General features: G+C 45.3%; 1 protein-coding gene and 2 long non-coding RNA genes across 9 annotated transcripts in view; 1 reads left to right on the forward strand and 2 right to left on the reverse strand.

Moving 5' to 3' along the window:
* Window positions 1–1,648: 1,648 nt before the first annotated feature.
* On the reverse strand, window positions 1,649–372,475 carry RASGEF1B (RasGEF domain family member 1B). Its single transcript, XM_053258588.1, has 16 exons — window positions 372,091–372,475; window positions 319,026–319,073; window positions 301,219–301,272; window positions 34,886–35,068; window positions 28,666–28,788; window positions 27,046–27,183; window positions 19,274–19,486; window positions 18,687–18,761; window positions 17,802–17,897; window positions 16,164–16,266; window positions 14,709–14,788; window positions 13,671–13,766; window positions 8,576–8,671; window positions 7,043–7,166; window positions 5,038–5,110; window positions 1,649–3,231 (listed from the first exon to the last, which is right to left on the reverse strand). Exons 1-16 carry the CDS (start codon window positions 372,157–372,159, stop codon window positions 3,207–3,209), a joined length of 1,596 nt encoding a protein of 531 aa, XP_053114563.1. The 5' UTR covers window positions 372,160–372,475; the 3' UTR covers window positions 1,649–3,206.
* A 66,049-nt stretch (window positions 372,476–438,524) lies between these two features.
* On the reverse strand, window positions 438,525–442,008 carry LOC128325766 (uncharacterized). Its single transcript, XR_008307617.1, has 2 exons — window positions 441,665–442,008; window positions 438,525–439,779 (listed from the first exon to the last, which is right to left on the reverse strand). It is a non-coding gene; the product is annotated as an uncharacterized LOC128325766 (long non-coding RNA).
* The window catches only part of LOC128325764 (uncharacterized), a 14,401-nt gene continuing 185 nt past the window's right edge, over window positions 441,334–455,549 (forward strand). The window contains exons 1-7 of one of the 7 annotated variants that reach the window (XR_008307613.1): window positions 441,334–441,536; window positions 443,046–443,118; window positions 445,657–445,738; window positions 448,115–448,195; window positions 452,624–452,737; window positions 454,702–454,851; window positions 455,485–455,549. The exon at window positions 455,485–455,549 is cut by the window's right edge and continues 185 nt beyond it. This is a non-coding gene — a long non-coding RNA (uncharacterized LOC128325764). The remainder of the gene's footprint in view (window positions 441,537–443,045; window positions 443,119–445,656; window positions 445,739–448,114; window positions 448,196–452,623; window positions 452,738–454,701; window positions 454,852–455,484) is intronic. The other 6 variants (XR_008307611.1, XR_008307612.1, XR_008307610.1 and 3 more) reach the window with 6 other exon arrangements.

Here is a 455,549-nt window from a genome sequence, read left to right on the forward strand (position 1 = left end):
TTTTGGAAAGTGTGGCTTCTTACTCTGTTTGTGCACCTGTGGTTATGGATGAAGAGCCATTTTTAACATCATAGCTGCCCCTTCAGCTATCCAGAGGGACTCTGAGCCAGGCTTTGAAAGCTTGCTCTTGAATAGATCCAAGATTAAACGGGGGAAGAGCAGTGTATTTTAAGAGCATGCACTGTTTGTTTGTTTTTAAATTGGCATCTCAAAATTGCTGCCCTGAGGCTTTGGAACACACTTCCTGCTGAAATAAGAGCCTCCCCATCTCTTACAACTTTTTAAAAGGCAGTCAAGACGCATTTGTTCACCCAGGCTTTGAATCTCTGTTGCCAGATTTATTAGACATTGTTTTAACTGTGTTTTAATTGTGCTTTAATAGTTTTAACATTTTAAATTTTCATGTGTTAATCTTTTTATTTGTTTTTATTGTCTTGTAAACCACCCAGAGAACTCATGTCTTGGGTGGTATTAAAATGTGATAAATAAATAAATAACAATAACTGTTGCAATACTACTAACACATTTTAAACTGTTCTCTTTTGCAAGATGCCTTGCTAACCAGTCCTCCAGATAACAGCCTCCCTCCTCCTAGCTATTGTTTATAGGGGGCTATTGGGGGAGCCGTGTTTTATTCAAGATTGGGGGCAGTCAGTATTATTATTGCATGGTGAGGTGTATGGATTTAGTTAAAGTCTCCCTACCTTTTCTCCCGGACCACCTAATGGCGCAGCGGGGAAATGGCTTGCCTACCAAGCCAGAGGTTGCGAGTTCAAATCCCTGCTGATATGTTTCCCAGAAATACCTATACTGGGCAGCAGCGATATAGGAAGATGCTGAAAGGCATCATCTCATAGTGCATTGGAGGAGGCAATGGTAAACTCCTCCTGTACTCTACCAAAGACAACCACAGGGCTCTGTGGTCACCAGGAGTGAACACCGACTCGACAGCACACTTTACCTTTACCCTTTCTCCCACAATTCAAGTACTTTCTCCACACCTGGAACACATTTCACACCCACCGTTTTGCAGTGTTGGAGATGTCATGCCCCTTGAGTGGAGAGCCCATCTGCTGCAGCACAGAGAACCGCGATCAGTAGCTGATGTCCAGATTAATGTTGCACAAGCAAAAAGATGTTGCGCTCGCTGGCTCTGTTGGGAGCTTGCATTCCAGACTAGCACTGCGCTTGCACGAACGTTGTGCGACAAGGTGTGCAACCTGGGCGTACCTCCTGCTGGGAAACCTCTTCCTCCAGTTGGTTACGGTGCAGGGATCACTTATGCAGGAGTACAAGAGAATGCAACTGCGTTGTTTTGTTGTGCAAATGCAGTGTTAGTCCAGCGGTTGACTGGTGTATGGAAAATCTACAGATGTGCCGCCCCCGCATTTGTATCTGCAGAGAAATCAGAGCCCTCAAGCTCCTCTATGTGTTACCATGCCCACTTCTCCCCAAAGCATATGCACAAATCCCACGCCACCTGTCACAGTTGCAGCCATAGGAGAAAACAGCACCTGCACAACATGACATTTCAATGCTGCTCTTCAAGCAACGGAAACCTGGTCCCTTTTAAAAAGAAACCTCACCTTCCTTACATAAGCAGTTCAGAGAGAGACAAACCAAGAATTCTATTGCAGTCTACAGTTAATGCGGGGCAAGGTAGGTCTTTTTATTTGTTTCCACAGTGGCACCAGTTACACACATGCCCTTTTGCATTGAACATTACTTGTTAACGGCTGCCTAATTATCCAGGGGCTCTTTCATTTGCCAGAATTTCCTAGTGGGTAAAATACAGGGGCTAAGCATTCAGAGCTACTACAGACTTCCTAGGAAGTGTAACAGAGTGACCTCTTTCACAGTCAAAACTATGCTCATAAACTCATGAAGGAAGAGCCGGGGTGGGGTGTTTTCAGTTCACAGCTGTAGCTGAAGAGACACGCTCCTTTGTAAGATTTCACAATTTCAGTTAGCTTTACTGAATCATATATATACACACTACAGCCATTACTTTCAAACACTGCTTTTTAAAAAAAAGAAGAAGAAGAAGAAGAAGAAGAAGAAGAAGAAGAAGAAGAAGAAGCTTAATTTATATTATATTTACCCGCAGTCTGAGCGGTGGTTTCTCTAGTAGAAAAAGAAGCCAACTTGTTCATTCAATAATGGGGGTTGCGGGGGGGGCACACATAAATACAGACATTTTGGACATATCTACACCACAAATGTAAACCAACTTCAAACCTGTTTAACTGTCATGGCCACCCCCAGCCAAGGAACTTTGGAAACTGCAGTTCTACGGAAGAAAGTCTTCTGAATACCCTTGAGGAACTACAGTTTCCAAAGGTCTTGGGGTTTCCTTTGGGAAAAGCCAGGATGTTAAACTGGTTTCACAGCAGGTTAAATCTGTAGTATAGCTACACCCTTAAACAAAAACAAAACTAAAACAAATGTGAAATGGGAAGGAGGGAAAACTTCTCTAGACAGTCTAGTTACATTTGCTACATATCCTTCTAGTGTCTGCTTTTGCTATCACAGCACACAATTGCTTCCTTTAATTTTTAAATACACAATCAGAGTTTGCCAACCAGCAGCAAGCTCAAAACCATTCAAAAGAATAATTAACACCCGCACCCCTTCCACAATAAATAGATGAAAGTCATAGCAGCCCATTTCACTCAGTTGTGAACTTCTGGAAGAAACCCAGATTCCTAGATTGGGTCTGCAAAAGACCAGCTTAGAAGGGTTTCCTTGCATTCTACACCCAACATGGAATTCCCACTTGGACGGTTTCACAAGAGTTGAAGTGAAAGTTTGCTTTAGAATCCAGCACTCAAGTAGCAGCGAGTTGTAACACATCAAAGGAGCAGCAGGGCGCGAATAAGGCGGGGGCGGGGAAAATCCCATCCAGGTGTTTCGCGGGTCAGATCTTCCAAAGGATTTCCTCATTACCACCTTTGATCAATCACCCATAACAAACTTGCAATTTAATCTGATGGTTCATCAGGTTTGAGAAATCAGTCTGTTTGTTCTTCAGCATAGGAGTTCTGACATGTCTCCCACCAGCTGCACAGTTCTCATAACTTGAAATGTCACTTGATTTAAAACAGAAGGGGAAAGGGAGGGGGGAAATCAAGGACCGAGATATCGGCCCTTAATGATACGAGTCCATGTAACAGCAGCAGAGGTGGGAGCAGGAAGTCAGTCACATGTTAAACCCTTCCCAGAAGTGTGGATCTACAGAAGAAAAAGAGAGAGGGGGGCAGAGGGAAACATTCATTAAAACACTGGAACATCAGAACTGGCTTCCTAGAGTGTCCCATACATGCACTGCATTGTACAGTCATCCAAGTACATTGGATGTATTTTGTACATTTGCGAGATGGAGACCTTGTGGGTCTCGGGCATCCTCAGGGTTGCTAGCTCACAACTAGGGATGTGCACAAAGTTTCAGAGAGCAAGTGCTTTAAGAAGAGGAAAGCAGGTCTAACCTGCTGCTCCATGGCCCCGCCGGTGCCCCAGTGTGGCGCTGTTGGGATTAAACAACCCGCCACTCGGCTGCAGGGCTGTTCCCAGCAGAGCACATGGCAGTGTCAGCACGAAAATGACATCTGAGCCATGTGTGGATGCCATCTTGAGTGGTCAGCATGGTGTTGCACAGAGTCACTGGATATACCAAGACTCATTGGACGACACCAGGAATCTGCGAGCGCGCAGGGCATGCTGGAGAGACCCCCGCGCCGGAAGGCAGCTTTTTGCCTCCCCTCCGGGGGTCTCCTTGTGATTTGCTGCGGTGCAGAGCCGTGCCGCAGCAACTCACGATCAGAAAACCTGGGTTAGCACCGGGCTACCTAAGCGGGTGACCCGCTCAGGAACCACCGAGCTCGGCTCAGCAGTGATTACATGAACAACACGCACAACCAGGGCATGCCTTCATCTCCTGGTTGTGCGGTTTCCCAAAGCAATTGGTGGGCCATTGTGGAAAACAGGGTGCTGGATGAGACTGGCCTGGAGTCTGATCCAGCAGGGCTGTTCTTATAGCAAAACCCATTGCATCTCTCTGTGCCTCAACTTGGCAGCTGCACAAGGGGTACAAAAATAGGGTTTAATCAGTGCAATTAGTCAACTGAAGCTTTAGGAATTGTAGACTTCAGAAGCTTAAGCTCAACATGCAGAAGAATGAGGTAGTAGAACAGACTGGGCCAATTCAGGGAGTAATCACATTTGTGGATGTTCCCCAAAGTTCTTGCAACCAAACCAAACCAAACCAAACCAAACCAAACCAAAACCAGCATAACATAGCAGACAAAGAGCCTTTCTCCTTGCTGTGTTGTTAAGAAAGCCCTTCCCCTCTGCTCTTGGTTTTATTTTGAAACAAGTCCACATAGCATGTTCCGTGTTTTCCTTCTAGCCAATGGGGCAGGGGGGTGGGGAAGAGAGAGCTCCTGCAGAGATCGATCTGCATTTTTGAAGAGAGCATGCCTCTTATGCTAATGATTCTACGTAAGTGCCTTTCCCATTTGCACCGGCGTTTTCAGAAAAAGTAGCTTAAAACCAGCATTTTAAAAACCCAGACATACGTCGAGATAAGCTAGAGTTCGCATCACAAATCCCAGTTTGTGTGTGGAGTGGGCCCCAAAATCTCGAAGGTAAGTTTGAGGTAAGTTTGGCTGGTGTGTGAATGCACACACTCTCTTCTAAGGGACGTTCGGGGCAGAAGTCGTGTGCGTAAAGCCTCTTGGTGAAGCCAGGATCCTCAAGAAAAGAAAGAACAGCACATAAAGAGAAGATTGGGCAGGCAGAAATATGTATTCAAATGTAAAGGCTAGATGGTGGTGTGCTGGGTGCAGGGGGAGAAGGAGAAGGGAAACAGCTTGTGCTAATTCTTCTTGAAAGCCCAGAAATTAAAAGTGATGGTTTTTAACGTTCACACTGTGTTCATCTGTTGAGGCATGCAGCAGAACATTTGGCATTGATGTCTTGACGCTAGAGGTGCGTTTGCAGTCTGCTGATTTATTGACGGCAACACCCTTTGACACTGACCTCAGAGTCTTCCATCTGTCCTTTTCAATGTGGTTCTCAGGGCCTTCGCTCTCATATGAAGCCAAGTAAAGTGCTGCAGTCAGAGGAAACAAAGACGCTACCATTAACAGGCATATTCCAATGCTTGTCTCAATGCTCGCATCACCTTCCCGGGGGGAGTGTGGGGCTGAGACAAATCCTTTGCCTTAGTTACTAAGTGGAGAGCGATCAGGTCTGGATAGTGAAGAATCCATTTATGTGGTTAAACGATTTGCAGAATATTTTAAGTGAGAAGGCGAAACTGGGTGCAGTGAGGAAATTCTGTTTGGAACTCCTGATGTCTCTTTTTTTTTGCAGGGGGTGGGGGGAAGGCCCAAAAGGAGAAGCAGGGGAGAGAGAAGGACCACAGCATGGGGATGATCTTTGTCCTCACACCAATTCCCCAAGACCTCCCCTCCCTCCCTCCCTCCTCTCTAGGCCACATAGGGGGGAAATCCTTAGGACCTGAATGCTTTTCACTTTGTGGTTAATAGAAGCTTGTGGGGTGGGGTGGGGTGGGAATCAGCTATTTGGATCATGGCTGCAACATCGGAACACAGGAAACGGCCTTATACTGAGCCAGACCTTTGGTCCATCTAGCTCAGTATCAGCTGCATCGACTTCAGTGTTCCCACCAAGGCGTGTGCATGCTCACAAGTTTTTTTAAAAAAATGTCTGCTCAGTTCATTTTACATCCTGCTCAGGTTGAATCAGGAAGGCCCCATTCTGAATGCATGTGTGCACACACTGCCTTGATACTGCCACCCAGAACAAAACTCATTCTGCACACAGATGAAAAAAATTAGAGAGAACACTGATTGACTTGCAAGAGTTCCTCCAAGGTTTCATGCAGGCATCTTTCCCTGTCCTACTTGAAGATGCCCGAAACTGAACCCAAGACTTTCTATGTGCAAAGCAGTTGCTTTACCACTAGGCTACGGCCCCATCCTCCAGGGCAGGAAAAAGTGTCCGACACTCCACCCCTTGCATCATGAAGTCACAGAACTTCCATGTCATGGTTTGAGTGGCCCCAAAGATATGCCATATCCAGGGCAATGAGGTTTTGATTGTCCTGCTGCAGCTATTTGGTTAGACTTTTTGTCTACTGGTTTTTTGTATTAATTTTATTGCAACATTCTTGTCTCATCTTTCTCTCCCAGATGGGTCCCTCAAGGCAGCTAACATCCATTATTTAAAACATAATAGATAAAAACAGCATAACTTTGAATTGTTTTAATTTGATTTCATTGTAAACTGGCTTAGGAGCCATTATGTCTGAAAAGTAATCTGTAAATACAGTAAACAGACCCTTTACTCATGGCAAGAATCTGGATTATTCCCCTCTCTGTAGTTTGTATGTCAGACACAGATTCTATCAAGTCAGATGCTGAGTCAGTCCTCAGCCTTTCCTTTCCTCCTACACTTCTGGTGGACTGAGCATCTTCTTTAAAAAAAAAAAAATCAAGGACCACATTTATTCATGTATAAGTTTAGCCACTGCCTTATTAAAAACATGGGACTTAAAAATGATGCCAAGCTTCCACTGGGACAGAAGCTTTCCTGGAAGTTTTCACACGGGGCTTTTAACTCACATCTCCTCCGGAATGGAGGGAGTGTGTTCACATATCCAGCCAGATTTACCCCAAAGTCCCAGCAAGTTGTCAGGGAGCAGTTCACATACAATTTGGGTTTTTCACTGCGCGTTAGAGTGTAGCCAGATTTATATCTGGGGTAAAAAAAATCCACTATCTGAGTCAGGTTTTTTGGACAACTTTGAGTTCACAGTAAAGCCTCCCAGTAAACTCACACTAAAGTCTGCTGTGTGTAAGAGTCTCTGGGGATTCCATGGACACTAGCCAGTCAGCATTGTCCACAACTGCCACCCTCCTGCCCCAGTGCACAGAGTCTTCTACGTTTCAAAATACAAAAGCAAAACTGAGCAGCAGTAAATGCATAGTATTCTTACAAAAGCTTGCATGCCTCTTACCATCTTCGCCGAAGACTGGGCTGGTGAGCAGGTACTGAAGGATTTTCCGGTCCCTCTCAAAAGGGCACTCTACTTGTTTCCACGTCATAAACTCACTCACTTGTTTAGCCAGTTCCCAAAATTTCTGTAGTTAAATTAAAGGGAGGGAACCATATTAGTAAAAAAAACACACACACACACACACACACACACAACTATTCAGTTTGATACACATGAAAGGAAAAGACTCGGGGTGTAGATTCCAAACCAGTGTTGGGATCAGCTGTTCAGAGCAAGAGGAATACCTGGTGGATGGAGAAGAGGACTCTGGAGAAGGTCTGCCCCTGCCACCCACACACCCTACTTGGCCATTGATACTTTTCACAGACCAAAGCCAGGAGAGACAGCAGTTGGCCATTAGCAGAAGGGAGGAAGCCCATGCTTCCCAGAGACTTGGAACAGCTGGATACTGAGAACAAGCTTGGCACTGGGGCAGGGTAGTTCCCCATGCCCAACTCTGTGGGCTTAGAAAGGCAGAAACAGGAGGACTTGAACAAAGACTTGATGCATCACTGTTCCATCAGTGTTAGGCAGCCATTGCCTTGGAGACTTCTAAGAACTGGGAGCCATTAATACCACCTGCTTAGAGCAGCAGCGGCAACAGGAACACCCGAAGAACATCTGACTCCAAAGAACATCTGCCCTCTCAGTAACCCCCTTTCCTGCCATCCGAGCAGAGCCAGGGAGGCACAGAACACCAGAGACAGCACCGGATATTCCAGATCTGTCTGTCTTTGTAAGGGCGATAAAGTCAGATTTAGAAAGTGATGGTATTACTATGCATTGGTTTGAGAACCATTATGGTGAACAAGGGATGTTTTTACATTGTTTATATAATAAAGTAAAGTAAAAGTAAAGTAAAATAAAATAATTAATATACACCTGATAGATAAGGTTGATCCCCTGCCCCGAATTAAAACTTCTTGTAGTCAACAACATCTGGGAATCCCTGATACAGGGAACACTACAGACAGCCTTGAATGTAATCATCAATGAAAGGACTGCACTGAACACGTTATCTACCAGTGTGCGACACCTTTCCTAATCACAGTGTTTAATTCTAAAGAGAGGCATACCAGTCTTCTGTCTTGTGTACAAGTCCTGCCATCTTCCCTCAAAAGTTCAATTTCAAGAGTTTGGGGCAGGAAAAGAGGGCTACAAGGTGCAGTTGTAAAAGAAAGCCACTCTATATACACCCCGGAGTTAAGTTTCTATATTATCTCTGTTTTCATTCGTGGTCATGGCTAGTGATGGGCGGGTGCTATCAGAGCCGCAGTTCGCCCCAGAAGACTGCTGTCCATGCACACATCCTTGCAGACAGGATACTGCAGAGCAGACATGAAGCTGGTAGGGATCCACCTCAAGGCCTAACCTTGCTCGCAATTAGCGTCATGAGAAATGGCACCAACCCTTGGGCTAGGCCTTCTGCTCCCTTCTTAATGAGCAAAGCATGGCAATTCAGACATCAGGAAATTCTGAGCATGCTCTACTTACTTCGAAATTGACGTGCCCGTTGGGAAGGCGGTTGGCACAGCCCTCATTGAGGAAGTAGATGTCCTTGATTAACAGGCTGAAGAAAGGGATCACAATCTAAGGAAGATGAAAAACAGGATTGGAAGCTCAACCGTTGACTCAGAAATATGGCAGCACAATACACAACCATGGGCAAATTTGTGTCACTCCGGGTAAAAATCCTAAAAAACAACCACAACCACAACCACCTGCACATAGCCCGGAACATAGCAAGCTGCCTTGGTCCATCTAGCTCAGGACTGTCTACATTGCCTGGCAGTGGCTCTCCGAGGTTTCAGGCAGGAGTCTCTTCCAGTCCTACTTGGAGATGCTGCCAGGGATTGAACCTGGGACCTTCTGCATGCAAACCAGATGCTCTACCACTGAGATATGGCTCCATCCCCAAAGCCTGGAGATAAAGTGTGGGGGTCCCCACCACCACCACCACTCAGCCAGAGTTGAAATTGGTATGATGGGGCACTGTTCTCTACAGCATACATGCTCATTTCTTTTTGTCCCACTGTTTCCTCAGGTCAAACAGAGTTTGCACGTTTTAAGAGCACTACAAAACCTGCAAGGTATTTTACCAGAGAGCAACAATGCCTCTTCTAAACCACTTCAATGGGAAGGGAAAACAAACTAGGACTGCATTTTTTCCAATTGATTAAGTAATAGATTAAACCCCCTTTTAAAATTAAAATTTAAAACACCTTTTAAAAGTGTTTTAAGAAGTATTTTAATTGGTCTTAAATGGTTTTAATTGTATTTATATTGTTTTTAGCACTGTGTTTTGAATTGTGTGTTTTTATGTCATTTTAAAGTTGTTGTACACCACCCAGAGGATTTGGATGGGGCGGTTTATAAATGTAATAAACAAACAAACAGGACAAGACAGGCACCCCTGATAAATTGGGCCATACTGATCTTTTTAAAAAACCTTTCTTTTAAACATAAAGTACTGGCCAACATCCAGACTAATGCTGTGCTTGCACAATGAACAAAGCTGCACTAGTGCAAGAAGCTACACAAAGTCATGGAGATGCTCAAAAATTGTGCTTTTGTACAAAAACTCCTTGAAAAACATGAGGAAGAGGTTTCTGAGCAGCAGGTGCACCTCAGCTGCGCACCATGTTGCATATGCTCAAGACTAGTCCAGAACACAATCTCCTGACTCTGTGCAACATCCTTGTGCTTCCCCAAACAAGCGTGTCATTCATCTGGATGTAAGCCATCTGTAAAGCCTGCAGATGGGAGCTGCGCTCTCAGAAGCAGCAGGCCCTCTTCATCCCCCCATAGGAGGGGATGCCTCCTCCAAGATGGCACTTCCTGCAACACAAACTTGCACCATCCAAAACCAAGGAGTAGCTGAGTTTTCTTTAAATTCATTGCTATGTGCAAGTTTTACCCATTAATTGATTAGGATCAATCTGATAATCAGTGTTTATTTAACAGAAGGACAGTCCATTTCTATGTAAAGTGATTTGTAAGGGTTAATCTGGATGTCGGCCGAAAAAGCCCAACTTGAAGTATAAATTGATGGGATCTGAGCTATCGGTGACTGACCAGGAAAGGGATCTTGGGGTCGTGGTGGACAGCTCGTTGAAAGAGTCAACTCAATGTGTGGCAGCTGTGAAAAGGGCCAATTCCATGCTAGGGATCATTAGGAAGGGGACTGAAAATAAAACTGCTAATATTATAATGCCCTTATACAAATCTATGGTGCAGCCACACTTGGAGTACTGCATACAATTCTGGTCACCATACCTAAAGAAGGACATTGTAGGACTGGAAAAGGTGCAGAAGAGGGCAACCAAGGTGATCAGGGGCCTAGAGCACCTTCCTTATGAGGCAAGGCTACAGCACCCAGGGCTTTTTAGTTTAGAAAAAAGATGACTGTGGGGAGACATGATAGAGGTCTATAAAATCATGCATGGTGTGGAGAAAGTGGATAGAGAGAAAATCTTCTCCCTCTCACATAACGCTAGAACTAGAGGACATCCCCATGAATCTGAAGGTCAGGAAATGTAGGACCAACAAAATGAAGTATTTTTTCACACAATGCATAATCAACTTGTGGAATTCTCTGCCACAAGATGTGGTGACAGCCAACAACCTGGATGGCTTTAAGAGGGGTTTGGATAAATTTATGGAGGGGGGTGTCTATAAATGGCTACTATTCGGAGGGCTACAGCCACCTCCAGCCTCAGAGGCAGGATGCCTCTGAATACCAGTTACTCCCCTGCAACATCAGGAGAGAGGGCATGCCCCCAACCTCTGCCTGTGGACTTCCCAGTGCCACCTGGTGTACCACTGTGCGAACCAGGATGCTGGACTAGATGGGCCTTGGGCCTGATCCAGCAGGGCTGTTATTATTTTCCCATTCACCTGAATGTGGAAATAGAGACATGTTGGCAGCTACTATGAATACTTGTTCACCACTTTTCAACAAGAATTCTACAAGTGGTTTACACAGGAAAAAATAATTAAGATGGTTCCCTGTCCCATCACAATCTAAAAAGAGAGATATGGGTAGACGTCAGCAACAACCATTGTAAGGATGCCGTGCTGGGGTTGGACAGGGACAGTGGCTCTCCCCCTGTTAAACTGCAACTTTTAAAAGGTGCCTCTTTGCTCAGCTAGCTTTCAGGGCCTCTTGCAGATTTCAACAGACTTTGCTGGGCAAGCTAACTGTCTAGGTAGGCAGAAGGAAGGTAGCTGAAAATAGTTCTTAAGGGGTGCAAAATAAGATTGGCTTTTTTCACTTTATCTGAATTCCAGGATAGGCTTCTCTTCTAAAGCCATAACCAACGCGGCAGAGATTTCAGAGGGAAACTTTGGCCAAGGGGCAGCCTGAGAGGGCCTGCTCCACTTGTTTTCATCTTCATGCCTTTCATCCAAAAAGCAAAGCGCTTCTTACTCTTTACAACTTTGCTCCATTTCTTTTACAGACCAGGCTGGGGGCGGGGGAGCGGGGGAGAAAAACCCACTTGGAAATTGATTCTCTGTGAAAGGATAGCAGGGGGAAATCGAACAGAAGTAAAACACATTTCTAGCAGGGTGGAAGAGGAAGGCCCACTAGGGCAAGGATCAGAATTAATGTTCTGGCTTTATTCTTCAGAATGATTAAAAAGCCTTCTTTTCTTTATTGAAGTTATGAGGGCAGAGTACGTTACTACCACAACCTGCTATTGATTCCTTCAACATTAACTTAGTTTTCTTGGTTAGTCATCAAGCCTTCCATTTCCCTTCTGCCTTCTCAAGACCTACATCAAACAAGCCCTTGCATTTTCTTTCTTTCTTTCACATATTTTTATACCACCCAAAACTTACATCTCTGGAAACTTCTAGGGAAACTTACATTTCCTCTCTCTTTGTAGACATAAGCATCTTTGAGTGAGGAATGCTTATAGGATGCCTTTGAGTGAGGGAAGCCTATAGGAAACCTTCAGATTATGGCCATCAATAAACTGCCATCTTTGAACTAGTGCTACCAATCATTGAGGTTCTCCACACGAGCAGCATGGAAAGCCTGCAGGGCTTCTGCAGGGAGAGTGGGCTTGACCTGCTCTCCTCACAGATGATCCGTCGGCAAGCCCTAAGCGGCCAGATCGTCTGCCCACACGATTACCGGTTGCGTCACGGAGCCTGTTGGGGTGGCAAGGATCAGGGGCCGCCCAGCCCCCGGGAGTCCCAACATGCCCCACATGAGTGTGTTGGGTATTCTGGGGGAACCCCCGAGGTCGGAAGGCTTGTTGGAGCCCCCACCCCACCCCCAGTCACAAGTCTCCTTGTGAGTCATTTTCAGCACACGATCCTGAAAATGGGGTTAGCGGAGCACGTACTTAGGGAGGTTTGCTGCCAGGAGCTGCACAGCTCCCGTTGTAGCACATGACCAGGAGAAACCAAGCTAGGCTCCCTTAGCCCAGTTTCTCCTGGTCATGGGAACAGCCTCATTATCAAGGCAGATTTATTTTTGTGTGTGTGGTGGTGGGGTAAAGCAAGGTTTGTGAATTTGAGTCCCCATTGTTGCTGAACTACAACTCCCATCATCACTGGCCACAATGGCCATTAATAATTGTGGGTGGGCATGATGGGAGTTGGGTCCCGAGATGTTGTTGGACTACAAGTTTGAGGACCCCTAGGTGGTAAAGTGTTTAAGTGTTAAAGCCAACATATGCAAGTTTCCATTCATGGACTCATATTTCACTTTAGAGCTATAATTAGGGGTGAGCACGGAACTGCCAACTGCATTGGCCAACCAGCATTGGGGTGGGGGGTCCCTTTAAGAGTGGTGGGAGGGTTTACTTACCCCTCCCGCCACTTTCCCGCTCTGGCGCCCGTAACCCGTAGAGTAATTGGGGCGGCGGGACACCTCCCGGCCACCCCTTCCCCGACGTTGCTTGAAATCCCAGGAGTCATTTGTGCGCGCAAATGAGCGGGAAAGCGGCGGGAGGGGTAAGTAAACCCTCCTGCCGCTCTTAAAGGGACCCCCCCACCTGAACCGCCCAGGTCCGGACCGGTCCGGAGGCTAGTTTAATGGCCTCCGGACTGGTCCGGGCCCTTCCCTAGCTATAATGTGCCACAGGAATTCAGCTTCCTCAAAATATCAGGTTTTATTAAATGTCCTAGCCCTTAGGGTCACAACAATCTGCTCCTAAGAGTGGGCATCAAGTACTGAAATCAAGGATTAGCCAGAAGCTTGAAATAGATTTCCAGTGGTCCAGGAGAGAACTCTAGTTCCCTGTGTAGCTCCTTACCCCTCCTCATGGAAAGCAAAACCAGAATAAATTATGCCAAGTAAGAAGACATATGCAAATCGGCTTACCTTGCAGAATTTATACAGGTTGCAGAACAGAGCTTCTCTTAGCAAGACATTTTATTACCTTGGTGCAGAAATTTAGGTTTTTAGTGCAGTGTTTAAACTGCACGGAGTATACAGAACAAGTCAGATGCTGTATTTCTCTATGGCAAAAAAGGTGATTGGTGTCTAATATTACCTATGTTTAAAGGATGGTTACAGGAGCTTTTCTGGACATGTTAGCAACTGTCAACTGCAAATATATATTTATAATCATACCTTCTCTCTGTTGCTGTGAGCGGTCAGAGACCTCTGAGCTGCTCCACGCAGAGCCGTGCGGTAATTGTAGAAATTGCTGGAAGGGTCCATTTGATGCTAGACAAAGAAAGAAAGGGTAGAAATAGAGATAACAAGCTTCGTGCCATATATAGCAGATACCTAGAAATCTTGCCATAGATCCTTTAGTAGTCCAGCATTCAATGCAGAGGGAAAGCTTCCAATACGAAGCAGAGACTGGATATTCATTTAAAACAGCCAAAAAGCAAAACTGCAAGTAAGTCAGAGATAATATGAAGGAGTAATCCAATGCATTAAGAAAATGGGCTGACAAGAGCTGACAAGGATTCTAGATTTTTCTAATGGGCCAATAGTAGGGATGTGCGCAGAACTGGGTGAAGAAGTTCTAAGGCGGGGGGTGGGGTTTGACTTTAAGGGCAGGGGAGGGTGCACTTACCACTCCCTCCGTTTTCTCCCCACCGGCGCTCCCTTTGCAAAGGGACCGTCAGCGTACCTCCCTGCCGCCCTATTGCCTCCTCAGTCCCCATGTCACCAGAAGTGCCTGACATGCACATCAAGCACTTCCAGAACCGGATGTGATGTGGGGACCAAGGTGGCAACGGGGTGGTACGCTGCTGCCCCAACGGTCCCTTTGCAAAGGGAGCACTGGTGGTGGGAAAGCGGAGGGAGGGGATATGCACCCTCCACACCCTTAAAGTCAACCTCCCCTGCCTTCAAAGTGGCAGAACCACTGATTGTTTGAACCAGTTTGGAGGCCCATAAAGGGCCTCCGAACCGGTTCCGTGTGCATCCCTAGCCAATAGCTTTTTCCCCTTATTTACAGTGTAACAAGATGTAGTCTTAGTCACTGGGCAATTTCCACCCCCATCTTTAGCAGAACTAATACTAGGGGGTGGTACACTAAATGTGGGTGGTTGTGACAGGTTTGCATACATTCTGTACTTCACGAACCCTAATGAGAGTCTCTCTCCTCCACCCCTGTACAATTGGATAAACCAGAATTTAGATTGTCAGGTTTACCTCAAGGATGTCAAACTTGGCCGTCTTGACTTTTGACCAGGTTTTCTTTAGTCGAGAGACGGGACTCATATTCATTCCGGCTTTTTATTCAAAAGGTGCAGGGAAGATGAGAGAAAGAATACAAGACTCAGTATAAGATCAGGAAAATGTATAGTTGATAAGGCAACAGTCCATCTTCCACAGCCACAATAAGTTCAGTTCAGCAACAGCTGGAGTGCCCAAGATTGCCCTGAAATACTCCATCAGCCAAGGTGCACTGGAGGTATATTTTTTTGGGGAAAACATAACCATCTGGATTCCCTACAGAACCACAAGGCCACAACTAGATGTTATGGAAGAGGCGTGGTGATGGCCACTAGCCAAGATGGCTTTAGAAAGGGGTTAGACTAGGAATGCCCCACCTTGGGTCCCAAGATGAAGCTGGACTACAACTCCCATTGTTCCCAGCCACAATGCCTGATCAACATTACAATGGGCCCCCAACACATCTGGGGACCCAAGGCTGAGAGCCCCTGGATTCTCAGTACTGGAGAACAGGGCTATGAATTCCTGGAGGCATCTGCTTGGCCACTGTGGGAAGCAAGTTGTTGGACTACATGGACCTCTGGTCTGATCCTGCAAGGATCATATATACTTATGCACCACCTTCTCCTCCCCTGCCCTCCAGCAACATCAAGTATTTCAAAATATGTTCCACAGCATCATTGTGTTGCAAGCATTCTTGTCTCTACGAGTAGCACCTACCAATGAACTAGAGCAGGGGTGGGTGAAATATCCAATGGGGTGATGTCAGATCAGACATTTTTCAGTGCTAGATATTACTGGGGAAGAGGCAGCATAAACGAGTGCACACACAGGAATACTACTTTTGACCATAGTCCTGTGCAGGCAGGCAGGCATTCTAGAACACACATACAGCACGGGATGTTATGTGGTAGTCACTGTTCCCCATTGTACACACATTCTGTTGTATGTCTGTAGCATGCCTCCGTGCACTCAAGCTTTGAAGAGTTTCCGACTGCGTAAGAAGTACCTACTGTACACGTGTAGAGTAGAGGCCCAAACCACATGCCCAGAAAGGCTCATGTGGCTCCCATAACATCTAGTTTTGGTTTGAATTGGACTAAGACAAGCTTGACCATTTCCCAATTAAGCATTCTTTACAATTACTTAAAGCCACCTATTGGCTCAGCAGGGAAGTAACTTGTCTAGGCAGCAAGAGGTTGCTGGTTCAAATCCCTGCTGGTATGTTTCCCAGACTATGGGAAACACCTATATTGGATAGCAGCGATAAAGGAAGATGCTGAAAGGCACCATCTCATACTGTGCGGGAGGAGGGAATGGTAAACCCCTCCTGTATTTGAGCAAAAGAAAACCACAGGGCTTCAACTTGACGGCACAACTTTACAGTAACTTAAAACAAAAAGTCTGCGGGGGATTTCTTTTTATACTCACAAATGATTGCCATTAAAGAGTTGAAGTTGCCTATGTTGAAGCATTCCCGGGCCACGTCAATGAAATACTCAATCATTCTCACTCGATGTTTCTTCTTCACAGGCTGTAAAGGACAAGAAAACCAATAAGGAAAGGTATTGGGGGGTGGGGTGACAGGGAGGCTTTGGCTTTGCTGTTCACTGAAATGCCAAGGTTGAAGTAAGGGTGTGTGAGAAGAGGCAAGAACACAAATATGCACATCCAGCACGAGCTGGATATCTTGCCAAAGAATGGCCACGTTCTGACATCACATGCAACCCATAGTTCATGTGATGCAACCCATAGTTCACCTAACCAGGGATTCTCAACGTGTGGGTCCCCAGATGTAATTGGACTTCAACTCCCATAATTCCCAACCAAAGGCCACTGGGGCAGGGGATTATGGGAGTTGAAGTCCAATAACATATGGGGACCCACACGTTGAGAAACCCTGAAACTATGGTTACCTTTGTATGTCTGAACTTGTGCCAATCAAACTATAGGAATGCAGGAAGCGACCTTATACAGAGTCAGATCACTGGTCCACCTAGCTCAGTACTCTCTACACTGACTGGCAGCTACTCTCCAAGGTTTCAGGCAGGAGTATCTCCCAGCCCTACCTGGAGATGCTGCCAGTGAATGAACCGGGGATCTTCTGCATGCAAAGCAGATGCTCTGCCACTGAGAGAACTGCAGGAGCCGTGTCATGGGTGTGCATTAAAGACAAAAATCCCTGATGTAGTACATCGGAGACAGTCAGCCTAGCCTTCTCCCTGATGCGCCCATTAAATGCAAAGGATTAAAAAACAACAACATGGTGAGGCTATTCTCACGAGTAGAAGGAACCGGTCTAAAAGAGCCCAACCTGTTTCCTGCTGCTCATGTTGTGCAGCAACGGGAGCTGCGTGACTCCCGGCGGCACCAGTGTGACAAGCCCGCTTATGAAGCCTGCTGCTTAACCTGAGTTTCGGTGCGAGAGCACCCAAAAACTGGGTTAAATGACGGTGTGTTGCCATGGCGCTGCTCTGCGCCGCAGCAACTCACGAGTAGCCTCCCGACTGGGAGGCTACAACAAGCCTCCTGGCGTTGGGAGGCTCCCCACAAGGCACCACACACTTGTGGAACTTCTGGGGGCCAGGAGGTCCCCGAACCCCACCGCCCCAGCCGGCTCTGTGACGGAGCCGATAATAGTCTGGCCGGCTGATCCAGCCAGCCAGGGGGTGCTGGCTGATCGTCTGCAGGGAGAGTGGGTCAAACCCATTTTGCAGGTCCCATTTTGGCTCTACACACAGATTGTGTTAAATTTTAATTAATAGGTTGGTTTCATTCTGTTTTTATTATGTCTATTTTTGTAAACTGCCTAGAGCCTTTGGAGTCAGGCGGTTTACATAATAATAATAATAATAATAATAATAATAATAATAATAATAATAATAATAATAATAAGAAGAAGAAGAAGAAGAAGAAGAAGAAGAAGAAGAAGAAGAAGAAGAAGAAGAAGAAGAAGAAGAAGGTTTCATGATGTTGAGCACACACAAAACCAGAAAATGATAGATAGATAGATAGATAGATAGATAGATAGATAGATAGATAGATAGATAGATAGATATGCTGGCTTACCATGCATATCTCTGTGGCCACCAAGTAGCTGAGCCTGTTGAACCATTCCACATAGGCTTCCAGGTTCCGGGTCTTCTTCCGATCAGTGTAACAGCTCTGGGAAGGGAAGCAGCAGTGAGGGGTGAAGGAACCAGGAAAATATCTTAATCCGGTAGCTGCACCATTGCCTGAACTAGGTACTCAAGAGTCTAGACTTTGTTTCAACAAGTTTCAGCTGCTCACTGCAGTGCAAGACTCTAGTAGTGAGAGCATAAAAAGCCTGGCTCATCTCATGCGCAATCCTAGGAGGTTGCTCTTATTTTTACATTTTTATTTATTTTATTTTATTTTTACATTTTAAATTGTAATGTGCATGTGCACATTTTTTTTTACATTTTATAACCCACTCTTCCTCCAAGGAGCCCAGAGCGGTCTTAGTATCAAGGGTACAAAAAGTTCCCACTAAGTCCTCTGACTTAGCTTCTCCCCTTGGTAGTCTGACTCAGCCAGTTATGTCAGTCCATGATGCAGAATCTCGAGAGGTCAAATGCAGCCCCAAACAGCTCCCCACCACCATTTCCTACAACAACTCCTGTCCCCCTTTTCAGATGTAACCTCCACCGCCCTCCACTGCCTTGACAGGTGGGGTGGTAGGCTCTCCTTCACTGGAGGTTTTCCATAGAAAGGCTGGACAGGCACCTGTGACAGACGCTGCAGCACTTTCCAGCATTGGGTGAAGGGTTGGACTAGATGACCTCCAGGGTCCCCACCAAATCAAATTCTACTAGTCTAGACCTGGGCCCTAATTTCCAGTTGCAAGGTGCCACACTTTGGCTGCACTTGCCCTGGAGACCAGGTAAAGACTGGCACCCAGGCTAGCATTTTCTACACATCTCTTCCATTCACCTTGTCATTATCCAATGGATCCTTTTGTACAAATGCTTGGACGAATTCTTGCGGCCCAATGTAATTGAGTCTCTCCTGAAGGAAACATTAAAAAGAGGGGGGGAGAGAGAGAAGAGAGAATGAGCTTTGAATTCTGGATTCCCAAAAGATGGGGGGGGGGGCACAGATAAGGTGAGGCGGGGAGTAAGATGTGGGGGATGGGGGAAGCAGAGTCAGCACTTGCTCAAATAATGGCTCCATTGATGGGGATCCTCAGCACCTCTCTCTGTTTGTTCAGCTTTTGATAGGATACCTTATTCTGAATTGCATTTGTAACCCCTTTCCTGACTTTGATGCATGATCTGCATGCAAGATTCATATATGCATTATTTATATACACAAGACAATTACATTTGCATGCATAGGTCTGTAAGTCTGTGTTTATTTGTGATACAGATAAGCAAAACACACACAGAGCTGCATCTTCTAACCTTACAGACGCTTTTTAACGTTAAGAGCAACAGAAGCGTCCAGCTGTCCCCTCCCTGCAGTGGGTCGCCTGCCCCAAATGAAGCCCTGGGGTGGGGGGGAGGGGAACATCAACTCACGAGCTCTATGTGAGTCAGCTGCTGGGCTAACATGTAGGGGTCACTGCACACGGTAATGATGTCTCGCTGGATGGCCTGGGGTTTGGTCTTCAGCACCGTCAGCCTGTCTGTAGAGGTGGCGTTGATTTTCGCAAGCACCTCCTCGTACTGGCTAAGAGAGGCCAGCTTGCGGATGAGACTCTGGATGATCTGCTGTACGTTTTTCCGATACATCTAATAAAGGGAAAGGATAAGCAACAATGTTTAGCATGTACAGTATAGATCATGCTTTTAAATGTTCAATGTGTCTCACTGTATCGTGTCATAACCCTTACAACAGCCACGTAAGACAATCAATCTTATTCATATTGCAGAGGTGGGCACAGGGTCACAAGCAGATGCGGGGAGGGAGTGCCTCTGCCAAAGGCCACCGAGTGAACTCGTGGCAGAGTCTGGATTTGAACCAGGGACTTCCTAGTTTGCATATCCGTCACTTAGCCACTATGCCACAACAGCTCTCAGAAAGGCAAGATTCTCTAAATCTATTACTTACTAGACATCCATAAAATCAATCATAGGAGGCTGCCTTATACTGAGTCAGACCATTGGTCCATCTAGCTCCAATCATGTCCACCCCAATCAGTGTTCCCTCTAAGGCATGCACACAGGCCTGCACTGACAAGTTTTTTGTTGTCCGCGCAGTCAATTTTCGATCCCACTCAGGTTGGATCAGGAAAGCCCCATTCTGAATGCAGGTGCGTGCACACTGCTTTGAGACTCCCGCCCCGAACAAAACTCATTCCACACACAGATGAAAAACATTAGAGAGAACGCTGATCCAACAACAATAACAACTGTTTGTTTTTAAAGTCTCTAATATGATATGCACAACATTGGCACCTATGAAGGTGGAAGCTGGTTGCTGGGTGAGGCTAGGAGCTCTGCTCTCTCCCATACTCTGTGCAAGGACTTCCAAGGCTGCGCTTCTTTTCTGGAAGAGGGAGGGAGGTGACTGATGAGATTCGGGGCTCGGAGTGATTCACTGGGGGCCTGGTTCCTATGGGCCACTCCATAATTATGCCCCGGGAGCCTAGAGCAGGGGTTCTCAACCTTGGGTCTCCACATGTTATTGGACTTCAACTCTCAGGATCTCCAGCCCCAATGGCCTTTGAATGGGGGTTATGGGAGTTGAATTCCATCAACATCTGGGGACCCAAGGTTGAGAACCCCTGGTCTAGAGTGTTAAAGACTTGCCCTTTGAAAGGGGGGGGGGCTGGATGTTCCAGCAAGCTATCCAGTACAGGAAAAAACATATACGGTACATTCTCTTTTTCCAGTAAAAGCCACAGACTTAATTTTCTCTCTCATTTTGGTTTAACCTCTTCCTCCAAGGGAATCAGCTTGTGGCTGTGCAGATGAACTGTGTTGGCCAGCTGTACTCCCAACACAAGTGGTTTCTGGATGATTTTGAAGCTCTGATGGAGGGCCAGCCTGCAAGACGTCATCCAGCAGGCCTTTCGTATAACGAAACAAACACACAAGTCTCTGGAGGAGGGAAGAAAAACCAAAACCAAGCAGCAGATGACAGGTTTCTATTATAGAAATAAAGGCTTCCGCCCCTTTGACCTTATGGATAAAAGAGCAAGAGCACGCTATAGCACACAAGGGTGGTTTTGGTATTTCCTTTTCTGAAAACACCAGAGAACTGCATGACAGCTTGGGAATCTAATGAGAGAGAGATGGCTTTCTGTCATGATCACTCTGAGTAGATAAACAAGAGCAACCTGAAAAGGTGAAGGGCCCCCTTATCACTTGATGACTCTCTGATGACCTATGGACACAGATTATTTGGGACCAGTCTCACCATCTGACATGGCAGCAGAAAAAGGTCAGAGCATAATATGTGTGCCGAGGCTAAAATACGGAGTGATTTCTTTTTTATATAAAACATGGATTGTTTGTCAGCCTCTAGGAACAGGTACAGAAATTCAGACACAGGAATGCATCTTTACATGCATAATAATTCTGGGACATGCATTTTACATTTTTAGGTGCACATATTGCTTTTTTTTTTTTTTTTAAGTGTGAATACAACACATCCAGGACCAATGGCTGACTGCAGCTCCCTGTTGAGTATCCTTGTGGTGGCAAACTCAGGATTATCTTATACCAAGTCAACTCAGTATTGTTTACACTGACTGGCAGAAGCTCCCCAGAGTTTCAGACAGGAATCTTTCCCAGCCTTACCTGGAGATGCTGCCAGGGAATGAATCTGATGTTCTGCTACTGAGCTATGGCCTCATTCCCTGGGTTGCTTCTGCAGAATGCATGAACTAGCCCTCAGAAAAATATATTGAATCTTCTATCACCTAAGGTTGGAACTTAACTGTGGGGGGGATTATGTGGCCTCCAGCCACTAGGTAATACTGCCCAATGGAGCTTCTACTGGCTCTTTACCCAGTATACCTAAAATTAATCTCCTGTTTTGCCAAGAGAGAGACCACCATTCTTTTATTTCTGCTCTACACCCACACAGGTTCCAGTTCCACTTAATGCTGGAGGCTAGATTTTATATTTTTAAAGAGAAATGGGAGGAACCACCACCCTTGTTTACTTGTCCCAGCAGCCCTTGGTGCAACCTGAAATCTGCTTTGCACTTCACAGAGTCCAGCCAAATTAAGTCTGCCCAACAGCTCCTGCACTCCAGGACAGTTACAAACTGCACACTTTGGGAACTTATTTATGAGTTATTTTTATTTTCCTCCAAGGAGCCCAGATAAGTATGGTTATTTTTTATCCTCACAACAACCCTGTGAGGTAGGTTAGGCTGAGAGATACATGACTAGCCCAGAATCACCCACTGAGTTTCATGGCTGAATGGGAATTTGAACGCAGGTCTCCCCAGTCCGAGTCCAACACTCTAACCATTACACCTTTTCTCTCTCTTTGCCCTGCTCCCCATTCAGCTTAACACTCCGCCTGGAGAACTCAAAAGCTTGTTCTCTACTTTGTGACATTTGAGTTGATCTTAATAAAGTTATTGCTCTAAGATAATTTTGAACCTTCTCCTGATGAGCCAACACAACTCCTATAATTTTTGTTATACACAGTAGCTGCTGCTTACTATCACACAAGCCAAAATGGTGAAACTTGGCACATGAATTGCCTGCAATTAGAGATGGGGGGAAATCCAAAATCCTAGAGTTTTAAAATACTGGCATAGGAGGAGCTTCCCCCTTCGATTACAGAATAGTGTTGCTTCAGAACAGATTTTCCAGGCGTAATTAGTGGGGGAGAGAGTTGAGAAAGGGAGAACATCTCAGAGTAAACTAATCTGGGAGATTTTTTTTGAATCCAACTATCTCCATCCCTACCAGGCAGTGTTCTCTCTAAGGTGTGTGCATGTGTGTGCATTCACATGTGTTTTGATGTCCGCTCAGTTAATTTTAGACCCCACTCTGGTTGAATCAGGAAGGCCTCACTCTGAATTAATGTGTGCGCGCACACTGCCTTGATCCTGCCACCCAGAACAAAATTCATTCCACACACTGATGAAAAAAGTTAGCGAGAACACTGCTGCCAGGCTTATATGACTGTTATTACATGTGTTTGCATGCACACGTTTGACCTTTTCCCCTATTGCATAGAAATGCAATACCTAGAAATAAATACCTATTGCATAGAAATGCAATAGGTATTTAGAGAAGATATTTAAATGCAAAAAAAAAAAAAGAGGAAGCAGGTCTCTGACTTGAGACGAATGATATTAGAGTCTGAAGGAGTTAATCCTCAACTGCAGGGCTGCCTAAACTTAAACCCATCTCGGATTGCAGGCTTATCCAGAGACGCTTATCCCCGGACCATGGGGCCCTGGCCCACAGCCTCCAAGGTCTGGGGGGCCTCCAAAGGCCCGTGGGGGGTCCTCCCGCCGCCACAAGCCACCTATAGCTGCCTCATGGCCAAACCACTGATCTTTGCAAGTATTCTAGCCACAATGTGTGTGGCCGGGGGGGGGCAGGAGTGTGAGCCTGGGTAGACCTCCCGCGTGGCAGCGGTAGGCAGAGTGGCCACTGGGCTAACCGTCCACTCAAGAGTCCCTGAGGCAGACCGTCAGCCCAGCGGCCGCTCCCTGCCGCCACGGTGGGGGTGGGGGCGGCAGTCTCACCCCCCTGCCCGCACCCATGACGGCTAGAATGCTTGCAAAGATTGGTGGTTTGGCCTTGCAGCGGCATCAGCAAGAAGGGGCTTGCGGCAGGGGACAGTCTGGTCACCAAGATACCCAGGTGCGCCACTGGGCTTATCCGTCTGGGATGTTCTCCCAGCTAAATGGCATGCAGCTAAGAGACGTTTTATTTGGGCTGGGGTAAAAAGCATTAAGGATGGGAGGCAATTCAGGAACTGGTGTGGGGGGTAGAAATGGGGGGCATAGACCTATCAAGGAGGATTCAGGGGCAACCCAGCAATGCTCCAGTAGTCATCTGCAATGCAGTGAGATAGCAACAAGGTCACCAGAATCTGCATTTACCCTTCCAAGAGAATTAGTAGCCAATGTAACTAATAATTTATGACACTCAGAGCTGTATTGCGATGTTGGCTTTCCCAGCGCTTTTCATTTTGGAAGGCAATCAGAGAATCGTTTAGGAATGGTGGAGATCTAATGTGACAACTTCCCACCCTCTGCAAGGCCCTCTTGGAGCTGTCCTCCCACTTGCCAGCACTGGTGATACTGGGGGGGCAAGAGGCCAGGCCGAAACTCACTGGCTCACCCTGCCAACTAAAGATCTAACTCTGTCGCTCACCTCTGCCTCTGTGCTGTTACAACCTGCTTTATCCATTTACTACCGAGCCAGGTTTGTGTGCTCCCAGAAGCCAGGAAGCGACAGTATCTTGGTTTCTCTCCTGCACATCTCTGCAGGTCTCTCTGCAGTGAGGGAGCATATTTATTTATTTAGCAAATTTGACCGCCTGACTTCCTTAGACTTGAGACAGTTTACCTAAATTAAAACAACAATGAAAACAAGAGAAGAAGGGGTGGGGGAAGAGGGAGAAAGAAAAGGGAAGGGGGAGAACCACCACCCCCATTAAAAACTAAAAGCCTGGCAAAATAGATAGGTTTTCAGGAGCTTCTTAAAGTACAGAAGAGAGAGGGCATTACGAATCACAGGATGCCGAGTGTTCTATAAGGAGGGGATTGCAAGAGAGAGGGCCCTCCAACAAGCCTGGGCCCCACGTACCTCCCTTGGGCCCAGAACTCTGAGAAAGCCCACCTGAGACAACCTCACAGGGCGGGTCGAAGTTGGACAGGAGAGGCGGTCCTGAAGGTACACAGGTGCCAAGCCCTAAAGAGTTTTATAGGCGATAGCCAGCACCTTGAATTGGACCCGGAAGTGAACTGGCAGCCAATGCAGCGACCTCAGCAAAGGTGAAACATGATAATATTTTCTGCTGCCTATAAGCAGCCGGGCCGTGGCATTTTGGTCCAGGTGAAGCTTCCAAGCCGTCTTCAAAGGTAGAGCGCATTGCAGTAGGCCAACTGTGAGGTGACGAGGGCATGAGTTGCATATCTACATACTGTGCATGCAGAAGGTCCCAGGGTACTGACAAGCACATCTAGGGGCTCAAGGTTGGGAACCTTTTCGGTAAACCAGCATATGTCCCCCAAACACCTTCCATTCTCCACTCTGGAACAACCTGTTCTACAACCATAAGACAGCAGACCCCAGCTCAGTGCAACCCTGACCATAGTGCAGCAGTAAAGCACAAGCTTTGCACACACAAGGTCCCAGATTCAATCCTATTTTCAGGATCGTCTAAAAGACTCCTCCCTGAAACCATGGAGGCCTGCAGCCAGAGTAGACAATACTGAGCTAGATGGACCAAGAGTATGACTTGGCCTAAGGTAGTTCCGTATGTAACACCCATCACATTTCTAGGCAGAGTTCTCCAGCCATTTGTCCCATTTATTTGCAATCTAATCTAATCTAATCTAATCTCTCTCTTTCTTTTTTGGGGGAACAAACGCACAAGAAAATTAGTCCATGACTTTTTTTCTGGACACAGAAAATTTTGTTTTGAAAGTTAACTTCTTGCCCTTAAAGAGCCTTTTCTACAACCAAAGAACCCCTCTGTAGAGGGTTCAAGGGCAATGGTTAGAACATGCCAGCTGCTAGCCAAGCCTCTTAGGCCTCTTCATGAGCCCCGTGGCACCGGTCTTCCATTTTATTCTGCAAGCCTCTCCTTTTCAAAATCACAGATGATCATTTACATGGTGGGCCCTCTTGGGAGGTGTTTTTAATCAACTGGATGTTTTATAACACACCCTGGGCTTCATGGATAAGGTGGGATAGGATGTGAAGCCCAAGCAAGTAGCACAGGCCATAACCATAATCCAAGCATTTGTGCTCCTACGTACATGCCAACTGACAGGCACCAGCTGGTGAACAGGTGGTATGACCAAGGGGGAAGCAGGCAGCTGGGTTCCGGGTGGGGGATGTGGAAGAGGGCGGTGGGGGGCGTGGGAAGAGGCCAAAGGGAGTTCAGAAGCTGATCAAAACACTGAGTGGTAAACGTTGGGAAAGCACACACAGGGTGGGGTGAGGGAAGTCACACAAAAGGGACCTCAAGTTTGCATTTGCAGAGTCAGCTATGAGACCACAGCACACTGACTTTTTGCATGGCCCCCTCCAGCACACCACACTCTTACTGATAGGTTTTCCCAGGTCAGCTGCCCGAACAGGCAGGCAGGCATCCTCCTTGGAGTTATAGGATAGTCCGGCCAATAATGCCAACCAAAGTCCTGCCCTCCCCTTTGCACAGCTAGTTAGGGAGTGGGCTGTGTTTCTGGGCATGGGAGATGCTTCTCAGGTTCCCCTGTGCCTGTCAGATACAATACAGGCCGACATAAAGAAATCCCTGAGCATCTTTATTCCCTGTTTGAGGAGGATGATGCGACCCATCTATTGGCAGGGAGGATCAGTCCCTGCTTTTTCTGACATAGGGAGCAGAAAACCACAGGAAGATGTGACATGGTAGGGAGCCAGTGTGGTGTAGTGGTTAGAGTGCTGGACTAGGACCAGAGAGACCCGAGTTCAAATCCCCATTCAGCCATGATACTAGCTGGGTGACTCTGGGCCAGTCACTTCTCTCTCAGCCTAACCTACTTAACAGGGTTGTTGTGAGGAGAAACTCAAGTATGTAGTACACCGCTCTGGGCTCCTTGGAGGAAGAGCGGGATATACATGTAAAAAATAAATAAAGTAAATATTGTTCAAGAGGCACTTTGAGACTCGCTCAGCTAGAATCATCATGGATAAAAAACAAGATTCACTCGCGATGCTCAAAATTGGCTTTTGCATTTCTTCCATGCTTAACTCAACTGTAAAACTTAAGGTAGTAAAAATGTAGATCTTTGGTTCTTCTTCCACATGGTACTTTAAATATCACATGTGAGCATACTCTAAAGGTAACTGGAAATTTACTGCTGGCCTGAAACCCGCCACATTTTCACCATTCTTTCTGCAGATGACAAAAATGGGGTGCTCAGTGTGGGTATTCAACAAAAGCACAGCATTTTCAGTTAAAATCAAAAGTATATCACTATCCACAATAAAGTTAATTGCAGTTTCCCACAAAATTTACCCCTTCATCCCTGAAGTTTCCTGTTTATTGGCCCCTTAGAAGCTCTCTAAACTCAAAACGATTCAGAAAATTTTGTTTTGCTGAATTTACTTGTGTCAGCAATACAGGAAACATTTTCCAACACAGTACTCTCCCGATCCACTCAAGAGACTCACCTCATCCCCACTGGCTATTCGGTGGGCCAGCTCCTTTAAATTCCTCATCATTCGCTCATCTCGGAAATCGTACGGGAACGTTTCTGTCCACTCTGTTAACAGCTGCAGAATTTTTGGGGCAATTTTCCGTAAACGGCTCTGGAGAGAGAATACCAGTTATATGAAGGCTTTGTCAGTCTTCAAGGGGTACAACTTCACCAGGATATAGGAGTTTAATACAGCACACAGACAGATAGACATGAGACCATCTTCACAGCTGAACAATTCTGAAGATCATATTCACAGTTGAGAACAGGAGCTGAAACATAATTAAGGATTTGTTCAACTCCTATTCTCACTGAGGGTAGAAACAGACAACTTATCCACATGGCAGAAATGCAAAATATATACTGCAGCTGTAATTTCATGGAAAAGAGGTCCTTTGTAGCCATTAGCAACAAGGCAAGCCCAATTTCCTTGGAATTCCTAGGTAACAACTGCCTCTCCACATGGTTACCAAGACCATGTGATGGTTTTTGAAGTGGTGACAATAAGGTTAAGCAGCCTCCCTGTCTATCCCGAATGGGTAGTTTGAATCGTTTGAATTAGCACACAAGGAACCCAGCAATATTGAAAATGGTGACACTTCCTGCCAAAGAGTGAGGGCACTCTGGAAAGCAGGGCGGAACAGCATTCTGGGATAGCCTCTTGTGACTTCAGAGAGCATCAGCCTCCTTTTGGGCAGTGAGATAATCTTGTCCTAAGCTGGATGCTATGTCTGAAGAAGTCTTGAGATACTGAAGTGCAGGGTTTAAGAATCTACTAAAACACAAAATGGGACTATTGCTTCAAAAAAAAAAAAGCAGTGACAATGTGCATTTAAATCTCATACCTTACTGCACTCATTTTGCAAATTCCTATCTTAAAGGTTTAACAAGAGGACACCCCTGCTTAATTTTAGGAAGGTCCCTACATGAGTCAGCTGTGGAACCTACATTCAAAGCTAGAGCCTCAGAAAAACATGGGGGCTGATACATTTGCATGGCTATCTTGAGGACAAATGTGAACAGAGCACTTCTGAGCATATGCAGAGTGACTATTTTCTCCACCACCAGGGTCTGGTTCATGCATGCAGGTACATTGCTTGATGACTCAGTCAGACATCCAAGTTGTCTCTACTGGAAGAGGACTGCATTTGAGTTGACACAGGGAGATTCGAAAGCTCTTATTTGCGGTGAATAACCTGCGATGGTATGCAGATCACTCTTTGACGCTATATAGTCAATAAGCAACAAGTGTAAGTGTGACTCAACTTCTAATCCCTAAACCCTATTCAGCTGTCTGCACACAGGGACATGTTTTTGTGTGAGTGGCTGTACCTGCATTCACTTAAAAGTGATCCTGGGTACAGACCCTCAAATGCAGATAGGAAGTGTATTGTTGTATGTGCACTGAACATAACATGTAAATAACTACCTACATGCAGATTTGTACCTGTGTGCACTGTACACAGTTTGTATGAGTGCTGGACATAATGTGTGTGAACAGAGTTAGGGACAAGGCTTCGGGACAGGCTCACATTCCTGGCATTTTCCGCTCATATAATCAAGCAACTTAAAATCCACGAGGCAGGCCACTTACTTTATCAGCCATCGGTTCATCGAGCCTCTGCTGCTCAATACACAGGTGGCAAACCTTTGCCATCAACTCATAAGGGTGCACGAAGAGGCGTGAGCTGAGCAGGAAGGTAAAGATGTACGTTCTCTGCAGGTGAGAGAGAGAGAGAGAGAGAGAGAGAAATGGATGATTTTCTCACTTCATGGATGCAATTTATAACCACTTGTGTGCTCGCTCTTTATCATGAAGTGGGGACTTGTTGCATTCACTTGGGAGAGGGCTGAATCTTCCAGAGAGAAGCATCACAATTAATTGCATCAAACGTCAGACTTGCACTGCATATACCACACCTTGGTTATGCAACTTTAGGCAAGAGACAGGGCAGGGTGCATCACTCAGCTAAGCCAATGATCCTTGTGTAATAATACCTGTGCAAAGATTCAAGTCCAGAGAACTGCTTGGTCTGCATTTCAGAACTCCTCCTCTTACTAATTACCAATTACCAAAGCAGTCCAGGATTACAGACTTTCGACTCTGCCATGAACTCAGTGGGTGGCTCAGGCAAACCACCACTTTCCAGCACAGCCTCTCCCAAGGATAGCAATATGGGTTGACCTTACAGGGTTGACATAAGTCTTATGTATTCTCTGTGAAGCACACTTCCCTCCGGAGAGTGAAGCCTCCCATGTCCAAACCCTACCTGCAGCTTCCCACCACCCTGCACCATCCTATCAGCAAGCAGCTTCACAGTCTGCCTAAAAGGCTCCTGCACAAATGCCTCTGAATTTGGAGAGGGGAGCCAGCCCAACCAGCTGCAGGGCACTTGCTTTGCGTGCCCAAGACCCCAGCATCCTTGGCATCTCTGGGTAGGGGTGGGAAGGACCCCTGTGTGAAATCCTAGAGAGCTGCCGCCGGTCAGTTCCGACAACACTCAGCTAGAGGGACCAAGGGGCCGACTCAGCAGAAGGCAACTTCTGGGGTTCACTTGGGAATGGTCAATGCTCATTTGTAAAGCCCTGCACAGTTCAGAACCCAGGAACCTGATGAATTGCTCCCCCGTCCCTGCCCAACACCCACCTGCACAGACACTGTGGTCATTGGAGAATCTCCTCCAAGTCTCCCACCCCACCTTCTGAGGCTACCAGAGAGAAGGCTTCTTCAGCTCTAGCACCCTCTCCCTACGGAGGTGCCCCACCTAGCGTCTTCTTTGATATTATTCCAGTGCCAGGCAAAACCCGTTTTAGATTTCCAAATCTTTCAACCACTGTCGATTCTCTTATCTGCTCTGCTTTTTATCTGCAGCCCTCTCTGCTTGTGTTAGACTACTAATTTTATATTGTTCTGTCGTCATCATCGTATTTAGACTTTTTAAATGTTGTGAGCCATCCTAAGAGCACTTGTGTTGAAGGGTGAGATGCAAAATGTACTATTTATTTATCAAATTTGTACACCGCCCCAAACTTTCATCTCTGGGAGGTTAACAACATAAAACAAGTTAAAATATACACCAAAATCTTAAAACAATTAAGGCAATCTAAAAATTAAAAACAGGTTACAACTTAAAAATTTATAAAGCTGGAAAAGCTTGGCTGAAGAGGTGGGTTTTCAAGTGCTTTTTAAAAATTGTCAGAGATGGGGAGGATCGTATTTCAGTAGGGAGCGCATTCCATAGTCTCAGGACAACAACCGAGAAGGACCGTCCCTGTGCGGCCACCAGCCGAGCTGGCGGCAACTGGAGACAGACCTCTCCAGACGACCTCAATGGGCGGTGGGGGTCATAATGAAGAAGACGTTCTCTTAAATACCCAGGGCCTAAGCAGTTAAGGGGTTTATAGTTTATAATCAGCACTTTGTATTTTGCCCGGAAGCCTATTGGCAGCCAGTGTAGTTCTGTCAACAAAGGGGTAACGTGGTCTCTCCGAGATGACCCAGAGACCAACCTGGCTGCTGCATTCTGTACCAACTGGAGTTTCCGGACTACATACAAAGGCAGCCCCACATAGAGCGTATTAAATAAAGTTATGCCAGTTCCACATACTGAATGCTTCAAAGACTGTATCTTGCAACATGTTTACGTGCCAAACAGAAGCTACAACAGAGGGTCCAGCCAGTGTACTCTAAGCCTTTCCATACCTTCCCAATGTGGAATGTGGGCTGACCTAGTGCCACCAGCCAGTCAATCATGGGATGGAAAATTCCACTAGGGTTCAGGAGTTAGCAATGCCCATGTGAATTTCCAACAAGGGTGTCATTCAGTTCATTGCATTGCTTCCATGCACACACATGAATCAGCCTCAAAAGACAGCAGGAAATATTTTGAAGCTGTTTCAAAACCAGCTTATTTACTGGAATAATTAATAATCGAAAGAGTCAAGTATGCAATATTCACATTAAGAAAGAGAGCAAAATCAGTTGCTCAGCACATGCCTGAAGATTTGCAATTCAGATCAAAGGGGAAAGCAACAAACTGACCACATGTGAAAATCCCATACTAATAGGGTTTATTCATTTAGAGCTCACCTTTCTTCAATCATGAAACTCTCAGAGATGAATGTCGGATTCCTAAGAAATCGCCCAACCAAATACTAATCAGAGCAACACCTGCTTAGCTTTGGTCAGATGGCTTTATCTTAAGTAGCAGCATGGTGAATTGGAGCCAGCACATCAGAGTGGCTAAGGCGACAGACTAGGATTTCGGAGACCCTGGTCAAAATCCCTATTCAGCCATGAAGTTCACTGGGCGACTCTGGTCCAGTCACTTATCTCTCAGGCTAAACTGCTTCACAGGACTGTCGTCAAACATAAAAATAACCTTAGAGCTTCCTTCAAGGAGCTCTGAGCTTCTTGGAGGAAAAGCAGAATATATGTATAAAAAATTAAATATGCCCTTAGACAATGTTCTGGGACCAACTGAGAGGTCCTGTGGCCAAGTATAGGCAACATCATTAAACAGAAGGTCACTTCATAAGTGGCCATTTTAAATGGGCTGGCCCATGTGATCACAGCGATATCACTTTCCCTGGAAGATTCCCGCCATGCGCATGTTCCCATTTCGCAATCATGTGAAACAGGGATTTTTCACTGATGTTAGGTGAGCAATGCAACAACCGATCATGAAGCCAAGATCATCAAACCAACCTCAAATGTAAGGTTTCCGAGCTTGGCTTCATGGCAGGGCTTGCATGCTGTTGTCAAGCCAACATGGTCAAAAATTCCAGATTCACATAACTGCAAAAACGATAGCATGTGTACTGTGAGTTTCCAGAAAACAGACATGGCAGTGACCATGTGAACCAACCCTTTATGGCTGCAACTCCCATTTAAGAAAACCACCTGCAGACGGTGTATGTCGTCACATGTGACAAGTGCACACTTGTTTTGCTGAATGTGTAAGTGGCAAGGAGGAGCAATTCTGCAACTGGTGGGCAGACATCCAGATATCTGCTTAGCAAGGTCACATGATCCTTGTCAGACAGGGAGAAGGATGTCCAGCAGCACACGTTCCCTTCTCCAAACCCTTATTTCCTCTGAGAGGATGAGAAACAACAGGAGTCTCTCCCACCATTTCTTACCTTGACCAAAGCCCAGAAATGGAAACGGAAGAAATCTCAGCCTCTTCCCCAAGTTGTCTGAGCATGCCAGAGAACTTGGGGATACTCGATTGGTGGCAAGCAGAAAGAGAAGGGGGCGAGTAAGTAGAACTCATGTTTGTCGTCTTCTGCAGATGGGGCAATAGACGTGTGCATTGACTACACAACAGTGTCTACAAACGGTCATCCTACACATGACTTGAAAGCATTCAGTTTTGGCTTGGTGCAAATGGTGCCAGGAAGGCTGTTTCTCTTGGAAACTTAACGGAAAGCTAAGCAGAGTTTTGATAAGGCTAGTGAGAACTCTCAGGAGATTTCCTCAAATCCCAAAGTTCTGAGGAAACTATCACAGGAGAAGTCACCTTTTAAAAAAGTAATCTTGCCATCTTATATATAAAAGCCACTTTCTAACTGTAGATATTAAACCTGGTGATATGTCAGTAGTGTTAATCCATGTCAGGAGCCTCTGTACAACTTGTGACCACATAGTGACTTGTCATCAAATGACAACAGTTTAAAGAGACCAAAGGTCACCCACCACACAAGCCAAGAGTATCCACCTACTAGACTCTTGGAGATCAGTCTACATAATCTCAATGAAACGTCACAAACAAAGCTAGGGCACTGCAATTAAGTGGTGTGGCGCATGGAAGACCATTTCTACGGCCAAAAGCTCACACACACCCCACTGCTGGGAAGGGAATAGCATTACATAGATAACCAAATCCTACTTTCAGTAGACCACCACGAGTATTGTCGTCTCTGAGTCAGGGAGTCCACAGTCAGGCACTCTGACTACCATTAGCGGTAAATTACCAAGAATTTATTTATTTATTTAAAATATTTACACTCTGCCCCTCCAGTGCACTACTGCTCGGGGCAGCTCACAACAATAAGATAGACACAACAATAAGATAGACACAAGATACAATAAAAGTAATAAAATTAACTAAATTAAACCAAAGAAGTTGTCCAATTAAAAACCACAATCATTATTAGGTTCAAATTAAAAGGTTATTTTAAAAGCTAAAAACTGAAAATTATAAAAAGTTAAAGAACCTACCAGATATAACAACAACAAAAAAGGAGCATTTAAAAGCCTCCTTAAAAAGGTGCGTTTTAAGATGTTTTTTAAAAACATTGAGGGAGGGAGCATGGCGAAGCTCTTCAGGGAGGGCGTTCCAATTTAAGCCGAGGGGCCACAACCGAAAAGGCCCTGTCTCTTGTCCCCGCCAACCAGATCTCTGTTAGTGGCGGGGCCATGAGCAGGGCCTGAGACGATGAATGGAGGGCCCTGGCAGGTTCATTTGGGCGAATGCAATCCGACATGTATCCCAGTCCCAAGCCATGTAGAGCTTTAAAGATCAAGACCAGCACCTTGAATCTAGCCCAGAAGCCAACCAGTAACCAATGAAGCTGCCGCAGGATGGATGTGATACTCATGAAGTGACTTGCACCCACGAGGATCCTTACAGCAGCATTCTGGACCAGCTGAAGCTTCCGAACAATCTTCAAGGGCAGCCTCACGTAGAGAGCATTGCAGTAGTCCAATCTGGATGTCACCAATGCATAAGTGACTGAGGTTAGGTCCGACTTCTCCAAGTCGGGTCCCAGCTGGCATACCAGCCGTAGTTGGTGAAAGGTGCTCCTGCAAACCGTCACCACCAGTGCCTCCAAGGACAGTGTTGGGTCCAGAAGCACTCCCAAGCTGCGGACTTTGTCTTTCAGAGGGAGCGTGACCCCTTCCAAGTCCAGATTTACCTCATTACTCGGATGATCAGTTCTACCAACTCAGAGCATTTCCATCTTATCTGGATAATCTGCCTAATGTGTACAGTTGTGCTGTTACTTCAACTGATTCGGAGAAAAACCTCTAGATGCCCCAACGATGGGGGGCGGGGGGAGAATGCACAGACATCCCACTGATTCTTTTCTATGGCATGAGTGACATGTGGTTGTGAAGATGGGGCCACACAGCTGTGGCCCTGTGCAAGTTTCTCACGACCCCAGTTCAGTGTATGCGCACGCACACACACACCCAGCCCTCACAGGATTTTGTCCATCTTTCCACTTTGTGGACATTAGCACCCAAACCGAGCCTGCAGTCCAATTTGTGGTGTGTGTTTGTGTGTGTGAGAAAACCCATCTCTGCAGCTGTTTCAGAGCAAAGGAGAAAAACAAGCAAACTCTTCTCGTCTTTGGATTTCTGCAAAACTGACTTTGTACACCACCTTGATGCAGGTAGACTTTATTGCTGAATATCAACGAGGCTGGAGTATACCCAATCCCCAGTTAAAACAGCATCAAACTGAGGGGTTGGGGGAAGAAGCGTGGGAACTTAATGAAAAACCCCAAACAGCCCACAAAATCTCAGCCCACAGGATGACCCCTTTGTGATGTTTTCTCGATAAACTTTGATAGTCTGCAGCATTGTGTGGTACCTCAGGGGTTTAGTAAATGGAAAAATACAGCAGACAGCACTCTGCAGACCAATTTGATTTTAGGAGGTGCTGAATTCAGGCTTAACAAGACAGACAGCTTGGGCTGCGGCTTCCCCACCAGAGAGGCACACATGCACAGAATGCACCCCCATTTCTCTTTTTCAAATGCGGAGAAGGGCAAGCCAATTTCATGGGAAAGAGGGAGAGACTTACATCAGGGTAGTAATCGACAGTGGGCACTAAGTGCTGGATGAGGGCTTCTAAGGATCCTGACAGCAAGTTGTTGTCATGGTAATAGAGTCCTCCACAGGTGTCCTCTTTCGACTGATAAAGATTTCGGTTGTAACCACTGCTGTCGAACATCGCTGCAAAGGGAGGCGTCTGTGGCATTTTTTCCTGAGGAAATACAGAATGAGCAGAAAATGTCACACACAATGTTTAGTAAGTGAGATGGTTTATAATGATGGCCCTTGCCTCATTAGGCTCCATGAGAATTCTTGGAGGCAAATCATTATTCTCAGTTCATAGTTAAGAAACTGAGGCTCTACACACGATCCGTGCGAAGCCTAACTGGGCTCTTCCCACAGACGAGTAGAGAGCTCACCCTGGGTGGCCGGATCGGCTGCCCACATGACTACCGGCTCTATCATGGAGCCAGTAAGGGTGGTGGGGATCAGGGGCTGCCTGCCCCCACAAGAGTTCCAGAACGCACAGGGTATTCTGGGGAGATCCCCAAGGTTGGGAGGCTCGTTGGAGCCTCCCGGTCGGGGGGTCTCCTCATGGATCGCCATGGTGCGGAGCCGCGCCATGGTGACTCACAATAGCAAAAACGGGGTTAGCGGAGGGCTCACTCTGCTAACCTCGTTTAAAGGGGGGATTAAAAGGGCTCCCGGTGGTTCTCACGACCGTTCAAAAGTGGGCTGGGCTCCCTTAGCCCACTTTCAAGCAGTTGTGTGAACAGTCTCTGTGGCTAGACTAGACCATAGAGACTTGCCTATAGCCATCCAGTAACCCATGTTAAAAAACTGCAATTGGAATGAAATTCTAAATGTCAGTTTATCTGCCAGAAAAGCTCATAATGCAGTTAGTCTTTAAGGTACCACAACTATGGCGACGACAAATATTTATTTACAACAAAAGTTTACAAAGTGGTTAACATAGAAAAATAATAAATGAAGAGAGCCCTGTCCCAAAAGAGCTCACAATCTTTATTTTTTTTTTTTAAAAAAAAAAGTAAGGTAGATGCCAGCAGCAACCACTGGAAGGATGCTGTGATGGGGTTGGAGAGATACAGTTGGATAGAAGAAAATTGCCACCTTAAAAACATGCCTTTTTGCTGAGATAAGGCAATTTGGTGGGGGGTGTGTGTGTGTGGGGGGGAACAAAACTAGCAGACCATCTACGTGTGATTCAGAAGACTAGATTATGACCAAACACTTCAGTAACTCCACTCAGGGTTTGTTCATATCACCTGGTTTCTCCAATGGTGTTATTTCACAGCTATTATCCAGACTCAATTTTTAAATTATTATTATTTTACATGGGCAGGGGATCTCGACTAATGACTACACTTCCTTATTCGCTGTTTCAGATCACACTAGCCCTATTCACACTCATTACTCCCTATGTTTATTGAACATGAAATGGGGAGCAGGAGCATGGAGGCTAGCCGCCTGCTCGCCCTGCCACGCCCTACATTTCCCAGGATTCAGCACTCGTCTGCAGAGCACAGTGCTGAATGTGGAGATAAATCTTCCCTGCCATTTAGAACTCTGGCTGGCCAGCCATGCACCTCAAGAGGGTACCACTGGTGGGTCTAGTTAAGTAAGTATTCTAACTGATTACAAGACCTACAAGTCCATTATTGTTTGTTTTGTTTTGTTTGTTTTTTAAATAGAATTTTTTTAAATTAAGCAATGAATAAAGGAAAGATATATTAAAAATGTCCAAAATACAAGAAATATCAAACATTACAAATTGTTATCAACACTGGGAAAAGGAGAAAAGCAGCAACATCTTCCTTCACATATCACCACACGTAATTTGGTAACTGAATAAAGAAGCAACCTTCCTTTTCATAAGTACAGATAAAAGTTGTTGTTGATACTATACTAATATTAAGAATATCTATATACCACTTTTCAACAACAAACCTCCCAGAGCAAAAGGAATGAGAAGGGAACATTGGGAGAGTTCCCTCTCACAAAGTGACTCACAGTCTAAAAAGAGACATTCAGGAGACGCTAGCAACAGCCCCCTGGGGTCCCAGTTCCCAGCCCCCTGGGGTCCCAGTTCCCAGCCCCCTGGGGTCCCAGTTCCCAGCCCCCTGGGGTCCCAGTTGGGATGCTCTTCTGGGTTGAGTAGGGACAGTTGCTCTCCTCCTGCTAATTAAAAGACAGCCCCCATTTTTGTAAAGGTGCCTTTTTGCCTAATTAGCAGTGATACGAGTTCTCCATGTGCTTTCAGGCCATCCCTTGGTACATGTCTGTACAACAAACAACATAATGGAGCCTTGTCATTGCATTAAGGCCACAGAACAGACATGTACTTCAGATAAAAACCAAGAACTAAATTTATACAACATCTCTCCATATACCGCCACCCCACCCCACCCCGCAAACACACACAGTTTTGTTTCCAACTGAACTCCACGCACTCCCACCCCACCAACTAAGAAAGACCTTGAAATGTTTCCAGTTATCGTGTATGGAAGAGCTCAGTCAGCACGTACCCTCTATTCAGGGATTCGTTTTCAAAGGCTGCTCTTCAGTAAGACTAGGGGGTTCCCAGCCTCAGATTCCCAGACATTGCTGGCACAAAAACTCCCATCACTCCCAGACACGAGGATAGCATGATGGGAATCCACCAACATCTGGGGAACCGACAGTTGAGAAGCCCCAAGTCAGAACATTTAAAGTCTGTCCAGATAGAGGAGCTATTCACAGGACTCCCAGATGACTACTCTAAGCCCCTTTAGCACGCAAGCCACACGCCTACACAACCAGCACTCCAGGAGTGCCGCTGGTGACTATCCACACTGCTCCCGGCAATGCATGTAAACAGAAAATGGGACTTCTTGTCCCAACCTCCAGTATCCCATAGTGCACCGAATGCAGTGCCCTGGGGCATTGCCCCAGGGTACGGGCACTCTAGGTTCACACAACCACATGATCCTGGGAGCCGTGTTTTGTTGCGGGTTTAGCACCACCAGGACCTGCGTGGATCCTGGCAGTTCTCATGGGCTTAAGTCTGGACTTGGCTGCTCGTGAGAACAGCCTCAGAGTCTTTCAGCCAGGTTTCCCACAACAGATTCTCTAGTGCCCCGCACCACCTATTGCTTGCCTCCTGGTCAAGGCTATGGCCTGTAATTGCTAGGGCACTGGCAGTGGTCCTCCCAAGCCTGTTCCTGTGGCTATTTGTATTTTAGGAACATAGGAAACTGCCATATACTGAGTCAGACCATTGGTCTATCTAGCTCAGTATTCTCTTCACAGACTGGCAGTGGCTTCTCCAAGGTTGCAGGCAGGAATCTCTCTCAGCCCTATCTTGGAGAAGCCAGGGAGGGAACTTGAAACCTTCTGCTCTTCCCAGAGCGGCTTCATCCCCTGAGGGGAATATCTCGCAGTGCTCACACATCAAGTCTCCCATTCAGATGCAACCAGGGCAGACCCTGCTTAGCTATGGGGATAAGTCATGCTTGCTACCACAAGACCAGCTCTCCTCTCCTAAGACACTGGCTCCTATACTGACGAATGTTATGCATGTGTGAACATGTTTCCTGCACACAAGCGGGGAGGATGAGCAATTTCCCCCTCCCCCCACAATACCACTTTGCTCCTAGAAATATGTCCCTCCCAGAAGGCCCTCCACCACTCAGGCACATATTTTCAAGAGGGGTGGGAGTGAGAACTGGTGAAAGTCATCCCTTCTGCAAGAAACAGTCTTGTGCACATGGCAACAGGTGGGTTACAATGTTTTATTATGATGGACTGTAAGCAGCTATGAGAACAAGGGCTTAAAAAGGCAGGCTATGCACATCTTAATATACCTAACACTTGTACTCCCTGGCTTTTCAGCACCATGCTTTGCAAGGCAGCTTATAATAATACTACAGGTAAAATGCACGAACTATAAAGGCAGTGCTGCATTTTGATACATTTTCGGTTGGCCCCCACACCCTGCAATTGGGGCAGTACTGGAGTTTCACCTCCCATGGTTCACTGCACACACACACCCCGGCTGCTTTCACTCCCCCCTCCCCACCAGATTCTCGGGTGCCCTGGGCTGCAACAAGTGGGGCAGGCTGGAGAGCAGGAGGCACAGAAGGTGTGTCAGCACCTGCTGGGTGACCTAGAGAGTCTGCACCAGCTGTTTTGCCAAGCACACATGCCAGGACTCATCCAGCAGATCTCAGCTCAGGTCTGCTTGTTTAGGTTTTGACATGGCGGTGGGCGGGGGGGGGGGCGGGGATCAGCAGCCACTCATCATGTTTCTTGTGGCATTTGGATAGACATCAAGAGCAACCTTGCCCATTCCAAATGCAGTGGTAAAAATGGCAGGCAGTGTTCTCTCTAACAGGGATTCCCAAATGTAGTTCACTACAACTCCCAGCCCCCCCAGATGCAGCGGCCTTTGGCTGAGGATTCTGGGAGTTGTAGTCCACAACATCTGGGAATCCCTGTTAAGAGAGAACACTGATGGCAGATGTGGGTGCTTGCTCCTGTTTAAAACAGCAAGCTGACAAGTCTCCCCACAAGTGCATCCACAGGAAGGCCCAACTACAAAAATATAACAGCCGGAGCCCAGAAATGTACGAGGGGAGGGGGAATGGACACTATAAAGACTTCTGTGGGCATCACTTCTAGCCCCAGACTCAAATCAGAAGAAGCTCCCACATATAATATATGAGAAGCACCATCCATCTCAAAATGCACAAGAGGGCTTTGATGAGAATGAGAGAGAGAGAGAGAGAGAGAGAGAGAGAGAGAGAGAGAGAGAGAGAGAGAGCAGTGTCAGTCTGTTGCCACAAAAACAGAGAGTCTAGTGATACCTAAAAGATTAACTTGTTTATTGTCGCTTAAGCTTCCGTGGACTTTAAGATGGCACAGGACGAGTGTTTTCCATGCTTGTGGTTTATCATGGCCCCAAATTGTTTTCATGAAGTCTTGTCCCAAGAGCAAATGAAACACACTGCAGTTGTGGGCAGGAGAACCTGCACCTCTGAGCAATTAGGCAGGGAGGGAGCCCAAATGGCAGCATTAACCGATGCACGCCAGCCGCTGCACAGGGGAAGTTGGCGCGCTGCACGTGCGTGTGCTGCAAAGAGATGGAAAGCCTTCCTCGCCACCAGTCATCGTTGCAAGTGCAGATGCTGCTACTTCTCTTCCCCTATTGTGTGCCAAATCCTTGCGGGAAGGGGCAAAGAGAAAGCCTCTCTGCAAAAACAAGGAAATAAATGCAGGCCTCGGTGTGCGCCAGTCTGGGAAAACACCTGATTGCAGAGGCCAAGGAGGAACAGGGCCGCCTGTGGCTAAGGGAGCTTCTTTCTCTCTCCCTCCATCTGTGCATTCTGCAGCCCCCAACAAAGCACTTTTCAGAGGGAGATGAGAAGCTATTAAGTTATTAGCTGGATTCCTGGGGACAAAAAGAAAACACACGAGAGACACACACACACACACAGAGAGCCAGAAGCCTCCGCTTGCTTCTGGCAGCAGGTCAGGACAATGAAGGCATTCAACCCCGCAGAAGATGAGGGGATTCAGAGAGTAAACTTGCAGCCCGTGGATGGGGGTGGGGGGGGTGGGGGAGGGAGGCACACTGAGCAGAGGCCCCCCCAGTGTACATGACCCCCACACTAATCCCTCTTTTCAAGATGCCAAAGGAGATTTGCATCAAAATGAGGGAGCAGCAGGCTCAGCATCTGAAAAGTCACATTCGTCACTCAGAGCAGCTGTTCAACCAGGGATTGGATTCCTCCCAGCACAGATAAGTCGCAAGGGGGTGAAAGGAAAGAATAAGAGGGGGCCACGTGCCAGGACTTCAGCAACACAAGGAGCCGTTGTGACAGGCACCCGGCAGGTGAAACTCTGGCTGTATGAGAATGCCACATGCTGGCATTACACTCCAGCCCAGAAAGGCGCAGAAAATCAAACTTCTGTCCTTGACAAACATTCTCATCAGCTCAGCAGAGGTCTAAAGACTCATTCAGAACTCTACTGGATGGGCCTTGGGAGTCTGCTTTTCTCTCCCTTTGGGGATTTCCATCTGGTTTTCTTTAAAGGGGCAACACCACACTCCGCAAAAGTAAACTTTACATTAGGACGCCTCAACCTAGCAATATCTTTGGTACATTCATCTTGCTAGGCTCACCTCAGACAGCTTTGATGCAAGACTTCCATAGGATGTAAAGTAAAGTGTACCATCAAGTAAGTGTCGACTCCTGGCACCCACAGAGCCCTGTGGTTGTCTTTGGTAGAATACAGGAGGGGTTTACCATTGCCATCTCCCGTGCAGTATGAGATGATGTCTTCCAGCATCTTCCTATATCGTTGCTGCCCAATATAGGTCTTTCCCATAATCTGGGAAACATACCAGCAGGGATTCGAACCGGCAACCTCTGGCTTGCTAGTTAAGTCATTTCCTCGCTGTGCCATTAGGTGGCTTTCCATAGGATATAGACAAGCAGTAATGGAGAGAGAAGAACACGTTTGGTTTCTATTTGTCTTCCAGTAAACACTGTTGCACCAACCAGCCTATGAAAACATCTCCCAAACAAGACCAGAGTGGAGGAATAATCTCCGGAAACAACAAGGCTAATTTGATTATAAGTAATTCAGAGTAAAAAGTCACTGAAATACTTTTGATCTTTCCTAAGATTGTGAGAACAGCTCCCAGGATGTGGGCAGGAGCTCTGGTGGACAAGAGCAGTAGAGAGCCAATATGGAGATGATAACAGGGCTGGTCTACTAGGGAGAGCGTCTGCCCTCCCTAATCTTAGAAGGGTTCCCAAACTCTCCCCCAACTGTTCTTGTTAGTACAAACACTTGGGAATTCATCTTAAACAAAACCAATAGGAACCAGTGCAAATTCACAGATACGCCTTTTATTTTTAAAAAGCTTTATATATTTAAAAAGAATAACCAACACCACACATAACAGGATGCTGGACCTTGTGCCAGATCCAGCAGGACTGTTCTTATGTCCTTATCAATGGCTACTAGTCTGGTGGCTTTGGGCCACCTCCAGCCTCAGAGGCACGATGCCTCTCAATACCAGTTGCAGGGGAGCAACAGCAGGAGGAGAGAGGGCATGCACATCCCTCTTGCCTGTGGGCTTCCCAGTGACATCTGGTGGGCCACTGTGTGAAACAGGATGCTGGACTAGATGGGCCTTGGGCCTGATCCAGCAGGGTTGTTCTTAACTTTTGCATAGGTTGATCAGTCTTTTCCTATGTCCACTCCCCATCCACATTCTTATACATTACAACTTTTTACCCCTCCCCAGGAACGAAGAGAAGCAGATTGCTATTCAAAACCAGCAAACATACAAATGTACTTCATATTAACCTAGTTTAAGCCACAGAACTCAGCTTTTCTTTGCTAATTTTGTTTGCTGAGCCGGATACACTCCCCCTCAATTGCAGGTTACAGATAGGAAGTATACTACAGTACTGCACATGCATTGAACATAACATGTGAATAAGGCTCGTATGGGAACCTCATCTACACCACTTTGAACCCCACTGAGGAAGAACACTTATCGAAATAAAAAAAGTTGCTTTCAAGCAGTATCAGATTTCTCTATGTAATCCTCTCAAAAACTTCTTTTTCTCCCCTCTCTGTACGCAGAAGCCTTCTATGCCTACTCCAACTGAACTCCTCAAACTACAACTCTATTCCTTTCTTTTTCTGAAGAGCAAAGTTTTAAAGGACAAGCATTTTAGGCCCCCAATATCGAGGCAGTTGCTCAGCATGGATTAGTAGGCCAATAATTATAGAGGTGCCGACATATTATGATCCACCAAAGACCCTGGAAAAGTTCAGCTGGCTGCTCATTCTGCTGCAGGAGAAGCCTGGGTGATTTATGGAATGAATTAATTTGAAAGGCATGCACAATAGACTGCGGCTAGCCAAAGCACGCCATAAAATGCTGCCCTTTCTCCATGCAGCAAGCAGCGTTGGAGGCAAAAGCCACTTTCCCAAGTCATTATTTATGATCAAGCAGCTGGAGAACAAAGAGGAGCTTTCAGACAATGGTCCATGCTGAAGTGTGGATAGAGGCAGGCTGCTACTTGCTGGCACATAAAGCTGTTACCCTGTGCACAAGAAGTGTGCTTCACATCTGGATTTTTCTGCCTAGGAGCTCCACTTTGACCTTCTCAGGCTAAGGACCCAAGAGTGGATGCAGCCTTATTCGTGGTTGTTTTGAACCAAATGGTGAACATGCTTTGAGAGGGCCATAGCTCGGGGTCGGGGGGAGCCTATGCTTTACACGCAGACAGTCCCAGCTTCAATCCCCACCATCCATGATCAAAAGCTCCCAGGTAACAGGTCCGTGCTTGAGACCCTGGAGAGCTTCTGCCCGTCAGAGTAGACTGCACTAGACTAGAGGGACCAAGGATCCAATAGTACAACATTTTCTAGATCATAGAAATTTTTCAGATCATATGAGGAGGTTATAAATGCCACAACGTGCGAAGATGTCAGAAACCTGCCACCTACGAGAAAAGGTCATTGACTAAGAAGCTGAAGCCAGCCAGTGAGTGTATTTGGGGGAACACATCACCGCCTTGCGTAAACTCCGGATGGAATCAAGAGCTGCCGCCTTTAAAGCAGGCCTTCCCATCCTTGGGTCTCCAGACAGTGTTTGGCTCCAACTCCCATTATCCCCACCCACCAGAGGCGTAACTATAGGGGGGGCAGGGGGGGCACGTGCCCCGGGCACCATCTTTTCTGGTCACGTGGGGGGCGCCGCCATGACAATTTTATTTATTTATTTTTTTAAAAAATTGTTAATACAAATGTTTCCTGCTCAGTGCAGCAGTGCTGCAGCAGTCAAGGGAGCGCGTCGGCGCCCCCTCCCCCACGAGCGGTCCCTTCCGCGCTGCCCGTGCCCCCCCCCATTGCTTTGCTGGCGCCTGGCGGCCAGTCAGTGGCCTGGCTTGGCGGTGGCGGCGGGCGCTTGTGAGGAAAAACCTAAGTATAATGTAGTATGTTGGAGGGGCGCGGGGGGGCGCCATTTCAGTGCTTGCCCCGGGCACCGTTTTCCCTAGTTACGCCTCTGCCAACCACAATGAATGGGATTGGTAGTCTTTGGACATTGTGGCTGGGGATGATGGGAGTTGGGCACCCCTGCCTTTAATGAACACAGCAGGGAGAAAATGCAAACGTCTAAACATCTGGATTTGTTTGTTTGATTTTCTATACCGCCCTTCCAAAAACTGCTCGGGTGCTTTACGCAGAGAAATAATAAATAAATAAGATAAATAAAATGGATCCCTGTCCCCAAAGGGCTCACAATCTAAAAGGAAACATAAGATAGACACCAGCAACAGTCACTGGAAGTACAGTCCTGGGGGTAGATAGGGCCAGTTACTCTCCCCCCTGATAAAGAAAATCACCAAGTTAAAAGGTGCCTCTTTGCCAAGTTATCAGGGATATGTCATTGAAATACACTCAGGAGGGACTCACAGCCAATCCTCGCTCCTTAATGAGTTTCCGGTGCAGGGAGCATATATAGGATTGCTTCCCCTTTTTAACATTTTACATTTTCACATCTATATAGTAAAGTCTTCGGTGAATGCCCAAATATGTTGCAGACTATCAATCAGCCCCAAAATGAGCAGCAAATGAAGGGGATACTATTTCTAAGAGGCTTGGCAAATGGTTCTAGAATTCTAGAACCACCACAAGTGTTGGTTGCTCAAAGAAAATGTCACCCAAATATAAGGATTCTAGTTTCTTCCAATGGAATTTAGCTGAAGGAGTAGAAGAATTAGTAATGCTACCAGTAGTCGTCTGTTGGATTATTTCAGATGCCAGCAATTCTTCTGCTGAAGGGAAGGTGGACCCTGACTCTAAGCCCTTGGATCAAAGTCTCAGTGTTTCAAACAACCACACCTACAGAGTCAACAGACTGAAGGAGGGCATGTCAAAAGCACACAAGAGGCACAGCAGTGCGTGGAAAAGACAAGAAGGGGCTGCTCACTCCTTTCAGGATATTTAGCAGCTTCTGAGAAAGGCTGCAAAGACTGGGAAGCAAATTCTTAGGATGAGTACGACTCAACTTTTAACCTCGTTATGCAGACATACTTGAGGCATGCACTCCCACACACGCTGCACAGGGACACAAAAAACAAACTTCTTGACAGCAGATGCAGCCGAGCAGATCTGAGTCACTCTGTTGTCTTGCAAAAGGTCTCAGGAGGCTGGCTTCATTCTGCTTATTTTTACTTTAGGCTAGACACACACGTCCCAAAGCCCACATAAGGACATCTCTCTTGCTGCAGTAAAACAAACTACACCTCACAACAACAATAAAAAGGAGACTGAAACCCATGTCTTACAGCTAGAGGCAGATTTCCCCCTCCCTACTTGTTTAAGCTCTGGTGGTGTCCAGCCCTTTTTTGGCCAAGTGTGCCACAAATCAAGTTCAAAGAAGAGAGGGTGCTGTTCTAGCACGAAAGGAGCCTCCGCCCAGCATCTCAAGCCAAGGAACAGGAAGCCACACACCATGAGGGGTGGTGGTGGCAGCAAAAAAGCAGGTCTGCTCTGCTGCTATGTCAGGGGTTTCAAATCTGGGCCTCCAGATGTTGCTGGGCTACAATTCCCATCACCTCCAGCTGCAATGGTTGAAGAGGGGTGATGGGGAGTTGTAATCCAACAACATCTGGAGACCGAGGTTTGGAGCCCCAGGCCAAGGCTATAGGCAGACCCCTCAACTCCAGACTCCACTTTCTACATAAGGTACCAAGCAACGATGCCCAGCAGACTTGCTCCGAGCCATCCAGCAAGTCCAACTGGCCAGTATTATGTCCCCAGGCCTCTCCATCTATCTATATATTTAATTCTCCTAGATGTACCTGTCGCTAATCCCATGCGTGGCAGCTCTCACGAGAGTTTGAGAGCAGCTGCGGATAGGATAGTGACTGGGGAGGAAAAAGGGATGCTGGCCGGAAGACAGCAGCTGGAGGGAGGAGGTGGCGGTCCAGCTTACCGGCCAGCCAGAAAGGTGGGGGGAGAAGTGGGCAAGAGGAAGAAGCAGGCCGGTGGGGGAGGTGGAGAAAAAGGCAACGGCAGTGGGTGGGCCAGCCGGAAGCACGGCTGCTCTGCGCCCGGTCCAAATATTTCCAAATATACTTGCCCATTTTAGGCTTGAAGCCCACACATTAGCCTTCAGGCTTGCTCCATTCTCTAGAAGCACAGCTGCCCATCCGGCTTCTATTTTTCTGCTCTTCACTCTTCCTTGGACAGGAATGCATAAAATTGGAAGCAGTTTCCAGCTATATTCATTTCTGGAAAGTTGATGTTGGCATTCGAAGAAGAAAGGGAGTGGGGATGCTCTCTGCCTTTGCAGAGAGAGGCCTCTGTCCTTCAGCAGCACTATGGGGATCATTCAGCAGGTACAGCGTGTCCCATTGCTGCAGTTCCATCACAGGGTACCCTGAATGTTCTCCTGCTGGGCATCAGATAAAAGAAACAAGGAGAACTGGAGAACTGACTAAGAGTGAGTGACTAACCAGAATACAAAAGTCCTTGCAATACCTTCATTAGTACCAACTACCATGACGCAAAGTTGTGAGCAGCAAGGTTTCAAGTTCTCCAGAACTCTTTATGACAAAGGAGGAGGCAGGGAGAGAGAACTGAGCAAGGTAAAGTGTGCCGTCAAGACAATTTAGGCTCCTGCCACCCACAGAGACCTGTGGTTTTCTTTGTAAGACTACAGGAGGGGTTTACCATCGCCTTCTCCTGCACAGTCTGAGATGATGCCTTTCAGTATCTTCCTGTATCGCTGCTGCCCAATATAGGTGTTTCCCATAGTCTGGGAAACATACCAGCGGGCAACCTTCTGCTTGTTAGTCAAGCATTTCCCCGCTGTGCCATTAGGTGGCAGCCGAACCCAATAGCACACAGCCTGAAATCCGTTCCGAGCATCTAGTCAACTGAAATCTCTGCAACTCCATCTTAATCCTTTTATAAACTGAATAGTTGTGGACTCTGCCACCTTGCCCAGCTTTTTTCTCCCTTCTACTCCGCCCACCCCCGTTTTTGTTTTGCCATCTAATTAGATGAGTTCTGGAGGATACGAAACCTTGCTACTCACGTTTGTGTCACTGTGGTTGGTCCTAATAAAGATATTAAGAGGCTGTGAATTTTGGATTTTTTCTAATGGACCAACATCAACACAACTTTGGGAAGATTAATGGTAACTTTCACACAGAATGGTAAACGAACAGCTCAATCCTAAATAAATTAACTCAAAAGGCCACAGAGATCAATGAGGCTTACTCCCAAATAAGAGCACATACTGCTGAGACCCCACAAGCCAAGTCACTCTGGAAGTCAAGTCCACATCTTCCTTACTCCTTTGGAATCACACCATCTGGGCACTTTCCAGATTAGCCACTCAACAGCAGCAAAATGCTTCCGTTCAGGCAAATCACTTTCAAAACAAACAGCAGGGGGAGCAGTCTCGCAAAAACCAACAACACCCCACCAACAGCGACTTTTTTACACCAGATATACAACGTCATAGCACTATATCACAGCAATTAAATTTGAAACAAGGCATTGGAAATATGAACGGGCCCTGCTGTCTGCGGAGGGACTGCGGTGTCACAACACAGGAAGTGTGGAAGCACACTTCAGAGACACAGTATGACCCTCTTGCAGGGTCTAATCTGGAAAGTGCCCTGGCAGGTTTCCATTTTCACCAAGCAGGAACACTTTGACACACCAATTAAAATAATCATGTCCAATACAGCTTCCTTTGGTACTGAAGCTTCCACCTTCCTTCTTTCCTCACATGCTCATCAGCAACTGATCACGTAGCCACATATAAACTCATTACACTCTATGTTTGGGGTGGAAGGAACAAGTCACAGGCATCATATCTGAGTCTGACTTCTTAGGTCACTGTCCTATGACCAAAACAATGCAGTAGTCCAGTCCCTTCTCCTTCACTCCCCGCAAATGCCAGAGATTTCCTTTCCAATCGCTTTCTCTGTTCTGCATCTCATCCAGCCCTAAATTTAGAGGGCTTAGCACATGCTCATGCTGTGGGATGATGTCTCTGAGCTTGGCAAAGCTAGCCAAAACAAACCCGCTGACAGCGATCAGAGTGGAAGGGAATTATCACAAGCCCAACCCACAAAGGAGGAAATACACCAGCCACGGAAGATAAATCTGAACTTGTAGCTGGTGGAGTTTCATTTCTGCAGAATTAGGGAGGCGGTTTCAATTCCCCACCACTGGCTCTGCTCTTTGCTTGCAGAACAGAGAAGCAGATGGTGCCAGACTATTATTCAACCAAAGTGGGTAATCCGCTAGGATCTTCCATGTGTTCCTAACTCAGAGAAGGCTAATCTACACAGCCTTCTTGTCGCTTCAGACTGCAAGATCCTAGGCGTGCTGAATATATACAAGAACAGAACATAAGCTCTGCCAAATCAGTCCAAAAGGTCTTTCTAATCCAGTTTTCTGTTTCCATTCCAAGAAGCCAGCCAAATGCCTCTGGAAGCTCACAGGCAAGACAAAAGCGAACGGTCCTGCTCTACTGTATGTCCCCAGTGCCTGATATTATTAAGCAGGAGTTGTTGCCCCCAGATGTTGTTGGACTACAACTCCCTTCATCCCCAACCATGATGGCCAAAGGCTGAGGGTGATGGGAGTTGTAGTCAACAACATCTGCAGACCCAAGTTTGAGAACCCTTGTAAAGGACAGTGCCACTGACCTCGGAAGTTCTATTTAGCCATTATCATGGTTAATAACTATTGGCAGGCCTATCCAGTTATTTGCATGCAGAAAGTCCCAGGTTCAAGCCCAGGCCTCTTCAGGGAAGGCTGGGAAACACCCATCGGAAGCCCTGGAGAGTTGCTGCCAGTCTGTGTGGGTTAGGGCTGCACAACCAGCCTTCCAGCTGCTGCTGGACTTCAGCTCCCATCATCCCCAGCCTTTGGCCATCATGGTTGGGGGTGATGGGAGTTGTAGTCCAGCAACATCTACTGGCCACTGTGGCTGGAGATGATGGGAACTGCTGCAGCCCAACAAAAGATCGAGGGCCGAAACTGGGCAGCCTTTGGGTAGACAATACTGAGTTAGATGGATCCAGCAGAAGGCAGATGTCCATGATGGAACCGCAACTTTATCCCGTCTTATTTCAAAGCTTTAGATCTACTCTTCCGTGACTGAGAACGCACCGCAAATTCGCATACCTGACGCTACGCGGGAAAAGGGATCGTTTCACGGTTTGGAGAAGCCCCCAGTCCCCGTAGCTCCAATGACCCAAGTCCAGCCAGCTCCGATCCTGCGCGCCGTGTCAATCTCATTAACCCACCTTCTGTGCAGCTCGGCTTCAACCGCAGTTCGAATCCCCGCCTCCTCCCTTCCCTGGGCCGTTTCCAAGAGCTCTCAACTCATCGCCTTGATTACCAAGACTAGCCAGGGAACCGTCTCCTTTTGGAAATCGGCGGGAACCCCTCCTTTGTTTACCAAGACACAGAATGCCAGTGCGGTTTGGGGAGAAATACTCTATGGCTAGTTACTGGACAGAAGGGATGGAATCCAGAATTAAAGAGGCACTGAAGATACCGACACGCCCCCTCATCCCCCTCAAGCAAATGTTTAAGCACCGAAACGCAGACAGTTTACCGGCTTACGATTGTGCGATCCTCAAGCCTCTTAAATCACCGCAAGGCAACAGATATCAAGCTGGCTTCAAGGGCAAGTATTCTAGCTTAAGCGATCTAGCGATGTGAACACGCAACTTGAGAATTAAAATCCCCTCCTCCCCGTTTTCATCTCCTCTCTACTGTCCTTCTCCTCTCCCCCACCAAGCACCGGAATACATTTAACATACTTTGCTGCTGATGCGGAAAGAAAGAAGCTGCTGGCCGCAAGCCGCTTACACTAGAGTAGTTCAGTGCTAGTGCCACTAAAGCTGCACAACAGGAGAGCAAGACTGACTTTCGGTAAACATGTACCGGAGTGCACTACGCAGCACCAATAAGATCTGGGGGAAGGTCTACTCCGGAGCGAGTGATTTGCGGCACGCAGACTGGGATCGTCAACACACTTGCGTGCAAAAATAAATAAGCTGTCAAAATCAGTGGCAACTTCTCGTAAAAACGGCTGAAATCCTAAACGCACTAGAAAACTCGGTTGGAATCAGCAGGACTTCCACGAGCAATGCATAACGCAGTCAGGATTGTTAGCGTGTCCTGGGCGTTCGGCACCCAAAGGAAAATGAATAAACACAGGAACGCTCGGTTCATATATCCTCACGCTGACAAACACACGGATCGTTTTTACCTGGTTAAAAGAAACAGGATGCCCAGGTCAGCGGCAGACTCCCACTTTAAGGCTGAGCAACTTCTCCTCGCCGCTCAAGAGCCGCCTCTTCTGTAAAACTCAAGAGGCCGGTAGGAACTTCTACGGAATAGGGTTTAAAACAAACAACAAAAATCCTCGCCTTTCTGGCCAGCCCAACACGAGCCTCCCGAGGGGCGCTGCAAAAGTGAACTCCGATCCCCACCGGAGAGCGAAACCTGTAGCCTGGAGGAGCCCAGCTCCGCAAAAGAGTCAACTTCTTCCGGAGCTTTTGAACCACAGTCCCTCCAGCCGAGGCAGTAGGACGGCCGTGGGCAGCTCAGGGCCACCCTCGAATACCTTTTGGTTTAATTATAGTAGTCGGGATAATTATCAACCTCAGTCGAGCCGCGCAGACACAATGCCAGCCTGACCGATTTGGCGACTCTCTGATTACTCTCTCGGTACGGCACGGTAGCTGCTGCACACTTACCCAGCAGGCACGCCCCCTCCTTCCCGGTCCTTTAGTTCCTTCCCCTTCAGGATTCCCCCACCAATGGCAGATTGGAATTTCCCCGCCCACAGGTGGTAGTGGCGGCGCCGGGCGAGCGGGCTGGGGAGAAGCGGGAGAGAGGAGGAGCTTGGAGGGGAGATTCAGACGGGTCGTGTTGCGTTTTTACGCGTGCTTTCCCACGCGCGTGCTCTCCCTTCCCAACGGGGCAAACAATAATAACTCAGGGATCTAGATAGGGGGGAGGGCAAGTGGCGAACGGGTCATCGCCTCTCCTCCAGCATCGTGGTCTTGTTCTAGGGACCAGGGCCTGGAAAAACGCAGCAAAATCAGGTAGCGGAGTGGACTGTAGATCTGTAGAGGAGTTCCTCAGTCAGTCAGTGTTTCCTCTAAGGCGTGCACACGGGCGCGCTCACACAAGTTTTTTGATGTCCACTCAGTTAATTTTAGACCCTATTTCGATTGAATCAGGAAGGTCCCACTCTGAATGTATGTGCACACACACTGCCTTGATACTGCCGCCCAGAACAAAACTCATACTGCACACGGATGAAAAAAAAATTAGAACATGGACTTCAGTACAGCAGAGGAAGGACCCAGCCAGAACCTCGATGGATCAGTTTTCAACTTGCATTGAGATTTTTTTTTCTTTTTTCTGATTTTGAAACACTCAGCCTCATTCCCATTTAATTCTGTTGCATATGTAGTCCCAACCTAATTCAGAGCCTCCTGCACCTGCTTTTAAAATAAATAAAAAGAGATGGGCGATCCTATTAAGGTTCTCAAAGGGTTCATCTAGTTTGGCCCCTAGAGTTGTATACAATACAGAAGTAAGCTTCTCAGTCGTGCAGATCCTTCTTACTTCTTGGGATGGTTTATATAGCACTTCACTGATATTTCTTCTCACAACAACCCTGTGATTTTAATTGCCATGACACACAGAGGCTGAGAGATAGCAACTTGCCCAAGACCACACAGCAAAGACCCATTCACAGTTTCTGTGGCCTTCATGTGTTTTGGTGTTACACCAGTGCTTCCTGTAGCAAATACAGTGTGTGAACAACAGGTGTAAATCCTGTGTACTGTATAGAACAGGGAGCTGCCATCTACTGAGTCAGACCATTGGTCCGTCTAGCTCAGATTTATCTACTTGGACTGGCAGCAATACTCCACTCCAGGGCTTCAGGAAGAAATTTTTCTCAGACCTATTTAGAGATGCTGGGATTGAACCTGGGATCTTCTGCATGCGAAGGAAATGCCCTTTCACTGAGCTATGGCCCCATTTAATATTATAGTTAATATTTAGGTACATGTGTTGGGGAACTGTACCCCAGTCTGAGCTCCTAGGGTTAGGAATGAGCCTTGTGTTTACATGTTACTTCTTTGCTGCAGGAAACATGAGTGTAGCTTTTGTGGACTCACAGAAAACAGTGCTATACAAAATGAGGCTCTTCTCACGATTAGTGAGGATTGCCTGGGGAGGGTTTGTGGGAAGAGTGGGCTTAGCCCACTCTCCCCACACACAAACAGGCAGTCTGCTCTGGGTGGCCGAAGTGGCCGCCCACACAACTGCCAACTCCATTACGGAGCTGGTGGGGCCTGGGAGGATCGGGGGCCGTGCGCTCCCCGGAAGCTCCAGCATGCCCTGCGCGAGCGTGCAGGGCATGCTGGAAAGACCCCCAAGCTGGGAGGCTGCTTTTGGGGGGTCTCCTCATGTGTTGCTGCAGCACAGAGCCACGCCGTGGCAACTCACGATATCAATCAATCATTTTATCAAGCAACTCAATAAAAAAGCGCTCGCTCCACAAACCCAGTTTAAGGGGAGGGGTAGTTTGGCGGGTTAACCGCCTGGAGGCCACCAGGCAGGCCTGCGAGCCTGGTGGTTCTCATGGTCAGGTAAAATCGGGCTAGGCTCCCCTAGCCTGATTTCACCTGATCGTGGGAATAGCCTCAATGAGTAGTATCTTTCACTGGATGACCCTGGGAAAGTTCCTAACTCTGATTCCGTTTGCTATTTGTAATATGGAAACGATAATCTTAGACTTATTGGGAGGTGAAATAATAAAGTGCAATATAAGTAATCCATAGCAGTAAGTATGTATGACCTGAAGACTTTAGCCCTATTCAGACATTATGCTGTGCCTGCATTCAGATGTCTGTACTTGTGTTCAGTTGAAAAGTGATCCTGGGTACAGGCCCCCTGAAATGCAAGATACAAAGTGTCCTGCTATATCTGCATTCAACATAAGATATGAAGAATTGTACCTGCGTACATATGTGTACCTGTGTACACCATATATAGAACCCCTGTTCAGGTTTTTAGTGAAAACTGCTGCTGTATCCTTACACTTTGACCAACATTTGTGTGATCGGGGAGAAGCATATCCATTATGGTGGGTACTTCCCTGTTGGCAAGGCTGGGGTAATCCAGCCTCATGATCGTGGAAAATTCAGCCATCACGGATATGCTGCTTCCCTGTTCACACAGTTGCTGCTCTAAGCATGAGCATTAGGGTGTGAGGGTGACTGACATTTTGGATGCAGGACATCTGGCCCGTTTGCTCTGCTGTACACGGTTACAGTGGTGCTGCTTTTCATGTAGGCCTGAACAAGATGGTGTTTTGGCAGGGCTCTTGGGCTTTTCATATATTTAGGGAGAGGGAGATCTTTACTGGTTTCATTCCTGCGTGGCAGACTGCTGCTGTTAAAGACATGGGAGATGGCCCAGTGAAGAAGTTTGCTGCTCTGGTCTTTTTGCATTTGCAGAACTGGAGGCTTGACATACATGGGTTTACTTCAAATCCACTCTGGTTTGGAGTGTGCCAGTCCACATATATTAATTGTATTTACCTTGACGTCTTTGCTGGCTATCAGTACAGACATGACTCTGTTTCCCCCCCGAATCGAGGCTGGGCATTCTGGCTTAGCCCGAAGTATGTCCAGCTTAAAAAAAACCCTGTATTTCCAGCGGCTTTTTTAAAAAAAAAAAAAAACAACCAATATTTGTCTTTGATGTGCAGAGGGGCCGTTGCCGACAATTCGGCTTACTCACACTTTTGTTTTGTTTGTTTGTTTTAAAATGTCTGCTGGGTGTACTAACATGACACCAAGTGTCAGCTGAAGCTTTTAACCACATGCTTTTAATCGCACTAATGTCTTCACCCATTAATTGCTGCTGGTCCAGCTGCTTTTAAAGAGACAGGTAGAGGGGATTTGGCAACTGCAGAGGGGATTTGGCAACCCTTGCCCCTAGCTTGCTCGGTGCTCCATCAGGTCTCTCACTGCTTGGTCAGCTATTCTAGCCTACAGAGCAAGTGCTAGCTCAAAGATCGGGGGTAGGGGACACCACGATGCAAAAAGAAAGTGAAAAGCCAGCAGCCCTGCGCAACCTGTGCACTCCTCTCTCTCTCTCCTTATTCTTACCAAAGTGAAGCTCCCCCATCAGCTAATCTATCCCTGCTTGCTCTGGCACTCCAACGGCAACGTGGGGAAAGCAGTTGCTTCTGGCCCCACGTCAGGGTGTTTATTTAAAGAAAGATGGTGACTTTGGGCAGGGAGATGCTATGCCGCCTTGCTCTGGCTTATCAGCCCCCCACCATGGCCCACTTCCGCCAGGTGTCCGTGCCTTCCAACAGGAAGGTGCTGGGGATGTGCGCGCCGTGCAAACATCCAACAGGTGAAGTTTTGCGACTCCCATACTGGGAAACAGAGGCATGCCATGTGAACTTGCAGAAACAAAACCCGAGAGCAGAGGGCAGAGGCTGCTTCCCTCAATGCTGTGAGTGTACTTCGAAGTGGCTTTGCTCAACATTTACCCCAAAGCTTGAAGCCATGTGTGGATAACTCCCAGGTGAAGTTTAGCAAGTGCAACTTTTCCTGGCATGGAGATAAAGTGATGGGGAAAGCATCACATGCTATCCCCCGCCCCCGTTCCATTCCTCCTTGCAGCTTTTATAGACACAAGAGCAATTATCCAGGACATCTTTTGTTCATGGGGACTCATTCACATTAGCAAGAAATAGCTGGCATTATCCTCCTGAATCTTCTGAATTCACAGTTGTAAGAAATAGAGAAAGGTTTAAACCATATATTCCTACCAAGCTTACTGAGTTATCTGGTTACTGCAGCTAGGATTATATATGCGACTAACTTGCGTACTTCGATGATTCCATCTATAAGTGACTGGTTTTTTCAAATTATGAGACTATGCTTCTATTTCTAAAGTTACTGCTTATATGAGCAGTGTTTCGATTGAATCACTTATGTCTGTTTGGGAGCCTTTTATAACTTTTAATGCTCAACAAGGCCAACATACATTTTCGGGATTGGGGTTTGAAGTTTAGACCGGTTTGTATAATTATGGTAATTATGTTTGAATCACGATTACAATGTGGTGTGGGGCTGATTTATTTCTGTTGATCTCTGATTTACTTTTTCTGTCTTACTTTGACTTTTGATTCAAGAGTTGTAACTATGCTCTGCTTTTTATTCAATAAATGAAAAATTGTTTATTAAAAAAAGAAATAGAGAAAGGCTTCTACAGGAAAGAAAGAGGAAGATAGGAAGGGCCATCATCAGCAAAAAACACTGGGACTTCTCTTGGGAATGACAGTCAGATTATGAGGAATTACTATTACAATGCAAAATAATAGTAGCTGCAAAATAATTCTAATGCAGAATGGAGAAGAGGTTTGTGAAGTTACAGAGGCAGCACTGGAGAGTTTAGTTTCCTTCGAATAAGAGGACATTGGTGATTTAAGATATGCTGTTTGTAAGATGTGCTTTATTTACAAACACGTCAAGCATAGTGGAGGTTCATCCATCCAGCAATCTGCACCAAAAATGCAAGAGTACCCCAAAGACTGCTTAAGCTTAGCCAGCTCACAGCTTTCTCATGTTTCAAAACATGGAGATTGTCTGCCCTTTCAGGCACTGCTTCAGACTCATTTGGAATTATGGATAAAGCCCAGAGAGGCCTTGGAGAGGGTTCAGGAAAGAATAATATTAAAAGGAACTCTGGGAAAGAGATGTATCTAGCTAGACTGGTTAGTCTCTGACCATGTTGTTGTTGATTCTACTATTCTATAGGATCTCACACAGGTAAGAGAGAAGGGAAGGGAACAGGGGAATCAGGGGGGAAATGGTATGCCAGCTAGGGGTGTGCAATTCGGATTTTTGGTGTTTCGATTCGGATCTGAACCGAAACACCCCTGTTCTGTTCTGTATCCGAATATGGCCCATCCGAATCACCCCTGATTCGATTCGGATCTGAATTAATCTGAATCTGAATCGATTTGGATTAAAAAATGGGTCCCAGGGGCAAAATAGTGGTGTGGTGTGGTAGTGCCCAATGGGTGGAGGCTACCACCCAAATTTCAGGGTGATTGGGCAAAGGGCTGATTTTTGGTGAATTTTTGAAGTTTTAGTGTCTTTGGGGCAGATTGGGGGCATAACGTGGGATCTGGTCCAAAAGAGTGGGGTGGGGTGGTAGTGCCTAATGGGTGGAGGCTACCACCCCAATTGCAGAGTGATTGGGCAGAGGGCTGATTTTTGGTGAATTTCTGAAGTTTACGCGGTTTTAAGGTTTTCCCCCATTAGGTATAATGGAGGGTGTATTGCTTCATGTCGGGGGGAAAGGGGTGGCCTAGAATGGTGTGGGGTTGGTGGTAGTTCCGGGTAGGGGCAAGGAAGCTACCTGAATTTTTTTCAAAGGATTTGGGCAGAGGGCTAATTTTTGGTGAATTGTTGAAGTTTACGCGTCTTTTCCTCATAAGTTATAATATAATGGAGCTTTCAGCAGCCCCATAAGTGCACTTGGGAGGTGCTGGGGTGGCCCACAGCGAGTGGTGGTGTAGTGCACATAGGGTGGCAACCACTCCCATGGGTTTCTAACCCATGGCGTACAGGGTTCTGTTGTTTCTGAGGTATTCTGAGTGTGGATTCTATGATAGCAAATGAGATTTTCAATGAGACACCATGAATCCACTCTTATTTGCTATCATAGAATCCACACTCAGAACACCTCAGAAACAACAGAACCAAGTACCCCATGGGTTAGAAACCCATGGGGGTGGTTGGCACCCTATGTGCACTACACCACCACTTGCTCTGGGCCACCCCAGCACCTCCCAAGTGCACTTATGGGGCTGCTGAAAACTCCATTATACCTTATCCAAAAATCCGAATATTCAGAGCCGAAACGGAGGTGATTCGGTTTGGCTACGAAAAATTTTGGATGACCAGAAGGGTGATTCGGTTCGGATCCGAATCATCCGAAACTGGCTGTTTCGGGTACAGATCGTTCTGTACCTGAAACGTTTCGCACATCCCTAATGCCAACATCTTGAAAAGAGAAATATCAATAGTGTCGATCAAGATAGCGTTTGTTGATCCAAACAACACAAGCTCACCCATCGGGTGAGGTGCAAGGACCATGGAAGACATTATGTAGCAAGTTCCCGGATATTTTCACTCCGACTGGTGGCACAAGGTGGTCACCTTGTCAGAGACAGACATCTCTGAATCATGAGGGTAGTCTTGAGTGATTGCTCATGTGGCCTGAAGCTCTTGTAGGTGAGATCATGAGGAAGAGCTCTGATGAATTGACTTTTCGCTGCCAAAAATGTGCAAGAAAGGGTAACTGGGAAGTGAATGAGGTGGAACAAGCTGCTACGCCTTTGAAATGTGACAGCCAAACATGTTTCCTTTTCCTGGGAAAACAGTAGATCAACCAGTCAAGACTGATAAAATACAGACATAGAATTGGGAGACTGGGGAGAAGGTAAAGGAGGCAAGCTCTGTCTTGCAGGCAGGAGACAGGAAACAAATACAGGAAGTTAATCTGCTCCTTTAAGTTCTTCAGTTCCAGCTGTGGGTCACTATGCCAGTGGAGGCGGGAGAACAGGTCAAGGAGCTTTTCAGGGTAGGCAGCACCAGCTTGGGGCTAAACTGTGTGTTGCATTCAGCACATTATTGGCTCTTGTATTTCTCTCCTAAATAGCATGGAGGGGATCTGGATTGGGACCATGAGAGAGATTAACCATTTTTCAGCAAAGAAGTTGATACCTTCACTAGTCTGGTTTGTCGGTTAATTGGGGAAGGGGAGAAAGAATGCTGAGATGTGGCTTATTCCCTCACATGCCCTATCAGCCTGTCTGGGCACCATGTTCATCATCAGAGGCTCTCCTCTGGGTCCCCCCACCCATACAGTTTGGTGGATGGCGACCAAGGAGAAGCCTTTTTCGTTGCAGCACCTGGACTGTGGAATTTTCTTCCCAGGGAACCCCGCCTGGTGCTGTTTGTAATATTGATTCAGCACCAGGCCAGGAGTTGACACCGACTCAAGGGCATACTTTACCTTTACCAGGCAAAGACTTTTTTATTTGCCCAGGGCTGCCCTTGGTTTATCTGTCCATGGATGGGACCGTTGCTCAGTGCTAGATCATTTGCTTTGCATTCAGAAGTTCCCAGGTTCAATACCTGGCATCTCCAGGTATGGCTTGGAAAGAATACTCAATCCCAGCAAAGCATCTTTCCAGCGTTGCTGGTGTCTACCTTTCTTTTTAAATTGTGAGCTCTTTGGGGACTAGGAGCCATCTTATTTATTTATTATTTAGTTTCCTATATTCATTTCCACTTTGAAATTTTTTGTTGAAAAATGGTAAATAAATATTCATGGTAGTGGTAGTAGTAGTAGTAGTAGAAGACTCCTGTCTGAAACCTTGGAGACCTGCTGCCAGTCAGTGTAGAGACAATACTGAGCTGGACTGACCAATAGATTGACTTGGTATAAGGCGGCGTCCCATGTTCTTATGTGTTTATTGAGTGACAGCAGATCCATATCTTGAATCTGATATAATTATATATGCACCTCTAGATTTATTCTTTTGAGTCAATGCACTTGATAACTATTGGAATGAATATTGGCTGAACATGAAATGAAAATTCTCAGCAATACGACTCGACACAGTGCAGTTTCTATTGCTCAGTTAAACACACTTAAAGCCCCAGATATTCAACTGACCTTTTAGCCTGTCATTCACTGTTTTAGCCTGTCTTTGCTCAGTTTTAATACCCAAGCCCTTCATCATGTTAACTGGGCTGTTTTGCTTTACCCCACTGAATTTTTGTGGCAACTTTATGGAATTGCTGCATTGTTGCTGTTTTTCACTCTGCTCTGTTTATTGTCTTTATGGTTTTAAATACAATATGTATTTGTGTATTTTATGAAGCCCTGGTGGTTCTTCCTGAAGGGCAGCTTATAAATCTTGTAAGTGAATGAATGAATGAACAAACAAATACCCACCAATATTTCACGGACAAAAATAGGGACAATATGCATAATACTGTGGCCCTTGTTATCTGCAGAGACTCAAGGATCGTGCTTTCACATATCCAGCATTGAGTCTTAGAGACCCAGTTTCTTCATCCGCGGGTATATTCACCACTCCAGTTTTGAGTGGCTGGAAATGACCTGGAAATGACTTCTGATGAGCTGGAGAATAAGGTACAGTCCTTTTCTCCTCTTATTCCTGCTCCCTTGCTTTTCTTTCTTGGTCCCTTTTTTTTGTTAGGAACCTAATCCCTTGATTCCCCTAGGGGTAAGGTTTTGTAATTCACAGTTTCCATATTCACGCCTACAGGCAAGAACGAACCCCCTGCAGATAATGAGGGCCACCTGTACCATAATTCTCACACCAAGGATCACTGCCTCAACTCCCTATCCACTACTAAACATTGTTGGAGGCTCTTTCTACCTTCTGTATGCTGTGTTCACTTTCTCTGCAATTGCCTGACTTCCACTAGTTTAAATCCTAGGACGGTGTTTATTCTTTTGGATAAAGGTAGAATAGGAAATGTACAATGTAACCCTATGCAATTGTTTGGGCATCTGGAAACACCAACATATCTCTGGGGGGCAAATGCAGCTAGCCACACCCCCACACTGAGGTGCTCCCTGGCCATTCCCCCTGGACACCTCCATATTTTGTGCTTGTCTGCAAAGGGAAGTGCTGAACATAGGAAGAGTTCCTCCCTGTGATCTGGAACCTTGGCCAGCCTAAGGATAGAACCCCCAAAGGCTGGCAGCTCTGCCATGTTGCTCTAAAAAGTTTAACAAGCCAACTTCCATCAGGGGGTGGCCCAGGGGGCTTGGGCCCCCAAAGAATGGCCCATAGCCTCAAATATCACCAGCCACTTCCTTCTCAAATGGGAGGTGGGTGGTTGCTGCTGTTACTGTGGCTCCAGCAGCAAGGATTGATTCTTGTCTCCGTCTCCGTCTCCTCCCCAAAAGGTGCTGTGCTGGGGACAAAACAGATGCATTGCTCTTTTTCTTTGAGTAGGTAAGTGTAAGTATACTGAGACTACAAATTATTTAAGAATCGATGTGGCTATTCACACGGACTGCAAAAATCGAGCTAAGGGAGCCTAGCCCGATTTTTGCAGTCTGTGTAAACCACCAGGCTCGGCTGCAAGCCCGGTGGTTCCTGAGCGGGTAACCCACTCAAGTAACCCACCCCTTAAATTGAGTTTGCAGAGCAAATGCTCTGCAAACCCATTTTTTTGGATCGTGAGTAGCTGCGGCGCATCTCCGTGCCATGGCTACTCACGAGGAGACCCCTGACCAGGAGGATTAAGAGCAGCCTCCCAGCTCGGGGTTCTCTCCAGTATGTAAGGATGCTCGCACAGGGCATACTGGAGCTTCCACCGGCCACATGGCCCCCAATCCTCCCAGTCCCCGCCAGCTCCATCACAGAGACAGCAGTCATGTGGGCGGATGATCCAGCCACCCAGGGCTGCCGCCCTGTCTCCCTGCAAACCCTAAGGAGGCGGGTCTCTGTGATAGTGAGACCCACCTCACTAAGTACTTCCCCAAACTAACTATTGGCCTAAGAAACAAGAACAGTGGGAGCACATGACTTGTGTCTCATTCACCTTGGGGAAAACATGTTCAATTGTGGTCTTTTAAGTAGAATTAAGCTTTAAAATAAAGCATGATCAATCCCATATAAAAGAAATACAAATGTTACAGGGCTGGCAAAAAAGATGGCCAATATCCCCACTAACGGTGCACTTGTGGACCAAAAAAATCCTGTAGGCACATTGCTAGCAGCCTGGCAAGAAACCTACAGGTTAAACAATGCAGATCTGAAGTCAAATGCATTGAAAGTGTTAAAGCAAAAGCAACAAGGGACACATATTCATCAGCCACAGAAAGGCAATCCAATGGGGTTTTGGATATGATTCACAGTGATATTTGTGGGCCCTTCCCAGTAAAGATGCCAGGAAAGAATCTCTATCTCCTGACTTTCATAGATGATTTTTCTCGCTATACTTACACTAACCTACTCAAAGGAAAAAATGAGGTGTTACAAACACCTAAAGAATATGTGGCTAGAGTAAGCAACGTTTGGAAGAAAACCTTAGACTCTGTGCACTGATAATGGTGGGGAATATACTGGAAAGGCTGTTGAGCAATTCTTAATAGAACAAGGAATTAAACATGAGAGGAAAATACCTTATACTCCAGAGCTAAATGGAGTGGCAGAGAGAAAGAACAGATGTCTAGAAGTATGCTTCTTGACTCAGGTCTGGAAAACAAATACTGGGGAGAAGCTGTAATGACTGCAACTTATTTGCAGAATAGACCTCCAACTAAAACTAAAGGAATAATACCCTGTATTGATAGTAAGGCTTTGGGGGAGGACTCGCTTAGAGCAACTGCTGGGAGGGTTGGCCTATCTTAATAAGGAAAAAAAGCCCAGGAAATTCAAAACAGAAGAGCCGGTCCAAGAAGACTGGGTGAGAACTGCATGTACAGCCACCTACTGGAGAGGAGAATGCTTTGTTCTGTTGGTTAGTTCTGTCCCAGGAGTGCCCTGAGGAAGCAGCTGGCTGAGAGCTGCTGAGGAAATGGGAAGGCTGCAGCCTGTGAGTGACAAGTCAGGACCAGTTCAGTTAGATGCACGAGGGAACTTATTTTATTTTAAGGTATTGCTTGAAATCTGAGTTGCCAGTTAATGGAAACTCTCTCTTAAAGAATTGACTCTTTATGAAGAAACAATTGTAGTTATTGCATATTTTGTTTTTCTTTTAATGTGACAATAAACCCTTGTTGGTGAAGTGTGCTGCTCTTTGTTTTGGGTCTGCCTTAGTCACACGCCTCTGGAGGCCTAGGACTGCTCAGTTCTTTTTGGGAGGGTTTTGCCGCTGCCCCCAGAACCTTATATGGAGAGTGGGTTTCCCACATCAAAATAAAGTGGATGGTGGCAGCCTATTGTGAATCCCTTACAGACAAGAATTCAACCCCAGTGAACTCCCCGCTCCTCCTCTTGCTCTGGTAGGAGCCAGGACACACCCTTTGAACTGTGGAATTGGACAAAACCTAATTTAAGGCGTAAGAGTATTTGGATGCAAAGCATATGCATATACAGTATATACTTACATATGTGGATGATCAGATTATTTGTCATCAAGATAACAAAGATCTTGATGAGCTAGTGAACCATTTAAATAAATAACTAGAGATTAAAGAATTGGGGGAAATCTCCCATTACTTAGGAATTCAAACTAAAAGGTGAAAAGATGAAAGCTTTACTCTCAAACAAAAACAAAAGATAACAGACTAATAATAATAATAATAATAATAATAATAATAAATAGCTGCCCCATAAATTGTTCTCTGGATGGCTCACAGCAAATAAAAATATCCAATAAAAACACATAAAATGCATCAAATCACAACACACCAAAAAGAGAATACAAAGTAAAGTACAAAACAATTTTTTAAACCTTGTTTTAAAAATCTAATTTAAGAAGCCCGAGTGAACAAAAAGGTCTTTACTTGGTGTCTAAAAGAACAAAGTGACGGTGTCCGGTGAAATACACTGGGAAGGATGTTCCATAAATGGGATGCAACCTCTCTAGTAGCCACCCACCTCACTTCATTTGGCAGGGACACTTGGAGCTGGGCCTTGGGGCAAGGCGCTCTCTCAGGTAACCCATTCCTAAGCCATTTGTTTGTTTATTTGTTTGTTTGTTTGTTTGTTTGTTACACATGTATACCGCCCCCAACTCGTGTCTCTGGGCAGTTCACAATGATAAAACAGTTAAAAACACACATAAAAACACATAAAAACAATTAAAAACTAACAATTTAAAAACCAATCACAGAATTAAAAATCTATACATTATCAAGAAGCTTTAAAAGTCTGAGTAAAGAGATGGGTTTTAAAATATTTTTTTAAAATTGTCAGAGATGGGGAGGATCATATCTCAATAGGGAGCACATTCCATAGTCCCGGGGCAGCAACTCAGAAGGCCCGTCTCTGTGTGGCCACCAGACGAACTGGGCTTTAAAGGGCTTTTTAGGGCTTTAAAGTTTAAAACCAGCATTTTGAATTGGGCCTGGAAACAGACTGGAAGCCAGCACAGATGACAAAGCACGGGCATAATATGATCAAAATGTCCAGTCCCCGTTAATAATCTTGCAGCCCTATTTTGTACTAGTTTCCAGACCTTTTTCAAAGGCAGCCCCACATACAATGCATTGCAGTAATCTAAGTGAGAGTTTATCAGAGCATGAGTAACTGGCCAAGCTATCTCTGCCCAAGCAAAGTTGCAGTTGGCGTATCAGCCGAAGCTGATAAAAGGCGCTCCGAGCCACAGAGGCCACTTGAGCCTCTAGCAACAGTGCTGGATCAAAGAGACTGTGAACATGGTCCTTCAGGGGGAGTGCAACCCCATCTAGAACAGGCTGAACATTCACCCGGACAGAGGAACTAGCGACCAGCCGTACTTCTGTCTTGTCTGGATTGAGACTTAACGTGTTTACTCTTATCCAGTCCATTACTGCATCCAAGCACTGATCCAAGACAGTCACTCCCTCATCTGCATCTGATGAAAAAAGAGCTACAACTGAGTGTCCTCCACATAGTGATGACACATCAGGCCAAATCTTCAGATGACCTCTGCCAACGGTTTCATGTGGATGTTAAACAGCATAGGGGAAAGAATGGAACCTTGCGAGATCCCAAAGCATAACTGTCCAGGAGTTGAACAGCCGTCCTCCAGCACCATCTTTTGGAAACGGGCCTTGAGGCAGGAGCGGAGCCACCTCCAAGCCGTGCCTTCCGCTCTCAACTCAGCCAGCCTATGCAAAAGGGTACCATGGTCAATGGCATCGAAAGCCACTGCGAGATCCAAGATAATTAATAGGGTTGCACTCTCCCTGTCTCTCTTTCTGCACAGGTCATCCCACAGGGCGACCAAAGCACTTTCTGTTCCAAAGCCAGGCCTGAAGTCAAATTGAAATGGATCTATAGAATCTTTTTCTTCCAAGAGTGTCTGGTCAGCCACTGCTTCGTGGAATGCCTTGGTCTAAAAGAGGCAAATAAGGTAAGCACCCCAATGGAAGTGGGTTTTCTAAAAGAAAAAGAAGACAGTGAACCTAGAGGACAATAAGAAAATACAAACAGAAATGGAAAAGCTCTTATATGTATAATGTCTCGAGATACTGCAGCAGCAATTGGTCTATTGTGTATAAGGGTGGACTCACCAATGATGAAGGACTGGAATGCAGTGAAAAGAACTGGATGATATTTAAAAGGAACAGCAGATTTGGAATAGCTGCTGCCGGCCTGCAAGGATCCTAAATTGATAGGTTAGGTTACATGGATGCAAACTGGGCTGAAGACCAAAAGGACAGAAAATCAGCTAGCGGCTATGCATTCTTCTATGGAGGACGAGTAATTACTTGGATGAGTAGAAAACAGTCAGTTGTGGCTCTTTCCTCCACGGAGGCTGAATACATTTCTGTAGCATAAGCTTCTCAAGAAACAGAGTGATTGCACAGGCTTCTTGGAGACTTTAAAATAAATGAATCAAAGCCAACCAAAGTTGTATTCTCCTTACACAGAGTGAGAAATTCACACATAGAGCCAAATAGATTGACACAAAAATATCATTTTGTGAGGGACTTACAAGAAAAGAACTTAGTTCATGTGAAGTACTGTGCATCAGAAGAAATGATAGTGACCACTCTCACAAAACCCTTGCCAAGAAATCAGTCTGAGAATTTGCAAGGAGCATTAGGACTTGTCAATTAGAGAACAAAGACAATGAGAAGGGGAATGTTGAGAAAATTCCCACTGTTTACATCGTCTGTGCTCTTATCTATACAGCACTCTTGTCTATGTTTGAATGTGTCTATGTACTGGCTTGTGGGTGGAGTCACAGTTTGTTTATCTGCTCTTCACTTGCTGACTTGTATTCAATCTGAGAGGTTCTCCCTCTCTCTGCATAAGAGACTGTTAGTTTATTGTTTTCTTAGCCTATGGTTAGTTAGTAATAAATATCAACCTCTTGTTTCTCAGTTAAAGTTGCTTCCTGTAATTTCTCTGCAATATCCTGCAGCATGGAGGTTTACGTGGGTGAAGGCAATTTATGCTGATCCCCTTCTCCACAGAAGCACTCTATGTGACCCAGAAGTGGGTCACTGATGGCAGCATGACCCTCAGCGGCCCACTTCCAGGACACCTGGAGTGCTTCCACTGGTAGGGGAGATTGGCAAGTATGATTCCCCCCCCCGCCACCAACACCCACCAACACCAGTCCCTCCCCCCTCCACCAACACCCACATGAACTCTGTGTTGTAGTAGCTAAGCCAGCAGACTATGCACACCGTTAGTGGGAATGTTGGCCAGTTTCTGTAAACAGACAAAATAACTAAAATGAAAATTTCCAGACATTTGTCTAAGAAACCTACCAGGACAGAACAGAACTCCATATTGGTACAGGTCTCAACCAGCTGACTCCTGGCCCCAAAGTTACACCTGTAACTGGAGAGTTAGTTTCCAAGAACAGCTAGTGTTCAGTTCCCCATTTCCCCAAGGCTCTTGGGGAAATGTTTAAATTCCAGGTTTACTGATAAATCCCCAGCTCGCTGGGGAATCCCTCTGATAAAGAGGTCTGGTTGCGGTTGCCACCAGTTCATTTGGTGGTGACCCAGGACCAGGCTTTCTCTGTGGCTGCCCTAAGGCTTTGGAATAAGCTTCCTGCTGAAATAAGAGCATCTCCTTCTCTGTTTGTTTTCAGGAAGAAACTCAAGACCCTCCTGTTTTCTCAGGCTTTTAATTAGAATTAATTTTAATAATTTAAAAAACTTGTTTTAATAAATTTATTATATTGTTTTTATTGTCATGTATTTTAATTTCTGACTTTTAAATGTTTTAAATTTTGTACACCACCTAGAGATATGCATATCAGGTAGTATCAAAATATGAATGAATGAATGAATGAATGATCCCAAGTTTGCATGGCTGAATGATAGTAATGCCATGTAAATTTTGCAGATGGAAAGTGTGTATAGAGTAAAATATTTTGTGGCTACTATTGAAGCCTCTCCTCTTGGAAATTCCTCAGAGTCTGAGCCCAAACGTATTTTGGCAGTGTTGCAATACCTTTCCAATTGGCTTCCATTTCCAGTTGGCTAAGCTGGAGACAATGGCCTGGTTCAATATCCGTATTATTATTATTATTATTTATTTTTACACACATTCTACCAGATGTTATTGACTGGACTAGGTACTTTAATTATCGGGCCCTTTCCAAGGTTCTAGGATAACTAAAGAAAGTTTAAAGATAGTGTCGTAGTATTCGTGCTGTCCCAAGTAGTGTGGCCTTCTGTAGTTGACATGTTGTAATTTTATCGATGCCGAAGCTGTCAAGATGGTTTTCAAGTTCTTTTGGTACTGCACCAAGGGCACCAACAACTATTGGCACCACTATTGTTTTCTTTTTCCAGAGCTGTTCAATTTCAATCTGAAGGTCCTTGCATTTAGTTATTTTCTCCAATTGTTTTTTGTTGACTCGTCTATCCCCTGGGATTGCAATATTAGAACCCAATTTTTCTCAATGACTATCGGATCTGGTGTATTGTGCGCTAAATGCCAATCAGTTTGTATTCGAAAATCCCAAAGGATTATTGCCTCCTCATTTTCTGTGACCTTCTCATTCAGGTGATTCCACCAATTCTTGCTTGCTGGCAATTTGCAATTCTTGCAAAAGTTCCAGTGGATCATCCTTACAATCAGTCTGTGCGATTTTCTTACAATATACAAGGTGCTCAACTGTCTCATCCGCTTCCTTGCATAACCGACACTTATTGTCTTTCTGGGTATTATCAATTTTTGCTTTTATAACATTTGTTTGTAGTAGTAGTAGTAGTAGTAGTTGTTGTTGTTCAGATTTGTATACTGCTCCAAACTTCTGTCTCTGGGTGGTTTGATTGATTGATTGATTGATTAAGTTCCATCATGCTGATGTTGACTCTTAGCGACCACATAGATAGATTCTCTCCAGGATGCTCTGTCTTCAACTTGGCCTTTAAGATCTTTCAGTGGTGCATTCATTGCTGTCGTAATTGAGTCCATCCACCTTGCTGCTGGTCATCCTCTTCTTCTCTTTTCTTCAACTTTCCCCAGCATTATGGACTTCTCAAGGGGAAAATTTATTGGTTATTGATGTTTCTTCATCCAACTTTAAAACCACGCTCATCTTCTTCCAATCCAGCTTCTCTCAGTATATGTTCAGCATATAAATTGAATAATGAAGGAGAAAGTATACAGCCCTGTCTTACTCCTTTGCCGATCTGGAATCAGTCTGTTTCACCATGTTCCATCTGGACTGTGGCGTCCTGTCCTGTGTCTAGGTTTCTCATGAGAACAATGAGATGTTCTGGGTCACCCATTTTCCTAAGGACATTCCACAACTTAACATGGTCACCACAACTGAAGCCTTTTCTGTAGTCAATGATGCACATATTGACATCTTTTTTGAATTCTTTGACTTTCTCAATTATCCAGCATGCATCAGCAATGATGTCTCTTGTTCCTCGGCCTTTTCTGAAACGAGCTTGGACATCTGGCATTTCCTTTTCCACGTAGGGCTCTAATCTGTGTTGGATGATCCTGATCGCTATTTTGCTAGCATGTGAAATTAAGGATATTGTGTGATGGTTTGCACAATCTGTTAAGTCTCCTTTCTTTGGTATGAGTATGTAGACTGACCTCTTCCAATCTGTTGGCCACTATGTTGTTCTCCAAATATGCTGGCATAGTTTGGGTGGTTTACAACAATATAAAACACAAAAGTAAAAAACCTTAAACAATTTAAAACCACATAAGTAGATAGACTAGATTCTAACTGGAAATGTTATGAGATGTTATGCCTTTTAGTCTATTATTACTCAGCTGAGAATTAGAAGGGGACAGGCTGTGCATGACATGATAAAACTGTATTCTGTTCAATAAGACAACATCCTTGATTGTAGCCATCTTTACTACAGAGCAAGTCTCATTGATTCAATGGAGCATTCTTGCAAGTAAGCATGCTCAAGAACCTATCATAAGTAAACAACTAATAGTTTCAACCTGCCACTATTTTAAAGCTCAGAAAATCTAATGCAGGTGACACTAAGTAATGCCACCCTATCAGTCCTCCATGTGGTATGTACATATTTGAAAAACCTAAACATTATAGCAAAATGGTACATGTGAAATAAAAGCAAAGATAAATGCCTGTATCTTATTATTCAGCAGGATTGGCCATTCATAGGAGCAAAATGGCAATCTCCTGGGCCACCAACTTTCCAGGGAGGCCCATGCAAATATCTTCATAAAGACTTTCATATATTCTCTTTCAGGCGCCCCCACTGTCAAAGGTTAGGCAGGTGGTGACCTGAGACAGGGCCTTCTTGGTCATGGCACCAAATGTACCACTAGCATACATGTAGGTTTCAAGAAAAAGGACATGTACCTGCTTCAAGTGTTACATATTTTGTACCCTCCAAGAGGCCCTATAATATGTAGCCATCCACTAAAGCATAATACACACAATTATCCTCAGCTTCTAGAGACCAAAACCTCATTCCAGAACAGGGGTTCTCTCAGTGTTGGGTCCCCAGATGTTGTTGGTCTACAATGCCCATCATTGTGGCTGGGAATAATGGCAGTTGTAGTCCAACAACAACTGGGGGCCCAAGCTTAGGAACTCCTGTTCTAGAAGAAGAGAAACTCTTTGTGACATCAAGCCCCCCCTATTAAAACAGACTTTTGAAGCACAAAATAAATTTATCTCCAGTCTTATGTGAGGACTGGCTCCTGCTGTTCTCTCTCTGTTCTTGTGGATTCTGCAGATGGCTGCAGATCATTTAAACACCATATGTCTACCACTTTAAAAAAAACAAAAAAACAGGAAGCATGAAGGTTAGGAGGGATTCTTGTTTCTTTTTATCTATTGACTTATGATGGACATTGCTGGAGGCCACCCTTCCTTCCAGCCCCGCTCCCATTTAAAACCCTGCAATTCCACTCCCCAAACCGTTTCCTTTCAGCCTGACAACCATGCTCAAATGCTACCTGACAGACTGCAGCGATCACTTTATGAATGGTAAGTGATTTCCTCACTGACAGGCTCCCATTTACTCTGACATCTGCCAGCACTCCCTGACACTTGAATAAGCATTAAGACATTAACAGTCTGGCATAGGTTTAAGAGCTGGAATAATAATGTGTTGTGGACTCTGGAAGGAGGAGGAAAAACCTGCACGGCCAAGTCCCTTAAACTTTGCCATCCATCTGCTTGGGAAGGCCTAAACAGTGGGAGAGGAGAGCTGTTTTCAATGCAAATATTTGTAGTGAGGGCCTGCATTGCATTTTCTCACTGAATTACACACATCCATCTTGTTTGTATGGCTTTTAAATAACACGTTATAGTGTCTGCCATCACAAAAACTCTCTAAGGTCTGTTTATTTATTTATCTTATTTGTCTAATGACATTCCTCTAGGAAGCTCTTAGCAGCTGGCAAAGGTTGCTCTCATGTTATGCTCGCAACAGTCCTGTGAAATAGGTCTGTGTGAGAGACAGAGGCTTGCCCAGTGAGCAAGGATTTCATCCTGGGTTTCCCACATTCTCCATGTTCATAACCTAACACTCTAAAGATATCAAAGTGGCTTACAAAAGTATGTAAAACAGAGGAAGAGTGGGATATAAAATGTAAATAATAAATATCAATCAATCAATCAATCAATCAATCAATTTATTACAGCCATAGGCCATACAGAGAACATACAAAGATTAAAACAAGATTAAAAGCAAAATATGTCAGCAGTAATATAATACATAACTATCAGGACAAAACAATAGCTCCTAAGAATTAGATCTTAAACAGGATCTTAGTCTAATAGCGACATAAAAGAATTTCGCCACCACCTTAGTAACCTCATTATCTTGATCCTCAAGACAAAAATTCAAATAAAAGGAGTCAGCTCTTCCTGGGAATTGCTCTAACAGAGAGAATATGAGTTCTTTCCTAGTATCAGAGTACAGGGAGCAATATAACAGCACATGAAAAACCATTTCAGGGAGGCCTGCACCACAAGGGCATTGGCCAAAATCTGACGATCCCTTATTAAATCTTTTTTCCAAAAGGGCTGAAGGCAGCACATTCATACGGGCCCTAGTGAAAGCTATCCTAAACTTTAAAAAGTGTAGGGAAGCTAAATATTTAGCACCTCTATTCCCCGAAGGGGGCATGATACAAAAAAATAGAGGAGAGCAGGTCCTATTTCCCCTAGAAACAAGATTCTGGTGCTCAGTGTCACGAAGGTGTTGTATAAGTGTAACCTTCACCTTCTCATTTCCCATGAGTAAAGTTTCAGAAGGAGATAGACCCATTTGCAATATTTTGTTGTTGACATATGACAGCCAAGGGCTAGGAAAGGAGTCTCTGCATAGAAACAAAAAATAGGACGGCTCCTGAATATCCAGGCAAAGTTTAATCCAACTGGTGAAAGTAAGTTCCCATGCTTTAAAAAAGATAGTAAGGGATCCAGATTCCAAACATAGTGCTGAATAAGGTACACATCTGGGTACCCCAAAGATAGCCCTAAGAAATAATGACTGAACCGTTTCCATCTCTGATGTTACTCCCTGAATCCAAAGTGGGATGCCATAAAGTAATTGAGCTACAATCTTTGCTCGAAAAACTTGGAGAGCCATAGGTATATACTGGCCTCCTTTGGAATAGTAGAATCGCAGAAGAGCGTTGAGAGTTTTACGAGCAATAGAGATAGAATACAATCTTTGAGATTTCCAGTTAAGATTATATTGGAAATGTATACCAAGGTATTTGAATTTATAAACCTGCTCGATATTTTCCTTATTTACCACTCACTTATAAAGTTTCCTAGCTTTAGTGAAAACCAGGACCTTCGATTTCTCATAGTTAATGGATAAGCTATTGTCATTGCAATAACGGGCAAAGGCTGCCAGCAATCTAAGGAGACCAAGACGGGTCTGGGACAATAACACCGCATCATCCACATATAGCAACACGGGCACAAGAATGTCGACCAATAATAAATAAAATAATAACATAATAATAAATAATAATAGCTGACATTCTCCACAGCCCTTTGGCGATGGAAGGAGGCCAGCAGGCCTGCGTGGAGCCTTAGGTGTTCCTGAGGTGAAGGTTTGTTTGCACAGCAGACCAGGTATGGAGGGAGGAGCCATTTTTGCATCTCTCCCTTCCTTCCAAAAGCCCTTTCTGTGTGTATAAATAAATATGTACCAGAGGTTCCTTCAGGAACATACCTTCCATATGCACATGGAAAGGGCTCTTGAAGGGGTGAGACATGAGCATTGTTCCCCCTCCCCCCATGCCCCGTTTGATGGGGAAATGGGGGGCTGAGCATCATGTCGCCCATCGGTGATTATGATGGTGGTGGTGGAGGAGGAAGAGGAGGATTCTACAGCAAGCATTTCACACCTTCAGCTAACACACAGAGAGGCGGGTCTCACGATCCGTGAGACCCGCTTTCTGCCAAACTGCAGGGAGAGCAGGCTAAGCCCGCTCACCTCGCAGACAACCGAGCAGGGAGCCCTGGGTGGTCGGATCAGCCGCCCACACAGTTGCCAGCTCCGTGACGGAGCCGGCAGGGGCTGGGGGGAGCGGGGGCTGCACAGCCCCTGGAAGCCCCAGTATGCCCTGTGCGAGTGTGCAGGGCATACTGGGGAGACCCCCGGAGCCAGGAGGTGGCTTTTCGCCTCCCAGTTGAGGGTCTACTTATGAGTAGCCATGGTGCAGAGCCGTGCCATGGCTACTCACGAGCAGATAGCCTGGGTTTGTGGAGCGCTCGCTCTGCAAATCCGGGCTAAGGGACGGGCGACTTGAGCGGGTTAGCCGCTCAAGAACCACCGGGCTCACTTGCGATTAACAAAAATTACGATTAACAAAAATCGGGTTAGGTTCTCCTAGCCTGATTTTTGTTAATCATGAGAATAGCCCCAGAGAATGAGTGTATGGGCAGTCTGTATGGTCCTACTTCCCTAATTTTATCTGAATATGTGAAAACAGTTGCAGTCTTCGTAACCTATCATCTGAGGGCTGGCAGAAGAAAGATTGGGAACTATCAGTAGATATCTGGGTGATTTGCAATAGATTCTTGCAAAGGTTCCAGACTTCCATCCATTTAGCAACAGCCATTGACAACAATGGTAGAGAATAAAGACAGAAACTCAATTAATCTGGTAAATAAAGGGTGTAATGAGTTTCCCTTCCCCTTTCTTTAACTAACAAGTGGAGCATGCTCTGTAGGGTCTTTGGGAGCTTCTAAGAGCTTGTTACAGTAACGAGCAAAGGAGAGAGCTAGACCCCCAGATCAGATTCAGAAAGAGGCCTGTAAGTAGTTCATTGTATGAGCCTGTCTCTATTTGTTACATTACATGGACTGTAATCAAGTAGTATCTTCACTACCCTTTATTATCTTCACTACCCTTTAAGCAAGTTGCATTCACCACATGATCTTGGTCCACATGATCTTGGTCTTGACTGACTCGCCCTCTCTCTCACCCTCCAAGACATATATGTGTGCTATATGTGTATTCTCAGGGGTGCTAAAGAGGATCGAGTATTTTCTTATTAGACTTTTGTATAATTGAGGGCTATGGTATAATAGCAATATTACTGTTGTAAATTTAATCTGGTTTAAAATTGTGTACTGATTTAAGAAAAGAAAATATTTAATTTCAGTCATATTGTATTTATTACTATATTCATTTCAAAAGTTGGTTTAGGGAATTGTGCAGCCATTGGTGGGAGTTCCACTGTCCGGTAAGATTGAAACCACCTGCTCCTTAAGAAGAGGGGGTTAAACATCCATTTGATTGATTGATTGATTGATTGATTGTGCTGTCAAGTCGGTGTTGACTCTTCATGACCACATAGATAGATTCTCTCCTGAATTATCCATTTAGCAATAGCAAATAAAATTATAAAGGGAAACCAAAAGCCTTCCCCATAGATGGCCTTGTGCTAAATAATTTGTCTCTCAGATTTAGTGTTCCTCATCTGTAAAATATGAGCATTAACTGATTCCCTCTGACCAGGTCGCTTTCCAGATGACATGCTACAACAGTGTCACAACTGTCCACTAAGTGTGCTTCCATACTGCCTATGTTTTGACATCACAGTCACTGCACTGTCAACAAGTTGCCGTTCACATTTCCAATGCCTTCTTTCAGATTATATCCTTGTGTTTTAGTCTTACAACGTTGCATGTGCATCACAAATAAATAGCTGTATTTTTCCGTTGTAGGAGGGCTGCACAAGCTATTTATGTTTTCAAAATGATCCTGCCAAGCTGAAGCATTTTACTGCTGAACATTGTGTCATTTGGAAAGCACCCTGGTCTTTATGCAGCTCTGCTGACCAGTTGCACAGTGTTGTGGTCTGTAGTAATTCAGGTGTAGATCTGTACATGTATATGCAAGTCATTCCATTGTAAGGCTTTTGAGGTGCAGTTAAGTCATTGGTGCTGTCCCCTGAGCCAAGAGTTCCCTAGCTTAGGTCCCCAGATGTTGGACTACAACTTCCATCATCCCCTTTGGACATTGTGGCTGGAAATGATGGGAGTCATAGTCCAACATTTGGGGGCCCACCCTTGGGAGCCCGTGTCTTGAGCCATCCTTCCTGTCCGGCTTTGCCCACCCAGCCACTGTTCAACATTTGGTCCGACTGGTGGCCCTTCTAGCAAAAAATCTAGTAGATCGCACAAGTCGGCCACTTCTCATATAAATAGAAAACTTCAAAGTCTTCCACAAACAGTGAGACGCTTCACACGATTGGTGTGAATCGCCATTCAGCCGCCCACACAACTGCCGGCAATGTCACAGAGCCGGCAGGGGCAGTGGGGATCGGAGGGCAGCTGGCCCCCAGAAGTTCCAGGATGCCCCGCACAAGTGCGTAGGGTATTCTGGAGAGACCCCCCAGGGCTGGGACGCATGTTTCAGCCTCCCGGCGGGAGTCTCCTCATGTGTTGCCGTGGCGTGGAACCACACCACGGCAGCACATAATCAACAAAACGGGGTTAGCGGAGCATTTGCTCCGCTAAGCTCGTTTAAGGGAAGAAGTAGTTTTTGTGGTTTGCTGCCAGGAGCCGCGTGGCTCCTGTGGCAGCAGATGACCAGGGGAAATCTGGCTAGGCTCCCTTAGTCCAATTTCCCCGGTCGTGAGAATAGCTTCAGTATGTTTATGAATCTGAGCTGTGAATCTAAGCGCACTTAAATTCTACCAAAGTCCAAATAAGTTTGATATCCCAAGCAGCACTGCAACAAGAAAAGCATCCATGCTTCTGAAAAGTTCAACTAACTCAGCTCCACTGCTAGCTCAGGGTTGGGGCAAATTTTGATCCCCCCACTTCCCTTGGAAGTGCTTTGTGACACCCGAATATTTGTCCCTGTGGGTCATGCAGTCCTCTGGGACATATATTCAGGTGACACAAAAGTCTTCTGGGGGAAGAAGGGGTTGCTGAATCCCCCCCCCACACATAAGCTTCTGTTCTTATGTTCTTATAGACAAATTCATGAAGGACAGGTCTATCAATGGCTAGTAGTCTGTTGGTTTTAGGCCATCTCCTCAGAAGCAGGATGCCTCTGAATACCAGTTGCAGGGAAGCAACAGCAGGAGAGAGAGCATGCCCTCATCTCTTGTGTGTGGGCTTCTCAGAAGCCACTGTGGGAAACAGGATACTGGATGAGATAGGCCTTGGGCCTGATCCTGCAGCGATGTTCTTATTTTATTTTATTTATTTACAGTATATGCTGCTTTTCAGGCGAACCTCCCAAAGTGGTCTACAAAAAACTTTTGTAACAATGTATCAAGCCACATGTTTACATCTTTACATGGGCCTTAGCCTCACTTCTTTCTTTTCTCCTCCTCAAAGAGCAAGACGGTCCCTGGTTGCTCTGTGGTGGCAGTCAGGGGAAGGAGGGGCAAATTCACTGAGGGGCAAATTCACAGGGGCAAATTCACTTAAGGTAGGGAGAGCCATTCCTGGCCATGCTGTGAATGCAGCGCTGGTCATTTAACTCCTGAATGGGGTCACACAGCCCTGTTTGGGAGCTAAACCATGCCCCCCGTGCCCGATGTCAAACGTGGGGAGTTTCGGGGCCGCAAGGCACGGCCCCTGAGGGGTGGCAGCCTGGGATCTTTGAATCATGTCACCCAATGGTGGCTATGCCCCTGATCAGTGCTTCATTAGTCAGGATGTCAGCTAGTGCTTTTGATTATGACCAAAACCTTCTTCTTGCAACAGACTTATGAGAGGCTTAATTTGTGTCAAATCTCCTTGTGTTAAATCTCCACATCTTCCTTCTCCTGAAACATGGCTGGTTTTTACCCCAGAGGGAGAACATGCACTGCAAGCTACCTTTCAGCTATCATGACTTTTGGCCCACACATACCATCTTGAAGCAATGGTTTGTATAGCCTTTGAACACGACGTGCTCTTTGAGAGTAAAACTGACTGAAGTACATCCAGAAGGCTTTTGCAAAGCATGGATATACTTATTAAACATCTGGGAGGAATATTAGGTTTCCTGGAAGTAATGCAGAACAGAATCCTCTTGCTTAATTCAACCCTTTGAAATCCAACTGGGAACACTTCTCCTTGCAGGTTAGGATAGTGAACTTCTGAGGAGATCTCTTTCAGAATCCTGCCAAGCTCCCACCTGGGTCACTACCTCACATGACCTGAGTCACCTGTGTCTTGACCTGGGTCACTACCTCACATGAAGAGAGAACAGAAGTTAAACAAAGTGGTATCCCAGCATCAGTCCCTTTAACAGTGCTTTCTTCTGGTGGCCCAAATTTATGTATGTATGTATGTATGTATTTATTTATTTATTTATTTATTATTAAAACTTTTATACCACCCTTCCAAAAGGATCAGGGTGGTTTACATTAAAACACCATTAAAATCAGTTAATAATTAAAACAAAAATTATAAATGCATAGAACAATGATTAACAATTAAAAACACCGTAAAACAACAATCAAATAGTCAGAACAATTTAAAAATAAGTTTTTAAAAGCTGAGAAAGCCTGGTTGAAGATATGTGTTTTCAGAAGTTTTTTAAAAATTGCCAGAGATGGGGAGGATCGTATCCCAGCAGGGAGCACATTCCACAATCTCGGGGCAGCAGCTGAGAAGGCCCGTCTCCGTGTAGCCACCAAACGGGTTGGCGGAAACTGGAGACAAACCTCCTCAAGTGACCTCAATGAGCAGTGGGGCTCATAGCGAAGAAGATGCTCTCTTAACTACCCAGGGCCTAAGCCGTTTAGGGCTTTGTAAGTTATAACTAGCACTTTGTATTTTGCCCAGAAACCTATTGGCAGCCAGTGTAGCTCCATCAACAGAGGAGTAATGTGGTCTCTCCAAGATGACCCAGAGACCAACCTGGCTGCCGCATTCTGAACCAACTGAAGTTTCTGGACTACGTACAAAGGCAGCCTGATGTAGAGCACATTACAGAAGTCCAGTCTGGAGGTTACCAACAGATGTACCACTGTTTTGAGGTCATTGATCTCAACAAACAGGCACAGATGGCGTATCAGCCGAAGTTGATAGAAAGCACCCCTGGCCACCGCCTCAACCTGAGAAACCAAGGAGATACGTTGATCCAGAAGTACTCCCAGACTGCGGACCTGTTCCTTTTGGGGAAGTGTGACCCCATCTAGAACAGGTAGATCAAAATCATCTCTAGAGTTCTGACCCCTCACAATAAGTACCTCTGTCTTATCTGGATTCAGCTTCAGTTTATTCTCCCTCATCCAGCCCATTACTGCTTCCAGGCAGGCATTTAGGGAGGATATGCCAACTCCCGAAGAAGTTGACATGGAGAAGTAGATCTTGGTGTCATCAGCATACTGGTAACACCCAGCTCCAAATCCCCTGATGATCTCTCCCAGCAGTTTCATGTAGATGTTAAAAAGCATTGGAGAAAGTATGGAGCCTTGAGGGACACCATCCTTAAGCTCAGATTTTGAAGAGCAACAATTTCCAATTGACACCATCTGGAATCTGTCCAAGAGGTAGGAGCAGAACCACTGTAAAACAGTGCCTCCAACTCCCAACACCCTCAGACGTTCCAGAAGGATACTATGGTCGATAGTATCTAAAGCCGCTGAGAGATCCAAGAGGACCAACAAAGTCACACTTCCTCTGTCAATTCCCAATTGGAGATCATCCACCAGGCCGACCAAGGCAGTCTCCACCGCATAGCCCACCCGAAAACCAGTTTGAAATGGGTTTAGATAATCAGTTTCCTCCAAGACCACCTGGAGCTGAGAGGCCACCACCCTCTCAATTACCTTGCCCAGCCATGGGAGATTGGAAACTGGCCTATAATTGCTCAACTCTGAGGGATCTAACGCCGGCTTCTTTAGAAAAGCATAATTGCCTCCTTAAGTTAAGGAGGCATCCTGCCCTCTCTCAGAGAAGCATTTATGATTTCTACCAGGACGCCTACAACAGCCTCCCTGCTAGATCGAACAAGCCATGTTGGACAAGGGTCAAGAGGACAAGTGGTAGGTCTCACTGCTCCAAGCAGCTTGTCCACAGCATCAGGAGTCACAAACTGGAATTGATCCAGTCAAATCGTATAAGAGGAGTTGTTGGATATCTCCAGTTCAGACATCAAATTAATTGTGGAGTCTCCATCTAAGTCGGCCCAAATCCGAGAGATTTTGTCTGTGAAAAATTCATTAAACACATCACAGCAAGCGACTGATGCTTTCAAATTCTGGTTCAAGGGAGAGGGGGCAGATACTAGTCCCCTCACAATGCTGAACAACTCCGCTGGACTTGAACTCGCAGAGGCAATACGGGCAGAGAAGAACCGCTTCTTGGCTGCACATATCGCCTGAGCATGGATCTTTAAATGTGCTCCATGTCGTAATCTGTCAGATTCGAGTCGAGTCTTTCTCCACTTGCGCTCCAGTCGCCTACCTTGCTGCTTCAGCCCCCGTAGATCTTCCATATACCAAGGGGCCAATTTTGAAGCGGGTCGGAGGGGACGCTTAGGAGCAGTCATGCCTACTGCCCTGGTGAGTAAGTTGTTCCAATTTTCAACCAGGGCATCAACAGAATCACCAGTAGAGCCAACATCGAATCCCTCCAAGGCTTCTTGGAATCCTACCGGATCCAGTAACCTCTTTGGGCAGACCATTCTAATAGGCCCCTCGCCCCTGAGGAGGTGGGAGGTGGTTGTAAGTCCAACCTTAACCAGATGGTGGTCCATCCATGACAACGGGGAGATCATAGGAGTCCCCACCCACAGAACACCACCCTGATCAGAGTAAAAGACCAAATCAAGTGTGCGACCTGCAATATGCATCGATCCAGAGACCGCTTGGGATAGGCCCATAGTCGTCATGGTCGCTATGAACTCCTGAGCTGCCCCAGGCAAATTGGTCCCGAAATGAACATTGAAGTCCCCCAGCAACAAAAGTCTGTGAGACTCCAACACGAGTTACACAACCAAGTCCGTGAGCTCAGTAAGGGATTCCGTTGGGCAATGGGGCGATCGGTACACCAACAGAAGTCCCAAATTGTTCAGAGTTTGTCTGGACTGCCAACATCAGCATCTGGGGACCCCTCAGTGACCCTCATAACCTGAAAGAGGAGAAATGGACCACCCAGAAAATTTGGGGATGGGGCTGTAACTCAGTGGCAGAGCGACGGCTTTGCATGCAAGAGCTCCAGGTTCTGTCCTTGACATCTCCCGGTATAGCTAGCAAAAGGCCCTGCCTGAAACCATGGGAAGCTGCTGTCAGTCACTTCATAGATTATTTTGCCTGCATTCAACCTTCCTTGAGTGTCCCATTCAACGGAGACTTTCTGGGGCAGTGGGCCCTACCTGGGGCCTCACCTCTGTACCCTCTGGAACTGCCATCATAAACTGGGCTCTGATCTTTGCCTTTTGTGCTGATTGGTGTATGGCTGACACCAGAGATCATTAGGGTCAGGCAAATGTTAGGGCCCAGAAGTCTCTACAGCAGGGGTTTCAAACTGTGACTCTCCTAGGTGCTTTCCAGATTAGCTGCTCAGCAGTGGCAAAATGCTTCAGTTCAGGCAAATTGCACTCAAAACGTAAATAGCAAAGCGCCCAGCTGGGGGAGCAGACTTGCGAAAACTAACGCCGAAAACCAGCAAATCTTTTATGCCAGACATACAACGTTTTATCAATAAATCGCAGTGATTAAATCCGAAACAAGGCATTTGAAATGTGAATGGCACCCTGCTGTCAGCGTAGGAACTGTGGTGTCACAACACAGGAAGTGTGGAAGCACACTTCAGAGATAGGCCGTGACCCTGTTGCAGGGTCTAATCTGGAAAGCGCCCGCCAGAGGTTGGCCGACAACTCCCACCAAAATATCAGGAGCAGTTTGTGTTGAAGCTGGGAGCCATTGACTCTGCATACGGTTGCCCTGTGTGGCAGATTGCTAAACTGCAACAGCCTTCACTGAGCTCTCAGTGTCTGGACTGGCCCCACCCAGCCAGGCTGACCATGAGATTCTTCTGGAAGAGGAAATAGATGAAAGCTTTGAGCAAGGCTTTGTTTTGGTAATGGGGTCTTCTTGGTTCTGGTTTGTCCACTCAGTTTCTCTACTCAGCAATTTCTGGCTTGTCTACTCAACTTCGACCCCTGGCTTCAGCCTTGACTCTTGGCTACGGTGCTTGACTTCCTGACACTTATTGCAGACCACTACTATGGTATACATAAGCTACTGGGATCAAAACACCTTTGATCAAAATACAGAAAAGCTGTTCTCTTGAAAAAAACCCCACATTGTTCTGTCAAGCGAAATCATTGATCAGAAGGCATTTGTCACAATAGGAGTCAAACTTCTTTACTGTAGCTTCCATTCCTATTCTCCCCCCCCCCCCGCCGCCATTTTTGTCTTGCTTGTTTGTTTGTACCATTGGGATCTTTCTTCCTGCACTTTGTCTTGCATGGGTCAAAGACTGTCTTTATCATTTTGTTGACCTCTACAATGCAGGAAAATCCAGAAAGGAGCTTGTACTGGGAGCAATTCCTTTAATAAAAGAATGCAACATGGGCATATTGGAAAAAGGTAAAGGCTTGCCTTGGCACGGTTCTTCCAAGGCTGCAGGCAGGTAATTAAGAGGGATTTCTAAGCCTAGAGGGAAATTTAAGGGCTATTATAGGCAGTTTTCACTCATCCACTTTTATTGCAATTTAAGCTCTGTACATCTGTGCTACAGTCAGGCAAGGATGCTGATCAAGCGGCCCTTGAAAGTCTGTGGGATCCTCAAGTCCAACAGCAGTCTTGTGCTTGCTGCACTGAGTTTTTCCTTAAATTTGGGTAGGAGAGTTTTGTTTTAAATTTGACTTTGGGTGCAAAAGAATGGCATTGAGGGCTTTCCCATATCAATGCACTAAAGAGCCCTGGACCATTTTTTCTCCTCCCCAAAGTTATATATTACAACTTGTAATATATTACAATATATTATAATATATATAATATATATATTATACATATATATGCATAATTGTATGTTAAACAGTGGCATGATATTGCTGCAAATGGTGGAATACCACATTGGAGAGAGAAGAAAACATGTTGAGATATCTTTAAAATATCTCTGTAGATCTGTTCCAGTTGTTCACCCTGCAACCTGGATCTGTGTATTTGGCAAAGGTTCTGCCCTCCCATCAAGAGTTTCAACGGCAAGCTCAAACAAAGAACAGCACCACATCAATAATTTGAAGTTGGTCATGCCATGCCAGCTTTGTACCCTAAACCGGTCTTGCAGTCAGGCATGTGAATTTGGTGGGAAGACCAGGAGAAACTTAAAATCGGAGAGCCTACAAAATAATAGGGATCTGGTGTCTTCCTGACAGAGCCCATGGGTTGATTAATTGATCTATAGAAGCCTTTTAATGCATTTTTCTCAAAGTGGTTTGCAATAAAAATGCAAATGAGACATTTCTAATGTGAATCTATACTCTGAATTCCTTCATATCCTTCACGGATGCTCCCCGTTTCCTCCAGGACTATAGCATCTTTTTCTTTGTGTGAGCTGGCTGCCAGCTTCAATTGCTTTTGTCTGCACGCCCTCCAGAGATTCATATTTCAGAAAGAATGCTCTAACAAAAATACTTAAGGTTTCTTTAATATTAATAATTAAAATAGGAACACTGAGTGTGATCAGGCTCTAGAGTCAAGCAAAATAAATGACATAAAAATGGATGGTTCTGGAGTGGGTTGCACATCTGCCACCCAACATTTCAGTGTGGCCCATCTGAACAGTGTCATGGGTGCAAATAGTCACATCTGCATCAGTTACCCATGCAGATGCCTGGTGATATGTATGGATCTATTGGGGTGGCTATGTTTGATTGGCTGGCCAAAGTGAGGCTTTGGGTATAATTCAACTGTTTGACACCCCATTGGTTTGCTTGTTGGATGTAATACAATAACTCTACTGAACACCAAGATATTGGAATGAAATCTGTTATGCACGCACGTTCAGAGCATAATGCTATGTTTCAAGTTCAAATACCAACTTTACAGTTTAGGGGAAAGACCAGAGCTCAGTGATATAACACATGTTTTATATTCAGAAGGTTCCAGAATCTATCCCTGGCATCTACAGGTAGGGTTGGGAAAGAGCCCCCCCATCTGAAACTGCCAGTCAGTGTAGACAGTACTAAACTAGGTAGACCAATGATCTGACTCACTAGAGGGCAGTTTCAAATGTTCAGAGGTGGGAGAGAAATGTAAAACATAATGCCATGTGCTATCTCCACTGGAGGGTCCAACCAGATAGAACACGGAGATTGCATGACTGCGATTCAGCAATCTCGTTTTCAGTAATTTTGCCATGGGCGGGGTGTGCTTAGTTTGGATTGGAGCTACAGTATGAGCAGAAAGGGTTAACCCTTTGTTTCTGTACCAATTCTTAGATGTAAATTGTGCCCCCACCCCCAGCCCCGAAGCTGTTATGAGTTGCAGAAAGGAAAGGCTATGGGACCATGAGACAGAAAGAAAAGGCTGGACTCCCCTTTTCGCATGCCTCAGTGCTGATTCAAATCCCCCACATATAAAACCACTTTTTGAAAAAGAAATCAAGAATTCCAGTCATGCTTAGCTTGGTCCTGAGGATTTGGAATGGAAATGGGCATGCTCTTTCAGGGTAACATTCAGGGTTTAGCTTCAATCCCACTCTATGTGGTTTAAAGGGGCCAGAAAGGATGTTAAAGGCAACCCAGTGAGATTGTTCCCTTGGAGGCTGAAGCATGATTGTTGGTGTGTAATTTGAGGATACAGCTGCGCAATTCAAAATCCAAGCTTGACCCCCCCCCTCCCCCAGCAGCACTCTGCAAAAGAGCTAGGAGTGAGGGAATCCTCTCCAGTACAGGCATAGATACTGTGCAGTGCCCCACCAGTGGAAGAGTGGTGAGTGGTGCACGCACAGGCTCTGTGAGTGTGGAAAGACCGTCAACACTGTTAGCCAACACAGAGAGCCTCCATTGCTCTTAAGGATTGTGTCATTGCTGTAGGACACTTTCTTCTTTATTCCCAATGGAATGGGAGAAATGTCCTACAGCATGATCCTTAGGAGCCACTGAGGCTCTGCACACTTAGTAGCAGTATCAGTGGGCTTTGCACACTCATGGAGCTGATGTGCCCCCAGGCAGGGCACTGCACAGTATCTAAGCCACTGTATTTTACTAGTTAATACAATGCACAAGTGTTTTGTTTGTTTAAAAAGATTGGTATCCTTCCTCTTCTTCCAAAGATCTGCGAGCAAAACAACACAGGGTTCCAAGGCCGTCTCCCATCTAGGAACTTGAAATCCCCTTCCTAATCATCAGGGTTAGTCAACTGCTTGTTTAGGTTGGCAGGGGCAGGAGATCTTTCATTGGGAGATCTTTCCTGTGGGAGATCCTTCACTGGGAGATCTTTCCTGTGGGAGATCCTTCATAGATATCTAGTTTGGCTCACAGTGTCAAAATGTAGGATCAACCCCACGTTTTGTGGAGCATTAGGAAAGGATGGGAAGGAGCAGGTGGCAGGGTCCTTGCTCCATCTTAGCTGAAGGCAGGGTTGCCAAAGGGCAGCCTTTACTGGGCAGGGGGCAGTCTTTCCCTGAGGCGAGGCGCGGCAGTTGCCTTAGATAGTACATTACTGGAGCACTAGTAGAGCAGTAAGATGCCCTCCTGCCCGGCTTCTGAAAAGGGGAAGAGGGGGTGAGGGGGTTGAGCCACTACTGGCAGTGAGGCACTGATGATCTGCTTGGGATCAATGATACTGAGTGTCAGGATTTTAGTAAGCCAGGCAGCAGGACGTTGGTGGTCACTTAAAAGTGAGGTGTGCCATCAAGTCAATTTCGACTCCTGGCGCCCACCAGGAAACCCTGTGGTTTTCTTTGGTAGAATACAGGAGGGGTTTACCATTGCCTTCTCCAGCAGAGTATGAGATAATGCCTTTCAGCATCTTCCTATATCGCTGGTGCCCAATATAGTACCAGTGTGGATTCAAACCAGCAACCTTCTGCTTGTTAGCCAGGCATTTCCCCACTGCGCCACTTATGGGGTGCTTTTTCTTTGCCATCATTAGCAAAGATGTTAAGATATATTGTGTACACCTCTGAATTATGTATATATGAATAAATAAAGGGCAGCAAATAAGTGGTGTCCCCCCCCAAAAAAACAACAACAGCTGACTGCTACTGTGAAAACGGCTTAGTGGACATGGCCCCACTGTGAGGTGATCCATGCAGCCAAAGCAATTTTATTATTATGTGCATGGAAGGTTTGATGGTCTATTTAAAAAAAAAAAGTCCACCCACCTGCACCAGTTTCTGAAGGTTAGAAGAACATTTATAAGCACTTCCCCAATGCCAGTTCCTTGCTGGTTTTATAGCCCAGAAGCTCGGCCTCGGCAGGAAGCCATGCAGTGGATTGACATTCTTGCTTTTACTGGCTTCAAACTCCCTGAAGAATATAAAACAACAAATTGCAGAGATGGCAGAGAGCAGCTTGTTTTCGTTATGCCTGGCAGTTTAGCCAACAGACATTTTAACCTGCCAATCTGATTAAAGATCTGCATGTGGTCCGGGCTGAGTTTAAAATGAGCAGGTACCTGAAATAATTCATGGTGGGTGGTGAGGATGGGAGAGGCAGGAGACCACCACCCTCTCAGGACTATTCCACCCTCTCCTCCTTACTCGGCCTCGGCATGGCTAAGTGGTTGAGATGTATTATTCCTTGGCTTCATCCTCTAGAACCAACAGGCAATCCTGCTGAAAGGGATGGGACCATCTCATAAATGTGTGATAGGGCCCAACTAAATGTGGCACTAGAAATCTATGAACAGGATCCCCCATTTTCAAAGCAGGGTGATAGCAGGCATAGGAAAGGTTTGGGGGAAAGGGTAAGTTGTCTGACAGGCGGTATAGTGTAGTGGTTAGTGTGTTGGACTAGGACCTGGGAACCCGAGCCTCCAGAAATGGTCCTCCCTGAGCCAAGTCAACCAAGGGATCTGACCCAGCCATAATAGACTTCTCACCCCTCACTGGTTACTTCTTGATGCTTGGAAGAGGTGGCTGAGAGCTCCAAGTCCAAGAGCTGACCCTTTAAAGAGCTGCACTCTGCAATTGGGGTAGTGGTGAGGCTGTGGGGTGGGGTGAGAGAGGTACTTGGGCCCAAGACATAAAAGGGCTCAGCTGAACCTGGCATTGTGTCAGATCAGCTTGCTCCCTTTGAACTCTCCAAGGTCCTGCAGATTGGCCTATCCTGGCTCCACTCTGCCTCCATGGGAGATCAGGATAAGAACCATGCCCTGCCCAATGCCACATATAATATCTGCTATCACAGTAAGAGAAGGAGAAGCTAGACAGCCAGTGGCCGCCAGTTGCTGGTTAGCCCAGTGTGAAGGAATGAGGCCTGACCTCCTCTTTTTGTGTTACAGACTTCTGTATTGAATATGTATTTGCTTACTCTCTATGTTCTGTGTTAAGACCACGGACTGTGCAGGAGTCAGAAGTTCACAGTTCCTGTTCTACAATTTGGTTTGGGAGGGAGTAGAGTTGTACTGGTTAAATTTTGGTGGGAAGAGAGGGTTTGATTTGATTGGATCTGTTTTAAAATAGCAGCAGGAGCTTGAGTTGTTTTGATTGTTTTATTTAGAAAAATTGGCGGGGGAAAGAGAATAAAAGGAGGCTAGCCTGCAGCAGAAGGTTAGTGCAAGTTCCAGCTGGGGTAGAAGTTGGTGTCTTGAAGAGCCAGGAGATAAGAGTTGAGAAGAGCTGCTGAAATTAGAGCTGATAAATCACTGGGAGATTTGAGCTGAAATTTTCTGGAGAACTCCAGAAGCACTCTCCCCGCAAACCCCCTTACAGCTCTTCTCATTGATCGTGAGAACAGCCTCATCCTCTATCCAGTTGGCAATCCAGAAGTGACTTTAAAGAATGGATAGACAGATGTCTGGAGATACCGAATGCAGAAAAGGGTTTCATTCAACGTAGGGCTCCCACAGGTGGCTTTAGCTGCTGCGATTGTATGCTCTCCTTGAAAAACTCGGAGCCCTTTCTCACAATAGGGAGAAAGGGCTCCAAAGGGGTGAGGGGAGGAAGCCTCAAGATGCTGATCTCCCCCTGCAGATAATCTCCCTGCTGTTGCTGGGCGGTGGATCGCCTGCCCAGATGACTGCCGCCTGCTCCTGACAGCACAGACATTTGGGAGCCGGGAGGCCCCCGGAACTCCCATAATGCAGTGTGCGATTGTGCACTATGGGGATTGCTTCAACGCCAGCCAGGAGACTGCTGGTTTGTGGGAGCTGCATGGAGCCATGCAGCACCGATACATGACCAGTTAGCCCGGGTTAAGAGCACCCTTGCATCCTTAACCTTGACTAAGTGGCGGGCTCCCTAAGCGGGCTCACTTAGGAAGTTACATGTGCAGGTTACACAAGGGTTGCTTCAAGGTGACTTCGTGGGTTACACACGCGGCAAAGGTTACTTTGTGGGTTACACACGCAGCAAAGATCAGGCAAACGATCGGGAGAGGAGAGCTGGTCTTGTGGTAGCAAGCATGACTTATCCTCTTAGCTAAGCATGGTCCGCCCTGGTTGCATTTGAATGGGAGACTAGAAGTGTGAGCACTGTAAGAGATTCCCCTCAGGGGATGGAGCCACTCTGGGAAGAGCAGAAAGTTCCAAGTTCCCTCCCTGGCTTCTCCAAGGTAGGGTTGCTGAGAGAGATTTCTGCCGGCAACCTTGGAGAAGCTGCTGCCAGTCTGTGAAGACAATATTGAGCTAGATAGACCCATGGTCTGACTCAGAATATGGCAGCTCCCTATGTTCCTATGTTTAGGCATTCAAGCCCAGTCTTGGCTGCACGTGTGGACAGCCTCACTGTTCAGCTGGAACCTGGGCAGCACTGCCAGTTCATGTATGTTATGTTGATGGTTGATTTTTTTTAAAGAGGTGCCTCAAGTTATTTCAGGATACACGCACTATGTCTATAGAGTCCCATAGACTTTGAACATACTTCACAAGCCTTCAGAATTAACAATTAAGGCTCACTTAACACCAAGTATAGATGGTTGTGACAGCAGCAACCAGAGATCAATTTGCATGTTTGTTCTCTCTCTCTCTCTCTCTCTCTCTCTCTCTCTCCCCCCTATAACAGCTCCAGCTTTTCAAAGAATAAGGTTGCAGAGACAGAAAACACTGCAATTGTATTTCTGAAGGTTGTGGTAGTTTTCAAAGTGAAAAGGAGAAACCCACCTAAGAACAGGAGAAAGGTGTTGGGGCTGGCACTATGACTATCCCATCTACAGTCCGTCCTTTATGACTACACTTCTATATGCATTTGTTGGGCATCACACTAGTCACTAGTAATAAGTAATATGCCTAATATCACTAAAAGAAGGAGCATTGGTCAGGTAGCCGTTGACTGCTGGCTTCTCAGAACCTGAGCATCAGCTGAGCAATTTTCCAATCTGTGCTTCTTGCCTCTTTCTGACCTGCTGACATAATGAACTAGTCTTGGGAGAGCATTAAATATTTCAAGAAGTCTGCAGGTAGCTTACAAGATCTCCCATGCACTTGGCTTCATTCAGCTGCATCTGTTGGAATGAAACAACCACTTCCCCCAACTACCAACTCAAATAACTATGTCCAGTTCACTGCCCACATCTTTTGATTTCGTGAAGTTTCAAAGCACTTGACACACTGGATTGTTAAGGCTGGGTGGCATCATTATAGGTTGTATTTCAAGTTTTAAAAATGCTAAACAAAACAGCAGAATATTAATTTGTCTGCAAAAACACAACAAAGTCAGGGCCTGGTGAACCTCATAGGAACTTAGGAACCGGCCATATACTGAGTCGGGCCATTGGTCTATCTAGCTCAGTATTGTCTCCACAGACTGGCAGCGGCTTCTCCAAGGTTGCAGGCAAGAATCTCTCTCAGCCCTATCTTGGAGATGCTGCCAGGGAGGGAGATTGAAACCTTCCCAAGTTCTGCTCTTCCCAGAGCAGCTCCATCCCCTGAGGGGAATATCTCAAGGGGCAGGGAATTCCAAAGTATAAGTACTGTAACCAAGAAGGTTCTGTCATGATCACCCCGAGCATAGACCAATAGCGTAAGAACGCAGAGGCGGCCCATGTTCAGACCGCCCAATCCGATGGCGACAGCCCTTCTCTTTCCACTGTGCGTATGGGGCGCCCCTTCTCTCCCTGCTGCATGTGACGGCTGAGTGGTGGGCTGCTCCCCCGGGCAGGCTGCTGCCGCCATGCACACAACAAGGAGAAAAGGGGCACCGGCAGGCTGCCACTGGCTGGGTGCCCATCATGGTGAGCGCAGTGGCTAATGGGCACACACTCCAGTTACAGAGCAGGAGCAGAGGAGGGTTTAGTTGTTGCAGCTATTTAGAGAAAACACATGGAGATCCTTGTGAGAAAGTACATGGAGACCTAAACACTAAGTATTTATTGGTTAAGTACACTTGGATAGGAAAGACCTAAACCTAATTTAAAGGACTACATAATGGATACGTAAGGAGGGAGAGAGATGTTTCCATCTGCTCTCTAGGAGGAAAGGAAGGATTGTGACTCAGCACAGGAAGTGTGGAAGAGTCATATCAGGGGTCATAGAGCAGAGACAGGTAGAACAGTCAGGGAGACCCTCACTCACTATCTCTACTCCCAGTGCCCCGAGTGGTCATTAGGATAGTTCAATGCACTGGAAGTCCATCTCCAACAGTGGCCCTGGCAGCAGCTGCACACAGGATCTTGGAACCCCTGCACACAATGACAGCTCCACCCCTAGCAAAGACTCCCCAGAAGATCTCAATGACCAGACAGGCACATATGGGAGGAGGCTGTCTTTAAGGTATCTCAGTCCCAAGCTGATTTGTGCCAAGGAGGGCCAATCATTGCTGATCTCTACTCTAGGGAATGGAGGATCTTTCTGGAATTCTGTTTTGTTTTCCTGTTTAGCCCAATGCAGGACCGGCCTAGGGGTGGGTGTGAGCCAGGCAGTAACCCCGGGTGCCTATCCGAAGGAGGCGCTGAGCTGAGCTTGGTGGGTCGCTATTTATTGAGTGTACTCTCTGCCTGTGAGAGTTCATGCAGATCCCAGATCTGAAGCAGGAGAGCACTGGTAGCAAAGCAGCAAATTATTCAGAGAAAGCTCTAGGCTGTTTTCATGGGCATTGCTGGGAAAGCCTGAGAACAGTAGGGCCTGTGACACTACTAGGTCTTGCAGTGAACAAGCCACACAACTTGGCAACACTGATAAACAAACAAAGGTACTCCTGCTCACCCAGGGCACTATTTCTCCTCGGGCGGCCCTGATCCAGTGCTGAGAACAGACCAGTGCATACAGAGGCGTAACTAGGGAAAACGGCGCCCAGGGCAAGCACTGAAATGGCGCCCCCCGCGCCCCCCCAACATACTACATTATACTTAGGTTTTTCCTCACAAGTGCCCACTGCCGCCGCCAAGCCAGGCCACTGACTGGCCGCCAGGTGCCAGCAAAGCAATGGGGGGGGCCGCAGGTGGCACGGAAGGGACCGCTCGTGGGGAAGGGGGCACCGACACGCTCCCTTGACTGCTGCAGCGCTGCTGCACTGAGCAGGAAACATTTGTATTAACAAAAAAAATTTTAAAAAAAAAATTTTTAATGGTCATGGTGGCGCCCCCCACGTGACCAGAAAAGATGGCGCCCGGGGCACGTGCCCCCCCTGCCCCCCCTATAGTTACGCCTCTGAGTGCATATGTAAACTTTATGAAACAGAACAGGCAAATGATCATGCATGCATGCACCCTGCCTAAAGACTGGGTGGGGGTCGGCATCACATATACTGTATATTCTAAATTTACAAATGAAGTAGTAGTAGTAATAGTAGCAGTAAGTTTATTGCGGCCCCAGACCAGATTAACAATTAATAACAATTAATAGCATTAATAAGAAAATTCAAGAAATACAAATGAAGCTTTTGCTTGTCTCTGCCACTCTGGCAAGCTCTCTCTGTCTTAGATAATGCACCTCCTCCTCTATCACCATCCCAATGGGTTATTAATGGACATTTGTGATTTAGTCATGAGTGCATTTCTGAAAACCACTTTCTTAGCATTTTAGTGGTTTTTATTGGAAAATAAAAGGGAACCAAAAAGGGTGGTGGGGGTGACGAAGACTGGAAACAGGAAGGCTTTTTAAAAAAATTATTGTTTGGTTGTCAAGGGGGAGAATTTGCTTAGTATCTGAGAAGTTCCGTTGCTAAGGTTTGAGGAAATGTACTTTAAAAAAACCAAAACCCAAAAGCGAGAGCATAGCATAGCAAACCTGACTTTCCCACACCTCCCAGGTTTCTTCATTAGTTTATTCCAGTGTAGTTCCCCACATGCTTTATTAATAGGTGAGACTGGAACCCACAGAGAGTAATTCCTTCCACTTTATACTGGCATTAAAATTCAGATAGACAGCCGCCCTCAGAAAAAAATGGCTAGCTATAATTATGAGATTTCTGTCCCTCACTTTGCTTTGTGGCACTGCTATAACAATGCCTATTATTCCCAGTACTGAGCTACTGAGCAATTATTGTGGAAATTTCCCATTTCGAAAAGTGCTTTCGGTTGTCGTAATGTACCCATTTAGCAAAATGCTGGTGTGTGATGTAGAAAAATAAAAAGGTACAGGTCGGGGTGGGTGGGAATGAGAAAAGAAAAGCTGTGCGATTAGAGGGTGCACATTCCTCCATGTTTTTAGAGAATCTAAATAACAGGCTGGTTTTAAATCCATTGGCTGAAAATAAACCAGATGCCACACTATTACCTTTTCATTCTGAATAAGAAGGTTTAGATCGTATAAAACAAAGTGACAATGGGCCTATTGCTTTTCTCACCCACGGAATCAGCAATGTTCCCTTTTCATGAAGATCTTTAGGCTTTTGCCTACTGTACTGGACCAGATGTTGGGGGAATCCATCCTGCTTCTTGGTCACTAAACCTGTGGGGCCAATGTACCTGAAAATGTTGGAGACAATTACTCAGAGCAGTCCCATTTAAATTAAAAGGACAAAGTTAGGCATTGCCTAATCTATCCTAATGCCAAGGGGACTACTTTGAGTGATCTTTTCCATCCTGTCGGCCATTATTAACCTTGGCTGACAGCCAAATTAAATTACAAGAGATGGGGCCTGAGCATCTGCTTTGGCAGAGTGTCTGCTTTGTATGTAGAAGGTCCCTGGTTTCGTTCCTGGCATTTCCAGGAGGTTTTTCACACTTCCTGGCTTTTAGTTTGCATCCCTTCTGGAAATTGAGGGTGTGCATTCACATATCGGCCAGATTTACCCCCCGAGTCCCTGCGAGCAGTCAGGGAACATTTCACACACAATTCGGGTTTTTCATCAGGCGTTAGAGTATAGCCCAATTTATATCCGGAGTTTAAAAAATCCACTTTTTGCATCGGTTTTTGGGGGGCAACATCTAACTCGCAATAAAGCCTTGCAGAAAACCCGTGGTCAAGCCTGTTGTCTAGGAAAGCTCCGGGCAGGGCTGAGAAAGACTCCTGCCAGAAACTTTGGGGAGCCACTGCCAGTTAGTGTGTAGACAATATTGAGCTTGATGGACCAATGGTCTGCCTTAGTATGAGGCAACTTCCTATGTTCTCATGAATAGTTCAAATGTAATTAATGGAACTACTCACTAAATTAACCATTACAGTTAGAGATATGACTAATTAATTAATTAATTAACCATTAATTTCAGTTTTAATACTCAGGAAATGACTTGACTAGCAAGCCAGAGGTTGCTGGTTCGAATCCCCGCTGGTACCGTATGTTTCCCAGACTATGGGAAACACCTATATCTGGCAGCAGTGATATAGGAAGATGCTGAAAGGCATCGTCTCACACTGCGCGGGAGATGGCAATGGACAACCCCTCCTGTATTCTACCAAAGACAACCACAGGGCTCTGTGGTCTCCAGGAGTCGACACTGACTCAACGGCACACTTTACCTTACTCCTGAGTAACTTAATCCAGATGCCAGTCATTAATACTTATTGAGTAGGACAAAGAAGATTTCTAAATGCCTCTGTTGATGTTATGGTATAAGCTTAATATAAAATAAGAACAGCTCTGTTGGATCACACCAAAGGCCCATTTAGCCTAGGATGATGTTTCCAGCAGTAGCCTACCAGATGTCTCTGGGAACCTTATAAGAAAAGGAGGAAGGCAATAGCCCTTTCTAGTGGCTGGTATTCAGAGGTATGCTGCCTCCAAATATGGAGGCTTTATTTAGCTATTATGACTAATATGAAGATAATGATCTCAGAACTATGGTGCACTCTCTGGTAACCTCTAGACTTGACTACTGCAATACGCTCTTTGTGGGGCTGCCTTCGTATGTAGCTTGGAAACTTCAGATGGTCCAAAATGCAGTGGCTAGATTGGTCTCCGGGGTGTCTCTGAGAGACCATATTACTACTTCAAATATCTGATACAAAACATTGGTCCATCATATTATGCCTGTTTTAAAGGAACTGGATTGGCTGCCAATAGGTTTCTGGGCAAAATACAAAGTGCTGGTAATTACCTTTAAAGTCCTAAATGGCTTAGGACCAGGTTACCTGGGAGAGTACCTTCTTCTGCATGATCCCCATTAAGATAAGCAAGCAAGGTCTGTCTCCATATACTGCCAGGTCATCTGGCAGTGACTCGGGAGCAGGCCTTCTCTATGGTTGCTCCCAGGCCATGGAATGTGCTCTCTATAGACATTCGTGGCTTAACATCTTTGATTGATTGATTGATTGATTGATTGATTAAGTGCTGTCAAGTTGGTGTTGTCTCTTAGCAACCACATAGATAGATTCTTTCCGGGATGATCTGTCTCCAACTCGGCCTTTAAGGTCTCTCAGTGGTGCATTCATTGTTGTCGTAATTGAGTCCATCCACCTTGCTGCTGGCCGTCCTCTTCTTCTCTTTCCTTCAACTTTCCTCAGTACTATGGACTTCTCAAGGGAGCTGGGTTCTTGCATAATGTGCCCCAAGTATGATAGTTCGAGCCTGGTCATTTGTGCCTCGAGTGAAAACATCTTTACCAGTCTTTAAAAGAGCCCTTAAGACATACTTTTTTAGCCAGGCTTTTAGTAATCTCTGAATATTTTAAATTTTTAATTGCTGTTTACATTTTTTAATTGCTGTAACCTCTGAATGTTTTAAAATTTTTTAATTGTTGCTTAATAGTTGTTTTTATTCTGTTTATATTGTGTTTATTTTTGTGAACCACCTAGAGTCTTTGGAGTCAGTCAGTATATAAAGAAATAAAATAAATAATATGTCTGAGCTTCTTTAAAATGTGCAATGCAAAATGTGCAGTTCTAGGAAAAAATGTGCTGTTCCAAAATAACATTTCTGCAGTTCAAAAATCCAAGTTGTATTATGTTAGCGGATGTAAAAATGTGACCAATAATGATGTGAAAAGCAATGAGAGTAGCCCACACCAGGCCTCTCTAGAACCCAGTCCCTGAACAGGGCTTTAGTGATGGGTTTAACATAATATGTAGTCTGGCCCTAAGGAAAGCAGTTGAAGCGAAACCCTTCAGGAATTCAGTTATCCGCGAGCTGCATTTTTCTGAGGCCTGATGCTCACAAGTTTTTAATATATTGAGGTTTTTAATGTATTGAGGTCAAGGCAAGATAATTAAAAATATGGATATGCTAGGCTTTGCAGATGGTTCAGTGTGCCCTATTACTACAACCTGGCATGTCCACATTCAACTCACTTCCTCCATTTTCAGGATGTATTGCTGTGAGTTGAACCTTCCAACACTCTAATTCCAATGGTGTGATTCGACCATTGAGTCAAACATGTGAATATATCTCTACTTCAACAGGTGAAAATTGCTTTGAAAGCCTACCCTGAGAGATATCGAGATCTGGATATTTCAACCAGCTCTGCTTTAGAGCTATTCTGGTGTTTGAGCTAGTATGTGTCTCTTGCACATATGGCTACAATCCGAGTTCTCTTGGCCCCTTTACTTCCTCTGACTGAGGTTTAACCACCAAATTACCGGCCTTCCTTTGACAGAACTTCTTCCTTTCCCACCACTGATTTATTGCAGCTAATTATCTCTGAATTCTACATGCAGACCTATTGTGCCTACAAATGTCTACTTTTCATCCAATCTCTCCCATGCAGACTTGGACCAGACAAGGCTGGGGTTTCAGGTCACTGGCAAAGCGTAATTCCATTAGCACATGCGCCACAGGCTGCAGCTTTCCCTATTTACCAGCAATAGTATCTTGATTGATTGATTGATTGACTGATTGGCTGCCGTCAGGTCGGTGTTGATTTTTAGTGATCACATAGAGATTCTCTCCTGGGAGCTGGTATGAGAATGGCTTGTTACCTGTGTCCCAAGTCCTATTTTCATCAGTGAAAAGTTGGAGGGTATGGGCTCACCTCGTCTGCTTTGGTCACCTGGAATAACGTGCTCTGCATGCACTTTATTACCTGCTTTGCACTTGTGGCGTACCTGTGCTCAGAATGGTAGCCACGCCTCCCAGTCTGCTTGGCCATGCCCCCTACATACTTATACACAAGTCCCTATTTTCATTGGTGAAATGTTGGAGTATGACCAGGGGCGGATTAACCTTTTTGCTGCCTATAGGCAAAAAGGCTTTTGCCACCCTTAAAAAAAAAAGCTGTCTCTGTGCAGCAGCAGTACTGCAGGGTGGAGGGGAGAAGAAAGTCCCCCCTCCTTGACTTCAATTTTTTTTTTAAAGCCACAGCAGTGGCAGCAGTGGCTGCTGCAAGGAGGGGAGGTGACTGGGCGAGGGGAAAGTTCCCCCATTTGCCCCCTCAAAGATCACCACTGCCGGCAGTGGGATGGGGCGTGGTGGCAGAGGCTGGCTACAGGGAGGGGGGCGAGGAGGGGAGAGTGCCCCCTTTTTTACCTCTAAAAGCCCACTGCTCAGATCCTCCCTCCTCCCAAGTGAATGCAGTGGCATATGTGCATTTAATGACAACCCAAAGAATCCGCCTCTTAAGAACTGCCAAATACTTGGAGGTCTGGTGAACGGCCGTTTAGGAGCCTCCAGTGGAGCGGACGCTTGGGCGGATATGGGGCGGCATCGCCAGCCCTGCGTGGGAACAGAGAGAGAATGGAACGATCCTAGGACCCTTCACACCACCATCAACAGGGTCAGAGGGCCAGGGTAGGGAAGCCAAGTTCACTCCAGATCGGCAGTCATAAGAACACGAGAACAGGATCAGGCCCAAGGCCAATCTAGTCCAGCATCCTGTTTCACACAGTGGCCCACCAGATGCCTCCGAGAAGCCCACAGGCTTCAATGTGCGGCAGACTCAATGTGCGGCCACGCACATTGAGTCTGCTGCCACGCCAGCCACCAGCCGCCAGCCACCGCAGCACTCGGCGGGCCGCGGGCGACCCGCCACCGCCCGCCAGCACCAAATCGCCGCCGCACGCCCGCTGCCACACTTGGCGGGCGATCCGGGGGGGGAGCCACTTTTTGGCGCCCCCCGTGACCCGCCGGGGTGGTGCCCGGGGCATGTACCCCCCTGCCCCCCCCATCGCTACGCCCCTGAACTTAAAAGGATTTAATTTTTGCTGGATCGTGTTCTAAATGTTTAGCAGGACTCATAGCAATAGTGGTAGTGATAAATTCCAGAAGAGTAGTCTTATTAGTCTGTATTGGCAAAATAAAAATAAAAATGAGGAGTCCTGTGGCATCTTAAAGAGTAACACATTTATTTGGTTCTGGATATTAATAGACTACAGTCAATATTTGATAGGTACTTGGTTGTGATGTGTGTGTGTGATTTGCAGTAGCAGGAGTTATAGGAATAGTAGTAGTGGTGGTGGCAGCAAATAAATCATATGGTCTAGCAGCTAGGAAAACAAACAACCTCACTCTCTCAAAGCCAGAGTTTCTAGCCACAGGGGCATGGAAAATTCCTGGGGATCAATCAGATCCTGTGAGCACTGATGACCAAATACTATTGTGGCTGGGAATGATGGGAGTTGTAGTCCAACACCTGGGGACCCAAGGATGAGGACCCCTGAAAAATCGCTTACAGCAAGCAGAGTAGAGCTTTCAGCAATATGCAACTGACTGTGTCTGCACCTTGGGCAGTTATTCTCAGTATGAGATTGGAGGGTGGGTTACAGGCATGTCTTTGTTTTCATCTGGGAAACGTAGTATATTATGGGGGAGGCCATTTCCGACATTGCAGAAGATGTTTACAAAGCTCAGTGCTCTTATTCATCAGCCTGTCTCATGTTACTGAAATTCAGCCCAGCTTCTCCTCACACACACAGCTAGTCTTCCCATACACAAGAACTCTTGTCTCTAATGTGTTTTTTCCTCTCTGAAACTGTGTGGATGCTTAATGCAGCATTTGAGGGAAAGTCATTTGCAATTGGAATGGAAGGTCCTAGAGATGTATCTCTTTAATGTGGGATGGATGTCCATTATCTTGGGATTCTGTGAGCAGGCAGCGAATACTGAGTTAGCAAGGAGATTGTATACCACCTTGGGAAGATTTGATGAAAGGCGGTATATAACTCTAACAATAAATCAAACAACAAACATCTCCACTTTAGGAAAACCCAGCAGATCTCAACTTGCTCTGCTGACCTTCTGATAGCCACAGACTTTTTTTTTTTAAAGCTTCATAATCCTCCTTTGTCTCTTCCCAGAAAGCAGGAGCTGGTTTTCCTTCTCTCTGACTCAGGCCACTGAATTACCCTGAAAGCAGTCTGAGCCCTTAAGAAGAGCACATAATGCAAAGTTTATTAGAAAGGCCGAGGAAAACCAAATTAAGTCGAAAGCAAACAGGCCTGGATAGTCTCATTCCTACTGTGCACAGTCACTGAATTCAAGGCTTATGCATGTGGCTTTGGGTTTTTCCAATCACTTAGCCTTTTTAAGAGCTGGTTCCAAGCAACAGTTTCTCCTCTGCAAGATATGGGGGAAGGGAGTGAAAGGATGTTAAAATCACGCAGAGACCGATTAGTCTCCTCCTGCATGTTAACTTGGTAATAGCTGACAAGAATTATTTCCCACATTGTGTCTCTCTTTCCCTCCCTCTCTCTTTCTGTCTGCACTGTAGCCCTGCTAACCAGGGGCGGAGCCACCATTGAGTGAATGGGTTCAAAGAACCCAGGCCACCACCCCCAGGGGCCACACCTTGCTGCCCCAGACACCCCCCACATCTGACGTCAGACACGAGAGGCGCTATTTCACTCCGTTTCGCTCCACGCGGCCCCGTTTGGGACTGAAATCGGCTCGCGCTGCATTGGCAGCATGGCCGGAACAGCTCTCCCTGCTGTCAACACAGCGCAGGCCAAACTCCTTTCTGAACGGGGCCGCATGTTGGCTAGCCGCCCCTCCTGCGTCTGACGTCAGCTACGGGGGTGGGGCCAGGGGGCTGCGGTGGCGGCCAAAAATGGGCCACTGCCAGCCTCCCTCCGCTCCTGCTGCTAACTGAGCAGAGGCACCACATGTGTGAAGCTCACTCTAATGGTGGCCATGAGTGAGCAGAGGCCCAAAGCGGGCTGCAGCCTGCCCGGCTTGTTATTTGGGAGGCTGCTGGTGGTGGTGGTGGAAGGAGCCCCTGCTGTCCCCGCCATGGCCGCTGGTGGCAGCTTGTTTTTAAAGGTAAAGACTACCTAAGGCTACCTTTTCCCTCCCTGTCCCCAGCATTTACTATCGCAAAAGCCCTTTACTTGTAAAGGGGAATCCTTGCCGGATACCCATTGAGCCCCTCGAGCCATCTCATGAGGCAGCTCGATGGTCAAACTGGCCCAGGCTTGATCAAGCCCAAACCTCCTGGGGCAGCTCAAATCCAGTCCAGATTCGAGCCGAACCGGGAAACCGGTTCTATGCATATCCCTAGTTTCTGGTCCAGTGCACATTGGTTCTATGCATATCCCTCTTGCTGATCAGCTCTTGCCTTCAGTGAATAACTCACCCTTTCCCTAATTTTTCATGTGTGATTCATGGAAAGCAAAAGCTGACCGGTTGGTGGCACTGTGGAAACCGCACAAGGTCTCTGCTTGCTGTCTGACCAGTCTGTGAGATCCCTCAGGGAAAGAAGCCATAAGCCTATGAGAGTGTGTGGAGGATGCATAAACCTTTGCTCCTGAATTGCATGCAAGTTATTCAAGCCATACAGTTGTGTTTTTTTTTGCTGTCTAGCTAAGCCAAATGACCCATTGAAGAGACATTTCTGATAGACATCTTTATCAGCTTTAAGGAACTGCAGTTCCCAGGATTCACTGACAAACTGGTCTGCGTTTGGGCTGCAGATGCATCCTCTCCCTCTTTTCCTCTGCCACACACAGACATCTCTTAGAAAAATGGCCGCACTTCAAGGGACATCAGATTGATTTTGTGACACATTACAGGTCCCAGATGGAGGCCACTTGAAACAGCTGCACATGGCGGCCACATGCCAAGGCCCTTCATGTGCAGAGGCTCACATGAAGGAGATCAAGTCATTTCCTCAATGCCACCACAAGCCTTTCTTTTGGGGGACATCTGTGTTGGCTTCGAGGAAACTGCCCAAACTTCATTGGGACCCTCCCTCATGTATCAAGTGATGCCAGTTGCCTAGTGAAATAATTCAAAGCTCCATGTGGCAGCTTTCCTATATAAACTAGCTAAGCACCCTCCTTATCATTCTCTATAAAAAATTTCAGCTTCCCTGCATTGCCTACAAAATAGTGCTGCCCTTTCTCAAGCAGTTCCATGCTCCCCTACCTTTTCACATTCTTGCATTAAGAACACTTTTCTGGCTTCTAATGTGTGTTTTCCTCCCTGAAATTGTGCAAATACTTATTTAAGTTAAGAAAAAGACATTTGCAACTGCAGTGGAAGTTTCTTGAGATGTATCTCTTTAATGTTAGTAATCTGATGGATGGGGCGACTCTCCCATGAGGCAAGGTTAGGCAATGGCCTCAGGCAGCGAGTGCACCACAGGGCAGAGAGTGCGGGTGCCCCGCCCTTGGCATCTGTCAGAGTTTCCTGTGGCTAGGACTCTGCTACCCCTTGTGGTAACTTGCTGCACTGCAGCATCTTCTGAGGTTTCAAGTCCTCTGTTGGCCCCACCCTCTGAAGTCTGTTATGGGTTATTCTGCAGACAGGAAAAAGTGTAAGAGGCTTCCTGTTTGAAACTACTCTTGCCACAATATCAAGGTTCTCTTGTTCTCATACAGCTGTCTCAGTATTTCTCTTATCTGATCGGTTTGACCCTTGGCTTGTCTTGGACTCCTGATTACCTGCTAGATCCAATGGCTCCTGGTTGTCTACCTGGCTTCAGAAGCGCTCTAACCCCCTGACCTTGGGGCCCTGGTCCATGGCCTCCAAAGTTTGGGGGCCTCTAAATGGGGGGGACCTCCGGCAGCCACCCTCTGCCCGCCCTGCCGAACCTCCATTGTTGTTGTATCGCCACAAGCCCGTGACATCACAGTTGGAAAGAGACGCTGGGCCAAACAGTGAGGCTCAGCATCGCTCCAGCCACCGCTGCCGGGGGTGGGGGGAGAAGGCTCACCCCCTAGCAGCCACCCCTTGGCTGCACAGTGGCTGAAATTAAAAACAAAACAGAACAGAACAGAGGTTTGGTGTGGCAGGAGACCCTCCAAAAGTAGGTTTGGGGAGCCTCGCACCAGGGTCAGTCTGGGTGCCAAAATTGCCTAGGTGTGCCCCTGCCTGGCTTGATCCCTGGTGTGTCTCTGGCTTTCCCAGTCCTGGCTTTGGACTTGCACCCCTTCGTGATTGCTGTCCATGGCTCAGCTTTCTGACAGCATCACCCACTAGCCTTGCTTTTCCTATATCTCCGGCTGCCCCTGTAAGAGTTTGTTGTTGTTGTTCCCCCTCATGCTGGTCCCAGGAGAGTTCATGCACACTCAGAGGATGAGGGGAGAGCTGGGTGGCAACAGCACTGGGCTCTAATGCAGGGCCATCAGAGCAGCGGAGGTTGGTGTGGGTACCGCTGGGCGGGGGCAGAGGGAGACACCTTTAAGTGTAAACTAGTAGGTGCTTAGCTCTCCTCCCGCCATACTGAAAGCTGTTTGGAACAGCGGCATGCCACCCAGCACCCACTGCAGTGGAGGATCGGCTCCAGAGGCCATTTGCGTGGCCAGCAAATGGCCTCCATGCATGTGCGGAGGCCAGCTGAGTGGCAGAGCTGGTACTCGGCTGCAGCGGGAGGAGAAGTAAGCACCTACTAGTTTACAGTTCAAGGTGCCTCCTGCCAACCCCCACCCCCAGCAGTGCCCACACCAGCCGCCACTGCAAGAGAGTCTATCGCTGATAGACAAGTTTGCTGGCCCCTTTCTCTCTCTCTCTCAGCTAGAAGGGAGAGGCTGGCCAGGAAATCTGGGTCTTTCCCAGCCCTTCCTGGAGATGCTGCCGGGGATTGAACCTGGGACTATCTGCGTGCAAAGCAGATGCTCTACCACTGAGCTACGGCCCCATCCCCAACATCCCCAGTGTTGGAAGTGAAGGACTTTGCGCTGTCTCTTGTCTCAATTACAGTGAAAGACAGACTAGTGGTCATCCCTTTTCTACTGCTCTGACACTATCCCTTTGGAATGTAGATTGCTACTCCTAGCGACACGTCCTTCCTTCCAGCCACTTCCTTCCTCTCTTCTCTTCCTTCTACCTTGCAACATGCAAGCTCCTCTCCCTGCACCATGTGTGCAGAGATGCAGAATCCATCTGCATCCAGCTAGCTAGCTAGATTAGAGATCCTAACTCCTCACTTTCCTATCTAGAATGGAGTTCTCTAATAAATACCATTTATATTGATTTGAAACTATGAACTAGCTCCACGTTACTTTACTCTCAGCATACATGCATGCCAAACTAAATTCCGCTGTCTTGTGCCTCTGTGCACTCTGCTATAATGAAAAAGGGTTTCTCCTACCAGAGAGAATTCCCAACACCCAGGATGTTGGAATGGATGGACCTAAGTTTAGTTTCCTCCAGCATGCCTCTTCTTTTGATCTTGTATGCAACACTCTGCACGGCCATTCACATAAGAATTTTGATTTGTGTGAAGGAGCCCTGAAATGATGTAATCTGAGCTGAGATAGTAATGAGAGAGAGAGAGAGAGAGAGAGAGAGAGAGAGAGAGAATTGACCTTAAAGATCATAAAATAATACAGCTACTTTGCACCTTCTGAAGATAATAGAAAACCTTACAAAGGAGAATTTTTTACTGCAAAGCTTTTGAGCACTATTCTATAACCACAATCAAGAACAGTTCCATCTTATTAGTCTTCATAAAATGATATTACAGGCAACAAATGGGTTTTGATAACATCTATTGGCTAGTGCCCCCATAAAGATTGCTGCTCTATTCCAGAGCTTTAGTATTTGGCCTAATAACTGCTAGAGACTTGCTATGATTTCTGCAACGATTATTCTTGCTAACTGTATTGCATCTTTTTCATAGGCACCAATGGCAGTGGCCGGCCAGAATCAGAGAAAAGGGACACTGGATTTCAGAACGGTGCTAGCACAATGTGGAAGATGTTGCCCATTGTTGCTGGGGATGGTGGGAGCTGTTGTTCAACATTATCAGGGGAGAAAGTTTGAGAACCCCTGGGTTAATATCAGGCATTTATATGCCACTCATTCCAGACTGCTTATGAAGCAAAATAATGCAACATATTTAAAAACAGGAACTAAAACAACTTTCTAATCCAAGCCCAGCTGAAGCAGCAAAACCAGCTGCAAACAAATCAGAATAGGCTGCCAGAAATTAGCTCCAACAGATGTATTTTATCTGCGCATCCAAGTGCCAGCCAAAACAATGTATTGTATCTCCTTTAATTGTTTAGGGCAGGGATTCTCAACGTTGGGTCCCCAGATGTTATTGGACTTCAACTCCCATAATCCCCAACTAAAGGCCACTGGGGCTAGGGATTATGGGAGTTGAAGTCCAATAACATCTGGGGACCCAACGTTGAGAATCCCTGGTCTAGGGGACTGCCAGGTATCATCCATAGGTAGCATGATATGTCCTTTAGTAGATCACTTCGGCTGTGGTGTGATATGTCATGTCCAATCTATCCTAAGGGCTCAAATAGGCAGGGAAAAGGACACACATGATATTGCCACATGCTCCCAGCTTTCTGGGGGAGCGAGAAGTTACAGGGGCAGAGATATCAGATTTGGTATCCTTTCGGAGGAGAAAGCACTCAAGATTCATGGCACTTCTTTGTCTTATATATAATTTTTACAAATATACCATCAGAGCATAAGTGGAGGCAAACATCAGGCACTTCTACAAAGCAGTAGATTTGCTACCCTATATCAGATCATATCCCTGGAGAAAGGTCCACATCCCCAAAGTGCCCACAGCCAACTCACAGTGCGCTCTCTCGCGCTCTCTCTCTCTCTCTCTCTCTCTCTCTCTCTCTCAGTCCATACTGATATCTGGTATTGTGCCTGTTTCAAATTCTTCAGCCTCAAATCTTCACTTCAAAAACTAAGAGAATGGATTCCCCCTTCACAGGCTTGAGGAATTTCACTTGCCAGGAATAAAAATATGGGTTCTCAGAAATGGTGAGAATGGAACACCATCATAAGAACAGCCCTGCTGGATCAGGCACAAGGCCCATCTAGTCCAGCTTCCTGTTTCACACAGTGGCCCACTGCTTCTATGAAGAAAAGTACATATGTTGAATTTAATGTGTGAATAGGACATTTATCACACCTAATATGAAGCAATTATTCAGAATTTGAAATGGGCATAATACTGAATACCTGTAGTTATTTCAGAGTATTTCTTAAGCACATTTCCATTTCTCTCTTCAGTATACATGTTACTTTTGCACAGTATTGCAGCTTCTGTGTGAATGTGATTACACTGCTAATGGGTGTGGGTTTGAATATTGTGGCAAGTTTCCCTACAAATCTGTTGTCAAACGTGTTGTTTTGATAAACATGTTCTGGAGATACAAATATGAAATCTTCCTCATTTGTTAAACAATTCTGTTTTTTAATAGTACTTTTGTGTCTATGTGTTTTTATGCTTGCATTTTATAGTTTTTAAATTAGATTTCTTTTATATTTTAGCTTAATATTTTAATTGTCATTTTTATTTTATGTTTTTTAACTTTTGTAAACTGCCTTGGGGTTGTTTTTAATGAAAGGCGGTATAGAAATTCAACAATAAAATAAATAAATAAATAAATAAATAGTAGAATTCCCCTTTTCTGCCACATACAGGTGAGTGCTTGGAGCATTTTTTTCAGTTATAAATGGGGATTTTAATATGGGTCTCCCCAATTCTAATCCAGCACCCTAATCTAGGATTTCTCAAACCTGGATCCCCAAATGTTGCTGGACTACAATTCCCATCACAATGATCTTTGACCACTGTGGCTGGAAATGATGAGAGCTATAGTCCAACATCATCTCAAGACCCATGTTTGAGAGCCTCGGGGTTAGGGTGTTGGATTAGAATTGGAGAGACCAGACAGCATGGTGTAGTGGCTAGAGTGTTGGACTAGGACCAGTCACCAGGGAGACATGAGATCAAATCCCCATTCAGCCATGAAACTCACTGGGTGATTCTGGGCCAGTCACTTCTCTCTCAGCCTAACCTACCCATGTATACCACTCTGGGCTACTTGGAAGAACAGCGGGACATAAATGTAAAAACAAACTCATAGGAACATAGGAAGCTGCCATATACTGAGTCAGACCATAGGTCCATCTAGCTCAGTATTGTCTTCACAGACTGGCAGCAGCTTCTCCAAGGTTCAGGCAGGAATCTCTCTCAGCCCTATCTTGTACAGTAGATGCTGTCAGTGAGGGAACTTGGAACCTTCTGATGCTCTTCCTAGAGTGGCTTCATCCCCTGAGGGGAATATCTTACAGTGCTCACACTTCTAGTCTCCCATTCATATGCAACCAGGGTAGACCCTGCTAAGCTAAGGGGACAAGTCATGCTTGCGACCACAAGACCAGCTCTCCTCTCCTTCCCTAACCACTGCTCCATACTGGCCCACCTTACTCAATGCAGTCCACTTGCCATGTCTGGCAGCCTACAAAGAGTTCGATAAAACCTCACATTTTGGTTGCTAGGCTGGGACTTCAAAAACAGCGGGGTTGTCAAGCATCTGGCCTGTCATAAATACGTGGCTTGTGGGATGTGTTCAGCCTGGTGCAGGCCTGCTGTCCATGAGCTGTCCAGGAAAAGTTACAGCCCCTGTGCCATTCTTCCTACTTGCATGCACTCACAGGATCAATTCAAAAATCAAACTGGAGAGTGTAAAACGTTATGACCAAATTGACAAAGGCCAATATGGCCAATTTTCCTTTTAGTTAAGCTTCTGGGCTGTAGCCAGCAACCCAAAGGCAAGTGAGGAAATCGTCTTTCACATATTCAAGGTCAGGGGCTCTACACTGGGATAATTCTCTGCTCCCCGTTGCAGAAAGCATCTGCTTGTGAGCTTTTCCTTATCCTCAGCTATCCGCCAAATGAGCTTTCAGAATGCAAATTGTGTGCTCTAATAGCCAATTCTAATCAGAGCCCCTCACTAACCCTCCCACGGCATGCACCACAGCTGGTGAAACAGAGCAGCAGAATGAATATACTGTCAGCATTCAGTTGCACTCTGAAATCAATGATTGCTGGACTCTGGAGTAGACAGCTGGTGCTGTTTTTGGTCCCCATGGAGAAAAAAAATAACCAAATAATTAAGCTGATCTTTTACTGGATCGGCTGATTTTGATGTAAAAACATAAAAGTGTTCACATTACACAGAACTCTGATGTCAAAAAATGCTATTGTTTTATGTAATACAATATGTAATACAATAGCTAAATAAAATATATTTTAACCAATGGAAATTTAGAGGATTAATCTGTACTAGCTGACTGGGCGCATAGCATCTGCATCCCTAGTTCGACTCTCCCCCCCCCCTTCAGTCCCTTCTCCCTGTCTTCTGGCAGGCGTCTCTGACGCCTGCCCGGCCCGCTTCTCTCTCCCACCCCCCGCTCGTGGTTTCTCCTGCCGCCTGCCGCCACCTCCTCTTCCTGGTGGCCCAGCTGCCCCGGCGCAGACAGCCGCCACTGCCTCACCGCGGCTGGAGCTGCCGCCGCCTTCTCACCACCGCCATTTCCCCCGGCAGCAGCTCAACGGCCTCCTGCCGCACGTGAGTTCCCGTGCCTCAGCCTATCAGGCACCTCCGCCACCCAGCTAATCAGCTGGGTGCCGGGACGCACATTCTAAAGGCGCACCCAGGAGGATTATATATAGAGAGAGATTGAACCTCACTGAAATTTATTATCTGATTTGAACCTCATAGGAACATAGGGACATAGAAAGCTGCCTTGTACCGAATCAGACCCTTGGTCCATCTAGTTCAGAATTGTTTACACTGATTGGCAGCAACTCTTCAGCTTTCAGGCAAGAGTCTTTCAAGCCTTACCTGGAGATGCCAGGGATTGATCTTGGGGTCTTTTGTGTGCAAAGCAGACGCTCTTCCATTGAGCTATGGCCCCATTCCCTACTAAACAATTAAGCTGAGAACATAAGAATCATCTTTTCACAGTGGTCAACCAATTGCCCCTAGGGATTAAGGCAATATCCTCTCCAATTGTTGCTCTCCAGCAACTGGTATCCAATGGTAGTGATGTGCCTGGACCGGTCCGGAGGCCATTCTACAGGTCCGGACATGGTCCGGACATGGGCGGTTCAGATTCGGGTGGTTCGGGGTGGGGGGTCCCCTTAAGGGCGGGGGAGGGTTTACTTACCCCTCCCGCCGCTTTCCCACCTCCGGTGCCCATATTTTCTTGAGTAATCGGGGCAGCAGGATACCTCCCTGCCGCCCCTGCGGGAGAAGGGGCGGCAGGGAGGTATCCTGCCACCCCGATTACTCAAGAAGATACATGCGCGCGCACGCGCAAAAGGCTTCTAAAAGCCTTTTGTGCTGCAGCAGAGCAGACAAGCGCCGGGAGAAGGGGCAGCAGGGAGGTATCCTGCCGCCCCAATTACTCAAGAAAATACGGGCACCGGAGGGGGGGAAGTGGTGGGAGGGGTAAGTAAACCCTCCCCCGCCCTTAAAGGAACTCCCTACCCCAGTGCTGGACCGCAGCTCCACGGTTCCGTGCACAGCACACGCCTATCCAATGGCATACTGGCAACCAAGATGATCAGGGTTCCTTATGAGGCAAGACTCATATGCTAAATCATTGTAAACCGCTTAGAGAGCTTCGGCTATAGAGCGGTATATAAATGTAAGTGCTATTGCTATTGCTAAGACTACAACACCTGGGGCTTTTTACTTTAGAAAACACCTGGGGCTTTTTACTTTAGAAAAAAAGATGACTGATGGGAGACATGATAGAGGTCTATAAAATCATGCATGGTGTGGAGAAAGGGGGTAGAAAATTTTCTCCCTCTCACATAACACTTGAACCAGGGGTCATCCCATGAAATTGATTGCCAAGAAATTTAGGACCAGCAAAAGTAAGTGCTTTTTCTCATGATGCATAATCCACTTGTGGAACTCTCTGCCACAAGATGTGGATAGTCAACAACCTGGATGGCTTTAAGAAGTGTTTGGATAAATTCATGGAGGAGATGTCTATCAACAACTACTAGTCTGAGGGCTATAGGCCACCTCCAGCCTCAGAGGCAGGATACCTCTAAATACACAGTTGCAGGGGAGTAACAGCAGGAAAGCGGGCATGCCCTCAGCTCCTGCCTGTAGACTTCCCAGCGGCACCTGTTGGACCACTGTTGGACCACTGTGTGAAACAGGACGCTGGACTAGATGGGCCTTGGGCCTGATCCAGCAGGGACTATTCTTATGTCCTCTACCTAGAGACTTCAAATGCCTTCATACTAGTAGCCATTGATGGATCTATCATCCCCCATACATTTTCTAATTTCACCTTTAAAGCTCTCTAAGTTGGTGGTCATCACCACATCTTGTGCCTAGTGTTTATCACCACATCTCATGGCAGCAGCACATTCCAACTGTGCATTGGAATCTCCAATGCATTGGAGTCTTCATTACATCTTCCAGCAAACTGTGTTTATAACAGGAGTTTCTTCTGCATGTCACGTGCGCACGTCGGACGTGCACATGTGAGCGCGGTACTTCCAGCCACTTCCGGCCAAAAATGGGGGCAGGGGCGGCAGGGAGGTATGCTGCCGCCCCAAGAAGTTTTTTTTAAGGAGCTCTGGCAGAGGGAAAGCGGTAGGAGGGGTAAGTGCACCCCTGCCCTTAAAGGACCACCCCCCTAGCACTGGACCACGGAGGTGTGGTTCTGTGCACACCACTATTTACAGGCCTCCGAGCAGGTTAGAACACTGGCCAGTTCGAACATTCGGTGAGGGTGGGGGGGTAGGACTTTAAGGGTGGGGGAGGGTGCACACCCCTCCCTGCTTTCGCCCCACCGGCACTGGAGTTCTGTAAAATCCTTCGGGGCGACAGCATACCTCCCTGCTGCCCCTTCCCCTCTTCGGCTGGAAGTGGCTGGAAGTACTAGGCATGCGTGCACACACCGGGCACACGCACATCACGATCACGCCCATCTGACGTGCATGTGCATGCAACGAGCAAGTGAGCATGCCCGGCATGAGCACACGTGCCCCGAACTTCCAGTCACTTTTGGCTGAAGAGGAGAAGGGGCGGCAGGGAGGTACGCTGCCACCCCGAGGGATTTTACAGAACTCCAGTGCCAGCGGGGGAAAAGCACACCCTCCCCCACCCTGAAAGTCCTCCCCCTCCCCCACCCCTTCAAGCCGCCCCCTCCTGGTTCCGTGCACATCCCTAGTGCAGACAGGCAAAGCACTATTGTGTCTTGAATTCAATATTTCCTGTTTGCAGGTCCTGTACATTTTATTGCTTACTGTTGATCACAGCTGAGAAATTTGTGATGAATAGTTCTGCTCCCATCTCAGGGTGGTGGGAGGAAGATTGAATTATGGATTTCTTCTCATTAACTGTGGATTAATTAATTTCCACTCATTAATTATGGGTTTCTTCTCATTATGGATTTCTTCTCATCAATCACAAAACAGCACTATTTTTCTATAAAAGAAATGAGAAGGAAAAATAATGTGGAATAACAGTACAATTAACTCCTCCTCCATCTGACACCAGAGTAGAAACTAGCATTTGAGACAATTAAGTGAGGCAAAAGAACAATTTTGAGGCTACATCACTAATCTCCCAACCATGATCAACAGGAAACCATAACATGGGCCTAATTTTAATCAACATTTGAAAGGGTCTTTGATGAATTAGGCTTACCTGTGCGTAAACATTAAAAACTGATCTTGGCCATGGGGAGCGGCATTGCTACATAACATGGCACTATATTAAGTGTTACGTAGACCTTTTCATAGGCAAGTTTTATTTAGAGTTTACAGCAGCTGTGAAGAGAGGATCTTCTTCCCCTGGTCTCCATTCAGCTTCTTCCCACCTCTTCTTAAATCTCAATGTGCAGGCAATAGACTATCTCTCTATTGCTGGCTGGGAGAACTGCAATTGCTGTGCATGCAATTCCATCTTCCAAATGAAACACATTTTTAAAGTCCTCCAGAGCCTGAGGGGCTAAACATTCACTCTCTTAAATAAAAGGAATTGGATTTATCTTCATTATTTCAAGAGTATGGCTGCACATGTATGGGCCTTACAAGGGATTTGATTCTGAAATTTAGTGCAGTTCATGTAACATTCACACCAGACCCTATTCTATTCCAGATTGGGGCTCAGAGGGTTACTGCTGCTGGATTCTGGTGAAGATGTCAGCAGGAATCCCAACTGGGAAGCAAGGAAAGAAACAGGACCAGAGTCAGCTCACTGGATATTCCATTGGGTACATTGTCTGTGCTCTTCTCTATACAGTACTTTTGTCCATTTGAATGTATCTATGCACTGGCTTGAGGGTGGAGTCTAGTTTTGTTTCAGTTGCTGACTTGTATTCAAACTGAGAGGTTCTCCCTCTCTCTGCACAAGAGACTGTTAGGCTGTTTATTGTTTTCTTGATTGATTGATTGATTCAAGTGCCATCAAGTCGGTGTCGACCCCTAGTGACCACATAGATAGATTCTCTCCAGGATGATCTGTCTTCAACTTCAGTCTCTCAGTGGTGCATTCATTGCTATATTAATCGAGTCCATCTACCATGCTGCCGGTATCCTCTTCTCTTTCCTTCAACTTTTCTCAGCATTATGGACTTCTCAACGGAGCTGGGTTTTCACATAATGTGTCCAAAGTATGATAGTTTGAGCCTTGTCATTTGTGCCTCAAGTGAAAATTCTGGATTGATTTGTTCTATGATCCATTTGTTTGTTTCCCTGGCTGTCCATGGTATCCTCAAAAGTCTTCTCCAGCAACAAAGTTCAAAAGCATCAATGCTTTTTCTATCTTTCTTCTTCAAGGTCCAGCTTTCACATCCACAGAGTGTCACAGGGAAAACCATTGTCCGAACAATTCTCATCTTTGTAGGTACAGACACGTCACGACAGCTAAATATCTTTTCCAAGGCCTTCATTGCAACGCTACCAAGTGCTAGTCTGTGGCGTATTTCTTGACTGCTGGATCCTTTACTGTTGATGGTCAATCCTAAAAGGCAGAAGCTATCCACCACTTCAGTGTCTTCATTATCAATTCTGAGGCTGGTTGCTGTACCCGTTGTCATTAGTTTAGTCTTCTTGTTTTCTTAGCTTATGTTTTAGTTCGTAATAAATATCAAACTCTTGTTTCTCAGTTAAAGTTTCTTCCAGTACAATTACTTATAAAGTAATTTCTCTGCAACATGAACTAGAACAGAACCATGGACAGATCACTGGGTAAAAGCAGGCTGGCTACAAGGCATCCCCCAGGCAACAAGCTACTAGGATGTTGTTCCAGCAATGGGCTGGAGCTAACAGAAGGCTTTAGTCCTGCCCTCAGACTGATACTTTCAGCTCCGCCCCTTCATCAGGAAATGCTGGTGCTTAAAGGGGCAATGCTTTGGCTCCAGAGAGCTTGCTGTATTTCTGGGCATTTTGAGAAGGACTCTTCAGAGTAGGAGGGAGATGGCAAGGCTACCTCCTCAGGACAGCCAAAGCTCCTTCTGGAATTGACTCCTGCACCAGTCTTTCCCATCTTCTATGTCTGCAGACCCTTCTTCTTTTAGTACAAGGTCTGACACCTAGACTCTGACAAAATCTGTGCCAGAAATGTTGTAGAGGGAGGAACCAAGAGCATACTGAGCTTATAGGTCTGTGGCTCCACTTCATATCATTAAACAAAAAGTATAAATGCTCTGTAGTGATAGTCAGGCTTGAGGGAGGACTAGGCCTCAATTAGAGTAACTGCCTGGAAGGTGGGCCTCTCCAAATAAGACAGAAAGCCCAGGAGAATCAAATCCCTGTGGCCCGATCCAGAGTGAGGGGCAGGGTTTACAGGACAACAGCCTATAGAGGAGATGGGGAGGGGTGTGTTAGAGTTCAGTTCTTCTTGGGAGACCTCGGAGTGAGGTCTGATCAGCAGCTACTGTAAGGAAAGGGGAGACTATCAACCTGGGGCTGGGAATTAACTGGAATTTCCTTACCTGGAAGTAAGTAGGAAGAATAGGGACCAGTTTAGCTAGCGCATCAGGGATTTTATTTTTGTTAAGTGGTTGGATCTGACTGCATGGTTCTTGTAGCTCCTGGGGAAGGGTTTTACTTGAATGGAAGCAGTGTATGGAAGCAGCATATATAAACTATATATTATAGTTTACCATCCAATTGTTAATAAATCCTTGTTGTTAAAGAGTGTCACTCCTTATTGGGTCCTGCCCTAGTTACATACACTTGAAGGCCTAAGACTGCTCAAGTCTTTCTTGTAGGGAGGGGTTTCCACTTTACTCTCCCAGAATATTCCCTTGGAAGGGTGAATCTGCTCCTAAAAAGTGGATGGTGGCAGCCTACCTGGGACTTCTCAGCTAGAGGAGGGATTTTGCATTCTCCCCCCCATCCCCATTTTTGATTGTTACAGGCTCTCTTACCTAAAGTGACCTTACATGTTGTTGTTTTATTTGTATTAATCAGGGGTTCTCAAATGTAGGTCTCCAGATGTTGTTGGACTATGACTCCCATCATCCCCAGCCACAACAGCATGGTTTGTGCTAGTCTTTAAGAACCACCTAGGTTTGGGAGCATCATGTCAGTTCTTTTTCACTAGTTATCTTTTTAATAACTATGCTGTTTACATGATTCTTTTATTGCTTAAGGCAATTTGTATGGTTGAAATTGTTGGAAGTGAAGGACTCTGCGCTGTCTCATGTCCCAATGACAGAGGGGGACAGATCAGTGAGTTAGAGGGCTAGAGGGGTCAAGACATTGGTCATCCCTTCTCTACTGCTCTGGCACTATCCCTTTGATATGTAGATTGCTACTTCAGGGACTTCCTTCCTGCCACTTCCTCTTCCCTTTTCTTCTCCCTTGCAACACACACACTCCTCTCTCCCTGCACCATGTGTGCAGAGATGCAGAAACCATCCCTCTGCATCCAGCTAGCTAGCTAGATTAGATATCCTATCTCTCCACTTTCCTATCTAGAATGGAGTCCACCAATAAAGACTCCTTATGTTGATTTGAAACTATGAACTGGCTCCAAGTTTCTTTTACTCTCAGCCTACACGCATGCCTAGGCAGACTCCGCTGTTTTGTGCCTCAGTGCACTCTGCTGTAATAGAAGAGTATCTCTTACCAGAGAGAATTCGCAACAGAAATGGAGGGAGAAAAATAGATTAAAAATAACTAAGATCAGCCACTATCTTGCCCAGATAGTTACTGGTTTTAAATGTCACAAAATTACCTGAAAAGACTGGGAACTCTTTGTGTCAGTCAATTTACTGTTGTGCAAAACCTCTTTAAAATGTATATAAAGAACCTAATTATAACTGCAAAATAAGACAAATCCCAAAGGACTTCTCTGTGGTTATTCACTGTCTCTTACATAATATTGTAGTAACAAAATTTGTCTTCATTTCTGGCAACAAAATTGTTTTTCTTTTAGAGCTTCAAAGGGATGTGTACTATCCTCCCACCCCCGGTTTAATTCTTGGAATCAAATAACAATGTACACAATGTTCATAATGAATGATCAGGGAATAAAGGGCTAAAGAAGGGGAATACTGGGGGTCGTTTTCTAATTAATTATCAAGGTGTTGTTTTTTAAAGAAGGGAAACAGACATGTCATTTTGCTACTAATGCACAAGATGGTGTCTCTCTGGCACTTTTCTGCAGTTGTCTTTCAGGCAGTGTATCTTTATCAGTAATATAATCTCATAACAAACTTGTTGTTGCAGAACCTTTTGACTAAACAATTTGAGAGGGCCGCCTCTGATATGCTATCCCATGATGAGATAGTAATATCAGCCAGCAGTTAACAGCAGAAGATTCCCTTACCTCCCTCCACACATACACACTTAATACAGCATGTGATGAGAAAATGCTCTGGACAATGCTAATCATATTATTTCTATGAACAATTTCCCACCCACACAGTAAAGCAAACTGAAAATGGGATGTTGCTGCAAAGTCATAATAAACCATATGACATAATGGAAGTAACATCACTGTTTTTCTGTTGCAGAAGCATACATGAGACATGATGCAAATTCATATTAGGGTCACTGATAGAAGGCACACATGACAATTTAGACTGTTCTCACAAGTGACACTAAAAAGAGGGGTTGAGCTTCTTTCAGGGTCAGTGTATACATTTAGCAGCACGAAATCGCACAATTTCACACAACTGAAGATGTGTGACTCATTCCCCTGCTGAGCAAAGAGGTACCTTTTAAAAGTGGCGATTCTCTTTATTTAGCAGAGAGAGAGCAACTGGCCCTATCCATCCCCAGCACAGCATCCCTCCAGTGGCTGTTGCTGATGTCTATCTTATGTTTCTTTTTTAGACTGTGTTTTCTTTGGGGACAGGGAGCCATTTTAATGAACTGCTTTGGGAATTTTTGTTGAAAAGTGGTGTATAAATATTTATAATAGTTGTCGTAGTAGTAGTAGTCATCGTCGCTGTAATAATAGCGGCGGCGGTGGTGCTAAAGGTAGCAGCAGCAGCAGCAGTGTGTCTCTATGGACGTTTAATGTCCCCTCTGGGGCGGGAGGGCGGAATCTTGTGGGTAGGAAAAACAGCATGTCAGAGAAAACATGATGCTAGCCTTCTCCATGACATATTAGTCTTCTGTATGCAGGGAAGATTTTCTTGACTGTGTGTGTGTGTGTGTGTGTGTGTGTGTGTGTGTGTGTGTGTTTTAAAGAGAGACATTGAAACATGAAGCTTCCTTTCTGCATTGTGATGTGGCACAACCCAGAAGTTTTTTTACCACTACATTCTGCAGAATGTATCACTTGACCTTTATACAATTTGTGCCCGGTGTGAAAGACAGTAAGCTGGGAGAGTGCGTGGAAGAAAAACCAAAAGTGCAGTTTAGGAAATGAAGGGTGTACGTTCTATCAACAACAATAATCCATTCAGACATTAAAATTATTTGGACTCAGAAATCAGTTGAGTGCCTGCTCTAACTTGGGTCTTACTTAATATACAAATTTTATTTCTTCTGTTTTCTGTTTTTGTGGAGCTGGAGGGGCTAGTATTCAGTTCCAACTCCTTTGCAAACCCTTTCTCTCTCAGAAACACAAAGCTAGGAAATGGCTCCTGAGAAAGCAAGACAGTGTTCTACATCTTTCCCATTCAGAAGCAGAACGGCTTGTGACTGCCTTGAGGGAGTGTTCTTCAAGCTGATCCATTTCCTGCTCTTTTTGTTCAAGCCCTCCTCCCCTCCTCACCACAGAGTTCAATTACTTCCACCAACCTGCTTGTTGACTCTTAACATTCTATCCTGTTGACTAACATTGGGGATAGGGCTGACACTCAGTGGAGAAGCATCTGCTTTGTATGCAGAAGGTCCAAGGTTCCATCCCCAGAATCTCCAGGTAGGGCTGGGAAAGACCTCTGCTTGAAACCTTGGAGAAGTCGCTGCCAGTCAGTGAAGACAAGACTGAGCTAGATGAACCAACGGTCTGGCTCATTATAAGGAAGCTTCCAGTGTTTCCATGGGGCAGTATGGGAGGTTTTAGCCCATTTTTGTCTTCAGATTTTTAAAACACTGGCATACCTGCGGGTCACCCCAAGTCTGCTGGGGCTCTCACTTCTCCACAGGCCTCCAGTTATCTGTCCATAAAGATCTCAAATGTCAACACTTTCAGAAATAGTACATCGATAAATGAAATACACTATTTTTCCAAATGTGCTTTTAAAAGGAATCCTATTCAGACGAAGTAATTTGCAACTTGGCAACAGTACTGGAGAATGTAATCTTAACTATGTTTTGCCCAGTTTAACTTCTCCTCCCATTCAGTTATATTACTTCCTGGCATGTCAAGTTAAATTTCAGAAACCTCAAAAGTTGGGGAGACAGGCAAGCAAAATTGAAAGTAAAAAAGGGAAAGAAAAGGGAGAGAAAGAAAAGAAACAAAAGCAGCCCCTTGTTTTGGGAAACCAAATCCTCTCTCCCTGCTGAGCCCTCCTGGTGCCACTGGGCACTCCCTCCTTTTCTTTTGCAATGCATCCGCTCGTCTAGGCTCCGCTCCCAGAATGACCAACAGTAACCTTTGCCTGCTGAAACTAAGCTGTCCACAAAGTATGTAAAAGTTTACTGATGAGCCCTTGGAACATTTCAGTACCATGGATGGAAAAACACTGCCAAGTATAAGCTACTCTCATACTTCCCTACTTCCAGTTTCTAACTACGGTACTCTGACTTTAGGAGAAACACAGGCAACTTCAGGAGAAATCCTTGGGCCTACTGGAGCTGTTTCTGGGGCTTCCCTACTTCCAGTTTTTAACACCTATATCAGGCAGCAGCAATATGGGAAGATGCTGAAAGCCATCATCTCATACTGCACGGGAGGAGGCAATGGTAAACTACTCCTGTATTCTACCAAAGACAACCACAGGGCTCTGTGGTCACCAGGAGTAGAAACCAACTCAATGGCACACTTTTACTCTGAGTTCAGTTGACACCCACTTTAGAAGAAACAGAGAGCAACTGCAAGAGAAATTCTGGGGCCTTCTTCTACATACCAAACAGACCATGGTGCTACAGTCCTATACCCTTAAATCAGGGGTCCTCAAACTTGAGACCCCAGATGTGAGTACCTAGTCTACAACTCCCATCATCCCCAGGCACAATGGAAGTTGTAGTCCAACAAAATTTAGGGGGCCAAGTTTGAGAATCCCTGTCTTAAAATAAGCTCCCCTTACTTTCAAAAGCAATTTGACATGAAGGATTGATGGGGACACTCCCGTCTGAGAAATGCAAGTTCAATCCCCACCCCCTGTTAAGATCATCTGGAGAGGTTCATCTGCAGTTGCCACCAGCTCACTTGGTGGCGACTCGGGAACAGGCCTTCTGCGTTCCTGCCCCTGGACTTTGGAATGCGCTCCCTGTTGAAATAAGAGCCTCTTCATCTCTGGCAACTTTTTAAAAGGCACGGAAGTCACATTTATGTACCCAGGCTTTTAATTAGATTTATGGTTATAAATTTTTAATGTTGGTTTTAAATGATTTTAATGTTAATGTTTTTAATGTTCGGATGATTTTAATTGTTTAATGTATTGAGTTTTGACTTTAATCGTTTTGATTTGATTTTGATGTAAACCACCCTGAACCATTTTTGGAAGGGCAGTATATAAATCAAATAAATAAATAAATAAATAAATGAAATCCATGGTGGCACAAAACTAGCTGGATGGTATCTCGACAGTGGCATAGCAACGTTGGTGCCAGCCTGTGGCAAGGTTTTCTGGGTTGCCTCCGCTGCTCCCTACCCGCCGCTGGCCTCAGCAGCCCCCTGCCCACAAGCTTCTGGACTCCACAGCCTTGCCCACCGCTGCCATCGACTTCTCTCCCCACCACCCACCACTGTTCTCTGTGATCTCCCTCCGCTGACCAGTGGCCACAACATGGTATAATGACATCACCCTGGTGGAAGCCCATTCCAGTGATAATAGGCAGTGATGTCAATATGTCATGTCATGGCCGGCAAAGGGATGGAATCTAGTGATGACAGTGGTAGTGGGTGGGGGATGCAGAGGCCAGTGGCAAAGCAGGGGGGAAGACGGTGGCACCCTTGGGGACCAGGGGCAATGGAGGCCAGCAGCAGGTGGACAGGGGCTGCTGAGGCCAGCGGCAACAATGGCAGTGAATGGGGGCTGCAGAAACAAGTGGTGGGTGAGCACCATGACTCCTCCTTCCTAGCGGCCCATGTACAGAGCAAATTATTTTTATTATTATTATTATTATTATTATTATTATTATTATTATTATTAATTCAATTTCTATACCGCCCTTCCAAAAATGGCTCAGGGTGGTTTACAAAGAGAAATAATAAATAAATAAATAAGATGTTTGCACATGTTTGCACAATTATGGATCAACTCCTGGATCTTGGCCCTAATCATTTAAACATATCACATTAGATTACAATGTAAAAAGAAGGGGGGAGGATCAGACTCTAAAATGAGGAAACAACTGACTATGTTTAACACAGACGTGGCATTATAAAGCAGGTGGGAGGCAAGTACTAGGTCTGAGGTCAGATCTCCCTTTGTCTCAAACTCTGATGCCTCCAGGTAAGAAAGGAGAATAAGTTTTCTTCATGTTTCTATTGTGTCATTTATGACACACCTAGGACATTAACTGGTGGGCTCAAGAGAATGGAGGTCTGATTAAGAACAGTCAGTGGGTGACCAAGTCAGCTGTTTTGATCAGGGATTTGTCAGGGTACACAAAGCTTAAGATAAAACCACATCTGGGGGAAAACCCATCAGGAATTCCCTTTCCAGTCCACCCTCAAGGAGGGGGAACCCAGGCAGCCTTTTTAATGCCATGGCCACATGGTTATACCCTGGTGATTGCTAAAGAGCTTCTTGATTCACTTCTTCTCCTGTTCAATTCCCAGTGACAACGGAAAAGAAAGCTACTGGCAAATCAGTCGGGCAAACAATTCTGCTTTTGACTGATAAAACAGCCTTTCTTTATGCAAAGCAGATGAGTAAGAGAGAGAGAGAGAGAGAGAGAAATCACAAATAAAGTCTCTCTCTCTCTCTTTTAAAGGCTTCTAAAGGTGAGTCATTAAAACCCAAAGGTCCACATTTTAGCTGCTCTCTATATAGTGCCAACTCTTACTTTTCCTGGGCAGCTTTTTAAATTAGCAGGTAGAATTTAGGTGAGATAGCAAATATCACAATATTACCAGAGGGCAATGAGATGAGGAAAAGAATGGACATGTGTCACTCAGGGGCACCCACGAAAATGATTGGCAGAAGATCTGGCCAAAGAAAAATGCCCTCTCATATATGTCGCCCCCAACCCCCAGGACTAAAATCTAGTCATTACAGATTTCAGGACGGAGGAAGGAGAGAGATTGTCGTCGGCTAGGAATATAAGATTTTCAGTTGAGGTACCTGGTTTGTGAAATTGCCTCCCAAGGAAAACAGACCCAACTTTTGCAACTGCAAAGCTGACAAGCAGCCTATACATTTCATTCATTCATTCATTCATTTTATTTTATTTTATTTAACACATTTTTATACCACCCAAAACACAAGTTCTCTGGGCAGTGTACAACAAGACAATAAAAATAACCAATAAAAAGATTAAAACATTTCAACAATTAAAATTTAAAACGTTAAAACAATTAAAACACAATTAAAACAATATCTAATTAAAAGCCTGGGTGAACAAATGCGTCTTGACTGCCTTTTTAAAAGTTGTAAGAGATTTACAACTTTTATTTAAAAAGTAAAATAAAAGGGGATGAGACAAATTCATGGTGGTGAGGCTTATTAACAGTGATTATAACCAAACGCTACCTCCATCTGCATAGCCAGTGAGTGCACGTCTGATGCTGAGTTCAAAGAATTGCAGAAGGATGGTGTGTTCATGATCTGCATGTGGGCATCCCAGAAACATCTAGCCACTGGCTGGCCACTGTTGGAGACAGGAGGCTGGGCTAGACAGATCTTTGGTCTGATCCAACAGGGATCTTCTTATTCACTTTCCCTTCCATTCCAGCATAATCACTGGAGCTGTTCACCCTGTTTAGAGAGTAGGCTAGTGTTGTTGTATTCCCCTAGGGCAGGAGTTCCCAAACTTGGGTCCCCAGATGTTGTTAGACAACTCCGGTTGAAGGGGATGCAGTCTGCGGTTCCGCATTCAGATGCAGCACAGCAATTAATCTCACTACAATCTGAGGGTTCAGATTGGAGTTAGAAATCTGAAACCTCGGATTCATTGCTGCGCCAAGCCACATTTGCACACATTTGGACGTAACAATTGCCGAACCTCTGGCCCAGTCAACTGTGGTTCCACGTTACGTGTGAATGCAGCCTCAGTTTCTGCCACAAGCAACTTATCCAGAGTTGCTGAGTTGTGAATAATGCATCCCAGCAGCCTATTTCCTAGTTTGATTTCAATCCAACATTGCATTCCAATGCTTTACCTTGAGTTAGTTTTTCACCTTAGCATGTGTGGCCTGTTAGGCAGCAGGCTGATAGCTCTCTCACTGTCTGGACCAGCTTGTACAGAAGAAAGAGGCATTGCTATTACAAATCTGTTAACATCCTGGTGGATGAGATACCGCTTGTCAGGCAGAAAGAAATCAATCTCATTTCATTTCATTTCCGTCTCGATTTCCCATTGGTGCCTCAAAGCCTCTGTGAAGATGTAAATCTATAATTAGCTTTGTCTGAATGACACCCACATTCTCTTGTGCCTCATTTTCTGTCCAGAATAACCTAAAAGGATCTCTGTTACACCACACGATAATAATAAATAATACCAGGCACGATCTATTTGGAAGGTTTTTTGCTCCTGCTTCACTGAAATGAATGGGGATTATCATGAAAAAGTGCAGACATACTCTTGCATACATCTTATTCAGTTTAACAGAGCTAAAGCAAGAGACACCCTTGATGGATTATGCCATGTGTAGGAACATTCCAAATGGAACACACTTATTTATTTAAAATATCCATACTCTACTTTTTCAACAAACTCAAGGTGGCTTACAACATTGGTTTAAAAACAATTAAAACAATGCAATGCAATAGCTACAAAAGCTAATGAAAAATCATACAAGGTTTTTGCAGGAGCCACTCTCATTTCCAGATTGCGCATAAAGGACAGCAGGAATTAAGTGAGATTAAAAGCAGCTTTAAACAGATATGTCTTTAGACGACAACAGAAGTAGGGCACGGAGAGGACAAGATGGACTTTTGTGATTTAATCCAGCTGCATTCCAGAATTCCAGCTCTGGGGTTTGTGTCTTGCTGCCCTGTCATGACCCCCAGGAAAACTAGTCTTGTGGTAGCAAGCATGACTTGTCCCCTTAGCTAAGCAGGGTCCACCCTGGTTGCATATGAATGGGAGACTACATGCCTGAGGCACTGTAAAATATTCCCCCTCAGAGGATGGAGCCACTCTGGGAAGAGCAGAAGGTTTCAAGCTCCCTCCCTGGCTTCTCCAAGACAGGGCTGAGAGAAATTCCTGCCTGCAACCTTGGAGAAGCAACTGCCAGGCTGTGTAGACCAGGGATTCTCAACGTTGGGTCCCCAGATGTTACTGGACTTCAACTCCCATAATCCCCAGCCCCAATGGCCTTTGGTTGGGGATTATGGGAGTTGAAGTCCAATAACATCTGCGGACGCAATGTTGAGAATCCCTGGTGTAGACCATACTGAGCTAGATGGACCAAGGGTCTGACTCAGTATATGGCAGCTTCCTATGTTCCTACTCCCCTAACCAGAGGATGACATTGACAGTTTGGGGGATAAGAGGGAATGGGAAGACTCTATGACCCAGGGTGACCCTATGGTACCAGGACCCCGCACACCAGGAGAATCAGGGGACCCAAGCCAGCACCTTTTGGGGAATAGGGCCACAGCTCAGAAGCAGAGCATCTACTTTGCTTGCAGAAGGTCCCAGGTTCAGTCCCTGGCGTCTCCAGCTAGGGTTGGGAGAAACTCCTGCCTGAAATGTCGGACAGCCACTGCCAGTCAGTGTAGACAGTACTGAGCTAGATAGACCAATAAATAGGGCAGTTTCTCAAGTTCCTATGATCCCGCAAAGAAGGGGGTTTCATAATCTGGGTGCTGCACATGAGAAAGCGTTCTCCTCTGCCCACCAGTTGTGCCTCTGATAAAGGTGGGATTGGAAAGAGGGCTCCCCCAGCTGCTCAAGAAGAGCAAATGGGTTCATAGTGGGTGAGCTGGTCCTTCAGGGACTCAGGGCCCAAGGCATTTAGAGCTTTACAAGGTAATACGTAGCCGCTTTCCGCTGAAGCAAAGTGACTTCTCAGCACCAGTATGATGTGGCTTTTTGAAGATCTATACTTTCACACATGGAAACCTTTCCCTCGGCACATCAGATGAAGCTACTGTAGCACCTCTCCTTACAGCACCACTCCAGCAGCGACATTAATCCCGAAGACACAGATCCCATCCTAATCACTGATTTTTGCTGAGTCAATTAAACCCCTCCCTTCACTGGGTGTTCCGAGGAAGAGGAAGCTCAAGCGATTCAATGCCTGTCTTTTCTAGCAGGCGCGCAATTAGCAGCCACATGCCTACTTCCTTTTGTCCTGTTTGTACTTCCTGTTTTCCCTGCCAGAGCTTCAGACTTGTATCTTTGGCTCCCATTCCAAGAATTCTCCAAGTGGAATGAGGTGGGGGCATATCCTGTGGAGAACATTGGCGGGAGGGATGAAGCCCACAGCTGCAATAATTTTTTTAAAAGCAGGACAGTTTTCTCCTAATGCAAGATTTTCCAAACTCTGCCATAGCAAAGAACAATGTAGCTGCAAGTCAGGTGATAAACCTACAGCCAAGTGGGTTAAACCCCACTTGGAAATGTGGTTTGTGACATTCTTTGTGGGCATGTTAGGAAGCAACTGGATAGCTACTTATAGCACATGAGCCAGCTGGGGTGGGCGGTACCATCTGGGAAAAAATGCTAATTGTGATGTTTGACATGGTCTGCATGTCCCAAAGTGGAAAATAGGTGATAGCATTGCAATACTTTCAGTTTTGATCATGCTATTATTATAGGAACATAGGAAGCTGCCATATACTGAGTCAGACTATTGGTCTATCTAGCTCAGGATTGTCTTCATAGACTGGCAACGGCTTCTCCAAGGTTGCAGGCAGGAATCTCTCTCAGCCCTATCTTGGAGATGCCATGAAGGGAACTTGAAACCTAGATGCATTTCCCAGAGCGGCTCCATCCCCTGAGGGGAATATCTTACAGTGCTCACACTTCTAGTCTCCCTTTCATATGCAACCAGGGCAGACCCTGCTTAGCTAAGGGGACAAGTCATGCTTGCTACCACAAGACCAGCTCTCCTCTCCAATTATCCTCTCCATTATCCTGGCCATTGGGCCTGAAGCATTTACATTTGCAATGGTGTTTTAAACACTTTTTAAAGTTTAAAAACACAATGCTACTATAAAATTATACCGATGTTGTCAGAAGAATGGAAACAGTATTGGCAGGAATGGCCTTTGGTCATTGTGGTTGGTAATGATGGGAGATGTAGTCCAAGAAGTTCTGGGGACCAAAGTCTGAGAACTGCTGCCTTATGGGGAGATGGAATTTGACTCCCTATAATGTGCCACCAAATACGTTGATGTCACAGGTGAAATTGTGTTTCCTTGGACAGACATTGGTGAAACTGAACCTGGATGAAGGAAGGAAAAGCAGCAGCAGCAGCACTCTAGAGCAGGGATTCTCATTCTTGGGCCCCCAGGTGTTGTTGGACTTCAACTCTCGTAATCCCCAGCCCCAGTAGCCTTTGGTTGGGGATTATGGAAGTTGAAGTCCAACAACATTTGGGGGCCCAAGGATGAGAATCCCTGCTCTAGGGAAGCACTCTGGAGGGGAGCATGACAAGTCAAACAAAAAGCAAGCTTAATACTAGCCTAAAGAGAAAGGTCTTTAAAATGATAGTGGGAAAGCCATCAAAGATGGTGCAAGATGTGTAGAAAACTAATACAAATAAAGTGCAAAAAAAAAAAAAAAGATGGTGCAAAATGAATCCCTTAGTTCCACATTCTGGCTGATGCTGTTGTGAAGGCCCTTCCTCTGATCTTCACCAGCCATGTCCCAGTCAGTGGTGGAACTCATAGAAGAACCTCCCCAGCTCATAACTGAAGTTGGGCAGTACTATAAGGAAGAAGGCACTCTTCAAAGTATCCTGATTCCAAACTGTTTAAGGCAGGGATTCTCAGATATTGTTGGACTACAACTCCTATCTTTGCCAGCCACAGTGGTCAAAGAAATGATGGAAACTGTGGTCCAACAACATCTGGGGAACCAAGGTTGAGAACCCCTGATTTACAGCTTTAAAGGGTGATACAACCAGCAGTCTGAATTGTTCCTGGAAATGAACGAGAGTATAGATATTTCACCTTTTATCTGGAAATATTGGACAGAACTTAAGAGTTGGACAGAATTAGAGTTGTGCGAGCCGGCTCAATTCGAACCGCAGTTCAAATCGAACTGGCCTGATCTGGCCAGTCCAAGTTCAAACCGGATCGGTCCCGGTTCTAAAAGAACTGATCCAGATCAGTCCAGGGATGTACTTGTAAAGGGGAATCCAGCAAGCATTTCCCCTTACAAGTAAAGGGGCATTCCCTATCTTAAAGCGTGGGTGTGCATGTGTGAGAGAAAGGGTACTTCGTATCTTATCTGAGGTGGAGGCGTGGAGTTATCAGTGGCGGGTGGTGGTGGCTCCTCCAAGTCCCCTGCCGGACCCTGGTTTGGGCTTTCACACATGCTGTCCTGGGCTGTCCTTCAGGAGGCTGGCAGGGGGCTTGGAGGAGCCCCCTGAACTGAACTGGCCCATGAACCAGTTTGGCCAGACCTTTGAACCGAACAGGCCAAACCAGTTCCATGCACACCACTAGACAGAATTAGAATTTCTAGAGTTTCTAGCACAGAATTAGAATAAAGTTGGACAGAATTACAACAACCTGCTCTATAAAACCAGATCTTGCAGTTGCATTTTGGAATAGCTGAAGTATCTGAACACGTGTTCAAGGGAGCCCCAGACTGTACATACACAGCTGAGGCTCAAACAATACATTATTAAAAACATGCAATTAGCAGTTCCACATTTGTTTTTTAAACAAAAGCTGCAAGGAGGCCCAATCCAGGCTGGTACTGGAGTGAGATGGAATAGAGAGTTTAACCTTCTGCTCCATCATGGTCCAAATCTGGATTCTACCTCACTTTCTTACAATTTAATTGGAAAAAAGCACCCACTCAGTGTTAGCAGAAATTGACATCGTTGATATTCTCTTTTCCATTATCTATTATAGAAACATACTGGAACCAAAACAGCTGTCAAAACCCAAATGGGTATATCCTCAATTTGCACCCTCAATAACAAAAATGGACCCCACAAGTCAATCAATGAAATGTTTACTTGATTAATCTACCAATTAAGTTTGCAGTCCTGCAAAAAAATAATAATTAGTGGTTGACACAATGAGGAAAATTATTCAGAGTAGTCCCAATGAAATGAAGGACGTTAGGCATTTCCTCATCATGTCAGTCATCACAATTTATTATTGGTCAAATCCCTACTAATAAAGCACTGGCATGGCCTAATGTGTATTTTTAATTATAATGGGACTACTAATTTTCCTCATGTCAGCTATTATTATTTACTGGTGAACATCCAGACTAAAAAAGTGTAGGTGCTGTTAATGCTACACTGGTACTACAGAGGAGGAGTAATTTTCATTGATCTCCACTTTCCTCTCAAGCTCTGAGGGCTGGGATATATTTCTGGGAGTCACAGGCGGCTTCAGAGGTAAGAGGAGATTGATGAAAACCACTACCCCTAGCACCAGCACAGCATTAGCAGCATCAGCACTCTGCTAGTATGTCCTAGGGCCAGTTCAAATGAATAGAAGAGGCTATGCATGATAATGCCAGGGCCACAGTGGAAATATACCTGCCCCAACACCACTAAAAGACATGCTAACTCAATCTCGTCATGTACTTTACTTGCATATGAGGGGTATTCATTGGAATCTCCGCCCTACATGTGCTACAAAACCCAAACCCAAAGGATGCATCAGCATGTCCCTTGGTGGTATTGGGGCATGTGTGTTTTCACCTAACCTTAACCCCTGCTAACTGAGCAAAGAGACACCTTTTAAAGTGGCGATTCTCTTATATTTCGTGGCGGGGGGGGGAGCAACTGGCCCTATCCAACCCCAGCACAGCATCCCTCCAGTGGTTGTTGCTGGTGTCTGCCTTATGTTTCTTTTTAGACTGTGAGCCCTTTGGGGTCAGGGGGCCATCTTATTTATGTATGTATTATTTACTTTTCTGTGTAAACCGCTTTGCGAACTTTGGTTGAACAGCAGTATATAAATATTCGTAGTAGTTGCAGTAGACGACATCATTGCGTGTAGCATCCGCTGAGTATTTGAACTGGCCCCTAGGCATTTTTGTTGTTATTGTTCTGAACCTTCCGGCATAGATGACTAAGGACAGAGTTTTGATTCCGAACTCTCAGGAACCAGAGGAGGAGATCAGGAGAGGAAGGTTAATGCTTCCCACCACGAACCTATCCTTCACTATAAAGGTTATCATATATCAGAGGGGCAGCTTGTAATAAATCTTCAAGCAGGATCAAAGGCATAGCGCAGATATCCATTACAAGCCTCACTCCTACAATTATGCTGATGTTCTAAAGTGGCAGCCTGCACTTTCTACGTTCAGGCTGTCTGTGGAGTTAATGATCAGTGTCTTCACTCCTTTGGTGCTATCACAGAAACCTACTGTCTAACAGCATGTTAACAATCCAAGGAAAATATTTCCTTTGTTGCTACTTATTTCTTTTACAAGAACCAATGAAAAAAATTTCAAGCCCCTTTAATGTCCTTTGTAACTTGTTTGCCTTGTATTTAACTCTTTTTGATCCTTCATCTTGACGCAGCTTCAAATCCACTCCCAGGCTTACCTGGAGGGTACTGGATCAAAGGGCCCCTCAAATTATCTAGGATTTGGTCTGAACCCAAGCCCTCTCCCCCACACTCCCGCTCTGCTGGGAGAGATTAAAAACCATTTAGGGAGACAACTCAGTGCTGAATACAGTCTAACCTCATCTGAGAAATGTTGAGCCTAGTAAAACATCAGGTAAAATATTATTTTTCCCTTTATGTTCTGCAGAAAAGTTGTAAGCCAAGTTGCTAATTCAACAACAGACACTGATCAAAGGCCACTGCAAGGAGGAATCAGCACAGGTATAAATGGCAGGGTTTTTTTTTTACTTCTATCTCTCACACCCGCCAACCTTTCGCAGATAAAAACAGGGATGTGCTGGGCTTGTTGACACAATAAGAAATAGGGTAGGTCCCACCCAAGCTTGGGAGCTGTGCGTGCTTCCATTTTCCAATTGTGTGCTAGCAAAAGAAAAAGAAAGAAGGTAGAAGTTGCAGGACGTGATCATCTGTGAGGCTTCTCCTGGGCAGAAAGAGCCCTGTACCCAGCTGCTGAATGAGGCAGGAGGAAAAGCCCTCCTACCCAGCTGAAGGCTAGCAGATGATCACCACCCACACCTCCTACCATGTTTTCTTTTCATTAGCACACCATCAGAGCACACGATCAGGAAACAGGAGCTCACACAGCTCCCAAACTTGTCCTACCTTGTTTCTCATCATAGGAACCAGTGGCATAGGAAGCCCTGTAGCAGCCTGTGTCCCGGACTGTGTGAGGGCCCCCCAGAACCGAAATCCTGCTCCTCTCCAAGATCATGTGGGGACCTGGCAGTGGCCCCTTTGTGCCACCCCCTGCCTTGCTGGCTCCTCCACTACCACTGCCTTCTCCCTCCCCTTCCTGCCTCTGCCATCACTGCTCGCCTGTCACTTCACGCCGGTGAAGCTGCAGCAAGCAGGGGGAGTCGTTGTTGGTTTCCTCTCCTGTGCAAGCAAGAGAGGAAGCAGCCCGCCTGCCCATTCGCAAGAGACATCTGGGGATGGGCCTGATGCCATCATCAGGGCACATGCTTGACCATCACCGTTCCTAGCTGATTCTTGTCATGGCAAGAGAGAGCAGACGGGCTGCTTCCTCTCTCGCTCACGTGAGAGAGGAAACAAATGGATCCACCTGCTCATCACAGCAAGAGCTGGCATGAAGTGACAGTGGGCAAGGCAGAGGTGGCCGAGGCAGGAGGAGGAAGGAGGTGGCAGCAGTAGCGGAGGAGAGCTGGTCTTGTGGTAGCAAGCATGACTTGTCCCCTTAGCTAAGCAGGGTCTGCCCTGGTTGCATATGAATGGGAGACTAGAAGTGTGAGCACTGTAAGATATTCCCCTCAGGGGATGGAGCCGCTCTGGGAAGAGCATCTAGGCTCCAAGTTCCCTCCCTGGCAGCATCTCCAAGAGAGGGCTGAGAGAGATTCCTGCCTGCAACCTTGGAGAAGCCGCTGCCAGTCTGTGAAGACAATACTGAGCTAGCTGAACCAATGGTCTGACTCAGTATATGGCAGCTTCCTATGTTCCTATGTTCAGTGGCGGAGGAGGTGGGGCAGTGCAGAAAGACCCCACATTATAATGGAAGAGTGGGGGCAGCAGGAATGTCTCCTCAAGTGTATGTGGTTCATGTTCTTTGGAAGTGTCCACCAAATTACCGCTCCGCTCCTGATGTGAGCAAGCCTACTGTTAAAAGCCAATTCTCATGCCAAAGTTTACTGCCCAAGGCTCCCACTTACTACTACATACTGCTGAGGACTGGATTCCACCTGCCATATGCATAGACCCCTGCTAACTTGGCAAAGAGGCACCTTTTAATGTGACGATTCTCTTTATTTAGCAGGGGGAGAGTAACTGGCCCTATCCACCCCCAGCACAGTACCTCTAGTGACTGTTGCTGATGTCTGTCTTAAGTTTCTTTTTCAATTGTGAGCCCTTTGGGGACAGGGGTCCATCTTATTTATTTGTTATTTCTCTGTGTAAACCGCCCTGAGCCATGTTTGGAAGGGCAGTATAGAAATCGGAAGGAAGGAAGGGAGGAAGGAAGGAAGAATATGCTGTGCACTCCATAGTGCCTGAGTGTTGTATGCCCATTTGTGTGCAGGGACACAAATGGATCCACCCACGATGCATCCACCCACCCACTTGGAGATTTAATTTCTAGAGACTCTGGGGAGGGAGCGGAAACCTGAAGAATGACAAACCTAAGAATGCACATGAAAGAAGTGGAGCAAGGCCAAGAGGCTAAAACAGGGACAGTGGTTTTCCAGGGGTCCTCCAAGAAGAAATTTTCAGACAGTTTTCTCTGATATTGGATAATATACTGTGCAACGTTATGTGTGCATTGCAAGGTAACAGTCATGCAGCTGCATAAGTATGTTCGTGTTCAAGTGCAGGAATTGCATGGACACCGTTGTGTGACAGCACGACCGTTCTTTCCAGGTAGAAAGGGATGTATCATGAGTCAAGACACACAGTTTACGGGGGGAATAAAAGGGGACGGAAGCTAGGAACAGCTCTGCCACAGAGGCCTCCAGTTTCAGTTATGTACTGAGCAATGAGGGCTTATTCCTCCAACTAAGACTGATGTCTTAATGAAACTTGGTGGCAGTGATTCAATCTGAAGAGCATCTGGAGTAAGTGTCCCTTTGAGCAGCTATGGCACATGGCCTGAAATCTCCAGGGGCCTTGGACTTTGCAGACAGGAGCCCGGCCCAGGAATTGACCCAATGAAAGCAGGAGCTTGAGTTTTATATAGAACCTGGCTATGCCTGAAAAGACAGAAAGCAGAAAAGTGAAACTTTCTTTTATTGGGGAGCACAGAAAGATTGTTGCTGATCTGAAGCTCAGCACTGACTGATGTCTATGGGAGGAGAGCTGGGTGCTTTCCAGATTAGACCCTGCAACGTGGTCACAACGAAACTCTGAAGTGTGCTTCCACACTTCTTGTGTTGTGACACCGCAGTCCCTACTCTGACAGCAGGGTGCCATTCACATTTCCAATGCCTTGTTTTGAATTTAATCGCTGTGATATAGAGCTAGGACATCATCTATCCAACGTAAGAAAGTTGCTGTTTTTTCGGGTGGTTAGTTTCTGAGAGATTGCTCCCCTGCTGTTTACGTTTCAAATGCAACTTGCCTGAACGGAGGTATTTTGCTGCTGTTGAGCAGCTAGTCTGGAAAGCGCCCTGGTCTTGTGGTAGCAAGTATGAATTGTGAATTGTCTCCTTTGCTAAGCAGGGTCCACACTAGTTTGCATTTGAATGGGAGACTACATGTGTGAGCTCTGTAAGATATTCCCTTTAGAGCAGTGGTTCCCAAACTGGGAGCCTCCAGATGTTGCTGAACTACAGCTCCCATCATCCCCAGCCACAATAAATTGTAGCTGGGACTGATGGGAGTTGTAGTTCAGCAACATCTGGAGGCTCTCAGTTTGTCAACCACTGCTTTAGAGGATGGGGCAGCTCTGGGAAGAGCATCTGCATGCTTGCATGCAGAAGGATCCAAGTTCCCTTCCTGGCAGCATCTCCAAGACAGGACTGAGAGAGATTCCTGCCTGCAACCTTGGAGAAGCCGCTGCCAGTCTGTGTAGACAAAACTGAGCTAGATGGACCAATGGTCTGACTTGGTATAAAGCAACTTCCTATGTCTTAATGATGTCTTGTACCTTGCCATGAAGGTCCTCAATGCTCGCACATATAAACTAATTTTCCTACATCTGGGAAAACTGCCCAGGCTCAAGTCTGAGATGTCTTAGGGCTAGGTGGGTTTTTATTGGCCCCTTGTGTCACCCAACAGCTCGCCTAGTTAAGCTGAAGCATCATCTTCTGCCTATGTTCTACTTCAGGACCCATGTTCCATTAAGTAGCACCTCCAGTTTTGTTTTGTTTTAAAGATATTGGACAGCAGGACTAGGAAAGATCCCAGTCTGATACCTTGGAGAGCCAGTCTGAACAGATAACACCAGGCTAGATAGATAGGGTTGCCAACTCTGACTTAAGCTATTCCTAGCAATTTTTTATTCAATATTTCTTGCACTATCAAGCTATTAAGATCTCCAGGATTTCTTTCAATAATCACCCAGAGATTGATGCCAGTTCCTGAAGACTCCAAATTAATCCTGAAGGGTTGGCAACCCTATGTGGACCAGCAGTCTAACACAACATATGGCAGTTTATGGAAATAAATGAAGACATTTATCAAGACAGCAACTGCAGATAGGCACTCATCTCAATCATCACTTACTAGCACTTATTACTGAGCCCAACTAAATCTCACATGTTTGTGTCTTTCCTGGCTGTACATTTACTTACGTGTTCCCTCACGCATCATGTAGTGTGAAATCTCAGCCAGGCTGAATGTTAGTGATGAGTAACACAGGGAAAGGTTCATGCTTCCCCCACTCAGTCAATGATTCCCCTCCAAAGTCACATCTTCCTCCTCACCACCTGCAGTTTTATGAATCACAGAAATGTAGCACTGAAAAGTCAAGCCAGCTCTGGCAAATTTGACTGCCCAGACCTGTGTTCTACTCCTTCCAGTTGCTTTGCACAATCCCCTTCCTCTTCAGTCTTCACAGTTTCCCTGCAACCCTTCCAACACCAGCTCTCCACCCCTGCCCCCAAAATGGGGGGCAGGCTATTTATTTATTTATTTATTTATTTATTTATTTATTTATTTATTTATTTAGAGAAAAATCAATTCAATAAAACCATAAAAAGAACAAATGCAGCTAAAATTTAAAAAAAATAGCAAGGGACAGCTCATTGGTCAGAAGCCTGGATAAAAAGGGCAATCTTCACTGTACTCCTAATGGTTGGGAGAGAAGGAGCCATGCAGGTCTCAGCTGAGAGAGTGTTCCACAGCTTTGGGGCAATAACTAAGAAGGCCCTGTCCTCTGTGCTTGAAAAATGGCCTCCGCAGGTGTCAGCACGTGAAGCAGAGCCTTCCCAACCAATCTAGTCATATGGGTAGATTCACCTGATAGCAGACAGTCCCTAAGGTACCTGGGGCCCCAGTCATTCATATTGCACCATCACAAGGTGGTTGAGTTTCATCCTGCACCATATTCCCAGTTCCAGGGCAGTGTCAGCAAAAAAAGTCTCGTGTGGTTTCTACGCAACCCTTCAGCAACCAAGCACTTCAGGGTGGCTGTGGGATCTCCCTTTTGCACTTGTTGCAACAGACTAGGGGTGTGCACAGAACCGGTTTGGCCAGTTTGGTTCAAATCTGAACCAGGTTCAAACTAACCTGGCCCTGTCCGGTTCCGGCCAAACTGGATCTGGTCCAGTTAAGCCGCTGAACCAGTTTGTGGGCCAGTTTGGGGGATATACTTGTAAAGAGGAATCCAGCGAGGATTCCCCTTTACAAGTAAAGGAGCATTCCCTATACTAAGGTGGAGGTGGGGAAGAGGAAGGGTACTTAGTGTCTTCTGTGCTCTCCCACCTCCCAAACTATGTGAATGGTTACTCGGGGCAGGGCTCGCTGGGGCGGGCGCGCTGGCAACAGGCGTGCTGCGGCTGAACTGAAGGCACTCACCACTGACTTCTCTCCGACTCCGTCTGACTTCTCTCTGACTCCTGCAGTGAGTCAGTCAGGGGTGAGAGCTTTCAGTTCAGCAGAAGGCGTGCCTGTCCTTCTCGGCCACCGCTCAGTGGTGGCTTTAAAAGTTTTAAAATAAATAATGGTCAAAAAGCAGGAGACATTGAGTCCCGAACAGGACGAGCATTTCCCTGCAGGAAGTAGGGGCATCCCACACAGAATGGGACAGCTGGCAACCCTACGTGGTGGAGACAACAGCAGGGGCAGCAGGGGTTCCTCCAAACCCACACCCGTCTCCTGAAGAACAGCCCAGGCCAGTGGGGGCTTTGGAGGAGCTTGGGAACAGGACATAAGAACAGCCCTGCTGGATCAGGCCCAAGAATGCCCATCTAGTCCAGCATCCTGTTTCACACAGTGGCCCACCAGATGCTGCTGGAAGTCACAGGCAGGAGTTGAGGGCATGCCCTCTCTCCTGCTGTTACTCCTCTGCAACTGGTACTCAGGGGCATCCTGCCTTTGAGGCTGGCCTATAGCCCTCCAAGTAGTAGCCGATGATAGACCTCTCCTCCATGAAACTATCCAAACCCCTCTTAAAGCCATCCAGGTTGTTGGCTGTCACCACATCTCGTGGCAGAGAATTCCACAAGTTGATTATGCGTTGTGTGACAAAGTACTTCCGTTTGTTGGTCCTAGATTTCCTGGCAATCAATTTCATGGGATGACCCCTGGTTCTAGTGTTATGGGAGAGGACGCTGGGCTGGGAACAGCCCAGGCTTCTCTATCTCCCCACTTGGTGTAAGAACATAAGAGCCCTGCTGGATCAGACCAAGGCCTGTCTAGTTCAGTACCTGTTTCCCACTGTGGCCAACCAAATGCCTCTGGGAAGACCACAAACAGGAGATGAAGGCATATCCTTTCCCCATGGTGGCACCTGCAACTGGTATTCAGAGGCATACTGACTGAACCTGAAGGTAGCCTATAGTCACTGAAATTAGTAGTCAGTTATCAGCTAGTCCTCCATGAATTTGTCTATTCCCATTTTAAAGCTAACAAAGCTAGTAGCCATCACCAGATTTTACGACAGCAAATTCCACAGGATATGCAGAATTTTGCAAAGTCTGATCAACAGTTATATACTGTCTGAGAAGTATTTCTCTTTGCTCATTCTAAATTTCCTGCTTATTGGAGGAATCTGGGTTTTAGTGTTGTGAAAGAGGAAAGAAAACCTCCCTTTCCCTCCACTTTCTCTGCGCCATGCACAGTTTTACAAGCCTCAACCGTGTCCCTGCTTTGTTGACTTTTTTCTAAACAAAATGGCCCCACGCGGTAGCTTTTCCTCATTAGGAAGGTGCTCCAACCTCCTGACTATTTTGGTTGCCATCTTCTGCATCTTTTCCAGCTCCATATATATGTTGAGATACAGTGACCAGAACTGTATCTGACTCCAGGAGATCTACCTGGTGGCCTTTTAAATGTGGCTGCACTATTGATTTGAATAAGAATATTACAATATTAACAGCTTTATTTTCAATCCTCTTCCTAGTGATTCCTAGCATGCAATTAAAATTTGCTTTCTGCTTCTGCTTCTGGATCTAGGAACATGGCCAGCTGAACAAGCAATGCATTATCTTGTAAGGAACCAGAATCTAAAGAATCAGTTCCCCCATTAGGTGGTCAAATCCAGAGACTTGAGCAATGAATGTTGAGGCCATCAAATATGGGAGAGACTTGATGCCAAATCTGCTGCTCCTAAACAATTTCTAGCTTTCAATATGGTGCTAAGTTGACTTCCTAAAGTGGCTTATTCTAGGCAGTGCCATCTTTTCCCCAAACCACTCCAAGAGATCTACCTGATGGCTTTTTAAATGTTTGTTTGTTTTTAAATATCTTTGTTACACAGAGTTAACAGAGCTGCCAGAGGCATGACTGAGGTATAGAGGGCTTCCAAAGTGGTGGTTGGCAGTTTTTCTTGAGTGGCTTGTTATTCCTGGGTGACACCATCTTAGAAAATGGTGGGACTTGGCTTTTGCCTCAGGTAGGGAAAAGGCCAGCTCCCATGATAAATGTCTTCTTTTTCCAATGAACGGCTAGCCCTCATTTGCTGGAGGCCTCCGGATCTATTCTGCTGAACACTATGCATTGTCAATATTTTCTAGTTATAAACAATCCCTGACAGATGCTCAGTCAGGCACTTCTTGCAGAGAAAAAGAGTCCATCGTTTCCTTAGGCAGGTTATTCAGTTGCCTAATCATTCTGAAATGTAGGACATCTCATGAACAGCATTACTGGCAAACTATACATTATGTTAAATGAATAATTTGGTCCTGCGTTTGGGGGATTTATTTTTACTTAAACAACGGTGCAGGAGGCCCCATCAAGACTGGCGCCAAAGTGCAGGAGGAGGGTTTTCTGTAACCCTTTCCCACTGTCCCATGTTCCCAATGAAAAATCACACTCCTGAACCTATTCATCCTGGAAGGGGGCTTCCACTCTTGCTAATGGAAGCTCCCCTCCCGGTACTAATAACAGCCTTGGGGATGCAATTTTGTCAGAAGTGTGGCTTAAGTGGAAAGGGTTGAATCCTGCCTGGGGCCCTCCAGAACTGCTATTCAAATAAAAGAACAACAACAATGCAGGGCCAAACAGCACCTTGCATGTCATGCATTTACTCTGCCTTTCAACAAAAATTAATCAGCTTCAAGACTGAAGATTTTACTTGAGCCAGAAGAGTTAGGAGCTTACTTTTAACAACCCCAAGAGATATTTAACACATCTTGCAGTTTCAGGCTTCCATAAATCAGAGGTTTCACAATAAAAATCAGAAGAATGTGGAAGCTCCTCATGTGAGGCACATGTTCCTTCTTTCCTTGGTTTAACACAGTGCCACCACTGAGCTGGCTCCTTTGATTTTCTGCCTTCTGCGTTTCCATGAAACCTTTCACTTAACCTCTTAGTTCTCATCCTCAATTGAGACAAAGACTATGTGTGTCTAGCTACCAAAGGTGGTCCTTCCATGAGGCGAGCTGAAGCAGTCACTTCAGGCAGCAGATTGGGGTGCCAGCAGGTAGCATGATTCCCCGCACTGCTGCCTTCATGGAGCAGCTCTGTGGGGAGATCTGACACTTAAAAGCTTTGCAAGCAGCTCAAGAAGAAAAGAGAAGGCTGCCCTCTTTTCCTCACCCTCTTTGCAAAGATTGCAAGAAGCTCAGAAGAGCCTACTGACAACCCTTCCCTCCTTTCAAAGCTTGCAAGGGTTGGTACTGAAGGGTGGCTAGCTCCCACCAGGGGTGTGGAGTAAGGCAACATTTGGCACCCTGTTTCAACTGCCACAATACTTGGGGCTGCCCCATTAACTACATTTTCTCACATTCATCCTGTCACTGTTGCCTCTCCTTTACCTCCCTCTGTTAGGGCCAACTGAAAACTACAAACCAGGGAACCAGCATTTAAGTTTTCCAAAGCTGAATGTGAAACAAAAAAGGAGGACAAGAAAGATTTTACTGGAAAAGGGCATGGTGGAGGTCCCTTAAGATGCAAATATCTTAAGATGTAGATGTACCCCGACAAAATGTACCCCGTGCCCGTCCTTGACAGGCAATTATTTCAAGCAAAAAATTGCACCTCCAACATTTAGAAGTCTGCAACCAAGCCTTATTAAACATTCTCTGAGGTATCCAATAGCAAGAAATAAATGTCTCTGCTGTATTAGAATCATTTTGAGATCCTAAGAGGCATGTTTCACTACTTTCAAAGCTACCCACCACAGGTTTAACAGAATAGAGTATTAAAAATTATTATTCCAAAAATCTCATATATAATCATTGTCAATTATATCAATGCCTTTAAGCTTCTAATGAAGCAAGATTACAGGTTTAGGTGCATCCAATAGATGTTCCAGGTCTAATAACAGAGATGGAGTTTCAGAAGCTGCAATTGTATCAGGACAAAAAGCTGTAATGATAGATGTTTCAATGGAATAAACTGCCAGCTAGCATTTAGAGATAAATCAAACTCAGGTGTCAAGGTTTCAAAAGATTTGAAAACAACTTCAGAAGAGATCAACTGATCCAATGTAATGACATTATGGAAGGCACAGTTAGCCACTGCCCCCCACCAAAAAGAGATTTACGAGCAATCTTTAAACAGGGATTCTCCAACAGCATGAGCTTTCCATGCAAGAAGGGATCAAAACTATGTCTAGAACCCAACATTCTCCATATATGCCTTGTGGCTTTTAATACAGGCAATCTTAGACTCATAGACAAATGATGAGCCAAGCACCTACCAAGATGGTGGAGTCAGATAACTTTCAAGCTGCGCCCAAGGTGTAGCAGAAACCTGAGATTCATTGTTCCACCCTAGGACTGAAAATAGAATAGATCCTTTTCTCTTGCCTCCCCCATTTTTAATTTGATTTTCTGCCTGAGGGATAGTTCTGTAAAACTCAGCTCCTGCTCACTACTTGATTACTTTCAGTTGGTGCTAATAAAGGTATTAAAAACACAAGAAGAGCCCTGCTAGATCAGACCAAAGGTCCATTAAACTCAGTATTCAGTTCCCAAGTGGGGAGCCAGATGGTTCATGAAAGCCCACAAACAGAGCACAAAGGCTATAGTTCTCCCTTGGTGTTGCCTCCAGCAACTGATATTCAAAGGTACAGTATACTGCCTCTAAACATGGAAGTTCCACATAGCTCCACACAATCAGCATACTAGGATCTGGAACATCCAATATGAATCACAGCAAACAGATCCAACAACTATAAACACAAAAACACATATGATAAATGAAGTATAATATTTCATTTCATTTCATTTACTATATGATATAAATCATAATATGTACATCATTATAACACACTCCATTGTAACATACACATAATATGCACAACAGAAACCCAGTGAATAACTGTTTCAAGAAACTTTATCAAGAACTCAAGTATACTGTAGATCCCAAACTGTTTACTGTAAAAGCAGGTCATATTTTCAAAGTGAATAAAAACTGTGTTGAAGAACTTTGAATACATGGAATAATTCCTCTTCAAAGAGACATACTGACTTGCAAATCTTTTCTTTTATGAGTAGATGACTTCTAATGCACAGTCATATAATCCATCTATTACCTGAGAGACATGTCATAAATCAATATTCAAAGAGAGTTATATAATTGTTTAAGAAATTTCATACCATGAGCTAAAGTTCTACTTCAGAGTGACCAAATCTACAAAGGCATCGCCCCCCCCCCCCTTAGTAATGCACATTATGAGGTGGTCAATCACACAATCAAAAACTGTGTTCTACCCAGGTTTGGGAGCTGTTTTTGTGCTCCCAATTTTTGGTTGTGTGAAAGCAAGGTAAGAGGAAAGTCAGGTTGCTTACCGGTCACAGTAGTTCTTGTAGTGGTCCATTGCCCTGCACACTTTGGGTGTCTGCACCTGCATAGACAGGACCTTGGAACCTTCTAGAGCTGTAAGCTATAAGCTTTTTGGTGGCAGCCCTGCCATCTTGGTGACACACATATAGCCCCTCACAGATTACCTCCCTCAGTCCCTGACTGCCGCGATCATACGTAACAGGTAGGTGACCGCTACAGTGGGGAGGTGGGAGAGTCGTGTGAAGGACAATGGACCACTACAAGAACTACTGTTACAGGCAAGCTACCTGACTTTCTTGTTAGTGGTCCTATTGTCCTCCACACTTTGCAATTAGCAAGCTATTCACCAGGATGGCAAGACAACTGAGGATTTACAGAAGGACTGTGTCAAGGACTGCTGCTCCAAACTATGAATGGGCTCTTGACCTGATGTCCAAAGCATAGTGGTGCATGAAGGACAAGGGTCCTTTCCATATTGCTGCCCGACAGAAGGCTTCTAATGGAATTCCATGGAGGTAAGTCAAAGAAGTCACCCTTGCAGAATGTATTCTAATGGAAGGGAGAGGAGAGCTGGTCTTATGGTAGCAAGCATGACTTGTCCCCTTAGCTAAGCAGAGTCCACCCTGGTTGCATATGAAAGAGAGACTAGAAGTGTGAGCACTGCAAGATATTCCCCTCGGGGGATGGAGCCACTCTGAGAAGAGCAGAAGGTTTCAAGTTCCCTCCCTTGCTTCTCCAAGATAGGGCTGAGGGAGATTCCTGCCTGCAACCTTGGAGAAGCCGCTGCCAGTCTGTGAGGACAATACTGAGCTAGATAGACCAATGGTCTGACTCAGTATATGGCAGCATCCTATGTTCCTATGAGGGCAGTAGTGGCTTCTTAGGCCTGTTTGATGACAGATGTGATCCAGGGTGACAATCTCTGGCAGGTGACTTGTTTTCCTTTGTTTCTCCCAGCATAGCAGATGAACAAGGAGATGGACTGATGAAATGGTCAAGTAAGATGAAGATAAAAGGGCAATGCATGTTTCACATCCAGGGTATGCCAAGTGCATTCTTCATCTGAAGATGGCGAGGGAAAGAAGACTGGAAGGCAGATGTCCTGAGAAACAATTCATCTTCATTCATTCATTCATTCTTCTCCCCCTCACATGGTATTGAGATACCACTTTAGGTAAGTATCAAAAGCCCAGCCTGAGTAGGACCTTATCAAAAGCCCAGCCTGAGTAGGACCTTATCCTGTTGGAAGTTTATGAAAGTGGGGGTTAGCCCTGAGAGCCCTGAATTCTGATACTCAAAGGGCAGAGATAACTGCTAAGAGGACTGATGTTTTAATGGCTAAGTATTTCAGTGGGCATGTAGCCATCTGCTCAAATGGTTTGTGCATGAGCATAGAGAGAACCAGCTTGAGATCCCATGTAGGGGCTAATCTTAGAGCAGGGGGATACAAGCAGAGCAGTCCTTTGAATTTTTTTTCTAATGGGGTCCAACGAGAAAATGTGAACATGAGGAGTGTGGGCCACAACTGCAGCAAGATGAACTTTAAATGACGGAACAGCAAGATCTAACTTTTTCCGTGTAACAGGTAAGAAAGAAGTCCAATGAGGCCTCTTTGGGGTTGAAGAACACAAAAATGGTAAACTGTGTCCATTTTAGCCTGTAGGAGCATTGCATTGAACATTTCCTGGCAGCAGAGATGACACCCAGGACCTACTGGTCTCAGATCACCAGCTTGAGATCCTCCAGGCTGTGAGATGAAGATTCTTCGTATCTGGAAGAAATACTGATCCTTGCTTTCTGGTAAGTAGGTCAGGACAGCTTGGTAGAGGCAGATGCTGACCTTTGGCCATGGCTAGCAGAGTGAACCAGGCTTGTTGAGGCCACCAGTGAGTGATGAAGATGCAATCTGCGGCTTTCTTTCTGATCTTGCATAGAACTGTTGGTATGAGTGGTAATGGAAGAAATATGTATAGCAGTTCCTTGCTCCAAGACAGGAGAAATAAATCTCCCAGTGATGTCCTTGGCCCACTCTGCTTCAGAACTGTGTGCACTGTTTGTTTTCCTTGGTGGCAAAAATGTCTATGCATGGATGATCCCATCTTCTGGAGAGGCCCTGCACCACTGAGTCCATTCGTGGGATTGTGTTGGTTGTGTCTGACTCAAGGACACAAGCCCATATATTTTCCTTCCTTGCAATGTGTATTGCAGAAGGCCAGATCCGATTATGGAGGCACCACATCCAGATACTGATGGCTGGGTGTGACAATGCTGGAAAGTGTGTGTTCCTGATAGTACAGATATGACATTGTGGTCACATTGTCTTTCACAGCCTGCACCGAATGGCTTGTTAGCAGTGGCCGCCTCATCTGAAAGGTTTCTGGGATACTGAGTAACTCACAGGAATGGAACAACTGATATTCAGAGGTACAGTATACTGCCTCTGAACATGGAGGTTCCACATAGCTATCATGACTAAAGTTATGGATTATGCTATTGCTACTCTTCAGATTTTTTTTTCTAGTGGCCAAGAAATGTCTGCATTTTACCCTCTTCTTCTGTCTTGCTCACATTAAAAAATGCAGAATGTAAGCTGCTTGAGGCAGGGGACTGTCTTCTTTATTGTTACTTTCTAAAGAACCATGTACATTTATTGTGCTGGTAGGAAGAAGAAAGAATAAAAGTTCCTTAAAATCTGAATATTTTTCCTGTCTCATCTATGGAATGCTGTCTAGTGAAAGGAATCATTTTTGCAATAGGTTTTGTTTTGGGGTTGGGTGTTTTTTTGTGTTTGTTTTGCCTCATTCTGTTTTATAAAAACTGTTTAGAAATTTGAGATAACTGAGCAGAAGCAAATTAAAAAAACCACAATGCCGACATCTGCCAAAATAAATCGGCCATTGAAACCTTTGGCTCCCCTTTCGTAGGCCAGTTCAGTGTTATTTTTCCTGCACTTCAAAGTTCTTTGGTCAAGTTAAAAACAAAGGAGCCAAAATAAATCTCGAAGCTTAACCTGTTGTTGTATAGCCTCTCCCAGCTATAAGACACCTGTTTGCCTGCAAAGTTTCACCCTGCAACACACCGGCCCAAGTGCTGTGTGTTATGTTACCCAGTTTTGTGCATGTCAGCTGGATTATTCATTATTAATGTAGGGATTAGGATGCAGGTGGCTTGCCATACCCAGCCAAAAATGTTCACTGCAGGGGCGTAGCAAGGTTGGAGTGGGCCCAGAGACAAGATTTTAAAATGCCCCCCCCCCAAAGTCCAGGGCCTCCGCACACCCCAGGCCCCCAAGGATTTAAGTCTGATATTCCAAAATAAGTATGCTGCCTGCAAATACATTTCACTGAATACACACACACACACACGTCACAATATATAGTGATATACATTGAGTACTATACATTTGTATTACTTTTAATGCCTAGAACACACTAGAAAGATGAATTATTAAAATGGGCCCCTCGCTGCAGATTAGCAAAGGAGACTTTCAACCATGCAGTGTGAGCCTATGTTTGTTTTCTCAGAATTCTGAACAAATTCAGTAAAGTTTGATTCCAGGAGGTTTTTCACACGAGGCTATTAAAGCCCTTTAACACACATCTCCTCTGGAATGGAGGTGCTGCATGCACATGTTGGCCAGATTTACCCTGAAGTCCCTGCAAGTTATTGGGGAGCAGTTCACACACAAGAAAAATAAAATAAAAGCACCACACATGCTTCACAGTTCTCACTCAGACCTTCTGGGTTGCAAAACAACTTGAACATAAGTGCATTTATAAATGAATGAATGAATGAATAAATAAAATTAATAAAATACTGTTCCAGAAGTTTTTGCAATTTTCTGCCATGAAACAAGCCACTTATAGGACTTTTTAGATAGTTTTTTTTAAGTCAGCAAATTTTCCAAGCTGTTTCAAAATAAATATTCAGAGACTTCTCGGTCCCTCCTCCCCCACCCCCATATCCAAGCCCTATGGCAAGCAGATCCCTATATATGGGGGGGGGAAAGGTAACCACAAAAAGGAGTTCACACTCTACCTGGCAAATGCTGGTCTGGGTTGAGCAGGGCAGCAAGGGGTCTTCTGCTGCAGAGAACACTCTGGCTGCCTCCTCCTTCCTGGCTTGCTTGGGCCCTACTCGAGTTCAGGCTTCACTGCGGCCTACACGGAGGCCTCCGTGGAAGCCCCGCCCACCCGCCGATCAGCTGAGAGGCGGGAGAAAAGGAGCTCTTTGCAGCTTGCCTGCTGCTTCCATTGCGGGCCAGCAGAACAAGCAGGAGAGACGGTGAAGAGGGCAAGTGGCTGAGAGGCTATGGGGCTGGGCAAGGGGCAATGGGGAGTCACATGAGGTGCCTCTGGGGTGCCCCTCCAGGCAGTGGGGCCCCCAGACAACTGTCTCCCCTTGCCCTATCATTGTTACGCGCCTGGTTCACTGCCTCAGACCCTAGTCACTAGACAGTTTGCACTTCCAATAGACTTATTCCAATTTATTACAACCTTTGCACGTTGTACACAATTCACTTCCTGGTTCTGAGATTAGCTCTTTACAAACAAAACCCAACAGGTGAACATCTCGACTGGAATTCAGTAGAAAAACAGGACATGAAGCTAATACAGGAAAGTTTAATCCAGGCTCACAATTAAGTTTGGTTCAGGCTTCTAGGCCACTAGGCCTGAACAAGAAGAATGCGAGTCCTTTCGGCAAGAACCTGGGCCTTATACAAATGTAGCCGAGGGTATGAGACAAATACACTTCTTAGCAGAAAAGTAACATGGCTGGTGTCAGAAGATACTGATAAGAAGTGGGTAAAGCAGTAAACAGTAGCTTATGTCCAAGGCTAGTTGGCACTATATGAATACAGCTATTTTAGTGACAAAGACATGTATTGAAGAGTCTGTTTGGTTTGCTTTTTGATTTGCTTGCTGTTTTTAATCTATATAAACTAGCAGCTGGATGCACTTGGCACCCAGTGCTGGTCAGATTTCTTGACCTGTACTCTGCCTTTCGTGATCACGAAATAAATAATTAAATAGAGCACCATCCTCGTTGTTGAGTTGATTTTCTCTGTCAAGCAGCGAGTTCAAATTAAAGAAACTGGTCTAATCCTTTCTGGTTCAGTAAGATGCTTCATTCACCATCAAATATTGATGGATGGATGAAAGCAAGTGACTGAATCAGATAGGAGGGCAAAGGTTCCAGAGAATTTCCCGCAACAGAGCAACTCTGTCCGATTCACCACACAAGCTACTACTTGCAAAGGAAACTTTGTGGCATAGCTATTGCTAATGCCACATCATTCCTTACCCTTCTCAAGTGGGAAGGAAAAAGGAAAAGGAAAAGCAGGGGGTACCCTTCCTCTGCAGGCCATTGGAGCATGCTAGGTGAGTTGCGCTTCTGCCCCTAAGAACTGGCCCACAATACAATGTGTGGAGTGGCCTGCTTCACCCTGCTTCATGGTAGGGCTGGCCCCAGGCAAGTAGCAATAGGGCAGTTTCCCTCACTGTAAGGCCCAGGGGCCAGTGGCACCCACTGGCGGATTAAAGGGGAGGCAGTAGAGGCAACTGCCTATGGCGGCAAAATTCCCCTAGTGGCAACTTTTGGTCTTGTGGGAAGATAAAATTAAATTTTAAAAGGTGCTAGAGGGAGTTCAAATCTATTTTTTAACTTTAAAACTGCTGTCATGCTGCAGCGTGGCAGCGTGGTAATGAAGAGGACAGCGATCCCCCTCCTAATCCAAGCCCACCTACCTCCCAAATGACATCTATCACCTGATTTCAGGCTTTTCTGCGTGCCCGTGTGTGCAGAAAGGCCCCAAATCAGGTGATAGCTATCATTTGGGAGGTAGGCAGGCTTGGGTAAGGAGGGGGATTGCCGCCCTCTTTGCCGCATTGGTGGCAGAGAGGGAGGTGACACTCCTCTTTACCCAAGGCCATCTACCTCCCAAATGACAGCTATCGCCTGAAATCTGGCTTTTCTGCGTACGCGCATGCATGCTCAGAAAAGCCTGATTTCAGGTGATAGCTGTCATTTGGAGGGTAGGCGGACTTGGGTAAGGAGAGGTATTGCTGCCTTCTCTGCCGCCACGCCACCACACTGCTGCATGGCAGCAGTTTTAAAGTTTTTTAAAAAAATAGGTTTAACTCCTCCCCCCTTTCCACTGGGGTGTCAAATCTTTGGCTGCTTACGGGCAGCAAAGAGCTTAATTTGCCCCTGATGGCACCCCCATCAACCCTAAGTGTGGCTCCCTAATTGTTTGTTGGACCTATGTGAAGTTTCAGTCACAGCTGAATACTCTGCACGGTCCCTCTAGCATGATGTGGGGACTACCATTCCCACCATGCCATGCTGCACTTTGCCCAGCACCAGGGGAGCTCCTTTAAGGAAAACGGAGAGTCCTTTGGAGCCCTGCACCATCTTGGAAAGTGCAGCCTTTCTCAGTGCTTTCCTCCTAGAACTCTTTCAAGAGGACTCTGTCTCTCTTCAGTGTTCCTCCCAGCACTGATAATAGCGCAGTACGGTGTGGAAATCAGCACAGTGGGAAATGTTCAGTTCAAAGGAATTGAATGGAGGAGAGCTGGACTTGTGGTAGCAAGCATGACTTGTCCCCTTAGCTAAGCAGGGTCTGCCCTGGTTGCATATGAATGGGAGACTTGATGTGTGAGCACTGTAAGATATTCTCCTCAGGGGATGAAGCCGCTCTGGGAAGAGCAGAAGATTTCAAGTTCCCTCCCTGGCTTCTCAAAGATAGGGCTGAGAGAGATTCCTGCCTGTAACCTTGGAGAAGCCGCTGCCAGTCTGTGAAGACAATACTGAGCTAGATAGACCAATGGTCTGACTCAGTATATGGCAGCTTCTTATGTTCCTATGTAATGTCATGTTCAATTCATTTCACATTGCAAGGTGGGGTTTTTTGTTTGTTTGTTTGTTTGTTTGTTTGTTTGTTTTTGACAAAGTGGCCCCTGCTTGAAAAAGACCACTGCAATAGGAGGTGCAAAGGGCAGTGGCACATGGGCTGCTGATGCCCGGGGAGGACCACATCCTGCTGCCCCCTCCTGCCTCCAGCCCCCTAGACATGGCCCCTGCCACTCATGCACTGCCTGCTCATACACTGCACAGCGGCCCATCCTGCCTCCCGTTGCTTGGCTGTGATGAGGAATAATGACATCACCACACTGGCATCTCTTCTCGCTGGGATGGGGCAGTGTGCTCGTGCTGGCATAGTGACTTCATTAGACTGGTGCTTCTTAACCGTCGGTCTGTGGATCAGTGCCATTCTGGGAGGAGTTTAGTGCCGGTCCGTGCTGGTCCATGAGGATTTAATTTCCACCCCCCACAAATAATTTTGAGCCGGTGGGGGCCGCCACTGCTGGGAGCTCCCTGGAGCTCATTTCCAGGCAGGCAGCCCTTGCTGCTGGGAATAGTGTCCATTTCGAGGAAGCCAAATGAACATTATTGCAGCCGTGAGAGCTGCCTGTCTAGAAATGAGCTCCGGGGAGCTCCCAGCAGCAGTGGCCCCCACTGGCTCAAAATTGTTTTGGGGGGTGCCTGGGGGTGGGGGCTGTTGGGGGGGTAATTACTTATATAGCAGAGTATTTCAGGAGCTAACTCACTCCCATCACAGAAGAAGTTAACAGGGGCTCAAGGGCAACAGCGGCGACGGGGGAGACCCCTTTATGAACTGCTGGTTCGGGAAACTGTGCACAAAGAATGTACCAGTCCATGACTCCAAAAATGTTGAGAAACACGGCATTAGACCATGGCCAGCAAAGCGAGCGGCCAGCAAAGGGAGGCATGATGGGTGGCCAGGCCAGGCCACAGGTGAGTGGTGGCTGACTGGAGGCTGCAAAGGCAAAGGGCAGCGGCAGGGTCTGCCTCAGATCTCACCCCAAGGTCACACTCAGCATCGCTATGCACCTGGCCGTCCTGCTATTTTTGCACATGTTAATCCGTCAGCCTTAGTTTAGCGACAAAAGCAAGTCATACTACAGCCCTGCACAGCAGGGGAACCTGGTCTCCATTCAAGCCTCAACACTTAAATATGAGTCACAGTTCGTTATTAAAGAAGGTATAGTCTTCTGTTTCACATTTGGCGTGTGGAGCCCACAGTCACCTGCCCTGCTTTGTAAAGGACGCCCTCAGACTCCAGGTGAGCCGATCAGGGCCTGTGTAAGCAACGGCAAAACACAAGTGACCTTTGTGGGAAACAAAGGGACCCCAGGACTTCAAGAGCAACAAAATATACAGCTTCCTTTTTCCTGTGCCTCCTTTTTCCTGTGCCTTCTACATATCATATTCATTTATTCATTCATTAAATATATATATATATATATATATATATATATATATATATATATATATATATTTGTTGTAACATGAGTAACAATTGCAAGCTGGACATGTGATTGCAGGAACAATTATTTGAAATTTCGGTTATTTTCCAATGAACGATTTTTTCTCAAAAGAGTGCCACACGTTCTTAAATAACCTTTTAAAAACACTGCAGAGTTAGAAACCTCAGCAGCAAAAAGTGAAATCATCATGCTGCTACTGTGCAGTTCATACTCTCCTGCCAGGGGTGTAGCTAGGGGAGAGGGGGCCCGTGTTCATCCCTCTCCTCTGCAGTCCCTCGGGTGAGGGAGATAATGAAGAAAATAGGGAGGGTTGGAGCTGGTGCTGGGGGTTGTTAGTTTTACCCCCAAGAGGTAAACAGCAGAGCACTAGGGAAGAGCACACACTCCAGTTACAAAGTAGTTAGCACAGAGTTTAGTTGTTACAGCTATTGAGAGAAAACACATGGAGAGTCTTGTAGAACTAAATACTAAGTATTTATTGGTTAAGTACACTTTGGATAGGAAAGACCTAATCCTAATCTAAAGGACTACATAATGAATAGGTAAGGAGGGAGAGAGATGTTTCCATCTACTCTCTAAGAGGAAAGGAAGGCTTTTGAGGCTCAAATGGAAATACCTGAAGAGTCATATCAGGGGTCATAGAGTTGAGACAGGTAGAACAGATAGGTAGACCTTTACTCACTATCTCTACTCCCAATGCCTCTAGTGGTCATTAGGATAGTTGGTGCAAAAGGTCGATGCACTGGAACTCCATCTCCAACAGCTGAGGGGCCCCCAAGAGCTGGAGGGCCCGAGATCTTTGAACCCATCCACACAATTATAGCTACACCCCTGACTCCGGCTTTTATAGGAACATAGGAAGCTGCCATATACTAAGTCAGACCATAGGTCCATCTAGCTCAGTATTGTCTACCCACACTGGCAGCGGTTTCTCCAAGGTTGCAGGCAGGAATCTCTCTCAGCCCTATCTTTGAGAAGCCAGAGAGGGAACTTGGAACCTTCTGCTCTTCCCAGAGCAGCTCCATCCCCTCAGGGGAATATCTTACAGTGCTCACACTTCTAGTCTCCCATTCATATACAATCAGGGTGGACCCTGCTTAGCTAAGGGGACAAGTCATGCTTGCTACCACAAGACCAGCCCTCCTCCTATAATCAGGCAGAATAGCAGAGAAAGCAGCAGGCACCATGGGCAAAATGGGATGTTCCTAAGAAAGCATTTGAATCTCTGGCCTGAATTGCGTGTTACACTGCAGCCATGTGTAACATGAGTTTGAGATGCTTCTCTGTTCCTTAGCAAGGGCGGCTCTGGGGGTGGGGTGGACTAGAAGTGGGCAAGTGCCCCCTGAAAAGTGGCTCCCCCTTTCTGTTTTAGAAATCTAATATGTGGGACACAGCTCACCCATCTATCTATCTATCTATCTATCTATCTATCTATCTATCTATCTATCCGATTTCTATACCGCCCTTCCAAAAATGGCTCAGGGTAGTTTACACAGAGAAATAACAAACAAATAAGATGGAACCCTGTCCCCAAAGGGCTCACAATCTAAAAAGAAACATAAGATAGACACCAGCAACAGTCACTGGAGGTACTATGCTGGCAGCGGATAGGGACAGTTACTCTCCCACTAAAGACTGGGGAGACCCGAGTTCAAATCCCCATTCAGCCATGAAACTAGCTGGGTGACTCTGGGCCAGTCACTTCTCTCTCAGTCTAACCTACCTTCACAGGGTTGTTGTGAGGAGAAACCTAAGTATGTAGTACACTGCTCTGGGCTCCTTGGAGGAAGAGCAGGATATAAAATAAATAAATAAAATCACCACGTTAAAAGGTGCCTCTTTGCCAAGTTAGCAGGGCACTTTCTCCCGTCTGTGGCCCCCCTCAACCTCCCCCCCCCCGGGTGCTGCCCCTGTTCTTTAGCATCCTCATGATGGATCAGATCTACATCAGACCTTGGAGGAGGTGAAGAGAAGACCATGCTTAGCCCACAGGGTTCTCAAACCAGGGTCCCCAGATGTTGGACTACCACATCCCATTATAGCTAAGCTACCGTATGTTGTAGATCCAGTTCCTCCTGAGAATGGTAATTATTCTGCGCTGTGGCTGGCGAAGATGATAAAGCTGGGCCCCATGCAGGCAATGTGGAGTTAGTGCAGCTGCCGTGGAGGTGGCAGGCGAGTGTCAGGGAGGAAGTGGCAGGTGAAGGCAGGTGGGTGAGTGGGCGGGTGGGCAGGAGGCAGATGAGCTGCACCCCAGTGGTGCTTGGCAGCCACTCTTTTCATGGGGGCCCGAAGCAGCTCATGTTCTTAGAGCGCCTGCCCAATTATCGTTTCACCACTGCTTCAGACTCATACTTGCTTATTTAATACATTTATATCCTGTCTTTCTTCTACGGGTGTGCAGGGTGGGGGGGAAATCATTTTGTTCCGCTACTTCTTTTTGTCATTAAAAGTTTTGTTACTCATTCATTAGAATTAGATTCATTTTATTACCTGATCTGGAACTATGTTATTCGTGTTCATAACTCACATTCCTTTTCCTTTTCCTTTTGCAGTAGTTCCATGCAGTCAGCAGTTGACCCAGCTTGCCTCTCCCTTGCAGGCCTCCCCCAATGCTGCCTGGTTGCCTTTGTCAGCTCTGTGCAGCTGGGATGTACCCTGTTGGGATTTCCCTTGACCGTGAACAGCAGTCAAAAAGCCAGAATTTTCACAGCTCCCCGCTTAAAGCAGCTATCAAATGGGGATCTGAAAATGAGCCCCATTCATATAAATCTGTTATCCACTACTTCTGTTTTGGAACAAATGCACACAGAACATAATGGGCGCATTCCAGTTCAATTTTTCATCCGTTGTGAAATGAATGCACACCCCAACTTTCTTCCATCATGGCAGACCTCAATGCAGCATTTGCAAGGTATCTCAGCCACAGTAAAAGCAAGAGGAGAGGGGGATTTCAAAAGAAAAGTGGCAGTCAGGGGAAGGATTAAGCACACACATCCCTCCACCTTTGTGTTGCTAATTAGGGTGATTAAACTGCAGCTGTGTGTACATTAGTGCAGCGGGCATTTCTCTGCTCCAGGCTTCAGCTGGACATCCTTCTTCAATCTGATTTAGGTTGCTGTGCATTTTCAAGTGCACCACAGCTCCATTCTGTGTTCCTTCTGAATTGTTAGCTACATAACATTGTGTAGCTACAAAACATTATGTAGCATCAAGGCCAACGCGAGCTGACTGGTCATGTCCAAGCACCAGGGACTGTGCACACTCTCATGAAAGCATGGAGGATGTAGCCCTTAGGTGGGCTTTCAAAGCATGTCACCACAAGCACAGGACTTACAGACACAGTCTTGTGGACACTCTACCAGAGTACAGTGTCTACGACTGCCTAACTGGGCAAAAAGGCACCTTTTAACGTGGTGATTCTCTTTTATTTAGCAGGGGGAGAGTAACTGGCCCTATCCACCCACAGCACAGTACCTCCAGTGACTGTTGCTGGTGTCTATCTTGTGTTTCTTTTTAGAATGTGAGCCCTTTGGGGACAGGGAGCCATCTTATTTATTTATTACTTCTCTGTGTAAACCGCCCTGAGCCATTTTGGGAAGGGCGGTAGAGAAATCTAAATAATAATAATAATAATAATAATAATAATAATAATAATAATAATAATAAACACCTGAATAAACCTACGCTCTTGAGCAACGGGCCAGTTAACTCTATGGAGAATTTGGGTCCTGGAGGCTGCTGGTTTGAAGGTTCCCATGTGATAGGGGAGCAGCTACTTCGGTACTCAAGTCGATTTCAGGTCCCCTGAGGACACAGGAACATAGGAAGCTTCCTTCTACTGAGTCAGACCCTTTGTCCATCTAGCTCAGTATTGACAGTCTGGCAGCGGCTCTCCATACCAAGGTTTCAAAGAGAGTCTTTCCCAACCCTACCTGGAGATGATGATGATGATGATGATGATGATGATGATGATGATGATGATGATTTTATTTGATTTCTATACTACCCTTCCAAAAATGGCTCAGGGTGGTTTACACAAATAACGTAAGATAGACACCAGCAACAGTCATTGTAGGCAGGCACTGTGCTGGGGGTGGAGAGGGCCAGTTACTCTCCGCCTGCTAAATAAAGAGAATCACCACATGAAAAGATACCTCTTTGCCAGGTTAGCAGGGGTAGCAGGGATTGAACCTGGAACCTTCTGCCTGAAAAGCAGGTGCTCTTTTGCATGCACCGCAGCCTGAAATGGGCCCATCTGCCTCATTTGGAAGCAGGCGGGGCCAAGGAAGGGAGCTTTTTGCCCTGCCTCCCTCCTTCCCGGTTCCTCCCCTCCCTCCTTCTACAGTTGTACATACCATCATTGGATGCAGTGAGTGGCCGGCAGTGAGTGCTTTGTCCAGGCTTTCTTTGGGCAGCAGCGCACGCCTGTCCCACTCGCCAGCACACCGCACGCCCCATTCCCTTCATAGTTTGGGAGGCAGGAGAGCTGCTCTCGCCACTAGTGCTCAGCGGCAGCTTTAAACTTTTTTTTTTTTAATTAAGTGTCAAAAAGCAAGAGAAATGGTGTTGTGAACGGGATGAGCATTTCCCCACTGAAAGTCCCACACAGTGCAGGACAGTTGGCAACCTTACTACAGCCCCATCTCCATGCTCTCCAACCCCATACCTTCCAGATCTGGGGGTGGGTCTGTCAAATGATGAACAACACAGCAGTGTTAACTGGCCCTTATAACTCCGCTCCCATTGATGAAAGCTTGGACTCTGTGTTGCATTATCTCCCATGCTTACCGGCAACAGTCTTGCCACCCAACTATCAACTCATGCCCCTTACTGGTGGCCTATCCTCTGGGACTTGTTGCTATAGTGTTCATGAAGTCCAGGGACCAGCATTTGAGAGGGTTCACCTTTTTAATAGTGCATATCAGCCACTAATGTCGAAGCAGTGCAATTACGTAAGGTGGATTTAGACCAATTACAAGACCTCAGCTATGTACTTACCTCACGAAATGATCTCTTCCATTATCAGCTAACAGGTTAGAACGCACAGCGCTAAATGACCTATAGCTGCATTCTTTTGAGTGATAAACATCTCCTTTGTATCTAAAAATCTGTCATGGTATAATCACAGGCATTATTCAATGGATGAAAAGAGGGTGGTTTAATTTCCTCATTAATGGATACCACCCATCGTTTTTCCTCCCACGATCATGTAGTCAGAGATTTAAAGAGACTCCACACATCAAAATTCATATTTATTTATTTTTTTAAATCCATTTGTACTTGGCAGATGCTGAGATGGGAATCAGCAAGTTAATTTCTGAAAATGAGAGGTATCAGCTCACTTGGAACTCACATTGACATCACTGGAAATTTTTCCTCTTAATCTTAGATATTGTGGCTGAGAGATGGAGATTATTACTCAGTAGTAAAAGAGAAAAGCAATCTGAGTCTTCACAAAGGCATTCTCAAGTAAACAGTTTGTTTCAACAAATTTCCAGAGTCCCCATAGAACAGTACAGGCCCTGAAGGCTGCCTCAAGCACCTCCTTTGGTGATGAAAAGATCTGCTAGCCCCAAGTTCTGGGCCTAAATGGATCTCTAAGAAGGGACACACTCTAGCCCTGAGCTAGTGGCTGCCATCCAGAGCAACAGAGCGCTTGCAGGAGGATGTTGTGCTAGTGCAAAACTGTCGGGAGCTTGCACTCCTGGCTCATGCTGCACTACCACAATCACACTTGCAATTGCACAATTCCAAGTGGCGGGATTCCTGGCGGTGGCGCATTGAAGATTTGCCAGCCAATCATCTGGGGGAAGGTAGATGAAACCCTGCCTCCCCGCTGCTGCCCTCCCTGCCCTGGCGGCGTTCATGAATATAGCCTTTTTTACTTACAATATTGATACTTGGATGTGTGTGTGGTCCTCTGTGGCACTTTGGCTATGTCTGTCTCCCAAGCTGCCCACACCCAAGGAACAAGGCAGGGCTAACTAATATGCCTGTAGTTACACATTACATTAGTTCGTTTGGTGAAGTAAATATGCCATCTCACTAACAGAAAATGTAAACCTATGCTTCACCTGATCGGGTTTGGGGGTCACAATCAGGATGTTAAGACAAGAATCCTTGCTATTTACCTTTGAAAATGGAAACAATGAATTAGCACCACCATCTCATATGTAAAACATGATTGAAGTGGGAGGGAGAAATGACAATAAACCTTTAGCTGGCTTTTCAAAGAGAACTGCAGCAGTGACAGACTGAAAGCCTTGCCCCAGCAATGGCTTTGTTGCTTGGGCAACGTCAAAACAACCTAGGAATGCCAATGGTCTCCTCCCACCACATTTTCCCAAATGCAGTCTCTTTGCCCACATCCCATACAACTGAATGAAATGACTTCTCCTTGCTCCATTTGCTTGCAGGAAAAGAGAAAAAGATGCTGCAGTTGAGAAAACCATGGAAGAGACACATTCACCCACACTCACACCTGGCTTTGAACAAGGAAGAGAGAAGGGGTGCAAAGCCAATTTTCACCTTGTACAGTAAAATATACCCCTTTTATCCCAGTCATGGTACCACCCCCCACCCCCCAATTCACTGCTACTGCTTCTTTCCTATATTTCTTGCCTTCTCTGCCACCCTGATCTCTTCGGCTGGTTGCTGTCTCTTCAGGAGCTGGTCTACCTCCCATCCAGTTGGGATCTGCTCGAAACAGACTTGAGCTCTGTTATTTCTTTCCCCAAAACTATGTGCTGGGAGACAATGAAGCAGCTATCTTGCCCATTTAATGCTTCATATCTTCCAAAGGAAACAAACAAAAAGCAAGACCCCTCCGGAGTTCTAATCAATGCCTGCCCATTTCCCTTCAGACCTTATCTTTCCCTTCTTCACACTTGGCGATTCCCATTCTTTTGCTGGATATCTTCTATTTATCCAGTTATTTCCCCCTGCTTCCCCCTCCCCTTTCCTTCTGCTAATGACAACACAGATAGGGGAGTTATAGAAAAATGTTGTCATTTCAGGCAGGGAACAGACGTTCACTTTTTCAGAGAGTTGAAGGAGGCATGAAACAGGTATCACTGGCTGCATTCACACGTAATGTGGAACCATGGGTCCAATGGATCCACGGTTCCACTCCCCACCTCCCATCTGATGTCATGGAGAGTTCCCTGTGTGCAGTCTCGCTGACTGCACAGAGGAAGAGGAACTGGCTTCCTGGACTTCCTTCTTGACTGAAGGACAGCCCTGGCAGCCAATAGCAGCCTGAGCGAGGGAGGAGCTTCCTCCTTCCACTCCAGTTGAGCCTGACTGTGGTGCCACATTTGGATGTAATGCTGGAATAGCAGAAACGGAGGTCCAGGCAGCAAAACTTACAACAACCTGAAGGTACAATTTGGAGTTTGGGGAGGGAGACCGTAGGTCCATTTTCCAGCGAAAATGTGGTTGCCTGCATTCGTACATACAGAAAATGAAACCAGAGGCCCCTTCACCTCCAGTTTTGTGTTACGTGCAAATGTGGCCATTGTGAATGGCGGGACTGCTTATCTTGTGGTTGTCTCTGGTAAATAGTTTGGATAAGGTTCTACATGGGGTTGCTTTGAAAACCCAGTGGTAGCATTGGAAACAAAAATATGGGGAGAGTGCATTTCAGGAGTTGAGAGTTTTGCCCCAAATGTTAAGACTTTTGAAAGAGAAATAATACTAAGGTCTGATTCACAAACAGGAATATAGGAAGTTGCCTTGTACCGAGTCAGAACATCGGTCCATCTAGCCCAGCATTGTCTCCACTGACTGGTAGAGGCTCTCCAAGGTTTCAGGCAGGAGTCTCTCTCAGTCCTACTTGGAGATGCCAGGTCTCAGATCCTGAGACCTTTTGCATGCAAACATACAAATGCTCTTCCACTGAGCTACAGTTCCATGCGCTTACATGTAGTCACCCATCTAAATGCAAACCAAGGTGGAACCTGCTTAGCAAATGGGACATTTTGTGCAATTAGCTAACTAGCTCTCTCCCCTTAGCTTGCAACTGATCCTATGTCAGTTTGGTGAAATACTGAGATCCTGATGGCACATGTGCTCCCATGGAACATGTTATATAAACTCAGGATTGTTTGTGGATTCAGTTTGGTGCCAAAAGCAACCAACATTTAACCAAGTTCCAGTAATCTTAGATTTGAACTGAGCCTGTTGATCAAGTTAGAATGTTTAGCATTGCACCCTAAATTTAATGTGAACTGAATCATAAACTGGATCCAGCAATGGGGAGCAAGGGTGGGAGTGAGCTACCTATCTAGAGGGGTTTTGCTCTCTGCTTTGGCACTGCCCATGCGTACGCCATTCAGAAATCTCAGCTGGAGCTAAAAATGGCAGTAAAGGTAAAGTGTGCCGTTGAGTTGGTGTCGACTCCTAGTGACAACAGATCTCTGTGGTTGAACGTTTACCAATTCTTACCAAAGCTATTTCTGGAGATTGTTTCCCCCCCAATATTTTTACAACATTTGTCACAGTCCAAGCCATTAAAATCTTCAGAATTGCTTTCAACAATTATTTGGAGATTCAAGCCAATTTCTGGAGACTCCAGGTCAAACATGTTTACAATCCATGCCATAGAAAACATATTGTAGTGAATATGCCTTCATGAATTCTGGCTGGCCTACCCTTTCACTGGGCTGAAAACTGGTTGAAAGAGAAAGGTGACAAGATAGTCAAGTGTGCTGTCGAACTGGTGAAATTAAAGAGAGGACAAGAGTCAAAAGGAGAGCATTGTCTGGAACCTGGAAACTTCAGGGATGTAGAAAAAGGCTGAATTTTAGGTTACAGTTGTTTTGCCATCAAGGCAGTGTCGACTCCTGGCGCCCACAGAGCCCTGTGGTTTTCTTTGGTAGACTACAGGAGGGGTTTACCATTGCCATCTCCCACACAGTATGAGATTATGCTTTTCAGCATCTTCCTATATCGCTGCTGCCCGATAGAGGTGTTTCCCATAGTCTGGAAACATACCATGAGGGATTAAACTGGCAACCTCTGGCTTGCTAATCAAGTCATGTCCCCACTGTGCCATTAGGTGGCTATGACAAGACAGTGCACCCTGTCAATCATGTTCACCTATAGGGAGGAGTTGGGGAGTGTGAGGTAACATCAGCGCCCCACTCTTTCCTTGCCCATTGAAGAAACTACGGGCAGCTTCAAGTGAGAGCTAGACAAGAGCTTTTAGAGCCTGGGATGAAGCCGCAAGACCAGAATCTGTTACATCTGAAGTGCAGGGTCTGTTTGCTGAAAACTGATGTTTCTGTCCTGTTGCTGTCCTATGGGATTGTTCTGCTATCTTCCAACTCCATCCAAATATTACAAAGACACCACAAAACTCCAGGGATTGCTCCTCAGCGGGAAACCAGCACTTGAAAAATACAGCACCCCAGCCCCAGAGACAACAGGAGGGAGATTTCCTCTCCTTGCTTATCCATGTCTCTGGTTTATTCTGTGCTGTTGAGGCTACAGAAAGCAGACAGGCAGGCATGCAACTATAAGAGTAAGCAGCCAGAGGAAGGAAGCCTCCTGCCCTATATTTTTGCCCTAGACATACTTGGTTTTGCATGCTGTCTCTGTCTCTCTCATACAGGGGCGTAGCAAGGTTGGAGCGGGCCCAGAGACAAGATTTTAAAATGCCCCCCACCCCCCCGAAGCTCAGCTTATGAAGTAAAGAAATCTTAAATGAGGCTAACAGTGGTAACAAAAAGCACACACACACCTATGTGCCACAACAGAACATCATCCTAAATTATTTTTTTTAAGGTTTTGTAAATTGTGGATGATACAAGTCATTTAATGGTACTAGAGACAGACATGCTGTTCTGGTAGCTACAACTGAAGGAAGCCCGGGTGGGTGTGCAGCTGAGGGAATCAGTCATGTGACTTGCTTCTCGGGGGCCCCACAAGGCAGTGGGCCCCCAGACAACTGTCTCCCCTTGCCCTATTATAGTTACGCCCCTGCTCTCATATTGTAGGAATTGTGGAGAATGTGAGACAGGGAGGAGGATAATCAGTAGGGGAAGTGGTGTTTGGAGGTGCCAGTAAATAACTCTGGAAAGAAGGTTTACTCTACTACAATGTTCACTCAAAGCAGCCCACCAACAAAACCAGTTGTTGCCAGACAGTAGTTGCCAACCTGTTGCTCTCATGCAACAGGAGCTTCCACAGGCAAACACAGGTTGTTGACTCTCATGGATTCTCAGTGACATTCCTTCTTGCATAAGGTTTGGTATAATCACCCACTGCCAAGGCTGTTGCTTATTTAGACTCTCCATGTCAACAGAAGCAACACATTGGGAATGGATAGGCCCAGTGAAGACCTTGTCAGCACAGTCTGTGGCCTTGAAGGGATGAAGTTTATGATCCAGATCAGCTCCAGTGACATGTTTTTCAGAACATCTCTGTGTAAACACTGGATAGTGCAAGCTGCAGAAAGTACAAAAACAGGGCTCAAGGAGAGTAGAAAACAGCAAATCTGCTGGTGCATTTGCACCATGTCCACTCCACATTGCTAAAGGGAAAGGGCTTTGCTCACACAGGCTGTGGGATTTCATGCAATGTCCAGTTTGCTAAAGACCTTTCTGCGTGATCAAAACAAATGTGCCTCAACTACAAAAATGTGGGGGTGCATGCTTCTGGGCTCCAACCCCTTCCCCCTCCTCCCCAGCACTCCAGCTCCTTCCTTTTGCCCTCTTAACTCTTCCACCCTTAACTCACCTCCATTGGCAGAATGCCTGGCCACATAAAACAGATTCCAGGAATTCGGCATGAGCATGAGACAATAGTTCTACACTGCTGACAGACATCATAGACAGACAGACAAACAGTGTAGATAGACAGACAGACATGTTAGCCCTGCACCAGTCCGACTAGTACACATCCTGTCTCTGCAAAAAGGACAGAGGGATAGCCTTGCTACAGGGCCAGGAAATGCGGAGGGGGCAGACGGGGGGGGGGCATAAACAGCAGGAAGTTGTGTCTTGCCTGTATGAGAGCAGGAGGACGTCTAGGTCTCCCGAGTTCGCTTGAGTTGAGTTCCAAATGTGTTTCAAACACAACCTAAGTTTTTATATAGGCTATAGAAGCTTATTTTTTAACCGAGTAGCTGTGCCACCACCCTAGAAAGTTTATGATCTAAATTTATAAGCAAAGACTTTTGGGAGAGGCTTTGGGATTGCAGTGAAACTTGAAGTCAAACTGGCGTGTCATGTTTGAGGTTTGTTAGCCTGCTAACAGAAAAAGCAGTGGCCAGTCCTTTAGGTACGTGTGCTATAAAAGTATGGTGCCACACTAGGACTTGCTACATTAAATTATGCAGACCTCTCCCAGTGCCTTGTTGCTTCTGGTATAATTGAGCTGTAGAACTGGCAGCAGTGTAGCTAGCAATTAGGAATGACAGTTAAAAACACAGCAACACAACCTGCAAAGCGACAAAAAAAAAAATGGCAGCCCTGCTATCTAAAGTATTCAGCTGCTGTGTAATTCGTTTTCTGTATGCATTGTTATGCTGCTTTGGCTGCCCCACTGCCCCGAGTGGTGAGATGTTCCAGGGGTTTGCAGAACACCTTGGATTCTGGTTTCCTCTGAAAGGAGAGTAACTGAGAATATAAATTCAGTCAGGCTGGATCAGGCCTATCTAGTCCAGCATCCTGTTCCACATAGTGGTCCACCAGATGCCTCTGAGAAGCCCACAGGCAAGAGATGAGGGCATGCCCTCTCTCTTACTGTTGCTCCCCTGCAAGTGGTATTTAGAGGCATTTTACCTCTGAGGCTGGAGGTGACCTATAGTCATCAGACTAGTAGCCATTGATAGACCTGTCCTCCATGAATTGTCTAAGCCCCTTTTAGAGCCATCCAAACTGGTGGCCATCATCACACCCTCTAGCAGAGAAGTCCATAGATTAATTATGTGATATGTGAAGAAGTAATTCCTTTTGTTGATCATAAATTTCCTGGCAATCAGTTTCATGAGGTAACCCCTGCTTTTAGTATTGTGAGAGAGGGAGACCTATGCATGAGCAAAGCCAGGCTGGCGTGCGGCTGCCGCCATGGCCCCCTGGCCCCGCTCCCCGTGTCTGACGTTAGACGTGCCCGGCTAGCCATGCCTCCTGCGTCTGATGTCAGATGCGGGGGTGTGGTCTCCGAAACAGGGCCGCGTGGCCCCATTTGGAAAGGAGATCGGCCCAGAGGCATAACTATAGGGGGGCAGGGGGGGCACGTGCCCCGGGCGCCATCTTTTCTGGCCACGTGGGGGGCGCCGGCATGACAAAAAAATATTTTTAAAATATTTTTTTAATTTTAAGTTAATACAAATGTTTCCTGCTTAGTGCAGCAGCGCTGCAGCAGTCAAGGGAGCGCGTTGGCGCCCCCTCCCCCACGAGAGGTCCCTTCCGCGCTGCCCGCGCCCCGACCCCATTGCTTTGCTGGCACCTGGCGGCCAGTCAGTGGCCTGGCTTGGCGGCGGGCGCTTGTGAGGAAAAACCTAAGTATAATGTAGTATGTTGGGGGGCCGGGGGGGCTGGGGGGCGCCATTTCAGTGCTTGCCCCGGGCGCCGTTTTCCCTAGTTACGCCTCTGGATCGGCCCATGCTGCTTTGAGCAGTGCGGGCCGGAACGACTCTCCCTGCCTTAAAGACAGAGAGAGCCGTTCCAGCCATGCTGCCAATGCAGCACGGGCCGATCTCTCTCCTTAACAGGGCCACATGGCCCCGTTTGGGAGGGAAATCGATCGGCCCCGCTGCCTTGGCAGTGGGACCAGGATCAGGTCTCCCTGCCTTTAAATCATGGAGAGCTGCTCCGGCCGTGCTGCCAACGCAGCTTGGGCCGATTTCAGCTCTAAACGGGGCCATGCAGCCCCATTTGGGACCAAAACAATACCCCCGTATCTGACGTCAGACATGGGGGGCATGTCTAGGGCTGCGCTCGTGGCCCCTGATTGGGCGCAGCCCGGGTTTTTTGAACCCGTTCCCCCAATGGTGGCTCCACCCCTGGAGAAGGCTCCAACCTCGCTTTCTTTGTGCTCCTCCTCCCCACTTGAGGAAGTATTCAGGCATGGATTGACCATTGGGCAACTGTATGCATTGAATTGTTTGCACTGAACTGCTGCCACTAGCCTCTGCCTGCCTCCAACCTAGTTGCTGTTGGCAAAGAACACATGCCAACTCTTTGCTGGTGATGACAAAGGTGGAAGGAGGCAGCGGAGGCACGGAACTGGTGGGGGGATAACTTTAAGGGTGGAGGAGGATGCACTTACCCACCCGCCCACCCCCGAGCTGTGTTTCCCCTGCTGGCGCTCTCTGTAAAACCGGTCCGGCGGGGTGGCAGCGTACCTCCCTGCCGCCCCATCCTCTCTTCGGACCGGAAATGACCTGAAGTAGCCCACACAAATACATGTGTTGGGGGTGTACACATGCATGAATGCACCAATGTGCATACACACATGGCTACTTCTGGTCACTTCTGGTCCAAGGAGAGGACGGGGCAGCAGGGAGGTACACTACTGCCCCGCCGGACTGGTCTTACAGAGAGCGCTGGCAAGGGAAACATGGGGGGAGTGCACCCTTCCCCATCCTTAAAGTTATTCAGGATGTACATGAATTTATCTGTCCCCCCAAATCATCCCAGGTATAATTTGGATTCGATTCAATTTGATTTGGATTTGGATCAATTTGGACTACTTATAGAGGTCCTAGGGACACCAAATTTGGGTAGCAGGTAGGTCCCAAAGGGTGCCACTCACCACCCAAATTTTAAGGCGGTGGGGCACTTAGTTGATTTTTAATGATTTTTAAAAATGTTTTTACTGATTTTGTATATTTCCACCATAGGAAATAATTGGGATTCTAAGTCGCCCTATCTTAACCCAAACATGGATCCCCAGCTTTCATTTAAAATAAAGAAAGAGAAAAGCTAAGCTCTAACCCTTGTAGAAGTAGAGTTATGGAGCAAAATGTGCGATCACTATTTTCTCAAGTGTTTGGATTCTTTGGTGTATAATAACTTTTCCTCATAATGAATTCCTATGAGGATTCATTGCACACCTTCATTTCTTCTGTTCATTTTGACTGTCATTGGACAGTGCCAACTGTCAACTGCCATGTGCTGAGTGTTTGAACCTGTTGAGAGAGCCATAAAAGGGCCTCCAAACAGGTCCGTGCACATCCCTAGTGGAGGCTAGCGGTGAGAGTGGTGGGAGCCGCCCTCCCAAAAAAATCCTAGCCATGGGCCACCACCCCCCACATCGCTACACTAGTGGGAATATTGAAATATGCACCCACCCAGACACTGTAGACTGAAGTAGTTCAGAGTAGAAAAAAAACATCCTGCCACTTACAAACTGGCCCTTAAAGGAGAAGAAGATAGTGGTGGGAGGGGGGTGTCTACTGTTGCACACCTTTGTGAAATGCTCTGAGAGCTGGCCAAGACTGGAGTTTAGCTTGAGCTCCAATTACAGCAGAGCTTGGGATAAAAAGGGATGAAGAAATCAATGTTGCTGCCTCCTTCCTTCCCAGATAGGCTTAGCAGCTCCAAAAAGCTTTGCAATAGGACGGGAGAGGAGAAAAGAGATTAAAAGATGGAGGAAGGGCAGAGTGGAGGGTAATGAAATGTTCACTCCTTCATCCTGAGCAGATATTCCATCCATTCCAGGGCTGGATTTAATCAAACGGGTCACACTCTTACTAGCTGCCAACATCTCTGCATACACATTCGCCTTGACTCCTTTCCCCCAGATGCTAATTGCACATTCAAGTCAGCCCAGTTGCATGACAATTCATCCCTATCCCATTGCTTTGCAGAGAACAATCTATACAGGAGAAGCAGAGAAAGACCACATATTTCCTTTTAAAGAAACTTTTGCAGTTTTGCCATGGAATTCTGTTTATTTTCCTAATAAATAATAAATAATAAACTTCCTTCAATAAGTTTTTGCTAAACAGTGAGTGCTCTAAGAGTTACTGGGTTGTGGCAACTCAGAATTATCTCTTCCTAATCTAGACCCTATTTAATGGCAAGTATGTATTAAAGCCAAAATATTGCAGAAACATTATTTAATATATTTGATGCCTTTTCATACTGGATTCTGGCAACTGAGGGTTATCTCTGTTTTTAGACTTGGTTTAATAGGAAAAGTTTGCATTAAAGGCAAAGCATTGCAGAAACATTATTTAATGTCTTTGCCATTTTTTATTCCAATGGATACACAAGGTGAATAACAATGATATTGCAAAAGTAAAAACAAACAATTTTTAGAATATGAGTCCTACAAGAGTTACATAAAAAAGGAGAAAATCAAGAGTTTCTTTCCTGAAGCCCTGGCATAATATCAATTGAAATAGACAAGATGATGAAGTTCTACGTTTGGACCTCTCCCACTGCTTTAAAATTTGACAAATTGCAGCTACCAGGTGCAGGTGATATGGACCAAGACCACATGACAGGAAGCAGGGAGGATAATTCCTCCATGCTATTTCCCCCTAATTCCTCCATGCTATTTTCCTGATTAAAATCCCTGCACTGGGCACAGCGGGGAAATGACTTGACTAGCAAGCCAGAGGTTGCCAGTTTGAATCACATTGGTATGTTTCCCAGACTATGGTAAAAACCCTATATTGGGCAGCAGCGATATAGGAAGATGCTGAAAGGCATAGAGGCTCTTCTCACGATTGGTGAGAAGAGCCTGGTTGGGGTTTGTGGGGAGAGTGGGCTAAGCCCGCTCTCCCCACAGATGAGCAGGGAAGCAGCCCTGGGCGGCCACAGTGGCCGCCCACACGACTGCTGACTCCGTTACGGAGCCGGCAGGGGCTGTGGGGATCAGGGGCTGAATGGCTTCTGGAAGATCCAGGATGCCCTGCACAAGCACGCAAGGCATATTGGAGAGACCCCTGAGCTGGGAGGCTACTTTTTAGCCTCCCGGTCAGGGGTCTACTCGTGAGTTGTCACAGCGCAGAACCACACCGTGGCTACACACAAGCACAAAGATGGGGTTAGTGGAGCGCTCACTCCACTAACCTCAGCTAAGGGCAGGGGCAATTAAGCGGGTTACCCACTTGTAAACCACTGGGCTTGCCTGTGAGCCCAGGGGTTTACACAACCAGTAAAAATCGGGCTAGGCTCTCCTAGCCCGATTTTTGCTGGTCGTGAGGATAGCCCCATAATCTCACACTGTGTGGGAGATGGCAATGGTAAACCTCTCCTGTATTCTACCAAAGACAACCACAGGGCTCTGTGGGTGCCAGGAGTCGAAATCGACTTGTCGGCATGCTTTACCTCACCTTACTGGTTTTTACCCTTTTCAGGAAAGTGTTGATATACATGCTATGTTAATGCAGAGTTTCTCAAGCTGTGGCCCCAGATGCTGGATTTTAACCCCTCTCATCCCCAGCCACAATGTGCTTCAGCTGGAGATGATGGGAGTTGTAGTACAACAACATCTGCAGACCCACATTTGAGACCCCCTGTCCTAACTGGACAAATCAGGACACAGTTTTAAGAAAACTACATGCTTAAAAACAGAAGTGCCTCTTCCTTGACCAAAGGGTGTGTGTGTGTGTGTGTGTGTGTGTGTGTGTGTGTGTGTGTGTGTGTGTGTGTAAGCTGGAGCGGGGGATTTGATCCTTTCCCCCAGAGTCAATTTCCAGAAGAAATTTGCCTACCAAATCTTCCATTCGTCCAATGTGGCTCTTTGTACCAAGCAGCCCCTTCGGGAGGGGCAATTTTCAATGGGAAAACAGTGTGAAGGGAAAAAGAGTAAACCTGACCCTCCTTCAGGGGTGGCCCTTTCATGAAAAAAGATGAGGTGCTCATCTCAGGCAGTAGATCAATGGGGGCAGATTACTGGGTCATCACTAAGGTGGCAAGATGCACACCAAAGCTGCTATTGGGGCAGCTCTTTGGGATCGATCTAACCTTTGCAAGCTTTTCAAGGAGTGCAGGGAGACTAGGGAAGGCTGCCTTCCCTTGCACAGCTTACATGGAGGATGTGGAGAGAACAGGAGGCTGCTGGCAACCTTCCCTCCTCCCCGTGCCATTTTCAACCCGGACCCCAGAATGGCCTCACCTCAGGCACCAAAATAGCTTGGGCCGTCCCTGTCGTCCCCATGCGTCCAATCAGGCTCACCACCTGTCTGCTTTTTTGTACAAGACAATAAGGTTGTTCACACAACCAGTCCCACAGAGATAGGATCAGGCTATTCCAGGCAAGGCTGGTCGTGTGCAGTGTCAGGATTGCTTCTGATCCCGACACTCCGTCCCTGGGTAGTCCTGTGTTTTATAGCTGCTTCCTTCATGCACACAAGGAAATCTGATGTGGATTTAACTAAAGGTTAATTCAGCAACAAGTTCATTTTCTTCTTCTCCTTCTCCTCCCTTTTCCTTTTCCTTCCTGAGCCCCCGCCCCCACTCTCTACAGGATCCCCCTTGGGACAAATATCCAAACAAACAAATGGCAAAAGATAACTGGATAGAACACAACACCCTGCTTCCACACCCAGGCTGAAGGTGAGATAGGAGGACACACTCAGGCCTCTTCCTTCCCTCCTGTGTCAGCTGGGTGCTCAGCCATCACGTTCCACAGAGCCAGAGTGGCCTGGCAGTGCATTGTGGGATTCTAGGCGGCCCAGCTCCCTTCCCCTCTGCTCCCAATTGCTGTGCTGCTCGCCAGAGCGTCACTTGTCTGGGTGGGAGTGTGGAGCAGACCACAATCAAGGGGGGGAGGCAGGGGGGCTCCTGCATCCCCACCAACCCCACCAGCCCTAGTCATGTGAACAATTTTAATGAGTTTCCATTTCTAAGCATGCCTCTTTAAAATGGATTTAGGCCAAAGTATAGTTTGTCCCCTAGCACTGCATTGATGGGCCAAACCTTACGTCGCTACTAAAACAATAAAGCCCACTTGGCACTTGAAGAAACTGTACTTGCACCCGCAGAGGTTGTGCCTACATGGTGTTTTTCTTTCATTACTCAGCATAAAGTTGCTAGTTGAATGGCACATCTATAAGCTCGGGGCTAGCACTCAATGAGGCTCTCCACGACGCCATCAGTGTGGAGAGCTTGCAGGGCTTCTGCAAGGAAAGTGGACCCGCTCTCCCCTCAGGCAAGCACAGAGCCTGCCCTGGGCTGCCAGATCATCTGCCCACACAATTACCGGCTTCATCATGGAGCTGGTAGGGGCAGTAGGGACCAGCCCCCGGAGTTCCCAGGATGCCGCATGCAAGTGCGTGGGGCATCCTGGGGGGACTCCTGACATTGGGAGCCTTGCTGCAGCCTCCCGGTTGGGGGTCTACTCACGAATTGCCATGGCGCGGAGACGCGCCACAGTGTCTCACGATCTTAAAAATGGGGTTCGTGGAGTGCTCACTCCACTAAACTCATTTAAGGGGAAGGCTACTTTGGTGGGCTAGCCACCATTGAACCATCGGGCTCGCCCACGATCTCGGTGGTTCTCATCATGGGGGAAAACTGGGCTGGGCTCCCTTAGCCCAGTTTTCCCCCATCTTGAGAATAGCCTCAATGTGAAATTTCTGCTTGTGTAACTGTGAGAGTTTTAGTTTAGTTTAACAAAATTGTAGTGGAGAATATAGAACATTATGTGCTTTGTTGCTAAGTATAGTATCTGTTGCTGCTTCCATGAATCAGGGATTACAGCAAAGTTTCTTTTTAAGAGCTCCCTCTTTGAACACTTGCCAAATGTCTTCGCTAAAGATCTCTGTTTATATCTTTGGTTCTCATGAGTAATGTTTATGTTGGGCATGACCTACTCTCAGCTTTATACACACCCTGAAATCTGCATTTATTAGTCAGCCTTTTAATGCAAAATCTAGGCCATCCCAAGGCAGTTTACACCTGTTCCTGCTTCCTTTGTAAATGACACCTTGAGCAATTCTAGCTGTTTCCATAGTGGATCTGCTTTTCTAGGGGTGAAAGGCTTATTGTGAGCACAAGGCTTTAAAAAAAAGAAGGAAAAAAGGAAGGGGCAGAGTGACACATAGGCACGTAATGCCAAACTGGAATTGAATGGAGCAGAGGTTTTAATCCATGTATGTCCGAATGTGTGAAACCAAATGTGTGAAACCGAAAGTGGATTCATGGCAAAAGTAACCTGTAGTTTCCCTTGCCAAACTCCAATTTGTACCTTTGGTTTGTAGTGAGTTTCATTGCTCCAACCTGAGGCTTGAAGGCGGCAGTGTTACGTCCGAATACAAATGCCTCCATAAAAAGAGTTCCGAGATGTTTCTCGAACTGAAATAATAGAGAGGGTGACCCAGACCTGCCCAGGAATGTGCCTGCTCCATGCCCACTGCACTTCTCGCTGGTCACCTCTCAGAGCACTTGCTGCGCCCCCTCCCCTGCCCCCCATCTCCACACTCCTCAAGCCATTGCCTGGCAACAGGGATGCCACCTTGTCACATCACTAGCTTCTAAGCCTGTCAAAGGGAAAAGTCACACACTGGGGGATGCCCACTTTCCACTGTATCTCTTGTTCCCCCCACCTCAGGCAACCAGAAGAGAAAGGAGACAAGAAGGCAAGACGGGCACTATGTGTTTTGGTCACCAAAAATAAATGGATAAAAAAGTATGTTCACAAGCACATGCAGTTGTGGTGGCACCATAAACCAGGCAACTCCATTAGATTGCTGCAAAGATAACCTATGCCAGGGCAGTGATACTCGCTGTCAGCTTTAAAAGGCAGCCCCATCCAGGAATTTGTGAATTTGTCTCTGCCCTATTTTTTGGTACAATAAAGTTGGGGAAGGGGGCCCCAGCTCCTTCCACTAGGGTAAAAGCATGCTGTTTCTGGCGTTACTCATGAGACTAATTGTCCTGGGGTACACAGGGACTGGGCAGAATCATGGATAATGTGTGACAATGCCCTTTCTCCCAAGGACCACTCTCTCATGAGAGTGAAAGGCCATGGAGACACACATTTATTTATTTGACATATTTTTATACCGCCCAAAACTTGCATCTCTGGGCGTTTTATAATTAAATAATTTAAAACATTAAATCACTTAAACAATTAAAATCATTTAAACGTTAACATCATTAACATTGAAATCATTTAAAACCAACATTAAAAATTAAAACCATAAATCTAATTAAAAGCCTGGGTGAATAAATGTGTCTTCAGTGCCTTTTTTAAAGTTGCCAGAGATGGAGAGGTTCTTATTTCAACAGGGAGCACATTCCAAAGTCCAGGGGCAGCAATGGAGAAGGCCCGAACCTGAGTAGCCGCCAGATGAGCTGGTGGCAAACGCAGATGAACCTCTCCAGATGATCTTAATGGGCAATGGAGCTCATGGTGAAGAAGACGTTCTCTTAAATACCCAGGGCCTAAGCTGTTTAGGGCTTTTTAGGTAATAACCAGCACCTCGTATTTTGTCCGGAAATTTATCGAAAGCCAGTATAGTTCTTTCAGCACAAGAGTAATATGGTCTCTCCTAGATGACCCAGAGACCAACCTGGCCACCACATTCTGGACCAACTTCAGTTTCCAGACTATGTACAAAGGCAGCCCCACATAGACCGCATTGCAGCAATCCAGCCTAGAGGTTACCAGTGTATGTACCACCGTTTTGAGGTACATGAGGGCCAGACGGCAGCTGCCGCCCGGCCTGGTTGCTTGATACAAGCCGTGGGGATGTGTACCTCAGCAACACCTTTCCCTGTCTTGGCAACTGCCACAAAGAAGCAGTCCAATCAGTCCCTCTGCTAGTCCGGGCTTCCATTGGCACATATCTATGTTTGGTTTTGCCCAGAATGGACACCCATTCTGGAAATCTGGGGTCACTGATAATCAGGGCTCCCCTCTCCCACAATTTACCATGGCGGCTGATTGCATACACCACAATGCTGATCTGCATATACCACAACACCATCCAAGTGGGGCCCTCTTGATTTGGAGGGCCTACCTCATGAGAGCGCAGTCCAATGGAGGCCTGAAGCTTACTGAGTGTCTTGTCCTCCCCATTGGACCGGCCCTCTCATGAGAGGGCTAATCCCCAGGCAGCAAGTCAACACAGGGGCAAGAGTGTGCTTGGGTGTTCCTGGACTGCTTTGCCAGGCTTTGCCATCACACGAGCATCCTTGGTAACCGTGGACCAGACCCCAGGATTCATTGCCCTCCCTCATATACATATTCCCTCCTAGGAAATCATCACGATCCCTTCCCGGAGTAACCGAAAATTTGTACCCCTCTGCATCCCCCCCCCATTGCCAGTAATTGTGCTTAGGTGCATAAGAACATAGGAAGCTGCCATATACTGAGTCAGACCATTGGTCTATCTAGCTCAGTATTCTCTTCACAGACTGGCAGTGGCTTCTTGCTTATGTGCGAATGTTTTGCTGCGGGGCTCTTACAAGGGCAGCAGTGCAACTGCTGTCAAGAGAAGGGCTTGCATGCCATTTAAAGGGATTTAAATACCTTTCCCTGCCAAGGGGAGCTGGTCCATTCAGAAAAGGCACGATCGCGCTCAGCATGCCCCCTTGATGATTGTGGCCAATGGCTGCTGCCCTACAGACATTCTGATGCCTTGCCCACAGTCTAGCAAGGCAGGCGCTATGGAGCTTCCTGGGATGTGGCCTCGGTGGACCACGAAGAGGGAGTGGCTCCCCTAGCCTGAAACCAGAGGTTGCTGGGCTACGGTTGGATGAATGGCTGCAATGTGATTCATGGTTACAAAAATAAACCTCAGGTTCGTCTACCTGCTGTTTGCCATTACATGTGAATGGGACCATATCCTGTACTTCCTGGTCGTTCCCATTAAGAGCGAAAGTCTAAAGGGAGAGTGCCAGTTCAGTGGAGAGAGGGCTTCTCCTGCATCTTTAAGAGGCAGGTTTAAAATTTCAAAGGATGCTAGCAGACTGGAATGTGACATGCGCCCTATTAAATAGCATAAGATTTCCATTTACTGGTTTTGCCCCAACAGGAGTTTTATAAACCCTGAGTCCCACAAGCAGATTTCAGGGCAAGTTCAGATGACCACCTGTAAGTACTTACCATTACCAAGCAGGATGGAGAGAAACTAACAAGTGTGAGGAGTGCAAGCTCCCGTTGGGTGTATCATCTGAATCTGCCCAAATCTGGTTACCAAGATTCTCCGCCTGACATTTTACCCATTTCTGTCCCCAAGATTTGGGAGCCGAGCTGAGAATCTCGATAAAATGTCAGGCGGAGAATCTTGGTGACCAGATTGGGGCAGGTTCAGATACATGCCCGATGGGAAAATGCACGCCTCGCACTTGCTAGTTCCTCTCCTTCCTACTTGGTAAGCATTTTCAGGCAGCATTTACCCACCCTCAGTGATTTATAGCCTAGGCATTTCCACTACATGCAGGCAAATGCAGCTCCTCCTTGGCCATCAAATGGACAAAATATAGTACGAAGTGTGCTGTATACCCAGTTATAGCTAGCAGTGGTTTTGTCACTTCAGCAATCATTTGAGAAGAAACCACCTTGCTGGGTCAAATCACAGCCCGTGTTGTCCAACATTCTTTTTACAGCAGGCACTTCCTCCATTAGCAATAGCAATAGCAATAGCACTTACATTTATATACCGCTCTATAGCTAGAAGCTCTCTAAGCGATTTACAATGATTTAGCATATTGCTCCCCAACATTCTGGGTACTCATTTTACCGACCTTGGAAGGATGGAAGGCTGAGTCAACCTTGAGCCCCTGGTCAGGATCGAACTTGTAACCTTCTGGTTACAGGGCGGCAGTTTTACCACTGCGCCACCAGGGGCTCCTAATTAATTTATCTATTGCTTATTTCATATGATGTAGTCAATTTATACCTTAAGTGGCGCAGCAGGGTAATGCTTGAAGAAGGTTGCTGGTTCGATTCCCCGCTGGTATGTTCCCCAGACTATGGGAAACACTTATATCAAGCAGCGATATAGGAAGATGCTGAAAGGCATCATCTCATACCGTGCGGGAGATGGCAATGGTCAACCCCTCCTGTATTCTACCAAAGACCACCACAGGGCTCTGTGGGTGCCAGGAGTCAAAATCAACTTGACGGCACACTTTACCATTTTACCTTCAGTCAATTTATACCCTGCCTTTTAGGACCCTGGCCCAGTCCAATCAAGTCAACCCTCCTTCAATGGCCATTAGTCAGGATAGCTAAACCAATCCTACCTATATGGGGACAGTATACTTCACAAAGCCAAAGTCTGTTATAAACAATAGGGAAAGGTCATCACTCCCAAGACTGCTTGCAAGCTCCCAAAGGCTGGCTTCTGTAAGATCCAGAAACAGGAGTGCTGCACTGACCTGCTGGAGGGTGGGGGGTGGAAAGAGAGTGGACGACATCCAAATGTGTTATAAAGGTAAAGTGTGCCATCGAGTCGGTGTCGACTCCTGGCGAACACAGAGCCCTATGGTTGTCTTTGGTAGAATACAGGAGGGGTTTACCATCACCATGTCCCATGCACTATGAGATGATGCCTTTCAGCATCTTCCTATATCGCTGCTGCCCAATATAAGTGTTTCCCTGTTGTAGAAGACTGATTTTTCATAAATTACTCGATGTGTTTTGAGCTTGCCATTCTTTTTCAACAACCCCACCCACTAAATTTTGTAACTCTTTTGGTAAAGAACTTACTCCCTTCATTTATTTTCTGTCCTTTGACGCACCTTCTGCCCAAGAAAATAACAGAAGAGGTGAAAAGAGATGCAAAAGAACAATCTCCTTGGAAAAAGAATCACAAGCTCCCATTTAATTATTTTCAAAAAATGAAATCAGACTTCTATGGCATCTTTGGATATTTCTCTCTTGCTTTTTTTTCTAGCCTATGCAGAAACAGAATGCTGGAAGAGAGAGTCTCTTGGTCTGATGCAGCTAGGAGATCATCATGTTCTTACAATATCGCTGCAACATGAAGTGCTTCTGCTGCAAGGAAAAGAATTCAGATCTGTAGCAATACATGGGTGACATCTGAGCATTGACTGAACTAAGTAAAAACTACCAGCTTGGAAAGACCCCGAGAGGCCTTAAGAATTGATTGTTTATATGAATTTAGACAGAGAAATCTAAGAAAGTAGGCTGTTGCCTATGAAAGCTCATATCATAATAAATGCAACATCTTTGGAGCATCTTTTATTTGGGACATTCTAAAAATCTGAACTGGCAGGCCTTGCTTACAGCAGAGCGGGTCTGGCTCAGTTCCCATCTCTCAAGCCGCGCTTTTAAGGGCAGGCTGTGTTCTCCTCCCTACTTAATCTGCTAAATTGCCCTGCTGGCTAATTTATGCTGTAATTGACAAGACACTTCTTTAAATGAAAGCGAGTAGGGGTGGGAATGATTGGTCATCTTTAAAGTGGGGGGCATCAAGATCTGTTTTCTCTTCACAGCACAGCTTTTCCTGCTGCAGTCTTTGGTTAAGGCTTTCAAACAAATCATTTTAAAAACAAACATCATTTTGTTCCTCGGTTTATGTGGGGAGGATGACATATGGCTAAGGGTGCTAATTGAGTGAGTTCGGTTGGAGCCTCCCTCCCTCAGAATAATAAGAAGAAAAAAGGGGAGTTGCTTTGTTTTCCTAAGTGCTCAGTCCAGGTCCTTCTTCCTGTTCATCTGGGAGCCCTGGAAGAAAGAGGTCAAGTCCTCCTTGTATATCAAAGCAGTAAGGAAGAGGGATGGTAGATGGGAGGACTGATGGAACCAGTTCTGAAGGAAAGCTGATGGGAAGGAGAAGAAAGACCAAGAGGCGATTCTCACGATCGGGTGAAATCGGGCTAAGGGAGCCTAGCCTGATTTCACCCGTGCACGAAAAACCACTGGGCTCACAGCCGAGCCCGGTCTCACTAAAGCAGGTAACCCGCTAAAGTTACCCTCCCCTTAGCCCAGGTTAGCGGAGTGAGGGCTCCACTAACCCGGGCTTTCGGCTCGTGTGTGGCTGTGGTGCGGCTCTGCGCTGCAGCAACTCATGAGTAGACCCCCAACCGGGAGGCTAAAAAACACCCTCCCAACTCGGGGGTCTCTCCAGCATGCCCTGTGTGCTCGCGCAGGGCATGCTGGAACTTCCAGGGGCCGTGCGGCCCCCGATCCCCGCCAGCTCCGTGATGGAGCCGGCAGTTGTGTGGGCAGCTGATCTGGCTGCCCAGGGCTCTGCGGGCTAAGCCCACTCTCCCCGCTTAACCCCATCTGGCAGTTCCCACTGATCGTGGGAACTGCCTTCAAGGCTGGAGACAATCATTCTCAGAGAACAGAAGACGGCATGGCCAGGTCATCATAAGAAGCTGCCTTCTGTGAAGACACACCACTCATCCATCCAGCTCAGTATTGTTGACACTGACAGGTAGCAGCTCTCCAGGCTTCAGAGAAGTTGGATTAAATCCAGCGAATATGTGGGCTGGCACACTCCAAGCAGGATTGGATCTGGGCGGAAAGCCCTGTCTGTAAAACCTCCCTGGAGATGCTGCCAGGGATTGAACCAGGCCTGGCCCAAGATGGCTTAGTGAGTCAGCACACGATCCCTAGAGTTGGGGCATGCAGTGTGACACAGAGGAATTTCCTCTGTGAAATTCCACCCACATGGACCCTTCTCTCCCCCCCCAACAATCCAATCCCCTGCTCCCCCCCACTCTCTTCCCCTCCTTTTTGTGGTGGCAGTGAATCCCATTTTGAAGCCATCTAAGCTACTGAGCCTCCCTAACCACATCATGTGGCAGTCAATTCTATAATTTAATTATGTGTTTCCTTGTGTTCTCACCTTTACTCAAGGAAGATCTTGTAGCCCAGTGCATTAACAGCGTTCCTGTTGTCCTTGAAAACTGGCCTGAGGATTGAGATGGGGCTTGAATTTGGAAAAACAAACAATTGTTTCCTGAACACATAGAGGCTGTTTACACACGTATGCAAAAATGGGCTAAGGAAGCCCAGCCCGGTTTTGCACACCCATGTGAACCACTGGGATTGGGCCGATCCCAGTGGCACCACAGCAACAAACCCACTTACCAAGCCTCCCTCTAAAATGTGGTTAGGAGAGCGAGTGCTCTCCTAAACTCATTTTTCTGATTGTATGGGCTGCCAGACTGCAGAGAGCTCAGGGAGGGGAGGGGGATTGCATGGTGCATTATGGGCATTCCTGGGGCCAGGATAACTCATCCTGGCCCCTGGCCTTTCCTCCTGACTGGGTCAGTGGGGAAGTGTCTGGCCATGTAGGGAGCGTACCCAGCAACGGCGGATCAATCATCTGCAGGGAAGGTAGGTTTAACCCACCTTCCCTGTAGCCTGCCCTCAACTGGGCCCTTCTCACTGCACATGAGAAAGGGTTCAAATGCTAACTTTGATTCCAATATCTTCACCTTCAAGATTCAGGTCACATTATTTTCCATTTCCTGCTTCCCATTAAATGGTAGCGGGGGACAGAACTGGTATTTGAGCTTGATTCATAGAATTGTATCTAGAAAGCGTGTACAAAATTTCATTCTATTATATATTCGGGGAGACATTAAGGGTGTTCTCACGACCGACAGGGCAGGTGGGCAGGAGGGAAGGCAGGGAGTCACCAACCTTCCCCCAGATGATCATCTGCAAAACCATCAGCACGCCACCATGTGCCCAGATGATCTGTGCTGCTCCGTGCAGGTGGATCAGTGAAGGCTGGGACTTGTTTTCCCAACACCAGGAATCCCACAACACACCACACAACAAGCATGGTTCTTTGGGGGATGATCCTGGGACTCAGACACTGCCTGACTCTGTGTATGCTCGGGCTGCGTGCATGACTGTCTGCCTGTGTAGAAGGGCATGCTCGCCCGGGCAAAACTCCAGGTACAGAACTCAGGCTACCTGGGAGGGCAGCGGCAGGATTGAGGCTGATCCCAGAGCTGCACACAAGCATTTCTACCCAGGTTGTGCTTCCCTAACCTGGGTAAGGCTGCTCATGCGCATAGCCTTATTGTGTTGAATATGAATGGAGATTGCCAAGAAAGTAAATGAAACCAGCGACCTGATGTTACTCGGCCAGTTAAATGTGTGAAGTGGCCACAGACATCTGAGATGAGGAAGAAGGGCTTTCGGCCAGGTTCTGCCATTCCATAGTACCCCTCATCTTAGAAACCTGACTCTTTGAAAAACAAAAAGGCTGCCTGCTCAGTTCAGGCTTAGTGGCAGTTTCTTTCCATGGTTTGGAAGGCCTTGCTTGGAAGACTCTCCCAGTCCATTGCCTTCTGCCAGGTGGTGAGCCAGCAGGAGACGATCAAGTCAGCCATTAAGCATAACCTTCTGGCAAGACTTGAAAAAAGAACTTCTCCTCAGGTCAGAACACACACAGAGGGAGGCCCTGAAGTTTATCTATGCAGCATGACAGCATTTCTGTAGAAATGCTGGATTTCCCTCTGTACTTAGACTGGTGGGGAGCGAGGAAAGAAGAGGCTGAAGGATGGAAATAACACTCATGATATAAAAAATATATCTGCAAACCTGTTGTTCTAAGGGAGTCAAACCCCTATTTACCACAATGATCTTCTAACAATTAAACTAAAGTGCTTTATTTGAGGGTACTAATAAAATAAAAGGTCTATACAATCTCATGATATTATTTTTCCCCCCTGAAAAATCTTTCCATTCTTTAAAAAGAAGCCTATAAACCTATTCTATAGCCACACAGGTTCCAAATATATCTACATTACTGTCAGATTTCTCATTGTAGAAGGCCAGTGTAAGAGGTGAAATTTCTGGTCAAGCTGGGTTTGGGTTTTGTGTGTGTGTGTTTTGTTTTTTGTTTTACTTTGCCTTGTGCTATTAACAAAGCCAGCTGTCTGTGAGAAGAGCTGTGTGGCAGGAGCAGTTCTGGCCTCATATCGTGGACATGATTATCTATCTATCTATCTATCTATCTATCTATCTATCTATCTATCTATCTATCTATTATTATCATCATCATCATCATCATCATCATCATCTATATATTTAATTCTCTTGGGACATGCATGCCCAGGATTTGGCGGCGGAACTCTTGCAACACGCTGCGAGAGTTCCGAAGTGAGGACTGAGGAGGAGAGTGGGAAGAAAGTGCTGGTGGTGGCCGGCGGGTGGAGGAGGGGGGAGAGAAAAACGGTGGTGGGCAGGGGGAGAGAAAGGCGGCGGCGGGCAGTGGGAGAGAAAGGCAGCGGTGGCAGGAGGGCGGGGGGGGAGAAAAGCCGCAGCAGCAGGCAGACGGGAGGGAGAAAAAACGGCAGCGGCGGGGCCCTTCTTGGCTGCCCGTCGCGGCCGGGGCAGGAGGAAGAGGGAGGGGGAAACAGCCGGCCCCCAAGCGCCGCACAGATGCTCTGTGTGGAGTCGGCTAGTTACATTTTATATCCTGCTCTTCCTCCAAGGAGCCCAGAGAGGTGTACTACATACTTAAGTTTCTCCTCACAACAACCCTGTGAAGTAGGTTAGGCTGAGAGAGAAGTGACTGGCCCAGAGTCACCCAGCAAGTATCATGGCTGAATGGAGATTTGAACTCGGGTCTCCCCAGTCCTAGACCAGGACTCTAACCTCTACACCAGGGGCAGGTGCTTCCAGGAAGGGTTTGCTCTGTGCCCTAATCAAGACTAATGGGAGAAGGCAACTCCATCAACCTCCTGCCACCCAAGAGGATATCAACTGCCATCCAGCCAATGTAGCCCTCCAGAGTAGATGCCAAGTAAAAGAACATAGGATGCAGCCTTGCATCAGGTTGGACCATTAGTTCATCCAGCTCCGTCAGTACTTCACTGACTCTCCAAGGTTACAGGTGGGAACCTCTCTCAGCCCTACTTGGAGATACCAGGGAGCGAACCTGAGACTCTCTCCATGCAAGCATGCAGATGCTCTTCCACAGAGTTACTGGAGTTGACCCCTGCTAACCGGGCAAAGGTCCCCTGTAGCTTTTAAACGTGGCAATTTTCTTTATTTAGCAGAGGGAGAGTAACTGGCCCTGTCCACCCCCAGCACAGTACCTCCAGTAACTGTTGCTGGTGTATCTAATGTTTCTTTTTAACTTGTAGTAGTAGTAGTAGTAGTAGTAGTTGTTGTTGTTATAGCCCGATCTCCCAAGGGGAACCTCTTACAGCACTCGCATGTAGTCAGCCATCAAAATGCAGAGCAAGGCAGGCCCTGCTTAACAAAAGGGACAATTCAGGATTGCTATCAAAAGACCAGCTCTCCTCCCCAAAGGAGTCTGTCTGATCTACTTATTTTGGTTGTGTTCACCTTGGTTATCCTGGTTAACCAGAGTGACTTGACTAGGATTGCCCTGAAATTCTGGGTTCACACAATTAGCTCCGCTGGGCTCACTAATCCTGATTAACTTTTTAACCAGGGTCCTTCTGATTGTGTGAATGCAGACTTTATTTACTGGTGACAGAACATTGGACTTCATGGCCAAACTAACTTTATATTATGTGCAGTTTGGCCCTGGCTTACTTCAAAAAAGGCACTTTTGCATCTGAGGAGCAATCTGGATGTCAGCAGGGGGAGAAGATGTAAGCACTCTCCCTGGTACCGCTATCTACATCTGGACTACACCCACACCACCCTGCAACTTCTATTTTAAAAACAAAAAACAAATCTCTCCTTGACAGACATCAACCACCCATCCTTGGTTGTTAACACAGAATCTCTTCCACAAGGTAGGAAAGAGGGCATGCCCTCAACTCCTGCCTGTGGCTTCCAGTGGCATCTGGTGGGCCACTGTATGAAACAGGATGCTGGACTAGATGGGCCTTGGGCCTGATCCAGCAGGGCTGTTCAAAGCAGCCAGTAGCCATAACACAGGGGTTTTCAATCTTGGGTCCCCAGCAGTGGTGTATCAATGCTGGAGGCAGCCTGTGTCCTAGCTTTTTGGTGACCCACAAGCACCACAGCACCACTCCCACAATTCATCTGCTGCTGTTGTTGCTGCTGCAGGCTGGCAACTATTGTTGCTGCCACCACAAGCCAGTCATTTGCCCGCATGGCCCCTGTGACCCCAACGACATGCCACTGTGATGCAATACAATGATGTCACCACCTAATGTTGGTTACAGGTGCTGGGGGTGACATCATTATACTGTGTCATGGCTGGTGACAATGGCAAACAGCAGGGGCCATGGAGGCCAGGTGGTTGGTTAGTCTGTGTGGGGGCGGAAACAAATAGTGGGCAGGAGTAGGCATTGAATGACTAGGGCCCTAGCAGCCCATAGGAACATAGGAAGCTGCCATATACTGAGTCAGACAATTGGTCTATCTAGCTCAGTATTGTCTTCACAGACTGGCAGCAGCTTCTCCAAGGTTGCAGGCAGGAATCTCTCTCAGCCCTATCTTGGAGATATCAGGGAGGGAACTTGGAATCTTCTTCTCTCCCCAAAGTGGCTCCATCTCCTGAGGGGAATATCTTACAGTGCTCACACTTCTAGTCTCCCATTCATATGCAACCAGGGTAGACCCTGCTTAGCCAGGGGGATAAGTCATGCTTGCTACCACAAGACCAGCTCTCCCATATTCACAGGACACAGGTGAACACTGATATTTATGCCTCTGGTCCCAGAGGCTGTTGGACTACACTGCAGCTGGGCATGATGGGAGTCGTAGTCCAACAACAACTGGGGACGCAGGCTTAAGAGCCCCTCATATAATACCATGTTGATATGAACCAATGTACCAAAGCAGAGCTATTATGTGCATCATCTAAGGCATGATGAAAATCCATGGCATGTCTGCGGAACATGGCATCATGATGAATAAATATACAGGATAAATATGGTAAATAAACATAGGTTATGTTCATTTGCCCACATTCAGTATTCGGTATATGTCAAAATCCTCCTCTCTCTTCACACCAATGTGCTTTTTGTCAAACAAAACAAAATGTATGGGAAGAACGATAATGTCCTCAGGAAATCAGTGACAAAGACAGATATGGCACTAATGCTTCACATGTCATTGCAGGGACTTGTGCTGATGTGAAAGGAAAGAAAGGGCAGATTTACATGTTGCTGAAGAATGGATTATTCAGGCTCAAATAAAGCCAGACTTTTCAGGCATATTTTCCTGGTATTTCTTGACTGCACAAAGTGCTGTTAACTTGAAAGGCAATTTTCATGCTTCATAAAATCCCTGTAGGCTGGCCTTCAGCAGCCCAAGGATCGTAGCAGCTGCTATTTTGCTCACACGAAGAGTGTGTAGGTGTGTACTGGCTTCACAACAGATGCAACTGCTTCCAAAAAAGAAATAAATTAAAGAGAGGACAGGAGTCGAAAGGAGAGCTTTGTCTGGAACCTGGAAACTTTAGGGATGTAGAAAAAGGCTGAATTTTAGGTCACAGTTGTTTTGCCGTCGAGGCAGTGTTGACTCCTGGCCACCACAGAGCCCTGTGGTTTTCTTTGGTAGAATACAGGAGGGGTTTACCATTGCCTCCTCCTGCGTAGTATGAGACGATGCCTTTCAGCATCTTCCTATATCGCTGCTGCCCAATATAGGTGTTTCCCATGGTCTGGGAAACATACCAGCAGGGATTCAAACCAGCAACCTCTTGCTGCCTAGGTAAGTTACTTCTCCACTGCACCATTAGTTAGTTAGTTGTTTATTTACGATCTTAGATCAAATAGTACTGCACCATTAGGTGGCTACATTGGGTCACAGTAGGGCTGCCATATTCAAGTTTCCCAAATCCAGGTAGCCTAACTTCCATATTATGTAAGATATTTTGCAAATAATCTGGGTATTTTATTTTGTAGCTAGGAACCTTATTTTGTAGATAGGAACATAGGAACCTGTCGTATACTGAGTCAGACCATTGGTCTATCTAGCTCAGTATTGTCTTCATAGACTGGCAGCAGCTTCTCCAAGATTGCAGGCACGAATCTCTCTCAGCTCTATCTTGGAGATGCCAGGGAGGGAACTTGAAACCTTCTGCTCTTCCAAGAGCAGCTCCATCCCCTGAGGGGAATATCTTACAGTGCTCACACCTAGTCTCTCATTCATATGCAACCAGGGCAAACCCTGCTTAGCTATGGGGACAAGTCATGCTTGCTACTACAAGACCAACTTTCCTCTCCAGTCATGTTATGCAAATTAACTGATGCACTGTCCAGTTGAATTGTGTCTACTCTAGGCATCTACCACCAACAGTTGAAAAGTTGACCTTTTTACCTGAAAGTTGACCTTTTTAATTTCATGCAGCATTAAACACCCAGAGTTTATATCCCAGAATTTTCTAACATATCAGTTTGTGTAATTAGCTGTGTAATACTGTCACAGCCACCTAATGGCACAGCGGGGAAGTAACTTGTCTAGAGAGCAAGAGGTTGCCGGTTCAAATCCGTACTGGTATGTTTCCAAGACTATGGGAAACACCTACATTGGGCAGCAGCGATATTGGAAAATGCTGAAAAGCATCCTCTCATACTGTGTGGGAGATGGCAATGGTAAACCCCTCCTGTATTCTACTGAAGAAACACCACAAGGCTTTGTAGTCGCCAGGAGTCGACACCGACTCGAGGGCACTTTACCTTTAGTAAAAGGTAAAGTGTGCCATTGAGTTGGTGTCGACTCCTGGTGACCACAGAGCCCTTTTAGTAGACTGTCATGGATTACTCATGAACTACAAACTGCCACCCCATTTCATTTCCCAGTACCTAAATATGCCATTTATTGGCGAAGATGACCAATCAAAACAGATGCCCAGGAGCAGTACTGAGTGCGTTTTCATCACCCTTTGGGGACAGGAATCCATCTTATTTATTTATTATTTCTCTGTGTAAACCGCCCTGAGCCATTTTTGGAAGGGTGGTATAGAAATTGAATGAATGAATGAATGAATGAATGAATGAATGAATAGCTACCAAATTTACACTTGCCTCTAGAAAAGTGGCACTTGGTATCAAGGCTTTCACCACGCTTAAACCTTGTCACTGTTTACATCCAGAGATCAGCACATAAAATGTAACACCAAGACGACTCATTTTGATTTAGAATACTTTAATGTAGCCCACCCATAGCAAAACTGTGAAAACTGAAACATAAAAATAACCCACAACAGGAGAACTCAAGAACATGGATTAAGAACACTTATTTAATTATCCTTGGAAAGTGTCCTGAATGCTGTCTCTTTTATGTTGAAGGAAATGCAGACAGCAAACTCTCTGTCCTTTCCCCTGCCCTGCAGCAGAGGCTGGAAAAGAGCAGGGCAGGGGGAAGGAGAACTCATGGTGGCTTACAGCAAAATAAGAACACAATAGTAGATATGAGAAATGCATGAAGACCACACTACATTTGACATATTACTAGTGGCAATAGAACGAAAAAAAATGCACTGAGCTTTTCAGTTAAGGTTGCAGTCCTATAACACTTACCTGGGAGAATGACTAATTAAAAACAATTGATCTTACTTCCGAGTATGCATGTATAGGATTGCACAATAGAGGAAGTTAAGCAGGTGTGGAGAAAGTTTACAAATTACAATGCTGGCACTTAGCACTTGCTTTATCCTTCTTTGGATATAAATAAAGATCAGTCTGCCCTCCAGGCATCTCCTGCTTAAAAGAAAAAGAAAAGACAACTTCCCTCATGGGGCTTGCTTAAACCTCTCTCCGGCCATATTTGCATGTAATGCGGAACCGTGGTTCTGCTCCCACCCTGCCCCCAATCTCCTGTCCAAATTTGGACATAATGGAGAACTCCCTCTCTGCAGTCAGCAAGACTGCAGAGAGGAAGGGGGATTGGCTGTGTGGGCTTCCTTCTTTAATGAAGGACAGCCCCACACAGCCAATGACAGCCAGAGAGAAGGAGGAGCTCCTCCCTCCACTCCGGTTTGAGTTAACACAGCCTGCGTTTCCACATTCAGACGTAATGCAAGCTGTGTTACACCTCAGGGTGGAGTAGCGAAACTCACTACAACCTGAGGACAATTGCAGTTTGGGTTGGAGTGTGGAAACTTGGGTTCCTCTCCGAGCAGAAACAGAGTTCCGAGGGGCTGGCCTGCATTCCAATGTAATGGTCCAGTAACCTCTGGCCCCTTCAACTCTGGTTCTGCACTAGTGCGAATGCGGCTTCAATCAGCCTCCTCAAAAAATAGTGCCTGAACATTTTGCTCCCTAACTCACTTTCTGGAAGAGATAAAGCTTAGCTTTCTTTTCTCTTTTTACATGAAAGCTGGGAATCTGGGCTAGCTGAGGGGCTAATCTGTTCTGGGTGACATGCCAAAAATATATGACATACCTGGTTAATGGGGGAGTATGGCAACCCTAGTCACAGAAACCTGGATTTTGCATCCCTGCTAAGCCATGAAACTCACTAGACAACCTTGAGCATCGCCTCAGTCTGGTCTATGACACAGGGAAGGATAAATGGGAGAATCATCTTTTATGTTCGTTATTTCAAGGAAGGGTGCAATATAAATGAAAGAAATAAACTGATTCCCCCAAATTCCGGTGGTGTGTCAGCAGTGGGCTGTAGAATGTTGCTCCCACCCCCCGCCCCAGATTTGTTTTTAGCTATGGGTAAGCCATGCCCATCTTGCCCCAAGATTTAACTGAGCTGTTGGGTTATTCAAGTCAAACACTAAAAAAAACCCAGAAGGGTCTTTTTTAAAGGTTGCCAACTCAGACTGAAGCTATTCCTGAATATTTGTTTTCCCTGTTCTCCCCCAACCCCCACAATGTTTTTTCACAAAATGAAGCTATTAACATCTTCGAGATCGCTTTCACTGCCAGGAGACTGATGCTGATTCTTGCAGGGTTGCCAACCTGAGGCTCTTCCAGTGTCTGACTTGGGCACTGAGAAGTCCAGTTCTCTCCCTTCTCCTACTTGCCCAAGCTTCCCTGACTCTGCTGCTTCTAAGCTGCTGTCAGTCAGTGTACACAACACTGACTTAGATCAGGCCTGCACAGCATAAGGCCTGGGGGCCGGATTTGGCCCGCAGGGACTTTTTTTACTGGCCTGCAGTTCTCCTGCAGCAACACAGGAGCTGGAAACTGCCTTATAGCACCATCCTAGGCAAGTTTTCTCAGAAAGATGTTCCATGGTGTATCCGGTGAGGCTTACTCCCATGTAAGCACACTGAGGATGGCAACCTTAAAGCAACGACCATTTAGGGAGAGGAGAGGACTTGGCATTTGTTTGGGGCTGGCAGGCCTTCCAGGGGCCCCACCAATTGAGCAGGGACAGGACCTATTTTCTGGCCACTATCCTTGGTTAAAACTATGAGTCCATTGATGGGGGAATAGATCCACAAGTAACTAATAACATTTTTAATTTTAATGCAATAATGTGCTAAAATTTGACCTTGGCCCCTGCACGCCAAGCTGTGGATGGTTCCCAGCCAACTAGGGCATTTGAGTTGTGCACCCCTGACTTAGATGGACCAATGCCCTAACCAACATCATAGGCAGGAGGGCCCCCAAAGGCCTCTGTAAATGATGCTCTTTGCCCTTTATGTTTCACTGGGCGTCACAGAGGACCCGCATGCTCCCCAACAGAAAATTACACGCAGAACATGACCTTTCGCCATAGTAGCAGGGGGTAACAGAGGCCAACTGAATTTGCTTCTTAGTAAATGTGAATAGCAACAGAATGTAAATTGCATCACACATGCAGCGCACCCCACCCCACCCCAACACAACACTTGTGTCTGTACATATAGATCTTTGGCCCAGATAATTAAGAAAAAATGAGAAACTCATCAACATCAGAGCTATTGATGAATCCAAAATTCCATGCATAAAGAATCAATCTCTCCACCAATTCCTCCCCAGAGAAATCTTCTGTTTTTACAAGTGTATAAGAAGTTAATTGGACATTTCAAAATAAAAATTGAAGCCTGGCTCCCACTATAAAAGGTGATGGACTGAGTTTTTAATCTTGAGATTGCTTCTTTTGGGGGTGGGGGCTGTCCCTGTGCACTCACAATATTATAATGAAGCTAACTGGTAACGCTGCAGAGTGCCTTGTAATTCCACACCATTCTGCTGACTCTGCATTAAACTGTAATGAAGCTTGAGTAATTCCTGAAAAATCTGATGATGACTTCAGGGTGAGGGTGACCCAATGTGTTTTATAATAATGCAACTGTTTCAAGTCATATGAGACATACACAGCAGAATAAAGTGGTAGAGAACTGTGGTGGCAGAATAAACTATACCCCTTCTGGTTGCAGATTGAAGATTGCGACTTTGAATACTGCTCTATGTTTAAATGACAACAAAACGGGTCTCCTTTACACCTGCCCTGCAAGTAGAAAACTAGTATCGCAAGAATGAACTACAACCTTCTTACAGTACTCGATTTCTGGTTATAGGGATATTTTTATGTGGGGGGACCTTCAAAAATCTGAACTGGTATAGTCTGTGCTGCCATCACAGGGCCCTACTGTCTCATCCTGCTACATGTAACATGTACATACATGTGAGGGTAGCCAAAGGTATAGTCATGCCTAAGGCAAGGTACCAAATGCTGCCTTGCCCCATGCCCTGCTAGGGCCCTGCCCCCTTCAATACTGACCCTTGCAAGCTTTAAGAGTGGCATGGGGAGGAGGGGAGGATGCAAGCTGCCTCCTCTCCTCTCTACATGCTTCTTGTAAGCTTTGCAAAGCTGGTGAGGAGAGGACAACTTCCTCCCCACACTCCTTGCAAAGCTTGTGTGGGTCAGATCAATCCCAAAGAGCTGCTTAAATAGCAGCAGCAGGTATCTTGCTATTCTCCTAGCGCCTCAATAATCTGCCACCTGAGGTGACCACCTCACCTTGCCTCATGAAAGGTCTAGAGTACCGTGATTGGTCAGTGCTGGTCTGAAGATGTACAATGTACGGGTACTCATTCTTACCAAATGTATTTCCATAACTGATAAGGCTTTGGTATATAATCTGTAGCCACTATTTTGTGGGGTTCTTCCTCGCTCACTCTGGGGATTGATGGAAACCCAGCACAGTGATCGATAAACCTTTGAATCTGATGGAACAGTATGGCCCCTGCCTATAAAGAACCCTAGTATTATGGGAGAATTTCTCCAACACCCAGCAACTCCATGTTGCTCACGTGCATGGAAGGAGAGCTTCTGCTGCCTTCGCTGCCACCCACCCTCAAGCCCTCTCACTCATTCGTGAGAATGGGCTCAGAGAATGAGTTCAAATGGGCTGTACATGACTAGACAAGGCATATTGCTGACTCACTGGGGAGTTAGACTCTTGTTAGCAGTGCAGGCAGGACACACAGAAGATGCAGGACATCCCCAATTTTGAATGGGTGGGACAGTTCACACCCAGAGAGCAGCCACTAACAGTACACAAAATCCTACTGCAAATTTGCATCCTTGTCCAACTGGCTGCTCCCTTTAGCCTTTTGGTGACGTTCTGACATTGTAACTACACAGTGAGGTGAGTCTCACGATCAGTGAGACTTGCCGAAATGAGGTCTGCGGGGAGAGCGGGCTTAGCCGATTAGCAGATGATTGCCCGTGGAGCCCTGGGTGGCTGGATCGGCCACCCACACGACTGCCGCACTCCATCATAGAGCCGGAGGAGGCTGTGGGGACTGGGGGCTGTGTGGCCCCTGGAAGAGCTTGGGAGGCTGCTTTCAGCCTCCCGATCAGGGGTCTACTCATGCACGAGCAAAACACCGAGGTTAACAGAGTGCTCGCTCCATTAACCTTGGCTAAGGGGAGGGGTATTTTGGGAGGTTTGCTGTCGGGAGTCACACGGCTCCCACTGCAGCACACGGTCACCAAAAAACGGGCTAGGCTCCCATAGCCCGCTTTTTGGCAATCGTGAGAATTGCCTCTGTGAGAACAGTCAGCCATAGGGGCCTTCCAGGTGGCAAAACAATTCAGGATGCAAACAGCTTTCCTGAAAATTCTATTGAACCTGGGACCTTCTGTATGCAAGACAGGTGCTTGTCCACTGAGTTATGGCTGGGACTTCTCTGCATGCCAGAAAAGGAGAAAAGATTGCTCACTTGCCCCCTTGGTACCACTGCTGCAGATGCTGTGTCCTCCGCTTCCTCCTGCAAGAAAAGAAACTGCCCTGCAGCCACAAGCTCCTCCCATCTCAAGCCAAGAGCTGCAGCATCCTTCATTCCTCAAGAAGTGGTGGCCAGGCCAAATGGCTGTAGCACAGTGGTTTTCAATTTGCTGCTATGCTACACCCACAAATGCATTAAAAGTGACCTCAAAGCACATTCAGAGCAGTGCAAGCCTCTTTTGGATACAAGTCTGTCTTGGCCTTTGCTGTGTATAGCACTTTACAGAGTAACATAAGCAAAAAACAAACAAACAAACACACATGGGTCCTTGCCCCAAGCAGCTTACAATCTAAATGTCAACAGCCAAGGGGACAACACCCTGGTGAAAGAAGGAAAGGTAAGATGGAAGAATGTGTTCAAACACGGTTACACATGTTCAGGTTTCATTTTGTTTGGAGACGAGGTTAAAGGGGTTGAAGTCTTGACAAAAGAGGTGAGTTTTGAAGAGGCATTTGAAAGGGAAAAGGGGAGGCACCCACTGCATAGGGTTCTGGGAAGAAGTTCAAAGGCATAAGAGGTGGCCTGGGGAAAAGGGCAAATGTGTTTCAGGGATCAGGGGGCTTTGAAGTCAACTATGGTAGAGCTGAAGGAGCAAAGGTAATGAGCAGATATATGATGGGAAATGAGAGAGGACAGAAGAGGAACACAGAAAGATGCCTTCTCACAAGTCAGACCATTGGTCCATCTAGCTCAGTACTGTCTACACTGACCTCTTCAAGGTTCCAGGCTGGAATTCTTCCCAGCCCTATCTGGAGATGCCAGGGATTGCAGACATTGCTCACGTGTAGTCACCCATCCAAAAGCAAACCAAGGCAGACTATGCTTAGCAAAGGGGACAATTCATGCTCACTGCTGCAAGACAATGCTGTGGAGAGGTTTGAAGGTAAAGACGAGATCTCTGTGCTCAATATGGAAGGACTATTGCACTGGGTGCAATGTGTAGTTTGTAGAAATCCTAGCTTCTTCCTGCCGCCCTTAGCTGCTTTCAATGCTCACAATAAATGTAATGGGGCAATGCAGGGCACATTGTGAAATAATCAGAAATGACAAAGGCCCCCAGACTGAGCACATGGGCTAGACGGTGCTCCCAGAATAGGTCTTGATATCATGGCCTGTTATGAAACAACATGCCACAAATTCAGAACATGCCCAGTTCAGTCTGCAAGAATGATTTAAATATTTATTAACATTTGCAGCAATATACAATATGTGTTCTATACCACTAGACTGCTTTCAGTAATTTAAGTATGTCTGTACATAAACACTGTGTGGGCATACTGAAACGGAAAAATCCTGCAATACTTATTTAGCAAGACCTCAGGCTGGGTAACAATTTTAAAACAAGTACATGAGGATATAAGCAAGTGTATCTTTTAAAAAGGGTTCACTGCATTCTCTCTCTCTCCCACAATTAGCCCAACGTCCCCCTATATTAGGGGTGTGCACAAACCAAACATTGTGGTTCAGCTCGAATTCGAATCAAAATTGAGCTAAACTGCATGCTGCCAAACCGATTCAGTTGAACCGGCCAGCCGGTCCAGTCTGTTTGACCGAACCGGTTTGGCGGCTAATACTTGTAAAGGGAGAACCGTATATTCCCGGGAATAATACTTGCAAAGAGCACTCCGCTAACCCTGTTTCGGTGATTGTGAGTCGCCATGGTGCGGCTTCACACCACAGCAACTCACACGGAGACCCCCAACCAGGAGGCTAAAACAACTCTCCCGGCATCAGGGATCTCCCCAGAATGCCCCACGCATTCTGGGACTTCCAGGGGCCAGGCGACCCCTGATCCTGCCAGCCCCAACTGGCTCCATGATGGAGCCAGTAATCGTGTGGGCGGCCAGTGAGGCCGCCCAGGACAAGCTGCCAAGCCCGCTCTCCCCGCAGGACCCTCTAAGGCTCTCCACACTGCTCGTGTGGCGAGCCTTACTGTCAAAACAGTGGTGGTGAGATGCAAGCACTCTCAGGCTATGCCATCAAGCCAGGCAGTGGTGGTGGTAGGGTGTTCCAGGCTCAAATGAGGCAGGGAGGAAGCAGAGGGATGTCCCAGCGGGGAAAAGAGGTGAAAACGAATAGCATGTCCCAGTGGAGAGAGGAAGGCCAATGGCAGTTGATGGCAGGTTGGTGTCCATGGTGGTGGGGGCCTGGTACTGGCCACCCCCTGTGCCCCTCCCTGCACCTACTATTACTACAAACATTTATATACTGCTTTTCAGCAAAAGTGCTCAAAGTGATTTACAAAGGAAAAACAAACAATATAGACAATCCCCTGTCCCCAAAGGGCTCACAATCAAAAAAGAAACATGAGGTAGACACCAGCAAGAGCCACTGGAGGGATGCTGTGCTGGGGTTGGACAGGGCCAGTTGCTCTCTCACTGCTACATAAAAGAAAGTGGCCACTTTAAAAGGTGCCTCTTTGCTCCGTTTGCATGGAGATGCCCACCTAGAGCGAACGTACAAAGCTGCTCAGCTCTCTGGGTCCTCCAACAGAAGGCGGTCTCTTCCAGCCCTGCTGCCTGAGGTAATTTTGTAACCGGACATGCCAGTCAGAGATTTAACCCTGGCATCTTCTATATTTTAAAAAATGTACTTTTCCACCAAGCTTTGCCCCCTCCCCATGTGTCTCATTTACCAGGAGCAAGTTAGAAAAATTGTCTGACACTCCAGATGACACTATCAAAAGCCAGGCTCTGCCTCCTCTCCTGCCCAGATTTTACATAAAAGCAAAAGCAACCACATTCTGTTTGGTTTCCTAGTTAATTCAGGCCAGCAAGAAACATCCCTTTGTCTGCAGCTGTCTAGAAGACCAAAATGCTAGTACTACTTCCAAGCTCACGTAACCCAGCACAGAGTTCAACAGTAGGAATCAAGCAACCAGCAAAGGGAAAGAAGATCAGAGGCAATCAACACAGCCAAGGCATGAATCACAGAGGAGGGACAATGATTCCTGAACAAGCCAGAACTGCTCCAAAAGCAGCCTGCCCTCAGGGTGGGAGAGAAATATCAGAGGAAGAACATAAATCAGCAAACACCTGCTGTCTGGGACCCGCAGGCCTGCATAGGATATCAAATCTCCTTTGTTTCTCCTCCTTCAGTGGGTAAAGAAACTGGCTTCTAAGATGTAACGCCGTAAGAATTGCTTTGTTGGATCAGACTAAGATCTATCTAGCCCAGTGTTCTGTTTCCAACAATAGTAAGCTAAATACCTTCAAAGCTCACTAGCAGGACAATAAGGCAACTTCCATCCCTTGCTTGTTCATTCACCAACATCCAATATTCCAGTGTGGTGTAGTAGTTCACGTCACGTGTTGGATAAACTGCAAAGACCAGGGGCATAGCAAAGCAGGAGTGGGACAAAAGTGAAAGAATCCCACCCGCCATCTTCTTCGCCACAGAAGAACTGAAAGGACTTGGTGAAGAACACATTCTTGGCATGCCTTTTCTTTCACTCTTATGCAACTAATATTACACACTCCCTATGCATGCAGACACTTTAACACATATACTTGTGTGCACACAATCCCCTGGCTCAGAAACAAACACACACACACACCCCATTCAAAGGTTTCCACAGGAAACTGAGTCCCAGATTTCACTACAGGATTTAGGGGTAAACTAAACCCAGTTGCCAAGGAATGCTGGCAGGGTGGATTGCCAGGCAGCACCAGGAGAGCTGGTCTTGTGGTAGCAAGCATGAACTGTCTCCTTTGCTAAGCAGGGTCTGTCCCAGTTTGCATTTAAATGGGAGACCACATGTGTGAGCACTGTAAGATATTCCCCTTAGGGGATGGGCACGCTCTGGAAAAAGCATCTGCATACAAGAGGTTCCAAGTTCCCTCCATGGCATTGCCAAGATAGGGCTGAGAGAGACTCCTGCCTGCAACCTTGGAAAAGTCACTGCCAGTCTGGGTAGACAGTAGTGAGCTAGATGGACCAATGGTCCGACTATCCTCTTCTTCTGACTGGTTGACTGATGCTCAGTGACATTTCCCTCACTGATGAGAGATGAGTCTTCTGATTCAGGAACCAACAGTGTGCCAGTGAGTTGGGGAGGTGGGAGGGGGGAGAGTGAAGAGTGCCACCCTCTCTCGGGGCCCAGGGACATTCCCCCCCTCCTCGTTCAATTATAGCTAGGCCCCTGACAGAGACCTAGATTCAAATCCAAGATGCCCACTGGCTAACCTTGGGCTAGTCCTGATCTGGATTTCTGCCCCCTCTATTTTCAGCACCCTAAATGGGGGGTGGGCGGGTGGGGATGTTTGATATTTTTTAGAAGTGAGGAACAAAATTCTGAAAAGGAGACAGAAAAGGAGAGTCACATCTTATTAAAAACTGCTTGTGAATAATTATTGAGAAACGGAAAAGAGCCTCATTAATCAATAAGCCATATAATGTGCTAATCGTAACTCATACTTTATTCTGAGACTGTGAAACAATTTAACCGTCTTGCTCCTTTTCCCTCCCTTCTGCTTCAATTGCCTTGGAACTTTGATGTTTCTCCCAGCAGCCTCGGAATGTGAACTTCCTTCCCTGGAAGGCACTTTTCAAAACCCAGTTCACGTTCCAGCTCTCCCTCATTGGTTTACTGGGATCCTAGCTACTTAAAATGGATTGCACACAACATACAAAATCAAGAAGAGGCAGCACTGAAGTGTGGGACAGCAATCATATTTCAACATGAAACCATTTTTGTTTTATTTGCATTTTAAACTGGGCAATCATTTTAGTATGCCTTGATTAAAATATGATAGCGCTAACCGAGCAAAGAAGCACCTTTTAGAGAGTTAGTTTGCTTATATTTAGCAAGCCCAATCCAATCCCAGCACAGCATCCAATGGTTGTTGCTGCTGTTTACCTTATGTGTCTTTTATTATATTGTGAGTCCTTTTGGGACAGGGAGCCATCTTATTTGTTATTTCTTTTTCTATGTAAACCATGTTGAGAAGTTTTGTTGAAAAGCAGTATATAAATATTTGTAATAGCCAAGGGCCAGCTGAAATTGCCTCCATGATTAGATCTGGCCTGTGGTTCTAGGGTATGGCCCGCTACTGTGTAAAACAAATATGAAAAAGGGAGGAGGGCAGGCCAGAAGGAAGCAAGAGAGGCTGATGTATTGTATCAGGAAGACTGGCTGTTATAAAACTACTGCAGGAAGGAAGGACATGAGGGTTTGCCAAGGACTGCCAGGCCTAAGTCATTGCTGGAAGAGTGGGAATGGGACTTGTTCTGGGTCAAGAGCGAATGACAGGAGGAAGCCACTAGAGAGAGGAGGAGGATGGAGGGCATATGTTGGGGTCAAGGATAATGAGAAAGGGCAAATTCCAGCAGAAGATGACAAAGGAGGGAATGTGTGTTTTGGGAGGGCCGATTCCTGCTGAAAGGAAGCTATGGCAACTCAGGTGTGGTGGGCAGAGGAGCAGCACATGCACAATGCAAGCAAATAACCAATCTCGTTCCAGCCACAAGCTGTTGCCAATCTGTCCTGTACCTCAGGCAAATGTCCTTTTTTTAGAGGAAGGCCAGGAAGGAAAGCTGAACTGAACTGTGTAAGCATACTGTCATGCTTGGAGAGCATGTGAACGATACGTTATGGACATTGTTCTGCATCTAGATTCTCCCAAACCTAGGCTTTTCATTTGGATTGCAAAACTGATTGAAGCAAGAGTGGCCCTGAGTGTAGGAAGTGCTTGGGAATCTAAGGTTACCCAATTATTTATTTCTCTCCCAGTCCATCACATGTCTACCCCACTCAGAGCAGAATTGTTCGGAGCAAAGCTCAGAGCAGAATTAACATGGCTGTCCTCCAGGATGGGGGAGGGGAAGGGGAGAGAAGGGGAGAGGAGAGCTGGTCTTGTGGTAGCAAGCATGACTTGTCCCCTTAGCTAAGCAGGGTCCACCCTGGTTGCATTTGAATGGGAGACCACATGTGAGTACTGTAAGATATTCCCCTCAGGGGGATGGAGCCGCTCTGGGAAGAGCAGAAGGTTCCAAGTTCCCTTGGATTATAATGACCTTATACAAAACTATGGTGCGGCCACAGATGGAGTACTGCATACAGTTCTGGTCACCACATCTAAAAAAGGACATTGTAGAACTGGAAAAGGTGCAGAAGAGGGCAACAAAGATGATCAGAGGGCTAGAGCACCTTTCTTTTGAGGCAAGGCTACAACACCTGGGGCTATTTAGTTTAGAAAAAAGATGACTGTGGAGAGACATGATAGAGGTCTATAAAATCATGCATAGTGTGGAGAAAGTAGATAGAAAGAAATTCTTCTCCTTCTCACATAAAACTAGAACCAGGGGTCATCCCATGAAATTGATTGCCAGGAAATCTAGGACCAACAAACAGAAGTACTTTTTCACACAACGCATCATCAACTTGTGGAATTCTCTGCCACGAGATGTGGTGACTGCCAGCTGCCTAGATGGCTTTAAGAGGGGTCTGGATAACTTCATGGAGGAGAGGTCTATCATCAGCTACTAGTTGGAGGGCTAAAGACTGCCTCCAGCCTCAAAGGCAGGATGCCTCTGAGTACCAGTTGCAGGGGAGTCACAGCAGGAGAGAGGGCATGCCCTCAACTCCTGCCGGTAGGCTTCCAGCGGCATCTGATGAGCCACTGTGCAAAATAGGATGCTGGACTAGATGGGCCTTGGGCCTGATCCAACAGGGCTGTTCTTATGTTCTTATGTTCCCTGGCAGTGTCTGCAAGATAGGGCTGAGAGAGATTCCTGCCTGCAACCTTGGAGAAGCTGCTGCCAGTCTCTATAGACAATTCTGAGCTAGATAGACCAATGGTCTGACTCAGTTTACAGCAACTTCTTATGTTCCTGTGTTCCAATATCACACACACACACCCCCACACACACACCAAATACAGTGGGTGGGAATAAGGGATAGGCCTTTCCTGTTGTGGCACCAAGATTTGGGAATGTTCTTCCAAGGTGTCCACCAAGCTCCATCTTCACTTGCATTTCAGCAGGCAACCAAGATGCACCATTTCTAACTGGCATTTTGGGGTGCTGCTTCTTAAGACGATATTTGATTGCTGGATTTTATGATTAATGTGATTGACTGCTAACTTATTTTAACAGTAATTTTCATTTTCTTGTTTATAATCATTTTCAGTTTGGATTGGGCAGGATCCAGACTAAGTTAGTAATGACTAAGTCCCATTGAAATTAATGGGACTTAAGTTAGTCATGACTCACACACCTCATTTATTTCAGTGGTGCTTAGTCATGACTAACTTAGATTGGATTCTGCCCAATATATATTTTTTCTTTTGAGCCCATTGCTCACTCTCTTATTTTGATCTATAAAAGCAGGATATAAATGTTAAAATGCATTTATGGTGTAAAGGGAGAGGAGAGCTGGTCTCAGGGAGAGGAGAGCTGGTCTTGTGGTAGCAAGCATGACTTGTCCCCATAGCTAAGCAGGGTCTGCCCTGGTTGCATATGAATGGGAGACTTGATGTGTGAGCACTGCAAGATATTCCGCTCAGGGGATGAAGTCACTCTGGGAAGCTCAGAAGGTTTCAAGTTCCCTCCCTGGCTTCTCCAAGATAGGGCTGAGAGAGATTCCTGCCTGCAACCTTGGAGAAGTCACTGCCAGTCTGTGAAGACAATACTGAGCTAGATAGACCAATGGTCTGACTCAGTATATGGCAGTTTCCTATGTTCCTATGCCATCTAGGCAGCTTATGGGGCAGATTTAGGCCATGTTTAGATTTAGGCCACGGCTCCGTTCACGGCCAGATTTAGGCGATGGCTCCGTTCGGGAGTTGGAGTCCAGACAGTGCTGCATTCGCCGCTGTTCAGATGTCATGAGAAACCCAAGGCAAACTCACAACAGGTTAACCACTCGTGATGTCTGAATAGTTGGAGACATGCTTCCGGCCCCCAACCACGGCTCTGATTCCTACCCCCAACCTTCAGATGAACTCTCAGTTTTAAGCAAGGTTCACTTACCAAACCGAAGGTCTGGAGGCTGGAGTATGTCATGTGGTTTGGACAACTCACCCAACTGGAGTTATGGGAGGAAGCTTAAATTTCATTGGCTGGTGCAGCTTTCCTTCCTGGGTCCACAAAAGCCCGTGCAGCCAGTTCCCACCCCCTTCCAGGCTTGGCAAGCGCAGCTCCGGCTCATCTGGGAGCACATAGAGGGATGGAGAAGAGAACTGCGAGTTCACTGGACCTGTGGTTCATAACTACATCTAAATGGGCCACTACTTATCTTCAGCAGTAGAACTTGGCCATGGATACACCTTGCAACAGGCAGTTTGACAAATGCAATCCAGGTTTTACAGAGTAGCAATCAGGGCTAGTCCAAGATTTCAGGGGGACCTTGACAAACTGTCTTCAGTTCTGTGTGAACTCTGATAATTCCTCCTCCTCCTCCTCCTCCTCCTCCTCCATCACCACCTCCACCACCACACAAAGGCTATGGGCACAAATGGTGCAGACTCCCTCCTATCTGTGTGAACTCCGAGATTTGCTCCTCTTCCTCCTCCTCTTCTTCCATCACCACCACCACCACCACACAAAGGCTATGGGCACAAATGGGGTCTGAGAGATCAGCAGTGGGTCCCAGGCAGCTGCTCAACAGTGCTGACCACTGACATTGTCCCTGATTCCAGTGAAGTCTCCTGGGTACAACAGAGCAGGTGGTGCAGAAACGTGAGCGAGCTCTCCCATTTATGTTTCTCCAGCATATACTGGGGCTTGGAGCAAGAATGTTCTCCATCTAGCTGTAAACAGTCACTAACCAGATAGTTATCCCAGAACGGCCTGTTTATATGATTAAAAGCCCCCCTCCCTCCCTCTGCCGTTTCAAAAATATACAGAAAGAATCAAAACAGAAAAACAACTTTAAAATATGAGCCTGAGAACAAGTGCCCTGGCTCTAAGCAAGCCGTGCCTTGCTGCCAAGCCACACATGAAGAGGAGAAAGGCCATTTATCCTTCAGGGCTAGGCTGCAATTTAACTGTCTAGAAAAACAGTAGCTCTGCACAGAGAAAACAAATAGTATCAGTCCAGCCATCTGAAGCTAGGGTTGCAATCCTTAACCCTTTCCTCGCAGGCCATGGGGCTGAGTTACTTTCCAAGAATAAGCTCCAAAGATTCTGTGATAGGGTGTTTTGGGGTTTGTTTGTTTGTTTGTTTGTTTGTTTGTTTTGTTTGTTTGTTTGTTTTAACCCAAGGCATCTTAGTATGATATGAGTGATCAAAGGCACATGGCTTTGCCTTTGAGGGTTGTGGAGCTGAGTTCCTCCTTTCTGCTTGCACTCATGCAAGAGGTTCTTTCTCGAGTGCAACAGGCAGGTAGGGCGGCTCTCCCACGAGGCCAAGGGAGGCAACAGCCTCAGGCAGTGAATGCAGCATGGAGTGGTGAAAGCAGGCACCTTGCCCCAGCCCCCACCAATGGCCTCAACCCACCTGCCTGCTCCCACCGCATCTGTGTGGCTGCTGCCACTGTCTCTCTGCCTTTCTCTCTGGCCCACCTCACCCCTCCACCTCCCTGGCCTCAACACCACCCCTCGCTGGCCTCAACCTCTGGGCACACCACGACTTGGTGTTGCAGAACCAACAGGCAGGCAGCATCCATGAAGCAGCAACTTGCTCAATGGCCTCTCCTTGAGAGCCGGTCTTGTGGTAGCAAGCATGCCTTGTCCCCTTAGCTAAGCAGGGTCCACCCTGGTTGCATATGAATGGGAGACTAGAAGTGTGAGCGCTGTAAGATATTCCCCTTAAGGGATAGGGCCGCTCAGGGAAGAGCATCTAGGTTCCAAGTTCCCTCCCTGGCAGTATCTCCAAGATAGGGCTGAGAGAGATTCCTGCCTGCCACCTTGGAGAAGCTGCTGCCAGTCTGTGTAGACAATACTGAGCTAGATGGACCAAGGGTCTGACTCAGTATATGGCAGCTTCCTGTGTTCCTGTGTTGTCACATGCAGCTGCTTTGCCCACCACTGTCCTCTTGTGCTGCTGCAGCATCAGTGGCTCTCTCTGCCACCCTACATTGTCTCTCCCCTCCAGCACCAAGCTTGTCCACCTGGTGTCCTCCATTTCAGCAGTTGCAACTGCTTCCAGGGTACCATTGTGTGCTTATGCAAAGACTTTTTTCATACAATCACATCAGAACCTCCACATGTGCTATGTGGTGATTATGTTAAACAGGATGCAATAGAAACCGAAGGGCTGGTTAGCACATGCAGGTTCATTACTCGTTGACTGCAGAATCAAGTGATGATTTGTATGCGTGAATGGGCCAGCAGAGATCAAAAACAGACAGAACTTGCATATTACCTCACACCATCTCTATTATAATTACTATTATTATATCCCGCTCTTCCTCCAAGGAGCCCAGAGCGGTGTACTACATACTTGAGATTCTCTTTCACAACAACCCTGTGAAGTAGGTTAGGCTGAGAGAGAAGTGACTGGCCCAGAGTCACCCAGCTAGTTTTGTGGCTGAATGGGGATTTGAACTCGGGTCTCCCCGGTCCTAGTCCAGCACTCTAACCACTACACCACGCTGGCTCCATTAATGCGTAATTACTGGGTTCAATAGCCCTGTCATCAAGTGCTAAGCAGTCAAATTCTGCAAGATCAAGTGATAAATATGTATGTGTGAACCAGCACGGTGATCTGGTTCACAGATCGATTCAGCAACATATACAGTCTCCACAAAATATTTCCAAGAATATGATGCAGGGGAAGGAGTGTTCATTTGACGGCTTTAAAGGGTTCCGCTTCACTGAGAGCGACTTCACCCTTTACTCAGCAGCAGTGTTTGCTGTGAGACACATGTGGTGTGTGAAAGGGAGTTGTGCGTTTTCCGAGATGGACTAGACAGGGAGCTATTCCCAAGCACATGTACACCAGACATTCCCAAGTAGTCATGTGCCTCCCTTTTACATGCATTGACACAGGGAGCTGCCTTCTGCTGAAAGGGAGACCGCTGAGTTTTAATATTGAGGCGTTTCACACAAGCGGTGTGGAGCGCTGAAAGGAGGTCTGTGGGGAGACTGGGTTTTCTCGACCCTCCCCGCAGATGATCCCTTACCTTTCCCTGGGTGGGCAGATCACCCACCTAGACGAGCAGGGGTCACCCACGGCTTGCCTGGCAGCCCCAGGGGTTGGACACAGGAAAGCACCTCCATAGGGCACCCCACCCCTTGGAGCCCCAATAATGTATCGCGCAAGTGAGTGGTACATTACTGGGAGCCCCTCCCCCTGAGTGTGGCAGCCGCAGTTGCAAGCAGCTGTGGCTGACACACGATCAGTTAGCCCAGTTTGGGGGCACACTCGCACCCAAAACCAGGGTTAAGTGGTGGGCTACTTTAGAGGGCTTGCCATTGCACTGCCACTGGGAGCCACACAACTCCCGGTGGTTCTAATGCACAGTGAAAAGCACTCTAGGTGGGCATCTTCATGCTAACTGAGCAAAGAGGCACCTTTTAAAAGTGGCAATTCTCTTTATTTAGCAGCGGGAGAGCAACTGGCCCCATCTACCCCCTGCACAGTACCTCCAGTGACTGTTGCTGGTGTCTATCTTGTTTCTTTTTAGACTGTGAGCCCTTTGGGGACAGGGAGCCATTTTGCTTATTTATTTATATCTATGTAAACCGCTTTGGGAACTTTTGTTGAAAAGTGGTATATAAATATCTGTCATATTCGTATTCAAAAACTGGGCTGGGCTTCCCTAGCCCGGTTTTTTATGCTTGTGAGAACAGCTTCATTATCTGCAACAGGGCTGTACACCACCTTGGTTCCTTCAGCTGTCACTGGGTTGCAACTCCCATCATCTTCAGCCACAGTGGCCAATAGTCAGGGATGATGGGAGTTGTAGTCTAACAACAGCGGGAGGGCTGAAGTTGTGCAGCCCTGGTCTACAATGATTAGCAGCAGCTCTCCAGGGTTTCAGACAGTGATCTTGCCAGGCCCTACCTGGAAAAGCCGGATATAGAACCTGAGACTTTCTGGGGCTATGCACATGACCAATCTAATGTTGGCTCTACAGGAATGTCGAGATTCCTACTGTACACACGCTCCTGTAGAGCAGTGGGTGAACTCGGAAATGTTCCTCCAGGTTGGCACATTGGCAACTCAACATGAAACTGAGATCATCAAGCCAAGTTTGAATCTAAGCATATGCGTACAAGCTTCATGTCAAGTTGGTGCATTGCCAACTGGAGAGCGGGTGGAAATTCAGAGTTTACATGATTGCGCTATGGTCACATGCCACAGAAATTCACTAGATTCCTGCGGAATTGACATTAGGACAATTGTGTGCGGAATCCCTCTGATGAATGCAAAGCATGTGCTTCACCACCAGACGTGGCCCCTCCTCCGCAATATAGATTCACTCCCAACAACACCAATGTAGCAGCAGCAAACTCAGTTAACAGGGCAAAGAGGCACCTTTTAACGTGATGATTCTCTTTATTGAGCAGGGGGAGAGTAACTGGCCCTATCCACCCCCAGCACAGCATCTCTCCAGTGACTGTTGCTGGTGTCTAAATTATGTTTCTTTTTAGATTGTGAGCCCTTTGGGGACAGGGATACATCTTATTTATTTATTATTTCTCTGTGTAAACCGCCCTGAGCCATTTTTGGAATGGTGGTATAAAAACTGAATGATTTAATGAATGAATGAATGAATGAATGATGTGTGCAGCAGCCCTTGGACCTTCTTTTGGTCAACATATAAAAATCCATGGCCTGCAGACAGTGGCTCAGTTCAGGCATCACAGCAAACAACTACAATTTGTAATAGCCATCATTCAGAATCCAAAGCACTGTTTAGGCTTCCAAACAAACCATCATTTAGAGATGTTTACCTGCTTTTGTTTTCCTTTTGCTCAGCCTTCCAGTCTCTCTGGTGCAGTGGCCTCTGGAGGTCAAGCAAATCTGTGACTCGGAGTTGCCAAATCAGAGATTCAGTGCAGCCTTAGTCAGCACAGAGTCAGACCACTAGCCCATTTAGTTCCGTTTTGTCCACACTGACTGGCAGCAGCTCTTGAGGCTTTCAGGAAGGAGTCTTTCCCAGCCCTCCCTGAAGATGCCAAGGACTGAACCTGGCACCTACTGCTGCTGAGCTATGGGGCCCCCATGAGATATCACACTGAAGCTGTTCCCACGACCAGGGGAAAGTGGGCTAAAGGAACCTAGCCCGCTTTCTACTGATTGTAGAAAGCAGGTGGGCTCACTTGCTGGCAAGCCCAGTGGTTCCAAGGCAGCTAGCCCACCTAATTCCTCCTTCCCTTAAATGAGGTTAACGGAGCAAGTGCTCCGTTCACCTCATTTTTTTGCTCATGTGCTGCCATGTCACACGGCGACACACGAGTAGACCCCAGATCTGGAGGCTGCAGCCAGTCTCCCAGCCTTGGGGGTCTCTCCAGAATGCCCCACGCTCTCACACAGGGCATCCTGGAACTTGCAGGGGCCACGCGGCCCCCAATCCCTGCAGCCCCCACCAGCTCTGTGACGGAGCTGGCCACCCAGGGCTACACGTTTGGTCATCTGCAGGGACAGCGGGCTAAGCTCGCTCACCCTGCAGACCAGCCAGAATCTCTTCTTCTGGCAGACCCACCAGAAGCCAGACGCTCTTCTCACTGATTGTGAGAAGAGCTTCACGGAGTCACAGTTAGCACAAACCATGGTTCACAAACCAATTCCTATAGGAAATGTGAGCAGGGAACCCGATCAGATGCCTAACACCCAATCTAGTGCATTGGCTGGTGGGGGTGGGGGGCATGTTGTTAAAAGTGTGTTGTCTGCACTACCATGGGTGTGTTCCGTGGCTGGACATTATCTGTATATTTACTGTGGACATGGACAGCAGTGTTCCCTCTAATTGTATGGAGGGGATGTATATAAATTCTTGTGTATAGGGATGTCTATGGAAGTATAGCCTGGCCACCAGTTTAGGAGGCATTCCTGACAGGGGTGGTAGAATGCGTTCCCACAAAGGAACAGCAACCATGAAGGGGACAACCCTTATCTGGAGTGGAGCACTCAGTATTCCATTCATTCTCCTTCTTTCCTAAGAAACTCTTTCCCCCTTCGTCAAGCTAAAATAGAATGGGTGATTGTGTATGTGTGGGTGGGTGGGGGGGGTGTTTACTCAACAGGCATGGGTGGGATAGCCAGGAGCAGTCAAACTATCTTTAAACAGTTAAGGTGGGGACGGAGGGGCCCAATCCTCCCTTCCTGGGAGTGGGGGGAGGAAAGGGGCCCCAAGTGCCTTTCTCCTCAACTGGGGAAGACAGTTTGTCTTTCCCCAGGGAGATTAAAAGAGGACCCCCCACAAGGGGAATGCAGAGATACTCATATTAGGAAGTAAACCACCATTTTTCTGGCTGTTTATCGATAACCATGTCCGGTAAGCTGATTCCCCCTAGGGAGAGTCCCCTTGCTGCGCTCAAGCTGCCATCCAATGGTGGGGTATGCTTCAGCACCAGGATTGCTAATGGCGCGGGGGGGGGGGATCCCCACCACAGCCCTTTAAAATGCAGCGAATGCAAACTAAGTGCAGAAAACCTCACTCCCGCCCCCCTCTCCTTCTGACCATAAGTGGAGGCCACATGGCTTCCCGAGGCACCGCCTTACTGGGCAGATAACATCTCCCAGAAAAAACCATCGGCGATTCATTTGCATGAGATCCACTCCGGGCTCTGGGAGCAGCTGTGTGGTAGGAGGGATGTGCACAAACCTGTTTTGAGGCTCTTTTACAGGCCTTCGAACAAGTTCGAACACTAGGGGCAGTTGAAGTTCGAGGCTGTGGGGGAGGTGCCACTTTAACAGCAGGTGAAGGTGTACTTACCCCTCCCCCAGCTTTTCCCCTGCCGGAAGTGGCCGGAAGTACTAGGTGTGCGTGTGCACATCGTGCGCTTGTGCACATCGTGCGCATGTACATGCGACGTGCGCAAACGCACCTGGTACTCCCGGCAGGGAGGTACGCTTCTGCCCCGAGGGATTTTACAGAACTCCAGCGCCGGCAGGGGAAAGCGGGGGGGTGGGGTAAGTGCACCCTCCCCAACTCTTAAAGTGGCACCCTCCACTCCCTCGAGCCACCCCCACCCAGTTCCGTGCACATCCCTACTGTGTGGTTGTGTCACGGGATAAAAAATTTCTGGTGCACCGTACGTTCTACCATCCACCCAACCAAGAACCCACGCACCCCTCGCCCAAAGTTCTCTGTTGCCATTCTGCATGTATCCCTCAAGACCCCATTGCCATCTTGAAGTGCCCCTTGCCATTCTGGGATATCAGTAATTGTGCTTCTGCATGAATGTGTAGCTTGGAAGTTCAGGCAAAGGCATGCTCAATGGTAGTTGCTTAATGACATCCTGATGCCCTGCCTGTAGCTGGTGATGCGAGTGGCACATCGTTTGCTGGGATTTGTCTTTAGTGGACCAGGAAAAGGGAGGGGCTCTTCTGCCCAGAAGCCGGAGGTTTCTGGGCTGCAGTTGGTCAGTTGTCTGCAGGATGATTCCCGGCTTTGGAAATTAACCTCAGGTTCATCAACCCGAGGTTTCACGCTATGTCTGAAACCTTGGGACATTGTGTTAACCTGAAAACAAACTTCAACCATGGTGTGGTGTGGTATCTGAATTCTGTCATATTGTTCACATAACAGCCACAAGTAAGCTTCTATATTTTTCATTGATACATTCTATAATATACTTTGAGCCAGGCTTGTGTTACAAATGATCCACTACCTCTTCATACCTCTCGTATCCTTCGGTTCCTAATAGTGATAGACAGACTCATGTGCAGTTTAAATTGCACCTGAGCCTTTCTTGTGCTATTTCTGTGAATGTTTAATCATTCTTAATGCAGAAGAGAGGTGTTTATAATGCACAAGTGCATTCTGGCCAATGCATTGTTTTACATTTGAAAGAAGCAGGAGCCACGGTAAGCTTCATACGTGAAAACATCCTTATTCTGGACAAGTAGATGTGCACATGAAGCTCTCCTGTGACTGGGAGGTGACTGTCCTTGGAAAGGCTTTACAGTTTGGTGGCATACTTTTCTATAAATAAAGACTGGGGCTACTGCTAAGAAATATGTTAAAATATACTCTTCCCTAGGGACCAACAGAAGCAATAACATTTAAATTATTTCAGGCATGCCCCAAATCCACGTGGTTCTAAAAGAGTGACTGTTTGGAAATTCGTAAGTGCAGGGTTGTTTGCTTCTATATTTATCCATAACATTGTGTTCCATGCTTCCCTTTCCCTCGAGCAATGGGAAGATCAGGGCAGCCTTTAATAGGGTCCATTTCCCTTTGAGAAGAGAGCAACAGAGACAAAATGGTGGATTTGCAAATGTACAGATCGAATCAGGTGTTACATTGTGGGTGCTGAAGAAAGCCTACATATAACACTGCTGCTTTCAGAGAATATCAGCTACCTTAACATCCTAAACCAGCTCCTTGCCAGACATCATATAAGAATGCAATCTTAAGTCCAGTTCACACATATTTTGCTGGGCAAAACAGGCTTCAGTCCAGACCTGGAAGGTGAGTGCAACTCACATCCCCCACTTGTGTAACAGCATGATTCAGGGCACCAACGAACATCTAGCTCACCTATTTCAGCTAAGGGTGTGCACGGAACCAGCTCCCTTCAAGCCGATGGTGGGGCGGGGGTGGCTTTAAGGATGGGGGAGGGTGCCTTTAGGCCCCCACACACCGTGCTTCCCCCTCTGGCGCTCTGTGGATAGCCTGTTGGGGCAGCAGGGTACCTCCTTGCCGCCCCATTGTTTCCCTGACTGGAAGTGCTGTGTCTGCAGCGCAAACACACACACGCACAGCATTTCCAGTCAGGGAAACAATGGGGCAGCAAGGAGGTACACTGCTGCCCTGACAGACTATCCGCAGAGCGCCAGAGGGGGAAGCACAGTGTGTGTGGGGAGGGGGCTAAGGGCACCCTCCCCCACCCTTAAAGCCACCCCCACACCCCTGTGTTCAAACCAATTCGGATACGGGGGTTCCGAACCGGTTTGATGTTCTAAAAATAGAATGCCAAACAGATTCGTGCACATCCCTAAGTTCAGCAGGGCTTTTCTGATCACCCCTGATTATGATGGCCTCTTATTATTTTGTTTTATGGCTCCCTGTGTCTTTCTGTTTTATTGCTGCTGCTTTGATCTCTGTTGATTTTTGTTTTTAATTTATTATTGTAAGCCATCTTGGGTGTATCGCAAAGAAAGGCAAGGCATTCATTTCTAAATAAATATTTTGTTTCATTATTTGACAGTTGATGTGCTATAGTAATTCATTTGACTATATTTGATAGTGAATATGCATTTGCAATTTGATACTGGTTAACAGAGGACTTGCAATGGTGTGTGTGTGTGTGTGTGTGTGTGTGTGTGTGCGTGTGTAAGTAAAATCACTTGACTACTGAGAATGAATAGGTTTTCACATGTGATATAAGCCAGACATTTGGGGTTTTGTCAAATTTATTAATGCTCTTGAGTTATAGTGCCAATATTATTGGTAAATAAATACTAAAGGCAGAAGTTAGGATTGGGGTTATAGTGCAAGATTGAACTTCACTACTTTTTTAGAGCTACAGGTGCACATATCTCTAAGGCTCAGAGTGAAATAAAGACTACAGAAGTTTCCAGCCTGCCTGCCTACATATATGAATGCAAATATACAGGTCGAATGTGCATTATACGGTATGTGTAGAGGCAAGCACACAGGTCAGCAGTGTTAGTCCCAAAGTAATGATAGCACCCCTTGAAATCCTAAAGGATTTCTAAAAGGTGGGGGTGGGAAAAGACTTTTGTAAAGTTCTCTGCCTGGATTCTCATTTGGAAATACTTATTTGCCACAGGCAGCCAGGAAAGTGGCTATTTACAACCCTGCTCAGGATGGATAAACTCATTTTCATATCCCATTCACCTGTAACAAAGCCAGATTCCACAGAATTATCTGGCAGGCAAAAATGTAACCATTATATTTCATAGGTAGGGATGATAACTTAGCTGTAAGAAGGGTTTGAAATGCCTTCTCCAGTGGTCACCTTCTGTGAAGGGTTTGGTTATTAGTATGCCTGTTGTGTGGTTGTAGGAAGACAGAGCAAGGAGAGCAGATGTCTTTTCACCACGACCTTTCCAAGCACCTCGAAGCTAAACTTCCTGCACTGAGTCACATTTTCTTACTGGCCTCTTCCTTTGTATTGTAATTGGAAAAGAAAACGCCACTGGCCCCTGGATGACTTTTAAACCTCCTCCTCGCATCTGGTCTAAGGATGTGGAGCTAACTCAGAGCCTCCATAAAGAAGGAAGTGAGTTCCTTTGGGAAGGAAAACTGGCATTCAGTTAAACCAGTGTTTCCTAAACCTTTGCATGTGGAAAGATTTCATTATAAGTGGGTGCAAGAATCGGAACTGCCCACCTCCCATGTTTACCTCCCATCCTATGTGGGCAAGTACTCTGGGCTCACGGGAACCTTTAATTATTTTAATTATTGTTTTAATGGAAGGCAGTATATACATTTATCAATACATAAAAATAAATAATTATGTCTTTATTTTGCATGATGCATAACTTGGGAGCTACTCATTCAAATCAATGTCACCTGGCTATACTTTATGCCACTTAAGAGTGTGATGTTTCCTTTCTATTAGGCCTTCTATCTCCCAGAGGTTGAAAGGCGTTATTTTAAAGCAGGCTTGCACAACTTAAGGGCCCATGGCCCAGATCTGGCCCATGGGGACTTTTTTTACTGGCACCCTCGTAGGAATATCTTGCAACATGGCAGCTGGAAACTGCCTTACAGTGCCCTCCGATGCATGCTTACCTGGAAATATGTTCCACATTGTACCCAGTGAGGCTTACTCCCAATTAAGCATGCCTAAGATTATAGCTTGAAAGCAACAGCAATTTAGGGGGATGAGAGGACTTGGCATTTGTTTGGGGCTGCCATGTACTCCAGGTGCCCTACCAACTCAGCAGGGACAGGGCCTATTTTCTGGCCAATATCCTTGGTTAAAAATTGTGGGTCCCTTGATGGGGGGGGCGGAATTGACAAGTAACTAGAAACTGCTTTCATTAATATTTTTAATAATTAATTTTAGTGTCGCAATCAATGTGCTGAAAATTGACCTCGGCCCCTGCACATCAAGTCATGGTTGGTTCTGGCCCACCACGGTATTTGAGTTGCGCATCCCTGTTTTAAAGGAACATAGTTTGTTTCAAATCCGTCTCTAAAAGGAGAGACACCCAAGAGTTTCTAGGTTACTAACAACAGCCTGTTTCACAAGCTTCTGTGGAGGACCAACACAAGAGGGGCCAAATACGAACATGCTGGCTAACATGCACCCTGCACCAACACACTCCATGGGGGAGTCTCTGTGTTCAGCACTGGTTTGTGTAACCCCCACATGTTACATTTGCAGAGGTCAAGTGCTGAAAATGGGCGAGTTCCTCCCTGCGATTTAGAATCCCGTGAGCTCTTCCTGTATTCAGCAGCTGCCCTCTGCAGACAAGTGCTGAATATAAGATTGTCTGAAGGTGTCGCCAGGGCCCATTGCTGGCATGTGGGCATGGATCCCCAGTGGGCTCCTGTCTGTATCCTTCATGCATTGTTTCTCCATGGATAGGAGGACTAATGCCTGGATGGAGCTAGAGTGCTGTAGCACAGAGGACAAGGGGACACAGGAGTGAGTCTTTTGCACAGCACTCCATGCAGGCACAGTGATTAAAGGCAAACATGTACAGAAACACCCCACCTATGGACAAATGTGCATAATAGATCACACATGCCCTACATGACATGGGCGTATGGAAGAACATGACAGCTGGATCCAAAGATCCTTTATTGAAGCATCTGCTTCCCACAGTGGCCAAATACAGTCGTCCCTCACCAATCACAGTTTTGCCAATTGTGGATTTGAGTATCTGCGACTGGGGGGAATGGGACAACTCACCGCAGCCAACTCACCGCAGCCAACTCACCGTGGCCAACTTGCCACCGGTCAATTGGACGTGGACAACTCGCTGCAGGGACAACTCGCCTCAGGGAACAATGCAACTCCCCTCTGCAAGCCCGTCTTGTCACTTTGGCTTTTGATCCAGAGGGGACAAGTGGGAGGGACACAAGAGGAAGCTAAATTTCCACCTAGCGCCCCACGAAAGCATGTCTTTCACATTCGGCAGTGGAAGGAGAAATCTCTCTGCATTTCTACCTGTGGGGTTGTGCCTCATGAGAAGTGAAATGTCAGGTGTGAAGCCTGCACCAGAGCTTTAGAGCAGGCGAGCTGCCATTTTTCTACCCATTTCAGGGGTTCAGGGAGACATTCTGTCTAATTTTTACCTTATTTCCAGTCTTTCTGTGACCACGATTCCCTTAACCCCCTGCTTGTCATTGGTTTCAATGGCTAGTCTACTGCAAGTTCACCAACCAGGAGGTTTTCCGGCACTATAGATGCCTCCAGGAGTTCCACAAGCAAGCTTATGCCATGCGGCTGGTATGGGCAATACTGTCCCAGTGTACATGATAAGGAAGGGGTCATGCTGAGAGCACACCCACTGTGATGCCAGTGGAGAACACTCCAATGTGCTCCTGGTATGTCCCTTTATCACATGGGGGAACTATTAATCTAGATGGCCCCTCTACACATGCCCCAAATACCCGTCAAAACCATTCAGTTGAATAGCACCCTCATGCAATAAGGAGACTTGCTGGGACTTTTTCTGCTGATGGAGCATCCTCTATCAAAGTCACAACAGGTGCACTGTTGATCCCTTCCTTATCACGTGTGCCAAGATGGTATCGTCCGTATTGATGCTGGTCTATCTGTGGTCTTTAAAGCAGTAGAGGTCTTCAATGTTTTTGCTACAAGAGACTCGTACAAATAATCCTACATAATTTGAACTCAAGAAAATATTGTTGGGTTTTTACAGCTGCCTGAATGATAAACAATTAAACAGTAAAAGGCATTGAACTGTAAGTCCATAAACAGGGCACACTATAAAATCTGAAGCAGAATAATAAAAAATGAAATTGCTTTATCCAAACTTCCCATCTGCATGTTAATGGTGTTCAAAGCTGAAGCTAATCTTACAATGACATGATTTGTATTTACAACAAACAACACTAGTAGAGTCTTGCATTGGTCAAGAGCAGTATTATTAATTATTAATTATTATTATTAATAATAATATTTATACCCCACCCCTCCAGTACACTACTGCCTTCTTGCACCCGCCTCGCACCTTCTGTCTTCGTCCTTCTCCACCTTTTTTCTCCCACTCTCTTCCTCCTCCTCTTTCTTTTTACACCAGAATATACTCAGGGAAAGCTTGGTTTTAAAAAAAGAAAAGAAATTCTGACCCAGCCAGCTCACCAGATCTCCTTCCCCACCACCCAGGGCCTGCCTCAGCCAGCCCTCGTGAAGAAGGGGAAGAAACACCGTGGCAGGGAATGGGGAGCAAGGAGCGCCACAGTGGGAAGGATAAGTGCAGCAGGGGTGGTGGTAAAGAGTGCCACGGCAGGAAGAAGAAGCATGGCAAGAGTGGGGGGGCACCACAGCAGAGGTTAGGAGCAGCACTGCCATGGAAGGGAGAAGTGTGGTGGCAGGCAGCAAAATGTGGTGGCTTGTCAGGGCCCGACTAACGAGCTCTACAGGCTACATCCAGCCCTCAGCCCTGCCATACATTCTAGGACAAATTTGCAGCCGAAAACAGCTTGCCAGGAAAATGTGGCAATGAAAGATGGAACAAACCCACCCATCTCTCTGCTGGGGCAGGACTGTTTTTACAGATTCTGGGGCCTTGAGCAATGAAGTTTCCACCTATCCTCTTGGGAGAATATGCCATGCTATAAAGATCTCATCATGCTGTTCTCAGTCCTGCCTCCCCCAACATCCCTTTTACATCATCTCCAGCCCTGCTTGGAACATTCTGAACTGTTCTACAACCTCCTAATTCTTTCCATTCTGAGCTGGATCTGCCAGTACATACCCAGATCACTCCCAATGCATGCCTGGGGACGGGGCCCTGTCTCAGTGCTAGAGAATCTGCTTTGCCTGCAGAAGGTTCACTCCATGGCATCTCCAGAGAGGGATAGGAAATAACCATCTGAAAACCGGGAGAACTGCTGCCAATCACTGTAGGCAATACTGAGCTACATGGACCAACAGTCTGACTTGGTATAAGGCAGCTTATTATGTTCCACCTTCCCTCCTCACCCACCTGCTACACCCACCCTGCCTCTAAGTGCCCACAACTGGGTAGCCCTCTTCGGTCTTTTGAAAAATAAAGAGAGTGTACCCTGGTACAAGAGGAATGGGAGTGCCCGAAGGGGGAAAGGCAGCCATGGGGAGGAGATCTGGATGGCAACTATAGGGGGAAGGCAAAAAGTTCCTCCGCTTATTTATTTATTTATTTTACATATTTTTATACCGCCCAAAACTTACGTCTCTGGGCGGCTTACAAGAAGATAAAAACAACATTAAAGCATTAGTTAAAAACAAAAACAAGAAATTTGAAACATAACCATTTAAAATTGTTTAAAACAATATGCTAAAACAACATTAAAAACAATCAAAACAGTATCAGTTAAAAGCCTGGGTGAACAGATGTGCCTTTAAATACTTTTTAAAAATTGTCAGAGATGCGGAGGCTCTTATTTCACTTGGGAGTGCATTCCAAAGGCTTGGGGCAGCAATGGAGAAGGCCCGTCCCTGAGTGGCCACCAGACAAGCCAGTGGCAAATGCAGATGGACCTCTCCTGATGATCTCAAAGGGCGGTGGGGTTCATGGTGAAGAAGACATTCTCTTAAATACCCAGGGCCCAAGCTGTTTAGGGCTTTATAGGTTATAACCAACACCTTGTATTTTGCCTGGAAACATTTCGGCAGCCGGTGTAACTCCTTCAATACGGGAGTAATATGGTCTCTCCTAGATGACCAAGAGACCAGCCTGGCTGCCGCATTCTGAACCAACTGTAGTTTCTGGACTACATATAAGGGCAGCCCCACATAGAGCGCATTGGTTTCACAATGGCATAGTTGCTACTCATAAGGCACTGGGGTTCAGAAATTGTCACTTGTCCTACACAAGTTTGGGAGCTGTGCATGCTCCCACTTTGTGATTGCGTGTGGGTTAAAAAAAAAAAAAAAGGTAGGAAGCATGAGCCGTGATCATCTGTGAGGCTTGTGTTTGGTCAGAGAGGTCTGTCCTACCCAGCAGCGGTTCAAGCCACTTTTAAAGCCATCACCTCCAGTGACTGTTGCTGATGTCTATCTTACGTTTCTTTTTAGATTGTGAGCCCTTTGGGGACAGGGATCCATCTTTTTTTTTGGAACGGCAATATAGAAATCAAATCAAATCAAATCAAATCAATCAATCACTCAATAGCATTTTTATTTTCAGTGCCCTTCCTAATGATCCCTAGCATGGAGTTTGCCTTTTTCATGCATTGAGTCTGCACTTTTCACTCATTCATTCATTCACTCACTCACTTTCAACGAGCTCACTTTCTCTCTCCTGGTCAGTCACACTGACAGCTCAGACCCCATCAGTTAATATGTGAAGTTGGGTTATTTTTTTTGCCCCGATATGCATCACTTTACACTTGCTTACATTGAACTGCATTTTCCATTTTGTTGCCCACTCACCCAGTTTGGAGAGATCCTTTTGAAGCTCGTTAAATCTGTTTTGGATTTCACTACCCTATATAATTTAGTGTTATCTGCAAATATGGCCACTTCTCTGGTTATCCCAACTTCTAGATCATTTATGAAAAAATTAAAGAACACTGTTCCCAGTACAGATCCCTGTGGGACCCACTTCCTATTTCCTTCCATTATGAAAACTGTCCACATGACCACAAAACGGGCGAGCACACCACTCCCAAACTTAGGTAGGACACTTGTCCTACCAGATTGCTTGTTCACATGCTCAAATGGGGGGAAGACAGAGGTAAGGCAGGATCCTACTTTCCTGTTCCCAGAGCCTGTTCATGGCTTTTCCACACATGCGCCCACACAAACAGTGCAAGCCAAGCTGGGTTTTCCAGGATTCCACAATGCACCACTCCAGCAGTGGAAACGCAGCCCTCAGTACAGCAACAGTGCTCTTCTTCTTCGCCTCACAAGCTTCAGAACTTTATGATAAACATGGCTGCCGGCTGCCCGGGAGCAGTTTAAAAGCAACAGCGGCACAGATGACCCAAGAAAGAGGTAAGACGGACTCGTTTTCCGCCTACCTCACTTTTAGCCTGGGTAGCAGATCTAGGCTACCCAGGCTCAATTATGCTGTGTCCCTGATGCCCCAGATGACCAGAGGGTTAACCCAGGAGCCTCTGGTCAGGAATTTCTGGTCATGAGAATGACCTTCCAGCCTATAATGTTGCAAGATGGAGCATTAGTGTACTGCTTCAGGATGCCCAATTAATAACACTGCTTTGGATCCACCCAAAATTTCACAAAAGTTACCAGAAACTTTCTACCTTGCTCTGAAATCCTGATTGATTTATGGGGACAGGTTTAAGGAGAGCTGTTTTTTAACTGGCTGACTTTCAAAGGTAATAAAGCCAGAGCCAATTTTAAATACAGTTATTAAAAACAAAATCATTGCCTAGTTAGCAAGTTGCAAGTAGATTTTGAGACCCCTTGAGTTATTGAAATGACAGAGACAAGATTCTGCTCTGAAACAAGGCCCTTTTAGAAATGGAGGCACAGTACGTCACTATGTCAAAGGACGACTCAGAGCCATGATAATTAGTAGGTGCCAATTCCCAAACCTCCAGTCAGCTGAAATGTTTCTGTTAACTCCCACGGCATGCTCTCCCCAGAACTCCAGCCAGAAGAATGCCTTTTCTGTGTCTTGAAGAATGGGGATGGCAGGGAGGAAAAGACTGCAAAAACGGTGGAGACTAAAGTTAGGTTAACAAAAAACCTGGGAGGTCAGAGAATTATGGCAAACATAGGAACATAGGAATATAGGAAGCTGCCATATACTGAGTCAGACCATTGGTCTATCTAGCTCAGTATTGTCTTCACAGACTGGCAACGGCTTCTCCAAGGTTGCACGCAGGAATCTCTCTCAGCCCTATCTTGGAGAAGCCAGGGAGGGAACTTGCAACCTTCTGCTCTTCCCAGAGCGGCTTCATCCCCTGAGGGGAATATCTTGCAGTGCTCACACATCAAGTCTCCCATTCATATGCAACCAGGGCAGACCCTGCTTAGCTATGGGGACAAGTCATGCTTGCTACCACAAGACCAGCTCTCCTCCCATTTGCCCTCTAAAGCTTAGGAGGGTCCCAAGTCCCTTTTGGAAAATCAAGTCCCTTTTGGAAAATCAAAGGGATTTCTCCTACACATACATCCTCTTCTTTTTTAAATATCAGGAGAATCATCTGTTTTGTTCCTGACCAAGAACAAATCACTAGACCTAGCACAACAACCTATCTTGGTTACCAGCAGGAGAGAACATCAAGCACATACAGAAGGTCACTAGCATGTCAGCTAGAACCTCTGGTGTGTGATTAATAGTTTCCATTGGTCTTTTTAGCACACAAAGAGGCGCTTCACATGATTACTGTGAAGCGCCTCAATGTGCTCTGCGCAGAGAGTGGGCTTAGCTGCTTGTAGCTGGGTGGCCAGATTGGCTGCCCACATGGCTGCTGGTTCCGTCATGGAGCTGGCATGGGCTGTGGGGATCGGGGGCCGCGTGGCCCCCAGAAGTTCCAGGATGCCCCACGCAAGCACGCAGGGCATCCCGGAGAGACGCCCCAAGCCCAGGAGGCTGCTTGCAGCCTCCCAGTCAGAGGTCTACTCGTGTGTCGCTGCGTGCCGTGGCAACACACGAGCAATCAAATGAGGTTAACGGAGCACTCATTCCGTTAACCTCATTTAAGGGGAGGGGGAATTAGGCGGGCTCGCCACCTTGGGAGCACCAGGCTCTCCTGTGAGCCCGGTGGTTCCCACAATCCCTGGAAAGTGGGCTAAGCTCCCTAGCCTGCTTTCCAGTTATCGTGGGAATAGCCTCAAAGTCTTGGAGAGCAAGGATGATTATGGTGAGCTGCATAACAAAAAGGAGAGGCTTTAGCTCAGTGTAGCACTTGTTTTGCATGCAATACAAGCCCAATATTCAATCCCTGCCAGCATCTCCAGATAGGGCTGGGAAAGACCTCCTCTGAAACCCTGGAAAGCTGCTAACAGGCAGTGTAGAGTAGACCAGTGTTTCTCAACGTTTTTGCAGTCATGGACCGGTACAGTCTTTGTGTGCAGTTTCCCGGACCAGCAGTTAGTAAAGGGGTTGCACCCCCGCAACTCGCCCCCACCCCCAGGCACCCCATAAAACAATTTCAAGCCAGTGGGGGGTGGCAACACAGCTGGGAGCTCTCCAGAGCGCATTTCAAGGCAAGTAGCCCTCGCTGCTGGGATAACACTCATTTAGCTTCCTTGAAATGAACGTTATCCCAGCAGCGAGGGCTGCCTGCCTAGAAATGAGCTCTGGAGAGCTCCCAGCAGCAGTGGCCCCCACCGGCTTGAAATTGTTTTGTGGGGGGATTAATTCCTCATGGACCGGCACAGACTGGCACAAAACTCCTCACAGACTGGCACCGGTCCATGGACCGGTGGTTGAGAAACACTGGTGTAGACAATACTAAGCTAGACAGACCAATGGTCTGGCTCAAGTTAGCATCACATGTCCAGCTCTACTGTGATGCATTATTTATCTGTCCATTTTACAGACGTAGGGCTGAGAATGAGGGAGCATACAGTATACACTTCCCCCAAGGTTATCCAGATAATTCATAGCTGAGAAAGGATTTGAATCCTAGTGTTCAGAGTACAACTCCATTGATCTGGAGGCCACCCATCTCCAGCTCTTTCCAGATCAGCCTACAGAATCCCACCCACAAGCAAAGAACTTCATATAGCATTTAAACTTCTTGACAGCAGTAGCAATCCCAGCCTGGCTTCTGAGACCTCGCAAAGCATTGCACGCACATTTTAAAAACCATCATTGCAGCCATAAGAGCTAGAAACCTAACTGGAAAGTTTAAAATGGTTTTTAACTGCAGATTCCCAGAATACTCAGTTCTCCATCCAATACCAAATGCTGCAATGAAGTTTGACTGCAGGACAGACACAGCGCTGACCTAGATCCTACCGTCCTTCAAAGCCAAAGGTCCATCCTCAGCTGCCTGATTGCTTGAGCTCCTGGATCATTCAGAGGACCTATGCAGTGGGCACCAGCAGTTAAATCACCCATCTGGTTAAATTAATCTCTCTGGCTTCCTGTTGGAATACTCAGCATCAGCTTCCAGCTATTTCTTCTTCTCACAGTCTCCTCAGCTCAATAACTCTCCAGTGCTTCCTCCCAATAAAATTTAATATATGTGGAGTAATCACATTTCCTCATTTTAAGAAGACAGACACACTGACATCCTTAATAGTCTAACTATAAGGCTCATTGTACTAGGAAAGTCATGCTATTATTAGGCAAAACAGAATGCATGATGAAGCAGTTCTTGGATTTCAGTTACTCAAACAGTTCATGCTAAAGAGAACACAGTTTTGGAGTGACAAGAGGTGGGGCTACAAGGATTACAGTAGAATACTTTTAATAAAACAACACCACCCTCAATGATACATCTAACTTGTTAAATATCAGACAAGGCAATCAAACATTCAGGACAACTGTTGCCACCACCTCCTGGTTGTTTCCCTGGCATGTTCCCCTCCGCCAAAAGCCTTTACACAAATCGATGGCTCCCACTCCCAGCTGGCTTACAAACACAGAGACTGTCAGTCACCCCCTTCCTTCCACTGCTGGAGTTCAAATCAGTTTTCCCTGACAAAGTATGGGAAACTAAAGAGCAGCGAGGAGGCTGTTCAGCTGTGAAACTGGTACCAGCAATATACTTGTTTCTGCACCCGCATAATACCTACTCAACTTGTTTGTAAACAGATTACTACAGAGAAACCTGTTTTATAGCTGCTTCCCTCATAAACACAAAGTAATCTTATTTAGATTTAATTAAGAGTTTGTTAAGAAACAACTCCATTTTCTCCTTCTCCTTTCCCTCCCTTTCCCTTTCTGACTCCCCCCACCCCACACTCTCTACAGGAACCCCATGGGGACAAACTTCTAAACAACAAAACATAAAAGATACTGGATAGAATGCAACAACACCATGAGGCTATTCACACGATTGTAGGAAATCGGGCTAGCCTCCGCTAGCCTGATTTTCTACAATTGTGAGAACCACCAGGCTGGGCTGCGAGCCCGGTGGTTCTAGGGCGGGTAACCCACTCAAGTAGCCCGCCCCTTAAACCGGGTTTGCAGAGCGAGCACTCCGCAAACCCAGTTCCATGCCATGGCTACTCACGAGTAGACCCCCCGGCGGGAGGCTGAAAAGCAGACTCCCTGCTCGGGGGTGTCCCCAGTATGCCCTGAACACCCACACAGGGCATACTGGAGCTTCTGGGGGCCGTGCTGCCCCCGAACTCCCTGGTCCCCACCAGCTCCGTCACAGAGCCGGTAGTTGTGTGGGCGGCTGATCTGGCTGCCCAGGGCTCCCACCCTTCTCGTCTGCAGGGAGAGCAGGCTTAGCCCGCTCTCCCCGATTTGCTACACAAACCAGGTCTCACTGATCTCACTAGGTCTCACCGACCCTGCTCCATGAGGCTATTCTCATGACCAGCCGAAACCAGGCGAAGGGAGCCCAGCCCAGTTTCAGCGGGTCGTGTGCTGCAATGTTTCAGCGGGTCGTGTGCTGCAATGGGAGCCGCAGGGGCGTATCTAGGGTGGGGCAGGCAGGGCATGTGCCCCAGGCGCCACTTGAAGGGGGACGCCATTTTTAAAAATGAATTATTTTTTTTAAATGGCCACTGAAAACAAAATGGCCACCACACATGCTCAGATGGCCTCTGCAAGGCCCTAGTATCTAGGAAAAGTCAAATTCTCAATTTATTTTTAAAACTTATATAATAGTGATGCTACAAAGCATAGTGAGAACTATGTTACAAAGTATGCTACAAAGCATAGTGAGAACTTAGACAGGCACTTCTGTTTAGTTTTCCAAGTACACCTCCACATAGTATTTGGATATTTCATGAGCCCCAGCATACTGAAATTTGTAGTTTTCGTGCATTTTTTTTTGGTCTGGTTACATCCACTGCTAAATAGTTTTTGAAAGATTAAAAGATTAACGAGCTTGACTTGTATTTTTCAGCTGATATTATGGTAAAGTTATCTGAAAGATGGATGTCAGGTGTTTGGATGGGGGGCGCAATTTCAGTGCTTTCCCTAGGCGCTATTTTCCCTAGATACGCCTCTGGGGAGCCGTGCAGCTCCCAGCAGCAAGCCCACTTAAATGAGGTTTGTGGAGTGTGCACTCTGCTAACCCCATTTCTCTGATTGTGTGTCACCGTGGCATGGCTCCACGCTGCAGTGATTCACGAGTAGCCCCCCGACCAGGAGGCTCACAATTCGCACAATAAAGCATAGGGTAGAAGAAGCTTCCTACCCTTGTTGGGGAGCTGTGTGCACTCCTGATATGCAATTGTCAGTTTTTAAAAAAAGGCCGGAGGCATCATCTGTAATTGTGTGCTAAGCAGCAGCTGGATCAGAGGGCTTTTTGTCCTGCCTCATTCTGCAGCTGGGTGTGCTATGTCCTCTGAGCCAGCTGTGCTTAGGGTAGAAGGTTTCCCCTATTCTATTCCAGATTGTGTGAACGGCCCTCTGATTTGCCAGATTCCACCCTGGCTCCACCCCTAATCTGCTAGGTTTTGCCATGGATCTACCTCAATGATTAGACTCTGACCCCTGACCCAGCCACGGATCACCGTTTGGATAGCAATTCTCCTAACCTATTCTTGATCATGTGAAGTACCCTGAGAGTTGGAGCCACAACAGAGGCTGACAGCCACACTAAATTACTTGTGAGTAGTCTCTCTGAAACAAATGGAACAAGTTAGTCATTGTCCCATTAATTTCAACAGGACTACTTGTGAGTAATTTTGTGAATTTAATTTTGTGAGTAATACTTGTGAATTCAGTCTGGCTGTCAGCCAGAATCTACTGGATTGTGGATGGAACTTGGCAGGTTCTGGATTTTTACTGGCTTTTCCAATCCCAAGATGAGTTACTTGACAGAATATTATTTTAATGATTGAACTGGTGAAAGACTGGCTGTTTAGCAACCCAAGGTCTGCATCTCAACAGTCTGCATCTCTGTAGCTCCAGTTCCTTTGAATTCTGCCTTCTTCTGTCCCTGCTGTTCCTTCCTTCCTCTGTTCAGCTCTCTAAGAACCTGCTAATCATTTACACAAACTTACACCCATATGGAGTCCTGCTGCAGCAGCTACACAGATAGCATGCAAGGCACTCTTTAAAGGCTGGGGCATATATCCAAAAATTTGTTTATAGCATTACAAGAAATTCATAGTGCCCAAAGAGCACAGCTGTAAATCAGACGGCCCAAAGAAAGGAAGACGGGTGATCGAGTGATGGTTTCCCTCCACCCAGAGAGCTCATTTGTCTTCTCTGGAAGGCAATGAAACTAGCAGAGCCCATTAAACAATTTGTAGGGCATTGTTGCAAAGCAGACATCATTCATTTCCCCTTTAATGCTTTGGCTGTATTCTGAAATAGGCCTGCACAACCAAGTGAATGCAGACCATCAGCCATGAACAGCCATCCATTACATCATCAATACATGGCCAGTAGGCTCCTTTGGGTTCAATGAGTCACAAGTTGTACAGACCTGTCCTAAAACTAAATTGCTGCAACTGATTATGATGTCTGGACCAAGACAGACGGTCCTCTTCCAGTCAAGAGGAAAGCCCTCAATGGGCTTTCATCTTAACAGGATTTGAGGCTGCATTCAAGGGCCATGAGACCTCCAGGGAAGCTGATCTTAGCTGGTCTGGCCCATCCACTAGAAGACTTAAGCAGTCATCTAGGGTACCACTTCCTGGGGTGCACCGCAGCTCCCTGGGCAGACGTTGAGTGGGCAAGGCCTGCCTCCGAGCTGGTCTCTGGCTTGCTTTCCTCCTTCTCGCACCCTTCCTGCTTCACTCCACTCTGTTACTGCCACAGCTGCTCAGGCAGGAATCGGCCTGCCTTCTGGTTTCTCAAGTGCCCAGACCCCAAACAGGAAGGAAGTGGTGCTCATGGCAGTTGGCCTGGCCGCAGTCAGGCCTGGTTGTTCATGGAGGGAAGCTGCTCGCAGTGCCATTAAAAGCTGCCTCTCCAGGAGACACAGAGTTTGGTTGGCCGGCCCTGAGAATCATCACAAGGCCTGCGCTGCTGAGGGGAGGGAGCTGGCAGTGATAGAAGGTGGGTGGGCATCAAGTGAGCACTGAACTCCTCAACTCTTTTGCCTCTCCCACTATATCTCCAAACCAGTTTGGCTAGTTATTCGCTGGAAATCCGTGCGGATGCTTTATTCAACCTGGTGAATGAGCAGCCTGTGCGGCTCAAGTGAAAGCCAGGGCTCTGGACTTCTTAGCTGGCAGTGGGGGAGGGGGGGTTTCAAAGTTGAACTTTGCTTGGGGCACCAAGAACCCTAGGGCCAGCCCTGTATCTTAGCTTGGTGTGAGGCTGTCCTTGAAAAGAATTCAGACAGAAACATCAACTGTGACACTGGTCCAGTCACACATATCTCAGCCTAGCCTACCTCACAGGGTTGTTGTGAGGATAAACATAACCCTGTACACGGCTATGGGCTCCTTGGAGGAAGAGCGGGATATAAATGTAATAATAAATAAATATAAACAAACTGGTGCAAAATGCTGCTGCCAGGCTAGTGCTGGAGGTCTCACACACAAAGCCCTTGATCCCAATTCAGTCTGTCTTGGCAGGCTTCCCCATCCATCTCTGAGTGCAATTCACGGTGGCTGGTCATGACCGCTAAAGCTGTAAATATGTTCCATCCAGCAGGGCCAGGTTGTAGGGGGCCCTGGGCAAAATGCCCCCCAACAGGCTCCCCAGTGTGGATGAGATCTAGTGAGTTTACCAGGCAAGTGAGCAATGGTGGGCAGTGATGGTACTCCTCCCAGCATCAGCCCAACTGGAGCAGTCATTTAAATTTCACTACATGTTTAAATTCCACTACAATGTCCCAAGTCGCCTTAAGTGGTGCAGCGGGGAAATGCTCGACTAACAAGCAGAAGGTTGCCGGGTCGAATCCCCGCTGCTACTATATCGGGCAGCAGCGATATAGGAAGACGTTGAAAGGCATCATCTCATACTGTGCGGGAGATGGCAATGGTATCCTACCAAAAGGAAAATCTCTTCCTGTATCCTACCAAAAGAAAACCTCTGTGGGCACCAGGAGTCGAAATCGATTTGACAGCACACTTTACCTTTACAGTGTCCCCAAACGATGTTGCTCTAGACATTGTGTGGATTTACAATGGCAGCTCCATTGTAATGGCCAGGAGGGATGGGGCAGATCAAACCCCACAAGAGGCGAGTCCCAGAACCATGATGCCTGCAACACCCCTGGGCCCTTTAAATGAGTCCTGCCCAAAGGAGGGGACTCATTTAAAAGGCCCAGAGGTGGTGCTGCAGGGCATCATGGTTCTGAAACTCCCCCTTCTGTGGAGTTTGAGCTGCCTCATCCCTCCTGGCCTTTAGAGGGTTAATTAAAACTTGCTTGTTCCATCGTGCCTTTGGTGTGGCGTGAGATGAAAGGGTGGCCTCCTGAACAGTGTGCTTCTGTGCTGCTGTACTAGTTGTTATTATGGCTGTTTTTAGTTATATGTTTCATATTTGTTTTAAATGATTGTGAGTCCTTCTGTTTGGATCAACCGACCAATTGCCCAGGCAAACGGATACTGCAGCTGCCCTTGTAGCACAGAGCTCCGGGCGCCACATTTTCAGGGAGAAGTTTGCAGTGGAGGTAAATGGGCATGCCTCCTGCAGGCATCTTTCAGGGATTTGTCATCTGGAGCTGCTACACACAGCCACTGGGCTGCAGTTGGCTTTGCGGTTTGCGCATATTTATCTAGCCAAGGATTTCTAGTCTGTAAGCCTCTTGGAACAGCGGCCTGCCCTCACATTCGTTGTATAGCCCCGAGTGCACAGATGACATTATACAAAACAAAAACCAAGCCGCTGGTTTCGCAGCCTTTGAGCAGTCCTACCTTTCTATGAATCAGCCCCTTCGCTATGGGCATGCCCCAGCCAGAGCCAAGCACCGTTAAGTCCTTGGATTTTAACGAGAGGTATCTGATCATGTCCTTAACTTTCCCTTTTGGAATCAAGAAGACTTAGAAGTGCTTAACTCCAGCTGGATTGTCGTCGTCCCCCCCCCCATTTGTTTTGTAGCACTTTCAGAAGCCACTGGACACCAGGGACAACTGAGAACTGCAGGTGTCCGGGTCTCACGCATAGAAAGGGCAACAGCCTTGAAAACAAAAGGCTGGACAGAATGTGCATATTTCACTCCACAGGTGCAGAGCAATGCGCTTGGTTTGCCTCTTTTGTTTTGCTGATGAGGCTGAAAAGGGACAGGGCAGGAAATCCTTTCCTTTCTCCTTTCTGCCAGAGGCAACAGGCTCTTTCTCGGTGGCTATCTTGCTTCTTGTTTTCAAGGCCAAAAATTCTTAGCACTTATATAATGCTTTTGAGCAGAATCAGTTGCCTCAGGCAGCGGATTACTGGAGCACCAGCAGGGTGTCAAGGTGCCCCTCACCACTGCCATCAGAGCCACTCTTTGGGACCAATCTCTGACCCTTACCAGTGCGGCAACAAGCAGCACCTCTCCTCACACTCCGTCCTTACAAAGTTTGCAAGAAGCATGAGGAGAGAAGAGGAGAAATCTGCCCTCCTCCTCAGCCCCTACACCAGTTTCAAAGCTTGCAAAGATTGTTTTTGGAAGGGGGATGGCTCCCACCATGAGTGTGGGGCAATGCAGCATTTGGGATCTCACCTTAGATGCCACAATACCTTGGGCCATCCCTGCTTTTGAGCATCCAAAGCAGTGGCTCCCAACCTGATGTTGAGTGTCCAAAGCAGTGGTTCCTCTAGATCAGTGATTCTCAAACTTGGGTCCTCAGGTGTTATTGGACTTCAACTCCCATAATCCTCAAGCAAAGGCCACTGAGGCTGGGGATTATGGGAGTTGAAGTCCAATAACACCTGAGGACCCAAGTTTGAGAATCCCTGCTCTAGATGTTGCTGAACTACAACTCCCAGCATCCCCAAATTGTGTCTGGGGATGCTGGGAGTCGTAGTTCAGCAACATCTAGAGGCACCCTGGTTGGGAACCACTGGTCCAAAGTTGCAAGAAGTTCCAAAGTTTCACAGCTGCAAGAAGTTCTGATTTTGATCAGAATAGCCCAGCCTTTTTATCCAACCAAATGTCCCCACCACTGCAAACTACTACCAACTTTGAAAAACACAAATACCTGTATCATGCCTGTACTGCCCCCCCCATGGACTAATAGCTACTTCAGAATTGGGTGTTTTTCATGGGGAAATGGCATGGGGGGGAAGGCTAATCCCCCACCCCCACCCCAACACTGTGCTAAGATCAAAACTGGAGCCTCTCCCTGTGACTGCTTTTGAAGATTTTTGTTTGGTTGGTTGGGTTTAAAAAAAAAAAAAGTCAGAAGATTGATCTTTGCATGGATCTCCCATGTAACTTTTATTTTGGCCCTAAGGCTGCCTGGGGAATTCACGGCCGAGGTGAGACCTGAAGAAGGCACTTCCCAACTCATAGCTCATGCTCTTAGCTGCTACAACACATCAGACAACAGTGCTTACACAGCTCTGCATTGTGTGAATCACCTTTCAGCTTCCCAACTGTGCAATGGGAATAGCAGCAACCAATCTCATCGGTTGCTACAAGGTTGGGAGGGGGGCGTAAGTTCACTAATAAGCCCGCAAAAGCCTCTGGCACAAGCAGTCTTGCAAATTAAATCCACAACAGTTATTAGGAACATAGGAAGTTGCCTTAAACCGAATCACTGCAGTGGCTGGCAGCGGCTCTCCAACTTTTCAGGCAGCAGTCTCTCCCAGCCCTACCTGGAGATGCCAGGAGTGGACCTGGGACCTTCTGCATGCAAGCATGCAGATGCTCTTCCACTGAGCTATGACTCCATCCCCTAAGGGGGAAATCTTACAGCGCTCACATGTAGTTACCCATCCAAATGCAAACCAAGACAGGCCTTGCTTAGCAAAGGGTACAATTCATGCTTGCTACCATGAGACCAGCCTGCCTGGCTGGCCATCTAAGCCTACATTAGTGATTTTGTTCCTTAAAAGGACAGATTTTTGTAAGGCTTTCTAGTCTGGCAACCTAGATAGGATGGTTACTTGCCCCAGATGCCCACTGGCTATTGAGTGGCTATTGAATAGCCTGAGAGCAGTAATGAGAAAATTGTCATTATCACAGTTGCTCATAGTTCCAACACATGAGGCTCAGCTGGAAGTCTCCTGTTCTAAACAGCTGACCATTCTTAGTGCTATTGTCTTAAGTGGTTTAAAAATCAATGCAGTCATTAAAACAATAAGTGCGAGTTGTCATGCTCTTGTGGGCACAGAATCCCATTTTCCATTCCCTAGGAAGTCATTTTCTGAGCAGTCATTTATATAAGTCTTGTACATTTCCAAAGAACAGCTCGACCATCAACTAATTAATGGCCCCAGTGAAACTGCCCAAATTCTTATTTCAAAGGAACAGGTACAAGAAGTAATAAACTGGTTTAAGCTGGAGATGTGTTAGATGTCAGATCCAAAGCACACAGGCTGATCCTGATTAACAGAGCACTTGCAGAAGGACATTGCACTAGTACAAAGCTGTTGCACTTACTACTTGTGCTATGTCTGGAACTTGTGTTCCAGATGAATACTGTGCTACAACAAGCATGCTCGCGCACCAGTTGTGCAACCTGTGACATGCCTCATTTATCTCAGAGGTAGGTTTTCACAAGAGCACTTGAAGTGATCAGACTCCCCTCCCTCTAAAGAGTTAACTGGAAGTGAACCCTGTCTTCACTGACAGGCTGGTGAACTCGAGGGCTCAGCCAATCAGCACACCAAGTGGATGGGACCTAGAGAGTTGTTGCCAGGAAGAAGGGAATTCTTTGTTGAGAAGAGCTAGGTTGGAGGTGCTCAGGAGGACATGCAGCCATGGAGTTTGGCTGTAGGAGAATAACTCTGCAGATCCTTGAAAGACAGGAGGGCAGGAAACTTGAATTCTCATCCAGAGTTTGGTGAAATCAAGGAAAGGAAGTCTGGGCTTTGGCTTCGGGAAGATTAATTTAGGGAAAGGTTTTTTTAGTCAGACTTTGCATTAGGGAAATCATATTTCTTTGGTGTGTGTATTTTGCATATGTCTGATACTGTTCTATTATTGTTTACCTGTAACATAATTAAAATAAGAAACCCTAGCCTACGCCCATCCTACCTAGGGCATTGCAAAATACTCTATAAACATTTAAGCGTGCCTAAGACAACCAATTTTGGTAATCTACTAAGTATTCTTAACTGTATCTAAGAAAGCTAGAAAGCCTCAGATGGAAGCAGTCTGTAGTAATTGAATAAAACTGTTCTTTTAGGTCTTTTCTTTTTACAAGTCTCTACGAGTTGGCTTTTAACTCAGGAAAAGGGGGAGGCAGTTCCTCTGGTGCAAACATGGCCTCAAACATTCAGCAGCTATCAGTTTTCTCACCACATGTAGGCCTACACATGGAAGATTTCTGCACTTCTCCAATAGCAGAATAAAGAGAGTTTTCCTTGGAATTTCACCCCAAGCCCTGGGAGGTTCAAACTCTGTCGATAAGAGGGATGGTGATGGCAGCATTTTGAACCTACCATTAATACAGAAGAGTTTTAGGAGAAGCCTAGCCAGTCAGCTCCACAGGGGTGATTCAGCATTTTCCCCTCTCATGTGAGCTTGTTCTGAGACAAAGGCTTTAATCCACTACAGCACTACAGGACAACTCTGCAAATCCCCATTTTAGAGCAACTATATGACCTTCTTGAGCTAGCACAATGTTTTTCATTATGCAAGTGCTTCATTAGGAAGTCAAGTAGGGCACTTTCAGACTTGTGGCTATGTGGGTTTCTGTTACCAATAACTATGCATGTAAATGGTGCAGTCCTGCTCAACCTCTCCCCACCCCAGTGTCCATCCTCAGACATTCAGAGGTGGATTGATCAAGCTGAGAAACATAGAGATATGTCTGTGCTAGTCAGCGAGTAGTGTCTGCTACTTGGTAAGCAGTAAACAAGTTCAATAATATCAAACAAAGCAAGCATTCCCTATTAAATCTTATTTCTTTTTATTTATTTAGCAAAGTTATTGATCGCCTGACTTACTTAGACTTGAGGCAGTTTACATAAATTAAAACAACAACAAAGACAAGGAGAGAGAGAGAGAAACACACACACACACACACACACACACACACACAACTAAAAGCCTGGCAAAATAAATAAGTTTTCAAAAAGGACAGAAGGGAGGGGGCATTACGAATCTCAGGAGGCAAGGTGTTCTGTTTCAGAAGGAGTTAGCTGTAGCTAGCTTTCTCTGGATAAGGACCAGTTAACATACAGCAATAACTTGTGCATGTAACCAGTGGCCACTCATATGGTAGTTCACCCGTAGACATCTCCATTGTATGGACAAGGGACTCAACATTCTTACTGGAGGGCATTATGATATGAGGTATAGTGAATGCACAGGTACTGCTAGCAGCTACATACCTGGCTGCTACGGTGCCCTCATTCCATCACCACCTTACAATGCCTTCCCATAAGGACATGGGGCTCTCCTCTCTCATGCACCAGTGTTCCATGGTGGAAGCTGGAGTCGCAGCTCCATGGCAGAGTACATGCTTTATCAGGAGAAGGTTCCATGTTCAGTCCCTGAGATCTCTAGGTAGGACTGAGAAAGAGCCAAAGCCAGTCAGTGTTGACAATAATGAGCTAGATAGACCAATGGCCTGACTCTCTATAAGGCAATTCCATGTGCTCACTGAATACACATTTTCTTGCCTACCACACAGATTCAAAATGACAAAGGCATTCTTCTTTTTCTTCTCTTGAGTGGAAAGTTGCAGGGATGAAACTAATGGCCCCTCTGGGATCTAATTCCAAATGGATTGCTTTATGTCACTTTTGAGTTGCTACCAAACTTTTGCTTAAAGAAAAATCCAAAGGGAACGTGGGGATCCATTCTCTGGCTTCACTCAGAATTCCTCAGATACATCTCCTAATGGGTTACAATAATACTTGTAACATTTCTTAGGGGGTCCTTCTGCATTTCCTTATATTGTCATGGATTTTGCCTAGAGTGAAATTCAAAGTGAGTCCAGAGCCTAAAGGAGAGCCAAAGGAGTTTTCATAAGACAGGTGAGATTTCTCAAGAGGGCTTCAGACGCCCTTTACCACCCCTTACCGTTAAGGCCAGCCTTCTTGTTATTTGATAGGCATTGGAGAATGTGCCAACTACTGCCTCCCCCTGCCTGATTGCTTTTGCAAGCACCACCTTCCTCCCATATTTGTACTTTATATGCTTTCCTTGTACTTTAATTAATATCCATCAAAACAAGTCTCTGGTTGGACATGATGATAGGCATGACTATTATTTCCAGAACAACAAGTTGACAGCACAAGGCAGCACAGAGGAAGGCATTTTTAGGCAGTGGACTCCCCCTGCTGTATGGAAATAGTCTCCATCAAACTTGCTTTTACTGACAAACTAGTCAAAATGTATTCTCAGAATAACACAGGACAATGTCTGATTTGAATCAACAGAATGCTAAGAGTGAATGTACTCTTCACATCAGAGTGCGAAGTTGATTGAAATCCAGCAACTCCTCTTATATGGTTAGATGGGACCAGTTTCAGTCTGTGACTCCTGAGGATGTGGAAAAGCTGCTTGGAGCAATGTGGCCTACCATCTGTTCTCTTGATCCTTGTCCGACATGGCTTTTACTACCTGGCGGGGGGAGGGGGTGTTGTCAAAGGCCTGGCAGATATTAAAAATGCTTTTCTGAGGAAGGACAGGATGCCTCCTTGTCTTAAGGAGGCAATCATTAGACTTCTTCTGAAGAAGCGGCAATGGATCCCTCAGAGTTAAGCAGCTATAGGCATGTCTCCAACCTTCCATGGCTGGGCAAAGTAATTGAGAGGGTGGTGGCCTTTCAGCTCCAGACAGTCTTGGAGCAAACTGATTAGCTAGACTCATTGCAAACTGGTTTTCAGGTGGGCTATGGGGTGGAGACTGTCTTGGTCAGCCTGATGGATGATCTCCGATTGGGAATTGACAGAGGGAGTGTGACTCTGTTAGTCGTTTTGAATCTCTCAGTGGCTTTCAATACTATCAACCATAGTATCCTTCTAGAGTGTCCAAGGGGTTTGGGGGTGGGAGGCACAGTTTTGCAATGGTTCCACTCCTACCTCTTAGGCAGATTCCAGATGGTGTCCTTTGGAGACTGGTGCTTTTCAAAACTTGAACTTTTATATGATGAACTTTTATATGATGTTCCTCAGGGCTCCATATTGTCTCCAATGTTGTTTAACATCATGAAACCGCTGGGAGAGATCATCAGGAGATTTGGTGCAGGGTGTTATCAGAATGCTGACACCCAAATCTATTTCTCCGTATCAACACCATCAGGAGAAGAATAACCTCCCTGAAAGCCTGCCTGGAGGAAGTAATGGGCTGGATGAGGGATAACAAACTGAGGCTGAATCCAGATAAGACACAGGTACTTATTGTGCGAGATCGGAACTTGGGAGACAATTTTGATCTGCCAGTTCTAGATGAGGTCACGCTCCCCTGGAAGGAACACATATGCAATCTGGGGATGCATCTGGATACGAAACTCTCCCTGGTGTCCCATGTTGAGGCGGTGGCCAGAAGTGCTCGTCTGATGTCTACTCAGGGATGGGCCTTCTCTATTGCTGCCCCTGGATTTTGGAATGCTCTCCCTGTTGAAATAAGAACCTCCCGATCTCTCCCGAACTTTTAAAAAGACACTGGAGACATATTTATTCACCCAGACTTTTAATTAGATTTATAGGTTTAATACTTTTAATGTTGGATTTAAAATGATTTTAATGTTAATGATTTACAGAATGAACAGATACGCAGTCTGGAAATGCTTCTGGATCCAAACCGTTCCCTGGTGTCCCAGGCTGAGGCGGTGGCCAGAGGTGCTTTCTATCAGCTTTGGCTGATACGCCAGCTGTGTGTGTTTCTTGAGATAAATGACCTCAGAATGGTGGTACATATGCTGGTAACTTCCAGACTTGACTACTGCAATGCACTCTGTGTGGGGCTGCCTTTGTACGTAATCCAGAAACTGCAGTTGGTACAGAATGTGGCAGCCAGGTTGACCTCTGAGTCATCTAGGAGACCATATTAATCCTGTGTTGAAAGAGCTACACTGGCTGTGGATTAGTTTCCAGGAAAAATACATGATGCTGGTTATTACTTTTAAAGCCCTAAACAGCTTAGGCCCTGTGTAGGGATGTGCAAGAACCGGTCTGGAGGCCATGATAGAGGCCTGCGAACCGGTTCAAACATGGCCCGGTCCGGCAGTCTGGCGCCAGCGGAGGGTGGTTTTTTAAGGGCAGGGGTTTGCACTTACCCCTTCCGCCGCTTTCCCCCCATCAGGGCTCCATTTTTTTGAAATTATTTTGGGGCGGCAGCTTTCCTCCTGCCGCCCCTGCCCCCGTAGTTTGCTGGAAATACCGGAAGTAGCAATTGCATGTGTGCCCACCACCACGCACACCGCGCACATCACGCACACAACATGCACATGCAACATGCAACATGTGCAGCGGGCGCATGCATGATTGCTACTTCCAGTATTTCCAGCAAACAACGGGGAAGGGGCGGCAGGGAGGAACGCTGCTGCCCCAAAATCATTTCCAAAAAACGGAGCACCGGAAGGGGAAAAGCGGTGGAAGGGGTAAGTGCAAACCCCCTCCTGCCCTTAAAGGGAGACCCCTGTCGGTGCCGGACTACGCCTCCGCAGTTCCGTGCACATCACTAGCCCTGGGTATCAGTATTTATACTGATTCCTGTGTGGTAGAATGATGGAGATGGGGCCATAGCTCAATGGTAGATCAACTACCTTGCATGCAGAAGGTTCCAGGTTCAATCCCTGGAAAGGCTCCTGCCTAAAACCTTGGAGAGCTGCTGCCAATCAGTGTAGGCAGTACTGAGCTAGGTGGACCAATGCTCTGGCTTGGTATAAGGCAGCTTCCAATGTGGATGATGACAACTACGACATGTAATTAAATTAACAATGACATGTAATCAGATTATTCTTTTTAAGGTTTTGAGTTATAAGGTTCCCACTTCGGGGACTGTCTGATTAATAGGGGGACTAACTAATGAACCAAACTAATGAAGTCAGTTATTCTTCCTTCTCAAAAAAATAATTTGCACCAGTTGGGTGTCTTCTTGTGCTAACCACCTCTATAGCATCCCATTCTCTGAGGAGAATAGCAGAGTAGGGGAACAAGCAACTTTTCCACCATGTATGCAAAGACTCTTCCCAGCTTTATGGGGTCCAAAATGGGGGGAAATTTGGTTTTGGACATCTGACAATTTGTCTAGAATTAATTTCAAGGCAATCGTAGAACATGCTGTGGTAGATCTGTGAGGTGACCCACCATATCTCAGCGGCATGTAGTTCTCTTTTTTTAAAGCCACAGGCACAGAAAAATCAACTTCTGCCCTTCAGGATATACATAAAGAGCCAGAGAAGCTTCCTTTTACTTTGAAAATGTTGCCTCCTTGCCTATGGCAACCCTCATTTTGCCCCTTCATTTTCTGGGTCTACAGATTCTCCCTGCTTGTCTAGGAGGATAATTAATCAGCTCAAAGCTTCTAACAAGGTTAGCAGTATGAAATTATGGCTGTTATTAACTGCAGCAAAAGGTTACCCATAATAGGAAATGAAACAGCAGGGGGGTTTCTTTTTCTTTCCTGAAGATCAACCCAATGGCCATTACTATATTTCATGCCCATCTCAGATCATGCTCAAATGCCTGCAAGACTGCCAGAGAGCTCACTCACCCAAGGCTCTGTCAATGTAAGGCTGCTTACCATTTTCTTGAATTCCAGAAAGAACAACTTGCCCTGATGGACAAACCATCCCTTCTCCAGCATGGTTCTTTTACATACCCTCCAGGGGCTCACTTTGAACAAGGGCTCGGCCACGTAGTGTATTTTCAAAGCCTGGGCTCAGTTTCAAACTGATGAAGTTTCCTCGTGCAGAGTCATGGATTAATCTTGCTCAATGCTGTTTACTCTGACTGGCAGCAGACTTCCCAAGTCAAAAGCCCCAGTCACTCATTATGTTGCACACAGGTACAATTATTCACACATTACATTGAACACAGGTACAGCAAGTACGCTTCCCATCTGTACAATGCATCTGAGGGACCTGTACCCAGGTTCACTTTTAAAATGAACACAGAGTACAGTCGTTCATATACTAACATGTATGAGAATACAAACATGTGATACAAACATGTATCAGACATCTGTATGCTCGCAGAACAGAATGAAGCTATTCTCACGATCAGGATAAATCGGGCTAAGGGAGCCTAGCCTGATTCCTCCTGGTTGTCTGCTGCCACGGGAGCCACGCAGCTCCCGGAAACAAACTAGTAAAGCTACCCCTCCCATTAAATGAGGTTAGCAGAGCAAGCGCTTTGCTAACCCCATTTAGTTGATCGTGTGCCACCACGGTGCGGATCTGCGCCACACCAACACATGGGGAGACCCCCGCCAGGAGTCTAAACCAAGCCTTCTGGTCTTGGGGATCTCTCCAGAATGCCCCACGTGCTCATGCGGGGCATCCTGGAACTTCCGGGGGCTGGGCGGCCCCCAACCCCCGCAGCCTCGTGATGGAGCCGGTAGCCGTGTGGGTGGCCAATCCAGCCGCCCAGGACTTAGAGGCTGCTCGTGTGCGGCAAAGGGCTAGTGCAAGGTTTTAGCAGGCCCTTGGCAAATTGCCTTACAAGGGCCTTCTCCTACCTGGGTGGGTCGCCAGAGAGTCACTCCACTACCACCACCACACAAAGGCTATGGACGCCAAGGTGACAGATAACAGGGATCAGCAGTGGACCTATTTCTGGCCCTCAGTAGCTGCCCAATGATGCCGACTCCTCATGCCAGCCCCGATGCAAAGTAATGGAATCATATAGTTTTCAGAGCTGGAAGGGACTTTACTGGTCTTCTAGTACAACCTCCTGCCCAAAGCAGGAATCAGTCACAGTATCCCTCACAGATGACTGCCTAGCCAAATCAAATCTATATACATATACATATACATATACATATACATATACATATACATATACATATACATATACATATGCATATGCATATGCATATGCATATACACAAACACACACCTCTGTCTGAAAACCTCTAGTGAAGGAGAGCCCAACCCTGCATGAGGCAGTTTGTTCCAATGTCAAAGACCTCTTACAATGAGGAAATTCCTCCCAGTGTCTAGCCTAAATCTGCTTCCTTGTAATTTCAACTCATTGGTTCTGAATATAGGGCTATATTAGGCAAAAGATAATAATTAAGCTAAGGGTGCCTCTAAACATTATAAAAACAAACCTTACCTGTGGGGTAAGGAGGCAAGGCAAGACACACGATGTCTCATCAATTATGAAATGAGAATATGCCTTACTTGGTTATGATACTGATAAGACTGAGAAGAGTAATGATGTCCTTTTGTGAGGGAGGAGAAATTGAAATATTAATTTTTCCCCTAATGAACCATAAATTATTCTCAAGCAATTGTCTGTGATAATATAATTCTGCCACAAAACTGCAAATTGAGGGGTCAGGAGGGAAGTCTCTAGTCTCATGGAATAAAAAAAATTGCTTGTTCAAAACCACCCTATTTTTTATCTCCTTTTGAAGAATTTTTTCCAAAATAGTTCCTAACACTTTGCCTAAAAATAATCATTTGGCCAAGGGCAAAAAAATCTTCACCTCAGAGTTGGGGCACCTCCCAGTCTACCAGACTCCAAATCTGGCCTTGATGTGCAGCAGCTCCAGAAGAGAAAGAATGTACTGAGCCCTCTGAATGCCACATCAGAAATCTGGGGAGGAAGTTGGCGAGAGGGACATATAGTACTGGAGACAAATCAGAAACATTGAACCCAACGCACCTGTCATTCTACAGCAGGTTGAGTGTTTAGGAATGGGGGAAGACCATTTCCTAATTTCCCACCCTCATATCAAAAGCATAATTTAAAAAGGTATCAGCCTTACACAAATGCATATGAAGCAGAATAAGGCCACCTTTATGAGCTTATTGTGAGGTAGGTATTGACGGAATTAGATTATGTAACAGGCCGTTCACTAGCTTGATGAAGTTCAGATTTACTTGGTTTAAACTGCAAATCTCAAACACTTTTTCAAAGCATTTATTCTTAAATAAGAGATGTTACTGTTTAATATATAACAATACATTTTCCAAGTTTTTAAGAAATATTCAGGATTTTACAACAAATATTAAAGGGGGGAGACTCTAATCAATGAGGGGAAGGAAAGAGTACAATCACAATTCTAAAAGTTAAAGAAAAATCATGATATCTGTAAAACCATTCAGTAAAACAAATACATACCCACTTAGAACCCTGAACAATTAAAATAAATTTATTATTATTATTATTATTAATAATAATAATAATAATAATAATAATAATAATAATAATAATAATAACAACAACAACAACAACAATACTGGCTGCGCAACAACAGGCAGTAGTCCAAAATCAATGGCGGGAACACCATACAAGCCATAAACACTGGGACTATACCTGTTATCAGATACACTGCAGGAATAATAGACTGGACCCAGGCAGAGCTAGAGACGCTGGATCGTAAGACCAGGAAAATCATGACCATCAATCATGCTCTGCACCCCTGCAATGATGTCGATAGGCTATACCTCCCTCGCAGCTCAGGTGGAAGAGGAATGCTGCAAGTCCATCAAACAGTAGAGGAGGAGAAAAGAGGCCTTGAAGAATATATCAAGGACAGTGAAGAAGATGCACTTCAAATGGTCAATAACGCAAAACTATTCAACACCAATGAAAGAAAGCAGGCCTACAAGAAAGAACAAGTCAAGAACCGAGCAGAAAAATGGAGAAATAAGCCACTGCATGGTCAATATTTGCACAATATAAGTGGAAAATCAGACATCACCAAGTCCTGGCATTGGCTTAAGAATGGCAACCTGAAGAAAGAAACAGAGGGTTTAATACTGGCTGCACAAGAACAGGCACTAAGAACAAATGCAATAAGAGCAAAAGTCGAAAAGTCCACAACAAACAGCAAGTGCCGCCTTTGTAAAGAAGCAGATGAAACTGTGGACCTAATCAGCTGTTGTAAAAAGATCGCACAGACTGACTACCAACAAAGGCATGACAAGGTAGCAGGGATGATACACTGGAACATCTGCAAAAAATACAAGCTACCTGTAGCCAAAAATTGGTGGGACCATAACATTGAAAAAGTTGAAGAGAATGAAGATGTAAAAATATTATGGGACTTCCGACTACAAACAGACAAACATCTGCCACACAATACACCAGATATCACTGTAGTCGAGAAGAAAGAAAAACAAGTTAAAATAATCGACATAGCAATACCAGGGGATAGCAGAGTTAGAAGAAAAAGAAATAGAAAAAATTACAAAATACAAAGATCTACAAATTGAAATGGAAAGGCTGTGGCAGAAGAAGACCAAAATAATCCCAGTGGTAATTGGCACCCTGGGTGCAGTTCCAAAAGACCTTGAAGAGCACCTCAACACCATAGGGGCCACAGAAATCACCATCAGCCAGTTACAAAAAGCAGCTTTACTGGGAACAGCCTATATTCTGCGACGATATCTATAACAAGTGACAATAAAATTCTGGCATCCCAGGTCCTTGGGAAGGACTCGATGTCTGGATAAAACAAACCAGTCAATAACACCTGTCTGACTGTGTAAACAAGAAATAATAAACAATAACTAGCTGGGCTGGGTGCAAAGCATCTATGACTCTAGTTTGCCGCAGCCGTTTTCTCTCCCCACACCCGCTCTCCACCTCTGCTCACCTGCCACCATGGCCATTTTCAGCCCGCCTGCCCACTGGTGCTTACTTTCCCCACCAGCCAGCTAGCCAGCCACCCGGCCGCCTGCTGCCCTCCCACCAGCTGGCTCCCTCAGCCCACTTGCCACCCTGCTCCCACCCACCGGCCACCATCGCTGTTTTCACCCTGTCGCTATCCGGGCTTCTGCTCGCAAACTCTCACAAGAGCTGCCACACATGGGATTAGTGACGCGTACGTCTAAGATAAATATATAGAGAGATAATTCCAACTTCCAGTAAAATTCCCAGCTGTATGACAACTCCTTGCTGAATCTCAAGGGATTGTTCTACAGTAGGGGTTATCAGTCTTGGGTCCCCAGATTAGGGATGTGCGAGCTGGCCCAGTTCAGACCGAGTTCGAACTGGAGCAGTCCCCCAATTTGGGGGGGGGGTGCCGGTCCAGGTTTGAACCGGACTGACTCCCGGTTCAAGGAACTGGCTCATGGGCTTAGGGGGTATACTTGTAAATGGAAATCTGGTTAGGATTCCTCTTTGCAAGTAAAGAGCATTCCTTTTCCCTAGAGTAAATGCAGGTGGTGGGGGAGAAAAGGTAATTTTTACCTTTAAAATACAGGCACAGGGGGTGCCAGAGACATCGGAGGTGGCGGTAGGGGCTCCTCCAACTCCCATGCCACCCTCCCAAATGACAGCCCAGGTAAATGGTGACGTAAATGGTTGTGGTGACACAAATGGCCTATGTGCAAGCACAGAGGTCATGAAAATGGCCTCCGCGTGTGCACAGAGCCCAGACTTGCCTCCGCCCCAGCATATACTCTAGGGAAAGGGAATGCCCTTTAATTGTAAAGGGGAATTCTCCCCTTTACAAGTATAACCCCCGAGCCAGCCTGCAAGCCAGTTCAGCCTGGTTCGATTGTCGGACTGCACCAGACCTGGTTCAACTGAGCCCAGACTTGGCTGGTTTGAATATGGTCTGGATTCGAACTGAACCAGTCTCATGGTTGTCTTGCACATCCCTACTCCAGATGTTGTTGGACTGCAATCCCCACTATTCCTTTGGCCATTGTGACTCTACAGCACAAATGTACTCACAATTGCTGTGATTATTTGCTTGCTGCTCCAGCTTAGTTGGAGACCAGCTCATGCTAAAATAACCTGTGAATTTGTGCATATGCAAACACCCTGATAAGCCAGAGGAAGCTGCCTTATACCGAGTCAGATTATTGGCCCATCTAGCTCAGTATTATCTACACAGACTGGCAGCGGCCTCTCCAAGGTTGCAGGCAGGAGTCTCTCCCAGCCCTCTCTGAAGATGCCAGGGAGGGTACTTGGAACCTTCTGCAAGCAAACATGCAGATGCTCTTCTCAGAGCAGCCCCATCCCAAGGGGAATCTCCTACAGTGCTCACATGTCTCCCATTCAAATGCAAACCAGGGTGGACCCAGCTTAGCAATGGGGACAATTAATGCTTGCTACCACAAGATCAGCTCTCCTCCACACCAATATCACCACTATAACTTGTACAGATGCTGCACACCTGCCCAGAAAGGTCTGAGAGACAATGAGGCCTAATTCACATTATCACTGAACATATGTCTCACAGCACTTCCCACCACCCCACAGCCTGGTCTGCTCAATAACTTTACAAAAGGCATCCACAAACATGTCTCCCTGAGCTTTGCCCAAGCAGGTCAATGAGGAACCAAAGACAATTATGGTGGTGTTGGTGGTGGAGGAAGAGGGCTTCAGAAAACTGAGTCCCAAAACTCACGTGGAGCTGAGGATAGGCCAAGATTTATGAGTTCAGATGTCATGAGCAATCTTGGTGTGTCTTAACCTAGAAAAGAAGTAGGCCCTTGCACAGGAACAGGAATGGGAAGCACATGCCGCCAGGGCTGAGGTGCCGCGCAATGGCTGAACCCATCCATGGAGTTATGCTTTTTAGCCTACTTTCCTTTGGTAGCCTACGTACCAAATTTGGTACAGTTTCAGGGACACATAGGGATACCTCAATCAATGGCATTGTTTGTGATGATGTCACTCACCCCCTTTTCAAGATGGTGGACACATGAATGTTGGAGGTGCAAGGGGGCTAACCTGTGAACCGCCTAACTGAATTGAACCAAACTGGATATATAGGGACACCTCAATAGCCTAGTGGGTGGTTATGTCATCCACCTCAATTCAAGATGGTAGATGAGTAAACAACTGAGATTTACGATTACGATTATAGCAAAAGGAAAGTAGACAGGTTAGTTCTTACTAAAACTTCTTGTTTTGATCTCAGCCCTTTCCCACAGTATTTGGTTATATAACTGGTTAATTATTTTGCACAATAATTGCACATTTGTTTGCAATGCATGATTCACATGTCTTCCTTTGCAGAGAGATCACACTTACCTATGCAATGGAAGTGTGAAGCTTCAGTATTTGGAAAAATCTAGCTCGACTCCCAAATTTTGTCTAAAGAATTTCAAGGTGAACTTGGAGGCTCCTGCTGAAATGAATATCTGAGATATTTCAAGGAAGCTAAAGATGTTTCAACAAGTGTAATAACATTTCTTCACCAGGGTCCCTACCTGGGATCCTTGGGAAATGTTAATATAAGTTCATTGGGCATGATTTGCCCCAGTAGCAGAATGAGGTAATAGAGTGGACTATACTGCTTCAGACTGCAGCTGGGGGGTCCCATAAAAAGAGCTCCTTGCAAGTAAAAACAACAACAATCCCAAAATACTAGCAAGAAAAGTTCTATCCCAGCCCAGCCCTGCTGTGCTAGTCATTTTTTCCTTGCAAATCATTTCTTTTAAATGTAAGGGGGCATTAAAAATGTGATCCCCTCCTGCAATCTGAAGTGGTAGTGAAATTTCTCAAGGGGGTTCCACACTTCCCTAGGTGAAAACTTGCAACCTTAAATACCAATTACCTTGGTTGTCTGTTCCAATGGAACTAATACAACTTAAGCTTTCAAATAATTGGGTTTAGTTTCAAGATTCAAGTGAGCCAAGGATTCCCAACAGGCAGCAAACGGTGTCCGTGGGGTTCTCGTAGTGTGCCTTGCCAAATACACTTTAAAATATTTATTTCAAATATATGTTTCCCAACAGCCCTGAAAATGTGTTTAAACATATAGCAGATATCCATTTTGACATCTTTATTGGAACATATCTCAGTCTTAAATACTAAGATGTTCAGAATTTCAGTGCACACTAGTAAAATTATGAGATTTGGTGCTCTTATAAAACAGACTTGCATCATCTAAATAAGGGGAGATGGCAAGGAATCCCAATGGTATGCATAGATTTAAGAAAAGACCACAGATAGGTATCCATAGGGAGAAATATGTATTGCTTAACAATAACATTTATATGGTGCGCTTCGATTTTTTGAAGCACATCACACACATTATTTCAGTAATCCTTACAAGAAGTTTGATATTATCTTATTATATTATCAACCGCCCCAAGCCATTTTTGGAAGGGCAGTATAGAAATCGAATGAATGAATGAATGAATCCCAGCAAAACTAGGCAGAACAGCACATTTCATGTAGCATGTTTCTTATATTTAGTGGGGGAAGAAACTGTCCTCAGTAGCATCCCAAGTTCTCCACAAACCTGAGAAGGTGCCAAATATTACACCCCACAATGCACATGCACACTTACTACCACTTTCTCTACCATCTCCTCCTTCAAAACCATAGCCACCACCGCCTAACTTAGCATGCACCTTCCCAGGTGCCCCTGAATGTCCCCATTCATACTAGCATGATGTCCTTTCCAGCAGCTTTTGCTGGTCTCTCTAATGTCTTTTTCTTTTTAATTATGAGCTCCTTTGGGGCAAGGATTTTTCTTCTTCATTTCTCTGCCACAAAAAACGGCTTTATGAACTTTTTTCCCCCTTTAAAAAATGTGCTATATGAATATTCTAACTAAAGAAAAATAATCTTTATACTGCTGCAGGTGGGCAGGATGGAGGCTGAAGGAGAATAGTTTGCCTAAGGCAAACTTATAAGTTTATGGCTGAGGTGAGATATGAACCAAGGGGGTGGGGGAGGATAGCTTGGAAGTAGAACACATAATTTGCATGCAGATTAGAATTAGAAAAGGACTTTAGGAGGGCTGGGAAGGCCCTCTGCCTTGGAGGTGTCATGGAGGTGTCATACCCCCGTCCAGTAGCAACTGAGAATCGGAGACTGAAAAGGTGGAAATGGAGCAGGGCCCAACCCTGGATCCAACCAACACAGAACAGAGTGGGGAGGCTGATCTGGACCACACCACTGAGTGGGAAGGTGAGGAAGCCCTAGGGCAAGAAAACCCAAGGAAGCCTCTTCGGGTTCATGGGCCCCTAAGGCAGCACCTGTGGAACCCCAACCTGCTGCAGAGCCTGCCTCTCTTCCATCATCACACCCCTAACATCAGCACACCAGCACTGCCAGCAATCCAGGGGAGAACAGCCAGAGGTGCACCTAGATAATCTTGGAGCCTGGACCTAGAGGTCTTTGGAGGCCCCATGTCTGCAAGTTAAGCATCACCCCCCCCCCACACACACACACACAGAGCCCATAACACACACAGTATTTTTAACACGTGGGTTCTTGAGGGCACAAACAGCAACTGAACTCTCAAAAATGTAAGAATATAAAACAGGTATATTTATGCAAATTTGCATTAGCAGAAACATTTCGACATGCAACTTAACATATTCCCACCCCATGCATTTCTTTCCCACTCCCCGCTCTGTCTCTCAAGCAGAGGTCACGCCCGGCTGCCCAGAACAGGTCACAGTCACGCTCGGCTGCCTGGTGCAGTGTGGGCCAGCAGCGTGACATGGCAACCACACCACCCAAGACAGACTAAAGAGGATTTGTGGGGGCCCGGGTGGTATGGAGGCTCTGGACTTCAACCCGGAAGTCCAGGGGTAAGAGCACCTCTGACTGAACAGCTGTTATAGAGAAGGAGTTCCAAGACTCTGGGGAAATGGCCCCTTGAGTTCTGGACACTCCAGGAAGGGGGCAGAGCCTGGGAGGAGTGATCTAAGCTCAAGAGTACTTAAGAGCTCAGTTTGCCTGCAGACGCTGGAGAGCCAACTTGTTCCCTGGGGCCTCTCCATGGTACTCAGCCTTGCCTCTGCATGATCCCAACGTCACCTTGCTTTGCTTCAGCCTCTGCCACAGCCTAATCCCAACCTCGATTTTCTTCAAGCCTTGTGGGCATCAAGGTCAGGTCAGGACAGGACAGGACAGAAGCCCTGCTGCTATTCATTCATTCATTCATTCATTCATTCAATCAATCAATTTTTTACATTTTATATCCCGCTCTTCCTCCAAGGAGCTCAGAGCGGTGTACAACATACTTAGGTTTCTCCTCACAACAATGTTCTGACTCAGATAACGGCAGAAGTTCAAGGACTTCCCAGAAGTTCAAGGACTTCCCAGCTCCTAAAAGTTACATAGTGATGGCCCAAGACTTCCTTGCATCTGAAGCAGGGCACCAAATGCTGCTCTTCCCTTTTTTTTTAAGTGTTGTCCTCAGTAGCCACCAGCTGATTTCACATGCGCATCTGCATGTACACACAAATGCATCTTCTACTACCTCTTCTTCTTCCTTCTCCTTTGCAGTGGAAACTGCTGCCACTGCATGACACACATCGCAGGCACACCCTTCTCCCTCTGTAGAGCGTCTCCAGCACTCTGATGCTGCTCTTCCTTCATTTCCTCTCTCCCGCTTCTCATTATCATGACAGCAACAAATGAGGCAGTGGCAGCGAGGTGCTAGAATGGGGAATGGCTCTTTGAGGAAAGCAAAAGGAGGCAGCTGAGGAGACAGCTTGCATCTTGCCATCCTGCTGGTGCCCAGCACTTTGCCACCTAAGGCAAATGCCTCGCCTCGCCTCATAGAAGGATTGCCTTTGCCACCACACTGCAAGTGGGGACCCACCAAAAAAAACAGAGTGGAGACAGGATAGAGGAAAGGAAGGATATTCCCCCCCTCTCCCATATCTCACAGGGGATGGGGGCCACAGAGGTGGTAAGAACATAAGAACAGCCCTGCTGGATCAGGCCCATCAGGTCCAGCATCCTGTTTCACACAGTGGCCCACCAGATGCTGCTGGAAGCCTACAGGCAGGAGTTGAGGGCATGCCCTCCCTCCTGCTGTTTCTCCCCTGCAACTGGTAATAAGAGTCATCCTGCCTTTGAGGCTGGAGGTGGCCTCCGACTAGTAGCTGTTGATAGACCTCTCCTCCATGAAGTTATCCAAAGCCCTCTTAAAGCCATCCAGGTTGTTGGCTGTCACCACATCATGTGGCAGAGAATTCCACATATTGATTATGTGTTGTGTGAAAAAGTACTTCCATTTGTTGGTCCTAAATTTCTTGGCAATCAATTTCATGGGATGATCCCATGTCTTGAGAAGTGGAAAGTGTGGAATATCGCACTTGGAAGCAAATCGGAACCTTTGGAGTTAAAAGTAACTCTTTGGCTTGTATACAACGCGCAGGTGCGAAAGTTGCTTATGGCTCAGTATATAAGATGGATGAATTGCCGGGGTGGGGAGGGTGGCTGCACCCAGAAGCTTTTGCTAGCAATGAATAAAACTTTGTTTGAAACCTTGATACTAGTGTCCAGTGAAATTACATAACCAAGACACAAGCAACAGGGAGAATCTCTCCCATCTAACATATAGATCTACTTCAGTCTACAGAAGCCAGGTAACAAACACACTCAATAGTGATATTCATATCCATGTTATTCATTCATTCATTCATTCATTCCTGTTAACTGAGCAAACAGCGAAGAGGCACTTTTAAAAGAGGTGATTCTCTCATATTTACTAGGGAGAGAGAAATTGTCCCTGTTCGACCACTGCACAGCATTCCTCCAGATGCCAGCAATCTGCCTTATGCTTCTTTCTGGATCATGTGTCCTTTAGGGACAGGGGACTATCTTATTTTTCTATGAAAAGTGGTAAGTAAACATTTCAGTAGTAGTATAGGAAACCCTCATTATCTGTGGTTTTGCGGATCCATGTATCTGCAGATGGGTCTTAGAGACCCGGTTTCTTTTTCCATGACATGAAATATAGGCAATTTTCATCTATCCACAGTTCCTTAGTGTCCAAAATGACTTCTGCTGTCATTTCTGGCCGCCATTTTGAAGTGCAGAGCCATTTTGTGGTTCTTTTCTGTTTAACTTCTTTTTAATGAAAAATAAGAGGATTTACGGGGCATTCCTGGAGAAGAAGGTTCTATGCTTTTCTATCCTTACTTCTGCCCTCTCCCTGCTTTTTTAGCATTTTTTTTTTCAGAGTAAGGAACCTAACCCCTAGATTCCCATTGGCTAAGGTTTCTTTATTCATGGTTTCCATATCTGCACTAATTGGCAGGAAAGGAAACCCGCCCCGTGAATAACGAGGGCCACCTGTATCTCTGAAACACCAAAGCAGTTTACACAGCAAAAGAATGAGTATATCTATATCATCTGCATCAATCTGTTCATGCCTCCACTTAAGGCTAGCTATAGTTTAGTGTTCTAAATGCCCACTGGCAGTCAAAGTGTGTATTTAACATAGTGCTCATCAAAAACAAATGTAATATGCCTACTTAGACACAGCACTGTTTTTGGAGACCATCTGAAAAATTGGTTTGGAGGCTACTGTGTGTCCGGAGATGCTTGTCCTTGAAAGCGACATCAGTAAAAGCAAATAAGAAGATACCTTTTATAGGCTCTTTCCTGCTTCATTCTCCCTAACAGGAGGTGGTCCAATAAAACAGATAAGAGTCTGTGTGGACCCTAGCAGCTGTTTACTGAATTTGGAGAACATGGTGCTCTGTTGTATCCCCTTTCAAAGGAGCCATCAACCACACACCCGCCGCACATGGAAGCAGATCCTAAAAAAACACCAGGTCTTCTTCAATTCCTGAGAGCAGGATTTTTTTTTCCTTTGTCTTCTTTAATGTAATTATTTTTTCAAGATTGAGATGTGTGTGTACACACACAATATTTTAAAGAAAAAATGGGAGGAGAAATATAAATTAAAAAGGAATATAAAGAAAATAAAGGGCTGCCTAAAATACTTAAAAATTCCACATTGCAGATGTTAAAAGAGAGGTTCACAAATCACATTTCCCCGCAACAGGCTTCTTATTTGTCTTTTGGTAACAATCATAGGGGGAAATCCAGCCCACCTCCCATCCTCCCCTCTCCCTCCAATGCATGCTATTAAACATGCAGCAGGAAAGCATTTTATTTGTAAAGAGCCGAGAAGAAATTCCTATAACAACACCCCTTGGGGCTTCCATGGTCTCAGCATAAATCTTTGTGGAGCAGTTCCCAGTATGCACTATAATAAGGCTAGAATTTGGCTTAGTGGGAGTTACAAGAGCTAAGAAGAGGGAGATCCTAGTAAGAAGCAGGACTGAATTGCAATTCTGTGAGGGTATTAGAAAGAAGGAGAGGCAGAGGGCTGACCACAGCAGAGTTTATATTTGGGGTCAATGTGCAATCCACATGGAATTATTTCTCAGGAGCACACACTTGCACTTCTGGCTAACTCACCAGTGCTACATATTAGGAGTGACGTTCTCAAGCTTGAGTCCCCATGGATGGATATGTTTGGTCTTGTACCATAATTGTGTGTGTGTGTGTGTGTGTGTGTGTGTGTGTACACATATACATACAGAAGGGGTGATAACACAGAGAAAGCTGTAAGTGCAACAATGCTATAACCTAATTTCCACCTCGGGGGGGGGGGCGTGTAAGTAAAGTAAAGTAAAGTATGCCTGCCGTCAAGTCAATTTTGACTCCTGGCGCCCACAGAGCCCTGTGGTTTTCTTTGGTAGAATACAGGAGAGGTTTACCATTGCCTCCTCCCACAGAGTATGAGATGATGCCTTTCAGCATCTTCCTATATCGCTGCTGCCCGATATACTACCAGCGGGGATTCAAACTGGCAACCTTCTGCTTGTTAGTCAAGCATTTCCCCGCTGTGCCACTTAAGGTGGTATACTAGAGGAGTAGACGCTGCCAAAAAAAATATTATTTTTTTAAAAAGTCACTATGAGCATTCATCTCCTAAGATGGTATCGATGGCCAAAATGGACTCCCCAGACATTTTCCATGAGAGATTGCTGCAGCTCCATACAGGGGCGTAACAAGGCTGGAGTGGGCCCAGAGACAAAATTTTAAAATGGGCCCCTCGCTGATACACACACACACACACACACACACACACACACACTTCACAATATATAGTCATGTGACTTGCCTCGGGGGGGGGGGCTCGAGGCGTGGGGGCCCCCAGGCAGCCGCCTCCCCTTGCCTAATAGTAGTTACGCCCCTGGCTCCATAGCTTGGCTGATGAGAGACTTGAGAGGTCAGGATAAGTGGCAGGAAGGGACCCGATCCAGAGACGGCCTTGCTTCCTCATGGTAAGGCCACCTTCTCTAAAGCTACCGCCTGTCATCTCCCTGGCAGTTCTGTAAGTGGCTAACCCTAAACCGATGAGCAGCCTGCTTGCTAATTGCTCCAGGCAGCCTATCGTAAAGTTTGCTTCCCATAGAAACAGAAGGCAGGGTCTTGGAACTGAAAAGATATAGCTAGCATGGACGTTTTCCAGGAGCACTTGCCGTCAGACAAGCCTCCCTGCCATCATCTGGCGTTTGTCTAATTCTTTGATGCAGGAGAAGAAAGTGGCAGGCACCGAAGCACGGGGAAATCTTTATTCCTGACTGACAGCTGGTGCTGTCAGGATTCATTACTGCAGGGGGTGCACACACCTTCTGGCAAAGCCAGCACAAGTGGCGCTGGGGGGGGGGGGATATGGTATCATCGCCCACCTGTCAGCCATCACTCCAGGACAACAAAGAGAGCCGGATACCTCTTTGTTTTCCTCTGCTGTGCTGTGCTTAGATCTTCCTCGCACAGTGGGCTTTCAGGTCATTACAATAGTCTGTAACCCCCTTCTGGTCAATGCATGAAATGCGTCTGAAGTGCTAAGCATTTGGGCTACAATTGGAAGGGACATTGTTCGGTGGTACAGTGTGAATAATTTGCACATACAAGATCCCAAGCTCAGTCCTGGCGTCTCTAGAGAGCAGACTTCAGGTAGCAGGACTAGCAAAAAAGCTGAGATCCTAGTGAGCCATCCATTGCCAGTTTGGGCAGGTTTAAGTAACTGCCACATAACCTACACATGAACTAAATTTTGCTTTAGCTAGATGTGAAAAACATTTACTGTCCAAAATTTCTCCTCAAAGTTATCTTCTACGACAGCTGCTGCTGCTGTGCTGTCTTCTCCTGTACTGGTAATCTTGAATTTTCAGTTAAAAAACAAAACAAAACAAAAAATATTCACACAACCCTGAAACACAAGGTGCGGAGGGCTGGGGGGAGGGCACAACCACTCCTACCTTCCCCAAAGACAATCACGGAAATTGGGCTGGGGAGGAGAGCTGGCCTTGTGGTCGCAAGCACGACTTGTCCCCTTAGCTAAGCAGGGTCTGCCCTGGTTGCATATGAAAGGGATACTAGAAGTGTGAGCACTGCAAGATATTCCCCTCAGGGGATGAAGCCGCTCTGGGAAGAGCAGGAGGTTTCAAGTTCCCTCCCTGGCTTCTCCAAGTTAGGGCTGAGAAAGATTCCTGCCTGCAACCTGGGAGAAGCCGCTGCCAGTCTGTGAAGACAATACTGAGCTAGATGGACCAAGGGCCTGACTCAGTATATGGCAGCTTCCTGTGTTCCTTGAGCTGCACCGCTTGCCTACCCACACAATTGCTACTGCAGCTAGCAGTGTGGCCATCTGGAGGCCGGGGAAACGAAGCCTGGCCTCCAAAAAATCCCATAATGCACTGTGCATTGGGGGATTTCCTCACTGCCGGGCGCTCTTGCTGCCCAGCTCTATGAAATGTTTGGGCTGCAGATAGCCCAAACGTTCATACAACCGGGGAGTGGGATAAAAGGGTGTGCTTTCCCTCTTTTGCCCTACTGAAAACCCGGGTAAAATATCACCAGGATTTGGACCAATCCTGGCGTTCCACACAGGCAGGCCTACCCAGGTAAGGCTGTCCAGGTAAGGCTGGTGGGGCTGCTCATTTGAATAACCTCAAATGAACTGAAATTCAATATCTACATTTGTCCAATGATATTTTATTTTTGACAGAATTTGGTGGATAACATGCAAAGGCACATAGTATTTGCCAGTGTTTGATACTTGACATGCAATGACATTTTGTACTTGACTGCATTTCACACAGGATTTGCTATGGCAATTCAGATCTGACTGACAGCTGATATGCAATAGTATTCAATTGATAGCATGCAATGCAATCTAACAGCAGCACAGAGAAAATTCCCCAGGACCAGAGCTGATAAAACAACTACCATATACAGACTAATTTGGGTATTTAAGAGAACATCTTCTTCGTCATGAGCCCCACTGCCTGTTAAGATGATCTGGAGAGGTTCGTCTGTGGTTGCCGCCAAGTCATCTGGTGGCTACTCGGGAACGAGCCTTCTTCGTTGCTGCCCCTGGACTCTGGAATGCACTCCCTGTTGAGATAAGAGCCTCCCCATCTCTGGCAACTTTTTAAAAGGCACTGAAGAAACATTTATTCACCCAGGCTTTTAATTAAATTTATAGTTCTAAAATTTTTAATACTGGGTTTTAAAAGTTTTTTAATGTTTTAAATGATTTTCATTGTTAATTGCTTTGATGTTTTAAATGATGTTAATTGTAAACCACCCAGAGACACAAGTTTTGGGCGGTATAGAAATATTTTAAATAAATAAATAAATAAATAAATAAAATACAGGATGCAACCAAAACTACTCATTTCTTGGTGAACAATTTCAGCAATGCTGGAAAAAAATCTCCTCTCTGAGGCAATTTTTAAACATTCCTTGCTTATCTGTTTGAATTACCCCATCCAGTGGTGTCATCTAATCAGATATAGCATCATTCATGACACACAGTTTGCTACATGATCCCTGACTAGAAGGAGTCACCCATATGAGTAATTCAGGAAGAAGCAGTAGCTCCAAGAGGAAAGAATGGCAACATGCAATATCTATAAAAGGCAAATATTTCCACAATTAAAAAGCATCTTGGGGGAAAATTCTATCCTGTTAAATGTAATTAGTTTTGACCCCAATTTGTGGATATTTGGCAAAGCTCCAATTTAAAATTGCTTCGATTAGACATCTCTTTCTGCAGCAAACCGTTAATATGCTGCTCTTCATCACACAAGTCAGGGGATTTTATCCGTACCCTTACAAATCTTTTTCAGGGGGAGGGGGAGCCTGCACTGATAGGGGGGGAATCTGTTTCATGAAGTGAGGTCATCCTGAACACTGCTACTATTTACTAGGCTTGTTAACACAGCAGCTGAAGGGTGGCAAAAATACCCAGCCTGGGTCAGAGAGCTGAGCGTGTTCCCAATTTCCAATCATATGTTTGCAAACATTCAGGTAGGAGGCAGGGAGTATGATCGAGTGCAAGGTGGCAGCTGGGTAGGACAGCTTTTCCTTCTACCTCAGTAAAAAGCTGAGGACTGAATCTTGGTAGGGCACGCTTGTCCTACCCAGCTGCAACCTTGCACACGATCATTCTCCCTGCCTCCTGCCTTCATGTTTGCAAACGCACAGCCGAAAACTGAGAGCGTACCCAGCTCTCCTACCCAGGCTGGGCACTTCTGCTACCTTATCACTGGCTGTGTGAGCAAGCCTGCTGTCTATTACTACAAACATCCTGGACTCTAATACTATTTCTGACAGCAGTAGGGGCTGGGCAGACTTCTCATCTTGCATTAAAAACACACACAAAAAAAACCTCTCTGCAATCTGAAATCAAGTCTGTTACTAAAATGGGTTATAACATAGCCTTCTTCCTGACTGTCTAGGAGAGAGGTCCAGAGTGGTGGGACTTCAATCCCCAGAAGCCCATGCATTTTCCCAGCAGCATGCAGGCTTCCCAGGCAGCAGTTCTGCACTCCCTGTCTGCCCTGCACTCCTGAGTAATTCTGCGCCACCCAGCCACCCCTGCACCAGTGCTGGGCAGCAAATTAAAGGTACCTCCCCCACCAGGATGCTACCTGAGGCACTTGCACCATAGTCTAATGCCTCTTGGCAGTGGGGACAGGATATTCCGATATCAGAATTCTGATTTTACCGACAAGCACAGGCCTAATACACACACACACTGCAGCTATTTTACTTCTCATATAACATCAGAGCAACTAAATAAGGCAGAAGCTGAAACATCTTGTGCATTATTTTTCTGTTTGTTAATCAACAATAAATTTATACTATTTTTTTAAAATTAACAGCATCCTTCTGGGATCCAGAAAAAAAACTTTTATGGAGCCCTGTTTGCAGCTTTAATTGTATATATAACCATAGTTACATGGTTTGTCATTATGAGCACAAGCCAATATTAGCGTATTCGGAACTTTTTGGAAATGCTTGGTGGTTTGTGTAAACCACAGTTGACAAGCCAAAGTGACAACAATTAAAGTTTCACAAGATAAATAAAAACAATCTCATAAGACAAAAACAAATTAAATAGTTTAAAATTGGTTTCAGTTAAAAGCCTGAGAAAACAGGTGCATTTCGAGGGTTTTCCTAAAAGCAAACAGATAAGCAGTTGCTCTTCTTCCAACAGAGAGCATATTCCAAAGCTCTGGGGCAGCCACAGAGAAGGCCCAGTCCCAGGGCACCAACAAACGAGCCAGCGACAACCATAACTGGATCTCTCCAGATGATCTTAATCGGCAAGAGAGTCCATGACAACGAAAGTGTATTAAGTGTATACAAAGCTCTTTCCAAGAAACGGCCATAAAATAGTACTTGGAGACTAACAATAATTTCCCCCATTTTACATATATTTATTTATCTATTTATCATATTTCTATACCACCTGATATGTACAACTTTAGGGAGTGTAAAAAAATTAAAATATTTAATTAAAATCCATGACAATAAAACAATAGAATAAAATATATAGAGAATAAAATAGATATTGAAACAAATTTTAAAAATTATTAAAATTAATTCTGATTAAAAGCCTGTGAAAACTGGAGAGTTTTGAGGTTCTTCCTGAAAACAAACAGAGAAGGAGATGCTCTTAATTCAGTAGGGAGCATATTCCAAAGCCCTGGGGCAGCCACAGAGAAAGCCTGGTCATGGGTCGCCACCAAATGAGTTGGCGGCATCTATATGCAGCATATATTGATGCAAAGGGAAAATATTAGCCAACTAAAGCAATGAAAAAACACAGAAAGCCAACCGGTCATTAATCACAGATAATGTTTGCAGTGGTATGAGAAAATATGTACTTAAGGTCTTTCACACAACCATCTGGAAGTGGTTTCCGGGAGGAAAGAACCACTACCCTAATTCCCACAGATAATCAGAATCTCTGTTTGGCTCCGGTCACTCATTCACCACCCAGACAACTGCAGCACGTTCTCTGTCCATGAGGAGAAAGAGGGAACTAGGTCCAAGTATCCTATGATGCATTGTGCTCCCAGTAGAGAGGCAGCCCTCAGCAGAGCAGCAGCTATCCTCTGACTGGTTCCTCTAGCCACAGAACTCTATGATAAGCCAGAAACCATTCAAACAGTTAACTCAACACATGATCAAACTCCGAGGCTGCTGTTTTTGTCCTACCTCTCTGAAAATCAAGGTTAAAAAGCCAGGCTACCCACAGCTAAGTGGACTGAGTTGGAAGGCTTACCATGAATTCTCATAAGCAACAAAAGCTGGGCTTGTTGCATTCTATCTTTATGTTACTGATCATGAGAATGAGCTCCTTATTTACCAAGACTGAAGTTTGGATAGGATAGCAAGTAGGGCTTTTTAAATTTGTACAACCAAATTTAAAATTATATATTTGTTTCTCACTTGTTTGCCTACGCAAGGAGTTTACAATTTACAAGCAACAGTGGGAAGAGACAACAGAGGGAGGGAACGTTTGAGAGAGGCACAGGTAACAAGGATGACATATGCAAAGTAGTTAAAAAGTATATAGGGAGCGTTTGCAGCAGCTTGTTTTCCGGAATGTAACTGACAGTTCTGCAAAATGTGTTCCTTGTTTTCCTGGAGGAAATCCCTAGGAAATGCTTCCTTTTTGAATCATACGGATTGAGGTTGCAGCCAAAGTTGTTGCACTGGGTTATGCAAAAGAAAAAGAAAAAACTACCCCAAACCAGCAGTGGAGCCAACACTGGCTGGGGTGGAGGACAAATGTCCCCAGGCCATCAGGGTCTGGGGGCTGTCATGGCACCCCTCGTCCTTCCCCCAGGGCAGCCCCTTGCCCTCCTCCTGCATCCAGCCTGTGACTGAAGCCCGCTCTCCCCGCAGATGATCACTATTGCAGCCCTGGGTGGCCGGATCGTCTGCCGGCTCCGTCACGGAGCTAGCAGGGGCTGCGGGGATCAGGGGCCGTGTGGCCCCTGGAAGTTCCAGGATGCCCTGTGCAAGCGCATGGGGCATGTTGGACAGACCCCCGAGCCCGGGAGGCTGCTTGCAGCCTCCTGGCCGGGGGTCTCCTCATGTGTTGCTGCGGCGCAGAGCCCCACCACGGCAATACACAATTTTAAAAATTGGGTTAGCAGAGCGCTCACTCGGCTAACCCCATTTAAGGGGAGGGATATTTAAGCGGGTTACCCACTTGGGGAAAACTGGGCTCACCTGCGATCCCAGTGGTTCCCACGATCCATGGAAAGCGGGCTAAGCTCCCTTAGCCCACTTTCCACTGATCATGAGAATACCCTCAGTGACTTATTCACTAGCTGAGTGCTTGCTTGCTTTCCCAGAATGAGAGAAAGAAAGAAAAAACCCATTCGGGAGTAGGCAAGGGGCCGTGCATCCTCCCTTCCCTTTGTGGGCAACATCCCCCTCTGTCAGTGTCAGATGCAGGCCAATGCAGGGGGCATGGCCAGCACCGGGAATTGGGGATGTTGGTCGGTCCTTTGGTCCCTCCCAGATGGCTCTTTGTTCACCGGGTTGGTGCCTTCTTCTCTCCCTTGCTCAGAATGAGGAAAGAAAGAAAGACAGGAAGGAAGGAAGCAAGGAAGCAAGGAAGCACTCAGCCAGTGAATCACTGGTTGGGAAGGTGGTCAGGCCCTCACTTTGTGCTTCCATTTGGACTTCATTTTGCTGGCTGATGTAGGAAGGTAAGGAGTGCCCTGGGGGAGGTGTGAGACGCTCGCTGTCACAGGGAGCATGGCCGTCCCACATGCAGGCAGCAGTGGGGGGGGGGCACCAGCAGCCATCCCTGGGCCATCAGCAAGGCCCTTATGCCCCTGACTAAAATGTATTAATACTGAAGAAGTTTTACTGAACAAATTTTAGCAAGTGCTTGAGTTGGGCACATTATATGACATCTAAATGCATTGGATTCAATCCTTGTCTTCTCTTGCACACATTCAGTGGTGGAATGTTCAGCGATGTGCAGAAATGCAGCCAATGTGGTGTCTTAATAACCGGGGTTGGCCAACTAAAGGACTTTTTTTTTTTAACTTAGTCATAGAACAGAGCTTGACAATGACTTATCAGTCATGTGAAGCACTGCGCAAAGGGACTGTAAAACTTGTTTGCGTGAGATTATCAAAAGGTAATGCCATATTCTTACAACATTTGGCATTTGGCATCCCCCAAGATGTTCTTCTGTCCAAAGTTTCCTCATACATTCTAAATTTCGACACACTGGATCGTTTGCGGGCTGTTCCGGGGAAAGATTTTGATGGTACAGATGACAAAGCCATAAAACAGGACTCTAGTCAGCAGCTCACTGCTACTGGGGAGTATCTTCTGAGCTGAGCAAGGATTCTGGGGCTAGGAATGTTGGTTCCACCCATTGGTGCATGCCTGTCTGAACTGAAGTACAGGCAGAAGGCTCTTCAACTCCCCTCCTTCCCCTGAATAAACAACAACAGAAACATCTGCTAATGTCTGCTCATTAAGGGAGAGGCGAAATTTCAAAAAGAGACAGCTTGAAATGTGAACGTCCATTTCAAGGTGAACACTACAGCTCTGCCCTCCCTGCCTGTCTCCCCACACCTTTTCCAAGGGGGGGGGACTTTACCTGAGGGAGGGGGTAACAGACTACAAGCTCCATGATCCCCAACAGGCAATGACACTCCACACATTATTTTCACTCAGGAAAAGACTGCTTTGCTACAAATGTCATTTCCTACTATACATGTCATTGCATGGGGCTTCACCTGTCTGGAAGAAGGCCTTCCCCGTGTTGCTCCTTTTCTCTTCTTCCAGGTAATGCTTTTTTATAGGGAGGGGAGACTGGAAGGGAAAGACAGAGGAGCAGTGGAAGCAAGATTTGGGAAAGGTGGGGGAGACTGGCAGGGAAAGGGAGCACTGGGAAACTGAGCAATTGAGAGTTCATACAGAACTCTTGAAAAGCCACTCAAAGTTTTTAGCGCGTCGGACTCGAATACTCAAAGGGTCCTGTTAATTTGGGGTAAGGAGAGAGGTCTCTCACATCCCTACTCCTTATGCACATCAGCTGATCACATTTGCCTAGGTCAGTGATTCTCAAACTTGGGTCCTCAGGTGTTATTGGACTTCAACTCCCATAATCCCCAACCAAAGGCCACTGAGGCTGGGGATTATGGGAGCTGAGGTCCAATAACACCTGAGGACCCAAGTTTGAGAATCCCTGGCCTAGGTCTTGGCTCACCCACAGAAGCAAGCAACTAAAATGCATAAGAAAAGTATTGTGACAGTGGCCAGGTGTAAAAGATAGGCTAAGGAACCCTTGAGCCCCCTAGGCATAGCATCCATTGGACAAGGGGGGACAAATGTCCCCTGGCCCACAGGGTCTGAGGGGCCACCAAAGCCAGTCCCCCCCTTGCCCTCACCAGACGCCCTCACGACCGCACACGCATTTGCCCTCTTGCCGCTGCTAGCTACTGCTCTCCTCCTCCCAGAAAGTGCCGCTTCCTCTGCAACAGCTGCTCCTCCCCCCGCCCTGCCCTCCCATGCTGGCTTTGCCTCTTGCCTAGTATTGCTCCTTGGTTGGCTTGACTGTCTCTCAGTTGCTTCCCAAGTTCCCACCCACCCCCCTCCGCCTCCTCCACTCCCTGCCACTTGGGCTCTTGTGCAGGGATTGGAATCAGCTTGGCTGAGTTGGCTCCTTCCCAGTCCCATTCGCTGCCTCCACCTCCACATGGGCTCTGCCAGAGCAAGATCAATCTTGCACAGGCAAGAGCCTATGCCTCTGGCTCTCCCTGCTGTTTGGGAGGCTTTGTCGGGGGGGCGGGCTGGGTGCAAAGCAGGAGGACACATCAGACCTGCTGCTATGAATAGGGTATCCCTTCCTCCCCCCACCCTGCCATCCTCATGGCCCTTCTGGGCTCCCCCTCTTCTCTGCCTCTCTTGCCCCCTGGCAAGCAGGGATGTGCACAAACCTGTTCGGAGGCCCTTTTACTGGCCTCCGAACAGCTTCTAACATGGGGCCGATTCGAAGGTTCAAAAGCGGCAGGGGTACTTCCGGCCACTTCTGGTCAAGGAGGGCAACGGGTTGGCAGGGAGATATGCTGCTGCCCCGAAGGCTTTTAACAGTAACGAGTGCCGGCGGGAGGAATGCAGAGGGAGGGGTAAATGCACCTTCCCCTGCCCTTAAAGAGGCACCCCCGCCACCTTCAAACCGCCCAGCCACGGTTCCGTGCACATCCCTACTGGCAAGAGCCCACGCCTCTGCCTCTCCCCACCATTTGAACTCTTGTCAATTTATTATTAATTTATTATTTCTTGTTTACACAGCCAGACAGGTGTTATTGACTGGTTTGTTTTATCCAGACATCGAGTCCTTCCCAAGGACCTGGGATGCCAGAATTTTATTGTTAATTGTTATAGATATCGTCGGAGAATATAGGCTGTTCCCATTAAAGCTGCTTTTTGTAACTGGCTGATGGTGATTTCTGTGGCCCCTATGGTGTTGAGGTGCTCTTCAAGGTCTTTTGGAACTGTACCCAGGGCGCCAATTACCACTGGGATTATTTTGGTCTTCTTCTGCCACAGCCTTTCAATTTCAATTTGTAGATCTTTGTATTTTGTGATTTTTTCTATTTCTTTTTCTTCTATTCTGCTATCCCCTGGTATTGCTATGTCGATTATTTTACTTGTTTTTCTTTCTTCTCGACTACAGTGATATCTGGTGTATTGTGTGGCAGATGTTTGTCTTTTTGTAGTCGGAAGTCCCATAATATTTTTACATCTTCATTTTCTACAACTTTTTCAATTTTATGGTCCCAGCAATTTTTGGCTACAGGTAGCTTGTATTTTTTGCAGATGTTCCAGTGTATCATCCCTGCTACCTTGTCATGCCTTTGTTTGTAGTCAGTCTGTGCGATCTTTTTACAACAGCTGATTAGGTGGTCCACAGTTTCATCTGCTTCTTTACAAAGGCGGCACTTGCTGTTTGTTGTGGATTTTTCTACTTTTGCTCTTATTGCATTTGTTCTTAGTGCCTGTTCTTGCGCAGCCAGTATTAAACCCTCTGTTTCTTTTTTCAAGTTGCCATTCTTAAGCCATTGCCAGGTCTTGGTGATGTCTGATTTTCCACTTATATTGTGCAAATATTGACCATGCAGGGGCTTATTTCTCCATTTTTCTGCTCGGTTCTTGACTTGTTCTTTCTTGTAGGCCTGCTTTCTTTCATTGGTGTTGAATAGTTTCACGTTATTGACCATTTGAAGTGCATCTTCTTCACTGTCCTTGATATATTCTTCAAGGCCTCTTTTCTCCTCCTCTACTGTTTGATGGACTTGCAGCATTCCTCTTCCACCTGAGCTGCGAGGGAGGTAGAGCCTATCGACATCACTGCGGGGGTGCAGAGCATGATTGATGGTCATGATTTTCCTGGTCTTACGATCCAGCGTCTCTAGCTCTGCCTGGGTCCAGTCTATTATTCCTGCAGTGTATCTGATAACAGGTATAGCCCAGGTGTTTATGGCTTGTATGTTGTTCCCGCCATTGAGTTTGGACTTGAGGATTTTTCTAACTCTCCTGATGTATTCACTTCCAATTTTTCTTTTAACTTCAATGTGTGCGATGATCTCAGCCTGGAGAATGCCCAAGTATTTTTAATGTTCTTTCTCTTCCAGGTTCTTATGCTTATTCTTATTATTTTATTATTTATTCGATTTCTATACCACCCTTTCAAATATGGCTCAGGGCGGTTTACACAGAGAAATAATCCATAAATAAGATGGATCCCTGTCCCGCAAAGGGCTCACAATCTAAAAAGAAACATAAGATAGACAACAGCAAGAGTCACCAGATGTACTGTGCTGGGGGTGAATAGGGCCAGTTACTCTCCCCCTGCTAAATAAAGAGAATCACCACATTAAAAGGTGCCTCTTTGCCAAGTTAGCAGGGGTCTTTTTTGAGTTCTTTTTTCTGTGAGAAAAGCACTTGGGATGCAAAACACGCACAATGAAGGCCGCCTGGCTACACTTTGTTCCCCAGCCCGCCCGCCCCCCCCGGAAGCTCACTACACCCCTGCTTGTGCCCATCTTCCAGTTTGAGATGAAGTGCCCAAGGACCATGTTGTTGGAGGGGGCTTGAAATCAGGAACCCATTCTGGAATTTAAACCGGGAAGCTGATAGGGCCAAGATTCTACCACTGGGCCATGAGTTCCCCATTCCTAGAACAAGAGATCTTAAGGAACTTTTTGGTAAAGTGTTACATGAATAGATTTGGGAACTTTGGGAACCGCTTTGGGAACTTTTGTTGAAAAGTGGTATATAAATGTTCATCATATATATTCATATTATATTAAGCAATGGCAGAAGTTTAGCGAACCAAACATTTCTAACCTTCCTGTTCAATGCAGTTCTACTGGTCGAGCCAGATGATCTGTAAAGACATGATCCACATGATGCAGCACAATTGTGAGATTGCTTGTATTTTGCTTTCCAGCCCACTGCATAGATGGTGCCATTTAAATGTCAGTGGATTTCTGCAATGAATGACTCTTTCCTGGAATACAGTTTAAGGGTCAGTGAAAATAGACAGGTGATGCCCAAAGAGGGCTTCACAACATAAAAGTGCCCCATCACAGGATAAGACTGTAGGAAACAAAGGTTGAGAATAGAGATCCGGGACACCACCCCTCCAAATTTGGCACCAATCCATTGAAAAAAGCCTGAGATGCATCAGTTTATGTTTTTTAAACTCCTAAAAAGAGGTTTAAAACTTTTGGCAACCTTTTCCCACCACAGATTAGGAGGCTGTTCTCACGCACAGACTAACCCAGGCCAGGGATGCCTGGCCTGGTTTAGACTTTGCGTGAGAACTGCCAGGATGGGCCCAATCCTGGCAGGGTTGCGCTGCCTTGCCCTGCTTTGAAACCTGCCTCCAAATGAGGCCACATGGCCTTGTTTGGGACTGAAATAATGGGTCTGATGTCAGATGCGGGGGGGTTTCTGGGGCCGTGCTTGCGGCCCCTGATTGGTGGCGGCCCAGGTTCTTTGAACCCATTCACCCAATAGTGGCTCCGCCCCTGGGCTTGGAACTCTACTGGTAAAAGGGAATCAAATGAGCATTCCCCTTTACCAGCAAAGTGGGAGGGGGAGTAGGCTTCACTAATGATAGAGCAGGTGGGAGGGGAATAAGAAAGGATCCCTGCCAGCTAGAGATGTACAAGCCAGATGGCCACCCAGTTCAGACCAGACTGGATTCGAGCTGCCCTGGGTGGCTCAGGCTTGCGCTCAAATGAGCCTTGTCCCGGTCCACCCTGAACATCAAGCCACCTTGTCAGCCAGCTTGAGGGACTCGACGAGGATACTTGTAAAGGGGAATCTGGCAAGGATTCCCCTTTATAAGAAAAGGGCTAAATGTAGGGTGGGGGTGGCGAGGGAAAAGTTTCCTTAAAGTTGTAATTACCTTTAAAAACAAACCGGTTGCGATGAGGGCTCCTTCCACCACCACCACCACCGGCCTCTCAAATGACAGGCCAGCCCCACTACAGCCTGTTTGGAGCCTTTACTCACATGTCCAGCCTGTCATTTGGGAGGCTAGTGGGTGGTGGGGTGGAAGGAGCCCCCGCTGCTGCCTCCGCTGCCTCTATCTTCCCCACCACATGGAGTATTGCCAAGTGTGCAGACTTAAATATCCCTTAATAATTTAATTTAATTTAAAATTTAATTTAATTTAATAATTTATTTGCTTGCTTGCTTACTTGCTATTTACTTGCTTGCTTGCTTTGCCACCCTTCCAAAACTGGCTCAGGGAGGTTAATAACGGTGTTGTCTAAAAAGGAAAAGAGAGATGGATGCTACTAAAGTGAGGGTTGTATTCTGTGAGTTTGAAAATCAAGTATGTACCCAGTCCAGTTATTGAGGCCTATAATTCTATTAGTCTGGAGAGACGTGGATAATAACTTCTGTCAACCAGGCTAAAGATACTACAGTATCCTCGAAAGAATACTGATCAAAATCAGCAGTTTTTCAATAGAAATAAAAATTTATCCTCCACTTACAGAGAGAGCTTCTATGGTGGAGAAAACTCTGACCAAATAACCTTTCCTTATGTCACAGTTATTATTATTATTATTATTATTATTATTATTATTATTATTATTATTATTAAAACTTCTATACCGCCCTTCCAAAAGGCTCAGGGCGGTTTACATTAAAACACCTTAAAATCAGTTAATAATAAAAATAAAAATTATAAAACATAACAATGATTAACAATTAAAAACATCATAAAACTACAATTAAACAATCAAACAATTTAAAAACAAATTTTTAAAAAGCTTCTGTTAATAATAATAAGTTCTGTTAATATAATTAAGATGGGGGAGTTATTTCAGCATTTTAACATTATAAGCCCTGAATAGACTCTTGGTGATAAAATCTAAATTTTCTGCCCTATCTTCTTGAAAGCTTGCAGGCATCAAATAGGGGACACCACTCTTTCAGATCTGGTACAGAAAGTGGCTAAGATGCAGCAGTTAAAAAGGGGGGGAAAGGTTGTGTCATCGAGTCAGTGTCGGGGAGGGGGGGCACCAGCCTCCCTCCGCTCCTGTGTTTACTGTATCTAATTTGAAGCAGATCAGTCAATCTTTTGGTGTTTATTTTCTTTTTCTTTCTTTTTTAACCATCAAAAAAGTCCTATAAGTGGCTTGTTTCATGCCAGTGGCTTGTTTCATGCCAGAAAATTACAAAAATTGCTGGAATAAACAAATTATATATATATATTTGTAACTGCACTATGCTCAAGTTGGTTTGCAATCCAGAAGGCAGGGTCGTAGCTATAATTGAGCAAAAGGGTTCAAAGAACACGGGCCCCCAGCTCCTGAGGGCCCTCCAGATCCATCCCTCCCTATTTTATTCATTGTCTCCCTCATTCTGGGGGGTCGCCAGAGAGGGGGATGAACACGGGCCCCCTCTCCCCTAGCTACCCCCCTGCCAGAAGGTCTGAGTGAGAACTTTGAAGCAAGGGGCATGTGTTGTGCTTTTGTTTTGTTTTTCCTTTACAAATGCACTATATGTTCAAGCTGGTTAGGCGTGTCCAAAAACCTCACTCACACTACTCACTCTATGTACACAGTATGTCATCAGTCGGTATGAGTCTGTAATCAGATGAAATGTTAAGGAGGCCCCGCACATGCTGATTCACCCCTGCCCTGCATCCCTCCAGGGACAGCCCTGTCTGCCAGAAGTAGAGCTCATGAGGCTCAGAATTCACTCAGGGAGATTGGGAAAGCACATGGGGAGATCTGGGAAATGTACTTCCTCTCAGCCAGGGACATAGCTAGGGGAGAGGGGGCCCGTGTTCACCCCTCTCTCTGGCGGCCCCTCAAAGTGAGGGAGATAATGAAGAAAATAGGGAGGGGTGGAGTTGGGGGACTCTCAGGAGATGGGGGCCTGTGTTCTTTGAACCCTTTCGCTAAATTATAGCTACACCCAGGCTCCCAGAACTATTTCCATGACTGCAGTAGAGTGGTATATGAACAGGTAAGGGAATGCATGGAGATGGCAACAGGTTGTGGAAGAGAACTCAAGCTAGGGGGAATGCCTATGAGGAAGCACAAGCTGGTGGCAAGGGAACAGGGGTCCTTACAAGCTACATGAGGCAGTGGGGCCAGGGTCACGAATGGACTTGCGAAGGCACATATGGCAGCAATGCGGTGGCAATTATACTCACTAGACGGCTTTTCAGATAGCAGGCTTTACTGTGAGTTCGGGGCATAACTAGGGATGTGCGAACTAGTTCGATCTAGTGCCGGTTCTAGATCGAACCCCCCTCCCTTGGTTCGATGGCTCTAGGTTGAGCCCGAACTCCAAAATATAAAATAGAGCCTGCTCTAGGTCAAACCGGACCAAGCCTGGCTCTAAAGGAGAGCCATCACTTTAAAAGTTTTCTCTTAGCCCATTTAGCAGAAGACAAGGCCCTGCCCCCAAGACTGCAAGCCTGGAAGGAACAGAAGAGACCAGACTGAAATCAAAGAGCTGATCTGAGTCAGTGTTCTGACTAATGAAGCTGGACCACATCTTCAACCAGGTGGTTTTCCTTCTGCAGAAGAGTAGCACCAGTTGAGTAGCCTCGTACTCAAAATAGCACCAGTGTGCTATTTTCAGTACAAGTGTTAGAAATACCCTGACAAAGGAAGCTGTCGAGCGACTGTCAAGGCTGCCAGTGGTGATGTGTGTTTCCAGCAAAAAGGCTGGCTGCTATCTTGCGAATGAAAACCTGGCAAGCACAATGCTGATTACAGCACCCATGTTATGCCCCAGCCCAAATGCGCTGGCTGCCAGTCCAGTGCACAAACTGAATGGAACTGAAAACAGGTCAAGCAGTCGATGCTGCAGACAAACATCACACTGCTCTGTGGAGGCAGGCTGGAAGTTCTGGAGGCTGCACATTTCAATGACTGTAGCATCATCTGGGGATGTATCAGTGCTCTCGCAGGCTTATTTGGAAATTCCTCAGAAGTCACATTGGAAGAAGAACCTACAAACTGGTCCCAGAGCATGTTTTGAGGACACATGATAGTAACCACTCCGCTGAAGCTAAGCAGGTCTAGAACTGGTCAATGCCTGGATAGATGACTGCCTGGAAACTCGATATATGCAAGCCCTGTAAAAATTCCAGACCTTACATAGGAGGCTGCCTTATCTGAATCAGACCATTGGTCCAGCAAACTCAGAAATATTCTCCCCTCCTCCAGGCTAAAAATATTCACTCACACACACCCTAAAATGGTTGGAGAATATTCTCATCCAAGTCTAGCAAATGTTTGTTTATTTTTACATTTATATCCCACTCTTCCTACAAGCAGCCTAGAGCAGTGTACATAGTTCAGTTTATGCTCACGACGACTCTGAGAGTGAGGCTGAGATAAGTGACTGGCCTTGACTGAGTTCCATGGCTGAGCAGAAATTAGAACTCTGGTCTCCTCAGTCCTAGCCTAACACTCTAACCACTATACCATTCTGGCTTTACACTGACAGGCAGTGACTCTCCATGGTTTCAGGCAGGAGTCTAACTGGGCAAAGACACCTTTTTAAAGTGGTGATTCTCTTTATTTAGCAGGGGGAGAGCAACTGGCCCTATCCAACCCCAGCACAGCATCCCTCCAGTGGTTGTTGCTTGTGTCTATCTTAGGTTTCCTTTTAGATTGTGAGCCCTTTGAGGTCAGGGAGCCATCTTTTTTATTTATGTGTTATTTCTCTATGTAAACCACTTTGGAAACACTTGTTGAAAAGCAGTATATAAATATTTGTTGTTGTTGTAGTAGTAGTCTCTCCCTGGAGATGCCAGGGATTGAGCCTGGGAACCTCTGCATCCAAAGCAGATACTCTGGTGGCGCAGTGGTAAAACTGCCACCCTGTAACCAGAAGGTTACAAGTTCGATCCTGACCAGGGGCTTAAGGTTGACTCAGCCTTCCATCCTTCCGAGGTCGGTAAAATGAGTACCCAGAATGTTGGGGGCAATATGCTAAATCATTGTAAACCGCTTAGAGAGCTCCGGCTATAAAGCGGTATATAAATGTAAGTGCTATTGCTATTGCTATTGCTACTGAGCTATCCTTCTTCCCTAGCCAGATGGAAGGGAAGAACATATCCCTCAATCTCTGTGGTCCCCATGTTTCTCTAGAGCATTAAAATGGACCTTCTTCTTCTTCCCTCAGTGAAGTGTACAAGCTTTCAGTATAGGGATAGCTTGAGAATTTCAGATAGAGGGAGAAGTACTCAGTATCTGACATTAGAGAGAAGTACAGGGAACCCGAGTGAGGCCATTTGGCTCCTTGTTTCCTTTGAAGTGCCCAGCTCTTTTTTCATCTCCAGGGTGCTGGTTTTCTAGCAGGCACCTCCCAAACCTGCCATTGTGTTCTTAAAAACCAATATAGATCCAAGCTGTTAAACTTCAGTGAGCCAAAAGATGGCGCAGTTCTCTGTGGAAGGTCCCAAGCCAACTGGCTTTGATTGCCTTCCAATCTTTTTCCTGAACAAAATACATCAATGCAAGTTTGCACAATGGTGCATATCTCTTTCATACAGATAGAGTGGAAGAGGAAAGTCATTCTGATAATTAAGATAAATCCTACCACCCATGTGGAAAGGTTAATGAAAGGCTCACAGTGCCAGCCAAGAGGAATTTAATATGGTGCTAGGAGAAGGCTCGAAACTGCATTTCCATCAAAGGAATAATTACGGGCACATCATGACTCATTTGCAATTTAGTGTCACCAAGTGAGAATCCACTATTAAATCACCAATCACACCGGTACAGAGGTACCTCAAAGCTTTTGAGAACGGACTGATGTCACTGTTGAAGAGAACTAGAGTTTTCATTCTATTCTTTCCCCACCCGCCTTCACTTTCTTTGCCACAAAACCTTAACAGTTATTCCCACAATGCTGACAAAGATTTAGCACTGTAGAACAGCAAGGGAAAGGGAACTGTAGCTTTTGCTTCTCCCATGAAGGTTCTGTTAGAGGTTGTTAATTTTTACCCTCAATAGGTAAAACAGCAGAGCACTAAGGAATGAGCACACTCCAGTTACAGAGCAGGTAGCAGAGGATGGTTTAGTTGTTGCAGCTATAGAGAAAAGACATGGAGATCCTTGTAGAACTAAATACTTAATATTTATTGGTTAAATACACTTGGATATGAAAGACCGAAACCTAATCTAAAGGACTACATAATGGATAGGTAAGGAGAGAGAGATACATTTCCACCTGCTCTCTAGGAGGAAAGGAAGAATTGTGACTCAGCACAGGAAGTGTGGAACAGTCAGATCAGGGGTCATAGAGTAGAGACAGGTAGAACAGTCAGGGAGACCCTTACTCACTATTTCTACTCCCAATGCCCCGAGTGGTCATTAGGATAGTTAGTGCAAACGTTCGATGCACTGGAAGTCCATCTCCAACAGGTCCCTCCTTTCCTTTAAACAATAATAATTAATTCCTATCACAATGCATAATGCAGTGGTTTTCAAACCGTTCTGAGGACCACTGGTTTACTCATTATGAGAGATTTCTCAAGAAGGACCAAATTACATGTTATGTCAAGCAAGTATTCGTCCTGGCATACTTGGTTTTAGCAGTTCCCTCATGATCCAAATAGCAGCTCTGTGGTGGGAGATCTTGATAAGAACCATTGTAGAGCCAACATGCTAAGTTTCCCTCCTTGCCACACCATGGACCCAATCCAGATCACATTCCCACCCACACATATGTGACTTGCTCTAGGAAAAAAAGCCCAGGTACAGCAAGGCCAATGATTCCGAAGATCCATAATGGCTTCCCTGATTGAAAGATTGCCATCATTAGTTATTTAAACAGCAAAAGTCAGTATACATACCAATACCAAAGAAAGGAGACTTAACAGATTGTGCAAACCATCGCAAAATATCCTTAATTTCACATGCTAGCAAAATAATGCTCAGGATCATCCAATGGAGATTAAAGCCCTACATGGACAGGGAAATAATGAATGTTTGAGCTGGTTTCAGAAAAGGTCAAGGAACAAGAAATTTGAGAATACCAAATTAATGGATAATTGAGAATACCAAAAAGAAGTCAATATGTGCTTCATTGACTACAGAAAAGCCTTCGATTGCGTCAACCATGTCAGTCAGTCAGTCAGTCAATTTTGTCAGTCAACCATGTCAAGTTGTGGAATATCCTTATGAAAATGGGCATCCCAGAACATCTCATTGTTCTCATGAGAAACCTATACACAGGACAGGAAGCCACAGTCCAGATGGAACATAGTGAAACAGACTGGTTCTAGATCAGCAAAGGAGTAAGACAAGGCTGTATACTTTTTCCGTATCTATTCAATTTATATGCTGAGCATATACTGAGGGAAGCTGGATTGGAAGAAGATGAGCGCAATTTTAAAGTTGGAGGAAGAAACATCAATAACCTGCGCTACGCTAACTCTACTCTGATAGTGGAGAATGAAAGTCAAGGAGCACAGTGAAAAAATGGAACTATGACTAAATGTAAAGAAGACTAAACTAATGACAACAGGTACAGCAACCAACCTCAGAACTGATAATGAAAACATTGAAGTGGTGGATAGCTTCTGCCTTTTAGGATCGACCATCCTAAAAGGATCCAGCAGTCAAGAAATACGCCGCAGACTAGCACTTGGTATGGCTGCAATGAAGGCCTTGGAAAAGATATTTAGATGCTGTGATGTGTCTATACCTACAAAGATTAGAATCGTTCAGACAATGGTTTTTCCCATGACACTCTATGGATGCAAAAGCTGTATTTTGAAGTAGCAAGACAGAAAGAGCATTGACGCTTTTGAACTTTGGTGCTGGAGAAGACTTTTGAGAATACAATGGACAGCCAGGAAAACAAACAAATTGATCATAGAGCAAATCAATCCAGAATTTTCACTCAAGGCACATATGAGCCTTGACAAGGCTCAAACTATCATACTTTGGACACAATTTGCGCCAAGACCTAGCTCCCTTGAGAAGTCCATAATGGTGGGGAAAGCTGAAGGAAAGAGAAAGAGGATGACCAGCAGCAAGGTGGATGGACTCGATTACAACCCCAATGAATGCACCACTGAGAGACGTCAAAGGCCAAGTTAAAGACAGATCATCCTGGAGAGAATTTATCTATGTGGTTGCTACGAGTTGACACCAACTTGACAGCACTCAATCAATCAATCAATCAATCAATCAATCCAAGGTAAGCATGGGGGAGCTCAGCCAGACAGGCAGTCTATAAGAAGCTTACAAGTAGGGCTTAAAAGGAACAGCTTTCTCCTGTAGCTTGTCTTCGGCCTCTGGTATTCAGATATGGAGCCTCTGTGTTGAAAGGCAGCATATGTGACTGTCTGAATGGGGCTGGTCCTGGGTAAGGGGAAGTGCTTGCAGAATGGAACATGGGAAACATAGGAAGCTGCCATATACTGAGTCAGACCATTGGTCTATCTAGCTCAGTATTGTCTTCACAGACTGGCAGCGGCTTCTCCAAGGTTGCAGGCAGGAATCTCTCTCAGCCCTATTTTGAAGAGTGCTGGCCCTGTTTGCTATCAGCCATCAAGCTTGAACCTGTTCCTGCTTTTCCCTAGGTATATCAGAGAGGGGTTGCTGAGGCAGTTTCTCTCTGTGTTGCACCATGGGCAACATTAAGTATGCACTTGGAGGCAACTAGGGAGACAAAGAAATTACAGTAGTGGCACACTCCAAGTCCACTCCATGGGAAAGTAAAGCTCTGGGAACAGCTGCAGAGGCAATATGAGAGAGAAGAGGTAATTGTGGAAGGAGTGATGAGAGATTACTCTGAGACTTTGGGATTTTTCTGCCCATTTTGAGCTGCTCACAAAGCCAATCTAGTGAAGCAATTTTAAGTCATTTTACTCTGTGTTGAGATCAGCAATCTAACTATGGCTTGGAAAAGAAATTGACTGCCTGAAAAGGTGCTAAGGGTCTTGAACTAGGGATTCCAGCAGAAGGGTACAGGTTCTTGTTCTCTGGACCACCAAGAAAGTTAGCCTACAGGGGAAGAGCTGGCTGACCTGAGCCTTGCTGCTCCACAATACCCTCGACAGCAGTAGGAAAGGAAATTGTAGCCACTCTGTACAGGAAGAATCAGGTGACCTAGGGAGCCAATAGGGTCCATGCTGCTAGTCCTGTACAAGAACTCTCCTGGGCTGGACTCCCAGGTGGAAGAAGATGCTGATCAAGCTTAACTCACCTGCTGGAAACCAAACCGCCAGCCTATCCTATATGACATCATCTGCATCTGATCTCTGTTTGTTCACTCCAGAACCTGGCCACCAATCCAGCTTAGATGATCACATCTTCTGAATCACTGCCTGCCTGCTCTGGAACTTGATCACCAACCTGTCTGACCAGATTGCTTGCCTCTGACATCATCATTGCTAATGGCTGGAAAGAAAGCAATTGAATTGAAACTGAACTGAAAACAATAACCCTGAATGGCTTAGGTCCCGGCTACCTCAGAGAGTGCCTTTTTCTACGTGATCCCCACCACACATTAAGGTCATCTGAGGAGGTCCGTCTCCAGTTACCACCAGTATGTCTGGTGGCAACTCAAAGGCAGGCCTTCTCTGTAGCTGTTCCTGGGCTATGGGATGCACTCCCTGCAGAAATCTGTAATCTGAATTCATTATTAGCCTGCCTTCCAGGGTTTTTAAACTGCTTTTAAACTGTAAATGTTTGGCCTGGTTTTCCAGGGTTTTTAAATGGCTTTTAAATGGCTTTTAAATGTTTTAATTGTTAATTGGTTTTATATTGTTTTTATTTTAATGTAAACCGTCCTGAGCCATTTTTGGATGGAAGATATAGAAATCAAATAAATAAATTAAATAAATAAAAATTAAGCTTTTAATCCCCCAGCATTCCTCTGTGCAAATTTGCAGCCTCACATAGCTATTTTTCATGAAAAAACAAACGTTAAGAAACTGTTGTACAAGTGCTACTAAGCCCAAGGGACAGATTGGCCACCGGAGTTCCATTATTCAGGTCTGAACTCTTTGGCCTGATAATCTAGAAGTTAAATCTCACAGTGTGGTATAGGCAGGCAATTCAAGAAATCATCTTGCTTCCAAAGTCTGTGCTGGACATGCTATGGTGGTGCAAATAAATACAACGTGTAGCAAGTGGAGAAGAACCTTCAAGGAAGGCAAGGCAGGTGGATGGCTGGGTGTGGCAGATTCCATATTTTGTAAACAGAAGGTCCCAGGTTGCCTACCTAGCGTCCCCAAGTAGGGTTGGGAAATAGCCGTCTGAGACTCTGGAGAGCCACTGTCAGTCAGTGTAAACAATGCTGACATATGGGCCAATGGTCTGACTCTGTATAGGATAGCATCAGGGGCATAGCTTCCATTGGAAAAGGGGGGACAATTGGTTCCAGGCCCACAGGGTCTGCCCCCCCCAGGCCCTTCGGCCAGTCCCCCTTGCCCTGCTTGCCCTCTCTCCGGCTTGCCCTCCTGCTCGCTGGCTGGATGAGCTAAGCAGCCTGCTGTGGCAGTTCCTTCTGCCGAGCAGCTGCTTTGTGGATGTGGTGAGCTGAGAGCGAGCAGCTTCCCTTCCCTTCTGCACCCCCCCGGCTCCCCCCAGGCTTCCTTGTCCAATGGGAAAGCTGGGGGAGGGACCTCTGCCAGGAGCTCCAGTGCAGCAGCGTTGGGCGAGAGAACCAGAGAGAGCACGTGCAATGGCCCTGCTCAAGCCGCCAGGATGAAACTTTAGCGGAGCCAGAAATGGAGGTTACGGCAGTCCTGAGAAGGAGAGGGGATAAGACACGATGTTTGAGTGTATGTAGACTATAGGTATGTGTGTGTAGACTGTAGAAGGGAGGTGTGGGGGGTGGAAAGGAAAGCAGTGTATCAGAGGGTGTGTGCGCGCGCGCGTGCGTGCGTGCTTGCTTGCTTGCGTTTTTTCTCCCACCCCCACTTCCCTCCACAGTTTGGAACCTATGCGTATTGCATTGCCAGCTTATCAATGTATGGAAGGAAAATAATTTAAAACTCTCAATTTCATAGCAGAAATAGGGACATTCTTGTGCAGTAGTAGTATCCTTAGTCTCGCATCCAAGAATCACTGTCTGCACATCCCCACTACCTGCATGAGCATAGGATGCTGCCAAGGGGTGTAGCAAGGTTGGAGTGGGCCTGGGGATGAGATTTTAAAATGGGCCCCTCACCCCGGGCTGGTGGAGGCCCTGCCTGCCATACTCGCGCCCGGCGCTCACATGTAGTCTCCCATTCAAATGCAAACCAGGGAAGGACCCTGTTTAGCAAAGGAGGCAATTCATGCTTGCTACCACAAGACCATTTCCCCTGTGGGTTCCAAAGAAAGCTTCTGTTCCAAGTTTAACAATTTTTGTCAGGGCTGTAGTCAGTGTTCCCTCCCATTTTTTTCATCAGAGAGCGGAATGAGTTTTGTTCTGGGCGGCAGTATCAAGGCAGTGTGTGCACATGTGCATTATTATGTGCCACTATAGATATCACACACACACACACACACCATAAATATGGAAGGAAAATGAGTACCCAGAATGTTGGGGGCAATATGCTAAATCATTGTAAACCGCTTAGAGAGCTCCGGCTATAAAGCGGTATATAAATGTAAGTGCTAAAAGAGTGTATTTTACAATTCTATTTATCTGTCTTCTCTTTTAATAGCAATTGTATTTGCCATTGGTGGTTAAAAGTGGCCTTATAAAATAATTTTTAAAACTTATCTAAGTTTTGTTTATTCAAATTTGAGTTCATCTTTGCTTTCTTGCTCTTAGCTGTAAAATGCTGGTTGCCTGAGTAGGCCGATCACTATCAGACTGATCATTCTTCTGAATGATCCCCACTGCATACTAAGATAATCAGGAGAGATCCTCCATCTCCAATTGCCACCAGTTTGTCTGGTGGTGACTTGGGACCAGGCCCTCACTGTAGCCACTCCTACACTATGGAATGAACTGCCTGCATAAAACTGAGGATTAACTATGCTAATCGCCCTTCAAAGAGTTATTAAATCAATTTTTTTTAAGTCTGGCTTTCAGTGGTTTTTAAATGGTTCTTGTTATAAACTGTTAAAAATTTAACTGATAATTGTTGTTTTTATGGATTGTTAATATTTTGTTCTTCGTAAGCTGCCTAGGGCTACTGGATGGGACAGTATAGAAGTGTAATAAATAAATAAGGTCTGGGTTGGCTTTAGTGGAGACCATAGGAGCATATAAAGCAAATGCTTCTTCTAGTATTTTGCACCAAGAACATTTGTCACGAACTAAAGGAGCAGCGCAGATTTTTGCATACAGAACCACTTCTGCAGGCATCACTTCCATGATGCATGATCATCGCTCTTGGCAAAAGAAATGGTTTAATAGAGGCTCACCAGAAGCTAGGATTATGGCAAAGTGAGGAGAGCAAGGAACCAGCATGGATCAGGACATCTCATATTAATTCACAGCATGCTGATGGTCATTATTTACGCTTCGTTATTGCAGCTAATAAATCTTGGAGGCTGTTTTTATTGTGTGTGTTTTTTTAAAAAAAAATCTCAAACTGCCAAGATAAATTGCCACCAGGAGCTGGCTCAACGCATGGAGAACACTCGCAAAATTAATGTGCCTTTGCAGAGTATCGCTGTTAAGGAAGCCTCCAGCAGGTCTTTCCATAGAGAAAGCTGGCAAAGGTTGCCAGAAGCCCTCCCAAAACCAACATTTTCTGCTTTAAAATCATAAGGAAACGATGAGGCAAAGATAAAGGAATCTTCCAGTGTGGGCAAATGTTTAGGAGATGGAGCAGGATGGGGGTGGGAAGAAGATCCATCAATGCTAATCACTTTCCAATGATTTGCAGAGAGCCAGCGTTAAATATGTTTATCCTGTTATTCATTCTTGTTGGGAGCCTTTGTGGACATTAAAAATTAAGCTCTTCATTTCCAGTTGTAATCAGAGAGATTTCAGAACTGCGAACACACACAGATGGGATGATATTAAGAGCTGCCAAGCTTGAAGCATTCTATAAAAGCACTCGTGTTCCTCACTGTGAAATATCCCCCTCAGATATTAACATTCTTCTTGAGGCCAATTTGAATCCCTCCTGGTTAAAAAGAACACTGACAACATCCTTCATACCAATATAAATGGAAAAGCTGGTGGCAAAAATAAGCGGATGGCTTTGAAAGCAGGGGAAGGGAAATTCCAGGCCTAGACTTTACAGGTCTAAATGTAACATGAAGACGCCTTGCAGTCGATAGGAAAAAAATTGGGGTTCCTCTTCACCAAAAGCTGTCAATAACTTAAATGCCTTTTAAATTGGTGAATCAATCAAGCACATTTAGACAAAGCTAGATGCCGGGAATAGTTTTTTTGTTTTAGAGAGCTGAAGGCAGTTTGAAACAGGGAACACTGTTTGCACTCATGCCGGATTTAGGCACAAGCTAAGAAAGCTATCGCTTAGGGCTTCCCCTTATGAAGGGCCACTGAATACCAAAAAATAATTAAATTTCAAGTTTTACATAACTGATTGAAAAATAACTGGTTGGGGCGGTGGCGGGGAGACTAACACATATGTTCTGATAAGACAAAAATATAGTTATATGGCCACACAGTTATTTTCATACGGAGTTTATAATCTGGGAAACACCTATGTTGGGCAGCAACAATATAGGAAGACGCTGAAAGGCATCATCCCATACTGTGTGGAAGATGGCAATGGTAAACCCCTCCTGTATTCCAATAAAGACAACCACAAGGCTCTGTGGTCGCCAGGAGTCGACACTGACTCAACAGCACACTTTACAGAAATAACTAAGTTGTATCTAAATTTTATTGGACTAGGGCCTAGTTTAGACCATCATGGTTACAGGCAGAGTTCACCTCTTCAGACAAACACTGCTGTAACTATAAGCATCGTGGTAGTGGTGGGGTTAGTGACACGGCAGGGTGGGACTTTGAACCCGTTTTGTAATGCTACTGAGCCTTTTGAGCTTGACGTAGTTTAGGGCCTCAGCATATCATAATCCAGCCCAGCCTGTACCGTATATATTCACTCCACTTTTGCCTGCAGCAAACAGACTCCGTAGGTTGTATCTGTTTTCCAAATCCTACAAAACCTATTTGGGCAGGGTTGGTAGTGGGAAAGAAGAAATATGAGTGTCCATTATAAAACGTGAAACCTCTCTCAAACAAGTTAAACTTTCTTAAAATGTATTCTTCTCTATGTTTGGATATTACCAATTCCTCAGTATTCAGAGATTGTTGAGATACTAGGCAACCGGGGCTAGGGATGTGTATGAACCGGTTCGGAGGCCCTTTTACAGGCCTCCAAACCAGTTTGAAAGCCAAGTGGTTTGGTCAGTTTGAAAGGGGGGGATAGCTTTAAGGACTGGGGAGGGTGCTCTAACACCCCGCTGTGACCGCATTTCCCCTGCCGGTGCTGTGTGCAAAATTGGTCCTGCAGGGCAGCAGTGTACCTCTTGCCGCCCCAGTGCACATCGCACCGGAAGTGGCCAGAAGTTGCAACGTGCACACACACACCGGGCACTTCCGATCCAACACACACCAGGGTGGCAAGGAGGTTCACTGCTGCCCTGAGGGACCAATTGTGCACACGGCGATGACGAGGAAAATAGGTGAGGTGTTTAAGAGCACCCTCCTCAGTCCTTAAAGCTATCCCCTGCCCCACCGCTTTGAAACGGCAGTGGCCAGTTCCGTGCACATCCCTAACCAGGGCAGCCCTTTCATGGGGCAAGGAGATGTGATCGCCTCAGGCAGCAGGTTATTAAAGTGCCAGCAAGGCAGTGAGATGCCCCCCACTGCTGCTATTGGGGCAACCCTTTGGGACCAATCTGATCCTGACCAGCTTTTCAAGGAGAGCCTCTCCTCACACTCCTTGCAAAGCTTGCAAGAAGCACATGGAGAGAAGTGGCAACCTTCCCTCCTCCCCACGCCCTGTGCCACTTTCAAAGACTGCAATACTAAATGAATTGTTGTTTTAAAACTGATTTTTTCCCCAATCACTATGATATAAATTGGCAGTAGATTGTTTCATAATTGATTGCTTTAATGTCTTATATTAATTGTGCTTTGTTTGTTAGCCACTTTAGACTTCCCTCAGGAAGAAAAAGAATATAAGCAAAAAAATGACATTCTCCCTGACAATCAGCTGTAGTGGTGCTCTTTGGACCAGACTTGCTGCAGAGGTCCAGCAGTCCTGGGGGGCCTCCAAATGCTGAGCAGCCCGCTGATTTAAGTGGCAGGATTTCCATGCAAAATGTCGTATCTCTCTACAAGTAAGTGGAAAGTATCTTATTCAGAATCTCAGAGGGAGGGAGGGGGAGGGAGGGAGGGAGGGAGACCCGGTTTGCAGAGCTGAGTGGGGCGGGAGCCGGCTCCGTGACAGAGCTGAGGGGGCTGGGGGGAGCGGGGGCTGATCGACCCCCCCCCCAGAATCGGCCCCCCTGATCGGCCCCCCAGAAGCTCCAGCATGCCCTGTGCGAGTGTGCAGGGCATGCTGGTGAGACCCTCGGAGCCGGGAGGTGGCTTTTCACCTCCCCTCCAGGGGTCTCCTTGTGAGTAGCCATGGCTACTAACGATTTTTTTTAAAGAGGTTTGCGGAGCACTTGCTCCACAAACCCAGTTTTAGAGGCGGGCTACTTGAGCAGATTGCCCACTCAAGAACCACCAGGCTCACAGCTGAGCCTGGTGATTCTCACAATTGCAGAAAATCGGGCTAGTGGAAGCTAGCCCGATTTTCTGCAATCGTTTGAATAGCCTCAGTGAGTTTTCAGCTTTCCTCGAGCATGTTCTGGAGTTTAAAAAAATATAGTGTCTTGCAGCTTATTTGGTGGCGGGGGCAGCGGCAGGGGTGGTGGTAGGCCCCCAAAAGGCCTTTAGCTCCAAGCTCCAAAATGACCTAGGTGCACCTCTGATCAACTGAATATTTAGTTGATTAACCTACCGGCTGAAACGGCTTTCCTATGCGTACTTAGCTGAGGTGTAAATCCCACTGGACTCAGTAGAACTGACTTTGCATGCCCAGAATCGGGGTGCACAGCCTGCATCTCTGTCTTTTTTCACCTTGGTGCTCTGCTTGTAGTAGACTTAATCTAGCACCTGTCACACCATAGCCAATTCCTACATTCTGAACTAAAAGACAACATCACTGCAAGGAACGTAGAATAGTTACACTTCCATTTCCCTCCCTTTTTTTTACATAATCAGAGGAAGTATGTGCTACAGCAGTGAAAGTGAGTTTTCAAAATATAAAGAAAAAAAGGTCCACAAAAAGATGGAGTCATTTTTGTAGAAGAAGGGGCTAGCTTTACTGTTGTCAACTGCTTTTTGTGAGTGTGTTCTAAGGATAAACATCCTCAGAGTGAGTGCCAAGTAGTAGTATTAGGGTTGCCAACATCACAAATATTGTTCAGCCTACTGCTGTGCCTTTAATAGCAATTCGAGCTGCAGAAATCAGGGGGCAAAGCATGGAGGAATCATCAGCACCTGCTAATGTCTGCAGATCAGGCCATTTCAGAGACTGGTTTAAAAAAAAAAAAAGATGGCAATCCTAGTTATTATTGTGCCAAATTCAGAATAAATTATGGTTATGATTAACAAGAGTCACATTTTAATGCCTGTGTAATTTGTGGTGCACTTAACACGCACACACTGGCTTAGTCTAACTGCTATTAGACAATAGCACGCATGAAGCATTCTCATTTACTTAGCATGAAATTCTTCCCAAGTCCCACATCAGATACCAGTCAAAGTCAATCCACACCATTCCATATCCCACCTGCCTCTCAGTGACTTGCGGTGTTCTTTAAATCAATCTCACTGCAGCGCCCACGTCCCAACGCTTGAGGGCATTAGTTAACATTCTCCCCAGGAGACAGCCTGCAGGAGATGTCTCGCCCACTGTCATTTTTAAGTTCTCTGCACATTATTTTTTAATTGCTTTCACCGCTGGGGATCTGTTTTGTCAATTTCCACGGCACATATAATACTGAATGATGCAGGCACACATCTTGGACGTGATGACTTTATAATGCTAGACATCTGAACTCCCACTTTTTTAATGGCAGAGGGCTTAATTCTGCAAACAATATAAATACAAGGCAATTTGCATTCTGAGATGGTGGTAGCCAAGGGCATTTTCAGAATGGTCTGGAAGGTCAGAACCAGAGAGGTCAGGGATGCTATAATAAGTCACTTGCCTTTCTGTTCATCCAACACTTTCTGTTACAGTCGGGGTTTCCAACCTTGGGTCCCCAGATGTTGTTCAACTACAACTTCCATCATCCCCAGCCACAATGGTCAAAGGCCACTGGACTTGTAGTCTAACCACTTCTGGGGGCCCAACAATGGGGCTGCTTTACACCATGGCTTATGATAGAGCTCCATTAAAAAATGACAGCCTGGAGCCTTGCACTTCCAATGGTCCCTTCCTCTGACAAAACCTTGTTAAATTGCTCCTTGCATATGAAGTTATACCACCTTAAGTGGCGCAGCGGGGAAATGCTTGACTAACAAGCAGAGGTTTGCCAGTTCGAATCCCTGCTGGTACTATATTGGGCAGCAGCGATATAGGAAGATGCTGAAAGGCATCATCTCATACTGGAGGAGGCAATGGCAAACCCCTCCTGTATTCTACCAAAGATAGCCACAGGGCTCTGTGGTCGCCAGGAGTCAACATCAACTTGATGGCACACTTTACCTTTAATAGCATTCTCCGTTAAATACTCTGCACTGCTCCTCACTAGTAGTCTCATACCTAGAACTCCCTCCTCCCAAAATATGTTGGCCTTCATCTCTTTTCAGCCTGCCCCTTCTCAAAAGATAACTTCCTACTCCCTGGCATGCAGCACAATCCTATGCATATTTACTCAGAAGTAAGTAACACTATGTGCAATGAGACAATGGCTGCATTCGCATGTACCATGAAACCACAGTTAAATGAGGCAGAGGTTGGAATTCTTTGACATCCAAATGCATGTAACCGTGCTTTCAAGGCAAACGTGACCTGTACCTTGCCTTGCCAAACTCCAGTTTGAACCTTTGGTTTGTAATGAGTTTTGTCACCCTAACCTGAGGTTTGTGGGCAGCAGCATTATGTTTGAGTGTTGACTCTGGCATAACCATGGTTTCCTGCAAGCTTTTGGAACCGTAAGCATAGAGAAGGCGGCCCAGACCTGCCCAGGAATGGTGTAGCTCTGTTCCCACCATTGCTCTCAATGGCCATCTCTTGGCAAAAGCACCACACCCCTTTCATCCTCCTTTCTCTTCCTGCTTCTGCCTGGCAACAGTGACTCTACGGCCCCAAAGTTGGAAGTCTTTAAAGTAGCACGATCATTTCATAGTTTGCTGGCTTCCTGGCACTTTCCACAGGAACTGTGTGGCTACCTACTAATACTGGGAAGAAAGACAGGGATGGTGACAACTGGGGAGGCACACCCGCCACGCTGCTTAAGCTATACTGGTGTCCATTTCTGCTGAAACACTGGTGCACACAACACACTGCTGGACAGTCTGAAAGCATTGCACCCCTGCAGATCCCCCTTCCTTGAGATTGTGGCACCCCAATTGAATTTTTCCAGGGAGTCACCCCATTAAACATCTATGCCCCTCAACACACAACCTGTGCTCCTGCCATGTGCACCACCAACCAAATGTGGCAAGCCTAGGAAAGGTGACACCTGCTCAAAAGGTGTGCACCTGGCACATTTCATATTTGTGGGATCCCAAGCAGATAAAAGGTGGCAGGCATGAGATGCCAATGCAGCCACAGCAAGGGCACTCTTCTCCGGCATTAAAAGTTGTTTTTTACAGCCACACATCCCCCTTGTTGATGTGAGAAAGATGGATTGCTGTGGACAACTGCCAGGAGGGGTGTCCATTGTACATTTAAAACCCTCTACATTTAGCATTAACTGGAAGGGGGATGTGAGATTGCAATGGGGGAGGAAGCCACCCATTGCCCACAGGCGCACCTCTTATTGTCCTCGCTCCACAGCAGCCTCACAATGTAGATGTTAAATATTAACTTCAGCACCAACAGATATCATGGGATGACGGGGTTAGTGCACAAGAGGAACCTTGACTTGGTTCAACAAAAGGGCCCATATGTTGAGTCAGGGGGCCTCCAAGGCTACTCATTGGCATGCTGACCCCACCATTTTGTTCCTCCCTAAGAGCACTCTATGAATTTGTCATCTATGCCCACTCTTGTTGTCCTTGGTGATCTCTATTCCCCTGCAGCTGCCTATAGGTTTGAAGCTCTGTCCTGGGCTATCACAGCCTGCCCACAGTAAATACTTTTGATGAGGCCTTGAGGGCATGTCCCTGCACCTGGGCCACAGTGTGTGCATGAGTTGCCTAGCCACAGCCATGTGTCCAGTGCTACACCAGGGTGTATGCAGCAGATGGCCCCATCCTTATGTCTACCCTAATTCCCATTTGTGTGACCACTGGAGTTGGTGGCCCGCGACCTGCTCCGACAGCCACACGGTTTGGTGCTCCAAACAGTCATGCAATCCCAACCCAGTCATGCAATGCCATGCCATCAACTGGTGGCACTGGCCCCACCAGCGCAACGGGGAGCAGTCAAACTGGGAAGGCAGCAAGAAAGGTCTGTGCCAAGCTTGGGATGGATGCTGAGACTGGGCTTCATCTCTTTTCATCTCTGTGAGTGTATGCAGTCTGCACTCCAAAACCAGTTCTGCAGCAATGTCACCTACAACTGAATCTCCATGCAGATGGAACAGCGCGGGTACCAATGAACTGCCGTCCCGTGCAAGGAGATATTTCAGCACCTCAAAAATAAATTTAAGGAGATGGCCACGAACAACAAGCTATGAGGAGTAGAGCCTAGGACCATGGCCCACTATGACCTGCTGGCATCCATTCTCCTGGATAGGAGGGATATCACCCCAGGGGCAACAGCAAGGACTGCCTCCCAATGCCTGGGAGGAGGACAAGGGCTAGCCAGATGGTGGCCCCCACTACCACCCAGATGTAAGCAAGGCAACAGTAAAATATACCCTCAACAAGCCAAATGTTCTACATCAGTTAAGCAGTAAGCATGTGCCTTTTAGCACCAGGTATAGTTGAATAGTCACTTAGGGCTCATCCTCAAAGGCCCTCAAGACAGTGCATCTGCAACAACGTTAGTTTTTCCTCCAACTTTGATACTCAACCTGACCTCAGCAAACCTTTCAGCCAACCTCCCTGCTTCTGTAATGGTCTGTAGAGCTCAGTTGAAGTTGCATAAGCAACAGGAACTAGGGCTGAGAGAGATTCCTGCCTGCAACCTTGGAGAAGCTGCTGCCAGTCTGTGAAGACAATACTGAGCTAGATAGACCAATGGTCTGACTCAGTATATGGCAGTTTCCTATGTTCCTAACTGCTCAACGTATAAAGTTCACCAAGTCTTCCAAGGTCTTCACCCCTTCCCTCTCTATCCACACCTCACTGGTCTCCTTCAACTGATAAGCAAAGTCCTGGTATGTCTCATTGAACTTCTTTCAGAGGCTACAGAACTCCCAGGGGGCATTCTCAGAGGTGAGTCCCAACCAGAACTTGACTCTCCATGGGAGAAGCCAATAGTTGTCCATTTCTTCCACTTTCATCTCAGCTGACATGCCCAACAGTGTCCCACTGTTGTCTCAGGTAATACATGTACTCAGGGGCATAACTACTATTAGGCAAGGGGAGGCAGCTGCCTGGGGGTCCCCACGCCTCGAGGGGCCCCCAGAGGCAAGTTACATGACTATATATTGTGAAGTTTGTGTGTGTGTGTGTGTGTGTGTGTGTGTGTGTGTGTGTGTGTGTGTATCAGCGAGGGGCCCATTTTTAAATTTTGTCTCTGGGCCCACTCCAGCCTTGTTACGCCCCTGCATGTACTGTGCCTCAGGTATTTTATAACTGATGCATGTTCTTTCAGAACTGGCCAGATATGATGGGTGAGAACTACCACCCACCCCACAAGGGGTGATACCTACCACCCAACCCAAAAATGAAATGGGCAAGTTGATATATATATTTTAAAAAATAATAATAACCTAAACCCCCATAGGATCCTATTAGGGTTGGGGGAAAAGTTTAAAAAATAAATAAATCACCCACTTGCCCATTTCTTTTGTGGGTGTCGTGGTAGGTAGCACCCATCATGCCCTACCACCCAACCCACTTTGGTGTCCCTGGGACCTACCCATGTGTGGAACAATAGGGTGATTTGAGATTCCCATCGATCCCTATGGGCAAATCGCACGATTTTTTTCAAATTTCCAATTCGATTTGCCAAACCGGCTGGCAATGGCTGGCTGTTTCAACAAATCAGTTCAAGTTTTGGGGATTTGATTTGAGGTTGAATCGAATCACAAAAAAATGATTCATGCACATCTCTATTTTAAAGGTGCTTTTGGACATTTCCACTGCCTGCTTGTTGTCACTGCACATAAGAATCATTCAGACAACAGCTCAACAATTTACTACAGTCACTCGGAAAAAAATAGTTCAAATGAATATTCATGGCCGAGGGCTGAGCAGATTAACCCATTTTCATTTGAAAATAATATATAAGACGGTAGGCTGTCAGGAGGATGGCATTGTATCCCACTACCCTTAAATGTGTGGGCCATAAATTAATTGCTAAGATATACATTCCCTCCAGCATTTGGAACCTGATCATTATTCACTACCGTATAAGTGCAAAGTTCACAACATTAAGAGGTAGCTTCATCAGCAAATTATGCAAATAGATTCAAATCAAATATATTGCATTGCCTCCATGATCAGCAATGTAAGCTGTTCTGTGGGCAAATTATAGGACGTTTTAACTACTTGATTACTTTTGCTAATCCAAATGAAAGCCTACTGGTGCGGCCAAAGTGGGCAATGATTATTACTGCTGCTAAAGAGCATATTAATGTTGTCTTCTACATACCTAAACAAACAAAACTCTGGGTCCTGTTGCAGTCTAACAATGACTGAAACCAGTCTCTGCATTATGGCTTCCATTTCAAAGACCTGTACACAGCAACTCCTGCAGCAAGTGCACTGCAATTTTGAAACACTCTTGACTAGAAATCATACCAAGTCTGAACCCTACCATCTTCTGAAAGGTGCTTACACATAGGGCTGTGTGTATTCTATAGATGGCTGCAGAATTCATCATCCCGAGAATCTCAGGGTTTTAAATAAAGCAAGTTTCTACAAGAAGTATCAGAACCAGAACAGAAAGAGGAGAATCAAATAAGATCTCCAGTGGCCAAGTAGCAAAAGTTCAGTACCTTGCCCAGCCAGGGGCGTAACTATAATAGGACAAGGGGAGACAGTTGTCTGGGGGCCCACTGCCTTGGGGGGGGGCAGAGGCAAGCCACATGACTGACTCCCCCAGCCACACATCCTCCCAGGCTTCCTTCAGTTGTATTCATCCTCCCAAATTGATGTGAGTGTTAAGACCTGGAGCTACCAGAACAGCAGGTCTTTCTCTAGTACCATTAAATGACTTGCATCATCCACAACTTACAAAACCTTAAAAAAAAATAATTTAGGATGATGTTCTGTTGTGGTACATAGGAGATATAGCTATATATGAGAATAAATTTTACTATGCTTTTTGTTACCACTGTTCAGCCTCATTTAAGATTCCTTTACTTCATGAGCTCAGCTTCAGTGGGGGGCGGGGGGGCATTTTAAAATCTTGTCTCTGGGCCCACTCCAACCTTGCTACGCCCCTGTGCCCAGCACTGCAGTGCAGAAGGCAAGGCTGCAAGCAGTGCAGCAAGAGGACACAGAAGAGGGCAGCGATTGTTGTTCTCCCTACCTGCACACAGCCGCTCTGCAGCTTTTAAAATGAGAATCAGCACCTCGCACTGGCACCTGGAACCCAGCAAACTCATTGGGGCTTGCTGGGGGCAAAGGTAAAAGTGAGAGGTGGAGGCAGAGCAGCCCAAGTCACTCCCCTTCCTGGCCATAACAGGCAGAGCACCTGCATGCAAGCGAGTGGCGTCAGGTGACACAAGCAGCATCGTGTGCAGTGGGAGCCAGCCATGCAGTGTGGGAGGGAAATGTGATAATGATAATAAAGCGATAGTACAGCCACCTAACGGCACAGCAGGGAAATGCTTGACTAGCAAGCAGAAGGTTGCGGGGTTGAATCCCCGTTGGTACTATGTCAGGCAGCAGTGATATAGGAAGATGCTGAAAGGCATCATCTCATACTATGTGGGAGGAGGCAATGGTAAACCCCTCCTGTATTCTACCAAAGAAAACCACAGGGCTCTGTGTGTGCCAGGAGTCAAAGTCGACTTGACGGCACACTTTACTTTACTGTGACTTGATTTTGTTTGTTTGATTGATTGATTGATTGATTGATTGACTGCCCCTCCAAAAATGGCTCGGGGTGGTTTACAACAAATAAAGACAATTAACATCAATTAACAGTTAAAATCAAAACTAAATCAATTAAACAATTAAAATCATTTAAACATTAAAAACATTAACATTAAAGTCATTTAAAACCAGCCTTAAAATTTTAAACCATGAATCTGATTAAAAGCCTGGGTGAATAATTGCATCTTCAGTGCCTTTTTAAAAGTTGCCAGAGATGGGGAGGCTCTTATTTCAACAGGGAGCACATCCCAAAGTCCAGGGGCAGCAACAGAGAAGGCCCTTTCCCGAGTAGCCACCAAACAAGTTGGAGGCAACTGCAGGCAAACCTAGATGATCTCAACAGGCAGTGGGGCTCATGGTGAAGAAGACGTTCTCTTAAATACCCAGGGCCTAAGCTCTTTAGGGCTTTATAGGTAATAACCAGGACCTTGTATTTTGCCCGGAAATGTATCGGCAGCCAGTGTAGCTCTTTCAACACAGGAGTAATATGGTTTCTCCTAGATGACCCAGAGACCAACCTGGCCACCGCATTTTGGACGAACTGCAGTTTCCGGACTATGTACAAAGGTAGCCCCACATAGAGCGCATTGCAGTAATCCAGCCTCTTATCTCATGACTCAAAGTTTCCTCCTCACTGCTAATTCCAATAAATAAGACAGCACAGACATTCAGTGGAAGCAAGCTGGCAGTAAGGCACAGGATCCTATCTTCATATTGAGGGGGAGGGAGGGGGCATTTTCTAGTGCTCCGCTGAATGGTCTAATCAGCACAGCACTATGCCAGGTGATAACACTAACTCATGAATAGATTTTGATTTGTGCTACTGCAATGTTTTTTCATGTTAACTGATTATTAGTGCAGAACTGCTGGTGTGAGGTACAAAAATGTCCACATGCAAAACCCTTTGTTTTCATGCTCACTTAGATACACACAGCCATTGTCCCCCACCCCACCCCCCTCCCATCGGCTGCTTCTGTGCCTTTTGTTTAACTTGAAAGACTATTGGCTGCACTCGTTTTTGCAGACCAGTTGCTGTGTGAGCTGCAGTGCTACACATATTGATGCCCATTAAAAGATTGTTTAAAAGGAAAAGGGGAAATAAAACACCACCTGGGGTTGAAGCAAGGAGGTGCTGGTGTGTTAAGTTGCAGTAAACTTTCAGGGGTGAGGAGGCAAAAGGAATGGATTGAAAAAGGGCAGGGGTGGGGAGGAGCAGGATCAAGCTGTGGTTTGATATTCTTGTCTGCTAACCAGCAAAAATAGTAAACACAAAGGGGCTGTTCTTACGATCACAAAAATCGGGCTAGGAAAATCCTAGCCCGGTTTTTGTGATCGTAAGAACCACCGGGCTCGCAGCTGAATCCGGTGGTTCTGGAGCGGCTAACCCACTCCTGTAGCCCGCCCCTTAGCCCGGGTTTGCGGAGCGAGCGCTCCGCAAACCCAGGCTATCTGCTCATGAGTAGCCATGGTGTGGCTCCGCGCTGTGGCTACTCATGAGTAGACCCCCGGCCGGGAGGCTTAAAAGCGGGGGTCTCCCCAGTATGCCCTGCGCACTCGCACAGGGCATACTGGGGCTTCCGGGGGCCGTACGGCCCCCGAGCTCCCCAGCCCCCACCGGCTCCATCTCAGAGCCGGCCATCTTGTGGGCGGCCAATCTGGCCGCCCAGAGCTCCCTGCCGCTCATAAGCGGGGAGAGCGGGCTTAGCCCGCTCTTCCCGCTCACCCAAGGAAACCAGGTCTCACTGATCATGAGACCCGGTCCAAAGTATTTCAGAGCACAAAGTGTACAAGTTTTGCTTTTGCAGAATCATACCCATTTTTATCCATGGTATTCCTGCTTTTGTGGCAGAAACAAAGCAGTACATTTGTATGCTTCACAAAGTATTTTACTGCCAGTTTTAAAGACAGGAGTAACTATCATGGTTCATGTGTGGATCAGTAACTGGTTGAATGACAGGAAACAGAGGGCAGGAATAAATTGACAGTTTTCACAAGCGGGGGAAGTAGGAAGTGGGGTCCCCAGGGATCGGTACTGAGAATAGTGCTCTTTAACTTGTTCATAAATGATGTAGAAGTTGGGGTAAGCAGCGAAGTGGCCAGATTTGCAGATGACCCGAAACTATTTAGGGTAGTCAAATCCACAACAGATTGTGAGGAGCTCCAAAAGGATCTCTTCAAACTGGGGGAGTGGGCAACAAAATGCCAAAATGTGGTTCAATAAAAACAAATGTAAAGTGATGCATATTGTGGGGGGATCCCAACTTCATATGTAGACTGATGGGATCTGAGCTGTCGGTAACTGACCAGGATAGAGATCTTGGGGTCTTGGTGCACAGCTCGTTGAAAGGGTCGACTCAGTGAGCGGCAGCTGTGAAAAAGGATAATTCCATGCTAGGATTAATTAGGAAGGTGATTGAAAATAAAAATGCTAAAATTCTAATGCCCTTATACAAATCTATGGTGTGGTCACATCTGGAATACTGTGTACAGCTTTGGTCAAGGATATTGTAGAACTAGAAAAGGTGGAGAAGAAGGCAACCGAGATGATCAGGGGCTTGGAGCACCTTCCCTATGAGGGTAGGCTATAGCATCTAAGGCTCTTTGCCTTGGAAAAGAGGCAACCAAGGGAAGACACGATCAAGGCTTATAAAATTATGCATGCAATGGAGAGGGTGGACAGAGAGAAATTTTTCTCCCTCTCTCACAACACTAGAACCAGGGGTCATCCCATGAAACTGAGGATTGGGAAATTTAGGACTGAGAAAAGGAAGTACTTTTTCTCACAGTGCATAATTAATCTATGGAATTCTTTGCCATGGGATGTGGTGATGGCCAACAGCTTGGACGGCTTTAAAAGGGGCTTAAACAAATTCATGAAGGACAGGTCTATCAATGGCTACTAGTCTGGTGGCTGTGGGCCACCTCTAGCCTCAGAGACAAGATGCCTCTAAATACCATTTTCAGGGCAGCAATAGCAATAGGTGCGGCCTGTTGATGATGGGGCAAAGGCATTTTGCATAGATTGCACTAATAGAGGATTAAATATGGGTGATCATTTTTTATTAATGTGCTTGCAAAAGGCAAATAAAAGAACAGTTTGAAATTTGTGGAATTCAACTTCAAATGTTATTCATTTTATTGAATAATGATCATATATGGTAAATGTGAATTTGAGAAAGATCTGTTTCTTTGGGGCATGATGTGTTTTTGGAATTAATGATCTAATTATTGCTGGCAAACATCTGTTGAGAACAATGACAGTTAAAATCTGATAGTTATCTTGGGGATTTCTTATTAAAATACCTAAGCAAAATGATATAAAATAAGATTTGTATTGCAAGAGAATTCAGTTTTGGAATCCATGTTTAGAATGCAAATGTGTTAAACTGTATACGTTTGTGTCTCTGTCATACATATAATGTATATTAGATGGAAGTATTAAGGGGGCCCCTCACATGCTGGTTTGCCCCCAGCCCTGTGCCCAATTAGGGACACCCCTGTGACTAGCAGAGTAAATTATGAAAAACAAGCACATATCTGAGCATTTTCCTCAGTTTGCATAACTCCACATGATTACAGAATTCTGCTTGTCATGGCACTTTATTGAATTGCCTTAGGACAGTGTTGTAAAGAATTATTCAGAGCTAAATCTCCAAGTCAAAATTTGAAGATGTTAATAATTCATAACCAAGAGGCAGTATGGTATAGTGGTTAGGGTGTTAGTCTAGGACTACAGAGACCTGGGTTTGAAGCCCCACTCAGCCATGAAACTCAGTGAGTGACCTTGGCCCTGTCACTCTCTCCCTAGGCCTAACCTACCTCACAGAGCTGTTGTGAGCATACACATGGGCACCTATCTATGCTGCCCTGAGCCCTTTGAAGGATAGGTGGGAGAGGCAGTGTGGTGTAGTAGTTAGAGTGCTGGACTAGGACCGGGGAGACCCGAGTTCAAATCCCCATTCAGCCATGATACTTGCTGGGTGATTCTGGGCCAGTCACTTCTCTTTCAGCCTAACCTACTTCATAAGGGTTATTGTGAAAGAGAAAATAAAGTATGTAGTACACCGCTCTGGGCTCCTTGGAGGAAGAGCGGGATATAAATGTAGTAGTAGTAGTAGTAGTAGTAGTAATAATAATAATAATAATAATAATAATATTTCAATATTTGCACAACATAATTGGAAAGTCAGACATGACCAAGACCTGGCAATGGCTTAAGAATGGCAACTTGAAGAAAGAAACAGAGGGTTTAATACTGGCTGCACAAGAACAGGCACTAAGAACAAATGGAGAAAAATGGAGAAATAAGCCCCTGCATGGTCAATATTTGCACAATATAAGTGGAAAATCAGACATCACCAAGACCTGGCAATGGCTTAAGAATGGCAACTTGAAGAAAGAAACAGAGGGTTTAATACTGGCTGCACAAGAACAGGCACTAAGAACAAATGCAATAAGAGCCAAAGTCGAAAAATCAACCACAAACAGCAAGTGCCGCCTTTGTAAAGAAGCAGATGAAACAGTGGACCACCTAATCAGCTGTTGTAAAAAGATTGCACAGACTGACTACAAACAAAGGCATGACAAGGTAGCAGGGATGATACACTGGAACATCTGCAAAAAATACAAGCATGGAGGAGAGGTCTATCAATGGCTACTAGTCAGAGGGCTGTGGGCCACCTTAAGGGTGTGCCTCTGAGTACCAGTTGCAGGGGAGCAATGGCAGGAGAGAGGGCACGCCCTCAACTCCTGCCTGTGGCTTCCAGCGGCAGCTGGTGGGCCACTGTGTGAAACAGGATGCTGGACTAGATGGGCCTTGAGCCTGATCCAGCAGGGCTGTTCTTATGTTCTTATGTACCTGTAGCCAAAGATTGGTGGGACCATAACATTGAAAAAGTTGTAGAAAACGAAGATGCAAAAATATTATGGGACTTCCGACTACAAACAGACAAACATCTGCCACACAATACACCAGATATAACTGTAGTCAAGAAGAAAGAAAAACAAGTCAAAATAATCGACATAGCAATACCAGGGGATAGCAGAATAGAAGAAAAAGAAATAGAAAAAAAATAACAAAACACAAAGATCTACAGATTGAAATTGAAAGGCTGTGGCAGAAAAAGACCAAAATAATCCCAGTGGTAATTGGCGCCCTGGGTGCAGTTCCAAAAGACCTTGAAGAGCACTTCAACACCATTGGGGCCACAGAAATCACCATCAGCCAATTACAAAAAGCAACTTTACTGGGAACAGCCTGTATTCTGCGACGATATCTGTAATAATAACAGCAACAACATTGATAATAAAATTCAGCCTTCCCAGGTCCTTGGGAAGGACTCGATGTCTGGATAAAACAAACCAGTCAATAACACCTGTCTGACTGTGTAAACAAGAAATAATATCATGCTGTAGCAGATTAAAGCCTTTGTCTCAGAGCAAGCCCACATGGGGGGAAGAGAAATGCTGAATCATCCCCTCTATGCTTCTGAGCAAGGCTTTGCCTTAGCTTTCCTGTAATTTTTGGTAGGTTCTAAAGGCTGCCACCATCACCTCTTTATCGAGAGCTTGATATCCCCACCCCACCCCGCCTTGGGTGGAAATCCCATGGGAAACTCACTTTCTTTTGCTATTGGAAAAGTATACAGAAACCTTCCATGTGCAAGCCTACATATGGTGAGAAAACTGATCGCTGTGGACTGAATTGAGGTGAAAACCCCTTTTTTGCCCCTGCTTCTCCAGAGCCAAAAATCCACTCAGAGGGGCTTGTAAAGGAAAAGAACAAAAAAAAAGAAAACAATTGTATTCAAATGCTACTGACAAATGCTCATCTGAGGTTTTCTCAGCTTTTAGTTACAGGTAAAAATACTTCGGAGGTCACAAAAATACTTCCAAAAGTACCCCATTTGCTATTGGGGCAGCACACTTTAAAAACTGCGGTTACCCAGTTGCATGTATGTAGGAAAAAGCAAAAGCACACTTAGAACAGCATCACAGATTTACCAAACACACACTAAAAAAACCTGAAAGTCTAATGTGAAATCTGACTAAACAGACTTTTCCCTAGACTAACTCCCGAAAGCCAAAAGCCCTGACTTCCTTTTCTTGAATTCACAAAACCATGGTAGAGGATTCAAGCTTCCTGCCCTGCTGGCAGGAACCTGCTGGGACCTGCTGAAGGGACATTCTCCTGCAGCCAGCATGTCCTCCTCTGCATTCCCAGCCAGCTTCTTCTTACCAAAATCTCTTCTCTTTCTCTCAACAGCTCTCTAGGTTCCACCCACCTAGTGTTCTGACTGGCTGAGCTCTGGAGTTCACCAGCCTGTCACTCAGGACAGGGTTCACTTCCAGTTAACTCTTTAGGGGAGGGGTGACTGATCACTACACATGCGAGTAATGAAACTGTCATTGAACGCTGAGACTGCATGGCTGGTGGCGATTTCCCAATGTGACACCACTTCTCTCCCCTCACCCTCTTAAATCCCCACTTTGAAGAAAAGACTTGATGGCCAAAGGGTCAGGAAAGGAAAACAATGGTTATGTGACAGCTGGTGCCTATAAATCAAAAATTTTGTCCCCTCTCCCCCTTTCTCCTCTTCCCTTCTCAACCCTCCCTTGCTAGGTAGACTTGCTTTGTGGTTAGGTTACAAGGATTAGTCTTTGCTTACCAGTACCCAACGTTCATTGTAATTTTTGAAACCTACAGTATTTCCTCAAGAAAACCTACAAAATGCATTCATGGTCTGATTCCTTGTGTCTCCTCACACATCCACCGGCCAAGCCCTCCCTGATTCTGACAGCCCAAGGGTGCACTGGCACATCAGAGTGATGCCTTGGACTATGGTTTGATAGCACATCAACAACTTGGTGCACTGGCACATTAATGAGGTCTCTCAAACCCAAATGTCCTACAGTGTATAACACAGGCAGTATGGAATACAGGTGGGATGAAGCCTCCTGCATGAAAATAAAGCCATGTGAAAGCCCTCATTCTTCTGATGGAAGGAGATGTTTGTGATTGATCAGAAATGCATTCAATTATTTGTGTTACTAGGATTTACTGTGTTTGTGCACAAAGCACTGCAGTGATGAATTGCTGGAGACCTTCCCTGTTGTCTCCATCTTGTTCTCCCATCCTTTTTTTTGCTGAGGAACACTTAAGGTGCAGAACATGCAGGGGAAAGCAGGCTTTCTCCAATGAGGTCCTGTCCCTTTATATGCATGAATCTTAGAGAGGCAGCATCCCTGTGGCCAAGCAGTGGCAGGAGAAGTAAGGAGATGGCAGAAGGTGGAACATCACTGGGTAGGACAAGAGTCCTATACCCATGTTTGGAAGCTGTGCATGCTGCCAATTTTTGGTTGTGTGGAAACAAACAACTAGGTAGGAGGAAGGAGAAGCGATTGTGTGGAAGACAGGAACTGGGTAGGACAGTGCCATCCTACCCAACTTTTATTTATTGTATTTATGAACCACCCGAGAGCCCTATGCCTGTCCACCTGCAGCCCCCCCTCCTAGCTATCGACTCTGTTGCCTCCAACACTGCAGAAGTGTTGGGAAGGAGGGTGGTGAGCAACAGGAAGTGTACACCCACCCTCCTTGCTGCCGCCTCCACCTGCCACTTTCATGGCGAGTTATAATGATGTCATTATAGCTCACCATGAAAGCGGCAGGTGGAGGTGCTGGTGGTTCGTGGCAGGGGCAGAGACTGCAGGGAGGGGGCAGAAGAGGGCAGGCAAGTGTTCCCCACCCCCCACCTTCCCCACCACCACCTCTGCACCTGTCGCTTTCACAGCAAGTTATAATGACATTGCCATGCAAAATGGCAGCATCATTATAGTTTGTCATGGGGGTGAAGGCTGCAGTGAAGGGGCAGAGGGCGACTAGGAGCACCCACCAGCCTACCCCACACCCACAAGGCACACTCACTCACCTGCCTGCAGGGCCTGCCCATGTGGGTGAAGGGCACAGGCCAACCCTGGATCCCACATGACCTAGGTCATTGTCACCCTTGCCGCTTGGCACCCTAAGTGCCTGCTTAGTTTGCCCAGCAGGCAAGCCATCCGTCTTTGCCTGCAGAAGATCCCAGGTTCAATTCCTGCTGTGTCAAGAAAGGACTGGGAAAGATCCTTGTCTAAAACCCTGAACAGCTGCTGCCAATGAGTATAAACAACACTGAATCATTAGGCAAATTAAGAGTCTGACTCAGCATGAGGCAGCGTCTTGCATTCAAATATGTGATGGTTGAAAATGAAACTTCAGGGGGAAGTTGCACAACCGTGGATCCATTACAATGCATTTGGGGACAGCCAAAGGTTTTTAGTGCCTCTGGAAAGAAAGTTAAATAATCCACTTCGGTTCACTGCCTCAGTCTCACAGTGCAATGAGGGAGGGGTGAAGAGAGCAACTTTTCTCATGTTTTCACTACCACTAAGTAAACATTAATTAATAATCCGTTCTCAAGTTAGCTGGTGTCTTCCTTGCTGTAGCTCGTTGCTATGGGTTACCATCTTCCATAACGTGTTTGTATATCTCGAGTAGCAGGTTACGGTGCAAAGAACACCAACATTAACTACAAGACACTAAGAATGTAAATGGATTCCAGTGAGAGCAGTGTTTTTAAGAAGCCATAATGAGGCTTCTAACTTTGTTTCCTTTTCACCCCGAAGACACAGTTATTTTTATTGTCATGATTCCTTTCCGTTTGTTTCTACAAGATGAATTTTTCATTGAGCGGTTGCTGTTGACGGTACTTTCCAGTCAATTCATTATTGAATCTCCTTCAAAGGAATACGGTGAAGGAAAGGAAGAAAGGTATCTCTGAAACTTGACCATCAGAGGCACAAATACAAGTATTTTCTATGTGCCTTGAGAAGTCAGTCAAATCTCTGAAACTCCAGTCAGTGGATCTTAAATAAAAGTAAGGTCAAAATGCAACAGTAATGATGTTTCCTCATTGATGGAAACTCACCACCTTTAAAAACTAGCAATCTCAGCCAGAGATGCGAGAAAACATGCCAAAAATCACTACAGGTACTCTCAGATTTAATATACTTTAAATATTTTCTATCACAAGTCTTATTAGCTCAGACATGCACATAATTCTAAAACAGCAAAGAAACGCATTTGTTTAATAATGCTGAAAATGTTGAATATAACATTTGTACTCAGGAATTTCCTCCAGTGTCTACAGAATCTTGTTTCAGCTCTAATCACATGTAAGTGATGCACTTGGAAGCATGACCACAGCTCTATTCACACATTGGGCATGTTCAGATGATACTTCGCTGGCCATGTGATTAGGAAGGGGTGCCAAGAGCATGCCCATTGGGACATCCACGAGCCTCCTAATGGGACATTTGCATAGAACATCATAGTAGGCACACTCTTGACACACACCCTTCCTAATTGTGTGGTGGGGAAGGGTATCATCTGAACTGGCCCAGTATGTTCAATGCATGTACTATCTGGGTACAGTCAACACATGTGCAGGTCTGTATGCATCTGCAGTTATTCACGTGTTCTGTTCTACGCGTGTATAATAGAGCACTTCTTATTTCTACCCTGCATTTGAGGGGGGGCTGTACCCAGGTTTACTCATTCACACAAAAAACATAGCAATATATAGCAATAGCAATAGCACTTACATGTATATACCACTCTATAGCCAGAGCTCTCTAAGTGGTTTACAATGATTTAGCATATTGCCCCGCAACATTCTGGGTACTCATTTTACCGACCTCGGAAGGATGGAAGGCTGAGTCAACCTTGAGTCCCTGGTCAGAATCAAACTTGTAACCTTCTGGTTACAGGGCGGCAGTTTTACCACTGCGCAACCAGGGGCTCTGGTGGCACATCTACATATGTACAGACACCTATATGCACATACCTATATGCACATACAATGTAATGTCTGAATAGGATTCATGTTTCCGAGTCCACTAGGAAAATGTACATTTTTTTAGGGGACTCAAGCATAGTTAAGATGTTTGTCTGAATATGTACCTAAGGAAGATTGGTACCATGGCCCCGCCAATATCCACATACATCCATATATACACTAGCATAGGGCTGGGACCACTATCAGTGTTCCCTCTAACAGGGATTGCCAGACGTTGTTGACTCCCAGAACTCCCAGAATCCCCAAGCAAAAGCCATTGCAGCTGGGGATTCTGGGAGTTGTAGTCAACAACATCTGGCAATTCCTGTTAGAGGAAACACTGACCACCATGCAGGAATGGAGTGAGGCTGGTGGCGGCTGTGTGTGGCTGCCACGGCCCCCTGTCCCTGTCCCCCACATCTGAGTCAGATGTGGGGCCCAGTTAGCCACGCCCCCACATCTGATGTCAGATGCAGGGGCATGATCTCCCTTCCAAACGGGGCCATATGACCCCATTTGGAAAGGAGATCGGCCCGCACTGTGCTGGACAGCATGGACCGGAGTGACTCTCCCTGCCAAGGCAGGGAGAGCCGTTCCAGCCACTCTGCCAATGCAGCATGGGCCAATCTCACTCCTAAATGGGGCCGTGCAGGGCAGGCCGGTTTCTACTCCAAAAGGGGCAGCGTGGTCCCGTTTGGGACCGAAATAATGCCCCCGCATCTGATATCAGATGCGGGGGGGGGGGGGTGTCTGGATAGTAGTGTGTAAGGTTCGGTTCGGGGCAATGGAAAAGCCCTCCGGACCGGTCCGGAATTCCAGCGGTCCAGAGGTTCGGAAGGGCGGGGGACTGTCTCTTTAAGCGGGGTGGTGGTGGTAGTACTTCCCCCCCCCCCGCGCCGCTCTTCCCCCTCCGGCGCTGGTGCTTTAAAAAATCTTCTTGGGGTGGCAGAGTTCCTCCCTGCCACCCCTGCCCCCGTCGTTGTCCTTCTAAGCTTGAAACGAAGAAGAGCTAGCGGCGCGCATACGCCCTTCGTGGCGCGCGCTCATATCAGCTGCTGGTGCGCACTCGTCTCCGCTGCTGGAGCACGCACGCCGTGTGATGTATGCGGTACGCGCGCCAGCAGCGGAGACGAGCGTGCGCGCCGCGAAGGGCACATGTGCACCGCTAGCTCTTCTTTGTTTCAAGCTTAGGAGGACAATGATGGGGGCAGGGGTGGCAGGGAGGAACTCTGCCACCCCAAGAAGATTTTTAAAAGCACCAGCGCCGGAGGGGGAAGAGCGGCGGGGGGGGGAAGTACTACCACCACCCCCGCTTAAAGAGACAGTCCCCTCAGTGCCAGACCATGCTTCTGTGGTTCCGTGCACTTCCCTATGTCTGGAGCCGCACTCGCGGCCCCTGACTGGTGGTGGCCCGGGTTCTTTGAACCCATTCGCCCAATGGTGGCTCCACCCCTGCCACCATGGATATAGCATACAAGGTCAAGCATTCTGTTCAACATAAGGTATATGCTTTGCATGCAGAATATTCCAGGTTCAATCCCTGGCATTTCAAGATAGAGCTAGGAAAGAGATTTCTGCCAGTAAGATTAGACAATAATGGAAAGCTACTGCCAGTCAAGGTAGACAATTCTTGGGCTAGATAAATATCTTTGTTCACATAATATACACTATAGGCCTTATATAAATTATGGACAACTTGTTGTTTGTCACAATATTGTCAACTAGAAGTTCTGTTTAAAAGTGCTGCAAAATCTGCCCAACCATGGCCTTCAGTTACTTGCTCCAAACCTTACAAAAGGTTCACCTTCCCAGTAGCTTGATTAATGTGCTTTGTGGGTATATAGTTGTTCTTTGCTTTTCAAGCAACTATGGAGGATAAGAGCACTAAGCATTAATCTCACAGAATATCGCAAGGGATGTGGCAGGGAGGGGGGCTTATTAACAATATACCAGGCAAAGTGACAGTTATAATTAGATCCATTTGATGCTGGTGTTTAAATCCTCCACTGGCAATAAGACATTCAGTGGAAATTCTATTATCTATTTTCATGGCAGGAAAACACGCTATTTAATGTTCATCTGATTTGTGAAAAGCGCGCCGGGTGGGGGGGTGGATTATGGGATCCATCATGAAAATGAAAGCAACTGTTTGAAACAGCTCCACCCAGGGAATAGCAGAAGCTGAAACAGAGTGGAACAGAGTTTGCTGTGCTACACCAGCCCAGTTAGCAAATTAATATTTCTACAGTCCCCCGTGTCGGAGGGTTTGTGCTGCCTTAATGCTGCAGCCCACACTAATGCACTCTGATCCTCAGCAGCACAAATGGACTGAGATTGAAAATTCAATAAAGTGTCAACACGCAGGCTTCCCTCTGCTACACATAATTGTTTCCAGAAAGCATTGGGGAAAGTTGCTGGATTGGCACAATGAACCATCATTGGCTCTTACAGGTGTCTCTCTTGAAGCGTGGAGGTCTCTGGGAGCCCGGCTTTTTTAATTAAGGGGATTGTTATAGCAGGTCCTATTTTGATTTCTGATGTCTTCGTTTGCGCTCTGAGCAGCCTTAATGGAACGCAGCATAAGCCTGCCAAGTTTTGACTTGTAATTTTTGATCTGACTGCCATGAGAAAGCACACACACACACACACACACACACTCCGCATTTGTGAAACTGGCTGCTGTTGAATCTATTCAGGGGGTGTATCTATAATTGGGTGGACATGTTCTAAGAACTCAAGCCGCCCCGGCCCCCCTGAGAAGAGGGCCCACCAAGGGCCCCTCACCTGTCACTGCGCCCTCCTACCACCCACTCTTCTGCCATCTCTGCAACAGCCCCACTGTGGCCACAATCCCCACATGCAACCCAGCTTGCTAAGCTTTGCTGGCCATGGCGCAGTGTAATGATGTCATGGCCTGGGGAAAAACACCGGCCCATGATGTAATTATACTGTGCTGTAGCCGGCAAAGCTTAGCAAGCCAGGACACATGCAGGGACTCATGTCTAGCGGGGCTGCTGCAGAGGCCAGCAGAGTGATTCACGGGGGAGACTGCAGGTGAGGGAGGCTGACAGATGAGCGAGGGGGCTACAGCTGTGTCCCCTCTATTTGTTTTCATCTGTGTGCAGAATGAGTTTTGTTCTGGGCAGCAGTATTACAGCAATGTGTGTGCACGTGCATTCAGAGCGAGGCCTTCCCGATTCAACCTGAGCGGGATCTAAAATTAACTGAGCAGACATCAAAAAACTTGTGAGTGTGCATACATGCGCATGCCTCAGAGGGAACATTAGTCTACAGTGGCTGTGGTGGCAATGACCCAGGCCTAGGAGTGGAGCGGCGGGGGGAGATCATTACACCACTGAAGCTACTTGATACAACAGACTTACTTTCTATCTTTTCGGAACATACCGTATTTTACGGACTATAAGACGATACGGACTATAAGACGCACCTTAATTTTAATCCAGTTTTTCAGAGTTTTAACATATTAAACTGTTAAAACATATAAGACGCTCCTGAATTTTGGCGGATATTTTTCGAGGAAAAAAGTGAGTCTTATAGTCCATAAAATACGGTAACACGTCCAAGTATCACCTCTGACATTGTGTTTCCCTCCCAATAATTTAAAAGACCTTCCTGAGCTCTAGTGGGCTAGGATAAAAGAATGGCCAGCAAACACTGGAGTTGATAACAGGATTGATTGATTGATTGATTGATTGATTGATTGATTGATTGATTGATTTGCTCAAGTCTGAGAGTCCAGTTAACATACCTTCTAACTCTCTCTCAATTTTTGGCACCTGTCCCTAGAACATAAAAAGTGGCCTCCTACCGAGTCAGGCCATTGGTCCACCTAGCTCAGTATTGTCTACACTAACTGGCAGCAGCTCTCCAAGGTTACAGGCCATTGTGGCTAGGGATGTTGGGAGTTGTAGCCCAACAACGTGTGGGGACCCAAGTTTGAGAACCCATGCCTTATTGTTTCATTGCTATCAAAATGCTAATCAGACAATGCCAACTTAAATTAAATGGGATGGGATACAAATCCATCTCGGCCTGGTGTCTGAGGTTTATTACATCTGTCTAGACAGATTATTTGCTTTCATCGCTATTTCCATCTCCTTAGGGTCGCTTGTATGAAACAGAGATTCGCTCAGGCTTGGCTTTGCTTCAGGCCAGAGAAAAGATCAAGCAATTATGAGCAGTTAAGATTCCCGCCTTTCCCTTCAACTTTCTTGCTGCCTAATTAATGAGCAGCACATTGTCTGTAAGTCTGGATGCTTCATCCCTCATTACATATCTGAAGCTCATTAATTAAATCAGTTTGTTGACCGTCAGGCTGGCAACCCTTTGCCAATACATGTCCCATCTTTAATTTTTCTAATTAGCTAAGCGAAGAAATAAACAGCTTCCAGAATGGAAATGTGCAAAATGGGAAAGTAAGGATGCCCATTCATTGAAATTCAGCTTACTGTAATTGCCCAGAAGCCTTGGGGAGCTTATGGGCCCCTGCATAGAGCTGGAACTCTCAGATGCAGCAGTTTCCCAAATCCAGCTCTGAAACTTGTTCTCCTTGTATTCGGCCATCCTCATTCAGGCCTTCATAAAAGTTATAAGCAGGGCTCCGTATATGCATGCTGTGCTTTTGCAGAAGTGCAGAAAAGGTAAACAAATGTGGTACTGACTGAATTCAGCTTACGAAAAATGTCCACATTCATTTTTTCAACATATAGAGCCGATAGTCCTCTGGATCTACCCTCTGCTTTGGATCATTTTCTTTCTTCCCCCCCTTTGTATAATCTTTGGTTTTGCTCTAATCTGGGATGCTTTCAGACTGGAGTATGTGTTATCCCAACCCAATGGTTGCTTTTCCTCTGCAAGCAACACCAAGAACTGCAACTGAGTTTTCACATCTCAGTGAGTCAGCAGCATAGGGAGGCTGGTGGCAGACCATGTGCGGCCACCGCAACCCCCTGGCCCCACACCCTCTGCATCTGACGTCAGACACGGGGGACGTGGTCTCCCTCCCAAACAGGGGAGCACAGCCCCATCATTTGGAAGGGAGATCGGCCTGAGCTGCATTGGACAATGTGGGCCGGAGCGACTCTCCCTGCTTTAAAGGCAGGGAGAACCGTTCCAGCCACAGTGCCAATGCAGTGCCATGCGGCCCTGTTTGGGAGGGAGATCGATCGGTCCTGCTGCATTGGCAGCAAGACCAGGAGTGGCTCTCCCTGCCTCTAAGGCAGGGAGAGTCACTGTGGCCGGGCTGCCAACGCAGCGTGCGTCAATTTCAGCTCCAAACGGGACCACATGGCCCCGTTTGGGACCAAAATAACAACACCCGCATCTGACGTCAGACACAGTGGGGGAGAGTCTGGGTCCTCGCTCACGGCCCCTGATTGGTGGCAGCCCAGGTTCTTTGAACCCGTTCGCCCAATGGTGGCTCCGCCCTTGCAGTGAGTATAGCTAGTTTTCTCCTCAATAAAATTTTGCTCTGTTCCATCCACACTGATGGGCTTAATATAGCAAGTGGGCTGTGGGGGCAGTGCTGAATTGCCCCCTCCTCTCCAGGGCTAACTTCTTAAATGACTAGAGCAGCATGTAAATAGTCAACCATTCTACAAAGGCAATGTTGGTATTTCCTTTATTGGGGGGATGGGGAAGAATGTTTCATCCTTTAGCTCTGCAACAAATTCTTGTTTTAAGTCTTCCTAATTGTGATCCTGAGGACTCCCACCCAAGCAAGCAGCCTGGTTCCAGCCTATGCAGAGGACATTTGTGTGACCTCTGCCCATGCACAGAGACCATTTAGGTCACAACACAAAAGACCTCCGCTCACATGCGGAGGTCATGCAAAAGGCCTCCGCACATGCATGGAGATCATGCAAATGGCCTCCACATGTCCATGGAGGCCAAAACCAGGCCGCCTGCCACCCAGTGCAGGAGGGGTGCTCCAGAAGAGCCAAGAGGAGCCACAGCCACCACAGAGCCACCACCGCTAACACAGAGGGTAAGATGCCCTATCATTCGCCTCCCAACCCCAATTTAGGTAGGGAATCCCCCTTTGCTTATAAAAGGGTATCCTTACCGGATTCTCCTTTACAAGCAGAGCACTTGAAACAGCTCAATCCAAACCATGCCCATTTTGGTTTGAATTCGGACTGGCCCCCTCTTTCGGTCTCAAGCTCAAATCAGTCAAAATGGGCCAGTTCGAATCAAACCGGGTTTGATTGCAGAAGCTACAAGCTGAGGGTTTGATTCGAACTGGTTCTGCACACCCCTAGCTGGGGATGATGGGAGTTGTAGTCCAACAACATCTGGGGACCCAAGGTTGAGAACCTCTGGTGTATACAGTACTGATATAGACCAACCAATGGTCTGACTCAGAAGGCAACTCCTATAAATAGGGTTGCCATCTTGTTGTTTGCCCTTCAACATGAACTTGGATTCTGATGCTTCCCATCCCCCCCCCGCCCCCGCAATCTTCTGTCAGCCATTGTAGAGAGGGGATAATAAATAGGGTTGTGCGTTTTGTTTGTTTTTCTGTTTTGTTTTTGGCCTGAATCCAAAACACCCCCATTTTGTTCTTTGTTCAAAATCAGCCAATCCGAAACACCCCAATTTTGTTCTTTGTTCGAAATTGTAAAATCCAAATCCGAAACATTTTGGATTTTAAAAAATGGCCCTGGGGAAAAACTAGTGGGTGGGGTTGGTAGTGCCCAATGGGTGGAAACTACCACCTAAATTTCAGAGGAATTGGGCAAAGGGCTGATTTTTGGTGAATTTTTGAAGTATAGAATTTTTCCCATAGGGAAGAATGGAGGTTTCAGCAAATTATAGCTTCATGTTGGGGGGGAAAGGGGTGGCCCAAAGCAGAGTAGGGTGGGTGGTAGTGCCCAGTGGGGGCAAGGAAGCTGCCAGAATTATTTCAAAGGAATTGGGCAGAGGGCTGATTTTTAAAGATGTAATGGAGTTTGCGTGTCTGTAAAGTTCTTCCCCATAGGGAATGATGGACCTCCATAATTCCTGCCCCATAACTGCACTTGGGGGGCACCAGAGTGGCCCAGAGCAAGTGGTGGTGTAGACCACATAGGGTGCCAACCACCCCCATGGGTTGCTAACCCATGGGGTACTGGGTTCTGTTGTTTCTGAGATGTTTGAGTGTAGATTCAGATTCTCTGGTAGCATATGATAGTGGATTCATGGTTTGTCATTGAAAATATCAGAAACAACATAACCCAGCACCCCATGGGTTAGCACCCTGTGTGCACTACACCACCACTCGCTCCCGGCTACCCCAGTGCCCCCCAGGTGGAGTTATGGGTCTTCTGAAACCTCCTTTATTCCCTGGGGGGGACACCTTAAAGAAGCGTAAACTTCAACAATTCCTAAGAAATCAGCCCTTTGCCCTATTCCTTTGGAATAGGGCAAGTGGCAGGCACCCCTTGGAGCACTGCCACCCAACCCACTGTTTTGCCCCTCAGGCCCCCTTTCTGCCCCGAATCTGCTCCAAAGACATGTCAACTTCAGAAATTCTTTAAAAATCAGCCCTTTTCTCAATTCCTTTGGAATCTGGGTGGCAGCAGGCAGCCATTGGGGCACTACCACCTGAACCACTCTTCTGCCCCCAAAGCCCCCTTTCTGCCCCGAATCCACCCCAAATAACATCAACATCACACATTAACAACAGCAGAGTTTTGGAAAAAATCATGCAGATTTCCAAAGGTCATGCACATCCACATCCCTCCAGCCCAAAATGCAATTGATCTATACACAACAGTGTGAAACAACAACAATGAAATGCACACTGCCCCACTGGGCAATGAGGGTAAATGCACACTGCCCCACTAGCCAATGAGGGTAAAATTTACCCTTAAATTTGCTTAAAAGGAATAAGGAGGCAATTGCCAGCAGATCAGCCCATGCTTTTGCTTGCCAGTCTGTGGGCTGGAAGGGCTGGAAATTCAAACAGATTTCAAAACTCAAAATGGAAACTGAAGGAGAAAGACTTTTTGCGATTGCAAAATGGAGTTCCAAAACAGCCGAAACAACAAAACATTTTGTATCCGAAATAGGGATGTTTTGTTTTGGCTACAAAATTTTCTGTTTTGAGCATTGAGTGTTTTGTTTTGGCTACAAAACCGCCGAAACAACCTGTTTTGTGCACAAAATGTTTTGTATCCGAAACGAAATGCACATCCCTAATAATAAGGTATAGTCCAACAACATCTGGGGACCCAAGTTTGAGAACTCCTCGAATAGCTTATCTATTGGTGGCAGCTTCCCACTGTCTAAGGCGGAAGGGTCTTTCCCCATCAAATGCTACTGATTTTTATTTTTTTTAATCTAGTAAGCATGGGGATTGAACCTGACACCTTCTGCAGCTTCTCAGCTTCTATTCAGTTCTGTGGGACATGTCTGTAACTGCAGCATCAACCTCATAGTAATCTAACGCTTTGGAGAAAAATTCTGGTCCTCAGAGACTTTACCACTATTCTCAGGTAATTAGACACAATTTTGCTGAAACCATGCAAATGACAGCTTTTCCAAGCCTGCAAATCCAAAGCACTCTTCATTCTCATCTTTGCATGCATTTGCACAGCACAATGAGGCTTCAACATCTAGATTCCTTAAAAGTCTGTCATGACAATGACAGAGTTCGCCAAGCGACAAGCTGACAGCATGAAGACAAAACACAGACTGGAATTTCAAACAGTCTGGGGGGATGCAGTATTGTCAAGAAAGAGACACTAAGGAAATCAGGATACTGCAGCAGAAGACAAGGCATTTTTCTTTTGCATGTTTTCGCAGAAGGTGGGAGGGGGGCGGTTTGCACCAGAATTAGGCTATAATTAGACCCAGTGATCTCTCTCTCTTCCCCTCTCCTGCAGTGAGTATTCTATTTGTTTCCTTTCATGACTGTGGAAGCAGAACACCAAACCAGGTCTAGGAGTCAAACCTCAAGCCCCATTCAGACTATTTGATAACCAGGTATCTGTCCACTTGTACATGTTTTTGTGTGATTGACTGCACATGTGTACACTTCAAAAGTGATCAGGTGGTACAGAAAGGAAGTGTACTCCTGCACATGCATTGAACATAATGCACAAATAACTGCACATGCATAGAGTGTACGTGTGTATGTAGTACAGAGGTTGTATGTGCATTTAACATAATGTTAAGCCATTTAATTAATTTATTTATTTCTGTATGTAAACCGCTTTGGGAGCTTTGGTTGATACGCGGTATATAAATATTCATTGTATTTGTATTTGTATAATGAGTGAATAATGCCACATTCCTTTTTATTTGTACTGATTCTGGTCACTGTATCTTAAGAAGGATATTGTAGAAATGGAAAAGGTGCAGAAGAGGGCAACCAAGATGATCAGGGGCCCCTAGAGCACCTTCATTATGTGGCTAGGCTACAGCTTCTGGAGCTTTTTAGTTTGGAAAAGGGGTGACTACAAGCAGCAGGAGTGTATCTAGGGTGGGGCAGGCAGGGCATGTGCCCCGGGCACCACTTGAAGGGGGGCGCCATTTCTTTTAAAAAAAAAAATTTAATGGCCATCAAAAACAAAATGGCCACTGTGCATGCTCAAATGGCCTCTGTGAAGCCCTGGGCAATGCCAGGCCTTGCAGAGGCCATTTGACCATGCGCGGTGGCCATTTGTTTTTAGTGGCCATTAAAAAAAAAAATTAATCAGTGTGAAATCTTTAGTATTAAGGCTCACTGGGAGTTTCTTGCTCTCTTTCTCTCATTTTAACTGTCTTTCTGAAAGACTAGAATGTATTCCAAGCAGTGACATAGTTTACTCTATATATCCTTTAATTATTTTCAGAGTATCTGGGAAAAGTCAAATTCTCCATTTATTTTTAAAACTTATGTAATAGTGATGCTACAATGCATAGTAGAGAATTAGACAGGCACTTCTGTTTAGTTTTCCAAGTACACCTCCTCTGGGTATTTCATGAGCCCCCACATCCTGAAATTTGTAGTTTTCCAGCATTTTTTGGTCTGGCTACGTCCACTGCTAAATAGTTTTTGAAAGATTAAAAGGTTAATGAGCTTGACTTGTATTTTTCAGCTGATATTATGGTAAAGTTATCTGAAAGATGGGTGTCAGATGTTTGGACAGGGGGCGCAATTTCAGTGTTTGCCCTAGGCGCGATTTTCCCTAGATACGCCTCTGACAAGCTTGAGATGCTTTCCCTCGCTCCTTTCTTTCCTCCTCCTCGGCACCATTTCTACCCCCTTTCTCTAAAACGCCGAGAACCCCACGCCACCCCGCAAAGAGGAGACTCGGAAGCCGGGAAATATGTCCGAGCTACTTTGGAAAAGGGAGTTGTGAGAAATGACAAATTGAGAAGAGGTCCTTAAAGCCAAGACAATTTAAAACGAGAGAAAGAGGGGAACAGTAAATGTTTGGGGAAAGGCAAGGCAAAGGGGAAAGGGCTTGTCAAGATCAAGGAGGACTTGGGGGAAACTTCTGCCCTCTCCCTCCTCCTATCTACAAACTTCCCTCAAACAAGTTATATAAAAAGATCTGATACATGAGTGAAGATGACCAGTTCTGTTGTTACTATCAATTTTATATATTTTTTCTCACTTTCCTACCCCTTCTGTTCCTTTTCTGATGTTTTCCTCCAATTGCTTGCTGGACATTTTAAATGAAGAACGTTTAGCTAAAATATGGTGTTTGTCTGCAGTCCTATCTCCTTTCACATAGACTAGGAGAGGACCAGCTATGTACTAGCAATGTACATTTTAAAAAACAATTTTAAGCACTGGCTTTTATGTGGTATTTTTAAAAAATTAAAAAAATTTAAAAAACACCCACTCTTTTGCTTTTCACATTTCCATTTTGGAAAGAGTGTGTGGCCACCTGTCTCTCTGGTATTAAATGCCATGCTTCAAGGCTAATTCAAAGAGGAGGAAACTAGTAGTCTTTTACAATATTAAAAAAAATTGCTGAAGAAAATGGTGTAGAGGAAGGAACATGCTCCAAAAATATAAAATCACCTTGTACTGTACTGAATTAATTACGCTATATTTTACTGATCATCTTAGTGATGTAGGCTTCTCTGTAATGCACAGCTAATGTTACTTATCTCTGCCTGCCCCCATAACATTTGTGCCCTTATCAACAGGGATTGGCAGATTAAGCCTGCCTATCTCCATGCTGGAGAAAACTTCATGTGTTGGATCTCTGCCTGTTATGTAGCAATTAAAGAAAGAAGGGAATTTATTTATTTATTTTTATATTTATAGCCCGCTGTTCCTCCAAGGAGCCCAGAGCGGTGTACTACATACCTGAGTTTCTCCTCACAACAACCCTGTGAAGTAGGTTAGGCTGAGAGAGAAGTGACTGGCCCAGAGTCACCCAGCTAGTTTCATGGCTGAATGGGGATTTGAACTCGGGTCTTCTCGGTCCTAGTCCAGCACTCTAACCACTACGCTATGCTGGGATGGGGTTACTTGGGGAAGAGCACCTGCATGCTTGCATGCAGAAGGTTGCAAGTTCCCTCCCAGGCATCTCCAAAGTAGTAGGGCCAAGAGACACTGGCTCTGCCTCCAGCAGCACCCACCACTGGCTCTGCCCATTACCTGCCCTGCCAAATGCACACCCACTCCCAGGAACCACCAGCCGCCACTGGGAGGTGGGGAAGGCTGTGCTAAAATTACCTTTCCCCCAGATCAGGGTTTCTTAACCTTGAGCCCCCAGATGTTGTTGGACTACAACTTCCAGAATCCCCAGCCACAACAGCCATGTCTGGGGATTCTGGGAGTTGTAGTCCAACAACATCTGGGGGCCCAAGGTTAAGAAACCCTGCCCCAGATGATTCCTCAACAGTGGTGGGATACACGGACTGCACTCCCACATGATCCATGCTGCTGCATGCATGCTGCAGCATGTCCACGCTGCTACATGTCCCGGCCTCCACATAACCCACAATGCACCGCACCACAAGCACAGTGCATTGGGAGATACCCCCATGAGATGGGCGCTCTACTTGCCCATCTCTGTGTGCACATACACACACACAATCCTGCTGCTGGCGTTAAGGGTGTTGAGCACTTAACTCTTAAGCTCAGCTAAATGCCAGGGTTCAAAGTGGAGTTTGGTGGGCAGGCAGTTTCAGTATCCGTGCGGACCCCGATGCTGCACACAAGCGGCCTAACCCAGGCTGTGCTGACCTAGCCTGGGTTTGGCTGCTTGTGAGAACAGACTTCAAGTATTCTCAAACTTGGGTCCCCAGATGCTGTTGGACCACAACTACTATCATCCCCTGGGGGATGATCGCTGGGGATGATGGGAGTTGTAGTCCAACAACACCTGGGGACCCAGGTTTGAGAACACCTGCATAAAGATCATTTGCTACTACTAGCTTTTCTCCTTCTTCTCCATTGTAAACATTGGTCTTTTTGGAAAGAGAAATCACAGTTCATTGATAACCGTCTACTTGCTACATCTGTATAGGCTTGCTTGGGAGCTTTCTACTTTCTCATTAAAACATGAAAAAAAAAATTTTTCCCACAAACACTCACCAGACCTGCTCCAGATTCTCTACAAATGTTTCCTCCCTTCACCTTCAGAGCTGGAAAATGCAGACTTTCCTAATCTAGGTCATTCTTTGTTTCTTTTTCATCCTTTTCATTAAGTTTTCTTTGACCTTCCTGCTCTATACATTATTGCTCTGAGAGCAGCTAGATTTTTTTCAACTCCCCGATTGTTGCTCTGCATGTGTGTGTCAGCTGGGAAATAGGATGTATAATAAACTAGGACTGTTCATTCTTTAATTACTTTTATGATAGTCCTGTTTTTAAAGGATTTCATAGCAATGCACATCTTACTAGCCTTCTTCTCATGCTCTCCCATGAGGGCTACTTCTCCATGCAGGGGCGTAGCAAGGTTGGAGTGGGCCCAGAGACAAGATTTTAAAATGCCCCCCCCCCCATCACTGAAGCTCAGCTCATGAAGTAAATAAATCTTAAATGAGGCTGAATAGTGGCAACCAAAAGCAAAAAAAAATTTTTAAGGTTTTGTAAATTGTGGACAATGCAAGTCATTTAATGGTACTAGAGAAAGCCATACTGTTCTGGTAGCTCCAGGTCTTAACACTCACATCAATTTCGGAGGAGGAATACAACTCAAGGAAGCCCGGGCGGGTGCGCCGCTGGGTGAGTCAGTCATATGACTTGCCTCTGGGGGGCCTCCCAAGGCAGTGGGCCCCAGACAACTGTCTCCCCTTGCCCTATTATAGTTACGCCCCTGTCTCCATGAGTGGCAGGCTCCCCTAAACCTCTTGACCTGGTTCAGCACGGGTGGTTGCAACTTTTTATATTCTCCAGACAAAGGAAAGGTTATGTTTTTGGTAATATTGGCTACTGGTCTATACAATGATAGCTCCCATATGGGTTTCTTACAATCCTATCGATACAGATCTTATATTGACTAGAACAGGAGTTCTCAAACTTGGGCCCCCAGATAATGCTGCACTACAGCTCCCATCATCCTCAGCCACAATGCTGTGGCTGAGGATGTTGGGAGTTGTACTCCAACAACACCTGGGGACCCAAGTTTGAGAATCCCTGGACTAGAAGCTAACGCAACAGGAAGCAGGAAGGGTTTACAGAAAACAACTTAACTGAGGAACCCAACTGAAATGCATCCTCTTGCATCCCCAGCTGAAGAGCTTACTCAAGATTTGTTAGGGTTTGTTGTCCGTTCTTACTAAACTGTCCCTAAACCTACTTTGTGGATGTTTGTTGACATTCAGCTACATGCCATATGAGAAATTTGTGTTCAGTTTCACATGAAATTGAAATCCTCGTGTAGCAGCACAACACAAAAAGATCAAGCCATTGTCAGTTATGCAGGCTTAGTGGCAGAAATAAGGGAAATACAACACTGAGGGCATTTGTGTCTTTGGTGGGGAATTTTACATCACTTCATAAGAAGAGCCCAGCTGGCTCAGACCAAAGGTCCTTCTAGTTCAGCATGCTGCTTCCTACAGTGGCCAACCAGATGCTTAGAGGAAGCTCACAAGCAGAACGTGAAGGCAATAACCCATGATGGCTCCCTAGCAACTATTATCCTGTGGCCTACTGCCAGGGGTAACCCTTCCACGAAGCAAAGTGAGGCAATCTCCTCACAAAGTGGATTGCTGGGGCATCCACAGGGCTGCAAAATGCCCCTGATGCCACCATTTTAACAGCTCTTTGGGACCAACCTGGCCTTTGCAAGTTTTGCAAGGAATGCCTCTCCTCACACTCCTTGCAAAGCTTGCAAGAAGCACAAGGAGATAACCTTTGCTGCTCCCCATTCCCATGCCACTTTCAAAGCTTGCAAGGGTTGGTTTTGAAAGGGGCTGGCTCCCATTGGACCTTGGGACACCCCTGCAGACTGCCTCTGGACAAAGAAAGTTCATATAACTATCATGGCTAAGAAGTCACTGGTAGTCTCCCCTCCATGAACTTGGCCAACCCCCTTTATTCATTTCCTCCTTAACATGCCCCAGTAAAATAACCAGCGCTGTTGACTGCCAGACTATCTAATTAAACATGCATATCTTCATCTGTCAGTGGATTCATCTTGCAGGAGGCTGCTCCCTAGCAATATGCTCTCAGAATTCAAAATAACAGCTTTCCTGCCTCATCCAGTCAAAGATCAAGCACTAGTGCAGATTATTAAGCAAACACTCAGCCATTAGTGTTATTATTTGGGGGATATGTTTAACCAGAAAAGAAGCGCTTGCAGGGAATTGATGAGACAGCTAAAGCTTTCTGTGTCCCATTATACACCATGCGATTCCAATAATCTCTTTCCTGAATGAAGATTACCCTGTCTGGGCAAGTGAAATATCATCTGTGTAAATTAAAAACAAACCTTCCATTCCACAGGGTAGCAAACCCACACTGAGCGCTCTTGTGCAAACACCTGTGTCCCAGACACTACCTGCTAGACAGGGGAGAGGGAGCCAAAGCCAGGGTTTTCTTCAAATACACAGCAGAGTCATGAATATTTTATGAAGATTCTAGGAAAATATTTTGCAAGGGCTGCTGTCTAGACTTCTTCAAACTCTCTGCACATTCCATCCCAGAATATGCTGTCTTTTCCTTGAACTCACCCACCAACAACATTTGGTACCATTAGCATCACTCTGTCAAATATAATATCGGGTGACAGATAGTGAGCAAATGCAGGCTGGGCAAGAGAATAAGATAGCAGGTCTGGGTTTCTGTTTGAATGGCTGAAGTGTGCAGTTCTAATACTGCATTCTCTAATGGAGTTTTTAATTCTTTGACCTGACATAGAGTTTTTAATCCTTTGATGATCCAAACCTCTTTCCCCTATATTTACATCCTCAGCTGCTATTTGGGGAGCGCGGGGAGAAGACAAACATTCCGTGAACAATGAAATGCCTGTGTAACATTTAGTTTCCCCCTTGGTTGATTTCCTTTTTATAGTTTTCAGGAATACAATTTGTTTCTTTGATACATTGCTGGCTGAAGGCTAGGACATCATCTGTCACAATGGGGAAAGGGAAATCCAGTCATTAGCTAAGCAATGGGATGCCAGCCAGCTGAATGAGATGCACTGTTGAAAAGCTGGCAACCCATTTGTTCATAGACGAAAATAATTGGAATGGAGTGTGGGGAGGCTGCAGAATAAAACACTCTCCTGGAAAAGGAAGTCAAGCTAGAGATAATTCTCTGTTCCAAGGACCCTCACAAATCTACAATATTAATGGAGGAAATGGGCTCATTAGTCTGTGAAAAAGTTGTGGCTTTTAGCCTAGCAAATGAAATAATCTTTAATGGAATAATACCTGCAAACTGGAGAACCTAGATGGCAGATGGGTACACAATGGAAAAGAAAGCACAGTGTGTAGAGAACTGTATGAAGCTGTAGGTTCAACTGCCTTCTTGGCCCATGGCAAATGAAACTGCCAAATGGGTGGTTCAGGTGACAGATACAGTAGATAACATAGAGAATTAGCTCTCTCCGAACTGACAGCCTTGGACACCCCAAGCCTTCAAACCCTGTTATTGCCCACCCCTTTCCATCGTAAATACAGTGAGGGAAATAAGTATTTGATCCCCTCCTGATTTTGTCCGTTTGCCCTCTGACACAGAAATGACCAGGCTGTAATTGGAATGGTAGGTTTATTGTAGCTGTGAGAGACAGAATAACAACAAACCAACCCTCAAAAGCCCAGTGCCCAAAAGTCAGCGATGGATTTGCATTGTAGTGAGGGAAATAAGTATTCGATCCCTTCACAAAAGATGTCTTAGTACTTGGTGGCAAAACCCTTGTTGGCAATCACAGAGGTCAGACGTTTCTTGTAGTTGGCCACCAGGTTTGCACACAACCCAGGAGGGATGTTGTCCCACGCCTCTTGCAGATCCTCTCCAAGTCAGAAAGGTTTCGAGGCTGATGTTTGGCAACCCGAACCTTCAGCTCCCTCCACAGATTTTCTATGGGATTAAGGTCTGGAGACTGGCTGGGCCACTCCAGGACCTTCATGTGCTTCTTCTTCAGCCACTCCTTTGTTGCCTTGGCTGTGTGTTTTGGGTCATTGTCATGCTGGAATACCCATCCACGACCCATTCTCAATGCCCTGGCTGAGGGAAGGAGGTGATCACCCAAGATCTGATGGTACATGGTCCCGTCCATCGTCCCTTCGATGCGGTGAAGGTGTCCTGTCCCCTTAGCAGAAAAACACCCCCAAAGCATAATGTGTCCATCTCCATGTTTGACGGTGGGGATGGTGTTCTTGGGCTCATAGGCAGCATTCCTCCTCCTCCACACACAGCGAGTTGAGTTGATGCCAAAGAGCTCGATTTTGCTCTCATCTGACCACAACACTTTCGCCCAGTTCTCCTCTGGATCATTCAGATGTGCATTGGCAAACTGCAGACGGGCCTGTACATGTGCTGCCTTGAGCAGGGGGACCTTGCGGGCACTGCAAGATTTCAGTCCTTTATGGCGTAGTGTGTTACCAATTGTTTTCTTGGTGACTATGGTTCTAGCTGCCCTGAGATCATTGACAAGTTCCCCCCGTGTAGTTCTGGGCTGCTTTGTCACCGTTCTCATGATCATTGCAACTCCACGAGGTGAGATCTTGCATGGAGCCCCAGACCGAGGAAGATTGACAGTTATTTTGTATTTCTTCCATTTGCGAGTTATCGTGCCAACTGTAGTCACCTTCTCACCAAGCTGCTTGGCGATAGTCTTGTAGCCCAGTCCAGCCTTGTGCAGGTCTACAACCTTGTCCCTGACATCCTTCGACAGCTCTTTGGTCTTCGGCATGATGGTGAGTTTGGAAGCTGAGTGATTGCTTGCTTCTATGGACAGGTGTCTTTTATACAGGTACTGTAACAAGCTGGGATTAGGAGCACTCCCTTACAGAGGGTGTTCCTCATCTCAGCTCGTTACCTGCATATAGTGAAAAGACACCTGGGAGCCTGAAATCTTGCTGGTTGATAGGGGATCGAATACTTATTTCCCTCACTACAATGCAAATCCATCGCTGACTTTTGGGCACTGGGCTTTTGAGGGTTTGTTTGTTGTTATTCTGTCTCTCACAGCTACAATAAACCTACCATTCCAATTATAGCCTGGTCATTTCTGTGTCAGAGGGCAAACGGACAAAATCAGCAGGGGATCAAATACTTATTTCCCTCAGTGTATATCCATCATCTTTCTTTTAAGCCAGATGTCCATTTCCAAATGACCAGTATAATTTCCATCCAGATATAAAAATCAAAGCATGGAAGCGTATCCTTTCTGTTGCCTATTATTGTGCTATAATAAAGGAAACAACATCTCAAGAGTGGCCTTATCAAAACACACCAGTGGCAGAAAAGTTAACTTGAATTGCCAAGTTGCATTTTTCTCCTGTTTCTCATGAAAGAGAAACCGTAACACTACAGGTGAAACTCGGAAAATTAGAATATCGTGCAAAAGTCCATTAATTTCAGTAATGCAAAGGTGAAACTGATATATGAGACAGACGCGTTACATGCAAAGCGAGATAAGTCAAGCCTTAATTTGTTATAATTGTGATGATCATGGCGTACAGCTCATGAAAACCCCAAATCCACAATCTCAGAAAATTAGAATATTACATGGAACCAAGAAGACAAGGATTGAAGAATAGAACAATATCGGACCTCTGAAAAGTATACAGTATACTGTGCTTGATTGGCCAGCAAACTCGCCTGACCTGACCCCATAGAGAATCTATGGGGCATTGCCAAGAGAAGGATGAGAGACATGAGACCAAACAATGCAGAATTGCTGAAGGCCGCTAATGAAGCATCCTGGTCTTCCATAATACCTCATCAGTGCCACAGGCTGATAGCATCCATGCCACGCCGCATTGAGGCAGTAATTGCTGCAAAAGGGGCCCAAACCAAGTACTGAATACATATGCATGCTTATACTTTTCAGAGGTCCAATATTGTTCTATTCTTCAATCCTTGTCTTCTTGGTTCCATGTAATATTCTAATTTTCTGGGATTGTGGATTTGGGGTTTTCATGAGCTGTACGCCATGATCATCACAATTATAACAAATTAAGGCTTGGCTTATCTTGCTTTGCATGTAATGCGTCTGTCTCATATATCAGTTTCATCTTTTAATTTGCATTACTGAAATTAATGGACTTTTGCACGATATTCTAATTTTCCGAGTTTCACCTGTAGGAGAAATTCAGAACAAGCCACTCCATGCTAAGAGCAAATCAGAAGACATTACCTTTACTTGAACTACACTCTTTCAAACTTCCAATACTTTGTAATCTGTTGTTTAATCTATTTTAGAAGCTACTGACCTCAAGAATAGTAGCACCATTCCATCCCAGAAGCCCAGCAACATTTTATTCTTTGAATACAACATTTTTAAGCAGGAGAGGGAATCCACTTACCCGTTTGCAGTCGAATAGGGACTTCTCATTGGCCAGAGAGCTGAAAGGTAATGTCTGGAAAACAGAATGTGATAAGATCTTTTAAACCTGCTCTTGGGACATTTTTATTCACCAAGATGTGGTTATTACCAAGAACAGCCAAAAGGCAGCCAGAAGTTGTGCCAGAGAGTCAGATAACCTACCAGAGCCAAGTAGGAAGCCCCTTTAAAGACTTTCCTGTCTAGGAAAGCCCAGTGGTAAGTCTGGGTGAGCAGGATTCAGTACCCTGGAAGTTGCTCCAACTAGTGGTTCTGGTAGCTCACCATACTGGAGAGCACACACAGAGCCAAATATTCCTGTTTCGAGCTATGGTGCCTCCTGAGACCGAGCACAAAAGTACTTAAGATTAGGGATGTACAAATAGATTTGGGTGATTTGAGTGATTCAAATCTGAATTGAATCGCCCCTTAAAAGGGCAAATTGATTTGAATTAAATCAAATTTTTGAAATTTGATTAGAATTTTATTTGAGAGCCATTTGGCACCTTTTAAAAACCATTGGTTTATCAAAAGAGGGCCGAATCAATTTGAATTTGAATTCAAATCAAATTTTCAGACCAGAATCAAATTTGATTTGAATTCAAAATGAATTTTTGGAATTTGATTCAAATTTGAAACAGATCAAAAAAATTCATTTCGTGCACATCTTTACTTAAGATCCAACAAATAAAGCAAAAGGTCAAGGTTCCAGGGACAGAAATCACAGTGGTTTTTATTTTCAAGGAGGGGGAGCCTCATTCTCATGCAGGTTCATGGCCCCAACATTCTACCACTCACACAAACAGACCAAGCAGGAATTTTTAGTGCAAGTCAACCACTGTGTATCATCAGAACAGGCTGTTTGCCTAGTATAATCTAGCAGAGTATTTTACTTTGGTAAAATACATCACACAATACTTCAAAAGCATGTGCATCATTTAGCTTCTCATCTGTTGATGACTCACAGTTGAAAATGCAAACTTCCTGGAAAAGAGAATGCTAGAATCAGATGGACCCTGATCTAATCTGGTGCAAGGTATTTATGAAGCAAGAAGTGGAAGCCACAATTGTGTACAGAGGCCTCATGTGGTTCTCAGCAAGGTTACAGGCTGAAACATTTCCCTGGCAGTGAAGAGATCCCAGATACTGGAGTGGCTCTGCCCACCCAGGCCGGCCATTGGCTCTCCCAAACCAGAAGGGTTATAAAAGCTTCCTGTTAATGCTAGGACGTTGTCTTGGCAATGGTGGTGTTCCCTGGCTCATTCAGATTCCTGACTTGTTCTCTGGATCAACTCTCAAAGTCAAGGAGGGTTGATCCAAAGAGTCTGAATGAGCCAGAAAATACCACCATTGCCAAGACAAAGTCCTAGCATGAACAGGAAGTCTATATAACCCTTCTAGTTTGGGAGAACCAATGGTCACCCTGGGTCTTGGCTCCTGCATGCTCTTTGCTCCTACATGATGGCTAACTACAGCACAGCCCTGACATGCAACAGAGTCATCTGATTTTCTTACAACTGGTATGTATGTAGGTAGGTAGGTATGGATGGATGGATTGCTTGACTGATTGATTAAGTGCCATCAGGTCGGTGTCGACTTTTAGGGACCACATAGATAGATTCTCTCCAGGATGATCTGTCTTCAACTTGGCCTTTAAGGTCTCTCAGTGGTGCATCCATTGCAGTTATAATCGAGTCCATCCTCCTTGCTGCTGGTCATCCTCTTCTTCTCTTTCCTTCAACTTTCCCCAGCATTATGGACTTCTCAAGGGAGTTGGGTCTTCGCATAATGTGTCTGAAGTATGATAGTTTGAGTCTGGTCATTTGTGTCTCGAGTGAAAATTCTGGATTGATTTTTTCTATGATCATTTGTTTGTTTTCCTGGCTGTCCGTTGTATCCTCAAAAGTCTTCTCTAGCACCAAAGTTCAAAAACGTAAAGCCTTTTTCTATCTTGCTTCTTCAGAATCCAGCTTTCTCATCCATAGAGTGTCACATGGAAAACCATTGTCCAAACAATTGTAATCTTTGTAGGTATAGACATGTCATGGCATCTAAATATCCTTTCCAAGACCTTCATTGCAATCCTACCTAGTCTGCGGCATATTTCTTTATATCCCACCTTAAAATAATTTTTTTAAAAAAATCCCAAGGCAGCTAACAAGAGTTAAAATACAATATACAAATATATCACGTTAAACATAATCTATCTATCTGTCTATCTATCTATCTATCTATCTATCTATCTATCTATCTATTTAAAATCCCATATTGCAACCAAGAGAGAGAGGAATAAATTAAATATTCATAGCAGCAACCCAGCACAGCAGACAGATCCCAAAAGTGCAAGAGAACAGAACTCTCGCCAACTCATCCAACCAGGTCTCTGTCACACATACCAGGTTGGCATGCTCATCTAAAAAAAGATAATGGATGAGTAGTGTTTTCAGATCTACTGATCAGGAATTAAGCAGGAAGACCTCCTTGATGGAGCATCACCACAGCACCCCAAGATGTCAGGGTTGTGCCGGAAAGGAGGGCCAACACTTATTGTCCGATGCCCCTGGAATGACCTGCTCTACTCCTGCCAACATATCTCCCCTTGCCCACCACTCTACAAATAAAGGCTCCCAGAATGCCCACACCCTGCTCTCCCAGGTACATCCTCAAACTATCATAATGTTAACCACAAAACACAATTCAACCACCTAAGCACAACCCTTCTAGTTCTGCCCCCTAGGCCTATAATGTTGCCACATTCAGCAAGGAAGATTCTTTTAGGTCACGAAAATGCAATTATGCTTTCATAAAAGCTTGATAAACCTCAGGACCCAATACACCACCACCCTAAGAGGGAGGAGAGCTGATCTTGTGGTAGCAAGCATGACTTGTCCCCTTAGCTAAGCAGGGTCCACCCTGGTTGTATATGAAAGGGAGACTGCATGTGTGAGCACTGGAAGATATTCCTCTCAGGGGATGGAGCTGCTCTGGGAAGAGCATCTAGGTTTCAAGTTCCCTCCCTGGCATCTCCAAGATAGGGCTGAGAGAGATTCCTGCCTGCAACCTTGGAGAAGCCACTGTCAGTCTGTGAAGACAATACTGAGCTAGATAGACCAATGGTCTGACTCAGTATATGTCAGCTTCCTATGTTCCTATGTAACATCAATTGGCAGTCCCACTGCCCCTTTCAGCAACAGCAGAATCACGTGTGACCATTAGGAGTTGCCTCCTTTGGCAGCAACCCCATGGGTAGCAACCAATCTACCCAGATGGCTCTTTGTAAAAACAAACAAACAAACAAACAAACAAACAAAACCAGCCACTCACCCCCAGGAAATGACCAAAAGACCTGGTGAGGCAGTCCAATAGGGGCTGCAGTCACATGATTGGTGTCAGATGGTCCTCTACTATACCAAGGCCTCTCTCACAGCACAAGTTCCAGGACAAAGATGGGAAAGCCTCCAGAGCAGATGTTACAGTGCTGGGGAGGATTTGACTGCTCCTCCAGTTCCATACTCAGTGTGGTGCAGTGGTTAGAGTGCTGGAATAGGACCGAGGAGACCTAACCCCATTCAGCCATGATACTTGCTGGGTAGCTCTGGGCCAGTCACTTCTCTCTCAGCCTAACCTACTTCACAGGGTTGTTGTGAGGAGAAACTTAAGTATGTAGCACACCGCTCTGGGCTCCTTGGAGGAAGAGCGGAATATAAATGTAATAATAATAATAATAATAATAATAATAATAATAATGGAAGAGGAATGCTACAAGTCCATCAAACAGCAGAGGAGGAGAAAAGAGGCCTTGAAGAATATATAAAGGACTGTGAAGAAGATGCACTTCAAATGGTCAATAATGAGAAACTATTAAGCACCAATGAAACAAAGCAGGCCTACAAGAAAGAACAAGTCAAGAACTGAGCAGAAAAATGGAAAGATAAGCCACTGCATGGTCAATATTTGCACAATATAAGTGGAAAATCAGGCATCACCAAGACCTGGCAATGGCTTAAGAATGGCAACTTGAAGAAAGAAACTGAGGATCTAATATTGGTTGCACAAGAACAGGCACTAAGAACAAATGCAATAAGAGCAAAAGTTGAAAAATCAACAACAAACAGCAAGTGCCGCCTTTGTAAAGAGGCAGATGAAACAGTAGACCACCTAATCAGCTGTTGTAAAAAGATCGCACAGACTGACTACAAACAAAGGCATGACAAGGTAGCAGGGATGATACACTGGAACATCTGCAAAAAATACAAGCTACCTGTAGCCAAAAATTGGTGGGACCATAAAATTGAAAAAGTTGTAGAAAATGAAGATGCAAAAATATTATGGGACTTCCAACTACAAACAGACAAACATCTGCCACACAATACACCAGATATAACTGTAGTCGAGAAGAAAGAAAAACAAGTCAAAATAATCGACATAGCAATACCAGGGGATAGCAGAATAGAAGAAAAAGAAATAGAAAAAATAACAAAATACAAAGATCTCCAAATTGAAATTGAAAGGCTGTGGCAGAAGAAGACCCAAATAATCCCAGTGGTAATTGGCGCCCTGGGTGCAGTTCCAAAAGACCTTGAAGAGCACCGCAACACCATAGGGGCCACAGAAATCACCATCAGCCAATTACAAAAAGCAACTTTACTGGGAACAGCCTATATTCTGCGACGATATCTATAATAATAACAGCAACAACACTGATAATAAAATTCAGCCATCCCAGATCCTTGGGAAGGACTCGATGTCTGGATAAAACAAACCAGTCAATAACACCTGTCTGACCGTGTAAACAAGAAATAATAATAATATATAAGATATAGTATTTATATATCTTCTCTCTCTCTCTCTCTCTCTCTCTCTCTCTCTCTCTCTCTCTCTCTCTCTCTATATATATATATATACTATATAAGATTTGTATTCTGGCATTCTTTCCCATGTTTCCCGTGCTCTTCTCTTTATCTGTATCATATACTAGGAAGCTATTAAATAGACCAAAGTGGGGTGGGGGTTGCGGGGAAGGTGGAAACAAAAGCCAGAGAAAAAGGAGATGTCTGTGGAGGCCTTGTTGCAAGAAAATATCTCCATGGATTGTGCTTCAGGCTGCCATTTCTATGGCTCAGACCTCAGTCTCAGTCACAGCCCACATTTTCAGTGAAGGTTGTCTAAAGGAGATTTGAAACACTCGTGAGGTCAGTTCTTTCCATGTCTTCATTCCAAGGATGCACTGCTTTTTCACATTAAGCCCATGCTAACAGCTCCATGCACATTCAAGTGAAAGCAAGGCCACACAGGTAAAGTGCTATTTACAAACCACCAAAAAGCACTCTTGCAAAACAGCCTGCAGGAGGCAATCCGCTGAATGAGCACACAATCAAAGCAACTGTAAATGGTTTGGCTTTGACACAGAAAACACTGATGCACTGCTCTAAACAACATCTGACAAGCATTACAATAGCAATCTCTCTGTCTTACTGATGCCTAGAATCAAACTTAGCACTGAGAACCTGAGCACAGACCAGTCTAGCAGTTCTGATGTACTCCCATGAGCTTGCTTGAAATCTCAAGGAGATTTATGTAAACTGAGACTGTCACCAGTGCTTCAATAATGAGAGCAGTTCTCTGCACATTTATGCACACAGACCTGTCTCTAACATTTAAGTGAACAAGGTGTGTGTTCATTGGAGTTTTGGATAAGAGTGGCCATCATCAACAGTCAGCCACCCAAAGAAGCTCAGGAGCAGAAAGGAGTTAACTCCCCAGACTGATCCTCACCATGACCTGGCTACAGTTTAGGGCAATATGGACCTGGAGGCAGAAAGAGCCAAGTAACACCTGGTCTAGGGAGTATGAGAGGGATTTATGCCACTCAGGAGCAAAGGAGAGTGTAGAAGATGAAGGCTCAGAAGGCCAATATGTGTCAAGTACATACTCCCTTCTCTGAGGAAAGGCAGGATGCCTCCTTGTCTTAAGGAGGCAATTATTAGACCACTTCTGAAGAAGCCTGCCCTGGATCTCTCAGTGTTGAGCAACTATAGGCCTGTCTCCAACCTTTCATGGCTGGGCAAGGTAATTGAGAGGGTGGTGCTCTCCCAGCTCCAGACAATATTGGAGGAAACTGATTATCTAGACCCATTTCAGGCTGGCTTTCGGATGGGCTATGGGGTGGAGACTGCCTTGGTTGGCCTGATGGATAATCTCCGATTGGGAATCAACAGAGGAAGTGTGACTCTGTTGGTCCTTTTGGACCTCTCGGTGGCTTTCGATACTATAAACCACAGTATCCTTCTAGATCGTCTGAGGGGGTTGGGAGTGGGGGGCACTGCTTTTCAGTGGTTCCACTCCTACCTTTTGGGCAGATTCCAGATGGTGTCCCTTGGAGACTGTTCTTCTAAATCTGGACTTTTGTGCGGTGTGCCTCAGGGCCCTGTATTATCTCCAATGTTTGTTTGTTTAACCTATTTTATACCGCCCAAAACTCACATCTCTGGATGGTTTACAACAAGCAAACAAACAAAAAGTTAAAACAAATGACAACAAAAACTTAAAACAGTAGTTAAAAGAACATAAATGATATAGTAAAAGTTAAAACATTACAACTCAAATTCTAAAACAACATTTTAAAACAATGCTAAAACTGTTGTAAAAATGCAACTTCTGTATATGTTATTTGGTGCAGGGTGTTATCAGAATGCTGATGACAACCAAATCTATTTCTCCATGTCAACATCATCAAGAGAGGGCATAACCTCCCTAAATGCCTGCCTGGAGACAGTGATGGGCTGGATGAGAGATAACAAACTGAGACGGAATCCAGATAAGACGGAGGTACTCATTGTGCGGGGTCAAAACTCGGGAGATGAGTTTGGTCTGCCTGTTCTGGAGGGGGTCACATTTCCCCAGAAAGAACAGGTAAGCAATCTGGGGGTGCTTCTGGATCCAAGCCTCTTCCTGGTGTCCCAGATTGAGGCAGTGGCCAGAAGTGCCTTCTATCAGCTTTGGCTGATATGCCAGCTGTGTCCGTATCTTGAAATAAATGACCTCAGAACAGTGGTACATATGCTGGTCACCTCCAGACTGGATTACTGCAATGCACTCTATGTGGTACTGCCTTTGTATGTAATCCGGAAACTACAGTTGGACTAGAATGTGGCAGCCAGGTTAGTCTCTGGGTCATCTCAGAGAGATCCAGGGGCGTAGCAAGGTTGGAGTGGGCCCAGAGACAAGATTTTAAAATGCACCCCCCTCACTGAAGTTCAGCTCATGAAGTAAAGAAATCTTAAATGAGGCTGAATAGTGGTAGCAAAAAGCGTGTATACACACACACACACACACACACACATATAAATTTATTTATTTGATTTCTATACCACCCTTCCAAAAATGGCTCAAAAAGCATACACACACACACACACACACACACACACACACATATATACATATATAAATTTATTTATTTGATTTCTATACCACCCTTCCAAAAATGGCTCAGGGTGGTTTACAGAGAGAATTAATTAATAAATAAGATGGATCCCTGTCCCCTAAGGGCTCACTATCTATCTATCTATCTATCTATCTATCTATCTATCTATCTATCTATCTATATGCCACAATAGAACATCATCCTAAATTATTTTTAATTGTGGACGATGCAAGTCATTTAATGGCACTAGAGAAAGACATGCTGTCCTGGTAGCGCCAGGTCTTAACACTCACATCAGTTTCGGAGGATGAATACAACTGAAGGAAGCCCGGGCAGGTGCGTGGCTGGGGAAGTCAGTCATGTGACTTGCCTCTGGGGGGACCCCAAGGCAGTGGGCCCCCAGACAACTGTCTCCCCTTGCCCTATTAGAGTTACGCCCCTGGAGAGATCATATTATTCTTGTATTGAAAGAGCTACACTGGATGCCGATAAGTTTCTGGGCAAAATATAAGGTGCTGGTTATAACCTATAAAGCCCTAAACGGCTTGGGCCCTGCCTATTTAAGAGAACATCTTCGTCATGAACCCCACTGCCCATTGAGATCACCAGGAGAGGTCCATTGGCAGTTGCCACCAGCTCATCTGGTGGCTACTCAGGGATGGGCCTTCTCCATTGCTGCCCGAAAGCTTTGGAACACGCTCCCTGCTGAAATAAGAGCCTCCCCATCTCTGACAACTTTAAAAAAGTCTTTAAAGACACATCTGTTCACCCAGGCTTTCAATTAGATACTATTTTGATAGTTTTAACATTGTTTTAAAATATTATTTTCAAAAAAATTAAATTGCTGTAATGTTTTAACTTTCTGTTATCATTTATTTTGTTATAACTAATGTTGCTTATTTTGCTTCGTTGTAAACCACCCAGAGACGTAAGATTTGGGTGGCATAAAAATATGTTAATTAATTAATTAAATAAACAAACAAACAAATGAAATCACTTCAACTTCACTAGCTAGCCTTAGACAAGCTGCTATTCATTCTCTTAATTTCAGCCCCTCTATCTGCATTATGGAGATAATTACTTTACAGTACCTCTTTGGTAGGGCTGTAAGGATTATTGACAGAAATGGGAAACACCCTGAACTCTGGACATGTGTTTATAAAAGCAAAGAGTTATTTGGATCATCGCTGTCGGGGCTAAGCCGGGGCAGCAAAACCAGGACCAGGAGAGCCGAGCCACCAGTAAGGGCTCAGCCCAGTAGCCAGAGGCTGAGCCAAGCGGACAGTCAGGAATCAGGAGATAAACTGGTAGCCTAACATCAGGAACACACCAGAACTCAAGCCAAGCAGAGAGCTCAAGAAAGCAGGCTGGAACCAAACATACAAGAACAAGGGAACCTTGATATAGAGGCAAAACCTGCCTCAGACGGGAAGCCTTTTATACTCTTCCCGCTGTAGGGGAAGCCAATGGGAGATCCCACAGAACAGAGCTTGCCCTGAGGCTAAAGGCTTAGGAACCTGCTGCAGTGCAGCAAGCTGCCACAAGGGGCAGCAACATGCAGAGCCTCAGACCAGGCAGCAAATGACAATAGCCCGTAAACACAAATGTGACGATGAATATTTACATAGCTACCTTCTACTGAGCTGGACCACTGCTCTGTCTAGACCCGTATTTACTCTGGCTAGAAATGGCTCTCCAGGAACTCAGATGGAGACTTTTCCAATTACTTGATACCTGACATTGTTTTAACTAAAGATATCAGAGATTGAATCTGGGACCTTCTGCATGCGAAGGAAATGCTCTACCACTGAGCTATGCCCCCTCCACATTTTCCTAAGACCTAGTAATACTGAAAATATTAATCATGGGAGAACTAACAAAATGCGCCATAGGATTTATATCACTAACAGCTATCATCTGCCTTCCATTTAGTTAATGAACATTTGGAGAACTGTCAGACAATTACAGAGAAAGCGAATTGGCTAAAATACAAACCATCAAAAAGATTGCATCCCCTTACTTCTTCATTTAATGCTAAACACATCTAATCACTCCACTGAATTGCAGGACAATATTTACTCAGCAGAGGATCATGTGAATTCAAGAGGCAATTTGGATTTCAGAATGAGAATCAAAACTTTGAAATCTTCTATTAAAATAAAAAATCACTTGTATCCAGGGCCAGTCCAAGACGTTTTGACACTTGAAACAGAAAATCTAAATGGCACCCGCTGCCCCATAATCCCTACCAGATTTTTACACATCTTGAATGAAACTTGCATGAAATTTCAATGGAGTTTGCACAAAACGTCCTGGTGGATTGTGCCCCATTGATCAGAATTGCTTGTTATCTGCCACTACAGCTAGAACTTTTTAAGCATACAATATTATATTAGTGTAAACATGGGCATGGCACATAGGCACCCACACTCCACAGAGTGATCTTCCCCACAGTGGGGGTACATTTGTTTCTCAGATATAGGATGTGGAGTGATTGTTGTTATTGTTGTTTGTTTGTTTGTTTGTTGGATTTTTATACCGCCCTTCCAAAAATGGCTCTGGGTGGTTTACACAGAGAAATAATAAATAAATAAGATGGATCCCTGTCCCCAAAGGGCTCACAATCTAAAAAGCAACATCAGATAGACACCAGCAACAGTCACTGGAGGTACTGTGCTGGGGGTGAGTAGGACCAGTTACTCTCCCCTTGCTAAATAAAGAGAATCACCATGTTCAAAGGTGCCTCTTTGCCCAGTTAGCAAGGGATTAGTTGTGGAAGTACTCAGATATTTGTTATTTCGCACAGTCCACCTAATGTACATTGCAGGGTAGGTGGAAAAGGTCACATAATGATTTTACCATTGATTTGACCAGATATTTCTCCTGTACAGATTTATGCCCAGAGAGCTAATTATTGGTTTAGAAGGCAAAGACAACGGTACCCACTCCAAGAGCAAATGGAATTCACCTACCAATCAATAGCAGTCCAGACATTAGTGACTTTATTCACAAACACCAACAGCATGTCATTTTAATCGGTCATGCTTGGATGCGCCCCCAAATGGATCTTTATGGATATCAGGGCTATTTGTCAGCTCAAAAAGGGGAAAAATACTTCCATATTATTCTCTTACACAAAACGTCCCATTTCTACTAAAAATAAAAATGGCAAATCGTATCACACCACAGATTAAACTAGACACCTCCAGGGTCTGTAGAGCTGGAATAAAAGGATTACATAAGAATCACACAGCTGTGAATGCCTAAGAGAATATTTAGGTCTTGTTTCTGATTGCGTGCAAGGCAATAAAAAAGAGTTGGGCTGTTTATTTATATGCAGGCTATTTTTATTCCTCCTAATCACTGCAGATATAGGTATTCCTGAGGGACAAATATGAGGGCTGTGCAAAGCAGCATGACTCTGATTCAGGGACCACCTCAGTGCTTCAAAGAGGTCCCTGATTCGGGTGGGGACAGTCTGCTTCCCTTAAGCTCAATTTGAAGGGGTTGCTTTGAATCAAGCTGAAGCTTTGGCTTGTCTCTTCTCCATGCCCCATGCCACCTTGCTACTCCCTTTATCCCAGTATTTTTGTACCAGGCTGGGCAGGAGACAGAACAGTCACAAGAAGGGAGCAATGGCTGCCACAGCTTCTTTTTTAAAGTTTCCTGTAAGAGATTTTTTTCCTCTTCCCTATAGTCTTGAGAAAGGTACAGGGTAACTTGAGAATTGTAGTCTTTTCATGGGCTGCTGCTGTTTAACTCAATTTGACCTAAACAGACAGCAGTTTGATTCAGGGCGAATCCAGCCAATTCTGATTGATTGATTGATTGATTGATTGGTTAAGTGCCGTCAAGTTGGTGCTGACTCCTAGCAACCACGTAGATAGATTCTCTCCAGGATGATCTGTCTTCAACTTGGCCTTTGAGGTGTCTCAATGGTGCATGCATTGCTATTGTAATCGAGTCCATCTACCTTGCTTCTGGTCATCCTCTTCTTCTCTTTCCTTCAACATTCCCCAGCATTATAGACTTCTCAAGGGAGCTGGGTCTTCACATAAGGTGTCCAAAGTATGATAGTTTGAGTCTGGTCATTTGTGCCTCTAGTGAAAATTCTGAATTGATTTGTTCTAAGATCCACTTGTTTGTTTTCCTGGCTGTCCATAGTATCCTCAAAAGTCTTCTCCAGTACCAAAGTTCAAAAGCGTCAATGCTTTTTCTATCTTGCTTCTTCAAAATCCAGCTTTCGCATCCATAGAATGTCACAGGAAAAACCATTGTCTGAACGATTCTAATCTTTGTAGGTGTAGACACATCACGGCATCTAAATATCCTTTCCATGGCCTTCATTACAACACTACCAAGTGCTAGTCTGCAGCATATTTCTTGACAGCTGGATCCTTTACTGTTGACGGTCGATCCTAAAAGGCAGAAGCTATCCACCACTTCAATGTCTTCACTGTCAATTCTGAGGCTGGTTGCTGTACCCGTTGTCATTAGTTTAGTCTTCTTGACATTTAGTCGTAGTCCCATTTTTACACTGTGCTCCTTGACTTTCATTTCTAGAGCTTGCAGACCATCCGCATTCTCAGCTATCGGAGTGGTGTCATCCACGTAGCGCAGGTTATTGATGTTTCTCCCTCCAACTTTAAAACCACACTCATCTTCTTCCAATCCACCTTCTCTCAGTATATGTTCAGCATATAAACTGAATAAGGAAGGAGAAAGTATACAGCCTTGTCTTTCTCCTTTGCCGATCTGGAACCAGTCCTAGTCGGCCCCAATTCAGCCACTGAAACTTATGACAGCCCTAACAATTAAATGTGACCTGAAACATTGGCAAATCACTTCATTTATAATTATACTATGATATTCCTGTTTTATGTTACATTTCCTGTTTCCATTTTGAGGGAGATACATACAAACATCCTATATGTTTTCTAGTAATCAGGATGCATTGGACTTTACATGTGCCAAATGTCCAATTTCTGGGTGATGTGGAAGTACTTTATTTCTGGGTATAATTAATGTGACCCTTTTGAACGAGGTAAGTACAAGTGTCCCATGTTAAGTCACTTTTAATTAAGGCTGGCCCTAGATTTAATGGAGCACCAGACAAGAAGGATCTTCAGTATTTGTTCAACTTTTGAATGCCTTATCTTTTATAGGATTTTTTTTCACAACCTCAAGGCACAATCTGCAAGACTTATCCCTGTCATATAACACTATACATTTTCATGGATCTGTAAAACAATATTTATTCATGCCATATATAAGGAAATAAAAACAAATGAAGCTTTTAATTTTTCAAAGAATAACTGAAATGCCCAGCATTCACCCCTAGCCCGATTCCCCCGGAAGTTGCCTAGATGATCTCTCCCTTAATCCAGCCCTGTATGAAGTAGTCAGAATGCTTTGAACTACGTGTATATCAAATGTTCACTTTTGGGATTTCTGACAGTATCCTAACAATCTAATTACTTATACTGCTGGTGGCCAGATCCAAGTATCTCTTTTATATATAATGATGGTAGTCACATATTTAAGGCACATAACTTCAGTGAATATATACAGTAAAAAGGAACAAACAGTCATCATTTTGTTGATCAGATAAATAGAATCAGAGTTTATGGTAACACACATCTAAGTTCTAATGCATTTTAATGAAGGCCTGTTACTGTGGGAAATATGTGTAGCAAGGGTACAATGTACTGATAATGCTGTAATGTAAGCAATGAAAGCTGTAATACTGCATCGTGCTAGGAGCACAACTGAGATTTTAACACTAATATGCAATGCTATAATGGAGCAGCAGAAACATAAAAGCACATACACTCACACACAAGAAGCACTAAAAGTTGGTGGCTACTTCCACCAAATTCTATACCTTCTCTCAGCCCTCTTGTAAGATGCATCTACTGCTAGGGTTTTGCCCAGGGCCTGCCCTACCATGAAGCAGGGAGAAGCAGGCTGCTTCAGGTGGCAGGTCATTGTGGCATGGGGTGATGGGAGTTGTAGTCTGACAATACCTGTAGACCCAAGTTGGAGAACCCCTAGATTAAGCCAAAATGGTGTAGTGGTAAAAGTGTTCTAGGACCAAGAAGACCTGAGTTCAAATCCCCATTCAGCCATGAAGCTCCCTGGGTGACTCTGGGACAGTCATGTATCTCTTAGCCTAACCTACCTCACAGGGTTGTTGTGAGGATAAACATACATATGTACTCCACTCTGGGCTCCTTGGAAGAAGAGTGGGATATGTAAAAAATTAATTGATTGATTGATTTTGAAGGATTAACTAAATTGTTTTAGGCCTCTTTTTTGTTCTTTTTTGTTTTCTCAGTCACTTGTTTAGACACACATTTTTAAAAATGATGACATCCTGCTCAGATTCGCAGCCTACTAGGGATGTGCATGAAGCCCTTCAGCAGGGCAGGGAGTGGGACCTTTAAGGATGGGCAAAGCAGGTCCTTACCTGCTCCTCTGCCACCCCACTGCTTTTCTTGCTGTGGCGCTGCGCCACTGAGAAGTCCCTGTGTGGCTGTCGCACTGATCCAGCAGCCTGTGCCCGGCACCTCACGCAATCTGAGGGATCAGTGCGGCAGCCATGCGTGGACTTCTCAGAGGCACAGCAGGAAAAGTGGTGGGGTGGTCGAGAAGCTCCTAAGGACTTGTCCTGACCTCATCCTTAAAGGTCCTGCTCCCCACCCCACCAAAATGATTTGGCGGGCTGTGCCAAAGTGATGTGGTGCATCCCTGCTGAGCACACTGAATCATGCTGTGCACATCCCTACGGCCTACTTAAGCACAGCATTATTTAGCTGTTTTCATATTATCTACGTCTTTTTATAACTAGCTGGGTTGGGTGCAGAGCATCTGCACCTCCGCCAGCCCACTTCTCTCCCACCCCCGCCTGCTTCTCGCCCCCGTGCCTGGCGCTTTCTGGTTGGCGGGCGGGATGGCCTGCCACCTCCTCCTGCCCACCCACCAATTCCCAGCGCCCAGCCCAACCCAGTCCGTTGCTGCCGCCTCCCAGTGGCCGGGCCAGGCCGTCCCACCGCCTCCTGCTCCCAGCGCCCAGCCAACCCCCGCCTTCTCCTCCCGGCAGCACCTCCTCCTGTTCCCGACGGCCAGCTGGGCTGACCCACCACCATTGTCTCCCTGTCCCCATTGCTGTCTCCCAGGCAGTGTTCCCTCTAAGGTGTGCACATGCTTACACGGTTTTTAATGTCTACTCAATTAATGTTAGATCCCGCTCAGGTTGAATCAGGAAGGCCCCACTCTGAATGCATGTGTGCACACACTGCCTTGATACTGCCGCCCAGAACAAAACTCATTCTGCACACAGCTGGAAAAAATTAGAGAAAACACTGGCAGAAATCTTCATTTCTGCCCCGCCCCTGGGTCCATTCACAGGTCTCTAAACCTGAGGCACACCTCTTGCTGTAAAATGTCTTCCTTAGTCCATGTATGTTGCAGGGAATTATGCAAAGTTATTCACACAGTGCTTGCACAAGCGGAACAAAAGAGACTGAGCAACTGAGCATCTGAGCACTTATGCATTCTTCTTGCATGGGTCTTGTGGTAGCATGAAGAGAGCTGGTCCTGTGGTAGCAAGCATGAATTGTCCCCTTAACTAAGCAGGGTCTGCCCTGGTTGCATATGAGACTAGAAGTATGAGCGCTGTAAGCTATTCCCCTCAGGGGATTGAGCCACTCTGGGAAGAGCAGAAGGTTCCAAGTTCCCTCCCTGGCAACATCTCCAAGATAGGGCTGAGAGAGATTCCTGCCTGCAACCTTGGAGAAGCTGCTGCCAGTCTGTGTAGACAATACTGAGCTAGATGGACCAATGGTCTGACTCAGTATATGGCAGCTTCCTATGTCCGTATGTTCCTATCTTTGTTCATCGCACTAGTGTAGTATTGACCTGGATGTCAGCCAAAGTTTCTTTTGTCAGAATCTAAATATCACAGAATGAACTCTGCAGTCTTCTCCCACCATCCCCCAAATTTCTGCAGTCTTCTCCCCCTCCCCACGCAGCCCCAATTCATGTATCTGCCACTTTTTGAATTTAGTCCTGTGCAAATTAATTTTGTAGCACTCACACATTCCCAGGAGTCACAAATTCTGCCTCTGCTTAAGTCCTTAACACAGCTCGGCCACAAGATTATCCATTTAAAATCAATTTGATACATCAGTACTGCTTTTTCAGGGGCACTAGATCAATTTTCACTGCACATATGAATAATACATTCCCACAACATGAGGACATTGCCAAAACCAGTTGTAAAATGAGAAGGCTCACATTTTGCTCACATTGGAGGTTCAGTGCATAATTTCTGATTAGAAAGCATTTTGACAATCATTATTGATAGGTAGATCAATTTGATAGGTAGATCAATTTGAAGATAGATCATCCTGGAGAGAATCTATGTATGTGTTCGCTAAAAGTTGACACTGACTTGATGGCACTTAATCAATCAATCAATCAATCAGTAGGTAGAGTTTTTAGCTTGACTAAACTTTAGTACAAGCCTGATCTAGTAGCTATAAGATTGTAGGCCATGTTTTTCTGTTCGTGCCTGGAAATGTTTTGCTGTTTGGGGCTGATAAGTAGAAAACAGGTAGTTGGGCAATGGAAAAAGAAACACCAATGTACATTTTGGGGTCACGGCACCAGAGGCGAAAGAGTTGCAGTGTTTTGTCAATGCAATTGATAAGGTGACATTGGCCTGCAAGCTTAGCAAAGGATAATTCCCTACCAAGGACTATCACAGCTACCACTGCTGGCCTCTTTACTGAAGGGCCAGATGAACTCCTGCTGAGATGGCACTTATGATTATTTGGACTCTGGGCTGTGAGTGATATCTGTTGGGGTTTGTGATTATTTAGCAAAGTGCCAAGGAAGCTACCATTCCAGCTGCAGAGTGCAGAGTTTAGTTGTTGCAGCTATTTAAGGAACACACATGAAAATCACTGTAGAGTCTCAACTAAATTGATTTATTGGTGAAGTACATTGGATAAGAAAGACCTAATTCTATCTAAAAGCTACATAGTAATAGAAAGGGGTAGTCAAGTTGGAGTTGCTACCCAACAGAAGAGGTGGTGGCAGATGGAATGACTAAGCCACTGCCCAGAGACAGATTCCAGATGCTTTGTGAGAAGATGGGAGTTGTGAACCAGTGCGATGGGCAATGAGAAGGGGTATTGCAGACTGAGTTCCAGTGCATCAACCTTTTGCACCGGCTATTCTAATGGCCACTAGGGGCATTGGAAACAGAGGTGGTTAGTGAGAGTCTCCTTACCTGTCCTTGCTGGCCTCTACTCTATGACCCCTGCTCTGACTCCTCAGGTAAGGAGACCCTCACTAACTACCTCTACTCCCATGCCCCTAGTGGTTATTGGGATAGCCGATGCAAAAGATCGATGCACTGGAACTCCATCTCCAACAACATCTTCCCAATGGAATTCAAGTAGTTACTAGTTTAGGAAGTTAAATGAAGGACAGCTTCATGATTCAGTTCACACATGCATCTGAAATTATACTAAATTCAAAGACTCATAAAAGTCGTTCTCATAACCTCGTAGCTGGGCAGCAGGGAGGGTTGGTGGGGAGGCAGGCTCCTACCTGTCTCCCCACAGATGACCAACAACAGAATAAAATGTTGCCGATTACACGCCTACACATACACCTCTGTAGCGATTGGCACTCTGTCAATGGAGGGCGAAAGCGCGCTCTGGGTCCTCCATGTATCCAGAATGTAGCATGCACACAGTGGGAATTAACTACTCGAGTTCAATTACTAACAATACTCAATCCTTTCATTACTTCAGGAATGAATTTCACGTATTCTAAATTTTAAATTTAAATTGTACAGAATAATTTTTAAATTATTAAATTTTAAAAATAATTTAACTTGTACAAAATAACCGCCCTGAGCCTTTTGGCAGGGCGGTATAATTTTTTTAATAATAAATCAATAATAAATCAATAAAATAATTTACACAGTTTATTTGAGTAAAGGAAATATCTGAAACTCCAGTCAGTAAACTGTTTTGTTTTAACATTTTAATTTTCAACCAGGAGGAGGAGGAGTTATAAAAAGCTGAAAATCTACCTCAACGTAGTTACAAAGAGTAGTTAATTAACAGTTCAAACTACTTTTTAAGTAGTAGTAATCGTAGTCAAGCTACTTTTGAAGGGAGAGGTAGTCCCATAAGTGTTCTGTTCCCATAGCTATCCATGAGCTAAAAGTACAGGCACATAAAAGGCATTTGCAGCATGACTCCTGCCACAAAACTCAACATCTGGGCAGTAGCCCTAAAGATATGTGAAAATCAGACCACAAGGGTTCATGGAGGAAAGAGACGTACCTTCTGCTTGGCGCTTTGCTTCAGACCGATACGGGGCTGGCTTCTGGACTGTGAAACAAGTAAGAAAGAGAAAGAAACAGTCCATGATTTCATTATGGAGAAAAATATGCTGGGGGTGGGAACTGCATTGACCTAAAAATGAGGAATTGTTTGCATGATTAATTCTCTCTGAGTTATGGCAAGAAGTGTCTTGTATGGAAACAATATACATGAGAAAGTTTTATAATGTACTAGCTGACCAGGCGCAGAGCATCTGCGCCCCTAGTTCTCCCTGTCTCTCCTCCCCCATCTTCATTTCCTTCTCCCCACCGCCCTTCAGCCCCATTTCTTTCTCTCCCTCCAGCCCCATTTCGTTCCCCCCCGCAGCCCATTTCTCCTTGCCCACCAGCCGCTGCTTCGCCTCAGCCAGCCGCCTGCTGGCCTGGCAATGGCCGCTTCCCCTGCACAGCCTGCCGGTCTGGCGGCCGCAGCTTCCGCTCTGCAGCTGGCGGCTGGCCACCGTTTCTCCTCCACAGCCGGCCTGCCGGCCAGCCAGCCTGACACGCCGCTTCTCTTCCCATCCCCGTTGCTAATCGGCAGCCCCCTCACAAACTCTCGTGAGGGCTGCCAAACATGGGATTAGCGACGGGTATGTTTAAGAGAATTAACTATTAATTAAAGAGAATTAAATATATAGAAGATAGCTATAAATGAGTCAGTCCTTTACCTGACTACTGTACCTGTAACATCTGACCCACCTGAGCTTTCATGGGGCTTAACACTGCAAGCTACTTTAGAAACCCCAGGCCAAGACTTCCATTGTGCCTACTACGAAGACTGCTATCCAGAAAGAAAGTTCTGCAGTGGCATGGAGAAAATCACTACATCTGGGAACTGGACACAAATACCCACCACATGGAACAATTCTTAAAAGCTTCCACATAGCAGCCATAACATATCATAGTGATAACCTGTCAAACCGGCCCTTAAACTGAATGATTTTATCATATTGCAGTGGATAATATTTGTTGGTGGAGTTTCTTTCTCCAAACTGCTCAACATGGCTACCCAAGAGTGGTCCCACCATTTTATACTCGCAACAGTCCTACAAAATAAGTTGCACTGAGAGTCAGTAAGCCAGTTCACATGATTGTTAATGGGGTAGCACGTGTGAATGAGAATGCTACCCAGCTGCATCCTCAATGTTCAATCATGCACTAGAAAAATCCCAGATGGAGAGGAAATGATTGTCTGTGAACCAGGAGCTGGGTAGGATGGTGTTTCCTCCCACCTCATTACAAGTACAAGTGCTTGGTAGGACAGCACTGTCCTACCCAGCTCCTGCCACACAGAGATGATCCCCTGCCCCATCCTTCCTAGGTTTTCACTAGCACATGACTGAAAATCAGGAGTGCACACAGTTCCTGAAGCTGGGTAGAACACTTATCCTGCCCCATTAATGATCATGTGAACTGACTTAGTGACTGGTCAACCCAGTGAATTTCATGGCCAGGTCTCCCTGGTTAAAATCTAATATGGTATCCACTCTAAGCACACCTTTTTCTCTTCTTTTCCCCCCCCTTTTTTGTTTAGGGATCAAATGAGATGACATGTTTACACAGAATTGTCTCTCCTGTGCTTGGTTTTTGTTTAGTAATAGCAGCTGCAGGGGAGCCTGATCTGTATTGGGATCATGATGTGTGGAGAGAACAAATAAATAAGATAAATAATAAATAACAAATAACAAATATTTATTAACAAATAAATATGATAAATAAATAATAAATAAACAGTATGACCCTTCCACACACACACCGTTTTGGGGAAGAAACCTCCACCATAGTTATTTGCTAAGGTGCCATTTGCTGCCGTGGCACCTTAGGGAGCAAAGTGCCCTTTAAATACATCCTGGCAGTCACAGCCGGGCTCACAAGGGGAGGAATCCCCATCTCATTAGAGAGGAGACTAATCAGCGGTGAGAATTGCAAGTGAGCCCTCCCCCTGCTCTAATGGAGCTCTCATCAGCAGTTCCACCCCCTCTCATTTTCTCTGACTGAGCAGTTGCCACATCCCCACTGGAGGCACAGAGGCACTGCTCCGTGGCCAGGGCCATGCAAGGCCACCCCAGTGGCCTCCAACTGCACCAAGGCAGCCAATAGCTTCCATTCATTTGAAAACTGCATACACCCTTAAAAGGTTTTCCTCGGAGAAACCCACCTCAAGATCAGAACTGGTTTCTCCGTATCTGGGAACACATTTCTTATTCTCAGTTTCCTCCGACTTGCTTTCTGACTTCCTGTGCAATAATTTATGTGCACAAACACCCCAGCCCTGGATTTGTGTAGAGACACTCAACACTCTGCTGAGTTTCAAGAGAGCATCCCATTAACTGGAATAAATGTTAAAGTTTGTTTGTATGTTTGTTTGTTTGAACACATTTTTATACCGCCCAAAATGCATGTTCTCTGGGTGGTTTACAACAAAACAATAAAAACCAATAAAAATATTAAAACATGTCAACTATGAAAATTTAAAATGTTAAAACTATTAAAACACAATTAAATCAATATCTCATTAAAAGCCTGGGTGAACAAATGCGTCTTGAATCTCTTATTTATTTGATTGATTGATTGATTGATTGATTGATTGATTGATTGATTGATTGATTGATATACCGCCCTTCCAAAATGGCTCAGGGCAGTTTTAGAAGTTGTAAGAGATGGGGAGGCTCTTATTTCAGAAGGAAGTGTGTTCCAAAGCCTCAGGGCAGCAATGGAGAAGGCCCATTGCCTTCTCCATTGCTGTGAAAGTAGCTGTGGAAGTGTACATAGCTGCAGCAAATGTTGAGGAAACCAACATCAGACCAAAGAGCTGGCTCCACATGCAGCCCTTCCCCCCAATTTTATTAGAGATGACTATCTGCAGAAAAGCAACTTGTATAGGAACAAGTCCCGAAGCTTGGGGTTCTAAGCCACCACATTCCTAGGTCTCAGGACAGGTTACAGATTTAAAACCATGGCGTACAAAAATACACAGTAAACTCAGTCAAAGCAGAATTGTCAGCTAAATCAGGGCTGTACATAAATAGTGATGCCATGGGAGTGAAGGTGGTTGAACTGGGAACAGAATTCAGGTCCTTGAGAATTTTGGCCTTCATTCTTTTCTCTCTCTCTTTTAAAGCAAATTTCTAGTCCTTATGCCTGTGAAGATAGGCTTTAAAGCAGGTATGTCCACAATGCATGCTGAAATCTCAGAGCAGGTGCAGCACCACCTAGGGCTGATAATATCCATGCTGCATGAGCAGCAAGGTCATGGGAGCTAGATTTCACATGGCTCCTGGCAGCCTTGCATGCTGCTGAGCAGGCTCATGGCAGCATCTATGATCTCATGAAGGCCTCATCACAAGCTTTTCCTGCTGACCGAGGTAACTCGAAGAGGAAGAGAAATGAGGACTTCAGTCGATGATTTCAGATCAGTGCCAACTTTAAATGTATCTGAAAGGGGCACACCTATAAAATCCCTTTTGCAGGCTTCACTCCTATAGTCATAAGCAGGGTCTTCAGTGTTGCCAGAGTACACTGCTCCCTTGGTTACCCAAGACATTCCAGTTCAAAGTCCTACTCAGGAGAAGGGATCTTGACCTGGTCAGGATTGGAGCTCCTCTAGGATTCTAGGAATGGTTGGCAACTAAGCAACAACCTCCATAAGCCAGCTCCAAGCCAGACTATCTTCTGGACAGCTCCTTGAGCTGCTGCTCTGCTGGACAGCTCCCTTGCCTTGCATGGAAGACTGGAATGGCACAAGTGGTTCTCCATCTTTCTCTTTCCATCTCTCATTTCTTTTCTCATCTCCCCCCAAACAATGCTGAATCGGGAAGGGAAGGTTGGGCTTGGGGGCAGGGCGGGGGGCTGGGAAAGATGTTTGAAAAATACAAAATGTCAAAAAGCATTAAATTAAAAAATAATAATAAAGCCACAACTAACGTACCAAAGTATCTTCTTGTAAAGGTAAAGTGTGCCATCGAGTCAGTTTTGACTCCTTGCTTGTACACAACTATTAAAGATAAAGAACTCTCTCCCACTGTACATCTAATCCTTTATGTTCTCTCTTTCTCTCTCCACCTCTTTTCATCCCTTTAAGCAGAACAGATGGTGTCACCAGTGTGACCCACATTAGATCAGAATATGTCCCACTTATCTCCACCCATCAGTTACAAGCGAATCAAACAAAAAAACCAATTGCACCAGTGTGCGTGTGTGCACATGTGCATGGATGTGTAATGCTGGCAGAGAAGATAGTGGGCCTTCTGAACTGTTAGAGACCTCATAACATGATCCAGCATAAGGGCTGCCCTATCTATTAGTCTTCCCCTTCCCCATGCCTCTTTTCCCTGTGGTCTCTTCTCAGCCTCACTTCATGAAGTGGAAAACATCTGGCAGAGTTAACAAAATGAGCATCGGCAAACACTAATGAATTTCTTTGGCGTGTCTGGGGAAAGACTGGAGCTGAACTAATGAGTTGTCATTTTAATTATTTAAAACACATTAAAACTTTAGGCAACATGGACTAGACAAGACAGGAATGCAGTTCACAGGACTTCCTGCATAGCACCTATAAATAAAGATGCAAGGTTTGTGATGCATTGTATTGAGCATGCACACACAATCAGAAATTTCACAGAGGGTGGAGTGGAGATCGGGAAAATGATGTAACATAAATGTTATTGATGGAGTATCAAAGGGAAGAGGGCCCACCCAGGTAGGAAGGAATAATCATAGGTCACTTTGTCAAGCACTCTGTTAAACCTGGAGTCAACCTAGTCCAGGGTTTCTCAACGTGTGGATCTACAGATGTTATTGGACTTCAACTCTCATAATCTCCAGCCCCAGTGGCCTTTGGTTGGGAATTATGGGAGTTGAAGCTCAATTACATCTGGGGACCCACACATTGAGAATCCCTGACCTAGTCTGTTCACACAACCATTTTGATGCAGGAAGGTCCTGGTTACCCTGTTGTGTGCACCTGCCACCATGCACAGGACTTGAATTTTGAGACACACCAATGTGAAGGCTCCAAAAGGTTTGTTTGTTGAAGCTGATAGGCAGTGGCTTGGTTAAAGCCACCTCATGGCAGAGGTGAGAGCGAAAATGAGACTTCCTGGACTACAGCTTGTTTTCTTTGCCACTGCACTAGTTCATTGTGCTAACGGGACTCAGTGACAAAAATAAACTTGCCCAATGATGAAGTGCTCCCTGGAGCTGACATTTCCAGCAGGTCCTAAGGTTGCAACTGGCAGCAGGGTAAGCTTTATCAATGAAAAATAATGATTGTTGATTACCCTGTAGTACTCAGAGCATTTATCACATTAGGAAAGCCCGCAGGTCCTTCAAAATTAACATCCCAGAGTGCAAGATCCTAATGGGTATTGATGGTACTTTAATTAGTTTCCCAATAAAGTCCATATGCTTCTGTCACCTCTGGGTCAGCAGTGAAAATGCCAAGAGGGAGGAAAGGAGGGAGGAGTTGAGAATTCAAGTCCTATTAAATGTCATTCATGCAGCTACAAACTAATCTGGTTGTGCCAATGGACACCTCACACTCAGACCCAGCAGCACTTAAGAGAAATTAAGTTCACGAGCTCCACAGTGGTGTTTAATTCAAAGGAGTTATTTTCTCTCCACTAAATATTTAAATTCAAGTAGGTAGATGCAACTGGTTCATAAAGCTGAAGGAGGAGAGGTGACATAAGATTGATGCAACTCTTTCTTATTTAATCCAGGGTGCTTTCCAACTACATGCCTCATTCTCCTCAGAACAATTACATCCAAATTATATGCCAAGCAGTATGACTGCCAGACAAGAGCATTTTGAATCACCCAGTCCAAAATGAGTAATTGTAAACTGAAAAAACTTTAGTGCGGTAGAAACCAAAAGGCACATAAGAAATAAATATTCAGGCACATAAGAAAACATACAAACTAGCATATTAACTCAGGGCCAAACAAAACATGATGCAGGAGATTTGTGACTGAATCTCCTGATGCCTGTTAGTGAAACTGCTCCAGGGTGATTGGCAAACAACCTGAAATATACCTTTTGGGCTCACATGGGGAATTTAGCTCAGAAAGGAACAGTTTCACGTAAGTTTTAATTTGCGCAAGGTTGTGGACGCAGGAAGTGAAGTAGACTGAGGCAAGATTCAAGTTTCAAAATCAAAAGAATATATTTATTGTAGGAGGGGGTACGAAGGAGATAAATATGTGGTTAAAGCAATATTTACTAACAAAAATACATTTAACTGCAATGAGGCATTTTAGCTTAGAGTCCTAATTGTGTAAGTCCCCAAAAGAAAGAGGCTTTTAGAGAAGGAGGAGGTTGGATTTAAGATTTTGGGCTCATATCACCTGATCTGGACAGAAGACTCTGGGGATCACCGATGAACTTCACTCTTCAGGAACAAGTCGGGCCAAGACGGTTGAGGGGTTAGTCATTGGAGGCGATTCCAGGAGGGTGCTTCCTCCCTGGACCCAATTTCCCAGGTTAACGAGGAAGGCTGGGCAGATCAGGCTAGGCAAAAAAGCCGATCTGGAAAATGACACGAAATACTGCATGGTGGCCGGTAGACAGTAAATAACCCCAAAAGCTGATGGAGTAAGCGATAGCGTCCCCAGTGAAGCATTCAAGGGAGCATGTGGATCCCAGGGAACACTTGTTGGAAGTCCCCAGTGAAAGGCACGGGGGAGCACACTGGATCATGTAGTTGGGGGTATATGTACCCAGAAACATATCCTGGGGGTAAATTCCATTTGACTGTAGTTGTCTAAAAGGTGTGTTGGGAGGGACCGGCAGGGATCCCATTGTTGCTGATCTTTCTTCCTGAGTGTTCAATGTGGGAATTGCTGAGGAATGCCAAGGCTTTTGTCACGAAAACAGAATGTATAAATGTGAGAAGGGGAATCTTGCATAAACGGAAAAGTCTAGTAATCTAAGGGTTTTGATGGGTGCATCGCTTGGGTTCGTATAGCTTGCTCAACCTCCTTTGTGAAGGGCAGAGGGACATTTACCTATGTTGGCATTATCTGTATTCTTCCTGTTGAGCTAATTGGTGCATTAGCCAGCTGCTTATCCTTCTTGTGGAAGGAGGGGAAAGACAAAGTGGTTCACCCTGAGTTCAGTGTGGTCTTGACAGAGAGTTAACCTGCTTTTAGTTAACTTCTGGGGTCTGCTCGGGATATCCCAGCATTAGGGAGGGTGTGCATCTGCTCCCCTTTACAATTTGCTTGTCAGGAGCCAAATCTAGGGGCAACTGGCCCACTGTCACCAAGTGTATAAATGGAGAGCTCACAATGCTGTGAGACTCCTGAGCATATAAAGCCTGAGATCTCCAAGCCTGGAGACTCAGACATGAACGAAGGGGGCTCTTGGGAGCCAACAGAAAAGCACTGCTAGTGCCAACAAAGCACTGCTAGTGCCAACAGAAAAGCACTGCCCTTCCCCATTCCTAAAAGCTGGTGGGGGTGGGTGGGATTTGAACTGGTATCGTAGTGTAGAAGGGGGGGGATTTAACTGTTGTCCCCGTGCACCAATTCCCATATATAACTCATCCCTCCCAGCCAAACCTGCTATTAGCCATTAAATGGAAAGCATGTTGATGTTCTGTCTTGTCCAGCAGAAAAGAATCACTGAGGTTTGGAAGTCAGCAAGGCATGACAAGGTAAGGCAAGTTGCAACACCACAGACAGTTCCATGAGACAACAGCAGTCAGAGTGTCTACCCCAGAATTTTCTCTCTTTATTTAATTTTTATATAAATTCAATAGTTTTACATATGAATGACCTTGCTCTTCATCCCCCTAAACTTGCAAATAGACATGTTTCGTTACTGCTTTATGCAGACGACATTGTCCTATTATCTCAAACCAAGATAGAGCTAAGCCGTGCCTTAACTTCCCTGAGTTCCTATACTGTGAAGGAGGCCTTGGAGGTAAACTATACCAAGATGGTTGGTACAGTATAGTTGGGATAGGATAGGATAGGATAGGATAGGATAGGATAGGATAGGATAGGATAGGATAGGATAGGATAGATGGTTTTTGCAAAATGCCCCCAAACCCATAAATGGTCCATAAATGGACATAACATTGAGCAGGTCAAGGTTTTTAAGTATTTAGGGGTTGTATTTCATTCCAGTGGATCCCGGAAAACTCATCTTAGCTTCGTTTCTCACAGTGCCCAGCAGACAGCAAATGTGATTAAATCTTTTTACTTCTCAAGAGGTGCTCTTTTTGTCCCAGCGGCTGTCAAATTATTGAAGGCTAAAATGTACCCCCAAATTCTTTATGGTGCACAAATTGGGCCTTTTGATAACTTTACAATCTTAGAAGCAGTCCAAACGAAATTCTTAAGGGCTACCCTTCAAGCCCCTAGAGGCACAGCTAACGTGGCTCTCTGTAGAGAGGTTGGGGTTACCACCTTGAAAATGAAAATATGGCTTTGCATAATCAAATTCTGGCTGCATTTGGTTTTCTTCCCAGTCGGTTTAGCGCCTTTAGTGTTAACTGACAGCTTTACATCTAAATGGGAAATTGCTCTAAAAACGAAATTACATCAACTGGGCACGTCCCAAGAAGACCTTATAGCGAGGGGTTTAGATCAGGCATTATGTTTTGTTAGGCAACGACTATTAGATATAGATCTACAGGAAGAGTGTGCTCGACTACCAAGGGGAATTTATATAGGTTCTCAAAATTTCAGCCACAAACCGGCTGACTACTTAGATCACATGTTTTTACCCAAGTTTAGGAGAGCATTGACCCTTGCTCGTTTGAACGCCCTTCCCTCCGCACGAGTCCCATATGCACTGTGTCATTGCTCTTGTGGCTCAGGGGATATAGAATCAGTTCTTCATGTTATTCTGTATTGTCAATTTTATAGGGATGCTCGTATTAAGTTTATTGCTCCTCTCTTAAAGAACTATCCTGGTCATACAGATCAATTTTACTTGGATGTTTTATTGTCAAATTTTAAACTTGTTACTTCTATAAACGTGGCCAAGTTCTGTTTTGTTGCATCCAAACTTCGTAGAGCTTGTATTAGCAATCTGAATATTTTGTAAATTATAATTGTATTACTTTAAATGTTAAGCTGGTCTAAGGACCGTAATAAATTTACTAAATTTACTCTCTCTTTATCCAACTCCACATCTCCAACTCCCTGTCTGACTTACCAGCTTGGAAGCTTCATAGCCATCTTGAGCTCAGTATGTCCAAGACTGAACTGCTTGCCTTTTCTCCCAAGCCTTACATTCTATTTTTATCCATTGACAATGACTTGGGTTTTATCTTCTCTCCTCCATTTTCCATATTCAGTCTGTCACCAACCATGTTGCCTTTCCCTTTTACAATATTGCAAAAAGGCAGCCCTTCCTCTCTGACAAAAACTCTCTTTTGCACCTTGGTTGTTACTCACCTTCAGCTTTCTCCCTTCTGGCTTCCCATTGGCTCATTTTGGTACCCTCACTCCCATCCAGCACTCTGTTAGTAAAATCATTCACCTAGCACTGACCCTGTCACACCCCCTCTAATAAATCCTCTCACTGGCTTCCTGTTGGCTTCTGGATCTAATACAAGCTCATCTTTATCTTCAAAGCCCTCCATGGTTTTATCCATCTCTACCCATCTCTACTTCTCAGCTCAGAAGCCACCTAATGGCACAGCGGGGAAATGACTTGACTAGCAAGCCAGAGGTTGCCTGTTCAAATCCCCACTGGTAGGTTTCCCAGACTATGGGAAACACCTATATCGGATAGCAGCGATATAGGAAGATGCTGAAAGGCATCATCTCATACTGCGCGGAGGGCTCTGTGGTTGCCAGGAGTTGACACTGACTCAACAGCACACCTTACCTTTACCTCTCAGCTCTCGTATCTCATTACACTCCTACCTATGATTTCCACTCAGTGGCAACACCAGGGGAAAAAACTGAGGAGGACACAGAAGGGGCAAAGTGTATTTATGGGTGGGCGAACTGTGTTCCACATGTTAGATTTCAGAAACAGAAATGGGGGAACAGCTGGGGGGCAATTACTTTTCTGAGGGGGTGCTTGTCCCCCTTGCTACCCCCTAGGGCCACTCATACTTTCACCCTCTGGTTCCAGCACTCTCAACTGTCCAAAGGTCTCCTTCTCCTTCAAATGACTCAATTTATTTCTTGCCCTTTTTGCTTCAAACTGTCCCTCAGAACAACTGAGTGATGCTTCCTCTATTTCTTCCTTCAAATCTCTTCTTAAAACACACATTTTTCTGTTAGGTCTTTGGCACAATACCTTCGTTCCCATTCTATGCTTAAGTATTGTAGCTGAAACAAATGTATATTCTTCCCTCACCTTCATTTCCTTGCCCTTCCCATGTCTCACTTGTGTCAGTTCAAGACTGTAAGCCCTTCAGAGACTTGTCCTCTCATTCTTTACGGCTGGTACTATATATCTGTATCTATATCTATATAGAAAACAGTTCTCTTTCTCCTAGGATTGGTGTTTCTCTCTTTTTGATATTCATATTTCCAATGTATTGTGTGAAACATAAACAAAAGGAACTATAAAAGGCTTTTTTTTTTTAAAAAAGAACACAGTAGCAATAGCACTTACATTTATATACCTCTCTATAGCCGGAGCTCTCTAAGCGGTTTACAATGATTTAGCATATTGCCCCCAACATTCTGGGTACTCATTTTACCGACCTCGGAAGGATGGAAGGCTGAGTCAACCTTGAGCCCCTGGTCAGGATCAAACTTGTAACCTTCCAGTTACAGGGCAGCAGTTTTACCACTGTACCACCAGGGGCTCTGGTAGAATAGCAAGACTATTCCTATTCTTCCACCCCTAGGAACAGCAAGACTATTCCTATTCTTCCACCCCTGCAACAAGCATACCACCAGGCACATGTGTGCCTGACTACCTCCCAAGCATGCCTGACTATCACACCAGTGGATTTCCCCTGAAACCTGCAGGACTACCCTGCAAAGTAAAAATCTGACAGGAGCACACTTTGAACTGATCATCTGCAAGTAAAATGATTTAAGTGCATTTTGTAGATTGCAAATAAGCCTTTTTAATCATTTACAATTAGGTTAATGCAATGCTATTTTTTTTAAAGAGCTAATCAAGTTAGTAGCACCTGATGATCCTATTTCCCGGTCTGGCTGCTGAAGCAGCCCAATGGAAGCATTCCGTCTGGCAAGAGATTGTTGTGGTTGCAACTTATATTGCTGACCTGCTCAAAAACATTGCAGCAGAAATAGATTTTCACTGTTGTTAAATAACTCCGTGAACACTGAGATTAATCAATGGATATAATAGTGAATGACAACAATGCATAAAGTTTTGACCAAGCAACTAAATCTAATCCATGCCAGCCTATGTATATAATAGTTTATCATCCTCATTGTTTTCATTATCTTTATTAAACAACATGGCCTCTTTTTCCAATATCTATACCATCCTCCAACAACAGTTGGTTCCTATATCATCCTCCTGATATATATGTGACACTTATCTCATCCTCTGACAACAACTTATCAGCAAAGTCATAAAGAAATACGGTTACCAGATGGGTCTAGTTTTAAGCAATGCAACTCTAATAATAATGAAATAAGATAAAGAAGAAGCAGTTATACGACGAATACAGCAAATATTTATATACCATTTTTCAACAAAAGTTCCCAAAGCAGTTAACATAGATATAAACAATCAAACAAATAATATGGTTCCCTGTCCCCAAAGGGCCAATCTCACAACCTAAAAATGAAACGTAAGATATATACCAGCAACAGCCACTGGAGGGATGCTGTGCTGGGGATGGACAAGGCTAGTTGCTCTCCCTCTGCTAAATAAAGATAATCACCACTTTAAAAAGGTGCCTCTTTGCTCAGTTAGCAGGGGATATAGTACACTTCAGGAGTTCAAAGCATTTCACATATATTATCTCAGTCATCCTTACAACAACCTGTAAAGCAGAGATTCTCAAACTTGGGTCTCCAGATGTTGCTCGAGTACAACTCTCATCATTCCCAGCCACAATGACCTTTGGCCATTGTGGCTGGGGATTATGGGAGTTGAAGTCCAACAATATCTGGGGGTCCCAGGTCTGAGAACTCCTCCTGTAAAGTATCATACCAATATTACAGTAGTAGATCTTGGTTGTTTGGAAGAAGTTACCTCTTATTCTAGGTACATTCCCACCCACCCACCTTGCCAAGAAATTTGGCAAGCAACTCCTATTTCAGAAAACTCCAGATTAATAATGTAAACACTGGAAAGAGGACATGAGAAATCTACCTCTACAATACTGAGAGCTGATGTGGTAGAATGTTTTGAATGTGAGATAATGCTTTGAATGCTGATATATGTAAAATGCTAGATTTGTATGATATTTGTGTAATGCTGATGAGGTATATTGCTGATCTGGTATACTGCTTTAAAATGTCAAACTACAAATGGTAACAACTCCCAGAGGGGTATCAACATTAGTCTGTTGCTACAAACACAACACAACATCTACAAAAACTAACACATATATTTAAGATCAGCTTTCATGGACTAGAGCCTACTTCATCAGATGTATTAAGTATTATCCTCCACCGCAAGGATCAGAACAACAAAACTTCAGAACAGAAAAAGAAAGAAAATGTAAACAGCAGTTTCGAAAGGGATGGAATGTAAGATGCACAGCCTGTGACTGTATGATGTAAGAGAAAAGTTCAATATTATTATTATATTAATAATAATTAGTTAATAATAATAATAATAATAATAATAATAATAATAAGCAGTATTAGTAGATAAAGCAGTCTTCCTGGCTATGCTAAGTTAATTAACAAGTGTAGTGAGATACGAATAATGGTTTTCTTTTCAAGTCGATACAGGTGGACAGACTGTGACCAATAGGACGAAAGGACTATGGAGGGGTATAGTGGATGGCTATTCTTATGTAAAACCTAAATGTATGAGATAAAACCAGAGAAAGTATGCATCAATAATTGGTGGCCATACAGTCTTCCTGGCTGAACTAAGTTACCTAACCTATGTAGTGAGACAGGAAACTAGTGCTGTCTGTTTGAAACCAAATCACAGAATCAAACACAAATCAAACCTGATACATTCTCATTCAGAAGATTCTTTGAAGTACCTTAATTGTAATATGTATCATCAGCAGAAGAGTGTCTGCCATGTTATTTATTTATTTATTATTTATTTATTCAATTTTTATACCACCCTTCCAAAATGGCTCAGGGCAGTTTACAATCAAAACAAAACCATTAAAATCATTTAACAATTAAAACAAAAATTATGAAACAGTATAAAACAATTAACAATTAAAACATAAATAAAAATCAATTCAACAATCACAACAATTAAAAAACCCTGAAAACCAGGTTATACCATTAAAACCAATTACAACTATTTTAAAACCCTGGAAGGCTAGGCCAAACAGATAGGTTTTAAGGGCTCTCCTGAAGGCCAATAAAGAATTCAAATTGCAGATTTCTGCCAGGAGTGCATTCCGCAGCCCAGGAGCAGCTACAGAGAAGGTCCGCCTCTGATGGAAAATAGGACTATAACAGGATGGAGCCATAGTTCAGTGGAAGAACATCCACTTTACATGCAGACAGTCCCAGGTTTAGTCCCTGGCATTGCCAGATAGGGCAGGAAAACACTCCTTTCTGAAACTCTGGAAAGCTGGAACCAGACAGTACTGTGCTAGATAGATCAATGGTCTATCTCACCTCTGCAATGGTCTGAGAAACTGAAGTGTTCTCTTACTGGATTCTGAATGTTGCCGCTTTTAATGTCATATTTGTGTCTACACCTGTGTCTACACTTACAAACATTAGAATCATTCAGACAATGGTTTTCCCCGTGACACCCCATTCCCTGGATGCGAAAGCTGGACTCTGAAGAAGCAAGGTAGAAAAAACATTGATGCTTTTAAACTTTGGAGCTGGAGAAGACTTTTGAGGATACCATGGACAACCAGGAAAACAAACAAATGGATCATAGAACAAATCAATCCAGAATTTTCACTCAAGGCACAAATGACCAGGCTCAAACTATCATACTTTGGATACATTATGTGAAGACCTAGCTCCCTTGAGAAATCCGTAATGCTGGGAAAAGCTGAAGGAAAGAGAAGAAGAGGACGACAAGCTGCAAGGTGGATGAGCTCTGTTACGACAGCAATGAATTCACCACTGAGAGACCTTAAAGGCCAAGTTGAAGACAGATCATCCTGGAGAGAATCTATCCATGTGGTCGCTAAGTGTCATCACCAACTTGATGGCACTTAATCAATCAATCATGTTTTGCATAGTGATTGACCTGTTTGTCCTAAGAAGGCAACAAAAGGGCACTGTTAGCAGATGATCACATATATCCCATTGGAGAATGGTCAAGTGAATGAACCCCCAATGGTATAGCTTCAGCTGTTCCATTCTAGGATTCTGTTGTGTACATGCATTTGAGGCAGAGTGGTCTTCTGAGCTCGTGGTAGAGTCTGGTTCCAGTGTCATTGCCTGTTTTGTGGCCTGTTGTGGCTGCCAGTAAGCAAGAAGAAGCCCAAGACAAGACAAGGGCAGGCCTAAGGCAAGGACTTGACTAAGAGTGGGGATACCTGAGTTCAAATCCTGACTCAGCCATGAAACTTCATGGAATGACCTTGGGTCACTATCTCTCAGCCTGGCTACCTCATCAGATTGTTGCGAGGAAAAATACACGGAAGGTAGAACTAGGATGGGAGGGAAATGTAATAAATAAATGAAATAATAATAGTTATTATTATAGGCCTAGGCTAGTTTAACAATAACAATTCCTTAGACCCATTGAATACATGCTTGAAATGTAAGTCTGTGCTTGGCATGTAGGAACCACAATGAATGGGATGACCAAATAGTGGGAATATGTGACCATAACACCTTGTAGCTAAGTGCCAGCCCCAGCATTCCTTCCTAATTGATCACCCCAGCTTTCTTCCCCTATCCTCTGCTTCCAGTATCTTTCACTGTATCAGGGACAACCTGTACACTGCCTTAGCAGCTCCCTTATCTCAGCTATGTCCATCCCCTTTCCTCTTCAGCTTTATACTATCCCTGTGGCCAGGTTAGTAAGAAGCCTACCAAATCCCCTGTACTGTCCCCTGCAAAATGGCCCTATGCTCGGTCTTGCCTTGGTCCATTGGCTGCTCAGTGTCCAACTACTACTGTAAGATAGCTCTCATATCTGTGAAGTAAATGTAGCATTGGAGATTGATCTTCTCTGCCTGACAGCTAGGGAAAACACCATGAGGACTCTGGGTGTGCATATGCCATTGCCTATGTGACATTAAAGAGGAAGTAAGCATGGCTTTGCTTTAACTGTCTATAAAACCATGCATGGTGTGGAGAAAGTGGATAGAGAGACATTATTCTCCCTCTCACATTACACTAGAACCAGGGGTCATCCCATGAAATTGATTGCTGGGAAATCTAGGACCAACAAACAGGCGTACTTTTTCACACAACGCATAATCAACTTGTGGAATTCTCTGCCACGAGATGTGGTGACAGCCAACAACCTGGATGGCTTGAAGAGGGGTTTGGATAACTTTATGGAGGAGAGGTCTATCATCAGCTACTAGTCAGAGGGCTAAAGGCCACCTCCAGCCTCAAAGGCAGGATGCCTCTGAGTAACAGTTGCGGGGGAGTAACAGCAGGAGAGAGGGCATGCCCCCAACTCCTGCTGTAGGCTTCCAGCGGTATCTGGTGGGTCACTGTGTGAGACAGGATGCTAGACTAGATGGGCCTTGGGCCTGATCCAGCAGGGCTATTCTTATGTTCTTAACTGTCTGCTCATGTTGTTCTGTTTGAGAATAAGCCAGGATCTCCACCGAGACAGAAATCTGGATACACCACAGACTTTGGGCAACTCTGAGGGGAAAGCAGTCAGGACCCTGGACAGCTCCAACTAGGAACAAAGGAAAACATGAGAGAGGATGCTTCAGTGGCTGCTTAGAGTAGATTGCCTTTGGTGGGGGGTTTCTTCTGCCTAAGTAGAGTGGATTGATCCCACCTCTTCCCCGAGGACGTCTCTTTTGTTTAAATAGGCCTTGACTGGTTTTATAAATGGTGGCTCTGGCAGAGCTAGAGGACCTCTACTAGGATGGAAGGTCTTTGAGGAATGCCTCCAAATCAGAGAATGAAAGCAGGGCTATAGCCTCTGGGTTGTAATAAGGGTTCTGCCTCTGTTTCTTCTGGGGGTCCTGGTGGCATAGAGTCCCCCAGGATCTGCATCATATGGTCTTTCTGCCCTGTCTCATTCCCTGAACTGCCCACTTCATCTTCCAAAAGGGGGGTTCCCAGATCTAATATCATGATGTGTGTGTGTGTGTGTGTGTGTGTGTGTGTGTGTGTGTGTGTGTGTGTGAGAGAGAGAGAGAGAGAGAGAGAGAGAGAGAGAGAGAAGGTCATTGGTGATAGCAGAAAAGAACAAGAAAACAACTGATTGATCAAGCACTTCTGGGTCAAAGACTCTGGATGCTGAGTAACAGTGGAGAAGGAGGAAGGAGGAGGAGAAATGGATTTACAAGAAACTGCTCAGGCAGCAAATGCAAGGCATCCCCTCAGGCCAGCAGTATTTTGTTTCCGATCAGTCATTCAATTCTAATGGTGGAGCAGGCAGAGGCACTCTTCCCCCCTCAGACTTCCAGGCAGAAGTCCAGTCCCCCACACCTCCTGGGGGGCCCCCAATGCAATTAAAGCATTTTCCTGGGATGGGGGGCTGCGCCACTGCCCGCCACTGGTCCGCACTGGGCCAGGTGGCCAAGCACGCAACAGTGCTGAGGCTGGGCTGCAGCCAGTCCACTCATGCCCTGCCTGGTCTCCTCTCATGCACAGAGCAGGAGCTTCTCTGCCCAGCCAGCAGCATACCTGTGCAGTGCGATTGAGCACATGATGCATGCATCGCATGAGCCAGTGAGTGAGCTGGGAGCAGAGCGTGCTGCGAGGGAGTAATGGTGAGGCCTGCGAGTCAATGATGCCTTTCAGCTGTTCTAGCATGAGGGCTGGCTGCTGGGGAGGGCACAAAGGAGAAGTGGCTTTAAATCCTGGACGGGCAAAGCACAAGCTCCCACCGTGAAAGCAGTGCAGCGGCTGTGGTGAGGCTGCCCATCAACCCCCTCTTCCTGCTTGCCGCCTGCTTTCCCCCGCCTTCTGCTGAAGGGTTTTTGCATGGCCTGGACCAATATCCCACCAAGCGAGAGGTGTGCTTTTGCATGTGTGCACCCACCCGGCTAGCTGGCTTTCTCTCTCCCGCTTGGGGTCACGTGTATACTCATGCTCCCACCTCTCCCAGATAGGGTTGCAAAGGGGAGAGGGTCGTCAGCTTGAAGGGAGCCACTGAGCATCACTCACTCACTCACTCCCTGACTGCCAGTGGCCGACCAAGCCAGCAACCCACACACACATCTCTCCTCTGGGGACTCCATTGGCCACCACCATGCAGTCACTGGCTATGCCCAAGTCCATGCTCACAAGTCCCACTGATGTCCCATGCTCACAAGTGAAGTCCCATGCTGAAGTCCCATGCTCACAAGTCCCCTTCCTTTCCCCCACTTTCCAACCCAGGGAAGTTGGACAGACTTTTCTTCTTCTTCTTTGGCGTCTCCTCCTCTTCCTCCCTCGGTGAACTGCCGAGAGAAATCCCAAAGCCCCAGGAGCGCCATACCTTTGTTTTTTAAGGGCAGACTAAAATGTCACAAAATACTCTGCAAGCTTTTGGGTTATCCAGAACGCTTCTCCAATCTGGATGTTTAGCAAAACAATAGGGGAAGCAGAGGGAGAGGAAAAGGTGAGAATGATGCAGAAGAACTAAAACAGTCTATAGAAGCTTCTGCATCATGTCCCCCCTTCCTTTTCTCAGCCCCACTCCCTGTTTTGCTTCAGATCCAGCTGGAAAAAAGGGTCTGGAGGAACACAGAGGCTTGCTCACTACTTTGTGATACTAGGCCAGCCGAGCGTTCTCTAAATATGTGTTAAAAATACTGTGTGTTGTTGTGTATGTCACTGTGTGTATATATAGGGGGATGGTGCTGATCTTGCTGTGATGGCCCAAAACGCCTCTAGGTCCAGGCTCCAGAATTACCCAGCTGCCCTTCTGGAAGGAGGTGGATGGAATGGCAATGACTTATCAGTGGTGCTGCAATTAACCAGTCAGGTCTGATCTCCTAGAGCACAGGTTTTCAAACCATGTTCCAAAGAACCTCAACATTCCTTGAGAGTTTAAAGGTGTTTATCACTGAGATCAATAATTGCAGATAAGCTTCCCTGAAAGACAGCTTGCTGTTGCTACAGATCTTCCCCTGCACTGCATAGATGTAAGGGACCATTGTGTGTATTATAGAGAACTCACAGTAGCCTGGATCTGTTGACTCTCTCTCTCTCTCTCTCTCAAAATGCCATTTTGGAGTAAATGATAAATTAATATAGTTCTGCAGCTCAGTAATTCCTGCCAATGATTAGATGCTCTTTAATCTTACTAGTCTGAAGAGGAGTGGATATTGCATGAGGTTGGGAATAACCCACATCCTGAAGATGAGGGTAATGGACTTTGCGTCCATCTTCTTAAGAATCCTCATCAAGGAAAGTCCCTACCTTGGAAGTGAAATCGTGTACAGAAATACTATACAGGCAAGAAAGAAAGTGCGGTAAAGCCCAGAGGAAATTTTAATCTGAACTGTCAAGAATTTGTAAGCAGGGTCTTGGCAAGTAGGGGTGTGTGTGTGTGTGTGTGTGTGTGTGTTTAAGCTAGTCAAAGGATTGTATATTAACAGGTTAAATGAATGAAACTAGTATCTAAGTTTAGTAAGGTGTAAGGTGTAAGTGTTACTAAGGCTGTAATACACACTTACTGGGGAGTAAATCCCAGTGGACTCAGTGGGATTTACTTCCAAGTAAACATGCGTAGATTGACCAGTAAGTGATATTGCAAATTATCTGTCAGATACTATCACATGTTGGCTGCTACTGAAAAATAACTGGAATATCAAATATTTGCTGAATGGTCATACATTTAGAAAATATTTGATACTAGCTGACCCGTGTGGCCGCCGCCGCCTCGCCTCCGCGGCCGGGCCCGGCCAGTCCCGCCGCCTCGCCTCCGCGGCCCGGCCAGTCCCGCCGCCTCGCTTCCGCGGCCGGGCCCGGCCAAGCCAGGCTACCTCTCTCTCTCCTCCCGCCCCCCGTCTCCGGTGGGGCAGAGTGCGGCCGCCGCCGCCAGCGGGCCTGGCCGGCCCCAGAGTCCCGATGCCGTGGCCGGCCCCAGAGTGCCGCCATCAGGCCCGCCGCCTTGCCTCTGCGGCCCGGCCAGTCCCGCCGCCTCGCTTCCGCGGCCGAGCCCGGCCCCGCTGCCTCACTGGGCCCCGCCGCCTTGCCCCGCCGCTCGTTGGGCCCCGCCACCACGGCCTGGCCCGCCGCCATCGCTCTGGGCCCGCCGCCTCGCCCTGCCTCACGGCCGGGCCCGCCGCCACCTTGCTGGGCCCACTGCCTCGCTGGGCTCCGCCGCCGCGGCCCTGGGCCCACCGCCTTGCCTCCGCAGCCGCCCAGCAAGCAAATTCTCCTGGGTGTGCTGCCAGCCTATCAGGCGCCCCCTGCAGCCCAGCCAATCAGCTGGGCTGCCGGGACGCATTTCTCCTGGGCACACCCAGGAGAATTATATATATAGATTGAATTTAATGGACAAACATCTGGGGGAGCATATTCATTACAGCTCACATCAGTGGAACTTGAGATCTCTCAGCCCCTGGTGCAAGCAACAGGGGGAAAAATTACATTAGTAATTAAATATCTGTTCATTCGAAAGCTAGTCTAAAGCTGAAAACCCTGCAGAAGCACAAATAAACTATCATTTTTGTAACAGTGTTTCTCATTTCATTAAAAGGGCTTTTGTGAATGTGCACAGATTAGGCATTATAAAAGAAAGGTGGGAGAGTCTGCAATCATCAATCATCATATCACAGCTAAAGATCTATTTATTATGCACCTCACTGTTCTCTGTCAAGTAAGTGTCAATTGCAAAAAGAAGTGGGGGGAAAGTGTAAGAAGGAAAGCAGCTTCACAGGTAATTTTCTTCCAAGGTGTCTGATTATTTGTAATTAAAATACATGACAAGGATGGATCCCCTCCTAATGGTTAGGCTGTTGAATGGATGTTGCCAATTTTTGAGACAGGGGTTTGGAGAACTGCAAAACTGAATCCTATTGTTTGAAGACTAACATCTTTTTCAAACCTGACATAGTAAGTAGAAATATTATCAGCCACTATCTTGGAAAGTACCCACCACTCTGTGTCTGCTGGAGCAGGCCCAGTTCAGCAATATCTAGGCAATGACATCATTCCATGGGAAAGAGTGACGATGCAGTAGGATTCCCTGATGCAGCCTAATGACAGATGTTACTTGGGACATGTTGAAATGTTGAGAGCATGTTAGGAATGTTGATCTGCTACAATTACTTGCATTTAAGGCTGCTGACTGATCAATTAGATTTAAATAAATCTATGTACATCTGTAAAACATCAACATTGCTGCCTTTTTTGAGATTTTGAAAGAAGTTTGAGGTAGTTTATGCTTTTCAACATAAGCACTGTAATGCCTTCTAAGAAGGAAAAGCAACTTTTAATAGAGACAGGGCTTAGTCGGATGTGGCCATCTTGTCCAAGTTAAGCGGCGCTGGGTTTGGTCAGTGCCAAGCCTGGAATGGAATGCAAGCAGCCTAGTGGGCCACTTTGGGTATTTCTCCCGCTCTTTGTTTCAAGCACTGGCTATAGTTCTTTTGACTTTATTGGGTCTCCTGTTTTGAGTTCTATCCTGCGAGCCTCTTCTCATGAACAGGCATGTGGGTGGGCTGTGGGCATGTGGGTGGGCTGTGCGGAAGGCAGGTTAAATTTACCTTCCCCACAGACAATCATCCTCCCTTTCCTGGGTAGGGAGACGACCAGCGGTTATCCCAACTGCTCCAAGGCTTTCAGGGACACGCCGCCATGTGTCACCCTGCCACCTGGGGCTCCGATAAAGTATTGTGCGAGTGCGCAGTGCATTATGGGAATCCCCCTCCCCTCCCCGAGTGTGCCAGCCACAGCTGCAAGCAGCCACAGCCAACAAACAAGCAAAAAAAATTAGGTTAAGGGAGCGCTTGCTCCGTTAACCTCATTCAAAAGGGTGGCTAAATAGGTGTGTTTGCCGCTGTGTAGCCACCAGGATCGGCCTGATCCTGGGGGTTCACACACACGCAAAACCAGGCTGGGCTCCCTTAGCCTTGTTTTGCACGTAGGTGTGTGTGTGTGTGTGTGTGTGTGTGTGTGTGTGTGTGTGTGTGTGTGAATGGCCTCTTTGTGTGGCTGAGACTGATCTGCAAACTGCAGCAACAGGAGTGGAGAGATATCTGGTTTATGTTTAATTGATTTTAATCTTTTCTTAGTATGTTTATTATAGTTTTGAGATTTGTTGTATTTGCTTCTGCTAAAATGTGTTCTGCTAAATTATTACTAATGTAATTCCAAATAAAAGGGTTATCCTCATTTCTAGACTGTGTGTTTCCTTTTGGACAGTGGGGAAGCAACTAGGTCACTATCCAATAACCCATAGTCAAATTCTGACTATCGGGAACATTGGGAATAACAAAACTACTACAGATGGAAGTCTACTTTGGAACCCTATGTACATCCCCTGAGTTCCATCATAGAAGAAAGGAAAGATCTGTATAATATTTTTGTTTTCATTCCCCAAGGCACTAGAGCCAAACGGGTCTCAAAAGATAAATGTGTATACTTAACTTACATCCCTACTGATTGAAATGGACTCCCATCCAATTAATCAAATAAAGTTTTAGTTGATTATGTGACTGCTCTATAGTTGTGGCCTTAGATCATGAGCTATGTTTGTGGGAAGAATGTTAAGGTATGTTGTGGATATAGGACAGTATGAAGAGGCTATTGCAGCAAAGCTGGGTGGATCTTTCAAGATGACTTGGGTCTGAAAGAGCTGTGTTGAGATTGCTGTTCCAGCTCGCCACAGGGAACAAAATAGCTCTGGCTGCCACTTCATTGCACAAGACAAATAAAAAGCCAGAGACATCAACTCTCCCTCAGGATAATGCAGGCTGAATTTATTTATTTATTTGCTTGCATTAAACACTCAGAATCCAAGCAGGAGATTAGAGCTACTGGAGAGTTCACTGTAAGGTCAGGAGACACAGGCTGTCAAGAAAGAGCAACGACAAATTTTTTTTGAGAGGCTCTAATAAATGCAGATAGTGCTTCGTACTGAGCAGCGATTCTGTTTTCAGCTGTACACAAGAAGCTATACACCTGGCAGGCAGGGAGGAAAGCAACCCTATATATTCTTCCAGAAAGAGAAAAACAATGTATTTATTTATTTAGCATATTTATATACTGCCTAAAACTCACGTCTTACATATCCTACTTTTCTGCAAGATTCAAAGTGGCTCACAATCACGAAAGTTAAATCCAGACTACAAATAACATAAGATAAGAAAAATTCCTAAGAGACACAAAACCCACCAGATCAGCAATATAAACACAGCCACAAGGCATCAAACCTCAGCAAAATGCAGAACAGCTAGCATAAAAAGCCAGGTTTTGGTCAACCTCCAGAAGGAAAGGAGAGATGTTTTGGTCAGATCCAAGCAACAGCATGAAGTTTTGGTCAGATCAGTGACGTAGCAAGGGCAGAGGGGGGCCATGTTCACACAGGCGATAGCACACACACTCCCCTGCTCACCAGCAACTGTGCACCTCCCCCTGCTCACCATTGATGGTGCCTTGCCATCACTCTTGCCACTCGTTGCTGCTTGTGGCACCTTGCCAGCACTGCTGCTGCCCATTGCCACTTGCCAGGCAGCTGGTGGGCCAGTCAGAAGCTGGAAAGACCTGTCTCCATTCCTCTCTTACATGGCTGCCAACTGAGCATCATCTGAAGGGGCACGTGCATGAGGATCTCCCTAAAATATCTCATACATCAGATAGACCCATGTGGAGAAAGGCAATCCTTCAGGCATCCTGACCCTAAACTGTTTAGGGCTATAAAGGTAATCACCAGCACCTTGAATTGAACACATAAACAAACTGGCAACCAGTGCAGCTGGAATATGCATCAGTGGCTGGTGGTGCTAAGTTTGAAGATTGTGTTCCAGATGATTGTGCAACCTGTGGCATACCGCATATGTTTTGCAGGAATCTTCTGTGCAACAGTGCAATTCCAAAAATTGCTGTGATTTGCATATGCACAACTTTGTTGTGCAAGCTCAGCATGAGCCAGGACTGGCCAGGATTAGGAACAAGACACTGGTGCAAGCCCCAGAGAACACAATCGGATTGTGTTCTCTGGGGCTTGCACTAGTCAGGACTCTAGTGGCTAGGGATGTGCACGGAACTGCGGAGGCGCGGTCTGGCACTGGCGGGGGTCTCCCTTTAAGGGTGGGGAGGTTGCACTTACCCCTCCTGCCGTTTTTCCCCCGCCAGCACTCCGTTATTTTGAAATGTTTGGGGGGCAGCAACGTTCCTCCCTGCCGCCCCTGCCCCTGTTGTTGCCCGGAAATACCAGAAGTAGTGATCGCACATTTGCCCGCCGCCGTGCCTGCCCACCGCACATGTCGCATGTTCTGTTCATGATATGCGCACGCAACATGCTATGTGCACAGCGGGCGTGCGGGCATGGTGACGCACATATGTGTGATCACTACTTCCAATATTTCTGGGCAACAACGGGGGCAGGGGCAACAGGTCGGAACACTGCTGCCCCAAAAACATTTCTTAAAAATGGAGCGCCGGTGGGGGGGAAGCGGCGGGAGGGGTAAGTGCAACCCCCTCGCTCTTAAAGAACCACCATCCCCCGATGCTGTACCAGGCCACATTTGAACCAGTTCGGAGGCCTCTATAATGGCCTCCGGACCAGTTCGTGCACATCCCTACTAGTGGCTGCATTTTGGACTAGATAAATTTCTGATGGGTCTTTCTGATGTAGAATATTGCAGTAAAAATATTGCAGTAAAACCGCCTTGGGATTGTTTTAATGAAAGGTGGTATAGAAATTTAACAATAAATAAAGTATATAAATTTAACAATAAAATAAATAATCCAGTGCAGAGGCAACAAGGGCATCGAAAACCCTGCCCAAATCTAAAGTCTTGCACTTAAAACACTTTTAGACATGTGCTTACATTTCTTCCGTTGAACTCAATGATTGGAAGTGAAGGACTTTGCGCTGTCTCATGTCTCAATGACAAAGGGAGACAGACTAGTGAGTCAGCGGGCTAGAGAGGTCAATACATTGGTCTTCCCTTCTCTACTGCTCTGACACTATCCCTTTGGTATGTAGATTGCTATTCTTAGGGACTGACTTCCTGCCTGCCTGCTACTTCCTCTTCCTTCTCTTGCCTTTCTTCTCCCTTGCAACGTGCAAGCTCCTCTCTCTCCCTGTACCATGTGTGCAGAGATACATCCGTTTGCATCCAGCTAGACAGATATAGAGATCCTATCTCTCCACTCTACTATCTAGAATGGAGTTCACTAATAAAGACTCCTTAAATTGATTTGAAACTTTGCACTGGCTCCAAGTTATTTTACTCTTAGCATACACGCATGCCTGGGCAGACTCTGCTGTGTTGTGCCTCTGTGCACTCTGCTATATTAGAAGGGTATCTCTTACCAGAGAGAATTCCCAACAATTGTGCCTAATTAGAATCTGACTGCTGATTGTCCGAGGAGCAGGGCTGGACTGGGGGCACTGAGAGGGTGGTGGCATGTATATGGGGAGGGGGCTGGGTTTTGAGCAGAATGGGTAATTAAGGGTGGGAGTTGGGGTGCAGGGGTGGGGTGGGATGCACCAGGTGGGGCGGGGCAGGTGGGGCTCACCGGGAATGTGCCCTGTTGCCCTAAGGGCAGTCTGAGCCTACTTCTCATAACCAATCGGGAGGAGAGGAGGTGGGGCTCTCCGGACAGGGAGAGGGGGAAACGGGAGCCAGGCAGCTGGTGCGAAGAGAGCCCAGCGGGTGCAGGAGGGCGCACCAGGTGAGGTTGCACAGGGAAAATGCCCTACTGCTCAGTGAGCCAGTCCAAGCCTGCCGAGGAGTGGGAATTTATTTATTTATTTACATTTTTCTACTTCTGGTTTCCTAAAATTATTAATTCAGAATTATCTTTTCAAATAAAACATCTTGCTAAGCCTCTAAATGCCAGGGTGCCCAGGGAGAGATGCCATAATGATTGCAGAGGAATTTGTATAACACTTCTGGGAAGGCAACTACAGCTGTGACAATGGCTTAGGCAGTCAAAGCTATTTCACCAACAGCATGACATTTCATTTCAATAAACTCTTGAAATATTCAAATCTAGTGTTTCAAAAACCCAGATTTATATGAATCATTTATCTTTAGGAGATTATTCTGGCCATGCAACAGTAGAAAATAAAAAGTCTGAGCAATTTAGGAGACCCACTGCTACCTGTTGACTTTTATTTGCATTTCTATCCTGCCCTTCACCCAAGGAGCCCAAAACAGTGTGCAGTTAAAGATAAACTGGAATAATCCTCAATATCAGTTTTATACTCATTTGATTGTACATTCAAATTGTAAGTTCCCCACCACAAGACACAAAGAATCCTGGAAACTGTAGTTTGGAGAGAGTGCTGGAAGAAATTCCTGGTTGCCACCCCTTTCCCAGAATTACAGTTGAGGTTGGCAACAGGGCTTGGAATGATTGTGTAACTGCTGTAGCCCACATCTCTGCAATGGTTCAACACCAACCTTTCAGAAGGACTATAGCCCAGACAGATCATCCTGGAGAGAATCTGTCTATGTGGTCGCTAAGAGTCGACACCGACTTGATGGCACTTAAACAACCAATCAATAGCTCAGTGGAAGAGCATCAGCTTTGCCAGCAGAAGGTCTCCTTTTCCTTAAAGTTCCTTTTCAAATTTCCCTAAAAGTGCTTGAACCACACTTCAAACTGTGTTTCGGGCACATTCCTAGACCAGGAGTTGGGAGACAAGCCAAGATCCAGCTGTTGCCCAGACAAGGGTCTAGCAAAAGGTTCTCAAACTTGGGTCCCCCAGGTGTTGCTGGATGACAACAAATGGCCTTCAGCCATTGTAACTAGGGTTGATGGGAGTTGTAGTCCAACAATATCTGGAGACCTAAGTTTGAAAACCTCTGGTTTTGTTTCTGGTTTGTTTGTTGTGGGCACCACCAATTATTATTAATTAGCATTGGTCATGACACTGGGCTTTGAGGAGAAAGATCTCTACAGCAACTTGTAGCTATGTGAGCTTCAGAGAGCTTGCAGAAGTTTCTTCTCTGGCTTCAAATGGTGATGTGCATAAATTAACATCTCATTTAACCAGGGTTCACTAAAGTTTCTTGATGTGATTGCTGTAATATTGGCTTCCCCAGGAGGACTATGTGAATACTCTATTCCAACTCCATACTCTGACTGCTTTTAATGCTAGCTCTTGGAAACCTAGATTTGTTTTATTTAATACATTTATTTACCACCTATTACAAAAAGTCTCAAGGCAGTTAACAAATAAATAAAAACAGCCAGAATTTTTTTTTTAAACCACCATTAAAACATATACAGAATTCAATTTAAAACATACAGTTCAACTCAACGTCTGGTTGAACAGGTGTCTTAATTGTTTCCTAAAAGCCATCAGGGATGGAACAGCTCTCATTTTAACAAGAAGAGCATCCATTCCTCTATAGTTGTTCCAGGACTATGAAATGTACTCACTTCTGAGCTGCCACCAGGTGAACTGGTGGCTTAGGTTGTAATGAGGAATCTACTCCTTGATGCTGCCCGTCAGGAAAAGGATTTAGCCGGAAATTTTGACTGAAACTCTTCCAAAACCACAACTACTACCTCTTACATGAAAGTGCTTCTAGACAGAAGCCCCTCCAGCAACCACAGGAAATACCTGCTAGAAGATTTTCTTCCTAGGTGGAGGCTGAAACTTGGCATGACAATGGTTGGTTAGGTGCTACCAGCATGGAGGAGTTCAAATGAAGCTGCCTTATACCGAGTCGAACCATTGGCCCATCTAGCCCAGTATTTCCTACTCTGGCAGCAACTCTCCCAAAAATTAAGTTAGAGGTCATTTTAGCCCCACTATCCAAAACCTGTTTCCTGGAGCATTTCCAGATGGGGCTTTTAGCTCGCTTCTCCTCCAGAATGGAGGGTGTGTATATATCGGCCAGACGTACCCTGAAGTCCCTGTGAGCTATCGGGGAGCACTTGAAACTCAATTTGGGTTTTCCATCACGCATTAGAGCAATGCCTGATTTTGAGCATAGCCTGATTTAAGTCCAGGATTAAAAAAATCCACTTCTTGTGTCAGCTTCTTGGGGCAAATTCGAACTCACAATAAAGCCTCACTGTCTGGAAATGCTCCAGGTGGCGATGTGGGGAATTGAATCCAGGGCCTTATGTGTACAAAGCAAGTGATCCACCACTGAGTTATAGCCATGCTAATTTAAAAACGAACAACAACAACAAAACAATCAGAAAGTTTCCTATTGGGCTTGCAACGTCCCATCTCAAATGTACCTTGACATTGATGAGTGACATTTCCACATCAGTTTTCTGGAAATACTCATAGTGCCTCTCTGTAGCAGAGGTGTGTGGGTAGCTGGGTGGGGGAAACCTGTTTCTGACAAATCAGTTCCTTCATCCAGGCCAGTATTTTATAATGCTTCAAGTTAATCACAGGCTGGTGCATTCCAAAATTCAGGCTGGGCTGGAAGGGCAACAAATGTTCTAGAAGGAAGGATGTTAGTCTGTTTGTTGTTGTGTGCATGGAAAGAATCAGTTAAACCCTGCATGCTTTAAGACCATTCTGCATCCTGAGTATCATGTCTAATAGTCCCTGGCCCTCTAACTATTACAGGGAGTGCAAAAGTATACATTGGGAAGACCTAGGGGCTATTCTGTCACCAGAGCTACCTGCGTAGGAGAGGTTCATCCCAGGTAGCTCCAGTCATCTGGGTCACCAGGAGCCCTTCCAACCCAGAAGCTCTATTCCTGGTTAGCCCAGATCAGCTACCCATATTAAAAGTGAGTGAGGAGGAGAGCAAACCCCTTCCTACCTCCTCCTCTAGTCAACTGCGCCACCACCACTTCCAAAACTGCTTCCAGGCAGCCAGCAACTATGTTGATCAGAGAGCTGGGAGGAAAGAAGGGCCAAGCAGAGCAGAGCTTCTGCAAAGCAGAAGGCAACCACTCCACTGCTCGCACAGTGCACTGTGGGTTCCTGGAGAACCCAGCATGAGTGTGCACTAGGGATGTGCACAAACCTGTTCGGAGGCCCTTTTACGGGGGCCGGTACCGACACTGACAGGTTCGAACATCCGGCGGGGGTGGGGGTAGGACTTTAAGGGCAAGGTGTGCACTTACCCCTCCCCCTGCATTCCGCCTGCACTCGCGCATGTCAGATGGGCTCATGCGCGATCACAATGCACATGCGCGCCTGGTACTTCCAGCCACTTCCAGCCGAAGAAGAAGGGGTGACAAGGAGGTATGCTGCCGCCCCGAGGGATTTTACACAATTCCAGCCCCAGTGGGGGGAAAGCAGGGGAAGGGGTAAGTGCACCCTCCCCAGCCCTTAAAGTCCTAACCCCCACCCCTTCGAGCCACCCCCACCCGGTTCTGTGCAGATCCCTAGAGTGCACCCTCCCATCTGAACTCTGGAGCTTGCCACTGCACTGCTCGTGAGGGCGCGAAAACGGCAGAGTCCAGAGGAATCTCATGTCCTGCGGGAGCAGGAAGGTTGGAGCCTGCCTTGCCTTCTGCTCCCCTCCCCTGCCATTTAGTCATGAAAATGACCTTCTGGTACGCCACTGCAAAACAGCAAATACGAATAGGCTATTGTTCAAAGTTATTTGGGCTGCAATTCGAAGTACCTTTTATGAAGAAGTAAATCCCCCTGAGTTAAAAGGAACTTGGTTCCAATTAAACTTGTGCAAAATCCAAATGTTAATTTAAGTTTAATAAAACATTTTTTCCTAAGGTGCCAAGTGCCTGATAATCACATGAATGCCTTTGCACTGAGGGCTGGAAGCAGGCTTGCTTCTTACTGAAGAACTGGATAGAGTACTGCCTGAGGCTATACCCACAATTGCCCAGAAGTGGGCTAAGGGCGCCCAGCCCACTTTGGGGCAATCGTGTGCTACAACAGGAGCCACACAGCATCCAGCAGCTAGCCTCACTAGATCTCCCTCCCCTTAAACAAGCTGAATGGAGCAAGCGCTCCATTAACCTCATTTTTTTGCTCGTGTGTCTCAGCACGCAGCAGCACACAAGTAGACCCCCAACTGGGAGGCTGAAACCAGTCTCCCGGGCTCGGAGGTCTCTCCAGGATGCCCTGTGCACTTTCTGCACTACATAACTTTGAATGAAATAGAGGTTTGGAAGGGTGTTTTAAGTAGCCAGAGAAAATATAAAAGTTGTATGTTATCTGTTGTATTGTTATCTGTTATGTTATCTGTTGTATTGTTATAAAAGTTATCTGTTGTATTGTTTTTATGCCTGTTTTATATGTTTTTAGCTTGATGTTTTTATTGCTTGATGTTTTTATTGCTTTTTATTGTATGTTTTAATTTTTTGTAAACCGCCTTGGGGTTTTCTTTTAACGAAAGGCGGTATAGAAATGTAAAAATAAATAAATAAAAATAAATCCTGGGACTTCTGGGGGCCACATAGCCCTCAATCCCTGCAGCCCCCATCAGCTCCATGATGGAGCCAGCAGTCGTGGGTGCTCTCCCCACAAGCCCAACAGAAGCTCTTCCCATGGATCGTGAGGAGAGCTTCCCTGTCTTGTTCTTTACATCTCTTGAAGAAAGGGGGACAGCAGGGGTTCTCAAAGCTGAGTCTACAGATGTCATCGGACTACAAATCCCATCTTCCCTATTCACTATGGCCAAAGGCCATGAGTGGGAGTTGTAGTCTAACAACATCTGGAGACTCAACTTTGAGAACCCCTGGGCTACTGGCTCTCTTTTTTCCCTTTTTCCAATGAATGCTGCAAATTTAGAGAAAAGGTTTATTGCAGCCAAGCCACCAACGTGACAGGAAGGATGGAGCAGGATGAATCCACCAAATAAGGCTGTTCCAAAGCCTGGATGCAGCCACGTAGAAGGCTCTGTCCCACATGCATGACAAGTAAACTTCATCGACAGGCCAGTTTGTGATCCTTCAAACCAACACTTCATTCCTTTATGCTTGATTTTGGTTAACTCCTATCCTTGTCCAATGATTACTTGACTGTTTATCCTATATGTCCTGATGATGTGGGCAGGAGAGCTGGTCTTGTGATAGCGAGCATTAATCACAATTTGCTGAGCAGCGCCTGCTTTGATTTGCATTTGGATGGGGGACTACACATCAGAGCTGTAAGTTGCCCCCCTTAGGGGATGGGGTCACAGCTCAGTGGGAGATCATCTAGGCCCCAGGTTCACTCCCTGGCATCTCCAGGTAGGCCTGGGAGAGACTCCTGCCTGCAGCTTTAGAAAGCTGCTGCCAGTCACTATAGATCAGGGCTATTTTTGGACTACAACTCCCATCATCCCCAGCAGCCAATAGGGATGATTGGAGTTGTAGGCCAACATCTGCAGGAGGGCTGAAGTGATACAGTCCTGGTGTAGACAAAGTTGAGGTAAATAAACCAATGGCATACCTGCCAACATGTCCATATTTTCCCATTCAAAATAGGGACATGTTGGCAGGTATGTGATGGTCTGACTTGGTGTCACAGCCCGGACTAAACCAGTCCCATGATTTTAAGCTTCACCGCTGCTATCAAGTAGACTTTTATATTTTCTCTGGCTACTTAAAACACCCTTCCAAACCTCTATTTCATTCAAAGTTATGTAGTGCAGAAAGGACAGTGATTTATCAGCTCTTAATTTCAGCAGCTCTTCTCTGCAGGCTCTCCAAGACTCCAACTTGAACTAACTTGAACTTCATCAAACTAACTCTCTGCTCCAGGCAAGCCTCCTTTTATTCTCTTTTTCCCCTGTTTAGATTTTTTTCCTAAACAAACCAATCCGGACAACTCAAGTTCCCTCCATTATTTTAAAACATACCCCATCTAATCAAACCCTCTCTTCCCTCCAAAGGTTAACCAGTTTTCTTTTCTTTCCCAAACCAAACTGTAGAACAGGAGCTGTGAACCTGCACAGCTTTTTAACACAAAACATAGGGAGCAAGCAAATACATATGCAGTATAGAAATACTATACCACCTACCTAATGGCACAGCAGGAAATGTCTTGCCTAGCAAGCATGAGGTTGCAAGTAAAAATCCCCACTGGGAATGTTTCCCAGACTATGGGAAACACCTATATTGGGCAGCACCAGCTATATAGGAAGATGCTGAAAGGCATCATCTCATACTGCATGGGAGATGGCAATGGTCAACCCCTCCTGTAGTCTACCAAAGAAAATCCACAGGGCTCTGTGGTCACCAGGAGTCAACACTGACTTGTCGGCACACTTCACCTTTAACTATAGAAATCTGTAAAACAAAAAGAGGAGGTTTGGGCCTCATTCCTTCACACTTGGTATAAGGCAGCTTCCCATGTTCCTATGATTCTTTAAAAAGCATTCTGAAAAAAATTAATACATGTTTCAGAACTTTAGAGAAGTCTTTAAAACCCAGCTTTTAGGCTAGCACAGAAGTGAGGTGAGGACAATGAGCTTAAAATCTTGGGCATTCGGCATCAAGTTTGGAATGAGCAAGAGCAAATAAGCCAACCTGAAATGCAGTGTAGCCTCTTATGAAAACTGGCATTAAAAAAACTTTGCTAGCAGCAATTCCACAAAAAAGCACACTTCCGTTTGCACCAAGCCATCAAAATGCAGTCACCTTTGAGTCCCATCAGTATTTCTCCTCCAACATTGATTGTGGAGCCATTTATTAACATTTCAGTTCTTTGTCAGGGCTCGTTCTTTAATACACCGAGCTATCAACTTGTCCAGTTGGATAGGTAAGAGAGACTTAAAAACCATTCAGGTTCAATAACAGGCAGCATTTCAAAGTCTGGATGCAATTTATTTTCTGCACGGATGTTGTGACCAATTTTTCCTGCCCTTTTCCCTTGACCTGCAATGTGCTTCACTCCCATCTCATTTATCCAAGATTGTGGCGATATTTCATTTCTAACCACGGGTGAAATGCAAAAGTCTTCTGGCTGATGTTGTGCCAATTACATCTCTATCCCTTTCTAGAGCCTCCAGGTTATGTTATCAAAATTGATCAGGGGCAGATTTATAGGAGACATTTTCTTCCCTTTTTTGCTGTCACTAAATCAGTTTGACACCCAACCTTGTTTCTGGCACATTGGTTAGCACAAAAGTGAGGTGAGGACAATGAGCTTAAAATCTTGGGGTCTCTGTGCAAAATAATTAGTTTTGGAGACACCCAAATGCTTATCTAGCTGGCATTTCTGTAGCTTGATTGGAGTGGCTGGAAGTAGGCTCATCAGTGCCAGGCTATGGCAGTCTTAGCTTATGCCTGGAACCCAGAATCATAGCATAGAAGGGAGAAGAGAAGGAGGCATTTCCCACGATCAGTAAGAACCACCAGATGGGATTAAGCGGGGGGAGCAGGCTTAGCCCACACTCCTCACATATGAGCGCCCACAGAGCCCTGGGCAGCCAAATTGGCCACCCACACAACTGCCGGCTCCATTACAGAGCCGGTGGGGGCTGTGGGGATCGGGGGCCGCGCGGCCCCTGGAAGTTCCAGCATGCCCTGCACAAGAGCGCAGGGTATGCTGGAGAAAGCCCCGAGTCGGGAGACTGTTTTTTAGCCTCCCGGTCGGAGGTCTACTCATGAGTTGCCATGGCAAGGAGCCACACTGCAGCAACACATGATCCAAAAACCCGGGTTAGCGGAGCGCTCACTCTGCTAACCTGGGCTTAGGGGAGGGTAACTTTAGCGGGTTACCCACTTGGGTGAGATCAGGCTTGGTGGTTCTCATGTGCGGGTAAAATCAGGCTAGGCTCCCTTAGCCCAATTTTGCCCGATTGTGAGAATCACCTCAAGGGGTGACTGGCCACTGCCCAGCACAGTTTGTTGAACATGGAGTCTACTCTCCTAATCTCACAGAGGTCATACTTGTCCAAGAGATATACTAGGCCCATTCACATGATTGCTAGTAGGGTAGAAGAAGCACCCAGCCTAGGTCAGAGAGTCAGGTGCCTTACCAGGTTTCCTCTGAAGTGTGATAACAACCACCCTTCATGACTATGCTTTGTTGTGGGCAGTCATGTGTTTGCAAATATCAAGGTAGGAGGGGAGTGTGATCCCGTACAAGCTGGTAGTTGAGTAGGATGAATTTTCCTCTTCCCTCAGTAAAATGCTGAGGACGGAAGCTGGGTAGGGCACGCTTGTCCCTACAAAAATATATATAAATATAAATATTCAACGGTATATAAATATTCGTCGTCTTCGTATTTGTCCTACCCATCCACTGCCTTGCACATGATCATGCTCCCCTCCTCCTCCCTTTATGTTCACAAATGATCAGGACCAGCGTCCAGGAGTGTGCCCAGCTCTCCTACCCAGGCTAGTCACTTCTCCGACCCCGCTTCCTTACCTTCTTCCTTACCCTTCCCAGGACCTGACTTATCTGTTGGGCTGCAGCCAAAACCAGTGTACTGAAGCAAGCACATTGAAAGCCTGTGAAGGGTAATGGTTAGAGTGCCAGGTTCAAATCCTAGGAAGTGTCAGGTTCAAATCCTCATTCAGTCAAGAAGCTCACTGCTTGACCTTGGGTCAGCCACTCTCACTCAGCCTAACCTACCTCACAGGGTCATTGTGACGATCAAAGTGAGCAGGGGGAGAACTACATATGTCACTCTCTGAGCTCCTCGGAGGAAAGGTAGTATAGAAATGAACCCAATAAATATCATCCAGAGGAAAAGTCAATAGCCCTCATGGAATTCACCGCCACAAGGTATGACAATGGTCACTAGTTTAGATGGTTTTAAAAGGGGATTAGGCAAGTTCATGAAGAAGACAAGGAGGTTGTGCATGTGCCCATTTGTGTCAGGTGGGGGAGGGTATGGTGGGGGGAGATAAGACCAAGCTTACCTTCCCCCCAAACGATTAGATTTTTTTCCATATGGTACGCAGCTCATGCGCCCACATGATCAACTATGCTCCTGGCAGTGTGGAGCTCTAGAGGCCAGGAAAATGAGTCCTGGCCTCCAATCCCTGAATGAACCACACAAACAGAGCAATTTATTCAGGGATTCCCCCTCAAGCAAGGTGCTCTAAGGGGGCCTACTCATATTCTAATTTTCTCAAGCCAAGCTAAATGACCTCCAACCAACACCCCTACCTCGGCAAGTTGTTTTTCTTAATAAACAAAAACAAAAAAACTTTAAATCGCAACACACACATACACACACCAAACCCTAACTGAACCAAGGAGGGTCTGGGATGCACAAACATGAACATGCCTGGTCCGGTTCGAGTCCGGTCTGGATTCGAACCGAACCAGGCAACCCAGTTTTGTGCACACCCCTAGTGCAAATCACATGCCCAGATGATCCGCAGCTGACACAGGCAGTGCGAGGGTTGGGACACCTTGCCCCAGCCCCTGGAAAACCCACAATGCACCATTCAAGTGCGCAATGCATTGTGGGGATCCCTGCAGCACTGTACCTAACTACCCCCTTGATGAGGCGTTAAAAGCCTTAAAGGGGCAGTCCTTTGTCTCTCTCCCGGATATCTCACCAAGCACCTTCTCTGCACTGGTGGGTGGCCTCAGGGAGGATGAGATAATTGGGGGTGAGGATGCTGCCCTTCAGTCAGATCTAGATCCAGGCTTGCAATCTCTTGGGCTCCTGGCTCAAGAGTCTCAGGATCCCGGAGCTCCTGACTATTGAACTCTAGTTTGGTCCTGGGTCTAGCACCTCTACAATTTGCACTGCCCCCCCCATACTTGGCTGGCTACACACACACACACAATGCCATAGTCCTGGGTACTACTAAAGGTCAGAGGTATGACAACAGACGTTCCATTGTTAACTATCAGGCTTCTTGACCTTCGATAAACTATTCTCTGCAAAATTTAAAGCCATTTAACCTCCTTAAATTTATTAAGTATTAAAACTGTTATATAAATGCATATTAATTATTAATAGTAAGCAATTATAGAGGACATCTCTCGATTGCGGAAACTGTTTGCCTATCGTTCCTCACTGTTCCTTTTTTAAATTTTATTTTTAAAGAACCCAGTTACAATTCAAAAGAGCACTAACCCTTTTATTTTATAACTTAAGGGTTTCCAAACTTGGTTCTCCAGACATTGTTGAAGTGCAACTCCTAACTTTTACAGCTGGTTACATACATCATCCTAGCATTTATTTATTTTATTTTATTTTATATCTTATTTTACATATTTTTATACCGCCCAAAACTTGCGTCTCTGGGTGGTTTACATTTTCACAGCATTGCAGGGTAGGAAGATAGGAAGCTGCCAAATCAGACCTTTATACTGAGTCAAACCCCTGGTCCATCTAGCTCAGTATTGTCTACACCAGGGATTCTCAAACTTGGGTCCTCAGGTGTTATTGGATTTCAACTCCCATAATCCCCAGCCTCAGTGGCCTTTGGTTGGGGATTATGGGAGTTGAAGTCCAATAACACCTGAGGAGCCAAGTTTGAGAATCCCTGGTCTACACTGACAGGCAGTGAGTCGCTTCACACGATCAGTGTAAGGGGCCTGAGAGGGTTCTGCGGGGAGAGCAGGCTTAGCCCGCTCTTCCCGCAGACAAGCAGTTGCTCGTAGCTAGATGGCTGGATCAGCCGCCCATACAGCTGCCAGCTCCATCACGGAGCCGGCGGGGACTGTGGGGATCGGGGGCCATGTGGCCCCCGGAGGTTTCGGGATGCCCAGCACAAGCGCACAGGGTATCCTGGCGGTGGTCTCCTCGTGTGCCGCCATGGCGCGGAGTTGCACCGTGGCAGCACACGGTCAGAAAACCAGGGTTAGTGGAGTACTCACTCCGCTAACCTGGGCTAAGGGGAGGGCTACTTTGGCAGGCTAGCAGCCAGAGAACCACTGGGCTCACCTGCAAGCCCGCTGGTTCTCACAATGAGGAAAAAACGGGCTGGGCTTCTTTAGCCTGGTTTTTCCCCATCGTGAGAATAGCCTCAGTGGCTCTCCAGGATTTCAGGCAGGAGTCTCTCCCAGCCCTTCCTGGAGATGCAGGGATTGAGTCTGGGACTGTCTGCATAAAAAGCAGATGCCCTGTCACTGAGCTATGGCTCATTACCAAGAACAGTGTTATTATCCCCCCTATTGCAAAGGCTATGGGATAGCAGCTTGCCTAAAGGTTCGCAGTCTGGGAGTACTTCTGGATTCACACCTCTCCCAGGTTTCTCAGGTTGAGGCGGTGGCCAGGGGTGCTTTCTTTCAGCTCTGGCTGATATGCCAGCTGTGCCCGTTTCTCGAGATCAATGATCTCAAAACAGTGGTACATCTGTTGGTAACCTCCAGACTTGACTTCTGTAATGCACTCTACGTGGGGCTGCCTTTGTACATAGTCCCAAAATTTCAGTTGGTTCAGAATGCGGCAGCCAGGTTGATCTCTGGGTCATCTCGGAGAGAACACACTACTCCTTTACTGATGGAGCTATACTGGCTGCCAATAGGTTTCCGGACAAAATACAAAGTGCTAGTTATAACTTATAAAGCCCTAAATGGCTTAGGCCCTTCACTACGAGTCCCAACGCCCATTGAGGTCATCTGAGGAGGTCCATCTCCAGTTACCGCCAACTCATTTGGTGGCTACAAAAAGAAGGGCCTTCTCAGTTGCTGCCCCGAGATTGTGGAATGCACTCCCTGTTGAGATACGATCCTCCCGATTTCTGCCAATTTTCAAAAAACACTTGAAAACCCATCTTTTTGCCCAAGCTTTCTCAGCTTCCTAAATTTTTAGATGTTAATTTCTGGTTTATTTTTAAATTTTAAAATTGTTTTTAGTTTTTGTATATGTTTTTAACTTGTTTTATGCTATTGTTAACCGCCCAGAGACGAAAGTGAGGCGGTGTACAAATTTGATAAATAAATAATAAAATAAATAAAGTCGTTTTAGGTTGCCTACAATGGGTTTACGGCAAAGGTGTTATTTGAATCAGAGACTTCCCAGCTTGTGCCATTAGCTCCTATGTTCCACCCACTTTTATTTGTGGGTGGGGTGGCTGGCAGAATCGGTAAGAAAAGAGCTCATGTGACACCATGCATTATTTATAACATTTGTCAGTGTGTACTTATCAAACATTGCTGAGCGTGTTCTCAGGAATAAACATACATTAATTAAATAGTCAAAGAGCTCACAAACTGAGCAAACATCAATTAAGGGATTCCATCAAAATCCTAATTAGAGAACTCATTAAAATCTCCAGCCCCTAAAGGAACTCCACCCTCAGCAAATCCTACACAAATAAACATGTAGGTCTCAAGGCTAAGAGCTGACTGCAGCAGCAGCCAGTGCCTGATGCTGCTCAGAAATGCTCAGTAAAAAGCCGGTGATACTTGCCATCGCAGTAGGGAAAGAAGATACATGAGGGCTCAGTGAAGCCTGACCATGAGTCAAAGCAGCAAGTCCCTCTTCACCATTTAAAGACATAAGAATTGCTTTGCTGGTTCAGACCAAAAACCCATTTAGCCCCATACTCTCTCTCTCCAGCCAAATGCCCCTGGGAAACTCATAAGTGGAGCATGATGGAGATAGCCAGCCCTTATGGTTTGTCCCCAGCATTTAGTAATCAATTGCCTCTGAATAGTGAGATTCAATTTTTAGCTATCAAGGCCAATCATTTCTGAAAAATGTATCCTTTGCACATTTCAAAGCTATCTAAGCTATTGGCCATTATTGCATCTTGTGGCAATCAACTCCATATGTCACTTCTGCATTTGATCAAGATATACTTCCTTTTGTTTCTCCTAAACCTACTACCAATTGATTTTACTAGATGAACCCAAGGTCTGTCTCTTTCTATTTGCACTAACAACACTGTCCATAATGCTATACACTTCTACAGTGTCCCCCTGACACTTACACATTTTTGTCATTGTTCTTGTTCACTAAACAAACCCAGACTTGGGTATCTCAACAATTCACCTTGGCCTCCAGATCATTTCTGAAATGACACCATTCAGATCTATAGGGAGCTCCCTGTTTACATATCTCTGTTGTGAAAAATGCCTGCCTATCATTCCTTTTTAGGGGGGGGGAACCCAGTTACAATTCATAAGAGTACTTCTATTCTGTAACTCAAGAGTTCTCAGGCTTGGGACTCCAGATCTTGTTGGACAACAACTGCCATCATCCACAGCCTTGTTGGACTATATCTCCTATCATCCACAGCCACAATGGTGGATGTGGATGATAGGAGACATAGTCCAACAACATCTGGGGACCCAAGGTTGCGAACCCTGTTATAAATGATTAGGAGTCTTTGGTGAGGGACTACTTCAGAGGCTTTTTGGAAGTACAAGCATGAATTGTCCACAAAATGGACCTTCTCTCCTTGCTTGCAAACACCTTCAAAACAATTATAAAAGACTGGAAGCAAACGTTTCTTTGCAGAAGGTGCACCAATTCTTCCTCACCAAAGTTTATTTGTTCTTCTGTAGGTCTAAAACAGGGCTGCACAACTTCAGCCCTCCAGCTGTTGTTGGACTACAACTCCCATCTTCCCTAGCCACAGTCTGTATGAAACCAAACCTATGGAGACCATAACTGAAGCTGAGCACACTGGCTGTAACTGGCTCTAACGCTGCCTCAGTCTATATGTGGCCTCATTTCAAAAAGTACTTCTTTGAGCCATATACAGTATCAGGATGGTGGAGAGCAACATGTGCTACAACAGAAGTCTGAAGTTTGCTGACTTCAGGGGTTTTCAACTTGTGTCCCCAGATGTTGCTGGACTACAAAATTCTCATCATTCTCAGTCACAATGGCCAACTCTGTCATTTTGAACTACAGCTCTCATCATTTTCAGTCAGAGTTGGCCATTGTGACTGAAGATATAGTCCAATGACATCTGTGGACCCAGGTCTGAAAACCCTTGCTATTTAAAAAAAAAGAATCCCATGGCCCTTCATTTCCCTTTAGGTAGCTATATCCAGAAAACTGCTTTCTTCCACCACAGAAAGCTGTTTCCTTCAGTTTAAAACTGATTCCTTCCCCGCACAAGAGGAGTTACTGGATACTCCCACTAAAGCCTCTGCACCAACAATGGAATCCAGGTTGGTCCAAATCCAAGAGATTTTGTCCACAGAAAACTCATTGAAAGCTTCACAGAGGCTAACTGATGATTCCAGAGCTGGACTGGAAAGGCCCTGTATGCGTTCCCTCACCACGCTCACCACACCAATACTTTGACCTTGCAAAGGATTTGTTGACTAGCTGAGAGAACTAAAGAAGAGATTGTCCCGGCCTACAACTCCATTGGCATGTCTGTGCTTCAGCTAAACCAGCTCAGGCTCTTTCCTCCCATCTTCTCCCAAAAATTCCTGATGAGAGGCATGTTAGTAACTGCTAACCAACACTCAGTAGGGGTTTTTTGTGTTTGGACTTGGTTGCAAGTCACTTTAAACATTTTTAAAACAAAATATAAGTGATTAAACAACTGGAAGGAAATGATGTTGTTATGCAAGTCTCTTATAAAAGAAACAAGAAAAAGATTAACATCTTTAAAATCTACTGGTCGGAGAGAGTGAGTGAGTGGTAGGGGCTTCGTTTTATTTTTGCTGCCTGTCAAAAGCTGGCTCAGCAGAAATGTCGAGCTGAGGATGCTAATGAAGATAGAGAATTCTTTCCAGCAACCCAAAAATTAGATTCAGCAGATTATTTTTCAGGGCTTGACCAGCACTTCCTCTCTCCCATTCAAAGAGCTGAATCCTCACATCCAAAGATGTGATGAAAACAATCAAAGAAACCCAAAATACGCTTTAATATAAACCATGTAATCAGAGGTTGCGTGCACAAGAGAGACTTTTATCAATCCAAATACAAGAGGAGGTGGTTTAAACTGAGCTTTTTGCATTCCCTGTGTCTCTCCTGCGTGCTATCACACTGGTGTACACTATCCAGGCTGAAGTGTTCATGTTTTCATGATCTTCACTGAACCACTTCTGCAATTTCCAGTGGGAGGGAGACACACTTCCCAGAAGAAGAGAACAGTACCATTTTTGCATTGGTCCATCTCTCTCAGTATTGTCTGCACTGAACGGCAGCAACTCTCTGGGGTTTCTCTTAAGCCGACCTGGAGATACCAGGAACTGGGTGGGTCCTTCTGCATACAAAGCATGTGCTCTGCCACTGAATTACTCCCCCTCCTTCTTTTGTGCCTTCTTCTTATTGTTCCTATTGTCCTCTTATTTTTTCTTCTTCTCATCTTTAACACTGTGCCTGTTCATAGGATCACGAATGGATGTATTCATCAGACTATTCACTGGACCATGTACATTCAATAAGCTTGCTTTTCAAATAAATAGCATTAGAAATACAACACAGGAGTTTCCAATTTACAAATTACATCCACCAAGGTTGCTTTTTGAATCTTGAATTTGGAACAAAAATGCATGCTTTGTACCACGGGATTGATTAATGCACTCTTATCAAGAATAAGGTTCTGTCCATTTTTGGCACTGGTATTTAACACACAGGTAGGCCACATTTGCCCATAACATGAAACTGGAGTTTAAGGGGACAGAGGTTGCAAAACCTGCATGTCCGAATGCAGGAAACTCTGTTTCTGTGAAGTGACTGACCCAAGGATTTCTTTTAGGAACTCCAAGTTGAACCCTCAGGTTGTAGAGAGTTTTGTCACCCCAACCCGAGGGTAAATGTAGCCTGCGTTACATCCAGATTTGGAACTGCGGGCTGCATTCCCTGTAAACGGAGTTGAGGGAGGAAGTTCCTCCCTTTCACAGGCCCTGATCGGCTGTGCTGGCTGTCCTTCATGGAAGAAGGAAGCCTACACAGCCAGTTCCCCCTCCTCTCTGAAGTCTTGCTGACTGCAGGCACCCTGCTCTCTGTTATGTCTGAATTCAGACAGGGGAGTGGGGAGCAGAACTGCTGGTCCATTGCACCTGCGGTTCCACGTTACATGCGAATGCAGCCCCTATCTTTCTCCCGTACTAAGAAATTATCAAAGTAGCTTTGAAATCTCTCAAGAGACAATTTTTAGACTAAAAGAAATTTACTTTTTCTTCCAGAATTCTCTGTCACAAGACTGACAACAGCCTGGGCGTCTTTAAGAGGAGTTCTGACAAATTCATGGAGGACAGGTCTATCAATGGCTACTAGTCTGGTGCCTATAGGCCACCTCCAGCCTCAGAGGCAAGATGCCTCTCAATACCAGTTGCAGGGGAGTAGCAGTAGGAGAGAGAGCATGGCCTCGCCTCTTGCCTGTGGGCTTCCCAGAGGCATCTGGTGGCCACTGTGTGAAACGGGGTGCTGGACTAGATGGGCCTTGGCCCTGGTCCAGCAGAGCTTTTCTTATACTCTTATATTCCGATAAAAAGGAAGTGCTTTGGAGAATGTTGTCTAATTAAGCTTAAAAGAAAAAGGCAAGTTAATAATGATTAATTCCATCAGAGAATGGTCTGAAGCCAATTAAGCCTGGCCCTGTAAGCTTCTTGGAGGGAATCCTGCCTGAGAGGCAGCTCTGAGCTCCTTCGAGAACAAGCAGAGTGGAAATGAAATTAAGACCACATTTGTTTTCTCTAATGACACAATTTTGAGCCACAACTAGGGTTGTTACGGAAGATCCTTCAAGCAGATATTCCAGAGACTGAATTTAGGGACATCTACATACAGGCCATGGGTTTTGCCATTGAACTACGATTCTTCCTCCTTTTCCTACCTGCCATTTCAGCAATCCCCTGCAGGATCCATTCCTGCTGCATGTCATTTAAATGCTCATCTGCCCCAACCTGTACAAGGAAATAAATGCTTAGTCTTCCCGGGGATTCAGTGCTAAGCTTCATATTAAGAATATCAGCAAACAATGATAATTTCCCTCCCCCATAAGCCTCCTTTCCAAGGCAGTATTAGGCCTGAGGTAGTGGTGGTGGTATGGGTCCACAAGGAATAAAAGGTTCTGAATTTCAGTGCAAAAGTCTATGCTTAATAAGAAAGCAGGGCATCTGCAGGTGGTATAGAAATGTAACAATCAATCAATCAATCAATAAATCAATCAATCGCTCTCTCCCTGCAAACCTGGCATTGCTGAAATAATTCAGATGCAAGTTTAACTTCCCAAGAGGACTAGGTTACCAAATTACATTTTCCATATACAAATCAAAGAATCATGAGACTGAAGGGCCATCTCTGGCACCAAATGTTCCAAAGGGACATGGTACTGATGTCCTGTTAAATATGAGCAGATGTCAGCTACAGCAATGCCAAGAAGTAAGAGCAGCTGCCCTAGAAGTTCCTCAGAAGCCACCCTGAGTTTCTCAAAGGAAGGGCAAGCAATAAGCGAAACAATCCTCTATGCTGAAAAGCATAGATTTGACCAGGATTGCCTAGGAAATCTGTGTTCTCGCAACCAGCTCCACGGGGCTCTTTAACCAGGATCACCAGGATTGTAAGAATGCAGCCTATAAAATCCATATCCTGAAATGCCACAACCAGAGAGCAGGTGAACAGCAAGGTGTTTGCAAAGCAAACTTCCCCAGATGACTCATGCAAGTGGGACAGGCAATACTACAGAAGAAAGACAGACGATATTCATTAATCAACCTAACCTGACAAAGAACTAATTCCTAAATTCAGTGATGATTATTCCTGTAGCCTGATTCTAACATGTTACTTTGCCAGACTAATCATTCCTGCCACACACTGTTATTTGCTCTGGGGGCAGGGGGGGTGGAATAGTGGCATGATAATAGTTCCTGCGGCTATTCCCACGATCAGCTGAAATCGGGCTTGGGGAGCCTAATCCGATTTCGGCTGATCATGGGAGCTACCGGGCTCACAGGTGAGCCCAGTTGCCTCCCCGCAGTTAACCCGCCAAACAACCCCTCCCCTTAAACCGGGTTTGTGGAGCGAACACTTTGCAAACTTGGTTTTTTAAACTGTGAGTAGCCATGGCACGGCTCCGCGCTGTGGCTACCCACAAGTAGACCCCCAGAGGGGAGGTGAAAAGCTGCCTCCCGGCTCCGGGGATTTCTCCAGTAAGCCCTGCGTGCTCGCGCAGGGCATACTGGAGCTTCCGGGGACCACACAGCCCCTGAGCCTCCCAGCCCCCGCCGGCTCCATCACGGAGCTGGCAGTTGTGTGGGCGGCCGATCTGCTCATCTGCGGGAAGAGTGAGCTAAGCCCACTTTCCCTCCTTACCCTCCCAAACTGAGTCTCACTGATCGTGAGACCCGGCTCCCTGTGTATTCCACCCACCCCGCAGAGCAAACAGCAGCTTGAAGGAGGCAATTTAGATTGGAAAACAGTATGCGAGTAAAGGGTTAAAATCCCCCAAACCCCATGTTAGGGGAAAACTTAAAGGGAAAATCAGTAGAATCACTTTGCTCCAGAATGCATGGAGTTTACTTAAAGCCACAATCCTAGAAGCCCAGTTAGAATGTATATCAAAAAGGAGAAAAGGTACCACCAAGACTGGGAGGATGCCAGCATGGCTAATGGGTTAGTCAAGGAAGCTATAAAGGGGAAGAAGACTTCCTTCTAAAATTGGAAAGTTTGCCCAAATGAAGAAAACAGAAAGGAACACAAACTCTTGCAAAAGAAATGCAAGGTAACAATAAGGGAGGTGAAAAGAGAGTTTGAGGAACATTTAGCTAAAAGCATTAAGGGGATTAACAAAAACTTCTTTAAATACATCAGAAGCAGGAAACCTGCCAGGGAGGCAGTTGGACCATTAGACAATGAGGGAGTGAAAAGGATTATTGAGGAGGAAATCGAGGTTGCAGAGAAGCTAAATGAGTTCTTTGCATCCGTCTTCACGGCAGAGGATACTGACCATGGTAAATGTGGTTCAATGTTGTCAAGTGTAAAGTGATGCACATTGGGACAAAAAAACTCAGATTCACATATACACTTATGGGATCTGAGATCAGTGACTGACCAGGAGAGAGATATTGGGGTCATGGTGGACAGCTCGTTGAAATTGTCGGCTCAATGTGTGGCAGCTGTGAAAAAGACCAATTCTATGCTAGGGATCATTAGGAAGGGGATTAAAAATAAAACTCATAATATTATAATGTCCTTATACAAAACTATGGTGTGGCCACACCTGGAGTACTGTGTACAATTCTGGTCACCACATCTAAAGAAAGACATTGTAGAACTGGAAAAGGTGCAGAAGAGGGCAACCAAGATAATCAGGGGCCTAGAGCACCTTCCTTATGAGGCAAGGCTACAACACCTTGGGGCTTTTTAGTTTAGAAAAAAGACGACTGAGGGGAGACATGATAGAGGTCTATAAAATCATGCAAGGTGTGTAGAAAGTGGACAGAAATTCTTCTCCCTCTCCCATAACACTAGAACCAGGGGTCATCCCATGAAATTGATTGCCAGGAAATCTAGGACCATCAAACGGAAGTACTTTTTCACACAACGCATCAACTTGTGGAATTCTCTGCCATGAGATCTGGTGACAACCAACAACCTGGATGGCTTTAAGAACGGTTTGGATAACTTCATGGAGGAGAGGTCTATCAGTGGCTACTAGTTAGAGGGCTGTAGGCCACCTCCAGCCTCAAAGGCAGGACGCCTCTGAGTACCAGTTGCAGGGGAGTTACAGTAGGAGAGAAGGCATGCCCTGCCTGTAGGCTTCCAGCAGCATCTGGAGGGCCACTGTGTAAAACAGGATGCTGGACTAGATGGGCCTTGGGCCTGATCCAGCAGGGCTGTTCTTATGTTCTTAAGTTATTTCTTCACTAATATTAGCACACGCCATCACACTCTGGCTGCATTTCACAGAAATAAAATGCAGATGATCAGCATAACATGTAGCTTAGCCCTCACACATTACAATAGCCCCTCCCCGGAATCCTATACACTCAGCTATTTTGTATTCCATGAAGCTTTTCCTGACCAAAATCCATGCCAACTTTGCAACGGATTTCCCTGGAAATAGGATCATTTATATTATTCATATCTGGCTATTTCAAGTGACAGGTTCTATTTACAGTAGGATTAATGAATCCTTCATTAAAGCTCATGCGATTGGTACTGAACTTTATTCATGGCAAACTGGGTTGTATGTAATGTTATGCGTAGTTTTAATTAGTCAGTTTTCCTCAGAGACCTTCAGTGTGAGATTAAGGAAAGAAAACCAAGTGGTTGTCAATAAATTAAAACTGCTACACACATGCAGCATTCTCCCTTCTCTTTATTCACTACTGAAAGCTCTATATTTTGTATACCTATAAAGCCCAAGCCTATTCATCAGAGTCCACTATTTTGCTTGGGCTTAGAGGTTTAACATCTCCCCACCCAATGCTTCATCAAAGCATCTTAATTGAAGGCAGAAATTCAACTGGTAAGGCTCTTCCAACATGGAACTGGAGTTGTTAAATGAGCAGGCACCCCATTGGCCCTTTAAAAAAAATAAATGTTATCTGTTTTGCAGATTATTAGCTGCATTAATTTTCTTCTTAAACATGTCCATCTGGCTGTTCTTCCACTTTCTAGGGAGCTCACAGCAGCCAACTGAAAAGAGATACTATACAGCTACTCTATAGTAGCTGTAAATACTAAGTTGCAAATAATGCAAATATTTTTAAATTGCAAATAATTGTTAATTGATTTAATGTTTTAAATTATTTTAGTTATAAACTGCCCAGAGATGCAGGTTTTGGACGGTATAGAAATATTTTAAATAAATTAATTAATTAAAGCAAAATAAGAATAGGACCAATAAGTCCCCCAAAGGCCTTCTTTTAAAAAATCAGCTCTGCACCAGGTGCAGGATAGTACTGAGGCCATAAGGGCCTCTCTAGGGAAGGCATTCTAGTGCATTTGTGCCATAACTAAAGAGTTCAGCATTGGTGTGGAAAAAAGCCTATTCAGACATCCGTTTTTACCACTCAGATGGAGTCCTTGCCTCCTTAATAACTTGAAGCCTCCTCAGTGGTGGCACCAAATGCTACCTTGTCCCCAGACTCTTTTCAAAACCAACCCTTGCAAGCTCTGAAAGTGGTTTGGGGGCAGGGAAGAGGAAAGGTTTCCAGCAGCTCATGCCTCTTGCAAACCTTGCAGGGGGTGTGAGGAGAGGTGCTCCTTCCAAAACTTGCAAGGGAGAGATCAGTAGCAAAGAGCTGTTCCAATAGCAGTAGCCCAGGAGGGCATCTTGCTGCCCTCCCCTTGAGATGACCACCTCATCTTGCTCTGGACCTTCCTATTCCTACGTTCCCATTAGTCAAAAGGAGGCCAAATCGCAACTGTAGGGGACAGGAAATTTGCTACCATGCTGGGTAGGGTCAAGGGCTTTGCTTCATTCAGAACTGCAAACCATCCAGACAGTGGGAACCACTAATCACTTAATGACATGGTCTTCAAATCACATGAAATTACCTAATTGGTCCATCTAGTTCCATACCAAGGTCATTCACACAATCAAAAACTGTGCTCTACCAAGGTTTGGGAGCTTTATGTGGTCCCAATTTTCAGTTGTGTGGAAGCAATAGGGTTGCCATCTTCTGGCTTTCCAAATTTGGGTGCCTAATTTGCATATTATATAAATTGGCTTGAAATAATTTTTGAGCAGAATAGTGACTGCATGTTTTGCTCCATAACTCCACTTCTACAAGGGCTAGAGCTTAGCTTTTTTTAAAAAATGAAATCTGAAATCTGGGTGGGCTAAGCAATCTGGGTGAGATGTTTAAAATCCAGGTGAAATCCAAAATTCTGGGGGGCATGGCAACTCTAGGAAGCAAGGTAGGAGGAAAACCTGGGTAGCTTTTCCTCCTACCTTGCATCTACACAATCACTTCTACCCAGGTTTTCCTCTTACATTGCTTCCACACAACCAAAAACTGGGAGCACACACAGATCCCAAACCTGAGCAGAACACATGTTGGATTGTGTGAATTACCTCCCTATTCTGACTGGTCGCAACTCTCCATGGACTCAGACAGAAATGTTTCCAGCCCAGCTACCCAAGATCCTTTTAAGTGGAGATGTGCAGACTTGTTTCATAGATTTTTTACAGGCAAGGGCAAAGCATGAGTTCAACCTCTAAGCTATGGGCCCCTCCTATTGTGTCCTCAGTGGGGCTTTAAACTGCACGGACAGCCTGCTGTCTCTAAGCTTAGTCTATGTGTTGAACCCACAGACTGAAAGATTCACACATCTTAGGTGCTTTTAAGAACCATCAAGGAACTCAACACAAGAAAGGAACTGATATTTAGAAGTTAATCATCATGAAATTCTGGCAGAGCGTACTAGCAGAATCCATGAAATTAACTGAAGAGAGATACTGTACAATATCTCATGCATTTGGCTTACTCACTATTATTCCATAAATCCTTTGCTCGCTTAACATCAAAGAGGTGTTTCTATTTCGCTTGAAGAAAATACAGTCTGCACTTGGAGCAAACGTGGAATAAGGAAAGTCACAACAGTTGGCACAAACAGAATGTACCAGCCAGATTGTAATCCTGATACAGGATTAATTTTCAGAATTGTTGTTTTTTTATTTAAAAACACACACAAGTATTTACCCTAGGCCAGATGAATGTGTGCTTTTGAGTGTGCTCATTGCACTCACAGTCTCACTTGATGCCACATAGACAGTGAGGTGCTTCACATCATTAGGCACTTTACACAATCACCCGCGGATCCCTAGGAGGCCGGATCGGCTGCCCACATGACTATCGGCTCCGTCACGGAGCCGGGGGGGGGCTGCGGGGATCAGGGGCCACTTGGCCTCCAGAAGTCCCAGGATGCCCCACCCAAGTGCGCAGGGCATTCTGGGAGGACCCCCGAGCCAGGGAGGCTGCTTGTAGCCTCCTGGTTGGGGGTCTTCTTGTGTGTCGCCATGCGCCGCAGTGGCACACAGAAAAATGAGGTTAACAGAGCACTCGCTCTGTTAACCTCATTTAAGGGGAGGGGGACTTAGGCTTGAAAAGAGGCTAGCCGCCTTGGAACCACCGGGCTCCTCATGAGCCCGGTGGTTCCGACAATCACCAGAACGCAGGCTAGGCTCCCTTAGCCCACTTTCTGGTGATCGTCAGAATAGCTTCAGTGATTTCATGCAAGCCTTTTTTTACAAGAATGGAAGTGGTTTGCTGCAAAGGCAGGGGTGTAGCTATAATTGAGTGGATGGGTTCAAAGAACCCAGGCCCCCTAGCTCCTGAGGGCCCCCCCCCCAGCTCCACATCTCCCTGTTTTCTGCATTATCTCCCTCACTCTGAGGGGCCGCCGGAAAGAGGGTCGAATATGGGCCCCCCCTCCCCTAGCTATGTCCCTGTGCAAAGGGGTTAGAATTCTGTGCACCAAGTGGTCTTAAATATTGTACGAGGAGGGGGGCAGGATAGAAGATTGAAACGTTGTCAGCATTACAGAACACATAGTTGTCGTTCATGTAAATGTGACTTGTATGTGGATTTGTCAAAAGTGCGAGTGGAATTTCAGAATGACCAGCAGATTTTCAATTTAAGATTCAGAAGTGATTGAACTAGAAGAGTCTCCCCAAGTTCTGCGGGTTTCTTTAACATGTTAGTTATGCAACTTGGCCTTCACTGACAAATGAAGAAATATTGAAAGGAAGCTGGAGAAATAAGCTGTTTTGTGTCTTCACTGGGTAGGTTCAGAGACTTAGTTCATAATGTCAGCAACAACTCCCTCTTTCTCAGAACTGAAGGCATCATCTCTTGGTAGTTACAAAAACCTTCTTCTGTCTTCTTCTCTGACTTCCCAATCACAGCTTCTACGTCTCTCAGTACTTGCAACCCCACAAAGTGCAAACCGCAAGGTCTGGTAACTTCAAAGACACATTTGAAGCATCATATTCACACGTGGAGAGACTAAAGGCCTCTTTCATCTAACACAAAAGCAATTCCAAATGAAGAAAATATCAAATGAAATTAGAAACCCTCACTAATTTGCTTTCTGTTCTTCACCAAGTAGCAATTGCTTCCCGATGCTCACTTGATGATGCTGAAGTCTTTGTGCTGTAGGACGCAGAAGCTGCCAGAGGAGCCAGCTAATTTTTAGCAGGGCTTGGGAGCTGATTGGCTGTGGTAGTGTTTTGAAAGACTCATCAGCAGCAGCAGCAGCTTAGAAGTATGCATAGATTAGAAGTATGCTTAGCACAGGGTGCCAAAAGGCACTGGTGATACATTTTTAAACCAAGGAATAATTTTAATAAACTGTTCTCCAACACATATACCTGGTGAAGAAGATTGGTTTATAGACCGACAATCTTTAAATTCTATTTCCTTTTCAGCACTTCTTTCACTAAAACCCCCCACCCACCAAATGGCAGATTAAGAATAAGCAGCAGTTTACCACAGGGAGCTGCTGAAAAAGAAATAATCACCCAGGTGTGAGCATGCTATTTGTTGATTGCATATTCATCCTCCCTTCTGAATCCAGGGCTCACTACTCACCAAGGCTTTGTCCCAGAACATGGACTTGGGGCCAAGAACATGTGGTACAATGGCAGAATCAAGCATTCCCTTGAGCCCATGGAGAGTGCTGTTCCCTCCCAGCAGTGCACTTCAGCTTTCACAGACCTGAGATTAAAGGATTGTGACTGGCATGGTAGAACACACCACAGTAGACTAGAGTCCATCATCTAAAAGCAAGGTCTGTCCTAGGATTTTTGGTGCCCTAGGTGAAGTAAAACGTCCTCCACATTCTGTTAAAATGATATTCTGTACCATACAGAATATAATTCTAACTTAATGTGGGTGGGTGACACTAAAGTCATACTTGGCAACTGATGCTGGCTGGGGCAGTGAGGAAGCAGGTTATAGCTTTGAAATTCATAATATGTCTCACCACTGCTGCTCCCTGCCACTGCCCAGCTCTGTGCGGAGTCCACCCCCATCATGCGCCCCACCCCAACCACACAGCTGGCCTTTGAGGATGCACAACAGTCATTTTGTAGGGTCAGTCCAGTAAAATATTTTCTTGATGCAAGGGCTCTGTAATCAATATTAGGGGGCAGTGGACAGACAGGTGTTTGGGAACAATCTGTTAGGATACTTCATAGAAAGCGGGCTGCCTGAACCCATAGGATGCTTTTCAAGTGCCAATGTTGATTCAATGCACTTGACATGTAGGGACTACATAGGGCCATAAGGAACCCCATCTCAACTGGTCTACCATAAGGACTGGCAAGATCATCATGAGGGGAAGTGAGAGTGGTGTGGCACTGGTCTGCTTAAGATGTGGAGGGAAAATCCCTGGGGACACCTCTTTTCAGGGAGGCACTCTTGACAACTTTCAGGTCAGTGATGGCAAACCAGCTTCATTTGAACAGGAGAGGAGAGGAGAGCTGGTCTTGTGGTAGCAAGCATGACTTGTCCCCTTAGCTAAGCAGGGTCCACCCTGGTTGCATTTGAATGGGAGACTAGAAGTGTGAGCACTGTAAGATATTCCCCTCAGGGGATGGAGCCACTCTGGGAAGAGCAGAAAGTTCCAAGTTCCCTCCCTTGCTTCTCCAAGATAGGGCTGAGAGAGATTCCTTCCTGCAACCTTGGAGAAGCCACTGTCAGTCTGTGAAGACAAGCCTGAGCTAGATAGACCAATGGTCTGACTCAGTATATGGCAGCTTCCTAACACACAACACCCATCATTACTGATCTTCTCTTTCTATACAGTTTTGGGGTGTGTTTCAGATCAGTTCGTGTAGGATACAATAAAGCCTGTAGGAACTGTTTGCACCCTAGAACAACCCCCAGAAACTTCTTAAGGCTTCTGTTCTGAGCATGCTTAGCAGGCAGTCAGCCCCATTACACCTCCAAGTAAACATCTTTAGGATGAGCTGTAAGATTCTCTCTGAATTCAAATTTCTTTTGATAAAGAGCTCAAAGTGTGTTGGGCTTAATCATGACTTTTGGAATAAACCCACCTCTGCACCTTATTGCTCACTGCATTGCTTGCATTGTTGGATGGCAGGAACGGTTAAGGTTCCTGCCAGTTAACCCTGAACAGCTAGCAAGCACCATACAAATTCATATTTTCTATCCCACCGTTCTTAAAAGAGCTTAGGGCAGCAGACATGAGGACTGTCTCTTCTGATTCTTATATGGACAATTGAAGCTGTCTTATACCGAGTCAGACCAGGTTAATATTGTCTACAAACACTGGAAGCATTTCTCCAGAGTTTCAGAGGAGAGTTTTTACCAGCACTTCCTAGAGATGTGTGGGACTAAGCACCATGAGCCACATAGAAAGCATGTGTGCTACCACTGGCCTATAGCCCCTCAACACAACACTCTCAAAATAATTCTGCTTGATAAGTTAGGCTGAGAAAAACTGATGGCCCAAGGTTGCCCAGTTTGCTTCATGACAGAGCAAGGATCCAAACCCAGGTTTCCTTGATCCATCCATATTCAGTACTCTGTTAACTATACCACACTGGATGCATCTTGCATTAATGCCTTTCTTTCCCACTTCCAGATATAAGATTAAACAGTTCGGCAACCTGCCATTCAGTATTTTTGATATGAGTTTCTCTTCCACTAAGATGTACCACCCCTATGCAGTTTGGGATCAAGGTACACAAAGGACTGCCTACTGCCATATGAATCAGTCTGCAGCTGAGATTATCACCAGTTGCCATACAGGGTGTCCCATTGCTATCTGAGGTACAGTTGGAGGGAACACAGCCTTTTCGGTACTGGTGCCCAAGCTTTGTCATTCTTTCACCAAGGAAAGCCATTTGGCTCTCACTCTGCAAACTGTCACTCATCAAAAGGTGTTTTGTCTCAGTGGGCATTTGGACTGGATTAACGTTTTCCTCCAGAGTTGTTGCTAATCATAGTTCTGCTGTTTAGGGTTTTATGCTACTTCGACTGTTTGTTAACTATTTGTCAATTTTATTTTAAATTCGCCTTTTGATTATATAAGCTTCTTATTCTGATGTTTTAAAGTCTTTTGTCATATACCACTTTGAGGGTCTCTTTAGTCAAAGAGCAGGCATAAAAAAATAACTAATACTTACATGAACCTAGAATAATAGAGTGGTTCCTTTTTGCTCTGAAGGACTCGTAAATCTACACTTTAGCATGCTGCCACCTAGTCGAAGAAACCTTGCCATGGTGTTCCTAACCTGCTTCTCAAACTTACTGTTTACTTCTAAACACAACTGAGAGTTGAGCCAAAGTTAACGGAAGTCTTAATGGGTTTAGGACAGGTTTCCCATTAATGAAAATCTATTCCCATCGCTAATGTTCAGCAAACATTACTTTTCACACTCTCGCCTTCTTGGTTCAGATTCTGGACTTCATTCCCCCCCCCACTTTATTGCATTGTAAGGTTTACTATAAGTTGTTTGTCTTCCTGTTCAAATGCCAGTTGTTGTGACCCCCTTTGGGGAATCATCACAAAGTATAGACTTGAAACCGAGAACCTCTTTCCAGAGTGTCTTTGCTCACTTTCAAGCTGCAGTAAGATGAATTCAAATCTCTATGGAAGCAGGCAGGGAATGTCCCCTTTTGAAAAAGCATGGATTTCCCAGTGAGTGTTGCAGACATCAAGAGCATGCAATTAAACTCCAGTCAACTAACAACTAACATGCTAATCTGTCAAGTGGGAGGCAGTTCTGCTGTGCTTTTCAGAACCACAGGTGGAGAGATCCCTGGATCCTTTTCATTTTCCCTCCCTCCCTGTCTTCCTTTTGCCCCACCCAGTGGATGGGCTGTGACGACGGATGGGCACAAATCAGCCCAGAACATCCTTGAGGCATTTTTACAAAGGCAAAAGAACCATTGCAACAAGAGGTCATCAGATTTGTCCCCTCTCTCCCCCACCCTCTAACCCACCTGCACTTACCTCAAACATGGGGGGGTGTCCCTTGTCTGGCAATGTACAGCCCAGAAGCTCTGCAAGAAACTTTGCCATATACAAAGCAGGGAGGAAGTGGTTTCGCCTAGAGATCTTGTTGTCACTGTGCCAGATAAAATATCCTTTGAAGCCCAGCGGAGGAGAGAAATTCTCCCTTACAGCAAAGCCATGTCCGTTCCTTCTAGGAGGGAGCCTTGCTCATCCATGCTCTTTCTGCCCCAGCATTGTGCAAAGGAGGTGATGATAATGCTTCTAGTATCCTGTCTGAACTGGTCAGGTAGTAAGCAGGCTTGAGGTGGTTCTAATAAAACCGAAGCAAGAAATAGAATAAATCCACAGCACAGCACAGGGGCTTGGGCTATTTGATGCTTGCTTCCAGCCTTTCCCACTGAATGTCACTATTGCCACAGTAAAAGGGAAGGGGCCCCGCAAGGGAGAGGCAAGAGGGACAACGTTGCAGCACATGGAGGCGCGAGCAGATGGGTGGAGGGAAAGGCACACTGCAAACCACTTCTTGCATCACTGGGGGATTTTAGCCAGCACAGGAGTGCAGAACTGGAGCTATGTCAGACTTCTATGTCAGACTCTTCAGATATGAAAAGGTCCAGAAAGAAGCCTGGGCAACTGCTTCAGTCCAAACAAGCAGGATGGACCCCCACAATTTCAGTTTCACCAGGCTGGCAGAGCTCAACCCAAGGGCTGTCCTTGGGCAACAGGACTAAAAGCAAGCCTGCTGGGATTGGTTGCTGTCAAGCCCCAAAAGTACATTTCTCCTCAAAACCCGGGCTGGAACCTCAGACAGAAAGGTAAAACAGAGACTCGTGGTCTCCCCACCACCCACCCACCCACCCACACACCCCATAAATGAACAATTGTTATTCACTTGTGCAAGAGCCATGGTATATTAAAGCCATCCAATTAAGCTGCCATTTTCAGAGCCAGACCACTGGATTCCCTAGCTCAGTACTATCCACTACACTGACTTGCAGTAGCTCTCCAGGGTTTCAGATGGGAATTGTAATCCTTCATCTTAATCCTACTTGGAGATGCCAGGGACAGAACCTGGGAGTGGCTACTCCTATAGTCGCATGCCTTTGAATACAGAGGTTTCATTTGGGCTGTTACATTTCTGTAATCCCATTTTTTGAAGCCACCCTAGGGATAGCGCGTGCATTCCATTTCTCACAAGCCTCTACTTGGGGGGAGGGGGCGAGGACTGCTTGCACGGTGCACACAGCTCTGACCAGACAGCCAAGAAGCATCCTACCTTCTAGTCCAAGAGTTCCAAGCTTGGGTCCCCAGATGTTGTTGACCTACAACTCCCGTCATTCGCAGTCCCAGTGGCCAGTAGCCAGGTATGATGGGAGCTGTAGGCCAACAACAACTGGATAGCCACAGTTTGATATCCCTGGGTTAGAGTGTTGGACTAGGACTAGGGAGACCCAAGTTCAAATCCTCATTCAGCCACGAAACTCACTAGGTGATTCTGGACCAGTCAGTTATCTCTAGGCCTAACCTAGCTCACAGGGTTGTTGTAAGGATAAACGTAACCATGTACAAGAACAGGATATAAATGTAAAAAAACCCACAAACATCTGGGGACCCGAGGTTGGGAACCATTGGTCTATTTAAACAAAGCAGTATGGTGGGCAGAAAGTCTCCAGATACATATGTGCAAGGGTCAGCAGCTGCTAGAGGGGAGAAGCAAATCGCTTTATGCTTTGCTTTGCAAGAATCCAAGCAACGAACAAGCACCAGGCAGTCACTGGAAAGGAACCAGAAAGAAGAAGACCATGGTCTACCTTCTGCCCACACTTGGTTTATTATCAATTACATTTTTATCCCACCCTTTCTTCAAGGAGCTCAGGTAGACATACACGGCTCTCACCTCCCCCATTTTATCCTCCTCACAACCCTGTTACGTAGGCTAGGCTGAGAGATAGTGACTGGCACCAGGTCACCTAGCATGCTTCATGGCTGAATGGGGATTTGCACCTGGGTTTTCCCATAACTAAATGGTACACCACCTTGGATTAAGCTCACACACACCTAAACGAAGGAGAAGCAAAATGCAAAGCCCTAATCTTGCTATAGCTGAAGAAATAATTTCCCTGTGCAAATACCTATGACATTAATAGGCCATCCAAGCTGAGAAATAACATTTCTTCTCTAATTTCCTCTAACATGACAGTACTGATTTAGATAGCACTTTACAGCTTCAAAGCACTTTATGGGTACTAACTAATTAAACCTCTCACCACCTCTCTCTGAGGTAGGTAATGTGTGTTGAAAGGAATAATTTGAACTATTCTGACACCTTGATAGCTTCTAAATTAACTACTCAGGGAAGGGACATAGGCATTGCTACAGGCAACCTCATGAAGACCTGTGCTCATCGTGTCATACTGATGGGGAATGGTTCATTAAAAAACTAACATACATTTGATAAGTTTTGCCAGTGTTGAAAGAGCTTCACTAGCTTCCTGTTCATTTCTGGGCACAATTCAATGTGCCGGTGCTTACCCTTAAAGCAGAAAGCACAAAAAGGACAGGAAGCATCCATCAAAATGCCAACAAAAAGAGGGAACACATCTCAAGATGCTTATAAATGGAAGACACTATGAGCTTCTTCTCATGACCAGTGAGAAGGGCTCCGGAGCAGGCTGCAGGGAAGGTGGGTTATACTCACTATACCCACTGAGGATCCAGCTTGTGCTGCTGGGTGCACTCCCTGTGTGCCCAAATGATTACCCACTTGGCCAGGCAGCAGGGAGGGTCGGGGGCCAGGATGTGTTGTCCCAGACCCCAGAACTACCAGGATGCACCGTGCGAGTGTGCAGTGCATCCTGGGGATCCCCCCCTCTCCAGACTCCCCACAGTGTGGCAGCCACAGCTGCAAGCACCTGCAGCTGCCATATGAGCAAAAAATGAGGTTAAAGGAGCACTCGCTCAACCTCATTTTAGAGGGTGGCTAATTAGGCGGTTCCTGGTGGTTCACAGGCACATGCAAAACCTCCCTCAGCCCGGTTTTGCACATGTGTGTGAATAGCCTCTATGTATTTTATTGCAAGTCCAAAGCTTTTAGGTCAACAAAGCATGTAATTTACATGTAATTCAAACAATTATATTGTTTGAAGATCTTACAAAAGATCTGTGTGAAAAATACTGGCCCAATTCAGACGACATGCCAACCCTCAGTTACACTTAACCCTTAGTTAAGCTAGCATTTCTTATCATCTGAATGTGGGAAAATCCCGCAACTGCGGTTCCATTGCCACCTTCAAACCGCAGATTGACCCCTCAGTTTGAAGGTCAGTAGGTTGCTGGATCCAGAGCCCTGTTGACCCCATTGTATCATTTGAATGAAGTAACCTGGGATTTGTGCTGAAGCTCCTCCCACAAGCACGCCATCTCTCATATCAGAGCTAATGATTGCTGGGTGAGTGACGCGCTTGGCAGAAGAGGGAGGGGTTTTGCTGATGGAGGCAATGAAACCGCAGCTGCTGGATCATCTATGGCAAGATCCTTGGCTTCCAAGCTTAGGCTCAGGTAAGCCTACCCAGTGTTTCGCTTGTCATTTGAATGGGCCCACCTTCTTACTCGAAGCAAACTCAACCAAGGTTTCAATTTGTTTCAAGTAAGAAAGGAGTATCTATATATATAATTCTCTAAGGTGTACCCATGGTTAATCCCATGCATGGTAGCTCTTGCAAGAGTTCACAAGCAGAAGCACCATGGTGATTGGGCAGTGGGGATTCCATATGCAGATAGGGAGGAGGAGCCTGTGATGGTTAAGGTCCATTGGAATGTAACTATTAATGGTCGGAAGATGTTCTTGATTATAGAGGAGAGGAGATAGATAGATAGATAGATAGATAGATAGATAGATAGTAGGCAGGGGTCTGAGAAGAGAGGGGTCATGAGGTAGGCAAGGGAGAAAGGAGGCTGCCGTTGTGTGAATTAGATGAGGCAACAAGTTGAACAATATCTGTTAGGAAGGGGGAAGGAGAGAGAGAGAAAGAGAGAGAGAGGGAAGGGGAAGAAAGAAAAGGGAAGAGAGAATGGAGGGGAGAGAAAGAGAGAAAAAGAAGGGAAGGGATGAGAGAAGGAAGGAAGGGTGAGGGACGGGCCTGAGCCTGTCAGCAGCCTGAGGGGAATGAGTGGCCATGGCGGCAGTGGCAGAAAGGAAGAGCCCAGTCAACCACAGCAGCTGTTTTGGGCTACTGAGGCCATTGGAGTAGGGAGGCAGGCAGGTAAGGCCTGTCAGTGACCTGAGGGGAACAAGCAGCCATGGCAGTGCTGACAACAAGGAAGGGCCAGGTCAACTGCTGCTGCTGTTGCTCCTGAGGGGAGGAACAGGAGCTGGGCTTGGGTGAGGGTAGGGAGGTCTCTGGGGATAGGGGCCTATAGCATGGCCAATATGTGCCACAATGCTGCAGTCGCAACCAAAGAGGGTGAGGGGGATGGAAGCAACAGGGAGGAGGAGGAGGAGCAGGAGGATCAGGAGGAGGAGGAGTGTGGCTCAGGTGAGGGTGGAGAGATCTCTGAGGTGAGTGGGGGCTGTAGTAGGGGCTGAGGGGAGCAATCAAGTATTAGCATGCAGATGCTCTGCGCAGGTTAAGCTAGTTTTTATTCCATTTACATCTTGAGATATGTTCTCTATTTTAGTTGGCTTACCCTAAAAGATCTCCATGGGTTTGGACTGGGTACCAGGACTTTTTTATTCTATCTATCTATCTATCTATCTATCTATCTATCTATCTATCTATCAAATTTGTAGACCGCTGCAAACTTCCATCTCTGGGCAGTTTACAGCAACATAAAACAAATTAAAATTTGTTACAGACTTGGTCTCAGGTTTGGCGTTGGAGTCCCCCAGGCTTGTGGTGCTGGAGGACTTCAATGTCCACTTTGGGACCAGTCTGTCTGGGGCGGCTCAGGAGTTCATTGCGGCCATGACCACTATGGGCATATCCCAAGGGGTGTATCAACCACAGTATCCTTCTGGAGTGTCTGAGGGGGTTGAGGGTGGGAGGCACTGCTTTGCAGTGTACTGATAACATCCTGCACCAAAATCTCCTGATGATCACCCCCAGGAGTTTCATGTTAAAAAGCATTGGAGACAATATGGAGCCCTGAAGGATACCAAATAAAAGTCCAAATTTTGAAGAGCTACAGTCTCCAAGGGACACCATATGGAATCTGCCCATGAGGTAGGAGCAGAACCACTGCAAAGCAGTGCCTCCCACCCCCAACCTCCTCAGATGCTCCAGTAGGATGCTATGGTCAATAGTATCGAAATCTGCCAAAAGATCCAAAAGAATCAACAGAGTCACACTCCCTCTGTCAATTCCTAACTGGAGATCATCCATCAGGCTGACCAATGCAGTCTCCACCCCACAGCCAGCCCGAAAGCCACCAGTTTGAAATGGGTCTAGATAATCAGTTTCTTCCAAGAAACTATGCAAAAAGACACAAAACTTGCATGTCTAAAAGAACAAGTCATGCAGTTGTGTTGTGTTATATAAAAAGTGACTGATAACAATGAGAGAAATAAAGTGAGTAGTCCAGGCTCCTCTAGAACCCAGACCCTGATCAAGCAGATCCATTCCTCCTCCCCCTGCCAAAGACTCTTCCCACAGACTCCACGGCTGCTCCCCACAGAGTCTTCGCCAATGAATAAAAGACTCTTCTGCAATCGTTCTCTCAGATTCCCAGGTCTGAGGATTTTCTCTAGCTCTCTGTGGGCTACTAAGTGTTATGGAGTGTGACTCAAGGCAACAACGTATGTGTGCACAGACAAGGTAAATACACAGGTCTGTGTTGTAGAAGCCCACACTAGGCACCCAAATTACACTCACATACCATTGTGCGGTTCTGAATTTTCCTTTTAAAAAGCCCTGCTGGGTATCCGAAGAATCACATCTGCTCCCCCATCAACTTGGCTGTGTACAAAAGCCCTTCTCAAGGTGTCGCTTTCTTCGGAAGTAGGCAGGGAACTGGGAGAGCACCTTCTTCATTGCAGCACTCCAGTGGAATTCTCCCCCCAAGATTAGGCTGCTATTGTCCTTCCAGCATCAAAGCACTTTTTCATTCTTCCATGCTTTCAAACTTGTTTTATTGTTCCAACTTCTGTTTTATCATTATTTCAAATTGCCGGTTTTCGTGATATTGATTTTTATGTGCTTTGATTGTTTGTTATGTTTTGCAAGCCACACTGGAAACCCTATTGAAGGGCAGCATAAAATATTTGTGGTAAATAAAGTCTGTGGTACAGTCTCAGGCCAAAGTCTGTGGTACAGCCAAAAGGATATAAAGATAATTTTTTTAAAACATGGTTTTAGCCAGAGCAGCAGCAGCAGTTGTGGGGGAGGGGGGAGACATGAGGAAAAATAAGAACAAAAATAAAAATAAACACCAAAAGGATGCAAAGATGATAAAAACAAGGGGAGGAAACACAGGATAAGGAGGCCAACCGCCGCCCCCCCCAAAAAACCCAACAACTTGGAAGTGTGAGAAAAATACCCAAAACACCAAGGATAAAGGTTCTTCATGAAGTAGCTGCTGCAACAGCTGAAGAAGAACTGAGGTCGAGTGGGTGAGGCTAGCTCTATCCTATCATGCTGGGGGCAGGGTTCCCGCCAAAACTGACCAGAGGCAAAGTTATGGAAGGTTCTGAATGAGATCCTTCTTGGGTACAGAACACACACACACACCCCAGGAGTGACTGCTCAGAGACCATGAAGAGGAACAGCATGGGATTCTGCCACCCGCCCCCCCGTCCTTTCCCCACAGCAGGAAGGGAAAAAAGAGTGTCTATTAAAAGATAAAAGTGCTAAGATAATGTCTCTAGAAGGAGTGATTAAAAAGATAAAAATTAGACCATTGAAGATATTCCGACTTGTTAGAGAAACATAAAATGAATGAGTAGTACAGAGAAGAAACACTGACACTCTGCAATATTAACTTTTTAAATATAACATAAAGACAATCCTTGTACTCATTGCTGTCCCCTGTGAGCAAGGCTGTCAACTGTGTTTTTTTAAAAAAATAAAAAAATACTTGATTAATCATTTGCCTTTTAGTAGATTCATTTGAATACATTTGCATGTTACCAAGACCTCAAAATAGATGCCTTTGAAGATGCTGAAGGAAGTATGAGAATTTCCAGCTAAACAAAAGTAGCCACTCTTCTTTTTCATTACCCATTATAGAAACATACCCAAACCAAAATAACCTCAGCAATGAAACAAGACTCTAGGGAAAGTGTGCTATGGCCCAGTACATGCTGAACCCTTCTTTAATGTTTCAGCTTTCATAAAAAGTAAGTCTGTAGTCCTTTAACTCGAAAAGATATTTAGATGCCGTGATGTGTCTACACCTACAAAGATTAGAATCGTTCAGCCAATGGTTTTCCCTGTGACACTCTATGGATGAGAAAGCTGGACTTTGAAGAAGCAAGATAGAAAAAAATATTGATGCTTTTGAACTTTGTTGCTGGAGAAAACTTTTGAGGATACCATGGACAGACAGGAAAACAAACAAATGGATCATAGAACAAATCAATCCAGAATTTTCACTTGAGGTACAAATGACCAGGTTCAAACTATCGTACTTTGGACACATTATGCAAAGACCCAACTCCCTTGAGAAGTCCGTAATGCTGGGGAAAGCTGAAGGAAAGAGAAGAAGAGGACGGCCAGCAGCAAGGTGGATAGTCTCAATTATGACAGCAATGAATGCACCACCAGCAATGAATGCACCTTAAAGGGAGGAGCAAAGATGGAGAGCAGCTAGCAGCTACCTAACGAGGCTCCTTACAGAATTCCCTCCAAGGGCACCTCTCCCTCGATGCATCATGCCATCAAAAGGGAAAAAATGAAGCAGGGATAATAAGGAAAGCCCTGAAACTGAAAACGGTGCCCAAACTCAATCTGGGAGAAGGAGGAAGGGGAAACAACTTAAACCCAATCTCTTCCTTTCACCAATGAAGCAAAGGGAAACAGTGAGTGTGCGGCAACACATGAGCAGACCCCCGAGTAGCCCCCTGCAAGCAGCCTCCCAGGCTCGGGGGTCTCTTCAGGATGCCTTGAGCACTCACACAGGGCATCCTGGAACATCCAGGGGCTACATGGCCCCCCATCCCCACAGCCCCTGCCAGCTCCGTGACAGAGTCGGCAGTTGTGAGGGCAACCAATCTGGCTGCCCAGGGCTGCCCTTTGATCATTTGAGGGGAGAGCTGGCTAGCCCGCTCTCCCCGCAGACCTAGAAGAAGCTCTTCTCACCGATCGTGAGAAGAGCTCATTGTGGCTGGGGATGAGGACCCAAGGTTGAGAACCTCTGGGTTAAGGGATAGAGAATTTCTTCCAATGAGGGATTGCAGGGTGGGAAACCAGATTCCCAAGTCTTCTTTCCCGTTTGCTAACCATGGTTTACAGGTCCAACAAAACATTATTGATTATACCTACGCCCTGCTTTTCAGCCAAGATTGGCTTCCAAAGTGGCTTCCAATGTAGTGTGAAGTGAGTCAGTTCAAGCAGTAGATTTTGGGCTAATTATCTGGAACAGCATAGCAACCCAGCCAGCATCCTCCCCATGGATAGCATGCAGGAAAAGGAAACAAAATGACACCATGCTGCTTACTCTCATCCCTTTCCTTCCTTTTCTACTAAGAAGTGAAAGAAATTTGAGAAGGAAGGCACTGGGACAGTGATCTTAAGAAAGAGGGGAGGGGAGGGGAGGGGAGGGTGTCATATGGTACTTCACTTCTGGCAAAAACGTGTCATGGGTTGGCACTGGATATGATTTGATTTAATTAATTTAATTTAATTAATTAAATTAATTTAATACAACATTTAATTAATGTTGTTTTAATGGTTTTAATGCTGTTTTAAAATATTATTTTAAAATTTTAAAATTGTTGTAATGTGTGCCCCCCCCCCCTATTTTTGTCTTAACGAATGTTTTGCTTTGTTTTTATTCTGTTGTAAACCGCCCAGAGACGTAAGCTTTGGGCGGTATAAAAAATTTTTAATAAATAAAAAATAAAAATAAATAAATACGATTCAGGTTCTACATTCTTCCCTCCAAAGGGATGGGGAGAAGAAGTTGCATGTAAATTCAGGAGCGGAAGAGTGGTAAGGATATTAACGCACAGAAACTGCTCTTCTGTTGATCTGCATAGTCTTACACAGGTGCAGCCTGCTAATAAGGCCTGATGAGGCAGCTGCCTCAGACAGCAGATCCATGCAGGCGGCAAACCCAACACTCTCGCCTGCCTCTGGGAACTGCCTTGCCAATCACCCCATTAGTGGGCCGGTAGTGGCAGTGTCCCTGCTACTCTTCCAAGCCTTTTCCTCTCCATACAGAGCAGGGGACAGGACAAAGAACAGAAGGAACAGTGGAGTCCTCACCTCACCTCCTTCTACTCCATGTACCACCCCCTTGCCTTTCCAAATGACACAGAGAGTGGGACTCAAAGGAGGCAAAGGGGAGGAAAGGCAGCCATCACTGTTGCTAGATAAGGGTGGGACTTGTAGGGGCATGGAGGGTACTTGCAAGGTTGTGGGAAGGTGGTGGGGAGAGTGCATAGAAGGAAGGGCATGACAGCATGCTGGAGTGTGGCAAGCTTTGCACAACACAGAGTTAATAATGCAGTGAGGAGGGTAGCTCACTAAGCCACCCAGGCAACAGCAGGGCTTGGGGTCTTCTGGGCCCTGGAAGTTGGCCAGGTGACGTAGTCCAGGTTCCAGGCTCTTCCCTCCAGAAAGATGAGGGCAGGAAGAGCTGCCAATGGACAATGGGGCTTGTTAATTATCATTTTCGCCAACCTAGAGGAGCAGCCCTTCCACTGATCTGCAGCAGGATGTCTGCATTACCATTACAATGGGACACACCGGAGACAGAAGACAGAACCTATAGAAAAGGCAGTGTTGTTCAGCTTTCTTGGAGCATATTTGAATAATGCAGCAAGAAATGGGACTTTTGTTCATAAGAAAGGCAAGAGTTTCCTAATGAGGCCTCGACAGGCAGACACTTATCAATATTATTAATTATCATCATAATTGGAGTCATTTCCTACGGAAATGATGACAGCAGCACTGCATCAAGATACATGATCTGTCACAGGTATAGACATTCTGTCCTTTGCTAACAGTCAGGCAAGCCCACATTGGTGTGATTTGAATTCTATTGTGACATTTGAAGAGGGAGTATCTGGATTTTCACATTTGGAAGGGGACGGCATATGTTAAGTGAAATGGCACTCAGGGCTTGGTTTCTATAACAGGGGCGCATCTAGGGTAGGGCAGGCAGGGCACGTGCCCCGGGCGCCACTTGAGGGGGGCGCCATTTTGTGAAATTATTATTATTTTTTTAATGGCTGCCAAAAACAAAATGGCCACCGTGCATGCTCAAATGGCCTCTGTGCGGCCCTAGATCATGCCAGGCCTTACAGAGGCCATTTGAGCATGCACGGTGGCCATTTTGTTTTCAGTGGCCTTTTTTTTTTTAAAGATTTTAAAAATGGCCACTGCACATGCTCAAATGATACCTGTGAGGCCCTAGAGGCCAGTGCGGGGAGGAGGAACCTTTGCAAAAAAAACCCAGCCTGTAGGAAGCCCCCCAAAGGGGCTACAGGTAAAAAAAATAAAAAATATATAAGTCACTGTACACATATTCAGATTGGCACTATGTACAGAGAATCAGGGCTTGTGAATAATGAGCTGAAGCTTATGAGCTAGGATTGTATTCATTTGCTCTTCATTTGCTTCTTGTGATAAGTGAGTTAAATGTGATGTCTGCTAATACGGCTATTAATGGTGAGTTTGTCTTTGAATCAGTGTGAAATCCTTAATATTAAGGCCCACTGGGAGTTTCTTGCTCTCTTTCTCTCATTTTAACTGTCTTTCTGAAATACTAGAATATATTCCAAGCAGTGACACAGTTTACTCTGCATATCCTTTAAGTATTTTCAGAGTATCTGGGAAAAGTCAAATTCTCCATTTATTTTTAAAACTTATGTAATGGTGATGCTACAATACATAGTAGAGAATTAGACAGGCACTTCTGTTTAGTTTTCCAAGTACACCTCCACATAGTATTTGGGTATTTCATGAGCCCCAGCATACTGAAATTTGTAGTTTTCCAGCATTTTTTGGTCTGGCTAAGTCTACTGCTAAATAGTTTTTGAAATATTAAAAGATTAACGAGCCTGACTTGTATTTTTCAGCTGATATTATGGTAAAGTTATCTGAAAGATGGGTGTCAAAAGCTTGGACAGGGGGCGCAATTTCAGTGTTTGCCCTAGGCGCTATTTTCCCTAGATACGCCTCTGTTCTATAATAAGAGGTACTAGAGCTGTAGGCTGCCTAGAAGCTAGCCCCTCTAGTCTTTGGAAGCCCTGCCCTCTAATCTCACATGTGTGTGCACTATCTCTTCTGAGAGAAAAACACTCTGCACGTGCTCAGATGCATTCTCCATTCCTATTTGCTGTTAGCAAAACATCTGCATAAGACGAGTGGGAAGATGCCCCACATATTGCAGAAATGTTTTTGAGGGATAAAATAGCCCTATTAAAAAATAACATTCAATGCACAAAAAATCTGTGTAGAGTGCATGCATGAGCAGATCTGTACACACATACAGTTATTCACACATTATGTTCAACACACACACAGCCGTACATTTCCTATCTGTATCCTGCATTTGATGTTCACTTGAAACCATGTGTACAGACTTCTATGTGCATGTTCAACATAGTGTTTGAATAAGGCTACTGTATCTAAAGTAAAATAAGTCCCATTTAATCATATGAAAAAGGCCCATCTAGCCCAGCATGCTGATTCCCATAGTGGCCAATCAGATGCCTCCAGGAAGCACAAAAGTAGGTCTTCAGTGACATCAATAACTTCTCCTGCTGTTGATCCCCAGCAACTGGTATTCAGTGGTATACTGCCTCTGAACTTGGAGGCTCAATGTCTTTGTGCAAGTGGAAACATAGGGACTGCTGTAAAATCAATTCTAGTGGTGTACAAACTCTTTGGGAAGCACTTACAATCCTTTGGATCCAACATATTGGGTAGTATCCAGACAAAAGGAATGGTGCTGCATCTGCATAAACTCTTTCCATTCACAGGAGCAGCATTCCACTCATGCAAGGGGTCCTGAAAGATGGATTGTGCAAAGGATTGTTGGAAGGAGCTTCCGCTGGTGGAGCACTGCTTCACTAAAGGTCTGGATGCTGCCCATATTATTATTTTATTTTATTTTATTTTATTGCACTGGTTGATCTGGCTGTTCTTGACTTTGGGCAGGCAGCCTGGACTAAGTATCCTTTGCCCTTCTCCATTCCCAATAACTGGAACGTAAAGAGTGCCAGAGGAGAACAGGCAAAAGCCTAGAAGAAAATGCAGTGGGTGACCTGTCGACAGCTTTCAGACCACTAGACAAGTCGGGCCATTAAACTTGAAGCAATTTAGCAAACTCCTCTTTCCTCCAGTTTTATTGTCAGGGTCGGCTATGGTTCGGTAACCAAAATATTAACTAGACAGCTTTGATTCTTCACAGTGTTTTCAGATGAATAATTCAGCAACATTAAATAATGCAAGGAAGGACCTCCTCAAAAGATACACATCTTGCTCTGTTCTCACTCTAGCCACCTGCCATTACCGTTGGCAAAGCTAAGCTTCCCCTTTTGAAGCTTTATTTCCATTTTTGATCTTGTATTCTTTCTTCTGATCCATTACCGCTGTGCTTCGGAGACAAATAATTGGCAGACACAGGCCATATTCAGGAAAGTTACATTGCTCACCCCACTTAAGTCCTTTTCCTTTTATATTAAAAAGCTTTATTTGCCAAGGTTTAGCAAACATAGTAATAAGATGCCCACGGAAAACCCAAATGGATGGGATTTTTCAGATGCACTGCATGAGCCTTGGATACAGAACTGCTTGGAGAAGAGATCAAAGGGCTTTGACAGTGCCTCCAAGGGAATGATCCAATTCAACCTTTGCAAATTTGTGTGGAAACATATCAGGTGATAGGAAGCAGAGATCAAAAAAGAGAAAAAAAATATTTAATATTTGATGATTGTCCACTTCCCAGGAAAATAAGTCCAGCTGGCAAGGAGGACAAACTGTAGGGTTTTTGAAAGATGTTGCCTGTAGACCTTTTTTTTTTTTTTTTTGAGGCTGAGAAAGTTGTTATTCAAGTGATTCAATTAAGTTTTAGAACAGTATGAGCTAAGTTTACATATCCATAGCAATATTTGTGTCACGGGGCTTTCCCACGATATGACAACCAATCATGTCAATTAATAATTTGAAGAACACTGCCTTTATTTGAAGTTCTTAAAAAAAATACACAGAATTTTATCAGGGACCAGTTCTTTTTGGTTTTGTTACTCTGTAGCACACCATATACAATGATGGATCTATTTTAACTTATTTTAACTGATTTTAAAAGAAACAACTTTTAAATTGTTTTGTATTGTATTTTGGTATTATTATTATTATTACTATTGTTTACACAGTCAGACAGGTGTTATTGACTGGTTTGTTTTATCCAGACATCGAGTCCTTCACAAGGACCTGGGATGGCTGAATTTTATTGTCAATGTTGTTGCTGCTGTTATAGATATTGTTGGAGAATATAGGCTGTTCCCAGTAAAGTTGCTTTTTGTAATTGACTGATGGTGATTTCTGTGGCCCCTAAGGTGTTGAGGTGCTCTTCAAGTTGTTTTGGAATTACACCTAGGGCACCAATTACCACTGGGATTATTTTGGTCTTTTTCTGCCAGAGCCTTTCCATTTCAATTTGTAGATCTTTGTATTTTGTGATTTTTTTCTATTTCTTTTTCTTCTATTCTGCTATCTCCTGGTATTGCTATGTCGATTATTTTCACTTGTTTTTCTTTCTTCTCGACCACAGTTATATCTGGTGTATTGTGTGGCAGATGTTTGTCTGTTTGTAGTCGGAAGTCCCAAATATTTTTGCATCTTCATTTTCTACAACTTTTTCAATTTTATGGTCCCACCAATTTTTGGCTACAGGTAGCTTGTATTTTTTGCAGATGTTCCAGTGTATCATCCCTGCTACCTTGTCATGCCTTTGTTTGTAGTCAGTCTGTGCGATCTTTTTACAACAGCTGATTAGGTGGTCCACGGTTTCATCCGCTTCTTTACAAAGGCGGCACTTGCTGTTTGTTGTTGATTTTTCTACTTTTGCTCTTATTGCATTTGTTCTTAGTGCCTGTTCTTGTGCAGCCAATTTCAGACCCTCTGTTTCTTTCTTCAAGTTGCCATTCTTAAGCCATTTCCAGGTAGGGATGTGCGAATCGGTTCAAATTCGAATCAGGGTGGTTCGGAGGTTCAAATTCGAACCGAACCAGCCATCAGGTTCAAGCTGCAGGTTCGAATTCGAACCGAACCAGGGGTGGTTCGATTCGAACTGGTTTGAACCAGATTGGACACCCAGAAATTGGTAGGATGGTAGCTGGCACCCAGGGGTACCTGTCACCCAAACCCCAAAGCAATCGAACACTCGTACGATTTTTTATGAATTTTTGAAAATTATTATTATCTTTTCTCATAGGGTATAATGGGACTCGAACCAGGCCATTATACCTTATTGTGGAGCACCCATGGGTGCCAACAACCACCCAAACCCTGAAGCAATAGGACATTCCTACGATTTTTAATGAATATTTGAAATATTTTTAATTATTTTTTCTCATAGAGTATAATGGGACCCGAACCAGTCCATTTGAAAGGAATTGGACAAAGGGCTGGTTTTTAAGTGATTTTTGAAGTTTACGCGTCTTTAAGGTTTTTTTCCATAAAGAAGCATGGAGGTGTCAGCAAATGTATAGCTTCACGTTGGGGGCAAAGGGGTGGCCTAGAAAAGTGTGGGATTGGTGGTAGTGCCAGGTAGGAGCAAGGAAGCTACCTGAATTTTTTCAAAGGATTTGGGCAAAGGGCTGATTTTTAAGTGATTTCTGAAGTTTACGTGTTTTTAAGGTTTCCCCCCATTAGGGATAATGGAGGGTGTATCGCTTCACGTCAGGGGGAAAGGGGTGGCCTAGAGCAGTGTGGGGTTGGTGGTAGTACCAGGTAGGGGCAAGGAAGCTACCTGAATTTTTCCAAAGGATTTTGGCAGAGGGCTGATTTTTGGTGAATAGTTGAAGTTTACGCATCTTTAAGGTTTTTCCTCATAAGGTATAATGGAGCTTTCAGCAGCCCCATAAGGGCACTTGGGGGGTGCTGGGGTGGGTGGGTGGTAGGCACCCCTGTCTGTCTACCATCCACCCCACTTTTGTGCCCCTAGTGCTCCACAATAGGGGATATGGACTAGTTCGGGTCCCATTATACTCTATGAGAAAAATAATTAAAAATATTTCAAATATTCATAAAAAATCATAGGGGTGTCTTATTGCTACGGGGTTTGCATGGTTGTTGGCACCCATGGGTGCTACACAATAAGGAATAATGGACTTGTTGGAGTCCCATTATATCCTATGAGAAAAAAATAAAAATAATTTTCAAAAATTCATAAGAAATTGTACGAGTGTCCGATTGCTTTGGGGTTTGGGTGACAGGTACCCCTGGGTACCAGCTACCATCCTACCAATGTTTGGGTATTCAAACCAGTTCAAACCAGTTCTAATTTGAACCTAACCAGGGGGTGGTTTGAACAAAACCAAAACCGAACCACCCCCTCCTGGTTCGAACCCGGTTCGAATTCGAACCAAACTGGGCAAACCGGTTTTGTGCACATCCCTATTGCCAGGTCTTGGTGATGTTTGATTTTCCACTTATATTGTGCAAATATTGACCATGCAGTGGCTTATTTTTCCATTTTTCTGCTCGGTTCTTGACTTGTTCTTTCTTGTAAGCCTGCTTTGTTTCATTGGTGTTGAATAGTTTTGTGTTATTGAGCCTTTGAAGTGCATCTTCTTCACTGTCATTTATATATTCTTCAAGACCTCTTTTCTCCTCTTCTACTGTTAGATGGACTTGCAGCATTCCTCTTCCACCTGAGCTGCGAGGGAGGTATAGCCTATCGACATCACTGCGGGGGTGCAGAGCATGACTGATGGTCATTATTTTCCTGGTCTTATGATCTAGCGTCTCTAGCTCTGCCTGGGTCCAGTCTATTATTCCTGCAGTGTATCTGATAATAGGTATAGCCCAGGTGTTTATGGCTTGTATGTTGTTCCCGCCATTGAGTTTAGGATTTTTCTAACTCTCCTGATGTATTCACTTCCAATTTTTCTTTTAACTTCAGTGTGTGTGATGTTATCAGCCTGGAGAATGCCCAAGTATTTGTAATGTTTTTTTCTCTTCCAGGTTCTTGATGTTGCTTCCATTGGGCAGTTCTATTCCTTCTGTTTTTGTTATTTTTCCTCTGTTCATTTTTAATGCAGCACACTTGTCTAGTCCAAACTCCATTGCCATATCGCTACTGAATATATGGACAGTGTTTAGCAGTGATTCAGTTTCTGACTGGGACTTTCCATACAACTTCAGATCATCCATGTACAGCAGATGGTTGATTTTACTTGATGGTTTAGATGTTTGGTATCCGAGGCCTGTATTTGTGAAAGTGGAGTCATGGCAATTACAAACAGAGGGGATAGTGAGTCCCCTTGGAAAATGCCTCTTCTAATGCTAACCTGTCCAAGTGTCTTGTCATTGATTGTTAACTGTGTACTCCACATGCTCATTGCTTTTTTAATAAATATCTGAATGTTTTTGCTGACACCAGTTGTTTCTAAACATTTTAGTATCCATGTGTGAGGCAATGAGTCAAAGGCTTTCTTGTAGTCAATCCATGCAACGCTTAGATTTGTTTTTCTTCTCCTGCAATTTTCTAAAATCTTTTTGTCAATCAGCAGCTGGTCTTTTGTGCCTCTGGTGTTCGGGCAATTTCCTTTCTGTTCAACTGGAGGCTGCTTATTAGTTAATAAGTGTTGCATTACTTCATCTGCTATTATTCCAGTTAATAATTTGAACATGGTTGGCAGACAGGTTATCGGTCTATAATTACTTGGAACTGCACCTTTTGCTGGGTCTTTCATGTTGAGATGAGTTTTCCCGGTTGTTACCCATTGTTCAATATCACCTCCTTGCAAAATGTGATTGAACTGTTTTGATAGTTGTTTATGAAGGCTTGTTAGGGGTTTAAGCCAAAAGTCATGCAGTTCATCGTCTCCTGGTGCAGTCCAATTTTTAATTTTCTTTGCTCTTTCACTTATTAATTCTGGTGTTATTATTAGATCTTGCATTTGTTGGTTACATTTTTCGACCTCTTTCACCCAGCCTGCTTTTTATTATAATCTATTGGACTGTCCCATAGTTTCCCCCAGAATTGCACTGTTTCTTCTTTATTTGGTGTTTCTACGTTTCTTGCAGTTTCTCCGTCTATGCTTTAGTAGAAACGTCTCTGATTCGACTGCAATTGGAGATTCTGCCTGTGTTGTGTAATTCTAGCTTCATATCTGCTAATCATCTTTGACACTGCTGTTATTTGCTGCTTTGTTATTTCCAGGACTTCTCTAATTTTCCTTGAATCTAGGTGATATTTTTGGATCAGATACTGTTTGGTGTTTTCATTCTTCAGCTTCTTTTCTTTCATATCTTTCAATTTACTAGCATCTGATCTAAGCCTGGAGATTTTATTTTCCAATCTAATCTTCCATTTAGGTGATGTACTACTTTTTTTTTTTTTACAGGTCCACTGATCTTATATCTGAGCTCTTGTGTTGTTATTGTTGCTGCACCGTACATTAGTTGGTTTGTTTCTTGCAAATTATTGGTTGTTATTTCTGCAAGTGCAGCATTGACATCTTTTAATGCCTGAGTAAGTTGTTTTTTGGCAACTGTTTTTAGAGCTGGAAGTCGAACCCTGGTGGTTGTTTGGTTCATGTGCTCAGTTATTTTTTGCTTTAGTTCTTGTTGCTTTTCTGTTAAATGGCATTTGGGTTTTTGAGGTGAAGGCAAAGGGGAGGTTGCCTGGTTTTGATTTTGAAACAGTTCAGCAACAGTGGCATCCTCTATTTCCAACACCTCCTTTACCTGCGCCTGAGCAACTGCTTCAGTTGGTGGTAATTCTTCTTCCATATCCTGGGCCTCTGTTGCTCTTTGCAGTTCTTCCAGCTCAACTTCTGTGAATACTTTATTTCTTATTATGAATCTTCTCTGGTCTGCTAGCCTTTGTTCTGTTATTTCTGTGTCTGGATGCTTCTCTTTCCAAATGTGGTACATTCTTTTTAAATAACCTCTTCTAGTTGGACTAGACTTGTAATAGCAGATCATTATTTCCTTGTTGGCATTTTTCGTATATTTTTTTCGGTTAAGTGACGTTACTTCCACTAACCCTGCAGTCTCCAGCCCTGGTTGCTCAACTGAAGATCCTGAGTCCAGTTGCCCACTTGCCACCAGATGTCCAGGGACTCCAGCACCTGGCGCGGTACTTGTTGACCCGGGTGATGACCAATCCGGTATAGATTTATTAAAGTTATGTCTCACCATATTGTTGATGGGAGAGGCACTCTTCCTCTGGCTCCTCTGGTGAGACCTGTCCAGTATGGTTGGACCTCTGGCATAGCTCTCACCTTCCTCAGAGCACGCAAGCCCCACAACCATGCCAAGGTAGTGCCTCACTGGGGGTTGTTGTTGTAATTATTTACATTTTATATCCCACTCTTCCTCCAAGGAGCCCAGAGCGGTGTACTACACTATACTTAAGTTCCTCCTCACAACAACCCTGTGAAGTAGGTTAGGCTGTGAGAGAAGTGACTGGCCCAGAGTCACCCAGCAAGTATCATGGCTGAATGGGGATTTTGTATTTTCTTTCTCCCCCTGCTTTTTGTTATGATTTAATATGTTGTGTGTGTTTTATCTCATGTTTTAATGTTGTGTTGCGAGCTGCCCAGAGAACAATTTGTTGTGGATCAGCTAACAAATAAAGTTTTTTTATTATTTTTATTAGTATATACATACATTAAAAGAAATACTATACCTTCCCCTTTTTTCAGCCTATTTGTATTGGCCAATATTGCTGCTTCTTCAGTCTTAGCCAAGATTTGTTTTCAGCTGGAAGGTCCAGAGGCATAAGGCTGAAACCAGAGGAAGTGGATCAGGGTGTGAGTGATCAGATAGGCAGTGGCATTAGTCAGGGCCAGTCTGAGGGCGAGTTGAAGAGAGGATGGGATGGAACACCACAAAACTAGGAGTCTACTGCTGCTCACAGTGACAAGTTACTCAGATTGTTCTGAGGTCAAGATTTTATTTTAATTTTACATTTCTATCCTGCTCTTCCTCCCAGGAGCCAGAGCAGTATACATGGTTGTGTTTATCCTCACAAAAACAATCCCAGAGTCACCCAATGGGGCTATTCTCATGAGCAGGAGAAATCGGGCTAAGGGCAATTTCTCCTGGTCATCTGCTGCCATGGGAGCCTCATGGCTCCCGGCAGCAAACTACTCAAACTACCCCTCTCCTTAAACAAGGTTGGTGGAGTGAACGCTCCGTTAACCCTGTTCAGTTGATCATGTGCCGCTGTGGTGCGGGTCCACTAAAACAAGGCTCCCAGTCTTGGGGGTCTCTCCAGGATGCCCCGCATGCACTTCCGGGGGACACGCAGCCCCCCCATCCCCTCAACCCCCACCGGCTCTATGACAGAGCCATTAGTCGTGTGGGCGGTCAATCTGGCCACCCAGGGCTTGGAAGCTGCTCATGTGCGGGGAGAGCGGGCTAAGCCCACTCTCCCCACACAAACCCTCCTGGCACTTTGCACGGTTTGTATAAAGCGCCTCAATAAGTGTCATGGCTAAATGGAGATTTGAACTTGGGTCTCCCCATTGCTAGTCCAACCACTACACTTTAGTCCAACACTCTAACCACTCTCTTTTATAAGCCTGTGCCAGCCACAATTGGCCTGTGGGGTCAGCTGACAGTTACTGGTGCCCCAGTTCAAGAGAACATACATACTACCTTACATTTCTAGAAAGTGTTTCACAGACATCCAGGTCTCAGACGAACCAGTGGTTTTTGAGATCAGCTTTACATGGTTGAAAGACTTTGACAACTGCAAACTGCATTAAAGCAAAGATTAATAGAGGTGGAATGGGATGGTGTGTTCATTCGAGTGACATTTTGTTAAATCATGTTCCTTCCAACAACTTTCTATAAGCCCTGATCTATCCTAAGAGCAAGGGATGTGGTCAGCATTTGTCAATCTGCTAAATTCCCAAATCAATTTGATTTCCCAAATTAAAGTGCCTTTAAAAATTGGCTAAAATTCGAGAATTAGCTGGGAAATAATCACCATTGTATTGTAATAATCTAGGCGGAAGCATGTATAACTAATCACCCATCCTAAATAGCATTACAGCTGACAGTGCTTCTTCAATGACAGTGCTAATCTGTCTTCTGCAGCATGGAGTAGAGCGCTGCCTCTTTCATCAAAGCATGCATGGAGATAATGCTCAATGGTTAGTGACCTCTCCAAATTCACCAGGTGATGACCTGTGAGAGACAGGATCTCTCTACAACCGTGCAGAATATTGGCTAAGGTCTTCATGGAATGCTAGAAGAAGAGCCTAGTACAGCATTGCCTTTGGCAGGGAGGCAAGGGAATCCAGTGTCCATAACAGGGTTCTTTCCCTAAGCTTAAATCTTATAAGATTGCACAATTTTACTGGCTGACCTTCAAGAGCCGATAAAATCTCATTAAGCAATGCTGATGGGAGGAAAGAAAATCATTACCATCACTAGGCAGGTGTAATAAATTCCTTCCATTGTTGCATACAACTAAATGCTTTGGATAATTAAAGCATGGCCTTAAAAGACAACATTATAATTTAAAATAAAATTGTATTCCATTTCAACTTTTTTTTAAGTCTATACTGTTTCTTTCTTACAATATGCATTTCTTTTACAAATGTATTTACAAATGTATTGCTTTAGAAATGTATTTATTTCTTACAATACATCTTTCTTCTCCTGAGGAGGGCTCAAAATAATGCTTTGACCAACTCCTCCGATCTCCCTGAGCCAAGACTGCCTGCCTGGGAGACTTCATGACCTGTTCATCTGCCAGAGCTAAAGGAAGAACTTCCTGTTGACCTCTCTGAAGAGGAGGAGCAATCAGGTGGCTTTGTACCTGGGCCTGGTGGTTCAGATATTTCAAGCAAGGAATGCCTATCAACCTATCTGCCACTCCCATTGCATCCTGTCCTGGTTGCCCACAAGGTGAGGCAAAGGAAAGGCGATGCAAGGCAAAGACAAGATGATGCCAGACAAGGCAACAATAGGGCAAGGCAAGGCCAAGACAAAGCAAGGAAGAGGCAAGGTCAGTCCGCAGGACCTTGGAGAGGTCCAAGGAAATAAGTTGACTCAATGAGGCAGACTGAGCTGAGCTCAAGACCTCTGAGGCTAAACTATCTCTCCTGGCAGGAATTTTTCACTCAGGGCTTTTAAAGCCCTTTATAACTCGCATCTCCTCTGGAATGGGGGGGAAATGTTCACATATCGGCCAGATTTACCCCAAAGTCCCTGTGAGTTGTTGAGGAGCAGTTCACACACAATTTGGGTTTTTCACTGTGCATTAGAGTGTAGCCTGATTTATATCCGGGGTAAAAAAAAAAAAATCCACTAATGGTGTCGTTTGGGGGGGGCAACTTCGAGTCCGCAATAAAGCCTCCCGGCAAACGTGGTAAAGCCTACTGTGTGCAAAAGTCCCTGGGCTCTGACTCCCTTCCTGGACAGGGGCAGCCTGCAAGGGGCAGGCTTCCGAAGTCTGGCACTCCTCCTCCACTCCACCTGCTCCTCCTGACGAATTTGTTGGTGCTGGTATGCAGACATCATGTGATGGTGTGAGTGAGGTTTTAGAGGGCAGAGAGGAGGAAAGGTTGCCAGCAGCCACCTCCTCTTCTCATGTTTTTTGCAAGGAGTGAGGAGAGGTGCTTGCAAAATTTGCAAGGCTCAGTTCAGTCTTGAAGAGTTGTTCCAGTGGCAACGGCAGGGGGCAGATTGCCACTCAGATGGTGCCCCAGTACCAGGACCGTTGGAATCTGCGAGATAATCCTGCACCCTGCTGCACACATGCTCTCACCACTATTCCCTCTAACGGGGATTCCCAGATGTTGTTGACTACAACTCCCAGAATCCCCAGCTGAAATGGCTTTTGCTTGGGGATTCTGGGAGTTGTAGTCAACAACATCTGGGAATCCCTGTTAGAGGGAGAACTGGTTCTCACCCAGCCCAGTTTCCGGGCAAAAAGGAAGCGGGGTGTGTGGCCTGGCTCCTGGGATGCTGGAGGAGTCTCTTACCTACCTTGCTTTGCTGGCTTCCACTGCTTGTTCTGGGGGAGAGGAGTGAATGAATGAGGCTTCTCTAAACAATTGAGAACTTTTAAAATAATTAATTCAAGCTATAGGACCATCATATGCTATAACTGTATTCTCTGACACTGTGCTATAAAGTTCCAGTCTAGTGGAGGGGTGAATGAAAGGGGAGCAGGAAGTATTTGGGGGGGAACACTCACTGCCACTTGCTACCCCTTTGAGTTATCCCGACATATTGCAAAGGCCCCAGCCTACTCTGCCTTCTCCATACACTGTTCCAGTTTCTGGAAGAAGCAACATTGGGAGAAGCTACAATGGTGGGCTCCTCTCCCATGGCCCAGCCCAGGCCTTCTGACGTTACCTTTGTGGCACAGCAAGCAAGCTGTTGCACAGAAAGCACCTGTACAGCAAGCTGGTTGCTCCAGATCCCTGGAATTAATTCCAAACAGAGAAACTGAGCCCTTTCTCACATGCAGTGAGAAAGAGATACCTGTTTTATGGAGAGGAAGCCTGAAAGTGCTTACCTCCCCGCAGATGATCATTCTGCCGTCCCAGATGAGCACCACCCAGAACACCCACTCAGATGAGCACCGGCTGCTGCTGCCAGCTCCAAGGGTTGGGGTGCCAGGACACAATGCTCCAATAACGCATCATGCAAGTGTGCGGTGCATTATGGGGATCCCCCCTCCCCTCCCCGAGTCTGCCAGCCATGGATGCTTGCAGTCATGACTGTCACATGATAAAAAACACAGGGTTAGGTGAACGCTCACTCTCCTAACCCCATTTGGATGGGTGGCTCCATAGGCGGGTTTGCCGCCATGGTGCCGCCGAGATTGGGCCTGATCCTGGCAGTTCACACACACATGTAAAACCGGGCTGGGCTCCTTTAGCCTTGTTTTGCACTTGCATGTGAATAGCCTTGTTGTGTGACTGAACGATTTAGAATGAACAATTTACATGGATAATGCTTCCTAGTCATCACATGCTTATTTTTGCAAAGCAAAGGGGAACCAGAGATCAAGATTTTAGCAGCAAGCTCTCGGTGGTAAGTATATTAAATCATTCAGCCTCTTATGCCCTGCACATGATGAAAGAGCTACACAACGTGAGTAAAATATGGATTAGGCGGAGAACCTGAGAGATCCATCAAAAAAACTATTTTTTGTGCAATGCGGATATCAAACAGGACATATAAACGGGAAATCGTCCCTGTCATCCAGCATGTGGCCAAATTGGAATGCTATAGTTAATCTCCCTAAACACATTAGCATGAAGCAGAAGCAAGAGTGTTCCCCCACCTCACCCCACCCCGCTTTCAAGGGATGAAATTTAAATACTAGGAGTCATTAAAGGAGTACTTTGCTACCCGTCTTTTTAGAAAGTTTGAAACATTAAGTACTAATTGAGGTTAGCAGACTTGCTCCTCCCTTCTCCCTCCTATCCATAAGCAGTTTTGTTTTCCCTTTCCATTTATATCAAACTTGCTTACGTTCCCAGCATGAAATCAGGACAGCTGAGATAGCAATAGCAATAGCACTTACATTTATATACCGCTCTATAGCCGGAGCTCTCTAAGCGGTTTACAATGATTTAGCATATTGCCCCCAACATTCTGGGTACTCATTTTACCGACCTCGGAAGGATGGAAGGCTGAGTCAACCTTGAGCCCCTGGTCAGGATCGAACTTGTAACCTTCTGGTTACAGGGCGGCAGTTTTACCACTGCGCCACCAGGGGTTCTTTTTGAGATGTGTTCTGTGTTTCTCTCTCTTTCCCTCTCTCTCTTTTTAAAATGCAAAAATGCCAGAAATTGTTTGGCAGTGGTTTGAAAGAGAAAGTTACCACTGGTGTGCCAAGTGTGGTTTACTCCAATTTATTCTTAATGATGACTTGTTTAATTATGAAATGAAGGGGGGAAAGAAGAAAGAGAGGGGGAGGCCCCAACAAAAGTCTTGACAAGTTTTTCATGAATGCATTTACGATGCTGCTTGGAAGCTCCAGTGGGGTTTCACTGGGCTGCAAATGAACATACTGATTTAAAAGAGAATAAACAAAGAGCTCATGCTCACTTCTTGCCCTGCTCATTAAGTCCACCCCTCCAGGTTAGCACCAATCATTCTCTTCCAGAAAGAGAAGACACACAGGTTGGCTTCACACAACACGTGGCAAGTCCTGTTGCCACAAACTGTTGGTTCCTGGCAAGCATCCACTTCCCAGCACAAGCCATAAATTCCAGTCCTGGCACGTTGTGTGACCCCAGAAATGTCAAGACCTCCACCACCTCATATCTGCTATCCAACTTTAAATCTTGGTTACAGATGTCAGGAGGCAGAGAGAACTGCTGCTTGGCCACCCAACATTTCTGGGTTTGCACAGAACACTGGGACCAGCACTTGTGGCTTGCACCAGGAGCGTACACTCAGCAGGAACTGGCAGTTTGAGGCAATCAGACTTACTGCATGTACTGTGAGGCTGCCTACAGCAGTCCTGGAGCAATATGTTTATCTTCTCCACAGCTACCTCTCCCCCCACCCCCGCTCTCATCCTCAAACAATCCTGCAGGTAGGTTAGAAAAAATGAGTGACTCAAAGTCACCCAGGGAACTTGATGGCTGTGCAAGGATTTGAACCTGAGTCTCCCCAATCCCAGTCTAACTCTCTAACCACTATGCCACACTGGCTCTAACAGAGCTCTTCTTCATCACTTTCTGTTGAGGATTCCAAAGTGTGAATGACTGTTATTTTAAAAACTCTCTAAGCCAACCTGAAATTCCAGTGCCTTTCCCTAGACAAATACACAATACAATTTTGAGTTTTTGCCCTTCCGTCTCCTAGAAGGATTTGAGCAGTCTCAGCACTTCTGTTGTTCTTAGATCTTTTGTTTGCATGGAGAGGCCTATTTACTGTCTCCTCTTGTCCCACAAGGAGAAGGAAAGATAATGAGATTGCAGTATGCCAAGCAGCGTCCTCCCGCAAGACAGCCTCAGCGATCATCCCATCAATCTGCACATGGCATCAGGCAAGGCGGTAATGACCATCCATCAGCAAGTCAATAGAAGTTACCTGAGAAATTATTAAACAAGCAACAGGGGGACCACTGTTTGTTTGCTGAAGTTTTTCTTCCCTTTTGGATTGGGGGAAGTAGGATCCCAGTCCAATCATGCTTATAATCTTGAAAGACATTATATATATTAAATGTCATTTTCCTTTCTTTTAAAAATTAAAATGCTGAAATATTATATATAAAATTCATCAGGTTGCTTACCTGTAACTGGGGTTCTTCTGGTGGTCATCTGTCCATTAACACAACTGGGATTCACATCTGCATGAAAGCCTGTACAGGAACTTTCCAAGCTGTTCACCTTAGAACACATTTTTGGCGGTAACTCTGCCCTCCCTCTCCCCAAAGGTACCTGCACTCTTACCTCAGTTCAGGAGTCTGCCACATAACTCTGCAGCAGGGGAAAGGGTGGGTATGTGAATAGACAGATGGCCACCAGAAGAACCCCAGGTGGGCAACCTGTTGTTCTTCTCGGTGGTCTCTGTCCATCCATCACACAACTGGGTGCATCTCAAACTATTATAACTGGAGGAGGGTAGCAGAATCACAAGGAGATGGGGGAGAAAGACACAAAAGCCAATTGCAGAAAACAGAACAAATGTGTTAAACCAACCAAAACATGGTGCATAAAGAACAACAGAGCAGCAAAAAACTAACATCACTGAAAAATAGATTGCAGGACCTTATGCCCAAACGTGGAGTCCATCCTGGCCCCTTACATCCAGAGGTGCACCTAGGTAATTTTGGAGCCTGGACCTAAAGGCTTTTGGAACCACCACCAGCCACTGCAAGTTAAGTATCATCCCCCTACACACACACATTGTGAAACACGCAGTATAGCACGTGGGTTCTTGAGGACACAAATAGCAACTGAACTCACAAGAATGTAAGAATATAAAACAGGTATATTTATGCAAGTATGCATTAGCAGAAACATTTCAACACACAACTTAACATATTCCCATCCCACATATTCCTATCCCCACTCTCCCCTCTGCCTCTAAAGCACCCGGTACAGGTCACAATCACACTCAGCCGCTTGGTGCAGTGCGGGCCAGCAGCAACCACACCACCCAAGGACAGACTAAAGCGGATTTGGGGCCCCCCAAGGGGTGTGGAGCCCCAAAGTCCAGGGGTAAGAGCACCACTGCTTACATCCAGGGCATAATGTCTGACAAATGAGAGAGGAGACAACCACATGGCCGCTTGACAGATGGCCTCTAACAGCAGGCCCCTGTTGCAAGCAGTTGACATCACCACAGCCTATGTTGAGTGTGCATGGGTTGTAGCTGGGGTTTCTTTCCCTGCTAACGCATAGCACAGCTTAATCGTCTGCACTGTCTAACTAGATATGGATTGGGCAGGGGCTTGACCCTCTTTCTGCGGAGAGAAGGAGAGAAGTGGACTTCCAAAAGGGAGACATCCTGCCGATGTAAAAGGCCAACTCTCTATGGACATCCAAAGCATGCCAGAGTTGCTCATGCTCCGTAGTCAAGTCTGGGAAGGAAACAGGTAAAGTGATCAGTTGGGACCTGTGAAAAGGGGAGATCACCTTAGGGAAGAATGAAATGCCGGGTCTTAAAGTGACTTTGTCATGGTGGAAAAGTGAGATAAGGTGGGTCACATCTGAGGGCCCCATACATGGAGGCCCAAAGGGACTATCTTGATATTGCTCCTTGCTTGAGCGTATTTCTGGTAGTACCCCTAGAAGAAGTGGTAGTGGAGGAACCAGATATGTTTCACAAATGACTAGGCACTATTTTGCTTTCAGGAAATTTAATAGAAAATGAATTAACATTAGCAGAAAAGTGGGATTTTGTTATAATTTTGAGAACTATGTGCAAAAGTGGCTCATAACAGCAGAGTGAAGTTTGGCCAGGTTGCATCAGAGTGGCAGAAAAATTCATAGATTCACTACTATAGTTTCCAGATGTGTGAACTGGAGGAGCAAAATAAGGCTGGAAATTATTGTTCTTTGTGCAGACAGAATGAGCATAGCATGTGATCCTTGGGATCAGAGGGAGAGCCTTAAAAAAGAGACCTAGCCCAATGTGATTCTTCTAGCCCCGATAAGACTTCTCTTTGAGCTCATGGCCAGTTACCACCTTCAGGAACTGACCTTCAAAACTGTATTTTTTGTGGTCACTGTTTCCCAGACTATGGGAAACTCCTATATCGGGCAGCAGTGATATAGGAAGATGCTGAAAGGCATCATCTCATACTGCACGAGAGATGGCCATGGTAAACCCCTCCTGTATTCTGCCAAAGACAACCACATGACTCTGTAGTCACCAGGAGTCGACACCAACTTGACGGCACAACTTTACATTTTACCACCAATTCACATACCACAATTGTGATCATTAACAATAATGTGGCTTTATGATTCATTTCTACATATAATTTTATATATCAGTAAGAGTTAAAAGACACGGGTACAAATGAAAAATATATGTGATTTTGCAAGGATGTGTTAAGCTCATGTGGGGGCAGGGGTCAAAAATGAGGTGCTTTATTTTATTATTTTATTTTATTTAGTTTATATACTGCCCCCATATAGAATATCAGGGTGGTTTATAATCATATACAACAAATTAAAATAACAATCAATACAACTTTAAAACATTATAAACATTATAAACATTATAAAAGCTGATAAAATAGGTCAGTTTTCCAAAGTAGCTTAAAAACAGCAAGAGAAGGGGAGGTTCTGATTTCATTTGGGAGCATGTTCCAGAGTCCTGAGGCAGCCCTAAAGAAGGCATGGTTTGGAGTCACCACCAAACCAACCAGTGTTAATCACAACTCGGCCTCCCCTGATGCTTGCATCTGTAGCATGGGTGGAGTAATTATCATAAGTTTTCTGTGCTGCCAAAGGAATTCCTATTGTCCTGCAGAACTGGGAATAGGGAAGAAGCTCACACTAAGAACTGCAATGCATTTTTCAAAGACATGCTAGCATTCTAAGAACCAGAATGTTGTCTTCCTAGCAAGGTGTTCCTGCTCAGAATGTTGTGTCCCTGCCTCTTTAACACCCAAGCCCAGATGGCCTCAGGACAAGATAGGTCAGGGATTGGCAACCTTTGGCACTTCGTGCTTGTGTGGGACTATCAGGGAGCAGGGCTCTTAGGTGGCCGCCAAAGCCATTGCTGCCAGAAGAAGCACATACCATGGTATGCCATGGTATTAAACCGCCCAGAGACGAAAGTTTGGGGCGGTATACAAATTTGATAAATAAATTAAATAAATAAATAGAATAGAATAGGATAGAATAGAATAAATATGGCATGGCACGGTATTTAAAGGGGTTTAAATGCCCTTTCCCTGCTGCGGGAGGGTGGTCCATGCCAAAAATGCACGCTCAGCACGCCCCCTCCAAGATCATGGCCAATTGCAGCCACTCTGCGGACATGCCAGTGCCTTGCCCACAGTCTGTCTGTGGAGCTTCCTGGGATCAGCCTCAAAGACCGAGCAGCAGGGAGGGGTTACCTCCCTCTCCTGCAACTGGAATTCGGGTGGCTGCGGTTTTAAGAGTGTCTTTAGCACGATTTACAGTTCCAAATTGAAACTGTGGGTTCTCCAACCGCCGGTTTCATGTTACGTATGACCCGGGCCATACTATCTCCTCAGGAGCCTGAAAAGCCCTATGTATAGACGAGAAACCAGAGAAACGGTGACATCCTGAGTAAATCTACTAAGCTACCGAGGATCATACAGGCCTCAGAGCCCTGTTTAGGGAGCAGGGCTTTACAAAATTGGCTCCTGTGACTGGCAAGCAATATGACACTTCTGGATTGGCCAGGACAAGTATAAAAACTAGAGACCTGGCCTTCTTCCTTTACTTTGTCAACAGAGCAAGTACTGCGAGTGATGGCTAAATAGAATCTCCATGTCCCAAAGCAATATGCCACTGAATACCAGTTGCTAGCGGGTAAACTGCAGGAGAGAGTGACTGCTTTTGTAACCCATTATATTCTTGCCACCATTATGACCAATAGCAGTTGTAAGGAAGGGTGTGGTAACAAATCTATTTGTAGCTGCCAGTAAAGGGGGTGGCAAATTCCCGCCCCGCTCCTCTCTCTTCATTGATGGAGCATGAAACCCTCTAAGTGTGGGCTTTAGACCTTCAGGAACTTGTTCTAGGAACAAGCAAAAGAGAGCTGCTGGAGACAAAAGTAGAGACCTGTAGAGAATATATTTTATAGGTCTGCCTTTTATTTATTTGCAGGTATGTGAAAAGCAATTTCTCTCCAGGAATAGGGGAAAGTTATTTTCTGCTTGGGTAAAATACTGTTTTGATTGAGAATTAGGCTGGCCTTAAAAAGCATTATGTGTAATATAAAATTATTGAGTACTGAAAAATATTGCAATATGAATATATTGTTTTATCTATTTTTAGAACTAAAAGTTAAATGTTTATTTGCTCTCTCTCTCTCATTTTTAATACAAAAATACAACACAATCATTACAAAGAAAACAAAGAGTAAGGGAGTACATCATCATTAAATCCTGGGTTCCAAAAAGTAATAAATAAATCCATCATCATACAAATTTGTCTGCTTTTTCACTTAAATTTTGATCTTCCAAATGTTGCATTTCAAAGATATAATGTTGCATTTCAAATATATTCATTCATTCATTCAGTTTCTATACTGCCCTTCCAAAAATGGCTCAGGGCGGTTTACACAGAGAAATAATAAACAAATAAATAAGATAAACAAAATGGATCCCTGTCCCCAAAGGGCTCACAGTCTAAAAAGAAACGTAAGATAGACACCAGCAACAGTCACTGGAAGTACTGTGCTGGGGGTGGATAGGGCCAGTTACTCTCCCCCTGCTAAGTAAAGAGAATCACCACATTAAAAGGTGCCTCTTTGCCAAGTTAGCAGGGGATATATAATGTATATGTAATATAATGTTACATTTCAAAGATACGTTATTTACCATTGGGTTGTTTTTATAGATCCAGTTCAGAGGGGCTAGGTGCTTTCCAGATTAGACCCTGCAACTGGGTCACGGCCTATCTCTGAAGTGTGCTTCCACACTTCCTGTGTCGTGACACCGCAGTCCCTACGCAGACAGCAGGGTGTCGTTCATATTTCCAATGCCTTGTTTCAGATTCAATCGCTGTCATATAGAGCTAGGACATCGTATATCCGTCGTAAAAAAGGTGTTTTTTGGGGGGTTGTAAGTTTTTGTGAGACGGTGCCCCCTGCAGGTTTTACATTTTGAATGCGATTTGCTGGAACGAGGCATTTAGCCACTTTTGAGTGGCTAATCTGGAAAGCGCCCTAGTGCAACCACAGGTGGCAGTTCCAGTGTCAGATCAAAACTGAGCCCACCCACTCCATAAGGCAGAGTGGGTTACACCTTCATCCCCTGTTTGAGGGATTCTGAAGGGATCTGATTGGCTGTCGTGGGAACCTGGTTGCTGGATCAGATGGCCCTCTTCCACTAGAGCTCTTCTCGGGGTATAGGGAGCTTGCTGGTGGCCCAGGAACTGGCTGCTGCCCCTGGCCTCTGCCCCCACATGCACAGATATGTTCACCAGCCACACACCCTGTGTCAGTGATGCGCACGCCAATACAGGGGGCATGGCCTGTATTGAGAGGAGAGCTAGTCTTGTGGTAGCAAGCATGACTTATCCCCTTAGCTAAGCAGGGTCTGGAGCCATTCTGGGAAGAGCATCAGAAGGTTCCAAGTGCCCTCCCAGGCTTCGTCAAGATAGGTCTGAGAGAGATCCCTGCCTGCAACCTTGGAGAAGCCACTGCCAGTCTAGGTAGACAATACTGAGCTAGATAGAACAATGGTCTGACTCAGTATACAGCAGCTTCCTTTGTTCCTATGGCCAGCACACAGAAGAGTGCTCCGAGCAAGGCAAAGAAAGAAAAGACCCATTTAGCCCTTTGTTTGTTGACCTCATATTCCTAGCTGATCAGCACTTCGTTCATTGGCTGAGTTTGGGAGAAAAACAAGGGGGTGCCCTGGGGAGGAGGCACCATGGGGGCTGCCCCAACCCCAGTGGCCCTGAGACATTTGCTTCCCCTTGTCCAGTGGTAGCTCCACCACTGGCTCTTATAATTTTCTGCTTGCTGCACTTCAGACCCCAGTACCTGATCTCTAGGATCATGGGCTGGAAAACGCATGTTTCAGCATTGGAGCTGGATAGAGATGCTCGTGGTCCAAGTCTGGCCTTGATAGATGTCATGCAGCTTAGAGGGATCAGGAGCTCTAAATGATAATATGACTGAGACCCCGGGGAAAAAATGGTTTTTGTGAGTTCAGTGTTCATCTTTGAAGGATATTAGCATATCTACCTAATTAGCCCTCCATGACCTATTTCCTCCATTTTCGTTTGAGTGACTTGCTTCCAAATTTAGCACATGAAACAATGCACCTGTCAGGAGAGCTTTTCTCCTTCCTGGATCGGAAGAGCTGGCAGGGGAATTCAAAAATATGATCATAGACACAGCAAAAGTCCAATAACAAAATTGTATCAAGGGAGATCAGAAACAAGGGATAAGTGGACATTCCCACATGCTACACGCACGTCAACTCATGTGTCAAAACATTGATTTTCTACTGTTTAACACTTTTCGCTAATAAAAACCTTAACAGCTAATAAATCAAAGTGGATTTATATATGTGGCTGATCACACTGAACTCTCTGATGTTAACAAACAGGGTTTAGATTCTCAGATGTGAGTGTACATGGAGGTGGCGGGGGGGTGGGGGACCAGACTCGGGAACGCATCCAAGACTCCCAGGGAATACACCAGATATAGGACCAGAAGAAGGTCCTGCAATTCTGACCACAAGTACACCACATGTGGAAAGCAGATAAGAAGCATGCAAAGCACATTATTCCAAATTATCCAAAACAGATGAATCAATTATTTCATGTATTCCATGTTCAGGTTCTGCCACTGGAAAATAAAAGGTCCAAAGGGCTGTGGGGGCTGAATCCAAGTGCACTCGGTCTCAAGTGTCCTCCACTGAGCAGCTCCCACATCCTTTATCCTAGTACAGGCCTTGGTCTGAGTCCAGTCATGCTGCAGTCTGCCCTGAAATCCACCCGTATTAAACAAAGACTGCCTATAGAGAGAATGGCACCTTTGCTGGCTATAGAGGGAGTGGAATGAATGACTCAGCACTTGGCAGAAGCGCCTTGCCATTTGCTGAGTCATTGACCTTGAGATACAGCGCAGAAGGCAGAACAGACAGTCTGAAAGGCAAACTGCAGGGAATATCCGTGTATGAATTTCTCAGCCAGGCAAAAAGAGAGCCTTCAGGGAGGCCCTGCTTTAGGAACAAACAATTAGCTGCAAACAAATTCATCGGAAAGCCATGGGCAGTTTGCCAGGGAAAACTGGCAATGTGAATTCTCAGTTGAAGCTGACAGGCTGATGCACGGGCATCTGTCAGCATGCTTTGTCTTTTCGCAAAGCCAGGGAAATACTATTATGTCTCTGATGGATCAGAGGTGATTTTTCAAAGCAAAACCATATACCTCTCAGGGGGCAAAGCAGCAAATCTTTGCAATACGATGCCAGACGTTTTGCATTTTAGCCTCAAGTTTAAACTGGGATTTAAATCAGTTCAAATCAGATGCATGGACTTATTTAGCAGGAGGGGGGACCAGGGGCACAGGGAGCTTGCTGGCTGACCTGGGACAGGCTTCCGTGGGCATTCCCTCCTTGCACTATTGCACACATGTGTGCACTGGTCTTGCCGCCTGCATCTAACGTCCTTTGCAGGAGGCACAGTCAGCCAGCCCACAGAAGGGGCCATGTGGCCCCCACTCCTGCTCCTTCCCAGCCAGCACTTTCTGTGTGCCAGTCACGTCCCCTGCATTAGTATCCTGGTTGTTTTCTTGACTTTGGGAAACTTGTTATAGTGACAAAAGATGGGAGTCCCACTCCGTGGCAAAGCCACTGTTGGGCACGGGGAATAAATGTTCCTGGGCTGATGGAGTGAGAAGGGCCGCCATGGTGCCCCTTGGCCCTCCCCCTGGGCACCACCCCCTTGTCCTCTTTCACACTTGACCAGGGAATGAAGCACTTCCTAGCTGGGAGCATGAGGCGTGGCCCCTCTCCTGCTCTTTCCCAGCCAGTGAAACATTGGAGCAAAGTATATATTAGGGAACATATATAAACTACATAGATGTATAAGCTGAATAATTCTAGCTGCTGGCCTTGAGCACTGTGAAGCAAACAACAGAGGGCAAATACAGGGGAAGCACTGGGTTACAGTTCCCTATGATCATTCATTGCAAGCACTACCTGGAACTTTTCTTTTGTGTCTACATGTTGGTATTGCTGGCCCCACAATGCTGAACTTCAGCAGCGTTCTGTATATTTTAATCTATGTTAAAAAACATTGCATTACATTTTAATCTAGATTGAAATATATTTGCCTGCCTGGAGGCTATAACGGGCTGGATGAGGGATAACAAACTGAAGTTGAATCCAAACAAGACGGAGGTACTGTCTGTAGGGGTTGGGATCCGAGAGATGGTTTAGATCTGCCTGTTCTAACTGGGCGAAGAGGCACCTTTTAAACATGGTGATTCTCTTTATTTAGCAGGGGGAGAGTAACTGGCCCTATCCAGCCCGAGCCACAGTACCTCCAGCAACTGTTGCTGTTGTCTATCTTATGTTTCTTTTTAGATTGTAAGCCCTTTGGGGACAGAGATACATCTTATTGATTTTATTTTATTATTTATTATTTCTCCATGTAAACTGCTTTGGAAACCTTTGCTGAAAAGTGGTATATAAATTGTTGTTATTGTTGTTCTGGATGTTTTTGCAGGCAGGAGGGTTCCACTCCCCCTAAAAGATCAGGTCTGTAGTCTGGGAGTGCTCCTGGATCCCAAACTCTCCCTGGTTTCTCAGGTTGAGGCTGTGGCCAGGAGTACATTTTATCAGCTTCGGCTGCTACAACAGATATGTCCATTTCTGGAGACAAGTGACCTTAAAACGGTGGTACATACGCTGGTAACCTCTCAGCTTGACTACAGTAATGCACTCTACATGGGGCTGCCTTTGTACATAGTTTGGAAACTACAATTGGTTCAGAATGTGGCAGCCAGATTGGTCTCTGGGTTTACCCAAAGGGACCATATAACACTGATTCTAAAAGAACTGCACTGGCTGCCGATATGTTTCTAAACAAAATACAAAGTGCTGGTTATCCTATATAATAAAACCCTAAGGTACCTGCGTCCGTGTCTCTGGCAGGTGTTCTGTGCATACGTGGCGCGCTGGATCTCTCATGAGAGTCGCTGGAGGCTGCCTGCCTTGCTCATTCCTCCCACCCCCAGGTTGAAGTAAACCACCCCACCCTCCTCTTGCATTGTCCAGATCAGGATCCCCCATGGGCATGGTCCAGGGAGGGGGTCTGCTTGGGTGGAGGAAGGGCTCCAGGGTCCCTGCGTAGCTCAGCGGCTGGACAGGGAGGCTAGGCGGCTGGGCCCCGAGCTTACGCCGCTTCCGGTTTTGCAGCCAGCTTTGGTGGCGGCAGCGGCGGCGGCAGCGTCCCCCCAAATGGCCTGGCCAGATGCGTCAGGTCTGTCCGTGACTGGAGGAGGACGAGGGCTGGGAGGCTCACCGCAGCAACAGCAGCAGCTAGAAGTGTGGCGGCGGCAGCAGCAGCAACAACAGAGGTGGCCGGCCTGCTGCTACGTCCCCCGAGCTGAGCCGGTGGCTGCAGGAGGAGGAAGAGGAGGAGGAAGGCCAAGTCCGGGAGGCTCTCGGGGCTCCGGCTGACTCGGCATGAGGCGTGCTCTGACGGCGCCTGGCTTCTCTATGCTGCTCTTCGGCGTGTCGCTCGCCTGCTACTCGCCCAGCCTGCGCTCGGTGCAGGATCAAGCGTACTCTGCGCAACTCTTCTAGCGCCCGTTAATGTAACGGGCTTAACAGTCACTAGTTACCTATAAAGCCCTCAACAGCTTGGGTCCAGGGTACTTGAGAGTGCCTTCTCTGTCGTGAACCCTGTCACCTATTAAGATCATCTGGAGAGTTCTGGGTACAGTTGCCTATCTGTTTGGCCTGGCCTTCATGGGTTTTTTAATAGTTGTTATTGGTTTTAATGCTGTACCCTGGTTTTCAGGGTTTTTAAATTGTTCTGATTGTTTAATTGTTGTTTTATGATGGTTTAATTGTTAATTGTTATTGTTTTACACTGCTTTATAATTTCTGTTTCAATTATTAACTGATTTTAATGGTTTTGTTTTAATTGTAAACTGCCCTGAGCCATTTTGGAAGGGCAGTATAAAAATTGAATGAATGAATGAATGAATAAATAAATAAATAAATAATAAACTCAGGACCAAGCCTTCTCTGCAGCTGCCCCATGGCTTTGGAATGCACTCCCTGCTGAAATAAGAGCATCTCCTCCTCTGTTTGTTTTTAGGAGGACCCTGAAGATGTACCTGTTTTCCCAGGCTTTCAACTGAAATCAAAATTTTAATGTCTTTTTATTTATTGATTAACAAATTCTGTTTTATGAATTTTAATTGTTTTATATTGCTTTATATTATGGCTTAACTTGTATACCGCCTGGAGATTTCTATATCAGGCAGCATAAAAATTCAATAAATAAATAAATAAATTTGCATAATTCTATATACTTTTGTCACAAGCTTTGGGATGTTTTGCTGGGAGAATTGGGGCTTTCTTGTTGAAGAATTTGGAATACCTTGTTGCTGGCAACAGAATATCTAGCTTCCCTGATAAAGAAGGCTAGCTTCAGGCCTGCCAGTACTTTCCTCCTAACCATTTTTCACTCTCTTTCCCCTGTCCTGTTTCTCTTGAAGCCATTGGTTGATGTGTTATGATGACACAGAAGGCCTCTGTTAATCCTGCAAGTGTCAGCTGCTTGTCCCTAGATTGCAAGGCCTTCTGGGACATCAGAGACCCTAGACATAATGGCCCTCTGACTGCTCTTGGCTCAACTTCTCTGATGTCACAGTGAACCCTGCAAGCTTGGGTCAGACAACTATCTGCTTAGGACAGGGTTGCACAATGTTGGCCCTCCTGCAGATGTTGGACTACAAATCCCATCATCCCTGACTATTGGTCATTGTGGCTGGGGATGATGGGAGTTGTAGTCCAACAACAGCTAGCGGTCCAAAGTTGTGCAGCCCTGGCTTAAGGGGAAAAGAGGATTTATTTTGAATTCTGAAATCTATGGGCAACTTAGAACTAAATTAAATGGCACTGGGGTATATTCATATGGTAGGTTTTTGAACTGCATCTTGCAGATGCAAATCAGCTGCATGGTCTTAGCCTTTCATTGGAAACCAAGAAAAAACTTAGTGCTTACAATGTGGGATCATTACAGTTCCATTAAGGTGGTTTTCATCAAATGTTGGAGTTTTTTAGCCGCACTACTGTATTTTGAATTATCTGACCTAAACGGTTATGCATTGCCTTTAAATGGAATAGTGACAACTATGCTAAAAGGGGAAATTAGTTTGATACTTTCTTGTTGCTCATTTTCATGTTGAACACATACCACCTTGTGGGACTTTAAATTATTTAAATAAATCTGCATTTTCATTTCTTTCCCCTTGCAGAAACAATCAGTTCCACACGGCTGCCCTAGAACAGAGCAAAGCAGGAACATACTGCCGGTTTCTAACAGGGGCATTCAGATGATCAAGGACTAATCAAGGGAAAACAACAACATGAGATACAGAGTATTTCCCCAGTGTGTACTAAGGCAACTGGTGTGTAAGTTATTTTCTTTCGGGGGAAATAAAGACAACTGCTGTGATCACATCAGAAAAGAAGTTACTTTGAAATGCAGCTCTTAAAAAAAAAGACTTAAGTGTTGAAAGAGTTATTGCCTTTGCAACAACTTTCATTTGCTCTTTTTAAAAAATTATATTGCACTGCAGATGGAGTTAGCATTCATAGTCAAAACAATCACAAATATATATCATGCTGTAAGCAAGTGATACTGTCTTGTTCAACAATTGGCAATCCCTTTACATTTTGGTATGGTGTGGTTATAAATGGAGGGCCATGGACATGCCATTTGATTTCTTTTGTCTGGAGATACCTTAGAACAGGGAGGGCAACCTTGGTTCTCCAGCAATTTATCACAATTTAATACTTAGCTGCTGAATGAAGTAAGAGGAAAAGCCTGCCTACCCAGCTGCCGTTTAGCAGATTATCTCTGCCTGAGCCTCTGTTGTATTCTGTGTTTTGTTAATTAGAAGTTTGTCCCAGTGGGAATCCTGTGAGGGGTGGGGTGGAGTCAGAAAGGAAAGAGAGGGAAAGGAGAAGGAAAAAAATTGATTAGTTTCTCAATAAAGCTTAGGTAAACAAACATAAGATTGCTTTGTATTTACGAAGGAAGCCGCTGTAAAACAGCCTACCTAGTTTTTTACTCCCGCACAAGCAGAAAACAGGAGTGTGCACAGCTCCCAAACTTGAGTAGGACACTTGTTCTGCCCTTAATTAGGATTGTGTGAACTGCCTGAATATGTTCAAAGTGTTTTTATTCAGATACGGAACGTTAAGGACACTTGGAAATATAGTACTACTTTTAAAATATAGCACAATGTTGAATTGTTTACAAAATGTTTTTCAAATAGTTTTGAAATGACTGTTTGTTTTTTAATTGAATTACTGTGGAAATGACTTGACTAGCAAGCCAGAGGTTGCCAGTTCGAATCCCCACTGGTATGTTTCCCAAACTATGGAAACACCTATATCGGGCAGCAGCGATATAGGAAGATGCTGAAAGATATAATCTCATACTGTGTGGGAGATGGCAATGGTAAACCCATCTTGTATTCTACCAAAGAAACACCACAGGGCACCACAGGCACCAGGAGCTGACACCGACTCGACGGCACATTTTACCTTTTACTGTAGGGATACTGCTTTTTTAAAAAGGAATATGTTCATATCATATCAAAAAGGAATATATCATATCATGCATTTAGAATCATAAGCAAGGCATCCCAGAGGCCTTTAAAATGCCTCTGCTTCTCTCATTGGGCTGTAACACCAGCAGTACATAAAGTTGCAGGACCACACAGTTCAGGTATGGTTAATGAAATGGAGATCCAGAATGGCACTCCACCTGCAGGCCTGATCAAGACACTAGTTAGAGACTGAAAAACAGAAAAGACTGAAAGCCACTTATTTATGGTTAGTGTTAGAGAAGTGTTAGATTGGTATTTGAGAAAGCATTAAGTGCCATACCAAAAAAATATAATATAGACTGAAAATCATATAGTATAAACATTTTCTTGTACTGTACTTTTAGCTATTGCTTTGATTGGTGATCTTGTGTGTTCTGAGTGTTTCCCAACAGTGCCTTTTATTTTTCTTGAAACTTTATTGCTATTCCAGAACCCTGAAAAAGAAATTAGTTAGAGGAAGAAGAGAGGAGAGGAGAGCTGGTCTTGTGGTAGCTAAGCAGGGGTCCACCCTGGTTGAATATGAAAGGGAGACCAGAAGTGTGAGCACTGCAAGATATTCCCCTCAGGGGACGGAGCCGCTCTGGGAAGAGCAGAAGGTTTCAAGTTCCTTCCCTGGCTTCTCCAAGATAGGGCTGAGAGAGATTCCTGCCTGCAACCTTGGAGAAGTCGCTGCCAGTCTGTAAAGACAATACTGAGCTAGATAGACCAATGGTCTGACTCAGTGTATGGCAGCATCCTATGTTCCTATGAAGAAGGATTAGAGAGAAGCCCATAGCTCAAGGATGTAGGACCCACTTTGCTTGCAGAAGATTCAGATGCAATCCAAAGCATCTCTGGCGAAAAGGATCTCAAGAAGCAGGGCCAGGAAAGACCTATGCCTACTACTACAACCACCAATATTGTTAAGTTTCCAAAGCAGTTTACATGGAGAAATAATAAATAAATAAGATGGATCTGTGTCCCCAAAGGGCTCACAATCTAAAAAAAAACATAAGATATACACCAGCAACAGTCACTGGAGGTACTGTCATGGAGGTGGATAGGGCCAGTTGCTCTCCCCCTGCTTAGTAAACAGTACCAACACTTTTAAAATGTACCTCTTTGCTCAGTTAGCAAGGTCTCTCTGCCTGAGAGCCTGGACAGCTGTTGCCAGTCACTACTGAGCTAGATGAACCACTGGTCCCAAAGCAGCTTAATACATGAGCTTATCGAGCCAAGGGGCCACCCTATCCGACACTGCCCATTTGAAGAGATGTGTCTTAGGACTGTCGAAGAGAATACTAAAGTGCAACTTTTGCAAGGCCAATTTTGACAGCCACACTACTAGGTTAGTTCACAAAATCAGCTCATGGAGAGCTGTTTGTTTCCCCCCCTATCTAGACTGAACCGTGCTTGTGGCAATTGGACCATCTGACTTGTTCTCCATGAGTATCACAACCTACCATTGTAATATTCCATCCTTCCAATGTTTTCAGTGATGTGTGGAACTATGCCTTAAAACTATCATTCCCTAATTGTCAGCCCTGCACCAGCTCCCAGTAATTTGCTTGCTTTTCAGCAGAAACTACTAATATTATTCATGCTTTCCCCTAACTACCATTTTTTGGTTTTTAGAAATTAAGTTTCTCTAGATCATACCACATGCTGGATTATGTGTTGGAGGTAACATTTCCAATCCTTCTCCTCAGCACCAGAGCTAGATTTAGGGGCAGGTGACTTGGTGATTGTGTGAGAGACCAGACTTGGGTGGATGCCAGGAATTTCAGTCCTTAAATTAAAAATTAAATTTAAAAGCTTCTATAAGATTACAGGAAACAAATTTGATTCACTTATATATGGCATGAATAAATACAGATTTGCAGATCCATCTATGCAAATGCATCATCTTACATGACAGGGATAAATAATACAGATTGTGTATCAATGTAGCAAAAAGGGGTTACCAATGTAATAAAAAACAAGGTATTCAGAGGTTGAACAAAAGGAGGGGAAATGCCAAAGCCACTTCGAGGAACCTTTGGCCTAAGGCTGGAGCTTCTTGGCACTACTGTGGCCATGCAGATCTCTTAGAGTCCTCAGTTACTGTCTTAACAGTAAAACTTACTTTTTTCCATTAGGGACAATGGAAGAGGGAGAGAAGGAATTACACAGATTCCGCAGGATAGAAAGCAAACCTCTTAGCCTCCTAGGATTATTCATTAAAAAGCGATGTGGCAGATTTATTTTCTGGTCTGATGAGAATATAGAAATACCATTAAATAGATTCCAAAGCTTATGGACAAATTCTCTGTAACCAGATTCAGTAACCAGTATTATACCTGAAATGCACTGTGAATGCATAAGCAAGCACTCTTATTCCAATCGGAGGCAAGCCACGTAGCTCTTGTGGTGGGGGAGAGCTGCTAATGATGAGTAAAATGGGGGGATTCTTCGTGGTACCAAATCCCTTTCAAATTGCATCTGTGCTACATTTTATTTAAGAGAATGTGGTGGTTAGAAAAGGCATCAATTTGAAAGAGCCAATCTGGGACTCTTGATTTATCCAAGGATTGGAAAGATTGGTCTCAAGACATATCAGGAGTACCAATTAAGGAAAGGGGGGCAATCGTTTCCTCCCACCCCACCCTCTGTTCCAATACTTATTTTAGCACCTTACAAGATATACCAAATAACCACAACAAATGCTCTTAAAATACCCTGGGATTTTTTAGAGTGGGTTCCAACTTGAATGTATTAAAAAAAATTTTTTTAAACCACCTTTGAATCTTGTGCTAAATCTTCTTCCTAGCTCTGCAAAAAACTGAAATGGCATCCCTGACATACAGATATGACTAATATTTATATACCGCTTTTCAACAACAGTTCCCAAAGAAGTTTGTATCTAAATAAATAAACAAACAAACAAATGGCTCCCTGACCCCAAAGGGCTCACAATCTAAAAAAGAAACATAAGACAGACACCAGCAGCAGCCACTGGAAGGATGCTATGCTGGGGATGGAGAGGGCTTTCTATCCATCCATCTAGGGATACTTCTGCTCTGCTAGATAAGTAACCATATCCAATTTAAAGTTGCAGAACATTTGTAGGGTTTAATGTGTTTAAAAGAGAGACGGCAAAACAGAGATCTAGAGTTTTTTGGGAGCCTCTTTTCAACAAGTTCACAAAGCATTTTATATAGAGAAATTATCTACCTGAAAACTGCACCTTTTGTCACAAAAGCCTTAATATTGATATGGAATATTGCCAATGTTCAGAGTACATCACTTATGAAAGCTGTTCACATGAGCAGCCTAGGCCAGGCTAGGGAAGCCCAGCCTAGGCTAGGCTGCTCGTGATACAGATCCCGGTGCTGCCTGCCTGCCTAACCCTACTTTCAACCTTGGTGCTGGTGTTGTGTGTGTGCTCTGGAGGGCAAGGAGATCTGTAGGACAAGGAGATCGTCTGGAGGGAAGATAAGTACAGCACAGCCTTCTCCTCCTCCTCCCCCCCCCCGCACCTGCTCTACCTCTGGCCGTGTGAATAGCCTTATTTTTTTTTTTTGTAATCCTTACAACTGCCCTGAAAGGTAGGTATGGTATTGTCACCATATGGCTGCCCTGAAAGCTAGTTATGGTCTTGTCACCATATCAGCTCCAGGATATGGAGTTGTTGAAGGATAGTGGCTAGTCAAATAGTTAGTGAGGTTTAAAAATGTATACAGAAGAGCCTTTCTATTGCCTGGTGAATGAGATAGAAACATAGGAACCTGCCTTATATTGAGTCAGACCCTTGGTCCATCTAGTTCACTGACTGACTGGCAGTGGCTCTCCAAGGATTCAGGCACGAGTCTTTCCCAACCCTACCTGGAGATGCCAGGGATTGGACCTGGGACTTTCTCCATGCAAAGCAGAGGCTCTACCACTGTGCAATGGCTCCATCCCCTTGAGATTACCATACGATCATTGGGGCTTGGGGTTCATGGCATCCCACACCCTCCCCAATAGTGAGCTGAGGTCTGGGGAGGCAGCAGCCTCTCTGTGAATTCTCTTGGCAGCTTCTGCTGAAGATGAGAGAAGTTGTCACAAGCTCACCAGAGCCTGAGGGCTTGCCACCCCATCGCTCTCTACCAACGAGTTGAAAGGCACATGCATCCCAGCATCACATGGGTGTCTGGAGGAGGGAGCAAGAGGGGCACTTGCCCCTCCTGCAGTGGAGGATTAATGGAGAGGCAGATTAGGCAGTTGCCTACGGCAGCAAAATTTGAGAAGCAGCAAACCTTTCCCCTCCTCAAATTTTGCCCCCTTCTCTGTGGGCAGTGGTGGCTGCAGTAAGGCAAACCTTTTTTGTTAAAGGTAAAGGGGAAGCAAAAGCTTTTTTTACCTATGGGCAGCAAAAAGCTTAATCTGCCCCTGCCCTCCTGGATTGAACCCACCACCCACCACGCCCCGTAAAAAGTCCTGTGGATGCCTTGCCCACCAAAAAGCAAATGATCTCCTAAACAGCACCACATCACAGGACCCCAAGCAACTTTCAGGCGATCAGGAAGGAAGAAGCAAACGGCACTCCATCAACAGAGGCTGAGGTTAGGATGTGAACAAGAGGTAAGAGAAGAAGATGTACAGCAAGAGCTCTGTGGTGAAGACCTGCATTGTGGGTGCTGTGTTGGTTTTCTTGCCTTAAAGAATCATAGACTATACCTGCAGCAAGTGTAAACTGATTGTTGGAAGAGAAGGTAAGAGGACTGAAGAAATGAGTTGCTAGACTTTGAGCCGGGTCTCACAATCAATGAGACCCGGTTTTGAAGGGTGAGTGCGGAGAGCGGGCTAAGCCCACTCTCCCTGCACACGAGCAGGGAGGGAGCCCTAGGTGGCTGGATCGGTCGCCCACATGATTGCCGGCTCCGTGATGGAGCCAGCAGGGGCTGGGGAGCTCAGGGGCCACGCGCCCCCCGGAAGCTCCAGTATGCCTTGCGTGAGTGCACAGGGCATACTGGGGAGACCCCCAGAGCTGGGAGGCGGCTTTTCGCCTCCCTTCTGGGGGTCTACTCATGAGGAGCCATGGCATGGCTACTCACCATCTTTAGAACCAGGTTTGCAGAGCACTCGCTCCACAAACCTGGTTTTAGTGGAGGGGTACTTAGGCGGGTTACCCGCCTAGGAACCACCGGGCTCGCAGCCGAGCCTGGTGGTTCACACAAAGGGGCGAAATCGGGTGAGCCTCTGCTAGCCCGATTTTGCCCCATTGTGTGAATAGCCTCTTCAATTCATTAGAGAGGATGAGGAGTTCTTTGACAGGACACAAGGGACACTGCAACAAGGACAACAGCAAGAGGAGTCTGTGAAGGAAGAATATGAGATCTATAAGGGAGAGGAAACCATTGATAATAGCAAGTGGATAATATCATCTATTGGTTTCACATTTGGCTGTAAAACCATGTTGGAAGAGTGCTCATCAATGGATCCTCATCAAACTGGAGGGAGGTTTTGAGTTGAGTAGCACAGGACTCTGTTCTGGACCTGGCAATCTTCAACATTTTTATCAGAAATTTAGATAAAGGGGTAGAGAGGATCCTCATCAGATTTGCAGATGACACAAAACAGGGAGAGATGCTAACATCTCAGAAGACAGGAATAACGTTCAAAGTCTCTAGCTAAAAGGATCTCAGGTATCAGGGCTGGAAAAGACCCCTGCTTGAAACCTTGGAGAGCTACCAGTCAGAATAGACATTGCAGGACTAGATGAACCAATAGTCTGATTTGGTATAAGGCAGTGCCTTATATCTAGATATATATATTCCCCCTGCAGTCTCAACAAAACCACACAGCAAAAATGGAAGATCGCTTTTAAAAAACTGCTTAAGTAAATTGTTCTTCTGTTTTGAAGCTTTGGGCTTAAATTATCACCATCCAGGTGGCCTGCATAATATTTACCTGGAAGCAAAAGATGCATGATCCTTGCACAAAAACCACAACGATCACAGCTCCTTCCCCCTTTATACAGCATTTTAGTATGTTAGCAAAATCTGAGCAAGGCAAGCTACTGTAATCCCTAGCAGTAGTCCCTTCCCTATCAAGGCATATTGTAGTTCTGTAGAGAAAACATTTTTGACACTACATTTATTTTCTTAAATCATTAAAATGAGATTGCACTGCTATGGATTTTTTAAAATGATGTTGACAGCTCTCAACACCACCAGTGTAGGCATAGTATAATAAAATTAGTGATTTGCAACATGAGATCTCTTCATGCTAACACAGACAATGGGCAATTGCTAATTTATCACAAATGGAAGTTCATTGTTTTACTTTGGAAAGAAACATTACTAAACACCAAGGGACCCATTCAGAGCAGGCTTGGCTTGCTCTAATTTGTCATAAGGATTCCTGCAGAGGCAGCATATTTGCATTTTCTTGGAGGTCTGACAGAGAGCGTATAATGTCCTTCCTTTCTGGAATTTTCCCTTCCTCAAGGATGGTCCCAGGGGTTATTCTAGACAGCTAGTCACCCTTGCAACATTTCTATGCCCTGGGCAGGCTCCCAGTTCTATGCCCTCCCTCAAGAACTGGCACCCAAGCAAGTAAAGAATGGTTGTGTGGACTTGAAAAGATAGTGCTTCTGAAATCCAAAGTGCTCATTACCTAGACTGCTTCTGCTCAGCCATTGTATCATGTCTCCAGTGTCCCATGCCTCCAGTTTTCTCCTCTCCCACCAGCAATACTCAGTGGGTGAATGTGCTTCTCTGTGTTGGGCTGTGGGCTGTTAGGCCAATAAGAAGTTGTAATGGTGCCTCTGAACAAACTCATAAATAGAGTTTACTTTGAAAATGTCTAATTATTCCAAGGACATTATCAAATTTAATTGTCTTTTGATAATGTCCTGCATGATTGTGATGCCTGTTTTGTGCTCTGTCCAGGCTAGTTGTACCCAGGGCAGGAGTCCCATTGGTTCACCTTAATTAAACCATGGAGGCCCTATCAAAATGCTTAAATCTACATCCTCCATCTTATCCCCAGAATGGATACAAAAGCTGAAAAATCTGTTGGCCAGTCTGCAACTGTCTTGTTTCATTCTGTCATTTGTTAAATTCAAGAGTGTGCATGCACGCACACGCACGCACAAACACACACACACATACATACACACACCTCAATATACCCTCCAACATTTGCTGTGATAGTTCCTACATTGCAAACACTTCCACTAGTGCCAAAAGGAGTTTTCTTCTGAGGCTTTTCTTCTGAGGCTTTTCTTCTGAGTGTTGACTCTTAGCGACCACATAGATAGATTCTCTCCAGGATAATCTGTCTTCAACTTGGCCTGTAAGGTCTCTCAGTGATGCATCCATTGCTGTCGTAATCGAGTCCATCCACCTTGCTGCTGGTCATCCTCTTATATATATGCTAGTCCTCTTATATGCTGCTGGTTGTCCTATAGCCACCAGATTAGTAGCCATTGATAGACTTGTCTTCCATGAATTTGTCTAAGCCCCTTTTAAAGCCATTCAAGCTGCTGGCCATAACCACATCCTGTGGCAGAAAATTCCATAGATTAAAAAATTCCATAGATTTCTCTTTGTCCACTCTCTATACTCCATGCATAATTTAATATGCCTCTATCATGTCTCCCCTTAGTTGCCTCTTTTCCAAACTAAAAAGCTCCAGATGCTGTAGCCTTGCCTAATAAGGCGCAGCCCCTGATCATCTTGGTTGTCCTCTTCTGCACCTTTTTCAGTTCTAAATTGTCCTTCTTAAGATACAGATGAGCAGAACTGTACGCAGTACGCCACATCTTAGATTTGTATACGGGCATTATTATATTAGGAAATTTATTTTCAATCCCCTTCCTAATAAATCCCTAGAATGCAATTTGCCTTTTCAGCTGCTGCCCACCAAGTCAACACTTTTAATGACATCAGGGAGCTCCCTGGAAAGAAGCTCCCTTTCAGTGATTCCACCAACTGCTGACAGGGGACATACTGACAGGGGAAATTCCACCAACTCTGCCAGGGCTGTGACAGCCCTGTTCTTGGCACTGGCCCCACCCCCTTGTGTCTGACATTGGGGGAGAATTTCATTGAAAGCTGACTGGACTCACTGGCTGGAAAGGAGAGGGGAGTGCCTCATGCTCCCAGCAAGCAAGCTCTTTGCTTGCTGACTGGGTGCAGGAGGGGGCCAGTGGACTCCCTGGCAGAGGGGGAGCCCTCAGAACCTCCGGGCCTATGGACAATTGTCCCCCCTTGCTTGATGGTCGCTACACCCCTGTGGTCAGTATCCTCCACCATGAAGACAGATGGTAATAACTCATTCAGCTTCTCTGCAATCTCCTTACCTTCCTTAATAATCCCTTTCATGCCCGTGTCATCTAAAGGTCCAACTGCCTCCCTGGCAGGTTTTCTGCTTCTGCTATATTTAAAGAAGTTTCTGTTGTTCGCCTTGATGCTTCTAGCTATATGCTCCTCAAACTCTCTTTTTGCATCCCTTATCATCTTGCATTTCCTTTGCTAGAGTTTATGTTCCTTTCCAGGGGCGTAGCCACCGTTGTGCCAACGGGTTCATAGAACCTGGGCTGCCAATGAAACGGGCCGCTGAAACCCCGTGGCTCGGGCTCCAGAGGAGCCCAAAGCGAACTCACCCATCCCATGTCCAGGCTACCGAGAGCCTGAGCAAACTCTCCTTCAGTTATTACAGGCAGCGCTGGCTGCCCGATAGGACAAAGGGAAATGTCCTATTGGGCAGATGGCGCTGCCTGAAATGATGAGCTGAGAGCTCACTCGGGCTCTTGGCAGCCCAGGCCAATGTGCAAAGGGGTGTAGCCTGGGATGCCGAGAGCTCTGGAGGGATAGAAAGGGAAAAACATCCTGTTGGGCAGCCGGCGCTGCCTGAAATAACTGACAGAGAGTTCTCTAAGGCTCTTGGTAGTCTGGGTGTGGGAGGCGCGAATTTGCTCTGGGCTCCTCTAGAGCCCGAGCCATGCCCCCGTGCACGTGAGGTCACATGCGCAGGTGTATCCAGAGGGGGCCACTGAGCAGGGCCGGACTCAGGCCGCCGTTCAACTGGCTCCATGGCTGTGCCTTTCTGTTCTCTTCATTTGGGCAGGACTTCCATTTTCTGAAGGAGGTCTTCCCTTTTATAGCTTCTTTGACTCTACTTGTTAGCCATGCTGGCATCTTCCTGAACTTGGAAGAACTTGTAACCTTTCCTCCTTTGTATACATTCCAACTGAGCTTCTATTGTTGTGGTTTTGAATAAGTTCCATGCTTTCTGGAGTGATTTGACCCTCCTGACTTTCCCTTTCAGCTTCCTTTTTACTAATCCCCTTATTTTTGAGACGTTTCCTCTTCTGAATGCCCATGCATCTGTGTTGGATTTCCTTGGCAGTGTTCCACTCGCATATAAGCTGAATTGGATCATACTATGTTCACTGTTTCCCAATGGTTCTGGGAGCATGAGCAGTGCTCCCAGAAGAAGTCTTTTGATCATCTGGGGAGAAGGTTAGGTCTGTGCAGCCTTCCCCACTGCCTGCCGGCCCACCCATGCAATACGTACCCTCTGTGTATATTTGTTTATGAGTTTGAAGCCCAATACATCTTTGGACTTGCTTGGAAATGCTCCATTTATTTATTTATTTATTTATTTATTTATTTGATTTCTATACCACCCTTCCAAAAATGGCTTAGAGCAATTTACACAGAGAAATAACGAATAGCATATATAGCATTCACATATAAACTGAATTAGATCACACTATGGTCACTGTTTCTCAATGGTTCTACAAGTTTGACATCCTGGGCACCACTCAGGATTAAGTCCAATGTCATCTTCTCTCTGGTTGATTCCCTGACCAACTGTTCTAAGGCACAGTCATTTAGCATGTCTAGAAATCTGGCCTCTCTGTCAATACCCCCATGTGAATTTGCCCAGTCTATGTGAGGATAATTGAAATCACCCATTACAGCTCTGTCTCTCTTTGACGCCTCTCTGATTTGCTTCTCCAACTCCATGTCTCTGCATTTTGGAGGGTGATAGCACACCCCTAGTAACACATTTCCTTTTAGTCCTCATATTGTTACCCATAATAATTCTGTGAAGGACTCAGATTGTCCTAGGTTTTCTAGCTAGTTGGATTCCATCCATTCTTTAACATACAGTGCTATTCCACCTCCAATCTGACCTCGTCCTTTCCAGGAATAACAGTGTCTCACTGGTTCAAACAGTGGTTCAACAGTGGTTCAGCAGCATCCCTCACATAAAAACAAATATATCCTCCTATAAAGGAGGGTATATGATTAGTCATTTAGGTCCAACACTGCCTAAACATCACCAGAAACATCGGGTGCAAACTCTCTCCTTTTCCCTTCTACCTTTAGCTTCTCTCATAAAGAGAAAACAGAACACCACAATTGCTTGGGAAGCTATAATTAGTGTCACCCATCATACAACGAATACAGTGCAATAGATATTTATATACCGCTTTTCAACCAAAGTTCCCAAAGCGGTTTACATACAGAAATAAATTAATAAATAAATTGAATGGCTCCCTGTCCCAAAAGGGCTCACAATCTAAAAAGAAACATAAGAAAGACACCAGCAACAGCCACTGGAGGGATGCTGTGCTGGGGCTGGATAGGGCCAGATACTGAGTTCCCTCCTGCAGCTCACCTAAAACAAGAACTTCTTTATGGCAATGTTTATTATTCATTATTCATGCAATTTGGTAACAGTCCTTCCTTTGCACTGCAGTACCCTTTTTTTTTTAAAAGTCTACTATGGTGTGAGATAAACATAGAGCTGTCAGAGAGAATCAGCTGCAACAGCTTAACCCAATTTGCTGGTGCTGATAGCTGTTATAAACAGAGCCATAGTACTGTTCCACCACATCCATGAAATTCAAATTATCGTCAGTGGGGACACCACAAGCTAAAATGTTTGAGTGAGAAATTGGAAGACACAGCAGAAGGGAGAACTCAGATCCTAAAGCAGGAAAACAGCCCTTCCAGTATTATCAGTCCTAAAATTGTGCCACTAGGGAGCAGCAACAAGGGCTAGTGGAAGAGGGAAGTCTATTGGAAATGACATTTGAATTGTGTCAGGAACAACTTACAGGCAGGGCTAAAGACATTTTTGTTTCCTTAAACAAAAACCAGGGCTGGGCAAACATGGTCCTCCAGATGTGACTGGGGAAGATGGGAGTTGTAGTTCAACAACATCTGGAAGACCAAGTTTGCCCAGCCCTGCCTTAAACTGTTGTCCCATTCTTTCCTGAAGGTTCAGAGGAGGTAACAGCATTTCAAAGAATAAAAACAAGTTTGAAATAAAGGACTGGAAGAGTCTTCCTCATAAGTGGTGGGTTCTCCTTTGCTGGAGGTGTTATTAAGCATCTTCTCTCCCATCTGCCAAGTCTCCCCAACATATGCCTCATCCACACACATGCATTCACATTACCTCAGCAAACATGAGTTTGCAAACCTCTGTCTGGGTAGAGTGCACTTCCACATTTACAAATGCCTTAAAAAAACACTCAGACCTTTGGCTGATCTTCTGTGGGCCGAAGCTCTTTTACTGTGCGACAACCACTGGCAATACAGATTGCATAGAGTCTTGTGTGAATTGACCTCCTTTTTCTCACCTACTGCATATGTGGAACTATAACTGGTACTGGGAGTTTTACTGCAAGACTAGTATGAATGCATGTATCTATTTTATTACGAGCCAGGAATTACATTTTGTATCTGACCCATCGGTCTTAGTATGCTAATTTCAGCCTCCTGGGCTATTCCAACCCCCATACAGTTCTGAAATTTCTACACAAGCGAGAAAGCAACCATAGTTGTAATTTTTCTAGTACTCTTTTTAATGGGATTTGCTCATGCTGTTCCTCATCCAACCTCCCCAGCTTCCTTCGAGTATCTTACTGACAATCCTTAACCTGCAGGTTAAATCTGTTACTAAGAACTTTGCTTTCTGAACCATTGGTTCTTTGCCCTTGAAGCCATCACAACTAAATCAAACAAGAATCATCAGCAATTATCTGCTTGCTCTCTTCTTCACCCTCTCACACATGCACAGCCCCCCAAAGTTGTCCATCTGGGGCTCCAAGATTGTGTTGAAAATGATGGATTGAGATATAGTCTGTTTCACATCTTACCACTGGTGAGATATTGTTCCAGCGAATCCATCATCCTGAAACATTCATTATAGTTAAACACACCACTGTGGTTATTGCATTCAGCTCTGCTGGATTATTGGCTAAATTATAAAGCTTCACTGCACATGTTACCCAGCAAAAGATCTCTATCACTTTAGATAGTGCTAACAAGAGTCTCTCTCTCTCTCTCTCTCTCCCCCCCCCTCCCTTGTCTACAAATGTGTAAGATGCTAATGGCTTCTTCACATAAAATTTCCCTGCATGAATAGCATTCCTGTGTAGGGAAACTGTTTGTATATCATGTAGTGTCAATTTCACTGTTTATACATACAGTGATAACCTGATGCCAACCACACATGCATTTTCAGAAGGGTGGACATGTGTATCAATTTTATTTGTTAACATATAACATATACATTAGTAATTTTTCCAATACTTGCTCAAGGTGACATACAGAGGTTAACAAGAAGTTCTAGTAAGAACTAATCTGCTTACTTTCCTTTCACTATAATCTTAACTGATAATTACCTTTTTCACAAGTTAGCCCGCTTCAGCTTCAGATGCTCATGCATCTGCCATCTTGAATTGGGGTGGATGACATTATCACAAACTATGCCATTGAAGTATCCCTGTGTGTCCCTACAACTGTACTAAATTTGGTGCAAATCAGTTCCCACTTCCACCTCAAATGTTCACATGTCTGCCATCTTGAATTAGGGTGGATTACATCATGACAAACTATGCCGTTGAGGTGTCCCTATGTATCACTCACAATAACTATACCAAATTTTATTCAAATTGGTTAGGCAGTTCACAAAGTAGCCCACTTGCGCCTCAAATGATCACACGTCTGCCATCTTGAATTGGGTTCATATTGGTCCAGGCATTGCAAAATTGATAGAGGGACACAGAGAGGGAGAGAGAGGGAGGAAGGGAAAAGCTGAGTGATCTCATAAGCTTACGTTAGGCAACAAATACAAATTAAAATATTTTTAAATGTATACTTTGCATTCTGCTTAAAACACAAAGATTAAAAAATTATAACAGCAAAAAGCAAACAGATACAGCAGTTAGAAATATCAAGACACAGCCATAGTGAGCACATATTAAAATGCCTTTGTGAATGGAATGATTTACATAACCAGCAAAAAGCTTATCATGAGAAGACAAGGCTTAGAGTGGCTGTTCTATCAAATGGGTGCCACAACAGAAAAGGCCCTGCTCTATGGCTATTTTGTGTTGCTCAGAGATCAGAGCGGAGCTACCGGTGTTCCAACAAGTGCCCCTACACTCCTCTCCCTGCTACAACTCTCTTGTGCTCACACTCACACCAACCTCCGCCAGCTGCTCCACCAGCTGCCTCACGCTTGCTTGCTTTTTTGCTTATCAGCTGACTGGCCTACCTCAGCCTCCTCCACCACCACTGCCTCCACCGCTTACAAACCCTTCGCCATATTTCCTTGGTGAAGGAAGTATGGTGAAGGCAGAGGCAGTGATGGAGGAGGAGTCAGCAGGCTGGTTGCCTGGCCAGCAAGCAAGCAAGTGTGAGGCAGCTGGCGGAGGATGGCATGAGTATGAGCAGCAGCAATATCAGGAGCAGCAGTAGCCGGCCACAAGCTCATTACACCAGTGTCAGAGGTATAACAGTTATAATTGAGCAAGGGGGACAAATGTCCCTGCACCCCTGAGAGAGGTAGGTCACCAGCTGAGTGACCTAGCTTGTTCTTTCCCCTCTGCCTGTCCAAAGATAGCACAGAGGTAGTGGGTAGAGGCCTATCTCCACTTTTTGTCCCAGGACTCACTTCAACCTTGCTCCTCTCCTGGTGGTGGTATATATACATTGTACACACTGTTTCCGTCAATAGAAGTCCTATCTATATGGGGTCCATTGTCTTGTGTGAAATTGCCCTTGAGGCAAAAAGGTACACAGAATGGACATGGAATGTTCAAAATGAGTGTGAATTCAAGTTATTTTTCTGATGCAGAGTAGTGGCCCTAGGATTAGTATGGAATTATATATATCTGTATGGGTTTCAAATAACACATGCTTATATTAATTGGGTTTTTGGACAGACTTTTCATTCATTGTGACTTAAGCTCAAAGTGGGGCTCATCACTAATTGAATAAATTCAGGCCCAAATCTGTTAGGAGTTCAGAGAGCTAACCACTTCACAAGCTTCAAATGTTCAGAAGCCTACAGCTCAGTTCTGTAGGTACAGTATATGACATCCAAAACCATAGCCGGCAACAGGGGAGGGGGTGGGCTGCCAAGCCAGTCTCTTGCAGGGATATTCCAGGTTGCATTAAAACACACACCTCTAGATCTTTTATTTGTGGGGATATAAGGAGAAGGATGCAGGCAGTATTCTACTCAGTTGCTCAGCGAGTAGTGAACCTGCTCCCATCTTCCATTAATCTGGCTATGACAAGCACTAACATCTTATGTTAAAATGTTACACAGTTAAAGGTTATTTTGTTAATATGTAATGCAATTAAATAACTTTCCATATAGTAGGCTACCTGTATTTATGTTCTGGCTGCTCTGCAATAGTCCCCCGCTCCTTTAGGCCCTCTCATCACAACATTTCTAAGGACCTGATGCAGTTTCTTACGCTGCATTATTGGCCTCATGTCCTGTTTGTGGGCTTCTGATTAGCCACTGTAGGGAACAGGATGTTGGACATTCAGGCTGGCCCAGCAAGGCTCTTCTACGGCATATCAGAATAGAAATGGGGAGCTGGGAAAGATTTTTTTTAAAGCTGTTGGGTGCAGGCCCTCCAGTACAACACATTCACCCACCAACCCTCACAGGTTAGCTCACAAAATCCATTTCAAAGTCTGCTATATAGAAAGAGCAAGGACAATGCAAAAAGGTGCTTACAGAGCAAATAGCTCCAGATGATTCAAAGCACAGCATTGCATGGATTGATCTTCCTCCTTGTCTTTCTTTTGGGATATGGTGACTGCTTGGTGGTGCACTTATATCCTTTTATAAAGATACAAGGGGGTTAGGCAAAATCACGGGGGACAGGTCTGTCAGTGGCTACTAGCCTTGATGGCTATAGGATACCTCCAGACTCAGAGACTGGATGCCTCTGAATGCCAGTTGCAGGAGAGCAACAGCAGGAGAGAGGGCACACCTTCATCACCTGCTTGTGGGCTTCCCAGAAGCGTCTAGTCAGGTGGGCCACTGTGGGTAACAGGATGCTGGACTAGATAGGTCTGGGGCCGAATCCAGCAGCACTGTCTTGTGTTCTTTTTCCTTCCTACTATCCTCCATCCCCTGGATCTCCTGATCTTTTCAAACATTCTGAACAGTGTCCCAGATCATTTGGATGCATACAATTGCACTACACATGCATTCTGAGCCACCAGTGACCAAATCCAGTTTACAGTGGCCTCATTTCCAACATATCCAGGTTTAGAAGAAAAGGTCATGTAACCGATGATACTGTCATTCAAAGCCAGTCTCTGACAGTTTTCATAGCCCAGAGCCATGCATATCAAACAATACATTTTGCATTTTGATGGTGTCCATAGAGCCCTTTTCAGCTTTGCTCAATGTAGTTTTAACTATTATACAGTACAATATGTTGTAAAAGCTCATGAGTGGCAGGTGGCAATGGCTGGCAGGGCTGAAGTGCAATAGAGGACCCAAGAGCATGAAAGCACTGAACAAACAAAATTAGACTTAACATCAAAAACAGCCAATGGCATGAGATAAACAAGAAGCAACTTTTCTAATGAAGGGCATGTCAAATACTACCAAATCAAGCACAAGTCAATATTTTAAGCCAATATTTGAGTGGCAATTATACGCGCAAAAGCACAGAAGTAGAGTGTGAGGATGGGAAGAAAAGAAATGAGGAGCACAGTAGAAATGATCTGAATTCCCTTGAGGACATCAACAGGGCACTGAGTATTGTGAAAGCTCCCACATGCAATTTGGACCCATGCCCATTGTGGCTAGTCAAGGTCAACCAGTGTGAACTTGGTGGACTCCGCATAAGAATAGTTAATGTCTCTTTGGAGGAAGGGAAGATTGTATCTGGTTTGAGGGAGGCAGCAATTCACTCTCTCCTTTAAACAAAAAACCTCTAAGTAATTAAGACCTAGCCTTTTTAAAAGTTGTGCCCAATCCTCCCTTTTGGGGGAAAGGTGTTAAGCACTGGTGGCACAGTAATTCTCAATCTGGCCTCTAGCATCATTACAGGACAGAGATGGCCTTAGTAGCCCTAGTGAATTATCTATTATTAGAGCTTCAACCATGCATATGACACTATACAAAGAACGTGAGTCCTGGTCCCTGACTCCAGAGCTTTCAAACTATAAAAAAGACACAAAGAAGACCACAGAGGAAAGGAAAAGAAATGGAGACAGGAGTTCACAAGGGAAGATTATTTCAGTTGCATGGATTTAGGCTTAGTTACAGCTGAGTACAGGGGCTAGGGGTTTATGCCAAAGGCCTCGACAGAAAAAGTTAGTTCTAAGGAGGGATTGATCAAAGCCTTAAGATCAACAGGGAGAATGATCTCTGGTCTTGTTAGATCTTTCAGCAGCTTTTGACACTGCGGTGTGGAGCACACTATTCTTTTGAAATGTTTGGAACATCTATTTGTGGTCTTAGGACTGCCCTCTCCCATGGTTTTGCTCTTTTTTGCAGCTCAGGCCCAAAGGGTGATCATTGGGGATGCTAACTCAGCCTCATGGGATTTGCAAATAGTGTTCTACAGGGATGTCATTAACATCTATTTTATGTAAAAAGCACCAAATGATGGCAAAATAGCAAACAATGGCTATTTCAATCAGGCTCTTCTTGTGAGCTGATTGATTGCACATTGATGGAGACAAAATGGTGGACTAGGTGTACTTGTCGTCTGATCCATCAAGGCAATTCTTATTATGAGGAATTCTTGAATCTTCCCAAATTACGGCCCTGAGATCTTCTGAGAGGCAACTGTTACCATTTTTATTTGAAAGGTTACTGTGGAAATATGCAAAATGTCAATTCTGGGTAGTCTTTGGAATACAAACACACACACACTTTCATTTTAAAAGGTACAGATCTGAAATTCAGGGGCAAGAATAGAAATCTCAGATTCTGCAATGAGAAAATGTACGTGCTGTTTTTGTTTCTCATTCCAAAGGAACACTTTAGGAGATTTCTTTCTCCAGAACCCTTTTTTAAAAAAATGTTGATAGAAAACCTTAATTCAATTTACTTGTTGCATATTTAATTTTAAAGCAATCATAACTGTCAGATTTAATTTGGCAGCATATTATGCAAAACACATCCCACCCCCCGCTTAATAACAATAAAACTAAAATGAGATGTTCATCTAATATAATCACATTCACTGTAGCATTAGAACTGTAGTCACTCAACAAAAAAGTTCAATCAATAAGATTAGCAGCAGCTTAGAAAGGTCAAGACATATCAATATTTGCATTTAATTGCCCAAACTCCCAAAGGCGAAAGGGGAAGGGGGTGGGGAGAATCAGCACTTTCTTCCAAACTGCATGTAGGTTTCTGGGACAGAGTCAATATAGCTGAATCAGCACCTCAACCTTTGCTCCACCAATATCATCATATGTTGAAGTATATTTGTTTTGTCCCTAGGCAGCTGATGCTCTGTTTTTGGCTTCAGTTACTGTGTGCACTAGACAAAACAGTAAAGGAACAGCTGCTGCTGTTGAGCCAGACAGTTCAATGTACTGAAGTACACACAGCACAAGTCACTCCATCCACATTATTTAACTGTCTCCTTTTCTCTTAGGAATGCAGTTATCATATACCAGTCTTTGGTCAGTTTTTTTCTAACAGCACAGGAATCAATGGGATGAATTTGGTTGACTCTGCATCCATATGTCTAGGAAGCAAAGCTCTGTGTTAGACTGCAGATTTGGTAATGTGCTGTGTGTCATATAGATCTTTGAAATGGACAGAGTCTGTAATAGCAATATAAGGTTTACAGTTTTCAGTATTATTCAGCGCAAATTTGTGGCATTCCTTGCATCTCTGCAAAAAATGCTACTGATCATTCTGAAAACTGTGATAATAAGAAACATGTTCAAATTCTGCTCAGCCATGACATTAGGTAACTGAGCATGTCACTACCTCTCAGTCCAGGGTTATTCTGAGGGTAATCTGTGAAACCTCATGTATATTATTGCCCCGAGCTTTTTGGAAGCAGGCTGGGATACAAACGTGATAATCAAATGTAGCTGTCAAGGCTCCAAAAGAGAGGATGATGTTTTACCAATAATTATTTATACAACACTTTGTTATGAGCTAAACTGAGGGTAGCGTTTGATATGTCAGATGACACACATCCAAGTCAAACCGGGAGCTCCAAGATGTGAGACTAAAGCAATCCAACGATGGAGAAACAATCATTCTAGCTTAGTTTAGGTCAGAGCTGCTCAACTTCGGCCCTCTTGCAGATATTGGCCTACAATTCCCATAATCCCTGGCTATTGGCCACTGTGGCTGAGGATTATGGTAGTTCAAAAAACAGCTGGGGGAGCCTAAATTGAGCAGGCCTGCTTTAGGTTGTAACTCTTTCACAACCTTCCTGCTAAAGCAGAATGGTAGTATCAGTAAGAGCAGATACTTCACTAGAGCTTCTGATGTCTTCTTTTAAATATTAATGTTTCTGGCTCTCATGAATGTGAAGGAAACTTGGGAACTGAAAAGCATCTGCTTATAGTAAATAAAGACAGGGCCGGCCCATCCACTCTGTGAACTAGGCAGTTGCCTAAGGCACCAAGCAAGAAGAGGGACCAGCGGCCTGGGTCACATGCCACTCCTGTGGGTGACCCTTCCCCCGCGGGCATGCACATGCACCTCCCATTGGAGCAGGTGAGCAGGCAACCGAGCGGACACTCCCCATTCCTGTTGCCCACTCAGCCGCCAACTTGCTCTCCTTGTTGCCTCCACCCACCACTCCTGTCACTTCTGGGCAGCCAGCCTGTCATGGCGTGTTATAATCACACTGCCATGTCACACAGCAATGTCATTATAATGTGCCACAGCAAGCTGGCTGTCCAGTGGCAAGTGGAGGCAGCAAGGAGAGCAAATCAACCGTTGAGGCAAAGGAAGTTCACTGTGTGGGTGAAGGGGGCGCCAAAGCCAGGATTCGCCAGGGCACCACCAATCTTTGGGCCAGCAATGAATAAAGAATTTTATAGGGAGCCTTGGGAAGGCTTTTTCCTTCCCCAAAAGAGGATCTCCAGAATGAACAGAAAGAAATCTATGGTGAGAATCTACAATACTAGATTAATGAGATACTCATTACAAAACAAATAGCTAGGTAATAATGCATGAAATATGAATGAGAATGATAACAGACATGACACTTGGCAATATTTGACAGATGATGAAATTAAGCAGCTATATGCAAGTTCCACTAAGGATGGTTTTCAACCTATTTACTTAACTAATGGGAAAATATTTTTGTAGTACTCCAGATGACTGCATGTCCCATGGGAATAGGCACTGAATAAATACTACAAAATGTCTGTTTCTCTCTCAAACACACTACAGTCCAGGTATTTGAAGCAAGGGAGATGGCATAAGGACATAAGAACAGCCCTGCTGGATCAGGCACAAGGCCCATCTAGTCCAGCATCCTGTTTCACACAGTGGCCCACCAGATGCCTCTGGGGAGCCCACAGGCAAGAGGTGTATCCCCTCTCTCCTGCTGTTGCTCCCCTGAAACTGGTATTGAAAGGCATCATGCCTCTGAGGCTGGAGGTGGCCCACACAGCCATCAGACTAGTAGCCATTGATAGACCTGTCCTCCATTAATCTGTCTAAGCCCCTTTTAAAGCCATCAAAGCTGGTGGCCATCACCACATCCCATGGCAAGGAATTCCATAGATTAATTATGCACTGTGTGAAAAAGTACTTCCACTTGTTGGTCCTAAATTTCCCAACCTTCAGTTTCATGGGGTGACCTCTGGTTCTAGTGTTATATGTGTGAGAGAGAAATTTTGCTCTGTCTACCCTCTCCACTCCATGCATATTTCTATACACTTCAATCATGTCTCCCCTTAGTCATCTCTTTTCCAAGGTAAAGAGCCCCAGATGCTGTAGCCTAGCCTCATAAGGAAGGTGCTCCAGGCCCCTGATCATTTTGGTTGCCCTCTTCTGCACCTTTTCCAGTTCTACAACATCCTTCTTAAGATATGGTGACCAAAGATGTACGCGGTACTCCAGATATGGCCGCACCAAAGATTTGTATAAGGGCCTTATAATATTAGCATTTTTATTTTCAATCCCCCTCCTAATGATTCCTAGCATGGAATTAGCTTTTTTCACAGCTGCCATGAACTGAGACATCACTTTCAATGAGCTGTCCACCACAATCCCAAGATCTCTCTCCTGGTCAGTCACTGACAGCTCAGATCCCATCAGTGTATATGTGAAGGTGGTGTTTTATGCCCCAATGTACACTTGCTTACACTGAACCGCATTTGCCATTTTGTCACCCAGTCCCCCAGTTTGGAGAGATCTTTTTGGAGTTCCTCACAATCCATTGTGGATTTCACTACCCTAAATAGTTTAGCGTCATCCACAAATTTGGCCACTTCGCTGGTCACCCCAACTTCTAGATCATTTATGAACAAGTTAAAGATCACTGGTCCCAGTACCAATCCCTGGGGGACCCCACTTCCTACCTACCTCCATTGTGAAAACTGTCAATTTATTCCTACTCTATGTTTCCTGTCCTTCAACCAGTTACCGATCCACACGTGAACCTGTCCCCTTATTCCATGTCTGCTAAGTTTACTCAAGAGCTTTTGGTGGGGAACTTTATCAAAAGCTTTTTGGAAGTCCAAGTATACTATGTCCAGTGGATCCAGAGGCGTAACTAGGGAAAACGGTGCCCGGGGCAAGCATTGAAATGGCGCCCCCCGCGCCCCCAACATACTACATTATACTTAGGTTTTTCCTCACAAGCGCCCACCGCTGCCGCCAAGCCAGACCACTGACTGGCCGCCAGGTGCCAGCAAAGCAATGGGGGGGGGTGCAGGCGGCGCGGAAGGGACCGCTCGTGGGGGAGGGGGCGCCGACACGCTCCCTTGACTGCTGCAGCGCTGCTGCACTGAGCAGGAAACATTTGTATTAACAAAAAATTAAAAAAAAAATTTTTTTAATTTTTTTGTCATGGCGGTGCCCCCCATGTGACCAAAAAAGATGGCGCCCGGGGCACGTGCCCCCCCTGCCCCCCCTATAGTTACGCCTCTGAGTGGATCACCTTTAGCCTCATGCCTGTTGACACTCTCAAAGAACTCCAAAAGGTTAGTGAGGCAAGACTTACCCTTGCAGAAGCCATGCTGGTTCTCCTTCAACAAGGCCTGTTCTGCTATATGCTTAACAATTTTGTCCTTAATTATGCTTTCCATCAATTTACCCAGCACCAAAGTTAAGCTGACCAGCCTGTAACTTCCTGGACTCCCCCTGGATCCTTTCTTGAAAATTGGAGTCACATTGACTACTTTCCAGTCCTCTGGTACAGAGCCTGATTGTAGGGATAAGTTGTATATTTTTGCTAGGAGATCAGCAATTTCACATGTGAGTTCCTTCAGAACTCTTGGGTGGATGCCTTCTGGCCCTGGCAATTTGTTAGCTTTTCAAGACAGTTTAGAACATCTCCCCTTGTTACCTCAAATTCACCCAGTTCCTCAGCCACTAAACCTGAAAAACTCAATTCTGGAGAGGGTATATGGTCAGTATTCTTTGCCGTAAAGACAGATGCAAAGAACTCATTCAGAACTCATTCAGCTTCTCTGCAATCTCCCCATCCTCCTCAGTAACCCCCCTCACACCCTCATCATCTAAGGGTCCAACCACCTCCCGGGCAGGTTTTCTACTTCTGATATATTTAAATAAGTTTTTGTTATTCCCCTTGACACTTCTAGCTATATGCTCCTCAAACTGTCTCTTTGCATTCCTTATTGTGTCCTTGCATTTCTTTTGCCAGAGGTTATGTTCCTTCCTGTTCTCTTCATTTGGGCAGGACTTCCATTTTATGAAGGAAGTCTTCTTCCCTTTTATAGCTTCCCTGACTCTACTTGTTAGCCACGCTGGCATCCTCCTGAACTTGGTGGTACCTTTCCTCCTTGGTAAACATTCCAATTGTGCTTCTAGCATTGTGGTTTTAAATAAGTTCCATGCTTTCTGGAGTGATTTGACCCTCCTGACTTTTCCTTTCAACTTCCTTCCAGTTCCCTCATTTTTCAGAAGCTGCCTCTTCTGAAGTCCAACGCATCTGTGTTGGACTTACTTGACAATTCTCTATTTGCATATATGCTGAATTGGATCACACTATGGTCACTGCTACCCAGTGGTTCTGCAACTCTGACATCTCGCACCAGGTCCTGGGCACCACACAGGATTAAATCCAAAGTCGCCATCTCTCTAGTTAGTTCCACGACTAACTGTTATAAGGCACAGTCATTTAGCGCAACTAGAAATTTGGACTCTTTCATTTCCTGAATGTGAATTTACCCAGTCTATGTGTGGCATGGTCTCTGCTATGCCATGAAATAAAAATGGAAAGAGAAATTATGTGGCTTTAAAAAAAAAAAGTTGTCACCTGATAGGTCCTGAGCAACTGCCACCCCCCCCCGTGACATTCATTAGCTATAAACTAACCTCTAGCTAGGCTATTAAATGTAACCTGAAATCTGCTCAGGAAGATGTTTAACTATAATATTCTGAGTTGCTGCAGTCGTAACAAAATTGAGCAAAGACCTCGGTCCAGCCCACAGCAAGTGCCACTAGAGTTCATACTGAAGAATGGCAGTCTAGAGCTTCTGTCCTTTCTGTCAGAGCCGTTCTGGAAGTGTTGTGCTGTGGCCTTCACAGGTGCAGTTCTGTAAGTGGGACTGCACAAAGGCCATAATGAGGATGTAGGCATTGCTAATCAGAAAGTTAATTTAGTGGAACTAAATGAAAAAACAATTGGTTGAAGGAACAGGTTTGTACCCAAGCCTGATTCGCCTATTTCATCCCATGGGTTATCTAAACGTGGGCTGAGAACATAACTTATTTCTGTTTTGGAAGATTAATATAAATAGAACTTCTGAGCTCCTAATAATCAAACTCACTCCCACTTCTGTGTGCTGTTATGCATGTTATGCACACTTCACAGTGGATTACTGAGTGCTGACCACCCAATTATGCACTTTAAAATAAAATAAAGCAACTAAAGACAATGGGCTGCATCGAGACAAAGTTAGCTGTGACAAAGTCTCATAAAGATTAATGAGACACAAGTCAATCATGATAACATTTCTCATTTATTTCAATGGTACTTTAGTTATAACTAGTCTGGATGCTGTCCATTAATTAAAATATTCACAAGCAATACCAAATTGAAATCAATGGAGAGAAAAATAGTATAAGTTTGGCATCAACATTGCTTGTTCTACTAATTACCAAAAAAAAAAAAAAAAAAGTTCCAAGCATCACATTGCCAATTCAGTGCCTTAAGGCATTTTAAAGAAAACTCTCTGCTAGTTTTTCTCTTAGGTTATCTCAGCCTTAAAATCGAGTTTGGCTTCTAATTGTCAAATATGGAGGCGACTGCATTGCATTTATCTTAAGACATACCGTAGATGTAAATATTCTTTTAAAGCGGATGTATACAGGGAGAAAGCAATCAAACAAATAAATCAGCAAATTTCCTCCATTGCTATTGAAGATAACACTATTTTATGAACAACAGTGCAACACAGCCACCAAGTGGTATTGAATAATATGCATAAAGAATTGTTGTCATAAATTCTTTGGAAAAGATTGAAAAGTTATATATTGAAGCAGTGTTCACTCACAACAATCAGTGATACTAACAACTCATCAAAGAAAAAATAAAGGTGGTGTAGATCTGGTAGCAGCCTTTAACATTTTAAAACATTCACAGTATGCTGGTACAATATGAGGGGGAAACTATCACAACCTGCTAAACTATACCTCATCAGCAGTGGTGCTAATCCTAAAGACCTAGACAAATATGTGTGGTGTCTTAGGGGAAACTGTGCATCCAGCTATGTCAGGCCTTCTCAACTTTGGCCCGCCTGCAGATGTTAGTCTACAGTTCCCATAATCCCTGGCAATTGGCCACTGTGGTTGGGGATTATGGAAGTTGTAATCCAGAACCATGGGGGGGGGGCTAAATTGATCAGGCCTGAGCTATGTGCACCAAGTGTGTAGAAATACACCTACTTTAGGAGGTGTTTGAAGTTTCTAGTGATAACATGCTACTTTTAAATGGGTGTTCAGATGTGAAGTGACTGCAGTAGAAACAACAAAGAGATCTCCGGCTGCATGTGGGCAGATACGCTGTTGTGGTATTGTAACATGCACCCATGTGGCACACTCTCATACTTTGGACTTGACTTCTGTTGCCAAAATGGCTGGTGACCGTTGCTCCACACTCAGCTGCAAACAAAATGTTGGTCACCACTTCTCTACACTCCTATGAGCTGTACTCCAGAACATCTTTCAAGCATCCCAAATGATCCTGCGGCTATTTTTTCAGGGTCAGGATATGTGTGCTTTTGGCGCTTACTATTTCAGATAGGAGTTTGTATGTACAGTGGGGGGCAGCATACCTAGAAAAACAGCACATAGTATATTAAGTACATGTACAAATCCTCCGATTTTCTTAATAATGCACCCCTCAAGGTAATCTGGAATTAATTCCTTCTGTAAAAGGAACAGAGAATAATGAAATGCAACAAGGTGCTAATTTATCCAGATATCATTGCAAGGTACCTATTTTAAGACTATTTCTCTTGCACAAGTATATCACAACTCCCCTGAGATGTTTCAGGCCCCAGCCCACCCACATCTGCTGCACATCACATCAGAATTACTGGGAGTAGATACTTAGATGTTTGTGTGCATATTTGGCATCATTATTTAAATTTAAAAAACAAAACAAAACTTGAGTCTCCAATCTAGAGTAGAGGAAATGTATACGTACTGCAGATGCACTGAGAAGCTATAAGAATAAGGGACAAACAAAACCCTAAGAACTGTGCCAAAGGAGCTCAAGCCTAGATCATATCCTGAATACAGCATAGTCCCTCCCAGTGGCCGTTACTGGTGTCTCCCTTGTGTTTCTCTGTTTAGATTGTGAGCCCTTTGGGGACAGGGTATTCTTTTTCTTTTTTCTTTTTGCTATGTAAACCACTTTGAGAATGTGTTTGTTGAAAAGTGGAATATTCATATTCTAGATAACCACAACAAACCAATTAGCCCCTAGTGGAAATGAAATTGATTAAATCCAAGCATTCAAATGTAACTTAAATGATTTGTGGAATGAGTTTTTGTTTTGCATTATACGGGAGTGGCTAGCTTCTTAAGTCAACTCTTCTTAGGCAACTCTGTTCTTCTTACAGCATGCTAGGAATCAGAAGTATATTTTGCTGCACAACCTGCACTCCTCACAAGTCACAGCCTGTGTGATTCCATAATAAAGCCTCTGTGCCAGCTATCCATAAAAATAAACAATGAGGTCATCCACACAATCAAAAACTGTGTTCTACCCAGGTTTGGGAACTGTGTATTGCTCCCAATTTTCAGTTGTGTGGAAGCAAGGTAAGAGGAAAAGCTACCCAGTTTTTCCTCCTCCCTTGCTTCCACGCAGTCACTTCTGCCCTGTTTTCCCTCCTACTTTGCTTCCACACAACCGAAAATTGGGAACACACCCAGCTCCCAAACCTGGGTTTGATTGTGTGAATGACCTCAATATATTCTCCAAAGTATATAAACACTGGCTGACATACCCATGGACTTTGCAGAGACACTGCACACAAAATGCCTCCATGGTGTTGAATAATCCAGAGTTCTGCTGCATGTGGGTGGGTAGAGGAGGCAATTTCCACCAATCTTTCCTTCCCCAATAAATCCACACAGCCCTCGCAGCATATTTAGAGATGTTAAAGAACACCTCTGGGGGAAGAGATTGGCAAAAATGCCCCTCCCCCATGTGTTCAGTGGGACTCTGGATTAGTAACTGCTGTGGAGGTACTTTGCATTCAGCACCTGTGCACCATTAGTGGGGATGTCAGCCATTGTGGGTAACCATGTTGATCCTCTGGGGGAAAAATTCCATGTGCCAAAGTAGGGCAATAGCTTAAGGCCAATTTTAAAAATACAGAAAACAAAGAGCAGTATCTCACTGTATTTATTACCTGCTTTGCCAAGACTATGTTTCTTCTGTTTTCCTGCTCTCTGCTTTGCAAGAAATGTATGTGATTCATTTAGTACTGGAGACTAAACTGAGTAAGCTTCTAGAATTCATATTTTTTTTAATGTGAGGGAATAGCCATTGGTTTTGGGTGGCTAAATGACTTCTAAGCTAAATGACATCTATGGAATGGGGCACAAACCTCTTCTTCATTGCAAATAGTATGTAAAGAATGTTGATTGGTCTCTCTGCAGGGTCAAAAGTTCATACTCCCCCCCCTTTAGTTTCACATTTGGATTGGCAGTTTGACAGTTGGTTTTGGAGGGGAAAGAGATTTTGAAAAACAGAAGGAATTTTTATTTGTAATGATTGGTTGGTTTGAAAAACTTGGGCCAGAAAACTATATCTATTGAGAGGGTTTAGACAATCCAGGAGGATGAGTCTAGAATCAGCAGTCAAGATTGAATAGTCAGCAAGAAGAAGTCTGGAGGAGAATCTGTCTGCTCTAGAGTCAGTCTTTCTGCAGGAGACAAGGTTGCAGGAAAGTTCCTCTGAAGACTCAAGTTGGAGAATCAGAGCTGAAATCACAGAAGAGCCAGGCTGGATTGAGCCCCAGACCTGTGCTGTGACCAAGGAACATAGGAAGCTACCATATACTGAGTCAGACCATTGGTCTATCTAGCTCAGTATTGTCTTCACAGACTGGCAGCGGCTTCTTCAAGGTTGCAGGCAGGAACCTCTCAGCCCTATCTTGGAGATGCTGCAATGGAGGGAACTGGGAACCTTCTGCTCTCCCCAGAGCGGCTCCATCCCCTGAGGGGAATATATGACAGGGCTCACACTTCTAGTCTCCCATTCATATGCAACCAGGGCAGACCCCTGCTTAGCTAAGGGGACAAGTCCTGCTTGCTACCACAAGACAAGAGACTGCCCAGTAAGTCAGATGCTGAAAAGAGAGAAAATACAGAGGACCCTACACAGAGTACTCTGTATTGGGACCAGTGTAGAGTGAGTTAGTGGATGCGGTTTTCCAGCTTTTTATTTTCCCTGGTATGCTCTATTGATAACTGTTTTGATTTTGCATTTTTGCTGTGTAAAGAAACTAAAAAGTAATATTTTAATTGAACTAACTTTTTAAAAGTAAACTTACTTGTTATATAGTGCCTTTAACTATACAGTATGTGTATTCCCCTCCTCTTTCTGGCAAACATTATTTATTAAGTACATATTTTATTTGTTACATTATTTATTCATTACATGTATAGGCTGCTTTTTGCCAGGTGCCGGGGCGGAGGGAAACTCATAGGAACATAGGAAACTGCCATATACGGAGTCAGACCATTGGTCTATCTAGCTCAGTATTGTCTTCACAGATTGGCAGCGGTTTCTCCAAGGTTGCAGGCAGGAATCTCTCTCAGCCCTGTCTTGGAGATGCTGCCAGGGAGGGAACTTGGAACCTTCTGCTCTTCCCAGAGCTGCTCCATCCCCTCAGAGGAATCTCTTACAGTGCTAACACTTCTAGTCTCCTATTCATATGCAACCAGGGCGGACCCTGCTTAGCTAAGGGGGCAAGTCATGCTTGCTACCACAAGACCAGCTCTCCTCTCCTCAACAACAAAAGTCAACTTTCCTTCAAAAAATTAGTTTTTCAACACAATTTCAGTCTTTATGAGATACAAGGCTATCCTTATATGTTTTGTAATTAGCCCTCTGATTCTCCAACAATGGACAATTTTAAAATGCTTTGTTTGAAACTTTTATTTTAACAATTATAGGCACTATCATAGTTCAGAGAAAAGCTCAACTGAGCCTAGTATATTATTACGCCAATAAAAACATAATATATTCTGAAAGTAAATGCTGCCACCTTGTGAACAGAAGGAAAATATGCATGTGTGGAGAACCAGTATATAGGAGCCGGTTTTGCCAGTTTGGTTCTAATCTGATCCGGATTTGAACCGACCCAGTCCGGTCTTGGCTGAACCAGGTCTGGTCCAGTTCGCAGTGGAGGTGGCGGAGAGACATCAGAGGTTGGGGGCGGGGGGGTAGCCTCTCTCCCCGCACAGACAATTTGTTTTTCTTTCTTTCAGTTTATCAGTTCTAGTTTGCTGGAGGCAATACATTTTAACCTTTCATTCAGCCCTTCTGCTTGGGGATGTAACCAGGAGACACAGAGACCCCATGGCCTTGTCCATCAGTTAAGCTACCAGTGAGGTTGATTACCTCAGCAACTGTGCTGCTGGCTCGATGAAACTGAGGGATGTCATCACCTATTGCAGGAGGCCTGCACAACATAAGGCCTGGGGGCTGGATATGGCCCTCATGGACCTTTTCCCTGGGCCACAGGTAGGAATATCCTGCAGCAACAGCAAGAGCCATGAAGAACTCTTGGCCTGTCCCGCTGACAAGCAGCAGCGGATCAATACAGTTGGCTTGAGATCAGATGTCCCCTTCTGGACCAGAGCCCACTGACACCATCCCCTTTCCCCCCGACTCCAACCTCTGCCCCTCACTTTCACTTATATTTTTAATAATTAATTTTAATGCAATAATTAATGTGCTGAAAATTGTCCTTGGCCCCCACACAGCAAGTCACGGTTGGTTCTGGCCCACTGGGGCATTTGAGTTGTGCACTCCTGTCCTATTGGCTGTAGGGAAAACTTTGGCCCTATTTACTCTCATCTGGTTTGGTGAAGTCACATCTCTCTCCCATTGTTCCCTCTCTTTCCAGTGGACTGCAGCCAGTCCTGTTTGTTCCTCCCTGGTTAAGCTGCCCTAGAAAAATTGTAACCTGTAAGCATCAATGCAAATTAGGCCTATGGGGCTAGAAGCCAATTTGCAAGTTTTTACTTTCTTAATGCCGAGTCTTTTCCTTTGATCTTTGTAATAACACTTTTTAAAATATTTTGATCCTGTTGGGTTAGTAGCATGTTTGAATGTTCTGAAGGGAGCTTGCCCTTCCATGTGCTTGTTTGGCTCATGCAGTTTTTCCTGAAACCTGAAATACATAGATGAGGGAAAGGCAGAATGAGTGAAAGAGAGCAAAAAAATGGCTTTTAAAAAGCAGCAAAGTTTAGACGCAACAGAACGAAAATAAGTTAATATAGTGAGAATGATATTTATCAGATCATCAGTGTTCTCAATTTGAAGAACAAGAACCGCAGGTACCAAATTTGTGAATTATCTCAAAATTATTGGTTTTGAGCCACATGACAGAATATTTCCTGCTGAACCACCAACTTAAGTTGTCACCCTACGCCCCTAACTAACCCTCTTCCTTTTATCCCTCCTATTTCTGTTGCCCATGGGCATGAACACTAAACAAGTCAAACCTGTCATAACCACAGCTATAAAAAAGAGGGAACAGCAGCACTAACAACAGTTCACACATGTAGTCATTGTGCAGCTGTACCACTGTTGTTAAAAAGTATTTTCACATATATGTGACAATGTAAGTGTGAGGAAAATACCAGTGGACAACTGATGGATGCTGCTGCATGAATTCCCTGTACAGAATGTGCAGACTAAACGTCTTCTCTAGTCGCCCTTGGACTTTGGAACATGCTTCCTTTCAGCATAAGAGCTTCCCTGTCTCTGCCTTTAAAAATTACTTTATTCAGGCTGTTAGTTAAATTTAAATTGCTTTACTGTTGCTGGTTTTGAATGTTTGCTGTATTTGAAATTGTTTACAACCTAGAGATGTGTTAGGCAGTGTGTGTGTGTGTATATATATATATATACATATATATATATATATATATATATATATATATATATATATATATATGAATAAATAATAATACATCTGGAGAAAGTTCATTTATTCACCCAGGTTTTTAATTCGATTTATAGTTTTTAAATTTTTAATACTGGGTTTTAAACGTTTTAAATAATTTTAATGGTTAATTGATTTGATGTCTTAAATTATTTTAATTGTAAACCGCCCAGAGATGCAAATTTTGGGCGGTATAGAAATATTTTAAATAAATACATAAAAATAAATAATACATAAGGATGAATTAGCCTGTGTCTCTCATGCTAATTAAGTGACTATTTAATGCTATGTAGCTTCAGGCACAGAAGCCCCTTTCACTGAATATGGGGAAGGCTGTGTACAGAGGCTCATGCTCCTCCCTCCAGACAAGAAGAAGGAACATTTGAAAAGGGCTTGGATTGTTAACTCTCTTGGGAAAGACGGGGTAGATTTATTTTATTTCTTTAAGGCTACAGACGGATTTTGACGTACTGATCACTGTGCATGCGTAAGAAAAGTCACGTCTCAATGCAAATTGCCGTTCTTCTGACCAACATAGGGTTTTATATTTGCATAACAAATCTCGTTTAAGATATGCGCGTTCACGTGTAGTAGGAAAACAAACCAACAGCCCTGCTCTCCTTTCATGATAGGTTCTGAGGACATAATAAGGTAAAGTATATCATCCACTAAGTCAGTATCTCTGCGCGTGCAGCACAAAGTCCTCCACCCCCACAGGCCACTTTGGAGATTTCGAGGGAGAGTGTGCGAAAAACCTAAAGCGGGCGCGTGTTGGGTAGGGTCCCCTCCCCCCGCCCGCCCACTTGGGCGAGGCAACGCGCGAGACAGAAACAAACGAACACACAAAAAAAGCGCGCGGGGGCCTCGCGGAGAAGAGCACCGCGTGGAGGGGTGGGGGTGGAGTCACAACCAGCAGCTCCCGCTTCAAACAGCTCCCGTCTCGTCGAGCCCAGTTTGCCCGGGGGCCAAGCAACTTCTGGGTAGCCTTCCCCTTTCTTTGCCAAGTGAAGCCCACCCCCCTCCCTGCTCCCTCCATGGGCTTTCCCGCCCTTTTCGTTCTTCGGCAAGACTGTTGTTCCCTCTCAGCCGCTGCCCCCCCCCGCCCCACCTTTCTCCTCCGCTCCGTTGGACGCGTGTGTTGTGTTGACTTGAACACACAGATATAAGAAAATACTGTACTACTTTGTCTCATTGTCTGAAGAAGGGAAACTCCTGTTTTTTGCAGCTACCGTTTGTTTTGGGGAGGGGAGGGGGGCATACATCTGCCGCTGCCACCCGGTCACAATGATGCTAAAACCCTGGGCTTCTCCGTTGCTTTGTATTGTCAGCTCTCGCTCCTGCCCTGTGTGGGGACAGAGGTGCACTTAGCTAATTTGGAGCCTGGGGAGCTAAAGGCCTTTGGAGGGCTCCCCCTCCCCTGGAAATTAAGCATAATTATGCTTCAGCAGGCGACTACACTACCCAGGACAGACTAAAGAGGATGGGGGGGCGGGGGCTGTGGAGGCCCTGGACTTTGGCCCTGAAGTCCAGGGGTAAGAAGAGCACTTGGGGGGTGGGTACAAGAGAACCAGGCATCAAGCAGGCTGTGGGTGTGTCGTATCCATTCAATCTGTGGTGGTGGCGGCGGCAGTTGAGGCACAGAATGTTGGTGCAAACTGAAGGGCCAAAAAACCCACAGAAGGGGAGGGGAGAGCAGGATTTGTCCTCCTGAAGCCCATAACAGCCTATTGTAAGTATCCTGAAAAGGTGGGTTAGGGATGCCCACTGTGAGGTTATCACCGTAAGCGTCACAGCAGCAGAGAAATACTTGCCTTGCCTAGGGAGCAAGAGGTTGCTGGTTCGGATCCCCGCTGGTATGTTTCCCAGAGACCACAGGAAACACCTCTATCGGGCAGCAGCAACATAGGAAGATGCTGAAAGGCATCATCTCACACTGTGCAGGAGGAGGCAATGGTAAACCCCTCCTGTATTCTAACAAAGAAAACCACAGGGCTCTGTGGGCGCCAGGAGTCGAAATTGACTTGACGGCACACTTTGCCTTACCTTACTGTGAGGTTAAAAAATGGCCTTCCATGCACTGTACAGGGATGCTTCAGGAAGTAAGGCAAAGGCAGAGAGGGGGGAAAGTCGCCTTTTTCCTTTCCCAGTTGCCAGACCCTGCTACTCCTCCTGGCTATATTACTGTATAGTAATAGAAGCTTAGGTTTGGGCTGGCAGCCAGCCCCAAATCAAGTACTATAAGATGTCCTCCCCATTCCTTTCTGAACTCCACCAGTAACCACCTGTAAGGGCGGCCTGAACAGCACTTAAAGCCTTCTAAAGGTAGACTGAAGCCCTGAACAACTGCTCTGCTGCTAGCGACTAGATACAATGCAACATTTTGTGGTGGCAGCTCCTACTTTCTTTTTTAAAAAAATAATGTCCCTGCTGTCATGCCAGATAATTTCATAAATCCTTTAAAATATTAAACATTTACAACTTATTTTTAGGAAGCTGCATCTTCTGCGATCAGTTTAGTTTTACACAAAGGTTTTGGGGAAAAGTATCAGTTTGTATAGAAAGGTAAGTCGAGGGTTGCAACTTTTTCAAACAAAACAGGCCTAATACATGTTTTAGAAAATTAACTGCAGCAGTATGAGGATTACAGATAATCTAGGCCTACATTATTTTTATGGTAAATAAAAAGAGATAAAAGGATAATGTATCATAATACATGCAGTTCATTCCTATCTTTTCTCAGATGTCCCACTGATTTAAGTGGGACTTACTTCTAGGTAATCTACTTATTTATTTACTTACATTTGTTAGATGAACTGTATATTCTGTTCTATGTCACACTCGCCATCTTAAAAGAAAAAGAAAAAAAAATGGTTCTATGTAAATCGCTTTGGGAACTTTTGTTGAAAAGTGGTATATAAATATTCGTAGTAGAGGGCCAGATGGCAGTTGGTCTTTCCCAGGCTGATGGAGGGGCATTGCTACTTTGCGTCACCTGCTGCAGCTTGGTGGAGCGCATTTCTTTTCACAGGGGTCCCATTGTGCACCCACAGCCCCTAGAAATTGCAGGTGCTTTGGGCAGTAATTTAGTTTGGAATAAAATATTCCATGTTTCAACTGTCGTGTTGTATTCAGTTTAGTATTGAAAGAACTTCCAGCCTTTGTTCGTGGTTTTTTAAATAGTAAAAGACATACTTTTAAAATGAGTATTACTATTTTAATGATCACCTTTTCCCACCATGCTTCATATATCATGCTCTTCTTGTTCACAGAATTACATACTTATGTCCTATTGACATTCCACATTTTCTGATTATGAGTGGTTTTGAAAAGCTGTGCTTTTGCTCTTAATTACAGTGATTATTAACATATATTGTTAGCAATTATCACTTAATCTGTCATATCAAACAATATATTTGCTCAAAAATTCCACCCAGAATATAAGAACTCCACCTTTCCAACTTGTCTTTGTTTCCCAATAAATAGTTTCTTGCATCTATTTTGATACTTTAATTAACTATGTTCTATAGTAGGTAGACTGAGTCCATGCCTTAACCACAGATGGAGAATATATAAATACAGAGATTTAAACAAAAGTTATAAGGAAATTATGAGATTTTTAAGTAATCACTGCTAGCAGCTGAGACATAAAATGTTTAACACAAGAGTATCCCAATGTATTCCATTTGTCCCATGAGATGTTTCATAAAATCATAGAAATGTAAAAATGGGAAGCAACCATTACAGCCATCCCTTATGCATGTACACTTAAAGCATCTGGTAGATATAAAACTCATCAAGCTAGACAAAACTCATCAAGCTTCACAATCAATTAAAATACTGCTGTTTTTGTCAGCACTGACAAGTAGTTGGTACCTCTAATTGTAATTACTTCTCTCTCTCACACACACACACACACACACACACACACACATACGCACACAAACACACAGTCTGCTGGATTGTAGCAATACAGCCTAAGTAAATATATAAATGGAAAAGCTTACCATAATTGCAACAACATCAAAAAAACAACCCTTATGTGATGACACTTTTTGCTGCCAACAGGCATTCACGTATAAAAGCACATCTACACAAAAAGATCAAACATCCAGATTCCACAAAATATTTTCCCTCCAGATTAATTCTGTCATAGCAATAGCACTTACATTTCTATACTGCTTTATAGCGGTTTACAATGATTTAGCATATTGCCCCCAACATTCTGGGTACTCATTTTACCAACCTTGGAAGGATGGAAGGCTGAGTCAACCTTGAGCCCCTGGTCAGGCTCAAACTTGTAACCTTCTGGTTACAGGGCAGCAGTTTTACCACTGTACCACCAGGGGCTCATAGGAAGACAATCAATGCTGTGCACAGCCAGCTTCAGCTACAAATTGGAAGAATAGGTTTTTCTTCAGCCTTATCCTTAAGAGAAGAGTGTACATTTGACCACAATGCAATGAACAAGCTCACTGGTGAAAAAGCAGTGAGCACTGAGCAGGCTCACTGCTCGGAATGCAAGCAGTATGTGTGCCAGACTGTGTCCCAGGTCTGCTGATACCTAGTTCACTTATGTTAATATGATTCATAATGTGTAACCCTATGTGTATAGGATGCTTCTTTAGACAAATTCTTGACTCAAGGCAACAGATAAATAAGATTATACTGAACAGTAATAATGTCATGATTTATGTTGATAGTTTATGCTTGCTGAAGTCCATGGCAAACAGATTTTTAAAAATCAGATTTAGAAGACAATTGACAATTAACTCGATACAAGCACTTTTTGTTGAATCTTTTTGAGTTTAGTGCAGATTTTCAAGATTAGCTAAATACATGGTAGGTAATATTAAATGAACTTTATTTCAACAGCTACTAATAACAGTTAATGAAGAAAACAATGAAGATAATCTACAAGATTTAGGATAAGAATACATCACAGTTCATAAACGTTTACACCTAACTTTGTCAATAAAATAACTATTTCTGTAGCAGAATAATTTTGAGTCCAATATTTATATAGCTTATCTATGATAGTCACTGTGGTAGAATATTAACCAGAAATTTAAATAGCTGTTTTCCACTGTGTTGTCCGATTAGACAGATCTCTTCTTAAGAACAGAAAGAAAGAAACATATTAGGTACCTTAACTCTAAATCTGGATCTTCTAAAGCTGCTTTAGGTAAAATAATCTTATTCTTTTAACCCTATAACAAATTAATTGATTGTCACAAGAAGCAGAGGTTTTAATCATCATTGCCAATGCCAAAGTAGTCTGAAATTAGTACATTAATAACAGAGTTACTGCTCCTATAACATCAAGATGAGCTCTGTAATCTCAAACTAGGCTTTATTAATGAAAATTGCTTTCTGTATCTGAAAAGCTATGTTGACTTCTATATAGTAATGTACAGATACAATGAGTTTCCTGTAAATATATATTTTCTGGGTGATATAAAACTATTTGAAATGTAGTTGAAGTTTTGCACAAACTGGATGGTTGAACAGCTAATATTAAATTTTAAATCTTAAATTGCTGTGTTACAATGATAACATTTCATTAATTAATAACTGGCTCTGAACTAAATTATATAAGAATTTGTTTCCTTTGGTCCTCATTCTTTATCACAAACTACTTTTGGGAATTTCAAAAGTAGATGTCGATGCAAACTAGGAGTCTGTGGTAGAAGGCAAACAAGTCCAAATCTTGCTAGAAGCTTCTTTGAATTGCAACACTTAATCTTTTATTTAAGATTTACATTTTCTGTTCAAAATTCAAAATATTATATGATAAACACAATACCATGCTTTTATCCGGATAGCATGGCTTTGTTAATTCAGATTAAATGTTTGTATGTGGTAAATATTTTTGTGGCTTTTGAACATCATTAGGATTTGTGGATTTATTTTATTTTATTTTATTTTGAGGGGGAAACAATAACCAAGTGACTGCATCATAACTTTGGCTATTTCCCCCTGAAGCATGACTACCAGCCACTCCCATCAAGTGGATACAATGCATTGCTAGTCCACATCCAACTAGCCTAGGTTATTATATCCTCCTTAAGTACTAAGAGGTGTTTGTACTACCTCCCCCTCTCCATAGGGAGCTTCACTTTATTAAAATTTGAGAATTCCCATAATATTCAGTGGCAGTATGTTGTGTGGAATTCAATATCCTACCACTTTTTAGATCACACGGTGCTTTAAAATATTAACTAGGGATGGATAAGATTTATTATTTAATAGCATGCTTAATCTTGGAATGCTTAACCTATCATTAGTATTGTATACCTCAAAAATCAGAAGAATGTAATAGCAAAAAAGCCTTGGGCACAATCTACAGTAATTAAAATGAAACACCCCCCATTGATTTTCCTTGGAAAATATTAACCAAATACTTAACTTGCCACTGACATCAGTGAGACTTAAAACCAACTTTGGCAGGCCTGTCCCCTTTGTTAGGAAAATATGCACACAGGGGGCATTACTACTTAAAAGATCCAGGGCCCAGCCCCACAGCACCCTTTTTGATAATTGAACTCAACCATACCACCACACCCAGGAATAATTACATTTTTAAAAAAAGTCTAATAGTATAATAAATCAGCAGTGAAGGTGGGAGCATCAGAGAGCTAAATGAGGCTAGGAGCTCTGCCCCTTACGCTGTGCAGGTGCCTCCACTGCCGCACTTTCCTCCTGGAAGAGGTCGTGGAGGAGAGAGGTGGCTGACAGAGCCCACTGAGGCTCTGAATAATTGACTGATGGCCCCACCCCCTAAAGACACCCCTGGACTGCACATCAAAAGCAAGGAATGTGCAGTGTATAAAATTCAGCTTAAAGTCCTTGGGGACAATTCTAGTACCTCCCCACTTCCATCCCCTTTTGGACACAGAAGAGAGGATTCCTGAGCTGCCAATCCCTCTCCCACACAAAGAGGGCAAATTGGATCATGACTTAATGATGCATTAATAAATATTAGTAAATAGTAATACATGGGCAAAGAAAGCAGTACATGTGTACATGTTTGAAGCATGTAGGATTAATTTTAATCCTTCATTGAACCTTAAATGTGGTAACTAACTAATAAATGTTCAGCAATCTTTGTTCCTTTTATCACCTCATACCCCAGATAAGGCTGCAGTGATTTAGGATAGGAGCATGAATGTGTGTGGGGGGTGGGACATCCCCTCACTGAGAAATCCCCATTGAATTCAATGGGGCTTACTCCCAGTTAAGGGGATACAGGATTGTAGCCCTGGAAAAAGTCCTACAGACACCCATGGATAGGAGTTGAGAACATGTTTTGAAAATTCAACTGAAATTGTTTTTGCATCTCTCATGTAACATTGTAACTTTGTAACATTGGTTAAAATTTGCATATGATTTTAAGATGGCTCTCTTCCACATTAACATTCTTACATTTGTACAAGAGGCTAGTTTTACATGCAAATTTACTCAGAAGCAACTCCCATTGTGTAAAATTGAGCTTACTCTAAGGAAAGTGTGCACTAAGATTGCAACTTAAGTTCATTTTTTATATTTCATTGCTTTTCAGTGTTTCAATTGTCCTCTTTACCCAGGAGTTCCCAACCTTTTAAAACAAGTGTACCTCTTCTGTCACAAACCTTCAGCTCAGGTACCCTATAGAGATTTCGCTACAGTTATGAGACAGGCTACTTCACTCACAGACTTAGATCCTTCTCATAACTGTAACATTTACGAGTGTGTGTGTGTGTGTGTGTGTGTGTGTACACCGACATATATAAACACACAAATTTAAGTGTTCCAGTTAAAGAGAGAGGCTACTGAAATCAGTGGTTCACAACCATGCTTGCTAAGTTGTTCATAAGCAGTCTTACTGGAATTATCGGACAAGTTTACTTGTCCCATTAATATCAATGGGAGTACTCATTGCTAATTTTATGAAACCTGGCCGACGGGCTCTAAATAACCCTTGGGTGCCCTTCAAGCACCCCTAAGAGTATTAGTAGCCCTTGTTGGGAACCCCTGTCCTAAGCTAATACATTAGAATCTACATATGTTGTTTTTTTGCCATGTATTAATAGAAATACTGGGGAGACCTCTGGTGGCCAAGTAATAGTCCTGCAAAAGGAGTACACAGTCTTGAAGATACTGATAGACTCTTCTTGTATATTTATTTATTTCACATTAATTTAAAAGGAAATATAAATAAATAGAAATGCTAAATACATTGTCAGGGCTTTTATCAAATGCATGCTTAAAAGAAGAGACTATTACATCAGTATGGGCCTATAGGGATTACATACATAAGAACAGCCCTGCTGGATCAGGCCCAGGGCCTATCTACTCCAGCATCTTGTTTCACACAGTGGCCTACCAAATGCCTCTGTGAAGGCCACAGACAAGAGGTGAGGGCATGTCCTCGCTCTTGCTATTAGTCCCCCACAACTGGTGTTTAGAGGCATCTTGCCTCTTAGGCTGGAGGTGGCACATAACGCTCAGACTAATAACCATTGATGGACTTGTCCTCCATAAATTTATCTAAGCTCCTTTTAAAGCCATCCAGGCTGGTGGCTGTCACCACATCTTGTAGCATAGAATTTCATAGGTTAATTATGTGTTTTGTGGAAAAAAACTTCCTTTTGTCAACCCTAAATTTCCTAGCAATCTGTTACATGGGATGACCGCTAGTTCTAGTATGAGAGGGAGAAAAAAAATTGTTTGTCCACGCTCTTCTCACCATGCTTAATTTTATAAACCTCTATCATGTCTCCCCTCAGTCATCTTTTTTCTAAACTAAAAAGCCCCAGATATTGTTGCCTTGCCTCATAAGGAAGGTGCTCTAGGCCCCTGATCATCTTGGTTGTCTCTCCTGCGCCTTTTCAGGTTCTATAATTTCCTTTTTGAGATTTGGTAATTAGAACTGTACACAGTACTCTAAATGTGGCCACACCATAGATTTATATAAGAGCGTTATGATATTAGCAATTTTATTTTCAGTCCCTTTCCTAATGATTCCAAGCATGGAATTGGCCTTTTTCACAGCTGCCGCACACTGAGTCAACACTTTCAACTAGCTGTCCACCATGACCCAAGATCCCTCTTGTGATCAGTCACTGACAGCTCAGACTCCATCAGTGTATAAGTTAAGTGGGAGTGTTTTGTCCCTATATGTATCATTTTGCACTTGCTAACATTGAACTGCATCTGCCATTTTGCTGCCCACTCCCCATTTGGAGAGAGCTTCTAGATAATTTATGAATAAAATAAAAAGATCCCTGGGGGACCCCACTTCTTACTTCCCTCCATTGTGAAAACTGCCCATTTCATCAATCAACCAGTTGCCAATCTACACATGAACCTGTCCCCTTATCACATGACTGCTAAGTTTACTCAAGAGCCTTTGGTGGGGAACTTTTTCAAAAGCTTTTGGGAAGTCCAAGTATACTATGTCAACCAGATCACCTTTATCCACATGCCTGTTAACACTCTCAAAGAACTCCAAAAGGTTGGTGAAGCAAGACGCCCTTGCAGAAACCATGCTGGTTCTCCCCCAGCAGGACCTGTTCTTCTGTATGCTTAACAATTTTATCCTGGAGAATTATTTCCATCAGTTTGCCTGGAACAGACATTAAGCTAACCAACCTGTAATTTCCCGAATCCCGCCGGATCCCTTTTTGAAAAAGCAGAGTTACATTACCTACTTTCCAGTCCTCTGGTATCATAGCCTGATTGTAGGGATAAGTTGCATATTTTTGCAAGGTGGTCAAAAATTTTACATTTGAATTCTTTTAGGACTCAAGTGGATGCCATCTGGTCCTGGAGTTTTGTTAATTTCTAATTTTTTAAGACCATTTAGAATGTTACCTCTGTCTGACTCAGTTCTTTATCCTCTGTCCCTGAGAAGTTTAGTACAGGCAGATATATGCTCAGTATCCTCTGCCATAAAGACAGATGCAAAGAACTCATTCAGCTTCTCTGCAATCTCCATATCTTCCTTAATAATCTCTTTCTGTCCCTCATCTCATTATCTAACGGTCCAACTGCTTCCTTAGCAGGTTTCCTGCTTCTGCTGTATTTAAATAAGTTTTTGTTATTCCCCTTGATGCTTTTAGCTAAATGTTCCTCAAATTCTCTGTTCCCATCAGTCCATTTACTAGTGTAAAAACAGTAACCTAACCTTCTAACCTATCACATAATTTTTAATAATTCCATATTACTACTAAAAAAACCAAAACACAAACAAAAACCCTGCTATTTTAAAATGCAATTCTGCCCAGACATTATGCATGTATTCCATTTATATCTTATCCCCATCCAAACACTGCAGGACAAGTGAGGTATCAGAACCCTTCATTCATACCATTCAGTCACTAAACACCAAAACCCAACCAGAATAGGGTCGGACATTACTTTCAAAATATGCTACATTCCAGCTTTAGCAAGTCTTCCGGAGTAGTATATCTTTCAGTTACGAACAATTTTCATAGACTGCTTTTCAACAAAAAGAAGTTCTCAAAGTGGTTCACATAGCAAAAGATATGAGAAAATGCTTCCCTGTCTCAGAAGGGCCCACAAGCTAAAAATAAACATAATAACAAAACAAAAATAGTGAGACACTAGCAGAAGCTTGGGGGCGGGGAGGGGAAGAGACCTTTGCTGAACTGAATAGGGACTCTTGCTCTTCCCCTGCTAAATAAAAAGAGCCACCACTTTGAAACATGTCTCTTTGCCCAACTAACAGTTGAAGCAAGCGGTAATCAATAATGCCTTTTGGGGCACTGCACAATCCTAAACTGACAACAAATGAAAAACGTAAAAGGAGGCCTCTCAGTCATGACAGGCTGTATTTCTGTTGCAAACTATCAAGCAGTCTGACTTATGGGATTATCAGTTGAAGTTCTTTTCTGTAACTTATTTATCTTTGGGCTCAGGCTTTCTTTAGCATGTAGAAGAGCGAAGCGGTAAAGCTGGTTTTAAAAGAAGATTTTTGGAGAGAAAATTTAAGCAAACACTTTTAGTCCCCACTGCCTTGTTCTAGAGATATTTTGACCAAGTCCAGCACGAAATGTGCATGCACTCTTGTTCTCTTTCCAGGCTGCAACCCACCCATTCCCTGCGCCCACAGCATTTAAGACTGAACACCTTCCCATTTCCTATTAGTATTGGTTGTTTTCCATCTTGGGTGATGGATCAGCTGTGCCTCTACTTAAAGCCACGACATGCTTTCTGACCCATTTATTTATTAAGAGAATGATAGAACTGCAATTCCCTGATTAATATGCAGAGGTGGAACTATTCTCTCCCTGTGACTGGAATTCAAAATGGCTTTAATATATTAGATAACCAAAACCTTGAACTGAGCACAAAATGCTATTGGACACCATTGCACAGGCATGACATGCTCCTAGTGATCTGTCCTCAACAAGGCAGTCTACAACTTTCTATAGCAGTTTTTAAATATTCAGTATAAGCCCTTGCACAGTATAATAGTTTCCCTTTGAAATAACAAAGGCATGCTGAATCGGAGATAAAATGACAGTCTTCGTATCATGGAATAAGTACAAAGCACTCCTGGGTAAATAAATTTAGGATAAAATTACTGCCTAATAAAATGGGTGGAACACTGTTTACCAGTTTGAGCTTTTCTTATCAGTATAAATTAGAATCTCTGTATGGTTTTAAAAAAATAGTTCTAAGGCCGAGAGAAATTAAAGCTTGGTAGAATTGCTTGAAAGTTGGGTTGTTACTATTAGAGGAAGGGGCTTATGAAAAACTGGGTTTATTTTGTTAATTATCAACAATTAATTATTGTTAATTAATACATTAATTAATATCATTAATTAATGTTAATTATCAACAGTATTCTTGGTTTAACCTACTTTCTGATTGTAGACACTTAACACCTATGCTTGAATGCATATTTGTTTTAAAGGTAACCTGTGCATGCTACTAACAAATCTGAGCAGTAGTAAAAGTTTGTGTATAGGGTTATATAATCACAGTCCTTCTGCAAAGATTTCTTCCCAGAATCCCCTTTCCTCAAGAGAGTATCCCATGTTCCTCCCCTCCTTCACAACAGCATTGCATCCTAGATGTTTGTCTCCTGTTGCAGCTTTATAAACACACAGAACTAGCAGAGCAAAGACTGCAAGAACTGCAAAAGAAATTTCAAGAACATCACATTTAAAGAAAGGTAGCTACATTGGGAACAATTATTTTGACGTTATTTGCCCAGAAAAGGTTACTGTAACTGTAAATTATAGTTTTAATCAAAACTTTTAAAATCTGCTTTTAATTAGGAGAGAAATTAGATTTTTGTGTTAAATGGAGGAAGATGAGGAATGGTTTTATAAACAAATGTTTGACAAAACTGTTTAAGCTTGAAAACAAACTTTTCCATATCTTTTCTCCATCATAGTTTCCGTGGGGTTTTTGGTATACAAACCAATTTCAAATTGCTAGCAAAGAAATAAGTAGCTGAATATAATTGCATTCTACCGGCATATGCCTTGTGCTTAGAATCCAATTTAACCAATGAGACTTTTGCTCAAAACTGAAATTCTACATTTGATCATCTTTGTGAAATGTGAATCCTTTATTCACTTTAATTTGGCAAGGCCTTTTATTTAGACAATTGATGGGTTAACTGGTGTTTGGTGGTTACTGTTCTATTGCGTAGACTGTTTTTGCTGGTGGTTATATAGTTCCTTGGAACAGAATCCAACAAAACAAAATTATTTTGCTTGCCCAATGGGGTGAGTTTTACCACTCCCCCCACTTTCTCTGATGTGCCCAATAATGCCCCCAATCTCAAAACTGGGAGACCCTCAAGGATATGGGTGAAAATTGCTCCTCTCTCATTGCACAGGCAACATTCTTATGCAATTTATTTTTTTAATTTGTATACTGCCCCAAACTTTTGACTCTAGGCAGTTAACAACATAACATAATACAAATTAAAACATACACAAATCTAAAAATCAAACACATATTAAAACCTAAAATTTTAAAAAGCTGAAAAAGCTTGGTTTTCAAGTGTTTTTTAAAAATTGTCAGAGATGGGGAGGATCATATTTCTGTAGGGAGCGCATTCATGTCTTAGAGCAGCAACTGAGAAGGCCCATCCCCATGTGGCCACCAGCCGAGCTGGCGGCGACTGGAGACGGACCTCTCCAGACAACCTCAATGGGCAGTGGGGCTTGTAATGAAGATGATATTCTCTTAAATACCCAGGGCCTAAGCTGTTTAGGGCTTTATACGTTATAACCAGCTCTGTATTTTGTCTGGAAACCTATTTGCAGCCAGTGAATCAAAGGGGTGAGGTGGCACCCAAGTCTATCAAAAAAGAGGTGATGTGGCCTCTCCAAGAAGACTCAGAGACCAACCTAGCTGCTGCATTCTATACCAACGAGAGTTTCTGGACTACATACAAAAGCAGCCCCATATAGAGCACATTGCAGAAGTCTGGAGGTTACCAACCTATATACCACTGTCTTGAGGTCATTCATCTCAAGAAGCGGGCACAGCTGGCGGATCAGCCGAAGCTGATAGAAAGTCCCTCTGGCCACTGCCTCAACCTGAGATACCAGGGAGAGGTGTGGATCCAGAAGCACTCCTAGATTGCATACTTGTTCCTTTTGGGGAAGTGTGACCCTGCATCCAGAACAGGCAGATCAAAATCGTCTCTGGAGTTCTGACCCTGTACAATAAGTACCTCCATCTTATCAGGATTCAGTATCAGTTTATTCCCCCTCATCCAGCCCATTATTGCTTCCAGGCAGGCATGTAAGGAGGTTATGCCACCTCCTGATGATGACATGGAGAAGTAGATCAGGGTGTCATCAGCATACCGTTAACACCCCACAATGGCAATGTTTGAATGCCACCTTCTTGTGCTGAATGTTGTAAACCACTGAATATTATTTAACAGAACAGCTGTATAGAAATATTTTAAATAAGATGGCAATAATTTCAGCAGAACCTTTATAAATGCCTACTGTTAAATAGGTCTCGGGAATCAAATAAATAATTCAGTTAAGTTTCAAATGTTGCTTTGTTTCAGGAAATGTTGAGGTATCTTAACCAATTTGATATATGAGGCTGTCATTACAGAATCTATATAAAGTATTATAAATAAAAACTACTTTTCCTGGGCAGATGGAGAAACAAGGCGATACTGTAATTTCTACTCTTCAAGTTCAAGTGGATGATGTAAAAAATGTCATGACTCAAAATATTGAGAAGGTTTTGGAAAGAGAAGAAAGACTGACTGAACTGGCTGACCGAAGCAGTGACCTTGAAACAGTGGTAATTCTACAGAATCTCATTCATTGTGTGCAGAATATTCATTAGGAGACCAGCTTTGGGCTGGTTCCTTCATTTCGCAGTCGGCAGCAAGAAGCTCTTCACACTAAGTCCAACACAGAAGAACCACCTGTTCCCCACTTGCCAACCTTGAGACGAGAGGTAGAAGATCGTATCTGTGGCCAAAAAGGTTAAGACAGCAGTCCAGTTCAGGGAGGCAACTGTTCACCCCACCATACTGCCCTTTGTGTTTCCCCAGGAAACAAGTACAGTAGTTAGTGACTGCCGCCTTATTGCTTTATGGACACTACACAAGTACTTAACAGCATTAATTGATTAAGTCTTAGCTCAGTGATAAGAGCAACTGCTTTGCATGTTGGGTTCAGTCCCTGGCATCTCCACATAAGTCTGGAAAGAACCCATCTGAAACCCTGGAGAACGGCTGCCTGTCAGTAAACAATACTGAGCTAGATGCAGCAGTCATGTCTCTCCTTAGAAGGCAACTCCCTACATCTACAATAGATGGGAAAGGAAATCAGGTTTAGGCTTATGTTTGTAACATTCATAAAGTAGTAAATTAATCTTAATTGACTTGTAGTACTTACTAACTTGTACATTCTCTCCATTTGCTTTTAGGCTCATGGTTTCCAAAAAACTACTATGAAGATTTCAAGGAAGATGTGGTGGAAAAATACCAAAAT

Source organism: Hemicordylus capensis, chromosome 5 (assembly GCF_027244095.1).
Source record: "Hemicordylus capensis ecotype Gifberg chromosome 5, rHemCap1.1.pri, whole genome shotgun sequence".
Classification (NCBI taxonomy): domain Eukaryota; kingdom Metazoa; phylum Chordata; class Lepidosauria; order Squamata; family Cordylidae; genus Hemicordylus; species Hemicordylus capensis.

Coding starts and splice junctions, on each gene's coding strand:
- RASGEF1B (XM_053258588.1), bottom strand. CDS start 372,159: ATGGCAAAGTTTCTTGCAGAGCTTCTGGGCTGTACATTGCCAGACAAG. Junction 301,273..319,025: donor AGCAAAGCGCCAAGCAGAAG/GTACGTCTCTTT, acceptor TCTGTTTTCCAG/ACATTACCTTTCAGCTCTCT. Junction 14,789..16,163: donor CTCTTTAATGGCAATCATTT/GTGAGTATAAAA, acceptor TTGAATAAAAAG/CCGGAATGAATATGAGTCCC.